The sequence below is a fragment of the Rhipicephalus microplus genome, chromosome 3 (genome assembly GCF_043290135.1).
Source record: "Rhipicephalus microplus isolate Deutch F79 chromosome 3, USDA_Rmic, whole genome shotgun sequence".
Taxonomy (NCBI): Eukaryota; Metazoa; Arthropoda; class Arachnida; order Ixodida; family Ixodidae; genus Rhipicephalus; species Rhipicephalus microplus.
In genome coordinates this window covers 2425560-2879559 of record NC_134702.1, presented here as the reverse complement: position 1 = coordinate 2879559, position 454000 = coordinate 2425560, and the positions used below count along the sequence as shown (strand labels likewise).

At 46.5% G+C, this 454000-nt stretch overlaps 2 protein-coding genes across 8 annotated transcripts; both read right to left on the bottom strand.

Moving 5' to 3' along the window:
• Window positions 1-54594: 54594 nt before the first annotated feature.
• LOC142803572 (transcriptional adapter 2-alpha-like) lies at window positions 54595-215516 on the bottom strand. Of its 3 annotated transcripts, XM_075888728.1 has the most exons (10): window positions 215239-215516; window positions 179070-179161; window positions 167856-167953; window positions 166907-166966; window positions 136448-136609; window positions 128613-128834; window positions 117278-117438; window positions 93511-93592; window positions 91864-91937; window positions 54595-56208 (listed from the first exon to the last, which is right to left on the bottom strand). In XM_075888728.1, exons 1-10 carry the CDS (start codon window positions 215389-215391, stop codon window positions 56017-56019), a joined length of 1296 nt encoding a protein of 431 aa, XP_075744843.1. In that variant the 5' UTR covers window positions 215392-215516; the 3' UTR covers window positions 54595-56016. The 3 variants fall into 3 exon arrangements, with proteins under 3 accessions (XP_075744843.1, XP_075744844.1, XP_075744845.1); XM_075888729.1 differs by lacking the exon at window positions 215239-215516 and having other exon boundaries at window positions 136420-136609; window positions 166907-166985; window positions 179070-179162; XM_075888730.1 differs by lacking the exons at window positions 179070-179161; window positions 215239-215516 and adding an exon at window positions 168327-168428 and having other exon boundaries at window positions 136420-136609; window positions 166907-166985.
• A 24980-nt stretch (window positions 215517-240496) lies between these two features.
• On the bottom strand, window positions 240497-408373 carry LOC119184305 (tyrosine-protein phosphatase non-receptor type 11). 5 transcript variants are annotated; one of them, XM_075888724.1, is made up of 15 exons: window positions 407842-408334; window positions 396759-396890; window positions 395689-395883; window positions 392195-392357; window positions 368006-368233; window positions 347244-347340; window positions 347098-347177; window positions 341245-341397; window positions 337937-338068; window positions 314188-314357; window positions 309222-309289; window positions 290615-290766; window positions 288747-288937; window positions 271039-271144; window positions 240497-252856 (listed from the first exon to the last, which is right to left on the bottom strand). In XM_075888724.1, the coding sequence occupies exons 1-14, from the start codon at window positions 407853-407855 to the stop codon at window positions 271042-271044; spliced, it is 1878 nt and encodes a 625-aa protein (XP_075744839.1). In that variant the 5' UTR covers window positions 407856-408334; the 3' UTR covers window positions 240497-252856; window positions 271039-271041. The 5 variants fall into 5 exon arrangements, with proteins under 5 accessions (XP_075744839.1, XP_075744840.1, XP_075744842.1 ...); XM_075888725.1 differs by having other exon boundaries at window positions 314188-314339; window positions 407842-408326; XM_075888727.1 differs by lacking the exons at window positions 288747-288937; window positions 290615-290766 and having other exon boundaries at window positions 407842-408373.
• Between the last annotated feature and the right edge of the window lie 45627 nt (window positions 408374-454000).

The window sequence follows — 454000 nt, the reverse complement described above, 5'->3', positions numbered from 1 at the left end:
TTGTTTTTGCTGTGGCTCTCCCTGCTTTCCTCCTGCTGCAATTAGTGTCGGCGGCAGCGCAGTCAAGCCTCGCAACTTTAGGCACAGCAACAGTGAGCATCATCGATTGACCAAGTCCCGGATCACTCGCCGGCGGCCCGCGGACGCCTCGGCTCATAGACGGCTATGTCACATGCACGTGATCTAAATGTCCCGAGCCAGCCTGAGTGGCCTCAGGCCATCTGCGCGCTTGATGCTGGTTGCATACGCTGTGGCGTCTGCTATGCCAGGCTATGACGTCTGCTCCCTCCATAGCTGAGACACAGGCCATAATGCCGGCCCAATTCCAACCTAAACAGCAGATAGGTAGTGAATTATACCTATTTATGTTGTGATGCAACTTATTGCAAGCAAACTACTCGAGCGCGTGCGCATCTTAGACCGGCGCGGTCGTTCCACCGCTGTTTCTGTGTGACAGCGGAGGAGCACGGTGAATGTAACACGGTGAGTGTAACACGTGTTTGCCCGACCTTCGAGAACACGCACATGCTCGAAGTGGCTGAAAACGCCGATGACAAGAACTTCGTGCGCACTCATTGCGAGGTTAAGAAACATGTGAGAATCGGACAGAAAAGCAGACAGAGCAATAGCACATAAAAAATTGCCCGTGTCTAGTATAAGATGGCCGCACAGGCATGCGCACCGCGCTGTCGTCTGCCAGCTGCCCGAAAGAAATCGTTCGGATAATTCAGGGCCGCCTGCCGGCCGCCAGACACGTGAAAAATGAACATGCGTCCAAGCAAGGCCGTACCAGTAAACGAAGGTTCCAGTTGGTCCCGAGAAAAACGAATGCGGCGCCGGCATCCGGGGCCGTCCGGAGGCATCCGGGACGTGTAAATCGACGAAGCTCAGTGACGTGAGATGGTCCGCTTCTTGAGGCGAGTAATTGAAGTGCGCTAACGAGATGCGGACCACTAAAACGTGATTTTATTTCAAAATAAGCGCTTCCTTGGCTCAAAAGTAACACTACGAGGTTTCTGGATTACTATATCAACAATCAATGTCTACCTAATAGTTGTCTTCAGAGTCCCTTTCAAGGGCCAGTAAACGATTTGGAGGCCCCAAAATTGTTATGAACAGAAATGTGCGACCTTTTGCTGCGTTAACACGCTGCCGCAAAAAAATTTTGTGAACATGCTATAGTAAGGAAGTTACCGGGGATTAGAACATCCCTTTTAGCTGGTTTCAAATTTCCTGCGAGGCCTCGCCACCCTTTTCCGTCATCAAGAGGGGAAGGCGTAGCCCGTCGCCATTACTCCGACAACTTCGTCAACGCACACGACATTAGCGATACGTTATCGGCACACAGTCAACGACCAAGCGGGGCTACCCCCCCTACCCCCTTGAGCACGTGTCATAGCAGCACGGCAAGGAAGCGCGGTTCGAGAAGCACCCTTCCCCTGACAGTAAAGTAGCGAGCCGCCTCTTTATATCCATGGTCGGGCTAGAATGCACCTGCGCGCGCTTCGAGCACGCAGATGCTGTCTAGCCCGGCCATGTTATATCGTAGGCTTTCGTTTTGACAATACCACTTCTCCCGACAGTCACGAACTCCACAAAACGGCAGGGAGCAGCACAGGAAAATGGAAGTGTGGACTGCATGGCTAAAAACGCATCACCCCAAGGCCAAGGTGGTACTTCATTGTGCAAATGACCAATAGACGAGCTCAGTGGTACCTGAAGTTGATCATGAGCAAGCTTGCGTCACTGCGCGTTGTTGCGACTCCGGGTGCCACTGGTCTCATTCTGGTAGCGGGGCCCCGTCCTAGGACTCATCATCCAACAAGTCAGATGCAGCGCTCGTAAGAACTGCAACAATTTATTTAACTGATAATTTATTTAACTGATAACTGATTATTTAACTGATAACTGATTAACTGATGATGATTTAGGAACTGATAATTCGAAAAGAGGTGATCAAGTATGAACTAGAAGTCAAGAACTGTACAGGGGAACTCAAAATATACAAAATGTATTCCGCTATTATAGCACCGCATTGCCAACCCTGAGCGCATTGTCCGCGGCTTCAGCCAATACGGCGCTCGGTGGTCTAGGTGCTCCACCCACGAAGACGGGGAAAGACACCACACAGTGCATGTGGAGAGGGCACAGTCTACATGATGCTGAAATATGGTCACCAACTCACTGCACCAACGTTTTCCACACGTCACTAGGATTTCGCGCACGTCCGATGATCTTAGATGACCTTGGTTTCCAGAACTCTTCTGGTAGGTTCGAAAGACCGGCTCCCGGTACACGTGCCAAACTTGCCTGACTGCGTCCGGTTAGGGACAATGTAGTGGCCTGACCGCTTATCGTCAAAATATGCCCCTTCATTTAGCCGATCCTATGGAAAGAGGGCGAAAAAAGAGAGGTCTACTAATCCCTCGTCGTCGAGGCGCTGATGTGTGCTCCCGCAAGGGCTGCAGAAGACATTGCCTTTTTCCTTTCCTTCAACCACACATTCAATCTTTCGTTGTTTGCTATAAGATGTGCATTAATTACCTTTGAATTTCCGGGACTTCACTTCTTCTCGCAAGGTGCAGCCACAACCAGCTTGGGTTTTGCCTTTCAGTCCAAACTGCAAATACCACACTGGTTTCGGTCTCTCCAGATCAACGGTGACTTCGAAAATGGCCCAGCTGCCTCCTTGTTTGCCTCTAAAACCTTGCATAGAGTCGAGCTCACAATGGCCTTTCTTGGCTCGTACGTTTTCTTTGCGCGAACTGGTCCTGGAATCTCTTGTCCACGTTTTGCTGACAGGAAATCAACCCGTCTTGACGGCACATTCTTGCTTGAAGTGCGTCGAAATGTTTTCGTCCAGTTCACAAAGGCCGAAAGACTTCAATAATGATGACGGTCGTAACAGCATACGAGACGGATTGGTCAAGCGCGGGAATTGTTTTTCAAAATGGAGGGCCCGAGCGGCGCTGTTATATATGCGGAAAATGTGATCTTGGCGGCGAGACCGCCACGCTGCTGCCTTGTCTTCTGGGGTGTTCACGCCGCGAAGCGGTAACGAAGAGTGTTTCGCGAGTGAGTTCCAAGCGAAGAGAAAGGAAGCGCGCCAAATGCGAGCACTGTATGCGGGCTCTGCCCTCTAGCGGTTAGGGTGCCTCGATGCACGCGCCCAAGGCATTCTACTATCAGTCACCTATATGTTTAGAGCACTCAGCGCCGAGTGTGCTGAAGCTGTGTGGGCGCCGTTCGCGTGACACACAGGAAAGAGCGCAGCTGCGACAGAGAACAGCGGCGTCCCTAGCAGGATCAATGAGAACCAGTGTACACACTGCCGATTACGGACAAGGCGCGAGCATAAGAAGCTTGACGAACAAGCATGAGTAATATATAAAAAGCTGAGCGAGGACACTCCCATAGGGCCCTGGGGCTGATTTTAGAGTTGCTCGATGCGCTCGTTCGGGTTTGCCCTGTTCACAGTGGAAACAAGTGCATCGTCTGCTACAGCGGTCGCCTTTACTTGGCCCACTTCTCTATGCGCGCCCTGTAAGCGCGCCGCTTCACTGCCTTTTGCTCTCGAGTAAAGGCAGTTTAGTCTGGCATTGCCTTCAAAAACGCAAAATTGCTCATGAATGTGTCTAGTTATGAGTTTGTAGACACACGTCCCAAAAATAAACGAATGTATCGCGCCTAAAACTGTTGTAGAACGTATCGATACTGACTGGCGCCGCGGTCACTCAGCTGCTGGCTGCGGCTGAGTGATCCACAGCTGCAGACATGACTAATGACTTCTATACAGCAAGATGGCAAGTTGGCCCAGTTGGATACCTTCCATACTTTGCAGGTGGACATGTTCGTTTTTTTATGAATTCATGCGGAACACTGTGTATTAGAAAACAGTAATGGAAATGTATGATTCACTGGACTGTCGAAACGAAAAGCGGTGCGATGATGCACCTACCAATAGGGCGCATAATTTGCTTTTGTATACGTCTGACGGTATTCCAGCTCAAGTTTTTTTTTTTTTTTTTAATTTTGCCACGATATATTTGTACATGCAATATCAATGTATCCGTCTTTCTTAATATGAGCGTGCAATGCATCTAGCAAAGCAAATGAATTAGTGAAACATTAAACATCACAGCATATTCATGGAGTATGTGATGATGAGTGAGGCGAAGCATTCGTCCATAGATACCTACGTCCATGCGTGCGTCCATCTGTTCGTCTGGGCTTCCGACCGTCTGTCCATTTACTCCTATCACACTAGAGCACGGATTGGCGTACGGATGCTATCAAAGCTCATAATTCATTCCGTGGATATGCTGGTTTCCCTGGATGGAAAAACGACCGACCAGGTAATGCTATATGCTTGCAGCGACAATGATGCTAATGCGTGTAAAGTGGCATACAGGAAAGGCGTGCCACCCAAACATCTTTTAATTATTCCCGTCGACCATACGAGAAAGAGTGGCGGCAAAGCTGGATGTGCAAAACACAACAAACCTCTTACTTTGCAAGCACGTTACAGCTTAAGTATGTAAGATTACGCTGAGAATCGCGAGTTTACTTTAAATAAAGTTCCACGAACACAGCTCTACACATGCCCCACCCCGGTGGTCTAGTGGCTAAGGTGCTGCGGCTGCATTTTTGATGGAGGCGAGAATGTTGTAGACCCGTGTGCTCAGATTTGGGTGCACATTAAAGAACCCCAGGTGGTCTTAATTACCGGAGCCCTCCACTACGGCGTCTCTCATAATAATATGGTGGTTTTCGGACGTCCAACCCCACAATATCAATCATGAACCACTCTAGACACTCTAACAAGAAGGAAGTACTAGAAAAATTGTGCAGACGAACTCATTCCCCACTTTTCGCGCACACCACATCTTATCAACACATGGCAAGGATGCATTTTAGAGGTGAAGCAGCTCTTTGACTAGCCTGTGTAACGCTGTCCTTCCGTACTGTGCGTGCTCGCGTTTCGTGCCGGCTAAGGAACACACCCGCAAAACTGTCGCTCCCCTCCCCTCTCTTCCCTCGCAAGGCTGACGCAGGAAGCGCCGTGCTTGTAAAAAACCAACTACTCGTGCTGCACAACCGTTCACTGGCCACCCCGTGTATGTAGACACTCTAGCGCGCGTTCGGAATTCCGTCAAGGGCGCCTTCACTTCACTTTCGCTTGATGAGCACCAGCGTAAACGTCGCCGTCAGTGTAAGCGTTAGCCCCCGCTGCTTCACATTTACACATGGTTACCTTTAGCGGAAGATGGTCCAAGTTTTTTTTTATGCCTACTTCCGAAAAGTTCCTCAACGAGCTTCTTGAAGTGTCATTTTTAAATGACGACCAACCCCCGGCTTGTTATCAGTCTGTTGACGATGGCGAGTCGGCATCATTTGCCCAAAGTAAGCAATACCTTGTTTGCAATGTCGACTCATGCGCCTGCCTTGCAAGTGCAGGTTAACGCGGACAGCTCGCGCTTTGCTGTCCACTTCAACGAAAAGGAAACAAAAATTCATTAGGTGCATAATTTTTAAAACACCGCCAATAAAATCGCGAAGAAAAACTGTTTCTCACCTGCGCGTTAACACGCTACGAGAGCCGTAACTACCGGATGTGTAAAAATTATCCGTTTTAGTACTCATACGTAACACCGCGTTGAAAATCGTGTACGAAAGAACTTCTAACCTGTGAACTGAACTAAGCAAACATTGACTACCGAATATGCACGAGTCGTCTGCTCTTCGTCGTCGACGGCATCTCACCTGTGAACCCCAAAAGCGGAACTACCGATTACGTAAATGACGTCGTCAAATGAGCTGCCAATTGGTCAAACACATTCTCAGACAATAATTATCATTCAAAGCGACAAAATAACGTGCAGACCACAATAACGGAGGCGAGCTCTTTCACGCGCAATTCCAACACACTGCACTTACCTGTATTTTCACGTCACTCTGAACTTGTTTGACTTGCAAGTGGCATTTAGCGGCAATATCAGAATGTGAGTTACTGCCGAAAAGTTTCCTTCCCATCAAGAGCATAATTTTCCTGCTCTCCAGTCACCGCTCCCGATCTGTCGCTTTCAGCAATGCTCGTAAGCTCGATGTTCCTGGGCTGTAAGCTTTGCAGGTACAACTGATAACGTATCGCGGAACGTTCCGTATGCGTTTCAACATGGCCCAGCGGCCCCGTCGTACCACGGCCGGGCTAGACTGCACCTGCACGCGCTTCTTTCTTTGCAGCCTTCTCACCCGTCGCGGAAGCAATGGGAAAGTTTCTGAGTATGTTTTTCCACCTGTCGGCGGTACAGGCACTGCGACTCTGACTTTGAATCACTTGCGCCGTGCACACGGCATGAGAATTTTACACGATGTGAAACCACAGAATGGGGTTCTCGACGGAGAGAGGGGAGGGGGATTCTTAAATAATTCGGGCATAGAGGACGGATCATCTCCTTTAAAAAAAATGGCCCCGTATCTGCATGTTACACTGCAAATGTCGTTGAAATACGATAGTCTTGCGTCTGGAGAGAGTGAAGAAAACGTTTATTTGATGTTCTGCGCGAGAAAATCGGTGAATGGTATTCTGGAGGCGCTGCGTTAAAGTGCCTCGAGCATGCAGCGGAAGCTAACGAGCGCATCAAGTCACGTCACACGTGAGACATGAGCGCTATCTCGCAGTTATGTTTGAAAACAAAGCGCGCGTGCCCTGCGCGCCCATCTCGGAGGTGATGAGGTGTAGAACGCAAGGCGCCAGGTAGGTGCCACCACCGTGTCGTCTTAACAAAGCGTTGGAAACACTTGCCTTTTCGTGCAAGCGTTGCATAGTCAGCGCAGCGTGATAAACGCTATAGTCCTTAGAATTACTTATGTATGCCTTTTCTAGTAAGAGACACACATACAGAATATTGGCGTGTTGTTATGGTGCCTCAGATATGCGAATTGTGTTTTTGATTGACAATCGCACAAGTATGAATGCTGAATCTTGAGCAATATTGGTGGGCGCTGCAGATGGGGTTCGGGGAGTGGCCGTCGACCTTGGAGGTCCCGAGCGAGGCTGCCCGGATTTGCCGCGTCGTGCCCAACAGTTCCTGGTCGACTTGCCTCTCTCCCACTTAACGTCAGGACGACGACAGCCCACACCAATCAGCATAGCAGACTTGCCACTAACAGCGTCCATGGCGAATCTAAGCCTAGCTTGGCGACGCCGAAGAACTCAACGGAGTCCGAGACGCCGGCGATGACGACTAGTGGTTCATCCGGCGGGACCAATCGAAGGCCACAGCGAAGAGGACGAGGAGAAGGTCGACGACGTACGTGATGGACCATGACGCGGCATCATCGAGAAGTCGACGTGAACAGTAAGAGCGAGCGATGGTGAAGACGACATACTGGATTAGGGCTAGCAGCTAGGGCTAGCAAGGGATTGGGACTGAGATATAGTCAGTTCCGGTTTGCCCATGTGTGCGTATCAAGATTGAGGATTCTCGAGTTATTGGTTGTTTGTGAGATATGTTGAGTAATATTTCAGTTTTGAGTGTTATTATTAAGTCGAAACCACATAAGCGCGAAAATGCACGCGACAGCGACGAGCGACGCTATGAGCGACGAAACAGGGCGTTCGCGCGACGTGTCGCGTGCTCGTTTTCGCGCGATCGCTCGGTTCTCCAGATTTGGAAACCGTCGCTCATCGCCCGGAAGTGCTGGGCTCAAGCAGCCACTAGCGAAATACCGGAAAAGACACAGACTACATAGGTGCACATGACCCTGCCCGAGTCACGTATGCGCAACAAGAAATAACGCAATGTTTATTACGCATGTGCATATAAAAAGTGCTGTAAGGCAATAATAAATACTTTCCGTTTCATTACACAACAGTAATCTTATTTTTAAATTGCATACCGCTCGCTACGCGGTTTTCTTGGTGCGAGTAGACGGCCTCATGCCAGCAACAGTGGAATTCGCTCGCCGAAGCCGTCGCGTGAATGAGGTTTGCCTGCGCTAGCGACTGGTCGCGCGAAGACGATCTACGTCGCGTCGCTCGTCGCTGCCGCGTGCATTTTCGCGCTTATGTGGTTTGGCCTTTACTGAGTGTTGTAACACGAATTGTGTGTATTGGTTTTTTTACGTTTCGGGTGATAAAGTGTATGATGTTTGTGCCACGCCCGTTTCCACACTCTCTCAATTAGATCCGATGCAAGCGCTCCCGAGATAAGTTACGTGACAATCTTTACGCATGAAATGCGAAAGAAGTCGGTATATATTATTTAGTCATATTATTGCATATTATTTAGTCAGTGTGCATATATTACTGAGCGAATGTATACGGAATGTAGCAGCTAAATGGTACGCTGGTTATCACGAGCCCATGCATGCAGTCAAAACGTACTATTGTGAGCAATGTGAGCACGAACACAGACTTTTCAATTGGTAGTTCTTGCTCCGCAACAAAACACAACACGGAGTGAATTGCGCAGATAATTATAGACGCGACAATTTTATAATCACACCTTTATGCGTAAAATAAAACGACAAGAGATGTCCGCGACAGCGAAAGTACTATTTCCAAGCACACCACGACAAGAATAGGAATTATATGAGAACAGCTCAAATGCTATGAAACCATTTGGGGTTACCGGTTCGCTCAACGTTCGATCGCGTTAAGGTCTAACAAGTACGCGCACAAAGTCAAAATCATGTACATACATTGTTAACGTAGCTTTTGGCGCAAAATAAACACGAGAGATGGGCGAGCGCAAACTATCAACTTAATACATTCGAATACATTCCACGTTGCTTTATTTCTAATCTTGCTTGAACTTCTGATCTCATGCGGAAGACCGCATTGCCGAACGTCAGCCCAGGAACCCTTTCCATTTTCCTCTGACAACATCACACCTATTGTAATTCCACAGTGCCCTATTTTTCATCACTGTTGCATTCCTGTTACCTTTAGTAGTCACGTATATTTCGTGTACCCTTAAGTACTCGGTCCCATTGCTCATCCATACGCCCAGATATTTGTATTTATCTGTTATCTCTAGCGTGACCTCTTGTACTCTAAGTTCACTACCTTCGTTATCATTAAAAATTATGACTGCTGATTTTCCCTTACTTAATCTAAAATCTAACCTATCTCCCTCATTACCGCAGATGTCCATCAATCTCTGCAAATCTTCTTTGCTGTCGGCCATTAGCACTATATCATCTGCGTACATTAATGCTGGTAGTGCCTGTTCGATGAGTTTTCCTTGTTTGACGAAAGAGAGGTTGAAGCCCAGTCCACTTCCCTCTAATTTGGCCTTTAATCCTTGTAGGTACGTCATGAATAACAAGGGTGACAGTGGACACCCCTGCCCAAGTCCCCGTTTCACCTCTGTGGGCTTGGATACCTGGTTTTCCCACTTTATAACTGCCTTGTTACGTTTATAGATTTACTTTAAAAGATTAGTGACTCCATCTTCCACACCCTGTGTGTCTAGTATTCCCCACGAGTCCTCTTGAACCACGCTATCGTACGCTTCCTTGATATCCAAAAATGCCAGCCACAGGGGCCTGAGTTCCTTTTCTGCTATTTCGATGCAGTGAGTCAGTGAGAACAGATTGTCTTCCAACCTCCTGTGTTTCCGAAACCCATTCTGCAGTCCCCCCAGCACCACCTCATCCTCTATCCATGCCTACAGTTTTTCCTTTATAATCTGCATCGCCAGCCTGTAGACCACTGATGTCATTGTTATAGGACGGTAGTTGTTTATGTCATCTTTGTCCCCCTTTCTTTTATAGATCATGCTCATCTTGTTAAGTTTCCATCCATCAGGGACTTCACCATCGATTATTGTTCTGCTCACTGCCTCTCTCAAAGTCTGTTTAGACTTCGGACCCAATGTCTTTATCAGCATAATTGAAATGCCATCTGGGCCCGTTGACGTACTACTTGGAACCCTATTCTCAGCCCTTTCCCACTCTCGTTTTGAAAATGGAGCCATTGTGCCACATGCTCCATTCCTGTCTATTGTGGTGCACAAGGCACTTCTTTGTTAAAATTTTTCTGTCACCCTTGTTCTTATATATTCAATAGCTTCGTCCCCTTCTAGCCTAGCACCTTGAGCTGTAGTTATAAACATCTGCTCTAGGTTTGTTTCATTTCTCAGGGAGTTTAGATGGTTCCAAAATTTACATTGAAGTCACTGGTGGCGCCACCACTCGTGTCACATACCTGGCGTCAAGCAAGGGACCCCAGCAAGCCCACTAACTTCTTCTAGCTCACTTTAGCAACGTCAACCCTTTCAAAAAAAAAGGACCGCAAAAAAGAACGGAGGCGCGCGCATCGAGGCAATCTTAAAACCCCTAAACTTCGTAAAGTACTGATACTCGCCTCCTCCACTTGCGTTTCTTCTCAATCTCCTCTCCTTTGCACTCGCATTTCGAACGTGGCGCCACCTGCCTTGCTCATGCGTAGCAGACGCCCTTTCGCGTAGAGAGCGCCTGCTCGACAGGCAGTGCGCTGAGGGCATCTGCGCGAGCCACGGAGGAAGGAAAGGTAAGGAGAGGCCCTGACGTCACTCGGTGTGAAGCCGCGATGAAGCCGGAAGTCGGCCATATTGACTGGCCAAATTCTCCTCTCTTGTTTACATATGAATGCGAAGCAGAAGGCGCGACTCCCTCTCTGCCTCAAAAAGCACGTGGCCTGCGCGCCGCGTGCGTCGGTGCTATCCGAAACCTTAGGCACTGCGCCGTGCTCCCGACCGGGTTGCAGAAATTAGGTGCCTTTTCTCATCTTCTAACCACTACCTATCCGAAACCAACGGAACGGATTTCAACACGCTGTCTTGCCGCGATACGGTTGACGGAATCTCTGCGTATGGCTGTTGTACTCTTGCACTGCCGGCGTTAACGATAAACACGGCAAGTTGCACGTTAAGCTTTTTTTTATTTGATGTGTTCTTTGTGAAAATAAAGATGATATTTCGGATATTGCCGCGCGACGAACCAGGCACCGAAATTTGTACAGCTTCTTTCAGATCATTTTTTCCCCCTTTTGCGCTTATTTTTGGGCTTTATGAAATTTTCGGTCAGGCTATCGGCTAGACACAACGACAAAAAGAGAAAAAAATGTCTTCCCTGCAATAAACCCGGAGGTCCGTAATTATGCTAGTAATGGTGGAGCTTGTGTGCGTGGCAGCCCGTTGAGTTTACGCCGGCCTCTTTGTTTTCGCCCCTTTTTTGTCCGACGCACACTGGTTCCTACGGATATCCCAAAGGCCATGATTTCATTAGGACGAAAGCAGCGAAGACCACCCGAAAGTGCGTGGGAACACGTCTTCAGCGTGATTCACGCGCACTAGTAGCTACGGAGAACGGAGACCAGGATCGCGTTAGGGCGAAAGGTGGGAAAGTTAGCCGATTTAATGCGTGAGAATAGGTCAACATCACTTGGTGAACATCGTTCGAACGGCTTTGTCAGCTTCTGAATGCACAAGCACGCGCATCTAGTGAGGTGCACCTAGTTACCTAGTGCAGGTGCGTGTAGACATTTTAACGAGTTTTGCTACAATACAGACAATATTGCGAAGAGGTAGCATGTTAAGCGAAGCAGAACAGGAACTTTAATGCGCATAAGCTTGTGGTAACTGTACAGGAACATGAAAAGCAAGATTAGATTACAGTCTTAATAAGGGCCTGTGGACCGCAAATGCATCGTCCGTTGTCATAAGAAGCAACACCGCATAACCGTCACTAACCTGCATGACATTCATTGAACGAATTCTTGAGCACAGTCGTTATCTTCTATGATGGCTTATCAGCATAATTTTGACCGACGCTGCAAATTCGGAGTACGTATACGCGCGCTCGTTCCGTGGTTTCTAGTTCAGACACCTGGTTACAACCACCACAAAAGGAAAATCCCGTAGCTAACAATGCGGCACAAAGAATTGATGCTGTCGAACACCTGCAGTACGCCACGGTTAGGTGCGAGGCCCATGAAAACGCGCACACCACCGCTGGACCACCTGAACGGCGCCGCACCGCACTACATCAACAATAACAAAACGCCGCCATTGTGCCCAGTGAATATGGTCGCGCGTGACGTAATTTCCGCCACATTTTTCATAGCCCTGCGCCGGCTGGGTATTCCCTCTCCTTACCTTTCCTTCCTCCGTGGCGCCAGCCCTCTAACTCATCCTAAAATTATCTTAAAGGGGCACTCCGCAGTTTTTTCTATATTCGCAGATTTCAATAAAACTTAGAACATGTGTTCTTGTCGGTGCCGTGCTGATGCATGCCAAATTATACAACGGTAAGTCATTTAGTTTTTTTCAGAAAACGAGTTTTAAAATGTGTAGCTGATTTTGGAATCCCACTTGTAAACGCGGGCCACCCTGTGTATGTGACGTCAGGGACTACTTTTTTTTGAAAAACCCCGCCTTTTCCAGCAGACGGGTGCAGCGCGTGATTTCTTCTACGAGGCGATGACAACGCGAGTACAGTTCAATTTTGTCAGCTGCATACTGCGTGTTAGTCGTCGTTGACGTGGGGTCTTACAAAATTAAGCAATGAGGAAATTGGTTCGAGGCATGTCAGATGCTTCACGCGCCGGTGGGTCGCATGCAAAAAGCGATGCTTCCGCGCTCAGATAGCAGGTGCAATCATCATTGAACTTGTCAATAATAAGTTAAGACGAGTTATCACATCTATTCTCGGTCGGATGACATCGCCAGCTTGCTTTTCGTGCTATTTTTACACTCTGGCCAGCCGTGGCGGATTGCAGCGGATCTCGTGACCTCATCGGCAATGGATCTCGTGACGTCATCCGGTACCCACCAAGGACGATGAAGCAGCTCCCGGTTCCAGTTTTCGTTTTGACTCGCCGTTTATTGCTTAATTAAATTATTTGACGAGTGCCTGGGAAAAATCAACCACCCTAGCTTTTACAAGACTGTCAATACTATTTGAAAGCAGCATTATCTCAATATAGCCGAAAATGCACCAGAGGTCCTCTTTAACGAGTGTAGCGTTAGCCCATATCAGCTCTGCTTAGTGCCACGCGCAACGCGTACTTGTCATCAGGCCTGGATCGAGTCATTCGGCGTCGCAGTGACCGTACGTTAACTTTGTGCGCACCCCCTCTTAGTATATATGTTACTAAACGTAAAAATGTGATCGTTAGTGAGAACCCCTATTTTTTGTGAATTGTTGAGCGCATCTCCGAATAAGTTTTACACTGTAAATAACGTCTCTAAAACGTTCGTCTGAGGCTGCTGTGGCTAACCTTTCTGTTAGCTGGCGCGATAGTGCCCGAAGGGACGGTGCGACTGTTTTTCCTTACTCAGCGTGTGGGTGGTGCAAGCTTCGCCGTAACACAACAAGTGCATTCACAGTAACTGTCATGCCATGGTCAGGCAGTGAAAACAACAACTTGCGTTTACGCTGTCGACGCAAGACGGCGATGTTGCCGAGGGCCAATTTTAGCGTTTGGTGAGACACCTAAAGCCTTAATAATGTGTATGAATGCTCACAGTTGATACATTTGAACAGCTGTGGTTGTTTTAGGAAGTGTTTAGACGCACCAATCAATTCCGGAACGGCGCCTTGTGGACGTATCTCACATACGAACTATATCACCTGAAAAATGAGCTAGCGTGCCAGCATACGTGATTACTTCGCGAGAGCTCCCCTCACGGATATAAACCTTCACACGAAATAGCAAATAAACTGTCACACGAAATTACACGTACGTGTAAGGTTCCTAAATGATGCACACACCCATTGACTCGAAGGCTTGCACTTTGCACAGCTGCCCTCGCATCGCTAGTCCCTCAGCTGATCGGTCCGCGTAAAAGAGCCGCAGAAAGCAATTTGCTCTGAAATGTACGTATTCGCAACAAAAACCAACGGGGAGGAACAATCTTAGGTGAGTTGCTGCACTGCAGCTTTGTTTATTATAAACAACGATGCGAAAACTCAAGTTTCGAGACCACAAAATCGAGCGTCTTTCCGCGTACTAAGTGCACAAACCAGCAAGACAAACTGAAACCAGTCAGCGCGTAAAGACAAGCAGAACACGTAAGCATGTATTGTTGACACAAAAGCAGTTCCCGCAGAAGCAAAAATGAAACCTGAACGAGAGACCACGACGTTCTGCACAATTAACTGCGACTTGTCTACGGCGTTAGAAGAGGCATTGGATTGAGCAAACATCGCACCACACTCATAATGAGAGACGCGCCACTTACTTCGTAAAGTAGATTCAAAAATACCGGCCTGAAGTTCAAACTTCCGATTCTGTGTAACCACGTCATTTGTCGCAACACGTTGCGGCAAAACTCCGGCTAACTCCAGCGGTTTTTCGAGGCGAATGGATCTCAGTGAAATTCGCTGGGTACGTTCATTTGCACATTACCATCATTTGCGCCGAATTACAGGCTTGAGAGATGTTCTCATTGTTTGCAAGTGACTTTTAAAGATTGCCTCTAAATGGCTCACGTGGCTTGCCAGAATTATTAGCAACACTGTCTGTGTGTCGTCACCTTTGGCATGTCAACGGAAGTGACACAGCCAATGGCATCGCTAACTTTGGCCACTGCAGCGTTTAGTGTGTTGGCTACAAGGCAGCGATGTTCTTCTTTCCTCCGTGGTGTTTGGACGGTGCTTCGCTGGTTTGGCACCCGGTTTTCTTTTCTCTTTGGAGGGGTTGATGATTGGTAGTTAGAGTTGCGTTGTGGGCTGCACAAACCGCTTACACAAGACGCAGAGTGTCTGCTATCACGGCTTTCCCCGTGACAGTGCCCTCCATGAGGAGTGGATCAGTGCGGTCAGGCGGGATAACTGGTTACCAAGCAAAACGGCACGCGTGTGTACTGATCAATTATCGCCGGAATCCTATCAGGACAGCATTCATTTGGTGGAAGCTTTTGGGTTGTTATCCATATAGTAATCACAGCACAGCAAGGATCTGTCGGCAACAGACGTTCTCGTCGGTGCGCACTGGTCTGCAGTCGCCACAAATGCACCTGTGTAGCACAGTTATGTTCCCTACTACGCGGAAAAGTTCCCGTTCAGAGACATGAAAATTCATATTTCGGAGATTTTTCCCTGCAAGCGTTGACGAAATTCCCAGCAAAATTCATTGCACAACAATACTAATTTCCACCCCCATTCACGCACACAGGCATTATAATTACATGTACGTGTCACACGTACTGGCGACTTTTCAAATTATGAGTAGCACCTCTCCTGCCACACAACAAAAGTATTACTTCATTGATTCCTAAGGCTGTTAGTGCAGTGTGCATTGTGGGCTTCAAGTCTAACACCACTAGTGAACTAGAAATTGCTGGGCATAAATACCAGAAACAAACCTCAAAGACTATGCGTTGTGGTGCCTGCTTTATAACCGATCACAACAGATGATGGCACACTGTGACCACTAATTATCTGTCGTCATAGCAGAAGTTAGCCATTCCTGAAATTCTCTGCAATATCACGATTTCCTTTTCCCGTCTGTACGGGCCAAGAGTGTCTCAGGAACACTGAACCACCATTACCCTAACATGGTTGAAAAATCACCAGAGCAGGTCCATCATGAAGAGCTTTCGGCCATCACTAGACTTTTTCCGGCAGCAGAAGGCGCAACAACCACCCACGGCAACGAACAGCGACGTCATTCTAGGATAAAAAGCATTTCACAGCACAGCGCACACGAAAAAAAAGGTCGTGTAAGTCAAAACAGATGTGCTGTGCCCCAAGGAGTCCGCGCCTATAGAGCAAGGATGGTAGTCGCGAGCGACTGTAGGTCACTCTAAAGGCAACTAAGAGAAACTAAATACTACTAGTAAGTCAACGTTGATTGTCGATATAGCGGTCCAGAAGCCCCGTTGTGTTACTTTTGTGTCAAGTAAGGACCTATTTTGAAATAAAATCCCGTTTTAGTGGCCCGCATCAGGTTAGCGCACTTCAAGTTACCCGCCTCAAGAAGCGGACCATCTCACGTCACTGTTGCCGTGCACAACGTTGCCAGGCTTGACTGCACGGCAGCCCACACTAGCAGCAGCAGGACGAAAGCAGTGGGAGTCACAGCAACAACAACGGCCATCGATCAATTTCCTGCCATCAGCTCCGAGATGGCAGACGGATTTTTTGTTCAACTGGCCCCCGGTAGACGGCGCGACCTGTCCAGTTCGATCACGCGAAAATAGAATTTTTGAACCACTCGCGCCATTCCCCATAGTAAGGTCCGGCGGTTCTTTTTTTTCATGAATCAAACAGAAACGAACAAGCACCATTTTATAGCGCCTCTTGATGCACGGAAGTTTCCTTATTTAGTTCAGCTAGATCGACTACTAGTGATTAATTGTAGGTGGTTTGTTTGACATTATCGGTATCATTTTGAGAAAGTCCCACTGCGGTGCACGTATTCCTGTGCATTTACCTAAATTTCCCGGTAAGTAGGGCACTGCTGTTGATGGTATTGTCGTTTTCAATGTCATGCATTGAGCTTTCACTCTAACGTAAATTGTTATTTGGCTTTAGTGTCCCTTTCAACAAACGAACACTGCAAGCAGCCCCACGTGATGGCCATCTGTCCAATACCAACGCGACGCCGGCTTCGGAGAGGTTGGAAGAAGGGGAAAGGAAAGGAGGTGCGTGAATGACAACATCCGTCACTACTTTGCGAAGTTTCAGGGACTCCAGGCCCTCTAGCTGGTTTTAAAGGGCCACTCACAAGGCCCCATACCAAATTTTCGTTAGACAGCGGAAGCTGTTGGGTGTCCGATGAGGAACATTTTGCCAAAAAAATTTTGAATCGGTTCATCACGAGTGGAGAAAACAGATTTTTTGAAGCAGCACGAAACAAGGATGAGAGAAGGCGAGCTCGAAACCCTTACCGCTCCTCCACGTAGCCTCCGCAAGCCAAATCTCTTCCACACCCTCTCCGGCATGCGACCCCTTCCCCACCTTCTCTTCCCCATCCTCTCCCAATGACGTGCCCTAAAGGGTCCAACCCCCGAGCACGCGAGTGACGTTGCTTTGTTGACCAGCGTTATTTTGTGGTCTTATGTTTTTGAGGAATGGTTTGGAAACGCTGTCTTAGAGGCGGCAGAATAGATGAACACAAATGAGTGCGCGAATGCGTAGGAGCGTTCCACGGCAGTCGTCTGCTCCATGTGCTGACCACTGGGACACGAACGCATGCATAACGCCGACACATTAGCCCCGCATCTCGTTGCAATTCGCGGGAGAAAAATGAAAAAAAAAAAATGACAGCATATCCACGGGGTGAATGATGGAGAGTGGGGCGAAGCATCCGTCCGTCCATTCGTTCTTGCTTCCGTCCATCCATGCGTCCGTCTGTGTGACCGTTCGTGCGTCCACCCGCCCGTCCGTGCATACGTCTGTTCGTGCGTCCGCACGTTTATCCGTGAGTCCGTCCCTGCATTCGTTCATGCATTCGTCCCTGCGACCGTCCATGCGTCACCTGTCCGTGCAGCCATCCATGCGTCCGTCCAAGCGTTTGTCTGTGCGTCCGTTCGCCCATCTAGTCAACACTCCAAGTACCACCATGTCGCATCGTTTCCTCATATATTCCACATATAAAAGCACCGCCATCCAGCGTACATTCCAAGGACTAAAAGAGAGGTGGCACACGCACACTTTCTTACGGCTTGCACTTCGTATCTACTTCCCACTCTTAACCACCTTGAGTTTATGGTATATACTAGTTCACTGTATTCATGGCACTGCGGCTCAATGCTCGCTAAACCTTTCTAAAACCAAGGAGGTTACGACCAGCGAGTATAACATAGCAACCCTTTCTTTTCAGATAGTGCTCAATGTACATGCCAATGGCTGCTAATGGGAAATGAGAGTCAAGAGAATTCGGCGTTTAGTTAACGCTCACGCTGCGAATTTTTTATTGTTCAACAACACACAGGTCCTACTGGCACCACCTTGCAGGCCAAAACGTAAGACATGTTACACACTACTACGAGGGACGAACGGGTGCCGCTTCAAGGAGCTTCGCCCCTAAAAAGACGCTCACATTCCCTTATTGCGTCTCATTATTTAGTTTTATTGATCTCTTCAAGCAACAAATTACATAAACTACGCATGCCGTTTAAACATTTTCGCCATGTCACGTGCCACTGTTTGCAACGTCCGAGCAGAGTCATCTACGTAGAGGACCAACGTCACTGCATTGCCATGTACGTAGGGTCATTCATACGCGCACGTCATGCCCTCATTCTCTGGGCACGCGCCAACAGAAGGGAGGGGGAGCAGCGTTCATCTTGAAATTTCACCTGTTTTCACGCCACGTAGCCTTGGAAATTTTGGCAGACGTGATCATGAACGCCTCGTCTACGCATTGAATTTGTCAGCTCAAAATTGTCAAACCTGGTGAGAGGCCCTTTAAGGTTCCTCGAAGCGCACTTTCAGCCGCCTTCATGTCAGGTGGAGACGACGACTCAACGAGGTCACAGTAATTTGATCGCCTAAGTGGAATAAAAAAAAGCGTGAACTGCTTTTCAGACACACAAATTTCTCACACTGTTTTGAGGTCCCCGGGGAGTCCAATAAATCAAACATTGACTACCATTTCAGACATAAAGGGAATTTCTGTGCGTTCCGGAGCAAGCAAGAAGCCCCTTGCACGAATCGGTCGAGCTATTTGGCTGGTGATCAAAGTGAAACATTTTTCAAGATGATCGCCGAGGGAGCAAGCGCTAATTACCTCACACCCCAAAGAGGCTTATCTGATCATTTCTCGCTATCGCATTCATTGCTTCGCCCATGCGGCAAAAGTGACTTTTTTCTCGCGCCATCATCAACTCACAGCACAACAGGTGCTCGTTACAACGGGGATAACAGTGCCAAAAGCCCACTTGGGAGCAGTTTGTAATACATTTTGGAGCAGGATGGCGCAGCACCCCTGCATGTCCAACAGTTATTACTGGGCTGTTCCGCGATGGTGTCGTTAAGACGCTGCACCAATGCGCTGCATTTTGGTCACCGCAGCCGTCTGGTTGGCACAATGTGCACCACGCGACCTTTTAGATTGCACACTATTTCGAGCGATCAAGACCTTTCGTAAGAATAAGTGACACATGTCTCTGGATTGTAGGAAAATTTCGTGTTCGGTACCTTGAGCTGATCTCATCATTTCCTTGCTTGCTCGTTCCTCCGAAGTCAGTGCCGCCTGTGGACCCACTGCGGCCTCTTTAGAAAAAGATGATTTTACACGCAAGGATAAAATAAGCTAGAAAAACGGTATAAACGAGTTGGTCGTTTAATGTTCACAGTTATAATCCTCTAATGACGCAGCAATCTCCGTGCAGGCGCTTTTTTTTCTCAAGCTTAATGAAGATGCCCCGAAGAAATGAAAGGGCATAAGTGCGATTCCTCATTTACCGAAAAGAGTAACATCGTTTTCCCCTTTTGCCTCGATCGCTGTTGCAAAAATTTGTAATTATACGTCACGAGGAGATTACACCAGGCCAGTCCTGTATAAGCAAAACTTGAACGCTAAGATACGGCACTGTAGTGCACACAAATATTTTCAGCGGACTACCAATTCTTATTACATGCAAGATATAAATATCTAGCTGGCAATCGGTGTTTTCATGCTCTTTACGGTGACATAAACCGCAATTGGTATAAGGGAGATCAAGTGATCTCGCTTGTCACGTATTCATAAATGTGAGTATGAAGTGAGTGAGGAGGTAGAATAATTTACATCTGATATACGGAAGTACTGTGTGCAACCAAATGTATATTAGAATATGGCCAGCCCCGCTCTCTCAGCCGAAACATTATTAATTACTACATTACTGATGCACGGAGTGGTCTTCTAACACAATAATCAAATATCGGAAGAGATGAGAATGCATCGAGAAGTTTCATTTTTGTAATGCGAAGATGCCGATTGCATCGATTTCAATTCTGGCAAAGCACTCTTATAGACTAAAAAACTACAGAATAAAAAAATTAAAAATGCCAGGCCTCTTGGGACAACTGTACCAATTCAGGGCTACTCCAATAATCACTTTCATCAAGTATGGAAGGATCTGCTGTGCCATTATTGGTCAAACGTGAAAAGGCGTTGTATAATACTACGAATCTACAGGTGCCAAAAGTATGTGCGTTTTGTTTGCGCGGTGGCGGATGACCATGTAAAATTAGGGCATTTTGTAATGTGTTGGTGTCGAACAACTCGTTGCCCTATTCGAACTCTGTGGCGCCTGGTTGTTTGTGTGTTTGTTTTTAATTTATACTCGGGCCTGGAAGCGGGTTTCAGTCTTTTGAAGCAGCTTTGGGAGCAGGAATGCTTCGGTTTTCGAGCAGTAAAAAGGGAGTGTTCGAACAGCTCTGGAGCACCGAAAGGTGTGTTTTGGAGCATAGGAATTCAGTTTTGGAGCAGATTTCTCGGGTCACGCATCACTTTTAATCATAAACCCTGCTTTCTCGTGAACACATAAAAATCAATGGTTTTTACGAAGCATGCAATGCTGACGAAACAGCCAGACTCCCCCAGACTGATCAATATGAAGCCTTGCAACATCAAAGCTGAAAGCGCAGCCACTCAAAGGAAAAAAAATTAGCAGCATATCTATGGAGTGAATAATGGAGAGGGGGCCGAAGCATTCGTCCGTCCATTCGTTCTTACTTCCATCCGTCCATGCGTCTGTCTGTGTGGCCGTCCATGCGTCCATCCGCCCGTCCGTGCGTGCGTCCGTCCCTGCGTTTGTCCATCCATCCGCCCCTGCGTCCGTTCATGCGTCCATCCATGCATCTGGCTGTGTGTCCGTTCGTCCATCTATTCAACACTCCAAGTACCACCATCTCGCATCTTTTCACCATATATTCCCCATATAGAAGCACCGCCATCCAGCGGACATTCCAAGGACTAAACGAGAGGTGGCACACGCACACTCTCTTAAGGCTTGCGTTTCGGGTCTATTTCCCACCTTTAACCACCTCGAGTTCATGGTGTATACTAGTTCACTGCATTCATGGCACTGCGGCCCAACGCTCGCTAAACCTTTCTAAAACCAAGGAGGTCACGCCCAGCGAGTATAACGCAGCAAGCCTTTCTTGTCAGATAGCGCTCAATGTACATGCCAATGGCTGATAATGGGAAATGAGAGATAGGAGAGTTCAGCTTTTACTTTCTTACGGCTTGTGCTTCGTATCTACTTCCCACCTTTAACCACCGCGAGTTCACGGCATATACTAGTTCATTGTATTCATGGCACTGCGGCTCAACACTCCCTAAACCTTTCTAAAACTAAGGAGGTTACACCCAGCGAGTATAACGTAGCAACCATTTCTTGTCAGATAGTGCTCAATGTACATGCCAATGGCTGCTAATGGGGATTGCAGTGTGCGCGTTAACTAAAAGCCGAATGCTCCTATCTCTCATTCCCCATTAGCAGCCATTGGCATGTACATTGAGCACTATTTTTTATTGTTCAACAACGCACAAAAGAAGTCTCTCACCGACACCACCTTGGAGGTCGAAATGTTATACTTGTTACACACTACAACTGCTACGAGGGACGAACGGGTGCCGCTATAAGGAGTTTCGCCCCTAACACATAAACGGCATTCTGGACAGCTGCTAGACCTCCAACGAATGAAAACGAAATAGTGTTTAAATGTCCAAAATGTGATTAAATCACAGCCTCCAACATGAACGTAACTCAACTAGAGATGAGCTACTATAATAAAAGTTATTTTCATACTAAGCTGATAGGGCACTATAAAAATAAATGTAGAAACACATGTTTTGGTAATTGAAGTGCCACAGCTGACGTGAGGACCACGAGTAAATTTAGATGCGCTCACCGAGCCTTTGCTAAGCAATGAAGTGAATTTTTTTTATTACGACAGGAATTATAAGGACAGTCGACTGGTTTTCGCCGTCGCCGTCATTTTCTGCGTTAACTACCAGTTCGTAACATTCTCTGCGCTTTGCTCGTTCTACCCACACGTAAAATTGCGCAAGCTGAGGTGGCGCCCCTCAAGCAGAAATTAAACGAGGTGGCCGATCTCCGTCGCTTGGAGGGCGCTTGTGATAGCATCCCGCCGCGTGTTGGACCTGCCGTCGAATGCCCAAGCAGAGAGGAAACAGGAAACACGCTACCCGTCATGAACAAGCATGAAAAACGCGGGAAAGAGGGGGAGGGGTCGCTCGAGCAGCAGCCGTAAACTTTGGTTCTAATCAAGGGCGTGCTGGCGATAGGTGGCCCGCGCGATATTTGAAAGCAAGCGCACGGCTCGCAAACCTATCTACACGGTGCGCTCTCAACAGGAAGAGATTGCGCGATAAGGGCATTTATTCCTGGAGCGGCCGCATTTATTCTCTTACACCAGGGTTCTGTAGTGTCGCGATGTCGGATCCAAAACGGTTATTTTTGAGTCTTCGTATTGTCACGGGGTCATGATGTTTGTTGCAAATTGTGTCGAAGACGAAAAGCTACGTGCACAAAACCCGGGATCCGCTCCTTCGGAAACATCCCTGAACATCACGACCATGGCGACCACCGATCATTTTTGGAAGAAGCGCGGCTCGATCAGAGCTGGTGTCACCCGAGCACTAGCACTGTTATCGGACCTGCTGCAGCAACCGCATCTTCATGCCTCCTAGATTACCGGCCACATGGATTTCCTGAAAGATAAAGAAGCAGCACTTTCTAGACTCCACGACGTCATTCTGGCGGCAACGGACAAAGAAAATCTGGATCATGGAGTGGAAACAGCAGACAAGTAAAACGCAAAGATTTTTTTACGCCGTGTCACGAGCTAAGTTCTGGCTACAGGAGCGTGAGAAGGCAGCCACAACGCAGTCACAAGTCACTGGACCCGGGCCAAGCAACCTAGAACTTCCGAGCTCCGGCGAAGCAGCAGGGCAGGTGACAGCGCACCGTCAGGTCGCGGTTCAACTGCCCAAGCTCCAGATACGAACTTTTGATAGTAGTGTTTGTGGATGGCAGTCCTTTTGGGACGACGCAAACGGTACCATCCACAAGAATACCGAGCTACCGTGCATCAAAAAATTCAGCTACCTCCTAACTTACTTAACTGAGAGCATGAAGCGAGGCATCTGTTAATTAGCAGAGCAAAATTATGACCTTGCAATCAAGACCATCACGAATCGCTTTGAACGCCAGGATCTCCTTGTGAACGAGCATGTTGATAATCTCCTTGCGCTAAGCTATGTGAAAAGCTCGTCAGAGGTTTGAAGGCTTCGTCACCTACATGAGCAGTTCCACTTTAACGCCTTGGAAGGCCTAGGGGTTGCGCCAGACCAGTACACTGTGGTCTTAAACCGTGTCCTGATGCGATGTCTGCCGAAGAATCTCGCCATTATGTACTGGCAGAAATCGAAGAAATCAAACTGCGCCTCCAGCATCGTCAAAACGCCGGAAGACCGAACGCAGCTAGCCAAAGAGTTAATAACGTTTCCCCGCATTCAAGAGGAAATCCGGGAGGAGGGCCGGTTAGTCTCGTCGTGTGTCGCAAGTACAGGCAGAACCCACATATCTGAAGAAACGTATGACACGGAAATTATACCGTCAGCGTCTGCCCTAATAGGGTCTACCTTACCTGTTAGACTGCCGTGCCCCCTCTGCCACAGCAAGGATCACATGATAGCTACTTGCAATGCCAACTTATCGGCTGAAGAGAAGCTGGCAAAGCTACAGTACACCAATGGTTGCTTCCACTGTTGAACACAAAACCACATCCCTAGAATGTGCAGGAAGTCATTCGATCTTAGGTGTAGTACCTGCCAGCGATACCACCTGGCGATCATCTGCGAGTTATCACGCCCAGCCAAAGATTCACACCCCAACGCAGGATCCCCAGAATTTTCTCACCACCCCCATTAGCCACGCGAACGGTCACTACCACCCAGAGTGACGTTGAGTCCCCTAACGTATTGTTACAGACAGGTAGAATTTGGGCAGAGTCTGGAGACCACCGATTCCTCGTGCGGGTACTGCTGGACAGCGGCAGTCAGCGCACCTACATTAGTGCAGACCTGGGAAGGATGCCTCAGTGCTCCGTCGTGAGAAAAGTAGAGATCTCCCTTGTCGCTTTTAGAGAATCCATGTCACGAAGGCAACTGTGCACTGAGCATGTCAACGTGGGGCTTCGAAGCCAGTTCGACGATTCAATGGCTACCTTGGAAGCATCAACTATTCCTGAAGTTTGCTTTGTCACAAGCCTACCACTTGACCCCAACATTTTGCACCGGCTTAACGAACAGGGGTACAACGCAGCTGAGAGCTTTCAAGCAAATACAAGGCAATCCGACGAGATCAGTGTCATCATAGGGTCCGACTCCTATTGGAAGGTCACCACCGGCAAAACTGACCGCGTAACTGAAACGCTAAGAGCGATAGAGACAACGTTTGGCTTAATGGTACAGGGACCCTTGTCGTCTGAGAGCATCCAGCGCCCATCTAGCACACTGTCAGTCTTGAGCCGCAATCCTTCTGCAACGCACACAAACACATCTTCAATGTGGCGTTTTCTATGGTGGCGCCATACTTGAACAACTCGTCTCAGACCAGCCAGCTTTTGGGCGACCACCACGACAGGCAACGCGTCTTCGCGATTCTGCATGCCAAGCACGTAAGCCTAACACACGTCAAGAACACCCTCAGTATCGTCAGCATCAGTTCCGGAGACAGCAAGAGGTGCGACAGCCACGAATCAACGGGCGTAGTGCACAGGCACTCCCGGTAGCAAAGCAAGTGCATTTCAACACCAACTGCGTTCTCAGTGAGCAAGATTCTCCTTGGCCTCCCTGGGATGATGTTGAATAATATTCCGGATTGGAACAACCTGGAGTGGTTCACACTTCATCGAAGCGTGCGAGTCATCTTGACCCCTAGGGGGATGTTGCAGAATATTCTCTTTGAGCGGGCCAGACTATCGAAGAGGAGGAAGTGGGGACAGGCTCGCGCTGGAAATATACAGCTTAAGCGTCATGACGAATAAACGGGTTGTCTCCGCCTAACGTCTGTGAACCAGTTATTCACCTTGGAGCTTACGCTGTCCATTTCTAGCTCGTACCTGTCCCCACTTCGTCCTCTTCGATGGTCTGGCCCGCTCCAAGAGAATATTCTGCAACAATGTTAACCAACGCCTCATCTATTTTATCAATGCCAGCCAGATGCATCTGATACAGCTGTACACCACCCTTTCCTCTAGCCCTTTCCTCCTCACGCCCATCGCCTAGCCTTCGCGTGTGTTTTGCTGTCATGGGGGAGGGAGCCCCTCATGCAGTACCTCACGACAGAAATCATACGAAGTAATTTTCGTTTAGTTGTGTAAGATGCGTGGGCCGGCGTCTTGCATTCCTCGTGTTCGCTATGTTAGCGGGCATGCTGGCTCTGTAAGAGATAAGGTGTTTTTAGATAGCGCGTAGCCGGTCGTTGCGCTATGCAGGCAACCAATGGGGAAGCGTCACTGCAACGCTTCTAGATGCGATGGTGGTGGTGAAAAAATTTAATTTTTGGAAGTTATGTAAAGGGAGGCTGAGGGCAGTCCTCAAGGAGCCGCCCCATACAAAAACTAGGTGGGCTTCCACTTACGGGATCCCATCGGCGTAAGCCGTGCCCTGGTTCACTCAACTAGGACCAGTTGGGTCATCAGGTCAGAGCAGTCGATGCGCCGTGCTGCGGCGGCGGCGTTGCTTCTAGCTTTAAAAAAAAGAGCACGGAGCAATGAATTCGACAGACGTACAATATTGTAGCGGGAAACACCTCTATCGCATCTCTGGGTAAAGCTCTCGAAAGCACGTGTGGCGCCAGCAGCGCAACCCCTAATGCAGTGTCGCATCACGGCTACTCCCTGCACTGAGGCGGACATACGGCTTCCGTTGATAAGCACGCGTTTGCACTGGCATTGAAATAAAGCAGGCGTTGTGTTGACGAAGACAGTAGCCGCTCTTTGCATCAGTGAACGTTTTATTGTTTTGGCGAACCTGCGCCCGGAAAACGAAACATCATCTACAAGCAATACAGGGCACCATGATTGAACGGTCCGCCCAGTACGCGTAATTTCAATTATCAGTGTGTACCTTTCTGCGGTCGCTCAGTAAAATAGTCACATAACACGACTGAAATTAAAATTATAAGATTCAAACACATTCAGAACATGTGAATGCATCAATGAGGTAGATGGTGTTGTTTCTGCGTAGTTTGAGCATGCCCAATTCTTATCGCAGAAAAGGGAGACAGATCGTTGTGTTGCTTACTATTTTGATTTCAAAAAAGCATTAAAAAGCACATCGCTATTCGTCTGATTCATACGCCCCCCTGTATAGCTCTCACACTAACTTGAGGTCATGCGACGAAACAAACGAGGAGGTCCTCAAGGAGAACACCATTGCACATCATCGGGTGAGTTGCACGACCACCACTTACCTGCATGAGTTAGGAGAGTAAGTAGTCACAGTGTTTAAATAAAATAATGCTTAACGACGAATACTCCTCTACTTCTTCGTAGATTCTACTCATCTAGGAGATGTGGAAGTCCGGGAACGTAATAATAGATTCTTTGCCATGTACTCGGGGTGAATACTCCGCAAAATACTATGCAAATCCATTAATTTCTCTTGGTCTGCAAAAACTCATATGCATCAGGATTTCACAAATACCAAGTCTTCCACGCACACGCTGAAATGCACTGACACGTTATAGAAAACAAACTAGAGCAATCGACGAGTTTCCCCCGCACCCACGCACACAAACAGCCCGGAGGGCGTATTTTGGATTGGTGGTGGTGGTAGTAGTGGTTACAAGAGGAAGACGGCACCTAATTTCTGCAGCCCGCTGGGGAGAACGGCGCAGTGCCTGCGGGGAAGGGTAATGGGAGAAAAGTGGATAGAGGAGAAAAAGGCTAAGTAAGCAGTGGCGCAGACGTCTTCAGCACGACTAGTACGACTAGTCCGGTAGCAAGGATGGGGTGGCAAGGGTCCCGTTCTCAGTGGTAGGCCGCTATTCCCGTCTCGTCGAGGAACTCCACCAGGCTCTGGAGCGCCGGTAGTTTGGGACGAGAAGGGAAGAGCAGGTGTTCCAGGGTGGTGGCAGGAAGGCCATGTTTCTGGTAGGCCGCAGTGACCCTCGAGCGTTCCTGTGCCAAGGCAGGGCAGGCACAGAGGAGGTGCTCGAGGGTCTCGGGGTCGCCGCACCGACTGCAGGCTGGGGAGGCACAGCGTCCCTTGAGGTAGCGGCGGGCAGCAGTCCACACGCATCCGGTCCGCCGCCACTGCAGGTCGGCTCGTTCTCTGCTGGTAAGGCCTGCCTCTGGAAGACGCCTTGGGCCCCACCCATTGGTCACCCTCTGGTCCAGGTGGACTGAGGTGAAGGGCTTCTTGATGCGAGCCTGCGTGTAGCCCCTGGCCTCCACAGCCTGGGTGATGGGAATGCCCGGCTGGTGTGCTGCCTTGGTCAACGTGTCCGCGTCCTCTTTGCCAGCTATGCCCACATGAGCGGGCAGCTGTGGGAGGAGATGGATGTCCCGGTCGCCACAAGAGCCCGGTACTTGGATGCTAGAAGACTCCCTGTGAGCCTGGCACAGTGATGGTTAGCCAGCGTCTGCAGGGCTACCTTGTTGTCGCACAGGACAGCAAGAGGTGGTGCAGCAGGTAGCTAGTCAATGTCCCTCGCAGCAAACTGGTCGGCCAGCTGTTCCACCAGGTCCACAGCCTGGATGGAAAGGTGGACGGCCAGGGACATCGCTCGGTTGAAGGGCCGTGGCACCATCAGTAGGCCCTTCAGCAGGCGTCAGGCCTTGGTGCCGTCCCGCGATCGTGCGATAGAGGCGAAGACGCCCACCCAGCCCTGGTTCCTGCATTGTCGGGCGTAGTGTCTGCAGACGGCGTCGACCTTCCGGAACACTGTCCAGAGCTCCAGTCCAGAGCGCCTTCGCGCTGCTCTCAAGGCTAGGTGCTGGATGTCTGAAACAGGATGCCCTTGCTATGCCTTGACGACGGCGGTTGCAGCCCAGGCACTGCTAGCCACAAGCTGCATGAAGTCCATGTCTCCCGTGTCCTGCTTGAACAGCTGCTGATATACCCACCATACCACACGGTAATCTCGGTCCCCGGGGGCCTTGCCTCGGAAAGGGGTCAGCAGGATGGGCAGGTGGTGCGAACCCCAAGTGTCCAAACATGGCGACCAGGCATACCGGTAAACCTCCATGGCCACGCTGAAGTCTATGGCTGTGCTGGGGCGGTTGGCTCCACGATGAAGGTAGGTGACGGCCCCTGTGTTTGGGATCACCATGCACAGCTAGCAGCAAGATGTCGCGCACCTCTCGACTTCGTAAGTCGGTCTTGCGGCCACACTTGGCTGGATGGTGGACGTTGACATCACCGCACAGCAGGAAATCCTTCCCCAATTGGTGCGCAAGCTGCCAAAGACATCTGGGGTCCCAGGGTTCCTTGGGTGTGATGTATACGCTGGCCACCGCGATGTCAACCCCGTCGAGGTGGACGCGGAGGGCGCAGCACTCGAAGGGACCTCCGACCAGGTCGGCCACGGATACCTCCGCCTGCAACAGGTCCCACTTCACGTATACGGCACAGCGGGCAAGTCCTTGTGGGTAGTAGTCGTCTAGTCAGGGGGCAGCGCAGCAGTCGGTTAGGGTGCAGCTGGTCCGGCTTCTGTTGCCGACGTAGCCTAGAAACTGGAGCTGCTCTGCTTGGGCGTAGACCTCTTGTAGTGCGAGGACGTCATAGTCATTGTGCATCAGATGTTGTGCAAACTCGTCTTTTTGTGGCCCCAGCGAGTGGACGTTCCAATGGGTGACGCTCGGACGTAGGAATGACATGGCCTGGTGGCAGCACTAGCCATGCTGGTTGTTCTGTTGCCAAGCCCCTGCCTGCAGGAAGATGGCACGAAGCGGGTGCTCTGGTGGAAGTAAAGCAGCGACTGCCTGCAAGGAGAACAGAAGGGGGCCCAGAAGTTGTTCCACTTGAGGCTTCGGGGCAGGGGCCTCAGCAGGCTGGGTACTGGGGGTGGTGGCCGCAGGCGTGGAGACACGAACAGGAGGCTGGACAGCAGGAGCAGGCGGGGCTGCAGGCATAGCTAGAGTGTTGGTCGTGGCTGCAGCGGTGGCCGGCGGAGGTTGCGTGGTGTTGGTGTTGGTCATGCTTGTGCAGCATGGCCCTTCACTGCACTTGCATGGGACCGAACCTCCTTCATTTCCTCCCTCACAACTGCCGCGACTGCTCGTCTGGAAAAGGCTGTCATCGAAGAAGCCATGGTGGTAATCACTCGTATCTGCTCCTATCAGCGAGGACAGTCTAGTTTGTCAGCACAATGAGGGCCATTACAGTTCACACAACGGAGACGCTGGCACTCCAACTCTCCTGGATGAGACCGACCACAACGGATGCGGCTGGCTGGCCAGTTGCAGATCTGCCTTACGTGGTCGGACGGAAAACGTACTTTGAAGAGCGTCACGTGGTCGGGGAACTGGGCCCTCGAAGCGCATCATGACGGTACGGCCTTCTCTGGATTCCGATAGGACCCGTACATCCGACTGAAGTCCAGACAGTAGGTTCTCTACAACAGCGTCGCCGTCCACCCCATGGAGGAATCCCATACTAGTTCGGTGGTCTGCAGGCTGCCTGGCTGTCACTAGAATTCTTTTGAGCTCTGTGAGGGCCAAGAGCTCTTCAAGGAAATTCTGGGAAGTAGTGTCTACTGCTACCACGTTGCGTTGTTGGTTCACCCGGATCGCAGTGACACCCGGTCGCGACTAGAGTGCCTGGGCTATGGTCAGTCTTGGGCAGTCCGGGAACGAGCTTCCAGCAGAAGCAGACCTGTAGAGCACTGCCCCCACCACCATGGGGCCCACGGGCCGGGGGCTGAGGTCAGGTTCCTGGTGCGATGAATAGCAGCCTTGGATGAGACCGTCTGGAAGCCCGCATCGTCCACTGTCTCCCTAGTAGGACGTGCCACGTTTGCGGGGGAAGTGTGGAGGGCATGGGGTGATCCCGTGGTTGTCGTCTGCGTGCGCTGGTTCACAGAGGAGGGTGGGGGAACCACTGTATTCTGCAAAGCTGCAACAGTCCTGCTCTTGCGCCGATTCCTGTTCCTCTTCTTTCGAGGGCCCCCTGCGGTATGGGCACTTGGAGCACGGTCTCGTGGCCAGGCACTTCGTACATTCCTGCTTCTGCAGTTTCCTCAGGGCCATCAGCCGCAGGTATGCCAGGAGGGCCTGTGGTCACGGCAGGGTGGGTCACTTGGATCACCGAGGCCACCCCAGTCGTAGTGCTGCTTGCAGAACGGTCGGTAGACTCTTCGGATGCTTGGGATTTCAAGGAGAGCCGGGAATCGGAGCTGTCGGCGCTGGTGTCACTCTCTCCCTGAGGGAGGGGGGGGGGGGGCTAGGACCAGCTTTTACTGTGTGTCTGCTTCGTCATCGCTGCTGTCTTCTGGGCGAGGACGCTTCCGTGACCAGGACATGTCCATCTCTTCTTCCGGCGAAGGTTTGGGCAGGGGTGGAAGGGCGTGCTCGTCAGCAGTTGCACCGCTAAGGTGGGTTGGTAGGTGGCAGCAGCGATGGCACTGGTAGGCATGGGCGCACTGCGCGTGGCCTGCGACAAGTGTCGTACAGCGTCTTCGGCTGCAGTCTTCCATACTATCACCATGTTCTCTCTAGACTACCGTAGAGTACAAAATGACAGGCTTTCCAGCTGGGCGAACGGAATGCCTCCAACGCTTGCGCCTCGTTTGTGCTTGGGGTGACGCACAGGTCGGGCCGGCAGTGTTCCTGGTGGTGGCATCATGGCTTGCGCGAGTGCCTTTGCGTCCTCGGAAGGTCTGTACCTGTCCTGGTCGTCCATGGTCGTGCAGGGAAGATAGCCGAGGTCGGTGGGTAGTGCACACACGCACGCGCGCACACACACACACACACACTCTTTCACGGGAAAGCACAAGTTGGCAGAATTCTAGAAAAAACACTTTTCGGCAGAGTTGGTGGTTAATGTGGGGTAAAAGCACTGGTTATTCAGTAGTCGCTACGCCTTGTGTAGTGGCGCAACAGGGGAAGAGAAGAGCTTAAAGAAGTGTTCACACTAATTAGAAAAAAAAAACACTCGAAAACACAATGCACAGAGGCAGAAAACACACATACAAGAAGATAGCAAGAACACAAGCAAGCACACAGGAAAGGGTTGAAAGCGTTTTACAAGTAATGCCATGTGCACAGCCCACTTGCTAGAAGTAGTCAAACACCGGCGGTGCTCGCACTAAGAGTAGCGGAAAGGCGCGAAAACACACACGCTAAAAGAAAACAAACCCTTGCAGTGCACACTCTATAATACGACAGGTAAGCACGAGAAACTGTCACACGGGTTTAAACAAGCTAGCAGCTACCGGACGTCGTAAACGAAGTCGAATAAAAGAAGGGTATGCTGAAAGAAAACGCCTACAGACACACGCAAGCACGAAGGAGAGCTCACGGCTGTTTCATCGTGTGTATGCACCCTCGCTGCCTTGGATGGACGGCTAAGACTGTGCCCTTAAGATCAGGCGGACTTAAAGTTACTGTAAATGCTACTGTATACACAGTAACTCTAGGCAGGCGCACGCCAACGCGCCACCATGAGGTGAGGGCACCAGCCGCGAGTAGTTTTGACACGGTGCGGATAGTTTCAATGAGCAAAGTAGCTCCGACCGTCAACATGAGTGGCCCCGCGTCGACATGTGCGCGGAGGCGACGCGCATGAGTGAATCGCCAGCTACAGCCAGGCCACTAATACGACGTCAACACCGAAACGAGAAATCCAAATAGGCAAGCTCGCATGCGGTTCGTTTTTGTCACAAAGGCAAAAAGCCAAGTCTAATAAAATTTGATGATATCGACAATCATTGCGCAGCCCCACTAGTGCTACCGAACAAGGAAATGTTACATTAGCCTTGCCGTCAACGACCTAAAAAAGTTCTTGTTGACGGTCTTGTTTATAAAAGTTTTTGTTATAGTTCTTGTTTACGCGGATACCGCTGGTTGTGGAACATATGGGGCTTATTTACTTACGCTACAGACAAGCTGCAAGGTGGCTCATCCTATCGAAATCAGTGAAAACAAAGCGCCTTCGGTTTCTGTTAAAAAGCATGCGTAATCATACATGTCGTTGACAGCTTCGTGGATATCAGTGGCGGCGTTTCCACGCCACAGCTGTGGTTTCAGTGCACAATATTATGACAACACTCAATCATAAACAGAACGTCGTGGCTTTCAGTACGATGCGCGAGCATGCTCGTTCTTTAAATAGGCAAGTCTTATGTGTCTTGCAGCAAGCAGTTTCCCCGCGTAAACAAAAACTAGGTGGTCGAGGCTAATGTAACAGATCCTAGTTTGGTATCGTTATCATCAAATGCTTGCCTTCAAGCGTGAAGGAAGAAAACAAACTGAGAAGAGGCCGTGATATAACATTTTGTGAAGCCGGAAGTAGGGAAGAGTAGAACCGCTCCTCCTCGCACTTGTGGGCACACTAACCTGGTTGCTAGAAGACGATATCGCGTCGCGCTGGCCAGAGCGCAGGGACATCGCCAGCTGACTGAACCGGGAAGCGATACATCTGATTGCATCGGCTAAGGAGCTGCGATGCCCTCGATAAAACGGGAACCAGGCGTCAACTTCCGTAGGTGAGTGTATTGAATTTTCTTTATGTTCGACGTATGGTATGATCAAGAGTATCCTCGCAGAACATAGTGCACGATACTGCATGCGTCAGCGTAGTTATTGATTGATGTGTGGGGTTTAACGTCCCAAAACCACCATATGATTATGAGAGACCCCGTAGTGGAGGGCTCCGGAAATTTCGACCACCTGTGGTTCTTGAACGTGCACCCAAATCTGAGCACACGGGCCTACAACATTCCCGCGTTCATCAGGAATGCAGCCGCCGCAGCCGAGATGCGTCAGCGTAGTGTTGCTGGGGTTTATTTACGGCTCTTGGTGACAGTTCTTCAACGCAATAAAACGCAGCGCAATTAACCACGAAGCTGATGACACGGCCCAGATAGCACCGAAGTTTCTTCTTTTGTTCACTTTGTCCATGTCGTGATATCACTGTGTTTCAATTTATTCATGATTATTTTTTCCATGTGTCAACAATGTCAGTGAATTCGCGTACATTTAAATTGCTTTCGTGCAGGTTCCCCGAAAATCCCCGTCAAAGGAGGCTATGAATCGAGGCCATTAGACCCAGCCAACACGACTGGGAACCAACGAAATGGTCTTTTGTGTGTTCAAAACACTTGCCAACTGAGCACTTCAATCGGGCGGCACCAGTGGCAGTTCCCCTTCGCGAGGATGCCGTTCCTACTGCCGTGAGAAACCACAATGACGCGCGCGCTGCAGATTTAAAAGGTTAACCTTTATTAGAGAGACCTGTAAATTGACTGCATGTTTGTACGTCAGTATATTGCCTGGCGAGCGTACAGGAAAAAGAAAGTTTTATTGAGTGCAAGCATTGCTATTGAGCATTCCAAATAAACTTCCAGATACGTGCTTCAATCCTGTTGAGCTGAATGCAAGAAAGAAACTGGGACACTCAGCAGGGTAATCACCTTGGACTTTTTCTTTTTTTTTTAGGTGAATGGGTAAGTTAAGCGCACGCGACATAATTTAACATAAACCATCAGCAATGGCCTTCCTCCATAGAAGCATGTTGCACCTTCAGATTATCTCTTGTATTTGTGCTTCATAACATACGCACCAAAGAGTGTCCTACAATCGCACCAACGTGGCGGCACTTTAGTCAAGCTACAGTGGGGCGGGGCGGTCGTTCGGGTACGACCGCTTCGAAGAGAACTTCGGCTCTTGTCAAACTGCCTCGCACAAAACACAATGGAATCTGAACACGTCAAGCAGCTTCGCAAATCGCTTTTTTGTGTCAAACATAATTGGCTTATGCACGTCTTTTCAACTCTTGACGATAAAGCCTTCAGTGAGAGCACCGGGTCAATGCTTTCCAAGCGGCCGCGCCGCGGTGGTCTAGTGGCTCGGCTGCTGACCCGCAGGTCGGGGGATCCAATCCCGGCTGCGGCGGCTGCATTTCCGATGGAGGCGGAAATGTAGGCCTGTGTACTCAGATTTGGGTGCACGTTAAAGAACTTCAAGTGGTCGAAATTTCTGGAGCCCTCCAATGCAGCGCCTCTCACATTCTTATGGTGGTTTTAGGACGCTAAACCCCACATATCAATCAATACTTTCCAATTGTCACCGTCACGCACGGAAACTGGTCGCCACTTTCTTCAACATTAAAGGCCAACTCTAACGATTTTTCGAGGTCAATGGATCTCAATGAAATGCTCTGGGTACGTTCCTTTGTACATTTATGCCATTTATGCCATATTACAGGCCTGAGGGATGCGTTGATTATTTGCAAATAAATTTTAAAGGTTGCCTCAAAAAGCTCACCTTGTTTGCCAGAATTGACAAGACTGTCTGTGTGACGTCATGTTTGGGACGTCAATCGAAGTGACGCAGCCGATGGCATCGCTTCTTCGGCCATTACAGCGTGTATTGTGCTGTCCACAAAGCGACGGCGTCAGTGTTTGGCACGGGTATAGCACGGAAAAGCTTTCTTCTTTCCTCTGTGGTGTTGGGCTGGCGCTTCGCTGGTCTGGCTTTCACAGTTTTCATACTACGCGCCCTCGGGATCAGCATACCATCTCCGGTTCTTACCAAACAGTACGGCATACGCAGACAGGGCGCCCGTTCAAGTTTCGGTTTCGCTTTTGCACATTTTTGCTTATTAAAAATTATTTTCAAATTTCCTGAGCATTTTAGCTATTGGGCTCGTGACAAGAGTGTCTCATGAACATAAAAACATTACTACCTTGACGCGGTCGAAAAACCGCCGGAGTTGGCTTTTAACGGAGGTGTCGTTCTGTTCTCAGAAATGTATCCTTTCATCGTGCAGGAGTGCAACAGCACGATGTTGAAGGCAAACAGCGAAGTTGCAGCGCGAAGCTTTCTCGGAGAAGCTGCCGCGGGCTTCGAAAACCCCTCGCGATGGCACGCTGAATGCTGCGCACGCAACCGTAACGACATACACTCACTGTAGGATGAACTTCTAAAGCCTTACGTCCTCCGCGAACACAACGATCTCATAAAAATGCTGAATCACAGACAACAAGCCGATTAAAGGTGTGATTTGCCGACGACACGAGACGACGGGGCCATGATGGCGCATCGACGGTGTGCTCTCATTACCATAGCAACTATTGCGAAAAAGCACGTACGTGACTTCCGCCACACTTCTTTTTTCTGCCACTTGGATAGCGAGGGCCTCTCCTCAGTTTTCCTTCATCCATGCCTTCAAGCCACTAAAGAAAACATGTGAACTTAGCTCTTTTGATTTCTGGTTTCGCTGTCGACGTCGTATTTGTTACCTGGCTGTTGCTGGCGATTCTCTCGTAGGCGTCGTCGTCCGTGCACACGTCGACGCGGAGGCATAGAGTTTCTTCAAATTAACTAGAGGGTACTCTGGCGCTGTGATTGTTTAGCGACCATGGGAATGATGGGTTGTACAAGGATGTCAGGCCTGTAATGGCGCCCTCAGTTAAATGTGTTGTGTTATTCTGCGCGAATTCAATTGTGAAAAAGAGCTTGGAATTTTCTGTCCGCGACGTGGGGCGACGTGATGCGCCGTTCACCATGGAAAAGACGTCCCGTCGTGTGGATACACGCTTATGTCGGCAGCTCGTTACGCATAAATTACTGATTCACTTTGCGTCTCAATACATATACAGCTGCATTCTCTGGCCGTTTAACTAACTGCTATTCCGTGTTCCTTATTCCGTTTTGGCCCCCATTGGCCCTCGCTGAGTGGTCGTTCAACCTGTCAGTCAAGTGACGAGTCGAAATCCCAAATTGTGGTGACGTCAAAATTGCAAGTGCACTAATTATGCAAAAATAAACACTCTCTGGTCGTTCAACCTTTCAATGAAATGACGATTCGGAAGCCCAAATTGAGGTGACGTCAAAATGACAAGTATGCGCTTATTATAGGAAAATAAACGAAATCGATTCCGCGCTGCGGCGGAACAGCCAGCGAGTGGGCCCGCCGCAAACGGAATAGAAAAAATGGCCGTAACGGCTGAGCCAGCGACCTTCGCTGTAACGTTTGGCTACATGAACGTGGCCGACAAAAAGCACAGGAGGATTGTTGAGGTCGCATTTGACATCACTTTCGCCTGAGTAAAGCAACGGTGTTGTGATTGCGCGACGAAGTCGCCAATGGACTCGCGGGCTTGCACTCTCGGTGGACCGGCAAAGGTGTGCGCGCCCCGCGTTTTTTCGCCACCGGATCCTTGCAGTCGTCGCTGGGAGGCGAGGAGACCGCAGCGGTGATGCAGCCCGCGGTCAGCATCTGTGTGCGACGTGTCGCTCGAACGATTGCCAACGCCGGGACCCGCAACAAGTGGGTCCAATTCCAGAGACCGGCACAGGACAAGGCAGCCGTAGCAAAATTACGAACAAAGCCCCGAAAATAAGAGCATAGGCCAATGAAGGTGCGCAGTGCTTTCAAGTTAGTAGGCTTTGGGAACTCGGATACGGCTCGAGACGACGTGACCTAGTATAGTTAGTTTTCTAGCAGCGAATAGGCATTTTTTTAAGTTAAGCTGGAGACCGGCATTCTGGACACAGGTCAAAACTTGATAACTTGATGCAACCGTTGTAGATGGGTCAAGAAATCTGGCGCAAAGACGAATATCATCCAAATAGCGGAGGCAAGTGTGCCACTTCAAGCCGCGTAAGATGCCGTCAATTATGCATTCAAAGGTGGCGGGCGTGTTACAGAGACGGAATGGCATTACAGTGAATTCGTATAATCCATCTGGTGTTACAAACGCGGTTTTCGAGCGGTCAGTCTCAACCATGGGCACTTGCCAGTAGCCAGAGCGGAGATCCAAGGAAGAAAAGAACTCTGCTCCTTGCAAGCAGTCGAGTGCATCATCAATTCGTGGCAACGGGTACACATCCTTACGAGTAATCTTGTTAAGCCAGCGATAATTGACGCAAAATCGTATTGTGCCATCTTTCTTCCAAACAAGGACGACAGGTTATGCCCAAGGACTGTTGGAAGGTTGAATGACACCGCGTTTAAGCATGTCATTCACCTGGTCATCGATAAGGTGCCTCTCACTCGCCGATACTCGGTAAGGACGCTGTCGAATGGGCGCATTGCTTCCGGTATCGATAGTATGCGAAACAGTCGTTGTGCGGCCAAGTGCCCTTGCTTGGCAGCCAAAAGAGGAAGAGAAATCGGCGAGCAAGCGAAGAAGTTGGTCTCGTTGTGTCGTCGTAAGGTCGCTGGCTATAGTTGGTGCGAAAGATCGCGGTAGTGGCCGAGGAGTTGATGTCTCGAGGGTGGCCATATCAGTGGGGTCGTCCATGGTGTCTAATATCGAAGATGACACCAGCGGCTCGGCTTTGCCGAGGGTTTCCCGGCATCGCAAAGTGATTGGCTCGGGCGATGGATTGGTGATGTACATCACAGAGGCGCCTGAATGGAACTCGAGAACGGCAAATGGCAATGGCAGTGATCGGCGGCGAACTAGAAGTGCAGACGAAGCGAAAAGCACTGATCCGCCGTCTTGAGAGTCACGAGAGATGGAGACAAGAACAGTAGAATGGGCAGGTACAATGGTGTCATCACAAACTGATTTTGCGACATGTGTCCTTGTCATTGATGACATCTGTCGAAAATGGGAACTCGAGGGTAGCGCGGGCGCAATTGATGACCGCACGATGTGTAGAGAGGAAATCCCACCCTAATATTACCTGTTATTACGAATACTAGCTTCTGTCAGCTTTTAAATCAGAAATACGCAGAGGAAGAATCTTTTTACGCACCTTGGCCACCTTGCAACCAAATCCTGCCAGTCGCGTTACTCGCTGTACGGATACTTGGTACGTACCTTGCCCTCGCACAAACTATGGATTTGAAACACTACGTTACCGCCTTCCAAGTGTGATAAACAAATGGAAACTAACAACTGATAATCTGCGTATATTGTCTAAAACTGAAATGTTAAATCGGATGTGCTGATTGTGTTGTAAATGAATGTTGGGTGATTTCTGTAATGGTTATTCAGTTTTTATTCTTTCATGCATTGCTTTGTTATGAATATTTTTGTATGTATTTTAGAGTTGTGATTCTATTATTTGCTGTCATGGGCCACATGCGTGTTTCTTTTTGTATTGTCGCTTTCTGCTGCCTGTAATGTTTGTAATTTTTTGTAAATTTGTACTTTAGATTTTTTTTCTGGGTGAAGGGGCCAGTCAAGCTGTGAAATGCAGCTTTTTTCCCTTCGCACCAAACCACGTATTTTCGTGTACTTGTCACGTGATTGAATAAACTCAAACTCAAAAACTCGAAAATAATGACGTCGTGAGAACAAGATGGCAACACAATGAATTCGATGACATGTAGAACATCCTGGATGACGACACGGGCTGTGCAGGCACCGGATGGCTCGACGTACTGCGCGTTGGCTGTACGAAAGAATAGTCCAGAAACAGGCGTCTTGACTTTTCTGATATGACGGCGAATGCGGGCATCAATCGCTGAAAGGGCAGCAAAGTTGTCGACAAGGGCTAGCGTCCACGTTCCTTCTATAGTGACTTCAATAACGTTTCAGGGAGAAATTTGAGGCCTTATGCCTTTCGCCGGAACCGCAGTTCTCGCCTCCTGAACTGCGCTACTTAGTTTTTCTGGCACACGGGGCTCAACCATCGGTGCATGGTGGAAAGGGAGCGGCAGCGAAAGGAGGGTGGGGTCCAAGAGGTAGGATCAAATTCGTAGTCGTCTGAATAACTGCGGCGGGGTTGACGTAGAGCATACGTCACCCATAATGGACGCACACTGTTGGAGATAGCTGGTGCACGAAAGCGACAGTAATGGGCCACATGTCCAACAAGGCCACAATGAAAACGAATGGGACAGTTGCCTTGCGTGCGCCAAGGGTCGTCGGCTCGTGCGTACTGTGCGACTGGGCGGGCGGGCGGGCGGCGATACTGGCAAGCGAATAGGCGGACTACAAGGGCTGCAACCTTTCATCACAGGCCTGGAAGCGACTGCGGCGTACGTCAGGGGAGCAGCAGTCGGAGCCTGATGGAGCGAAGGCGAGACCTCTTCGGCGACCTTGTCCCTGATATGTTTTGGAGAGGGGGCGCCAACGGGGAATCCGACTGGTCGTGAACGAGCGGCGTCAGCGAAAGCTGGCGAGCGAACTCTTCACGAACGAAATCCTTAATCTGTTGCAGCAGAGATTAGTTGTCAGGAGCAACAGCCAATCCCGATTGAAGTTGCCTGTGGGTGAGAGCGGCGCATGGCTGTGCGTTGTTTGCGTAGCTCATCAAAACTTTGGCAAAGACTGACAAGTTCAGACACTGTGAACGCGTTCTATGCCAGCAGCATCTGAAAGGCGTCGTCTTCAATCCCTTTCAAGATATGCCTAATCTTATCGGCATCGGCCATTGCGACATCAATGCGGTTACACAGGTCGACAACGTCTTCAATGTAGCTGGTGAATGTTTCACCATTCTGCTGCACACAGCCACGCAACCATTGCTCGGATCGAAGCTTGCGAACAGCGTGGCGCCCGAATACTTGTATACCGTGCGTTTTGAAAGCAGCCACGTCGGGATGTTGCGGTGGTGGTTTCGATGCCACACGCTGGCGACGCCACTCAAATAAAATGACACGTGGCTGAGCTTCGCAGCGTCATCCCTGCGGTTGATCAAGCTTACCCGTTCATATTCGGCGAGCCAGTCTTCAACATTCTTCTCTTCTTTACCGCTGAAGATTGGTGGGTCGCGCTGACGCGATGGGCCAGGGCAGACGAATGTGGACACCAGGACAGAAGGTTGTTGCTGCGGTTGATTTGGTACTTCATCCGGCATTGCAGAGGCTGGCTTCGGTTTCCGGCTGCAAAGTTCCAGGTTGGCGTGACCCAGCAGCTCTACCACTTGTTACGGGTGTTTATTGAGGTACACAGCGACCGGGAAGATAGCCGCAGCAGCAGGCAAAGCGTAGGCAGGGAGCGAACAGCCGAGCGAGCCAGGCGATGGCAATGCGCTTCCGCATGTGTCCATCTTCTTCCTCACAAATCGAATAACAATTTTTTTTTCACAAGACTAACAGAAGACTCTGCAATGTTTGTCGAGCACACACTTTTCATTTCAGAAGCAGTTACTCAGCCTGCACGGTAGGCATACCAGTCTGCACATGTTGATTGCTGCCTGGTCGTTTTCTCTACATGCCTAACTATTTCTGATGTCACAGAAAGGTTTACAACAAACCTCTCTGCACGTCGACCTAGTTGTTGAATGCTCTCAGCCTGTGCTTCAGGACATGTCAAACTCCGAAGGAGTAGTGGCATTTTGTGGCAGGGGGGGGGGGGGGGGGGTCAAACATGTTTTTGCATTTGGGAGGGACACTCAAACCTTTATATAAAGAAACTGGATATAATGAAATATTGGTTATAACAAAGTAAACTAAAAATTTTTTGCAATAGATACAGTGTTGAAAATAAACCTTTAGAACAAATTTTCAGATATAACGAAACTATTTTATGTAAGGTAGAAAGAAGTAAACGTTTATTTTGAAACAGTGCCCCGAGCAATGCCCGGTGTCACCCTGAGGTGGGAGGGCTCCTTAGTCCAGGAACCCTCTGGCTTCTACTGCCCTTTTGGCCCTGGCTACGAGTTGTTGTTGGTCTTCCAGGTCCTCGAGGGCGAGCTTTGCCTCCCACATTTCGGTTAGGTCTTCGTTCGTCCATCCTGCTTCGTTATTAGTCGTGTGTTGTTGCAGATTACATCTGGCAATACACTGGCATGCAAGAAGCAAGTGCGCCGGGGTGTCCGGTACGTTGCAAAGCGGGCACATAGAACTATATCTCGTTGAGTAGAGACGGTACATTAGGGCCCCATGTGTGTATGTGCTGCTTTGCAGGCGTCTCAGTATTACGCTTTCCTCTTTTGTCAGTTTTGGGTGTGGTGGAGGGTATACTCGTCGCTCCAGCCTGTAATGCTGGAGTAACGACGAGTAGGTGTTTTGAACAACTTCCGTCTCTTCAACGACGGGTCGAATGTCCTGTGGGCAGGAGGCAGCCCGGCTGACGTGCTCGCGGGCAGCGGCGTGGGCCGCTTCATTTCCCTGCAAACCCTCGTGTCCTGGCACCCATAATACACAAGTGTGTGGGAGTGGAGTGCTTCGCCGTTTCAAAATATTGATGGCATTGGCTGAGATACGGCCCTTAGCAAAATTCCTGCAGGCGGCTTGTGAGTCGGTGAAAATTACCACGGCGTCTGTACATGTTGTGATTGCTAGAGCGATTGCCGATTCTTCTGCGGCGTCAGAATTGAGTGCGTTGACCGTGGCCGACGCTAATTCTCAACCTTGAGAATCGACGATGCTGACAGCGTACACTATGCGGATACTTGGCCGCGTCAGTGTAGCGGGCGTCCGGGTCTTGCTTGAACTTTCGTCGAATAGTGTTAGCTTTAGCCTTGCGTCTACTTTTGTGGAAGGTAGGATGCATGTTGTATGGAATAGGTGCGATGGACAGCGACTCTCTAATGTACAGCGGGATGCGCTTTTTCCGGCCTGCATCGGCGATGAACGTGTCGCTGTAGTTGAGGTACCGGAGCACCGACCTCCCCATGGGCGTCAGCTTGAGCCTCTCCAGCTGACTGTTCCTATGCGCTTCGATGAGCTCTTGCCACGTGTTGTGGACGCCCATCTTTAGCAGACGTGTGGTAGAGGCCATAGGCGGAAGTCCCAGGGCTACTTTACTGGCCTTTCTTATCATGATACTAAGTTTTTCAATTTCAGCGGTTTTCAAATTCAGGTACGGCGTGCCGTACGTAATGCGGCTGGTGAACAGAGCTTGCATTATACGTAGCGTGTCGTGCTCTTTGAGTCTGTTTCGTTGATTCGCGATCCTCTTGACGAGGTGCGTGAGTTGTGATAGTGTTTGTTGGAGTCTCGGTATGGTGGCAGCTCCCTATCCATCCTTGTAGATGTGAACTCCAAGCACTCGCAGGGTCTCGACTTTTGGAATTAAGGTCCCTTTCAGCGTTACGCTAGGGTCGGGCTTGTCGTATAGAGGGGGTCTGCCTCTTTTTCTCGCTTTGAGGACGAGGTGCTCGAATTTCTCGGGGGAACAGCAGAGACCACAGTTTCTGAGATACCGTTCGATGGCATCTACGGCGGTTTGTAGGCAGGTCTCTTGTCTCCCAGTGTTTGAAGCCCTGGTCCAGAGCGTGATGTCATGAGCGTAGATCGCGTGCCGCAAATCTGGTATTTTGTCGAGAATTTTTGGCAGATTGATCATAGGCACATTGAAAAGTAACGGCGAGATGACCGAACCCTGCGGCGTTCCTTTTTTCGGTAGTTGGAAGCTTTTGCTAAGGATGTTGCATATGCCCACAGTTGCCGTACGGCCCGTCAGAAAGTTTATGACATACAAGTAGGTTCTAATGCCACAGCCAAAGCCTTCGAGGTTGTTGAGGATCGCATCGGGGCTGACGTTATCGAAGGCCGCCTTGACGTCGACTCCGAGTATGGAGTACTTTCTTTGATGGGTGAGGTGATCAAGGAGGTCTTCTTTGAGTAGTAAGAGCACGCCGTGCGTCGAAAAATGCTGCCTGAAGCCAAACATGGTGTCCGGTAGGCGTCCCCTATCTTCCAGGTACTGGGTTAAGCAGTCGTGCACCATGTGTTCGAACAGCTTTCCACGCACGAGGTGAGAGAAATCGGGCGTATGTTCTCGATGCCGACTGGTTTGCTAGGCTTAGGGATCATGGTGATTTACGAGTGCTTCCATACCACAGGTAGGTCTCCTTTATCCCAGCAGTCGTAATATCGGAGAAGAGCCGTGGTGGCCTGGTGCGGTAGGTCGCGTAAATGCTTGTTGACAATCCTGTCTATTCCGGGGCTGGTATTTCTTGTCAGCTTCGTTAGGGCTGTGTGCAGTTTAGCCAGGCTGAAGGGCCGGTCGAGTTCAGTGTTTGGTGCGCCAGCGTATTCTTTGGTGTGAATTTAAGCCCCAGTGGGTGCATCACCTCAGAGCTTCTTTTGTAATTCTTTTAGGAGGTGTTCTTCTGTACCGGCGTAGTTTCAAATAAGCCTCTGAAGGTGCTGCTTCTGTGCTGTTTTGGAGGGTTGCGTGGCTAGAAGTGTGCGTAGCAGATGCCAGGTCTTCTTGGTGCTCAGAGTCCTTTGCAGCTTGTCACAGAAAGCGTGCCAGTTCTGCCTGGCCAATTGGTTCGCATAATCTTGAGAATGCTCGGTGAGGAGAGGAATGCGTTTTCGTAACATTCTGTTCAGTTTTTGCTGCTTCCACCGTTTTAGAAGTCCTCTTATAGCATCCCAAAGGTGGAGGAGATGTGCGTCGACGGCGGGTGTATCGGCGTCAAGCTGTATGTCTTTAGTGTAGCGTTCGGCTATCTTGAGCACATTCTTAAACCAGTCTTCAATGTCGATTATGGTGGTTTCAACATCGAGGTCATTCCTAAAGGATTGCCATTCCGTTAACCGTGCTATTCCAGTCTTGGTCTGTTTACGAGTGTGCGCTAAGGAGAGTTGGATGATGTGATGATCACTACTTAAAGTTTCCGGTAGCACACTCCACTCTGCCCCAGTGACATTCGCCGTAAATGTAAGATCGGGATTTGTATCCCTGGAGACGCTGTTCCCGATTCTCGTCTTCTGAAGAGGGTCGTTCCACAGGGTTAGTCTGTGATGTTGAGCAGTATCATACACCCTAGAACCCTTCCTCGTGGTGATATGACAGCCCCATGCCGTGTGAAAGGCGTTAAAGTCTCCCATTATTATGATCTGGTGGCCATTCGTGCGCTTCCTGATTTTTCGTATGAAGTGATCGAAGTCTGGTAGTTGGTCTTGTGGGGGGCTGTATATATTGGTTATGAAAAGACTTTGCTGCGGCTTTCGTTCCGGCAGAATCTCTATTAGGGTATGGTCTACTTGAGTGTGCTCGATTTCGTGTTTTTGCGCTGAAAGTGCTTTCTTGACAAGTATGGCAGTGCGTTGGGTTTGTGCGCAGGTCGTGTACCCTTGCAATCGTACATTCTGCGTGTTGGTTTCCTGAAGTGCAATGATATCTGGTTGGTTAAGCTTGATGAATTCTTGTAGGCTTGCATATCGAAGGCGGTATGACCGACAGTTCCATTGCCATATGCGTAAAGTTGAATGCTGGTTCCTATACTTATGGTTAGGGACTGCCATCTTCAATCGATTCGATGTCACGCCTGCCATCGCGACTCGGCGAGACTGAGCGAGAGGCATTGTGACTGTTCGCTAGTGCCTTCTTTCGATTCATTTGGCGTGGGTTGTTCAAGCTGTCGAACTGTGCCATGGTCACGCAAGTTTTCTTCACGTGCGCGATGAAATTGTTGACTTGCGCAGCAATCCCATCAATTTTGGCATGCCGTGCCGTCACTGGCCTTGTTTCGGGTTAAAAAGCACGAAAAGCAGGAGCCCATGCGAAACGCGTCTCTATTTTGTGTAAGATGCAACTTTTTTATAATGAGGTTCGAGTGTATCTATAAAGCTGCTGACCGGGCTCTGTAATTTGCAAGCTTTGCGTAAAATGACTTTAGGTTTGCCTCTATAGGGGCAACACTCAAATGTGGCTGTGCCGCTGGCAAATGATGATGATGATGATGACCTCGGATGAATGGCGCTTACCCACAAAGGGGGATGGGCCAAGAACCGGGCGGCAGGATACTTAAATGAAACTAAATTGAAAATGAAGCCAATCTGAAAAAGTAGCTTAAAATAATACTACCAAAAAGCAAAAATGTTTGCTGAGCAAGCGGTCAAACCATCTTTTGTTTTTGAAAGACATAACTATGAATTATAAACTAAAAGATCTGAAAAGGTAGGGGTTCACTAGCATGGTAATCTTTTAGTTGCGTTGATGTAGTCAAACACAGCGGAGCATACATCCCTGTGGCAGTAACCAAATGAAGTTCCGCCAAGTGATAAAATTACTGGTAGATTTACTTGAATTCCTAGCTTTTGTAATGGGGCTACTAAAAATCTTTTTCTCTGATAACAATAACGATGACAGAATAAAAATAAATGTTCAATTGTTTCAATTTCGTTGCACCAAATGCATAGCGGTGAGGCCTTGAGCCGAGCTTTATTAAGGTAATAATTTAGTTGTGGAACTGCACAGCGCAATCCGGTATAAGTGACCTCTAACTGGCGAGATACACACCACTGTTTATTCCAGCAATAGCTCAAATGCTCGAAATCTTTTAATTTATCCAAATTACCTTTTCCCCATTGCAGCCAAGCATTTCGGAACCTTAGCGCGGTTACGTAAGCCGTATCTGGCAAAATTGGGATGGTGGGCCCACCCAGGGATACTGCTGCTAAAGAGTCCGCCATTTCGTTCAAATATAATCCGCGGTGGCCTGGTACCCATAGCAAATGCAGTTTTTTTACGTTTTTCGGTACTAAATGCCGAAATGTATTCATCAGCTCTGAATTTACTGCCGCAGAAAGTGCATTACAAACTGATAACGAATCTGTAATGATAACTGCTAATGATTCGCTTGAGGGTAATTTGCGTAGGGCAATAACAATGGCCAATAATTCTGCAATGAATACCGGGGTATACTCTGGGAGTCGAATCGAAAAGGACCAGTCCAAAGAAGGAGAGAAGATGCCAACCCCAGCCTTTTCTTTTGACACAGATGCATCAGTCGCTATGATATTGCTTATCTCTAGGTGAGCTAGATAATCTGCTAACTGGTCATTTAAATACCTATATGCCAATTGTTTCACGTTATGAGGAAATATATCATCGAATTGTATGCTAAGCATTGACTTTAGGTTGTGTATTGGACCAATATGTCTAATTTTTACATTCAGTTGCTTTAGTAGCGCTTGTGCAAATACTATTTGCGGGGCGTGTAGTCGCGACCAATGGGTTTCAAAAAATAAAGTCGGTTCTTGAATGAAAGCGTAAAATGAGAGTCTTTGGTGTGAACTGTATATCTTTAAGAATGCTTGCACAGTAAGAATTTTAAACCTATTTAGCAGAGAAGGTAGGCGAGCTTCCATATACAACACGTTATTTGCAACAAACTTTGGTATACCCAGACACAAACGCAACGCTTCTCTTTCCAGCGGTATTAGCGGTCTCACTTTATAAGCTGCGCTGCCAGAAAATAATACACATCCGAATTCCATGATGGGCCGCACATAAAGTTTATATATCATTATTATCACATCTCTTCTTAAACCCGCTTTACGGTTTGCAAGCTTCTGTAGCCACCCCATGGTCCGTGTTGCCTTGGAGTACACATCATCAATGTGACTTCTCCAATTTAATTTGTCATTATATATGATGCCCAAATATTTAAGGGAATTCGCCTGCGGAATGAGCTCATTACTGTACATTAACGAGATGTTGATAGGCTGCAGAAAAGAGAATGCAAGAAGCACACTTTTCTTTACGTTCAGGGTCATATGAATATTTTTAAGCCATCTTTCTATCATATTGAGATAATTTTGTAGACTCTGGTATAATGATTGAAGGTCGGTATTGCTTGCGAAGAAAGCAATATCGTCCGCGTACACATATAACTGAATATCCTTAGTTGATGGAATGGAGCTTAAGAAAATGTTAAATAAAACTGGCGACAGGACAGCCCCCTGTGGTACGCCACGTGTCTGCTTATATCTATTCGATGACTACCCATCTTTAAAGCAGTAATATTCTCTCCCTCTTAAAAACTCCGACACCCACGCAGTGATGTAGTTGGGAAAGTGGTGATATTCCATCTGTTTTAATAAAATTGGATGCTCAACCCTATCGTACGCTTTAGCCAAATCTAAAGTAACTAAAGCACAGTACTGGCGCCGACGCCGAGCCAGTTGTATTCGGCTCTCTAAATCAACATGCGCACACCATATTGAGCAACCGGATCTAAAACCAATTTGACTGGGGTTTAATATTGCGTTATCATTAATATATTTCATTACCCGGGCATTCCAAACTCTTTCAATTAGCTTAACCAGATTTGACGTGAGTGATATCGGCCTTACATTGTCCAAGGCGAATTCTTTTTCCTGCTTTTTAAGAAGTGGAATCACTTTAGACAGCTTCCATTCCGCAGGTATCCAAGCTTTTGTCAAAGAAAAATTCACCAGATTAAGTACTTCAGTTGGACAAATCTCGAATATTATTTTTATCATTGAATTTGTTACCCCGTCTGGTCCAGGTGCCGAAGGCGATAAGTGCCTTATTATCTCTGCCAGCTTATCTAAAGTAACCTCCTCGAAATCCACGCCTGCCATTGGGTTCACAATGTGCAGTGGTATAGTTGACATAAATCTATCTTGGAGCCCTTTCGCAATATTTTCTACTAAATCAGAGAGCTCACGGGGGGAAAGAACAGAAGAGTCAATATTTTCAGCGGGTGGTAACATCTTTTGAGATCTTAAAAATCTGAAGAGCGCTTTTTTGTTTTTAGCCCTAGAAAGATACTCATGTCGTTTCATATTATAACCATCTTTTGCTGTACTTACTGTGCGTTTGAAGTCTGCTGCTGCGAATTTATAATCACACCAATTTTTTGGACATTGGTTGACCAGCAGTTGTTTCCATGCAGCTTTCCGTTTTCTATAGCTCCTCGTGCACTCTTCAGTCCACCATGGACTAAAAGAACCTCTTGTGGTTGAGTCTAATTTAAACGTTGCGTCTTTTACTGATCTTTTTAACACTGCACACAGACTCATAGCCCTAATGTCACCTTGTATGTCTTTGTGGTGATCAAAAGTAGCCCTCAAGTCTTTTTCTAATTTTCTATAGTTGAGGAATGAGCGGGCCTTTTCGGCGACATGTATTCTTGGAAAGTTCAGTACCAAACTAATAGGCAAGTGGTCACTGTTAGTAGCACAGTCTAAAGTTTGCCACGAACATATATTTAAAGATGAGCTTGAAAATGTCAAGTCAATTACAGATTTAGAGAGACCTCGGACAAAAGTAGCAGATTGCGAATTTAAACAAGATAAATTCTTGTCAATAGCCCATCCCCACAATCGTTTTCCGCTTAAATCTGTTTTAAAACCCCAGGCCACATGATGTGAATTGAAGTCTCCAGTGATTAATATATCCTTTCTGCAGGCAGAGAACATATCGTCTAGACTTCGTGTGTCTTGCACCCCGGCTGGGAAATACGCATTTACAAACGACAAGGGAGAAGCGTCTGGTAATATTATGTCTACTATCAAAATTTCACAATCTGGAGTCACACAACGATAAGAGATCGTAGCTTTGTGACTAAACTTAGTTGCTATCAAGACAGCAAGCCCACCACCTCTGCTAGGTCGGTCCATTCGAAATAGCCGATAATTTTTTAGGTAAAACTTCTGGCTGGTTGAAAGCCAGGTTTCTTGCAGTGATATAATATCCGGGGAAAGTTGTGGTGTCCAGGTGGTGTTCGCGTGCTTGCCAGGTGAAATATGTCGATCCGTTTCTTTTTCGATTGAGACGAAAAATCTATGTCATGTAGCCGTTTGAAAGTTGCAGTGGAATTGTTAGCAAGCAGCCATGAATTTTCTTTTTCTGTGCATGTTTTTGCATTGCGCACTCTCACTGCTGTCTACAAAGCAGAGAGTATTGCTCCAATATGAGATGCAGGTGCAGTGGGCTGTCACGATGCTTCCATCACCATCCACGAGGACCCATGCTTTCAAAGGTGGTTCCCGCAAACGCTGGGAGTGGTTGACCTAGAAACGGATCAGAATTAAGAATCTTAAATACATAAACGCTGGTTAATGCTCTTAACGGGGTTAAGAGCATGACAGTACTAATGGTCCATTTAGGCTTGTAGAAACGTGCCATTAGGAGATGGTAGCATGCTAGTTGGACTCTCAATACGTTCATCATGAAAATGGCAAATTTAAAATGTTGCCACTAGGGTTTCTGCTAAAGCAACAAATTTTAGCTTGCTTTACACGTTTACTATCACACTGTTTCACGCTCGGTTATTTTTGTTTCACACTGTCACTTGCTAAGAAGGAACGTACTTACATGCACGTTTTGCGATTTTACACTAAAGCTGGCGCGGGTAGTGCGTACATGCCCTTACGAAGCTAAAAAAAAATGTCTGGTGTTTAACGTCCCAAAACTGAGACGCGATTATGAGACGCCATAGTGGGGGGCTCAGAAATTTCGACTTTTTGGGGTTCTTTAATGTGCACCTAAATCTAATTACACGGGCCTCTAACATTTTCACCTCCATCGAAAATGCAGCCAGGATTCGATCTCATGACCTTCAGGTTAGCAGTAGAGCGCCATAAACACTACACCACCGCGAAAAAAAATTCGCATGCTTTGTTTGTTTTTCATGCATAAGCACACAAACTCACAGGAGCGGCCTGGGCTGCAGTGTTACCTTGGCCAACACGACGACATGCTGTGACAATAACTTCTTCGCTGCCATGTTCTTCACGAACACACTTGTGAAATAATTGTGCGCATCTAAAGACTTTTACGATTTCATCTGCTGTAAGGAAATGTAGCTGGTAGACAGGGTGAGGTAGTAGTAGTAGTAATAGACTTTTATTCAGCCAGAATTTACAGGCCGAGCATTTCGACCGCCTGTGCGACCAGTCGACGCTGTTCTTCTTCCCATTCGGTGCCAATCCAGTTGAGCCAGGAGGTGATGGAAAGGGATGGGGGAGGGTAATAGCTGGATTGCCGAGTAGTTGGGCAGTAAAACAGGCAGTGTGACAGGTCAGCGTATGGGGAGATGCAATTAGGACAGCAGGGGTTAGACCTATATTTATAAAGGAAAAGGCGAGAGGGGGTTATCAGGCAGTTCATTTGGATGTGCCGTAGAGTTCGAGCCTCGAGCGCAGTGAGTGATGGATGAGGGGGAGGGTAAAGACGCTTGTCGAGCCGGAGCTGGAGATATACCTCCTTGATAGTGTGACGCAAGGAGATCTGCCCATCGTTGTTCGCGGAGCTCTCACTGTCTTCCGAAGGTGTGGGCCAGGGAATTAACGGTGCCCGGTGCAATATATCGTGGGAAAGCTGATGAGCTAGCTCATTGCCGTTAATACCCGAATGCCCAGGAACCCAGCGGAGGAAGACAGTGGAGGGTTGAAGAGCAGAGGCCGCTCGCTCGACCTCCCGGTGAAGAGCAGGGGGCAACGTGTTCTGTATGTGACGAATGGCGGCGTGAGAGTCGGAGTAAATCGTATACTAGGGGAGAGAAGGGAGTGAGGAAAATAACTGCATGGCGTGGACCATGGAAAGGACCTCGAGCGAAAGTACATTTGGCGGGTGTAAGTATGGCCCGCTGGTGTGCGTGTCAGGTGCCGAAAGGTGTGGATGGTAGATAACGTAGACACACGAGCCCCGAGGAGCCATGTATGAGGCATCCGTGTAGGCAACTCCCTGTGTAGAGAGAGGAGGATAATTATGCTGTGCTGCCGCATGACGCCGGCCAGCGTGAAGAACGACAGACGTATTAGATGAGAGGGGAAGAATGCGAAGGTTAGAAGCAGCGGTGCTAGCGGCAGAAGGCAAGGTGGGAACGGAAACGGGAATGTAAGGGATATCGGCTTGGGCTAATAGCCATTGGCCTTGATGAGTGAGAGAAAGACGGGCAATCTGAGAGTCGTGGTGCAGAGAAATAAGAGAACGTAATGGATGGAAGAGGCTTGTGGCAAAGAGCTTAGTGGTAGAGGTAGTGACAGGGAGGTTTAGAGCTGCCTTGTACAGGCCTAATAGAGCTCTTTCGAGTGTGATGAGTTGCGTTTGGGTGAAATGAACGTAGAGTACAAAGTACAAGAACTTGTTAAGGGCAAGCGCATGTGCAACCCGGCACTCATGAGCCTCGTGGAGCCCCGACTGCCGAGTGACAACGCGTCGCAGGAGGTGGGTCACCGAGTGGCAAGTCCTCACAGCGTGATGTAGGGCCTGCGCGTTCTTTGTCGCGTGCAAAAGGAAGCCAAGAACTGTGCATTGCTGAACAGTGGAGATGAGAGAGCTAGAAATATGTAGGGAGATGAGGGTATTGTGGGAGTGCTGGTACGCAGACCGGTTTAGCAAAAGTAGTTCACATTTTCCGGTGCAAGGGACAGGCCAGTAGTAGCGAGAAAGGAAGCGATAAGGTCCAGGCCACGTTGCAAAGTATCCTGCACGTGGCCGGGACATCCAGACGTACAGCAGAGAGTGATGTCGTCTGGATAAAAAATATGGTGGAGGTCAGGTATTTGGGACAGTTGGGAGGCAAAGGGGGCCACAGCCATATTAAATAGAGTAGGAGATAGACGGCACCTTGAGGAGTGCCGCGGGTGAGGGAGTGTGGGTTAGACAAATGAGTATCGACTCTAAAGCGAGCAACTCGATTGGAAAGAAATGATCGGATGTAAGAATACATGCGGGAGCCACATGACAGGGAGGAGAGCTGAGCGAGTATGTGGTCATGACTCACGCCATCGAATGCCTTCCGTACATCGACGGTTACAAGCGCATGGATCTGACTATGAGAAGGTGAAATAAAAGTATGCTGAAGAACAAGGAACATGTCCTGCGCACAAACGTGGCGTCGGAAGCCATTAAGATAAGGAGGGAAAAACTCTTTCGCCTCAATAAAATCAGACAGTCGAGTCAAGGCCATTCGCTCAAGAGTCTTGCCAACGCATGACGTCAAAGAGATAGGGCGAAGGTTAGAGAGAGATGGAGGTTTGCCCGGCTTCGGAATCATGCAAATTAGAGAGGATGTCCAAGAGCTTGGAAGACAGCCGCTGTTCCATGCTTCGTTGAATGTGTGTAAGAGAAATTCCTTCGCGTTGTCAGGGAGATTACGTAGTGTAGTATATGTTATCTCATCCTCACCGGGTGCCGAGAGGGTAGATTGAGTGGCTAAGGCAGCTTCCAGCTCCCTGAGCGTGAATAGGGGGTCCAGGTCTGGGTTAGCTTCGCCACAGTAATCTGGGTAGGAAGGTGTGAGGGGGGGTGGGAGATACAGAGATTTTAAATTTTCAAACACACATCAGATGGAGTCCCTTGAGGGAGAGCTTTAGCTAGGGTGGGAGCAATGGCAGGCTTGGTACCTAAGAGAGACCTAAACAGAGACCATGTAGAGCGCGAGTATAGTGCGGAGTCAAGGCTGTCACACAACGTGTTTCAACGAGAGTGCTCGAGAGAAGTGCCGTAAGCGATAATTTCAGCCCGCAGAGCATCAATTCGGAAGGAAAGTTGGACGTTGTGTGGCTGGGAGCGGAGAGCGCGTTTCAAACGTTGATGATGTCGCCATAAGCGGAGGAAGTGAGGATCAGGGTCAGGAATCAGGGTCATTGACCTGCGACGCCATGAAGTCCATTTCCGTCGATAAGTCATCAGCTGAAGTGATGGAAGGCAAAACTTCGGTGATGGAAGGAACGATGCTCGTCGAAACGCGCTTGTCGACAGACTCGGAATTTCCAATGGGTAGGCCAGACGCAGATGAGGTGGGGAGAGCAGCAGGCGTGGTTGATTGCAACATCAACGCTGCAATACGGCTCTCGGGCTGCGGCGTTTGCATAGCTATCAAGCTGGGAGTAGCAGAGACGCCACCAGCGTTGCACGTTGCTGGACCGTGCGCGCTGTTGAGGAACGCTGCCTGTTGCTGTATTGTTGTCGGCGCAGGGCTGGTGACATTGCCAGATGTTGACAGCGGAGGCACGGCTGTATCAACGGTACGACCGGAGGAGGCTGGGCTTACCGACAGGGCGTCAGTTGTTGTTGGTGTCGAGTGCTGGGGGGGACGCTGCATCGTGGAGGTGCAAGCGCGGCACGTTAGGGTTAGCGCAGCGCCGCGCCGCTTCGTACTTTTGAAGGGGCCTAGAGGGCCAGCCTGGAGTCAGACTGGGGCCCAGATGGTGTCTGCGTGTCCCAGAAGTCTTCTAGAAGGAATAGTGAGCTTGTCCAGACACGGGCGGGGCCCGGTAACGGGCCAAGAACACATGAAAGCGGAGCACTGTATGCGGCCAGCCAAACAAAACGGCGCCACCTGGCGGTCTCCAGGGTGAGGTAACATTTAATATCCACGTGCATCGTTAGTTGCCGTACCTCAGTGTCCGGGGTCGCGTCTCTTCCTATGCGCAGCTTTTATGGGCCCACACCACTAAACATGGCAATTTTAGCTTCATAACATGCCCTGGTGGGCCCTGCAGGCTCGTCAAAGTAGCTGGGACAAAATTCATTTTTGGTCACAAGTGTCGCATGCTAACACGCCATCAGAACGTGCCGTGACACGCACACACTCGCTGGATAGGCTACTACGGTGGCTACGCCACTACGGTGTGTGCTCGGAGGCGCCCGGTTATTGCGGCGACTCCCCAACGACAGCCCCGCACCGCGGATGTGACGTCACGTGAAAACTACGTAAATGCATGTCGATGATGAACACCCGCCTTTCCAATCAATTCGCTCACGATGGCCTAATTATCCTCGGTGAGTACATCATTACTTATCATGTGTGCACAGACATGCGAAATCAAAGACGTTCGGCAGGAAGGATTACAGCAGCTTAATTTAAGAATAGGTAGCGCTACGACTTGTGTACAAATTGCCTAAAGCGATTGCTTTTTTTAACAAAACCATACTCCGGGCTTAGAGGTGCCTGAATATCAGTAAGAATGCATATACACGCACACACACGCACGCATGCATGTATGTATGTCGTGCATAGTGTGCTTGCATATATCTGCTTTGAATATCAACTAATACCAACACAATATTTATTAGAAACCAAACAAGATAGATCGAGGAACGAAAGCAAGAAGCAATCCTATTCCAATCAGAACTATTCCATTGGCTCCAATGGCGAGCAATTACATTATTTCAGAGCTCCATTATAAAATCTTGACAGCCGGAACATAAACTTTGCATTTTCGATGATACAGCTGCGATGAACGCGAAGTGAAACAGTCACAGCGATGTTATAAATTCTGCGAACTCCCCCTCCCCCCCCCCCCCCGTAAAAAATCGTCTGCCACTACACGACCGCTCCAAACCGCTATACTATTACGAGAGTGCAAACAACTTCAATCGTCTTTTGCTACTGTAAAGACGCTATAGGTGCTCACCGTGACATGGTAGCCAACCGTCTTGTCGTTTCCCTTCATTGTAGTGACTCCCTAGATAAGTGGCGCCGTTGTAGACGAAGGATTTTTCACGCTCATCCGGCAGGCAAGAACATTCTAGAGACGGTTTCGGTGTTTGTAAACAAACTGGCTCACGCCGTACAGCCTACCCCAGCAGACTTCCGGTGCAGCACTTCCGGTAATGTTTTTTTCCATGGTCCCGGCCAAGGAGGTTCAAATAAATCTTGCCGAAGTGAAGGCCTCCTATACATGCCAACGGGGCGCAGTGAAGCCAAGTGCGCGCAGCGGCCATCTTGGCATAGGCAAGATACGAGAGCCAAAGTGCACCCGCCTCGTGTTACCGACGTGGTTTTCAAATGTTATGGCGGGAATTCGGGAGGAACTGTCTAGAATAAGAAGTCAAATGGCAGACAAGAATACAGTCTACTTTATTCTGTTTCTTTTTGGTGTTTTCCTCGCAAGCATACACACCCACTAAGGGTTTCGCTGGCTTTTAAAAAGAAGCACACTCATGAGAGCAGACCCCACATTCTCGGCACTCATTTTCCGATTTATTTTATTCATGTGAAGATTGTTATGCATAGGTAGAGTTCGACCCCTTTCCTTGCGTGAAATATGAATGTGGGTGTTCCAAGCATCACACATAAGAACATGCTCATTGATAAAAATATGCTCATCAATGCTTTCATCTAAAGCCACTACTTTTCTCAAGACAAGCTCAATAGCTTCAGAAACAGTAGTGTTGTTTTGCATAGACATGCAAAATAAGGTTTGAAGAGATGCTAAACCATGGAAAGAGATTAGATGGGCAGAGAAAGTGTTCCGTTATTTGTATAGGAACAGCGTTGACACACAGTGGAGAAAAAAAAGTTTACTAGTAAATATACGGCAGGCAGTGTAAGCAGTATGGCAACAAAGAGCGTTAAACTAAAAGCCAGAGAGGCCGAGAAAATTTGCTTGATGGCGCCAACAGAGGAAAAAAATGGCTCTGAGTAACTACCAAACAGGCAAAAATGTAATGTAATAAGGATTGAGGCATTCAAGTCAAAGAACTTTAATGTTTCAAGCGAGGGCAGGTTGCCCTAGAATACGCAGCTATAAAGCAAAATTTTGTAAAGAAGAACAATGCATATTTGGGGGACAAGATAAGAAAAAAACGGAGCATGTTCTGATTGAATGTGGAGATATACACTCAGACGTACGCTTTGGCACAAGCCAACATGAAGCCTAGGGTTTTATGGATGACAATGCAAAGCTGAACATGCCCATGACAGAACTAAGTAAGAGATGGTTAGACTTCATCACAATAGACAATTAAGGCATTAGGCCAAATTCAAAAGGAAAAAAACTTTTTTTTCCTTTATTTGTTGAGCCAGATGACACTTTTCACCGCCCTGTCATAAAGGGGACGCTTATAGCATCCGTCTATACAACCAGTGAGGTTCATCCGTAGAAATAAAATTATAACTGCTTTATTTTTGGCGTTGCTACTTGCACGAGGATATCAGTGCGTTACACTGTTTAAGAAGCGATGAAACCGACACGTTTATTTGTGTCGCAGGTCCCCTTTCATGAACAAACAATCGCAAAATAAACAGAATTATAACATTCCACTTCCAAAGAAACACGGCCACTGTGGCCCTGGAATGATTCCGCAACTTCCTTTCGTGTCCTGTCTCAGCAGAATTTGTCCGTCTTCCACCCCCGCCCCCACCTTTTTTTTTTTCAGTACGACTGGTTGAACTCTCATTGATCGAAATGAAGCCTCAAACAATATCGTGCCTAAACAAGGGTCACACTCCACAACAAACTAGAGCCCTTCTGAATTAACAAATTTCTTTTTTGATAACGCCTTCAGCCAGAAGAAAGTCGTAGAGCTTTCTTGTCTTGTTGACGTCAATCTTGATGATTGCTCGAGCATTGGCAAGGCGCAGTGAGCCCAGCTTCTCGTATTCATTGATCAGCAGTTCCTTGAAGTGGAGGTACATCTCTGGCATGATGCGGAGATCTGCACAGAGCTGAAACACATTGTGAGAATAAAATAGAACATGCTGCGCTTACCTTCTACCACAGATCAGCATTTCGAAAAAGAATACTCATCCATACAAACTCACCCTAATTTTTAACACGAAAGTGTTTTCAGCCAGGGTCAACCACGGCTGCACTGACATATTTCCATCACAGATTTGACATTGTAAAATATATAAGAGATAAGAGTTTGAAACCTCAGTCAAATTCTTGCGAATATTTTCATTATTTTTTTTGTTAAGAGGTTTTATATATATATATATATATATATATATATATATATATATATATATATATTGTAAAGAAGAGGAAGTACTCTGGCGCAGAGGCAGCAGCATCGAGTGTGCAGCAGCGGCTCGAGCTCGGAAATTGCGGCTGGTGCATCGCCTTCCAAGCCTTCCAAGCGTCAACCTTTCTGCTTAATAAATCTCCTTTATAATTGGTGGAGCCGTGCCGGGTACCGTCCCTTACACCTTCCCGCTACCATCCTGGAACTCCGTTCTCGACGGCTACCTTCTGCTATGCCGGACGCCGATCAGCAGACGCTTCCGTCTCTTCCGGCCACCTGTCCAGGCAGTGTTCCTCAGCGGGAGCCTCCAATCTTCAGTGGAACAGATGACAACGACGTTGAAGAGTGGCTGTCGACTTTCGAACGGGTGAGCGCTTTAAACAGATGGACGGACGCGGACAAGTTGACACGCGTTTCGTTCTATCTCGCGGGTGTAGCCAGCCTTTGGCTTAGAAACCACCAGGCAGATGTCCGAACGTGGCCGCAATTTAAAACGTCGATTGTAGCAGTCTTCGATCGACCTGCCGTCCGAAAACTTCGTGCCGAGCAACGTTTACGCACACGCGCACAAGAAACGGGTGAAACCTTCACAAGTTACATAGAGGACGTCGTCGATTTGTGCAGACGCGTGAACGCCGAAATGACGGAAGCTGAAAAATGTAAGCACATCGTCAAAGGGATTGACGACGACGCTTTTCAAATGCTCTTGGCGAAAAGCCCGACCACTGTTAACGACGTGATTAGCCTCTGCCAAAGCTACGATGAATTGCGGAAGCAGCGAGCTCTGACAAGACGTCCTCCAGCGCACGATTTGGCATCGCTGTCTAGCGTGATCAGTGGTCATGACCACGCGTCACTAATAGCCGAAATAAAAGCATTTGTCCGCGAAGAAGTTGCACGACAGCTTTCCTTGGTGCCTTTCACACCAGAAGCTACCACAACTTTACCATCGTCTCTACGTGACGTCATTCAAGGAGAGGTCGCCGAAGCCTTACCAATTGCTCGCGAGCCTAATCTGGTGGCTGCTCCTCTCACCTACGCCGCGGCTGCAGCCATGCCAACTCGCAAGGCGCCTGCGCCTCCGTTCCAGCCTCGCGCGAGCTATCCCCCAGCTCCAGTTCACTGGACCAGCACTAACACCGCCAACCCGTGGCGCACCCTCGATAATCGCCCGATATGTTACGCTTGTCGATACCCCGGACACGTCGCAAGGTATTGCCGCCGCCGGACGCATATCACCAATGAAAACCGCCATGAGCCTTTCTTCCCGCTTGAATCCAACGCGCGATACGGTTCCTCCACTCCAATGCCAGCCCGCTACCAGGACGACCACCGCCCTCGGCCGGGACGTCTTCGCTCGCCCTCTCCACGCCGCCGCTCGCCTTCTCCTATGCGTCGACGGCCCGCACCTAACGAGGAGGAAAACTAGACGACGCAGTTCCTGAGGCAAGAACTGCGCAAGTTTCGGTTTGCCCAAGTCCTCATTTGTCACCTACCAATGTTATTGATGTGTTCGTCGAAAATATCCCTACTGTCGCTCTTGTAGATACCGGCGCAGCTGTTTCGGTTATAGATGCTGGACTTTGTCGCTCAATTCGTAAGGTTACGACGTCTTTCTCCGGATTATCACTTCGCACAGCCAGTGCTCAACCTGTTCAACCGACCGCAGTATGTACAGCCCGCGTGACAATTCAGGACGTTCTGTATACGATAGAGTTCGTGGTTCTTTCATCATGCTCCCATAATATTATTTTGGGATGGGACTTTTTGTCGCGTCATAACGCCGTAATCGACTGTGCTAGGGCTGAGGTCGAATTTTGCTCACTGGATGACCAAGGGTCCGTCGACACCCAGTTTGCCGCTAAACTTGTCGTTAGCGATGACACCTACATCCCTCCATGCTCTTTTGCGTTCGTGCCAGTTTCATGCAGCGCCATATCCGACGGCACGGTCTTCTTCACACCATCTCCAATATTCGTTGCCCGAAGAGCCCTCCCCCTGCCTTTTGCTGCTCTCGATCTTGTAGAAGGGTCAACCACAATGCCAGTTTATAATCATGAGTCGTCGTCTTTATCCCTACTTTGTCACGAGTGCCTTGGCCACGTCGAGACAATCAGTTCTTCCAGAATTATATCCGTCCCCGATGAGGTGCCTTCTACCTCCGTCTGTGAACTGGCTGTCGTCTCAGCGCCTGACTCAACGTCGGCAAACATATTTCAACCATTCATCGCTGCAGATTTGACATCTTCGCAGCGTTCACAACTCCTCACCATTCTTGAGAGCTACCGCCACTCTTTCGACGTTGAACAAACATCTCTCGGCCGTGCCTTAGCAGTAGAACACCACATCGACACTGGGTCACACTCACCGCTGCGACAACGACCATTTCGCGTGTCCGCTACAGAACGCCGCGTCATTGCTGACCAAGTAGACGACATGCTTCGCAGAGGCGTCATTCGACCTTCACAGAGCCCATGGGCGTCTCCGGTGGTTCTCGTCAAAAAGAAAGACGGTTCTATTCGTTTCTGTGTCGATTTCCGGCGATTGAACAAGATCACGCTGAAGGATGTCTATCCACTACCGCGCATTGACGATGCTTTGGACAGTTTGCAGGGTGCCGAGTTCTTTTCCTCGTTAGACTTGCGGTCAGGCTACTGGCAGGTGCCTATGGCGGAGGCCGATCGCCCCAAAACCGCTTTTGTCACGCCAGACGGCTTATATGAATTCACCGTCATGCCCTTCGGACTTTGCAATGCACCTGCAACGTTCGAACGAATGATGGACAACATCCTGCGTGGACTAAAATGGAAGATATGCTTGTGTTACCTCGATGATATCGTGGTCTTCGCCCCTAACTTTGACACACACTTACGTCGCCTTCAGCACGTCCTTACTTGCTTAACTAACGCCGGTTTGCAATTAAACCTCAAAAAATGTCGATTTGCCATGCGTCAACTGAACATTTTGGGCCACGTTGTTTCCAAGGAAGGCATCCTCCCGGATCCCGAGAAATTGCGAGCTGTTACGGCGTTTCCTAAACCTGCCACCATCAAAGAACTTCGAAGTTTCATCGGCTTGTGTTCGTATTTCCGGCGATTCGTCCGAAACTTCGCGTCTATTATATCACCTCTCACGCAACTTCTCAGCAGCTGTAAAGACCTCTTATCGTGGTCCCCTGCCTGCGACGAGGCTTTCACCACCCTGCGACGGCTTCTTACGACGCCACCCATTCTACGCCATTTCGATCCTGAAGCTCCCACTGAAATCCACACCGACGCCAGTGGTGTAGGCCTGGGTGCTGTGCTCGCACAGCGTAAACAGGAACATCAGGAATACGTCGTGGCATACGCCAGTCGCACACTTACCAAGGCTGAGAGCAACTACAGCGTCACAGAAAAGGAGTGCTTGGCCATTGTGTGGGCCCTTGGAAAGTTTCGCCCATATCTATATGGTCGTTCTTTTGACGTCGTGACCGACCACCACGCGCTGTGCTGGCTTTCGACGTTAAAAGACCCATCTGGCCGCCTCGCTCGCTGGGCGTTGAAAATTCAAGATTACAACATACGCGTGGTTTATCGGTCAGGACGGAAGCATGCTGACGCCGACGCCCTTTCCCGTTCCCCCCTGTCCCAGAATGCCACAGCTGACTCCGCTTGCGATTCCACATTGTCATCGCTTGACTTTGACACCATTGCTATCGAACAACGCAATGACCCGTGGACTGCGTCTCTCCTCAATCATCTCTCCGACACTTCTGAACTCCCAAAGACGCGAACGCTTCGGCGCCAAGTTCCACACTTCTCGATACGTGACACGCTTCTCTATCGACGTAACTACGCACCAGAGGGACGCAAGTGGCTGCTCGTCGTTCCACGAACCCTGAGGTCGCAGATTTGTTCCTCTTTTCACGCTGACCCACAATGTGGCCACGCAGGAGTCTTCAAGACCTACGAAAGACTTCGACATCGCTACTACTGGCGTGGCATGTATACCTTCGTCCGCAACTTCGTCCGCTCTTGTGCCGAATGTCAGCGCCGAAAATCTCCACCACACGCCTCCGCCGGTGAACTGCAGCCTTTACCATGCCCGTCCCGACCCTTCGAACGGGTTGGAATAGATATTTATGGGCCACTTCCATTGACTCCGACTGGCAACAGGTGGATAATAGTTGCTATCGAGCACCTAACGCGCTATGCTGAGACCGCTGCTCTTAAAACGGCTACAGCACAGGAGGTTGCCACTTTCCTACTGCGCCATTTTGTGTTGCGTCATGGAGGCCCTCAAGAACTCCTCAGTGACCGCGGCCGCGCCTTTTTGTCCGAGGTCATTGAAAAATTGCTCGCCGAGTGTGCTATTGTACATCGCACATGTACCGCTTACCACCCACAAACCAATGGGGCTACCGAGCGCTTTAATCGTACTCTCGGTGACATGCTGTCTATGTATGTGACGCCTGACCACTCTAACTGGGACTTAGTTCTCCCATTCATTACATACGCCTATAATACGGCAACGCAAGCGACAACAGGCTTCTCCCCTTTTTACCTCCTCTACGGCCGTCACCCCTCCCACACCATTGACACCATTTTGCCCTATCGACCAGACGCGTCCGAGTGCCTACCGATCTTGGACGCCGCCAGACACGCGGAAGAATGCCGCCAGTTAGCTCGTCGCTTTACCTGCGATGACCAAAACAGGCAAAAAGCAATTCATGATGCCCAGACCTCAACTCCCGTTTTTCTTCCGGGTTCTCTTGTATGGCTGTCAGTGCCGCATCGCACACCTGGGCTCTCTTCCAAACTTCTGCCAAAGTACGATGGGCCATATCGTATTGTCGAACAAACTTCGCCAGTAAACTACCTCATTGAGCCTCTTACGCCACCATCAGACTTGCGACGTCGCAACCGCGAGGTTGTACACGTCCAGAGGCTCAAGCAGTACCACGGTTCAACGCCGCCTGCACAGGACTAAGTCGCCAGGATGGCTCCTTTTTTTCTCCGTGGGGCCATTGTAAAGAAGAGGAAGTACTCCGGCGCAGAGGCAGCAGCATCGAGTGTGCAGCAGCGGCTCGAGCTCGGAAATTGCGGCTGGTGCATCGCCTTCCAAGCCTTCCAAGCGTCAACCTTTCTGCTTAATAAATCTCCTTTATAATATATATATATATATATATATATATATTGCTACGTGCATGCATTATGCATATTAATATTCTGGGCGGCGATGCGCGTGTGTGCCTTACGAGGAGGCAAAAGGTTGCCTCCACTCAATCGCTGGCGAACCAGTCACGTCATTTCTGCTGGTTTTAAATACATCTCCTCAACAGCCTCGTCGACAAGATGTTGCGTCTCATCCGTAACATATTTGGTGAAGGTGTGGGTTCCCCGTTCTCACCTTGAAGCTTTGCAGCGGCGGCACCGTTCAGGCTCCAGCCATGGCTACCAATGACAACCCGTCAGCATCTCCATCTGTAGCTCCAGCCACTACATACCTGACGATGCCCTACCCTCGTGATCCCGTTACGTTCTCTGCACAACCTGGGTTTGACGTTGACTACTGGCTCCGCATGTACGAACGAGCCTGTTAGCCAGACACACCGATAGTACCCTACCACGATGCTCGCCAACGTAATCTTTTACTTGGACGGCACCCCACGTGCTTAGTTCGACGCCCATGAGACCGAAATCACCAGCTGGAATATCTTCAAGGAGCGACTACGCGACATCTTTGGGGACCCGTCTAGTTGCCAAATGGAAGCGTGAAAAAAACTCTCCACTCGTGTGCAGCCCTTAAATGAGTTGTATGTCTCATACATAGAGGACAGGCTTGCGTTGTGCCGTAAAGTGGACGAGCAAATGACAGAGAGTGACAAGGTGGGTCACATACTCAAGGGTATTGCGAACAACGCCTTCAACTTGCTCGTGTACACTATCGTCACGACCGTCGATATGATTATTAAAAATGCCGCCGCTTCAAAATGGCCAAAAGCCACCGTGTCCTGCCTCAATTTACGCGGCTACCGAACACGACTGTTACATCTACCTGCACCGATCTCAGTGCCACACCACCCATGCAGGAGAACATGACATGTATAGTTTGACGGGAGCTTGAGGCATCAGGTCCGGCGCCGTTTCCTTCATTTCCACTCGACCATGACGCCGCACAGACGCCTCCGGCGGTCTCTGTTATTCAAGTCCTCGTAAGGCAAGAAATTGCAAAGCTCGGTTTTCCTGTGGCCTGCTCTATCTCCCGACCCGCCTCCCGACCGATGACATTAATGCACCGCGCCATGACTCATATTTTCTTCCGCGATCCTGCAATCGGACAGAATGGAGAACTGCAGACGACGAACCGATCTGCTTACGCTGCCACCAAGTTGCCCATGTCTCCCGCTACTGTCGCAGCACTTGGATGCCTCCAACCTGGAGCCCATTTTCCTCTTCTCGCCCTAACGACGACTCCCGTTGGTATTCGCCCAGTTGTGTGTATCCTACTCCCGACGTCCCTAGCAGCCGCTCCATTGCTCGTTCGTCGTCACCTCAATGCCACCATTCTCCATCACTCAATCCACGCCGCTATCCATCGCCGGTCAACTATGGATCCTCTCGGACGAAAAACTAGATCATGCAGCTCCGAGAGGTAGTGCTGCATCAATTGCGACTGATCCAAATCCTCCGTTGATGCTCCCCACTAATTCGAACTTGATTGAGGTGTAATTTCTTTAACGGCGTTAGTTGATACCGAAGCTGAAGTGTCCATGATGAGTGCTCATCTGTGTCGCATACTTAAAATAGTCATCACGCCTGCAGCAACTAAAGCACTCCGTGTCGCTGATGGTGGAACTGTGGCCATCACTTGAATGTGTATCGCTCGTATTAGCATTGCCGGCCGCCATGTCCCCGTTTTATTTACGGCGCTTGAAAATTGCCCTCACGACCTAATCTTTGGCATGGACTTCTTATTGACATATTCTGCCCTAATCTATTGTGCCGCCAGTACTCTCAGCCGAGAACTTTCTCTTCTTTTTGGATTCTCACCCTGAACTCTCGAACAGCCTCTGCACCACTGACTTCTCCAGTTACCACCTAAAGCTCTCACATTCATTGAATTGGCAACGCCCTCTCCAGTGCTCGATGGTGATTATATAGTGGCGCCGATTTTTGATGTTCTCCTGGCGCGTGACATTACTGTCCCACAATCTGTCGTAACCATGGTTTCTAACCAAACATATTTACTTGCTATCAATTTCGATTTCACAAAGCAAGCGCTACCTCAAGGAATTTCGGTCACCACGCTAAGACCTTTAATCGACGACCACATCCCCAGTTTTGGGGCAGACGTATGTCCCGGTCAACCATGTCACCCGCAGAATGTCACGTGCCTCAATGCGATCTTACGCTCCATGATTGCCCCGGACCTCAAACCTGTGAAGTCAGCCGCGCTATGCCGCCTTCTGGCTTCATACCGCAACATATTTGACATCAACAGCCGTCCACTCGGCCAGACTCCACTCGTCAAGCAACGCATTAACACACGCAATTCTCTTCCCATTCATCGTCGACCATACCAAGTGTCTGCCCCTGAGCGTAAAGTAATTCAATAGGAAGACACCGACATGCTAGCCAAAGGGATTATTGAACCCTCTTCGAGCCCTTGGGCATCCCCCATTGTGCTCAACAGGAAGAACGATGACACGTGGTGCTTCTGCGTTGATTACCGCCATCTGAATAGAATCACGAAAAAGGCCGTTTACCCTTTGCCCCACATCGATGGCGCTCTCGATTGTCTCCACGGCGCTTGATACTTCTCTTCAGTAGACCTGCGTTGCAGCTATTGGCAAATTACTGTCGACGAAAAAGACCAAGAGAAGACTGCATTTGTAACTCCAGACCGCCTATACCAGTTCAAGGTTATGCCATTTGGGCTATGCAACGCCCCCGCCACGTTCGAGCACATGATCGATTCTCTGCTACAAGGGTTCAAATGGTCAACATGTCTTTGTTACCTTGACAATGTCCTTGTATATTCCCCAACATTTGAGACCCACCTTCAGCATTTTTCGGCTATTCTCGACATCTCCCGTACTGCAGGCCTTCAATAAAACTCGTCGAAGTGCCACTTCAGGCGCCGGCAATTTACAGTGTTGGGTCACCTTGTCGACGAATTAAATGTGAAGACGGACCAGGAAAAAATTTGTGCAGTCATCAGTTTTCCTGTACCCAAATCAGTGAAAGATGTCTGGAGTTTTGTAGGACTTTGTTCCTATTTTAGAAGGTTCGTGAAAGATTTTGCAACCATCGCTCGACCCCTTACTGAGCTTCTGAAAAAAGACATCACTTTTACGTTGGGTACTGACCAAGCTGCTGCTTTTTATCACATCACGCTACTGATGACTCCACCTATGTTGGCTCACTTTGACCCATCCGCTCCGACAAATGTCCGAACCGATGCTAGCGGTCACGAGATCGGAGCCATCCTAGCCCAACGCCAACGGGGACACGACCGAGTTATCGCCTACGCTAGCCGCCTCCTCACAGCTGCTGAGTGCAGCTATTCCATTACGGAGCGTGAATGTCTTGCTCTTGTTTGGGAAGTCTCAAAGTTCCGCCCATAATTATATGGCACAACTTTCTCTGTAATAACTGACCATCATGCGCAATGTTCGCTTACATCAATGAAGGATCCTACTGGCCGGCTTGGCCGCTGGGCTCTGCGATTGCAGGAGTATACCTACATGGTGCCGTACAAGTCTGGACGCCTACATCAGGATGCAGACTGCCTGTCCCTCTACCCGGTCACTGAATCGAACACTATACCTGACACCAACACCGACCCTTGCGTCTTTTCCCTTTCGCAAACAACATGCATCGGTGACGAGCAGCGCTGTGATGCGTCCTTACGTGCTATCGTCGAGAGTCTCTAATCACCATGTTCCGATCAGTCCCATCGCTCATTCAAGCTCTGCGATGGTGTATTATACCGCCAAAATTTTGAGCCGAATGAACAGGGCCTGCTGCTTGTCATTCCAAAACACCTTTGCTTGGAAGTTCTACACAAACTTCATGACCTTCCAAGTGCCGGTCACCTTGGTGTGTCATGCACTTACGACCGAATACGTCGACGCTACTTTTGGCCAGGGCTTGCACGCTCAGAAGATACGTTGCGGCTAGTGAGAAATGTCAGCGCTGCAAAACACCATCGATGCTTCCCGCCGGACACCTTCAACGACTTGACATTCCATTAGAATCGATTGATATGTAGGGTTTAACATCCCAAAACCACCATAAGATTATGAGAGACGCCGTAGTGGAGGGCTCCGGAAATTTCGACCACCTGGGGTTCTTTAACGTGCACCCAAATCTGGACACACGGGCCTACAACATTTCCGCCTCCATCAGAAATGCAGCCGCCGCAGCCGTGATTCGAACCCGCAACCTGCGGGTCAGCAGCCGAGTACCTTAGCCACTAAACCACCGCGGCGGGGCGACATTCCATCAGAATCGTTCTTCCGCGTCGGCTTAGACCTACTTGACCCTTTCCCCTTGTCTTCCTCAGGCAATAAGTGGAAAGCCGTGGCCACCGACTGCAACACGCATTATGCCATCACACAAGCTTTTCCAACAAACTGTGCCACAGATGTCGCCCACTTCCTCCTCAAAGACGTGATTTGCAGCACGGAGCTCCAAGGCAACTGCTTACAGACCGTGGCCGCACCTTTTTGTCGAAGGTCATAGCCGACATCTTGCAGTCCTGTGAAACCAGGCACAAGCTGACTACCTCGTATTATCCGCAGACCAATGGACTCACGGAGCGTATTAATCGATCTCTTACAGACATGCTCGCTAAGTATGTTTCCACCAACCACACGGACTAGGATCTTGCATTGCCGTACATCACATTTGCCTACAATTCTTCGCGCCATGACACTGCCGGTTACTCTCCATTTTTCTGCTGTTTGGCCGAGAACCAACATTGCCTCTAGACACCATCATCCCATCCCCTGCACTACCGACCAGTGAATATGCCATGGACGCTATCACTCGGCCCGCTCACGCACGCAAAATCACCCGTACTCGCCTTCTGATCTGTCAAAAGAAGCTACGGCATTTTTATGATCAACGACAACGCGGCATACATTTTTCGCCCGGTTATTTGGTCCTGCTCTGGTCTCCAACCCGTCAAGTTGGCTTGTCAGAAAAACTGCTTACTGACTACACAGGTCCATACCAAGTCTTTTGCGTGGTTACTCCTGTGACATATGAAATCGGTCCTGTCGCCCCATCGCCTTCATGTACCCCACAAGCTACCGATATTGTACATGTTGCGCACTTGAAGCCCTACAACTCTCGCAGTGACGTTTACAATTAGACGCGCCGAGACGGCGCTTCTGCCGCCGGGAATTATGCTACGTGCATGCATTACGCATACTGATATTCTGGGCGGCAACGCGCGTGTGTGCCTTACTAGGACAAAGGGTTGCCTCCGCTTGATCGCTGGTGAACCGGTCATGCCCTTTCTGCTGGTTTTAAATACATCTCATCTCTAGCCTCGTCGATGCGGCGTCGCGTCTTATCCGTAACTATATATATGGGCTGCTGTAGTTTTCCCTGAATCTGGAATCGCGTAGCCGAAAGCTGCCGTCCGTCATGCCTGACGATGCTGTCTTCACACCCTCCCGTGCTTCGTCACCCAGGGGCTGTCCCGGTACGCAGCACCTCCACCAAAATATAATGTAAATGCCAGGCCAAAAGCGGTAGCAGCGTCAGGACAGCAGCAAGAGCTGGCGGGATATACGGGCGTCGTCGCAGCAGCAACAAGGCCGTCCTAGCTCGCGCATCGCGCCAACGTGTCGATGTCGCTACGGTAGTGGGCATTCCTCTTCACTACAATATAAATATATTGTGGGCATTTGTTACTTACATCGTCCTCATCCCTGCATGATCACAATCACCATCATCCGCTTGTCTCTTTGCCCTCATTGCCACTCTGGATCATCATCATCGTCATCGTCTGTGTGCTGGCTCTGCCCGCTCGTTTTGCGAGGTCTTTCCTCAAATAAACGCTGTCGCAGCCAAGACTACCAAGACTACCAAGACTTCATAATATATATATATATATATATATATATATATATATATATATATATATATATTGCCACGTTCCATTTCCCAAGTTTTTGTTATCGTCCCAAAACACCACACGATTCTCAGCGCAAACCGCGCCTGCAGTTTTCTAGAGGGTTCCGGACTGTAGTAGATCATTTCGATAAGATCACGCCCACTGTGCGAATGGTACAGATTGTTCTGGAACGCACGCCGCCGCCAGCGATAGCACTAGAACATTCGACGGCGGGAGTATAAATGCCGACGCGCTTCGCCGCTTGTCAGTTGTTGATCGAAGGCCGACGCTCCGTTCGCCGCTATCAGTTTGAGACTGCTATCTGTGCGAGACTGCTGCTGTAATTGGACTTTCTGTTTACCGGGCACAGGTTCGCCCAAATAAACAGTTAAATTCCAACAAGAAGTCTCCTGTCTTCGGCCACGTCACGACCCCGTGACATTTGGTGGAGGTGCTGCTTCGTTCATGTACCGGACGCCCCCGTCAAGCCGTGAACCCAGCCCACGTCACGGAGAAGACACCGACGCCAACCAGGAGCAGCGAACAAGCCGCCGACAGCAAGGGCTACCACCGGAGTACGGGCTTCTACACGACAAGCCACGTAAGACCAAAGCCATGACCGCGACTGCAGCGACAATGACAACCGCAGCGTCCCAGCCCACGATGGTCATGCATCAACCCAGGGAACCACCAATTTTCCATGGGTCATCGTTCGAAGACCCGGAAACCTGGCTAGAAACATACGACCGTGTGGCCGCCCTCAACCACTGGGACAATGAAGAAAAGCTCCGTCGTGTGTACTTCTACCTGGAAGACACCGCAAGGACCTGGCTAGAGAATCGGGAGTCCACACTCCGAACGTGGGATGTCTTCTGCGGCGCATTTCTTCAAACGTTCGCAAGCGTCGCTCGCAAAGAGAGGGCCGCTGCTCTACTCGAGACCCGGGTTCAGCTACCAAACGAAAAGGTTGGAATTTTCACAGAGGAGATGACCCGCCTATTCCGTCACGCTGACCCAGACATGCCTGAGGAAAAGAAAGTTCGTTTCCTCATGCGAGGGGTCAAACAGGAGCTCTTCGCGGGGCTGATGAGAAACCCACCGAAAACCGTCCAAGAATTCGTAGCCAAAGCGACCACTATTGAAAAGACCCTGGACATGCGCACCAGACAGTATAATCGTCGCCTGACTGCAGACTGCGCTGCTGCTCAAGTCAGTAACTACGGAGACCTGCGTGAAACGATCCGAGCGATCGTGCGGGAAGAGCTGCGCAAGCTGTTGCCTTCGGCGCAGCCTCAAGTGGATTCGATCGCCGACATTGTGCGAGAAGAAGTTCGGCAATCGCTTCAAATTCCCCACGCACCGCTGCCCGAGCCGGAAGCTATGAGCTACGCCGCTGCACTGCGCCACAACGCTCCTCCCCGTCCACGCCAAAACGCCGCCCCATCGCACTTCCGTCGACAGACGCCACCACCGCCACCACCCCCACCGACGTCATACCGTTCGCCAGCGGCCCAGCGCAGTGCACCGAGGAAGACTGACGTCTGGCGCACCCCTGACCATCGCCCGCTCTGCTACCACTGCGGCGAGGCCGGACACACATACCGCCGTTGCCAGTACCGACAGATGGGACTGCGTGGCTTCGCCGTCAACGCACCGCGTCCACAGCCAGGAGAACGACCACGTGACATCGCCGACTACCTGACAGGAACTCGGTGGACACCACGAAGCCCTTCGCGTTCGCCGTCGCCCAGCCGCCGCACGTCACCGCACCACCGACAGTACTCTGGCCCAACGCGGGGCCGGTCTCCTAGCCCGTATCCGGGAAACTAAGGGCAGCAACCGGTGGAGGTGCGGTTGCTGTGCGACGAACTACCGAAGATCCTCCGACGACGACGCCGCCGCGACGGAGCTTTCCGAACACAACGCCAAACAGGCAAAGCCCTGACGGCGAAAGCTCACTTACCGAAGGTGGCCTGACGACGCAACAGGGAAGCAGCGGAACAAGCCGACGCAGCCGTGACCCGACGCCACGCCCTAACTGTAATGCGAGACGGCGAATTAGCGACCTCGACGTTCTTATCGACGGCCACAGTGTGACCGCTCTCGTCGATACTGGAGCCGACTATTCTGTCATCAGTGGGTCGTTCGCCGCGAAGTTAAAGAAAGTTAGGACAGCTTGGAAAGGCCCTGAAATCCGCACAGCCGGAGGTCATCTCGTAACGCCTGCAGGAATCTGCACAGCGAGAGTCACCATTAACGGCCGTATTTATCCTACAGACTTCGTAGTCCTACAGCGTTGCTCGAGAGATGTCATCCTTGGCATGGACTTCTTATGCCTCCATGGTGCTGTCATCAACCTAAAAACAAAATCGATAACGTTATCCACAGAAGAAGCACTACCGCCGCGCACGCCGTCTGGACACCATGCCTTGAATGTGCTGGAAGAACAAGTCACCATTCCGCCTCGCTCAAGCGTCATTATTTCAATCGGCGCTCCTGAATCACCTGACTTCGAAGGCGTCGTTGAAGGCAGTCAGCATCTGTTGGTCACCCGAAATATTTGCGTCGCAAGAGGAATTGCAGAGTTGCGGGGAGGCAAAGCAACGGTTTTGCTCACAAATTTCAGCAATGAGTACAAACATGTGAACAAAGGAACAACGGTCGCATACATCGAAGAAATTGTCGAAGCCACCAGCGCTTTCACCCTCGCCGATTCTGCGGAACCTGCTCAGAGGAACCAAGCCCCTCCCATAGCTTTCGACGTCAATCCCGGACTTCCGAACGATAAGCAAGAACAGCTCAAGGCCCTGCTCCTGCAATACGAAGATTGCTTTTCGTCGTCATCGAAAATTCGGCAGACCCCAATCACGAAACATCGCATCATAACCGAAGAAAATGCCAGACCACTCCGTCAGAGTCCGTACAGGGTTTCGACGCGAGAACGTGAGGCCATCAAGAGACAAGTTGATGAAATGCTGCGGGATGATATTATCCAGCCGTCCAAGAGCCCATGGGCATCCCCCGTGGTGTTAGTGAAGAAAAAGGATGGGACCCTACGTTTCTGCGTCGATTATCGCCGCCTGAACAAAATCACAAGAAAGGACGTGTATCCTCTCCCACGAATAGACGACGCACTTGATCGGCTCCATAACGCCAAGTACTTTTCGTCAATGGACCTCAAGACTGGCTATTGGCAAATCGAAGTCGACGAAAGAGACCGAGAGAAGACGGCGTTTATAACACCGGACGGCCTCTTCGAGTTTAAGGTGATGCCTTTCGGCCTTTGCTCAGCGCCTGCAACTTTTCAACGCGTTATGGATACAGTACTGGCAGGATTGAAGTGGCAGACTTGCCTTGTGTACTTGGACGACGTCGTCGTGTTTTCCTCGAGTTTCGACGAGCATCTTCGGCGCCTTGAAGCTGTACTTCAAGCCATCAAGACTTCCGGACTCACACTGAAGCCAGAAAAGTGCAGATTCGCGTATGAGGAGCTCTTGTTTCTGGGGCACGTTATCAGCAAGTCTGGAGTTCGTCCTGATCCACGGAAAACAGCCGCCATCGCCGAATTCCCGCCGCCCACTGATAAGAAAGCCGTGCGCCGATTTCTGGGCCTGTGCGCCTATTATAGGCGGTTCGTGAAAAACTTCGCCCGCATCGCCGATCCTCTCACTAACCTTACCAAGGCCGACGTGGAGTTCAAGTGGGAAACGCCACAGGAACACGCTTTCCAGGAGCTTAAACATCGCCTCCAGACGCCTCCGTTACTTGCCCATTTCGACGAATTCGCCGAGACAGAAATACATACTGACGCAAGCAGCGTAGGTCTTGGCGCCGTTCTTGTGCAGAGGGCTGACGGACTTGAAAGGGTTATTAGTTACGCCAGCCGATCGCTATCCAAAGCAGAAGCAAATTATTCCACAACAGAAAAGGAGTGCCTCGCCATCATCTGGGCTACGTCGAAATTTCGCCCATACCTCTACGGCAGGCCCTTCAAAGTTGTGAGCGACCACCACGCCTTGTGTTGGCTAGCTACTTTGAAGGACCCTTCAGGTCGCCTCGCACGATGGAGCCTGAGACTTCAAGAATATGACATTACTGTCATTTACAAGTCCGGCAAAAAACACTCCGACGCCGACTGTCTCTCTCGTGCGCCTGTCGACCAACCACCACCCGACGACCCGGATGACGACTACTTCTTGGGAACGATAACTACCGACGACTTCGCTGAACAACAGCGGGCCGACCCGGAACTTAAGGCCCTAATAGAATACCTCGAAGGCAGGACCGCCGAAGTCCCGAAGGTATTCAAGCGTGCACTTGCATCGTTTTTTCTACGAAACGGTCTTCTACAAAAGAAAAACTTTTCACCGCTTCGGGCTAAGTATCTCCTTGTGGTGCCTTCAGCTCTGCGACCAGAACTCCTGCAGGCCCTGCACGACGATCCGACGGCAGGGCACCTCGGTGTTTCTCGCACGCTCGCGAGGATACAAGAAAGGTACTACTGGCCGCGTCTTACAACCGACGTCACTCGTTATGTGAGGACATGTCGGGACTGTCAGCGACGCAAGACACCGCCGACAAGGCCAGCGGGACTTCTGCAGCCAATTGATCCACCTTGCCGACCTTTCCAGCAGATTGGTATGGACCTATTGGGGCCGTTCCCGACGTCGGCCTTCGGAAACAAGTGGATCGTGGTAGCCACCGACTACCTCACCCGCTACGCCGAGACAAAAGCCCTGCCAAAAGGCAGTGCATCCGAGGTAGCTAAGTTCTTCGTCGAAAATATCGTCCTACGTCACGGCGCCCCGGAGGTCCTTATCACCGACAGAGGAACGGCATTCACTGCCGACTTAACTCAAGCGATCTTGGCATACAGCCAAACAAACCACCGCCGGACGACAGCGTACCACCCACAGACCAACGGCCTCACCGAGCGGCTTAACAAGACGATCGCCGACATGCTGTCAATGTACGTCGATGTCGAACACAAGACGTGGGATGCCATTCTTCCGTATGTGACCTTCGCATACAACACGGCGGTGCAGGAGACGACGCAGATATCTCCATACAAATTGGTCTACGGAAGGAGCCCGGCAACGACGCTCGATGCCATGTTACCCAACGTCACCGACGAAGAAAACCTCGATGTGAGCGAGTATCTTCATCGCGCCGAAGAAGCCCGACAACTTGCGCGGCTCCGTATCAAGAATCAACAGACGACCGACAGCCACCGTTACAACCTTCGACGACGCTTCGTGGAATACCAGCCCGGTGAACGTGTTTGGGTGTGGACGCCGATACGCCGACGTGGACTAAGTGAAAAGCTTCTGCGACGGTACTTCGGACCGTACAGGGTGGTTCGACGTCTCGGCCCACTTGATTACGAGGTTGTTCCCGACGGCATCACGAACTCTCAACGACGCCGATCGCGACCTGACGTCGTCCATGTCGCACGCCTCAAGCCGTTTCATGCGCGTTAACAAACTGAAACAGTGTTTTTTTTGTATTATTGTTGTATCGTAATTTATTCATTGTACTTTCTTGCATTATTATTGTACCTTCATCTTTAGTTAAAGCATCGAGACGATGCCTTTTTCAGAGGGGGGCAATGCCACGTTCCATTTCCCAAGTTTTTGTTATCGTCCCAAAACACCACACGATTCTCAGCGCAAACCGCGCCTGCAGTTTTCTAGAGGGTTCCGGACTGTAGTAGATCATTTCGATAAGATCACGCCCACTGTGCGAATGGTACAGATTGTTCTGGAACGCACGCCGCCGCCAGCGATAGCACTAGAACATTCGACGGCGGGAGTATAAATGCCGACGCGCTTCGCCGCTTGTCAGTTGTTGATCGAAGGCCGACGCTCCGTTCGCCGCTATCAGTTTGAGACTGCTATCTGTGCGAGACTGCTGCTGTAATTGGACTTTCTGTTTACCGGGCACAGGTTCGCCCAAATAAACAGTTAAATTCCAACAAGAAGTCTCCTGTCTTCGGCCACGTCACGACCCCGTGACAATATATATATATATATAGCATCGAACGCGTTATTCGGAGGTCGCAGGTTCGGATCCTGCCCACGGCAAGTTATCTTTTCACCCACTTTTCTTTCTTCTCATTTACATTACAATTGGCCTAATAACTTCCCCTATACCTTCCTTGGCATTATTGTCAGTTAGATCTCATTAATATTGTGTAAAAGCACGAAAAAACGAGCCCTTAAGTATACACTTGTTTCCCTAATATATATATATGTGACGTATCAAGTGATGGTTACTAGAGGTAGAGAAGGAAAAAGTCAGAATAGAATAAACATGGGTTATGAGCCAGACCACGTCTCCCAGTCATCATAGCGTCACACGAGTCGACAGGATGGAGACCTGCCTGCCCCTTCATCAGTCACTCATCATCGATCGACGCAGTTCTCCAGAAGACGCCCTGACCGTACATTAACTACCGAATCATCGCCTAGGACGACAACGACTAGCACCATGACAGAACCATCGGCTGACCTCGACATCCCCAAGTAAACCGGATCAGCGGACAACGGACCCATACAGGACTGGTTCAACCTGTTCGAACTCCACGCTACCGCTGCATCTTGGTCGGAACGGGAGATGGTTACGAACTTCAGCGACTACGTCACCGGTGAGGCATTCAAATTTTACCTAATTCACATATTCGAGAACGACGAGTCATGGCAAAAAATCAAAGAGGAGATGATTACCCATTTGAATGACTATGACCAAGACTTACTCATTGCCAACCATCTAGAGAAAACTGCACACTATCGTCAATTTCCTAGGCAGTCCTCAAACATTCGAAAGTCCAGCACGAATCGGCAAGTGCCTCAAGACGAAGTGGCACATGCGTTTACTTACAGAAGGCCATGCGTATATTAGGAAAAACCCAACCGTCAAACGCAGCTCCCTTGTGCACGAGAGTCGGCATTTCCAAAGTCGTGGCACCAACATACGACACGAGACGTCGCTCACCCTACTGATGCCTTTCATGCTTCGTCTCGCATACATGGTCCACCACCTGGTTTTCTGTGACGCAGCTCTTCAAAGGCTCCTAATGGTCGCTATTCGTGTCATAAGGACGCCTTGTTCATGGTAGACCAGCTGACACATGGGGAAAATACCAAACAACGCCAAGATGACTCAAAGAGTGAAAATCAGTCTTCATGGATTGGAGCAGCTTACTCCCCATCTCGCAGACTTGGCCCGCCTCCTGGTTTTCCATCGCTTGGCTCTTTCGTGACTCACAATGTCCATCTCACATCTAGCACGCTCACAATGGTCGGGATAGACCTGCGGATCTTGAACGATGCTACGCCAAGCCCTGGACTTACCACCCAGATTCATGCGCCAGAACAGCTCGCATCGTTAGTTGCACAGAAAGAGGGCCATTCATAACTCAAACCTTACCGAACTACACCTGTTGCGGTGTTGCCGTCCAGTGCGCAGCCACCAAAAACTCCAAACACAGAAGGCTCAGACGCATCGAACGTCGCATGCGACCAGGCGCAAGAACCACTCATAGTGAGCCGCGAAGAAGAAGCCCCTGATGAACTATCTGTCAACTCTGAATGTTTTTTGTCGCAAGAGTTCATTTCCACGGCACCGCAGACTTGCCAAAATCTGCATTTTCAACCTGGTGATGCGACGTCACATGTGGTACCCTCATGCAGTGGTCACCAATCCAAGAATCGAACCAATTCAGAAGCAAATCATACATCAAACCTCGTACACACTTGTCTTTCAGAAGCGTCCGTAATCAACCACGTCACAAAAGCCTCTGAAGAGCAGGCTAGCAATGATGGCGCACCACCAACCATGCCCGATAAGCAAGAAACCTGTTCATCATGCATCAGCTGTGTACAGGACGCGTCAAATCTCAAAGTAAATGAATGTCCCATTCCGGAAGGCTTGCCACTACAGCCATCTCCTGGGCAGCATCAGCAAAGCAAGCATAGCCAAGCGCGCAACCTCATGCGACAACAAAACAGACCGCAACACCACGGAAAACGGCAAGAAAGATGCGGAAGCACTTCTTGCATACCGCCAGCCCGCAGGCATCACGCCGTCACAATCCTTCAACAAGCACGTATTTTTGAAGCAAAGCTTCTGTCGGAGCCACGACTCAGATTCCAACGCTACAAGGACTCCCAACCTTGTTCGTTTCTCATTACTAACCAGGTTGTGCCATCATCATTTTTAACGCTGAAGGCAAGGTTATGCTCTCCAGAACGCAACATCCAACCTCGCCCACCTGTGGTCTCCTAGATATCACCGGACTGCCTTTCCTGTGAACATTTTGTGCAAGTGCATGGAACCGCCGTGTGGCATGGAACTACTGCATTTTCTGGCATTATTTTTTTATTATAAGACTCCATTTGTTCATGCTTTCTAGATTGTAGCTCGCGCATTCTTTCGGGGGGAGGGCGAATCGTGTGACGGTATCAAGTGATGGTTAGTAGAGATAGAGAAGGAAGAAGTCAGAATAGAATAAACATGGGTTATGAGCCAGACCACGTCTCCCAGTCATCATAACGTCACACATATATATATATATATATATGTGTGTGACGCTATGATGAATGGGAGATGTGGCCTGGCTCATACGCCGTGTTTATTCCACTCTGACTTCTTCTTCATCGGCTTCTACCAACCATCACTACATACGTCACAGGATTCCCCCTCCCCCCGAAAGAAGGCATGGATTACGAAAAAAAAGTAAACAAGGAGAGGTTAAAAACTCACAAATGTCAAAATTCACAATTGGTTCTATGCTCCTGGGTAGTTCCGTAAACTTTCAAAGACTTCAGGGGAGAGTGCAGCAGTCCGGTTAACGCAGGAGTTCTGGTGGGCGAGGCTGGTGGTTGCGTCCTGGATAAAACAAAAATGCTTTGGACGTGGAGATAGGGGTAATCACAGCTGGCATTCTTCTGAAGAACGAACGAGGCTGGAACATCTTGCAGAATCGACAGTTCCGATATTGTAGGCATCGAATTCCTCGTCGTGGGTGATACACAGGCCATGCAGGCAGCTTGCGTGCGCGTTGATCGAGGTTGATTAGGCGCTGCCTGTGTTCCTGCCGAGTACAAGGAGTGCTTTTGTGGCTTTTGGAAATTTTTCCATAGCGATGTCGCACATGTTTTGATCGAAGGCGCATTTTTGATCTCTGGTGGAGAATGTATCCACGACGATGGGCCTTTTCGCAATGTTCTTTGAGCCTTAAGAGTGGTTTCGATGACTTTTGTCGTTGACAAAGTTGAAGTGTACGTTGACGTTGTAGTTTTTTGGCTTCGTCGACTTGCTTGGGGTGTGACAGTAATCGTGATGTGCCAGGATTCTTAGCAATTCCTCCGCAGGCTTCTACGACGCCAACCAATGCAGCTGCTTTTGGCGCAAGACAATGTGAGGGGATTCGTGCAATTGAATTGTCTGTATTTATAAACCGCTCATTGTAGGTGGTTGCCTGAAGAGTACTTGTGCCATCAGAAGTCGCACCTGCTCTTTTGTTTTCAGTGTTGGCAGTGAGGTCGTATACTGGAATGACATCGCTTCGATCTTGTTATTGATGAACTCTAGGCGCTTCTGCAGAAGACTTTTCTTCACAAGATGCTGATTGTGAATGCTTCTGTCTTTCTGGAACAGCTGAGCTGAATACCAAGTCAGTTTGCAAAGTACGCATGCGGCACAAAGTATTAAATGCATCTGGGTCATCAATAGTGGATTCCATTCTTTTATGCAGCAAAGAGTTAAGCATTGACAATATTTGCGGGGATGGGAAACCAGGTGGAAGGTTGGGCCTCGTAGACAAATGACCCGGATGTCTTTCCATGAGCAGATGGCTGACTTCGCCGGACGGGAAATGTAAACTTCTGCTCTGTGCTTGAATGCGTGAAGGTTGCCTATGACTGTGATTACTGAATTTGAATGCATCGATACGGCTCGTTGTAATCGAATCTTCATTATAGTCTTGGACACACTTCTGTGGGCGTTGCTGATGTTGCTGTGGAACGTGTTATGGTGGGAGCCCTTCTTGAACATTAGGCCGGTTTTTTTGACAACTTGATGTGGTGTCCTCTCTGCAGCTGGTAGCATGTGGGCTGTTGTCATGCAGTTCGGGCAATGAAGATAATGCTTCACAGTTGGCACAAAGCTCTTCAGAAGCTTCTACGCTGTTCACTATGAGGGGCTCTTGGGCCAGGCAGCGTGCGACGTTCCATGCGTCTGTGCCTTCTGTTTTGCTTCGACTGTCGAGTGTGTATGCACTGGACGGTGATGCATGAGTTCGTGCGGAAGGAGCATGGCTTGACAGGCTAGTTTCGTGAAGCGTCAGGTCGTCTGCTGTGATCGCCGCGTCCTTATGATGCAAATGGTGAGCTATGATAGGAGCGCTTGAAGAGTCGCGTGATAAAAAACCGTGTGGTGGACCCCGCATGCGAGGCGAAGCATGAAGGGCATTAGTAGGGTGAGCGACGTCTCGTGTCGTATGTTGGTGCGACGACTTTGGAAATGCCGACTTTCGTGCAGAAGGGCAGCGCGCTCGATAGTTGGGTTTTTTCCAAAATACGCATGGTCGCCTGTCAGTGAACTCATGCACTCTTTTGTCTTGTGGCAGTTGTCGATTCACGTAGCGCTTTCGAATGCTTGAGGACTGCTTAAGGAATTGACGATAGTGTGCGGTTGTCTTCAGATGATTGGCAATAAATAGGTCTTGGTGATAGTCGTTGAAACGGCTAATCATCTCCTCTTTGATCTTTTGCCATGACTCGTCGTTCTCGAATATGTGGGTGAGGTAAAATTTAAATGCCTCACCGGTGACGTAGTCGCTGAAGTTCGTAACCATCTCCCGTTCCGACCAAGATGCAGCGGTAGCGTGGAGCTCGAACAGGTCGAACCAGTCTTGTACGGGTCCATGATCCGCTGCTCCGGTGTACTTGGGGACGCGAAGGTCAGTAGGTGCTTCTGACATAATGCTGGTCGATGCGTAATGCTAGGCGCTTGTACGGTAGTCCATGTATGCTCAGGGTGTCAAGCGGAGAACTGCGTAGATGATGAGCGGCTGATGAAGGGGCTGGCAGGTCTTCATCCTGTCGACTCGTGTGACGCTATGATGAATGGGAGATGTGGCCTGGCTCATACGCCATGTTTATTCCACTCTGACTTCTTCTCCATCGGCTTCTACCAACCATCGCTTCATACGTCATACGTCGCTCACTCACTCACTCACTCTCTCTCTCTCTCTCACACACACACACACACACACACACACACACACACACAGATATATATAGTGGGAGTAATAATTCAATGGGCCAGTTAGTCTTCGTGAAGGTATGGGATATGGCACAACGGGAGCGTTGTCAACAAGGATAAATTTATTTATTTCCCAACAGTTTCGGGAGGGGTCCTCCCTTCATCAGGGGATGAGTTATACTGACATGAACTTCCAAACTTCGTTGCTGCCGCGTCCCTCTCGCCTTGAAAGATGTTTGTGAGAGTGAGAGGGAACTAAAAAAAGGAAAGAAAGAAAAAAAAGAAAAAGAAGAAAAAAAAAGAAAAAAGGGGAAAGAAAAAGACGAAAAGAAAAAAATAAAAAAGAAAGAAAATAAAGAAAGTAAAAAAAGAGGAAGAACCACTGTCAACACTGAGAACGAAACCAACTGTCCCTGTACGTCCACATCCGGTTCTTATCACGTGCTGTTCAGTTCTCGATGTGTGTCGGGCCACCCAAGATTGTCGCCGCGGTGGTGGGAGGGGTCCGTGACGGCGTGCGTAAAGAAAGGGTTTCCCCTTAATGGGTCGGTCGGCTCTTTACCTTTAATCTTAGTCCGTTTCCCTTCAATGGTCATCAAGTGGTAGGCGAACATAAACACTTTGTATGTGCATGTGAAAAAAGAAAAAAGGAAAAAAAGAAAAACAAAAAAAACAAGAAAGGACAGTGTACACGTACGAGTCAGTCAGAAAAAACAAGCATGGTCTCCAGCTATCAATCTTTGCCACCAATTTCCTCCTGGCTTACTTCTCGGAGGCAGGAGAGTTTTCCGGGGTCCTCGTTGATGCCGGCTACTAATGTTCGAAATTTGAAAATAAAATATGCCTCACGTTGTTCGCGCTCGCGCCTGTTTGAGAAACCAGACTGCAAAAGAGTTACGCTGATATTTTCAAAACTGTGGTTTGGCAGGCGCAGATGTCTAGATAAAGGTAGCTTCGGCAGTGAAGTCACGTGGTACCGGTGATTATTGAACCGCAGCCGAAATTATATATTCTTGTCCGCAGATGCTGCAATGTAGCATGTATATTACGTTACTGGAGTCACAATTAAGGCTTTCATTTATGCAGAATTTGAAATTCGAGAAGTTTGCTTTGGATTCACGTGTTCTGACCATCTGTGGGCATACCTTGCATCGAGCTTTTCCGCAGGGATGGCACCCTGATTGAATTTTGGGGGTGTTTGTTTTTGCTCTGACAAGAATGTCCTTCAGATTTTTATCCCTGCGGTACACCACGTGAGGTGGCTTTGCGAAAATAGAAGTTAGTCGTTTGCTTTGCCTGATTATGTTGAAATGGCGGGAAAGTATGTTGTTGATTCGTGGCGCTAATGAGGAGTAAGTTAGTACAAGGTTCGTTTGGGAAGTCGTTTTAGATACTCTGTTTGGTCCCTTAATTATATCATTCCTGTTCACGTTCCGAGCACGTAGTATGGCATCGTCAATAATGTCTTCCGAAAATTTCGTTTCAATAAGGAATGCTTTAGGTGTTCCGCATGTCTGTCAAATTCCCGCATATCGGAAAATAGGAATGAGGCCGTACAAGAACGCCAGGGACCACCCGTACCACAACCTAACTTTGAGGAGAAAAATGGGAACTCGAAACTACAGTGCAATCCTAATCAAAACATCCTTACTCTCGGATATGACGCTGACACTCCCGTGCCACGTGATAGCCAAGAGCAGCCGAAAACTTATGAGAAAAATGTCCTCTATCTGTCAAACACAACACTTACACCCGCTCAGCTTCAACTTTTGTCGAGAGGCTTAACCTTTTGCCCATCATCCGGTGGATTCAATGAATTTGAACTGTACCAAGACCTGGATAACTTTGGGCGTAATCTCCGCCTCCATGAATACTTTCATGATCGCAAGGACTGTACGGACGAGAATAGATTGATTGGTGGTGACAAATCATGGTGTCCAGGTGAGCAGAGGGACAAACGCCTCGATATGTATATATCAGCAGTTCAAAAAGACATCATCAAAGCGTATGAAAAAAATCGGCCATTTCGAAACAACATATCAAAGTCAGAACGAAGGGCACTCGATGAACTACGAAAAAAACACTGAAATTACCATCAAACCGGCTGATAAAGGGGGCTGCATAGTAATTCTAAACACGTCGGACTACTTGAAGGAAGGGGAACGACAACTATCAGACACAAAATTCTACAAAGAACTTCCAACGGACCCGACTCCCGAATTTGAAAGGGAGATAAAAGTAACCCTAAACAATCTCCGCCGGGACAAGAAAATTACCAGCAAAATGTTAAAAGCAATGTTACCGGCCCATTCTGTTCCCGGTCGATTCTACTTGCTCCTCAAAATACACAAGGCAGGCAATCCGGGACGTCCGATAGTATCCAGTAACAGCACATCAACAGAAAATATATCACAATTCATCAATTCCTTAATAAAAAACATCCCCCCAAATTTTCCCTATTAACTAAAGGACACAAACCACTTCATCTGCGAAACTTCAAGTCTCGACATCCCAGGCGGGAGTTTTCTGGTGACCATGGACGTCTGCTCACTGTACACCAACATACCCCACCATGACGGAATAGCGGCTATGGTTTCTGAATATGTAAAATCTGACTCATGAACTAGTGTAAGTGGCGAGGTACTGTTTACACTTCTTGAACTTGTACTAAATTATAACCATTTTGAGTTCAATGGCAAGCATTTTCTTCAGGTCAGTGGCACTGCAATGGGCATGAAAATGGCCCCAAACTTCGCGAGCACCTTTATGGCTTCACTTGAAATCCCATTCATTGAGGGACGCACCTTGAAACCTTTCTACTACAGAAGATACTTAGACGATATTTTTATGATATGGAACCATGATGAAGGAAGTCTTTTCCGCTTCATAAAGGATTTTAACAAGTGCCACCCATCAATTAAATTCACTCACAAAATGTCCAAAACTAGCATTAACTTCTTGGACGTCACTGTCACGGTCAAAAATGACCGCTTGTCAACAAACCTTTACAAAAAGCCTACAGACCATCAAATGTACCTACATTTCAACAGCAGCCACCCAAAGCATTGCAAAACGGGTATTCCATATTCTCAGGCCTACCGGTACCGAAGAATATGCACCGATATACGTGAATTTGACAGACACGCGGAACACCTAAAGCATTCCTTATTGAAACAAAATTATTCGGAAGACATTATTGACGATGCCATACTACGTGCTCGCAACGTGAACAGGAATGATATAATTAAGGGACCAAACAGAGTATCAAAAACGACTTCCCAAACGAACCTTGTACTAACTTACTCCTCATCAGCGCAACGAATCAACAACATACTGTCCCGCCATTTCAACATAATCAGGCAAAGCAAACGACTAACTTCTATTTTCGCGACGCCACCTCACGTGGTGTACCACAGGGATAAAAATCTGAAGGACATTCTTGTCAGAGCAAAAACAAACACCCCCAAAATTCAATCAGGCTGCCATCCCTGCGAAAAAGCTCGATGCAAGGTATGCCCACAGATGGTCACAACACGTGAATCCAAAGCGAACTTCTCGGATTTCAAATTCTGCATAACTGAAAGCCTTAATTGTGACTCCAGTAACGTAATATACATGCTACATTGCAACATCTGCGGACAAGAATATATTGGCCAAACAGACACGCCATTTCGGCTGCGGTTTAATAATCACCGGTACCACACGACTTCACTGCCGAAGCTACCTTTATCTAGACATCTGCGCCTGCCAAACCACAGTTTTGAAAATATCAGAGTAACTCTTTTGCAGTCCCGTTTCTCAAACAGGCGCGAGCGCGAACAGCATGAGGCATATTTTATTTTCAAATTTCGAACATTAGTAGCCGGCATCAACGAGGAACCCTGGAAAACTCTCCTGCCTCCGAGAAGTAAGCCAGGAGGAAATTGGTGACAAAGATTGATAGCTGGAGACCATGCTTGTTTTTTCTGACTGACACGTACGTGTACACTGTCTTTTCTTGTTTTTTTTTCTTTTTTTCTTTTTTTCACATGCACATACAAAGTGTTTATGTTCGCCTACCACTTGATGACCATTGAAGGGAAACGGACTAAGATTAAAGGTAAAGAGCCGACCGACCCATTAAGGGGAAACCCTTTCTTTACGTACGCCGTCACGGACCCCTCCCGTCACCGCGGCGACAATCTTGGGTAGTTCGACACATGTCGAGAACTGAACAGCACGTGATAAGAACCGGATGTGGACGTACACGGACAGTTGGTTTCGTTCTCAGTGTTGACAGTGGTTCTTCCTCTTTTTTTACTTTCTTTCTTTTCTTTTCTTTTTCTTTTCGTCTTTTTTCTTCCCCTTTTTCTCCTTTTTTTTCTTTTTTTCTTTCTTTCCTTTTTTTAATTCCCTCTCACTTTCGCAAACATCTTTCAAGGCGAGAGGGACGCGGCAGCAACGAAGTTTGGAAGTTCATGTCAGTATAACTCATCCCCTGATGAAGGGAGGACCCCTCCCGAAACTGTTGGGAAATAAATATATTTATCCTTGTTGACAAAGCTCCCGTTGTGCCATATCCCATACCTATATATATATATATATATATATATATATATATATATATATACATTTATATATATATAAACCTGAAGGACATTCTTGTCAGAGCAAAAACAAGCCCATCCAAAATTCAATCAGGGTGCCATCCCTACGGAAAAGCTCGATGCAAGGTATGCCCACAGATGCTCACAACACGTGAATCAACAGCGAACTTCTCGGATTTCAAATTCCGCATAACTGAAAGCCTTAATCGTGACTCCAGTAACGTAATATGCATGCCACATTGCAACAACTGCGGACAAGAATATATCGGCCAAACAGACACGCCATTTCGGCTGCGGTTCAATACTCACCGGTACCCCGCCACTTCAATGCCGAAGCTACCTTTATTTAGACATCTGTGCCTGCCAAACCACAGTTTTGAAAATATCAGCGTAACTCTTTTACAGTCCGGTTTCTCAAACAGGCACGAGCGCGAACAGCGTGAGGCATATTTTATTTTCAAATTTTTTTAGAACATTAGTAGTCGGCATCAACAAGGACCCCGGAAGACTCTCCTGCCTCCGAGAAGTAAACCAGGAGTACATTGGTGACAAAGATTCATAGCTAGAGACCATGCTTGTTTTTTTTTTTTTTTTTCTGACTGACTCATACATGTACACAGACTTTTCTTTTTTTTCCTGATATATCTTTTTCCTCACGTGTACATACAAAGTGTTTACGCTCGCCTACCACTTGACGGCTATTGAGGGGAAACGGGCGAAGATGAAAGAGCCGACCAACCCATTAAGGAAAAATTCTTTCCTTACGCACGCCATTTTGGGCCCCTCACCGCGGTGACAATCTTGGGTGGCCTGACACGCGTGGAGAACTGGGCAGCACAGGATGAGAACCCCATGAGGACTTACACCAACATTTGAATGTGCACAGGCTGGTTTCGTTCTCAGCATTCACAGTGTTTTTTTTTTTGTTTTTTAGTTCTCTTTCACTCCCGCAAACATCTTTCCAGGCGAGAGGAATGCCGAAGCAACGAAGTTTGAACGTCTATGTTAGTATAACTCATCCCCTGACGAAGGGAGGACCCCTCCCGAAACTATTGGGAAATAAATATACTTATCATTGTTGACAACGCTCCCATTGTGCCATATACCATACCTATATCTGCCTTTAAACCATGTAGTCATTATGATTATCACATGTTCTGATGCCCAATGAAAATGTACATTTGTAACACGCATTATTACACCAATATTTTATTTTAATTTTGCAAGCACGTGTGTTTTTAAAGAATGAAAGGTTCATTTATTGCATTTCCAAGTATATGAAAGTATTTTCACAGTATTCACAAGCAGACGGCTGTGTTACGGTAGAACACCTGCTCGCCATGTTAACGACCCGAGTTCAATCCCCACTCAGACCCAGCATTTTTTATTATTTATTCATTTTTTGTAACTGTCTCAATTTCGCTGTCACGCACAAGATGATAAATTCTCGATCATAACAAATGATGCGAATGCCGATGCTAGAATTTCTGCAGAATGCGCTCTTTAACACTATCGTGTTAGAATGATCCTGGGTTATGGGCGTGTGGCCAGCGGGAGTGAAGCAGAGCAAGACGAAGACCAGAATAGAACAGCTGGCCCAGGAATGGGTGCTGTCTCCGCGTGTCTTATTTCTTACAATGATACAGCCCAACAACTGAACCTTGCAGCTAAAGCTACCTGCCCGCGTCCTTGGTAATGCAGGCCTCTCTATCATAGGAACGCCATCCAGGCTTCCCCGTTCATGAACTTGATGACCCGACAGCTGCTGCACCTGCCCATCAAATCATTTGCGGACAGTGTCAATGCATCTTTGGTGGTTTGAAGGCAGCACCTGACAGGCACCTCGCGACCATCTGCACCTGAGATAATGTCAGGAACCCTTCCCATGACACGGAACCTGGTTTCAAAGAGTAAACGCGGCGGTGCCCAGCACCACTGCTTTTTTTCGCTGACAACCTCCCACACCATCGACACCTGAGCTGCTCAGGGGTGCTGTACAAGCTCCCTATGACAACCATCCCACCGCATTGAGCCCAATTACAATCTCTCCCTTGGCCAATATTGCCCCATTTGCGGATCATGGGATAGCACCGTGGACATGTGGCGTATCATCACAAACCTCCATGTCAAAGTCAACGCCTTAACAGCGTCGTGCTCTATGCTGTCATGTTGGATATAGTCGGCTCAAACGCCATGTTGGAGATAGTCGCCTAAAACGACCTTGAGTCCGTCTCACCCAAGCAGTGCAAAGAGTTCCGGTCTACCCTCATGCAGCTTTTATACCAGCTGGGCTGCTTCGCGTCAACACTTCCTAGTTTTTCCTCTGCCATCCCATTCCCGCCAGCTGTCTGTGAACTTCCAGAATACGGCAGTTTTCAGAATGACGCCGACAACTGGGTAGGGACCGTGAACACTCTTGCATGTCGCTATGCGTAGACAGAGAACCAGAAGTGAAGTTTGCTCATAGACTGCCTTCGAAATGATGCCGCGCATGCCACAGGTAAGTAGGCATGAGGCAGCAGTCTTCTGTGGAGTGGAGCAATAAGCTCATAGCTGCCTTTGGACCGACCCAATGCCACTTCACTTCTACCACCCAGTCTAACCTGACCACAATCGAGGATGGAGCTAAGCAGGGCCCCCACCTCGAAGATGCAACTACGAACGGCATCTCACTAGAAAACTGCACAACTGGTCCTGATACAAACAACAGACTTAAGCTATGCTGTGGCTCTGCCTCGGCAGCTGGTATGAGAGCATCCCTGTCAATGGCAGAGAGCGTTTCCCATCCACATATATTCTCACGTCTAAAAAGAAAGGCGACGTTTAAAAGCCGGCTACACGAGGTCCAAGTCTCGAGGGAAGTCGGCACAGCACAGACAAAACAAAAGCTTGTGCAGGAGAACTATAGCGGCGTTGTCTGACTCTTTCATGCTAGCAGATTAAGTGCTTGGCATCGCCCCTCCTTCCGAAAGAGCATTGCCTCGATGCTAAATGATGCACTTGCGGTAAACAAACAAAAACCTAATGCTTGGAAAGCCATAAATGTCACAATGTGTGCTATGGTTTTAACCGCACCACAAGCACACTCTCAAGCTGTGGCTGTCAGCGTCATGGTACTGGAAAAACTTTTGACTTTAGAGTTGAGGTCGCTCACTCTTTGTAGCACCTTGTATGGGCCGAAATAGCGACTGAGAAATTTTTCAGAAAGGCCTTCACGGCAAACGGGAATCCAAACTAGCCTTTGGTCGCCTGGTTGGTAGTCAACATGTTTGTGGTGGAGGTTGTAGCGTCGTGCGTCGATGCCCTATTGTTTATGTTCACACGAGACAGTTGGCATGCTTCCTCAGCTTGTTGAAGAAAACACTCAGCATCTTCATCAAGATTGTTGATTCTGCCCATGTCACTTGGAAGCATGGCACTCAACATCATCAGGACATCACGGCTGTATAGAAGATGGAGCGGCGTGAAGCCATTCTCAATTTCATTGATGTATCCTGCCACACAAGTTCCAAGCGCTAATAAAAGGAAGAAGGTGCACTCTGCCCGTGCTCCACCATCACTTGTGCACTCGTGCACCTGGATGATGATACTCGCGTGAGGTAGTATTGTGATGCTGTCGTCAAAAACATGAAGAGAGGCGGTACAGCAGCAGGTATCTTTTAACATAGCCTTGGCTGTAGAAAATGAAATTCAGCATCTGCGCAAGTCAATTATGGCACCGTATTCCCAAAGAAAGTCTATTCCGATAATCAATTCGCGGGAACATTCATGTAGCACAAGGGAGGTAACCAAAAACGTGGAACTTTGTATTTTCATAATTTTCAGCCTGGAAAAAGACACACCGAGGGGCTTGACAACATGTCCTCTAACTGTGCGTACATGCGACTCTGTCTGCGGCGTGACAACTTTTTTCATTAGACTTGCTATTTTTCCGTTATTAATCGAGTAGTCAGCACCAGTATCTACCAAGACTGTTACGTTTCGACCGTCGATGAGCAAAGGTATGTCTATTGAAAGGTCACCAGGCTGAGATACAGGCATCTTCAAAGTGCCGTCGGTCCGAGGTCTTGTCGATTTGAGGTCGAGGTCTTCAACACGTCAGAATCAGAGGCCCCGCCTCGAGAGGTCGCTGACGTCAGTTTTCCAGGTGAGGGCTTGGAGATCGTCCCAGTGACATCCAATTCCTGTTGCCCAAATAGAATGATGATCGTGGCGAGGGTGAACACGACTGGCACCTTGGTAGTATACGCTGCCGAGCGAGAAAATGTTCGTTCTCGGGTGGGCACTGTCCGACCCAGAGACGAGATGAATTTGCAGGAAAACACTAAAGTCTAAGTCCGCGGTACTTGCACTCTCGATACATGTGATCCGCCTCACCACAGTGGTAGCAAAGCGGTCTTCGACCGAGCATGCGCCAAATGTCAGATTTACGTGCGACGGGCCGAGTGTCTTCGAAATAAGGCATCGCCTGTGCAGACTTCAGTGCAGCATACGGGGTTGCTGTGGGTATCGTTGCTGGTGCAGGTGAGTAGTATTCAAATATGTCGGCATAATTAGCATGCTGGAAGCCACCACTCACAGGAGGTGTCACTGTCCACGAGGCAGTGCGTCTCGGAACGTAGACGTACGTCACGTGTCAAAGTTGACTGGAACCTGTGAACACATGAAGTGGTGCACCAAGCTGAACAGGTGTTAGCAAAATGAGGTGTTGGGCTAGTTGGTTTTTCATGACAGGTGTCTGTCAGGTGTCTCGTAACAAGGTCCGCCGAGCGCATGCTGGACTTCATCATGTATGAGGCTGTCTTTGCAGTTAGTAGTCAGCTGCTGCTGCACCTGGTGCAGTTGTTGCAGCTCGTTCCGGACGGCCAAACTTGTAAGCTCACACAGCGCTTCCACATCGGTCGGAAATGATCCATGGCCGATGGTGTTGGTTACGTTCACTTGCCGATCATACTGGTTCCGCTGCTGCGGCGCCTTCTCCATGGCGATGACTTCAGTGAAAAACTCCACAACCGTTTTGGATGAACTACGAATAAGACCCCCATAGAGCTGTTCCTTCACGCTCCGCATTAAGTGACACAGCATCTTGGCTTCCGGCATGTTTAAACAGGCTTGATTGAAAAGACGGACCACGTCCTCCACGTACATGGCAACACTTTCATTAGGCATCTGACTGCAGGACTAAAGGGCCCATTCCTCTCGCTCTCGACGATCAGGGCTCGAGCACGTGTCCAGAAGTCTGCGACAGAGCTCGCGCCATGACGTTGGAGGCCCTTGTGGTTTTGGAACCATGTACGAGCACTATCCAGAAGGCTGAAATACACATTCCTGAGCTTCGCTACTTCGTCTCACCTGTTAAAATCCGCTATGTGCTAGAACTCAGCCAGCCAGTCTTCCACATTTTCAGAAAGACTACCACGGGACTGGACAAGCAGGGTTTTTGCAGCGTATAATACCTAAGCTGCTGAAGCTTCAGCGGCTGCTGCAGCTACAGAAGCAGAAAAGGTAGCAGTAGCATCCTCCATACCTGTCAACATTGAAGTTGCAGAGCAAGGCACACACTCAGGGGCCAGACCCCGATTTCTCTGACTAGCACTGTACTGGCGTAAGCTCCAGCTTTGGCGTTCCTGCTACTGGGAGGAGACTGTTGAACAGGTCATAATACCCAGCACCTCCACCCATAAAATGTCAAGTTCTAAATGAAGGCGGCGTTTATAAAGCGGCTACACAAGATTTAAGTCCCGAGAGCGGTCGGCACAGCACAGCCAAAACAAAGGCACATGCACGGGAACTACTGCGTCCTTGTCTCCCTCTTTTACTCAGGCAGATTAAGTGTGTGGCAATATCCACCAGACATACTCATTAAACCTGAATGTGTGGATTTACAATAGATTGTCCTGTGAAAAATCCACGGATTTTGTCACTTGGCAAATTAAAAAATGGAAGCCAAATCCACGTCTTTAAAATATGAGTAAACGACAGAGCTGGACAGCGAATGCCACCAGCTGGTAAACAGACCGACTTTTTTCATGACTTTTCTAGCTTTCTATATTGCCCTCTCTACTCCTTTCTCTCATCCTAACTTTAACTTTAACCTGCTATACTTTTCTGTAAAATGGCTGCGCTATGGCTTACCCCCTCACCGAGCACGGGTGACTTTTTTTTCTTGAGTTTTCATATATATATCTATAGATCTATATATATACATGATGCATATACGGTAATTACGGCGACAAAAACAAGCAGAGACTGTCCATATACATAATTGCTATCACAATCAAGAAAAAAAAGCAAAGCTGAATGTCATCAGGGGCCCACACTATGTGCGCAGAGTGAAAGTATGCACGCCCACATGGCGTCGAAAATGAACAGCGAACGACACAGACACAGATACTGCGGAAAACTATTCGGCAAAGTGCCCTACAAATGCAGTGAGGCCCCAGATATGTGACGCTAACTAAAAACGTGGCACAGCAACGTAAAAGTTTTTTTTCTTAATTTTAGTTCAAAGTAAGGGAGGGACACACCCGCGCGTGTGACAGCGGCAGTGAGAACGGCGACAACGCCGGCTTTTGGGGTGCAGGCCCGCCTCACGCGGACTCAGCCCGCATGCCCACCGCCACCACTTCGCGCTTTGTCAGCGGCAGGGCAGCCGCGGTAGATGCATGCTTAAACCAAAATGCCAAAATGCGGAGCGAAATTGTTAGATTGCCCATCGGGAAAATTCGTTATATCAAGGTTGTCTCCTCCTGTTTCTTTGTTACATAGAGGTCGCAAATACATGTGCTTCTATGAAGCGACAGCGGGGAATAGAACAACTTCGTTATATCGAGTAATTCGTTATATGGATGTTCGTTATAAGCAGGTTTACCTGTAGTGATGTTGGCTGAAACATTTTCAGCGGATTGTACGACCGGGCGGTGGGTGCAAGCCATTGCGGGGGTCTGTGACAACAACGGCAGCGAACATCTACACAACAAGCTCGGGGCTCCAAGTTACGGCTTCAAGTGCTCGCCACAGCCTACGACTCTGCTGCGCTAAAGGACCCGACGAACACGGCATTGCAGATCTTGATGGCTGGAAGCATCCGAGCAGGGTGCTCGAACTGTGTGAACATTACCTTCGCTCGACAACACCGTGGGTGAACTTGCAAAGACCCGGTGCAGCAGTGTTTTTAAAGGACACGTCGGGAAGGTTTGGAGAGACCATAGAGTTTCATACAATAACACCTAGAGAGGAATCTGGAGCTGCGATCGTGTACCTTCATGGGAATTATGGGAAGTACAGGCTTCAGATTGAATAGGGTTAGCTAGCGAACTGTCAATTGACTTTTTTCTAGAGTTTCAGTTTTGTTCTTGGCGCAGCGATGGTAGTGAAATGCGGTGAAAAGCACTGATGCTGCGCTTGCTCAAAGAGGCTGAAGACCACTACGTCTGAGATTTGCTGTGCTGTTGGAGCTTTATGAGTCATATTTGACAGTCTAACCGAAGCGTCGCCCACTTACCGCTGCGCATAGATGTACCGTCTCATGCCATTGCAGGGTATTACATCGAGTTCATGTCTTTTCACGAGCGTGTCTTGCCTAAACTCATCATAAATCCACTGCAAGATGATGAAGAAGCTAAGTAGATGCTCCGTCATGCTCCACTGACTCGACTTCACTACAAACAAGACTTGCGTGGAAGCAGACCACTTGGACAGACACACCTAGCGTCGCAGAAGATGAAACGTTAAGTGTTTCTCACTTAATACTGTCCTGTTATTTCCACAAATAGATAATACATACATTTGAGAGAAAAACAAGCATGTTTGTTTTCAAGTGTTGTTAAAATTATTCATTAAATCTTGATGCCAAATCTGGAACGCAATGGCAGAGCGATGCGTACCCTGATATTTTCCCACATTTCACTTCTGCTGCCTGGTCCCAAAAACTTTTTGCAATTAAGTATGCGTAAAAATATTTGAAGCAAGTTTCAATTAAATATAAGTTCATATCACAATGTTTTACACTCAGAAAAGAAGCGTTGCGAATATCAGGAACGTAATTCATCCGAAGCGGATCCTAATTAGCCTGTATTTGCCATAGTTCCCATGGGGCTACAAGTGCCGCAGAGAGAGTCAACGTAGACAATAGCACCAGATTCAACTCTAGGTATTATTGTATGAAACTCTTAGAGAGAAGAACTCCAGAACGCGCCGAGTGCACATCATGAATAAACCAACAGCATTTAACCAGTCTTAGTCTCACCAGAGTAGCGACATACGAGAGCCGCTTTCCCGGTTCGCACCGCAGAAAGGGGCGACAAACTTTACTGGGGCTGACTACACATCAACTTCGCTGATATCCCTCTCGCTCAGTTGATAGATCCTTCAAGAGTGCAACTTACCTCTCGCTCACGGATGTTTAGCTTCTCATAGCCAGGCATGCCTTCAATTTCAAGTGGCGGGGCCTTGCGTCGTCCTGATGGCGTAGAAAAGTGGATGAGCATTCAAACTATGGAATCATAAGAATAGAGCACCACCATCTCAAAAGAAGTCATTTGACATAAAGAAGGCCACTTGGTGACAAGGTGATTCTGGTACTGACAGCAGGATTCCCAATCAGCCTTTTCTACATATTGCGGAAAAAGTAGTAGTCACCAGGAACTACTCATATGGGATTGGACAGCACATCTACTTTTCTAATGAAACTAGAGTTGACACACAGAAATGAGTGATCCCAAACAGCCTTAGCCAACATGGCAGCCATGCCTATAGACACAGAGACATTACCTGTTATTGGCATACCAGCTATGAGAAATCAGGCATAACTGTGTCATATCGCTGCAGATCTGACTACTGAAGGCAATGTTCGCTCTGATGTAATTTTTTTTAGTCAAAATTATGCCAATATGACATAAACCGTAGACACTGCGCATGTGCATTACATTGGTCCAAATTTTCACGTTTACATCCAAGAAAACTAGCGGATCAGTGACTGGTTAAAGTACGCGCCAAGTCTTTCAAAATTAACAAGTACACTTCGTTTGTTCTCCATACTATTTCGAATTTTTTTAAATGTTATACTACACGCAATATTTTGTATGAGCTCGCGAAATCCCCACGTAGTTTGCGCACCCCCTTCTCGGGGCCTTAAAATCGAGAAAAAAGAGTGTGCAAATTATTCGAGCAAATACGGTACGTGTTTGAAACATCACCTACAAAGAGCACGCTCTCGATGCCAAAATGTTTGCATTACTAAACGACTGTTGTGAGTGTTCGTAGCTCCTTTTCCGACAGGCAGAGCGAAGAAACGCCGCTCTCTTCCCTGAAGGCAACGCTTTGAGGTCTAGTACAATGACAGTAGTGAATGGCGATGTGGCATTGTTGGGTTGCCAATTAAAAGCATGCCATACGCTAACAACTGTGCAATGTCACATGCACCACCAAGTAGACGCTTATCGTATCACGGTTGAACGCAAATAAGTTGTATTGGCGTGCTTGCCGCCTGCTGCCATAGTGCCACCGTGCATTTTTCAGAGCTCATCTCAAGAGGGACCACCACACTGAACTGTGACAGAGAGCTCTTTGGAGCCTTGGTATGATTCGTTCTGCAACATTGTGGCATCATGCAAAGCCGACTTCCAAAATCCACTTCTGCCACAGACAGATTGACTTGCGAAAGCACTGGTTCAAGCCTGTGAAATGATTGTCGTAGCAGCGGTGGTGCCTTCAATTAGAGTCATTTCAGACTTGCCATTTGAGTGTTACCTTATTGCACACTGCTTAAAAAACGAACACTTGAGATGAAGGAGCAGACGGCCACAAGAGCAATTTCAGCACAACCTAATTTGAGTATAAAGTGCGAAAAACTGAACGCCAAAGAACTTGAGCATGTGAAATTCCAGATGTTTCCATGCACTGCCTCAATGAAGCTTGTGGCAGCACCGCAACAGCGCGCAAAATTTCAAGCATGTCTGAAAAATTGGCAGGCAGAAGAATATTGTTCATTTAGGATACTTGGAAAACAGCTGTTAGATAAAAAAGCTAATTACCAATGGCTTTCGAAGACGATGCATCCACAGAGGCATCTTTGACTAGCTGCTTGTGGAGCCAAACTTGGGTGGACACTTGGTTCTGCAATGACAAGCGGTCGGGGTCCATCACATGTAGACGTATCAAATGGCTATCAAGTTGCACAGAGCAAGCCTAGGCTCAATGATAAGTCGAAAATCATTGCCTGTGACACACATCCTGGCTTTAATATACATGTTTGAAACCCTCAACTGTGAGTCATCAAGGTTTTAAGTTCAGATCCCACTGCCGACAATCCCAGTGTGAGGGGCCATTGAGCAAGCCGAAAGAATGATATTGGGAAATCTGCTTTTGAACTTGAAAATAACAAGCAAAATATTCCATGTGATAGAAATGTATTGGTTCAAAAAGTGTGAACCAAAATGCCACAATGTTCACCTTTCACAGATAGCTTTCGTGTGGTCGTTGCCAGCAGACTTGATTCAACGCCTATAAGCGTGCGTGAGGTTACCTGGCTGTTTTGGTCGGCCACTGCTCGTCGGCAGCAAAGAGGACACCTCACTGTTGATTGAAAATTCTCGAATGCTAATTACAGTGGTGATCCAACCAGTTTACGATTTGGAACAGAAAAAAGTCGCTTTTGGAGCAGATATGGAGCACGACTGTGTTTCGGAGCAGATTTGTAGCAAACAAAATGAAATTTAGGATAATTTGGTGCAAGACATGTCTAAATTTTCAGTGAATATTCTGAGTGTGCAAGCTGGAAATGCTGCTGCAATGTAAACAAGGAGACAAGGCAGACATTCACAGAGCAGTCATTAATCAGGCTCTTAGTACAGAAGTGTCATATTCCGGTTTCACTGCACTGCACAAAATGTGCATGATGAGCAAAAGTGAAGCGATAGTGACACGGACGGTTACATATGTTAGTGACAAGGTGAGCATGGCACACACTGTCTCTGCGTTATGACATTTGTCATAAAATCATCCCCCCCCAAAAAAACCTAATTAGAAAACCAGCAATATACCAATTACAGAATGAAGATGAAGAAAGCTCGATCCTTGCACGTGAGAACATACAGTTTAAAATTGTTCACGTAGATAGAGCATTAAATAATCACCACAGCTCACTGTGGATGATAATTGCTAGAGGTGCAAGCAACGAGTGAATATTTTTTTTTAATTAAGAAAACTTCATGCTCCGCACTTTTTATTTTCCAGATTAAAATAAAAAAACAAAGTATTCTAAAAATGAAACTGCCATGATGTAAACAGCTGGTACGGAAGGGTCAGTGATCAATCTAAACATAAAAGGGGGGATTCCTTTATTCATAGAAGCCATGAAGGAGATGGGTCTGTTAGTCAACATGTTGGCTTTTGCGTTGCCACGTGTTCACGAGTTTATCACCTAAATATGCTGTGTGATGGGTGGGTACGAGCCTTGCGCTACTGACACAGTTGGGGAATGACAATGACATCCTACGAACAGACAAGACGTCAGATGGCGACTGACTCATTAGGCAGGAGGAATGCTTTTTTTCTTCTTTTATTCTGGGGGTGGGGGGGAATGTGCGATTTCCGAACAAATGGCGGCAACGCAGAGCCCGTTCGCAAGCGTAGTTCTCAACAAGTGCGAGGGAATCACTTGGGAACATTTGCAAACCAGGGACTGTTAATAGCAATTCTATGGACAGTATCGATGGGGTTTCTACCGTCACCGTGATTTCACCCCATCTTCTTCACTTTGAGATGCATGAGATAAGATGCCCCCGTATTTTAGACCGGCAGTCAAATGCTCAAAACTAGCATCAAATGCTCAAACTAGCGTCAAAAGATGCGAGCAGGGATTGGGGAGGGGTCCCTCCAGCAGCAACTGCGACCTTTGATTTTACGAGCGCGATTGTCGCTGGCGCGCACGTTAGCATGTTTCCGTATCATATCCCAAGAGATGTATGGGGAAAATGCGGCGCAGCTATTGACTGAAGAAGGTCAGGTGATCTAAGCACACTTCCAATTTGTTGTGTTTAAATTTTTGTTTCTTTTTATACAAGATGGCGGCACCCACAGAAAGGTTTTTGCGAAGCTGGTTGAAGCCGTACGCCGTAGAAATTCGGGTTTTTTGCTGACATGTGTTACACGCGGCTGTGCAGGTTGTTTTACAATGGACGCAGTGGTGTTTAACCTTAATCCGGGAGTGTGTAGTGCATGCCCCTTTGGCGTGCGGTCATGTGTTTGACACGACGCAAGAAACTTTCGTTTGCGCCGCTGCGCTAAAGCCCCCCCTCCCCCCCCCCCCCCCCCGTCTGTGCGCCGCAGGCATGACGGACGCCGAAATGTTCGGGCTTTTTGTTGCCAAATGTTTTCGCGGCTGTTGGCAATGTAAATGCGGATCATTTTACAATAGACGACATGGTGTATGCGCGGATTGTGTCGCGATAGGCGAAGTGATGCACAACGTAAATCCGGGAGCGTGTGCCTGCCCCTCGGCGTGATATTTATCACGAGATCGTGTTTGCCATGATGCAAGAAACCTTAGGACTTGATTTTGCTAGCAAATGAGTGCAAACTTATTCAACTATGATGTAAAAAAAAAGACGTAAGGCGATTTGTGAATATTTGTTAATTTGTCACAACTAGGCTTGATGCCATTGCAATTAAACTTGATGCTATATAAATGTAAAAAGAAGAAATATGTTTTGGTAATAGCGTCATCATCAAATTCTAAGCTCTTCTGGTAAGTGTACATTATTTTGCTAAAGACAGGAAGCACTCATCTCCCAGCCTTTCGTGTGAACTAATCTAATGTTAATCGGTGCTATGACTTGAGCATGTTATAAAACACCTTACATGTCTGCGTGCAATGCATCCGTCAAAGTGAATGAAGCATGCATAAGCAAGTAATAACATTAAGAGGTTGTGCATCAGGACTGTAGTGTTGCAACCAAAAAAAAAAGAAAAGTACATTTAAGGGCTTGTTTTCTTTGTTAGACACAATAATCATGAGATCGAATAGGTAATCATGCCAAACAAAAAAGTACATTTAAGGACTTTTACTTGTTAGACACAATATTAATGAGATCTAATGGACAATAATGCCAAATGGCATAATGGACTATTAGATCTCATTAATAGTGTGTCTAACAAAAGAAAAACAAGCCCTTAAATGTACTTCCTTCATTCATAGAGAGGGACTCGTTCTGACAGACTTGGTGCCTTTAAGTAGTATACCAGAAATTATTGGTCAGCTGCCCAACTCATAATAAGCTCACAAACTACGCGACGCCAAACAGACACAAAAAAGTGTTCCACACTCACCGTCATGGCTACTGGCCATGCTCCTACATTTCATTTACATATACCCCATTAGTGGACAGGGAGATGGCCACTGTGGTAGCTCAGTTGGTAGAGTATCGGACTTGTTATTCGAAGGTTGCTAATTTGGTCCCTGCCCACGGCAAGTTATCTTTTTGTCCAACTTTCTTTCTTCACATTTTTCAATTTCAATTTTCAAAATTTGTTTTATTGTTTTCTTGTACAAGACACAAGAAACAAAAGGATGTTGGGGCTAAAGGCACATAGCCTGACAGAGGACCCAACACCCTTGATTTACATTACAAAACCAAATCACGGCACATTGTGAAACGAAGCATATTTAACAAGCTTAGCAATGTGGACAGGAAAAAAAATTTTTAAAAGCATGAGTGCCTGGGAACAATTGGCAGACGTCAATTCAGGAAACGAGGTTGGAGAATGTACCCATATTTTGTAAAATCCTGCAATGTCAATTGTGATACACGGTGGTGGGAACATGTTTGCTGTAAGAAATATCTGAATGTGCTCCTCTCCCACAACTACCCCCTAACCTCCAGGAATTACACAGAAGAATGATGCACATACCACTTGAACTTACAATGCTGAAAGAATGACAAATGTCGTGATATTTGAGTACAGGCTCTTCTTAATTATTGCAATGTGCAAGGTTTACTAATGCAATTAATACAACACTGCAAAATCCCATGCCCTCCCCAAAGCATTTGTTTTTCGTTTAAACTTGTGTAACAGAAAAGTATATTGTTTATTCAGATGTAAATATTACTTGCCCAACAGGACATATTTCTTAACCAGGAACCAATGACAGCGCATATATTTCTTAAGGCGAAACGAACACCACCCAGAGCCTTTTCGACATGTAAACTTTCCGCTATTTTCCCCCATATTAGATTTCCTATTCAATTTCATACTGCTTCTGGTTTTTCATCCGGCTAGCTTATTACACCACTAAGTTGATTGATAGTACAATAAAGTTTATTAAAGGCTAAATACTTCATTAAAGATGTACTGTTTAACATATAACAGCTTCTGGATGCAGACCAAAAGATCATTGAAGTTGCTTCAGTAGGCTATTACCATCCGTTATTACAAAATAAGCATCTGTTTTCAAAGTAGGTAATAAGTTATCCAGATGCTATGGTGATTTTTCTGAAAAAAAATATGGACAATTTTTGAACAAAATGAACCAAGATGATGAACAAGTCAGGCGAGCTCTCGATTGAATAAATTACGATACATTTGACATTACTTCGCACTAACCTGTGCCTTAAGGGACATATGTATATGAAGGGGGATGGGGGTAAAAACATGCATTACTCATGTCGTGCTTTTTAAAAGGCATTTGTGTCTTACACAGATAACAAGGTGCTCTATGATTGTCATGGCATGATGAACCATCAGTATGTACTTAGAATGCTTCCAGATTTCATGTATTTATGTCACCTGTAATGAATCGGATGATATTATTTAAAGAGAGACAAGTCAACATGAGCACTACAATAAGAGAGCTGAGTGAGCTAGTTGGTTTGCATTCCTGTTAAGAGATAGGGCATGCAAACATGGACACCAGAGAGAAATAAAGGTGCACAAATTCCGACTAACAACTGAAAAGATGCACAGCAGCAGAAAAAAAAGAATACATTCAAACTTGCCTGCGCATATCTCATGTGTCGGTGTTTGCATGTCGTATATTTTAACTTTGCGCTTGTGACAACTATAAACCAGTGGTAAATATTTTAACCTACGCATTTTCATTTCAGTTCAAGCACTTAGTCATATCTCTATTTCCAGTGCTAAAATGCTGCTCAAGTCTTTTTTCCTAAGAACTATGGAATACGAAAGCATTTCTTATAAAATGTTTGTAGATAAATTGCAAGTAATTCATAACTTGCAACTGCATGTACTTTTCTTGGAAGCCCTTACCAGGTAAAATGTTAAGCATTAAGCTAAGTGTATTTTAATAAAGAAACAAAGCTTTATTAAGTTTCATTTATACTGCTAGATTCACATACATAGATAAATTTACTGAAGAAATTTTCTTTCTAAGTTGTCCTATGTCTCAATAAATATTGTCAATAGTTGTCCTATGTCTTAAAATACAAAACTTACTTTTCGGCGACTCTAAGGTCATCTAGCACATTTTCACGTGAAGAGTCGTAAACTTTGTCGTTTTGTAAACCCCCTGCTGTAATTACAAAAATGTATCTGCTGTGGTTGCTAAATAACTAAGACAATATTATGGGTAGGACCAGTTCATCTGATAGTATCCTTGTTGCGAATAATAGTGGGTGTTGGGCAAAGCAATACAAAGGAGTCCCGAAACAAACTAGATTTTGAACAAGTTTATTTGCTGTAAGTACATGAAAAATACATTTATTTATTACAATAACAACTTAAGTGTGAGGTCATCATTTATTGCAATAGGGGAAAAAGCGTGAAAAGACACTCGGGGGGGGGGGGGGGGGGCTTTGTGTTACATCACAGTGTGTTCTCCAATCTAATGTTAAATGAAATTTCCAGTGGAGTGTCCTGGCTCTCTTCTGCAAATGAAAATAGGAGCAAGACAAAGGCAATTAAAAGAAAACAGCAGACTTCAGGTTCTTTCTAAGCTTTAACAGCACCAACAACTTTGTAAAATATTCCTCTTTGAGCATATTTCAACAAAAGCAAATTTTTTTTCATGTCATTGTTGGCAGTAACTTCCACACTACCGAGCCAAGAAACATTGATTAAAAAAAAAGGGAACATGTTTCCTTCTGAACTATTTTTATTAACAAGTAAACCCCTCCACGCAAAGTAGCACACATTATAACTTGCAGTTTCAAAAACTTCGTGAGGCAAGGCTTACAGCAGGCATTATACTAGCATCAATTATCAGTACCAGACTATTTATCACCTTATCAAACTTTAAATGCAGGCTGTAAAATTATACCTTAATTTTATAAATACGTGTTCACTTTGTGCAGTTTCATAGTTGAATAGTACACTAGAGTCACACACAGCATAGGATCCATCAGGTTGGTTCAAGAGACAGCAGCAGGTTCGAACCAACTATGTAATGAGCTTAGAGATAACAGCAGGCAGTGAGCTATGGTAACATCAACAAAGTATATGCCCTTGAGAATTCTCTTTCTATTGGTACTTTTTGTTGAACTGCCAAAATTTTTAAATGTGGTTGAAAAAAAGACATTATGAAAAACAAATTCCTTGTACTACAAAAACAAGCGGGCTAAAAATGTCAGGCCTGTGTGGACGACGTAGCACAATCCCAGCATAACCAGGAGGAGTGGCTTCCCAAAGAGCTTTCAGTAAATTCTCATGGGATGCCTATTGCAGGTACACTAGCTAGGTATTCACTACACAAATCGCCATCATTTTGCATAGTAACAAAGCACCCAGTGTGCATTGTAAAACGTTTACGTAGCTTGCACGCTTCGTTGATGCTGCGGCTGATGATGATGAGAATGGTGAATTATGGTTCGACCCTTCGTAACGAGTGGGAAGCTTTCGACCATCCACTCATAAAGCAGTTCACATGAAGTGAAGTCTTGTGCAAATGTACTCTTCTTCCAAGCAATTAATGTGATTCGTCACCTAACATGATGCCTGCAAAGGGTGTTTTTGTGAAGAATATTCAAGCACTTCCGCGATTTTATGGGAGGATGAATGATCTCCATCTGGATTCCGGCTTAGCTCCCACGCTGAGCTTCCTACCTCAGTAAGGATGACAGCTGCAGACAATAGTGCCACTAAATCTGGCTATTGTGAGCTCATAACTTACACTGCAAAACGTTTTTCTCTTGTGTAAAGAAATCATATGGCCCTACCTATGAAGAACAGCTGTGTGATACGATTGTACGCTTATCATGAAAAAAATCGCACACTTTGACAGTGATTACAGCGTAGTTTCTAGCAAAAGCACATAATCTTAGGCCAAATTAGTCATTTGCTGGAACAATGTTGGGCCTTGGGGCCATTCTTAAATTCTGTACTTTTGAGCAACAATGAGCCTCACATTGTGTGCTATGACCTTCATGCACGAATTTAAATTGACAACTTCCTCACGACCAAGACAGAGCAGTAGGTTTTAAGAGGCTTGCTGGATCTAATAACACTTGACAGAATTAGAGCTGGCTGCTGTCTCTGCAATCATGCACAATACACCCATTAAACACTTTTTCCATAGCCCACGATGAGGGCATGTCAATTTCAGCTCATCTCAGCTGGATACCCTCTTCAATTGGAATGCACTATTGAAATTATGAAGCCCTTTAAATTATAAAGTATATGAAGTCCTAACTTTTTTTAAATCTTGGGAGTGGAGCACCCCTTGGATGTTCCTTTGAGTCTCCCACCATCTTACTGATTAATTTTGCAACTCGTTCCGAACTGTGTTCACTATGCGGCACACTTCTCATCTTTTTCTTTACAGTCTATAAGTGACACAAGTGTATTCTGGATAAGAGACAGGTTTGTTTGGACACTCTGCATGCCAATTTTAAATTCAAATTTTATGTAATGCCTTAATTTTTGTGGAAGTATTTCAAATCTTCCACGGAAAATCACTATTAGGCGCTGGGTTTTCTTCATCACCCTCCATAATTAACAATAAGAGAATTATGCAGTACACCAGGGAAGGCTCGGCAAAACCCCCAAGGCATCTTAAAACACTTTGAATAATGATATTTTGCACCAACCTGTGAACAGAGGAGCACAGAATTTAACATAGTGTGCCTAGCAGTGCAACTGAAGGTGCTGGAGCAGTGTCGAAATTTTGGCTAGTTGGTGTGGGTTCATCTTGGTCAAGCTGCATGTTGGGGCAGGGCACCAAAAAAATAAGTGATAAAAACAAGTGCACAATCAGAAATTTTTATGAGACAGCATTCTGCTATGTGAGGAGTGATCACATTAACTACAGAAAGAAGTATGCATATGTAATTAGAACATGTCGCATGAGTTCAGTAACTTTTGAAAATTTTAGATTTCTATTTCTTCCGACTTCTATCGAATCTATGCAGGTCACTGAAGTTTTATTTATCATACTATACGGACTGCATATATAAACAATGCCAGCCACTACCGTGGCCAGAAGATTTTGCTGCTGTAGCACAGTGAAATACTACCCTTGTATATCAGTCCTGTTTCTTTGGCATGAGTGCAAGTTAAAAAAACTGTCTAAACATGCAAAGCCTAGCCTTTCATTCTAGCGAACATCACGTTGCATATTGTCGGAATTTACAATATACCAATTCTTCATTAAGTGCGAAAGAACCAAAAGCTTAATGAGTCTGTCCATAAAGTGCAACAGCACATACTTCTCCATGTAACTCATATTCCTAGGTTGCATTGAAGGCACAGACGTCAACACATGGCTAGTTCTTTCCGATAGTAAACGTAATATGCATGGAAAATTTATGCCTCTGGAAGCGTCAGGGAAAGTTGTACTGATTAGCAAATGAAATGTGTATCACAAGGAAATGCCAAGAAGCCCCATGCCAAGACTATACAGAAATCTGGGGCTGTCAGCAAGAAACCGAGAAGCTGAGGGTTGACTTCACTTTTTGTGGCATTATATAGAAGTGTGCATGCATATATTTATTTTGTTAAACATGATAAACTACTCACACTTAGAGACCTTAAATGTGTGTTTGAAAATGTGTGACTGTCAAATGCTAAAAAAGGCTGATTTGCTGCTCAAAACGGAGGTTTTAGCTGCTCCAGATCGTGCACCTAATTGCTTAGGATCGATTGCATCACTAAGTGTGCCATAAACCCCCCCATTTGAAATGACCTCAAACCCCACCATTTGAAATGACCTCATGCTGGGCATGTGCCGGTTCGTAATTTCATTTTTTAAAGACAAGCAATAAAAGTGAATTATATTGTTCTGCAGATCCTGCCTAACCTTTTTGAAGTTTTAGTCACCAACACACCGAAATTCAGAGTTACAATGGTTGACGTAGCTAGTCGAAGTAGATAAGATACAGATCTAGGAGTAGATCAGAAACAATGCTTTTCACCAGTACAGAAGTACCAAATCAGGGCTTTTTGTCCAATAAATGTTAGTGAATATCAGCACAAAAGATGTTCATCTGCAGCAGTGCCCACATTAGAAAGGATCCACATGTAAAGCTGTTTCAATGTCAGACTAGTTCACTCCTATTGAGTGCACTTGATTATTCATATTAATTGGTTTTGGGCCTTCCATACACTTTTCATGCATCTTCGTTATACAGTAATTCTTTTCTGTTTGCTTTAACTAGCCGTGATTTTTAGTCTTTACTTGTCATGCGCAAGGACATTAGGATGCTGTATACAGAGAAATCTTGGTAGAACGAACCCCACATTAACAAACTTTTAAAAAATCCTGAGCCGACTGCTAATAGTTTCAATGTAAAATTATTTCACTACTACGTACTTCAGAATACCGAACTTTTCAGAATAACGAGTGTTAATTTAGTTCCATGTTATATTAACAACGCCTTAGTACTATGAACTTATGTTCTGAAATCCGCCGCGACCACCGGAGCGGTACGCAAGCAGACGACAAAGCGAACGAACGCCTTGCTTCTTGAAAGACACGCGACGGTGTCGAGGAAAAAAAAAACGAAAGGGCGACTTTCTTTCTTTTTATTGAAACGCCGACGCTGCAGGTTTACAAGCGAGCGCAGAGGCGAGGGCAACACGGGAAAGCAAGGTCAGCGAGGCAGAATGGGAGTTGTGCAGCAGGAAGCATGGCCGTGGAAAACCTGAGACAACGAGAGAGCAGAAATTGAAACGCGAGAAATTTTCTTTTTTAGCACTTTTTTCTTCGAAAGAGGCGATGACAGCCGTGACGCTTCAGGTTTTTCTTTGAAGGCCTTGTTTTTTCCGACGTGTTCATCTCTTTTCGGAGATTACTTATCGCATCCGCAAAGCAAGTCCGCGTTCGTGCTGCGGTAATACTACAAATTAGTTCATCTCTGCTTGCGACGAAGAAGCGGAAGCAGTTTTCGCTAAGCGAGACAATGGATATTCTTCAGCAACCGGAAGGCAAAAAATAGGCTGTTGTGACCAAAGAACTGAATCACACCACAGGAATGTGGATGAGCTGGAGGCCTTCGCGCTGCAAAGTTTGTGCTGCTCGCATAAAAAAAAAATCGTAGACTTCTTTAAAGTAAACGTGCATTTTTTGGTGTTTACTTATGCATTAGTCTTTTTTTTGTGAAAAACAAGTTCAAGGACCCACCGTTGTAAAAGTAAGTCGTTCTGGAAAGTGAAAAATAAGTACTGATGGTTAATTTTTGAGCTTTCACTATAACGACCTTTCAAAATAACGAACGAATTTCCACAGCCCCCTGAAGTTCGTTATACCGAGATTTCGCTGTATGCAATTTTAGACATGCAATCTCACACTGCTTGCTGTGATTTCTCTGCTCATTTCTTTTTACCTTGTTTATGTCAACCAGCTGCGTAATTGTATTTCTTGCTTGCTTTTCATTAACCAGCTATGTAATTCAACAATTACTTTGCCGTGTGCAGTGCTGAGTGTTGTCACATGCAGCACTAAGGTTCCGTACACAGTAATTTCTTAGATGTATTTGCATGTTGTTTCATTTATTTTTACATCGTTTTAAATTCACTCCTGCTCAAGACCGGCAGTGTGTATGAGATAACCAAAAAAAAAATTTATTCAATCAATAAATCAAATGTTCAGGTTCAAGTTCGTGCTTACCAAGTGGTATCGCAAGTCTAGTGCTACCTCCAAGGCAACATTAATGTTCATGAACAATTTCTAGGGGGAGTTCATGCTTGCTGAATAACCTGGCATCATTCAAAAAATCACTAGGAGAAAGATAAAAGCTAACCAAGCTGTGGACGAACTGTAAAGAAAGCTACATTGGGTGAACTATGCACTCTCATGAACTGGATGAGGAAAAAGACTATTTCAGCGAAAGGTATTGATTGATTGATATGCGGGGTTCAACGACCCAAAACCACCATATGATAATGAGAAACGGCATAGTGGAGGGCTCCGGAAATTTTGCCGACCTGGGGTTCTTTAACGTGCACCCAAATCTGGGCACACGTGCCTATAGCATTTTCGCCTACATCGAGAATGCAGCCACCACAGCCGAGATTCGATCCCGCAACCTGCAGGTCAGCTGCTGAGTGTTTTAGCCACTTGGACCACCACGGTGAGGCTTGAGCAAAGAGTAGGAGGAGATATCTTTCTGTGAATGGCATTCTGGTGCAATTTCATGGCATCTCTGCAAGGTATTAGAACACACAATTTGCTCCAAAATTTAACACCCTTTCACATATTGTGGTGTTTTAATCCTGCTTCCAGTAAAAGATCATCCAAGTTTGTCTGCTGCATGGTATCTTAAATTGAGAACAGAAGTGTCATTTTAATGTGATCATGACATTATGTCTCTCTTAGATAACATGGAATGTGAAGTACCCTTCTTTCACATAATCATTTCTTTCAAAACAAGTCACAGTCTAGGACACCTATTTGCAGTTAATGGGTTTCCAGACTAATTGGTTTTGAAGCACGGAGAAGTGATAAATGGCACAAGAAGACACAGACAGAAGGAGACAGACGTGTTCACTAATTAAAAAATGAACTGCTTTATAGTTCATGCACTTCTGAAAATGAAATAGTTTGTGACTCACTGCACATGTCTGTCTCCTTTAGTCTGTGTCTTCTCGTGCCATTTATCACTTCTCCGTGCTTCAAAACCAATTAGTCTGGAAACCCATTAACTGCAAATAGGTGTCCTAGACTGTGACTTGTTTTGAAGGAAATGATTCATACTGTGTATTATTTACTGTGTGTTTCATACTGTGTGCTTTCATACTGTATATTATTTCACTAATTTCTAGCTAGTTCTTTTTTCTTGCAAAGCAAATTTTTCGCAGTTCATTTGTCTATATTGGTATGAACAACACTTTTATGTAATATATGTTCAGTGACAGTAAAAAAAAATGTGTACAATATTTCCAATAACTGTGCAAATACTACGTGTATCTATAATGTACAACTGTGTTTCTGGATTCAGTAGCCATGTTTTTGTTTCACAATACAATTTTTTTAAATTGTTCAGGTTGCAACAGTGGACACTACTACTTTCAATGCATGTTTTATTCAACACGACAAAGATATTCATTAAGTGACATGTACCGTTTCCTGCTTCATACTTCAATTTTTTCAAAACAGCCCAGAACATTTTTGACGTTAGATTACCCATAGGTCTGGGAGGGACAACTGCGCTATCTACTTTTAATTGTGGCAAGGCCCACGTTATGCACATTTCATTGTCCTTCTTAAATGCGGAGTTGCATCTGGGGAACGCCTCAGCTCCCACCGCTCTACTCTACTACACAAGTTTCATGAGCACTGTGCGCGTTAACAGCGTGCAAGCTTGCAGTGTGTCGCGTGATATAAAGATCAATAACATGGCAAAGAACCCTTGCGGAAACGCGCAGTGTAGCAAGAAACTGCACACCATCAAAAAACAGCCAACATTGAAACAAGTTCGTATCGTCTTCGTTTACGCGCGCAGCACAAAAGACCACAGCGTAAATTTCACAGGTGATACAACCCACATACCTTAAAGCAGTTGACATCCGGAGTAGTTCAAGTAGCGCATCTTCTTCGCCGGCTGGCAGCCCACACGAACGCATAATAAATAAACAATCTGAGCACACCAGCTGCATGAGAACACAACTCGTTCAAGGGACACTGTCAGCGAAAAGCCCACACGTTTCGGTGCAATTTATACGGCGTACGGCTTCAGCAAGCTTCACCAGCGTATTGCAAAACAAGTGTTATGCTAGCCCATGGAAATTCCTTCGTGTGCTAGCGTCTATGTGCCCCGACGTCTTGCATTAAAAAACAAAAACAAACAAAAAATACTGGAAGTGCGTTTAGATCATGTGATTTCTTTCAGCCAATAGCTGCGCCACATTTTCCCAATACATATCCTGGGATATTATACGGAAACATGCGCGCTCGTTATTTAAGAGGCATCTACTTTTTTGCGAAAAAGCAAACAAAATGTTTCACCGCCGAATCTTAATTTTTATGAATAGGCTGCTTTTAACACGCAGTGCAGCTATTGCACAAAGGTCCTGGTGGCTACATTAAGACACCCGGAGTGACTCACAAAGGAAAAAAAAAATCCACTTTTCTACGCATTATCACTAGTTTCATAAAAAATAAGAGAAGCTATTGGTGGTATGCTAAACTTTCAACAACGAAGACATACGCTGCGGCACAGATACATTGGCTAGCAGCGGAATTAAGAAAAAAAGAGGCTCTAACTCTGTTCGTTGCGATCAAAACTAGTTTTGGGCCATAAACGGGCTGGTGCCGGGTAAAAAGACAGACTAGTGAGCTTTGGTGCAAGCTGCACTCGAATGTGCGCAGGGATATAGAATTGTGGCGCGGCTGGATCCCCAGCGGATGGAAATGCTTAGTGCGTGTTCTGAAACCAATGTGACCGGGCTAGTTTCTAGGAACGCAAGAAACTAGCCTTGCCACAAAACAAGGAGACTAGTTTCGTGGGTGCCAGCCGGATCACATGCACAACGCACTTGTGGCAAATATGCTTGAGCATGCACGTCTTTGTGTGGCCTGTCAAGTATTTTCTCAAAATTCCTCTAGAGTTTACATATTACAATGAAATCTCGATACAACGAATTTGAAGGGACTGCGGAAAATTGTTCGTTATTTTGAAAGATTGTAATACAGTGCAGTCCACTTATAACGATATCGAGAAAACCTAAAAATATGATCGTTATAACCGGTGATCGTTATATCTGGACTGCCGCCAAAAAATCGTCGCCGGACGTACCTTTTGTAGCTCCAGGCTTCATTTCGCTATTTTCACCAATTAATAAATATTGTAGATAGTAGGATGTCAAAACCAAGACTTTATTTCTTACTCCGAAGAACGCATCACGGTTTCGCTGACAGATTTGGGTGCACGTTAAAGAACCCCAGGTGGTCTAAATTTCCGGAGCCCTCCACTACGGCGTCTCTCATAATCATAGAGTGGTTTTGGGACGTTAAACCCCACATATCAATCAATCAACGGGTTCGCTGAGGAAGAGAGACTGACCGACGGCGGGGTGGGAGCAGTGGGAGGAAGAAAGCACAGCCAGAGGTACACAGCCGGAATGCCAACGAGGCCCCGCCCCCATGCCGCCGCGCCGCTTTGCTTTTCGCTTTTTTTATTTTCTCTCTCTTTCCCGCTTTCGTTCGGCAAGCTACGAGTAGCTTGCTGGCTTGCCGTTGTAGAAGGCGGGGAGCCGCGGAGCGCGGCGCTTTGCTTTTCGCATTTTTTTTAAAATTCTCTCAGCCTCTCCGCGGTCGACGCGCGGCGAGGCGCAAAACGTGACACAGCTGGCGCCATCTGTAGCGCGTCGCGCCAACTCGCGATGCTCTCCTCGGCTTTTTGAACGGCCGGGACGCGCTGCCGGCGCTGTCCTGCAGTGGCGGCAGATACGTGCTCGCCTACGCTAACTTTTCGTCTTGTCTCGGCATAGTTCGTTTCAGAGGAACTTATCAATCTAAATGTTACGATTATTCTGAATGAAACATGCCGTCCACGGCAAACTTTTCATCGTTGTATCCGATATGCGGTGGATAACATATCGTTATATATGGTTTTTTTCCCCATAGCCCCAATGCATAAAATGAGACTGTTAAGTCGACCCATCGTTATAACCGATATATCGTTATATGTGGTATCGTTATAAGTGGACTGCACTGTAGTGAAAACATCGTATTGGCGCTAAAGATCGAAAACGCAACAAACGTCACCTACCTACCTTTGCTAGGTGCATATCCGCAAACACATGCTTCTATGACAATTCAGAAAAGACACAAAAAAGCGAAATATCCCAGAATGAGCCCACGTTTATTTTTTGAAAAAGTCGGTAATCTTGGCCTGGCGGGTGCCACTCAACTGCTGCAGGACAAACGCTTCGAAGCTGTCCCCATTCTTTCGCTCTTGATCGGTAGCATCGCTGCATCTGCCAAGGTAGGTGCGCATCTTTCACATGCATTCCATGATGCCGACATTAGAAAGAGATTCTTCGGGCTGGCACACGAGCGCAGTCTCAGCGTCATCTTCGCCATTGGCATCCCGTCACCACGAACGGCGCTGATGATGTCATCGATCGTCAGTTCAATTGACGTGTACACTTCATTGTCGCACTCCACAAAAATCTCGAACGTCACTAAGGCATCCATCGCAAATCTTTCAGCGGCTTTTTGCTACATGCCGCCCACGTCGCTTTCTTCGCTGCCTTGTTCACACTCAGCTTCAAGTAGATACTAAGCCTGCCTTGGTGGTTGCTGTAACATTGCACCAAGCCCTGGCAACCATTTCTACGGCGTGTCACACACTGATTGAAGTACACAGCTTCAGCTGAAGATTAATCAGCAATCGCTGAACGAGGCGTTTGCGATAATGGGCTTTGATGCTTCTAATGACGCCTTGGTCGAGTGGCTGTAGCAACGAAGCGCAGTTGGGTGGCAAGAATCTAGCTGCACATTAGTCAGCCTAACATTCACAAGATGCGCCAAGCAGTTGTTGACGATAACTAAGATTTTCTTGCCTGCTCGCCTCATCTCGTTGTCCAGCTTCATTACCCACTCAGAGAAGAGCTCTCGCATCATCCATGCACGTGGATTAGCCCGATAATCGCACGGTAATGACACAGTGTTCTTCATACACAGAGGCTTCTTGTATTCACCAATCACCAACGGTCTCAGCTTCTTTGAGCCTGTGGCATTGCAGCAGAACGCCGAAATACGGACTTACGATTGCTTGCCACCTTCACAGATGCCCCCCTTGAAATGCATCATTTTATTGGGAAACATCTGATAGAAGAACGCTGTTTCATCCGCATTGAAGATATCTTCAGAGTACGAAGCAACGATTTCGCGTAACTTTTTCTCCCTCCATGCACCAGCCCTCGCTGCGTCTGCCGCATTTTGTTCCCCTGACACCACTTGCCAGGTGATCCCACTCCTCTCACGAAAAAATGGAGCTACCCCGTGCTTGCTTCGAAGCCCACGATGTCTAGAGCGAAAGCCAATTGCCGGGCTTTTTTCTGCAGCATGGGTCCCGACACCGGCACATTTTGAAAACGTGCGTCTTGGAACCTCGTGAGCACTCCAGCATCCATGTCCTGAAAGTTCCCTAGTCGGAGCCATTTTCTTGACGGTGCGAGTTGGGACCCTCGGTGCACCTGGATGATCTTTTCTCGATCCTTCAGGATGGTCGCGACAGTTGATGGTGCGACCCCTATCTCTTTCCCAATGATCCGGCGTCTATTTGTGAAATAATGTCCACTTTTTCTTGCAAAGAGAACTGCCTTCGCTTCTTTCTCGTCCTGCTCCTGGTGCTCATGACGAACGTAGAAACAAACGTCTAACCAGGTGTTGGTCAAACACTTATCATTAAACGACAATCGAATGGCGTTGACAGTAGCCTGAACAAAGACTGATTGATTGATTGATTGATTTGCGGGGTTTAACGTCCCAAAACCACCATATGATTATGAGAGACGCCGTAGTGGAGGGCTCCGGAAATTTTGACCACCTGGGGTTCTTTAACGTGCACCCAAATCTGAGCACACGGGCCTACAACATTTCCGCCTCCATCGGAAATGCAGCCGCCGCAGCCGGGATTCGAACCCGCGACCTGCGGGTCAGCAGCCGAGTACCTTAGCCACTAGACCACCGCGACGGGGCGCCTGAACAAAGACTGCCAGGCTAAGCCAGCGGATGAGGCTCAACTTGGCTAAATCGCTAAACGGGGATGCAAAAACGATAGGAGGCGCTGCAATAGCATAGGGCAATGTATAAAAAATGATCCGAAAGCTTTGGTGATGATAATATTGCCACATAGTATGGAGCAGGGCATTTGCCGCATTTACTTCTGTAATCCTCGCACTCGCATAATTCTCGCACCCACCCTCCTTGAATCGGCCTACAAAAATAGGATTTTATTTTTTCGCGAGTACTAATATCACACTCGCCACAATTGCAACAGTAATGTCTACTTCTTTCAACCACTGATGATAATGCACAGCCTAGCGCCATCTCTTAAAAACTATCCATACTACCAATTAACGCACAGAGCCCCAATCCTACCAAGCCAAAGTGGCAAGCACCCATGAAGCACCCGGGCATGTTAGTAAAGTCCGTGCAGCATGTGGTAATGCAATGTATCGATACGGAAGTTGCATGGCTGTTTTCAAGTTGAAAGTGATTGACCTTGCACAAAACAACGACGGTAGGTATGCTGGCAGGCACTTCAGAGTCGGCGAGTTCTGTCTTTGCTGTTGGCAATGGCAGCATGAGAAGCTGGAGGCCACCAACACGCGTCAGATCTTCCATGACCATAAGAGTGCAAAATACCCCCAGCTTGAGGCGCAACTCCTTTATTATGTCAAGGGTCTCCACACCAAGGCCCTTGAAACAGTGGACAGTGGCTTTAGTGTCTGCAAATAAATCGCTTTGTGTTGAACCTAACATTTTATCGTTAAGGTAAGTCTCGATCAGTACTTAAATGTTTGTAGTTGCTGGCACGAGAATCCCGATTTGCAACCACTTCGTTTTCTTTTTCGCTCTGTACATTTTTGCAGAAAATTTTCCCCGTGTAATTATCGCATTCCTCCAACTTTTTATCGATATTGCGCTAAGAAAGTGTGAAAATCATGCAAGTAAATACGGTACAACTCCGCAAGTAATTCATGATCTTTAAGAGCTATTAGGATTGTTGGGTGATCAAATTTCGTTCTTTATTATGGAACATTTGTTGCTCTGAAATTCATAGTAATGAAATACAGTCGAATCTCATTAATTCTAACTCGCTTAATTCAAACTTCCGGTTAATTCGAACTCACGATGATGCCCCGTCAAAGCTATGTGCATTCCAATGGGCAAAACGTCCAGTAATTCGAACGCGCAAGCCCTTGCGACGATCAATTCGAACATACCGCACTTTGAAAATGCTCTCAGCACCCCGCCCAATCCCGCGGCGGCACCTGCGACACCTCAACGCTGCACCCGAAGGAAAAGAAAAGGAAAGAAAAGGCTGCTGTAGAACGTTTGCTCTCTCTCAAATGCCGATCTTAGACGTGCCTATGTCACGCTTCTCCCTTTTCTGTCCCCGCCACGTAAAGACCCTTCTCCTTCCGATGCCGCGCACGAAGAGAGAGAGAGAAAAAGAAAAGCTGTCACAGAGTTAAATGAATGTGTGGTTGAAGGAAACAGGCACACTATCTTTTGCAGCCCTTGCCCCTTGCGGGAGCATGGCTCTGTACCTTAAGGGGAGGGGGTCTCTCATGCGCCGGTGCCACGCTTTCCCCTTTCCCCGTCCCTGCCACTTAACTCTTCTCCTTTCAACGACGTGCGCAAAGACTCTGGCCGACTGGCTCGCCCTACGCCATCTCCTGCCGCCGACAAGAGCTCTCACTGAGTGGTGCCCCGTCACGGAGGAAGGAAAGCGATCGTATCCATCTTCCCCATCTCCTCTTTACTCCCTCTCTCCTTCTTCTCTCTATCTATTTACCTTTTAATCCTACCTTTTTAATCCCTCCTTACTCCCATCTCTCGTGAGCTACTGTTGAGGTGTCGCACTCTGATGCAGACAGTTACGGGGCTAACTTTTCTTTTCTTTTCTCTTTAAGAATCACATAATGAAAAAAAGCTGCCGTGGAGTGTTGGTTTTCTCTCAAATGCCGATCTGCTTCTCTCTGCGTGGAGACGCTCCTCTTTTCTCGTCACGAGCTGACCATGCTGCGGCTCCGCTAAGCAGTCATTGTTGTCGTCATCTTTAGAGCGTGTCCGCGCTGGACATTTCCGCGCACAACTTCTCTTGCCAGGAGAATGCTGAAGCCGAAGTAGAAATGCTTTGCAAGTTGCTTGCGAAATTGATTGACTCGCTGCAAGGCAAACGTGTGCAGACGCGCATCACCGCAGATTACTTCAATTAATGACGAATGTCCAATGATTTGTGTATAAATGTAAATCTTCTGAAACTTCCCCCTCGTGTGTTAGCACAATGCACATGTGCCACTGCATAGAAAGCCCTGTGTTTATTTAGCTTTCATTAAGTCGCACTTCTTTTAAAACAAACTTTCGGGCCGCTCTGAGTTCAAATTATCGAGATTCGACTGTACATTTACATTGAATCAATGAACGTTGGGAGAGAGATTTTTGAAATATTTGTTAATCTGAAAAAAAATCATTAATCTGAGGTTCGTTATAACAATATTTCATTGTACCAATCTTTCTGTAAATACCTTTATCGCTTAAAAAATTTTTAGTCATGAGTGATAAAACAAAGCGCCAAGATGGGAAAACAAAAGAAGCACACATAGAGTGCTGATTAAAGTGAATTTATTACGGCTTGACAAGCAATAAAAAGGAACACGTGTGACATCGCACAAACAGCAAAGCTACACACATCCATTGGCACTCAAGCACCCGAGGAAATAGACTTTTTAAAGGGAAACAGAGGCAGAACAGATGCAATCGATTTATTTAGTACGCGTGTCATCCTGTCGGAGTACCAGCCAATCACTTTGCACTGGTTGAGTGAAAGACAGCGTGCGCAATTCGCAACATGTGTCTTGCCAGAAGAATTTCAAACGTTTGTACATGTGTTCATGTAGACCAGGGATTGACAACCTGAGGCTTGCAGGCTACATTCGGCCCCTGGCACAACATCAAAACTTTCTCCTAAGTAATCCCGATTAAGCGATGAACAGGCTTCCACGACTTTCTGAGTCGGTAAGCGAGCAACCTTGATTAGGAATGTGCAAGTTGGCTAAGAATATTCAGCATCAAAAGTATAACTGAAAGAGTTCTATATTCACATAGTATTGCAACCTTGTGGCATGTGTGCTGAAAATAAACATGATTGCTATTACAGTTTTGCATACCATCACGGTATATTCTCAAAATTTTTCTTTCTGCCAGCAAAGCACCCCCGCCCCCTATTTGCCCCGTTGCCCCACCGTGTTGGCTTCATGCAACCCGGCTCTCAGCGTCAACAGCTTGCCGGCCCTTGACATAGACAATCATTGACACATCGCACCATCTGTCCTCTAATGCACAGTCTGCAAAGGCGAGGGAATGCCTCAATAATTGACAAACACTAGACAGACAGAAATCGTAGCGAGGCTGTCACAGCAACTAATGAAGAAGTTGATGATTGCATTACCAGTGATGAAAGTGACATTTTGTTTTTTGAAGCAGATTTTAGAGCAGAAAGAAGTCTAGTGCCTTAAGTGTCTTCTGAGCAGAAAAAAATTCTAGAGCTTAGGGTTGCTATTAGCATTTTCGGAGCAGATGCATGTTCCTAACGACTGAAGTCTAAAACAGCACTTCAGCATTTAATAAATATTTATACTTATTATTAAAGATGCTATATGCTAGTATGCAGCTATAGTCGGTGACAAGCTAAGAATAAAAAGTAAAGTGTACCACTGTCCATTTGTATTATGCGTGTCCAACTGCGGCCGCTCGTTACTATGACGTAAGAGTCACGATGAACCAATGACAAATTCAGCATGGCGGCGTTCGCGACGAGAGGCGATGTGCCGCTGCATCGAGACCGTCAGGCGTCCATTCGTTTTTCTGTGGTGATTTCTTCATCAAAAAGAAGCTATTTTATCCACTCGCCCTCAACGTCATCGTCGTCGGCCGTCGTTCGATGCTGGCATTTATGATTTTGCAGAATTTCAAGTGCACTGAAGCAGCAGAGCTTCACCGCGTTCCGTCGGTTCAGCAGTGTGAAGCAGCAACACAGCGTCTATTTTCTGCATCGCTAGGATGACTACTCTCGACGGTTGTCGTCGTAGTCATTCATATGCAGTAAGGTGAAGGTGAAGTCTGAATGTGCGTGTGAGTGTTCTGTGGAATGTGTGCGTCTGTAATTTAGCGCCCGCAAAAGGTTTGGCATTAGCGTTGCCGCATGTGCGTGTGTGAGTGTGTTACTTGGGTGTCGTAATGTGATTATCTTGGTGATCCTTTGCGACATGCGCTGTGTCGTGCACCATGTGACCGTTGTAAGTGCTGATGAGGTGCGAGAAAAAAGCAACCGAGAGGACCTTCCAGTGTCACACAGTACGAAAGTAAACAAACCAGGTGGGGAGAATGTACATTGGTGTATGCATTAAAAAGCAAACTGTGGTCATCGTGTGTGTGTGTAATTATTTTGACGTGTGCCAATTGGCACAGCTGAGTCATTTTAACGGAATTTATCGCCACTGGCTCATATGTACGTGCCAGATTGAAGTGTCTGTAAGCGTAAGCGCTTGTCTCATGCTCGAAGTACAAACGCCTTGTATGAAAAACAGGGTGTGAAGATCTTCAAACCAGGAAATCACGTGAGCTATGTAATATTGCTGCATCGATCATTATCAACGCAGCAATCACAATCAATCAAGATCAGTTACATTGATCGTGATCGTCACTGAAGCTACGCCGCTAAAACTAATGTTGAGTGAAAAAAAAAAAAACATTTCAGTTTTTAAGACATTGTATCATCCTTAACAATATCATATTAGGAAGTCTTGCTTTTTGCATATATTTTTTTCATTTTTCCTGTATTGCATGCATGTGTTACGCATAGAGATAACTTGTTTATATTAAATTAGAGTCCCATGAAAGAAAAGATGGATGTATTGCCCTCCCCTATAAATGCAAAGTCTGGCACGATATTCACTCGCATTCCCCAAAGAGAGAAAATCCCCTTGCCTGCACAGACACATTCAATGGTAGTGACCCCAGTTGCAGCAAAACTGGGCCCTGCTTTGAAAAAGTTGAATATTCAAGGGCTTATGGGTGATGACAACACTATAGAGTGCAAGTAGTCGAAGCAAGAAAAAAAAAACTTCACCTACGACTTTCAGTCGCCGCCACTTTAGCCACGTACAATGCCTTGGCCATTAACTTAACGACAACGCATGTAATGATCCCAACTGTTAAGCACAATGTGCGCTACGTGCCTTTATTTCGATGAAACAAGGCATCGAATGAAACATTGGCATTTACCTCAAACAGGATGACAAGTATGGCGACGGGAAAACGCACATTCTGTATTTAGGGCAGCACAAGAATCATAATTCGTGAAGTCGATCTCAGATCGCTTCTCCATTCTTGTCTTTGAGTCATGGTTGCCATAGTTACAGAAGACAGCAAAGAAACATGGCAGCGAAAGTTTCTTAAAAATATTGCAAAGAACCTAATGAAATGTGAATATTGCCCCTGTTTCATTTTGCAAAACCGTAAAAAAAAAAGGATTTCTTAATTTTAAACATTATGTTAAATGTGGCATTGTTTGTTTAGTACAACCTTAGGTACCGCACAGAAACATTGCCTTCAAGAGATGTGCACTGGTTCTTCGTGGACTCCGAGATGAACGCGGTGGGAGGTGCGATTTAAACAAAAGATATATTGCTAAGCTGACGCAGAAGTCCGCGCTATCTCACGTTTATTCACTGAGCTTCGGATTCTGTATTTCAACACCAATAAAGTGTTGCAAGGTAATGATTGCATGCGTGAAAATTATGGCCACTGTTCGAGAACTACTTGCTTTGTAGCATGGGAGGGGGGGAGGCAGGGCTGAAGAGAGTTCGGACTTTTCTGGTGTTCAGGCTGGGGTCCTTTCAGCAAATGTCCCACTTGAGATTAAGCTTTAGCACGTAATATTAATTGAGCTAACAGTTAAGTATAGTGCAATCATCTTTTTAAAAGGCTTTTTATCTTTTACTGCAGACCTGTATTAAATGCCCCCCAACTGTGTCAACTATGGAAATAGAAAAAAAGGTGAGAAAAAAAAGAGACTAAATAGAACAATGCCATTGCTCGAGCTCGGACACCATGCTTATATTTTTTTTAACTTTATTTGAAAGCATGATTTCATTCCTATATCAATAAAAATACAGCCCATATTTAGGATATGAATTGGACACCATGGCTTGATATGCGTCTCCCCTTGAGATTTTTCTGGATTTACGCCACTGAGTATATAGCACACTAGGATTATAGTGTGTAAAGCTTGCTTTTGGTTTCGCTTAAGCTCACGGGATGGCCCCATGATTCAACCTCATTCTTTTTAGCTTGCAAAGGTCCTTTTGGAGCAGGTTTAGGGAAGTTATTAGCAAATATTGCACTTTAAAGAAGCATGGAGCAGCATTTCTCTTTAGGGGCAGTTTGGAGCAATTGGAGCAGCGCTTCCATTACTGCATTACACAATTATATGTTTTAGCTAGCCGAATTCACATGATCTGAAAAGTTCTGGCATGGCATAAGTGGAAGGCTGCAGTGTGAGACTAATGGGCTCATCCCTGCAGCAAAGGCGTACACACTTTTCTCCCGAGTGCTCGTGCACCCATTGGTGGCGCTTGAAAAAGGTCTATTATAACACAATCAATGATTACCTTTACATGCGCCAACAGCTCGCTGAAGGCAGTGTGCTTGGGGCGGTGGGCAGTCCTCCAGCGACGGCACTGCTTGAACAGCGTTATACTGTCCAGACGCACCAGCCCCGCCCTACGAGACTCTTGCAGCAGCTGCACCTGCTGGCACAACAGCCGCTCACCTGCAAGGTTCACTTGGCTGTAAGAATGCACAAAACACGAGTCTTGTTGAAAATGTGCATCTCAGAGCACTTGTAGAGCATGGCTGGCTCTTGTAGAGCATGGCTGGCTCAAACACAATCTTTTCCAACTCCCTACAACCTCACATAAAATTTTCTGTATATGATCGCCTCATACTGTGCAAGCACAAAGATTTAAGACCCCTTATATTATGGTTGCCGAAAATTGTAGCCCATCTCCTCCGAAGGGAACCATAATGAGATGCGAAGCAGCAACACGCTGTTGACTCAGCTGAAATGGGCATCGACGCGGATGCTGGAAGAACGGTTTCTTTGCAACGCAAAGACACGGGAGGCAGGTTGGGTTTCGTGTAAGTTTTGTCGCAGATAAATGAGACGAAAGAGTGTTTCCATTCAACGTGCTGTCGAGCGTTGCAGGCGGTAGAGGGTGGAGAGAGTGAAACGATAAAGAAGTGCGTTGCAAGCAGGCGGAGGAGCAACACCACCTAAGTGTGTTGGGAGGGAGAGAGCGACAACGCACAGCTGAGACTTTACCTACTTGGCATCACTCCAACAACTGCAGCGGGGAGCATGCAGCACGGCACGGAGACATGGACGGACGGCATTACACAGGCTAGTCTAAGAGCTGCCTCGCCTCTAAAAATCCAACAGACAAGCGAGGAAGTGAGCACACTTTTCAATGGAGGTGTGCCATCTACAAAAAGAGCGATGCACAAAGCGAGCACGAAAGATATTAAAGCAGTTGCAAGCCACATGAAAGCTACAGCAAGTGCAGAGCAGCAGTAATTTACCTGCCGCTGCCATTCCAGATGACCACAACCATGGCAGGAAAGCAAACATGCCCTTTTCCCAGCCCCTCCCACGCATGGCTATGCTTATGTTTTACCCACTCATCAGCATATTCCATGCAGTTTCTGTGTAGCGCTGTTCCTCGAACAAGTCTACACAATCGAGGCATTCTAAAATGTTAACCGGCCTCTTTATGCAATGTTTCTGCAGTAGCACCTTCTCTGGTGAACTCTGCTTCTCTGCACTATGCTTCGCTCATCGGGCATTCACCTTTCAACGTTCAGAAACTTGGAAGGATACAAACACCAAGTACTTTTAAGATACAAACATCCCAGTTGCATGCCTTGATTCTCAGAAATGTGGAGTACATTGGTCGACGTTTTCTGCACTCCATAAAAAATATTTTCCATAGAGTGTGCTCCAGGTGTCTCACAAGAGTGACAATTTAAAATCTCTGAGTTTTCCAGGTTTCCACCAAGCGGCATTGCTAAAATTTTTTGAGTGAAACAGAAATTTGTTGTATGTGAGGACAGGCCGACATCATGTCACTCGATGATGTGACCCTCTAGTATGCATATTAAAAGTAAAACTGACATATTCACTTATTTTATTGGAATAGTACAGTTAAACCTTGATACTATAACACAATCAGCAAAATTGACAATCTACATAGCTCAATACAAACTTCATTGACTTAAATTCCTCCTTCCATGCAAAGTACAATAGACAAAACATTGATGTTCACACTGAGAATTCCACCAAAATGCTCGACTAACTTTACAGTCTCAAATTTATATTTTTTGATGTGACGAAAGATAATGCTGAACTTGAGATCATCCGACCACTATTTATTGCCATGCCGGTGCACGATGCATAAGGAGAAAATAATTGTAGAAACAGAGTGCGATCGTACCTGTTCTGCAGCCAATGATTTTTATAGCAATGTTGCCTACAGCAGTGCAATGCCAATGCTATGATGTTATTCACATGAACCTGTTGTCCTCCACGCAGTCCAACAAACGCACGAAATCGAGAACCATGACATGCTAGAAAAAAAATATTGCAGTTTCATCACAATCCCCACTTTTAGTCTCACACCTGCCATCAAGCTTATTTGTATAGATGGTAAAATAAATTAATATTACAGTCGATCTAGGATATATCCAACTCGGATACAGTATACCCTCGTTACATTGGAACTGCTTGCAACAACAGACATTCAATTACTACATACTAATTGGCAGCGTTATGCGGACTTCCCTATTTGTTCCATCGATAGAACTTCTTTTACTATATATTCTGGTACAACGGACATTAGGATATATACTAATTTACCAAAATGTGAGGCCAAGAAGGGGGTTAGGACTCTCTTCCAAGACTTTTCAATCACAGACATCCTAAATTCTATAACTTCCGACTTCAAACATCGCTTGGCATACTTTCGGGAGTGGAATAGTGCCACAGATATCGACGTCCTGGTTTAAGAACAAAGGCCGCCCATCTCCGGTCCATTAATGCTTAGTTATGCCAAGCTACAGCGATAAAAAATCGGCGTGCAGCATGCTTGATTTTGCGTGTTGGGGCGCCGAAGTGCGAAATTGCAGACCGTTGCCACTGCTCTTCCAAGTGGTCAGTCTGTGGCGAGCTTGGCCGAAGTCCATTACCAACGTGCAAAATGGCTATTCACACTTCTAAGTAGCCAGCGGCTGATGTAACTTGTTGCTTGCAACGAAGCATGGCTTCTTCGCTTTCACGTATGTCGAGTTCAAGCTAGAGTTAGGCCTAGGCACTACTTCGAACAGAAAGTGCAGCTGCAATATGCATGGCCGCGTCGACTGATGTTTCAGAATACGACATACTCAATCACGAGTACAAAGACTTATTTTGCGGTAATCTTTGTTACAAGGTCCGAAGCGCCGATAAGTAGAACCTTCCAGCCAACGAGTCAACGCTGTGACAGTCGGTTCGAGACGCGCGTGCGCGATGTTCGCAATGAGTGCAGCGCGCGATCATTATCTGGAGACTGAACTTTCGCTTGCTGCCTTAACTAAGCCGTTTTTGTATCCTGAATTATCGCCGACCCGTGAACACAGAACGAGTGTGAAAACGTCACTAAGTGGTGCGATTTTAGACAGACACAACTTTTCAACGCGCAACAAGCAGACGACGCTATCCTAAAGGCATATCCCAGAGTGAGCATTGGACCAGTGAGGCGTACTGGAGCAACACGGCAGCAGCAGCCAATCAGAGGCCTCAACATGAATTTCAAACATCTGCTTTTTGAACATGAAATGCTCTTTACTAAATACTTTTAAGATGAGCGCAAAATGTTGGTGGACATCTGTGACGCTTCGAAGCTATAATTTTATAGAATTTTTTTTTTCTTTTTGTGACTTACAGAATAATTTTTACCACCTCAGCGGGTGCAAGAAACTTTTCACTGCACTTCTACGTAGTTTTCAGTGAAGATATTTTGAAATCAGGTAGAAAATGTGCTACAAAACCTGAAGATGTTATTTTCAAAAAAATCTATTTCTTTGTGCTCCATTGAGAATAAATCTGTATATTAATCGTAATTCTCCTTGGTTATAACAGACCCATTCAGTGTTTCCATAGGTCTGTTGTAACAGTACTTGGATTTTACATGCTCCTTTTTTAACAGACCAAAATCACCTTCACTATGGGGCTGTGTTGTAATAAGGTTACACTGCACATCAAATTATTTACTACATCGAACAGTTGAAAAATTCTCTTGAATTTCCCATGCAAAACTATGAGACTGGCATACTCGTATATTGAACTCCCACAGAGCGGGTCATCCGCAATATCGAACGCTGAGCCACGCTGAATCCCAGAAAATGCATTTTTCTGAGCAAATATTGATCAATTTTCAGCCTTTGTCTGACAAATTCTTATCCCTTTTTGTGCACAGGTGACGAAAAGACGGAGTTATTCCATCGCGCTGATGTGGTTAGTTGTGCGGCGCTTGCGAGTGCACCAGTATGTTTGATGCGCGGGCGTAGTGTTTTTCAAAAAAACCGATTGCCGAGGACACCCAAATTAGAATGCGAAGTGACTCGACGATCTTGTCGTAATGTTTGCATTCCCTTCCGTGTTTGTTAGCGCAAAATGACCCGCGGACCTTAAAAGCATGGACTTCGAGATATGCAACCTTGTGACGTATTTTTTATGTTTTCATATTTAAAACGCATTTCTCAGAGGCTACATTCTCTTTAGCTTTTCACATCAAAGCAACTGAAAGCAGTAGCTGCCAGCTACAAAGCCACAAGTGCCACAAGTGGCATCGATATCCAGTGATGTTCCATACAGAAAATTTCTTCTTTCTGGGGGAATTTTCATGCATCATTTTGAACCAAAGGGAAAAAGAGAATCATTATGACACTGCAGAGAATTTCAGGAATAGTCAATTTCACTAATCAGAACTGATACATAACTGTCATTGTGCACAGGCGGCTTCTGCGATTGGTTCTGGTGAAGGTAGCTCGCAAGCATAGCAGTAGAGGCTTGTTTTAGATATTTATGTTGAGAAATTTCTAGTTCACTCCTAGTGCTACAATCTAAACCCGCTATCTACAGTGTTCCTAAAGCCCATAAGTTATGAACGTCCCGCTTTTGTTGTACAGCAGCACAGGCACTATAGGCACGATTTCAATTGTCTGAAACACGCCATGCACATACATTTATAGTATGCGTGTATGGGGGTGCACACACACATATTATTGTGCAGAGAAATATGCAGAGAATTTTGTCAACTTATGCAAGAAAAAATACACAAAATAGAAAATTTTTCAAAATGGGAATTCTTGGGCGTAGTGTGGAACATCACTGTTGAAATCGCCAACATGTCGACGGTGGGAACTCGACGTTGTCTTTTGCGCCTTCTGGGCTTTGTTCCCTGTACATCCTCATTTGCGAGTTCAAGTGAACATTGACCCACATGTAGCAATAAAAAGTATCTCTGGTGCTTCGAACTATGTCAAGTGAAGCACCGTCGTAAACTTTCTTTGCAAGCCAGCGAACTCGGTGAATTCTGCGACGTAGCATTTTCTGGCACCATTTCGGACAGTGAGCGGCTCCACCAGTGCAGATGACGACGTAGCTGTTTCTAACTGCATCGATGCTGAGATCATAGCTGCTATTCTGGTGCCACGGAAATGTACCCCTGTAGTTATGAATATGCTAACGCCATCACTGCCACCGCTAACGAACTTTTTGCCGTTCTACAAAGCTTGCACCGGCATTCTGCATCAATCAACGCTGTTGTGGCCGAAGAAACTGAATTCATTTTTTTGAAAACCTTCAATAATATTGAGGATGACTGCAATATGATGGTGCAAAAGAAGTAAGGCAAGTTTCTGGACTATTCTCATGCGAAATAAAGAGAGGTAACTTGCAGTTCACACCTTGTTCTTTATTATAGAGTGAGTCAATGGTTATGTTAGCGCTTGTTACAATTTTGGCAACTGTTTTCGGGACCTGAAATGCTTTATTTAGGCCTTAATTACGCATATATTATATTTCGAATTATCAATATATCAAACTATTTTGCAATCGCCGTCACGTTCGATTTGTCCGAGATTACCTATATGAGTGTGAAAACAACACACTGTAATTTTACAAGAATATAGGTGACAGCTACCAGAGTGTAGCCAAACTTTTTTGGGGGGGAACGAAGTTCAAACAAGCTTCATGTATGTTTGTGGTTGCATTTGTATCTGTTTGCAGGGTTCATGCTCCTTTACATGACAAAAATTTAAGGGTTTTGAAGAACTTTCAAGACTATTAGTGCGAACTTTCAAAGACCACATTGTCTGTTACAAATCCAACTAACATGTTCAGGGAAGGATGGAGGCTTAAAATACAGTCAAATCTCATAACAGTGAACCTCATATCAACGATTTTTTTCATATAATGATTTTTTCGAAAATCCCCCTTCAAATGCCTATTGGTTCAATCTAACAATATTTCACTACTACAAATTTCACAATACCGAATGTTCCAGAATAACATAGAGAACTTTATCCCCCTTATATCTTCGCAACACTTCAAAATAATGAATAGCGATTATAACAATTCACCCACGGCAGTGAAAATAAGCTCGTACCTGCCACTATCATCACAACGTCCGCTTATTTCTCTATCTGCTTGCCCTATTCATATGTGAAATAGCCTTATCGCCATCATCATCGCCTGGTACTTGTTTTTTGCTTCGGGCTTTGCCCCATTGTTTTTGTTTCGTCGGCCAGCTTTACTTGCGCGCAAGTTACACGGCCGTTTTCTAGCTTTTTGGTTGGTGGTTGAACGTTCAAGATGAGTTTTGGAGGCAGCACGAAAGTAATGCTACGACAGAGTGATAAATGCGACGCGGCTGACCTATGAGATGAAGTCGCCAATGGTTACCTGTGCATGCTTCACTGACACTTGAACAGAGTGTGATGATGAAGCATGCACAGGAATTTAGTTGACGACTGATAAGATTTGTTGTGATAAGAGAGCGAAGACGACATCGAAACAGCGCTCGCGAACTAATGTGAAGAATTGGTATTTAACGCCAATGCGAAGGATGCGCATGCTTAAGAGTTCGTCTCTCTGCAGTTGAGCTGCTCACATTAGGATAGATCACGCTCTTCCTCAAATAAAGGTGCATTGGTTCCATAATATTTTAAGTTTGCTTGTTTTTTCATGCTCATTAGAGCATAACATGGTCGCCAATGTATACACAGCACAGCTGGCCGACTCCTGATTTTTGCACTAACTTTCTAATCTTTCACTACAACGACTTTTGAAAAGAACGAATGATTTTTAATGGTCCCTTTATATTCGTTGTATTGAGAATTCACTGTAACTATAATTCATCGGAACTGAGTAACATAACTGGAACAGGCATCAAAAACATGGCTCCAATGACATTTTCTTTCTGGACAACTTTCAATCATAGTTTCTTGAACTTCCATCGGTAATCACTTTCAGTATGACACAAGATGCAAACTTTTATTCAGATAGCTAAGGAACAGCTATTACACAATCCCTTGTTTTCATATCAATATCCACTATCTCCTGCTGCTTGGTCTTCGCATTAAGCTGTCTGACTTGACGATCAGGTCTTTAATTGTCTCTGCCTTTTCTGCATACAAGTCTGCTGTAGCTGTTGATTCCATAGCAGCGGCTTCTAGTTTCTTTTGCTCTTATGAGAATTTCGACCTCCTCCTCTTCAATGCAACATTTATGTTTCTGTTTCTCACCCTCCTGCCTTTTCTGAGTTTGCAGAAATGCACGGTGTTGGTCCCGTGCAGAAGCTACTGATGTTCTCAATTCTTTTCTGATGGGAACATTGCATATGCCACCTGTTACAAGTACGGCATCACAAATAATGCGCTGTGAAATATAAAACAATGTTTATTTTTTTAAAAAAGAAAAATCAAGGATTTTCAAGGGTTTCAAGGTGAACCTTGTGTTTGTACGTTTATTCACATGCAAAAATGAAAAAACTGGCAGGTGTATTGAACACCCCAAACCTCAGTCCTTTATTCCCCTCTGCCTGGCTATGGAAGTGACCCACCTATGTTTGAACAGAAAGCTCACAATCGGAGCCCAGCATGCACGAAGCTCATCCGCTCAGAAGGCAAGCATGACCACAGGTGCCTTATGGTACACCCAACTCACTCCCCTTTGACTTGATGCACCTTTTGTACGAGGGAGATGAGGCTTTTTCAGGGTGGGCAGTCCAGACAGTTTATGTTTTGGAGCCTCACCATACTGTAAGTAAATTTAGCACCACTTGGGAATCCCTGAAAACATTCACACTCAAAAAACACACACAAGAGCGATCGTGAGTTACCCAGCAGAAAGTTTCAATTAGTTGGGGCACATTTGTAGCAGAAAATGTGTTTGGGAGCAAGTTTTGAGCAGAAAAAGTGGGATTTAGGTTCATCATTATAGTTATAAGTGGGTTGAACTGTATGCGATATTTAATATTAGTAACCCATTTGAAGTTATTTGACCAAAATTCTTATACAGCAAAACCTTGACGATACAATTATGGCTGATACGAATGTCGCGATGATACAAATTTTAAGGTAGCTTTGGATAGACTACAATCAACGACCAATTTCTTAGACGCCTGAAATTCCGGACATTCCCGATTTCCCGAACTCATCTGTGGCACCATCAAGTTCCCCATAGAATCAATGTACTAAAATGTCCGAAATTCCAGACGCTTATAGCCTTTGGCATCCGATTTCCTGGACTTTTTACTGTTAACCGCCGACCCAAAGTCGCCACCGAAACCGCCATTTTGGTTGTTTTCATATCCTTGAAGCCGCCCTACTCGCATCGCAGGTATGGCCAGCACCACCGCTGCCAACCGCCGCACCGCGCCGCGGCTGCCGTAACCTCGAAACCGTTCGTGTCAGTCCGTTGCCAGCTGTACTTTAGCGGCTTAGCCAAGCCAAACATCACTGTGTACATTCACGTGTTGTTTTGTCAGCTCTGCAGTCGTGTCTGCGGTTGATGTTTTGCTGCTGCGCGCTATCTTTACTGAACACATTTCCCGACCTTCAGCATCCATTGAGTTCCTAGCTGTTTCGTGCTGTGCTTTTCGTCGAGCGGATTCGCCGTTTACAGCGATGACACCAACTGCTCCTTCGTCTTTGTCCCACCTTCGAAGCGCGCAAAGCCCCTTCGTAGGCTCATGATTAAGAAGAAAGCCACCATCATTGAACAGGTCCAATGCGGTCGGTCGCAGGCAGAGGTGGGGAGTAGTTCGGAATTTCAAAGCAGACTGTTTCAGACTTCATCAAAAAAAAAGGCAAAGACCTTGGAAGTGGCTGCCCAAATCAACCGGGGCTAGAAAGAAGAATGCGAGCTGGGTGTTTACCCGAAGCACGAGGAAGTGCTCGTCGTGTAGCTCAATGCCATGATCGCTAAGAAAATCCTGGTGTCAGCCGACATACTGAAGCAGAAGGCGGAGGTTTTCGCACTTCAGATGGGTGCATAAGACTTCATGTTTAGCAATGGATGGCTTCACAATTTCAAGAGCCGCAATGACTTGAAGTTCAAGAAGACGTGGGAGGAAAGCCACACCGTCGAAGATTCCGTTGTCGCCGAATATCAAGATGGAAAGCTGCAGTCCTTGCTTCAGCAGTTTCCACCTAATGTATTTTCAACTGCGACGAAAGTGAACTGTTCTACAAGCTGCTGCCAGAGAAAACACTTGCCTTTGCTGGCGACCCCTGCCATGGCGGCAGGCACAGCTAGGAGCGGCTCACTGTCCTCGTTGGCAGAACATGTCAGGCAGCGAGAAGCTTTCGTTACTAGTAATAGGCAAGTCGAAGCATCCAAGATGTTTCAAGGGAGCAGTGACTCTGCATGTTCTCTATGAAGCTAACAAGAAGGCGTGGGTAACACAGCAGTTATTCGAAGTGTACGTGTGCAAGCTGGACAGAAGGTTCGAGCAGCAAAATCGAAGAGTTCTGCTGTTTGTGGATAACTGCACTGTGCATGGCCACATCAAGGACCTGAAGGCTATACAGATTGAATTTTTGCCGCCGAACACTACAGCAATCCTGCAGCTGGCAAGGTGTGATTCAAAACTTGAAGCATCATTACAAATCACGCGTGCTCAGCCACATGGCACTCTGCTCTCCAAAAACGGGAAAAACTACCCTGTTGACTTCGGGTCTGCCTTCGGCATGCTAGTAATATCGTGCAAGGCGGTTATGCAAGAGACTCTGTGGAACAGTTTTCGCCACGCAGGCTTCACACTCGATGCCGAGACGGCAGTCTCGCCCCAAGTGGACGATGTGTGTGACGAACATGGATAGCATGTGTGACGAGCCGAGCTCGGATTTGACGCGAGCACTGATGACACTGTCATCAGTGTACAGCAGCAACATGACATTGACAGAAATTGAGGCAGACATAATCACGGGCAAGTGGAAGGCTGGCAAAAGAAAATAGGCGACTTCTTTGCGCCCAAGTGCTGACCTATGAGGTAGCACCGGTAACATAGTTTTTTTTATTTTCATACACTGCTCTTTTCAGAGCCACCTAAACAATGCATTGGCTGAACTGCAATGGAAATCTTGTACTCCGGCCATTACCCTCTCCATCAGCAAAAAATACCTACAAAAAAAAAGGTGTGTTTTCATGTGCATTTGTTTTCAGGACTGCCCGATTTTCTGGACGTTTTTGTGGTCCCTTGAGGGTCCGGGAAATCAGACGTCAACTATAAATTAAATAAAATACCCTGTGATTCGGTGTTATAAGAAAGGCTTCCCGAGCAACAGCGGATGATACAAATGTGCAAATGACCGCTGCACACCAGAGGTGCAACGCAGCTTGTCTGTGGGAGGAAGGTCCATTCACACTTGGCTTCAAAGGGAGTGACAGCGGCAAAACTCCCCGGAATTTACCTTGCTTCACCGCTGGAAAACCATGCCACGAGGTTGACGCGAAAAAATCGGTTTGAAACCAATTTTACTACAATGCAATAGCAAATCACCTTTCTACTACGGCTTTGGCGACACCGGCAGTGCTAGCTCTCAAACCACGCAGTGTAAACAACCAGGCGTACATCAGAGATGGCGGGAAGGCAATGGCGGGTGTGGTGGCTCGCGTTGGTGCAATCGCGAACTACCCTCGCAGTACGACAACGCTCACGGCCTTGAAAAAGATTAGCCTTGTTTGGATTATGATTGCTGAGAAGAACGGAAGTAGAAGGTGCAGTGGCAGCAAGTCGGCATGCCCCAACGTGTCTCACTTTTGCACTGCCAGATGAATCCGTTGCCGCCACTGCCAGTGCGTCTGGTCATGTTATTTCTTCTAATGTATCTCCTGAAACAACGTTTGTAAAGGTGTAAACTTCATTTTCAGTGCTTTTGCACTGAAAAGAAACTCTGCTGGAATCTCAATGCTCAGGAATAAATTCTCACGTGGCTAAGACGGTGGAGGTGGTATGTATAAAAGGGCAAAACGAATGTGAACATTTTTTAAGGGCATAGACGTGGTTCTGCGACCGCACTAGCGTTTTCGCTTGAATTCTCGAGCGTGAATTCTATTATACTGATTTTTTTTCATATCGACTTTGCGGCACATTTTTCTGGCTGTTTAAGTGGTGAAGTGAGAAAATTTTCAATAAGTTTAGCCACTTTCGCTCTATTTGATGCCAAGTGTGAACACGCCTTACAGTGCCAGCAGCATGAGTGAGGAAACCGCGGCACTTTATTGAGAGGCGCTGAAACATCAAAAATATTTGCAATGTGGATCGCAAGGAATGAAAAATGAGGAGCCCAAGCTGGCATGAATTCAGTGTGCCAAAGGGCAAGATAAAGCCAATGCTAACTCACTGTGCAGCCCCTCGCAAAGGAAGTCAAAGTCATCGGGCAAAAGAAGCTGCATGAAGCGAGCCAGCAGGGCAGTGGTGGCCTCCCCGAGTGTGGTGCTGTATCGGCACCAGTTCTGGCGCGTCTTATGGGGATGGATGAGGCCGTGCCTGCGCACCAGCCACTTCCTTCGGGCACGCTCTCGCAGCCGATCCTGGTAAATTGACACCACTGCTAGCTGGAGCTCTGAAATGAATCGCAAAAGCGGTCCCTTTAGGTGGGCGCTCAAAATAATCATTTAGTGAATAGCCGTGCTCTTTGAAATCACAAAGGCTTAGGCAGCACAGCAGCCCACGTTTGAATGTTATCCAGATTAGAATTTGTGGTCCATAGCTAGTGTTCTTGCCATAAAAAACTGTCACATAATACTGTATTTATTCATGTAATGAGCACACTTTTTTTTTATCTAAAAATCAGAGAAAAGTTAGGGGTGCGTTTATCATGCGGGGTAAAACTTTTTTGGGATAAGGAAAAAAATGTGGTAATGCAAAAATAAAAAAGTTAGGTCGCTAAGCCTTTCACAATTGACATAGGCGTACGCTGTTTGTAAACAGCTTCTTTGTTGCGCTTCACTCATCTTCTGCAAGCTGTCCCTGCGCCACCTGTGCACTCCAGAAGAGCGTTTCGCGGCTTTCTTTTCTCACAAATGTTCAACCGCAACAGTGGTATCTACTGTGATCTCGAAGGGTGCACTTTGCCAACTTCGTGATAACCTCACATGACGATGCCCTTGACCTTGCACCAAGCTACCATGAAACATCCAAAACAAACTGCTGATAACAAGAACAACAAAAAAATATGGCCACGGTCTCGCTGTTCATGTGAGCAGTTACTGTAGAAAAGATAGTCTACATATTGCGTTGCTTGAAGTACGTATGCAATTTGCTTTTCAAGCATGAAGAGCAAATTGCACCCAAAACGAGAATAGAGGGTGCTTCCATATTGCAAAAATAGTCCCATTTCCTGAACGATAAGCGTTTTTTTTTTTTCCTCCAGAAACCTGCACGTGATTGCGACGAATGGCCCTTTGTGATAGCCATGGTGACAGCAAACCCTGTCATCGTTCGAAAATCATGGGCATGTGGGCCCTAAAGGTTTCCTATTTGCAGGAAGCGACGGTCAGTTGGTGAGGGAAGTTTCGTGACCTTCACTCATTGTGTGCTTTTATCAGCTGCGATTTCTCGACACTCGCACCATTTGCGAACCCTGCTGTGGCGCACGGATAATAAATGAAGACAGCGACATGCGGCGCGCAAATAAAAAGAAGAGCAAAGCGGCACATGACAGAGGGCGAAGGGTGAGCGGGAGCGAGCTGAGCTGGCCGAAGGAGGTCGGCATAATAATAAAAATGAAAGAGGCCCGATGGGCAAGGAGGCGCCAGGTGCTGGTTAGCGGGACTGCCGCAGAGGAATGTACATTTGAGGGTACGTTTATTATGTGAGCGCGTTGGATTGATATGTGGGGTTTACCGTCCCAAAACCACCATATGATTATGAGAGACGCCGTAGAGGAGTGTTCCAGAAATTTCGACCCCCTGGGGTTCTTTAACGTGCACCCAAATCTAAGCACACGGGTCTACATCATTTCCGCCTCCAACGGAAATGCAGCCGCCGCAGCCGGGATTCGATCCTGCAACCTGCGGGTCAGCAGCCGAGTACCTTAGCCACTAGACCACCGCGGCGGGGCTACGTGAGCGCGTTCATTACACGAATAAATACGGTAGTAAAAAAAAGTTACCAATAGATCTCCTTTGTGAAAACACAACAAAGGCTGTGTTGCCAGAAGCAATTTTTCAAATAAGCTTTATTTACAGGATTTCAAATGCAGATGATTTTCTCTGTTCCTTTTGCTGAGGCTATTCTGCGAAATATACTTTAAACATTTTTCTGCAGTTGCCCCTACAGAAGTGAAGTGCTGAATACTGAACGGAAAGAAAGTTGCAAGAAGCCCACATACACTTCTCGTAACTTTTTGCAACATTTTGTCCCGTATAGGCATGCTGTTTTGTGTTCTGTATGTACCAACTGTCCTGCCAACAATCTGTGTTGCGAGTCTTAAATATAGTCCCAAATTAATTGCAAACACAAATAATATTGGTAGTTAGCCTGGCAAAAACAATATGCTACACTACAGTCTTAATTCTTTGCATCAAAAAAGAATGCCTATTCTAACGTAGTAACAAGAATAAGCTCAGTCTTAATTCTTTGCATCAAAAAAGAATGCCTATTCTAACGTAGTAACAAGAATAAGCTATCTTTTTTTAAGCTTACCACAAGTTATTGCAACCTTTTGTTTACTCCCGGACATTGTACGCCATTTAAACTGCCAGAAGCACACCACAATTATTAAAGTGAAAACTTTAAAAGCTAAAAGAACTTGTTCATTCGGTGCAGATTGGTCCTGCACCACAAACACAACTTTCAAAGATATCATTTGCCAGAAAATATTATTGGGAACAAAACAACTACTAAGATAAAAGAAAGGTGCTTACTTAGGAGTGCTTCAAAACATACATGGAATTAACAATTTCATGAGAACTGTTGACTCTCATTTTTCAGTTTTGGCCCACAAAGCCTGTCAGGAATGCTAAGCGCAAACTGCGCCTCATTGTTCGAGAAGGTTTGCGATTATTGTAGATTGCACACAAGACTTGAACACTTGAGATAATTCCAGAGCTTGAGTGGCGACTAGCGATAAGGCTAGAATATCGACGGCTGACCCTCTGTTCACCACTATCACAAGCCGTAAGTTCGGTAAAATAAACAGTTTTATTTTTGACAAGCCATCTCTCTGTTTGCCACCGTCATGGCAACATAGTAAAATCAAAGGGTTTCTTTTCAGTTGGCTGATGAAGCCAGGTAGTATTTCAACAATGAGGCAGTGCAGAGACCGGACAGTATTACTACATTATTTAAAGTGTAGCCGACAAAAATTTGCATGTGAAAGGCAAAGATGCTATTTCCTCAGCCTCACTGTAACTTCATTGGAAGCCCAAATGACAAGGTTGTGGTCCCTTCGAGTTCCAGATCTGCCTCATAGACGTCAACATACGAGAACATTTGAAATTTTGGACGCTAAAAATCTTTGGCATCTTATTTTTCAGACTTCTTAGTAATATTTCAGGTTCAAAACAGCATTACTCGAGCTCCTGCCTGTTCGAGCCAGTGTTTTCAAGAGTCAATACATCTGCGACCACAGCAGAGCGTGAAAGAAAGTGTAATAAGGTGAAGCATTTGAAAATATGAAGGGTTCACTTTCTATCGGATGCGCACTCTATTTGTTTGAAACAATGCTTTAAAGGCAGCTTTGACGCAATACGAGATTGTGATGAGGTGAGGCATAGTGAACATCTGAAGGAGTCCCTTTGAATGAGGTGTTGATTGCATGTTTTTCTCTGGAAGTTTGAATAGCGAAATTCCAGTGCAAATCAAATCGAATAGCAAATACTATTTAAAGATATTAGAAATTTCAATATTTGCACATCCCTAATCAAAACTTCTGGATCCTGCATTAAATATTTTTTGAAATAAACTAGAACAAAGAGTCCTCCAATTTATTTAAAACAAGCTAACAGAAACGAAACCGTCTGTTCTCTGAAAATATACCATTCACTCTAATGAACCCGTCATTGAAGTAGTAAGACTGTCATCCTACAAGACTTACACTAATTCTTATTTTTTTATTCCATCCACAACACTTGGAAATGTTTTCATTGAACTTAATATTGTCATCTCACAGTAAGGTCTATCATGATGATGAAGTGTAGGTTCACTGAGAACGTTCGACAGGATTGTGCCTAACAGCTACTTAACTTCTTAACACTCGCCTGTCTATTCTCATGAGCACTAAAAACTTCAATACAGTCAAAACCCGCAATAACAAAATCACCGGGGAAACCAAAAAATTTCGTTTTCGCGAGAATTTCATTGCCGCGAGTATGAGACATAAAAACAGTGGTACGGTCAGCAGAACGAAAACTTAGTGCCAAAAGTCGGTCAACTTACTTTGCCGACCCTTGCCATGCAACAACTTCAAAGCTCTCCCTTCGCAATGGAAAAAGTGGTCCATTGCTACGTTGTCGCCATGTGCGCCGAAGAAGGAGCGAAGGGAGTCCAGCGCATCCAAAACAACCCGCGGGTTGGGTTTCTCCGCGTGCATCTTTTCTTGGTCCTCGGTGTCGTCAGCTTCGCGCACGCTTTCGATAATAGCCTCGTCGGTCACTTCCTCGTACACGACTACGTCGTCATCGGGGCGAGCGACCGCGGGGGCATCTTAGCGAGAGCCGATGTGCCGGTAGCCACCCACAGCACTTTCACGCAAACAGCCACACACAACACAACTCGCGGTGCTCATGTGTGTGAGGCTACGAAAGTGACAAAATGATGAAAGCAATGCAGGATGGGATGTTGTCGCCCCCTAATGGTGTCGCTGCAAGACTGCTTAACATCATGATGATATCGTTGCCGTTCTTTTTTTTTTTTTTTTTCGCGATCAACGGAGAACCCGCTTCCAGCGTCAAGCTTTTCTCAGGCGCCATTGTAACTTCATCTAGATTTCACCACCAGTCCCAGTCTTCTCGTCGTCGTTTTGATTGATTCCAACTGTTGGTGTTGCTTCGGCTTGTTGAGCTCGTCCGACGGCGCCATCTGCACTCCAGCATGATCATTTGCCATCGCCTGCTGCAGTGTGGCCAGACATGTTGCCGGACACAGACCCCATTGCCGATTTAAGTAAAGAAAAATGGCGGTACCCGCGCTAGCGGGGCAAAAGCAGACGTTTACAAATTTTGAGTGTGCTTAAAATGCATATGAACATATTTTCGACAGTTCACCTTTGGTGGGAGGGTAAAATAAGGCCCACACCGTGGTAGAAAATTCGTTAATGCAAGATCGCTGTCCAAAAACATTTCGTTGCCGCAAGATACGTAATACATGGGCTTCTATGAACATTCACCGGGGATCCGGAAATATTTCGTTGCTACGGGGATTTCATACTCGCGGGGTTTGGTTATTGCGGGTTTCGACTGTAGCAACATAAATATGCATCTCTAGCACTTGCCATCTTCTTTTTGTCTGGTAGACTACAAAAAATGCTGTCTTGGGGCACACGCCGCACAAGTCACAAGATTTTTGAAGAAATGTAGCAGGAAGTAACAGGTTTAACCTTTTGGCACACTTTGGTACAGCTATCACACCACTTCCTTTTCCCATGATGCACTGCGCCAAATCGTGGTGGCACATGTGATATAAAAGAAAGGTTCATCTAAGCGACCTGCGCACGAGACTGATTTTTTTTTTTTTTTTTTTTTTTGTCGCGAAAAAGAGAGCGTGAAACACGTGCCAGGCGCTGGAGTGCGGCGTCGATGTGTGACACCCCAATGGTGCGCATACATGCCATGTTCATGTACGAGATTGAACACGAAGGCTTATGGCACGCGACCTCTAGCCGTGATGGAAAATCCCAAAGGATGAGCTGTCACTGTACTGTGGGGCGTCGAACTGCGAAAATCAGGAAGGTCAGCGTCGCTACAGCGAGAGAGGCAGTAGCCGCCCTGCTCCGAAGGCTATCGACGAAGATGCCCGGGGTGTGGCCGTTGAGCACGGAAGACCAAGGTGAGGCTACCCAAACTTGCCCCACTCTTTTACAGCAGTTCCTGGTGGGCCTACAGCTCTTCCACATCGTACCAGAATGGTTGCAGTCTGCATTACAGTCATCGAAGTGCTTCGTCGACATGGAACGATGCCATTGACAAGTTAGGTTTAACTTAGCCGGACCGAAGACAACAAAAAAACCAAGATACCAGCAATGAAGACATGTAGCTTTTTGGGCAAAAACAGCCGACGACGACCGTAGGAGCTTGTGGAAGATGTTCATAACGGACTGTGATGAACTGTCAACACGGCAAAGGCAGGGTCGACCCTGAACTGTAAGAACATTTGGGTATCGAGACGCCATATTAAGCACTGGCTAGGGCTAGAGTTGACCTGTAAGATGACTTACTGTTTTAGTTCCAGCGTAGAGTCGAGCTTTGTGTGTGTGCATGCGTTACGTTCATTTCTAGTATTGGTGTTTCCTATTCTTTGATAGAAAAAGTGTGTCTTGCCACGCCCATCTCTTATTTCTCTCTCTCAATCTACCCTCAGCAAGCATTCCCGTAAGAAAAGCAAATGCTCCAAGACAGCCCCATTAAGCTGCGCATTGCAGGAATTCATCACTCAAGATTAAACTCGGCCAAACATGTTAGCATTAAGAACAACACTGTAAACCTAAACAAGAGGTTTGTTTGTTTTTTCCCGGTTCTACTGGGGGTAGAGTCCGCTTCTACTGCACATCCTTCCTCTCGAAATTTTTCTGGGCTCTGCCCTGTTAATTTTTCTTTTCTAATAGAAATTGCCTGCTATATGTTTATGGTGCAGGCTTTGTTTTTTCTACCTCACAATTTTCCTACCTCACAACGTCATCGCGCACTGCTAGGAGGGTGTGACCAACTTGGCACCACTCCAACACCTGCGGCGAGGGGAGCGGTGCGGACAGAGGGACAGCATTACACAGGCTAGTCAAAGAGCTGGTTCGCATCCAGATGAATGTGTGTGTTTTGTAGTGCAGAAGACCGCCCGTATGTGTCATGAGTAAAAGGGCAGGATGCACGTGCCAAGCAGTGGAATGCGGGGATAGCGTGCGAGGCCCCAATGGTGTTTATATGCGTCTTGCTCACGTATGTGAGCATGACACGAACTTACGCTTACTTGAGTTCGTGGCGGGTCACCCGAGCTGTGGTGGAAAATTCTCAGAAGATGAGGTAGCATTGTCCTGCGGAACACCGAACGAAGATCGAAGGAGACAGTGTCACTCAAGCGGCAAAGGCCCGAGTAACCGATTCTGATGGTAGTGGCATGAGGGTGCCGAAAAGCAGCCGCCGATCTCAGTAGACACTGACAGACGCTTTCTGGACCTGCAGCACCTTGCGAAAGCAGTTCTCGAGACACCTGCCACTCTTCACCTTTTTTAACAGAATGGCTGTGACCCACTTGACAGTCCCCGGAGAGCACATAGATGGGTAGGCCTAACCTGCCAAGGCCCATAATGACCAGGTTACAAGCAATAGAGACAAGAAGATCATCAGAAGGATGCTGATGGACAGCAACTGGATGACCACTATCAGAGCGTCACAGACTTTGATGACGGAACACTTCGTCATAGTTTCAAGATGGCATAATGAACAGTAGGATGTTCAACTATTGTGTGACTGCACGAGAGTAGCAACAGGGAGGCCATCTTGGCCAGAGCTGGGTTAGGGCGAAAGTACTGAACTGGACTTTGGTGTTAGTACCGATTTCGCTGGATAGTAGATTACTGTGTACAGTAGGATGTCCAACTATTGTGTGACTGCACGAGAGTAGCAACAGGGAGGCCATCTTGGCCAGAGCTGGGTTAGGGCGAAAGTACTGAACTGGACTTTGGTGTTAGTACCGATTTCGCTGGATAGTAGATTACTGTGTACATGTTTCTTTTTGGTGAAAATTTTCACGTTTCGTTATATCCTGCCATTTTGTAATATAAAAATGTGTTTGCAGCACTACCTCTGACTCCCATCTGTCTTTCAACTCCATCACTGCAAGTACTCCTGAGATAATCATGATAGCCAACAAGACCTCCAATGCTTAGCACGGGAACAGAGTCATGCTCAGTCTTTGCCCTAGCATTGCTGAGCAAGGAACATCACCACAGCCATTGCAGTGTACTTCCTAATTTAAAAGTGTAGTGCAGTCACTTTTATCAATAATGTTGCAAGAGGAGACCTCTATCCAGGGTGTCTGCACGATGCTGGAAATCCACGTCAGCCATATCCATTTCTGCAAAGTTGTCAAACTCGTGGGCAAAGTCACCCCTGGCCGCCATGTAACCAGCCATGTCAGCCTGTTGTTGGGAGCACAGCAGAGGCCGTGGTGGGTCCCCCAACACTGCATGAAATAATACACAGCATTACACAAATGGTAATATATGTAATGCTGCAAGTAACTTGAAAGAGAGTACCATCATGAAATTTCATGTCTAACTCATCTGTCTGCAACTTACAAACCAATGTGGCCAAGAAATCAAGCTCTTCATTTCAACCATTCATTTAAACTAGCCCTATATATTTAGATAAGAAATAGCAATTGATTGTTTTGTCATAGATGGATTGACACGGATGCTCACCAACTGCCCACCTTTCAGCAGCAACCTTCTGCTTTTGTTAGTGGAATCAAGCAGCTTGGTTAGGCACACTCCAGACAGGCCAAGTTTTGTGGATTACTAAGCCATGTGCATTGCTACCCTTTACGTGTTTTGTTTGTTGGACCAGCAACCATATTTATTCGAATAAAGGTCGACCTTTTTTTCCTGAAAATATTGTTCATAATGGTGCATTCAGACGACAGATCGAATCCCGATGTGGCGGGACGGACGGCGCGTCACGTGACCTCACATCTGCGATTCCCCTCGTCCGCGCGGCTCGCGGACGGATGAACCCAACCTGTTTCTCACATCGGGATTCTGGCGGGGAAGAGCCGGTACTTCAGCGGAATAGCTTGGGGTCGGCGGCAACCAGTACACTTTTCGTCTGCTCGCGGCATGTCCTCCATGGCTCGCGGACAGCTGCATGACTGGTCGGCATCATCTACGCTTGAGCATTGTTTACTTAGTTTCCGGAGACTTTGTTCTCAGGTGATTAAATATGCAGAAATCACTTTTGGTGGTTCGGGAAATGTCGCCGCCGTCGCTTAACATGCGAGATTCTTAGCCGTCATGGTGGTGAAATATTTCAACTTCTGCAAGCGGCGACGTGCCGCTTCTAAAAAAAAAAAAGGCGGGAGACACGTTTAGAAGTTCTACAAGTGGGGAATAATGTAGTTGAAAGAATATCCTGCTAGCAACTCCCTTTTCTCCTGAAAGAATAACACTACTCGTTCATTTGTCACAACACGACAGACATCGCAGCCAAGCTTCGCTTCTTGCGGGCATCCATGTTGAATACTCTCAAACCGGTCTGCTGCCAGCGGGCGCAGGTGAGCGCCGAATCTGCTGTCGAGGGTAATCCGGCTGTTTTCCCCTAGGACACCGTCCGTCGTGTGGATGCGCCTGCAGGCGGACCATCCGCGGATTAGCTGTCCGCGTCCACGACAAATCCGGATTCGGTCCGTCGTCTGAATGCACCATAACCAGCTATTGACCTATATTTGTGACCAAAAAATATCGGCCTATATTCATGACCAAACCAACCAAGAGTGCCAAACTTACGGCCTTCAACTATCGCACCCGCAGTTCTTCAAGCAGTTCCTGCAGCGTATGCACGGTAATACCATAAAATCTGAACTAAAGACCCCCCTCCCTTCCGACTACCTAAGTAATTAAGAAAAAAGTTATTGATGCAATAGCCCCGTAATGCCTTTTCAAAGCCCCCGCGAAATGCAGCCGCTCCGCCATGTTTGCGATGAAAACCATTATTTCCCTAGGTATAGGCCGTGAAATTCCTAGCCTGCTAGCCGTGCTTCCGGTGCTGCCTTCCGGTGCGCAGCCGCACTAGCACTGGCCCGAGGCTTCGCGCTTTGTTTCATGTACGATCGGCGTGACATGGTAACGGTTCGCATATGGTTCAGGCACTGTGTCATGCTCCCTACTGGGCTGCGGAAATTAGGAGCCTTTTTTCTTCTAACCACCACCACTATTAGCTTCTGCGTGGTTGCGTTTAATGTCAGGTTGGCAGAGCTACACAAGTGACTTCAAATGCAATGTGATACTTTTTGCCGAGAACACAAGCAATTGTGGCACGCAGCGCGAGTTCTGTGTAAATGAGAAGTTGATCAGGGGTTAGAGAAAGCAGTAGGACCGTCTGTTTGCATGCAACGAACGGCGTCATGCTTTTCGCGGCCCAGCAATCGGCAGCGAAGATGACGTTGTTGGGAAGCCGCGGACGCTTGCGAAAAATCTCATGACAACATTTTGCACATCTGACAAGAGAAGGCCCCAGCAGTAATTAGGACGCTAAGTTATGTAAATAAAGGTGTACTACGTTTCAGTTTTTTTTTTTCTAAATTAAAAAAAAACATCGACCAACACACATTCGAAAATTTTTTTTCCTCGTAGAACACTATAAGTAGTGGTCGACAAATATTTGTGCCCGACCTATTTTCGAATAAATACGGTAATAGCCATGTAGGCTATTGGACCATATATTTTGTGTGCATTTTTTGCTATTTCATCTTAATAAAACACATCTGGTATAATTTTTTTTATTTGATTTTTGGGCTTACGCTGAACTCTACAGTACCTACAAGTAGCGCAGCAGTCCACTCCACCAATGCCCCGCCAGAGCGGCAAGTAGGAACTTGTGGCCACTTCAGTGTCAACTGGCATGCTACGAATAGTCGTCTCTCCGATAGTTAAGCCAACATTGTATGCAAGCGCGTGTGCACAAAGGTGACATATTTGATAAAATGGTATTCTTCTATAAAGGTAACAGAGTATGATTTTTCTGGGGCCCCAAATGAAGAGAGAAAGGACAGAAGGGTTGATTGATCATTGATATGTGGGGTTTGACATCCCAAAACCACCATATGATTATGAGAGACGCCGTAGTGGAGGGCTCCGGAAATTTCGACCGCCTGGGGATCTTTAACGTGCACCCAAATCTGAGCACACGGGCCTACAACGTTTCCGCCACCATCGGAAATGCAGCCGCCGCAGCCGGGATCCAAACCCGCGACCTGCGGGTCAGCAGCCGAGTACCTTTGCCACTAGACCACCGCGGCGGGGCAGACAGAAGGGTTGAGAGATGTTTACGGAATCAATCATGTTTTCGATGTGATGTAACACAGATGCACGACAATGTTTTGAAGGGGCAATTTGTGCGTGCGGTCAGCTGATGTAAACCTCAAAGCATAGCAAGGGTGTCCGCTTGTAAACGTAATTTCTTGTCATTTTGAATGCTTATTCTGGATTAAACGATGAAATTCCTGTCTGAAATGTGTTAGACAACCCCTTGCTGTGCGCGCAAGTAATACATACATTTGCTGAGCTCCACGTGTTGCATTTAGCAATGCTTGACATTTTTGCGTTGTTTTCTGTTCTGTAGTTCACCTCCGTTCGTAGTCCCAATGCTCGGGCTACCCGAGTCCTTTAATAAATTCGTCACATGACAGCTTTGTATGCGATATTTCAATTGTCACGGAGCACAATAGAACGGCAAGGTGCGGGTTCATTTGCATGCACAGTGCTGTTAAGGGCTATGGCAGTGCACGGGGAATAAAATTTAGAATTCCACAGTCTGTGACGCATTTTGCCTGGCATAAGGGGCTTTGCGCAATGCGCCAATTCCTTTCGTGCACTCCTGCAGCGTGGCGCCACCAGCTCAGTGCACGTTTGCTATATGCTTGTCACGATTATCTCGGGAGCGCTTGCTAAAGATTGGAGTAAGAGAGACCATGATGGCAAGACTTTACACACTGGACGGACAAAGGAAACAAATACACCAAATTCGCATCAAACCAGCATGCACACAAAACTCAGCAAAACACCGAAACCAGAACTAACAATGAGCCAAGTTAGAACCAACTCTAGCCCCAGCTAGTTAATAGCCACATCGGCTTCTCTGTACTTACTCAAAGATGCTCGCTCTTCGATTGAACGTTCCTACTGTTTGTGCTGACGACTTGCAACTACGAAGAAGTTTCCCCTTTGTACCCAATAGTGCTTCTCTCTACTTGCTCAAAAACACTCGCTCTTGAAACTACAGCACTAGATAAACAGCACTACAACACCAGATTAAAAGACTAAAAGATGCTGGATATCCAAATAGCACCATCCCACCCATTTGTGAAACCTTCTGCAGTAATTAAAGTTAGACATAACAGGACCAAAATAAAAACAGAATGAGCAAAAACCTTTGCATGTTATACCGTACGTAAATAAGGTATCTCACAGTTTAAAGAAAATAGGAAGTAGATATGATAATAACTTGCTACTTTTCGCCCCTTGCGGGCTTTCAAAAGTGTGTGTACAGTCGAACCCAAGCATATCAAACTCGCCAAAAAACGTTTATGAGTTCGATATATGGCATCATTTGATACAGGCCCTGTATAGAATTTCACACAAAGGCACATAATAAATTATAATAAAAGTAGTTTATTAATATGGCGGCTTATTTGCGACCCCTACTGTGATACAAAATAGTCCCGAATTTCCTTCTGGGTCAACGACTTCGCTGCCTGCGACAGCACGCACGCCTCCACGCTGTCCAACGAGTCGGAGCAGCTGAGGCCGCAACCTTCCACATTCACACAATAGCGCCGGACCAACACAAGTGCACTAATCACTTCGGAGGATGCAGGCAATGGGCCATCGTCACTTTCCTTATTGCTGCCCCTTTGGCTCATGGTCGACACGAGGTCTGCAATGTAGTCCTCGTCTTGCCGCTGACCCGTGATGGCGACATCATCGTCGGCACTGACGAATTCGTCGAATGTCGATCCGTCGACAGCACCCGGGAACTCTGCCAGCTCGTTCCAAACTGGCGGAAACACCTGCGGTCACTTCAGTGCTGTCGTCGGAATTTGGGGTGTCATCACCAGGTATGCGGAAGCCGGCATGCTTAAAGCACTTCTGGATGGTCTCCTGCGTGACATCTGCTCACGATCTACTCAACATAAAAACAGCTCCGAGGAAGTCGATGTTAAGCTCCCTGCCGACACGAAAGTTCTGCAGCAGCCTCTCCACCAGGCGCTTCCGATAGCCGGCTTTCATTGCGCGTATAACGCCTTGATCGAGTGATTGCAGTACAGATGTAGTGTCGGGGGCAAATGCAGCTCGATTTTGCTGAAGGTCATACTGCAGTGGTGCGATGAACAATTGTCCACAAGCAGGCACACCTCGCAATTTTCGCCTACCAAATCATTCCACGATGATAGCCACTTGCTGAAAAGCTCCCCAGTCATCCACGCTTTTGAGTTTGCTCGGTAGTAACTGGAAGCAACAGCGCATTTCGAAAACAATGCAGTGTCGTGCTTTTCCTGATAACCAGAACTCGAAGCTTGTTCGATCCCTCTAAACTAGCTGCCAACAGCACGGACACACGAGCTTTGTTTGCCTTGCCGCCGCAAGTTTTGTCGCCACGACACGCAAGTGCATTTGGCAAAATTTGACAACATTTGCCAAAATAGAGCGGTTTCATCTGCATTGAAGAAATCTTGGACTTGATATCTTGCTGTGATATCTCGCCAGTTTTCCTCAAGCCATTTGTCTACGCTGTCCAGGTCTGCCGCTCTGCTTTCACCTGTAACAGCTTTGCCAACAATGTCGTGCTGTTCCTTAAACCGTTGGAGCCAGCCTGAACCGCCTAGTAAATTGTTCCTGCCAAGCAGGAAAGCAAGGTCCTGGACTTTCTGCTCGATCATAGGGCCGGACACCGGGATGTTTCGCGACCGAACGTCCACAAACCACTTGTAAAACGGCCGCTTCAACATCTTCGTACACAGCAGTGCGCACACGTCGGGTGCCACGGGCATCTGGCCTTTTGTCCGACTTGGTCCTGATGTCTGCCTTGTTCTTCAGGATAGTACTCAAGGTGCTCAGAGGAATTTTGTACGGGGAGGCGACGTCAGACTTCTTTTCATCGCACTCGACCCGATTTATGATTTTGAGTTTTTTGGGCAAACGGCAAATTCTGCCTCTTTGCGCAAGCCATGATGACAACGTGCCAACACAGTTCACAGAGCAACAGGAAACACCATCAAAACAGACCACATTGGACGAGGACTCGAGGAAAACGGGCAGCTGCAGGCACTCAAGCATAAAGAAAGAAAAAATGGCGCTCACTTCTACCACCTCCGCGCCTCGGAGAAAGCACGACGGCCTCTGATTGGCTGTAAGCCCTGCAAGCGGGCCAGGCTTATTTCTCACAAGGGGGTGTTCGCCCGTGCACAACCAGGTCTAACCAACTTTTTCTAGGGTGGCGCCGGCAGTTTTCTCTGCCACAGTGAGGGAAAGCCAACTTGCTGGGGCACTTTTGAGGCACATGGAGTTTGATATATCAGTTGTCGTTGCTATTTTCGTTCGATTAAACAGTAACTTTTGCTATATATTCTCAATGTAAATTTACCTTGTTTAGGAATTGTTCGATATACGAGATAATTTGATGTAAACGGGTTCGATATAGTGGGGCTCGACTGTACTAAACAGCGACAGGAGTAGTCAATCTTGCACCGTTCATCACGAGAATAGGTTTACTGAATACCAATGTAACGTTGTGTATGAGATACCGCTAACATGTGAAAAAGTAAACATTGGACAAACTGGACAATGCATCAATGACCAAGCAAGGCGGCATGCTTTAGATGTTAAAAATGGCTATGGTTGTCTCATGGCTCTACACTGCAAAGAATGTAAGTGCAGTCCCATGTTTCATTAAACTCGGTTTTTGAAAAAAGTAAGAATGAAGAATGAAAGAGAGATTATACAAGCGTTTTTTATCATGAAGCCCAAGGGTCAATGCATCATTTCACCATTACTTCTTTTTTCTGAAAAAGAGCATTTTTTTCTCGGATAAGATTATTTCGTGATGGTCCCACACGTGTCGTCGCGCATGAGCACTGTTCTTACACTCTGTATAAAAGCGGTAATAGCAACGCCAATAAAATTCAGTTGACAGTCAGCGCTCTTTCCTGTCCTTCTTGTCTCTTTCTACAGTTGTCGTGCTGTTACTAGAACGCAACATCAATTGAATGTTCTTACTACTGTTCTTGCTGAAGGTTTGCAATTACGAAGAAATTTTCCATTTCTAGGTGCAACGGCTTCTCTCTACTTACTCAAAGACGCTCGCTCTTCAATCCAACGTTCTTATTCGTGGCATGGTGTCGGAATGAAATGTTTTTGTTTCAATTTTTGATTCCACAAAAAAACTTTCACTTCGTTTCCGTTCCAGAATGAAAAAAGAAACATTCCGTAACAAATTGTAACGGTTTCTCAATAATGAAAACTATCAAAATAGTTAATATTAAAAATACTTACTCGAGAATATAAAATAAACTAGCAAACAAAAATGTTTCAATAAGCATTGAGTTTTATGTCGGAAAGCCACGGTATGATTATGAGCGAAGCCGCAAAACATTTCGAAGCAAGGCTACAACAAAAATCGGCAGATCCCACATACCTGGGAATCGACATTATGCGAAGCATGCGGAGAGAAGGTGACCGTGTTTCAATTTTTTTTATTGAGTGACACTTCATGAAATTATGCTAAATATATGTACAAATGTTGCGTGCACAGAAATATGTTGACGAGTTAGATATGTTTATATAACCAGTTTTTTGCACTTGCGCAACGATGCCAACTGAAACATGCGTATTAGCAACACCACAAGCTGATATGAAGCGATGATGCTCGCGAGGATGCTGACTCTGGACACTGCTACATCAATAAACTTCAGCACATGGCAACTAACCACAATTGACGTTAACCCGACGTGACCGCTTTATCAAAGTAGTACATATGTATTGTTTATAAAATTGGGTAGCCAGCACTGTAACCACTTTTGGTGCTTCACGAAGATTAGCGTCTATTTAAAAGTACTTCCAAGACCTTCAGTAGCTCCATGGTAGAATGCTTGACTGCCACGCAGAATGTCTGGATTCGATTCCTTCTGGGACCCTGACATTTATTCTTTGCACTCGTCAGTCAACACTAACGATGTCGAATATTTCTTAACACTTGCGCATTAAAATTGCCCATATGTGTTCTCGTCAGTCCTGGTTAGATACCAAGTGTCAATAGCCTGTGGCACATACCCACATACCAGCGGCACATACCCGCCCATTGGCATATGCCACTGTCTGGCAGGAAGTGTTTGACGACGTATGCAACGAGATTGTGACATTCTTCATGTCTTGACTAGCGCGTCATATTCGTCAAACCAATTTACCCTCCCATGTTAATTTTGGTTCACGCCAAATTAAGGGGGTGATAACGCGAGCACCCAAACGTAAGCGACTAGATAGATAGATAGATAGATAGATACGCTCAAAGTTGCCGAAGTTGGCTAAGAAATGCTTCGAATTTAAAAACTTGATATTTATTTTTCCTGAAGGTTGATTCCCGAATTTTCACGAATGGGATGCACATGATTTGAGAAGCAGCCATTCATCGTGTGTAATTCCCGATAAACGAGACTGCTGCTCTGACAAAACAAACTTCAATGACAAAAATGCCCTCTCCACGCTAACTTGTGCGGCTGGTATACCAAGGGCCACTTGTGCTAACATGTGCTGCCGCTCCTTGGGCTCGTCCCAAAATGTCAACACTATTGTGATTCTTGGAATACGCAACTCCTTGTCCAGCATTTCCAGTCAGCATACACTGTCCGCTGATCCTGGCTCACCTGTCAAATGCGATTTAGCTTACTTCTTTTTCAAAAAATGCCTCGACGAAGCTTTCTGGTTCCTCTGAAGTTGGCGCAGCGGCGCTCTAGGGAATGCAGTTCCTACACCGATTCTGCTGAAGGCCTGTGATGCGCTTCCAGATTTTTCACAGGAGCATTCTTGCTAAACATCTTTTATCAGGTTATTTGCGACGAGATCGGGCTATGGATGGCAGCACCGTCTCGGTGGAAGTGTGGATAGGCGGTCCGCGGCGCGTTTACAGATACACGCAGCGGCGCTTCATTCCGTGCGGTCTGAGCCGATTGTCGATGAATAAAGTGTGTTGACTATAGTTTACTGTTAATATTTACGCTCTTCTATACTGAATCGGTGCACAACGTCTATGCAATGTCAACATTACCCGTGTGTAAAGCACATTCTACCTTTCATAGGAATGCTCGCCATGGGCGAGTCCTTTCACGCTTTCGCACTAAATCACGACTTTGCTGTGTTGTTTGTACGTGGTTAGGTTGTGTTCCGCCTCCTACGCACTGCTGTAGCATGACTGAACTACTTATTTAGATCTTTGTCCTCTGTACACTACCAAAAAATAGAGAAAGAAAGATCATAGAAAGGCCGCATATTTCTGCACAATTAGTTCAGCACCACCGTTCGCACTTTATACGCATGTGATATTTTTTTCTCTCATTCTGTTCACCATGAAATGAGGGCCAGTCGATAAGTCTAGTCAGGAAAGCTTAGTGGCTGACGGTGCTTTGCGCTACAATGCGTTTGCTATGTTTACTACAGTAAATATGTAAAAATTTTATATAAGAGTTCAGCAGAAAGCTTTCATCGATGCATTACATGCATGCTAGCGCTACAACAAAGCCCTGGCGTGCTTTTTTTTTTTCAGACAAAAATTACCATTGCCTTTTGTCGGTCACTAACAATACCAAACATTGATTGATTTGATTTGTGGGGTTTAACGTCCCAAAACCACCATATGATTATTAGAGACGCCGTAGTGGAGGACTCCGGAAATTTCGACCACCTGGGGTTCTTTAACGTGCACCGACATCCGAGCACACAGGCCTACAACATTTCCGCCTCCATCGGAAATGCAGCCACCTCAGCCGAGATTAGATCCCGCGACCTGCGGGTCAGCAGCCAAGTACCTTAGCCACTAGACCACCGAAACGGGGCCTAACAATACCAAACAAACGCTGAAGATAATGTAAAAAACATGAAATTTTCAGTGAAATGATATGGCATTATATATAAGGCAAGCCGTCTGAATTTTTTTCAATGTCTGGGCTCTTTAGAGCGTTCTTAAATCTAAGTACACGATTGCGCACGGTAACTCTGTTTTAAGTAAAGTTTAAGCACCGATGTGTCACAGTGTGGTGAAAAACGTTGCCCTGGAAAGTGTGCGTCATGCTTTGACGTAGAAGATCGGTGTGTGGGGCCGATTTATTTGTGATCGGTGTGCGGGGCCGATTTAGCATTTCAGGTGCGGAGGAATTACCATGATAGTGATAGCGGTGAAACGATGAAGCTCGCCTATGCGTGTACCTCGTGCTAACCTCAGAGAGCAGAGCACAAGAACAAGTTCAGGCCACGCCCCAACTGCTCATTCTGACCCTCCGTGTCTAGGCCTCGTCTCGGTGTTGAAGTCCTCGGGTGCGTTCTGGACTGGGCATCGCCCCACCTCCCCCTCGGGTTGGTCTGAAGGAACGTTCCTCACCGCCAGCTGCTGTTCTGGTCTCGGAGCGAGACGCTGTCCCAGGTCTGTTCGCGGCAGTCGTCAATATGCTGTTTTCGGTGTGAGTACAGGAAAGCCCAGGCGTTGACCACCGTACTAGGATGCCCCTGGCGGTTCTCTTCTAGGCCGGGCCCCGCCTCGGTATGGACTTCGCAAGCACGAGGCACACCGCCCCCTGACGACGAGAGAGCTCCAGGTCAATCGCATCGTTCACACTCCAAGAGTACAACAGGAGTGGACGAACTAGAACATTAACTTCTTATCCGCGCAAGACCGTGAACGAGTGTACATATGTGCGAGTTTATGTAGCGTGTATTCCCTTGTCCGTCTTCGTGTATATAAAAGTCTCTCGTCCTTGAGCGTCCTCTGTCCTCGTCTGGCTAACCTGTGCCCACAGTTACCCACACACAGTTTATTTATTAGTAATATTTCCATGTAGTGTTACCACGGCCAGATAAACACAACTAAGGCCCCTGGCATGATCGATAAACTACAGTGGCGTAGTTGTACACCTACCAACTGCGCACAATTGCATAGCCTAAAGCCTGTCTTTTTTGTTTTTAGTTTTTAAACCAAAACTTCATAAAACAATGCATTCACACACCATTTCATAGTTCTCATGTTTGGGGAGGATGCCAAGTGCATTTTGCGTTGTGCTTGAAACAGAAAGCAGCACCCACTCTGAAATTATTCCGGTGAATGAAGGGTACGACATCAATAAACAGCACTCTGGGAAGTTCCACTCGCCGATCTTATTACAATGCATCAGCAGTCGAGCAAGACCAAGTGCTTTCGTACGTCGTTTCAGGCATAAGTAGAAACAGTTATACTCGTACTGACATGACAAGACAAACCCCACTTTGAGAATGTGCATGACGTACGCGCACATAGAAACACGACGTGGCTAGCAGACCACGTACGGAGCAATCCACACTTTACCTCTTCGACCAGTTGCCGCCAGGCGGCGGCTCTGCTCGATCTCGCGGCCAATAGTGGTTAGTTTTCTTAAGAGCAAATCGGAAATTTGCACAGCAGGCTCAATGCTTTGTGTCAAGAGTGCAACCATGATCTCAGAAGGAGCCCGTCAACCAATATGAGCAACCGCTGTTCTGATCAAGCAAACTGCAGTGCAGATAATGCCTTTTCCCCGACGGCCTATGTGAGAGGCACACAAAAGTCCATTTGAATTGATACAAACAGCTCTGGTAGCGACTTTTTTAGCTTTCCGCAATATTTCAAAATCTTTACTTTGGGATATCTGTCCGAGATGCGCACTGATTCTGTACCAAGAGTTATGCCTTGATGCTGACGTTGCATGACCTCAAAAATATTTTTTTCCTTCTTTTTTTCATTTTCGGTTTTCGTTCAGTTCCAACACTCTGGTTCGTGGTGACTGTCTGGCACTTCGAAGAAGTTTCCCATTGGTAGTCACAACAGCGTCTCTGTATTAATTACTCAAATGCACTCGCTCATCAATCGAATGTTCCTACTGCTCGTAACAGCAAGGACAACCTTGACATAACAAATTTTCACCACCAAAAATCTAAGAATTTTGCCCCAGATTTTGTCATTTTGGCATAAGCACGCACCTTCCATGGATGAAGCGCGAAGCGGTGGCAGCGCACTTGTGGCTTCAGAGACTCCCGGGCGAGAGCGGGCGCTCGTATTGCGCACGGGTGTGCGCAAGGCCAGAGAACACCTACCGTATTTACTCGCATAATCCTCGCACTTCTTTTGCCGAAAAAGCGATGCTAAGTTGGGGGGTGCGAGAATTACACGGGGAGAACTTTTCACGAAAACGCACCGAGCGAAAAAAAAAAAAAAAAAAGTGGCCGCAAATCGGGATTCTCACACCAGCAACTAACAGCAAGCTTTGAGAAGTACTAATTAAGAGTTACCTCAACAATAAAAGCAGAAGTTCAACACAAGGCAAGATTTATTTGAGACACAAAAAGTGCAAGCAAATAGTCGAGAATTAGAATACCATACACAAAGCTTGTGGGCGTTGCGGGCGTAATGGTAGCGTTTGTCGCTCAACAGGAGCCCTCAAAAGGTAAGCGTAGGACGTCAGTATTGGGCTTATGGCTATTTAACAGAATCGTCCGCAGTTTCCTTCTGACAAAATAAAAGGTCCGTTCGATTCACCTGCCCCAGTCGAAACCGGTTCACGGCTGTGCACGCGAAGTTCAAAAATTGTGCAGCGTGAGTTCAGTGGTGCAGGCACAGCACAACACCTGAAACAAATGACGATGTGCCGACAAGGTGTTGGCCTTATTTCTTTTCGGTTAATTTATACCATTCAGCAAACACTGATCTATGGCGAAACGCACATGCGGACAGTTTATGAGGCGCAAACATCTTGGCAAAACACACCGCATTTGTAGAGGCGGGTACGGCGCCTAGGCCACCTACGTGTAAGTGCTGCGTCGTCTGCTCAGCTGCACGCGCGCCTGCAGCAAGCCGGCACCAGGTCCGTTCGATTCACCTGCACCGGTCAGAACCGGTTCACGGCTGTGCACGCGAAGTTCAGAAATTGTGCAGCGTGAGTTCAGCGGTGCAGGCACAGCACGACACCCGAAACAAATGACGATGTGCCGACAAGGTGTTGGCCTTATTTCTTTTTGGTTAATTTACACCATTCAGCAAACACCGACCTATGGCAAAACGCACATGCGGACAGTTTATGAGGCGCAAACATCTTGGCAAAACACACCGCATTTGTAGAGGCGGGTACGGTGCCTAAGCCACCTACGTCTAAGTGCTGCGTCGTCTGCTCAGCTGCACGCGCGCCTGCACCAAGCCGGCACCGTCAGCGAAGGAGGTGCAGGAAAATTGTGAACCGGTGCTGCACCTCTTCCGCACTTTTCGAAACGAATGGCAGGGTTCAGCGGTCGTCAATGCTGCACCGCTGAAACGAATGGCAAGGTACAGCCCCTTGTGAACTGGTTCACGTTGTGCAGGCGAATCGAACGGACCTAAAGTTTACCATCAATCCCAGTTTTAGGCCCACGGCAGGCCCAACGCGTCTTGGTGGCTTTCAGCTGTCGTCACCAGTAGCGATCACAAAACTCGTAGACTCCGAAGGGCCTACCGGCGGCCCTGTTGCCGTCGTTTAGTGCCGTTGTCATCTATCACTTGCAACTTGAAGCAGCCGTATAGCTTCAGCATCACACCATAACGTGCCAAGATTACCGACACAGCATACAAAACACGCCGCAACGCGCACTGGCCACTTTGGCTTGGCTTGGATTGGATTGAATTCGCGTGCAATAGTATGCTTGATGCTTAAGAGATGACGCCAAATGGCGCGCGCTATCATCATCAGTGGCTGGAACGAGCAGACGATATTTTTGCCGCAGTTTTTGGGGGTGCGATAATTACTCGACAAAAAAAGAAATCTTATTCTTATTGGGCGATCTGGGGGGTGCGAGAATTATGCGAGTGCGAGGATTACGCGAGTAAATACGGTATACTACTTTAGAGAACAGAAAATGTATTTTTGCACTGTTGTACCAAAATAAGGTAGTGGCATCGTACTTAACTGCAATACCATGAAGCAAGATCATGCTGCTTGTACTATCATCATCCTTAGATAGGACCATTTTTTCTGCTGCTGGTTGGGGGGCTCGTTCATGCTACTCAGCCCCAGTGGCATTTTGTTTTTTCTCCTTATTTGCGATTTGTATGTCTATCACCAGGTGACCAAACTGGCCGCGATCGACAAAACAATGTCAATCAAGTAAGGTTTTCATAGTTTATTGTGAGTGCCCAAGCTGGTAGAACCGATGTATACATGACGATAGTTATAGCGCGAGAACAAAACGACGACACAGAGACAAGAAGGACACGAAGGACATGTCATACCAACTAGCTTAAGCTGCCACACTTCGATGTATACAGTCAGGTCCGAACAAAAGAAGTAACTCATACATATCCAAAGCTTTCAACCCATGTGTAAAGACTCTTTAAAGCTAATAAACATATGTATATAACTGAACATCCAGATCTGTGAATGAGCATCACTTTTATTGAGTTGCGGTGTTCGAGTTTATAGCGTGGCTTCAGGACAAGGGTCTGATTCTGCAGTCAGCGGCACTTGCCAAGTAGTGTTCATCTTGAAGTGAATGCATGATGTGGAATCAGGAACGAAACTCGCGCATTGCCGACAGATAGCTCGCGCAGTGAGAGCAATGTATCTTCGCTAAATTTGTTGTGTAAACAATTACGGATGCATACAGTTCTGAATCTCTCTCGCTCTGCAGCGTTATTTTGAGTACTTTACAAGTGGGCAATGTTGTCTTGTGTCAACAGAGTAAGCACGAGTAATTAATTCTCGGTTGTGAGCCCATATTATAGGTAATACGTATTTAGGTGATAGGCACAAAAAAGTAATTCGGGCTTGTTACGTTTGTCGTTATAGTTACACAGTTACTACACCCAGAATATTTCTCGTCACAAGTAATAACCAATCTGCTGAATATAAAGCGAACATGTATGCTAAACAAACAGAGTTATGAGGTGAATGCTAACGTCACAAGTAATAACCAATCTGCTGAATATAAAGCGAACATGTATGCTAAACAAACAGAGTTGTGAGGTGAATGCTAACATACTAAAGAGGCACAATTCTAAGAAAAGAAGCTTTAGACATGCATTCTACATTTTTGTTGTTTGTGTGTCTTTTTTGGTGCTTATACAGTACACTTAACAACTGCTCAGCTCTGAGCCTAATGTCATTTTCGTATAGACATGTCGATAAACCTTGAGCACTCTCTTGCAAGCAAGCACTCCTGAAACCAATTGGTGGCACATGATGTGAATCTGTCCAAATGCTGGATCAATAAAAATGACATTTGTTACGTACTTGTTATTGTGTTCACTTTTTCAGTCTACTTGTGCTTGGAAGCTGAAGTTGTTTACTCCCAGCTACTTTTAGAGGTTTCGACTTAAAATACATACTATCTTGCAGTGTCGCTGTGGATAAGTTAAGATCGTGTACGTTTTAACTACTTCTATGATTTCTAAAATTTTTTTTCATGACAGTAGTGCACAAAATTTCACTTTGCAGTGGTAGATGCTATAGCTTGTAGTCTCTGGGCGAAGGGTCGGCTGAAGCCCTCAAAAATCAGACAGAGGCAGCGTTAGAAACATGACCTTTACTGACTGCGCGCAAGCTTAACTGTCGGGTGGCCGTTTTCCCTTGCCTGCATGAGCTCGTGCGCTGAAGCACCAAAAACCAGGGTGATACCCACACTACTCCCTTTCTCTTGACGAGCGGCAACTTATTCTTCAAAATCGAGGAGGTCGTCAACTAGGAGGTGTGGTGAGTTGGGAGGTGGCACAGACAGGGCACCCTGTACCAGGAGGTCGGGGCGGGCCGAATGAAAAAGAGCGATGGAGACTTCGATCGTTGTTGGAGCTGGGGGTGGCCGGGGTGGTCGTGGGAGGGCATCCTGAATCGTGGGATGGCGTCCTAACGACAGGAAGGATACGGCTGCGATGGAGGGAGCCCTTTTGATGGGTGCGGCGAGAGATTCACGGCACGCGGCAAAGGAGACAGAGGACTCGTGACTCTGCGGCAGTGCAGGGTTGTGGAGGCTCGATAGGGTGGCGGTCGAAAAGGGGTGTTTGCGGAACGGCTCCAAAGCCTCGAGGGGTGGATCGCCAAGGAGAGAGCGAGGCTGGAGTTCGCATGGGAGGCGTAATGACCAGGCCACGGGGTGGTCTGCACAATCTCAGCGGCCCATGTGGCCACTCTGTGGTGACAGCTTCGTGATGGTGGGCAACGAGAAGGGCCTCGAAGAGTGGGAGACCGGTCCCAGGGGGATGATCACGAGTAGGACCGGCGGGAGGAAGTCAGTGAAGGTTGCCGAGGCCGGTGACAATGCATCTGTGAAGAGCGTGGAGCATTGCTTAACGGGGTCATGACACCCAATTTTCGACCATAATCTGTGATGTGTGGGTAAATCCTTGTACGTTCACAAACAGGCTGGCCATAATTTCAGCTCATTTGGTCAAGCCATCCATTTATAATTGAATTTTCTTTATGAACGAGTGAGCGGCTTGAGAGTCGGGCAACACTGGGGCGCTCGCCAGCCATGACGTAGAGAGAGGATTGCTGTGTGAGCGTCTGCATGCCGGAGGACGATTTGGCTCCTTAGTCATCGGTGCGGGAAATCGAGCTGTCTCAGCTTTTCTCAATTTGCCATTCGAACGAAGAGACTTGCAGAGGTTAAAATAATGCCACTCCGTCATCCGTGTAGTGCTGGCAGAGCGTACAGAGCTGGGAAGGCAGAGCTGGGAAGGCGTGTGGTAGGCAGAGCGTACAGAGCTGGGAAAGTACAGTGTCGTTCTTCAAGTACCCGAAAGAGCCCGCCATAGAGTTTCCTAATATACACTAGAGGAAACTCTGGCGCAAGTGTTTATGAGAGCTGCAACGCACGGCGCTTCAGCAAGCATGGGAATGATGGGTAGTACACAGATTTGTGTAATTTTCGTACTTCTGGTCTGCTTCTGGCTTCTTGTGTGTTCATGTGGCTTGGAATAGTTTTCTCACGAAACGAAAATTAGCAAATGTTCAGCAGTTGTGTTTCACCACCTCATTTTTTTTAGGCTTACTTTTTCAAATCGGGTCACGAAATTCAAAAAGGTTCGTTCTTTCCTTCGAAGCAAAACCAAGACACAGCAATAAATGAAGCCACAAGTGCGATTTGCCGCCTGCAAGTACGAAGACTAGGCAAAACTTTGTACTACCCATCATTCCCATGGTCGCTGAACGATCGCAGCGCCAAGAGTCTCCTCTAGTTAATTTTAGGAAACTGTATGGAGCCCTCCAAATGCAACGCTTGGGAGCTGAACATGCGCAGAAAGAACTGGTGCGCCACTGACCATTCCCTATTGTGCTCAGCGCACTTCACACTAGATAGCTACAATGACGGCCTGCGGCTTCTCAGCGAGTTCCATATAGCAGCGAAATGCAGAGGGTGCAGCCGGACGCGGTGCCGACCATGTTCTCACACCGTTTTATACTTCATGCTAAGCATCCCGGTGCTTTTGAAAAGCGTCAAAGGAAAGAGGTGAGTTCAGTGTTTTTGTCGCTAACAAGATCACTTCGCTTACAAAAGGCCACCAAATACTGAGTGGTTAGAGCGATTTATGCGAGCACGTGCAAATGCAAGCGAATATTTATTTCATTACTTGTCGATCGCGATGATTCAGGAGTAGAGGACGGGTTCGCCATAGTTTGGGATGTGGGGCCGAGATCGATTATCGTATTGAGTGAAATCGCAGTATCCGGCTCGCTTGCGACGCAGATTTGCCTCGCGACATGGGCACTAAACATTGATTTCCTCGGACGAATAGCATGTTTGTCTTTCTGTAGAATACGTATTGTAAAATGCTGGTGAACGACTTATGGTGTAATCAGGAACTTGTGCTTTTTTTGTTTACCGTGCGGATAACGGCGATGACGCAGGTCCACGTTTAAATATTAAATCAAAATGCGCAGCGTATACCATGTTGTCGCTCCTACTGTTGCTAGGTGACCCACTGCCCGAATCGTTTGATGGCGTCGGCGACATGGGGATGGTACCACAGTATGACGCCGCAACACAGTACAGCTCGCAACATACTAACAACGTGCAGACTTCGCGGCAAACAACACAGCAGCACACTGATCGCATGCGGTAGGTGGCTGTTTGGTAGCAGCCGACAGCTTTGCTCCGCGCCTTTTGTGACGTCATGCTTACCACGGCAAGATGGCGGTTTCCGGCGGTAGGCGGAGTTTATGGCCAACGACTTCTGCTGCTTATTTTACACTGAAATAGTCCTTTAAAATGCGCGTGTCCAGGAACATTTGACCCTCTACCTCCATTTCCCGCTGAAAACAGCAAACTGTTGGGTGACCTTGTCATGGCCCCTTTAAGAAGCTGGCGTGCAATGCTATGAAGAAAATATGAGCTTGAGATTTTGCAACTTTCAATGATGAACGTGGCCGCAAGTGAGAAGTTAAAACGTAATAAGGTATAAGCTTGGAGACATGTATAGCTCCCATAAGCTTTCCGGTTGTGGTGCACTTCATACGTTATGATAAGGTGCCAAACTTTTGTGAAACGCGAAATGGACCCTCCCACTTAGGAGCTAAGGATGCAAAGAAGCCCTTAGATGTGTTATTCAAGTAGTCTGTCCGGCGTAGAACTAAAGTGCCAAGTTCGTGTTGAATGTGACGATGGTTGACATTGTAATGATGTGATTGCTCGAGCCTTACAATATCCAACTGCTCGCGAGCAGCAATGACACCACTGGAAATACGCTTTGTCGAAGCTTTGGTAAAAGTATGCACGTCGGAGTAGGATGGCTGGCATGGTACCATGGTGTGGCTTAAGGGGGGACGCGGTCTTTGAAAACCGAAAAATCGCGAAAAAGTCGATTTTTGGCAAACCACATATTCGGGCAGTATGTGTCATAAACTACCTTTTCTGTAAATATCAACGTCTAATTCGTCGCGAAACCATTTGAAATAAAGTTTAGAACATGCCGCGGCGGCCCTCGAGCGGCGCGCGAGCGCTCAAAATACCCCAACTTGGCGTGATCCCAGTTTCTCGACCGCTCGACGGAGCGCCGCCATTTTGGTGTTGTTTTGTTTGTGAATTCTTGCTCTTTCTTTCCCCGCTACCTGCGTCGCCGGCGGCAGCGCAGGAGAGGAGCAAGCCGCTCATGATTGGAGGGTTCGCGAGAGCTTTCAAGTTTCCCGCGGCTGAGGTGCGCAGCTGGAATTGGGTGAAGCGCGCGCTCCCCAAGGACGCGGGGGAGCCCACGACTGCCATTGGCTGCTGCGCGCGATGACGTAGCGCTCTTGCGCATAATGCGGCCGATGCGGCTGCTCGTCTGCTGCTCCTCCGTCCGGCGTCTTTGTGTTCCGCTCGCTTCCGTGTATCGTTGCAGCCGTTCGCATACTCTCCACGTTTCAACTGTCTTCAAAACGATTTTCAACCGTCTTTACGAGACGATCTTCAACCGTCTATACGAGACCGTTGTTGTGTTCGCTCACGATGCGCCCAACGGAAAAGAAGACGCTACAATCATTCGGTGCAAGGAAGCGAGCTATAAAGCTTGTCCGCGCGGCGCGGCTCTCCGCTCGCACGTGCGCCGACGGTGATCGCGCCGACGGTATTTGTGGGGCAGCTTCTGCTTCATCTACGCAAGAGAGTGGTCGCATCGACGCACCTAGCAACGGGACTCCTGCTCCGCCGGTGCAAGAATTTGTCGTTACAAGTGCGCCTGGTGTCTCGTGCTCATCGACAGTGGCTTCCGCATCTTCTCTTTCATCGGCCTCGAGTGCGATCGCGTCGTCAACTGTGCATTTGCGAACAAGTTTCCTGACGTGCGAGGAGAAAGAGGCGGCGGATCAACAACGCGCTGCTGTGCAAAGAGAACTTGGCGCTATGCCAGCGACGGAACGGAAATTTCAGGCAATGGAGCGCGATCATGAAGCTGCCACCGCTACGAGTGAAGGCGAAAAATTTTTCCTTGTGCAAATGGATGCCCTAGACGACCTGCTATCTCGGACCCCGTGCCACCGGTGCACCGCGATTGGGATGAAGGTACAAGGAGGCACCCAACTTGGACCTACTGCAAAGCTTGAGCTAGTATGCTTGCATTGTGGAGTAGTTTCAAGCTCATGGAGTTCATCTCGTCAGAATGATACAAAGGCCTTTGATGTGAATGTAAGAGCCATTATGGCAACAAAACAATTAGGCAAGGGACAAACAGCTCTCAACGACTTTTGGGCAGCGATGAACATGTCCCATTGTGGCCTCCATCACAAGACCTTTCAGAAGCACCTGAAGAAATTCAGGGAACCGCAGACACAATGCATAGAAAATTTCTATGCAGAATCTGCTTCTGCTGTAAAACCCACTTACAAAGAAATGGATCAATATTTCGCCAGGGATATAACAGTTTGTTATGATGGAACATGGCACAAGCGTGGGCACACATCCCATATTGGGGTCGGGGCAATTATCGAATACCATACGGGCCTTATCTTGGACGCCGTTGTTCTGTCTAATCAGTGCCTTGGTTGCCAAGTAGGGCCAAAGCCTGGAGACGCAGACTATGCATGCTGGCTGGAGAATCATGTGTGCCAGAAAAACACCGACTCTAAATCAGGGAGAATGGAGGTTGAGGCAGCTATCATCCTCTTTTCACGCTCACTGTCGAAGCACAACCTGCGTTACACAACGCTCGTGTCTGATGGAGATAGTGCCACCTTCTCTGCCCTTGTACAAGAAAATGTTTATGGACTGGTCCCCATTTCAAAAGAGGAATGCCTGAACCACGTTCAGAAAAGGATGGGGACTGCACTTCGCAACCTTGTGCAAAAAAGTGACAAGGCTTTGGGAGGGAAGGACAGGCTGACAAAGGCCCTCATCGACAAGTTGACAGATTATTATGGCTGGGCCCTACGGAACAATTCCGATGATGTGGCTGCAATGCGGCGGGCAGTGATGTCATCGTACCACCATGTGACGTCTACGGATGAGGAGCCGCACCACGACTTGTGCCCAGAGGGGGCAGACTCCTGGTGTCGTCACAATGCCAGCAAGATTACCGGTGTTCCATCTCCGAAGCATTCGTACAAGCTGCCACGCTATGTTGCAGATGCACTTCTACCCATTTATGAGAGGCTCTCACAGGCTTCTCTTCTGCAACGCTGCCTGGGAGCAAAGACGCAGAATGCATCAGAGTCCTTTCACTCTGTGCTGTGGTCCCTCATGCCCAAAGAGCAGCATGCGTCACTGATTGCTGTGGAGACAGCACTGCATGATGCAGTGCTAAGATACAATGCTTGCTGCTACAGGGCCACCCAAGAGCTAGCTTCATCAGTGGGGCTAACACCTGGCCACCTGGCCATTCAACGGGCAGCCGAGAAAGATTCTCTGCGCTTGAAAAAGGCTAAGAAGCGATCCCTAGAGAAGATGGAAAGGCGGCAAAGAAAGAGAGTGCCAAAGGACACCTCCAGTTACGCTGCAAGTTCATTTTAGAACTGCCTAAGTGCTCAAAACTTTCAAACGTCGTTTTCTCAAAATGACTTTTTTGGCTAGTGAGGCTGCTTATTCCAGCCATATCTCTGGAACCACTCATTGGATTTCCATAAGTCTTTTTTTATTATCTACATGAATAAATTTCTGAGGGGGTGACAAGCCCATTTTTTCAATATATTGTGTGTGTTATTTATTATATCTAATCAAAATTTGATTGATAATATCCTAATCACGAACACAATGTTTGATGGTCTGCTAAAACTTTTCAGCAAGGAAATTCAAAAAAAGGGCTCTGTTACCCCCTGGAGTATCAATCTGGGAATCATCATAGTTAATTTCACAGTTCCAGCACCTTTTGAAAGTTCTCCAGGCCTGGAATAAGAGAACCATGTGCACTACCCTGATATTCTGCTGTAACTTGAAAACCAGTGAACATGACTTGATGAAATTTTGTAGTTCTTCTAATACTTTTGCTATCAGTCTATCCTGAAAATTTCATTAAGATATCTCAATAAACAAAAAAGTTGGTATCCAATGGTAGCCTCCCCCCTTAATGGAAATGAAAGCTCCCTCCCGAAGTTAAGAAATGCAGGTGTATAACCTGTAGACCTATTAACCATGGTAGGCGTAGAAAACACCATATCTAAACCATTTACATTCCATTGCATATATGCTCTGTGGTGTTCGCCTAGAGTTCCAATTAACGTGCTCAGTGATGTTAGTTTGAGGTTGATAGGAGGAGGTATTTTTGAGTCTGATGCTTAATGCAGAACATGCCAGTTTGTAACCACCACGGCTTCTCTGTACTTACTCAAAGACACTCGATCATCAATCGAATGTTCTTACTGCTTGTGGTGATGGTTTGCAACTACGAAGTTTTCTGCTGATAGCCACAACAGTTTCTCCGTACTTACTCAAATACACTCGCCTTTCAACCGAACATTCTTACAGTTCACGGTGACAGTTTGCAACTAAGGAGAAGTCTGCCATCATCGAAGTATGAAAGACATCTCGTAGTCAGCAGCGTTGGCCGGCATGCGCTTCACGATCCACTTGCCTTCAGGACCCAGTCGATGTAAATCCCGCCAGCTTACGCCCACAAGCGTAGCCAGGGGGTGCAACACTGGGCCCATGCCCCTCTTGAGATTGTTTCACCATGGCATAGACAGCGAAAAATGACCATTTCAGGAGATGTCCCTCGCAAAATCAAAAAGGTGCCCCCCAAACTCCCCCCCCACCCCCCCCTCAAAAAAAAATTCTTGGCTACGCCACTGCTTCTACCCATCGAAGTCTAAGTAGTGTGGCTGCCGTCCTGTGAAGAAGGCGAAGAGCGGCAGGTGTCTCGGGAACTGTTGTTGCAAGACGCTGCAAATCCAGATACCGTGTCTCGATTGGTTACTACCATGATCGATGGCTGCTTTTCGGCACCTTGACGGTGCTACCTTCATGTTGCCACAGGCATGGAACGAGGTTTAGCCATGCCAATGCGAGTATGTGCCATGGGGTGAAAGAAGAAGAGAACGGTTGGTGTGTGCTCGTGCTCTAACGTTTGGTTCGGCTCGACATCCAGTGCTGCTCCTGTGAACAGACGTTGTCGTTCTGTGATCACGTGACATTTTCTGGTGGAGGTGCTGGGTAGTGTTGTATGCACTGCAATCAGCAGCAAGGTCCCGACACTAGCCGCGACTTGGAAGAACCAGCTGACCTACGGCGTAGCAGGCGACAACTAGGCCTACCTCCTGAATTCGGACCATTTCCTCAACTCGGCAGTAATATGGCTAGTGCGGGAACGCAAACCCAAGAAACATCAACGCTGCCTCCTCCATGGTTCTTCAACGTCCCGCGTACTTCGAAGCCGTTCCACGGTGACCCTTATGAGGACGTCGATGACTGGCTCGACGACTACAACCGTTGCGGCAGCGTCAACGAGTGGAACGAGCAGCGAAAGCTTCGGTACGTCTACTTTTATCTCGAGGACTCTGCGCGCACTTGGTTCGAAAACCATGAAGCCACTATGACAACCTGGCCAGAGTTTTGCAACCAGTTGCGAAATACTTTCCGAAGCTCTGACCGAAAGGAGCAAGCGGAACGGCTCCTCAATTCCCGAAACCAGCGTCCGAACGAGAGTGTTGCCATGTTCGTTGAGGACATGACGCGGCTGTTCAGGCGAGCCGACTCTTCAATGACGGAAGAAAAGAAGGTGCGCCTCCTAATGCGGGGAGTGAAGGATCAGCTGTTCGCGGGACTAGTGCGGAACCCTCCCGGCACTGTAGAGGATTTCCTTCGCGAAGCCACGACAATGGAGAGAATGCTAAGGCACCGTTCGTACCAGTATGAACGTCCTGGCAGTTTTTCGTCAGTGTCGTCGGCCCTACAAACACCTGACGTCACGACTGTAAAAGACCTGACGGAGCTCGTGCGCAGTATTGTGCGCGAGGAGCTGCAAAAGCTGCACGTGGTGTCTTCTCCACCCCATGTTGCAGCTTTAACGGATGTCGTTCGCGAAGAAGTCCGGCAGCTGGTGCACCCCATGACGACTCTGCGTGCAGCCGAAGTCCAACCCATGACGGCCCCGCGTCCAGCCGAAGCTCCGCTATTAACGTACGCGGAAGCACTGCGTACTTCTGCACCGGCTGTTGGCTATCCGTCCCGTCCGTCCACCCTGCAGACGGCACCGTCGTTCTACTCGGGACCACCGCAGTACGGCAACCCACCCCTTACACGGAAATCCAGTGTATGGCGTGCTCCCGACAACCGGCCTCTATGTTATCACTGTGGTGAACCAGGTCACATCTACCGTGAGTGCGCCTACAGGCACATGGGTCTTCCCGGCTTTCGTCCGGATGCTCGTCGACCCAGAGATGGTGAGCGGCCCCGTGCTATCGCCGAATACTTGGCAAGCCAACGATCCTCAAACCTTCCGCGTCGCCAATCCCGCTCACCATCTCCACGGCGTTCCACGTCACCTGGCCAACAATCAACCTTTGCGGACGTCCTTGCAGGAAGATCACCTAGATCCACAAGCCCGCGCCGGGGAAACTAAGAACAGCGACCTCTAGGGGTGAGGCCGCTGTTGATCGACCGTTACAAGACCCTCCCCCTATTTGCCTGCCGACATCCGACGACATTCTTTCACCGACGTGTGCCATCAACGACAAACAGGTCTCTGCTCGTATCTCTGTTCTTCTCGACAACCACCCGCTGACCGCTCTGGTAGATACGAGTGCCGATTATTCTGTTATAAGCGCTGACCTCGCTGCACAGCTAAGAAAGGTAACGACACCTTAGGGACATGGAACCAACTTCCGGACTGCGGGAGGTCCCCTATTGACACCGCTAGGAATGTGCACTGCCCGCCTCCGAATTCGTGAGTCGACGTACATTGTTTCCTTCGTTGTATTGCGCGAATGCTCCCAAAACCTGATTCTCGGAATGGATTTTCTCCGCGAGCATGGAGCCATTATTAACCTTCGCGACCTGCTCATAACGTTATCTAACGACCATGCAGCCCTACGAAAGGATGCAGTTGCGCCGACCACAACACTGCGAATTGCTGATGACACCATCGCACTGCCGCCGCGAGCCAGTATGTTGGTAACGGTGGAGAGCGACTGTGACAAGAGTAGTGGCATCGCGGAAACTAACCTCTCGGTGCTCTTGGCTCGGCAGATTTGTGTCGCGCGTGCTATCGTCAAACTGAAACATCGGAGGACTCAGCTTCTGATCACGAATTTCGGCGGCCAGTACCAACACTTAGCAAAGCGAACAGCAATCGCGAACTTTGAAGCAATCGATGACGCAGAATGTTCCACTATCGCTCCGATTGCCACTGCTGCCGAAGGTAACACTGATATAGCCAGTACGGTTGACGTGAATTGCCAGCTATCCTGTGCGCAGCAACAGCAGATACGCATGATTTTACGTACGTATAGTGATTGCTTTGCGTCCACCTCCAAAATCAAGCAGACCCCAACCGTGAAGCACCGCATTATAACGGACCCTACCGAACGGCCTGTACGACAGCACGCCTACCGCGTGTCGCAAAAAGAACAAGAGGCAATACGTTTTCAAGTGAAACAGATGCTCGACGACGACGTCATCCAACCCTCGAACAGTCCATGGGCGTCACCCGTCGTACTTGTTAAAAAGAAAGACGGCACTCTTCGATTTTGCGTCGATTACCGGAAGCTCAACAAAGTGACGAAGAGAGACGTCTACCCTCTCCCACGCATAGATGATTCACTGGATCGACTTCGACATGCCCGATACTTTCCCTCAATGGATTTACGCAGCGGCTACTGGCAGATCGAGGTCGATGAACGTGACAGGGAAAAAACAGCATTCATAACTCCCGATGGCCTCTACGAATTCAAAGTGGATTGCCATTTGGATTGTGCTCTGCACCGGCAACGTTCCAAAGGATGATGGACACCGTCCTGTCCGGTCTGAAGTGGGAATCCTGCCTCGTGTATTTAGACGACGTCGTTGTTTTTTCCAAAACATTTGAGCAACATTTACAACGACTTCAGTCCGTCTTCGTCGCTATTCGATCCGCAGGCCTATCTCTAAAACCGGAGAAATGTCATTTAGGCAACGAAGAACTAAAGTTCTTCGGCCACCTTATCAGTCATTAGATGGCATTAGACCAGACCCAGAAAAGACCATGGCTGTTGCTGCATTTCCTCCACCTTCGAACAAACGGGATTTGCGCCGGTTTTTGGGTCTCTGCGCCTACTACAGGCGCTTTGTCCAGAGCTTTGCCAACATCGCTGAACCCCTTACCCGTTTAACGAAGGAGGATACTCCTTTTTTGTGGGGTCCAGAGCAGAGAGCCGCTTTTTCCCAGCTTCAGCAGTGCCTTCAGAGTGAACCCTAACTAGGGCACTTTGATGAAGGTGCCACCACCGAACTTCACACTGACGCAAGCAACATCGGTCTTGGTGCAGCACTCGTCCAGTGGCAAGACGGCGCTGAACGTCCCATCGCTTATGCTAGCCGCATTTCGTCATCTGCGGAAACTAACTACTCGACCACGGAGAAGGAATGTCTTGCTGTTATTTGGGCGATAACAAAGTTCCGACCGTATCTGTATGGCCGTCCATTCAGAGTAGTTACGGACCATCATGCCCTCTGTTGGCTGGCCAATCTCAAGGACCCTTCAGGGCGCCTCGCGAGGTGGAGCTTACGCCTTCAAGAATTTGAGGTTACAGTCGTCTACAAGTCGGGCCGCAGGCACACTGATGCTGATTGCCTTTCGCGCGCACCCCTCACGACGACATCGAGGGACGATGATACCGATGGCCATTTTCTTTGTGCAGTCAGTGAATCTGACTTGGCCCAACAACAGTGGAATGATTCAGAGATCCAACAACTTATCAAATACCTTCAAGGTCGCAGCTCGAGTCCACCATCGGCATTTGCACGTTCAGGGTCATTTTGTCTCCGCAACGACATTGTCTACAAAAAGAACTTCGAACCTTATGCGACTGAGTACCTCCTCGTCGTTCCACCAGGGCTACGTGCTGACATTTTATCTGCCTGCCACGACGAGCCTTCCTCCGGCCACCTAGGATTCGCACGTACCCTTGCCCGGATTCGCACTCGCTACTACTGGCCAAAGCTCACCCAGGATGTCAAGCATTACGTTAAAACATGCAATCATTGCCAGCGCCGTAAAGCCCCACCTGTGCGCCCTGCTGGTTTATTACAGCCTGTTGCACCCCCGTCACAACCGTTTGAACGAATCGGCATGGACTTGCTTGGGCCCTTCCCGAAGTCACATGATGGCAACCGCTGGATCGTAGTCGCTACTGACTATTTCACGAGGTACTGCGAAATGAAAGCCCTACAACGAGGCACCGCCAATGAGGTTGCATATTTTTTTATCAACAACATCGTCCTCCGCCATGGAGCGCCAACAGTTCTTATCACTGACCGTGGAACAGCCTTCACAGCCCAATTGATGCAAGACGTCACGAGACTTAGTGGAACAGCTCATCGCAAAACAACCGCATACCATCCACAAACCAACGGTCTGACGGAGAGATTAAACAAGACGCTCGCTGACATGCTATCTATGTACGTCGACCGTAATCACAAGAACTGGGATGCAATTTTGCCTTACGTAACGTTCGCTTACAACACTGCGGTTCAAGAGACTACGGGTTTCACTCCATTCCGGTTGCTTCACGGCCGAGAAGCAATTACGATGCTTGATGCCATGCTGTTGCCTGACACTACCGATATTACTACTGATGCGAACGACTTTATCCGGCTCGCCGACGCGGCCCGCCAGCTTGCACTCAAGCGGATCCGAAAACAACAACGAATCGACTCGCAGAGGTACAACTCCCGTCATCGCCATGTCATTTACCAACCCGGAGATCTGGTCTGGCTGTGGATCCCCGTTCGCAAAAGGGGCCACTCGGAAAAGTTACTTCACCGCTACTTCGGTCCCTATAGAGTACTACGGCGCCTCACAGATGTCAACTACGAAATTCTGCTTTAAGACACAGCTCAGCGATCTCGATGTTCCCAGCAGCCCGACATTGTTCATGTGTCACGGATGAAGCCACACTACCCCCGAGCCACCTGACACTGCTTCTTCACGCATCTTTGTGCGTGTACGCGACTACTTTAACTTTTAATCGGCATTGGTCATCGGGGTGGTACTTTTTTTTCGAAGGGGGGGTAATGCCACAGGCATGGAACGAGGTTTAGCCATGCCAATGCGAATATGTGCCATGGGGTGAAAGAAGAAGAGAACGGTTGGTGTGTGCTCGTGCTCTAAGGTTCGGTTCGGCTCGACGTCCAGTGCTGCTCCTGTGAACAGACGTTGTTGTCGTTCTGTGATCACGTGACAATATCCTGTTTAACTGAGCATTCGCCACGAGGGCAACGCTGTATTTTTCAACCTTCCTCACTTGGTGCCCCACAGGGCAATGCCAGCTCATCTTCTACGAGGTTTTCCACTACAGCATGGGTGACGGGCCACAGGCTTTCCTCCGACGGTCCGTGAACGTAGCGCGTATGTGCCCCATTGGGGCCTCGTGCACCATCGCCGAATTTCAGTGTTCGGCACACGCCTCGTGCCATTTTACTCATGACAATGCCAACATAAAAATACTGGCGATGCTTGATCTGCAAGCCGTTGTCGAACACCAGAGTGCCACACTCTGTCTGGTGGTGGTGGTCAAAACATTTATTAACGATTGAATGGTTCCACAGAGGTTAGTTGATTGGGCTGGGGCCTTATTGGCCTTCCTCCTCTCACAGTACTAGGTGGAACCCCTATTGCAGAGCGCACTTGGCAAGCAACAAAACCCAATTTTGTTGAACCAAGGCCTTTTGGGCCTTCGGGTACTAACAGCTAAGCAGGGCTGCCTCCTAATCCTCTCGGGAGGTTGAAGTTGGGGGAGGATAGATGGATTTGACAGGCATGCCCCGACTATGTGGAAGGTGTCGGGCCACCTCTCCACAGAACTGGCATGTGCCATCAAAAATGATTTGAAATGTTTTGCAACAGCTGGACATAGTACAGTGTTGACAAACAGTTTTGGCATGTGCCATCAAAAATGATTTGAAATGTTTTGCAACAGCTGGACATAGTACAGTGTTGACAAACAGTTTTAAAAGGAGGCGCTCATCAGCGTGATCCAGTCCCTTACCAGAATCGGGATAGCGCCAGTACTCTTCCTTGTAGTAATTGGTGATGTCTTTGAATAATAGGGCCGTATTGTCTGAATAGGTTTCCAAAGACAAGGAGATAGCCCAGGAAGAGAGTGCATGGGCGGCCTGATTGGCTTGCTCTTTTCCCTTGAGTCCTTGGTGAACGAATGCCCAAACCAGATCACGCAGAGTTGGATCAACATATCAGCAGCTAGGCGCAGTATGCGCTGAGCAAGCGGGGAAGCCCATCTTAGCTCATAGTTCGACAGGCCCTTGCAAGTCGGTGATATGTTTTGAAGAGGGATAGGTGCGAGGCCAGAGCGATGGCAATCGCTTCCACGTGTGTTGCGCTGTAGGCTTTGAGAGTGAGCTCGTTTGCAGTGTTTACGTTGTGTATAACTGCGGCGATGCCCTCCGTGGTGTTGGCCGGCAATGTCCACGTAGCACGTCTTGCTATTGACCAAAGTGTCGCTGTAACGCTTCCGTGACCGCTGTGGTCTTCTATGGACATGTTGCAAGGAAGTGGTCGGACCCAAAGGGCGTGTCTACAAGGCTCTGGCACTCTCACTCTTTCCTGAAGGTTGCAGTTGTGTTTGATGTGCAGCCGGCCCAAGAGGTGGCGACCGAGATGGGTTCGTGCAAGACACGAGTATTGGTTGACAAGGAGGACTTCTCCAAGGTCCCGGTAGGTGTTCACCACACCTAGGGCCAGAAGCCTTTGGTTGGACGTGTTGATAGGTCAAGCTACCGCTTGATGATTTTTCGGTGGATGACCTCAAGTTGGTCATCATCATATTTGCCTAGGTGCAAGGAGGGAGTTGAGTATTCTACTTGTTACAAAAGCATGGGCAAGCAGATTCAAGCACGAGGTGTAAACTGTAGGCTCACAAAGACTGCTTGAATGCTTAGAATGAGAGTTCTGAGTATTTCAGCTGCAAAGGCCAAACAACAAAATGTTTTGAACTCTCTCACTTTGCCTTATGCGGCATTGCATTTTGCCCCACAGATGGAGGCAAAATAAGACATTTACTATATTTCCCATTTTCTTTCTTGAACTTTTACAGAGCGGGAACATGGCTATGATTACCTGTGCTTGCTATTCTTTCATGTGGGCAGAAAGAATGGATTATTTTCCTGTGCCCTTACCCACAGTCTGTCTTGAATGCTATGATAAACTGAGAAAAGGAAGAGATGTATGCCACGTCAGCGAGGCATGCAATAAACTGTCAGCAGTGCTTGGCAATGAGGAGGACAGGTTGGTCCTCAAGGCATCATGATGAAGTTGAAGGAAAAGAAACAATTAACACTTGCACTGCTGCAATGCTCAGGTATTCAGACACAACAGTTGCACACTTGAAGCACGTTACTTGAGCACAATAAGGTTATCTCACCTCTGTAGGGCACAGGAGCAAGCTGGCAGCTGCCGATGCTGCTGGGCTCAGACGCAATACCTGGGTACAGGAGGTTGTACTATAATAAAATTGAGTGGGCATATAAGGTCATTCACTGAAGCAGCACCACCCAATCTTAAACTGCCACGACACACCAAAGATGGATAGCACTTAGATATCCAAGAAACATGCCTGGCATATCAGTATTACTGGAACTGCCTGTATGAGCCAGCCTTCAATTACTCTGAATAAGGAAAAAATGAAATTGAATTTGGAACAGTCAAGAAGTGACCAGAGAGCACACGCATGCAATAGTGCATTACGCCCTATGGCTGACGTCATCGTTAGTCTTACTGGCCTCCACAAGCAGTGGAAACTTTTTACAGCTGGTGTCTAATTGAACCCGCTATTTCATGGTTTGTATGCAGCTTGGTTACACAGTGCAGCTGCAGCTACTATCACCGCAGAAAAGAAAGGCCACTTAGGTGCCTTTTTGCAGGCTGTACCCGACTCAGGCCCAGCCTTATCACAGTTTTGCTGTGGTTTGTGACTGCCTGCCCTTATTTTAGGATGCTTCAAGAGGCAACAAAGGGTTTGAGCAAGGCTGCTTGAGCCAGAAGGGCTCGCCTCCACAAGCCTTTCTGCCTGGCCAGGCAGCCGAGTAGCACAATGTTTAAAAGTCTTGATATTGAGTATCCTTTCAACAGGCAAGGCTTGACTACTCGCTCTTCAAATTCTGAGTTTCCCCATTCAGCTAGTATTTCATTTGGGACAATATTCTTGCAGACTTCTTAGTTCCCACTCTGAGCAGTCAAAACAGCGTAAAAAGATGAGGACAGGTGACACTACGGTTACAGTTTTAACACTAATCATAACAGGTACTAAATGGCCAAGAACAGCGGCCAGTGAAAGAATCTGCAAATACTGCACAAATGTTCATAATGCAAACCTTTCAGAAGTCCTTGTGGAGCATAGATGTAGTGTTGCAGGTAGTGAGACTCGCATTCCTTAGCCGACTTTGAAGCCACGTGTTTTGCAATGTCGCTCCTGAAGAGCAAATCAACGAAACATTAGTTCCTCCATTAACAATGCACACAAAGTTGCATCGTCATTATTTTTTTTAATCATTTTCGTTGACCTGTAGGCCATAAAATTCTCACTTGGGGTGCTATGTGCCTTTTGCTGAGATGCAAGAGAAGCCAGAGGTGATAATGGGAAGCTATAGTCAACCCACACCTTTTTTTTAGTATTATCACAACATAACAGACAACATGGTTAATGTGTGGCCAGCACACAAACTGTAGTATCCATAACAGTTATCACCACTATCTCTACTGAATGCAGTGCACTTCCAATTGGTGAATTGTGCTATGAGTGCAACACAGCATTCCACCTAAGAAGGCAGTGAGTGCACACCCACCGGAACACAAACTGGACACAAGCAACCCTTGGCCAGACGCCCGGCTTTCTTCAGGGAGATCACTTGGGAGAAGCTCTGTTGACTCCAATGTCTCTCCGTTTCGAACGACGCAGCCTTTAAAGAAAAAGTGGTTATGGCCGCTCCACACGGCGCTCAAACACTGCGAGTGCCGACACGAAAACGGGCACAGCGAACAGACCCAGCACGCATCGTCACTCACTCGACCCCTCGCATGGGGCACAGCTCCCGGTGCGACTGGGGGCGGCACATTTTTTTGATTTACCCAGCGAGTTTTACCTCAACTCATCGTGCTAACGTTTCGACGGGATTTGAAGGGCGCAGGCTGCCCCTCCCAGACGTTTCACCTCTGAAAGTAGCCGAGTGTCGGGCCGGGGACGCCTGTGCCTATTTCGCAAAACCGGTGGGTATTCGGCGGTACGTGCATAATTCGATACAAAAATATTATAAATGAATGTGCAGCCTAATATATTACCGACACATTTTCTGTTAGCAGCACAGTCGGAGTGCATCATACTATGTATAAATAAAAAAGCATGAAAAAACTGTTTATCATGCAGTACAGCTGCACTGATTTTATGCAACTCCCACAGGCTGTTGCAAACCAATGTTAGAACTCCTCAAAAATTTTGATGTGCTGGTAAAAAAAAGTTGAGATGGCTGCTGTGCGGTTATAATAAAAAGATATTATTTGGGCCCACATGGCATAGTTTCTATTAGAGGAAATAAATTTCCATAGGAAAAAACAGGCTGTGCCTGGTGGTATGACGGGCGTACGGCTAAGAGGCGGATGCTTAGATGGCTTTCTGCTCACTGCTGCTGGTGAGAGGGAATCCTGTATATGCTGGTTGCGTACATCAACCAGCAGTCCGAATTGACGCAAGAAGTCTGCTCCCCCAGGGTAGCAAATTTTACGTCACCTACCATAAATATCCGCCTAAATTTCCTCTTGAAGCCAAGGTCTAGCAAGAGAGAGTCGTGCGTCGGTATCGTTGTTATTTACAGCTTGCAACGTCGACGAGCTCTGGCATTTGCGATTGGCTGGCGACGCCAGCAGCATGCTCGCTTCTGCCCCAGTGTTGACGGGGAAGCGGGTGCCTTTCTCGCGATCAGTCAGGATGAAGACAGAAGGGTGCCTTTCCTCTGAGCTGGTAGCACCTGTCACCCTCAGTGCTGGCTCTGTGCACTTCCCGGTTTTTGACACGGCGGCACACAGTTCGGTGCAGTGTCACCGAACTTACGGTTAATACCAGCACAGCTGTCACTGTTGTTTTGCGGCATGCCACCCCGCTTAACTGTAGTACCGTGACAGTGTCAGCGAGGTAAGAAATCTCTTCCTGAATCTTGTGGGAATCTGAGGTGCGCCCGCAACCATTTCTCGGGCATTACATCGTAGGGGCGCTCGTTTTCCCTTTTCCTGCTCTGGTAACGGCGCGTGGCGATAGATGGCGCCACGTGCGGGCGCAGCACGTGTTCTCGGGGGCTGCGAGAATGGGTAAGCCGAGGCATGTGCGCACCGAGAGAGGTCTCTCTTCCGTTAGTCGACGACGGGTAAGCACGCGTTTCTTTCATCCGCGACCCCTTTGGGAATCGCCGGAATGTAGCCTGCCGAGGAGCCTTGGCATCCCGGCAGGCATGTTTACTTGAGTGCTAGCTTCGGTACCGTACACTGAGCCAACAGCGGCGCCTAGTGCTTGAAGTAGTTGTACCACACCAAGCCGCACTTGCCGTAGGCCTACACGTACGAGGTTTGCCCTAACTCTCGCGACCAGGCCCAGTGGTTATCGTGAGAGTGCGCAGCATAGCCCCAAAGGACCTTTTCCTGACCGGCGTGTCAAAGCTCGCTATTGCCAGCTGCAACGTGCTCGCAGTTCCCCCCCCCCCCTTATCGTGAACATCCGCGTGCAGGAGCCTTTGCTCTCCACGTCCCAGGAGCGGACATTGTACTGTTGCTCGGGGTACCGCCAAAGGCAACAAAGTGTCGGTGTATTTCTGTCATTTTAACACTGTCTGTTTTGCCACGCCACCCTAACCGCCTTGTTAGCCGAGCGCGCGAAGCGATGCATTACAAGCGAGGTGGTGGCGCGAGTCGTGGCCCTGTGGCTCGCTAAGCGGGAACCAGCGGTGATTATCCGCTACGGTGGGTAGCGAGGTCACCATAATCTTCAGCAATGCGGTAGATGGCGAGACTTCGGCAAGCACTGTGGCAACTGCTGGCGAGGTGACGGCCATCAGTCGGTCAGCTAGTTCATCGATCTTGTGAAGCCCTGACGCCTATCAACATGGTTGCGATCAGTTTTTAGAGGAAAAGCCCCTGCACGAGACTACTGTCGAGGCTGTTGTGCTGCCCGCTAGTTGCTGCACCTGGTGCGACAGTTGGCTTGGTCGGCGGTTACTCAGTTCAGCCTCGCGTAGCAGCTGCTCCAGCTCCGAAGGGGTGAGAGGACGAATGAGTGCCTCTTTGAACACTCAATACGCATCTTCTGATGGTGGGTCATGCTGAATGTTGCACACCTCACTTGCTGTGGCAGGTTGAATGATGGCCACCACGTGATGGTATTTGGTGGTGTCGGTGGTAATGTGGAGAGCCTGGACGAACCAAAGTGCGGGATCGCTGGTCTAAAAGGGTGGACGCTTCATGACTGTACTGTCAGGCTGGCGACGGCTTCGTGCTGCTCCGTAGTTAGGACTGCGGACCACCGAATGCTGGCTCGTGTGAGTGACACAGAGACAGAGCATTGCTGAGAGTCGCGATACCAACTAACTTTATTGTTTGTTGAACTCAGGGACCGGCTCTCTTTTCCTTTCCCTTTCCACACCTTTGTTGGCGGTGCAAAGGAAGGGAAATGAATGTCGGTCTGCAACACGCTGGCGGTTCCACCTGTTCCATCGTGGCGTATTTGGAGTTCACCACAACAGCTTTATTAGGTAACGACTCCGGTGTAATGAAAATGATGAGACTATATTCATCATGGTTGTGCATGCCATGAGAAGTAGAAATGAATAATGAGAGACGGCATGGTAACAACACCCACGACGTTTATGACACACCGAAAAAACACTGCAATAAACACTGAGTCACAAATGCTAAGCTAAATGAGGAAGACAACATGAGTTCAGGAGAGAACGTTAAAAATCTTCACGGCATGGTGGATGGTACAACGGACGCTGAGGTGCAGGGCAGGAGGCGGTGAAAGGTGATGTAGTGCTGCTCCCATGTGGAAGTGTGACGCTGTGGCGATGATAGTGCTTGATGGCTTCGGTACGACTTCGAACGCAGTCCACCCACATCAAAGATGCGATGCGATGTGCAACTGTGACCATTAGCCAGGTCACGTTCGTTGCTGTGCTAAACAGCTGACTGCGGAGACACCTCGCAGAGATCTGCAATGCGCTCGTAAAGGAACAGAACAGCAGGCCAGACCGCACCCCGAGATGCAGTACTCGTGCTGGCAATGCCGCTTCAGCTGGTGGTTAGATGGCAGCAGCATGTCGCGTTACCTAGCTGAAACCTGAATCACCGCGCCTGACACTTCGGCCTGACAATTGTCGCGGCTGTCTTCTGTCTGCCACTGCTTCCGCTCTTCTCCTGCCACAAAGCTTTTCACCACGTATTCTGCATATGTGGCCCAATTGTGGCAAACCACTTCTATGGGCCACCACAAGTAATCAGCTGATTGGCTAGCCTCAGCACACAACTTGCACTCATGCGCCTGGCACCACACCTTCGTCGTCGTCGTTTTGATTCTTTCATTACACCCAGATAGATATGTGCGTGATCGAGGTGTTGTGGAAGCGCATGAAGTTCCAGGAATATAAATTTTCCATTATAACAAGACATCCTGTTTCACTCTCTATTTTTCTAATCATCAACCCAGGGGAATGCAAGTTCATAATTTGCACTCGTGAATATTTGGTTCAGTCAAAGTTTTATTCGAGTAAATGTGTTTTTTTCTTTAGGACGGAATCTGAAAGTCGTAAGATGCAGGGTCTGTATAAAACAGCACCATATAACTAAGGTTTTTAATAGATCATTTCTATGTGGATTTTGCCGGGACCTAATTGAGTAGTCGTAAAATGCGAGTCGTCACCAAACCGAGGAATGCATAGTCAAAGTTCCTCTGTACAGTGATTACGGGCCTGCCACGTCGATGCAAGCCATGTCCTCATGCATCAAATACCTTATAAGAGGTGGAATAAGACTGAAAGAAGACGAGGACAGTCTTGGCAAAGGACCTAGGCCTCAAAAGGTTAAAGTGCACGACTTTTGGGATGCACTTGTGCGAACACGGCTGTAAATGTCCCGATCCACAACACCATTGCAATAAGAATATATATGATAGCTCTGCAGTTCTAAAATTTTTTGGTCTTCATCTATCGCGTCAAAGCACATCTTGAAGATCCCCAAACCCATTCAGAAGTAGAAATTTAGTAGCAGTGTTGCTGTTGTGCACGAGTCTGCAACGAACGCATAGCCGCGAGAATTTTTCGATATGTTTCCGTAACAGTGAAGTTACACCCCTTGGATAATAAAAAATAGACCCTTGCTCGTTTTGCTCATTTCTTCGTTCGTCTCCCCTCCTGGTCTAGTACTCCTCTTCAATAGAATCCATGAGTATTAAATAGTTCTTTATGTAAGAGAGCTCACGAACACTGTTTCGGAACATTAAAAGTTTATTTTATCATTATCACGTTACACAGCAGATTGATCTCACTAAAGCTATACTTTTTGTGGGGAGGGGATTTTTCCTTGCTGTTCTCACTGTGACATGCTCACATGTCCTGCAAGCCAGCTTCCTTAAGCAAAGAAGGTGCTGCGTTCGTTTAGTCACATAGTGGCATGAAGAACACCACTCAGTCTCTTAGTCCTCAACTGTTGTATGCACAATAATGAGCTTTGTGAAGCTTATACTGTGGATTGTCTCAAATGCATATTCATTCACAAAACATGAATGAAAAGCAACATAAGCTTTCATATCTGGCAACAGTAAACTTTAACCGCCTGTTATCCTGGTCTGGCCAGCCGTATAAAGTTAAACTTACTAATAAAGAAGCTGTATATAACAAATTCCTCAATATAACCAAGTTTTTCTATTCCCCGCCGTTACTCCATTGAAGCACATGTATCAGCGACCTTTATGTAACAAGGTAACAGAAGGAGACAACCTTGATATAACGAATTCTCGCCACCGACAATCTAAAAAGTTTGCCCCCGATTTTGTCATTTTGGCACGAGCATGCGTCTTCCGTCAATGAAGCGCGAAGCGGTGGCAGTGCACTTGTGGCCCCAGAGACGTCCAGGCGAGAGCGAGTGCTCATTTTGCGCGCGGGTGTGCGTAAAGCCAGAGAATACCTATACCACTTTAGAGAACGGAAAGTGTATTTTAGTGTTGTTGTACCAAAATAACGTAGCAGTAGCGTACTGAACTGCAATACCACGAGGTGAGATCACGCTGCTTGTACTATCATCATCCTTAGATAGGACCATTTTTTCTGCTGCTGGTTAGGAGGCTCGTTCATGGTACTTCGTCCCTGTGGCATTTTGTTCTTTCTCCTTAATTGTGGTTCATGTGTTTAATTATCACCAGGTGAACAAACTGGCCGCGACTAGCAAAAAACAATGTCAACCTAGTAAAGTTTACGTTGTTTATTGCGAGTGCCCAAGCCGGTACAACCGATGTATACAGTCAGGTCCGAACAAAACAAGTAACTCATACATATCCAAAGCTTTCAACCCATGTGTAAACATTCTTGAAAGCTAATAAACATATGTATATAACTGAACATCCAGATCTGTGAATGAACATCACTTTCATTGAGTTGCGGCGTTCGAGTTTATAGCGTGGCTTCAGGACAAGGGTCTGATTCTGCAGTCAGCGGCACTTGCCAAGTAGTGCTCATCTTGAAGTGAATGCATGACGTGGAATCGGGAACGAAACTTGCGCATTGCCGACAGATAGCTCGCGCAGCAAGAGCAATGTATCTTTGCTAAATTTTGTTGCATAAACAATTACGGATGCATACAGTTCTGAATCTTTCTCACTCTGCAGCGTTATTTTGAGTACTTTACAAGTGGGCAATGTTGTCTTGTGTCAACAGAGTAGGCACAAGTAATTAATTCTCGGTTGTAAGCCCATATTATAGGTAATACGTATTTAGGTGATAGGCACAAAAAAGTAATTCGGGCTTATTACGTTTGTCGTTATAGTTACACAGTTACTACACCCAGAATATTTCTCGTCACAAGTAATAACCAATCTGCTGAATATAAAGCGACCATGTATGCTAAACAAACAGAGTTATGAGGTGAATGCTAACAGACTAAAGAGGCACAATTCTAAGAAAAGAAGCTTTAGACATGCATTCTACATTTTTGTTGTTTGTATGTCTTTTTTGGTGCTTGTACATTGCACTAAACAACTGCTAAGCTCTGAGCCTAATGTCTTTTTCGTATAGACATGTCGATAAACCTTGAGCACTCTCTTGCAAGCAAGCACTCCTGAAACCAACTGGTGGCACATGATGTGAATCTGTCCAAATGCTGGATCAATAAAAATGACATTTATTACACACTTGTTATTGTGTTCACTTTTTCAGTCTACTTGTTCTTGGAAGCTGAATTTGTTTACTCCCAGCTACTTTTAGAGGTTTCGACTTAAAATACGTACTATCTTGCAGTGTCGCTGTGGATAAGTTAAGGTCGTGTAAGGTCGTGTACGTTTTAACTACCTCTGCGATTTCTGCATGATCTGCATGAATATTTTTTCATGACAGTAGTGCTCAAAATTTCACTTTGCAGTGGTAGATGGTAGTGGTAGTCTCTGGGCAAAGGGTCGGCTGAAGCCCTCAAAAAGCAGACAGAGGCAGCGTTAGAAACATGACCTTTACTGACTGCGTGCAAGCTCGACGGTCGGGTGGCCGTTTTCCATTGCCTGCATGAGCTCGTGCGCTGAAGCACCAAACACCCACACTACACCCTTTCCCTTGACGAGCGGCAGCTCATTCTTCAAAGTCAAGGAGGTCGTCAACTAGGGAGTGTGGTGAGTTGGGAGGTGGCACGGACAGGGCACCCTGTGCCAGGAGGTCTGGGCGGGCCGATTGAACAAGAGCGACGGCGACCTCGATCGTTGTTGGAGCTAGAGGTGGTTGCGGTGGTCGTGGGATGGCGTTTTGAATAACGACAGCAAGGAGATGGCTTCGGTGGGGGAAAGGGGGGGGGGGCGTCTTGATGGGCGCGGCGAGAGATTTATGGCACGCGGCAAAGGAGACAGAGGACTCGTGACTCTGCAGCGGTGCAAGGCTGTGGAGGCTCGATCGGGTGGCGGTTCGAAAGGAGGTGTTCGCGGAACGGCTCCAAAGCTTCGAGGGGTGTATCGCCAAGGACAGAGCGAGGCTGGAATTTCCACGAGAGGCGGGATGACCAGGCCACGGGGCGGTCTGCACAATCTCAGGCGGCCCATGTGGCCACTGTGCGGCGATGGCTTTGTGATGATGGGGGACGAGAAGGGCCTCGAAAGGGCCTCGAAGAGCGGAAGACCGGTTCCAGGGGGCTGATCGCGAGCAGGACCGGCGGGAGGATGTCGGTGAAGGTCGCTGGGGCCGGTGACAATGCATCTGAAAAGCACGCGGAGCATCGCTTAAAGGGACACTAAAGTCAAATAACAATTTACGTCAGAGTGGGAGCTCAAGGTATGACATCTAAAACGACAACATTATCAACAACAGTGCCCTACTTACTGAGAAATTAAGGTAAATGCACAAGAACACAAGCGCCGCAGAGGTCATTTTCAAAATGATCCCGATGACATCAGACGGACCGACGGACCGCCTAGAATTAATCACTAGTAATGTATCTAACTGCACTAAGTAAAGAAACTTCCGCACATTAAAAGACGCAATAAAATGCTACTTGTTCGTTTCCATTTGATTAATAAAAAAAAGAACCGCCGGACGTTACTATAGGAAATAGTGCAAGTGGTTTAAAAATTCAATTTTCATGTGGTTACACCGGACGGGTTATGCCATCTAGCGGGGCGCAGTTGAAACAAAAATGTCTACAATCTTGAAGCCAATGGCGGAAAATTGATCAATGGCCGTTGTTGCTGCTGTGGCTCCCGCTGCTTTCGGTCAGCTGTTACTAGTGCAGTAAAGCCGGGCAACGTTGCGCACGGGAACAGTGACGTGAGTCAGTCCAGTCGGTTCACTTCTTGAGGCGAATAATTTGAAGTGCGCTAACCCGATGCGGACCACTAAAACGTGATTTTATTTCAATATAGGCCTTTCCTTGGCACAAAAGTAACACTATAAGGTTTATGGACCGCTATTTCAACAATCAATGTCGACTTAATAGTTGCCTTTAGTGTCCCTTTAAGAAGGTGGCGTGCAATGCTATGAAGAGATGAGATTTTGCAACTTCCAATGATGAAAGTGCCAGCAAGTGAGAAGTCGAATGTAATAAGATTTAAGCTCAAACTAATGTATAGTTCCTATAAGTTTTCCGGTTGTGGTGCACTTCATTCAATATGATAACCTGCCAAGCTTTTGTGAAACGCGAAATGGACCCTCCCACCTAGAGGCTAAGAATGTGGAGAAGCTCTTAGATGTATTATTCAGGTAGTGTGTGCGGCGTAGAACTAAATTGCCGGGTTCGTGTTGAATGTGACGATGGCTGACATTGTAATGATGTGATTTCTCGATTCTTACAATATCCAACTGCTTGCGAGCAGCAACGACACCACTGGAAATACGCTTTGTCTGAGCTTCGGTAAAATTGTGTGTCAGAGTAATATGGCTGGGATGGTACCATGGTGTGGCGTAATAGAAATGGAAGCTCCCTCCCAAAGGCAAGAAATGCAGAGTATAATCTGTACACCTATTAACCATGGTACGCGTAGAAAACGCCATATCTGAAACATTTACTTCCATTGCGTATGCTCTGTGGTGTTTGCCCAGAGTTTTGATTAACATGCTCAGGGATGATAGTTTGAGGGTGGTAGGGGGAGGTATTTTTGAGTCTGATGCTTAATGCAGAACATGCCTTGACAAATGTACGACTGGTGAAGTACGCGACGTTGTCCATGATCAATTGTCGTGAAAAACTGACTGCGAGAACACATCAATGTCCATGATCAATCGTGGTGAAAAACCAACCACGTGGGATTGCGACGATAACATTGTGTGTAATCATCAGGGAAAAAATGAAGGCGAGGTGACGATCACCGACAAACGTATCGTTATGACTTATTGCTGGCAAAAAGCCTTATCACAATAAGCATCCCCGGTTATCTGCGCAGGCATGCATGTGGCACAGCATCACTTTAGGCCTACTGCACGCGTTTAATAGGGGACTACTTGAACGCGCCGGGCCACCGATCGCTGCCTCTTCATATTGCGGGACCGTGTTTAAGCATGCACCGCTTTACAAAAACGCACGCAGCTCACTATCCCGAAGTTCGCCATTGCGGGTCGCGGGCACCGAGAAACCTTGCTGTATTATGCCAACACGCGCACTGTACAGCGACCGTAGCGCTGTTGTTACCATTCTGCATGCTTTTATTTAGCGACAACCCAAATGCACCTCCATCCGCTGCCAGGATTGCTAGAGCATTGCGGAGAGCACATTGCTTGCGGAAAGCTCTTCATCATTGCTTTAACCCAGCAGGCTACTCGCCGTATCTGTGCATGACCTGAAGCAGAGAGGGTGTACTCTACAAGATGCGGATCGGCAGTCACGGTGTGCACAGAGTGAGCAAAGCGCTGTTCGCAACCAGCCATGTAGTAAACGATTTGGCTCTCTGCGACTGCACCGTGTTTAAAAAAAGAAGCACACCATACAACAACTGTATCACGGACAGCCGATCGCGTCCATTCTTTCGCTGTACCCCGCTGTGTATCCCGGATCTCGGCGGTAGTCTTGAAAGGCTGATCGGCGTTGCAACCACGTGCTATTGGGCGGTTGTGCGAGAGTCAGAAGCTTTTCTGTACTTAAAATCAAAGTTCACCGTTGCTACTCAAGCAACCCCCCCCCCCACCTTGCATGCTTTTTTATGCTCATTTAAAACGGGTGGCTTCCTTTCTGTTTGAGCGTTTGATGTCAGTTCTAACACATGGGGGATGTTATCGCATGTGCCCTACAGGCGATAGAGATATAGAGATGGGCCGTCTCAGTGGATTTCTACTTCGGCAGTGCTCGCGCGCTTTTACCCACTGGTAAAAGTTGCGAGGGGGCATGTTATCAATTTGGATTTAAGAAACTTGGCACCGACGGCAAGAGCCCGCCGAAAGTGTCCATATCATTGCTATTGTAATAAGGCAGTCTTTTACAGCTAAATAAGTGCTTTATGGTAGCTCTGCCTTCAGTTCCCCTTCTGTTTATTTTTCAAATTTTTGTACCAAACCTGCATATAATGGAATCGCCTCTATAACGATTCTTTCCGGGAATTCGTCAATTTCGTAATAACCAAATTTAACTGAATCATCAAAACGCTGCATGATACATTGACATGCTTTTGACTACATGATTCAGCTAGCAAGATTACTCTGTAGGAGGTGCGCACAAATGCCCCTTTTGGGCTACCTTGTTCCTTGAAAGAAAGAGACCCCCCCAATGCACTGAAAACACCATGTCATTTCTCAAGTATCCTTTCTCAAATCGATCAAAAGTGCCCTTGCTTTACTGTTTAGCTTATCTTTCAGCTTATGTAACTTTTGAGTGAATTAACCCACCAGTTTCCAATGCCACATTCCAAGAGAGCATCCAGGAGCTTCAACTCTTCCGCAGCAGTCCACGTTTTGCACAGCAAGGGGAACTCAGTTGTCTGCAATAAAATGACCACAGAGCTATATACAGTTCAGTCATCATTGATTAAACAAGTTCCTTAGACCTTAAATAAACCACCTAGTTCCCTGGTAATGTCGTGTTTTCCTACCTCGTAACGTTCAACCGCCTTAATTTAAGCTCCATAAAACCAGAAGTCCAAATGAGAAGATTAAATTAAAGCAGAGCTGCATTCTTTGTCCATCTTGAACACTACAAAAGCATGTTGTTGTACAAAAGCTTGTTGGTTACAATGGCACCAAATAGCCACAGATCAGGGCTGCTTGGATGACAAGATGTGCTGGCCTGCAATGAGCATTGTTTTTGTTGGAGTCTTTATATATGGGACTGGTGAAAATCAATTTAAAATGATAATTTATTTTACAGCGCAACCTTTCATCAAGTCACAATGGCAGTTGATTTCAGTGGCCTAGTTGTCCGTCGCAACTGGCATCGCCATTATCACTGTTTGTTGATGCCCACAAAAAAAATTGAAAAAGAAAACGGGACCCTCTGAGTGGCAGTTGTGCGCTCTGCCACAAGGCTATGCTTGTGCTTGAAGTTTCTTTGCGAAAAGATCCTCTATAAGAGACAAAAATCAAGCGAACGAGTGTAATATTCCATGGCAGATTCCACACAATGTGAAGCATGTAACGAGTTGCTCCGTTCCCGAAGGCTCGCATATAATTCATCATAACCTATTTCACAATGGTGTTAAATTGGGCTAGTTGGTTATTCATAATCATATGAAAGTATAAAAGTGCAAAGAACGACAGACAAATGAGCACAAACTTGTAACGACTAGCAATGATCATTATCAATTACAACATTGCTAAAATGTACGGCTAGGCAGGTGCATGTGTGTGTTGCGTTATTAATGCAATTATGGACTACAAGCAAAGCGAGGCGGATAGCCCTGCATATAGGTGCCTTGTAACTGTAATTGTAGCTGTCTCTATAAGAGAATTTACAAGGGGCTCTATCCTTCAGCATATGCGCTGAATGTGCTGTGCATTGAAAATATGCAGGCCTGTGTGATAAGATAAGTTCACCGTTCAGGCGCCCGGGGGCGTCGATGTAGCAATGAAATAAATATAGTGCACTTGACGAGTCAGTCATCGTAAAACCCGCCTATGTACATGCGTGTGCTTCGGTCCGGCAACCGGCATGGTCCGGACTACCTGGTTATCACAAGTGGCGACGAGGTCGACTGACGAACCGGACGGGCACGGCACAATCACACGTCGGCATGCCTGTTGTCGGGAAGCTGGATTTGTTCGACCTGAGTACATCGGAGTGGGCGGAATACCGTGAGCAGGCCGAGCTGTACTTTATCGTGAACGACATCCCTAGCGACAAGCTGACAGCTGTATTTTCGACATGCTGCAGTCCAGAGACTTATTCTCGGCTACGAGGCCTCCGAGCACAAAGAAGGCCCGCCCAAGCAGAAACAACCGAAATTTTTACCACACTTGGCAAGCACTACGCCTTTCGCATATCAAAAGTAGTGGCAAGTTTTAAGTTTTTCTCAAGGCATCGAAAAGAGGGGGAGACCGTAAGTGACTACATTGCCTCGTTGAAGAAATAAGCTGAAAACTGCAATTTCGCAACATTTCGAGAACGCATGTTGCGCGACCAGATAGTCAGCAAAATTAATGACATAACCATGCAAACATGGCTGCTGGAAACGACGTGTTTAACCTTCGAAACTGCGAAGGACACCATCGTAGCTATGGAGGCTGCGCGTAAAGATTCATGCGCATTGAGCTGTCAGCAAGCACAGCTACTATCTGACGAAGCTCCGGAGCAAGCAAACATTGTCGCCTCGAAAAAAATTGATAGCTATTGCTTTCGTTGCGGGGGAGCTCATTCTGTGCATTACTGTAGGCATGGCAGCACGATCTGTCACAATTGACATCAGAAAGGGCACCTTGCAAGAGTTTGGAGAGTTCAGCCGGGCAACAGAAATTTCGACCGGAGCCAGTATAGTCGCAGCCGATCTAGTCGCGTGAACAACCTAAACGACCTGCCTGCCTCTGCTGAAGAGCCCGAAGTTTTCGATTTGTGGACGCTTCACACAGCTAGTTCGGAGCCAATGCGCATAGCAGTTGAAGTGAACAGCGTAACGCTCAATATGGAGTTGGACATCGGCGCTGGTGTGTCGACCATTGACGAAGGCAAGTTCGTCGAGCTTTTTCCGTCGGTGCCGTTGGAGCCATCGAGTGCACAGCTGAAAAGTTTTTTCGGCGACATGAAGCGCGTCCAGGGAAAGCTGGAAGCAATGGTCAAACTTGGTGACAAGGAGCCCCAACTACCACTATTTGTCGTGAAAGGGGCATGTCCTACGCTGTTTGGACGAAGCTGGATGAAGGCCCTCAAGCTAGGCATCGTTCAGATGGAGGGAGTCAACATCGTGAAGTCTACGGACGATCTGGTAAGTCAATATCATGAAGTTTTTTCGGTGCAGCTTGGCACGTTTCACGGCGTTGCAGATTTGATATCTACAATAGAGCGCGAAGCCAAGTTTTGTCAAGGAATGTCCGATATCATTTGCTTTGCGTGACCGGGTTTTGGAAGAACTACAGAGAATGGAACGGGAAGGCGTTATCAAACCGGTAAAAACTTCTCAGTGGGCCGCGCCCATTGTTCCTGTAATGAAGCGCAATGGCCGGATTTGTGTCTGCTGTGATTTTAAGACTACCAAAAACCTGGTGACATTCGCCAAGTCCTACCCTACTCCCACGATTGGGGAACTTTTTGCGCAGCTTACAGGGGCTAAGAAGTTCGAAACGCTTGACTTGCAAGACGCCTACCAGCAGGTCCCACTCAATGAGGAGTGCCAAGAGCTAGTCACCATTAACACTCTGAGAGGATTCACATAAAAAACAGCGCCAAAAAACGAGAGACAAGAAAAAGAAGGAGACAGACAGTGGCACTGAACTTACAAGATTTATTTGCCAGAGCCGCACAATATATACTTGGGCAGCTTCTAACAAAAAAAGAAAATACAAAACAAACAAAACAGAATCCACCTAACAACCACATAGTCATCTTCATAACGCACCATGAGCAGCACGTGTGCTAACGTGCCGAAGAAAATCTATTTCTTTTAATGATAGCGCAATCGAAGGCCTGCTGACACATGCACTGCCCAGCCTTTCTATTTCTGAAGCCTCATAAGCAGTGCATGTGTCAGCAGGCCTTCGATTGCGCTATCATTAAAAGAAATAGATTTTCTTCGGCACGTTAGCACACGTGCTGCTCATGGTGCGTTGTGAAGATGACTATGTGGTTGTTAGGTGGATTCTGTTTTGTTTGTTTTGTATTTTCTTTTTTTGTTAGAAGCTGCCCAAGTATATATTGTGCGGCTCTGGCAAATAAATCTTGTTGTAAGTTCAGTGCCACTGTCTGTCTCCTTCTTTTTCTTGTCTCTCGTTTTTTGGCGCTGTTTTTTATGTGAATCATGTCGTACCAACTCGCCCAAGCAACCACGTTAGCTACTCTGAGAGGGTTATACCGATTCACAAGACTGCCATTCGGGGTTTCATCAGCTCGGGCTATATTTCCAGCAGGTCCCACTCAATGAGGAGTGCCAAGAGCTAGTCACCATCAACACTCTGAGAGGGTTATACCGATTCACAAGACTGCCATTCGGGGTTTCATCAGCTCGGGCTATATTTCAGCGAGAGATGGAAAATTTTTTGCATGTCGTAGTGTACATTGACGATACATTGTGAACTTTCTTACAGCGCAACACCAGAAAAAATACAGGACAGGGAAGGAGTAGAACATAAAGAAAAGACGGCACTGACCACACAACACCTGCACCTCGGCCGGACAAATTCCTTGTCTGACGTGCCATGAAGCAACTCTGGCTTTGCACACGCACACGGCAATCATAGCTGCCAGGCAAGCCGGGTCATGAAGGTTCGGGTTAACACATAGAAAAGAGCCCTGGGTACTAGAAATATATTGTAGTAAGACGGTAAGTTGGGCCAGTTGGTTAGGATCCATCGTGAACTTTCTTACAGCGCAACACCAGAAAAAATACAGGACAGGGACTGCCTGGCAGCTATGATTGCCGTGTGCGTGTGCAAAGCCAGAGTTGCTTCATGGCACGTCAGACAAGGAATTTGTCCGGCCGAGGTGCAGGTGTTGTGTGGTCAGCGCCGTCTTTTCTTTATGTTCTACTCCTTCCCTGTCCTGTATTTTTTCTGGTGTTGCGCTGTAAGAAAGTTCACGATGGATCCTAACCAACTGGCCCAACTTACCGTCTTACTACAATATATTTCTAGTACCCAGGGCTCTTTTCTATGTGTTAACCCGAACCTTCATGACCCGGCTTGCCTGGCAGCTATGATTGCCGTGTGCGTGTGCAAAGCCAGAGTTGCTTCATGGCACGTCAGACAAGGAATTTGTCCGGCCGAGGTGCAGGTGTTGTGTGGTCAGCGCCGTCTTTTCTTTATGTTCTACTCCTTCCCTGTCCTGTATTTTTTCTGATGTTGCGCTGTAAGAAAGTTCACGATGAATCCTAACCAACTGGCCCAACTTACCGTCTTACTACAATATATTTCTAGTACCCAGGGCTCTTTTCTATGTGTTAACCCGAACCTTCATGACCCGGCTTGCCTGGCAGCTATGATTGCCGTGTGCGTGTGCAAAGCCAGAGTTGCTTCATGGCACGTCAGACAAGGAATTTGTCCGGCCGAGGTGCAGGTGTTGTGTGGTCAGCGCCGTCTTTTCTTTATGTTCTACTCCTTCCCTGTCCTGTATTTTTTCTGGTGTTGCGCTGTAAGAAAGCTCACGATGGATCCTAACCAACTGGCCCAACTTACCGTCTTACTACAATATATTTCTAGTACCCAGGGCTCTTTTCTATGTGTTAACCCGAACCTTCATGACCCGGCTTGCCTGGCAGCTATGATTGCCGTGTGCGTGTGCAAAGCCAGAGTTGCTTCATGGCACGTCAGACAAGGAATTTGTCCGGCCGAGGTGCAGGTGTTGTGTGGTCAGCGCCGTCTTTTCTTTATGTTCTACTCCTTCCCTCTCCTGTATTTTTTCTGGTGTTGCGCTGTAAGAAAGCTCACGATGGATCCTAACCAACTGGCCCAACTTACCGTCTTACTACAATATATTTCTAGTACCCAGGGCTCTTTTCTATGTGTTAACCCGAACCTTCATGACCCGGCTTGCCTGGCAGCTATGATTGCCGTGTGCGTGTGCAAAGCCAGAGTTGCTTCATGGCACGTCAGACAAGGAATTTGTCCGGCCGAGGTGCAGGTGTTGTGTGGTCAGCGCCGTCTTTTCTTTATGTTCTACTCCTTCCCTGTCCTGTATTTTTTCTGGTGTTGCGCTGTAAGAAAGCTCACGATGGATCCTAACCAACTGGCCCAACTTACCGTCTTACTACAATATATTTCTAGTACCCAGGGCTCTTTTCTATGTGTTAACCCGAACCTTCATGACCCGGCTTGCCTGGCAGCTATGATTGCCGTGTGCGTGTGCAAAGCCAGAGTTGCTTCATGGCACGTCAGACAAGGAATTTGTCCGGCCGAGGTGCAGGTGTTGTGTGGTCAGCGCCGTCTTTTCTTTATGTTCTACTCCTTCCCTGTCCTGTATTTTTTCTGGTGTTGCGCTGTAAGAAAGCTCACGATGGATCCTAACCAACTGGCCCAACTTACCGTCTTACTACAATATATTTCTAGTACCCAGGGCTCTTTTCTATGTGTTAACCCGAACCTTCATGACCCGGCTTGCCTGGCAGCTATGATTGCCGTGTGCGTGTGCAAAGCCAGAGTTGCTTCATGGCACGTCAGACAAGGAATTTGTCCGGCCGAGGTGCAGGTGTTGTGTGGTCAGCGCCGTCTTTTCTTTATGTTCTACTCCTTCCCTCTCCTGTATTTTTTCTGGTGTTGCGCTGTAAGAAAGCTCACGATGGATCCTAACCAACTGGCCCAACTTACCGTCTTACTACAATATATTTCTAGTACCCAGGGCTCTTTTCTATGTGTTAACCCGAACCTTCATGACCCGGCTTGCCTGGCAGCTATGATTGCCGTGTGCGTGTGCAAAGCCAGAGTTGCTTCATGGCACGTCAGACAAGGAATTTGTCCGGCCGAGGTGCAGGTGTTGTGTGGTCAGCGCCGTCTTTTCTTTATGTTCTACTCCTTCCCTGTCCTGTATTTTTTCTGGTGTTGCGCTGTAAGAAAGCTCACGATGGATCCTAACCAACTGGCCCAACTTACCGTCTTACTACAATATATTTCTAGTACCCAGGGCTCTTTTCTATGTGTTAACCCGAACCTTCATGACCCGGCTTGCCTGGCAGCTATGATTGCCGTGTGCGTGTGCAAAGCCAGAGTTGCTTCATGGCACGTCAGACAAGGAATTTGTCCGGCCGAGGTGCAGGTGTTGTGTGGTCAGCGCCGTCTTTTCTTTATGTTCTACTCCTTCCCTGTCCTGTATTTTTTCTGGTGTTGCGCTGTAAGAAAGCTCACGATGGATCCTAACCAACTGGCCCAACTTACCGTCTTACTACAATATATTTCTAGTACCCAGGGCTCTTTTCTATGTGTTAACCCGAACCTTCATGACCCGGCTTGCCTGGCAGCTATGATTGCCGTGTGCGTGTGCAAAGCCAGAGTTGCTTCATGGCACGTCAGACAAGGAATTTGTCCGGCCGAGGTGCAGGTGTTGTGTGGTCAGCGCCGTCTTTTCTTTATGTTCTACTCCTTCCCTGTCCTGTATTTTTTCTGGTGTTGCGCTGTAAGAAAAATCACGATGGATCCTAACCAACTGGCCCAACTTACCGTCTTACTACAATATATTTCTAGTACCCAGGGCTCTTTTCTATGTGTTAACCCGAACCTTCATGACCCGGCTTGCCTGGCAGCTATGATTGCCGTGCGCGTGTGCAAAGCCAGAGTTGCTTCATGGCACGTCAGACAAGGAATTTGTCCGGCCGAGGTGCAGGTGTTGTGTGGTCAGCGCCGTCTTTTCTTTATGTTCTACTCCTTCCCTGTCCTGTATTTTTTCTGGTGTTGCGCTGTAAGAAAGTTCACGATGAATCCTAACCAACTGGCCCAACTTACCGTCTTACTACAATATATTTCTAGTACCCAGGGCTCTTTTCTATGTGTTAACCCGAACCTTCATGACCCGGCTTGCCTGGCAGCTATGATTGCCGTGTGCATGTGCAAAGCCAGAGTTGCTTCATGGCACGTCAGACAAGGAATTTGTCCGGCCGAGGTGCAGGTGTTGTGTGGTCAGCGCCGTCTTTTCTTTATGTTCTACTCCTTCCCTGTCCTGTATTTTTTCTGGTGTTGCGCTGTAAGAAAGTTCACGATGGATCCTAACCAACTGGCCCAACTTACCGTCTTACATTGACGATATTCTGGTCACCGGAACCAGTGACAAAGAGCATTGGGAAAACTGGGCCAAGTGTTCGATTGCCTGAAAACCGTGGGAATGCGACTGAAGTTATCCAAATGCGAATTCTTGAAACCAGAAGTCCAGTACTTGGGCCACATCACTAGTGCGGCTGGGCTATGTCCCAACCGGACTAAGACAAAAGCAGTGCTGAAAGCCCCCGCACTTTGAATGGTCAAGGAACTTCAGAGTTACCTTGGGTTGGTTAATTTTTACAGAAGGTTTTTGCCTAACCTTTCGGCCGTGCTACAGCCGCTCAATAGTTTGCTGGCCTCGGGAACACCGTGGCGCTGGGAAACAGAGGGTGAACAGGCATTTTGGAGAAGGAAAGAGCTATTGGCCTCTGCTGCTATATTAGCACACTGCTTGGGCTGCTCACAAACCACTGCTTGTGCTGCTCCAGTTACGACCTGAAGTATAGGCCGGGTTCACAAATAGCACATACCGATGGGTTAAGCCGGCTACCTCTGCCAAATGCCGATTTTGTTATTGACTGCCCTGCTGAAGTGTTAATGCTGGAAGGAGTATACCCAGGGGTGCTGTCGTCAAATGCTGTTGCGGCAGCCACTTTCAAAGACCCGGTGCTGTCGCAAGTAAGAGCAGCATTGTGGTCATGCTGCCAGATATACCTAGGGTCATAGGGAAGACCCTACAAGACGCGCTTTCAGGAGATGAGTGGCAAGGGAACTGTCTATTGTGGGGCAACAGTCACTAAATCCTTATAAGGGGAAGTCCTCAAGTTGCTGCATGAGAGTCATCGAGGACTGTCCAAAATGAAAGCAGTTGCGCGTAGCCATGTGTGGTGGCCTAGCTTGAATAACGGTATAGCGATAATTGTTCAAATGTGCCGTATTTGCCAGGAGCTTTAAAGAGTGTCACGGCCAGTGCTTGTCATGCCCTGGCCGTTCCCGGAGGAACCGTGGTCACAGCTGCATGTGGACTATGCCAGTCCTTTTTTTTTTCATTGCAGTCGATGCGTTCTCAAAGTGGATCGAAGTGTGCCCGATCTCCGCACTCTCGGCTGAAGCAACTATTAACAATATTTACCCAACTCTCCCATGGTATGTATGTATGTATGTATGTATGTATGTATGTATGTATATATATATATATATATATATATATATATATATATATATATATATATATATATATATATATATATATATATATATATATATATATATATAGATATATATATATATATATATATATATATATAGATATATATATATATATACATATATGAAAGTAGGTGCGCTTTTACACAACTGTTTATTCTGGCAACGTTTCGACGGGAGTCCCGTCTTTTTCAAGGCATAATGCCTTGAAAATGACGGGGCTCCCGTCGAAACGTCGGCAGAATAAACTGTTGTTATGTGAAAGCGCATCTACTTTCATATTTATAACCTCGTAGCAACCAAAGTTATTCTTCTGCATATAAGCCTTATACATATGTATGTATATATATATATATGTATATATATATATATGTATATATATATATATATATGTTACGAGTGATTGTGTTTACAGATGAGGTGAAATGGCGTTGGGAAAGAGCAGTGTACTTCTGAGACAGGCCTAATCTGGTTCACCCAACTACACAGTCCAAACGCCGCTCCACTACTCTACTTCTTATTCCGCGCCCCAAACGCTCGCGCATCTTTGTTGCATTTCCCCCGGTGGCAGATGAAGCTCGCCGAGCGAGTTAAATAAGCCTATGATGGTACTGTTTGAGGCGGGCTAAATCAACAATTTGCGTAGTGCGCGACCGCCGGTTATTGGCTGTGACTTTGGCAACAATGTAATTCACGTCACTGAGATGAGTGACTATCACAAATGGGCTGGAATAGTTTGCTAGAAACTTCCGGTACAATCTTTTTCTATGAACAGGAGTCCACAAGCAAACGTAGTCACCAGGAGAAAACTCTACGGTGACATGCTTGGCATCGTAGTGACTCTTGCTGTGTTCTTGCGAAGACAATGTTCGAAGGCACGCTAGTTGACGTGCTTCTTCAGCATGACACAACGTGTAAGCGATGGACAGATCTTCCTGATGCGAGAAAGATAATAGAGTGTCCAGAAAACTCCGTGGATTTCGTTCGTAAAGCAGAAAGAAGGGCGAATGTCCAGTAACTTCATGCTTGGCGGTGTTATACGCGTAAGTAACAAACGGTAAGATGGCGTCTCAGCTCCTGTGGTCAGCATCAATGTACATCGATAGCATATTCGTAAGAGTTCCGATTTGTTCTCTCAGTGAGACCATTAGTTTGCCGATGGTAAGGGGTGGAGTGGCGATAAGAGGAGCCACAGAGGCGCAAGATTTTTACAACCACATCAGCGATAAATTGCCGTCCACGGTCACTGATGACAACCTGTGGAGCACCGTGACGGAGTATGACCCGATGTAACAGAAAAGAAGAAACAGTGGCTGCTGTGGCCGATGTCAGTGCATCCGTTTCCGTATAACGAGTTAAATAATCCACGCACACTATAAAATATCGGTGGCGGGATGGGGTCTTAGAAAGGGGTCCGAGCAAGTCGACGCCGACTTTTTCAAAAGGGGATGTCGGTGGAGGGATGGGCTGCAAGTAACCTGCCGGGGAAGTGGTGGATCGCTTGTGGCACTGACATATACCGCAGCTGGCGACGTACGGTTTTGTGGTTTTCCACATTCTCAGCCAGTAGAACCACTCACGTAGTCGATGTAGCGTATATGTGAAACCGAGATGACCGGATGTTATGTCATCGTGCATAGAATGAAGGACGACCTGGCGCAGGTTTTCCGGCATCAGTAGAAGCAACTGGAGGCCATCGGCTGAATAGTTTCTTTTATACAGCAAGCCATTTGAAATTGTGAAATGCTTGTTGGCAAAGTTATGTGCAGCTTTGAGCAAGGGTTTCAGGGTAGGGTCGCGCTGTTGCTCACGTTTGAAGCTGCTGGTATCCGAGAAGTCGGAAAAGAGAGAAACTAAATAGTCATTAATGTCATTGTCATCAGCATTTGTGTGTACTGAAGGAAGGCGGGGTAAGCAGTCGGCATCCGTGTGACATCGTCCACTTTTATAGGTCACAGAAAAGCTGTACTCTTGGAGGTGCAATGACCAACGACCCAGCCGGCCAGACGGGTCGCGAAGTCCCACAAGCCAGCATAGTGGGTGATGATCAGTCACTATTGTGAACTCGCAGCCATGTAGATATGGTCGGAACTTCTGAATGGCGAAGACGACTGCTAAGCACTCGAGCTCGGTGACGGTGTAGTTCTTCTCTGCTCTGGTCAGTGTCCGACTGGCATATGCTACGACATGCTGACGGCTGTTGCAGAGTTGGACCAGCACAGCACCAACACCTAGCCCACTAGACAGTATGAAATTCAGTCAAAGCATCAAAATCAAAATACTTTAGGATGGGTCCTGAAGTTAATAAAAACTTCAGCTGTTGAAATGCAGCCTCACATTTATCACCCCACAAGTACGGTGTGTCCTTACGAAGAAGAGACGTCAGTGGGGAGGCAAGTTGTGTGTAGCTCTTAATAAATCTGCGGAACCCAGCACAGACCCAGAAAACTTCACAGGTCCTTCACTGTTCATGGTTGTTCAATGTTGCGACCACTGCGGTCTTCTGTGGGTCTGGTCGTACGCCTTCTTTATCCAATAGGAAGCCTAATACGAGGGCTTGACATTCTCCAAAATGGCACTTCTTTGAGTTTAAAACAATGCCAGCTTCGCATAAGCATTCAAACACAAGCGACAAGCGGTGGTTATGCTTTTGAAAAGTCTTGCCGTAGATAATCACATCATATAAATAGCACATGCAAATTTCTCATTTTAGTCCACAGAGTACTGTATCAATAAATCTCTCGAATGTCGCTGGAGCATTACACAAATCAAAGGGCATAACATTAAACCCAAAAAGACCGTCTGGTGTTACGAAGGCCGTCTTCTCTTCATCTGAGGGATGCATAGGAATTTGCCAATACCCAGAACGCAAGTCGACAGAAGAAAAATAGGAGGCAGAATGCAGGCAGTCCACGGCGTCATCAATACGTGGCAAAGAGTACACGTCCTTTTTTGTGATGGCATTTAGGCGACGATAGTCTACGCAGAATCTCCATGAATTATCCTTCTTCCTGACTAGAATGACAAGAGCTGCCCACAGACTACACGATTTTTGTATGACGCCCTTCTTTAGCATGTCTTCAACTTGCTCAGCGATTACTTTCCTTTCGGAAGGCGATACGCGATAGGGCTTCTGGCGTATTGGTGGTGCTTGGCTGTATAGATGCGGTGTTGCGTACGTGAATACGGTGGCGTAACGGTAGACGTCTCGTCTTGGGCAAAGTGAAAGACTGAGGCGTAGCCTGCGATCACCTCCTGCAGCAGCGACCGTTCAGTTGAAGGAAGTGACTTGTTGATCATACGGTCAATGCTGGCAGAATAGTCGGGGTACGAGTTGGCATGGGGCTTCTTTACATCCACCGACAGTTGAATTGACCGTATGGTAAGAGTACTTTGCTCTTGAAAGCTTGCCAATTTAAGTCCTGCAGGTAGAGATATGGGCTGTGCGGAAATGTTCACAGTCCAAAAATCGGCACAAAAGCATGAGGCAGCGAGGCACAATAACGTTTTTTTTAAGTGCGTTACTGAAGTTCGGCTCGGCTAAACCGTAGTAAGAACCTGCACAAGAAGGCGAAGAGTTTACGTGCACAAACATTACGGTATGCGGGGCCAAGGTGTTCAGACACGGAAAACACTTCCGAGCTGTCATCAACGGTACCTTTCGTCAATGGAAAGGGCAACACGGGACGAAAAATAATCCCACCACTACCACAATCCAGAGTGGCACCAGATTCCCGCAAAAAATCTATACCTAGAATGACGTCGTGGGTCACATGTGCAAGCACCTTTAGTTCAGCTCTAAACGTTTGATTTCCTACAGAAAGTAAAACAGAACAAACACCAACCGGGCTCAACGTTTCTCCCCCTACACCGCGGAACATAGCACTCCGATTCCAAGCAAATATTACTTTAGTCCCAAGACAATTTTTAAAAGACATGCTCATTATGCAAACGGCAGCACCGGTATCAACTAGTGCAACAGTACTCACATTGTCTACAAAAACACTCACTTTGTTCTCAACCATTACAACACAAGGGCGTCTTGCGGAAGATGATTCTGCGGCCTCGCCCCCATCGGTCGCACCAGTTAGTTTCCCAGTGGTGGTGGCGTCCCCGAGCGGCGACACGGGGATGGGGATTGCTGTTGGCATCGCTGTGGGGTAATGCTGCGGTCGGAGCAAGGCGAGTCAGCACATGCTGCGTGTTGCCGTTGAAAAGAGCCATGAAATGGTCGAGACTCGACAGCAGATACGTAGGGCGTGTACACGTTGAATTGTGGAGGTCGCTACTGGCGACAGTAGCAGTACCTAGTGATGTGTCCAAGTTAGCCCGCAGTTGTAGCAAGTATGGATGTCGCGTCTAGTCGTCCCCAGCGAAGCAGACCTCGTTGGTAGGTAAAAGCCGGGCGATGGCGGCTGAGGAGTAAATCGTCGTGATGCAGCTTGCCTGCATTCCTGGTTTTCGAGTGGCGGTTCACTCCTTCATTCAAACCGATCGGTGTAATTCGGGCGAGGCTCAAAGTCGCTCTGACGCATCCGAGGTACCGGTAGTTCACGGGGCCGTTGGCCGAATGCACACTGATGGCAGACACCGGCAGTGTTCACAGCTTGCACTTGAGCAAGTTCTTCCTTAACCACTCGTCTTATAAGAGAAGAGATGTCATCTTGCGATAGAAGGTTGACACTTGCAATCATGGGCACATTGTCAAGACTCCCAAATTTCAGTAGGACTCTCCTCCTTTTAAGCGCTTCGAACAGTCGGCAGTGTCTCCTTAGGTCAGAAAGTGGGTGTAGGTCATCCTTAGTGATAAGAAAATTGTACATGTCTTCCGCAATACCATTGAGCAGATTACCTACCTTATCTTCATCAGGTATGGTCACACTCACGATTCCGCAAAGCTTCAAGACGGCCTTGATGTAGGTGGTGCATGTTTTGCCAGGTAACTGAGCTCTGCGTGAAAGCGTTTGCTCTGCCTGCTTGACCTTAGCTGTTGAGTCACCAAAACACCTCTTCAGCTCGTCCACAAAAATGTCCCATGTACTCAATGCACTCTCGTGGTTGTCGAACCAAAGAGACGCGGTGCCGATGAGAAAAAACACCTCGCTCTCAAGCTGCTTAGCAGTGCTCCAGCGGTTGATGCGACTCGCCCTTTGGTAGAGCTTGAGCCAATCCTCAACATCGTCATCCGGCTGCCCCGAAAAGGTCCTTGGTTGACGTTCAGGCGTGCCGCAGCGAGCTTGTCCTGGCGGGTGAGCGTGTTGCTCATCAGCAACGAGGTTGTTATGGCCTGCTCCCACGTCCTCCATGTCTGGTAGCTGCGGTGGCAAGCCTGCCAAGCGTCTGCTCCATCGCAAATTCGGTAGAGCTGGGTCATCAAGATCGATGTACCCGGCAACTTCCACCAAACTGTTACGAGAGATTGTGTTTATTTACAGATGAAGTGAAATGGCATTGGGAAAGAGCAGCGTACTTTTGAGATAGGCCTACTCCGGTTCACCCAACCAAACAGTCCAAGCGCCGCTCCACTTCTCTTCTTCTTTCATGCCCTGTACGCTCGCGCATCTTTGTTGCAATATATATATATTGTCACGAGTTATAAAATACAGAGGGTTTATTTAGGAACATGGACAGTGGAACTCGTACAGACGCTCTCAAAAGAAGGCCGCTAAGATTGTTGTCTTCTTCATTCGCCTACACTGCGTCTCTCGAGCAAATCCGCGATCTTCATTGTCGTCGCTATCTCGCAGCTAGACGCAGCTATGCACGTGGTATTACCCTCACGCCAGAGTGAGTGTCGTCCCGATACTCACCAGGTAAAGATGCGGCTAGCGGGTGTTTACATCACTCAGAGTGGTTAAGTTTCATGCGAACCATGTGCACTGTCTCAGGCAGATGCTGGCGACATTTCGAACAAGAGGAGGCGTTGGGCACGACTTCATAGGTCATGTCACTAAGACGGCGCAAAACCTTGTAGGGTCCAAAGTATCGGCATAGGAGTTTCTCCGAGAGGCCTCGCCGTCGCACAGAAAACCAAACCCAGACTCCTGGTTGATAAGCGGCGAATCGATGGCGAAGGTTGTACCATTGGGTAAGTTGCTGCTGGTTGATTATTGTGACGCAGGCAAGCTGCCTTGCTTTCTTAGTGCGCACAGTTAAGTCTGCGACATCTGTCTCTGAATCACTGCAATCATAAGGCAGCATGGCGTCAAGCATTGTAATAACTTCTCTGCCATGAATTAGTGTGAACGGTGTTGTTTTCTTTGCTTCCTGGCACACCGTATTATACGCGAATGTGATGTACGGCAAGATTCGGTCCCAATTCTTGTGTTGCACGTACATGCAAAACATCTCAGCAATTGTCTTGTTAACTCGTTCTGTAAGCCCATTCGTTTGTGGGTGGTAAGCTGTCATCTTCCTATGCGCTGTGCCACTGACCGTAAGCACAGTGCTCAAAAGTTCAGCTGTAAATGCCGTACCTTTGTCTGTTATGACAACAGCTGGAGCACCATGTCTCAGGACAACATCACAATAAGGAACTGGGCCGCTTTAGCTGCAGTGCCACTCGCTATTGCCTTTGTCTCTGCGTATCGGCTGAGGTAGTCCGTCACCACTATAACCCATTTGTTGCTGCTGTCCGATGTTGGGAATGAGCCCAGCAGATCCATTGTGATTTGAGAAAACGGAGTTTCTGGCACTGGCACAGGATCTAGTAGCCCAGTGGGTTCGACAGGTGGTACTTTGCACGGCTGATAGTCAATGCATGTTCGGACGTAATGTTTCACCTCTGCTGCGATTCTTGGCCAGTAATATTTTTTTTTGATGCGTGTCAGTGAGCTTGTGAAACTGAGGTGACTCGCATTGGCTTCGTCATGGCAGGCTTGTAAAATTTCGCTGCGGAGAGCTTCAGGAACTACCAACAGATAGCTTCTACCTGTTGATTTGAAATTCTTTTTGTACATAATTTGGTCTGATAAACAGAATGACGAGACGTTCTTTGAAAACACTCTTGCTGCATTGCCAACTCGTTCGTTCAAGAATTGTATAAGCAAGTTGAGCTCCCGATCATCTTGTTGTTGCTGAGAAATGATAGCCGCATCAACAACTCCTAAATAACTTGTGAATTCATCATCCTCTGTAGCCGGCGATTCCATCGGTGACCTTGACAAACAATCGGCATCTAAGTGTTGCCTTTCGGACTTGTAAACTACGGCCATGTCGTACTCTTGGAGCCATAAGCTCCATCGTGCTTAACGTCCAGATGGGCCTTTTTCGTGTTGGTCAACCATCAAAGAGAGTGATGGTCGCTTAAGACTTGGAAAGCGCGGCCATATAAGTACAAGCAAAACTTCACAACTGCCCAAATGACAGCCAGACACTCCTCCGTTCTCGAGTAGTTGGACTCGGCGCGTGTCAACGTTCTGCTAGCGCAGGCAACTACTCTCTCCACACTATTTTGGCACTGGACAAGAACAGCATCTAGGCCCACATTGCTGGCGTCTGTATGGATCGGAGTTTCTCCGAGAGGCCTCGCCGTCGCGCATCCTCATCGAAGTGAACGAGAATGGGAAGAGTTTGTAGACGCTGCTGCAGCTCGTTGAACAAAGCTTCTTGCTCTTCACCCCATACAAAAGCAACGTCTTCCGTTGTAAGGTGGGTGAGTGGAGAGGCGATATGTGCAAAGTGTGCTATAAATCTCCGGTAGTAGGCACAGAGACCCAGGAAATGCCTGACCGCTTTCTTATCAACAGGCCTCGCGAACTTTGCGACGGCTGCAGTTTTATTTGGGTCAGGCTTCACACCTTCACGACTGACCACGTGTCCCAGGAACTGGAGTTCTTCGAAGCCGAAGAAGCATTTTTCCGGTTTTAGTGTGAGTCTAGCGGACCACATGGCTTGAAGGACTCACAGCAGCCGCTTTAGATGTTCTTCAAATGTGGCCGAAAAAACAATCATGTTGCTGAGGTACACAAGGCACGTTTTCCATTTCAGGTCGAACAGAATGGTATCCATTAGTCTCTGTAACGTGGCTGGGGCTGAGCACTGACCGAAAAAGAGGACTTTGAATTCATAAAGCCCATCTGGTGTCACGAAGGCTGTCTTTTCTCAGTCGCGCTCATCTACTTCTATTTGCCAATATACACGTTTAAGGTCCATTGACGAGAAGTAGCGCGCATGCCGTAGCCTGTCCAAAGAGTCATTGATCCGTGGTAATGAATAAACATCTTTTTTCATAACGTGGTTCAGCTTACGATAATCAATGCAAAAACGCAAGCTGCCATCTTTCTTTTGCACGAGTACAACTGGCGATGCCCAAAGACTCTTTGATGGTTGGATTACATCATCCTCTAGCATCTTCTTGACTTGCTGCCGGGTTACCTCAAGTTCTTTCTGAGCGACCTGATATGAGATCCGTTGAATCGGTCTTGCTGTGTCTTCCGTAATGATGCGAAGCTTAGTCAAAGGCGTGTGACCCACTCGTGATGTCGATGAGAAGCAGTCCTTGAACTAGTTAAGCAGCTCCATAGGACGGCATCTTTCAGTCAGTGTTAGACTCGGACGAATATCGACTGGTGGTGTATGCGGAGCTGATTGGGCTGTGGCTTCCCTTTGCATAAGAAGACAGTCGGGAAAGTATTCAAGTTCCTCGAGGTATGCCACAGCTGTGCCTTTACCGATGTGTCGGCGCTCATTCGTGAAGTTGGTCAGAAGCACCTCTACGTGCCCATTCACTGAGCTGACGATTCTGCGAGCGATGGCAATGCCTTGGCGAAAAAGAAGGGCAGTGAGAAGGGCAGTGAGTCTTCATTACAGTGCACACCGTAACACACGGAAACAAGACTACATGACAGTGGTTGCACGCAGACGTCGTCGTCGACCACACATCACACCTTGGGTTCTTGGTCTGGATCATAAGTCACAGGCTTGTCAGCGGCGAATGATGTAATCACACCATCACGTATATTGACAACAGCACTGTACTCATTTAGGAAGTCCACTCCCAGTATCAGAGGTTTCAGATAGTATCCGAGAGTATAAGAAATGTGGCTACAAAAGTCACATTCTCAATCGTGAGTTTTGCTGTACATTTTTTTGTGGATGTCATTACCTGGCCTCCAACATTTTCGATATAATGGCCCATCCATTCCATCCCGACTTTCTTGAGTTCATCTGCCAATCGTTCACTCATTATGGGAAAAGTCTGCACCAGTGTCGACTAAGGCCATCCCTCCAACGCCATCAATCATCACAGCGAGGTCGGCAGTCGCAGTTTTCTCAGCGGAGTCTTCATCGTCGTCTCTCACGTGTTTCGGCAGGAGTGGGGGATTTTCCGCAATTCGACGGCTTGCAACCGTCCCCCCAGAAATCACTGCTTTCAGTTTCCCCGCCGTGGGCTGGGAGGCCGACCTCTGACAGCGTCAGCATAACTACGGCGGCTTGGTGAAGCAAAACGAGCCGGAGATGGTGAGCGCGTCAAGAAGGTAGCAGAGCCTTCCCGCTGGCCAGCCTGGTGGTCGTCGTTGGAGGCACAGCTTTCGTCAAAGTGTCGGTGCATGGCGGCGGATGCACTCCCGCGGTATTCAGCTCAGCGTGGGCCAAAATGTTAAATGAGCCCTCGCTCTCCACAGTTGTAGCAGAGTGGTCGGCGATCCGCAATGCGCCGTATGTCGGTCTTCCGCATATAGGGTCGCCTGACAGAATCCTGCTGAGCCCAGGCTGCCACAGGATACGGTTCGAGGTACTGCGGCACTTGCATGGGCGTGGGTCAACGAACAGTGTCTGCATATCTCTATCTGTTCGGCTGGTAGGATACTTCTGAAGCCAATGGATGACGCACAGCGTCTGCGTAGGTATACGAGTTTGGATGGTACGGCAGAGCGGAATGTTGCTGAGGAGAGGCAAACGCTTGTCGAAGTTCGTGGCGAACGACACCAGCGACAGAAGCTACTGTGGACTCCTGCTGTGGGGGCGCCTGTGACAGCAATGTATACTTTGCGTTCTCCTTCGCAACCTCTTCATGCATGATCTGTCAAATCAGGTGGCGTAGAGAAAACTCGTCGTTTGTGGTAAGTGCGGCAGTACCTGCAGCTGCACCAGTGGCCGAGCAATCAGACTGCCGGTACCGTTGCTGCAGCGCCTGCTCTATTACGGTGGCCTCCCTGATGAACTCGCCCACTGTTGTTGGCGAATTGCGCACAAGACCAACAAACAGCCGCTCTTTGACGCCCCTTGTGATTAGGCTTAGCTTTTGAGCCTCGGGCATGTTGGAGTCCGCGCGGTGGCACGAGCGCACCATATCCTCAGCAAACATGGCGACGCTTTCATGCAGCTGTTGGGTGCGTCCCTCAAGAAGGTGTTATGCATTTTCGCATCCATCCATGTTACCAAAGGTGTCAATAAACCGATGACAAAACTCCCATGTTGTCAATCTTGCCTCACGATTTATAAACCACGTCTTTGCGCCGTCTTCAAGGGCGTAGTATACGTGGAAGAGCTTTTCATCGAGACTCCTGTAGTTAGTTCGATTTAGCTACCCTTTCGAACTGCTCAAGCCAGTCTTGCGCATCTTCGTTCGACCCGGCCATAAAATGGTTCAGGAATGCGCATATCCTGGACCGTCACCTGTGCAGGACTCCTTAAAAATGCCATTTCTTGAGTAGGGGTGGCTCTCGAAAGTGTTGCTCTTTCTAAAATGCCAAATTCTGGTTCAAGACCTTGAAGGCGACAGCTTGAGCAGTGCACAAGCGTCTCCACGCGTGGCTGTCTCGTAAGGCTGGACTCGGGGCTTATCACAGGGGTGCCGAACATGAAGTGATAGTACACAGCACCTCCATCAGTGTCGCGGATTATAAAATACAGAGGGTTTGTTTAGGAACACGGACAGTGGAACTAGTAGAGACGCTCTCAAAAGAAAGCCACTAAGACTGTCATCTTCTTCACTCGCCTGCGCTGCGCCTCTCAAGCAAATCCGCGATCTTTATTGTCATCGCTATCTCGCAGCTAGGCGCAGCTATGCACGCGGCAATGTGTGTGTGTGAGTGTGTGCGTGCGTGCGTGTGCGTGCATGTGTGTGTGTGTGTGCGTGCGTCCGTGCGTGCGTGCATGCGTGTGTGTGAACTGAATTCACTGCGTAAAAATGAAAAAACCACGACTGATATGCTCAAGGCAATGTGACCGATTCCGCCTGCTCCGAGCCGGTTTTACCTGCTCCGTAAAATACACAAAAAAGCAGCGATGGCGTAGTGGTTAGAGCATCAACCTCGCATGCAAAAGGTTCGAGGTTTGAATCCCAGTGCCGCACAGTTCCCAACCGGATTTTTTTTTAAATCCGCGTGGTGATGGAACTGCATTAAGAGGCCCGGGTTGCAGCCTCACCGGTGACCACCGCCAGGAATGCACTCTGTTACCAGAGAAGGATTGGCCACCCTGGTGCAGTATCAGGTCACTACCTCCCACATGCATACGTCAATTAACTCACGGTCCTATGTTCACAGCGGCTGCGAAGCAACTGACCTCGGCAGCGGTCAGATCTGCAATGCAGCAGAGGGTGCTAAGAATCTCTGGGTCCGGACAGGCCACCATTGAAACCTGAACTCGGCAACGTTTAATGCTGGAACCTTATCTAGTGAGGCAAGTCTAGCTGTACTATTCAAGGAGCTAGAGGGTGTTAAATGGGATGTAATAGGGCTCAGTGAGGTTAGGAGAACAGGTGAGGCCTATACAGTGCTACAGAATGGGCACGTCCTCTGCTATCGTGGTTTGGCTGACAAAAGAGAACTGGGCGTGGGGCTTCTTATTCACAAAAATATAGCTGGTAACACAGAGTAACACTATAGCATTAATGAAAGGGTGGTAGGTATTGTAATTAAACTCAACAAAAAATACAAGATGAAAGTTGTACAGGCTTATGAGCCTACATTCAGCTACGATGACGCGTTAGTTGAAAGCTTCTATGAAGACGCGGAATCGGCAATGAGTAAAGTAAAAACACAGTATACTATACTGATGGGCGACTTCAATGCCAAGGCAAGAAAGCAGGCTGGAGACCAAACAGTAGGAGATTATGGCATCAGCACTAAAAATTCCAGAGGGGAGTTATTAGTAAAATTCGCAAAATGCAATAATTTACAGATATTGAATACCTTCTACCGAAAACGAGGGAACCGTAAGAGGACGTGGAGGAGCCCTAATGGGGAAAGTAAGAACGAAACCGACTTTATATTGAGTGCACACCCAGGCATCGTGCAGGATGTGAAAGTGCTTGGCAAGGTACGATGCAGTGACCATAGAAAGGGAAGGTCTCAAGTTAGCCTAGAGTTGAAGAAGGAACAACAGAAACTGATACGCAAGAAGTCAAAAAATGAGCTAGCACTGAGAGGGAAAGCATAGAAATTCAAAGTTTCACTTCAGAACAGGTACTTGGCTCTTATCGAAGAAACCAGCCTTAGCGTTGATGCAATAAATGACAATCTGACGCGTGTCATTACGAAGTGTGCAGTGGAAGTTAGAGGTACGGTAATAAGGCAGGACACTGACAAGCTGTGCCAGGGGGAGAAGAATCTCATTAAGAAACGTCAAGGCATGAAAGCCTCAAACTTGACAAAATAGAGTAGGCAAAGCTTTCGAACTTGATTAATAAGCGTAAGATATCCTATGTAAGAAGGTATAACATGGAGAGAATCGAGCACACTCTAAAGAACGGAGGAAGCGTCAAAGCAGAGAAGTGGAAACTTCGAATAGGCAAAAACCAGATGTATGCACTAAGGGACAAGGAAGGCAAAGCAATTACCAATATGGATAGGATAGTTAAAATAGCGGAGGAGTTTTACAGAGATCTGCACAGTAGCAGGGACAACCACGACCATAATATAAGAGCTAGCAGTAACCCAGATGACATCCCACCAGTAATCACAAAAATCAGAGAAGCCTTGGGAGGAATGCAAAGAGGCAAAACTGCTGGTGAGGATCGGGTAACATCAGACCTGCTGAAAGACGGAGGAAAGATTGTGCTATAAAAACTAGCCACCCTGTTTACGAAGTGTCTCCTGCCGGAGAGAGTACTGGAATCTTGGAAAAATGCTAACACCATCTTAATACATAAGAAAGGAGATGACAAGGACTTGAAGAATTACAGACCGATCAGCATGCTCTCCATCGTATACAAGCTATTTACAAAAGTAATTGCTAGCAGAATTAAGACATCATTAAAATTCAGTCAACCAAAGGAACAAGCAGGATTTCGAACGGGCTACTCGACAATCGACCACATTCATACTATCAATCGGGTAATAAGGAAACGCTTAGAGTACAGTCAACCACTGTACATAGCCTTCGTAGATTACGAGAAGGCATTTAATTAAGTATAAATACCAACAGTCATGCAGATACTGCAGAATCAGGGCGTCGATGAAGCATATATAAACATCCTGGAAGAAATCTGCAGGGGATCAACTGCTACCATAGAGCTTCATAAGGAAAATGACAGAATACCAATCAAGAAGGGTGTAAGACAAGGTGATACAACTTTCCCAATTCTATTTACCACGTGCTTACAGGAGGTTTTCAGATGCCTAGAATGAGAACAGTTAGGAATAATAAGAGTTAATGAAGAGTACCTTAGTAACGTTTGCTTCGCCGATGACATTGCACTGCTGAGTAACTCAGGGGACGAATTGCAGCTCATGATTGCTGAATTAAAGAAGAAGAGTAGAAAGGTAGGTCTTAAAATTAATCTGCAGAAAACTAAAGTAATGTACGACAAACTCGGAAGAGAACAGCGCTTTGAGATAGGTAATAGTGTACTTCAAGTAGTAAAAGACTACGTCTACTTAAGACAGGCAATAACCACGGAGCCGAACCACGAGATGGAAGTAACTAGGAAAATAAGAATAGGGTGAAGCACACTTAGCAAGCACTCTCAAATCATGACAAGTAGATTGTCACTATCCCTCAAGAGGAAGGTATATAACAGCTGCATCTTGCTGGTACTTAGCTACGGAGCAGAGACCTAGAGACTTACAAAGAGGGTTACGCTTTAATAGAGAACGATGCAGCGAGCAATGGAAAGGAAACTGGTAGGTGTAACCTTAAGAAACAAGAAGAGAGCAGAGTGGATCAGAGAACAAACCGTGGTTAAGGATATCATAGTGGAAATCAAGAAGAAATGCACATGTACCGGGCATGTAGCACGTAGGCAGGTTAAACGCTGGTCATTAAGGATAACTGACTGGATTCCCCGAGAAGGCAAGAGGGTTAGGGGAAGACGGAAAAAATCACAGCATACCCACAAAGTGAAGAATGATGAATGGGGCGAAGCGGCCTTCAGCCTGCCCGTCCGTTCGTTCTTGCTTCCGTCTGTCCGCGTGACCATTTGTAAGTCCGCCCGTGTGTACGTGCGTCCATCCATCTGTCCGTCTGTGCATGCATCTGTCCGTGCATATTGACACACCTCGATGGGCGCATGAAGAGGAAGAGGTAGAAGCGGTCTGGCTGACGAGCAGCTCGGTCGCCGGTTTCTGGCTCTGAGCTGTACCGATCTCAACCATTTTCCTGTAAATAAACGCGTTCCTTCGTCACAGTTGTGGTGGAAGGTGCTGGGTAAGCCAGCTACTGTCAAGCGAGACCGGAGAGCAGCCGTCTACTAACGACGGAACCGCAAGAGCACGAGCTTCGCCGCAGCCGTCGACTAGCGGGCTTGCCACCACTACCTCAAGATATGAACTTGGACGGAGACATCCAGCAGCCGGTCGCGAGGGCGCCGTCTTTCCACTACCGAGAGCCACGCACATTTACAGGAAAACCTGGCGATGACGTTGAAGAATGGCTCAGCCACTATCAACGGGTGAGCCGAGCCAATGGCTGGAATGCGGCCAGCCAGTTGTCCCACGTGGGTCTATTTCTCGATGGCAGTGCTTTAGTGTGGTTCGAGAATCACGAAGACACCTTGACAACATGGGACCAGTTTATGGAGGAGATCAAGAAGTGCTTTGGCGACCCTGCGACGAAGAAGAAACGTGCAGAGCAAATGTTGTCGCAGAGAGCTCAAGCTTGTGGTGAGACATGCAGAACCTACATTGAGGAGGTACTGAAACTGTGCAAATGTGTGGACACCAACATGACGGAAGAGGACAAGGTGGGCCACATTCTCAAAGGAATTGCGGAAGACGTCTACCACTTCCTTATCGGCAAGGAGAGTCTTGAGTCTGTGGCCGATGTGATTGGGCACTGCCGAACGTTTGAGGCCCTGAAGACTCGCCGCATCACTACGAAGTTCGGACGCCTTGCCAATGTTACGACCGTCGCCACTGTCGATGTGTGCCAAGACTCCGTGCCTACCGACCTTTCGTCAACGATTCGCCTCATTGTACGTGAGGAACTTCGTCGTCACCTTTACGCGCCCTTGAACGCCCGAGAACCACCGTGCGATACACCGTCCACAAGTATCAATGCTACGAGTTTCGAGGAGCGCAGCTATTCCAACCGCGGCCCTCAGCTAAGGGCTCCACCACCGGCGTCTTCTTATGTAGAGTCGCCTCATGCTCCCCACAGTCGTTACGGCTACAACAGCCATCCACCTCCTTTTGCGTCTCAGTGGGAACAGAGCGCCGCGTACCCTCAACATCCAGCGACGTTCCCTATGCCCCGTGAACGGCCCGTCTGCTACCAGTGCGGTGTTCGTGGACATATCGCCCGATTTTGCCCAATGCGACGTAATCCACGTTCGACATTCCCTCAGAGATCCGCGACGTTTGCACAACGAAGCCAACGGCCTGACTACACCTACTGGCCCCCCAACCCAACTGACGAGCGGCACGCCTACCAGCCGATCAACCGGAGTGATTCGCCCGGATCTGTGCGCAGCTTAACGCCGCCCACCACCCGTCCACCTCGGTCACCATCTCCACGGCGCCGGTCACGAATGTCGTCTCCGCCACCGGGAAACTAGCCAGCGCGGCCGACGGAGGTGAGGTCGCTGGACGTACCGATTTTCATCAAAGAATGCCTCCACCAGTTTCTATGCTTCAGAATAAGGTTCAGGTACTTGTTGACGACGTTCCCACGATGGCATTGATAGACACTGGCGCAAGTGTTTCCGTGATGAGTTTAGTTTTTAAGCAACGACTGGGCCGTAAGGTTATGTTTCACTGGGACAAACCTGCCACATTTCGGGCAGTGAGCGGCGCATTCTTGCGTCCTGTCGGCGTCTGCACTGCGTCTGTTAGTGTTGCCGGTAAAACGTTCAAGGCGGAATTCACAGTACTGGCTCAATCAACGCATGACGTTATACTTGGCATAGACTTTTTGCGAGAGTGTCGTGCGACCGTGGATTGTGGAGCAGGTGAGGTTCTGTTGTCTACTCTCGCCCAGCAGCCTGATTGTGAGAAAGGTAACCTCACTGTAGCTAAAGATGTACTTCTGCCAGCGTGGTCCACGGCCAGCGTACAAGTGACCACTTCGGAAACCAACTCGAGTTTGAATTCACGTGACATAGTGATTGAGCCATTGCCTGTAGCTTGTCTCAAGAAAAACATCTTTGTACCACGGTGCATTGTATCTCTCGCAGACGAGACGGCTCAATTATGGGTGATAAACAGCTCACCCGAGTCGGTTGTACTACCGGCTGGTATGCGCCTTGCCCTGTTCGAAAAGCAGAGCAGCACCTGCATTGGAGCTTTAAGCGATCTTGAAAGGGCGGGTCCGGAAACTTCTGGTATGGAAGCTGAATTTTCAAAAATGGTTAGCAAGTCCATTTCCTCACAGAAGCGCAAAGACCTGGTTGCACTGCTGGCGAGACATGCTAAAGTATTTGATTTTGCACGGACGGTGCCTAGGGCTCAGATACCGACCACGCGCGCTCGTCACAAGATCGATACTGGCTCTGCTCATCCTCTCCGACAAAAGCCCTATCGCGTGTCCGTGTCCGAACGCAAAGTTATTGCTGAACAAGTTGGCGAGATGCTAGCCACTGGTGTAATTCAAGAATCGTCAAGTCCGTGGGCTGCACCTGTTATTTTGGTAAAGAAAAAAGACGGGTCCTGGAGGTTCTGTGTTGATTATCGGCGTCTCAATTCTATAACCAAGAAGGACGTGTACCCCCTCCCCCGCATTGATGACGTAATTGACTGCCTTCATTCAGCTTCCTACTTTTCTTCGGTAGACTTGCGATCCGGGTATTGGCAGATTCCCATGGATCCAGTTGATAAAGAGAAGACGGCTTTTGTAACGCCAGACGGTCTATTTGAATTTAATGTTATGCCGTTCGGCTTGTGTAATGCTCCGGCAACATTTGAACGCTATATGGATACCGTCTTGAGAGGCCTTAAATGGGAAATTTGTTTATGTTACCTGGACGATGTGGTTATTTTTGGACGAACTTTTGAAGAACATAATCATCGCCTTGACGTTGTTCTAACATGTTTGGAGAAAGCCGCCTTGACACTGAACTCAAAAAAATGTCGTTTCGGTGAACGGCAAACACTGGTTTTAGGACACCTTGTGGACAAAGCTGGTGTTAGGCCGGACCCGCAGAAAGTGGACGCCGTCAGCAAGTTTAAGCAGCCACAGTCTATCCGCGAGCTACGAAGCTTTCTGGGCCTATGCTCTTATTTTCGCCGCTTTGTACCTAATTTTGCTGAAAAGGCCCAGCCACTGACTGACTTGCTGCGCAAGGACGTCCCTTTCCACTGGACACCAAATTGTGAGTCAGCGTTTAAGCAACTAAAGTTCGCTCTCACTTCCGGGCCAATACTATGCCACTTCGATCCCTCTGCTTCCACGGAAATCCACACCGATGCCAGTGGAGTTGGTCTCGGCGCGGTGCTTATTCAACGACACAACAATGCTGAACACGTCGTCGCCTATGCAAGCCGGTCCCTGAGCAAGGCAGAGCGTAATTATACGGTTACCGAATTGGAGTGCCTCGCCGTCGTTTTCGCCGTACACAAGTTTCGCCCCTACATCTACGGTCGTCGTTTCTCAGTCATCACCGATCATCACTCTCTTTGCTGGTTGGTGAGCCTACGTGATCCATCTGGTCGACTTGCGCGATGGGCCATACGGTTACAAGAATTTGACTTCACGGTCCGCTACAAGAGCGGTAATCGCCACGCAGACGCTGACTGCCTGTCACGGCTTCCTCTACCAACGACCGAGTGTGAAGCTGATAATTTTGACGATTTTATCACAGCTATTGACTCTCATTTTCCTGACATCGCGGCTTTCCGGACAGCACAGCACGAGGATCATTGCTTAGATCACCTGTTTGCCTCCGCGAATGACCCGGCCAGTTCAAGCTCTTTTGTAGTCCATGACGCCGTCCTTTACAAGAAGAATTATTCTGGCCAAGGCGCCCGTCTGCTTCTGGTAGTTCCACGCGCTCTACGTCCCCAAATTTTTCGGTTCTGCCATGACAACGCAACCAGTGGGCACATGGGCTTCGCCAGAACGTTTCATCGCATCCAGCAAAGGTTTTACTGGCCCAAGATGCGACGCGACACAGAAAAATACGTAGCGGGTTGCGAACAATGTCAACGTCACAAGCGTCCCACGACTACATCACCCGGACCTCTCCATCCCGTACCACCTCCTAGCTCTCCCTTCGAGATTGTTGGTGTCGACCTTCTAGGTCCGTTTCCGCGGTCAGCCAGTGCCAATCGATGGGTCATCGTGTGCGTCGACCACCTGACGCGCTACGCAGAAACTGCGGCTATACCTACTGCAACAGCCTTTCACGTGTCGCAGTTTATGCTTCGGCATATCATTCTCCGTCATGGCCCTCCACGAGTCGTCATTAGCGACCGGGGACGTCAGTTCGTCGCTGACGTCGTTGAAGAGATCCTACGCCTGTCTGCCAGCCAATTCCGCCACGCAACCCCGTATCACCCCCAGACGAATGGCCTCGTAGAGCGGACCAACAGGACGCTAACGAACATGTTGTCAATTTATGTTGATGCCAAGCACAAAAACTGGGACGAAGTACTGCCCTATATCACATACGCCTACAACACCGCGAAACACGAGACAACAGGGTACGCGCCCTTTTTCCTGCTCTACGCCCGCTCCCCTCGCAGTTGCCTCGACACCATTCTGCCTTTTACGTTAGATGTGGAAACATCGGTTGCCGAGTCACTATGCCGCGCTGAAGAAGCCCGTCGCGTCGCACGCCTTCGAACCATTGCATCTCAACAGCGCTCCAAGACCCGGTACGACGCCCACCATCACTCCGTTGCCTACACAAAGGGTGACCTGGTGTGGTTGTGGACACCTGTCCGCAAACGTGGTTTATGCCAAAAGTTTCTGGCCCACTACTCCGGACCATTTGTAGTCATTGACCGTCTCAGTGACGTCACATACGTCATCTCCGGCGTCACAAGCAATGGTCGGCGCTCTAGCAAGACACAGCTGACACACGTCGCGCGCCTCAAGCCATATCACCACCAACCTTCCTATTGACTCGCCCAGTGGGCATCGTCTGCGAACGGGGGAAATGACACACCTCGATGGGCGCATGAAGAGGAAGAGGTAGAAGCGGTCTGGCTGACGAGCAGCTCGGTCGCCGGTTTCTGGCTCTGAGCTGTACCGATCTCAACCATTTTCCTGTAAATAAACGCGTTCCTTCGTCACAATATGTCCATCCGTCTGCTAGTATGTCTGTCCATCTTTCCATGCATCCATCTGTGCGTCTATTTAGTGAACACTCTAAGTACCACCATCTCGCATCTCCTGTGGCACAATACCCGCTCTAGAGCAGGTATGTGCCTAGCATGTCATGCCAACGGACAGGGGCATCGATCGACCCTAGGGAGCTTCGCCCCTAAAAGTTGGGTGGGTAGATGAGATTAGAAAGTTTGTGGGTATAAAGTGGCAGCAGCAAGCACAGGACTGAGTTAACTGGAGGAACATGGGAGAGGCCTTTGTCCTGCAGTGGACATAGTCAGGCTAATAATGATTACCACAGCCGCTTCACAATTGTCCCTTCCTGCAGACCATTGGTAACAAGCCGGCAAGCTTTTTTGGCACTCAAAAAACCACTTGGACACCATGGGAGAGGCCTTTGGGAGAGGCCTTTGTCCTGGAGTGGACATAGTGAGGCTAATGATGATGACCATCCCCCAGCTCGCAGAGCACCTCAGCCATACCATATATGAGATGCTAGTCAAATACGTTGAGGGTGACCACCAGGACTGGGACATTGATTTGCCATATGTGACATTTGCCTACACTTCCTTGCATCAGAACACTGCCCGCTACTTGCGATTCTATCTCCTTTACGGCCACGACCCTTGGACACTTTGCAGCCTGCCACCACTGAAGGAAAGCCATTACACGCGCTGACCACGTGCGCCAACTCACCCTTAACAGTCTACAGACCTCACAGGAGCCCAAATGGCCGCTCTACAATTGTCATTATAGAGACATGCACTTTTCCTCATGTTCTCTGGTCACCCACTTAGCACGTGGGACTGTCTGAGAAACTGCTGTCACACTACACTGGATCATAGTGTATCGTCTGCCAGGTGACTGACATTATGTACGAGATTGTCTCAACCAATCCAGCAATGAGCGACGTTGTCAGCTTTGAATGACACTATTCATGTGGCTCGGGTCAAACCCTACTATTCTCCTTCAACCAAATCTGTGTATCTTAAGCACCAAGACGATAGTCCTGCCACTGGAGCTAATGATACAGAACAGCCGCCACAATCTGGCTGCATGAAAGAGGAGGAAGACGACATCGCTTTTGGTTGCTGCTGGACTGGCGCCACCTTGTCCACCTTGCACTGTGCATTTTTATTAGATTATTAAACAAGCTACTCATAACATTATTCCTATTTCTTCTCAATTAAGTCATTCAAGTAGTGCTCTAAACATACGATGAATAACAATGCAGAGATGTTACCCATTCTTCAGACCCCTTCCTTGATTGGGATTTTCCTGAGGAGCAGAGCAGCCACACACAATTTAGGATATCACTAAACAGTCATTCCCCATCATATCTCTTCTGCGGCACTCTTTAAGGAGAGAAAGAGGTTTATTCACATAAAGGAGAGGTCGGCCTGAGGGATGGTATGCTCTACACTGGCTGAGGGGAACGGGGAAGAAAGGATTGCGACGGGGAGGTAAGAAGGTGACTATGTACAGTCCCATAAGGTTGGTGCAGTGCTACTGACATGCCTGCAGTCCAGTGACTTGTGGAGAAAGCTATGACTGCTCTTGAGTATAGAAAATCTGTTGGTGTTGCTCACATGAGTATGCTGGAAAATACAAAATATGTGCTCTAGAGTTTCTGGCACTTCACAATGCCCACAATTAAAACCGGTGCCACAACAGCTGATGATATGGGCATAGCGTCTGGTGAAGGCCACACCAAGATGAATCCGGTATATCAAGCATGCGTCGTTTCAATTTATGAGCCATGCGGAACCACATTTTCGGGGTCTGATTTGAACAACATAACTTCTTCGCTAACTGACTGCTGCTTCACTCTCAGTCACAGCGAGCTTATATTGGGTTGCATCCAGTTTCACAAATATCTGACGTGACTGATTTGTACATAGAACAGGGGAAGCCAAGGAAGGGGCCACATATTTCTCACAGGTCTGTGGAGGCACTGATGTCAGTTGCATTGGTTTCTCGAGTTCCCTCACCGGGTTCTCAGCATGTGTCGTTTGTGGAGGAGGAGGCGAGGGGGGTGTGCTTTAGAAAATCAAGCGCGTTTGGTGCCTTGAAACACGATGCGTGTCCGATCGACACTGTGTTAGGGTGCGATTTTTCAAGAATTCAAGTGCTGTTTGTGACCCATACACTAAAAAAATCACACAAAAAAATCACACAAAAATAAACTATTACGATGCAATATTAAAAGGAACCTTTTCATCTCTCAATCCACCGTCTGGCACAGTTTGAGCATGCGTGCCCATGCTCCCTTTTCCTTGACAGTAGCGCGGCTAGTCTACCCGAGAGAACAAACTCGTCCCTCAGATAGACACTACAGCTTCTTTGAGAGGACCCATCACCCCACAAAAAAGTGCATGCTATTTCCCACTTTCTGGCTCACAGCAAAGGGTACTCTTCTTCAGCAAGGGTAACAACCCTCGCCGAGGAGTGAGAAGCCAATGAGGGGAGACAATCTCTCTGATAACAGCCAGCAGCCACAGATGCATCAATGCCAAAGAAGTAAGCCTTACCCTTTGTTCTCTTCTCTACTAGAGCAGACTATGTGACATTTACCTATTATTGCTAACATAGCAATAAAATGTTTTGTTTACCTAGCCTGTTGCCCTATTTTGTTGTAGCTGTGATAACTCGTGCTAAGGGGAGGGGCCGTTAATCGTGCACAATGTGACTGCGTGCATCTGGAGCTACTAGCCATGCATAGAGCTGACCCCTTCAAGCTTTTAGCCGTAAGCCAGTCTAGCCTAACTGGCTTCTTTGTCCTGTCAGAAATGAAACATTCTTACTGTTCATACAGTACGCTTGCTATCGAAGTAAACTTCATGTGGCATCATGTTCACCATTAACATTCTCGGTGAGGTCCTGCAACCATTGTCGCTAGGTAGCTACTGGACGAGCCACTCATCTCCGACACCAGTGTTCTGGTCATCTTCAAAGCAGTCAACGGGAAAGAGTGGTTAATCCTAGGTGCATACTCGGCCCTTGCTTTCAAGTGGCTTTATGGCTCAGCTGACGACATGGCGCCTCGGGGACTGTATCGTGGGTTGAAGCCATTCAACTGATGAAAGCAAAACACTGTAGATACTCAGGATATTATTGCGACACGGCTGTGACAAGCTCGAGGAAGCTTCACATGGTCGTGGCCGAGATCAACATCCACACCACAGACTCCTAGCACCATGCTCTCTGGGCCTAGTATCGTACACTCTTGTCACTAGAACGATCTAGGCTTGACTCCATTCTTCGACTGGTGCCTTAAAGACAATACTGACTGCTTCTCCGTCACCTTTCGACCACAGCTCGGGTCACGTGTGACAAGCTATCTTTGCAAATCGTGTGCGGGGATGTGTTGTGCATACCCTCCATCTTTCTCGTTTGGTGCACATCACTGGGGACCATCACATACCATTGCAAACCATGATTGGGCATCATCACTCTTTTTTTTTTCCTTTTTTCGTTTGGCACATGCCTCATGCCCCTTTACTCATGGCAAAACGTGATACTACAAGGTGCCTTGTTAGGGTATCATAAAGTGAGACCACAACAGCAGAACAAAGGTGTGTTGAAATAGCGTGAAAGAGAACAAGATAGACAGGTAGCAAACTTTGACAAAGCAACATGTCATCACATGAGGCATGTAGGGTGGTTGCAAGATGAGGTGGTCAATAATATTTCCTAGGTTCCTGTCGCAGAAATTTTCAGCAGCAATGCTCTTCAAGACTCCAGATATGGCAGGACCACATCGACCGGTATTGCTCAGTGCACGCTCTGGTGACTCTATGAGGTACCAAGAAAGGAATACTGTCATGCTAACACAGGAGGCCAGATTTGTAGACAACATATCAGCCAGCGTTCTGTTCAGTCGTTCCATAAGACCATTTGCTTGAGGATGATATCCCGTCGTTTTTCTATGACTGGTGTGCGTCAATTTCATAATACATTTCATCAGGTCGGTCGTAAATGCAGTCCCTCGGTCCGTGATCAACGCTTTTGGAGCTCCGTGCCGCAGTACTATGTTGGAGACGAAGAATTCGGCTACTTCAACGGCTGATCCTTTAACAAGAGTCGCTGTCTCGGCATATCTGGTTAAATAGTCGGTCGCAACTATTATCCACCGTTTTCCCGATGACGACGTAGGAAATGGGCCCAGTAAGTCCATTCCCACCTGTGTGAATGAGGCTTCTGGTGGTTCTATCGGTTGAAGGAGACCTGCTGGTTTTAGCGGTGGCGTTTTACGTCTTTGGCCGTCCCGGCAGGTTCTGACAGTCTCGTACAGAGCTAAGCAACTTCGGCCAGTAGTATTTAGTGCGGATGCGTGCTAACGTTCTGCTTACTCCTAAGTGTCTAGCTGATGGATCGTCGTGGCAAGCCTCCAAAATCTCTGGTCGCAGAGGTGAAGGGACAACAAGCAGGAATGTCGCTGTATTGTTGTCAAAGTTCCTTTTATACAGGATGTTGTTTCGTAGGACAAACGCTGACAAGCCGCGGACAAAAGGTTGTGGAACATCGACAGACTGCCCTTGTAGGTACTTGATCAAGAGGAGTATCTCAGGGTCGGACCGCTGCTACCCTGCATCTTTCTCGTTTGGTGCACATCACTGGGGACCATCACATACTATTGCAAACCATGACTGGGCATCATCACTCTCTTTTTTCCTTTTTTCATTTGGCACATGCCTCGTGCCCCTTTACTCATGGTAAAACGTGATACTACAAGGTGCCTTGTTAGGGTATCATAAAGTGAGACCACAACAGCAGAACAAAGGTGTGTTGAAATTGCGTGAAAGAGAACGAGATAGACAGGTGGCAAACTTTGACAAAGCAACATGTCATCACATGAGGCATAAAGTGTGGTTGCAAGATGAGGTGGTCAATAATATTTCCTAGGTTCCCGTCGCAGAAATTTTCAGCAGCAATGCTCTTCAAGAATCCAGATATGGCAGTACCACATCAACCGGTATTGCTCAGTGCACGCTCTGGTGACTCTATGAGGTACCAAGAAAGGAATACTGTCATGCTCACACAGGAGGCCAGATTTGTAGATCAATGTGTATCAACACATTTATTTGTGATGCCCAATGACCAAGAAAACTAGAGAAATTCATTACAGCTCAAACAAAAGGCTCTCACTCTCTGTTATAAAATAACTTCACTCAGCTGAGCTGGCCAGCATACGTAATAACACGATACTGAACAAGTTGCCATTCGAAAGGAACACCTCCGAAGCAGCGGCCATTAGCATTAGTAAGGACTTCTGCAGGGAAGTCCGAATGAGCTAGTACGGGTCTTAGTAGTGCAACGAGCTGACGATGCTTGGACAGAACCCTAGCATGTTCTTTTAGTTAGTCACGTTGGGTTTTATGGCGCAAAAGCAACAATGACTATGATGCGCCAGGCACTGGGTGATTATGATAATAGGGTGAAAATGGGAGGTGAAAAGCAGATTTCTGTTTACAGTTTGGTTAGAAGACCTGTGGCGTCTAGAAACCTAAGAACATCCTGTATGGGGATGGGTGCATTTTCTGGCAGTATTAACATTGGGTGTAGAAGTGTTTGTGTTCTGTAAAACTGTTTAAAATAAATGTGTCTACTTTTTTCAAAGACTGGGCATGTTATTAAAATATGATTGATAGTCCGAGGTTCCTTGCAATGTTCGCATTCTGGCTGATCTTCTCCGCGCAATAAAAAGTTGTGGGTTAGGTGAGTATGACCTATACACAGGCGGCATAGTGTTACTTCGACGAAGCGCTTTTGGTAGTTGCAAAACTTCCATTCTTGTAGAATAGGCTTGATAAATTGAAGCTTGTTATGCACTTAAGCCTGCCACTCTTCTTGCCATTTTGCCCTAAAGGCTGTCCGACAACTGTTGAAACAGTCTCTGAATGGTGCCCTTATTTCTGCTATGCTTTGATGACCTGCCCTTGTTACTACCTTGTCTGCCTTTTCGTTTCCTGGGATACCAACATGGCTCGGCACCCATACAAGCCGGATTGTCTTGCCATTTTTCTCAGCTCTTTCTGGCTTCTGTAAAATGTCCCCGAGAAACGGTTCGTTTTCCGACCTTAAATGTAGGGCTTTTAATGCGCTAAGTGAGTCAGTGTATATGACAGCTTTTTGTGATTTCTTGATAAAATTTCTTCGAGAGCAATCAAAAGAGCATATACTTCTGCTGTGAAGATAGATATGAATGGTGGCAGTCTTATACATGTTTCTGAGTGTTTTGATATGACAGCACTTCCTGTATATTCTTGTTTTTTTGATCCATCAGTGTAGTATTCAGAGTGTGTGTTATATTTTTCTTGTACGGCTAAGAAATCCTGGATAATTTGTTCCCGTGGAGTTTCTTTCTTCCTTATATGAGTTAAGGCAAAGTCAGTGTAGTGCGAAAAGTCCAACCATGGAGCCAGTCTTTCCGGCATTCGTACAATGCTTAGTGCCTGATTCGGTACTTTGTAGTCTAGACATATTTATTCAAAGCGCAGGAGAAGTGGTCTTATCGTGTGCGGTCTGTTGTTGTATTGTATTATGCTACCGATGTGAGAGACAATAGTGTGACATATGTGGCTTGGTTTCGATCTGGTTCTTAAAACATAGGATACAGTAAGTAGCGCTCTTCTTTGTTCTAGGCACGGCTCGTTGCTCTCAGCATATAAGCTCTGGAGCATGTTCTTTTATTCTCAGACTGCTCCAAACAAGAACCTACCTAAGCCCTGCGGCACTGCACACAATATACCCCGAACGATTCTCAAGCCCGGATCGCTCCTTGTGTAGCGGTTATGCGTACTTCGAGCAAAATTCGACCAAAATTCCAAATAATGAATGCTTATGCGGGGTCTCATTTACAGGTAGGCGCGAGTCAAGCTTAATTCGCTCCAACTGCGGCGATAAAGCAGCCTTCCAGGCGTATATAGCTGTAGCATATCCGACGTACCCCAATTAGCCAGCCTTGGGACGTTTATTCGTCACATGTACACGAGTCCAAACGATATGTCTTGTGCTGACACAGCTAAAGGAAGCGTAGCGTCCCCGTCGTGGCACGCGGTCGACGCGGCACGATCAGCTGTGAAAAAAAAAAAGGGGGGGGGGGGGGGAGGCAGCACACAGCCTGCTGCGACTCCATTCAATTTTTCCCGTCGTCCCTAATACTGAGCTGCGATCTCTTAATCGCACACCTGCGCACACAGCAAGAGAACGGGCCTCGACTTCTGTAACGCGCGGTTCATTGCGTTAATAACGTCGCACACACACTCGCGAAAAAGTGCATCGCACTCGCGAAATGCACGGCGGACGATATCTTAACTTTGAGACACGACCTCTTATTTGCACAGCAGCGCACACAGCAAGAGAACGCGCCCCGACTTCTGGAACACTCGTTTTACGTTCATTTTGTTAATTAAAACGGCCAACGTAGCTCACGCACTCGCAAAATGCACCGCGGACGACACCAAACCCTCACAGAGAAGCCACAACTACAGGGGCAAATTTATCCACTAAATTTGGTCACAGTCTGGCAACAACCACCCCAAAGTCTGGCAACTGACTTATGCAACGCCAAACAGAACCTCCCACTGTTCCTTTTAGATTTCCGAAAGGCATTAGATACGACAGGTGATTCTTGTACTAACCAAGTGGAAGTTCGACAGACAACCACAACAACACACAGTAGTAGGCGGCTAGCTAGCTAGCTGATGCAGTGCACATCTACCAAATAAGAAATTTCATGGCGCGTTTTCATAGTTATAGCGCGAGAACAAAACGACGACACAGAGACATTTATATTAACAACCACACGGAGTGGAGGTTCTTTTTCATCGATACCCTGAATGAAAAACAGTTGGCATTCGAAGACACCGCTTACCACAACACTGTATTGATGGTCATTCTTGTGCATCAGTGACTCGACGCCTCTGGAGAAGCACCGAATGCAGACGGTCACTTTAGGATCACACTCGACGCACAGTATATGAACATCCAAGAAAACGTTGCTGCAGAAGGCGCATCTTTCCGACATCGCACGCGTCAAAACTCTCGGTCTGCGGTAGTAGCACGACAGAACACCAATACACTGGTAGCACAGAACACTAGAAGGGAAACTGTACCTTTGACCAGCACCTCCTCTATTTTTTCTGTGCCTGTTGCGTCGCGCCAGTTCCCATGGCTCTACGATCGGTGCTCTACTTCTCCGAGTGACCGCGTGGTGGCGTAGGTTATTACCCTTTCATGTGGCCACTCTTTACTTGACTGCTATGGGTGGGTGCGGCGCAGCCACTGGCTTTTTCCAATTTTATGCGATTACTTTTTTTCGTATTCGGTAATTTCGCATTCGCGCATTTGTTTTGGCAATGTATCACGAAAAAGCGTGTCGTAAGGTGTCTTATTCTTTGTTTGCAAGCGGTCGAAGGAGTGCTCTGTTGAATATCGAAATCGATCGGTTGAGGTAATGAAACATAGCAATTTTATATGCACAAAAGACAAAAATAAAAAGAAACGAGTCAGTACAGGTTAAGAAACAACCGGTTGAACTGAAACCACTTGTCAGTCCAACGTTGATGGTGCGCGCGTGTCGTGGAAGCTTTTTAGAACTTCCAATACTTCCGTGACAACAGCTTCCTTTAATAAAGCCTGGCCACAAGCTTTTTTTATCGGTGAAGTCGACAGCATAGTTTGTGAAAAGTGGCTACATGAACTTTCTGCACACAAGTTCTATTAATTTGCGCTTTTGGATTTGGTCACAACGGTAACACAGCAGTACTGGCAGGCCAACAATTACATCCGCACTCTTCACGACCCACGTCTATAGAGGCTTAAGGAGATCAGCGTAATGCAGAAGAATCACGTCCACAAATATTTTCAAGGCATGCAGCACACGCACAAGCTCCGCAGTGGAGTAGCACAAGCCAACTCTGTCCTGTGGGAAATCTAGCCGTCCGTAACATTGGTGAAGTGGTGCTGCACCCTTTTGCCTTCAAAACTACCGCAATGCAGCGCTCGCAGTCGGTGTTTTCATTCACGACGCGAGATATGTATTCTGCGATGAGAGAAACTGCTGCTATACCTGGCGTGGGCCAAGCCTTCGTCGAAGTGCTGTGTTCCTGCAGTAGGTGCTGCACCGAGTTCACTGCTGCGACCACGCTTGTTGTTGATGCACTGCTTGACTCGCCGTTCCTAATAACGCTCCTCGAAAAAGCGAACTAAGCTGAGCTTTGCACATTGCTTGAGTGGGAAGCCGCAACGATGCCTGTCTTCAGCATCTTAAGGCCCGAAAGAGCGCTTCTGACATCAAGCATATCATTGCATCCAATGCTGCGTCGAAGCGTACGTCCCAAACAGGGATTCGATGGGGTCGCTTGAAAACTTTCTAGTCAACACAAATTTGAACCCTCTAACAGAAATCGGATACACTGGACGTTGGCGATTGTGGTTAATACCAGTGCATGGCGAGTTTCTTTTGTTAGAAATTTCATTGGGGCACTTGCCATCATGAGCTAAGCTTCAATGTATTCTAAAAAAGAAAAGTTCCAGCCAATGAACTCTGGAGTCCTCGGGATCCTCTAACTGCCTGGAGTCCGGATGGTTCTGTTGAACATGCTGCTGGAATTTGCTGACGTTCATGAGAGTAAACCATGTGCTCACATTATTCATGAACTCAACTGTTGGGCCAACACTGGCAAACTTTGCGTTGCACGTGCACCCGGCATGATCTTTCATGGAGGACAAAGCCGCTGTCACGGCTGGTGAAAACAACTGGACGGCAGGCTTGACTCCCATTTTTTCTATAGTAGACGGATAGGCGTGTTTCGTCGTGAGAACACGGACCGGCTTGATAATCGAGCACCGCTGCATCTTGTAGAGGTCATTTATGTAGGTTAAAGAAATTTCGCCATTTCTTCCCAGTTCTCGTGCCAGAAATTGCGATCGGATGTTTTTTTAGGATGTGACTCTGATCGAACGACGCCAGAAACACACTTCGGCTTGGGTCGGCGGGATGAGACACTCGAGCTTTCGGTTGCCCACCTGATAATATTTCCATTGTAGTGACGTTTATTTTGTGCTGGTCCGTCACAACTCGAACTATCTCAAATCCCATTTCTTCAGTTTTCTTGATTACGTGCTTGGTCATTTCCGCAAGTAGTTCACCATTGCATGATCTGGTAAAAAAGTATCCCACCGGGATCCGAAACCTAGCGTGAAGGCCACAGGTCAAAAAGCCCTAAAGCGAGTTTGAAAGTTCGATCGCTTCTTTCCGAGTCTGAGAACACTTGGTTGAGAGCGCCCATGTCTATGTCTCCCAAGAAGGCGTCTCGTTGTTTGGGGTATTCAAGCCTTTGCTTTATTCTCATTTCGTCTATGATGCAGCTGTGAATTTTGTCTTGCTCGGTCCCGAGGCACTATAGGTTTCAGTGTTGAGCTTCTGCTTCACTAGATCACTGAAACCTTTTTCTCGGGCAGTTGCTTCAATGTATCTTTGTAGCAAAGTTCTGCACGGCAGTGCGAGAAGCTCGGTCCTGATATACTCGTATTACTTTGTTGAGAGACTCTTCAGAATCACGCACTGTCGTATAGTGGCTTCATACCACTTTGGTTTTTTTCACCTTGTAGTTTAGGACTTGGTCCATTATCACGCTGGCGATTGCAGCGCTGATCGCAGTTTCTGGCTACTTGAAGAAATTTGCTTACGTTGCACTCTTCCTTTAATCTATGCAGCTCCTTATTGTAGGCATCTACTGTTGCCTGCAGCCTTTCATTTCGTTGCTTCCACGCCCTTTCTTTGTCGCGCCATTTTTCCGCTCCAAGAAAGCTGTTGCGGAGCTTAATTCTGCTGTCGGCTTGAACACCAAAGGTCCTCAAGGCACGCGCTTTTGCACCATCTACCGCTGGCTTCGCATCAGTTGGAATCAAGAAAGTTTGCGGAATGACAGTAGTGACTAGCTGCTGCTACAAAAAAGCAAGTCTTGGATGTCGCTTGGAGCAACACATTCTGGTTGTTGCAGGATACTAATGGGCTAGTTTCGTCAAGCGTGTTTGCGCGAACTTCTGGCGCCGGTGCAGGGCGCGAATCGATTTCCTGACTTGGCAGACTTGCCAACGAGTTCGTTGAGAAATCACACTTCTTTTCTGAGTGCTGCTGCAGCTTCTCATCTTTGGTGGTTCCTTGCTCATGTAGGATGGGTAATGCGCGGAAAGACACTCGGCACCACATCGTGCTTTAGCATGTGTCTTTTGGTATTTTACCTTAAGTACGTTTCCACAAAATGTAGGCTGCACACGGCCGAGTAATTCCAAGTGAAATTCGGTGCCCACTTTTTCCGCGCGATAACTCGTAGCCATCTTTCACGTACTCAGTGTTCGCTGTAGTTTCGTGAAAGGACACGCCTGCTTTTTTTTTTTTTTTCATTGGCTAGAAGTGCGAAACTGAATGCAACAGCAGCACATGGTAACCAATGGAAAAGCAGGATGACATCACCGCTGAAGCAAACAGACGGGCCTACAGCCAATGCGACCAAACGACGGGATAAACTTGTCGTCTGCAAGGTGACTGGAACACAAATTGTCACTCCGGTAAGAGGCATATTGACAGCTTATTTCCTCTTTATTATATATTACGCGTGAATACTACTCGTTTTAATGTGATGGCGACAACTCCGAGCAAGGTTCGCGATTACTTTAAGCAGATGGCAAAAAAAAAAAAAAAGCGCAGAAAACCACCGCGCGAGCGGCGGTGAGCGTCGTCTGCTAGAGGGTTAGTTGGTAGGTAGCATATAAAGTAGCTCTATAGAGGGTAATAGCGCAGAGCCACCAAGCAGCGTGAAGGAGCAGATTTGAAAGAATAAAGAGAGGACACGGCTGGCGTGGCGGTGCTCACGCAGCAGGCACAAAATATAGGAGGCGCTGCTTCGACAGCATGGAGCACGACCTCTTTTATAGATTAGCGACCTGCTCATACCGGTTTTCTCTACGGCTGCGCTTGACTCCAACTTTGGAGGTCACTTGTTTGTCTAGTTACAAAAGTGTCACGAGAGGCCGCCTCAACTTAACCCCATAGCAGCCGTCGGAACGGTTCCCGCGTTTCGAGTGTTCCGCGGCAGGTATTTTTTTTTTTTTTTTACCGTCGGAACGGTTTCTAATGTGCCGCGGCAGATATATTTTTTTTCTTCCTTTAGTAACTTGCATGATGATCTTGGAATTTCCTGTTTGACTAGTGCGCAGAGACGAGGCCGAGAACGTGAAGTAGGCGCATTGACGGCATGCCTCGGCTCATTGTAGCGGTCCCAACAATTACTCAGTGCGGCTGCTGTGTGTGTGCCCTGTGAAAAACTTTCTGTGCCGCTGTGTGGTGAAAATTCACGCGTCCTTCATCGCGACACCATTGTTAATAATGTCGGCATTGTAATAAGAATGTCAATGGGAGCCCTGCAATGCGCGACTAGCGGTTCTCACAGGGTGCCACCGTTTAAATAAAAACATTGATGGCACTTGGTTCTTTAGACATGACATTTCAACGTCTTCATGGTCGAGGAGTCTGTCATTATTCCCTGAAGTAGAAACCTCTAAGGACTGTTGTAGCTGTGCAATTTATTCCGCCCATTTGAACGAAGAGAAGTGCCGAAACTGCAATGCTCGCATTTTTGTTTCTTGTAGCACATTGAAACATCCGAGTTTCAGTTTCAGAGTTGGAAGCTTTTTAGCGCACGTATTACTTCGAGATCACTAATTACATGGAGTATGATTAGCTCCAGGCTTTTTATAAAGCAGCGTAAGCTACGTATAACACCAACCATACTTAACACACTGTTTTTATGCATTACGTGGACCAAGTTGCTGAACTTACCATACATTTAGCCTGCTACAAGCAGCGGCACTTAATCATTTGTCCCATTGAAACCAGCACACTTATGTTACTTACAAAGGCAAAATTCAAATGCATTCTCTGTAACTGCAATTGACCCGAATCTTTCTGAAAATATATTTTGCTGCACTTCCCTAAGTAGAGCCTCTTAACTGCTGTGCCCCTGACTAACCCACCAATTAAATGCTTAAGCTCATTATTTCAGAAACTCGTCTATGTTATACTAAAAAAAATTTTCATGCAGAAGGAACACACTTCATGCATTGTGAAATTCCAGTACATTTTATTTGTTTGCCAAGCTCAAACCTTGAGTACCTTTCGTGACTGTGGCATGGCGTGCAGCAACTTCCTTTTCGCACGAGTCTCGGATACGTTGCTGGAAAAATTTGCCAGAATGGGTCGCAAAAACTTCACGAGAATGAGCTTAACAAGTGCAGTTGTATGGGCTACACTGTCATTCCTTTCACATTTGAACAGGGGGTTCTTAATGACAGATGATTTCGTTCCGGCATCGTGCGGCGGTTTGGATGCGCTGATATCAGCCCAGCTATCTACATCTACTTCAAGAAAGGCCCTTCCACGTCAGCCCTCGTGTGATTGTGACGCTGCCTGGACCACCGACTTGCATTGGTTCCTCAACCCCGACGAAAAACTACAAATTGACTGAACAACGCCCCCGTCCTTCACATGGAAGCAGAGGCGGCAGCGAAGCTCGAGGACTAAAACGCTACACATCTTTCACGCAGGTTTGTGCCCAAATTCCTGCTTGTTTCTTGAATTTTCGCCTGTTTCGTTTTGCTGCTGCTGGTGCTGCCACAAGTGTTCTGTTGTCTATATTGACTCATTGAGACATGGCGAAAGAGATAAGAGCACTTTTCGAGGAACTTAAGCGTGAGTTACGGGCTGAATTTAAAGGCTTCAAGGAAGCACTCGAGCGAGACTTTCGCAATAAGCTGAGGGAAATTAAGTCCTCTGTAGCTTCCTTAAATACTGATTGTGAAGAAGTAAAGGCTGAAAATGTAAAGCTCAAGGCGACCAACGCTATGCTAGAGGCCACGTGCGCTGATCTTGCTCAAAAGGTGAAAGATCATGAGAGTAGGCTGCTACACCTTGAGCAGTATTCTCGTAATGCAAATGTGGAGCTCAAAGGTATCCCGTACAACGCCACTGAAAACCTTATAGATACAGTGATCAACATTGGCGAGAAAGTAGGTGTACCACTTGAGGAAGCCGATTTTGAGTCGGTGCACAGAGTACCAACCTCCAATCTAACAAAAAAGAACGTAGTAGTTCAGTTCGCACGGAGGCAGAAGAGGGACTGTTTCCCCTCGAGAATGCGCGTACTGCCCGGCTCAAGCGCTTTGACGTAGGCTTTGACTCGGAGGAGCCGTTCTTTGTTAACGAGCACCTATGCCCATAGCTGAAACGTCTACTAGGTCAGGCTACTGCACGCAAACGCGAAACTGGTTGGAAATACGTTTGGGTGCAAAATGGTAAAATTTTCGCACGGCGCATGGACAACGCTCCAAAAATAAAGATTTCATGCAGTGGGGACGTTGCTAAAATGGTTAACCCATTATGAAAGCTGGAAAATAAGACCAATGTTCCAAGCTTTGAAGGAGCCCTTTGTGGTGCTATAGCGCATCTTATCATGCCGTTCATATGTGTTAAGGAGACACATAGTTGTATATGTTGCGATAGTCTACCCGGAGCAAAGGCCATATGCGCATGCGCTGTTCGCCACACATTTGTTCTCTTTCCGATATTTGTTGCCTGCTTTTTATTTTTTTTGTCTTGTGTGCTTTAATTTTGGAAGTACTGGTTTGTAGTTGCCGCTTTTGCTATTTTCTGGATTGTTTGCGTTTATGCCTGTATCGCGACATGAGCTGGGAAACAACTTGGCTGCGTTTTTCTGCCCTTGTTGATGAAATCTGTAGGCACAGTGATATTTTTCGTCGTCTGTTTCTCATTTGGAAGTATGTCACTACTTGTCTGCAAACTGACAGCACTTCTATGTTAACCCAGAATAATCAGCAATGACTTTATCTTGTATTAGTCCAACCGCACTCAAGTCGGATATTGTTGAAAAGTGTAAATCACCATTAACATTTTTACATATGAACATGCAGTCGTTACGCCAAAAATATGACTTTTGCATTTTAATAAACGAGTTCGGGTTTTCCTTCTCGGTTATTATGCTGACTGAGACGTGGTACTCTGATCTTGATACCATACATTTAGACGGCTACAGTGCCGTTTCTTTGAATAGGAAATTGAAAAGGGGAGGCGGCGTATGCATGTTCACAAAACTGGGATTTACCTATAACCTCCTCGATGACTTTTCTTGGTCCACAACGGACATTGAGATAATTTGTATAAAATGCAACAATTTTGTATTTGCTGTCGTGTATAGGCCACCTGATGGTAACTTGAGCGAATTTTTCACGTTTCTAGAGGCTATTTTTTCGTTTGTAAACATAAACCAATACTGTTTAATTTTAGGAGGTGACCTAAACATAGATATGCTGACAAAAACTCCTAAACAGGGCGAATTATCTGCGATTCTCGATTCCCATTTTTTTGTTTAATGTAATGACCACCCCCACACGTATCACTGCAACTAGTGAAACTCTTATCGACCTTTTTATTACTAACCTAGCAATTAATGACCTATTCTCTGGTACCATTAATGTGACACTTAGCGACCACTTGCCTATCTATTTAGTAACTGATACGTACAATACGGCAAAAGAATTCACTGTAAATATAATATATCAAGACATCAACGCGGTTACACTGTCGCAGTTCCGAGATGAACTCGCCAGAACAAGCTGGAACGCAGTTTTTGCGTGCTCTACGGCTGATACCGCATATGACCATTTCCTAGAAATTTTTTCTTCGGTATATAAAAAACACTTTCCGTACAAAGAAATAACTAAGCCAAAACGCGCACGTAAGCCTTGGGTAACGTTAAGTATATTGAAAATGATACGTACGAAAAACAGACTGTACCAGGCGTTCTTGAAAAATCGCGATTTGAATGCACTGAAAGCGTTTAGGGCATACAGAAACAGTCTTTCAAAAACTTTAAGGCAAGCCAAACGCGACTATTACCATACTATTTTTAACGGTATCGTAGATGTCAAGCAAATGTGGAAAAAACTAAACACAATTATATCTTCAAGTAATAGGACGCCCGGTGTCGACGAAATTACAATTGATAATCATATATTTAAAGGAACAGCATTAGCCAATAAATTCAATGGGTACTTTACTTCTTTGTCAGAAAGTACTTACGACGGAAATGCATTAAGTTACATGCCAACACCTATAGCCCCCTCAATATTTATTGACCCTACGGAGCAAACTGAGGTAAACAACGTTTTCATGAAACTTAAAAAAGGCAAAAGTGAGGACATTGACGGCATAAAAATGGAACCGGTTATCTTTGTTATTGATTTATTATCACCCTGCCTGACGCATATTTATAATATTGTTTTAAGCACAGGTTATGTTCCCTAAGCGGATGAAAAATGCCAAAGTTGCAGTGCTTTATAAAGGTGGTGACAAAAATGAAATGAGTAATTACCGGCCAATATCGGTATTACCTATATTTTCAAAGGCTCTAGAAAAAATCATTTTCACTAGATTGTATAAATTTTTGGACTCGCATTCTGTGATTACAACAGCACAATATGGGTTCAGGTCTGGCGTATCGACGGAGACAGCGCTGTTGCATCAAAAAGAGTTGATACTGGGCAACATTGAAGCAAGAAAGCTAACATTAGGCGTATTCATAGACTTTACGAAGGCGTTCGACAGAATTGATCACCAAACCTTGTTAGAAAAATTGTTTTATTACGGGATTAGAGGCATCGCACTCGATTTAATAGAAAGCTACCTTAGTGATCGGTACCAGTGTGTGTCTATAAATAGGCAAACATCTATGCCCAAAAAAATCAAACGCGGTGTACCACAGGGAAGCATATTAGGACCTCTTCTATTTAACCTTTATATCAATGATATTGTAAATGTGGATCACTCAATAACTTACATTATTTATGCAGATGATACAAGCTTATTCTTTACGGGAACAAATATAGACGATTTGACAAAAGCAGCTAATAAAACGTTAGCCAATTTTTCGAAATGGTCCTGCCAAAATTCGTTACAGATCAACAGCTCTAAAACCAAGGCCGTTCTTTTCCGTGCGAAAGGAATGACATGTACGTACACACAAAAACTGATGCTAAATATTTCAATATCGAACTTTCAGAGACTGTCATAACTTTGGGCGTCATCTTTCATCAACATATGTTCTGGAATTCTCACACTGAACAATTGTGTATTAAGCTAAGAAAAGCCCTTGGCCTGCTGAGAAGGTGTCAGTCGTTTCTACCGCTCCCCCAGAAACTTCTTATCTTTAATACGCTTTTTTGTTCTCATCTACGCTATTGTCAGTTGGTATGGGCTTCTGGAACTGAAACATCAAAACAAAAGTTGTATACACTTCAAAAAAGCGCTTTACGGGCTGTTGCAAATAATATAGGTTACAGAGAACACACATCCCATTTATTTGTCAAGTTTAAAGTTTTAAAATTTTGTATTGCATATGAACATAACTTGTTGTTGTCTTTGAGGTCTGAAATTCGAAAGAATTGCGCAAACCTGAGAGGCTTAGCACATTTACAGCCGAAAATTTTGTTGCGTCCGATGCGGAGTTCTGAACACTGGCACATCCCCCGACCGCGAACAAATTACGGACTCCAAATGCTAAAGCACTCTGTTCCCCATATACTAAATAAGTTCAAGCTCACAGAACAGCAATTGCGTCTCCTTTCAAGTAGTGATATATTAAACCTGTTTGTATAAGGAGCTATCAACCCAGAAAAATTACACCCAGTACTTGTAAATGCATGAAATTTTAAGTGTACCCCTTTCTGTTATAGCGTCTTTTGTTTGTAAACACCCAAGTGTGCATCTATTCTGTACTTCATAAACAACCACTAGAATGTTATTTTCTTTTCTTTTTTCTTTCAATCATACGTGAGCACTGTATGGAGTTTGGTGTGCCATTGTTTCTGTTGCCTTGTACAAATAGGAGGTGGGGCTAGTCAAGCTGCTATAGCGCAGCTTTTTTCCTACTTTCCATGCCACAATTGTTTCTTGTTTGTGTAAATCACGGTGTATCGTTGTGGTGAAATAAATTTCAACTTTCAACTTTCAAGTTTCAACTTTCAGATGGAAGCACGGCACACGTGAACTTCTGCAGTGGCTGTTGTCGTTTGATCAGCAAAGGTGCCGCTCGTGAGGCAGCATATTCAAGCAGGCTAACAAAGCCAACAAAGCCCCGCCGCGGTGGTCTAGTGGCTAAGGTACTCGGCTGCTGACCCGCAGGTCGCGGGTTCGAATCCCGGCTGCGGCGGCTGCATTTCCGATGGAGGCGGAAATGTTGTAGGCCCGTGTGCTCAGATTTGGGGGCACGATAAAGAACCCCAGGTGGTCGAAATTTCCGGAGCCCTCCACTACGGCGTCTCTCATATTCGTATGGTGGTTTTGGGGCGTTAAGCCCCACATATCAATCAAAGCCAACAAATGCTCGTCTCGTATTTGCTCTGTGAGTACTGCGTATTTCGTTCACTGTTTTTCCCTGCGGCACACGTATGTGTTTGGCGGTGTTCGCGAATGAGTAGATAACCGAAGTTGTCGTTGCTGCGTCCACGCATTGCGAGTAGGAAGCCCACAAACGGGACGCGTCCGCGCGTTCGTACGGAGACGCGCTCGCTAGTCTGAGCTGTTGCCACGCTTGCGTTCGTGTCGGCGTAACCTTAGTATTATGTCGCAAGTGTTTGTGTCTGGGCTGCGAATTTCTTCGTGCGCTCACTTTGAGAACTGGGTCGCTTACACGACCCTGAGAACCGCTGCTGTCAAAAGCCCAGGTGTTATGTGTTGGCTGGCTCCAAAATGGCGGCGCACATAAAACTATGCTGAATTTGGTGGAAGCTGGCAACAGCGTGCCCCGTTGCCCGCTGGTTTTGGCTGAGTTTCTTGAAGGCACTTATTAAGATGTCTCCACCCTAAAAACGGCCGTTCATGTAGGCTCCCTAGTACCCCCATGCTGATATGCTATAATCACCTTGTCAAAATAACGAAACCGCTATTTTCACACAACTTGGCTTGGATCTAGGCGGATCTGTGTATCATTGCGGCTTTTCGTATAAGTTTACAACGCCGGTTCAGGCAACCTATGGAAGCTTTTCATTGGCGAGTGCAGGAAAGGTAAGGAGAGGCCCTGACGTCACTCGTTTTGAAGCCGCGATGAAGCCGGAAGTCGGCCATATTGACTAGGCAAATTCTCCTCTCTTGTTTACATGTGAATGCGAAGCAGAAGGCGCGACTCCCTCTCTGTCTCAAAAAGCACGTGGCCTGCGCGCCGCGTGCGTCGGTGCTATCTGAAATCAACGGAACGGATTTCGACACGCTGTCTTGCCGCGATACAGTTCACGAAATCTCTGCGTATGACTGTTGTACTCTTGCACTGCCGGCGTTAACGATAAACACGGCAAGTTGCACGTTAAGCTTTTTTTTTATTTGATGTGTTCTTTGTGAACATAAAGATTATATTTCGGACATTGCCGCGCGACGAAACAGGCACCGAAATCTGTACAGCTTCTTTTCGATCACTTTTTTCCCCTATTTGCGCTTTTCTTTAGGTTTTATGAAATTTTCGGTCAGGCTGTGGGCTAGACACAACGAGACTGGGTACGGCGGCATCACCACCATGTGGGTCGCATCTAATCCCTTCCTGTATTTTGTACATATATTTGGCCTGGTGCACATCATCAACGAAACGTGCGCTGGTGCGACGAAAGTTACGCCGTCGCATGGGTGGAACGCCTCCGACTGCCACAAACCGACTGACAATCTCCCGGCTTTATCGTGGACAAGCCCATCAGTTTTCCAAAGCAAGATACCACCACATCACCACGTGACCAGTAGCTGGGGGACGTCATCTGCTGGTTCGGCTATAAAAGGCACTCCCGAGGACTGGGCTGGCACTGGGTACGGCGGCATCACCACCATGTGGGTCGCATATAATCCTTTCCTGTATTTTGTACAGGTATAAGCAAACGATACGGAAAGTGCTTTCGTTCTAGCGATCCATTCTTGGTGATGTTGCCGTGCCCACGGTTGTTCGGTCGCGGAATATGTTGCATATTGTTTGATGTGGCGTCATCTGTTAGGAGGATCCTTCTGCTAAGTGGCGATATTGAGACTAACCCCGGCCCTACTCTAGAACAAATAGCAAAGCAACTTAGTGAAATTGCAACTGACATCAAGGAAATTAAGGAAAAACGCTTGACCGATATATACAAAAATTAGATTCATTAGCCAGCCTAGAAATAAAGGTCACGTCATGTCAGCAACAGATTGCGAATCTTGAAGCAAGGATTGATGATCTTGAAAACCAAAGCAGAAGGTCCAATATCATTGTTTACGGACTACCTGAATCGTAACAAGAGAAAAACGATCGCTAAAGTCCACTGTGAACAATGATATAATAAAGGGCATTCTTGAGCTAGATCCGGTGACTATTGAACGTATTCATAGACTGGGGCGGCCATCACCCGGCAAGGTCAGGCCCGTGATTCTCAAACTACTAGATTCAAGAGACAAGACAAAAATTTTGAAACAGTGTTTCAAACTAAAAGACACAGATTTTTCTATTGGGGAGGATTTCTCTGTAAGAGTACGGGAAATCGGATGAAAACTATGGCGGAGCTGTAAAACGAATCGAGATAATGGCGATAAAGCCTCGCTAGTGTACAACAAGCTATATATCAACAAGAAGGAATACGTCTGGGACGAAGACAAAAATGATATAGTGCCCGTTCAAAAAAACGATGCCAGAAATACCGTGGAAACCGAAATCCGTCGGCCAAATACGCGAAGCCACAAGCCGCGACAATCATAACTGAGGAATGTAATACAGACCAAATGCCTTCTGTCACCCCTCCCTATAAAAACAAAGCTAGGTTGTGTAAAAATAGCGGGAACACAAACAAACGAAAAGAACTTAGACTAGTTAACATAAACTTGCGCAGTGTCACTAATAAAATAGATTCCTTGGAAAGCATGCTCATGCAGTATGACCCCCATGTTGCGGTGATAACGGAGACGTGGTTGCGAGAGGACATTAGTGATGACGAGGTATTTCCCCCCTGTTACAACGTGTATCAAAAAGACCGATCTGCCAGAGGAGGGGGAGTAGCCATCCTTGTCAAACCAGATATCGAAGCAACGATTGCTGCTGATGTTGGCATTCTTGAATGCTTGTGCGTACAATTGTCCTGCTGGAAGCATAGCTTTATCTTGTACGCATGTTGCAGGCCTCCAGATGCGATCCCGGAGTACCTAACTTTTCTGAAAGAACATATGTCAAGGTTTTTTAATAAGCAAATCTTTTTGGTAGGAGACCTAAATTTTCCAAGTGTAGACTGGGAGGGGCTGACCTGTTCCCAGTTCAGTAAAAATGCTAACGCTTTTTTGATATTATGCTCGCTCACGATCTAACTCAAATAGTCAGGCAACCAACGCGCGTGCAAGGACATGCAAGCTCTATCCTAGATTTGGTATTCGTAAAACGTGCTTTTTCAGGATATACTGTAGTCGTGGAACAGGGGCTTTCAGATCATGAACTTGTAAGCGTGACAATTCCTCTGTTTCAATGCAGTAGCCACCAAAGATCACCCATGCAGTATTTTAAGGATTATTCGAGAGCTGATGATGACCGTGTAATAGAATACATGGAAGCTGTACTTGCAGAATTTAACGATGACGCTTTAGGCACGTGCGCTCTTTGGGGCAAATTTGTTGAGACGTGCCTGTATTAATAACTTTATCCCTAGCAAACCCAAACGAACGCATAAACGTACGCAATGGATGACGCATGAAATTGTTAAACTAAAGAGAAAAGTTAAACGGCTAATGAAGCAGCATGCGCAGCGCGCAGTTATCGGGGAGCACCAAAGAATCCTTGCTGAAAATATGCATCGCTCAAAAGAATACTACTTTAAAACCTTAATGGCCGACTTTATAAAGAATGATCCTTCCAAGTTCTGGAATTATCTTAAAGATAGGAAGAAACCCATTTCAAAGATTGTACTTGACAGCCGCATAGTTACAAATCCTGGCGACATTGCAAATCATTTCAACACATACTTTCATAGCGTGTTTAATGTTTCCGGAGCATCTACGTTTTCTGTAGCGTCATCTCAACCATTCGAGGTCAATTTCATTTCATATGCTGGTTTGGTTTCCATGCTTGTAAACCTAAATACGAAAAAGAGTTGCGGTCCTGACGAACTGCCCAATGTCTTTCTCCGACGTTATGCCGAATGCGTTGGCAAATTCCTCTTTATAATCTTCCATGCTTCCCTGTCAACAGCAACTTTGCCGCGTGACTGGAAAATGGTCCGAGTGGCGCCTATCTTCAAAAAAGGCGACAGATTAATTATCAGTACCTAATTACAGGCCAATATCGCTACCTTCCTCATGCTGTAAACTAATAGAACACATTATAGCGAACCAGATTACAGAATTTCTTGAAACACACTCTATACTAACACATTTCCAGCACGGGTTTAGAAAAAAGTATTCGACCGTGACGCAGCTTGTTACCGTTACGCATGCATTTGCCAGCGCCCTCGATGACAACATTCAGATAGACACCATTTTTCTAAACTTTTGTAAGGCCTTCGATAAAGTTCCTCATGAGAAATTAATCTACAAATGAAATAAAATAGGTCTTCCGAAGGTGTTGGTCGCATGGGTAGCTGAATACCTGAATAATCGGGTGCAGTACGTCGCCATCGAGGGTCACAATTAGAGTCTTTTGCCAGTCACGTCGGGTGTGCCCCCAAGGCAGTGTATTGGGGCCCTTGCTATTCTTGTGTTACATAAATGATATTGTAGATGTAATTGAGCCAACCGTCCAGATTCGTTTGTTCGCAGACGACTGCGTTTTATTTCGTGAAATTCATAACAAACATGATCAAATAGAGCTACACAAAAATCTAGACTACATATACAAATGGTACAACAAATGGGGTATGATTGTAAATACAGAAAAAACAGTTTTCATGTGTATAACTCGAAAAAAAATATCCCCTTCACTATGCGTACTCTCTTGGTTCATCTACACTTAACCAGGTCAATAACTACAAATATCTAGGTGTTACGTTCACTGCCAACCTGTCTTGGAATTCACACATTGAAAACATTTGTGCATCTGCTTTCCGAAATTTATGTTTCCTGAGACACAAGCTCCGCAATTCACCACCAAGTGTAAAACTTCTGTGTTATCAATCCTACATTCGACCAAAATTGGAGTACGCATGCGTAGTGTGGGATTCCTACACCAAATGTAACATAGACAAATTGGAAAGAATTCAGAAAAAAGCAGTTCGCTTTATATATTCTAAATTTCGTCACACTGATTCTCCATCTGAACTAATGTCAGCTAACAACATTCCACTACTTCAGTCTAGAAGAAGGCAACTGCGCTTAGACTTCCCGAGTTCCTTGCTTAACCATAGAGTTGCGATTGACCCTTCATTGTATTTAACCACTTTGTCAACCAGATACACATGACATCACCAACCAAACTTTTTGACACCATATTTTGCTAGAACAGATACATATAAATTTTCCTTTTTTTCCGCGAACAGTGTCTGAGTGGAACACCTTGTCTGAGTGTGACCGCCTTGCACAGTATGTATGTTTGTCTCATAGTGTATATTTGTTGATGTAGCACTGTATATTTATTACGTTCATGATCAATCTTAGTCCTCTGTTTTTGTGATTCCTGATTGCCCGTCCTGCTTGGACCACGTTTTGTAGTCTGCAGTATGAATAAATAAATAAATAAATAAAAAATGTCTTCCCTGCAACAAACGCGGAGGTCCGTAATTATGCCAGTAAAGTCGGCGTCGGTGGAGCTTGTGTGCGTGGCAGCCCGTTGAGTTTGCGCCAGCCTCTTTGTTTTCGCCCCTCTTTTGTCCGACGCGCACTGGTTCCTACAGATATCCCAAAGGCCATGATTTCATTAGGACGAAAGCAGCGAAGACCACCCGAAAGTGCGTGGGAACACGTCTCCAGTGTGATTCACGCGCACAAGTAGCTACAGAGAACGGAGACCAGGATCACGTTAGGGCGAAAGGTGGAAAGTTAGTCGAAGGAATGCGTGAGAAAAGGTCTGCGGGAAGCTTCACGCGTCGTCACAGCCGCCAAGGACGGCAGGGAAATCCAGCCAAATGCGAGGGAAGATGTCTCCGGGATAGGTGGCTAGTCATTAGAGAAAAATAAAGAGAAGACGCTTGTTTCTGTCTTCCTTATCTGGAACAGAGCTCAGCGCCAACCGGCAACTGTACAGAAACATGAAAAGCAAGATTAGATTACAGTCTTAATAAGGGCATGTGGACCGCAAACGCATAGTCCGTTGTCATAAGAAGCAACACCGCATAACTGTCCCTAACCTGCAAGGCATTCATTGAACGAATTCTTGAGCACAGTCGTTATCTTCTATGATGGCTTTTCAGCATAATTTTGACGGACGCTGCAAATTCGGAGTACGTATACGGGCGCTCGTTTCGTCGTTTCTAGTTAAGACACCTGGTTACAACCACCACAGAAGGAAAATCGCGTAGCTAACAATGCGGCACAAAGAATGGGTGCTGTCGAACACCTGCAGTACGCCACGGTTAGGTGCGAGGCCTATGAAAACGCGCACAACACCGCTGGACCGCCTGAACGGTGCCACTCCGCACTACATCAATAATAACAAAACGCCGCCATTGTGCCCAATGAATATGGCCACGCGTGACGTAATTTCCGCCACATGTGTACGCCCTGCGCCGGCCACGCATGCCCTCTCCTTACCTCTTCTTCCTCCGTGGCGAGTGCGGACGAGACCCGGATGCTGGTGGAGGCGCTGCAGGTGCGTGGGCGTGTTTTTGAGCGCTCCTGATCGACTGCGCAGTTAAGTGGTTCCGCATGTATTGAGCTTGCCTTTCAAATCAATAAGGAAGCAGTTACAATCTTCGTAGCACTTATTACATTGTACGTCTTTACCGGGGGTCAGTCACTAGGTATTTACTATTTTGTGCGTGTGTGTTTGTTTCGTTGTGTTTTATCTCTTGCCACCCCATGGGGGACGTGTACACACATTGAACACGAAAATTTTTGTAGAAGAGCGTAGACTTTCTTTCTTTCCTAGGGCGGGTATCGTGTTTTGTAATTATCGAGAGAGGCAAGTCATAAGGACATTTAGTGTCATAAAGACATGGTTATAAAGGCTGTAAAGTGTTCAGGATGCGAGGGGGGCTAGAAGATAGACCCAAGTGCAGAAGCGAATGGAGAGGAGGCTGACGCGAAGTGTAGGCAATGTGAGGTCGAGGAAAAAATAGAGAAAAACGATGGTTATCCAGAGTGAACTGCTGATGAGAATCACCGAGCTGGAAACTGCGTTGGCGACAGAGCAAGAGAAAACGAGGGCAATGGGAGAAAGGCTGAAGTCCGCCGAGGAAGCACTAGCCAAGCTGAACAGAGGAGCGGCCTACGGAGAGAACAGTAGGGAACCGGCAACCAGAACGGCGGAGAAGAAAGAGCAAGCAAGTTTGGAAAAAAACAGGTTCAGCCGGTTAAATTGTCTCAAGGCCCAGCTTCAGAGAAGTAGTGGTGGGGCTGGGAGGGGACAAAGCAGCCGGCGTCACAGGTGCAAGTAGCCCCCAGGTGCAGAACGCTCCAGCTGAAAAGTCACAGCATGTGATAATCGCCGGGGACTCGAATTTAAATCGATGCACAGAAGCCATCAAAGAGAGGGTAAGAGGTGACAAGAGGTTTGCAGTAGGGGCGTTCCCAGGACGCAAGCTGGAAGCAGTCATGAGGCAAGCGAGCGCAAAGCTCAGAACGACAACTGATAGACGAAACCTCGTGATAATTTCAGGCGGTTTAAACAATGTTCTAAATGGAGATGCAGCAGGACTAGCAGCCACACTGGCGAAAGGCGTCGATGACAAGCGCGCCACTTCTCCTAAGGTACAGGTAGTGATATGCACGATACCGGAGGTACCGGTGCGTGATGGCAACCTGCAAAGAGCGGTGGTCAACGCAAACCAAGAGATATGGCGGATGAGTCGAGAGAAAGGCTTTGAGGTGGTGGAAATAAACACAGAGGTGCATAGGTGGGGGGGTTTTCAACGAGACAGAATTCACTTCGATGGGCGGCTAGGTCATCAGGTGGGTTGGCGACTTGCAGGACGCGCAGTAGCTTTTTTGGGGGGCAAGCGAGCCCTTCGGGGTGCAGGATAGCTAGTAACGAGGAAAACAACCAGGGAGACTCTTCGACAGGTGGTATGAACAGATACGATTCCAAAGTGGCACCAATATCTAAGATAGGTAGAGTCCGGAGCATAAATAGACGTAGCCATGAGCGCCGAGCCAATTCAGACATAGGGTATATTAACATGCAGGGTGGTAGGAACAGGCTGAAGTGGGAAGAGATAGAAGAACAGCTAAGGGAAGAGAGGCCGATGGTATATGGTTTTATAAAAACACATCTTAGGGATGTGGAACAACCTCCGAACAATCCGGACTACGCGTGGGAATATTGTAATAGAACAGAAGGCAGCAGAAAGGGGGGTGGCATTGAGGCATTCATTCATAAAAGTACAGACTGGCAAAGGGTCAAGCAGGAGTACAAGGAACATTTATGGCTAAAAGGGAAAGTGGCAGGGCAAATGACACTCCTCGGTTTGGTGCACTTGTGGACGGGAACAAAGGCCAGAGAGAAAAACCAGGCAATGGTAGAGTGTATATCGAAAGACACTGAACAGTTAGAAGGAGAGTATGAGATAATTGTACTAGGAGTTATGAATGCACACATAGAAGATATTGATGGGTATACCGACCCAACAGGCAAAATGATCATGGGCATGTGTGAAAGGCATGATTGATCATTTGCAACAGTACCGAGAAGTGTGAAGGGCAAATAACATGGGAGGTAGAAAGGCTGCAATAGACGATAGATTACGCGCTGGATTCGCGATAGATATTGCGATAGATTACGCGATATATTACGCACCATACATAGGATGTATGGTAAGCTCAGAAAAATGCACATAGATGAAGGTGGCTCCAGAAGTCTGGGTGGTGATCACAAACGTATCAAGCTAAGTTTTGAAAGAGCAGTAAAAGTGGGAAGGAGACAAAGTGAGCAACTACAGGGAAATTTTTAATCAGAAAGGCAAATAGTAATAGCTACTGAACAAATTGAGAAAGTAATCACTGAAGATGATAAAACAGCATGGACATACACGAATCTAATTAGACTGTTTGAGCTAGAACTTGCTAAGGCACGTGACAAGTCACCCCGCAAAAGAAGACACAAACCCAAGAGTTGGTGGGATGAGGAAGTTAAGAGAGCCATAGCAAAACGTCAGGAAGCCTCTAGGGAACACAGACATACTAAGCAGTGAGGTGAAACCACAGAATGACGTTGAAAGAAAATGGGAAATCTTTCTAAGCTGTAGAAGGGATGCATCTTTTCTGATCAATGAAAAGATTAGAAGAAAGGGAGCTCAGTGGCTGGCAGAAGTACATAAAAAAGATAGAAAGGCAGCTGCGAAATTTCGGAACCATCTAAACTCCCAAAGAAAGGAGACGAGCCTAGAGCAGAGTTTTATAACTACAGCTCAAGGTGCTAGGGTAGAAGGGGACGAAGCTATTGAATATATAAAAACGAGGGTGACAGAAAAATTTCAACAAAAAAGTACCTTATCCACCACAATAGACAAGGATGGATCAAGTGTCGCAATGGCTCCTTTTTCACAACGAGAGTGGGAAAGGGTTGAGAAGAGGGTTCCTAGTAGTACATCAACAGGCCCAGATGGCATTCCAATTATGCTCATAAAGACATTAGGTCCGAAGTCTAAGCAGGCTTTGAGAGAGGCAGTGAGCAAAATAATAATCGATGGTGAAGTCCCCGATGGATGGAAACTTAGCAGGATGAGCATGATCTATAAAAAAAGGGGGGACAAAGATGACATAAACAACTACCGTCCTATAACAGTGACATCAGTGGTCTACAGGCTGGCAATGCAAATTATAAAGGAAAAACTGCAGGCATGGATAGAGGATGAGGTGGTGCTGGGGGAACTGCAGAATGGGTTTCAGAAACACAGGAGGTTGGAAGACAATCTGTTCTCACTGACTCACTGCGTCGAGATAGCAGAAAAGGAACTCAGGTCCCTGTGGCTGGCATTTTTGGATATCAAGGAAGCGTACGATAGCGTGGTTCAAGAGGACTCGTGGGGAATACTAGACACACTGGGTGTGGAAGATGGAGTCACTAATCTTTTAAAGGATAACTATAAAAGTAAGAAGGTAGTTATAAAGTGGGAAAAACAGGTATCCAAGCCCCCAGAGGTAAAACGGGGGCTTAGGCAGGGGTGTCCCCTGTCACCCTTGTTATTCATGATGTACCTATAAGGATCAGAAGCCAAATTAGAGGGAAGTGGACTTGACTTCAACCTCTCTTTCGTCAAACAAGGAAAACTCACCGAACAGGGACTACCAGCATCGATGTACCCAGATGATATAGTTCTAATGGCCAACAACAAGGAAGATTTGCAGAGATTGATGGACATCTGCGGTGATGAGGGAGATAGGTTAGATTTCAGATTCAGTAAGGAAAAATCAGCAGTCATGATTTTTAATGATAATGAAGGTAGTGAGCGTAGAATACAGGAGGTAACTCTAGAAATAACAGATTAAAACAAATATCTGGGCGTATGAATAAGCAATGGGAACGAGTACCTAAGGAAACATGAAATATACGTGATGAATAAAGGTAACAAGAATGCAGTGGTGATAAAAAACGGAGCACTGTGGAATTACAATAGGTATGATGTTGTGAGAAGAATATGGAAAGGGGTCATGGTTCCTGGTCTGACGTTCGGCAATGCGTTCTTGTGCATGAGATCAGAAGTTCAAGCAAAATTAGAAATTAAGCAACATGAAATAGGTAGGCTTGCCTTAGGAGCTCACGGAAATACACTAAATCAGGGAGTACAAGGTGATATGGGATGGGCATCATTTGAGGGCAGGGAAGCTAGCAGCAAGATAACATTTGAGAAGCAATTCAGAGAAATGGGGGAGGAGCGTTGGGCTAGGAAGGTATTCAGCTACTTCTACATGAAGAATGTCAATACAAAATAGAGGAAGCGAACCGGAAAATTGACTGGTAAATACTTGGAAAACAGCAGGGGGCCAAACCAAAAAGAATTATAGGTTAAGAAGAAAGTGAAGGAAACGGAGACTGACATGTGGAGAATTGGCATGATTAAGAAGCCCGCACAAGAGATCTATCAAACCTTTAAGCAGGAAATTGCCAAGGAAAGGATCTATGATAATACTCTGGGTAGTTCTCTAATGTTTGAGGCCAGGATGGGAGTATTGCAAACAAACACATATCTGGCCAAATACGAAGGGGTAGACACGGTATGCAGTGTGTGTAATGAGAATTAAGAAAGTGCCGAACACTCGATAATGTTCTGTAAAGGGCTTCAGCCTATAGTTCAGGATGATGGCGCAGAGTTTTTCAAAGCACTGGGGTTTAGGAACAGGGAGGGAAAAATAGACTTTAAGCGGGTAGAATTAACTAGAAGGAGGTTTCTGATTGGTGGCTAAAGTAAAGATAACATTGATATTTTGAGTTTCATCTTGTGCCACGTATTTAACCATTGCTTGCTACAGACGACGTACCCATCTTGCTTAAAAAACGCCAAAGTTGTGCCGGTATATAAAGATTGCAATCGCTTTGATCCTTCAAGCTATCGGCCCATATCTGTGTTAAGTATTATAAACACCATATTTGAAAAGATTCTTGGAAAACGAATGCGCGTATTCTTAGAAAAATATAATGCTTTTTGCCCGGAGCAGCATGGATTTAGATCACACCATTCCACATCAACAGCTGTGTTATCGTTATCACAGAAGATTAACAAAGCACTGCACAACAACCTTCTTGTGGCAGTTGTCTTCATTGATTTAAAAAAGACATTCGACACCGTCGACCATAATATTCTGCTTATGAAATTAAAACACTATGGATTCCGCGGCAAAGTTTTTAGCCTCTTTTCTAACTACATTGATGGACGTCATCAAATGGTCAACATGCAAGATCTTACGTCGTCATTCTTAAACATAAAGACAGGGGTACCTCAGGGGTCCGTCCTGGGGCCACTGTTATTCTCACTATACGTAAATTATCTGCCATGCGTACTCAAATCGGCCGAGTTGCTAATGTACGCTGATGACACAGCTTTAATAGTTACTGCCGATAACATAGCCGATCTAGAATGTAGAGCTAATGAAGAACTAGAAAATATTTTTAAGTGGTTTACAGTGAACAAATTAATACTCAATGCAAACAAAACCAAATACACCATTTTTCACTCTTGTTACCGTAATGTAAACTGCGAGTCATTTCGACTTACAATGAACAACTGCCAACTTGAGCATGTAAATGAATTTAAATATCTCGGTGTAGTGTTCAACAGCCAATTACACTGTAAAAAACAAATTAACTCTGTTTGTACTAAGCTAGCATCTGGCTGCAGTATACTACTGGCTGCTAGAAATTATTTTAGCAGAAATATTCTCAGAGTCCTTTATTTTTCGTTTGTTCATAGTCATCTATCATACTGCTTAGACTCATGGGGATGGACCTTTAAAACTTACCTTGATCCTATCCGGATATTACAAAAGCGTGCACTTAGAATTATAGATTATGCGGCATATAATGAACCCAGTGAGTCTTTGTTTCACAAGTTGAATATTCTGCCTTTTGATTACATACGGCAGCATAAAACCGCAGTCACCATCAACAATGTTAATGCACACAGTGTACCTTTCGATGTATCTATCTTTTCTTCCTCGTTCCGCGTCACTAGATGCACGACATTGCGAAATTTTAATCTTCCACCAACTAAAAACGTGTATGGCGAACGCTGACTAGAGTTCGTAGGAGCTAAAGTGTGGAACAACATACCACTTCAGATTAAAGATTCTAGGGTTTTCTCGAGCGCGCTAAAAAAATATTTGCTACATGTAGATCAATAGTAATGACCATGTACTAAGCCTTACACATAGTTTGATGTTTTGTCTATACTTGATTATTTCATTATTTATGAACAAAGTGCAACAATGTGTATCTTCTTGTATTTTTGTTCGTTTGTTGAAAAATCAACGTTTTTTGATGTTTTGATTTTTTTCTTATATACAAATTGTATTCTGCTTGTATACTTTCTCCCGTTAGACCCCTTACTAGCCTATGACTATGGGTCTAATCATTGTTGTGCATTTCTTGAAATGTGGTCATAACAACCTCAATAAAATGAAAAAAAAAAAAGGCACGAGTGAAAATTAAACCCTTCACTGCAAAGTACGAATCCTCAACCTAACTATATAAGGGGAAAAAAATCTAGTTTTTGGTTCATTAAGTATTACGGCTTGGTGGGGCTAGCCAACGCCCAATCTATAAGGTACAGCCATATCCATCCATCCATCCATCCATACTGAAAGCGCCGTGTCACGGAGGAAGTACATGCCTAGCACATGATGGCATAACCTTTGAAGTATGACACGCCAATCTGCTGAATTGGAGCTCCATAAAAATCCCTGTGAGAGATAGAAAATTATCTAGAAAGGGCGTGTTTTATTATGATTTCTCCTGCCTTGACTCGTCCTTCGTTGGGCAGGTGGCTACAACATTAGAAAAATTACTGAGCTTATTTATTGCAAGTTAGCTGTGCTCAGAAAGCTTTGAAATTAAAAAAAATATATACCATGTCAAACGCATGCAGAACCAGGAGCCCGTAAGTAAAGAGGGAAGAGGAAGAGAATCGGAACCCCCTACACAACTAAATTTTTCCGCAAGTAAATTTTTCAGGGTATACTAAAATATTTACACTTATTCACAGCGATCACCAATTGCCAAAGTTAGTCATTCTGCTGCACCTCCCCCCATAGAAAAAATAATCCTAGGTAGCCTTGCGCCGAACGCTTACAGTTGGGGCCATATGCATACTGATAATATTGGGTGTCAGCATAGGTGGGGTGGACTAGTGGAAGCTGCACTTCCAAAGTTGATTATTTAATATTTTGTTTCAACATTCTGCTATTTGATTCAAGTAGGTTCCCAAAAATACATTAATACTGTTAATAATACATCTCTTAACATTAATTACCTAAGCGCCTGCATATACGGTGTGGGCAGTGAGTGTTGTGCAGCACGAGATGTCTTTTTTTTTTTTACTAGCAGACGCCGCATGCATCAGCCTTGTGAGGGGAGATAGGGGGAGGGGAGCAACAGTTTTGTGGGCGTCTTCCTGGGCTGGTACGAGGCGTGAGCATGCCCAGTGGGTGTGTGGAAGACGCGACATCTAAGAAATGCTCCGCATTTCGAAAATTGCCACAAATTAAGATCAGCTGACATCTGCAGCTTTCTGGTAGAAATTCTCGTTCAATTGCAAAGCAGCTAGCATAACAAAAAGCTTTTTCCAAATTATATATAATATATATTTATATATTACTGCATCGTATCTGTAGTAGATGAAATTTTTAATTAGAATATGACCATAACTTTAACAAGCAATTTTTGGCTATATTAGAAAGATGCAGAAGGGACTGCAAAAATTTGTAATGTCTTTAGAAGTTTGTTTTTGAAGGTATACCTAAAGCACATAATTAGAGTGAAGGTTAATTGGAATTAGTAAAGTGCCCTAATAATGAATGCTCTTAGAACGTTTCTCGAAAGAGCATTGGAACTCTGCAATGTTTCTAGTCGCCATGCACTATGTCTTGGCGAAGCTAGGAAGGGCACATCTTAACAATGCAACTTTCTCCTGAAAACTGTCAGGTCTTTCTTCATTTGTCCCATTTTTGCAATGTTTCCCCCTCAGCGTCACGTCTAGAGCTTGGAATATTTCCTGTTAATTCTCTCAAGCAAAGTTCTCTTTTTGTGTCATAAAGCCAAGGGCAAGCCTTTAAATGAGTGAATACCACCTCTTGGAAGTGTTCAAACTTCCTAGTTACCTACCGTAGCTGAAGCCTAACACATGATGCCACTGCAGTTTCTATCAGGCAGGGGTTCTGTATACTTCTTAGTGAATTTAACATTGCAAAAAGGACAAAGCACACACTGTACTCCATTTTATAGAATATATTTGCAGTACATACATTCAAACATTGTCAGTTGCACTATGTTTATCATAGCATGCTCTGAACAAAACATACATAATTTGTGTAACATGCATATGCCATCCAGTTTAGTGACATCTTTGGACATCCCAAGTACTACATGAACGACAGCAACAGAACATCTTAACAACTATATAGAAGGGGAAGGGTGCTGAACTTGAGGCCAAACACGTTGGACGGTTAGACACTCTTTCAACAGGAAAGCACCAACAGATTGCACCACACTTACTGCTTCAAATGCAGTCCCACAGACAGATCAAAGAATACAGAATAAAATGTTGCACTGTGCCTAGTCATTCCAGGCAAAGAATGCCCCTTGCTGAGCCCAAAGCAAGGTGGCCTTTGCTCCCGACTGGCATTCAAGAACTAAGAACCATGTCGTGCCTCATTTGGACAGTTTTCTGGTGCAGTATAACAAGCTCACTATTATGAACACACCTTAATCCACACTTGAAAAGTATTTGAAACTGTGCTCATGTTTTTATAGATGTCTGGAGGCTATTATATTGCAATGGTAAATGCAACTTCCAGAATGCGCCATTCAATGAAGCACACCGTCGGTGTCCTAAATACGAAAGCCTTTTCATCCGAACCTGTATTGACAGTTTTAGTACATTTAGGGAAAATATGAGCATGCGACTCAGTTGGTCGAAGACAGAAGAAACGGAAAAAGTCCACTAGTAACACCACTATGTTTCCATCACTGACCACAGTGGTACGCTTGTATAGATTGTAACAACAAAACAAACTGAAGGTTAAAAAATTCAGCAAGAAAACAGTTGCAAGCAAAATACAGCAAGGCTGCACTAAAGTTTTAGTGCATTGGATGTGAACAAATGAACAGTGCTCAAAGCCTTTCTTGTGGAAGCAACCAATGCCAACAAAGTGCAAATTTTATACCTTTAGTACTTGAAATGAAAGTGGGTGTGAAGAAGCCACTATACAGGCTCCTCAACAGAAACAACTAGACTATTACTACAGTTCAATATTCATCTGAAGAAGGAACACCAAGCTGTTTCACAGGGCAGGAAGATTAAAAAATTAGAAGCTTCAGAAGCAGTTGCTGTTCTTACCAAAAATCGATAAAGACGGAGAAGTGATGAGACAAAACAAGTATAGATGCCTGGAATGAAGTGCATGGCTACTGCTGAAGGAATCGCCAATCAAGTTTCAGTCAAGCAAAAAACCCTCCTCCCACAGGACTCACTTTTTTTTTTTGCAGGGAAAGCAAACCTGGTTTCTTGAGGAGCACATGTGTAGAAACACGAACAGCGGCAATCATTAACAATGTTACAGTTATCATTGACACATTCGGTTTGGCAGCACTGTGCCACGCCACTATATGGCGATACTGTTTGATAGCTGCAAAGGAAGAAGATGTACATTTTAAACAACTAAAAGTGCTCTGAGCGCCCATGCCTGCCCCCTACAGCGGCGAAAATGGAGGGTGATCATGCAGTGCTGCCAATCCTGGTGTGCATGCCTATCATGACTGGATGGTGTGCGCTATATACTTCTGCTAGGGCTTCCCAAAGCTAATGTTCACTAATGTTCATTGCTTCAGAATGAACCAACACATCTTAGTAAGCTAATGCGACAGCACAAGAACAACCTCTGAACAGTCAACAAAGCGCAGTAGCAGGATGATGCAGTGATTCTAGGAAAAAAAGGAACACCCACCGGTGACCCTTTTCGAATCCTGGCACATTCAGCAGACAGCGGGAAACATCAACCACTCCACAGGGACATTGCCCTCGCTCTACTGCCAGGGCTAGCAACGAGTCATGAAGAGCCTCTCACGCACAGCAAGGGACTGTATATATGCGCCGCACATCTCTGGCTTTCTCACCTCTGAGGAAGAAGCCGAAGCGGCTTCGAAACGTCAGGTTTTCCTAGTATATTTTGGCATGACTTTTCTCATTCTTTCTGGTAATGTTCACCTCTTATTTCACGCCGATAGTACACCAGAAAATGACATTTCTTGGTCTAACTGAACCATACTTATTTTGATGCCCCGACCTTGGCCCAAATCATTACAACTGTAGTGCTTGGCAACTTCATGTGTGCCTAACGATGATTGTGCCACATATGGGTAGCCTTACTGAATAATTTTTCGAATGGGCACTTCAGTACTCAAGATCAAACGTTTTCATATAACACCATGGCTGCTGGATGCAAACGCTTTTAGTTCAGCCTCCCATTCTGAAAACGAAACAAGAAAATTGAGTTCACCATCACACCACCAGGGGAGGACAGGACAAGACGATCTTTCCTGTGACACACAAACTTCTTCAATACTATTGAAACCTACCTACTTTACACATACTGGTGCTTGAACAGGTGATGAAACTGAGCACATGTAACCACAGGGCCTATTTTTCCAATATACAAGATGGTCACAGCTAACATATTTGGAGGACCTAGCATAATATGTAAAAATTCTTCACTATTTAGGTTACATCACTACATTCAGATAAAAGCAGGCTTGGAAAATTGTAGCTGCCACTGGTAACTTAATATGAAACATCCTAAATTTGTTTTTTGTAACAGCTTCTAAACATGTTTATTACACAAAACATTTTTCACATGACACGTGGAAGCTAATGCTTGTACAACAATCTCACAAAAATGAAATCGGGCTGTTTAGGACAAACCTCGCAGCACGGTATCTTGCATTCTGCACTGCATTGCAACAGTGAGCACGAAAGAAAGACTAAGGATACAGGTAAATTTATTGGACAGAGAGTCACACCTGGCCTCACTACTTTCATCAATAGTGGTGCCAGCCAGCTTTAATAGCCATGGCACTGGTGAGTGTGCGACCAGTGATAAAATCTAACGATCCCAGCACTGGTTGTGAAAATCTGTTATGCATTATGTACTAGTGTTCAGCTGATTGACAAAGGCACGTACTTGTGTGTGAAAGCATTGATTGATATGTGGGGTCTAACGTCCCAAAACCACCATATGATTATGAGAGACGCCGTAGTGGAGGGCTCTGTAAGTTTCTGACCACCCGGGGTTCTTTAACGTGCACCCAAATCTGAGCACACGGCCCGGGCCTACAGCATTTTCGCTTCTATCGATAATGCAGCTGGGATTTGATCCTGCGACCTGCGTGTCAGCAGCCACTAGATGTTTGTGAAAGCACTCTAGAATAGAAAGTTATCACACCTATTTAGGCTTTCATACTTGCAATTGGCAGGAGACACATTGGCAGAATGTATGCAACTGTCAGAGATTTGCATTAAACCAAGAAAACGAAGGCTATGCACAAATTTTGGGACCGACAACTGGTCAGAACGTGTCACGGTACCCTGGTCAAAATGAAAAGATGAAATCTTAATGATAGATTGAAGCCTACTTCTGGCATTCTGAATACGATTTATATATTTCAAATCACATTTCAACGAAACATCACGCAGCCTAGCAGAACAATTCATGCAAACCATAATCATCTCCATTTTGTGCTGCTTGGGTCATGAGGAACAAGCAGCATACTGAGAAGTTGTGCTGCCTTCGTGGCGACTAGTGGAACAGGTGATGCATGATCAGCGAGTGCATGCCTAGCCAGCAATAAAACCCTCCCATGCTCACCCTTCATAGTTTGCAGCATGTGTATATCATTTCATATTAAGCAGATAGAAAAACGTGATTATAAACATTTCAGTGTTTTTGGCATTATCATTCCTTGATTGGACACTGAATGGTAAGTTTCCTACAACACTAAATAAAACAGGTTAAGGAGTAGTTGTTGGTTTCTTTACAACTGAGATCGCCAACTTTGTTCATTTTTTTGATTTATTGAAAACAAGTTAAGCGATTGCCAGCTTCGTTTTAAAATACTATTGGTCACTCTAGTAAAGAGCCATATATACCTTGCCATTTGCTGTTATCATCCTGTTGCGAGCACTTATAAAATTCACACACCATCTCTGATGAACGCATTTATGTGAAACCCTTTAAACAAAGTTATGATGTCAGATAAGATGTGATGCTAGAGAATGTGAGCATTCTCTCACATTACCTAGCATCACATTGCATCATTAACAATACAAACGTTTGTTGTCCCACACTTGAAATTAGCCCTGCCAGGCACATTCTACTAAGAGTTAAAAGTCGTTAAAGCAATCTCGCAGGTATAGGAATAACTTTGTTGAAAGTTCAGATGATGCATTACAAGCTTATCTGCATTACAGCCATTCATGGTCAATCTGATGTAATGTTGCTATGAGCATAGTGGTTATTTATTCAGCCAAAAAGCAAGCAGGTGGTCCTGAAAAAAGAAATGCAGGAAGCCTGGCAAGTAGTTGGAAAACTGAAGTCTGTAATAAAAATAAACTCAACTGAATGTGATGACTGCGATAACAGAGAAGCAGTGAAAAAAAACAACAACGAACAATTGATACAATGCAGTATTATTGGTGTTAGCGAGAATTCACCACAGTATTGATATTCTGTGGCAGTTCTGATGGCAATTGCCTCTGACACTGTAGCTTCTCATGTCGTCTGCCATTGAAAGCATACGCGCTTGCATCCAGCCGCCGTGGCGCATCCAAGCTTATCACAAATGCAGATCGTGTATGAAGAGGCATACATTGATGCTACTAATGCTTTGATGTACTGGCAAAACATCAAGTATGGTAATGGACAATCCGTTTAACCTCACAGCAGATAAGAACAAAGCACATATTCATAAGGTTATATGTACCTAAGCTGCTGCTACGCACATATTTTACATAGCATTCACCAGAACGGCATGTTTACTGCAAGCAATAGCACTGCCAAGCATATTATGGCCACATCCTTTTAAATACAATCTGTATTGTGCAAGTTATACCTAAAGTGGATGAAGAACAGCACTGGACTCAACAACATGAAGCTCCGGTTTCCAACATGTGGCAATAGCACTGCACAGTCTTATACACTCAAGTCCCAATTAGCACAGTTTGATACTCTTTTTTTAACACACCAAGTATTATTACAGAGGCAAGCAGTCAAAAAGTGTGCCATTGATATATCAGCTAGGAACACTCAACAGGCTACATGATGGCTCGTTATCTTTGCTGTCGCTGACCTGATCACATTTGGTGAATGGCCCTTCTCCAGGCATAGTGCTGAATTCATCATTCACACAAAGGTGGGCAATTACTCCAATCCCATCATGCAAGAAAAACTCTCTGCCCTCACATGGCGACTCACGCCAAAGGCTTATGAGTGCCAGGTGATAAAGTCAGAGCTACCCAAGTGAGAACCACAAACCTTTGCCATTATACAGAGTGCGATGAAGGGACTAAAATATCCTCCAACAGCCCTTGAAACATTTCTGAAGCAGGAGACATGCAAGGCCATCTAGAGCGATTGTAAGATTATTGAGCGCCGCCTCTATTTTTTTTTTCTGTGCTGTCGCCTGAGCGCCGCCGCTCCCGCTGAGCCCTCTCCTGCTACTCTCTCAATTACACCCCCCCCCCCCCCTATAGCGCTAGACGGCTCTGCTCTACAGTGCAGTCCACTTATAACGATGTCGAGAAAACCTAAAAATATGATCGTTATAACCGGTGATCGTTATATCTGGACTGCCGCCAAAAAATCGTCGCCGGACGTACCTTTTGTAGCTCCAGGCTTCATTTTGCTATTTTCACCAATTAATAAATATTGTAGATAGTAGGATGTCAAAAACAAGACTTTATTTCTTACTCCCAAGAACGCATCACGGGTTCGCTGAGGAAGAGAGACTGACCGACGGCGGGGTGGGAGCAGTGGGAGGAAGAAAGCACAGCCAGAGGTACACAGCCGGAATGCCAACGAGGCCCCGCCCCCATGCCGCCGCGCCGCTTTGCTTTTCGCTTTTTTTATTTTCTCTCTCTTTCCCGCTTTCGTTCGGCAAGCTACGAGTAGCTTGCCGGCTTGCCGTTGTAGAAGGCGGGGAGCCGCGGAGCGCGGCGCTTTGCTTTTCGCATTTTTTTTAAAATTCTCTCAGCCTCTCCGCGGTCGACGCGCGGCGAGGCGCAAAACGTGACACAGCTGGCGCCATCTGTAGCGCGTCGCGCCAACTCGCGATGCTCTCCTCGGCTTTTTGAACGGCCGGGACGCGCTGCCGGCGCTGTCCTGCAGTGGCGGCAGATACGTGCTCGCCTACGCTAACTTTTCGTCTTGTCTCGGCATAGTTCGTTTCAGAGGAACTTATCAATCTAAATGTTACGATTATTCTGAATGAAACATGCCGTCCACGGCAAACTTTTCATCGTTGTATCCGATATGCGGTGGATAACATATCGTTATATATGGTTTTTTTCCCCATAGCCCCAATGCATAAAATGAGACTGTTAAGTCGACCCATCGTTATAACCGATATATCGTTATATGTGGTATCGTTATAAGTGGACTGCACTGTATTAGCCTCTAGCAGACGATGCTCTCTGTCGCTCGCGCGCCGACCTTTCATGCTTTTTCTGTCTGCTAAAAAGAATCCCGAACGTAGTTCGGAGTTGTTGCCATTGCACTAAATGAAGTAGTATTCATGTGCAAATAACCATAAAGTTGAAATTACTCTTACCCAATAATTAATTTGTGTCTCAGTCAACTTGCAGAGGACAAGCTTAAACTGTCGTTTGGTCACAGTGGCAGTTGTGCGTTCATCTGTATGCTTTGGTGGTGATGCTCTCTTGCCGTTCCATCAGTCACTATGAGCTACTGTTTCGTTCCATTCTGTACCTCTAGCCAATGAAAGAAAGAAATAGGAGTGTCCTTTCACGAAGATACCAGCGAACACGGCACTTTATGAACGATGACTAGAGTGATCACGCGAAAGAGCTGGGTGCCGAATTCCACGTCAAATTTTGTGGAATTTTGTGAAATTTTGTGGAAGCTGACTTCCGCGAATATACGAAGAGGCGCATGCTAAAGTCTGATGCGGTGCCGAGTGTGTTTCCCCTTTACCCGGCGTACATGAAGAAGGATCCACCTAAGGAGAGAAGCTGCAGCAGCATACAAAAGAGGAAACTGGTTTCCTCTACGGATGCATTGGAAAGTCTTCCAAGTTCAAAAACCGATTTGCGCCCTGCATTGGTACCAGAAGTTCACGCGAACAGGTCTGAAGAAGTCAGTGTGCCCAGCTGTAGCTGGCAACAACCAGATAGTGCTTCTTCAAGCAACATCCAAGACTTGCTTTCTTTGGCATCGGATAGCGAATACTGTCAGTTCGCAAAGTTCTTTGAGACAACAAAAGCGTATCCAGCAGGAGAGGGAACAGGTGCACGTGCCTTGAGGTCAGTTGGTGCGCAAGCTGATAGCAGGAGCTCAGCATCGACCTTCTTGGAGCGAAACAAATGGCGTGACAAGAGCATGGAACCAACGAAATGAAAAGCTGCAGGCAATAGTCAACACCTACAAAAAGGAGCTGAAACAATTAAAAGAGGAGTGCAACGTGAGCAAATTTCTTCAAGTCGGTAGGATCTCGAATCAGGGCAGCACTAAAGCCAGAGTTATTATGGATCAAGTGCTAAACTACAAGGTGAAAAAACCGGAGTGATGGGAAACCACTATAAGACAATGTGTCATTTTGCGGAACCTCTCAACCAAACCATAAGAATATATAATGACAGAGCTCTTTGCCCTCCCGTGTAGAACTATGCTTCAAAAGTACCTGGGAGCTACTCCCGGAGAAATAGGTTTCAGTCAACTAGTGAAGCAAAGGCTCAACGCTGAAATGGAGTGCCTCGGGACGGGGCAGGCCAAACTGTACAGCCTCGTCGTAGATGAAATCAGGATCAAACAAAGGCTTGAATACAACAAGCAAAGAGATGTCTTTCTGGGAGACGTTGACGACATGGGCGCTTTAAACAATGTTTTGTCCGACTTGGAAAGGAGTGAACTAGCGAACTTGCTTTTGTGCTTTTTGATCTGTGTGGCCTTAACACTATGTTCCGAATCCCAGTGGGATACTTCACTACAGCCTGCACTGGTGAACTACTCACTGAAACTACCAAGCACATCATCAGAACAGCTGGAATTCAAGATAGTCCGAGCAGTGACTGATAACCACAAAATAAACGCCGCTGCAGTGAAAGTGTTGCCGTGTGGGAAATCAAAAACCCGAGTGTCTTATCCCAGTGACCCTAGCCGAAGTTTGTTTCTGGCATTTGATCAGTCACATCTTATAGAAAACATCAGATCCCAATTTCTAGCATAAAAATTAGGAAGAAATGGTGAAATTTCATCAACTTACATAAAGGATCTCTACAGGATGCAGCAGGGCTTGACTCTCAAGTCGGTACGTTTTCTCATGAGAAAACACGTCTATCCGTCAAACATTCAAACATAAAAAAAAATGGGAGTGAAGCCGTCCAGTTGTTTTTACCAGCCGTGACAGTGGCTTTGTCTTTTATGAAAGATCAAGCAAGCAGAGCACACGTGCGACGCGAAGTCTGCCAGTGCTGGCCCAACCGTCGAGTTCATGAACAATGTGAGCAGATGATTTACTATCATGGACGTCAACAGCAGCACCATCCAGACTAGAGAATTCACTGATCCTGAATACACCAGGCTTCATTGGTTGGAACTTTTTTTTTTTAATACATTGCAAGAATGCAAGCGTACCAATGAAATTCCTTACAAAGGAAACTCACAATGCACTCGTATTCACCACGGTCACCAATGTCCAGTGCATCACATTTCTGTTGCACAGAGGGTTCAAATTTGTGTTAAGCAGAAAATTTTCAAGTGACTCTATTGAATCCGTTTTTTTTTTTTTTTTGTACCCTTCAACGCAGCGCTGGCTGTAATGACATGCTAGATGTGAGAAGCGCTCTTTCGGGCCTCGAGAAGACATGCATCGTTGCGGCTTCACACGCCAACAACGTACAAGGCTCATTTGTTTCCACGGGAAACATTATTAGGAGCAGCGAGCATGTCGCCAAGTTGTTCTGCAGCCTCAGCGCAGCACTTGCTGCATGAACTGTGCAGCTCTTTTAGGCCGTTTCTTCCTACGCCAGATATCTACGCTCTCATCGAAGGTTACATATCCCGTGTTGCGGTTGAGAAAACGAAATGCCAGTGCTGCGTGTCCCTGGTCCTAAGGCACCAGCACGAACGAACTGATTTCCTACTACGATGCTTATGCTACACCACTTGTGTGCGTTCTGCATGCCCAAAGAGGTCTGTAGACGCGATCCTTCTAGACCGCACATCCCTCCATAAGAGACGTGCGTTATGCAGAGTGTGGACATAATTGTTGGCCTCCCGGTACTGCTCTGTGACCGTTGTGAAGAAGGCCAAAGGCATAATTTATTACAACTTGTATGCAGAAAGTTCAGGAAGCCGCTGTTCAAAAACTATGCCGTCGACTACACCGACGAAAAATGCGTGGCCAGGCTTTACCAAAGGAGGCCGTTGCACCGCGCACCTTTAATGCGGGCTGACAAAAGTGGTTTCAGTTCATCCAGTTGTTTCTTTACTTGTCATCTTTATTACTTTCTTACATTTTCCTCTTGTATATATAAAATTGCTCTGTTTTGTTTTACTACTTCAACCTTCAATATTTTGATCGGCATTGATCGCGTCGTTAGCATGGCATTCTCCTTCGAGCTCCGATTACGTTAAAACGGTGAGACACCTTTAAGACGCTCTTATTTGTGATATGCTATCATAAACAAACAGGGAAATTAGGAATTACCAAATGCGAGTGAATGATATATTGCATAAAATCAGAATTGGCTGCGCGTCATTTTCACATAGGAGTCAGGCAAAGAGAGACTGTGCGAGAGGGTAATAACCTGATGCCACCACGTGGTGACTTGGAGAAACAGACCGCCAGGCGCGGAGCAATGGGAACTGGCATGAAGCAACAGGCAAAGAAAAAATAGAGGAGGCACTGCATTATTCCATGATTTCAGGGCGACATTGTGATACTGAGCTTGCTAGGAGAATTCTTATACTATGGCAACAAATCTTGGCACCTGCTCAAGCTGTAGCCCACGCAGCGTGTTTGGGCCAATATCTTGCATGTTTTCGCTTATTACAATTAACTTTAGTAAGACATATGCAGTGACGGAAGTGCCTTCTTAGTTTTGAAGCAGATATTACATTTACCATAAATTAATCGGAGTTCAGCGCATTGTCTAAGCATTTCGTAAATATCATTATTTCTGACTAAATATATTTAACAGACAACAATCAATGTGAATTTCATGTACTAAACAATGGCAGGTTGTCAAAAATGTGCTGTGAAATGAGCTATAATTCAAAATACTAGTATTTGCTGAAGAAATCAAATCAAACCGGAAAAGCTGAGTGCCACGTTTTAGAAGTAACCACAGCACTATGTAACTGTTGCCAAATAGATAATTGGTATGAGACAAGAGCCAGTACTGCTAATTTTACCATATTAACCTGCATATCTAGCTGAGAAAAAACAGCCAAATGAGTCATTTGCTTTTCACATAAATGAGATTAGACCCGACAATGGCGCACACTAGTAGCACACTGGTTCGTTTCAGTTTCTTTAGAACTTGTGAGTTGGTTAAACAGTTGGTCATCCTCCTCCCCAAAGTGTCATCCTGAAGCAATTACTAAAAAAATGCTGTTTAGAGCAGCGATTTTCTTTTGGAGCAGTTTGAAGCAATTGGAGCAGCCCTTCCATAGTTTTATTATCTACACCTAAGAGTATTGAAAACCGCAGCTGCTTTACTGCTAATGCAGATTTCAGTATGCAATACAGTTAAAACTCAATCTACCAAAACAAATTTTTGGAATTTACCAATGTAACGAACAAATTTCCATTCTCCAACAGGTAGCCGTAGGGTGCAATGTTGTTACTGACTTGGATCAGTGAAGCTATCATAAAACTCAACTCAATTCAATGAGTTAATCTTGGATTAAGTAAAAACTGCACTGATCTCTTAATTTCGACACAGATGGGTTTCTCTTCGGGCGCACTCTGTAACCTTATTGCATCTAGTGAGATGTTTAATTAAACACACCATCGGCTTTGGTGTCCCGTGTTGATATCACAGATCTCCAAAATAATGGCGTCATTCAAACTCCACGTGATTACATCACATGACATCATAGCTTCGTCAAACCACGTGAGGTGCAGAAAGCTTTTGAAGAGCCGGAAAGAAAGCCTTCAAGTTGTGTGAAGTGAATGCACCAGGAGTTCTTTTTTTTAATTACTATACCAAGCTCTGCACATGCCTACATAGAAACTTACGCAGCAGTCGACCGAATGGCTCTGGGGGGTTCGTTGCTCCTGCAACATAAACATGGTGGTTGATTTTGCTATTTAATAGTGAAAGCAGCAGCCCATCTCCTTCCAATATTTTTTGCTTGGCCGCTTCTCCTGGACTTTGTATATCGGCAACTAGTCATGGCTTCATGTGTGACACTCGCCTGCAACGCCTCATGACATGGCTTCCCATGTGAACCTTTCAGACGAGCAGGTGTGTATTAGTGGCGAATAAAATGCCGATTTCGGGTGGCAACGTTATGTCAGATTTTTCAAGAAAATCTTTTTCTGAATGTTCCGATACCCAAGTTAACAAAAGAAAGTGTGGTCTTCACTTGTCTAGTTTCAAGTGTTTCAAAATGCCCTTGGAACAACAAGTGTGTTTGAAAAATGGTAACAAGTTCACTCATGTTCGTCAGCATTGCAAGCCCACCATCAATTTGCATGCTGCTGGCCGTTCTATCGAAAGCTGTGAGGGAGGCAAGCTGTCCTAAAGCAGTGCAATCAAGTTCATCAAGCTTCTGCACCAGCATGTAGATGCCACTTTCATTAACGAGTTGAACAGTAATCAGCATCAATATTGATTTGTACTTATACAAACAAAGGTGCATCACACAAGGAGGCCATAGTCCCACTATCACATTGGTTTGCAAATTAAGCAGAAGAGGCCTTGTGTACAATGCAGACTCAAAGGGACACTAAAGTGAAATGGTAAATTACCAATAAATGATACTTTGAAAACTGTAGTGTAATTTCACCACCATAGGTTCACTAATAGATAATACAGCAGGTTTCACTTTTAAATTTCCCGCTGAAATCTCGCATAATGATGGATGTCAAAGTGCTTTTTTTGCATTTGAGCACAATTAAATGTGAAGTCTCTGGCTTCAGCAGAAGACAATTTTTACTGATCAGGAACTATGTCTGTGACATTAAATTGCCCTGCTTACCCTCTAAAAGCTTGGTATTTTGAAAGGGTCTTTCTCTCTAGTGTCCCTTTAAGTTGCAGCGGCTGGATGGAAGGGCAGACACTAGTGTCATCATCCATGGTGCTCCTTGTGGCCAGAACTATGGAAATAAATGCTGGAAAGAAACAAAATCATCTCTCTTTCATTGTGAATGAATATTTCTTGCAGTGAAAAGAAGGCAATGTACAGGAAATAATAACAGCTACGGCAAGCTGGAGCCACAGCAACCCAGTGCGCACAACTTTTTTAGGTACGTTCAACCAAACTTCAGTCACATGTTTGAGCATTCAGTTCAGACAAGTCAGAAAAATCCTACAATTCAAACAATCGTATTATCTTCAGATATCTCATTTACGGCACACAAGAACCTTACCCCAACTGTGCCCCTGTAAAATCTCACAGCAGCGATTCATAAAGGAAATTCGGCAAATAGTTTCAAAATTCAACAACGCCCAAGAAATAACTACTTCCGTACATAAGTGTGCACAAGGAAAGGCTGAGGCATCTGAGTGGGTGAGGAGTACTGAAACACAGGATGTAATCATAAATGGGCAAACGAATGGAAAAGCATCTCATCTGGAACATAGGACAGATAACTTAAGATGATTTACCGGGCAACAAGGTGACGGTCACAGCGGCCACAAATGAAACAAACCTATTGAATTTTGTTGATGTCACACATTCTCTATAAAGTGTACTCTAATAATAGGCATTTTATACATTGAAAATTCCATGAAATTCGGCTCTTTAGATTATGTAAGTACCTAACATTTGTGGGGGTGCTGACACCCCCTGTAAAGTTGTTCGCACTGCGTGGCGCACGTGTCTCGCCCAAAAGCCGTATATCGGGTTACAACTACTGGGCAGTAGGTGGCATTGTGTTCGCGTTGATGACCACTATCATCATCATGGTGTAGCGCAAACGGTGACCCCTGGCGGAAGGCAAGCCTTGGTGGTGGGCGAGAGTTTGAGTGAGCCTCTTTTGCGCGTGGCAGTTGCCGCGAACAGTTGTCTCTAGCGTGGGTCCCCGGTGCGTGGCACCGCGGGCTGCGCGTCGGGGGCCCTCGTGGTAAGTCAATCGCTGGCAACGCCACCCTGGGTGTGTTATTGTGTTCGTCATGTTATTGTATTTGTCATGGAGTGTATGGTAATATTGCATACGAATGTCCTAGTGTGTTGATAATGGTTGATGTATAGATTCGGCGAACGATATCGTCGTTCAAAATTAGTTAAATAAATGTGTGTATTGTTTGGTTTGTACCGACCGTGTCAACTGTGTCTGTTCTCTCCAAGAGCGTGGTGGTGTCAGTCACCACCTCGAGACACCACACATTTACAATGCTTTGAGTGTGAGCCGTATGCTGTAGCATGCAGTGTGAAAAAGTATCTGTACTCCTGTGCCTAAGGTTATTGCCCATTATAAGAGACACTGATGTAAAAGACAAATAAGTATACGAGACACCAGTGTGGCTATATTGAAATAGGGGTTGATATAAAATACGGCTCCCCAGTGCATGTCTCTTACAAATGGGTTCAACTGTATTGCCAAAACCGGGGCATATGAAAGGCAGAGAGTGCAGTACAAGCATGGGAGGGACTGGTATCTACGATTGTTTGCTTTAGCCATGAACAAATGAGGGTTCGATGCGGCAAGCGAAGTGCAAGAGCTTCAGCCTGCTTCCATTATGAGCAAGTGAGAGAGCAAATGCAGAGCACCATTTCAGCTGCTATGATGCATTTCAGCCCAATTTGCAAATTAAGTCATTTCAAGGTGCATAATATATTAGTGCAAGCAACTGGTGAAAGAAAGTGTTCTGTGCTTCATGTTAAGTAATCGTCAATTTTTCTTTCTCAGCTGGAATTAGCCAGGGATATCTGATAGTACTACCACAAAGGTGATGACAACTGGCTGCCACATTATGACATGAATGCTTCGAGGCCTCAGTTTCATTACACCAGTTATTATCTTCTGAAGCCCATTCCAACAAGTGGGAGGATGCAAGTACAAGGTGTGGCACATATTTAAAGGAGTACTGGCACAAATTTTAAAAATTTTCAAACTTGTTCGAAATAAAAGTACTGGCATCGAAAAACTTAAAACAAATAATGTGGTGCAGGGGAACGCATCAAATGTACTTTTATTACCAGTACCATAAAAAAAAGACACTTTCGGTTTTGATATGGAGGGGGTGGCTTTTCAGTGATGTGGCGGCGTACTAGCAGCAAACCTGTCTGCTCGTGGTGCACGTAAACAACGATGAGTGAATTGTTGTCCAGAAACCTGATTCCTGTGGATTCAGGCACTATCGTCACTCGTCAAGATAATGTCCAGTGTAGATACTCGAAAACTTTAAAACTTAAATAAAATATTTTATACGCCTGTGTACACCAAGGTAACAAAAAATGTCATTTTTTACAATGTCACCAAATCGTGTCAGTACTCCTTTACAATAAACGCCATGAAACCCTTGCTTCAGCTAACTGCATCACACCTTATATACAGGGGCATCTTTGGGTTTCACTGGTGCCATCTATAGAAGCAGTTCACTCGAATTTGTGTGAGCGGACCTGACCAGGGAGACAGGTCACCGATCCTGCTCGTCTGAAAAAGAAACACCGGTTCTTGCTTCAAAGCATGCTTGCCAAATGACGCAACAAATGAAGAAAGGCTAAAGTCCTGGAATGGAAAAAGTGTCGCGAGCATCTAGCCCACTGCCATACTGGGACAACGGAGGCTGCAGCAGCATGGTGTTCATTTTAAAGGCCAACTCCGGCGACTTTTTGACCATGTGAAAGAAATGATGTTTCTATGTTCCTGAGACACTCTTGTCACGAGCCCAATAGCTGAAATGCTCAGAAAATTTGAAAATAATTTTTAATAAGCAAAAATGTGCAATACCAAAATCCCAGTGAGCACCCTGTCTGCATATGACACACTATTTGGTAGAGCCGGAGGCCGTATACTAGTTCCGCCAGTGCGGAGTACGAAAACTGTGAAAGCCAGTCCAGTGAAGCACCGGCCAAACACCACAGAGGAAAGAAGAAAGCATTCGCGTGCTACACTTGTGCCAAACATCGCCGCCGTCGCCTAGTGGACAGCGCAATAAACGCTGTAGCGGTCAAAGTAGCAATGCCATCGGCTGCGTCACTTCCGTTGACATGCCAAACATGACGTCACACAGACAGTGTTGCCAACAATTCTGGCAAGTGAAGTGAGCTTTTTGAGGAAATCTTTAAAATTCATTTGCAAACGATAAATGCATCACTCAAACCTGTGATTTGGCATAAAGTACAAAAATGTGCAACGGAACATACCCAGCGAATTTCATGGAGATTCATTGACCCCGAAAAATCGCCGGAGTTGGCCTTTAATTAAGTGGAATAATGCATGTTCTTGCAGCCTTGAATGAAGCGTGCTATCATTGTGCTTAGGCAGGAAAGGGTGGCAGTTGCCTACACATGCATGCATACTAGTGTGATGAAAGAAATGAAAACTGCTCGGTAAATTCATGTACCACCGCCTATCTGTTGACCCCACTAGCATGACGCAACCAAGAATGATTCCAACGTAGGTGAAGGTGTGGTGAAAACAAATGCAAAACAGCGGAGTGTATGGGTGTCACACTTCTATTCATCGCCTCTGTGTGCGCTAGAATACGTGATAAGTGGTCACGCAGAAAGATGTAATACAATGAATACCCATCCAATATTTATTTTCAAAACTTTTGCCACAGCTCTGCTCATACCCATGCTATAGGAGCCGCAATTATTGTTGGTTCATTTTCCTTGTGGCAGCCCTTTATAAAGAAACATTTACAACATCAGAGCAGCTGTTTCGTGAAGCTAATAAAAGAGGACTGAAGCTGACACTCCACCAACAAACACCTCTAGCAACTCAATAAATAATGTCAACCATTCACTTTCAGGAGCTTTAAAAATAGGTGCTGCAACCACAAGCACAGCCCTCAACCATTCTTTGACATGTTCACAGACTTGTTGACAATGAAGCGTCAGAACAGTACCGTAAGGTTTCTTAATATTTTTTAAATACATGCTACAAAAAAATCGCCATGCGAAACCACTGTGTGTTGGCATCCAGAAGATACTAGCAAGATGAGTGAGCAGAAACAAACTCTCTATTTTTCTTGTTCTAGTGACAGATTCAAAGAGCAGTGACATCAAACTAGAGATGTGGCATTCATTCAAATGCTCAGAATGCATTAGTAATCATTAGTGAAGTATCAACGGTGTCCGTTTTGTAAATGTTATTCCATTTCAAGTATGTCCAAATGCTTGATGGCGCAATGCGCCATGCAACATCAACAACATTGTGACGAAAGTATTTTGACGTGTTCAGCGAATTTCTACCTCAGGCGCTGAGTGAGTCAACAATTTAAGTGTGGTCATCACGGTGCCTACTCTGCCTGGCAAAGGCTTCCCTTGTTTTGCATTTCTTGGTTTGTGCAGTGCATTTGTGCGAGTCCTATACTTTCGTTGTGCTACTTCAAATGATTTGTTCGCGAGCGTGAGTGCGATTATTCGAAGCTACGTTCACCTCGAACACCCATGCATGCATCTCCAGCTGCCTCTTTCAGAATCACTGCTCTGAAGAGGATCAAATCGAAAATGGTTTGCCAAGCAGTGTATCCATATTCTTCAGATCGCCACTTGTGGATGCTGATGACGGTGGCAACAACGACAGAGGTAGCGAAGGCATGCTTACATGTGCGTGCAGAGCAGACAAAATGTCAGCTGAAACTTATGTCACCATTTCCTGTGGTCATGTGATCAGATGGGGTGTGTCCATAGGAGCTGTCTGCTTGGCAGTGCTCAAAATTGGTGGGCTTTGCACCAGTTTTGAATTCAGTTCGACACTGGCAATACTATCCCTCTGTTGCATAGTCAGTGCCGAATTCTTACTAAGGGATTGATAACTACATGTTAACGCGACATGCCCAAAAGTTGATGTCACTGCTCCTTTTAAAAAAGCGGTAGAAGAGGAGAGACGCTGTCCTTGAGAAAAATGGAAGCTGCTCTTCTACGAACCATTGTGCTTTGCAGCGTCTGCTTGCCTACCTATTTTAACATCTGCTCCGCACACACCATTTCTTAACACCGTTGCTGTGGGTTACCTCCAGTCGACATGTGTGCTCACGAGAGCAGGTGGCTGAATGAGTTTCGTGTGCCTTGACAAATGGCGCTATGCGTTATGACAAGCACAAGAGAAGGAGAAAGCCTGTGCATGAACAGCGGCAGCAGAGGGAGTGAGCAAAGGAAACAAGCGGTGGTGGACTCTGACGCAGAATGGCAGATGCTGGCCAACACATCTGCCGCAGCCGTTAAGAGGTCAGGAAGACAAGCAATCAAATCGCCTCAGTTCACAGCCTTACAAGTCAAATGCTGCCACAACGAAGAGTTTCGTGGAGTGCTCCCTTTCTTCTCTTGAGCATGCTCGAAGCTTACACAGGGAGAGGGCAGGAAGCAGTTATGCACACCTTGAGTGCTCGTGACCAGACGCAATCAGTCTCTCCCCTTGCTATTTTAGTTAGTGGGTGTGGCTTACTGTGTAATGTTAGCAGACTATGGAGCATGGCGCTGGCATGTAGCAGCACTCCTTGGTAAGAAGTGCATCTCATCCAAATTCTGCTTTTGATTTATGTTGGCTATAGGCAAATAGCATGCTAAACAGTAGGCGCTGGCAGTGCCAAAGAAAGTGAGCAACAGCCTTTGCATGAAAAGGGCGCCTGAGAAAATAGCAACTTAGTTCTGTGCCTCTAAACTCACTGTAAAATGCATGTTGAGAAGATACAGCTGAGCTGTTAATAACAGTGCCACAGGATGTGTTTTCTAACAAAACCCTATGACTGAATGCAGGAACAGCGCAACCTACAAGTAGTTACTACTTCGTAACTACGGAAGCGAAAAAACTACGAAAGCGGTTTTTAAAAGTCAGCGCTCTTTTCTGTCCTTGTTTTTCGCTTCCGTAGTTACGAAGTAACTACTTGTAGGTTGCGCTGTTCCTGCATTCAGTTATGTCCTACCAACTTGCCCAAGCTTCCACGCTTCAAAACCCTATGACTTCTAAAAATTTATTAACGAAACTTGAAGTGAGGACAACAAAGGTGTTGAACTAACGTAACGCAGACAATGGAAAGAAAAGAAGAGAGACGAAAGAAACCCTCGTGGTACAAAAATTTTGGGAGTGCAGAAGCAGCGCGTGCGGAAGAAGAGCGGCGGAAGAAGCGGCTATGTGGACAAGAAATCCCGGTTCTGGTGCACGCCTGGTGCCTCTAAGCCTGTGGCTCTTAATGGTTGGCATAAGTTCTCGGGCAGCCCAACAGTGCACCTGACGACAACTGTTCACGACATACCACTTGACTACTCCGGCGGAACATCGAATCCCCCCCGAACGGCGTCGCGTCTGGTACACTCCTGGTTTCCCTGGCCTGTGCCAACGGCGATGTGCGCCTCCCGACTTTTTATGTGAACTGATACTTGATTTGATACCTATTGGTACATATCCACTTATGGTGTATTATGTCAATTTCTTGTCTATTTACTTGCTTGTCGATATTTATTATATTGTGAGGACTCGGCAACATAGACATGGCGATGATATAACGAAAATGACTTAAATAAGCAGCAGCTAGGGCGTCAACACAGCCATGGTGCATGCGTGCACCTAGGAACAACTACGAAACAGCATCATGACTAGGTCAACTTGTAGCACAAGGCTGCCAGATTATGTGCAGTCCAAAATACGACTTCTCTTTTTTTGTAAAATGCTCGAATGACATTTTATATCACATCCCACTCCGTTTTTTTTTTTTTATGTCTCAAAATCTTGCAGCCGCCAACACATCTATATGGTCCGCGAATCCTGAAACACTGTGGTTTTTCTTTTTAAGGTTCTTCATCTTGTTCTAAAGCTTGGCCTGTTGGCATACCTTGATGTTGTCCCGACGTTTCTGCTGGCACTCTATCTCGCGTTGCTTGACGTTCTCAGTGCTTGAATCCCACCTTCAGTGGCGCCTTCCTTAAAATATGGTCACTTCTAACCTGTTCTTCCTTCTCCTGAGCCCCTTTCACATTCCTTAAGGTGCTTCACCTCCTGTTGACCTCCTTTTCGGCCTTATCTGCACTAGTAGATGGGTCAGTCAATTCAAGCTGACTGTAGATGACGTAGCTGTCACGGTAGAAGGCAACTGCACACTGTGGTGCCTTTCCTGCTTTCCTGGTGCTCAATGCGGCTAGGCCTTCTTGACTCATCTTGTGTCGCTTATTCTGAGTTGGCTTAGCAGCTGGCTTGGTGGCTTGTTTGTCGTTCTTGCACTTACGTTCTGCAGGTCTTTTACTTCGGAGAGCCTCGATCCCATGGCTGAGACGCTGTTGAAGCTCATCCAGAGAGCTGACAAGTTCCCATGTTGTTGAGTGCATGCTTGCCTTGGCGTCCTGTTAATTCTTTGTTTTTAATTCCTTGGCCTGCAGCAGCTGGCTTGCTGTCTAGTACAGTCTCTGTTCTAGCTGTGCCATCGTGGTGACCAAGCCTTTTGCATTAAATACTTGACATTGGCCCTCCATGAAATCGTGATCCTTTTTGCAACATCTACTTAGTTGATGTGCATATGCTAATGCATCTGGCAAAAGGTCGGTAGAATGCTCAGTCCCTTTGCAGAGTGCCTTAAATCATAACAGGCTAATGCGAAACGTTAACTTCTTGCTGCTGTGGGCCTACCTGAGCACAACGTAGCTATGGTACGTGGCATGTCCAACGTAGCATACGTCATGCAAAGTGTTGCGGTTCATGCGGCTTCAGCTCAGGCAACTCTTCATTCTGGTCGATGGGTAAGCATGGGGTTTGGGAGTTATCCGGCAGCGGCAAAAACTGCGAAGAACTTTTAGAAGACGTAGCTGGTGTAAGAGAAAACGTTGGGCTACTACACAAGATAACAGCGTTTGACATTCTTGGTAGCAGCTTGTCCAGGCATCGCATGACAACACCCTTGCTAGGATGGTGAATTTCTGATGGATGAGGTGGCCGGACAAAGAGCTAAGTGTGAGTGGCTTCAAACCAGTCTTCCCCAGGATTAAAAGCAAGGGGTTTCTAGCCAGAACTAGAACCTCAAGCACTGCAGAAATAGGCCCCAGCATGATGCGAGTATATAATATACCGATTGGCATGAAGACACCGCCACCTACAACAGATATAAGAGGCTAGCAAAAGTATCGTGTACTTGGAACAACTGTCTGGAAACACATTAACAGGCCCTACAATTGGAATGTCGGCTTGAGTTACGGCACACTGCATAAGTGCAAATGGTTCTAGGTTGAGAATTGGACGAAGTCTCGTCTGGTCATGAAGTAACCGCATTGTATACAGAAACAGACAGGACGCCGTCCAAGAGGGTGTCAAAAATATAATAAAACATTTTAGCTTTCACACAGAAGCCTTATTCACTAAGCTGAGAGGCCGAAGCTTCCAGCTTAAATCCACTAAAATAATCGCTTGAGGCATCTTGCAGACGTCAGAGGTAGATTGCCGGCATTGCGGTTAAGCGTGTTCCTTGTTGTCTAGATAGTTAAAGATTCCAGACTCGTGCAGTTCTTTTCTTAAACGTAAGGAGGAGGCGCGTTGTCCGGGCAAGTTCGGACATGCGTCGCCATGCCCGCAGCAGACACAAGGGCCTGGCAGCGAAACCACGTTGGCCATGCCCCCAGCGCTAGAGCAAGCTGGGGAAACGAGGCCGAAGGGGAGGGCACGCTCGATTCCCACACACTCAAAGGCTGCAGGCATCACTACGGGTGGCAAGAAGGTATGAAAGCGTCACCAGGTTATTCTGGTTTTAGCTTGATATCTCCAGAACTGAGAAAGCTAATGGCCTTCAGTCTGCGAAATTTTAACCTTGTAGCTTTTTTATATTTATTTCACAAGAAAAAAAAAAATATATCGTCCTTACTTATCACATGCCATTGGGTAGACTATGTGGTAGGTTCAGACTATTCAAAATGTATTTAGGTGTAATCTGACAACATTGGAGTGCAATCGATCGATAGTTTTCCAGAAAGGCACACTAAGTATGGAAAATTTTCAAAAAACTGATCCCGAGAAAAGTGTGCTTTTATATTTAAAACCACCCCCGGAATGTGGTCACAACATACAGCCATAATTCCCCCAAAAATACAGTTTGGTGGAAAAATTTTTGATTATGAAAATGGTAGGAAAAATATATTGGTAGAGGCAACCATTTATTGGGCCTAACAGCACCGAGACAGCAACCAGCGGTTTTCGGCAGCAGCACGAGCCTCCGCCACAACAAACGTCTTCTTCGTCATTCTTAGAGCCCGTATTTGTCACTACATTGACTCCCCGGTGCGAAAGGAGCCATCCTGGCGACCTATGGCACAGACAGGACTGGCGGGTCGTAGTGAGGTTTTAGACGCTCGACGTGCACAGTCTCGCGCCCGCGGCGTCGTTGATCTGTAGGTGGCTGAATAGGTTCAACTATGTAGTTGACTGGTGAAGTCTGGCGCAGGATCCGGTACGGACCGTCATACTTGGGTATGAACTTTGAGCAAAGGCCTGGGGCAGATGATGGCACGCGGAGCCACACGATTGCCCCAGGCGCGTATGACGAAGGGGATGAGCGTCGGTCATGCGAGTGCTTCTGGCGAGCCTGATCGTGTGTTGTTAGCGAACGTGCTAGCTGCCGACATTCTTCGGCATATGTGGTGGCTTCGGCCAAAGTTGTCGATTCTGAAGGGTCTGGGCAGTATAGAAGGATAGATTCCAAGAACGTTGAAGGTTCCCGACCATAAAGAAGGAAGAATGGGGAGAATCCAGTTGTCGATTGAATTGCGCTATTGTAAGCGTAAGTAACGAATGGCAGTGTGCGGTCCCAGTTCGTATGGTCATCAGAAACATACATGGAGAGCATGTCACCCAGCGTGCGATTAAATCGCTCAGTCATCCCGTTGGTTTGGGGGTGGTATGCGGTCGTTGTTCGGTGCATGATGTTACATTCGCGTAGGAGGGCTTCTACAGCTCCCGACAAGAAAGAACGCTTACGGTCACTGAGAAGCTCGCGGGGTGCACCATGCCGAAGGACGAGGTTGTGCAGAATGACCAGGCCGACTTCACACGCAGTGGCCTCGGGAAGCGCCGAAGTTTCGGCGTAACGCGTAAGGTGGTCTACGACAACGATGACCCAGAGGTTTCCATTTGGTGTGTATGATAGGGGACCGTACAAGTCGATTCCGATGCGGCTGAAAGGCCGAGAGGGACAAGGCAGTGGCTGGAGTGGCCCTGCAGATGTGCGAGGGGAGCTCTTCCGGCGTTGGCACAAGGAACATGAACGGACGTACTGTCTAACAAAGCGGTACATTCCGAGCCAGTAATATCGAATTCGTAGGCGAGCATACGTCTTCACTACACCTGCGTGGGCGCATTGCGGATCCGCGTGGAAGGAGGCACAGACGTCAGAACGTAGGTGGCGAGGTATTACCAGCAACCATTTGCGGCCATCAAATAGGTAGTTTCGCCGGTACAGAAGACCGTCTTGGATGGTAAAAAGGCGAGCAGTTCGTCGAAGTAAACGGTTGTCGGTAAGTGGAGACGTCTGAGACAGGTACTCTAAGAGAGACGCTATCCATGGATCCTGGCGTTGCTCAGCGGACATGTCAGTCTGTTCAAGTGAAGAACATTCGCAGCTGGAAACAGACGCTGCAACATAATCGTGGGGAAGTGGCGAGCGAGAAAGAGCGTCGGTATCCGAATGCTTGCGGCCTGGCCGATGAATTACACGAACATCGTAATCTTGGAGACGTAGTGCCCAGCGAGCTAGGCGACCAGATGGGTCTTTTAATGACGACAACCAACACAATGCGTGGTGATCAGTCACGACGTCAAATGGGCGGCCATATACATAAGGTCGGAATTTTGTGATTGCCCAAACAATGGCAAGGCATTCTTTCTCGGTGACTGAATAGTTCTTTTCTGCTTTAGTGAGGGTGCGACTAGCGTAGGACACAACATAATCATCGAAGCCAGATTTACGCTGAGCAAGAATAGCGCCGAGGCTAACTGCACTAGCGTCCGTATAGATTTCGGTTGGAGCGTCTGGATCAAAGTGGCGTAGGATAGGTGGTGATGTCAGAAGATGGCGTAAAGACGCGAATGCTTCGTCGCATGCTGGGGACCACGCCGAGAGGTCTTGGTTGTCGGCAAGTAGCTGCGTCAGGGGTGCGATTATGGTGGCGAAATTGCGCACAAAACGGCGAAAATATGAGCAGAGCCCGATGCAGCTGCGGAGTTCTTTTAGTGTAGCCGGCCTGGGAAAGTCTGCGACAGCGCAAAGCTTGGCTGGATCAGGACGGACACCATGCTTGCTAACAACATGCCCTAAGATGATAAGCTGGCGGGCAGCGAAGTGGCATTTCTTCAAATTCAGCTGCAGTCCAGCGTTCGAAAGACAAGTCAGGACGCTTGCTAGACGGCTGAGGTGGGAGTTGAAGTCCTTCGAAAAAACGAAGTCATCCAAATAGCACAGGCATGTGTTCCATTTAAAGCCTCTAAGGATGTTGTCCATGAGACGCCTGAAGGTGGCAGGCGCATTACAGAGGCCGAATGGCATGACGTTAAACTCGTACAATCCGTCAGGCGTTACAAACGCAGTCTTGGAGTGGTCGGCTTCATTCATAGGGACCTGCCAGTAGCCGGATCGAAGATCTAAAGAAGAAAAGAACTCTGCTCCTTGCAGGCGATCGAGGGCGTCATCGATTCTGGGCAGCGGATAAACATATTTTCTGGTGATCTTGTTAAGACGCCTGTAGTCAACGCAAAATTTGATGCCGTTGTCCTTTTTTTTTTTTCACCAGTACAACCGGAGAGGCACAAGGGCTGTTTGAAGGTTTTATCACACCACGTCGAAGCATATCGTTCACCTGATCATCAATGGCACAGCGTTCAGCGTGAGAAACTCGATATGGGCGCTGGCGCAAAGGTGCATGGCTACCGGTGTCGATTTTGTGAACGATGGCAGACGTGCGACCCAAAGAAGATTGGCTATGGTCAAATGACATCTTGAAGCGATCGAGTAGAGCCAGGAGTTGGGCGCGCTGAGCAACAGGAAGTTTAGGGTCAATGGATGGGGAAAAAACCTCCGGAGATGAAGTGGGGGTGGTATCAGAGGTAATGGTGTTTAAGTGAGATGATAAGTCATGTGATAAGTAATGAGATGATAAGTCATGTGACTGGATGAAACAGAATCGATTTCCTCAAGGTGACCGAGGAGTTCGCCACGGAATAATATGGACGGGGAAGGAAGCGAGTTCGTTATATAAATGGAGCCACGTGAGTTTTCTATGGTGACAACCACGAACGGGAGAAGGAAGCTTTTGCGAGAGCCGAAGGTGACGGAGGGGATAAAGAGGGCGGTGACAGAGGGTGCGTCGTCGCAGATGAGTGGCACATGAACACAGGATAGAGGAGGGATGTGAGTGTCCGCAGCTACGGTGACTCTGGAAGATAGCGGCTTGAAAGAAGGTCCTTCAGATGTTGGCGCTTCACATAGGGGCAGTTCACACATCGTCGACAACTCTAGTTCGGCACGCGCACAGTGAACGACGGCATGATGAGCGCAGAGGAAGTCCCAGCCTAAGATGATATCGTGTGAACAAGGGGAAAACACAACGAATTCGACTACATACAAAATATTTTGGATGACCAGTCGAGCTGTGCACGCTGCAGAAGGTTGGATGTGATGCGCAGTGGCTGTGCGGAGAGAGACATCGGAAAGCGGTAGCGTAAGCTTCTTCCACTTGCGGCACAGTTCACCACTAAACACAGACACGACAGCACCAGTATCAACGAGCGCTTTCGCAGGTACACCATCAATATGCACAGTTATTTCATTAGCAGGTAAAAACGGAGGCCTTGAAGGTTTCGATATATGCGCAGCTCTTGCCTCCGGAACTGCGATGGTCAGTTTTCCGTTTGGGCGGGTGGTGATCGAGGAAGCATCGGAGAAATAGAGCGGCGCCGTGGTGAGGGCAACCGATTCCTGTCGAAGCCGCGGCGACGACTGATACAACGTGGGGTGGAACGAAGACGGCTGTGGTCGCTCTGGACGATAGGAGTCGTAAGTGGCCTCACCAGCAGTTGGGTTGTAATCCCGACGACGGCAGTAGCGTGCTACATGACCAGGAAGCTGGCAGAAATAGCAAATTGGCCTATTGTCTGGAGTGCGCCAAGGGTTTGTTGATGGTGGTGTGGGGTGGCGAACAGGAGGTGGGTGGCGACGGGTAAGAGGACTTGCTGCGTTGAGGGGACGGGGCTGTCTAGCAAGATCCGTGACGGTTGGTAGCGACGCGGCGATCGTCTGGCGGCCTCAGCGTAAATGGGAGGGGCGGAGATAGGCGGAGGATTGTATGTGGGAGACAGGGCGTCAGAAACTTGCTCTTCGATTGCCTTGCGGAGCGTTGGGGTCAGCATGTGCTCACTGGTTGGGACGTACGGTACAAGAGACGATTGGCGTGAAACTTCTTCTCGGACAAACTGCTGGATTTGCTGCATTAATGTGGTTTGTTCGGAGGAAACGGCGCCAATGATTAACCCAGATGTAGAGGTTGTGTCGAGGTTTGGACGTCGAGTAGAAATCCGCTCTCTCCGCAGCTCGCCGAAACTCTGACAGTGCTGAATAAGCTGGGCGACGGTTTGTGGGTTTTTCGCAACGAGCATGTGAAAGGCATCGTCCTCGATACCTTTCATGATGTGCCGTATTTTGTCAGTGTCAGACATTTCTGAATCGATACGACGGCAGAGGTCCAAAACATCCTCAATATACGAGGTAAAGGTCTCGCCTGAGCGCTGTGCGCGTCAGCGCAGGCGCTGTTCGGCGCATAGCTTGCGAACAGCGGGTCGGCCAAAGACTTCTGCAAAGCGCGTCTTGAAGGTAGGCCAAGAAGGTCTTTCCGCTTTGTGGTTGTCAAACCACAGTTCTGTCACACCCGCGAGATAGAAGTTGAGGTAAGCGATCTTGTGTTTGTCATCCCATTTATTGTGGGCGCTTACCGCTTCATACTGCGACAGCCAGTCTTCGGCGTCTTGGTCGTCGGTTGCGTTGAAAATCACTGGACCTCGCTGTCGTGGCATTCAGGAACAGGTTACAGATGGGATTATCACTGCAGGGGGCTGGGTCATGTCAGGCATTGACGAGGCGAGGGGCTGAGGTAGAGTCCGGGAACGGAGTTCAAGTTTGAGACAACCAGCACTCTCCACCAAATGTAAGAATATTGCTTGACGCACACCGGGGTAGAGCAACCGTTTATTAGACCTAACAGCATCGAGACAGCAACCAGCGGTTTTCGGCAGCAGCTGCAGCACGAGCCTCCACCACAACAAACGTCTTCTTCGTCGTTCTTAGAGCCCGTATTTGTTACTACAATATATACAACCAATCAGGCCATAAGTATAGTTAAATAAATGCTTACATGCAGCAAGGATGATAGAAGAGATCCCGAGGCGGCTTCTGGCACCATTTTCGAAGGGCTTTAAGCACCCCAATGCGCTCGTCAATGTATCGTTTCCCTCATCAGAGTGTGTATTACTTTTTAGTAATTAAATGAAAAAATAGCTTTCTTAGTTGATTTACTTGAAGGCCCCCTAAAACACATTTTGAGTATGGTAATAAAATGGTGTCGATGGGCAGTCGAAGCTCCCATGAATATGCAACCCTGTAATTTGCAACAAATTCTCAAACTCCGCTGAAAATCACCTTCTCTCACGAAATGATGGGGGGATACCCAATATCATTGCGTAAAAGCCACTGTATCAGCCATTGGCTGACTTGAGCATGGTGCCCTCGTTCGTCACAGGGATCGCCGAGGGAGGTCATGACTTGTCCACACGCACTAAAGAGCCACGTATGCGAGGAGAAAAAGTGCTCAAGGTCATGTGGCATTTTTCTCTACTTCCCCCCCCCCCCCCCGCCCCTGCTTATTTCCAGCGCTTTCGACGGGAAAAAGGGATGCAATAGCAGAGTGATAGAAATATTCATAACTCTGCTCGATCAGCTCTATAAATTTTTGCAGTGGTGAATTAGTGAGACAATAAGCTCCTTTAGTGAATCCATTAAATGCCGGTTTGCAGGGCTCTTTTAAGGATCAATGGCAATGCTTTCCTTGAGTCGAAAAAACAAAGCACAAGCAAAAAGTTATTCTGAGCCGGTTCTTGAAACTGCTCGCAGTGCAGTATGAAAGGACTCAGCCACAACCTTTCGATCAACACCAAGTCACAATCGAAGTAGTGGAATGTGCATAGAGCCCAATAAATATTTGCAACATTTGTGGTGACGGTTGGGATCACAAATATAGCTATTTCACTCTGTCTGATGGGTAAATGCAATCAAAACTGAACAGTTTCAAGAGGAGAGGTAACATAGCAAAACTACGACATGATTATGACATAAGGAATCGTAGTGGAGAGCTTTCAAAACTTCAACCACATCTTTACCATGCTCCTAGATTTAATTAAACTGCCTCTAGAATTTTGCATCTACTGAAAATGTGATCACAGCCAGGCGCTGTAACGATTACACTACCGTGATGGCTCCAAATAGAACATTTATGTTGATAGAAAGCACTGATCGACTAATTTATGACCTGCCAGTTTATGTAACTGCACAAATATTTTATTAACCCTCTAATTACACTGCTGTGTGAAGTTTATTGTTCATGGACAGCGAGCGACGACACTTGTACTACAGTCGAACCCGGGTATATCGAACTCGCCAAAAAACGTTTATTAGTTCGATATATGGCATAATTCGATATAGGCCCGGTATACGTTTTGACACAAAGGCACATAACAAACTAGAAGAAAAGTACTTTATTAATATGGTGGCTTACTTGCGTGCCCTACTGTGGAACAAAATAGTCTCGGATTTTTTTCTGTGTCAACGACTTCGCTGCCTGCGACAGCACGCACGCCTCCACGTTTTCCAACGAGTTAGAGCAGATGAGGCCGCAACCTTTCACATTCAAGCAATAGCGCCAGACCAACGCAAGTGCACTAATCACTTCGGAGGATGTAGGCAATGGGCCGTCGTCGATTTCCATATTGCTGTCGCTTTGGCTCGTAGTCTGCACGACATCTGCAATGTAATCCTCATCCTGTATTGGCCTATGATGGGGACATCATCGTCCGCACTGACGAACTCGTCGAATGTCGATCCGTCGATAGCACCCGAGAACTCTGCCAGCTCGTTCCAAATTTCGGCGGAAACACCTGCGGTGTCTTCAGTGCTGTCAGAATTTGGGGTGTCATCACCAGGCATGTGGAAGCTGGCGTGCCTAAAGCAGTTCTGGATCGTTTCCTTCTTGACATCTGCCCACGACCTACTCAACATAGAAATAGCTCCGAGCAAGTCGATCTTAAGCTCCCTGCCGACACGAAGGTACTGTAGCAGCCTCTCCACCAGGGGCTTCCGATAGCCGGCTTTCATTGCGCGTATAACGCCTTGATCCAGTGGTTGCAGCACAGACGTAGTGCTCGGGGGCAAAAAACGCAGCTCAATGTTGCTGAAGGTCGTACTGCAGTGGTGCTATGAACAATTGTCCATAAGCAGGCACACCTTGCGATTTTCGCCTACCAAATCATCATTCCACGATGATCGCCATCTGCAAAAACGCTCCCCGGTCATCCACGCTTTTGAGTTTGCTCGGTAGGTAACTGGAAGCAACAGTGCATTTCGAAAACACCGCGGTGCCGTGCTTTTCCCGATAACTAGAGGTCGAAGCTTTTTCGATCTGTCTAAATTAGCTGCCAACAGCAAGGACACACGAGCTTTGTTTGCCTTGTCGCCACGACACGCAAGTGTATTTGGCAAAGTTCAGACACATTTGCCGAAATAGAGCGGTTTTATCTGCATTGAAGAAATCCTGGGCTTGATATCCTGCTGTGATATCTCGCCAGTTTTCCTCAAGCCATTTTTCTACGCTGTCCAGGTCCGCCGCCTTGCTTTCACCTGTAACAGCTTTGCCAACGATGTCGCGCCGTTCTTTGAACCGCTGAAGCCAGCCTGAACCGCCGTGGAAATCATTCCTGCCAAGCAGAAAAGCAAGATCCTTGGCTTTCTGCTCAATCATAGGGCCGGACACCGGAATGTTTCGCGACCTAACGTCCACAAACCACTTGTAAACGGCCGCTTCAACATCTTCGCACACAGCAGCGCGCACACGTCGGGCGCCACGGGCACCTGGCCTTTTGTCCAACTTGGCCCTGATGTCTGCCTTGTTCTTCAGGATAGTACTCAAGGTGCTCAGAGGAATTTTGTACGGGGAGGCGACGTCAGACATCTTTTCACCGCGCTCAACCAGATTGATGATTTCGAGTTTCGCGGTGAACGGCAAATTTTGCCTCTCTGCGCAAGCCACGATGACAGCGCACCAATACAGGTCACAGAGCACCAAGAGGCAACACCACAGACCACGCTGAATCAGCAGCAGCAGGCTCACAAGCATAAAGAAAGAAAAAATGGCGCTCACTTCTACCGCCTCCGCGCCTCGAAGAAAGCACGACGGCCTCTGATTGGTTGTAAGCGCTGCAAGCAGGCCAGGATCATTTCTTAGAGGGGGGTGTTCGCCCGCGCACAACCGGGTCTAACCAACTTTTTTTAGGGTGGCGCCGGCAGTTTTCCCCACCACCGCGAGGGAAAGCCAACTTGCTGGGGAACTTTTGAGGCACATGGAGTTTGATATATCAGTTGTCGTTGGTATTTTCGTTCGATAAAACAGTAACTTTTGCTATATATTCTCAATGTAAACTTACCGTGTTTAGGAATTGTTCGATATACAGGATAATTTGATATAAACAGGTTCGATATAGTCGGGCTCGACTGTATGTAACAATACACATATACACTGGTCCAGTCAGTAAGGCATGGAAAAAAAAAATACTTTGACATGAGAAGAAATGTGCGTGTCCTTTCCGCACATGTTTATTTTCAGCGTTTTACGCGTCTCAAGATTATACCGTGCACCATGTCCAATCATGACGAACTAACTCAAATTAAGCCACTGCTGGATCAGGTGTACAACTGCTTATGCGCTATATATCTAGGTTATTCGTTTCTTCACATCTAAATGATTCTGACCACTTGGGGTCTTTCAACGTATGCAGCATTTCACCTCCATCCAAGCCCACTAGGTTTGGGCTTACTCCGTAAACACTGAGCCACCGGCATGTGGCAAGCACTGCCTACGTTTTGGTGTGCCAAAATCTAGACTGTTAAGTGAATTCACCTGTCACGACTTTTTTGGTGGAGGCACACAAGCTGGTCCCACGGGCGACTTCCTCTCTTGCAGTGGAATGTTCTCATACATCTGCCGGGGAACTTCTGTAGGTGGCCTGTAAGAGAAAAATGCCATTCATCAATCCAGGACTTCCACTACATTTTATGTTTTACCAATGACAAATGAAAAGCTCACATAATCGGACCATGCCAACACACACAGACGAGAGCACTGCTGACGACCTCTTTGTCTATGCTGAAATAACTTGTTCACACGGTGCATTCTCTGCTAAATAGTATTTCTATAACAGCATAAAGGCAAACACAAGGTGTAGTTTCTAGACACTACATAACTTTTGATAAAGAAGGTAGTACAGTCTAGCATTCTTCACATTTATGAACAAAATCTCACTGAGACCTCTTGACATGAGTAAGTAGTTTGCGTATATGGAAGAAGACGACGGAGTAGGAGGAGAAGCACGCGATGCAATAAACACCGGATCTGTTGCCGTTGTTTAGTTAATGGTGAAACACTTGAAACTCGAAAGCAGCAGTGTAGCTTCTATATTGCCCCATAGCATAAGCACTGGACGGACACAACATACACTAACAGGGCGCAACTACAGGGTACTAGAATAGGGGTACAGTCCAACTCCGCTAAAACGAAAATCCCGCTTCAACGGAGGTTTTTCGATTCCCCGCCTGCATCCAACAGGCCCTGATGCATTGAAATCCTCTCCACAACGAAGCACTTTCTTATTGTTCTCCCCGTTCAACAAAATTTTCCCGGGACACAAGTCACTCGATCTGACTCGAACTAGACCACTCCAACTAACTTTAATAAGTTCTAACAATGTAAATTATATAGTAGCAACATTTTTCATCACAAAAAAGGTGCACATGACAGCGGTTGTGCACTTGTCTACTTTGTTTTTGTTTTTTTTTTCTTGAGTAGTTGCTAACGGAGAATTCCTGTGAGCTGACTTACATTCAGATTTTACATTAAACATTCCCCTCGTTCTCTGACAGCTAAAACGGTTGCAAACGTACCAAAGTCGCATGTAATCCGCAGAACGCTGCAAGTACAGCTTACTAGAAGGGAGCAATGGAACGAACGAGGTGGCCGCGCCGCGTCTCTGCTGATTCTCCAGCGGGTGATAGTAGCGGCAATGCTGTATTCATTTGGTACTAAAAATCTCAGGAGCGTCTGCATAGGGAGCGCGCCTGCTGTAGCCCGCAAAAGCGTGTAATTGCTCGTTTTTAGCGAGTTTAACGCATGTCTGAGCCTTTATCAGTGTATGCACACCTACTATGCACAAGTGAATATGTAGGCATGCTGAAATCACGTCGAGGCATTCATTGTTTCAAAGCCCTGCCGCCCCCTACCACCCAAGAAAAAATGTACTATTGGAATTTGCACGGATTTACCTAGCTTCCCCCTAAACAGCGCTTTGAGCTGCGCTACATCATGAATGGCTACTGGGGAGCTACAAAGAGAAGAGGTATAACAAAACCGCGATTAAGTCATACACTAGTTTTGTCAGTAGCCTCTACGATTCCAAAGCACTGTTCCTCATATGAGCCCACATGCGCTCGATTGTTTCATAATAAACCGGAGTATAAGTAACGTTGTCACAACATTTATATCGCTGATGACTCAGTTTTATTATGTCAGTTTTGCGGAAAATATTATAATGCATTTGAAAGGCTTATCTTGTTTTAGCCGCATGTTTTCACGCTTACTTTGCCCTTTTTTTATGCAAGCTTCAAGTGCTTATAATACCAGGAGGCCGAGCCAGGGAGCCGAGCTGAAGGAATGCGTGTACCTCCGAGTCATGAACTCTTTGCGAAAAGGGTTATCTTAAAGATACAAAATAGTGCCAGTTGTATATATAGTGCGTCTGTTAATTTGCGTAAATCCACTATAACTAGTTTTCATTTTGTATCGACAGCATAAATTTTGCTACTTTCCAAATATTCCATTGGCAAAACACCATTTCAAGCCAGCAAATTCATACAGATGTTTTGTATTATAAATGTAGTTTTTTATCAAGTGTAGGCAGGCAGTGGTACATTTTGCTTTGAGAAATTTAACTTGTATATGTACACAGTAAACACACACACACACACACACACACACACACACACACACACACACACACACACACACACACACACACACACACACACACACACACACACACACACACACACACACACACACACACACACACACACACACACACACACACACACACACACACACACACACACACACACACACACTCTGTATCCATAAGTATACGCATATAAATTACACGTCCCCGCCTCATGAACAATATCAATGCAATGCTTCTAAGAACAGCCGCTATTTTTATGCGGTGCATATCTCGTCTGACTACAATAGACTTGGAAGTAGTTTTGAGACCTCATACGGATGCAAAGGTGAAATTCACAGTGCACATTTGTACAGACACACTAAATTCAACTTCGGCAACTGTAAACATTCAGCAAAGGGCTACCCAGGATTTTTTTTTTTTTTTTTTGAAAGCGGGGGTGCAGCATAACGACAACTTTGGCAATTGGTGGTCCCTGTGAATGCGTGTAAATATTTTAGTATACCATGAAAACTTGAATTACGAAACAATTTCGTGGTGTAGGGGGTCCAGAATCCCTTCCTCTCCCCTCTCTTCTTACGGCCTCCTGGTTCTGCATGTGTTTGGCACGATATTTATTTTTCATCTCGTAGCTTTTTGAGCACAGCGAACTTCCAATAAATCGGTTCAGTTATTCTGAATATTGTAGATGCCTAAACAATGAAGAAAGAGTCAAGACAGAAGAAATCAGAATAAGACACGCCCTTTCTAAATAATTTTTGATCTCTCACAAGGTCTTTTATGGAGCTCAAATTCAGTAGATTGGCGTGTCATACTTCAAGGGTTATGACATCATGTGTTAGACATGAATGTTGGGAAGATACGAAGAAATTGGCATCAAAAAAGCACGCCGAAGGACCCAAAGTGCGTAGCATCTCCTGCGCCCGGTTCTTTCATCACTATTTGACAGCAGCGCCGCCGCTACGGGCAACGCGGATTGCACCAGGCGGCGAGAGGTGCCCATGCCACTCAGCACTTCTAGTACAATCTAACCACAACCATGGGGGACACCATTGTTGGTGCTTGATGACGATGCAACGATGCTGCGCAACATTTTCTGACAGCCAGCGCGGGCTTGGCCGACCGAAGCCTAGCCGAATCTTTATGTTGGATATTGGTTGCTGGCTCGGCCATCCTTGCATGTGCTATGATGTGTACAGTTTTTTACACACGTTTAGTGGGCGAGCACCTAGCGAACCCCACAACGTTAGTCCTCGCTGGTTCTGCACGCTTCGCTTCGTCAGCTACGAACCGTGCATTTTTTTTTCTTGATCTCGTCTACGGTTGCCAGGGCCTATAATGTTGCCACAGAGCAAAAAAAAAAAAAAGTTTCTTTCGCTCGAGCAAAAGGCAGAAATCATCGCCGCAGCAGCAGCCGGAAAAAAAAAAGGGACTCATCGCAGAAGAGTACGATACCTCGTCAAGCACGCTGTCAACAATACTGAAGTCCGAAGCGAGTATTTCAAAAGTGCTAGCGTCAGGCACATCTGCTCAACGCAAGAAGACGACCCAGCCAGCTCACAAAGAGCTTGACAAGGCAGTGTATGCCTGTTTTTGTGAAACTAGGGCTAAGAACGTACCAATTAGTGGCAGTATGATTTTGCAGAAAGCACTGAAGTACGCCTGCATTTCAGGCATCACCGAGAACTGCAAGGCAAGTGCTGGGTGGCTGAACCGCTTCAAAGAGCCCCACGAAATCGTCAGAAAAGTGCTATGCAGGGAGTCCGCTTCGGCAGACTTTGACGGTGTGTCATGTGGATCGTGACGAACGCTGCCAGTATCGTAGAAACATATATTCTGTCTCAGACACATACAATGCAGACAAGACCGGGCTTTTTATGAAATGCTGCCAGCAAGGACGCTCGACTTAGAAGGAAAACAGTGCCATAGAGGTAAGTAAACCAAAAGTGAGTCACCATGTTACTTTGTGCATATATGAACGGGTCCGACAAGTGGCCCCTTTTCGTCATCGGCAAGAGCGCCAAGCCGCAGTGCTTTAAGGGCACGGAAAACCTGCCTGTAAAATACATCGCTAACAGCCATTCGTTGATAACATGGGTCATTTTCATTGACTGGCTTGTCTCTTTTGACAATGAGATGAAAAGGCAAGACTGCCGTGTTTGCTTGCTGCTGGACAATTGTTCTGCGCATCGCCTGGATGGCAACGTCAAGCTGACAAATGTAGAGCTGAAGTTTTTCCCGCCCAATTGCACTTCCCTGATCCAGCCTGTAGATCAAGGCATGATCAACAGCATAAAGCATGCATACTGGTCTGGGGTCTTAATGTGGGGAGCTCCACCACGCTCTTGGAGTCAATGGAGACACCAGACACGGTTGGAACGAACCAAAGCAACACACCTTTATTTAACTCCTTTTAGAACGGCAATATTGTCAACCGAATTATTATACCAGCATTGTGACCAACACGCTAAACAACCTTACACAATATTACACAACACTCAAGAACATGACAAACACAAGGCAGTGTCGCTAATGCCCGACTCAACACGAGGGCCCTCGGCAGACGACCGCGGTGTTGTGCACCGAGGTCCCACGGTGAGAGACAACCGTTCACGGCGAACGCCACCAGCCAGAGGGACTCGCTTAAACTGGAATGCCGCCACCAAGACTTGCCACCAGGGGTCACTGCCGACGCGACCGATCTAACCATGATGATGATAGTGGTGATCAACGCTCGCGAACACAACGCCACCTACCGCTCAATAGTTGTGACCCCGAAATACGGCTTCTGCGCGAGACAAGTGTGCCACACAGCGCAAACAATTTTGCAGGGGGTGCCAGCACCCTCACACCGGTCAAGACTCGGAGAGAATCCTGCTGAACACCGAGCATGGCCGCGACACCAAAGTGGACTTGTACATGGCTGTACAAATGTTGGCAGCCGCATAGATGTCGACGCAGGGTGAAGTTGTCAAGAATTGTTTTGTTCATGCGGGGTTTCGACCCAAGGAGATGTGCAGTTCAAGCGACGATGTACAAGCTGTCGATGACGTTGGACTGGGGCAAAACGTGACAACGGTCGCAGCATGGGCAGCTCTCGAGGAAGCCGGCACTGTTCCCGAGAACGTTAATTGAGCAACTACTTAAATGCTGACGCAGACGTGATCGTCTAAGAGGAGCTCAGTAATGCCGAGATCCTCAAGAGTGCTCGCGTCGTTGCCGACGATTCATCCGACAAAGAATTAGTCGGGCATGGTGTTCCAACGGCTTCGACGTCAGTGGCCTTATCACACGTCATGGACTCCTTGGACGTTTTACGCAGTTTTCTTGGCACCCATGACGATGTTGCCATGCAGCTCCTCGCAGACTGTGATCAGCGCATTCTCTCATTGTTTGTGCGATAGCGCAAACGATAAAAAATAAGGGCCTTTTCAAATTTTGGAAATAATATGCTCCCATAGTGTTTCGCATATCCTGTTTTTTTTTTATTTACTGCATTTTCCGCAATAAAGAAATTTTTCTCGGTCCCTGTGAATTTCGTTGTAGCAAAGTTTGGCTGTAGTGTGTTCAGACAGCGGCAAACGTCAAGCGCTGCTTCAAGCCAGGAGCGTAGATGAATCCTGGATATAAGTGGCGGCACTGCAGTTGCACGGGCTGTATGGGCGCGTGTTGCAGCGTGCTTGCTCATGAACAAACGCGGTGTTTCTGTCGCTTGATATACTGCTTAAAAAAAGGTTTAATATATTTATTGACCTCAGGCCAAAATAAGTCAACGAACTTCTTTGGTATTGTGAGACAGTCATGTGGATGCAATAATCATCCAATGTCGTTTCGGACAGACGGATATTGGGCCTGGCATAACATGACTGAATGGCAAACATAAATGGAAGATCGCAACATGAAAATAGTAACATTCATGTCATGAACCGCACCATTTTATGCCACTATGTTGGTGCTCTTACGGCAGCTTCCTTAACTTGATATTTATCACAATTAGTATGGCTTCACAAGAGTGAACATAGGTGATGTACACTTGTCTTAACATGTAAATAATCATGTGACACATGTCATGTCGAACATGATTTATATGACATGGTCTTGGGTTCGTTCCATCCATTTAATTGAATGTATGCCAAAAATGCTATGACGAGATGTATGTACAGGGCAAATGTAAATGATAGATGATAGCATGAAATTCATGATTCGCATGTCATGATCGAATTACTAATTACAACAATCAAGGCGTGCTGGCAGCCAGTCGATACACACAAAAATCTAAATTTGCAGCAGGTTACGAAACATTTTCATCACAAAAGACCAAATTTAGAGCAGTATGAAAAAGAAGTCTTACATGTAGAAAAAAAGATATACGTACGAACCATGCAACATGCCCCAAATCGTGCGGTGTAAGAGCACTGGTATTTCAATAAAGGTAGTATTTTTAGCCACATCACTGAGCAAATAATGACAATGTCCACATTAGCATTTGCCTCGTCTGAATCTGCGAATTCAAATGTAGATCTGCCAAGCTGGAGACCTTCAAAGTGAGGAGATTCGTAGTGATGGAAATAAAAAACACTGGCATACAGTTTTTTTAGGATGCCAGAAATGCCCTACACTGCTCGAAATGGCTGCAAGCAACTTTATCAGGTGTCATCAATCTTACTAGTACTCATAATTATGTGCTGTATACACGCATGATTAAATGAGCCAAATGTGAAAAAGTGGTGTGTCCCGTAATTAGTGCTAACAGCCTCTTCAGAACCGTGCTTACCGTGCTTTTTTGCATGGCACACTGGTACTGCAGCGATGATGAATTGGCGAAGGTGGTACTGCAGCGAGGTTGAACAAGTCATGAAACACCGCTATGCCCCCCCCCCTCTCGTTTTCTGAAACACCGAATGCCCCCACCCCCCCTCGTGTGACATTCTAATTTCTTGCACTGCTTCACCCTCGGACTATTTTTATTCGAAATAAAAGTGTGGTAGCTTGCAGTTCACACCTTGTTCATTATACTGTGAGTGAATCGTTAGCACTTGTAATGATTTCCAAGGCATGAAATGTTTTAACTTAAACCTTAAATACGCATACTTTATATATCTTTTATTGATTCATCGAACGATTTAGTGATCTCCTTCGAGTTCGATATATCCGGGATCGGCTGGACTTTTCAACCACACGGCCACACAACTTTGCCTATGTGGCCAAACAAAGCACTGGACACAAATAGAAACGAAGTGCAACTGAATTTCTGGGAGATTGCCTTGTTACCCATACAACCGGAAGAAATTATTAAGGTCTAGAAATCTCCTAAGTGACCAAGGAAACTTTGCAGGTTTGAAATTGTGGCTTTTACACCGCTCCCATGCAAAGCAAGCATGGGATTTATATACACAGTAAGCATGGGATCATGGTGAGGCATCTAATTATTACAAGGAGCTTATTATACATATTTACTACAGTCCAACCCACCTATAATGATCTCAAATATAACGATCTATTGGTTATAACGACCATGTTTCGGTGCACTTACGAGTTCCCAATGCTACCCTTTAAAACTGAGTTGACATACAGCGAACATTTTTCAAAGCATCATGCTTTCACAAGGAACACTTCCGACATGGTTGCGGTAAAGATATAGCGCATACGAAGCGAAAAAAAGTTAAAGGAAGCATTCTGAAGCATGCGAAAGGCATGCTCGTGCGTGTACCGTTGCAATTTTCTTGCAACGAAAGATATCACATAACGCGGCAAGCACCACACACAGATTTCGGACGTTGCGAGCGGGGGCGTTCACTTTCCAGACGTCCCTTCACAGGCAGAACAGAAGTAAGGGGAACAAAAAACGAAAAGAGAAAAATAGGAGGCACCATGAAGAATTGCAGTCAGCTGCCGCACGTCAAACTTTACTGATGCCATTCTCGGCATCTACGACGACCAACGATAAACCAACAATGTCTCCGAATGCAAGAAGCCATAGGTGCGAGAAGCGATAACTTTTGTCGCGTGGAAGTTCAATGCGACACTCAGCTCTCCGATACCACCATGAGCCGCTAAAGGTTTTCCACCTTTCGGTAACGGTAAAGACCGGTCGATTAGTGATGACTTCCACACAGTCGTGGCGGTGCCTTGACAGGGTGTCCACCGATTCCCTGGCTTCTCCAGGTTTTCCAGGATGATTAAAAGCAAATTACATGACCACCACATCTACATGGAAAGCTCTGTGCACTGTAAACAAGCCCTCAAGTGGTGAAAAAAAAAAAAAAAAACAGGCGCTCCATATAAGTCAACTTATTTAACAAACGCACTCAGAATGTTCCGAGTGCATGTGGTAAATGTGAAAAAATATGTATATCTGGTTAAAATAAAACCACTGAGCAAGGCAGTGAGCAAGTTAGTTGTTTGATGTTATGAAGAATCAGAAAACAAACACAAAAATTAAAAGTAATTGGCGATGAAATTTTTAAGGAGCCTGCTATAGTCCCGACAAGGCAGTCAAAGCTGCTGGGAAACGTAGAAGTTGTGCCATCTCGTGGCATCCGTGTAAAATGAAGACTTAGGAGCCTGGCCAGTTCTGCCACTGGAGTATAATCTATTTTACTATAATGTCTGTAGCACACGCTGCTTAGGATGTGGATTGGATTGAATTAGATCGACTTGATCTGCTTTATTTACTGACTCGACTATTTAGGCAGTGGATTGGATTATCTGATTCAACCTGGATTGTTGTATTGACTATTGATTTGCGTCGCGCAATCTGTGCACCTCTAAAATATACTTTTCAGCAAAAAAAAAAAAAAAAAAAAAATTACTACTCACATACTCTCTGTACCTTTCACAAAACTCTCTTGTCAGTATTTGCAAGTGATCCCCTAAATGCGTCTTATGTTCCAGACTTAGGCTATCTATATATTGCCCCACTAACAGTCACCGCAAGGAGCACAGTGTCCCTCAAGTAACCTTTGACTATCTCCATCTGCTGGCATAGATCATTTGAACGCTGGGATATCGAAAAATACCTTACCTCTTTTTTGTGCAATACTGTGCAAAATATTTATTCAATCATCGCTGGCTGGCCAACTACTTGAACAATGGAAGGTTGCTACAGTTACAAATGAGTTCTGCGGAAACTTGCAAGGTGGCGGAAAGGCCAAGAAAGGGAAAGAAGACAACCACCCGATCGCAGCACGAAGCCACAACAAAATCCACACGAATTTCTCTGAAAGACATCCTCCCAGTTGCCGAACAATTCGTCCCAGTCAGAGGCTTGAACCCGGGACCAACACCCATCCAGGGCGGTCGCTCTACCAATTGAGCATCAGTGTCATCGGTTCTCAATTGCCAGAGCGAACGCCCCGGACAGGCGCCGGTCCCAGGCTCGTACCTCTGACCAGGACGAACCCTTCGGCAACCAAGAGTCCCTCCCTCCGAGGAACTCGCATGGACTCCACTATGGCTTCGCGCCACAATCGGGTGGCTGTCCCCTCCTTCCCCCCCCCCGAGCCTCTCCGCCACACTGCAGGCCTCCACAGAGCTCATCTGCAATAGTTGTATTCATGTGCTTTGAGTTGTCAATGAATTCACCCTCGCATCTCCAATTGCTAGCTTCCTGATTAGCTCAATTGGCAGAGCGACCGGCCCGGATAGGCGATGGTCCTAGGGTTCCAACCCCGGACCAGGACGAATTTTTTGGCAACTAAGAGGTTTTCTTTCTGAGGAATCCGTATGGATTTCCTAATGGCTTCGCACTATGATCAGATGGTTGTCTTCTTTCCCTTTCGCGTTGCTACAGTTATTCCAGTACTCAAAGCTGGAAACAAAAAACAGCCAGACAACTGCTGTCCCTTTCCTTAACATGCATTTCCTATAAAGTGCTGGAGCCCATTATCGCATTGCATATCTACAAGCCATCTGGAGACTAATAATTTATTTTTCAATAATCAACATGGTTTTCAAAACATCAGTCACGTGATACACAGTAGCTCGAGTTTACCAACAAATTGCACTTTACATGAAAAATAATTAACAAACTGATAGCATTTCCCTTGATTTTTCCAAAGCTTTTGACCAGGTGGCCAATTGTCAGTCCTTTTCTAAATTAAAATCTATCGGACTAGATTCTGCTAGCTAATCGTGGATTAGAAATTTTTTTATCATCTCGACAAATATTTATAGTGAATAATAATTGTGCTTCTCCCTTCACTGATGTAACATCCAGAGTCCCTTAAGTTAGTGTTCTAGGCCCTTTACTCTTCCTGGCTTACATTTTTGTTTCCCCCCCCCCCCCCCAACCATATGGACATTGTGCATCCTTTTAAAACGTTTTGTCATCATTGAAAAGACACTCGTTGCACTTCATTTTCAAGTGGTATGGTTTGCCACAACTTTCTTTGGTTATTGTTATAATTGCCAGTAATGTGTGAATAGCGTATGCAAGCATGCAGCTTCTCCCCAGATCCCCAGAAATTGTTTAAAAGTTTCAGTCCATCAATGAGAGTAAGGAAGTAGAACTTTAGTAGAGCAGTATCCCTTGAATGCAACGTTTCTTTTTTTAAACATACAGTGCAACCTCGATAATACGTGCCCTGGTTTTGTGAGGACACGCATTTTGTGATGAATCAGGGTGACCCTGACTAGGTCCCCATACAAATAATGTACTAAAACCTCAACCATACCGCATGATTTTACGATGACCCCACATCTTACAACTACAATTCGTTTCTGTCCTAGACAAAAAAAAATCACATTTTTTTTACAGGAATCGAATGCTGACCTAGTTAGTATTTGCACGTGCAAAATATGAACTTGCGTTTCCCTTGGTCACATATGGGCAAAGTAAAGAGAGTGTGACATTAATGCCTTTTTTGGGATGGCAAATTAATTCTCCCGGCACTTTATGCACTTCTGCAGTCCAGTTTTCCTGGCTTTCAGATAACGTCTGGATCCACCTCAGTCACGTGCGCATCCAGGGTCGTTACGTAGAAAAGCTCTACCCTCCCAGAGTAGCTTCAGCTGGCCATAAAACTAATCTTTGAGATTTGGATATTTTGATGTCCATGGAAGCTTTTCCTGGTCGACATGAAGCTGAGTGTGTGCCTGTGTGACACTCGCAGTACCAGGCCTTGAACACGCAAAAGTACGCGATGCAGCTTTCTCTTCATGTGAAATAACATTCACTAGATAAGAAGGAAGCGGCGATGACATAGTGGTTCAATCATCCGCCTCACACGCAAAAGGTCTGTGATTCGAATCTTGGTGCCGCGCAGTTCCCAACCTGATAAAAAAAAAATCAGGGTGGTGATGAAACTGCCTGGGGCACGGCCTCACCGGTGACCACCACCGGTAACGCACTCCCTCATCAGAAAAGGATTGGCCACCCTGGTGCAGTATATGGCCACTACCTCCCACATGCATAAGTCAATTAACTCACGACCCTCAGTCCCCAGCAGCTGCAAAGAAACTGATCACGGCAGCAGTCAGATCTGCAACGCAGCCGGGAGTGCTAAGAATCTCTGGATCCGGACAGGCTGTCATTGCAACCTGAACTTGGCAACGTTTAACACTAGAACCTTATCTAGTGAGGCAAGTCTAGCTGTACTATTCGAGGAGCTAGAGAGTGTTAAATGGGATATAATAGGGCTCAGTGATGTTAGGAGGACAGATGAGGCCTATATGGTGCTACAGAATGGGCACGTCCTTTGCTATCGGGGCTTGGCTGACAAAAGAGAACTGGGAGTGGGGTTCCTAATCCACAGAAACATAGCTGGTAACATACAGGAATACTATAACATTATTGAAGGGGTGGTAGATATCAGAATTAAACTCAATAAGAGATACAAGATGAAGGTGGTACAGGCTAACCCGCCTACATCCAGCCATGATGACGCTTCAGTTGAAAGCTTCTATGAGGACGTGGAATTGGCAATGAGTAAGGTAAAAACACAGTATACTATACTGATGGGAGACTTTAATGCAAAGGTAGGAAAAAAGCATGCTGGAGACCAGGCAGTAGGAGATTATGGCATCGGTACAAGAAATGCCATAGAAGAGGTACTAATAGAATTCGCAGAACACAATAAGTTACGGACTTTGAATACCTTCTACCAAAAACAAGAAAACCGTAAGTGGACATGGAGAAGCCTGAATGGTGTAAATAAGAACGAAATAGACTTTATAATGAGTGCACACCCAGGCATCGTGCAGGATGTGAAAGTGGTTGGTAAGGTACGATGCAGTGACCATAAAATAGTACGGTCTCGAAATTGCCTAGATTTGAAGAAGGAACAACAGAAACTGAAACGCAAGAAGCCAATCAGTGAGCTAGCACTAAGAGGGAAAGTACAAGAATTCAGAGTCTCGCTTCAGAACAGGTAATCGGCTCTTATTGAGGAAACGAACCTTAGCGTAGGTACAATGAATGATAATCTGATGAGTATCATTACGGAGTGTGCAGTGGAAGTTAGAGGCACGGTAGTTAAACAGGACACTGGCAAGCTTTCCCAGGAAACGAAGAATCTCATTAAGAAGCGTCAAAGCATAAAAGTCTCAAGTACAACAGACAAAATAGAACTGGTAGAGCTTTCGAAGTTGATTAATAAGCGTAAGGTATCCGATGTAAGATAGTATAACATGGAGAGAATTGAACACGCTCTGAAAAACAGAGGAAGCGTCAAAGCAGTGAAGAGGAAGCTTGGGATAGGCAAAAATCGGGTGTATGAACTAAGGTACAAAGAAGGTAAAATAACTACCGATATGGATAGGATAGCTAAAATAGCAGGGGAGTTTTACAGAGATCTGTAGAGTAGCCGGGACAACCACGACCTTAATACTACAAGAACTAGCAGTAACCCAGATGACACCCTACCAGTAATTGTAGAAGAAGTCAGAAAAGCGTTGGAGAGCATGCAAAGAGGCAAAGCTGCTGGTGAGGATCAGGTAACATCAGATCTGCTGAAAGATGGAAGACCGGTTGTGTTAGAAAAACTAGCCACCCTGTTTGCGAGGTGTCTCCTGACGGGAAGAGTACCAGTCTTGGAAGAATGCCAACATCATCTTAATACATACGAAAGGAGATGACAAGGACTTGAAAAATTACAGGCCGATCAGCTTGCTCTCTTTAGTGTACAAGCTATTTACAAAGGTAATTGCTAACAGAGTTGAGAAAACATTAGAATTCAATCAACCAAAGGATCAAGCAGGATTTCGAACAGGCTACTCAACAATCGACCGCATTTATACTATCAATCAGGTAATAGAGAAATGCTCAGAATACAGCCAACCAGTACACATAGCCTTCATTGATTACGAGAAGGCATTTGATTCAGTCGAAATGTCAGCAGTCATGCACACACTGCGGAATCAGGGCGTCGATGAAGCATATATAAGCATCCTGGAAGAAATCTACAGGTGATCAACTGCTACCATAGTGCTTCATAAAGAAAGCAACAGAATACCGATCAAGAAGGGTGTAAGGCAGGGGGATACAATCTCCCCAATGCTATTTACCGTGTGCTTACAGGAGGTTTTCAGAGGCCTAGAATGGGAACAGTTAGGAATAAGATTTAATGAAGAGTACCTTAGTCATCTTCTTTTTGCCGATGACATTGCATTGCTGAGTCACTCAGGGGACGATTCCCAACTCATGATTACGGAGTTAGACAAGGAGAGCAGAAAGGTGGGTCTTAAAATTAATCTGCAGAAAACGAAAGTAATGTACAACAACCTCGGAAGCAAGCGGCGCTTCGAGACAGGTAATAGTGCACTTCAAGTTGTAAAAGACTTTGTCTACTTAGGGCAGGTAATAACAGCGGAGCCGAACTACGAGATTAAAGAAACTAAAGGAATAAGAATGGGGTGGAGCACATTTGGCAAACACTCTCAAATTATGACAAGTAGATTGCCACTCTCCCTCAAGAGGAAGGTATATAACAGCTATATCTTACCGGTACTTAGCTACGGAGCAGAAACCTGAAGACTTACAAAGAGGGTTCAGCTTAAATTGAGGACGACGCAGAGAGCAATGGGAAAAAAAATGGTAGGTGTAACCTGAAGAGACAAGAAGAGAGCAGAGTGGATTAGGGAACACACGGAGGTTAAGGATATCATAGTTGAAATCAAGAAGAAGAAATGGACATGGGCCGGGCATGTAGCGCGTAGACAGGATAACCGCTGGTCATTAAGGGTAACTAACTCGATTCCCAGAGAAGGCAAGCGGCTTAGGGAAAGGCAGAAGGCTAGGTGGGCAGATGAGATTAAAAAGTTTGTGGGTATAAATTGGCAGCAGTAAGCACAGGACCAGGTAAACTGGCGGAACATGAGAGAGGCCTGCGTCCTGCAGCGGACGCAGTTAGGCTGATGATGATGATAGTGATGATGATGATTCTGTGTACCTCGCCTTGACAACGAGTAACGGCAACGTTGCAAGAACAGAGCCGTACTGCAAGATTTTTTTTTTTCTTTTCTCGACGAGCCCATGCATGTTTGTACTATTTTATACCTTTGAGCTCTGATACCTTCAGCATAACGAAAATTGGGGACAGCGTTTAAAGTGCTGACGTTTGAATACATGGTGGCAAGAATGAATCTGTCAAGGTGCAACAGCTCCCTTGATTCCACAGATTAATCACGAATGTCAGCACGTAACCTTGATTTAGGTACTGTTCTGTGGAAATCACGCTGAAAAATAATGGCAGATTTATTTACACAATGTCACGAAACTGAAAACTTTAGCTGAAGTTGCCCAAGTGCTACCCTTGTAACACGAGCCACCAGTAATAAGTTTGTAGCAGAGGATGTTTGCTATTGCATAATACTAACACTACTACTACTACTAATAATAATAATATTACTACTACTATTATTATTATCATTAAAAAAAACATGAGTAGCCCGGCAAGCTCCTGCTGATGGCAGTTCTAGCCAAGAAAAACCAGATGGCCTTCAAGCCGAGCCAAAATAGTGGCGTAGACAAACATGCATAAACTTACACACGTGAGTAAAGTTGTGGTTCAAAAGTCAGATATGCCGTGTGATATGTCGAAGCAACAGACATCAAAATAATGGATGTACTAACATGGTAAATAAGGAATGCTTTAGCAAATGTGAAGGACAAATTTCGCAGCAAAAATTTCATTTGCCTTGTTTATGTCAGAAGCTGCACAATTGTGACAAACAGTAAGTTGGTTGTCACAATCGGTTTTTGGGACGTGTGTTAAATGTGCATATATTTACAACGACCAAAAGAATAAAACAAGTTGATAGTTTGCGCTATTTCCATTTACGCCTCTTTACTTCCTGTGTTCGTCCGATTGTAGGCACAACATTACATACTTCAGAAAATTGATGAACCAGGTGATTTTTATAGAAAAGTTAACACAAATATGTCGCCACAAAATGGCACCTGGCCTCGACTGCCCTAGCTGAACACACGGAATCTACAGACCTGTAAAACTCATGTGTTATGGACAAAGAAAAAACCTGCATCTTCCCACGGGGATGGGGGACTCGAGTAAATGCACCATGGAGTGGTGAGGATATCGCGTGAACGTTGTGTAAATGGGATTGCTTAATTGTTATTTTATCTTTATTATTCCTATTTATTGAATGAAGAAGAAGCATTGCTTTCAACGAGTGGTGGGACACTGTTGAGTTGTGCCCTACTACTGGTTGAATGTACTGTTGCTTCTATCGCATTTACTTGAGTCAAGCAAAGTGTCAAGTCAAACGAAAGCCAAAGACGCCCTTGACTGAATTGATTGATAGATATGTGGGGTTTAACGTCCCAAAACCACCATATAATTATGAGAGACGCCGTAGTGGAGGGCTCCAAAAATTTCGACCACCTGGGTTGACTGAATTCCGAACGCCCGATCGAGTGCCTACATATACGGGGTGGTTAGTGAACGGTTGTGCAGCGCGAGCAGACGAATTATACTAGTAGACGCTGCCTGTGTCGGCCTTGCGAGGTGAGAAAGTTGGGGGAGCAACAGTTGGCACGAGACAGGAGCATGCGCAGAAGAGGTGTAGACACCAATGCCGATGCCGGATTTGCGAGTAAGTGCGACTATAAAATGCTCCGCATTAAAAAAAAAACTTGCATCATGTCTGCACCTGGAATCAAGATACAGAAGATTGTATATACGCTGAACAGGAGTGATAGGACACTTGACAATGTACTCACGCTGCTTACGTTACGTATTTAGGCGTATTTAAGTACGCTGTGCCTTTCTTATGGCTTTATCATGAACAAGGCTCCCTCCCATATTGGGTACTGAAATGTCAGTAAACTTTGTGTTCTATGGGTCGGTGTATCCTTTCAAGTTTGCACTCAGAAGCAAGAGTAATGCCCTGTTTTTTTTTTTTTTTTTCACACGTCTTCTAGCAGCTCATTGTAGTTGCAGACGAAAATCTTTTTAAGCTTTGATCAATGGTAATGCTTATTTTTGTGATGGTCAAACGGAACTGCTGTCAGTTCCCATGACTTGGCCATGTTTTTCAGAAATTCCCATTTCTTTTTCAGAAGGGTCCGAATTCCCAGATTTTTCCAGGTTTTCTAGGTTGGTAGACACCCTGCTTAACGATAAGCATAAAAAAAGAGCGATAGTGAGGTGGCCGTTGGTGATGAACGTGCCATTTTGACTTACTGCTGGCGAGCTTATCACAGTCCTCTGCAGATAACTGCTCAACAGAGTAATGGTGGTACAAGTGTGTCTTGGCGCCATTGGCAAGTTTGCCACCGCCGCATCGTGCGAAGCCACTTGTGCATGCATTGCTTGCGAAAATGAACAGGCTACCTGCCACACCCTAGCACAATCCCAAATGAATCATGCGCGAAAAATGCACAAATGTGCGCGTACATTGGACTGCAAGCGAACTGGCATGCGACGGCGAGAGTAGCTAGAGTAAGTGACGTACTGCACGCAATTAGAGAGGGACGATTGGTTTAACGTGGTGGTACCGCGATTCAGTGAAACGGCGCGAGTTCATTGCGAATGAGTGTCGTTTAACACACGAAAAAGCCTAACTTGTCATCGGAGGGATTGTTCGCACTTTTTGATAAATACACAGAAAAAGCAGTTTGGCCACTGTGTGGCTGTTTTTATGAGCAGCTTTATATACAGTGAACTACTGATATAATGACCATTTATCGCAGCACTATTCAGTTCGTTATGAACAGGTTTGACTATATTGAGTTAGGGAGCTTCATCCTTTGAACGTGTATCGTCTATGGTGCTGAGCACGAAGAGCCAGCCTTTTTTTCTTGTTTGTGGCGCCATCCAGTTCCGCAAGGAACAGTACGAGCCTAGCTCACGAAAACATTACACAGGCGTGGGCACTGTAATGATTTGAATGAAAGAGATTAGTATCTTTAACATACCCTAGCAAACAAGTGCAGCCGGCATGGTCCCAAAAGCTTTCAAACAATTAAAGATTGGCGGAATAGAGAGAGAACGAAATAGTTTCATGTTATAGCCAGCCATGGGGAGCAATATGGCCAAATGAGTCCCCCCCCCCCCCGTTTTTTTTGCTTTGCCCTACACAGTTTTAGGAGGGACGCCCTCCTGTGAAAAAGTTCCCAATTGTGGATAAGAAAGCGACCCACTTGGGCACACTGTCTGTGAGAAATGAGCGGGGAAGCACGGCAGGCTTTTTGCAGCTGCTGCTGTCCAGAGGAGCAGGCACTGCTGCTGCTGTCGTCGGTGCCCCCCGACCATGTGCACTCTCCACTGCAGTGGCCGGCAGCTCCCCAGAGTACTTGATGTTGGTGTACTCTCGGCCCAACATGATGCTCTTCTGCAATAGGCATTCAACAATTAACAAACTGTATGTACAGAATAGCACTCATATACACCATCAATGGTGATGATGATGATGATGATGATGATGAAATAGTTGCATCACAAGCTTTGGAATGAGATTATGAGGTTTCAAAAAGTCTTTGCGGGCAGAACTTCTTTCAAGGGCGATTCTTTTTCCATCATTGTGATGGACTCCAGTAGTTCTGCATGATAAAATGAGTCAAGACTTGTGGTGCAACACAACACATTAATTAAAGCAGCACATGGAACTTTAAATTATACAAGTTAACAAAAAATACAATCACTGCAAACGCAAACTTAAGCTAGTAAAAACTATATAACTAAAATGGTATGCTTGTAGACTGTCAACTCTGTAACAGCTGTTGAGCAGAGCCAACCTTGCTAGGTAAAGCTGACTTGATTCATTGACAAAGTCCAGCTCATCATCAGCCTCATTCGGTCATACATACATTGTCATGATGTCCTGAATTATTTTGATATTCTCTCTGCATCTTGATGTGTCATTCGTCACTTTTGTATGCAAGTTATCATGTGGCTACTGCGAGTACCTTTTAGAGCCATTGCGCCTGATCTTGCTGGCTTCTTCACTGGTCGCCGCGTCTCGCTGTTGACATGGCACTCCCGAGATTGCCCTCTGCGGCGAAATGCCATTCCAAGTGAATGATGTCAGGCCTAATAAGTAGTAAGGCTAGAAGCTCACTTCTTTCAAGATAGCAGCCGCTACAGCGAGTGAAGTGACGTTTGTGCTTCATGTGGCTTCAATGTGAACTTTCATGACGAGAACACAAGTCCTTTGAGCCACCTTTACAAAGCCCCACTCTAAAAATAAGCATGTAAGCATAGGCCATGTCTGAAACCAGAGACGTGCAGGCCACACCTACGCACTGCAATGAAAGGCAGCTGGGATCATGCATGCCCTTTGTGCAGTTTAGTGTATAAGAGCAAACAAGCACTGACATCAAGCTTCAAATTCGAGATGTGCCCTTCATTCACTTGCTCGGTGTGGGTAGGTCCTCTTGGCCAAATTTGAATCGCATCCGTAGCATGGAAATTATTGTATTTCGACGACAAACAGCGTACAAGAGCTTAATAGAAATGGGAGTGCCCCTGCAACATCGATACTAGTGCTATGTGTTCGGTGTGATACATTCCACACATACCATCCTGAGTGACGATGCGCTAGCAACGACGATGTCTATGATCCGAGTGCTGTTATCCTGGCGCCGAAGCCTGGAAACGCACTCACTCGTCACGTGCAATCTTCGTCACACCGCTTTAAATGGTTTCATGAAATTACCAAGATGCAAACCGGCCATAAAAGATTGGCAAAAGAAAAGTTATGGGGGTTGCCCACGCGTGAATGTGGCACATTAGCGCACCATCGCCACATTTCTCCACTTGGCCCGTGCCCTTTTACTTACGACATCAAAAAGGGTTTAATGCAATTGCCCAGAAATGATTGATAACACTTTTAAATGGTGTTGAACGCCATAATATTGCTTTGTTCCTGGTGCAGTGCTGGCATTTAGTAAAGAACACATCCTGCATGTCTATGACAGAAATGAATAGGTTGTACAAGAATATGCAACACTTGGATGACAAAAGAAAGGTACTCTTTCCAGGAGAGAAGGTCCACAGCTGAATCCCGTACCTGTTCAGCCTGCATTCGCTGCTGCAATGTCTCAATGTAGTGTTCCACAGCCAAGTAAACAAACTTGTATTGGGCCTCAGTCTGTACCATGCCAGACCTCTGCATGCGCACCATCTGAATTGTCCGCTGTATGTCAATCTCGCAGCTCAGCCCTGCCAGAAAAAAAGAAAAGCGTGTCAACAGCCTGAACCCTTTATTGAATAGTAGAGCATGAAGCTTGGCAGACACTCAGTAACTAAAAGATGGAAGCTCACAGTACAGCTGTCGTTGTCATAGCTGTCATCAGTAGAGGCAGGATTTTTAAACAGGACACATTAGACACCACAAGCATAGGCAAAACAAACTTTTACAGAACTGCAAATAATTTCAATAGAAATACATGTGTGACCTGAATCTCTAGACAGAAAAGCAAAAAATATTATTGCTTATGATGGCACAAAGGGGCCAATTGTTGAACACTACCTATTCTTTTATTCTCTAAAGCATGGCAAGTCAAATTTCCCCTGTCGAATGAACACACTCTCGAGTCTTTTTCTTTTCAGCATCACTGACAAGCACAGCCAAACCACTAAGAGACAAGAAGCGGGAGAATACCTTAATTACAAACACCCGTGTGCACATTTCTCTCTTCATAGTACCCTAGAGTTATTTAGGCTCGGCTCGACTTGTCTGTTGGAAACATCACCACTATGCACCTGGTTTGCTCTGTCCTGCGCAGCGTACCCAATTGCTGAGAGGGACAGGCTACAGAGAGAAAGGAAGAGAGATTCATTCGAAGGCGAGCACTGCAATCACTCGGCTATTCACTGGAATGGAAAGGGGCTGGGAGAAGGTAAAAGAGAGAAGCACAGCAAGGAAATTAAAGAAAGAAAAGGGATAAAGAGCAAAAAATATAGAGAAGTGGAGGTGACAAACAAACAAGAGAGGAGAAGATAGAAAATAAAAAGGAGTAAATTGAAAGAAAAATAAACAGAAAGAGAAAGAAAATAAAGATATATGAAGAAAAACAAAAAAATCATAGTTCTAACGACTGTCAAGTGTTTCAGTACGACAATAGCTTTTTAGTTTTATTCACTACCTTCCAAGTAATGGCTATTGTTGGTGTATTCAGCCGGGTGTTGAATGACTTCACACAACTGAAATTCCGAAAAATGGTGGGCTGAGGTTCGTTGACACCAGCCTAACCTTTCTAAATGGCCATGTATGTTGGCAGTATGCTCCACGCTCAGAAAAAAATGGCAGCATATCCACGGAGTGAATGATGGGGTGTGGGGCAAAGCATCTGTCCGTCCATTCGTTATTGCTTCCGTCCGTCCATGCGTCCGCCTGTGTGACTGTCCGTGCGTCCATTCGCCCGCCCGTGCGTGCATCTGTTCGTGCGTCCACACGTCCATCTGTGCGCCCTTCCCTGCGTTCGCCCATGCATCCGCCCCTGCGTCCGTCCATGCGTCCGTGCAGCCATCCGTGCGTCCGTCCATGCATCTGCCTGTGTGTCCGTTCGTCCATCTATTCAACACTCCAAGTACCGCCATCTCGCATCTTTTCATCATATATTCCGCATATGCACCGCCATCCAGCGGACATTCTAAGGACTAAACGAGAGGTGGCACACGCACACTTTCTTACGGCTTACGCTTCGTGTCTACTTCCCACCTTTAACCACCTCGAGTTCATGGTAAATACTAGTTTACTGTATTCATGGCACTGTGGCCCAACGGTCGCTAAATCTTTCTAAAACCAAAGGGGTTACGCCCAGCGAGTATAACGTAGCAACCCTTTCTTGTCAGACAGTGCTCAATGTACATGCCAATGGCTGCTAAGGGGGAATGAGAGACAGGAGAATTCGGCTTTTAGGTAACTCGCACGCTGCAAATTTTTTATTGTTCAACAACGCACAGAGAAATCTCTCACCAGCACCACCTTGGAGGTCAAAATGTAAGACTGGTTACACACTACTAGTACGACTACGAGGGACGAACAGGTGCCGCTATAAGGAGCTTTGCCCCTAAAAGACCTCCTTCCTTTTAGTTTTGCCCACTCTAAACCAGCACTAGGGTTCACTGCCCTCAAGAATGCCCTATCAAGACTGTGCCATCCCATGACTGACATGAGTTTAAATTTCAATGCTAGAGCAAGAATATTAGCTGACACTAGGTTCCCTACCATGCTTTTAAAAGACTTCAGAGACGCTGTTGAACTCTTTTCAGAAATCAACGCAACCCAGGCGGCAACCACGTGGTTAGACCAAGACATGTGTCACCCCCACGTGCACGGCGTCTCGCACGGGATCAACAAAATTGCTATGCGCATAGGAGTAACTGTGATATTTATGGCACCTAACAAGTTCGGCCAAATATGCAGGCAAGTGAATAGGAAAGGACCCGAAAATTCCCTGTGCAGCCCATAAGACACTCATCAGTTTGTAAGGTGTAGTATTGGTCCTTCTGGAAGCGTATATCAACCAGACCAGCCGATGCCTCAACGATCTTGGCCAGAAGCAATCTAATTCTGCACTGTGCAGCCTGCGGGTGCTCTCCAAAGCTTTTGCACTTGCTTTGTCTTGAACAGGCATCAGGATGAAACTGATTGCTTGTGTATGTTGGCACAGCATCTTCCAGGGGTGGAAGTGGACTTCAGTGTTTTGAAGGGAGCAGTAAAATGGTAGCTTTGGAGCCGGTTCGGAGCACCAGACCAGAAAGAGCTTTGGAGAAATTTTTTAGGGTCAAACATCATCATCAATCGAAATATTTAGAATTGGTAAAAGAATGCTATGGTTTTCACTAAACATTCAGTACTAATAAGCTGACCAGACAAGGAATAAGCAATGCTTATCTCTTGTTCGCTTGGCAGAAGTTTGTAATTTCCACGCTAATTAAACAAGTTATTCTGTTCATCAAAGTGGCAACGAGCAATTCACATATCCGCAGGCACAGTACAGTGAGCCACCCCGCAGGGATGCTGTGGGCAGCACGCAAATAACCAGGAGATGATAGAGTTCACGCAACTGCTCCACGTTTCAATGAAACTGTCAGTTGTCGCTTGGTATGAAATAGCACTGGAAAAGCGCACATACGTATCGCGGAAAGTCGACATTATTCGCTATGTCATTACCTTAGTCGCTGCGTATTCCAGACCCTGTAATAGTTTTGCAATGGTCTTTGGTGTCACCACTGCGTGCTATAAAACGATCGTGTGAGAGTGCCAGCCCAATACCTTTTCCGCACTTCAGCAAAAAGAAGAAAATACTTTTTGTGGGCACTTCGTGCAGCAACTGCTGAGGTACTGTTTTTGTTTATTAGTGATAATGGCCCACATCAGAAGACGCACATTTGTACTTGTACAGTCAACGTTCGATTTCCCTGACCATCAAGAGACTGCGAAAATGTCCGAAAAATCGGGCAGTTCGGAAAAACAAATGCAAGCAAAAACACACTTTTAATGATACTTTTCGCTGACAGAGAGGGCCGCAATGATAGTACAGGGCTCTCATTGCAATGCAGAATGCATTGTTTAGGTGGCTATGAAAAGAGCTGAAAGATGAAAAAAAAAAAAAAACAGATGTGGCCGTCGCTACCGGATATGTAAACACATAGGCAAAAAAAAAATGCTTATTTTTGTTTGCACAGCGTCACACTTGCCCGCGATAACGTATGCCTCAATTTCAGTTAACATCATGTCATCGCTGTGCACTGATGACAGTGTCAGTGCTCAGGCCAACTCCGAGCCTGTTGGCTGTGTAGGTGCTGCTTCTTCGATTTCAGTGTCGGAGTTATCGGAATCCTCCGTAACTTGATGATTCATTTAACTATGCGTTTATTCCGCACACAGTTCGAGGTCTTCGCCAGCGTCGGCGAAGCCATCAAGGGTTATCTTGGCTGGAATCGAAACACCAGCAACGCGCAGGTCGTCGAAGACAACATACGCGTGTGGAAGTTCGTCACACACGCTATCGTCCACTCCGGGCTAAATGGCCGTCTCAGCGTCCAGTACGAAGCTCCCGTGGCAAAAACAGCTATGGAGGGTCTGTTGCGTAACCAACTTCCACGAGTCTGCGAGCGTGCCGGCGGGAGACTACATGTCAACAGCGTAGCTTTTCCAACTGTCAGGGCACAGGTACACTGTCTGCATGGTACTATGTGGCCAGTGTTGCCAAATGTTGAAGAGCAAAAATAGCTAGATGGCAACAAAAAACGTAGCTAGAAGTCTAGCAAGGAGCTAAAAAGTAGGTAAACTATTTTTTCAAGCCTTTTTAGGCATATTCTAGGAGTGCTACTACAAGTTTACTGGCAGTTGTGACAGTTTAAAAAGAACTATTAAGTGACCACCTTAACTACAATGTGTCTCGATGGGAAGGGTGCCAGAATCTTGAAAGAATGCCAACATCATCTTAATCCATAAGAATGGAGACATTCAGACTACAAAAATTACAGGCTGATCAGCTTACTGCCTGTTCTCTACAAATTATTTACAAAAATAGTTGATAGAATTAAGGCAACATTACAGGTCAATCAACCAAAAGACCAAGCAGGATTTTGTGCAGGCTGATCTACAATAGGCCATATTTATACTATGAATCAGGTGATAGAGAAATGGATGAAATACAACCAACCTGCATACATAGCCTTCATGGATTACAAGAAGGCGTTTCACTCACTTGAGGCATCAGCTGGGATACGGGCACTACATAATCAGCACATCGATGAGCTCTACATAAACATACTGGAAAAAATCTGCAGCGCATCCACAGCCACAATAGTTCTCCATAAAGAAAGCGACAGAATTCCAATAAATAAGGGTGTAAGGCAGGGAGACACGATCTCTCCCATGCTATTCACCACGTGTTTAGAGGAGGCTTTCAGGGCCATACATTGGGTAGAGTTGGAGGCAAGAGTTAATGGAGAGTATATTAGGTACTGTGACTCGTTGATGACATTGTCTTGATGAGTAACTAGGGGGATGAAATAAAGCTCGTGATTGCTGAAATTATTATGCTCGAAACTAATGTAATGTACAGCAGTCCCGGCAGAAAACAGCGCTTCGTGGTAGGTGGAGATATGCTAGAAGTTAAAAGGAATATGCATGTATACTTAGGACAGGTAATAACCACGGAGCCGAATCACGAGCTTGAAGTAACAAGAAAAATAAGAATGGGGTGGAGCATATTCGGCAAACATTCTCGAATCATGACTGGTGGATTTCCAATTTTTCCTCAAGAAGAAGCTATATAAATGATGCATCTTGCCAGTACTTTCCTACGGAGCAGAAACCTGGATGCTTACAAAGTGGGTTCAGCTTAAATTGAGGATGACGTAGCAAGCAATGAAAAGCAAAATGATAGGTGTAACCTTAAGAGGCAAGATGAGAGCAGAGTTAGTAAGGGAACAAACTGGGGTTAGGGATATCATAACTGAAATCAAGAAAAAAATGAGCATAGGCTTGCACGTAGTGTGTACACAGGATAACCACTGGTCATCCCAGAGAAGGCACGACGGGGAGACACAAAGTTAGATAGGCCGATGGATTAAAAAGTTCGCAGGTACAACGTGGAAATGAAAAACACAAGACCGGGTAGATTGGCGGATCATGGGAGAGGCGTTTGCCCTGCAGTGAGCGTAGTCAGGCTGATGATGATCAAGTGACATTTTATTGCACATAATTACACAGAACATGTATATATGAGCAGAAAGAGAAGGGTTCCTGGTTTAATTCTAATAAATTAGGGCAGGTGTGGTTCTCAGAAAAGCGTCCAGGCTTCCACACTCATCAAAGACGAGCTGCGTATGCACAGAGCTCTGTAAACATTAGAGGTGTGCGATTAGTCAAAAACGTTGAATAAGGAATTTAATAGCCAAACTGAATATTTTTTTAATCCCTTTTAAATAATAACCGCAAAGGGGAAAACCCCAATAGGAAAATTTATTAGAGGAGCAAAGAATCATTTTTGCTCTTTTAATTAGTGAATTACCAAGATGCCTGTAAGTCAAGGCACATGAAAGATGCATGGAGGTGAAGCAGCACCAGGGTCAAGCTTGAATATTTAAACTGGCAATGACTATGGTGACAGGGCCCATCAACTCAGTAATACTGTGTGAGGAGGCCTGTCAGCATAGTGTAATCGTGACTATATTGATGGGGCCCGTCACAGAAGCGATGCAGCTCCGTCATCGTAAGGCAATGACTATGGTGAGGGGGCCCGTCACCGTAGCATAATGGTAAAAATGAGGGGGCCCATTGTGTAAATTTGGAGTTGTTTTGGATGCCACCGCCAAGCTGTTCTGATAAAGCAGTAGGTTGATGTGCAGCTGGGGATGCGGTCGTGCCGCAGGTCGTCAGTTCAAATCTCGGTCTGTCATTTTAAAAATTTTTTTATAGTAATGCGTAGTAATTTTTTTAGAGTAAATGACGTTACTGCTTAGTTGTAATTTTAAATTTTTGCAACAAAATCCCGTTACTGTTTTTGCCGATTGTTAGCCCTACCATGTTGATTTTTCGAGGTGCAGTTATTATGTTGGTGTGCAATATATATAATGTGTTGGTGTGCGACTCCAATTCGAGCCACGCTTACCAACTATATATATATAATGCGTTTTTGGTGTGCAACATATATAATGCATTGTTGGTGTGCGACTTCTATTTGAGCCACGCTTACCAACTATATATATAATGCGTTGTTGGTGAGCAACACGTATAATGCATTGTTGGTGTGCGACTTCTATTCGAGCCACACTTACCAACTATATATATAATGAGTTGTTGGTGTGCGACTTCTATTCGAGCCACGCTTGTCAACTGAACTTGTCTTTTTCTTTTCTGTTTTCATTATTGTTACGAGTAATGTTGCCTATTTTAAAGGTAGTTCCTACAGTGGAGCGATGGGAAGAGCCGCTGGCCAGTGAGAACCTAAACAATCAACTGAGTCGAGGTTTTCGCTGACGGAACCGTCTCGCTGAGTGACAGCTGCCGCAAAGCCCTGGTCTGATCTCTCCCATCCCGAAATCCACTGCAGTACTTTAAAAGTGTTGCGAGTTTTCACCACCACCATTAAAAGTGCATGCACAGACACTATTGCATCAAGGCAATCAATACAGCGCCGTAATGATGTAATTATGAGGTGGTCCATTTTAACGCTTCCTATAGTTACGAACCTTGACATAGTGATGCTGTTTGCGCTCTTACTGAAATAACTGGAGAAGTTTTTATTTATTTTTTTTTTCAAGCTCTCTATGGCTTCCTTCGCTCATCGTAGGATACATAGACACTGCTAGATGCATGTTCATTCTTGCATATTCGTTTCATCGATTTGGCCACACCTTTTGGTTTACTCAAGCTCGCAACTGCACCAGCCAGCACTTGCAAATTAAAGGATCCAGACTACCGGTCACACCCACGACTTCAGGGCACTAGCATTTTATTTGTCGAGAACGATACGGAACATGTTTCGCTCCCACAGGACAAGCGTCATCTCAAGATGGGAAGACGGCTACAAAGAGCACACCACCGTGCGAGCATCTGCTGCACTGTAGAGAGCTCGAATGTTTATTTACATTTTCATAGCAATAGCCCACATTCAATGGGATGAAAGTGACACGTATATCCCCTTGTTTGAAGGAGCAGTTTCGATCGCATGAGTATGTATGTGCGATTTCAGGCAAAGTAGGCTCGAAGTCAGAGCTACATGTATTGTAGTCATATGTATTGTGGTTTTGGGACTTACTTAAACATACTGTCCAACTACATAGCTTTCAGGATCGGAACACATTTTATGTTGACCTGCACAATGTTTGGCATCAGCCCATACGTCGTCTTTATATAGTGACACGAAAAATATGTGAAACGGATTGATTTCAGAACATCACATTATGTATAACACATTATTAGTTGGAGCTACGGTATCAATGCAAAGCAACAAACATTCCATCAAGGCTGATTGCTCAATGCAATAATAAAGTTAACTTGCACGCATACAATGGATGCTTGCCCAGTGCAGTATCGATCAGAAATCACTGGGAAAGGTCTTCATCCCATGTTAAACGTAAAAGAAAGTTGATAGTTATATCCCCGATGAATAAGCATGATTATCATTTAAAAACAAGTAACAATAGTTGAAACAATGGTGAGAGAAGAAAATAAAAAAGAGCGCGATTCCCTCCGAATTCACATGGTAGGGCTGTCTAACGACCGCCGCAGACAGCGACATGGTTTTTTCGAAAAAAAAAGTACAACATTCGCAAATGAGAATTCAAACTTACGACCTGCGTAAGGACTGCTTGCTTCCCCAACTGCGCCACCAGAACAGCAAGGTGGTGGTATCTAAAACGACTCCAAATTTACGCAATGGCCTCTCTTATTTTTAGGATTACACTGCGCTGACGGGCTCCCCCACTCTAACGATAGTACTGAGTTGACGGGCCCCGTCACCATAGTCACTCCCTTAGGACGCTTCAAGAATTTTTTGCTTTGTGTCACAGAAGCGAATGCATCGTCGATCCCCTACAAACTTTATGAGATTCGTATCATTCATTCGTGAAATAATATTTACCTTGCATATGTTGCCTGGTGACAAATCTGAAAAATTGAGTATACGATATATGAAAAATATTAGAATACCATAATGTTAAATAAACGCAGGAAGGTCTCGCTCTCTAAATTACAAATGTGAAGCTGTGGCAGAAAACGGCCATCAGTCTTACGGTGCATGTATTTATTCAACGAGATCTGCCATTTCCAGAGTATCGTGCTTTTCCGCAGAATGAACGCTTTAGTGCGGAACCATGAACCCAATCACTTACAAGCTCGCATCATCTTGTCTTTTTAGTGTGTGCCATGACATTATGATGGAAATTGAAAGAACTATACAAGTATTTCTCGAAAATATCATAATACTACACCTAGAGTTTAAGATAAGGAGCTAACTTTCGACTAAAAAGCTAAAATAGCTACTCGTAGCTAAATAAATTTTTGATAGTTAGCAGAGTCCAAAAGTAGATAAATCTAGCAAGAAAGAGCTAAATTGACAACACTGCATGCGGCCTAAGGTAAGGCTGGCAACCATGCTCTGGATTGTAGCATTTTCGGTTTCGAGGGTACGGCAGCTGCGGTCGCGCCGTGTTCATAGGTGTGCTGGTATTTCATGCCACCGCAGAATGGCGCGCCCGTCGCTATTCAGATCTGTCGAGAGCACCCCTGAGTGGCCGCCGACCGCCAGACACGAGTTGCAACAATGTCTGCAGTACATGTGGCCTTGTCACGGTGATAATTAAATGGCAAAAACCCTCCTTTACACCTTTGGCCCGCAAACACGTGAATAAGGCATCTTCGCAGTTCCAGTGAACAATAAACGGTGCGCGCGATTTCTTGTGACAAGCCACTCAAGGAGAACTGCGTTACGTGTGAAGCTCATTTAGACGAGAGGTTCATCGTCAGTATGTATGTTTAACATTTTCTAATTTATGTTTATTTTCAAATACTGCAGCCCAATTAAGGACTATTGCAGAAGTGAGGTACATAAATACAACAGCAAGTAATAACAACCATATCACAACATGTTTTTAAAGTATAAATACCATCACCTCCTAAGCACAACCGGGTATAGAATGAGAGAAAAAAATATTAATGTCACTCAAATGACTCCAACGGCTGGTTCACATTGGCGCTGGTCGCTATCAATCGCATCGGTCGCACAGCGACTGCTTTGGCTAGTCGATTCCTGATTGATTTTTCAGTCTCACGACTGCAGTCGCAAACATGCTGGAACCAATCACCGATGCCCAGAAGTGATGCCAGCATTTCTTTATATCCAGGCTCATTGTTTTGTGTTTTTTTTTTTCATTGTACTGGCCTTCTGTTGCCAGATACAAACGAGTGCGTCCCTCTGCGTCTGTGCCATCATGGCCACCACGGAGTATTTGGCTTGGAGATGGCGGGGCGCAACAGCTCAAGCAAAGTGTTGAAATTGTGTGGCCGTATTCAAAAGAAGCTATACACCATCAAAATAAAGAGAAAATGAATGGTGCACTATCTTCCCACATATTCAGAATTAATTTAGGGGCGAAGCCCCACATAACGTGGGTCGTATGTGCCGTGTCGTCGCAGTCGTAGTATCCAATCGCATTGCATTGCATGTCAATAAAAACAGTGTCACAGCATGTCCACGGAGTCGGTGATGATGAGTGGGGCAAATCGTCTGTCAATTCGTCCGTGCGTACACTTCGCCCCACTCGTCATCATTCACTTCGTGGATGTGCTGCGATTTTTTTGCTCGAACTTGACTTGCCACCGCCTTTAATGCAGCGCGTTTGAAACGCGTTTGTGAAGCATGCCTTAACACCACCTAAAAACAGCGCGCGCTTGAGACGCGTTTGTGCTGCATTGAAGACGGTGGCCAGTCAATTTCAATTCAAGGAGCATTTCTAAATACGTCACCCTTGGAAGTAATCCTCATCATGTGAGCGCAGCTCGGGAGGCAGGTGGCTTGCATGGCCGGCCAACTCTCCCGAGCGAAAGAACGGTCACACCCACCACTGGAATTTTTTTTATTTGGAGGCTTCTGTGCTGCCAGCGCTAACACCATGGCATAGCGCATCCGCGCCATGACGATCCCTAGTTCTTCGCTCGAATCTAACTCCATAACAATACTGGGAACACTGTGCGAGAGCGAATGAAAACAATGAGTACGGCATGCTCAACTTGCTCCACTCACTCCGCTAGCGGCGATCTCCTGATCAGCTGATTGGCACCAGTCTCCAGAGTTCTCGCTGATAACGAGATCCAGACATAACTCTCCGGCTTTGCGACTTCTGGTTGCTCGCATGCAGCCTCTGCCAGTGTGAACATCAGTCGCTTTTGGTCGCCAGTCGCAAATGGTCGCGCAACCAGTGCTAGTCGCCGGTGTGAACCAACCTTAAAAAATCTGATATATTCATTCCAGGAACAGAACTAGGTAACTCGCTCAAGTAAACAACTATCCTTGGAAAAAAAAAACTATTTCAACATGTTCCTACAACAAATGGCTTAATGTTAAAATTTTGATCTCTTCTAGTTGGTAAAGCACTAGCATAGATGATGTATTTGTCATAATATAACGGGCATGACGAATGAACGAAAGAGTGCATTAGTTTTCAAGAGTCTATATCCAGTCTAGTACACAATGGTGATAACTTGAAAGAATTTTTCATACAAGAATGGCATCGACAGTGAGTGAGCAAGTCCCCTGTGATTGCCCTACGCTGACAAACAAACACGATTTTCCATGATATTTCCAAATGTGCCTCCTTACTTCTCAAAGAAGCTGCCTCCTAAAAGAAAGACGGTGTCGTACGATGTAGATGCGATTTCTAAGCGAGAAAAAATTGGCTCTATTAACAAGGAACTGCACAGTGCTGCACGTTCCACAAGTTCGATTAACAGCGGCTACAATATTTCGGAGGGCATGATGCAAGATGACCTTCCTAGTAAGTGCTGGGCAAAACACGTCATCTCAAACGACATGGACTTTGTAGCGTTTTCAGTGTGTTTGTCAAGTATGGGAACTGCAGTGTGCTTTGAAAAGTTACCTTTGTGTTCAAATAATCCTTCATTGCATTCATTGCACGTCATATGTACAGTGGCACTCAGTATGACTTGCAACACAGAAGCCATGGTTGAAAGTCATACTTGCTGTAACACTGGCAAAAGTGAAATTGACTTTAGGAATATCAGCAGTACAAACATTCATCACATCAGTGATCATTTTTTATGTCGACGCCAGCGTGCAGCGCTTTCACCGCTTTGGCCACAGCTAGGATGTTGCAACTGATATTGGGCGCGACTGTACAGGGTGTTTTCTTGTAAAAAGAGAGGATGTCGACAGCATTACTAATGTTAAGGGCCTCCTGTTTGAAATAAATGCCATGATTTCTTGTGAGGGGTTTGAGACAGAAGCCGCAGGATACGTACAGGTTAACAAAGTGAAATTCAAAGATACTTAAGGAATTTCCAGGACTTGTCACAGGTTTTTTCAAGGAGTAAAAGCAGCACTTAATGTTGAAACTTTATTACTCTAAATTTTCAAAATTGGCTCATATTCATTGCACTTATATAGCACATGCATATTGCAATTGCGACAAACATGCCTAGTCTGCACTTTAGCTCGCTTTAGCTTGACTATGTAGGAATGGCCAACTGTGCTTGTTGGTTAAGCCTATTTGAAGTTTAAGGCGCGAATACGACACGGACAAAGATAAAATACACACACACGAAGCGCTCCACGTGTGTGCATCTTATTTTTGTCCTTGTCGTACTCGCGCCTTCAACTTCAAATTAGCTTCACCGCTTGCACAGTAGGGAAAGAGCCAGCACTGAAGAGCATTATGAGTCTCTCACTTCGTTTGTTCGTGGTTTAATACAGTAAAACTTTATTTTCCAAGCAGTTTCAAAAAACGAAACCATATCAACTCCTGCCAAATTACTCTTTCAGAAATTGGGAGATTTGCACAACAGGAAGGGGGGGGGGGGGGGTTGCGTTGACTTATTAGGGGCAAATTTCCTAAAGCCATGGGTCTGTCTAGCCCTTGTGTCTCATTTTGATACGAGACCACCCAGTTCTATAGCTCACTCAGCAGGTGCGGACCGATGGACAGACGAATAAACAGACAGATGGACGAAAGAATCACGGTTTACCCATAAAACCCTCTAAAGCTTCGCCCCACTCATCATCATTCACTCTGTGGTTATGCAGTAACTTATTTGCCCTTCTTTCTTTTTTGCACCAAAAGAAAAACATCCCCCCCCCCCCCAAAAAAACGAAAGGGGGGGGGGGGGGGGGCTCAGTAAACAGCGACGTTGCGCCGTCTTATACCAGCATAGCGTGGCTGAACACCCTAGAAACGAGTTTCCCAACATCAGTAAAAGGTGCGAGTCTCAGGGGGGGAGGTGGGGTGAACATACTTTAAAAATTTTGCATAGTCCCCCACAACTAGCAAGATATATTTCCGTCAAAAGAACCTGTGTATGTCTTCCTGAGACACACGTGAATGAACGCAGTCAGCTGCGTTTATTCACGTGTGCAGTGAATGAGTGCAGTCAGCTGTCGGGAAAGCACGAGTCGAAGCTTAGCTTAAGGCCAACTGAAAACATTATGCCAAAGCATAGCCAAAGTGGCCAGATCGACAGGAACAACGTTACTAAATTGTTTGAATAGGAACGCCAAATTTATTTTATCTATGTTTTTTTTACATCTTTATCGCCTCTACCACTGTGTTAGTCTTGTGCCCTCGGCTGTAATCGCGTCACCGCAACCACCTGTTTCCCACGCGGCAGCTGCGAAAAACGGTAGTTCCATTTTAAATCCGCATGCGCTCGCTGCGCACGTGGCTTTAAAACAATGCCGTTTTTTGCTATGATTGCATCTGCCGCAACTTCGTTCGCAGCATTTGTGGAAAGCAGCGTTACAAACTGCTCGAGCGTTGAACGCGCGTGCATTGTCGGACTTCTGTCAGTTACATCGTAATCACACATGATTGCGTCAAGAGCGACTGCAGTTTCATCAACAGCAATCGTGGCAAATGATAACCGCAGCTCTGACAGTGCGTGCACTGACCACGCACGTCCTTTTTGAAGCTTCGAGCACGCTGCTTTCAGCCTTCCTTCCACGGTTTCGGCACTAAAGTTCATACTACCCACTGCGATGAGAAAAAAAAAAAAAAAAAGCTTGAAACATCCAGAATTTGGCCCAATGCACGTTTAGATGAATGCCTCCTAAATTCATTTACAATAAAATGCGATGGTTTCGCAAAAAAAAACTTGGATCGATTGGGCTACAATTTTTTTCAATGAGGCCAGATCACGCACAGAAATTTTAATATCCGGGAGATTCTGCTGGCAATTGTACAAACGTAAGAACTGGTTGAAATGCGAGAGACGAGAAAAAATTCCAGCTCTTTCAAGGGCCTTAAAAATGCATTTTTCAAATTTAAAGGTTTCAAGGACCTATACATACCCCAAAAACAGAAATAAAAAGTGCACAAATAAAAACAAAACACGTTCCTTGGGTGAAATTTAACTGCCCAGCCTGACATGTTGTGCGAGAGCACAGAATCGAATCCGATGTACAGTGCAGGTACGTAGGCTGTTAATAAACCAAACGTACTATAAGCGTACATAAGCGAGACAGTCAAGACCTAAACCACAGTAATTGACGTGGAAAATTGCGTAGCTGCAACAGCAAAAGCGCGGCATTGCAAAGTTGAGAGATGCCACACAACAGGTGCAACAGGACAACAAAGCCATACGTTACTCTGGTTTTGAGGAAAAACCTGTCAAAGAAGCAGCAAGAGTGCAGGTACATGAATGCTTTGAAGCATGGAAAAGGAGAAAAAAAAGTGATGATACATATTTAAACAACAGTGGATGCTTCAGTGCATTGTGACGAATGTATGATGTTTTCTTGTTCAACAGTAATGATGATGATTTGTAGGGTTTAGCGTTCCAAAACCACCATACGATTATGAGAGACGCCGTAGTGGAGAGCTCCGGAAATTTTGACCACCTGGGGTTCTTTAACGTGCACCCAAATCTGAGCACACAGGCCTACAACATTTCCACCTCCATCGGAAATGCAGCCGCCACAGCCGGGATTCGATCCTGCGACCTGCGGGTCAGCAGCCGAGTACCTTAGCCACTAGACCACTGTGACGGGGCTCTTGTTTAACATTAACAGTACGAGACTGTCAAAGTAAACGTGCTTTTAAAGCTTCTGCGAAATACACTTCGCATTTGTATGTGCAAGTTACACAAAATAAAGCGCTCAGGTATGCTTGCTTTTACATGAATAGAGATGTCACGGAAAACGCTGTGGACGTTGTTTTGATGCCAAGCTCACAGCAGGCCTATCTTCCAGTGCCTCGGGGTGCCAGTGGCACACGCAGATAATATACAGGAAAGCAAGTTCAAAACATCAGTTTTAAGTGCACATACACAATTTACAGCAAGCCACTATTCAAGTACCAACTAGCCTTAGTTATAATCTCCATGGTATGGTGAAATAGTTGCAACAAAACCGCGCGCGAGGGAGGCATCTTGGAGCTCACAGCAACGCGGCCGCATCTGGATGAATTCTCCCTTTTTCTCCGGTGCGCCAGTGCTGACACCTATCCTTCTAGCCACCATAATGGCGCGATGGATTCAAGGATACGAAAAAAACAAAACAAAAAAAAATGGCCTCGATGGTGACCGAGTCTGCAGTTACCGGTAAAAAGTAAAAAAAATTGGATAGTGATCGCTATAAACGTCTGAACATTTTAATACAGTGACTCTATGGGGAACCTGAGGGTGCTAAAGATGAGTCCGGAAAATCAGGCATGTCCGAAATTTTGGGCGTCTCAGTAAACGCGCATTGCCATTTAGTGCACGATCACGCCGCGTTCTCAGCTGGTACAAATGATCAAGGGTTCACTGCTTTTCTAGATGTCAATTCACAGTTACTCATGTTAGTGCCACCACGTTTGTGGTGAAACCCCAACGATAACAGCGATTAGACAAGCACTACCAAGCCCCCCGAATGAATTCAATTACAACATTTTAAGATCGAACATGTAACTCGAACTACACTGGAAATGTAACCCCCAGTTGCTCGGTTGACAATAATAATCGGCTAGATTTGGCAGTTTATGCTCCCGATTGACAATTATCATAGAAATAGCCATTTATGTGCAGCCTGGTGAAGCACTTCCATTCCTGATCTCCATAAAACAGCGCAAAAACAAGGAGCAGAAAGCCACACACTGAGAGCGCTCTTCGCGCTGTTTTACGAAAATGATAGAAGCTTTCGCTATCCACAAAATGGGTGTCAGTACGCCATCATTAAGTTGGGCGTAAGTGCACATTATCTCTCAAAATGCACTTATATTATATTGTAAGTGCACATTATTTCTCAAAAGAAGGAAGACCGCATGTCAGAAAGGCACTACTTACTTTTGCAAATTTTATCACGATAAAAAAAAAAGGCTCTTATCCTCTTCGCTTAGACTGTGGTGTTTCGTGCATGCAAAGAAGGCTTGTCTATTTATTGCCTTCGCGCAATAGAGATACAGTATAATAAAGATCACTATCTTAGATAAATAAGGTCTCTCCATTCAGCTTCTGGAAGAGGGTGGACCAGGTAACACCATTACCATTTCTTGTGTGTATTTGATGGATAAATAATTTCATTTGAAATTAGGCAAATAGGAAACCCAGGCCTGGGGCTCCCTAGAAGGCCACTTAAAGCCGTTGACCCTGTGCGGCCTCGACAATTTGCTGGATAACCTGAAGCAGATCTGACAAACAGAGCACCACGGCCGACCATCACACTTGAAGATCTTAATACAGTAAAGCCTCATTATTTGAACTCGGTTATTTCAAAATCCTGCGTATTTCGAAACACTTTGGCGGTCCTTTACTAGTATTTCAATGTAAATCTAAGCGGATAATTTGAAGCGGCGGTCATTACCAGTCCGGTTAATTCGAAACTTTGGGTGCCATGTGCCGATTCCTGATCCCAATTTTGCCGCAAATCTCCAGAAACGACGGCCCTTAAGAGCTACAAAACAATGAAACGTAGTGATACAAATACGTGGCAGTTGTAGCACTTCAGCTTTGCTACTTCCAGCTAAAAAAAAAAAAAAAAAAGAACCGTGGGGTCAACGAAATGTGTGTCTGTGGAAAACAAAACGTGCTTCACTACAACACAGCAATGACGCGCGGGCAGCATATTGCACGATTCTCGCAACGTCGATCAGCGTATCATGACCTACTCATTCTTTTTTAGTTTGTAAAGACATTAACAAGAGACAGTTTGGCGGTATTCAGGATGTATGCGAATCTTCAATTGCTGGTTGTTTGAGCAATGTGCGCACTTGCACTGCAGCCTGGGTTCTTGCTTACAACACCCGCTTCGAAAACTAAATTTGAAAGGTTCAATGATTATGTTTTCCGGCCAAAACACATCGCGAATCTAACTGCACAGGCCATTATTAAATTCTTCATTTCGCCAGAAAAAATGGGCAAATGGTAGCATGATGACGTGCTGAGGCAGCGAGGAGCAAATGACATGCTGCCCGCGTGTCACTTCTGTGTTGCAGTGAAGGCACCTTATTTTTCACAAGTGCACATTTTAGCTTATCACAGCAGTTTTTTTTGTTTCTTTTTTTTTCAGTGGCAGCAGCGAGCCCTGCCATTCCTTCGTGTTTGTGACGAAATCAAGACTAGGTATTGCTAGAAAACATAACCGTGAAGCTGCAAGCTAGCTGGCAAAGCAAATGACCAGCCCTGATTAGTTCGAATGATTTCAAGTTCCTTGCGTTCCACTTTTTGTATGTTCTGTTAATTTGAAAACCCACTTAGATTTCTTACAAGCCCAGTGACTTCGAATTAACGGCCCTAGCAGATATGCATGTATTACTTGTCGTGACTGATCTTCTGGTGAAGGGGCTTATACAGCACCAGTTACATCCAGGCATTCAGGAGCGTCACTCGGAAAAGCAGTCCTGACAAGCGAAATGACGATGGTAGACCCAGCCTGTGCGCCAAGCTAACCAAACGACGTCTTCTTCCCCACCTGAGTGGAACCCTCTGCCTGGATAGCAGTCATCTTCACTACATAACGAAATTTTCGGCCTGAGATAGCCTGCAAAATCAATTCCCGCAAACATGTGTACATCATGTACGAAATCTCAACAGTTATTAATGCTTAGAAGGCAATTTATATGATGTTCCAAATTCGCAAGCACAACTCAGTGCTATACACCATACTTTACAACAGAGACAACATCTGAGGTGACTTGGAAAGTGACCCCAGTTTCTGAGATGTCGCCACTGTGGCCAAACTTTGAGCTAGCACTTTGGCCACGCATGTGCCGAAAGCAATGGCTATGGTGAAGTCGTTGCTACTATAGGGAGACAATAAAGACAATGATGGCAATGACATTGTGCAGCGCACATAGCAATAAAAGAACATGAACCATTTCACATGCTAGAGTTGTACGCAACAACTTGTTCTTGGAGCTCCCGAGACGAAGCTGTTAGTAATGAACAGACTGTAATTAACAATGTGTCATGCACTGCAGCAGGCCATGTGCCGTGTTATGATTATTGGGCAACTAGCAAAATACTGTGGCAGAAAAACGACAAACAAAATGCCGAGGCACTAGCCATTCATTTTCATTTCTATTTGTTTCCAAATCCAGTCATTTAAATGCCTCGAAACATGCAGTGAATAAGAGTAGGAGGCCATTTGCATACTTTTTTAGTTGTGGCTGCTTCAACCAACCTGACCCAGGTTTTGGATTTATGTCCCTTCAGTCCACGCGATTATAGCAGCTTTCCTCCATTGTTCCACTGTGTTGGGCTTTGGACAGTGCGCAAACAGCTCGAAAAAGGCCTTGAGGCAGGAGAGAGCTTCAAACATGTGCATATTTAATCGGTTCAGCCCCGCATTCAGATATCACAATGAAGATCATGTTTGCATAGCTAACTTCTAGTTGAAAGATGCACTAATTGCTGCTGGCCCCACTGCATGCCAAAAGAACGGCCGCCGAAGCATCTACTAGGCCAGACAAATGGCAGCACTAAACCACAAACTGATCCATCTCACCTTGCTTCTTGATGAGGTCGACAATCATGTCAATGACGATGAATGTGCCAGTACGGCCAATCCCAGCACTGAAACAAATCATACATACCACTACTGAATGAAGGAAAGACGTGTAAATTTATGCTCATTTTCTTTGTCAGACGTGACAATAATAACGTGAACTAACAGACAATGATGCCAAGGAAAGTATGCGAGTTGTTATTAAGAGGGCAAGTCAGAAATTACCGACAATCTTGTCATAACTTTTCTCATACTGTTGTGAAAGTTTGACCTTATTTCTTCTATTTTTATTCCTTCTCTTGCTGATATATCCTGGCTACACCATTAGACGATTGCAAAAAAGAGGAGTGATTCGTTTCCTCTGGTCGGATGGTGTCAAAGGTTCAGGCATTCATTATCCTCGCAATGCAGTAGTGCATGTAAAACTGCGTTTTTGATGTTCGAGAATTTGCAACCAACGCAAGAAGTTATGTATTCGCCTTGAACACCGAGGTTTGTGGCTGCACACAGTTTATCACTGTATTGAAACCATCAACAAGATAACATTTAAGTAAATGGAACACCCTCCCTACTGCCCAGACCTACCTCCATGTGACTTTCGCTTGTTTGGGCCACTCAGGGATACTTTGCGCGATAGCTAAAATTTACCATATTTACTCGCATAATGATTGCACCCCTAAATTTTGCGAACAAATCCTTCTTTTATTTTCCCCCGTAATGATTGCACCCAAAACTTGTCGCAGCTATACGACGTGTGCCAAGTGTAGCTGATGATCATCGTATTTACAATTTGTGGAATGTTACGTAAATAACTCTTCAAGACTCACAAAGTGAACTGCATGCACCAAATGGATTCTTAATTTACATCCATCGTTGACGGAAACATGCCACATTAGAATTGCAGTGGAGCAAAATAACCCACCACATGTCCAGGGCAGTTCAACACGCCCTTCTCTGCTTCTGTCCTTCAAAAGTGGACACGGCTACGCTATTGCTGCTAACTTACCGATTAAAGTGAAATAATTCGACGAATGAAACTGTAGTTACGCACATGGCACACTCACAACCTCCATGACTCATGAGAAAGAATCGCCAGGCCTGTGCAGAGCACACAGCACAGTTACAGTGAAAGCAGGAATGTTGCTGATTCGACTGGGCCAACTAACACATGCAGGGTACCTGCTAAGCCATAAAGCACCATAATTTTCATTATTAAACATGGAGAATAACAAAACAACTAGAGCAAAAGCCGAGTACCAGGCAGCATGCAGCGGAATAACATAGACAGATCAGAAGATGGCAGCATGGATAAGAGAACAGACAGGAGTTGCAGATCACGGAAAAAAAAAAGTGGACCTGGGCTGATCACGTAATGTGTAGATCAGACAACTGGTAAGAGCAACAGAATGGTTACCAAGAGATAGAAAATGCAATCGGGGTAGGCAGCGAGTTGGATGAAGTGATGAAATTGGGAAGTTCACATGGATAAAATGTATTTGGCTCGCACAGAATATGGTAAACTAGAGATCATTGGGAGAGGCCTTCATCCTGCAGTGGACAGGCTGAGAATAATAATGTGATGCTGAAAAAGTCATTTTTTGCCAACTTTGCAAGTATTTTCTTAATAAGTGTTCCTTTAGATAGGTTGAAAACATTTTTAGGAACTGGTAAAAGAGCTAACAAAGTTTGGCGACTGAAATACTGCTGCTGTATTCACGAAAATTATCGTATAAACCGGAATATAAGTCGAGATATCTTATATAAAACGAGCTAAAGTCGCCTTTCGTCTTATATAGCGATGTCTAGCCGACAGTGCACCGCTGTCTGGCAACATGTGGCTTGCATGTGCATGAGAAGCTGGACACGGCCATATTTGCATTCAAATCCAACAGTAGGTTGTTTTTTTGTCTCTCTTGTCTGTTTTTTTGTGTTCGTGATTTGCCTCCAATCTAAGTGTTCGCTCCGCTTGACATTGTGTTTCATTTTTAGTGGTCTTTTTTTTTGTTTACTAAATAGAAGTAGCAATATGAAAAGGCAATACTCAGCTGCATTTAAACTAGAGATTGTTGAACTAGAAAAGCGAATGGGAATATGGCTGCTCAGCGCCGCTTTGGTGTATCAGAAAAAAGCGTGCGCTATTGGAGGGTGTAGAAAGGGAAGCTGCAGATGTGCAATCCTCGGAAAATGTCATTTCCTGGGCGAAGTGCGGTTCATCCGCAGCTGGAGGATACGCTAGGGAACTTTGTGTGGGAAGTTCATGCGTGCTCGCTGCCAGTGACCATGGATACCATTCGCAAGAAGGCTGCGGAACTCGCTCGAGAAGCTGGGCTCATGAGAGAAGAGTTTCGTGCACCAAACTCTTGGGTGCGTCGATTCATAAAATGCAAAGGATTTTCTTTCCGGTGGCGCACATCCATCTGTCAGAAGTTTTCAGTCGAGTTCGAGGACAAGCTTACAAACTTCCAGGGCTTCGTGAACCGGCTTCGGGAGCAGAATAACTACATGATGGGGCAGATTGACAATGCCGATGAGACCCCTGTGTAGTTTGACATGCCTTCATCGACCATGATCATGCAGCATGGTGCCAAGGATATGAAGCTGTTGTCTACTAGCAACGAGCACTCACATTTCACCGTCATGCTGGCATGCATGGCAGATGGTAGAAAGCTTCCGCCCTTCATCATTTTCAAACGTAAGACAATGCCAAAGGAAGTGTTCCTGCCCGGTGTTGTCGTTCGCCTCAACAAAAAAGGAAACATAGACGAGGCCATGATGCTCTTATGAATACAAGTAGGCTGGAACCGTCAGCCAGGTGCAATTTTGCGTCTTTGCAGCATGCTGGTGTTAGATGCGCTTCGTGGTCACTTAACCGACGCTGTGAAGCGTGCACTAGCTGATGGAAAAATGGACCTCGCCGTGATACCACCTGGTATGACGTCCATTCTCCAACCGATCGACGTTGTGCTAAACAAGCCGTTCAAGGACCGAGTGCGGCTGGAGTACCAAAAGTGGATGTCCGCCGACAACCCAAAGACACCGACGGATCGCCTACAGAGGCCTCCGCTTGCGACTGTTTGTGGCTGGGTGCTCTCCACCTGACGTTTTTTGCCATATTCCATGGTGGAAAATGCTTTTAAGAAATGTTCCATCAGCAACTGACTGTATGGCAAAGAAGACAACGCACTGTGGGAGGCAGCCAGCGAAAAACTCTCGCTTTCAGAAGACAGTGGTGCTTCGTCTGACGAATAGGAACAGTTGCGATGGTGGTTGAGGGGAGTTCCGACGATCGGGGTGCGGTGCGCCCAATTCGCAAATAAATGTCGTTTGGCTATTTTGGGTTGCTTTCTTTTTTTCTTTTTTCATTTTGGTAACCTGAACTTGGGGGGTCGACCTGTATTCCCACTCGACCTATAGTCCGGTTTATACGGTATCTAAATATGCTTGTTTTTTTGCTACTTTGCTAAGAGTATTTAAGCCGGAACATTTATTTATTTATTTATTATACCCTCACGGTTTTCACATTACAGAGGGGAGGAGAGTCGCAAGTAATATCATACATAAATGTATGATATTACTTGCGATGTTGCATGAAAGAAAAATCATAATAGAATGCTTCCAAACACAATGTGCCATTGCACCCAGTATCATGGTTAAACATGCATAATTTATTTCCCTGTAACTATTTCCTCTTTGCCGGAATATTCAAAGGGTGGCCTCGTAACTACCAAACTATTTTGAATGAAAACATTATACTAAAGTCACTCTCATACAGTAATCTTGCAGCTTAATTAAAAAACATATAATCACCAGTGCTTGAATTTTGGACTGAGACATTTTACTTGGAATGACCCAGGTGGCTTTCAAAATTTGGTGAAAATACACAGCATTGAGGTAACAGGGACACATCAATCATTTCAATCCACATCGAAAGGCTAATCATGTGCCCGAATGCAGCTTGCAAAACGCCCAATCTGAAAGGCGTGACTCTGAATTGGCCATCTGATGATATGAAGGCATTTTCACAGTGCATTCCATGCATGCTAATATGCCAGTATGCTGAATAAAAATAAACTAATCAACAATATTTAAATCCATGAAGGCATTCAAGGGTTCCATTTTGTGTGGCAGGGGATACGTTGCATTCCTTTACGCTGTGCAGACCCAGAATGATTACCTGTATATGGGGCTTGCTTTATCAGCTGACAACAGATGTCTGTCCAAGAGGGTGGTATTTGAAATCAAATATTCCCTCGTAAAGACAAGTACAGTCAATGGACTATCTTTGAAATGCACATTGGCGATAGTTGCAATTTCCTTTCTCTGAGAAAAGCTTCGCATCAGGTCAACATTGCCTGGTTTTGCGCTGGTAGTCACCTGGGTGAGTTTTGCCTTACATGTGATCAGCGCAATTCCACTTGAACAACGAAAGCAAAGTGCTTGAAAACCTTTATAAAAAAAATGCTCTGTCAGCTTACGCGCACATACATGTAGTATAGCACACAGGCAATACAACTGACTTAAGGTGGAATGTATTGTTGAGAGGTGGAACATCACAATTTTGCAACAGGCCACAAGAGAGGAGTTTGTTTATTAATTCCATAAAACAATTAAATGCTTTCTATAACTTAGAAATGCAGTAGACTCTCAGTAAACGGAAATCTGTTCAGCAGAACTGCCGCTTAAACGGAACAAATACTTCTGACAAGATTGGTTTCGTTCTTGCATAGCGCATCGCTGTTCATCCCTCAGTAAACGAAACTGCTGTTAAACGGGACACATTTTACTGGTTCTGTTTAATGAGAGTCTACTGTATTAGCCCTAACCATGTTTTAAATAGTCCCGAATCGGTGAAATATTTGCTGTACCCCTAAAGTCTTGATTGGACAGTAGAAGTGAGCAAAACAAAGTTTAAGGACATATGTTGGTAACCAAGCTTGAAAAAAGTGAGAAAAGCACTTAACCACACCTGCAGTGCACCACAATAGGTCCGGCATCAGGCATGGATTCTTGCCGCTGGTTCACATCGTGCAGAAAGTTGAGGACACAGCCAGGATCAGATGGCACTCCGTGGTCAGGCCAGGCCGTGAAGTGGTAGTGGAAGACACTCCTCGTCTCACACTGGGAGTGATGTGCATCCTATGTGGTCATCCCTTCACTAGCCCCATTTCTGTGTGGCATCCACTGCACTTTCATATTTTCTCTCATCTTTCAGATCCTTAAGGCGGCGGTCTCACTCCGGCGGCACGAACACATCGTTTTTGTCACTTTTCCAACTGACGTGGCGGCTGTTCTTCTTGTCTTATATAGTTGGTTTATGTGTCATTGAAAAGCTTAATTTTTGTACATTTTAAACATATCTATTAAAAATAAGTAAACATTTAGAATTTGCGTAGGGAGAGCTAAGAATAAGCGCTAGTTACATGGTTTGGTCTGACTGTGTGTCAGCAGTGACCATTTTCTGAAAAATCTGCTGCAGTTACAGCACTGTTCTTTGCGCAGAACATTTAAGACATATTTATCTATTTCCTCAACGTAGCAAATTATTCTAGCGCTATTACTGTATTGCTGATTAGCTTTTGAAAAGAGCCAAATTTAGTAAATGTCGATGCGGACTATCCATTTTCCGGGTGTATATAGAGGATGGCATTTTCCGTTTGAGTGCTCAATTTTATTTATGTACGCCCACTCGCTTTTTAATTATATTGATCTAAACTGGGCAATATTCTCATTAGATAGACCTACCGTGGCCCATTTTTGCGGAGAACTACTGAAGTTCGTTAGCTGAATTTGCACGTGGATAAACTAGAACCCCTGATCTATTTCCTCAACGTAGCGTTTTTCAATAAAGCAAGCAGAAATGCGAAACAAAGCTCGCAAATTGCCTCAATTTATCGTGCCGTAAACATCAACAAAATCGTTGTTATCTTGAAATAGCGATGAAATCTAAGCATGCATAGCCTAAAATATAACAGTTACGGTCTCCTGGTATACTTATGCACACGAATCGCACACAAGAACTGCGGGAATATCGAGAAATCTACATTATTCTTATCACTACAACGAAAATCTTTCCCTAGCGCCACCTAAACAGAAATAAGGAAAGCGCTGAAATTGAAGGTTCCCTGTCTCCCCGAATGCGGCGTGCGAAAACATTTTGCCTTAGGAGGAAACGTCTTTTCTAACTTCAAACCATGCACCGTCATCTGTAAGCCTTCCTCCCCTCAGAGTCTCATAAGGCTGCGCGGTACCGCGGGAGAGCGTGAAAACAGGTGGGCAGTATCCTCCGAGAGGATGGGGTGAGCGCCTTCACGGGAAAAGAAAGGCTGAATTCTTGGAAAGTCCCTCTTTTATGTGTGCACGTCTTTGTCGCCCTCCTCACCCCGCACGGACTATAGCGAAAAGCGAGGGCTGTGCGACGACAGTCAGAAGAAAGCAGAAAAACGAACGACAAACGCGAGCGATACGAGCGAACTGAGCAGACGTGCGTGGGCAAGGTATTTGTGAATATCTTTTTTTTTTTTACCGTGAAATATACGGAGCTTCAGACTTGCTGCGCTTGTTGGTATGAACCCATCACAACAAACAGCACAAACACGAAACGAGGCACACCTACAGGAATGAGATGAAGTCTGTTTTGTACTTTCTGCGTGTTTATTTCATTTATTTACGCTGGGGAAAACTATGGTGCGGCAGGAGTTGAGGACACGTGTTCGCTTTCCACCTTTATATACGACAAGCGCACATTTCCATAGCGCTGAAAGGCGCGAACACCAATGTTCTGGAGTACCCCATGACGGCGTTCCTCATAATCACTGCAAACTTGCTCTAAGGGGACGCGGGCGCTTGCAAACTCTTCTCTCGGAGTCGCCTGTGAATATCCGTCATCGGTTTCAATAAACCACAAAATCGAGCAATATTTATTCCGTTGCTCACTGCATAAACTGGCTAAAATCATGCTACTGCCTGAAAATCTTGCAGATTTTTCAGCCAGTAACAACGAAGCGAAGTGGCATGAAATTTGCTGAATGCACGGCGTGGTGTAAAAAAGTACTTCGGTGCGGGGACAGCAATGAGGCACCAGGGCTCTTTTTTTTTTCTGCTTTGAAGCACCCGCGGCAAGTGAGGTCCTTCAGGGAGGCAGAAAGGCGGATAACTTTTGACTACGCTCCCACTGAGCAGGTCTGGTGGGGGAGCGGCAGTGGTGAAGCCCATCTATATTTCCTATGCACTGAGGGTTTATGCCACTCAATCTAAGGATTGCAACGTCGAGTAGGGAACTTGTTGGTTTTCTTCAGTGCCAGTGTACAACACCATGCGACAAGGCACCCTGCCGACGCTTTCACCTGAAGGAGAAAGAGAGAGAAAGGCAAAGGAAAGGCTTATATGCTACCCTACACGGGGAGGGGGAAGGGGAGAAAAAGAATAGAGAAAAATGTCAAGGGCATGCGGCACCTGCTGACAATTCGTCATTGGGAAGTCTGCCGTGCGGAGAACTGTCAATGCGTCAAGATAGCAGCTCCTTGACTCGTTAGCGTGAGTCATAAGGCTGACGAGTAGAAATAGCCGATCTTGGACTTACGCCTAGTAGCTCGAAAAGAACAGAAACGTTTCTGAAACGGATAAGTTTATAAGAAAGTGTGGTGACATCGGTGTGCATAAAACACGTTTACATGAGTGCGAAACATGCGCTTCGCATTCATGTAAGCAATGGAAGGCGCTTTGCACTAATGCGTAGGAAATGGGCAGTTTTGCGAGTGCCGGTCGATTCACGGGCCGTAAATCACGATGAGGGGAATGGTGACCCCCCGTTGTGCGAACTTCGTGCGTCCCTCTTTCGCTATAAGGAATTAATTAATATTAGCTCAAGAAAACAAAAACACTCGAGAAAGAAGTGGGACGAAGCAGAAATGTCGGGAGCTGAGATATTCCTGCCTCCTGCCACTCCTTTCTCAAGTCATTGTTATTTTGCTCGCGCTAATATGTACCTATTTATATAGTGGTTGATGACGCAGAAAATTGTGCGAATTTCTGTTTCCCATGCTCGAGGCACGACTAAGCTAATGAGTTATTTTTTTTTAATTCTTTTACATAAACCAACTGGCCCAGCTACAAGTCGCTGTAATCCGATACTCGCTCGCTGTAATCCGACACCACATGGTAGCTGCGGCGTACAGAAGACGAGAGGTCCTGCAAACGGCGTCGCATCACCTTTCCGAAACGCGCTTGCAAAGTCGATGGGCTACCCTGGCATTCGTGTAAAATTGATTACAGCCTGACAGCTCGAGGCAACTGCCAGTCAGTCGGCTGCCAGCTGGGGCGACTAACTAACTTCATTCAACAAGAGGCCGGCACGCCGTCTCCACGGTTGTTGGGAGTGGGGTCCAGTTCGTCTTTCCTCGATAAGAAAGCACGTTTGCGTATAGCCGGGCGTCGACAGTTCGCCGTAAGCCGGCACGGCACGCACAGCGTTTATACGAATGCGACAACTGGCGCATCACGACCATGTAAACGGGGGTAATGCGCTAGAAAGACGTATCGCACAAATGCGCCAGGCAGGTCTGGATTTCGAGGGGTAAGTCGACCCAGAGTACTTTTCACGACAAAGCAACGCCGACCACTCGTCGTGTTGGCCTTGTGTTCACTTCTCGCACACTACAAGACAGCTGCGAGGACAGAAAGCAAGAGCTTCTCGAGACTAAAGTCCGCTAAATTTTTCTCTTTTACCTAAGTAACGACAACTGCCTCCTCTCCCGACCCTCTCTCACACACAGCCGGTGTCTGCTGCCATGTGCTTCCTAACTAGGAAGACTTCCAAAGCCACGTACGTATAAGTAAATTAGCCACGCGCCTATCAGTGAACAATGTGCGAACGCGACGCGCTTTTCTCCTCCAGCTAGTCCCCCGTCAATAGTGAGCGAGGAACGCGTTTTACCAGGTACCAAGAAGGGGTGCCCAAGGCGACACCACTAACACCTGAATAGTCTAGATGGCCTCGCATGAGGGCAGGAGATGTGGAATGACAGCCACTATGCTAGCCTGAAGGTGCGGGGCAGCATGACGAGGGGGGAGGCGGACTGAGTGAGGATGAGGACGGACACAAAAATGCGTGCTCAGCACGGAAGGCGACAGTGCTGTAGTAGCTGAAGGGGAGAAAAAAAAAAGCCCCTGCTCAGTGCCTCATTTCTTCGAACCGTGTCAGCGTGATTTGCACCCCCTCGTCATGCAGTGTGGCGCGCCGGCACACGTGTGGCAGTTCACCTCCGAAATGTTGGCCTTCCAGTCCTGACTTGGTGGCGCCGTCTGGTGTTTTTTCTAGAACTACTCGCAATATGGCGACAGTAGGACCGCCACCTTAAAGCTGTTCATGACACCCTCACAAAATCAAAAAGCCAGCGTTTTCTCCATTCCGACTCCTGTCAGCCTTTGTGCTGTGCAGCACATACATGGTGCAAAATCAAAGTGCAGGACTTGCATGAGGACTTATGTCATGAGCAAGAGCCCTTCAGAAGAAGAAGAGAAAAAAAAAAAAGTCATGTATACACAACGGCGGGTACTGCGCGAGCATGCACCCTTAAGAGATAACCACGAGGCATGGGTTTCGAATGGCGATCGGCGCGCGACCAGGGACGAGCTGGCATAGTCGACGTGGGCTTCCCGAGAAACGGACGAAGACCTCGACCTGCTTCGAGGGACACTGCTCAAGATGCAGCAGGCATGCACAGCAAACGCCAGCCCCTTTGAAGCCAGCTGCTGAAGACAGTCCGCTGGTGCACACGTCAGCGTGCAGCATTGGGGAGCGCCTGTGGCCGCTAGGCCCAACCAATGATGCATCCGCCACATTACCATCGTCAGGTGACGAAGACGACCACATCGGCAGCAAGGGCAACGTTCGTTGAAAACATCCAGAAACCCAAGAGTGATACAGTATGACCGATTCCAGACATTGACGAGCCGTGAATCGGCTTGAGCAAATAAGGTCGGCGCAAACTGTGAAGCTATAGTTACCTGACGATGATTAGGACAGTTTAGTATGTGAAGGCATTTTGTTTAGAAATTTACTTAAGGAGCTATTGCTGCTTGTTTTGTACTTTTTTGTATATATTGTTAATGTGCCGCATGTGTTTATTAAATGGGTTTTCTTGTCAATCTAGCCAGTCTCAGTTCATCGCCCGCAGCAGCCACCCGTAACCCGTGACAACTTACTACTTGACAAAGAGATAGCCGAAACTTGCTACAATGAACTTCTACATGTGAAAGTTTTCCTCCTAATACATTGTTGGGAAATCAGAAATAGAGTTGACCGGCAATATTCGGACATTCATTTATGTGATGGTATGTGGTATCTTATGCTGCTAAAGACACCCATAACCAAGTGCCATGAAATTCTCGTGTAGCTCGATGACAATGATGCACAACTGTGATGGAACTGTAAAGGCACTTAAGAAGTTTTAAATAGTGTGAAATTCGTAACTATTTTGCCAGTTTCTGCTGCCGCAAAAAAAAAAAAAAAACACAATCTGTGGAAGAAAAACTTGCAGGATATTTATTTCAGAATGCAGGAATGCTCCTGCATTCTGAAAGCAACTACTTCAGCAATATTTGGTCAGCGCATGATACCGCTCAATGCATCCTCGTTAGTGCAGGCCAGAGTTGTTACTGCAGGTCTTGCAGAGGAACAGTTTCTTTCTTGGCTCTTTTGTTTCCCTATCGCTAGAAACGGCGCAGTCCTTGCTGCTTCAGTCTGGGAGCTTGTAGACGAAGTGGCTCTCTTATACACTAAAGTCATCCTCCCTTTCGCTACAAGCACCACCGTAAAACACACGCAGTGAAAACTTGGTCATGTTATCAGAGAACCGTGCGTGAGTGGGTGCACTTCAGGCTCCGTGCTGATCATAATGCTGCACCGTAGTGTAAAAAAATGTAAACCTCAAAAACAAAGCTGACTTATTCCTCAAGAGATGGCACTTAATGTATACGAAAAATGCACGCGACTCACATTGAGAAAACAGCGAAATTTAAATTACGAATACTCCTGTCGGGCAGTGCCCAACCCCGGACTGCTATGGCTGTGTAGCATTGTTGGGCACTGCTCGACAATAAACCACAACATTTTGACACACGTAGGGGGCTAATTTTGCACTGTTATAACAAGAGAACATATTATAGGCAAATTACGATTCCATTCCTAGTACCTTTGATGCACCACTTTGATATATGAGCATGAGGTAGAGATCATCAAGGGCATTTATATTGCTTTAACAGTATCTATGAATGCCCACTTTTGTGTTTGTGGCTAAACACCTACAAATACCAGTAAATGCCCCTTTTCGAAATCGGCACCTACATGAACAGTATATAGCTGCAAGCTTTGCTTTCAAGTGAGGCTTGATTGATTTGATTTGATTTGTGGGGTTTAACATCCCAAAACCATCATATGATTATGAAAGACGCCGTAGTGGAGAGCTCTGAAAATTTCAACCACCAGGGGTTCTTTACCGTGCACCCAGATCTGAGTACACGGGCCTACAACATTTCCGCCTCCATCGGAAATGTAGCTGCCACAGCCGGGATTTGATCCTGCGGGTCAGCAGCCGAGTACCTTAGCCCCTAGGCCACCGTGGTGGGGACACGAGGCTTGTGATTGTTATTCAAGTTACAGGGCGACACTGGCTGTTCAGAACTGTATGCGGTTCAACCTACTCTTCTTGTTCAACCAACAACCAGAGAACAAGTGCAAAACAAAAGCCAAGGCCCCGTTTCTGAATGCGGCCTCTTGTGTGCACTCGTTTAAAGAGAAGTTGCCAGACGTACCTATTCTGCCAGAAACCATCATCACACATTGGGAAACTTAGCTAGAAGCTACTAAGTATTTTAGTGTAATAGAGTTTCACCCAAAAAAACTGCATAATGCAAATAATTAAGTCTATTCGAGTCTATTCGAGAGACTAGTGATAACACTGAAAGTTTCGTTGGCTACACTGTAAAAAACAGTGTTCCCCCGATGAACAGATTACAGACGGCTAATGCCCTGTTCGCTGCTGTCAATGTACAGCAACATTGCTTGTTCCTTGTCTTTTCATTTCTCCGGGCACAGGCTCACCTAAATGAAATATTTAGTTTTGAACGAGCCGTCTTCTACTTTTGTTCATGTCATGACCCGGTGACATCTGGTGGAGGAGCTTCTTCGTCCATGATGCGACATCGCCATAAAGGCCTGACCCAAGCTACGAGGAAGCTGCTGGCAATCTGCACCATCGAACTATCCGCACGCAGAAGGGGCTATAGCCACAGCATGGGCTGGTTCCTGAGACCGCCAAGCAGCCCTGACAATGACAGCAGAGGTGATTGCAGCCCCTGTAACGCCACAAAGGTTTTCATGCACACCCATTGAAGCCTCCTACCTTCTGGGGAACCAGGAAGTTGGCTGGATGCATTATAACTGCATGGCGATGTTCAACAACTGGGACTGTGACGAGAAGCTTTGCTATGTTTATTTTGTCCTTGAAGATGGTACAAGGACTTGGTACGAAAACCGAGAATCCATGCTAGCCAACAGGGACTTCTGCACCATACTTTTTGGCACAATTTGCCTTTCGCACGCCTCTACAGTGCAAGTGCAGCCACCTAGAAACGACTATGGGAAACTATCTGTGCGGCACCGTTGCAGACTCCGCCTTTCTCTGCAGCAGTATTCGTGGTGAGAGTAGTGTTGGCATGTGTGGGCAGCAAAACAAATATATTTATCTACATATCTGGTTCAGTTAGAGCGATACCAGCAACTAATGCCATAGATCTTAAAATTAACTAGGCAAGACTGGCAATGCAATTGTTCAACAACCATGGGCATGATGGGTAGTACATGTATTTGCCTAGTCTTCATGCTTGTGGGCTTCGAATGCACTTTGTGGCTTTGTTTATTGCAGTGTTCTGTTTTTTTTTTTTTGAATAAAAGAACAGACCGTTATTTCGTGACCCTATTTAAATTGGAGAGCCTAAAAGGTATAGTGCGCACGTATCTTGGAGTACAGCCACTAGTGTGGGTCACGTCATAGCGAGCCACAGGGCACACATTAACCGTCGCGGTGGTGAGAACACGGTACTGCTCAAGGTCGCAACACTTTATTGCCTGGGGCAATACCAAAAACACAGTCCAGAGCCCGTTGAAACAGGGGCGGCGGGAAAGCAAATGGGCTTATACACGCCCCAGGCGAGAAGTACTACACAGAGTGCCGCGAGCAAGTCTCCGTGGGCCAAAGTGAGTCGCGGTGACACCAAGCAAAGGGCCCGGTTGCTCGAGTGAGGGCACAACTCCGCTCGCGATGGCTTTCCAGGGGTGCGGGTCAGCGTAGTATAACCACGCACTAGGACATTGCATGGCTCTTCGGCCTAGCGTTCGAAAGGGGGAGAGGGGCGATAAAAGATAAGCGTTCGCCGTGGTCGCAAGGCGCTATTGTTGAAGTCCGAATGAGCCCCAAATAAAAGGAGCCAACGAACGAAAAAGAAATGCGTGCTCACCCCATGTCCTCCCGGAGGGGTTCTTTCTAACCTCTGACACGCACGCGCATTGTCCCGAGAGAATTCGCGCACGGCGCCACAGTCAACATCCGCTACCAGGCGAGAGTGGTTAATTTCAGTCCCACTCGCCCAGCACGACAGACCACGGAGGAGGGGAGAGTCATGTCAGGACATGAGAACGCAGAAAGAGGTCGCAAAGCCCGCATAAAGATGGCGGGCTAGCCTCGATTCCCACAAAGAATAAGGTGGTGAAGTGCTACTGCTAAATATCTGCTGTTTATCGTTTCATAATAAAGCAGCTCCAGGCCACGCGAAGCCAAACGGAGCTGAAGGTATGAAGATTAGGCAAATCCATGTACTACCGATCATTCCCATGCTTTCTGAAGCGCCGTGCATTGCAGCTCCAATACGCACTAGTGCCAGAGTTCCAGATATTTAGTGTATATATAGAAAACTCTATGACTAATGCCTGTTATAAATTCATTTCGTGAAGTGTACTCTCAGCAACAATTATTTTTTCAGCTTTCCGTCGGCAAAACGCTATCAGTAGCGCCGTGAAGCGTCAGGATTGTAGGGCGCCAAATGAAGACAACAGTTAGTGGCTGTCGCATAGTTAGTCCACAAAGGCACAGACACGCCGAGACAGACGCGTACACGGTGATGGCTTGAACAAAAGTTGAACCTCACTCTATACTGGGTACGCCGTGCTTCCTCTGCCACGCAGAGGAAGCACGGAAAAGGAAGCTCAGCTTCGTATGTTGGCATCCCAAGACCGTTCCAAGATCACCTACGATTCACGGCACAAGGATGTGTCTTACAACAATCACACCCATTTTGTTCTTTCCAAGAAAAATTTTGTTTGCACCATTTGTATTGGCGTATTAATGCTGGTGACTGGGGGCCCCTTAAGAAATGTTAATACAAATACAATGAGAGTAAACAATGTAGTATGCCCCTAACCCCACAAATTATACATTTTTAAGGGAAATGGTTGAGAGGTTGCTAAGTTAATATCAGTAATATAACAATATCAATACTATTAATCATTACACACTCCAGAAATAGTGTTCGAACTATTAGCGAGCAAGGCAAATTATAATACACGCAAGCCTGAATATATGCAAGAAAGTGTAATACTAATTAGGAAAAGTGTAACTACAATTATTCCTTGAAAAATAATGGTTGATCCCCCTGTCATTGGAATCGGCATGGAACACTAATGAAAAGCATGCCTTTATAGCGGTAAAGCAATGTTCACTGTACATTGATAAAGGAAGGTCCCCTGAATATATGTTTTAGTGTTTGGCACCTATTGCCCCGTTCAACGTTGATATATCCTCGTTGACGCTTGGTACATCTCTGTCCCGACGACTAACATCCATTATAAATTTTATTAAATAAACTACTCTGGAATTTGTAGATGTCGACCGCCAAAACATAATCAGAAAAAAAAAAAGAGTAATAGCAAAATGAGCGTCACATAATTTACGCGAAAGTTTGGGTAAGGGCGGCATTCCTCGGCCTGATCAAAGTGTGATGGAGCTTCGTGGTATCTAAAAAAGCGTGTGCTGTAACATCTGTGTATGCAAATTTATATCAAAGTGTGAGTGTGTGTGTGTGCGTGTGTGTGCGTGTGTATATATAGATATATTGTTACTGCATATGTGATTTGGGTATGAGCCTCTGGGTAGCGATAACAGGCAGATTACAGAAGAGGACGTTCGGCTAGCGAGATAGGCCTCCGGTGCATGACACCTTTTAGTCTACCGATACGCTACAGAGTAATACACACATTTCTAAACGTAACAATATATATATATTGTAGTTAAGAAGATGAGTGCTACTCAGAAAAGCAGAGGGTATCACTCAGTCTGTGAAGAAGACGACGTTTGGTTGGCTCGGTGCACAGGCTGGTTACGCCATTACCACTTGACTTGTCGTGACCGCTCACTTGTTATATAAAAAAGTGCCGCTCTAAAACGCCTCATTTTAATTAGTGGAGGTGTGGGGTAACGCATAATCCTGGTATTGCAAAACCGTATGTTGTTGCTACTATGTCCACAGACGACGATCAGCAGGCGGCCGCCTCGGCTCCAACTACTGCAGCTCCTGTCCGTCTCGGCTCCTTTCGGCAACGCGATCTACCTACCTTCAGTGGAACTGATGACAAGGACTGTGGAAGACTGGCTCGACGAATACAACCGGGTGAGCAAGCACAAGCGGGACGATGCACACAAGCTTACTGTCGTCCAATTTTACTTGACCGACGTCGCCAGTCTGTGGTGCCGTAATCACGAGAGAGACCTTCCCACCTGGTCGGCCTTCCGAATGGCGCTTGCGGACTTGTTTGGCCGTTCAGCGCTTCGCAAACTACGAGCCGAACAGCGTTTGCATGCTAGGGCTCAGCAGAATGGTGAAAATTACACCAGTTATATCGAAGATGTGCTCCACCTTTGCCGGCGTGTCAACTCGGCCATGACAGAAGCCGAGAAGATCAAACACATCTTGAAAGGCGTGACTGATGACGCATTTCAGATGCTTGTCGCCAAGAGCTCGCAAACGGTAGCGGATGTGATCCAATTTTGTCAGAGCTATGACGAGCTCTGGAAACAGCGTGACACCACTCGTCGTGCCAGCGCGCCATGTGCAATCATCTCCGTTTTAACGTCGGTTGGCATGCTCTAGACCACACCACTTTGCTTCTTGAGATCAAGCAATTTGTACGAGAAGAGGTTGCACGCCAGTTGTCCCTCGTGCCTTATACCTCCAAAGGTGCCCCATCTACTTTAGCGCCATCAATACAGCGAGTCGTCCAGGAGCAAGTGTCTGAAGCGCTATCAACAGCTCACACACCACCTGTGGCTCTTGAACTGACCTATGCCGAAGCACTAAACGGAACCCGACGTCCACGCGCCCCTTAGTTGTATTGCCTGAGCCTATGCACCAAGCTGCCCGTCCTTTCTCTCGACCACCACCACCATGCTTTCAGAACGCTTGGCGCACTCAAGACAACCTCCGCTAGCATCCGTGTATATTTCTGTCGGGGCAAGAGGATCAAAATCTCGCAGTATTGGAGGTAATGTTAAGCTGTACATCAGCTGTAGTGAGGCAAGTGAGCACTGTCTCGAGGCGCTGAAGATGCACTGAAAAGTCGCTTGCAAATATCACGACATCGTCTAAATAACACCGATATGTCTGCCATTTCAGGCCACGGAGGATGTTGTTGATCATGCGCTCGAAAGTGGCAGGCGCATTGCAGAGCCCGAATGGCATGACATTAAATTCGTATAATCCATCGGGGGGGGGGGGGGGGGGGTAACGAAAGCCGTATTTGGGCGATCAGCCTCAGCCACGGAAACCTGCCAATAACCTGAGAGCAGATCTAGTGACGAGAAGAACTCTGCACCTTGTAAGCAGTCAAGGGCATCGTCTATAAGAGGTAGCGGGTAAACATCTTTGCGCGTGATCTCATTTAACCGGCGGTAGTCGACGCAAAATCATATTGAGCTATCTTTTTGCTTGACTAGAACAGCTGGGGAGACCCACGGGCTGTTAGAGGGCTCAATAATGCCGCGCTTCAACATGTCAACTTGTTCCGCGGTTATACGACGCTCAGATGCCAATACCCGATACGGAGGCTGACGTAAAGGAGAGTGAAGGCCAGTGTCGATTTGGTGAGATTCTGTGGAAGCACGGCCCAAAGTCAGTTGCTGGTGGTCGAAACTGGCGCGGAAGCGCTCGAGGAGGGCGATGATGTCGCGCTGCTGGGTCATAAGGTTGGTGTCGATGCAGAGCGAAATCGTGTCGGTGAATGATGGCGAAGAGGGTGATGCGGAGCAATCAACAGCGTCAATAGGTAATCGAGTGGTCAGGAACTACACGTGCACTCGAGGTATCAATGATATCGGCAAAGCCCAGGCACTCTCCGCACAGTAACTTGGAAGGCGAGAAAAACGGATTTCAAACATACATTGCACTTGATCCATCGTGAATGTTCAGAACGGCGAAAGGGATTAGGAAGCACTTGCGATGGACAGCGGTTTTAGAAGGCGTAAAAAGAACAGTTGAGCCATTAGAGACGTCACAGGAAAGTGGAACTAGGGCGGATGAGCACAGGCGTATTGAAGTGTCAGCGGCAACGAAAACTTTTGCAGGTGAAAGGGGCGAGTCGAGTGAAGCACCGTCGCATAACGGCGAGAACTCCACTTCAGCGCGAGCACAGTTGATGATGGCGTGATGAGTGCAGAGAAAATCCCTGCTTAATATAATGTCATGGGAACACTGCAGGAGCACTACAATCTCGGCGGTATAAATAACGTCAGCAATTACGACACGTGCTGTGCATGCAGCAAAAAGGCGGATTCGTTGCTCACTCACAGTGCTCAGAACGAAGTCGTGAAGAGGCATTGTGACATTTTTTAGTTGACAGCAAAGTTTCTCAGTCATTTCTTGCAGACGTCATCACGCAGGAATAGCTCATGCCGTCGACAATATCGCGCCACGTGACCCGCAATTCCACAGGCGAAGCATACGGGGCAGTTGTCTTGAGTGCGCCAAGGGTTCGGAAAGCGTGGTGGTGATGGTCGGGGAGAAAGGACGGGCAGCCTGGTGCATAGGCTCAGGCGATACAACAAAGGGGCGCGTGGACGTCGGGTTTTGTTCAGTGCTTCGGCATAGGTCAGTGGAGCAGCCAAAGGTGGTGCGTGAGCTGTTGGTAGCGCCTCAGACACTTGCTCCTGGACGATTCGCTGTATTGATGGCGCTAAAGTAGATGGGGCACCTCTGGAGGCATAAGGCACGAGGGACAACTGGCACACGACCTCTTTTCATACAAATTGCTTGATCTCAAGAAGCAAAGTGGTGTGGTCTAGAGCATGCCAGCCGACGTTAAAACGGAGATTGTTGCACATGGTGCACTGGCACGAAGAGTGGTGTCACACTGTTTCCAGAGCTCGTCATAGCTCTGACAAAGTTGGATTACTTCCACTACCGTTTGCGAGCTCTCCGCGACAAGCATCTTAAATTCGTCGTCGTCACCCCTTTCAAGATGTGTTTGATCTTCTCGGCTTCTGTCATGGCCGAGTTGACACGCCGGCACACATCGACCACATCTTCGATATAACTGGTGTAATTTTCACCATTCTGCTGAGCCCTAGCATGCAAGCGCTGTTGAGCTCGTAATTTGCGAAGCGCTGGGCAGCCAAACAAGTCCGCAAGCGTCGTTCGGAAGGCCGACCAGGTGGGAAGGTTTCTCTCGTGATTACGGCACCACAGACTGGCGACGCCGGTCAAATAAAATTGGACGACGGTAAGCTTGTGCGCATCGTCCCACTTGTGCTTGCTCACCCGGTCGTATTCGTCAAGCCAGTCTTACACGTCCTTGTCATCGGTTCCACTGAAGGTAGGTGAATCGCGTTCCCGAAAGGAGCCGAGACAGGCAGGAACTGCAGTAGTTGGAGCCGAGGCGGCCGCCTGCTAATCGTCGTCCATCGACATAGTAGCAACAACGTTCGGTTTCGCAATTCAAAGATTATACGTTACGACACACCTCCATCAATTAAAATAAGGCGTTTTAGAGCGGCACTTTTTTATATAACAAGAGAGCGGTCACGACAAGTCAAGTGGTAATGGTGGAACCAGCCTGTGCACCACGCGCTTTTTTAGATAACACGAAGCTCAATCACACTTTGAACAGGTCGAGGAATGCTGCCCTTCGCCAAACTTCCACGTCCATTATGCGATGCTCACCTTGCTATCACGCTTCTTTTTTCTGATTATGCTTTGGCGGTTAATATCTACAAATACCACAGTAGTTTGTTTAATAAATTTATCATAGATGTTAGTCGTCGGGATGGAGATGTACCAAGCGTCAACGAGGATACATCAACGTTGAATGGGGCAATAGCTGCCAAACACTAAAACATATAATCGGCAGACCTTCCTTTATCAATGTACCGTGAACATTTCTTTACCCCTATAAAGGCGTGCTTTTCTTTCGTGTTCCATGCCGATTCCAATGACAGGGGGATCAACCATTATTTTTCAAGGAATAATTGCAGTTACACTTTTTCTTAATTAGTATTACACTTTCTTGCATATATTCAGGCTTGCGTGTATTATAATTTGCCTTGCTCACTAATAGTTCGAACACTGTTTCTGGAGCGTGCAATGATTAATAATATTGATATTATTATATTACTGATATTAACTTAACAACTTCTTTACCATTTCCCTTAAAATTGTATGATTTGTGGTGTTAGGGGCGTACTATTTTGTTTACTCTCATTGTGTTTGAATTAACATTCCTTAAGGGGCCCCCAGACACCTGCATAAATACGCCAATACAAAGGGTGTAAACAAAATTTTGCTTGGAAAGAACAAAATGTGGGTGATTATAACGTTTATCCTTCGTTGCTTCCTTTCGAAATGGTCGTTAGCTGTATATGATTGGTGTAAACAGTGCTTGTCATGCACACAGCACCATCTGGTTACGCGAGGCCACAAATGATGCGAAAATAATCCTTTGCGTGATGACCACTTATGCACGATCACTTGAAAAATAAGAGAATAAACTATTTTCTACATAACATATTGTTTGCCATTGGTTCTTGGTACTTAAAATTTTCTGTGTGCCACAAAATCGCCTGCTTGTTACATGACGTCACGAAGCCGGAAAGTGCAGGAGAGTCCTTCTAAATGCAATTCAAGTAGGCTAGCTGCCAATACGTAAGTAGCGGCTACTTATAGCAACTGGCGAGATGGATTTTGAATGTAATAAAATCTTTCCACTTGCAGCCTAATGGTGTTTAGTAGTTTGTGCGTGCATAAATCTCTGAGCTCATACTTGCTGAGAGAATTGATTGATTTGTGGGGTTTAACGTCCAAACATCACCATATGATTATGAGAGACGCCGTAATGAACGGTTCCGGAAATTTCGACCAACTGGGTTTTTTTAACGTGCACCCAAATCTGAGTACACGGGCCTACAACATTTCCACCTCCATCGGAAATGCAGCCACCACAGCCGGAATTTGATCCTGCGACCTGCGGGTCAGCAGCTGAGTACCTTAGCCACTAGACCACCGTGGCGGGGGCTACTTGTTGAGAGAAAGAGGAATGGAGAGAAATAAGCGGCGCTGCATGTGTGTGCTTCTCTGCTGTCCGAGATCTATTTTGAGCTGTAAAAGACAATTCAAGTAGAGTGAAAACCAACTAGCCCGACTCTTAACTAAGCCTCCGTAGAGCCAAAAACACTGGTCTTTCACCTTCTTCCTGATCCGGTGGGGCAAGTTGTAGGACAAGCCTAAAAGCTGAGCTTCCTACCAAGCTTGAGTCCACTGCTTTGATTGTGGCCACTTTGTAAGCTGCTGCTATGGCTCCAAGTTACCATAATCAAGGCTGATCATGTTTATCAGAGATTAAAGTGGAAACAATTTTTGGTATTTCAGTACAGAAAAGCCTATACATAAAGACGATTCGCCACACTGATCGGCTCCCAACAGCTTCGACAGAGCAGTGGTGATGATATATCATATTCAAAGGAAATTATATTTCGGAAGCAGTAAATGCAGTGATGGAAATGCTGCTCCAATTGTTTCAAACTGCTCCAAACATGCTCCGAAAGGATGTTGGCAAACTAAAGAGAATGAAGTTGAATCATGGAGCATCCCGCGAGCCTAAGCGAAATCAAAAGCAAACTCTACATACTATCATCCTAGTATGCTACTCAGTGGCGTAAATCCAGAATAATCTCAAGGGGTGACACATATCAAGCCATGGTGTCCAATTAATATTTTTCACATGGGCTGTATTTTTATTTATATAAGAATAAAATCATGCTTTCAAATAAAGTTGAAAAAAAAAAATGAGCGTGGGGTACGAGCTTGGGCAATTGCATTGTTCTATTCAGTCTCTTTTTTTTTTCACCTTTTTTTATTTCCATAGTTCACACAGCTAAAGGGCACTTACCACAGGTACGCAGTAAAAAATAAAAAGCCTTTTGAAAAATTTATTGCACTGTACTTAACTGTTAACTCAATTATATCACGTGCTAAAGCTAAATCTCAAGTGGGACACTTGCAAGAGGTGTCCTCCACAGCCTGAACACCAGAAAAGTCCAAACTCTGTTGACCACCCCCCTCCCATGATTTACGCCCACTTGTATACTAGCATATGACATGTTTAATAATAAATATATATATTAGATGATTAAGTGATGTTTTAGACTTCAAGACTTTCAGGAGTCGTTAGAAACATGCATCTGCTCAGAAAACACCAATCGCATCCATAAGCTATAGCATTTTTTTTCTGCTCCGAAGACACTTAAGTCTGTTCCAAAGCACCACTTTTTCTGCTCCAGAATCTGCTCCAAAAAGCAAAATGTCGCTTCCATCACTGTAAATGCTTTTACCGGTCCACAAAAAGTGTGCTCGTTCCAATCCGTAACTGCATCAACAGGTCAAAGCAGAATAAAAGCATGAACAATTTATGTAATATTGTCACGTGCTTGCTCAAGAAAGACGATGGCAGTTGTGCATGCGCCACGAAGGACTACGAAATGGACGAAAAAGAAGAACTCGCTTGCGAGTTCTAATTAAGAAGATCGACCTGCTTCTGGTGTCTCAATCTCTGCGGCAAGACTTCTGTTTTGATGTCGTGACACTGGTGGAGGTGCTGGAGCCTACAACCGGATGCAGGACAGTTTTGCTCAGACCCGTTCACCTAGTCCAGAGACCCAGCCCCTCGTCACGACTCTGGTGCACCGATTCAGTCGGCGCCTACTAGGCCTAAGTACGGAGTCCGCACCTGTTCTACCTCTTACCAGCATGGCAGCTCCTACCACATCCATGGCTACCCTTCCATCGCAGACCACTCTTCCCTTGCAGGTGACTCTTGAATATCCTCGCGTTCCCGAAGTTTTCGATGGGGAAGAGTACGAGGATGTCGAGGACTGGCTTGAACAGTTCGAACGGGTCGCTGTATCTAACCACTGGAACAAACAGCACAAACTTGGCCGAGCATATTTCGCTCCGGATGATAGCGCTCGCACGTGGTATGAGAACCATGCGGCTACTTTCCAATCTTGGGAAGATTTCCGTCGAAAGCTCCTCGCCACATTTTCGAACACGGACCGACGGGATCGCGCACAGCAACTGATTGAGGCTCGCGTACAAAAACCCAACGAAACAGCCGCAATGTACGCAGAGGGTATGATACGTCTGTTTTGACGAGCTGACCCTGACATGCCCGAGGCGAAGAAGGTGCGTCACCTAATGCAGGCTGTCAAAGAACCAGTGTTTGGGGGCCTCGTACGAAATCCACCTACAACAGTAGATGAATTCATTAGAGAGGCGACTGTCATCGAGCGCGCACTGTGACAACGATACCGACACTTTGACCGCCTGCCGAACCACACGGCAGTAAGTGCTCTTGCCAGACTGCTGTAAAGAGCTAATTTTGGGCATGGATTTTCTTCGAGATCATGGCGCTGTTATCAACATCCCTCAACGTATCGTGACGTTTTGCGCACATCCGTATGTCGACGACAGCAGCGACGAACTACGCGGCCGTTTGCGAATAGCCGACGATGTGAGGCTCCCACCGAGATCCTGCTGCCTTGTGTCTGTGTCCAGTGAGTGGCTTTCCTATACAGATGTGATAGTGGAGCACATAGTCGCTCTTTTGCTCACGCAAGGCGTTTCCATAGCGAGAGGCATCCTAACGCTTACTGGTGGACAGGCAGAAGGGCTCCTCACAAACTTCAGCAACGAGCGCCGTCAAATGCAGAAGGGTACCGCAATTGCCTCCTTCGACGATATAGACCAAGCCGGGGATTGCTTTGCTTTGCAACCAGACGACGCGATAGTCCCTGCCTCGACAACTTTGTCCGTGGACATCTGCTCCACACTACCGCCCTCTATTAGGAAGCGCCTGCTTGGACTTATACACCAATTCGAAGACTGCTTTTCGCGTACGTCAAAGGTTTAGCGGACACCATTGACCAAGCACCGCATCATTACTGAAGACAACACGCGACCGATTTGGCAGAAGCCCTACCATGTGGCTTTGAAAGAACGCGAGGAGATTCGGAAGCAAGTACAGAAGATGCTCGAGGATGACGTCATACAACCTTCGAAAAGTCCTTGGGCGTCCCCAGCGCTTTTGGTCAAGAAAAAAAGACGGCAGCTTGCGTTTCTGTATTGATTATCGCAAGTTGAACCAAGTCACGAAAAAAGACGTCTATCCACTGCCTCGCATAGACAATTCACTCGATCGGCTGCATCATGCGCGCTATTTCTCTTCAATGGACCTCCGAAGCGGCTACTGGCAGATAAAAGTCGACGAGAGAGATGGTGAAAAAACGGCCTTTGTGACGCCTGATGGCCTTTACGAATTTAAGGTGCTTCCTATTGGGTTGCGCTCGGCGCCAGACACTTTTCAGCGTCTCATAAACACCATACTATCGAGCCTGAATCGGCAAACACGCTTGGTCTATCTGGACGATGTTGTTGTATTCTCAGCATCATTCGAGGAACATCTCAGCCGTCTATTCACTGTACTCCAAGCCATATGCTCGGCCGGCCTTACTTTAAAACCAGAAAAATGTCATTTTGGTTTCAAGGAACTCAGCTTCCTAGGCCACGTTGTCAGTCACGAGGGTGTTCGACCTGACCCGGCCAAAATAGATGCCGTAGCGCAATTTCCTGCACCACGTGACAAAAACGCTGTGAGACGCTTCTTAGGGTTGTGCGCCTATTACCGACAATTTATCGAGGACTTTTCGTCTATTGCGGCGCCATTGACACGACTCACACGTGAGGACGTCCCCTTCTTTTGGGGTGAACAGGAGCAAATGGCATTCAATGAACTACGACAACGCCTGCAAACACCTCCAGTCCTTACGCACTTCGACCAAGATGCCCCAACAGTACTTCACACTGACGTCAGCAATGTAGGTCTAGGTGCCGTTCTGGTGCAGTGGCAAGACGGCTGTGAAAGAATAATAGCCTACGCCAGCAGAACTCTCTCTCGCACGGAGAACTACTCGACCACCGAGAAGGAGTGTCTTGCCGTGATGTGGGCAGTCATCAAATTTCGTCTGTATTTGTACGGCCGCTCCTTCAAGGTTGTTAGCGACCATCACTCTTTGTGCTGGCTCACAAACCTTAAAGATCCATCTGGTCGTTTGGCGCGCTGGAGCCTAAGGCTTCAAGAGTTTGACGAGGCCGTCGTCTATAAATCTGGAAAAAGGCACACCGACGCCGACTGTCTCTCATGGTCGCCAGTGGAAACTGTTACTCCTGATGACGAAAACATCACCGCGGCATTCTTGGGAGTTGTCAACACGGCCACTATTGCACAAGAGCAGCGCAGTGACCCTGAGCTGTTTCCTCTCATTGAATATTTAGAAGGACGACATAAAGACGTGCCGCGGTTATTTACTAGAGGACTGCCATCTTTTTGCTTGCTAAACAATGTTCTCTATAAGAAAAACTTTTCACCAACCAGTAACCCGCACTTGCTCGTCAGGCCTGCCTCTCTTCGAAAAGAAATTATGGAAGCTTGCCATGATGAAGCAACCTCTGGTCATCTAGGCTACCCCTGAACATTGCGCCAACTACGATGCAAGTACTACTGGCCAAAGTTACCTGCTGCTGTTAACCATCACGTGCGAACTTGCACCGACTGCCAAAGACGCAAAGCACCTCCCAGCAAGCCAGCCAGTCTTTTACATACAGTCGAAGCACCAGAAAAGCCGTTCGCCCACATTGGAATGAATTTCCTGGGTCCCTTTCCAACTTCCACAACAGGGAACAGATGGATTATTATGGTCACTGATTACCTGTCCCGTTATGCGGAGACTAAAGCTATGCAGCGTGGCGCAGCAGCAGAAGCCGCTCAGTTCTTCATCGAAAACATCGTCCTTCGGCATGGCGCTCCGACAGCAGAGATCACAGACAGACAACCTGCCTTTACCGCAGAGCTTTTGGAGTCGGTCCTCAGACTCAGTGGTACAGCTCACCGGAAAACAACTGCATACCATCCGCAGACAAACGGACTGATGAAGCGCCTCAATAGGACCTTCACAGACATGATCAGCATGTACGTTGACACGGAACATAAAAACTGGGATCAAATATTGCCATACGTGACCTTTGCTTATAACACCGCTCAACAAGAAACCACTGGAATGACACCGTTCAGTCTGATCTATGCTCGCGAAGTCATGACAACATTGGACGCCATGTTGCCGCATGAGTGTGACGACATCCATGTAGACGCCGAAGAGTTCACTCAGCGCGCCGAAGAAGCCAGACAGCTCGCGCGCATGCGGATCTGTCATCAGTAGCATCAAGATGCACAACGCTACGACACCCGACACAAGTTTAATAGCTACACACCAGGCGACAAAGTGTGGGTCTGGATTCCGATACGTCGACGTGGACTGTCTGAGAAACTGCTAAGACGGTACTTTGGTCCATAGAGCGTCACACGATGCTTGAACTACGTGAACTACGAAGTTGTTCCAGACACTGATTGTAATTCTAAGCGCCAAAAGCATTTACCCGAAGTCGTGCACGTCGTGCGTATGACACCGTATTTATCGAGTTAATTAGCTCCCGGTTACCGTTTTCGTACGACCACTTCATACGCCTGGTAGAGCTACTAAGTTGCGCATCGGGACGATGCTTCTTTCGGAGGGAGGCAAATGTCACGTGCTTGCTCAAGAAAGACGATGGCAGTTGTGCATGTGCCACGAAGGACTATGAAATGGACGAAAAAGAAGAACTCGCTTGCGCGTTCTAATTAATAAGATTGACCTGCTTCTGGTGTCTCAATCTCTGCAGCAAGACCTCTGTTTTGACGTCGTGGCAATATTATAGGGCCCCTGTTCAGGACTTGCCTATTCTGCAATAATACAGCACAAGACGGGAAAGCGTCACATAGGCGACCCGCACCGAAAAAAGTCTACAAGGAAAATCCTCACAGCAGAAATGTTGGCAAAATTTCACTATGTTGTAACATAGCCTCATAACACTTTCATTCTCCTGTAAGAACATAATTGAGTGATTACTGTTGTGATGAAAAATTCGCCTTACTTGTTGATTTCCCCAGCATGCAGTCAAGAGTGCAAGAGTGACCACTGTCGAAAGTGGGGGGGCTCCGCCCCCCCCCCCCCAACTTTTCTCAAAGGGAAAACCCATATTCCCCTTGCCCCCCCCCCCCCCCCCCCGGCTGATACGCCTATGGTCACTTGTGCAGTATAGACGGCGAAGACACATCGTGGTGCCATCTGCGGGAATCTTTCTGTGACATACAACGACTGTGCAAAGTGGTCTACAACTCCAGTGATTCAGCCGCAGCTTTTCTCACTTTGCAAGCATTGGTTATGTTTGCATTAGCTGCAAAACAACTTAAGAGTGTTTGCCAAAAAAGATTTTTAGCGAGCCAACGCGCGATCATTGCTACGTCATGCACTTCCGATGAAAGCCTGCGCATGGCGCCATGGATGCCCAACATGAGGAGGCATTCTGGTAAAAGTTGCATTGTTATGAAATTCATACAGCATTCTTTAAATAGCAGCCCTCCCACACTTCATGTACATTTAAGTTTACCGAGGCAAGCGCGATGACGCGCACTTGTCTTTTGCGTGGAAAGTGTGCCCCCAAGTGGTAACATTTTGATCTGCGCGGACCGCCACGCACGATTCACAGCAACACCTTGCCCTAGTTTTCAGAGCAGCATCAAGTGGACGAAGGCCAACGACGCTTTGGCATTTCATAAGGGTATCCATGAGCTCTTATAACATTACTGTTCATGCGGCCTGCTACTTTTACAACAATTATTACCGGAAAATTGTTCATAAATATATTTTAATAGGTGGAACTTGACCTGCATATTTTTGTCTCCTTGATCCTTGCTTTCACTACACCTACTTCTCTGAGCAGGGGGTATTGATTATGTGATGTCAGAACGTTGCAACATCTGCACCCATCGACTATTAATTACAATGTTTGCAGTGACTATGCTGGTCTCTGGCATAAGCCAATACGTGTACCAGCAGCTCACGGCTGCTAACACATGGAGAGATGTCCGAATATGCAACGCAAGCAAAGAGCAATGAGATAAAATCATTCTCACCACCTTGTGCTGCAGACAGCTGGAAAAGGCCCACCGGCCAGGTGGGAATAAACGTAACGAATTCCTATGTTGTGTCCGTCATGGTGGAGCAGTGGTTAAAGTGCTCAGCTGCGGACCAAAAGGTCACAGGTTTGATCTCAGCCCAGGCGGTTGCATTTTAATGGAGGCGAAATGGTAGATGCCCATGTACTGTGTGATCTCAGCACACACTAAAAACAACAAATGGTTAAAATTTCCAGAGCCTTACTGTGGCGTCTCCCATAATGATGTCATTATTTTGGGATGTGAAACCACCGAAATTACTACTATTAGCTCCTCGTCATACTCACTGAAGATTTCATCGTAGACAAAACCATCTTTGCAAAAGTACTGCCGCACACATGATAATCAATGGTGGGTTGCTTCCCCATTCTCGGCTTTATCGAACATGAATCCCGAAGCTTTTTGGTTTTGGGGTATGAAAGTAAACTCGCACCAGGGCTAGAAGTAGAAGCCATATCTTGCGTTCTTTCAACCATACAATTGTATGGTTCTGTTTGTTAAGGGCCGAGTGCTGTGGTCCCACGCTTTGGGAATCATTCTTTCCAGTCTGGTGCAAATAAAGATCCCTGAACCACACAATCGTACTTACCGAACATCCTACGTAAAATTACGGACACAACAACTTTGCGGGTGTGTGAAAGCTCAAACTGAATGAACTGCACACCCGAGGATAAACGGCGAGTTGTTTCTTTAATTTCAGTTTTATCCGTCAAGTATATGTCGCGATTTCAAGTTCTGGAAGGGCTCATGCACATTAAGCTCACTCAGTGCATCCAGCACTGCGGTGCCAAGCGGAAAACAAACCTGTAAGCTAGAAAATCAACTGGCTGGGGGTTGAAAGCAAGCGCACTGCACTGACGACGGCGTAGGCGAGTCACGTGGTATCATTTACAAAGTCACAGCCACAGCAACGCTGGCTTCCCCAGTGGTCGTCTTCTTCACAGGCAGCACAAACAAAGGATCTCAGAAGAAAACTGCCACAGTCCTGTCAAATTAGGCATCACAAGCAACTCACCTCACCATTTCTTGACATGGCAAACTCTCTCAAAGTGTAGTCTGCATTGGATGACTCAGCAATGTGCTGCAAGCAGTATTTTCCATACTCTTTCGTCTGGCCTTCATCTGGCCAGTACCGCACACATTTGGGCTGCAAAAAACATGAAAACAGACTCTTGAACCCGTTGACCCTACGCTGCATATGCATCCTCAAAACACCCTGACATAAAAAGAACCACACTCTGCAGCAGAGATTACTTTTCATTTGTTGAATCTCACTGCAGTGGAGAGCTCCAACCTGGTGTGTAAAACAACTCTTATTTAAATAGTGCGTGATGGGTATATATACAGATGCATGTGTCAGCTTACCTGAGGTTGCCCATGTAAATAGCAATGACAATCACACTCTTGGCTATCTACAAGGACACTTTCCAAGGCTACATTTCACTCTGAAGCTCATTTTATATAAAACACTTTTGCCCAAGCTTGAGTAAGCAAGCAGTTTAATACCCTGGAATCCATCCAAAATCTTAGTGCCCATTTCATCCTCTTAGACATGCATACAGATCTATTGTATTATCTACGAAAAGAGTTTTGGGCCTTCCCCTTCTTTGTTCACCACAGCACTGCTGACAGATGCAGAAGGATCATATAGTGGAAGAAAACTGTTTTCGTGCTAGACCTTCTAGAGCTAGAGATTGCAAAGCCGTGTTTACGTCATGATTGCTACCGGTGAGCTCCGGTAGCTCCCGATTGCTACCGGTGCGATCTGAAGTCAGCTGTGAACCTTTTCTCACCTTTTAGTTTTCTGCTATGCAGAACGTACATTTAAACACACGTAAAAAAATGGCATTCTCACTATGTAGAATTTTAAATTCTGTTTTTGTCACTAGAGGTGCCTTCAGCTGCTTTGGCTTTTCCACATACTCTTTATTTTCTTTCAATTTTCAGTAGTTAGCAGTCGAGACGGGGGGTCTTTTTTTTTTTTTTTTTGCAGTAATTATATTGCAATATGAAAGCTTCTATTCCTGCATAAAAAGAATCAAGTATTAGGCCCAAATGCATGCGCAATTTGTTTTGGTTTTATTCACTTCGAGCAAAGAAGAATAGTACATTGGTCCTGGAACACTGTACATCAAGCAATCGTGGTAATGCCTCCAGCATAATGATCCTCTGCAGCAATACACAGCACAATGAAGACTAGCTAAGAAAGCCTGCACGAATGTGCAGACTGCATTTTGAATTATTTGAAGAAACAGGCAAAGCGCCTCCAAAGTGTATATGTACATTTATACACATGGCCGCAAAAGAGGATATATTTTGGACATTTGTGTACCGGCATTCAAAGACGATAGGCATGTAAACACCAAGGAAGAAGTCAAGACAGCTGAAGAGACACATTGCACTGGGGAAAAAATTAAAGGCATGTGCAGATGTGGAGCGATACATGCGGATACAGGATACATGTGAAAATAGGATACATGCAAGTCTGCACAAGAAAAATTTCATTCCCTGGAATGGAATGCCACCTGATGCATATCAGCCTTCCTTTGGTATCGTAATTACTCGAATCTAACGTGCACTTTTTTTCCAGTTAAGCGAGTTCATAAATCGCATGCGTGTTACAATCGAGTATGAAAAAAAAAATGAATACGGTCATTCTATTGCCATCGGCCTTTCCAAAATGGCCACCCCCTACGTGCGTCGGCATGGCGCGTATGCCATTTCTGTCTATGTGTTTCCTATGTGCGGCACTTCGTACGTGTGCTGAGGAGTTCGTCATCTTGTAGTGCATTAGCATCGACGGCATAAAAGGGCCAACTCCAAAAACTCGAGTGCACCACGATGCTGCTTTTAAAAGAAAAGTCGCGTGTGCAAAAACGGACGGAAATCGGGCCGCATCGCGGTCGTTCGGAGTTCCCAAAACGTGCGTGCGGGACTTGCGGAAACAAAAGCAGAATATTGTCGACAGCAAAGCTTCACGCAAAGGCTTCAGTGGACCACAGCAGGGTCGGTTTCCGCAAATTGAAGAGCTGCTCGGCGAGTATGTGCTTGAGCAGCGAGCGGCACAGCGGCCCGTGACGACAGAACTGCTCCTGCTCCAAGTGTGGGCTATGCAGTTATCCTTAGAAAAAGTTCTAATGCGGAGCCAGTTTAAAGCTAGCAGGTGCTGGCTAACTAACTTTATGAAGAGGAAAGGCTTTTCCCTCCGAAGGCGAACGGGCATATGTGAAAAGTTTCCGGAGGAGTACGATGAAAAGCTTCACAGTTTTCAGAGGTTCGTCCTAAACTTGCGGCACAACAACGGCTACCTGCTTGGGCAAATTGGGAATGCCGATCAGACGCCTCTTTACTTCGACATGCCTGGCACCACAACCGTCGAGAAAAAGGGGGCGAAGCAAGTTCGCGCGCTGACATCGGTCCACGGTAAAACTACAGTGATGGCCATGCTCTGTTACACGTCAGACGGGCACAAGCTTCCCCCGTACGTCATATTTAAATGGAAGACGCTCCGGAAAGGAGTCGTTCTTTCTAATAGTGTGATCGTGCGGGCCAACGGGAAAAATGGGTGCGCGTTGCGATTGATGTCTTAAATAACTGCTATCATTTTTATTTTACAATTAATAACACCCCATTACAATCGCACATGACCACAACTGGTGCTTGCATGTGGCTAACTCACACAATCTGCCTATGAAACCATGGGATTGCTGAAACGTAACCTCTAGAACACTCTTAGTGTATAAAACAGTGGCGAGGCCAAAACAGGAATATGAAGCCTACATGTCGAATGCTCACCAGGTATACTTCAGCAATGTGTTACAATCAGTAGAAAATCACGCTGCAAGAAGTTTTCGTCCATTATACTCATAAGGCACCAGTGTTTTTATCATTACAGCAAAAGTTTTGGCTGGCCATGCCAGCACAACGTCATTGTATCGCGAGCTTAGGATTGTTTCACAAGTTCTACAACACTTTCTTTCGAGATGCCCCATAGATTATACCAAATCATACAACTACTGAACATTGCTTGCACATTCTGTTGCCTTCTTGTCACCACACAGCTAAATATTGCAACAGCTTTCCCTAATCACCACCTAATCTGCGAGCACGGAAGAACTTACACTATTTATGCATAATAAGATTGTGGAAAACTACCACATAACATATGCAAAACTGTTCTTTGCGTAATATCCCAAACAAGATCTGTAATTTGATAAGGTGACATGAAATGTGACAAGCTGTTTGAGCATACAGTTGCACTTCTTTTCTAGCGAACCATTTGTCAGAAGACACCTTCTTTTTTGGTAATAAAAAAAAACTCACCTTTCCCCTTTCAACTTCCTTGGTAGTCATTACAATCACCCTTGTATTTCCTTGCCAGACCATGGACCAGAAGTCACTGATAGTGTTCTGCAGGCAGCCTTGTGTTGCTATGTACACTTTGCTATGGCCATCAAAAATTGTATCGTCGTCTACCTGCGAGAAGAGCAACGATGTTTTACTTTTGCATCATCCTCCCAAAAGCATGCATATGACGCCATAGCAGCAATGGCAGGCAATTCAAGTCAGGTGTGAGTCCTGACAAGCCTTGTAGACACAGGTAGTTATTGGCTTCAACAAGAGGTCTTTTTCTTCAACCCAACCACAAAGAAGAGGCAAGGTCTTTGCGCATCAGGGGTGCATTACGTTGTGCGTCAAAATTGAGCAGCAGCGTGAAGCGTTAATGAACGACAACCAATTATTTCAAATGCTCCCTTTGAAATGATTATAATAATTGGCTGGAGTTTACTAAAGTAGTGAATAAGAGAAGACTCTCGTGGAGGTGCTACCACCCCCTGTAATGCCATTTTTGCCTCATGGTGCCTGCACGTCATAGTTAAAATGCTACCTAGCAAGAGTTTACACCGTGCTTCTGAGGGGGCACCACCTGGAGGTAGTGAGGTTACAGGGGGCCACTAGATGGGGAAGCGAATTACATGCAGATGCTTTACAGGTGGTTCGAGTTTTCTGTAACGAGCTTCTTTGATCTCTTAGACTTTGGGAGCAGGACGGCCGTGCATTAAGCCGTGTGGTAGTGTGGTTTGGCACGGCAATTTCTACACTGTCAGACATGGTCTGCGCCAACTGTTAGATAAGCTGTTCCACACAATGTAAGGCCTCGTCAGAAAGCTGATGCCTCCTTGCTGCTGTATCTTCTGCAGTTAATATAAGTGCTGGTTAGGCGCCAGTTGTTACAAAGGGACTCATTAGGCCTATGGATTTGCGAAGCTGCCTCCCACACGTGTGACAGAAGTACGTAAATCATGGCATTAACGAGTCAATGACAGTGACTAGAATTGCTTTCATCTGTCAGTCTTTTACCGTTCTGTGTCTAGCGCCGCCTGTTCCTGTCCCACACGTATGACAGAAGTAGGTAAATCATGGCATTAAAGAGTCAACGACAGTGACTAGAATCGCTTTCATCTGTCAGTCTTTCACCGTTCTGTGTCTAGTGCCGTCTGTTCCTGTCGTTATCTAAAGTCAACATTAGTTGAAAAAAATCACCTGCACAATGTGCCGAACAAGGCCTAAAACAAGGTGGTTAAAAAGAAAATAAGGCTTAGAATCGGATCTAGCTAAAGGAGAGCCTAAAGGACTATGTAACCCTTCATAAGTGCATTAGCAATGAAATAATCAAGCTCGATCATAAATATCATCAATATCCTCTATATGTAGCATTATCAAGTACAGTCAAGCCCACATACAATAGCCCCACTTAAAATAAATGATACCCGCATGACTGTGGAAATACACATCATCTCAATTACACGAAATCACACAACGAACATCTCTGAGCGGCGCCTATCGATTGCAACGAACGGAGTCGGCGCTCCGCTGAAAACCACTTTCGACGATTGTTGAACCATTGGTAAGGCACCTATATATTTTAATATAATTTTTAAATGTCAACCCTGCCTTCGCAGCCCTCTAGATGTTGCTCTCCTCGACTGTTTTACTTGGACAGCAATTATATGGACACTCACGGCTGGATTTTGCCTCTATCGACAACGCCGACATCGCTGTCACTCACCGTATATGTATATATATATGAAACCCCCCCAAAAAATAATCCAGAACAAAGACTCCGGCGTGCGGAATCGAACTTCGTACGTCTGAAACGTGAGTGCCAGGCATTGACCACTGAGCCACGGAGAGGAGGCACATTCTCCAAAGTTCAAACAGCAAGCAATTTATATCTACCACTATACCACTTACCGCTGTTGACGGGTATTTCGGGGGGGGGGGGGGGGGGGGGGGAACGACGACCATCGTGTTTTCAGCTACACCAGCAAGATGACGCATTGAGTGCACCTCACCACATCGTCACGACACAGCGAGGTGCGTACATTGCCCCGCGAAGAGGAGGGGGCAGGACACTCGCTCGCGCGCCTTTATCTTGCGGTGGGGAGGATCGTACATCTTGGCTGGCTTTGGGGTTTCACCGGAATGATTCTGTTGTAGTTACCAGGCGCTCAAAGTCACTGCAATCATTGCACAGTCTCCGTTTGTGTTAAAAGGGCACGCTTTTCAGACACAGCGAAGCAACAACTGAAATGCTTATTCGCGTTCATGTGTACCTGTGAGTACGTTTCGTGCGTCACTTGTGCGTGAAAAATGCGGGGCACGTTTCGATCTGCTTGCCATTCTGTGCGTGACCTTCCAATTTGTTGCTATCGCGTTCACTGCTTTGCCTTTGCAGCAAAGCTGTGACTTTTATTTTCGTTATGTACCCCTCCATCCTTTGTCTCCCCGCTACTCTGAACACCCGACATTGCCAGACAAGGTCAGTGTTCTCACAATACCACCGATCTTAGGAAGACCTGTTCGCTGCCTAGTCTCCCCCAGTTCTTGATTGCTAGTCTTGTTACACTTTCATTCGGGTCACCATTCTATAGAGACCAAGCCATCTGCCAACCCCGCCGGCTGCCGCCTATACCCAATCATCTGTGTCTTTTCTGGATTGGTGTCATATCCTTCCAATGCACGCGCTTCCGCTATCCCACCAACTTTGATCATTCGTAATTAGTTCCATGTTAAAGACCTGTCCTCGCTCACGGAGGCATAGAAACGGCTGTTAAGCGGAACAATTCTTAAATAATCCAAGCCAGTGGGGTAGTGCAAGCCTGCCAGTGCCACAATGCGATTCATCGACCTCTGCGCCCACAGGCCACTTTCCCAAGTTGTTATACGCACGAGTTGAAAGTTTTGTGGACCTTTCAGGCAAGTGACCCGACCTGCATTTTTCCTGTGTGTCTTGGTTTTGGTCACCTTCATGCCGTACGCTACCCTCTCTTCCCTTCATCGCAACTCCTACACCTGTCTCCACTGCTCCGCGATGTGTTAGCCACGCTGCTGTGTTAGCCACGCTGAATTATGAAGTCTCTTTTTGTAGCTATAAACCGGCCCAGAGCAGTTCTATGCGTCTCGGCTTGTATGTTGCACATGTGTAGTCAGAATGGCGGATGGGAAGCCTTCCAAGCCTTTTCCTGCTGCTTAAAACAACGTCGAAAGTGCAACCTATGGAGGTGCAATCACCCTTTGTAAAGTCGCTTGCGCCTCATGACGCGCACGTGTATCATGGATGGGCCCCATTTAGGTTTAACCGCCAAGCAAGAGGTGGCGTTCTTGCATGCAATCACCTTCGTCATCATGACGATTGATTGGCGCGGTAGTGCCAGCAGTGATGCCTGTTGGCGAGGCTGAATGGCGCCGATCGGGATGCACATTTCCGACATCGCGGGTCGTTTTCCGTGGGGCCCTCGTGGTGAGTCTAGCATCGGGCCACCACTTTCGCGTTACGTTGTTTGTTATGTTGGCTGAGTGTCGTATCGGGAATATTGTATAAGGTTGTGTTTTAGCGTGTCAATAGTGATGAATTTGATTCAGCTGACGATATCATTGATGTAAAAAAAGCTCAATAAATGCTTTGTTTGGTTAGGTTTGACCACGTCTACTATCTCCGTGTTTTCCGAGAGCAGCATTTTCCTCAAGAGACCCCACAAACCACATGGCTTAAGGCGTGGCGTTGTGGAGCGCTTGCTTATAGCTGTTGATCGCCCAGCAGCCAACTTGCCGCTTTGGATATATGTCCCTGTATTCAGCTGTGGAGATGGTGAAGGCTTCGTCGGTGGATGTAACAGCTACATGTGTGTGAAACTGTTTTCGCGAGGCCAACTTCATCAACGTCAGACTCAATGTCGAGCCTAAAGCTTATGAACAGGACCAATCCAGTGGCAATTTGTGGCAGTGCGTCATCGACTGCGACATGGGAAGGCGGGATACCTGCTGGAATGATTTCATTACGGCCAATGATGATACTGACACTGCAGAACTAAGCATGAATGAGGACATTGTGAATGCAGTGTGTGACAAGAGCGATTTAGAGGAATCAGATGGTAAGGACGACGAAACAAGCGTGCTTGTAGCAATTGGCTACATTATTAGTTTCAGGAAGCCTGTATATGCAAAGGGCCTCGGCGAACAGCATGCTGGCACTTTAAATAAGCTCGGGACCACCCTTATTCTTTCTGCTCTTCAAAACGTGTGCATTAAAAACTTTTTCTGAAAAATATTTTTGTGTTTGCACTTGGAACTTTTTTAAAGTTGTTGATTGATTGATTGATATGTGGGGTTTAACGTCCCAAAACCACCATATGATCATGAAAGACGCCGTAGTGGAAGGCTCCGGAAATTTTGACCACCTGGGGTTCTTTAACGTGCACCCAAATCTGAGTACACGTGCCTACAACATTTTTTTTTTAAGTTGTGCTTTATTTACTACGAACTTTGAAACACAGAAAATGGATGTTTCGTAACACTCCGGATCGTTGTAAGTGGGCTCAACTGTATGAGCAATCAATGAGCGTCTTAAAAAAAGCTTTTCCTAAACTAACTAGGGTTGTTTACCAGTCACAGAAACTTCATGTTAGTGTGTGCATAAGCAAACTCTCATACTGATGCTCACATAGCAGCATGTTTTGGTATCAAATGTAAGTCATGCAAACACCTTCAAAATGATGTTACAGTTGGAAGCATTAAAGGTAATGACATTCTACAAATGAAATATAGTTTTCCTAGCACTAATCTACATGCTCACATGTTGCCTTTGTCAAAAACAGTACATTGACAAAGGACAGATTCTTGACGGTTAATGTTAGAATTGACTGGCCATAACGTGGACCGTCACAACTTCAATGACCTCAAGCTGTCCCCCAAAAAACAAAGGAGTCATACTTTATTCAGAAGTTTAATTAAATAGAAGGAACTCTGGTGCTGCAATCGTTCAGTCACCACAGCAATGACGGCTAGTATACCAATTAGCCTAGTCTTCGCGCTTGTGGCTTTGCTTAATGCTGTGTTTTGGTTTTGTTTAAAATAAAAAAAACAGACCGTTTTGAACTTGGTGACCCGATTTGAATTGGTCAGCCTAAAAGATTAAGGTGGCGAAGAGCAACTGCAGAACCTCTGCTGATTGTTGTTTCGTAACAAAACAGCTCCAACCCACACGAAGCCAAAATAACGAAGATTAGACAAACCCGTGTACTACACGTCATTCCCATGCTTGCCAAGTGCCGTGCGTTGCAGTTCCCGTAGACACTAGCACCAGTGTTCTATCTAGTGTATATATATATATAGCTACAGCCAATAGGTATGTTAGTTTCCAAGGGAGCCCTTGAAGCAATCCTATATAGTAGGTACTTACGAAAACCACAGAGATTTAAAATTTGTATCTAAGAATTGTGAACTCCTCTGATTACTGTGACATTTGACATGCTAAATACAGCCCAGCTTCTACTTTAATAATGTGTCTCTTCTGCTTCCTTTGTTCTGTTTTACTTGCGCGAGTTGGCTCAGTATTTCAATCCTGGCTTTCCTCCTCTCACCCTTGCATTCTACCCTCTCCACTTAGGAGGAAAGTGAACAAAGCATACACCTACCTGTACAGAGTTGCCTTGATGACGACAAGCCTTCTCAGTGCCTATCCATCTATTTCCGTGCAAGCTGTTCTATTAACGCAGTAGTGACTAACGTCAAGTATATTTTTTTTTTACTACGACCCAAATTTCACCCAGGGTATGCAAGCAACCCCTTGCTTGGCAAACCTTTCATGCAGTAGAGCTTTCTGCAGGTACCAACCTTGATATAGTTTGCATTGATATAGTCTGAACATGGGGCATCAGGATCCACATCTTGCAGGTGCACTCGTGTCGCGTCAACTGCATTAAAGAAGGAAAAGAACAGATGCAATACCAGTCCTTGAGCAAAAGCATGTCTGCGCTTACATGGCAGTATGTTCTTGTAGCGGTTCTTGGCCCGGTTCTCAGGCCTCTGTCCATCTTTCCGACTATAGAGGTTCTTGCACTCTTGTTGCTGCAAATGCTGTTGAAAAAAATTGTCATCAACTTTTCTATGCAAAATTCCTATTTTCATAAATGCCTTTCCATGACATAGCACACTACGAATTTCAAACCCTCATTTATTTGCGGGCTTCCTGAATCACTGCGCACGATGTCACATGCAACTGCATAGTAACATTCATTTCGGTGGTGCCTCTTATGCAGTCATTCTCCACAGAAAAAAGGCCCATTTTTCTACCACACTTAAGAAAAAAGCAGCCTGTTTATTCCCAACTGCAGAAAAAATGAACCTCATTAAAAACTATTTCTATCAAATCTCTAAAGGTCATTAATTGGTTATGAAGAAAAAAAATTGACAATCAACCATTTGTGGCATAAAGCCATATGGAAAGAAAGCTACTTAGTTCACACAAAATCCATCCTGGTACCAAGATCGAACCCAGGACCACGGCAAAAAAAGTTGCCAATTATTTATTTACAGTATATCGCAGTCACAAAAGACAGATGGGAAGTTTACAAGCGTAGATGGAGCCGTAGGGCACAGAAGATTGATTTAGTCTTACGCTGCAAATTGTAAATATTCTGGTTGACTCAACGGGACTGCCCCTGAAATGTGTCCATATGCACCTTCAAAACTAAATCGTTTTATGCCATGTACGATAGCATCTGCCGCAGTTATGTCAACAGAGTTAGCGGAAAGCAGCGTTGCTTTGAGTGGTTGAGCGCACACTTTCAGGGTTCTGTCAGTTACGTTGTCGCCGTACATGATCATGTCAAGAGCGACCGCGGTTTCGCCCACAGCGGTTCTCTCAACGAATATCACACGCACTGTAGAAGACTGTGCATGCGCCGGTCGCACACATACTTCTGAAGCTTCAAGCACGCTATTTTCTGACTTAGTTCGACAGTTTCAGTACTAAACCGCGTATCACCCGCTGCTATTAGTAAATGTGTTCGGAACATTCAAATTGAGGCCCAATGGACATAGTGGAATTTAACTGGGGAATTTCAAGAATACGTATCTGCCGCGGCTTCGTATCACTGAGATTATACTGTACGTTTAAATGAACGCCTCTTAAACTCATTTATAACAAAATGTGGTACGTTCGAAAAGCCTGGAGTGGATTTAGCTGCGTTTTTGTAAATGCGGCCAGATTACGCACAGAAATTTCTATATTCAGAAGATTTTCATGACAACCGTACAAACAGAAGAAAAGGTCTAAATCCGGAAGTCTCCAGGCCAATCCAGGAGACTTGGCAAGTATGGCAATCGCGCTGAAAAGCTGTGCATTTGAAGAAAAAAAAGAAAAGAAAAAAAATGGCCAAAATGTGCAAGTTACACAGTAAATGTCGTCGAAAGACAATAGTCTTGCGTCTCGAGACAGTGAACAAAACGTTTATTTGGTGTTCTGCGATGAAAATCAATGAATGGTGTTCTGAAGGCGCTGTGTTAGGGTGCCTCGAGCGTGTAGCTGAGGCGAACAAGCGCATCTAGGCACAATAGACACGAGCGCCATCTGGCAGTTATCTTCAAAAACAAAGGCATCCGCGACCGCAGAAAAACATGCGCGTCAGCCTCGGAAGTGATAAGGTGTAGAATGCAAAGCGACAGGTAGGTGCCACCACCGTGTCATCGTGGAGCGTTGAAAACACCTTTTTGAGCATCGCGTTGCACTGTCAGCGCAGCGCGATTAAACGCTACATTGTTTGGAGTTTGTGGGAATCTGAGGCGCGCCCGCGACCATTTCGCGGGCATTCCGCCGCACGGCCACACCCTTTTGTTTTTTCTGCTCTGATAACGGCGTGTGGCGATAGATGGCGCCACGTGTGGACGCGGCACGCGGTACGCGCGCGCCGAGGGAGTGCTTTCTTTTCCGTGGTCAGCGCCGGGTAAGCACGTGTTTTCCTTCGTTCGCGTCCCCTTTGGGAATCGCCGGACTGTAGCCTGCCTGGGGTGGCCTGTGGCACTTCGGCAGGCGTGTTTACTTGAGTGCTACCTTCGGTACCGTACGCTAAACCCACAACGGTGCCTAGTGCTTGAAGTGGTCATACCACACCGAGCCGCACTTGCCGTAAGCCTACGTGTACGGGTTTGCCCTAACACTCGCGACCAGGCCCAGTGGCCATCGTGAGAGTGCGCAGCATAGCCGCAAGGGACCTTTTCCCGACCGGCGTGTCAAAGCTCGCCATTGCCAGCTGCGACGTGCTCGCGGTTGCCCCTTATTGTGAACGTTTGCGTGCGGGTGTTTTTGCTCCCCGCGTCCCGGGAGCGGACGTTGTACTGCTGTTCGGGGTGCCGCCAAAGGCAATAAAGCATTGTCTATTTTGTATTTGAACACTGTCTGTTTTGCCGCGCCGTGCTAAACGCCTTATTAGTTGAACGCGCGCGGAGCGGTGCGCTACAAGCGAGTACGTGGTGAAGTCGCGGCCCTGTGGCTCGCTAAGCGTGAACCCGCGGTGATCATTCGCTGCAGTTAGTGACGGGGTCTCCACACTGGCTGCCCAACGTTGAGCTCTTGGAGTATCGGACGACTGTTTTTGCGGTTTGGTACAGGCTTTTGTTAGAGCCGCAGTAGAGTAGGCCTAGGGGTGACTTCTTTGCTAGCGTCGGTGGTGTGCTTTGTTGAGAAGCGAGGAGATTGGTTTTCTAACGTGTCTGAATTTGTCGGCAGGTTGACTTTCTATTTATTTTTTTGCTCGCAAGTGTTCATTTTTGTTGGTGTTAGTTTTCGAAACCGTTGTTGAATTGGGACGAGAGCCATGCGGTCCGCATCCGAGTGGGCACGGCAGAAGCTCTGCGAATATGTTGCTCAGGAATCCGTTCCTGTTTTTCGTACAGGCCGTGGTCTTCGCTTCATCCACCAGTCACGGGCAGGCGGAGTGCAGCGCTCTCCCGGACAACGACGAAGATTGGCACCGTGGCAGCTGGAACATGGATTCTTCAAAATGCTGCTTCAGCGACGAACTCCTGGGCATGCGCTCTTGGCTACCCCAACCAGCTGCGCAGCTCAGCACGACGTCGATTACGTCAGCGATGGAAGAGAGTATAAATCGCTTGGACCGGGCCATCTTCACCAGTGGGCACGGCGGAAGCTCTGCGAATATGTTGCTCAGGAATCCGTTCCTGTTTTTCGTACAGGTGAGAGACGATCGCAATCTTTCATGTTATCGAGACGACAATGTTTGCCTTGTGCTTCTGCCGTGCCCACGGTCATTGCTTCTTGCGTACTGTGCCGTTTATGAATGCCTGGTTGACTTATTGTCGTCGTGTGGTGATGTTGAGCCTAATCCGGGCCCCACAACAGAAGCAATGCTGAAAACGATTATCAATGATATTCGCGAGCTGAAAGACAGTTCGAGCGCAGTCAACCAACAATTAAGTAAAACGGTTGATACGCTGACCAGTATCGAAAAAAAACTGAACGACCTTTCTCAAACTGTCGCTTCCAACACAACCAAGGTAGATGACCTACAAAAACAAGTAGACGGGCTGACAAAAAAAATCGACGACCTTGAAAACCGCAGTCGACGAAATAACTTGCTTATTTTTGGCGTGACAGAAGAGAACGATGCTGATCAGCCTCTTGGTGAACAAGTGGCAAAGGGCATCTTGGAAGACATAATTCAGGTGCCAAATGTCGCCATCGAGCGCATTCACAGGATTGGCAAGCCAAGCCAGTGGCAAACAAGTGCCGGCCAGTCATTCTGAAGCTAGTTGACGGAAGAGACAAAACTAGGATTCTAAAGAACTGCGGTAATCTAAAAGGCACAGAGTTCAGCATTTCGGAGGATTTTTCGCCTCGAGTTCAACAAATACGAAAAAAGCTATGGGCGAGCGCACGAGAAGAACGGAGTAGTGGAGCAAAAGTTGCTTTGATCTTTGACAAGATCAAAGTTAACGGCAAGCTTTATCGGTGGGATGACTCACTGAACTCAAGGGTTCCGGTAGCTGTGCAGTGACAGCAACACAGCAGCAATCTGGAGCATCAACGAACGCTACCGGCTCCACTTTCTCACGCGGTCCCGTCAACATTTTCTGTAATAAACATAAATGCTCGAAGTGTCGTCAACAAATCGGTCGATCTAGAAAGCGTCCTCATTGCTTATGATCCCGACGTCACAATCCTTACTGAAACATGGCTTCCAAATGACATTCCCGACTCGGCAGTAATTCCCAGCTCTCATGTAATCGTTCGTCACGACCGAGGTGCAAAGGGGGGCGGTGTAGCGATAGTGCTGAAAAAGGGCATGGATTTTAAGGTTTTGTCGCACGGGACGTGCGTCGAAATGACTTGGATAGTTCTTTGGCATAAAAATTTGAGCATGCTCATTGGCGCTGTCTACAGGCCGCCCAATTCCGATATAGCGGTACTCGAAGCTTTGCAAGATTTTTTGCTCGAACAAAGCAAACGTTATACCCACATTCTTGTAGGAGGTGATTTAAATCTGCCAAAAATAAACTGGGATAGCTTTTGCGTTACAACACCCTGCCAGCACTCCGAATTGCTACTTGATATAGCGTTTTCCTGTAGCATGACGCAACTTGTAAAGACTCCTACGCGTGTCACTGCAGGCCAAGTTCGATTCTGGACCTTATTTTTGTTTCTGAGTCTATTTGCAAGTTTAACAACACAATTGAAGTTGTACCAGGTATATCGGACCACGAACTATTAATACTTAAAATCAACATGTTGTGTATTCCCTCGGCTACCCAAGTATGTAGATTCCTCAATTTTAATACTGCTTCGGACGAAAGTATTTTGGACCTCCTAGAGGAGGAGTATGACAAAATTTCTAACAAACATCTTCATAATCGCTGTGACGTTAACCAGCTATGGTCGAACTTTAAGACAACCGTTCACAAATGTATAAGTTCGTTCGTTCCGGAGAAAGTGAAAAAAATACACGGCCGTAGTCCTTGGATTACGCGCGAAATACTCCATCTAAAACGCAAGATAAAACGCCTGTCACGCTCAAAAACACAACCACGTAGTGCTGCTCTGACGAGCCTCCGCGCCGAACTGCGCAATAAGATTAAAAGCTCCAAATTTCATTTCTTCAACGTAAAAATGCACAACTTTCTCACAACCAATCCAAGAAAATTTTGGATGCACCTCTCCGACAAAAAAGTGAAAGTGTCAAAAATTAAAACCAAGGACGCGGACGTGACTGATGCCAGCTGCATAGCGACAGCATTTAACGACTACTTCTCTTCTGTTTTTTTGCGAACGGGTGACACCCCTCCTGATTTTCACGCAAACAATCTCGAACTGCCAGACTTGATTATAACAGATGAAGGCATCTTGTCAGCTCTACTTCATCTTGACACAAAAAAATCGGCTGGGCCGGATGAAATACCTAATGCTTTTCTTTATCGGTACGCCGAGTGGTGTTCCAAATACTTAGGCTCAATATTTAGGGAAAGCCTGTTACAAGGCGAAGTTCCAGTAGACTGGAAGAAGGGTAAATTGGTACCCATTCATAAATCAGGTGATAAATATGACGTGAAAAACTACCGCCCTATTTCGTTGTTATGTACAGCCGGCAAGGTTATGGAACACTTCCTTTTCAAACACTTAAGTTCATTTCTGGAGAGTAACCACTTTTTTTCCCCAAATCAACACGGTTTCCGGCAAGCTTTTCAACCACCACACAGTTAATTCACACTACTGATGACTTTCTAAAAACACTTGACAAAGGCGGACAAACTGATGCGATTTTTTTAGACTTCGAAAAAGCTTTCGACCGAGTTTCCCATTCCCATTTGATGTTTAAAATTCGCCGAATCCTAACCAATGAAAGAATTCTTCGATGGCTTGATTGTTATCTATCCCACCGACACCAACACGTTCGGATAGCAGATAAAAATTCTTCTTCCGCTCCCGTGCATTCTGGGGTACCGCAGGGCTCTGTCCTAGGACCACTTTTATTTTTAGTTTATCTAAATGACATGTCCTCCGAATCTACTGTGCAGTGTCGTTTTTTCGTGGATGACTGCGTTGCGTACCTGCCCATTCAATCAAGAACAGATCACGCCACCCTAAATGAATACTTATCGGTTATTACAGCATGGTGTAACTCCTGGAAAATGAGCCTCAACATAGCAAAGTGCGTCAAGATGACCATAACACGTAAAAAAAACCCCTCGGAATTCACTTACATGTTAAACAACGCTGCTATAACAACCGTTAACCAGTACAAATACCTTGGTCTGACAATCACTTCTAATTTGAGCTGGAAAACTCATATCGAAGGTATAACATCAGCAGCACTGCGGGGATTGTGGTTCTTAAAGCATCGCATGAGGCACTGCACCAGCAAAACAAAACTAGTCGCTTACACTACATTGGTACGCCCATTGTTGGAATATGCTGACGTTGTATGGGATCCTCATACACAAACAGAAATGTACTTACTGGAACGAGTCCAAAATAAATCCCTTCGGTTTATTTACCACGCGTACAGTAGGCACTGTTCAGTCACTGAACTCCGTAATAGATCCGCTCTTCCCACATTGGAGTCCCGTAGAAAGCTACATCGCTTAAAATTCCTTTATAACATAGTCAAATGCCACTCAGGACTCGTCTTTAACACTTACATGCACCGCAATACATCGCGAAAAACTCGGAACAAGCATGATAACACCATAGTGGTGCCGCTTACAAAAACAAATTCTCGGCGATATTCATTCTTTCCACGAACAATTTCCGACTGGAATGAACTACCTCATGATGTATCCAGCATCGCAGCGCCCGACGCATTCTTATCAGCTGCCACTGCCTGTTTGTAGTAAAAGCTGTCTGGTCGTATGTGCAGATTTCAATTCTTCTAATGATGTTTTTACACTTCGTGTTAGGAACAAAATTTGGATTGTATTTTCGATACCGCTCTTGTGTTGCTCCTGTAACCCGAGTATTCATGTTCCACGCAAACCTGTTATGTGGTGATTTTATTTCTGCGCCGTGAAGTGTAGTGTTATATGTGGCTGCAAGTATGAAAGTTTGTATCACTCCTGCCTTGGCCACCAAGAGGTGGCTGGCAGTATGTAATAAATAAATAAATAAATAAAATCCTGGGGTGAGCAAAGCCTAGAGCACGTGGTTTGTAGGCTAGGCCCGAAGCGAGTAATTACAGAGGCCTCGTGGGTGGTCCGATTTTCTGTAAATAGCTTCTTCTATTTCTTTGGGCTCAGGGAGCTGGGCGTCGTTGCTGACTTGTATTGCGGCTCGACGCCGGGGCGGTGGACACCGATCGCTCGGTAAGCTGCTGTGTGCGGCGAGCGATAGGGCCACCTCACAGAGTGGATGTCTCCTTGCGGCTGCCTCTTCTGCGCCTAGGCTGGGTGCTGGGTGGATGCTGGTTGTTGCTGAGCGGCACATTAGGCCTAAGGCTCTGCGCAGCCGCCCGTCGCACGTTGCACAACTAGGTGGATCGTGGCGTTGAGGTGTTGCGCTCTGCTTTCCTCACTTTTTTTTTATCTTTAGGAAAAGTTGGGAAAAGTGATTTTTGTTTTATTTTGATGGGCGTCTTGGCCGCCGCCGATGTATCAGCTAGCCGTACTGACCATCGTGCCACGTGGCCGAAAAAGCCCGAAGCTCCCTTTCCTAGGGCCTTCTCTATCGTTTCTTTCGAGTTTTTTTTTTTTTTTGTTGTTGTTGTTGATGTATTCAGCGGGAGGGATGTCATCTATGGCCGGCTGTCTTCTGCACATTGTCAGCGTCGCTGGCCAGGAATGTGGTCGTGAGTTCGGGCGATGGAGATGCCTGGGACCTGCGGAACTGCCTGCGGTCCGGCGCCCTCGTGAGTGCTGGTCGCAACTGGAAGACGTGTCGGTGCTAGCGACGGTTCGTCGCGCCGACGGCAACGTTGCTGTTGCGGGGGCTGGTACTGAGGTGAAGTAGAGCCGGACAGTGCAGCAGTGTCGACCGGCGCCGGTGTCGTGGTGCAAGGACATTATGGACATCTGATGTCATTTTTTTGTTAAAGCTTGTGTAGCTTATTTTTTTGTTTTCGGGATGTGGTTTGATTTAAGGTTGGGGGAATGTGGGGGTGCTGACAACCCCCTGTACTGACACCCCCCTGTAAAGTTGTCTGCGCCGTGTGGAAAACGTGTCTCGCCTCAAGGCCGCATTTCGGGTGACGACCGCCGGGTGATAGATGGCATTGTGTTCGCGTTGAGTACCACTGCTGGTAAAGTGGTAGCGCCGGCGGTGACCCCTGGCGGAAGGCAGGCCTTGGTGGCGGGCGAGAGTTGAGCGAGCCTCTTCAGCGCGTGGCGGCTGCCACGAACGGCTGTCTCTTGCAGTGGGTCTGTTGTGGACGGCATCACGGGCCGCCTGCGGTAGGCCCACGTGGTGAGTGAAGCGTTGGCGACGCTGCCTTTTGTGTGCTCTTGAGTTATGTTGCTTAAGTGTATGGTAATTTTGAGTAATGGTGACTTAGCGTGTTAATTACAGTTGATGTATCATTCGGCGGACGATATTGTCGTTATAAATTAGTTAAATAAATGTATGTATGTTGTTTGGTTTGTACCGACCGTGCCTACTGTGTCCTTTCACTCCAAGAGCATGGCGCGCGCTCGCCTCGTCGAGACCCCACAAGTTACTTGTGTGTGCCTCTTCTAGTATAAAGGCAGACATAAAAAATCATCGAAGCGTTGTTGTGGTGCCACAGATATGCGCAATAATTGCTTTTTAATTGACGACCGCACAACTATGAACGCTAAACCTCGAGCAATATTGGTGGACGCTGCAGATGGGGTTGGCCATTTGGTGCCGTTTGAGGTATCGTTAGGGCGGACACACAAATGTACAGACAGACAGACCAAAAATTTTTTGTCGAAGGTCCCCGAAAAAGATCGTCTTTAAGAGAAATCTTACGCATGTCTGCGGCGCAACATCAAGAAGTATAAGGTAGTGTGTTCCTTTACTAAAAAATTGGCCCCGTATCTGCATGTACCTTCGACATTATCTCGACGAACGGCATGCTCACATTTAGTTTTTTGGTTGTCCTAACGAAACAAGAACACTCGCAACTTCAGCCCACTTACCATGACAATTCGTCATGCAGCATTGCCCAAAAGTTCGAATTCGCAGCCCTATACATTAGGAATATCCAGTGCACAAAGGGAATCACATATCTATGCGGCAGTTCCCGGATCCAGTTACAGAAAAACGCAGTCTTCTGCAGTTGCCAATAACCACACCAGCAGGGTTGCCACTGAGTTTTTAGTGAAATTCCCCAAACGGCGAGTGCAAAGTCACCAAAATTCGCCAAAACAGTCGCCACTCAACATATGTGTGGCCGGTCTTATAATAAAAATTGCTAAATATGCATAGCCGCCTCAAGTACAGTACCATCCATAACCCCTAAACTACACGGGTATTTTTTGAATGCAGTCACATTATCTACTTCACCATGGGAAGGCTGACTGTGCTAGGAGCCATTTCACCGACTTCACCATGGAAGCACTGAGAAAGGGCGTCCATGCGCCAGCAGTGTCTCTGAAGGCTAGCGCCTCATAACAAAAGCTTGTGATCGTTTCAGTTTTATCAAATACAGGGCAAAGCAGCCGTTACAAGAAAATAGAGACGGCGTGCGTATCGTGCCTCCAGATTTAGAATCTCGTTGCAGTTGAATAATGCATCCGATAATCGAAAAAATAATTACAAAATAACATAAGTTAGAAATAACTGAGTAACCGTGGCAATGCCCGCACCCCACTTTCACTGCAGTCATGATTATGCAACCCATTCACCTTAACTCTTTTGTTACCACGCCTATTTAAATCGATCACCGGTGATCGAGGCTTTTGGATCATTGATCTTGGCATGTTAAATTTGTTCATCGTGCACTCAACACTTTCTAATAGTTAGCCCAGCCACTCAACTTTAAGAATCAATTTGAATTTGCCTATTTTGGCAATATAGTGATTTTTGACAGACCTTAGCGCAAATGAATTGCGTGTATTGTTGAAAAAGTTCACTAGGCTGGCGAACTTGGCAGAATTGCGTACCCCTCGTGATTATGCTACAGCAACATTGAAGGTCTGTAATGAAAAGAACCTTTGCAAGCCAAATATCGACTCAAAGTGTCAGCTTTGCGATTTGACAACGTTGAGCAGTAATAACTGGCAGAAATTTTTGCCTAATATACAATAAAGAGCTAGCTGTTCCTGGAATTCAGGAAAAATTTGTTCTACAAAAAGTCCTTACGAAGGTCTTCCGCACATTTAAAGTGTCAAGGTGGCCTTCTCTGACAGTTTCCGGCTGCTTTGGTTTTGCTTGCATTGTTATATCAAACGCAAGGTCGCATATAGTATGACTAGTCGCTCCTATGACATTGTCGTCACGCACGCATGGGTGCGCACCAGCGCTGCAAAAAACATGCACTGCTTGAAACTATCTAGCAATCCCACGTGAATTGAGTGAGGACGAGTTTAGAGTTCACAGCACCTCAGCTTCGAATTTCATGGAGACGATGTTTTGTGTCAGGCTGAGACATCCACATCTTTTCATGGGGTTGTTTAGTTTAATGTCTCAAGTTGTCTCCTCCACCGCAAGTGCGTAGCTGCTGAGCCTTGTGCACAATCTTATAGCTACTCTGGTTACGTGCACGGTCTGGTTACGTGCACGTGCAAATAAGTATGCTTGGATGCATGTATTGGAACTCCAACCTATACTGAGTGAGGTGGCTCATGAAAAAAGGTGACGCTAGATGAATTAGCGAAGTTCATTGGACCTGCCATTTATTGAAGCATTCACACCACGGTTATACATTTGTATTATTGAAACACCTGGAGATTTTTATCGCAAGAGAACAATAATTTACTGAGAAAGTGTACGAGTACACGTGTGTCTCATGAAAAACCATGCAATGCTTCACCGCATGGCATGAGCAATGAAGCAGCACCTCGGTTCCGATTTTCTTTGTGTAAGCGAAGAGAAACATTTTGTACAACATTCATTAATTTTTATACTGTTCCTGAGTCATTTATCTACAAAATGGTTATTCTGAATTTTTTTGTGTTGAATTTTCTTGCATGTAGAGGGCTTTTAATTCCACTGTTTACCAGCTGACAACCGAAAATTCCACACTTTTTACATTTTTATTAATTGTAAAATATTTTTGTTGCTTTACAGCATATATTTTTGGGGAAGAACATTTCAGTGTGCAAAGTTTGGTATAATGCAATGCGACCTGGAGTACTTTTCAAACTGGCAAAAATGATCTTCCCTAGACATATGAAAAACAACCATTTTCGCCCGGTAACGAAAAAGTTAACACAGTTTCTGAAGGCTGCCAAAAAAAGCGCACTTCTTGGCCGGCCCAAAAACTATGATAACAAATTTAAACTCTAGATACCGAATCAGGGAGTACTACAGCTTTGAAGAAGTCGACTATTGACTATTGAAGAAGTCGACTATTGAGGACTGTTAGAGTTGGGGTCGGAACACGAGGCCTAAGAGTCCGCTAGCCATTTCAGAATCAAAACTTTAAAGAGGCCCTGAAACACTTTTCTGAGTAACCATGGAATTAATTCACTGGAAAAGTTTGATTGATTGATTTTTGGGGTTTAACGTCCCAAAACCACCATATGATTATAAAAGACGTCGTAGTGGAGGGCTCCGGTAATTTTGACCACCTGGGGTTCTTTAACGTGCACCCAAATCTGAGCACACGGGCCTACAACATTTCCGCCTCCATCAGAAATGCAGTCGCCGCAGCCGGGATTCGATCCCGTGACGTGCGGGTCAGCAGCCGAGTACCTTAACCACTAGACCACCGCGGCGGGGCTCACTGGAAAAGTGTATTGCCTCACAAAATTCAACGCCGCAAAAATTTTAAGAGTCCGTCCAGTACGAGAGGAGTTTCAAAGATTTGTCACACGCTGCAAGCGCATTTTCTCTTCTCTCGTCCCGACGAAAGCGCTGGATAATAAGCAGAGAAGGATGGCAGGGGCCAACAAAAACTGTCACGCGCGCCTCCTGACCTTGAGCCCCCCCCCCCCCCTTTTTTTCTTTGAATACGCGCCTTTTTAAGTGCGATCCCGCACGCGTGGACAAGTGACGGTTTTTTGCGGCTCTCTGTAACAAACAACGCGCCATGTTCAAATCAGCCAATGAATAATAATTTTTGAGCGTTTTCCGTCATTTGTCGAGAGAGGAGAAAGCAATTTTTAGCTGACTTTGATAATTAATTGTCAATTCGAGACCGCGTGCTGCGCTATAACATGTGGATCGCATGTTCTCGAGAGCCTATACTACCGATTGGCAGCGTTTTCTAACCATGGTCAAAAAGTGTTGCCGGGCCCCTTTAAGGAGGGACGCGGCCTTTGAAAACTCAAAAAAAAAAAAGTCATAAATGTCCATTTGAAAAAAAAACAGTATATTTGGTCAGTATAATCTATAAACTACGTCCTCTGTAAATATCAGCGCCGAATTCGTGCTAAAAGTATCTCAAACTATTTGACTAGCCGAGGCAGCACCTGAAGAGCGCACGATTGTCAAAAATACTCGAACTTCGCGCACGCCGTTTTTCCAGCTCAACGTAGCGCCGCCATCTCGGTTTAGCTTTGTTCCCGATTTCTCGCTCTTTTTTTTTTTTCCCTGCCATCAGTGGCAACAACAGCAGCGTGGTTAAGGCGCAACTGGCTTGGGCAGCTCACGAGGTAATCGAGTATCCCGCTTTTCAAACGCGGAGCTACAATTGGACGGAGCGCGCACTCCTTCGGGGTGAGGGGAAACGAGTGGTTGCTATTGGCAGGTGCACGCACTCATGTGCCCACTTCCCGTGCATGGTGCAACCGCCGCCCACCGCCCGCGTGACTCGTTGTCTGCTCCGACTCATTCGTTGCAAATGTTCTCTGTGTGCTTCTTCGTCTTTTGTGATAAGCCTCGGCACTGTCGTGCAAACTGTCTTTACGAGAGATGATAACATCAATACATATTGTTCTCTCCTGGTGGCGGAATATAGCACAACGCCGTTTCTGTGGCCTCCGCGATTCCCTACAGCAATGCGCCATAGCCAATTGCGGAGGCCACACTATTTTATTATTATTTTATTTTTTAATCAGCAATGAAATAGTTTTCGTTACATTTCAGGCAAGATTCGTAAAATCGTAAGCGCGGTCTAAATTCATAGATTCCACGGTAAAATCGCAAGAGTTCGCAGGTATGGCTCAGACGATAGTTCTGCGCAGGCCCCCGATCGTCGAGTTCTCCCGTGCCTTCTGCTCGAACAGTTGCAAGTTACTGGACGCACGATCGATGCAACTCTTTGAACTTTTTGAAAGGTTTAGACGTGGTTTGTGGCGATGAATCACACGTTTCACAGAAAACGCGTGACTGCACTCGTTTTCGGAAAACGAACGCGCCGACCACTTATTCGCGGAAACCCCCCACAAGTCGGCAGTCAATCGGCGATAACGAAGTCACCCTGGATCTTCGGCCGTCAACAAACTATCACGACCCTGCATACAATGCAGAGGTGGCGCAACGCAAGTGCGTGTACAAGTCATCAACAGAAGGGATGCTTATTGATATTATTACGCTTCAATGTGTGACTGTTCAGCATGACGGTGAAATGATCGATGTGAAAATGACAGGCGCGTCAGCAGACGCCGTTCATGAATGGAGTGGTAACGAAACTTTGCTCGGCGAGCAATGTACGATCCAAGGAAATATTCAACTAAGCTTTTTGTCCGCCGAAACAGCAGAGGCGTAGTCGAAAACAATTCACGAATCGCTCTGCCCGATGTTGGCAAGTGAGTGGAAATTTGCACCGATCGCGTCTCAGGAACGTGAAACAATGTCTGTGCCAGAAAAAGAATACGTGTTTTTTTCAGATGGCCGCTCTGAACACGATGATTTGGAAAACACTCTGCCCAATCTGCCATGAGCAAGACCTCGCTATGGACCAAGACACAAGGCTTGGACTTGCGAAAATGGTGCTAATATGTCGTTCTTGCAGCACAGCTAGCTCTCACTGCTTGTCAAAGAGAAAAAAAGGTGCGAGAGTCTTTGACATGAATGTTAGATCAGCGCAGGCAATCAAGAGCATTGGAAAAGGAACTACTGCAATAAATGACTTCTAGGCAGTGATGAACGTGTCGCAGAGAGACCTGCACCAGAAGACTTATCAGCACCACCTTAAGAGTGTGGCAAAGCCATCTGCCGAAGTGGCTGCACAAACTCTTTTGACATATGCTTTACAGGCTGTCAAGAATACATATTAAGAAATGGAACCGAACTTCGCAAAAATAATTACAGCGGTGCACTTTGGTACATGGCTAACTCATGGAAACAGCTCACACAATGGTATAGGGTGTGTAATTGAATTTTACACAGGTCTGGTGATGGACTGCACAGTGTTGTCTAATTTCTGCCTTGGATGTATGCTAGGAACACCAAAAAGCCACCCTATACATACGACGAATGGAGGAAGGCACACAAGTGCCAAAAAAACACCGATGTAGGCACAGGGCACATGGAAGTTGAAGCTGCACCGCAGCTTTTCGGGCGCTCTATCAGCAAGAACGACCTCAGGTACACAAACGTAATTTGTCATAGAGACAGCCGCACCTACACAGCCTTATGCTAAGACCTACGCTATGATAAAAAGAGAGAGGCACTTGGAGGAAGAGGTGGCCTTATGCAAGATGTTACAGAGAGGCTTACAAGCTATTATGGCCTAGCTCTGCAAAGCAGCACAGATGTGCAAGATATACAAAGGGTGGTGATGGCAACACTCCACCACAATTCATCCAGTGATGCTGCGCCCCATCATCAGCAGTGTTTTCCTGGTGCTTTCAGCTAGCAAAGGCACCGTCCAGCAGAAGCAAAAAAAAAGTCACCACGTCCACATAAGTACAACCTTCCCAGCAAGGTTATAGAAACACTGCAGCCTTTCCGACCCTCAACTGCTGGCTCGATGTAGCGGCAACAAGACTCAAAATGCTGCTGAGAGCCTTCATTCGATGATTTGGTCACTTAAATCCAAGCAGCAGCATGCCTCCCTCTTGACTATGAAAGCAGCAGTACATGAAGCAGTAGCAAAGTATAATGCAGACAGCTTGCGAGCTTACACTGAGATTTGCATTGCACTAGATGTAAAACCTGGAGCTGTTTCTCTATAGAGGGCTGCAGAAAAGGACAGCCAGCATGCTAAAAAATCATCACACATGCACCAGATGAAGAAGCAGAGGACCAAAAGGCCACCTGCAGGCATGGACACCAAAGACTGCTGTTCTGGTGCATTTTGATGAAGGTGAAGTGCTATAAAAACATCGTAAGCCGTTTACTCTGAAGTGTGTTTTGGGCACTAAGTGTTGCTTGTAAAAAGCATAGCGTGGCAGTGACTGGACTAATTTTGATACTGTTTTGTTTTGTTTTTTTTTTTCACTTCTTGAAGCCTTGTTGACAGGCTGGCATTATTGATTACCTTGCTTACAATATATTTTCTTTTTCTATGTGATTATTAGTGCATGAGAAGTTTTGATGCTGATGGGGATGTTATTTGTAAGAAAAAACTAAAAAGAACAGACAATTTTCGATAATGCCATCCTGTGTAGTGTTCCTTTGAGTAAAGATCAAAACCATTGGGACCTTCCAGGCATTTTCTGTTACACTGCTAGATTTTTTACCAGCAGACTATGTCATAAGATTATGTAACATAGAGTAACTTGAAAACTACTTCAGATATTACAATAAAACTTTATATATAGCTATTCGAGACACTCTTCAGCATGCCTGCCAAATTTCATTACTCTAGGGCAACAAACAAAAAGTTTTTTTCGATCGCAACATACCCCCTTGAAACTTATATCTTATGAGCTGAACATGAATTCTGAGAGAGACATACTCAAAATGCTGCGATTTTCAATAATCTTCAATGATCTCTTAATGCAAACGGTTGTCTTAATAAAACATTTCCGGTCTGGCACGGTATGCAACTAGAACAATTTTGCTCCAACGTATGGAAACGTACTACCCCGCAGTATTTTTCACATAAGAACAAAACACATTTTAAAAACTCCTATGGCATATTTGTCTATAAATATAATGCATGTCTGGTGATATTTCTGATGCACTCATTTGCAAGCATTCTACTGCAAAATTACACAGGGTGGTACTGCATTTGTTTTTCCCTTACTTTGTATAATAACTATTAACTATTAATAACTATTAACTAGTAACTATTGTATAACAATGATAACTAAAGCTTGAATGCCCTGTCACAAAAAACAAAGCACACATTGTTTTTGTCAAACAGTCGAACATGGTTATATCGAACCCACATATCTCGAATTTCCGGGTATAACAAACTCATACGTTATCCCCTTGAAATTCCTTTGTAAAAGTATAAAAATTCGCACGTTTATATTGAACGGTATTTTTACCCCCCTTCAGACATATCGAACGCCGCACAAGCTGGAAGGTAGGTGCACTTAGACACTCCTCCCCTGTGATCTTTGTAGCAGCACGGCTCCGCGCGAAAGTTGGAAGGCGCGCTTTGGCACTCGCAGCGCCCGGCAACCTCCGCGCATCTCTAACTTGTGAACGGCCTTTTTTCTTCTCTTTCTCTTTCTCATGCTTTCTTTGCGTATCAGTCAGCTCAAAGAACAGGAACGAAGGAGCCGACATTATCCTCCTTTTGCATATTAGTTTTTGTAGCTGTCTTGCAAGTTTTGATCAGCCAGCCACACCTCCCGTCTTTTGCTGTTTCTTTCGCAGGTGGCCATCGCCTCACAAGCGCTTTTTTGATTCCACTGTCTCGTCACCCACGTACCACCGCATGTGCAGCATTTCTCTTTTGCATGCATAATGTGCAAAGCCGCTGCAGACTCCTGGAATTGTCGACTTCTCGTGTAGCTATGGCCGGTGTCAATAAGCGCAAGACCCTTGACTTTAAGACTAAGTTGAAGGCTATTCAGCCTGTTGAGGCAGGCGAGAAACATTCGACCGTCGCGGACGACTTCGGGATACCACGGAGCCAAAGTTGAAGGCTATTCAGCGTGTTGAGCCAGGCGAGAAATGTTTGACCGTCGCGGATGACTTCGGGATATCACGGAGCACTCTGAGTACCTTGTTGAAAAACAAAGCAGACATCAAGGCAAAGGCGGCAGAGCAGCGAACATCGGTAGCCTGTCATGTGCGCGCTTCTGCCCATGGGAATGTAGAAAAGGCACTATATGCCTGGTCATTTAGAAGTGCGTGCGAAGAAGATTCCGGTGGATGGCCCGATGCTGATCAACAAGGCCAAATAGTTTGCCGCTGCACTCGGTGAAACAATTTCGCCGACAACAGCGGGTGGCTTAACCGATTTAAGCAGCGCTACAACATCATTGGCAAAACCAATTCTGGTGAAAGCAAAGCTGTCAGCAGCCAGCACATCCAGCAGTGGATGATGAAGGAGTGGCCGGAAATCGCCGCGAAGTTTTCTCCCGCGCAGATCTTGAATGCCTGGCGAGACATGAAGACGGACACAGTGGTCAACTGCTTCCGCAAGGCGGGCTTCAGGATGGTGGAAATTGCGGAAACCGGTGAAGACGACGACGACGAGCGCATAGACGACACTTTTCGCAAGTTGTCGACCTGCTTCCCGGCAGCAGTTCCACGTGAAGTGTCTGCGGACTGCGATGTCCACGCTAACAGCTCATTTGACAAGGAGGGTCGGTCGGACGAGGCGCTGGCTACACGCGTGTACTCCGCCGCTAAAGTAGCGGCAGCATGGTGCTCCCAACCAGGCTGCAGAAATTATGCGCCTTCTTTTTCTTCTAACCACTATCACCGCCGCCATCATTTGCCGTTGTATCGGGGGGAGCCGGGCTGTCGCACCTGGACAGCCTTGATGATAAGATCGAGACTAGCATCTTCAACATTTCAAAAACTAAGAAACAGGCTGAGATTAGCAATGTTTTCATGCAAATAAATCATTTTGTTGCGGTGTGTGTGCGGAATTAGTTGTCACTTTTGAATGCGCCTATTGTAGGTGATGATCCGCTGCAGGTGAGCTCTCGGGGCCTCTATTTTTAAAGACGATAGACTTGCTTGGGCAGCTTCAACGAAAACATTTTTGTCTGTCTGTCTGTCTGTCTGTCTGTCTAGATTTGTCTCTTTGTCCGCCCTAACAATACCTCAAACGGTACCAAACGGCCAACCCCACTTGCAGCGCCCACCAATATTGCTCAAGGTTTAGCGTTCATAGTTGTGCGATTGTCAATTAAAAAGCAATTATTGCACATATCTGAGGAGCCACAACAACGCTTCAATGTTTTCTATGTCTGCCTTCATACTAGAAGAGGCACATACAAGTAACTCCAAGGAATGTAGCGTTTAATCGCGCTGCGCTGACAGTGCAACGCCATGCTCAAAAAGGTGTTTTTAACGCTTTGCTAGGATGTCACGGTGGTGGCACCTGCCGGTCGCTTTGCGTTCTACACCTTATCACCTCCAAGACTGGCGCGCATCTTTCTCTGCGGGCTGCACGCCTTCGTTTTCGAAGATAACTGCCAGATGGCACTTGTGTCTAACGTGCCTAGATGCGCTCGTTCACCTCCGCCACACGCTCGAGGCACTCTAACACAGCGCCTGCAGAATACCAATCACCGATTTTCTTGCGCAGAACATCAAATAAACGTTTTGTTCACTCTCTTCAGACGCAAGACAATCGTCTTTCGACGACATTTACAGTGTAACATGTAGATTCGGGCCAATTTTTTATATCGAATTTTTCATGTATCGAACTAAATAGCGATCCCCTTCAACTTACGTGTTCAACTGTATCATGAACTACGACCATGTAATGCGTTCGCTTTGTTTGGCTGTCTGCCAGGCACTCAAGCCACCAACTGGCTTTGAGTGTGGCTGGCCTAGCCACATATACTGCTTTATTTGAAGAAATAGCTATTATTATTGTTGTAGAGTTAGCTGAGTCTCACTTCGATAACATTACAATTTGTTGCTATTGCATTCCTTGCTTCATTCTTGTGCAGAAGCTAACTTGTTGACCTGGACGTGCGAGCGTTAACTGTTGAGTGGATAAGTGCCGTGTAGTGGAGCACAGCGGCGAAATGAATGAGAAGATGTGCGTGCGTGCGATAAGCAATCCTGTGAACCTGTCTTTGCTAGGCCGTTAGTTCTGCAAACAACCCACCTCCCCCTTTCTTTCGAGCACCATTACGCTCAACCCTTTTTTTTTTTTTTTCTGAACACATCATGTAGTTATAAACAAATCACAATATTCCTGCAAGGACAAAGCAGTGAAAGCAATGGCCACAAATTGTAATGTTTTCAGAAGCAAGACGGCAGCTAACTCTTTTGTATCTGATATAGCGTAACTTTATAAAACACTAGAGAGTACGGCTGCACCAGAAAGAGATGCTCTTTCCGCAGTATCTTGGCATGGTGAGCGCAATATGTAGAAGGGTTTACAGACCATTACAGCTGACGCCTGCCGAGATTCCGCGCGCCAGTGAACGTGACCGTGCCCTTACAATCAAAATCGCAAAGCTGCCGCTCAAGCGATTCTGGCCTTGATGAAACCAAAACTATAACCATTTCAATGAAATCGAAAAGCAGATGTTTCAGCATTGTTTTGGGGACTTGATGGCTGTTGAATCTTGTGGCTAAGTACAGCACTGAGTTTGGCACAACAGTGGTGGTTTGGCACATGTAAAAAAGTTTGGCGCACTATGGCATGAATGGTGCAACTGTTCCACCCCTGTAAGCGACAGCCTGTAAAATATGCTAGTACTTTTTAAAAATGGCTATACTTAGAGAATATAAATTGGTATAACAAGCTTGTAAACTGAAAAATACATAGATGTGAGGGTTATATCCTCATTAAACGTAGGCATGGGACTTCGCGGCAATGCGAATTTCCTCTCAATATGTGTTTTCATGGCTTAGCACCACTCCACTGCCATGAAACCACTTTCACAGGATGCCACATTCTGACTAATGTGCATTTATTTGTTCATTTCAAATAATTCCAAATTTTCAATAAATTATATTCAATTCAAAATGAATTTTAATAAAGCATTATTCACATGAAAATTCAAAAAATTAGAATACTTAAACGTGCCTACTTACATTGATTCATTTCTTTAAGTATAAAAGCTTATTATAGCAGCTTATATGCTCAAAGTATTGTAAATATCTTTAAATGCAACATATTTTACAGGTTACCACTTGCGTTCTAAGTTTAATCCTGCTGCTATGCAAAGTTTTTTGCACTTTCTGTGAACCAAAAGGAATTGCATTAGCATAGGCCTTGTTTCAAATTCTTAAAAATATATTGCAGGTTAATTGGGTCATGACAAATACGTGCATTTTTTACAATATGTGATATATACTGTACGAATTCAATTCAAAATTATTGGACCAAAATCACTATTCACTTTGAATTCGCTTCGAACCTGAATTTCTCTACTTGCACAAGCATATTATTCACCGTCCAACCAGCAAACTCTGAATGCATTGTTGCCGAAAGGTATCAAAAAGACACCTGCGATCACTTATTCTAACCCCACTCTGCACAGTTGAAAACTTTTGCTCAAATAACGCTCGTGACCAGACTTGGCGTGTTCACAGCGCGGTGTAGCCACACATCACAGCATTATTGTTGTTGCCACAGCGCTATGCGGCTGCACTGAGAAACAATAAACATGGAACGAAATGACCCACCTCAAACTCCTCCCAGAAGCCTGCCTTCCCGCTGTTCTGACCATTCTCCTTGGAGAGCTGCTTGACGCGGTTTTCAATGGTGGACGCCTTGATGCGGGTGGCATTGAAAGGCTGCTTGAGGTGCACCACCGTACCCGTAGTCTCTACCATTGGGTTCTTACGATAGAAGTCCACCAGTTCACTCAGGCTGTCAAACTTCTCGCCACCACAGGCATCAAATTTTCCTTCCTGTAAGACACTGCTTGTTAAAAAAAGGTTTTTGTGTGTGCATGTGTGCCAATTTTAATAAAGCAATTATTTTGCCTGTAAAAAGTGTAGTTTTTAAATATATAAAATATTTTATGCATTTCTTGGGGAGCAAGTTTTTTTTCCAAACTGAGACAGCCACAAAGTAAATTGGCATATCACAATAATCTGGCATCGGCATTGAATCCAGTGATACAAAAATGAATTTTCTAAACACATCACAAGAAAAGTCATGGTACATTAAACATTTGTGAGTGAGTCAATTTTCAAGCTGGGATTTCGCTGGCAAAAGTTCAACATACCATAACATTGGGTTTAGAACATCCATTTTTGTTTCCCTGCAATCCGCTATGATTATTTTGATATGCCAATTTACTTTGTGGCTGTCTCAGTTTAGCAAAAAACTTGTTCCCCAAAAGGTGCAAGGAATATTTTATATTTTAAAAACTCCGCTTTTTACAGACAAAACAATTGCATATTTAAAATTGGCACACAAATATACATAAACTCACCAGGTTTTGTCAAAATCGATCAAGAAACTAAAAAAAAAGAATTGAAGTGTCATGTAGCCTCTCCTCATAAAGGCACACTAAAGTCATATAATCATTTACATCACAGTGAAAGCTCAATGTATGACATCTAAAGTGACAATGTTATAAACAGCAGTGCCCTACTTATCAATAAACTAAGGTAAATGCACAAGAAAACATGCGCCGCAGTAGGACATTCTCAAAATGATCCCGATGACGTCAGTCGAACTGCGTACAATTAATCACTAGTAATTGATCTCGCTCTACTAAACAAAGAACCTAGCTATCTATCTAGCTGCACTAAACAAGAACGCAATAAAATGCTGCTTGCTCATTTCAGTTTGATTCATGGAAAAAAGAGCCACCGGACGTTACTATGCGGAATGACACAAGTGGTTAAAAAATTCGATTTTCGCATGGTTAAACTGGACAGGCCGTGCCATCTAGTGGGGCCTCATTGAACCAAAACACGTCTGCCATCTCGAAGCCAATGACAGGAAATTGATCAAGGGCCGTTGTTGCAGCCGGGCAACATAGTGCACGGCAACAGTGGCGTTACACAGTCTGCTTCTTGAGGCGGGTAACTTGAAGCGCGCTAACCCAATGCGGGCCACTAAAACATAATTTTATTTCAAAATGTGCTTTTCCTTGGCACAAAAGTACCATACCACTATTTCAACAATCAAAGTCAACGTAATAGTTGCCTTTAGTGTCCCTTTAAGCAGGACATTAAAGCCATCCCTGTAAAATTCCACCTACACTTGCACACTATCACACACTGACACCACTTGTCTTAGCCTTGAAGCAGTTCTTCAGTCTATGATGGGAATAATAATAATAATAATAATAATAATAATAATAATAATAATACTTTATCGTACACATCCACAACAAATAGAAAGAAACGGGCCTGTCTATGAATACTTGTGCAACTAGGCCCGGCAGAGCCGGTTTACAGCGACGTGGCTACAAGGCCACAGAAACTATCTTTGTTTCTTTGTGCTAACAAACTACAAGATTAATACCATTGCTTTTCTTACAGGCGATAAATAAAAGAGGAGAACTAAGGAGGGACTAAGAGCACATATGACGTACAAGTAGACCATGGCCATGTTATAGCTCAGAGAGTAATTGCTTTTTGAACTAGCTGAAAAAAGAAGCTCTTCAGGTAGTTTATTGCAAATTTTGGGAATATATACATTTGTACACGCTTCTACACATGTGGAATAAAATCGCCGTACAGCAAAACCTTTTTTTTCTCTCAACGGTCGACAAGTAACATATGGATGTATCTTAGAACAACTGTTTTTGTATACAAATCCTGGAACCCACAAAAACCTAAATCATAAATAATAGTATTGGCATCTACCTTACTACCGTATGCAACACTTTTTAGAATATTTTGGAGCAAACTGTCTACGTGTGTTTTCCAGCACTCTGAGCAAAATCCGAAAACTATAATATATCTCACAGCACTATATGCTAGAGAATGAACTATCATTTTTTTTCACTGGCAGAGGCACCAAGCTCTTTATGTTGAAAAGCAGACATACCACACTTCTCAGTTCAGAACACATAAATGCCATGTGCTATTGCCAAGACTGTGAAGAAGTATGCATAAGTATCTGAATGTCTCAACATTTTCTACTCCAGTACATTTGCATGAATTTCTATGCTCGGTGTGAAGAAAAATCAACAAAAAATGGACAACGAATACCGCGCGTGGGCTCCATACACATTCTCGACCTCCTAATCGAGGCCACTGGCTGTCATGCATGAACAATAACACACATCACAGCAAAAACGAAAAACATGCTCCGACTGATTCAGTGAGTCTCGGGCCGCTGACGAGGCCTTAGAGAGGCTAACCTTCTGCGTATACCGTACTTACTCGTGTAATCCTCGCACTTGCATGATTCTCGCACCCCCCACATCTCCCAAGAAAAATACGATTTTTTTTTTTCCTCGAGTAATTATCGCACCCCCGAAAACTGCTGCAATAATGTCGTCTGCTTGTTCCAGCCAGCGATGATGATAGCACGCGCCGTCTGGCGCCATCTTTTAAGCATAAAGCGTACTATTACACGGAGATTCAATCCAATCCAAGCCAAGCCGTAGTGGCCAGTGCGCGTTGCGGCGTGTTTTGTATGTTGTGTCGGTAATCTTGGCACGTTATGGGGCGATACTGAAGCCACACGGCTGCTTCAAGTTGCAAGTGATAGATCATGCGCTAAACAACGGCAACAGGGCCGCCGGTAGGCCCTTCGGAGCCTACGAGTTTTGTGTTCGCTACTGGTGACGGCAGCTGAAAGCCACCAAGACGCGTTGGGCCCGCCGTGTGCCTAAAAGTGTGATTGATGGTAAACTTTATTTCTTCAGAAGGAAACTGCGGACGATTCTGTTAAATAGCCATCAGCCCAATACTGACGTCCTACGCTTACATTTTAGGCATGCACAACAACATCGATGAAGTGATCGAGGCCCAGACAACAGCCCAAGTGATCTGCCTTTCCTCCTCCAAGGCAGGCCACCAACTTCTAAGCAAGGCTGGCATGTCCCCACATTCCTACCTTGAACGCACAGTAACCCTCCCCAGAGCTGTCTGAGCTACCTACATGGTGAACCCATTTCCGCGAAATATTCCCCCACAACACAACAAAGGCGCCTGGCCCGCACTCGCGCGGTCCTCAACTACACCGTTGCGAATCGCAACTCTACCGTTTTCGTCGATGGGGCGCAATACAATAACTCCTTCACCTTCGCACTAGTGGTAGTAGATAGCGACGGAGCCCTACGCTAGCTGCCTCGGTTAGGCTAGCAACGAGCGCCATAGCTGAGCAGGTTGCTATAGCTTTAGCGATGGTCGACCCCTCACACACACGAGTCTTCACAGACTCTTGAGCCGCCATTCGGGCTTACGAAAGTGGAAACATCGCTCGAAACCAGCCCACATTCTACAAACACGCTAATGCATGGGCTTGCACTACCTGTCTTGGCTTCCTGGCCACATGGGCAAAGAGGTCCACCCACAGCAACCAAACCTTAACGAAATGGCTCATGATCGAGCGCGAGAACTGACTCGCCGCGACGATCAATCAGCCACCAAAGAGCTGGGCCCAGACATACAGTTTAATGATCCTTTACTCACCTTTCACGAAATTATCTCCTACCACCAAAACGATAGAAGCCAATACCCTTTACCAAATGCAAAACTCGAACGCGCGGAAGAGGTAGCTTTTCCCATGCTACAAATGAGATCGTACCCATCACGGGGCCGACTCAGCTGTTACAACTCGGGCATAGATTCACAATGCCCAGACTGCTCAGAAGTGTACTGTTCACTTGAACACATGCTCTGGCAACGTCCTGTGTTACCTCGAGAACCTCTCAACAGTGAGTCTGACTGAAAGGAGGCACTCGGGAACCCCAGTCTCAGAAAGCAACAAAAGGCAGTCCAAAGGGCCCAAGAACTGGCGGAACGCCACCACGTTCCCGCTCCGACTCGGGTGTCGCCTACAGTAGCGGCTGCTAGAATGTCCCTTGTGGACAGCCTGGTGGCTTAAACTCCTCAGGACCATTTAATAAAGTTCTTGACTGACTATCCATCTTTATTATTTTTAGAGGACTTCAGGAACAGATCAGTTTAGTTTTCTTTGTGTTTACAATTAAGCAATTTTTTTCAACCTATAGCGTGGGGTTCAATTGCATTCTGAAGAGCATTAATCGCTTCTTCATAACGTATGTGACACCTTAATAGCACCGTATCATCCGCCTACTGATAAACATTAGCTTTACAAATTCCTGAGAGAATCCATTCATAAATAAATTGAATAACAATGGTGACAGCAACAATCTTTGCAGCCCACCTACTGTAATATATTTTCTATAGCTCACTATTTCTATGCCTCCAGCGGCTGGAGGCATAGGCAAATTTTGAATGAAACTGTTAGATTGCACTGCCGTTAACTCTATGTCACGGCCTATTCCAGGCCACCAAAACAATGATCGCACCACTGTTTTCATTGCCAAGAGCCTTGGTGGGTCTCAAGCAGTAATTGTAACAAACGCTTCCAGGCTGCGACAGGTATGACGACCCGATGTCCCCAGTAGACGACTTCGTGTGCCAGAGATAGCTCCAACTGACGATCAGCAAAAGGAACTAAGGAAGGGTCAAACCGTCCTGCGCCTTTCGGTTATTCCGTGCAACACGCTGTGTTCTACATGAGCTAAGATTGAGTCATCGGCAGTTAGGTTCTTAAGCTCGCACGTTGTGACTGTCGCTTCATCTAGACTTTAAAAAAAAAATATAGGTACTCTTGAGGTACAGGTTCCGTAGTGGGATCTGTGCGTTGCAGTGGCAGTCTGCTCAGCGCATCCGCATTCAGTAGCTGCCTTCCTAGAGCATATTGTAGCTTGTAGCGGTAACCTCACAGGTAGACGGCCCACTGTTGGATGCGAGCTGCGGCCATGGCAGGCGTCTGGCGGTCGGGTCGCAGCAGTCCCAGAAGTGGCTGGTGGTCGGTAACCAGGGCGAATTCTCGATCTAAGAGCTCATCCCAAAATTTAGTAACTCCAAAAACCAGTGCCAGTGCTTCTCGTTTTAAATGAGAATAATTCCTTTTCGCTTTTGTCAGAGTTCTTGACCGGAATCCGACTGGCCTGTTAGTGCCTCCAATTGTGTGAAAAAGCAATGGCGCCTACACGGCGAGCGGAGGCGTCGCATTCAAACTTGAGTTGTCTCGATGAAACAAAATGCACCAATACCTCAGCATCTTTAAGACATTACTTTGCCTTGCGAAATGCAGATTCCTGAGACGACTTCCACTGCTATCGAATGTTTTTTCCGACAGTTGGTACTATGAAAACAACGTGTGTGACATGTTCGGCAAAAACTTAGAATAAAATGTTATCATTCCAAGAAACGAACGCAGCTCATTTAGGTTTTCGGGACTGCGCGCATTTACGATAGCCTCTACATTCTTCTCAGTTGGGTGAAGGCCGGCTTGATCAATAGGATGCCCAAGATAAGTGACCGATGGCTGGCTAAACTTGCACTTATCGTACCTGAGCTTCACGCCGTGCTCTCTGAACCATTCCACCACATTTTGTAATCTCGCTCCGCAATCGCCCACTGTTTCAGAGGCCAGAACGTCCTCCAAGTAAGCCTGAACACTAGGTAGGCCAGACAGTATCGTGTCATTTTTTCTTTGAAAGATCGCTGGGACAAAAGAAATGCCGAAAGGAAAACTATTGTAATAGAACAGGCCTTTATGAGTATTAATAACGCAAAGCTTCCGAGAGCCCTCATCCAAAACCACCTGATTATATGCATCCAACAAGTCGAGAGTACAGAAAAACTGGCTTCCTCCTAATGAGGCAAAAATATCTTGAATTACCGGAAGCGGGTACTGCTCTGTGGCACAAGCAGGATTGAGAGTAGCTTTAAAGTCTCTACATATTCTGACCGAGCCATCTTTCTTCAGAACAGGCACAATAGGTGTCGCCCAATTAGAATGCTTGACTGGTGATAATATACCTAGCGATGTTAACCGGTCCAGTTCTTGCAACACTTGCGTCACACAAAGCCTATAGAATGAGTCTCGCCTTACAGAATTTGGGAACAGCGTCATCCTTCAGCAGGAGGCTGGCTGGGGTTCCCTTGATGAACCCCAAGGTTTCCGAAAAAACATCCTCATAGGTGTTGCGTAGGGCATTGACATTGGAGTTGTCCGCGTGAACAGCCGTCACCTCGCCTTCCTGTGCCACTCGCAGTACTGTGGCGCCAGCTTGTCCCAGAAGTTTGAGCAGGTCACGGCCACGCAAGCTTGGTCCAGGGAAATCTAGAACCACAAGAGAGCAGTCAACAGAAACGTCGTGGTATCTCACATGAAGTTGTAGCTCGCCCATCACCAGCAACCTTCCACTGTAGCAGGATAGCTTGACGTGTGAAGGCTTCAAGCTGGGCCAGCATTTGCGATGTTTCTCAAAAAGCTGTCGTGATATGACACAAACTGGTGAACCTGTGTCATGCCTCCCAAACTAAACATTCGTCTTAGCGGCGGCTCAAGCGAATTCTTCCGCGCTGACGCTAACGTCCAGATTTGAGCACTATTGCTGGTGTCTTCTTCTGAAGTAGCCTCTTCTACGGCCAAAGCTTTCGCGTGAGGGACGTGTCGACGGGCGGCAACATCTTTACCAATGCGAATGCGACACGCTTTAGCCAGGTGCCCGCCTCCTTAAGCCGCAAGCATAGCATCGTGCATTCTTCCATCTGCAGCTATTGCTGTCATGCCCAGTACTGCCACATCTACTACACTCCAATCACTCTGAACTACCCATGCTTCATGGCGCTTAGCTTGTGACTCGCTTCCACTTTAAGAACAGGCGGTATGTCCACCGACATTTTCCTGGCGTCGTTTTCGGCAGTTTCAGCGGCCATCGCTATCAACTCAGTGTCCTCCAGAGTTAAATCTGTCTTGGCCAGAAGTTGCCTTGGCACAGCACTTGAATGTACGCCACAGACAATTCGGTCATGAAGTAGCCTGTTCAGAGAGCTTCCGAAATTGCAATTGTCTGCGATGCGTCGGATTGCGACGACAAAATCCTGAATGGATTCCCCCTCCTGTTGGCAACAATTGAAAAACTGGAAGCTTTCAGCGATTTCATTAGGCTTCAGGTTGTAGTGGTCATTTAACACCTTGGCTACGTCATCATACCTCAAGGTGTTGGGCTTTGCGGTTGCTATCCTTCCTAGCAGGATTTGTATCGTCAATGTGCTAAGTGGAGCTACCAGAAGTGCCATCTTCTTTGCACAATCCGAAATAGCATTCGTTTTTTAAAATACACCTCAACTTTGATGAGGTATGGCTTCCACTTATCTGTGGTATCGTCGAAGTTCGGAAGCATGTAGGAGGCCATCGTTGTCAGCGGTAGGGCTGTCACTGAATGCTTAGCTTCAAGTTCCTGCTTGACGGCGTGTGTGCTTTCTTGGCTCGTCGTCACTGTTACATAGCGGCGTCAGTCTGATGCCGCTCTGAAGGAACGGAGACGTTGACGATTCTGTGTCAGCCGCGAACAACCCAAAAAACGTTTATTGCACGCATGTGTATAAGCAAAAACGGAAAGGAAAAAGGTAAGAAAAAACACAATCAGAAGAAGCTTGGCGCATGAGCAATGACAGTTCGCTCATGATGCCGCAGTTTGATACTGCATTTACAACAACTACGAAAAATGCTTTCTGTATTTTTATTTTGACATATGTACTTGAACGTTCAAACTTTAGTCACTGCCCACAAAATGTTTCGTAGACCATAGAATACTTTGACCCCACAGTTAACTGCATCCAATCAAATTGTGCAATCAATTGATATAATACTTTACAATTAAAAATCTCTATTTTTAGTTCATTGCTATTATTTTTTCCTTCTGCATCCTCATCGCTCGGCATAGTCCACATAGGCGACAGGCCATTAAATAGTGGTCAGAGAACTTTTGCCTAATCACGCAAGGTTTAACGAATAATTTGGTGCTCACAATGCTATATGTGTTCAATACAGGAAGACACAAGTCTGGTCTGTACGCACTCTTTCAATGTCATGAAATTTATGGTCGAATATAAGCCCTATTTTCAAAAAAAAATGAAGGGTAATCAGATACAATGACTATGGTAGAGTTCAATATATTGATGTTTAGATCTTCTACGGTGCAAATTTGATTTGCATTTGCCTGACAGTCTGAACTTCATCTAGCTCATGCAATAATCGCGAGACACTATTTTTAGGAGGATGACAATGATGACTTTGGACGCCATCAAATCACAGTTTTTGGCCATTTAGTAGACGCCAACGGTGTACAACCAGACCCGGCAAAAATCAGCACCGTCAAAAACTTTCCTGTACCACAATCTGCGAAGGATGTATGCAGCTTTATAGGACTATGTTCCTACTTCCAACGCTTCGTGAAAAGTTTTGCGCACATGGCTTCAAACTAGAACATTTCCCAACCCGAAGCACCTAAATCGCATCTACCCTGAACTATACCCAGATGACTCGTGTAAACTATGTAGCATGAGACGCACCACCCTGGAGCATATGTTATGGGAATGCACAGAGATACAGGACGCCAATGCAGTCTCCCCAGAACAGCTTGGGGTGCGGTGGAGAGCTGCGCTGATCAGCTCAGATCGGACAGATCAAATATGGGCCATCCAGCGAGCACGGGAGGCGGCTGAGAGACAGGGTCTCTTCGCCGCCCCTGGCACGGCTTAGGCCCACGCCTCAATCCGCTGGTTAAATAAAGTTTGCTCACTCATAGCAAGGCCGCTTACGCAGCTCCTCAAGAAAGGCGTCCCGATTTCATGGGGCTCCGAAGGGGCTTCTGCATCCTCGACCCTCATCGCTCTTCTCACTACTCCTCCGATTCTGGCACACTTCAACCCTGCTGCCCCTACGGAAATCCGTACAGATGCAAGTGGACATGGCATTGGTGCAGTGCTGGCTCAGACACAACATAGCCATGATTGCGTTATTGCATACGCCAGCCGCCTCCTATCCACACCTGAACGTAACTATTCGATCACAGAGCGTGAGTGCTTGGCTCTTGTATGGGCGGTAGCGAAATTTCGGCCTTATCTATACAGACGCCCATTTTCGGTAGTTACCGACCACCACACGCTCTGCTGGCTCAACTCTCTGAAAGATCCATCAGGCCGCCTTGGTCGCTGGACTGCGCGCCTGCAAGAGTTTTCATATTCAGTGGTCTACAAATCGGGCCGTCTACACCATGATGCCCATTGCCTCTCCCGCTACCCTATCCACGATCCTGAGGACACTGACGAGCCCACAGAGAACTCTATCTTGCCAGTGTCCGACTTCCTTAACATTAGGGAAGAACAGAAGCGCGATCCAGTGCTGCATGACATCATCAGTTGCATGGAATCCTGCTCAATTGATGCTTCCGTCCGCTACTTTGTCATTCAAAAAGGTGTGCTATACCGCCGCGATTTCCGGCCAGACGGGCCTGACCTTCTCATTGTTGTGCCTAAGCATTTGCGCCGCTGTGTTCTCACTGAACTTCACGACGCTCCCACGGCAAGACACCTTGGCGTATCCCGCACGTGCGAGCGCGTCCGGCGCCGTTTCTTTTGGCCAGGCCTTGCTCGCTCGGTACGCCGATACGTCGCCACGTGCGGCCTATGCCAACGTCGTAAAACACCGTCACTGCTACCCGCTGGCCATCTTAAACCAATCGACATAACCGCGGAACCATTTTACCGTGTTGGGTTAGACCTGCTTGGTCCTTTTCCCACATCAACATGGGCAAATGAATGGATAGCCGTGACTACAGGCTACGCTACTCGCTACGCTATTACGCGAGCTCTACCGACCAGCTGTGCAACCGACGTTGCTGACTTCTTGTTACGGGACGTTATATTTATTCACGGTGCTCCGAGACAACTCCTCCCAGACTGTGGCCGTACATTTCTATCCCAAGTCATCGCCGACATTCTGCGTTCTTGTTCCACGCAACACACACTAACAACCCTCAAACAAACGGCCTCACAGAACGATTTAACCGTACTCTAACAAATATGCTCGCTATGTACGTGTCGCCCGACCACCGAGACTGGGACCTTGCCTTACCCTACGCAACTTTCGCGTATAATTCATCCCGTCCCAACACAGCGGGCTTTTCACCGTTCTACTTATTGTACGGAAGAGAGCCGACTTTACATCTGGACACAGTCATCTCAGCTAACACCCCATCCCCCAGTGAGTATGCCCGCGACGCAATTGCGCGAGCCGATCGTGTCCGTCAGCTCGCTCGCGCTCGGCTGATGGCGTCGCAAACCAACCAATGCCGCCGGTACGATGAGGAACATAGAGATGTACATTTCACTCCCGGTACCCTCGTTTTACTCTGGTCCCCTAATCGTCGGCTGGGCCTATCAGAAAAACTTTTGTCTCATTATACGGGACCCTACCGTATATTGCGTCAAGTAACACCTGTCACCCACGAGAGCAGCCCCATCGATCCATCATCATCTGCTGTGTGGTCCAGTGATATTGTACACGTATCGCGGATCAAGCCCTACAAGAATGCGTCGGATAACGACCTTTAAAGCACCGGGACGGTGCCTCTGCCGCTGGGGGTCATGCTACGTGCCAGTGCATGGAGACGAAGAAGAAGACAGGCGCGAGCTAATCTCTGTGGCTGGTGCTGCTCCCTTAACTGGCTGTAAATACATCTCTGACTAACCCTCCGAGTCGGTCTCCTTCTCGTAACGCATGGAACCACAGCTTGTTGTGCCTTTTGCCGAACCTAACAAAAAGGTTATCCCAGATCCAGCTGGTGATCCTGATTGCCTCGTAGGTCTGTTTGAGCAGCACCCAGACGTTGTGGGATGCAACACCATTACTGGCTCAGGACAGTGGCAGAGGTATTGTATGAGTTCAGGGACCGGTTGGGAAAGTACAAGACACTGTTCACAAAGTTGCCTGGTTTTACTACGCTCATTGAGCACTGTATCGACACATCGACAGCACACCCGTGCACACAAAGCTGCGCCCAGTCAATCCAAAGAAACAACGCATAACGGATGCCTGTATGAACGAGATGCTGGAAGGAGATCTGATCAGGTGTAGCACAAGTACCTGGACAAGTGCACCAGTCCTGGTGGGAAAAAAAATTCAGAGGCTACCGTGTGGCTGTTTACTACAGATGCTTGAATTCCTGCACGAAGGTACCAGTGTACCCGATGCCTCGCACTGACTGGCTTTTGGAGCAACTAGGTAATGCCCAGTGGTTCACAAGCTTTGACCTATCCCAAAGGTTCTTCCAATTTCCACTACGAGAACAAAATGTTGAGAAGACTGCATTCATATGTCATAGGGGCACCTTTGAGTTCACAAGGATACCATTTGGTGTGGCGGGAGGCCCACCCACATTTCAAGCTTTGATGGACAAGGTTCTTTAGGGCATAAACCACGAATTTGCCATGGCATTCTTGGATGATGTCATGGTCTACTCTCCAACAATAGAAGATCACCTGGTACATGTCCATGAAGTTCTCCAACGCATCGAGAATGCAGGACTCACAATTATTCCCACCAAAGTGCAACAGTGCACCCAATCCTTCACCTTCCTCGGTCATGTTGTTTCTCCAGGAGAGTCAATGCACCATTCATAGTTAAAACAGATGCTAGTAGTGTGGGTATAGCAGCAGTGCTGCTTCAACGCCCGGACGACATCTTGAAGCCAGTTTCATTCATCAGCAGAGGCTTGTCGGATTCGGAGCGTAATTACACAGTCCAGGAGTAGGAGTGTTTGGCTCTTGTATGGGCTGTGGAGAAACTTTGACCCTATTTGGAATTCACAGAATCTGAAGTCCACTGTGATCATGCGTCATTAGCCTGGATGCTCACCACTGAGCAGGCTTCTCCTCGTGTGCACCGCTGAGTGCTACGCCTTCAAGTGTTTCAGGGCAAAATTAAGCACCGCCGTGGAAAGGCCAGCATTCCTGCTGATGCCCTAAGCCGTGCACCTGTTGAGCCAGACTCCAAGACAGCAGCTCAAAGACTGCCTGAGAGACTTTTGCCATTTAACTTGGTCCCTGACGAAGGCTCTGTCACCTTTGACACCTGCCCACTGACCACTACTGAGGACCTACGTGTTATAAACAATGCGGAAAAACTAGCAAAGGAACAACAACGTGATGCCCTTTTGTGTGACATAACAAAGACTATCCAGGGAGAATTTCTGCCGAAAGGCACTGCCCAAACTCGTCTCCTGGAGGACCTAGCATCCACATCCCATTGAGAGTCATCAAGACTTTCGGTACAATGCCGCGGCGACCGTACAGTAGCTTGGTTGCCTGCTCATCTTCGTTCCTTGGTCCTGCAGATGGCCCATGACCATCCAACAAGTGCCCATGCAGGATTCTTCAAGACATTGCGGCACATCAGGGAGAAGTTTGTGTGGTTGGGCATGAACAATGACATATTGTCACGGGGTCGTGACGTGGCCGAAGACAGGAGACTTCGTGTTGGGATTTAACTGTTTATTTGGGCGAACCTGTGCCCGGGTAAAGAAAAGTCCAATTACAGCAGCAGTCTCGGACAGATAGCAGTCTCGAACTGATAGCGGCGAACAGAGCGTCGGCCTTCGATCAACAACTACTGACAAGTGGCGAAGCGCGTCGGCATTTATACTCTTGCCATCGAATGTTCTAGCGTTATCGCTGGCGGTGGCATAGGTTCCAGAACAATCTGTACCGTTCGCACAGTGGGCGTGATCTTATCGAAATGATCTACTACAGTCCGGAACCTTCTGGAAAACTGCAGGCGCGGTTTGCGCTGAGAATCGTGTGGTGTTTTGGGACGATAACGAAAACTTGGGAAATGGAACGTGGCATTGCCCCCCTCTGAAAAAAGGCATCATCCCGATGCTTTAACTAAAGATGAAGGTACAATAATAATGCAAGAAAGTACAATGAATAAATTACGATGAAACAGTAATACAAAAAAACACTGTTTCAGTTTGTTAACGCGCATGAAACGGCTTGAGGCGCACGACATGCACGACTTCAGGTCGCGATCGGCGTCGTTGAGAGTTCGTGATGCCGTCGGGGACAACCTCGTAATTAAGTGGGCCGAGACGTCGAACCACCCTGTACGGTCCGAAGTAGCGTCGCAGAAGCTTTTCACTTAGTCCACGTCGGCGTATCGGCGTCCACACCCAAACACGTTCACCGGGCTGGTATTCCACGAAGCGTCGTCGAAGGTTGTAACGGTGGCTGTCTATTGTCTGTTGATTCTTGATACGGAGACGCGCAAGTTGTCGGGCTTCTTCGGCACGTTGAAGGTACTCGCTCACATCGAGGCTTTCTTCGTCGGTGACGTTGGGTAACATGGCATCGAGCGTCGTCGCCGGGCTCCTTCCGTAGACCAATTTGTATGGAGATATCTGAGTCGTCTTCTGCACCGCCGTGTTGTATGCGAAGGTCACATACGGAAGAATGGCGTCCCATGTCTTGTGTTCGACATCGACGTACATTGACAGCATGTCCGCGATCGTCTTGTTAAGCCGCTCGGTGAGGCCGTTGGTCTGTGGGTGGTACGCTGTCGTCCGGCGGTGGTTTGTTTGGCTGTATGCCAAGATCGCTTGAGTTAAGTCGGCAGTGAATGCCGTTCCTCTGTCGGTGATAAGGACCTCTGGAGCGCCGTGACGTAGGACGATATTTTCGACGAAGAACTTAGCTACCTCGGATGCACTGCCTTTTGGCAGGGCTTTTGTCTCGGCGTAGCGGGTGAGGTAGTCGGTAGCTACCACGATCCACTTGTTTCCGAAAGCCGACGTCGGGAACGGCCCTAGTAGGTCCATACCAATCTGCTGGAAAGGTCGACAAGGTGGATCAATTGGCTGCAGAAGTCCCGCTGGCCTTGTCGGCGGTGTCTTGCGTCGCTGACAGTCCCGGCATGTCCTGACATAACGAGTGACGTCGGTGGTAAGACGTGGCCAGTAGTACCTTTCTTGTATCCTCGCGAGCGTGCGAGAAACACCGAGGTGCCCTGCCGTCGGATCGTCGTGTAGGGCCTGCAGGATTTCTGGTCGCAGAGCTGAAGGCACCACAAGGAGGTACTTAGCTCGAAGCAGTGAAAAGTTTTTCTTTTGTAGAAGACCGTTTCGTAGGAAGAACGACGCAAGTGCGCGCTTGAATACCTTCGGGACTTCGGCGGTCCTGCCTTCGAGGTATTCTATTAGGGCCTTAAGTTCCGGGTCGGCCCGCTGTCGTTCAGCGAAGCCGTCTGTAGTTATCGTTCTCAAGAAGTAGTCGTCATCCGGGTCGTCTGGTAGCGGTTGGTCGACAGGCGCACGAGAGAGACAGTCGGCGTCGGAGTGTTTTTTTGCCGGAGTTTTAAATGACAGTAATGTCATATTCTTGAAGTCTCAGGCTCCATCGTGCGAGGCGACCTGAAGGGTCTTTAAAGGTGGCTAGCCAACACAAGGCGTGGTGGTCGCTCACAACTTTAAAGGGCCTGCTGTAGAGGTAGGGGCGAAATTTCGACGTAGCCCAGATGATGGCGAGGCACTCCTTTTCTGTTGTGGAATAATTTGCTTCTGCTTTGGATAGCGATCGGCTGGCGTAACCAATAACCCTTTCAAGTCCGTCAGCCCTCTGCACAAGAACGGCGCCAAGACCTACGCTGCTTGCGTCAGTATGTATTTCTGTCTCGGCGAATTCGTCGAAATGGGCAAGTAACGGAGGCGTCTGGAGGCGATGTTTAAGCTCCTGGAAAGCATGTTCCTGTGGCGTTTCCCACTTGAATTCCACGTCGGCCTTGGTAAGGTTAGTGAGAGGATCGGCGATGCGGGCGAAGTTTTTCACGAACCGCCTATAATAGGCGCACAGGCCCAGAAATCGGCGCACGGCCTTCTTGTCAGTGGGCGGCGGGAAGTTGGCGATGGCGGCTGTTTTCCGCGGATCGGGACGAACTCCAGACTTGCTGATAACGTGCCCCAGAAACAAGAGCTCCTCATACGCAAATCTGCACTTTTCTGGCTTCAGTGTGAGTCCGGACGTCTTGATGGCTTGAAGTACAGCTTCAAGGCGCCGAAGATGCTCGTCGAAACTCGAGGAAAACAGGACGACGTCGTCCAAGTACACAAGGCAAGTCTGCCACTTCAATCCTGCCAGTACTGTATCCATAACGCGTTGAAAAGTTGCAGGCGCTGAGCAAAGGCCGAAGGGCATCACCTCAAACTCGAAGAGGCCGTCCGGTGTTATAAATGCCGTCTTCTCTCGGTCTCTTTCGTCGACTTCGATTTGCCAATAGCCAGTCTTGAGGTCCATTGACGAAAAGTACTTGGCGTTATGGAGCCGATCAAGTGCGTCGTCTATTCGTGGGAGAGGATACACGTCCTTTCTTGTGATTTTGTTCAGGCGGCGATAATCGACGCAGAAACGTAGGGTCCCATCCTTTTTCTTCACTAACACCACGGGGGACGCCCATGGGCTCTTGGACGGCTGGATAATGTCATCCCGCAGCATTTCATCAACTTGTCTCTTCATGGCCTCACGTTCTCGCGTCGAAACCCTGTACGGACTCTGACGGAGTGGTCTGGCATTTTCTTCGGTTATGATGCGATGTTTCGTGATTGGGGTCTGCCGAATTTTCGATGACGACGAAAAGCAATCTTCGTATTGCAGGAGCAGGGCCTTGAGCTGTTCTTGCTTATCGTTCGGAAGTCTGGGATTGGCGTCAAAAGCTATGGGAGGGGCTTGGTTCCTCTGAGCAGGTTCCGCAGAGTCGGCGAGGGCGAAAGCACTGGTGGCTTCGACAATTTCTTCGATGTATGCGACCGTTGTTCCTTTGTTCACATGTTTGTACTCATTGCTGAAATTCGTGAGCATAACCGTTGCTTTGCCTCCCTGCAGCTCTGCAATTCCTCTTGCGACGCAAATATTTCGGGTGACCAACAGGTGCTGACTGCCTTCAATGACGCCTTCCAAGTCAGGTGATTTAGGAGTGCCGACTAAAATAATGACGCTTGAGCGAGGCGGAATGGTGACTTGTTCTTCCAGCACATTCAAGGCATGGTGTCCTGACGGCGTGCGCGGCGGTAGTGCTCCTTCTGTGGATAACGTTATCGACTTCGTTTTTAGGTTGATGACAGCGCCATGGAGGCATAAGAAGTCCATGCCAAGGATGACATCTCTCGAGCAACGCTGTAGGACTACGAAGTCTGTAGGATAAATACGGCCGTTAATGGTGACTCTCGCTGTGCAGATTCCTGCAGGCGTTACGAGATGACCTCCGGCTGTGCGGATTTCAGGGCCTTTCCAAGCTGTCCTAACTTTCTTTAACTTCGCGGCGAACGACCCACTGATGACAGAATAGTCGGCTCCAGTATCGACGAGAGCGGTCACACTGTGGCCGTCGATAAGAATGTCGAGGTCGCTAGTTCGCCGTCTCGCATTACAGTTAGGGCGTGGCGTCGGGTCACGGCTGCGTCGGCTTGTTCCGCTGCTTCCATGTTGCGTCGTCAGGCCACCTTCGGTAAGTGAGCTTTCGCCGTCAGGGCTTTGCGTGGTTGGCGTTGTGTTCGGAAAGCTTCGTCGCGGCGTCGTCGTCGTCGTCGGAGGATCTTCGGTAGTTCGTCGCACAGCAACCGCACCTCCACCGGTTGCTGCCCTTAGTTTCCCGGATACGGGCTAGGAGACCGGCCCCGCGTTGGGCCAGAGTACTGCCGGTGGTGCGGTGACATGCGGCGGCTGGGCGACGGCGAACGCGAAGGGCTTCGTGGTGTCCACCGAGTTCCTGCCAGGTAGTCGGCGATGTCACGAGGTCGTTCTCCTGGCTGTGGACGCGGTGCATTGACGGGGAAGCCACGCAGTCCCATCTGTCGGTACTGGCAACGGCGGTATGTGTGTCCGGCCTCGCCGCAGTGGTAGCAGAGCGGGCGATGGTCAGGGGTGCGCCAGATGTCAGTCTTCCTCGGTGCACTGCGCTGGACCGCTGGCGAATGGTATGACGTCGGTGGGGGTGGTGGCGTCTGTCGACGGAAGTGCGATGGGGCGGCGTTTTGGCGTGGACGGGGAGGAGCGTTGTGGCGCAGTGCAGCGGCGTAGCTCATAGCTTCCGGCTCTGGCAGCGGTGCGTGGGGAATTTGAAGCGATTGCCGAACTTCTTCTCGCACAATGTCGGCGATGGAATCCACTTGAGGCTGCGCCGAAGGCAACAGCTTGCGCAGCTCTTCCCGCACGATCGCTCGGATCGTTTCACGCAGGTCTCCGGAGTTACTGGCTTGAGCAGCAGCGCAGTCTGCGGTCAGGCGACGATTATACTGTCTGGTGCGCATATCCAGGGTCTTTTCGATAGTGGTCGCTTCGGCTACAAATTCTTGGGCGGTTTTTGGTGGGTTTCTCATCAGTCCCGCGAAGAGCTCCTGTTTGACCCCTCGCATGAGGAAACGAACTTTTTTCTCCTCAGGCATGTCTGGGTCAGCGTGACGGAATAGTCGGGTCATTTCTTCTGTGAAAATGGCGACATTTTCATTTGGGAGCTGAACCCGGGTGTCTAATAAAGCAGCGGCCCTCTCTTTGCGAGCGACGCTCGCGAACGTTGGCAAGAATGCGCCGCAGTAAACATCCCACGTTCGGAGCGTGGATTCCCGATTTTCGAGCCAGGTTCTTGCGATGTCTTCCAAATAGAAAAACACACGACGCAGCTTTTCGTCATGGTCCCAGTGGTTGAGGGCGGCCACACGGTCGTATGTTTCTACCCAGGACTCCGGGTCTTCGAACGATGACCCATGGAAAATTGGTGGTTCCCTGGGTTGATGCATGACCATCATGGGCTGGGACGCTGCGGTTGTCATTGTCGCTGCAGTCGCGGTCATGGCCTTGGTCTTCTGCGCCTTAGTAGAAGCCCGTACTCCGGTGGTAGCCCTTGCTGTCGGGGGCTTGTTCGCTGCTCCTGGTTGGCATCGGTGTGTTCTCCGCGACGTGGGCTGGGTTCACGGCTTGACGGGGGCGCCCGGTACATGAACGAAGCAGCACCTCCACCAGATGTCACGAGGTCGTGACGTGGCCGAAGACAGGAGACTTCGTGTTGGGATTTAACTGTTTATTTGGGCGAACCTGTGCCCGGGTAAAGGAAAGTCCAATTACAGCAGCAATCTCGCACAGATAGCAGTCTCGGACTGATAGCGGCGAACAGAGCGTCGGCCTTCGATCAACAACTACTGACAAGTGGCGAAGCGCGTCGGCATTTATACTCTTGCCATCGAATGTTCTAGCGTTATCGCTGGCGGTGGCGTAGGTTCCAGAACAATCTGTACCGTTCGCACAGTGGGCGTGATCTTATCGAAATGATCTACTACAGTCCGGAAGCTTCTGGAAAACTGCAGGCGCGGTTTGCGCTGAGAATCGTGTGGTGTTTTGGGACGATAACGAAAACTTGGGAAATGGAACGTGGCAATATCAAAGTATGTCTGCGGTTGCTCAGTCTGTCAAAGGACGAAAGCACAGCGTTGCGAACTCCAGGGTTTCATGGCAAGTCAATGGCCTGCTGCACCAATGGAAGAACTTAGTATTGACTTGATGGGGCCATTATTTACAGTATATACTTCTGTAAGGGCCGCCCTCATATAAGGGCCGCACCCCCCACTTTGAAAGCGGAAATTTCAAAAAAAAAAAAAGTTCAAAAAGTACCGTATTTACTCGATTCTACCGCGCCCTCGAATGTAACGCGCACCCGATTTCTACCGCGAAAAAAAAAAAAACGTAAGACATCGATTGCAACGCGCACCCATTTTTTCTCGCTGGCCCGCATGATCATACCACTCGAAAAAACGACTCCTTTCGGGAGCGTCTTCCATTTAAATATGAGGTACGGGCGAAGCTTGTGCCCATCTGACGTGTAACAGAGCATTGCCGTCACTGTAGTTTTACCGTGGACCGATGTCAGCACGCGAACTTGCTTCGCCCCCTTCTTCTCGACGGTTGTGGTGCCAGGCATGTCGAAGTAAAGAGGCGTCTGATCGGCATTCCCGATTTGCCCAAGCAGGTAGTCGTTGCGCCGCAAGTTTAGGACGAACCTCTGAAAACTGTGAAGCTTTTCATCGTACACCTCCGCAAAACTTTTCGCACATGCATGTTCCCCTTCGGAGGGAAAAGCCTTTCCTCTTCATAAAGTTAGTTAGCCAGCACCTGCTCGCTTTAAACTGGCTCCGCATTAGACCTTTTTCTAAGACTAATTGCATAGCCCGCACTTGGAGCAGTTCTGCCGTCACGGGCCGCTGTGCTGCTCGCTGCTAAAGCACATACTCGCCGAGCAGCTCTTTAATTTGCGGAAACCGACCCTGCTGTGGTCCACTGAAGCCTTTGCGTAAAGCTTTGCTGTCGAAAATCTTCTGCTTTTGTTTCCGCCGGTCCCGCACACACGTTTCGGGAACTCCGAACGAACGCGATGCGGCCCGATTTCCGTCCGTTTCCGCACACGCGATGGCTTTTCTTTTAAAAGCGGCATCGTGGTGCACTCGAGTTTTTGGAGTCGGCCATTCCACGCCGTCGATGCTAATGCACTACTAGATGACGAACTCCTCAGCACACGCACGAAGTGCCGCACATGAGAAACACATAGGCAGAAATGGACGACGCGCCATGCCGACGCATGTAGGGGGCGGCCATTTTAGATTTGCCGATGGCAATAGATTGGCTGTAATTTTTTTGTTCGTACTCGATTCTAACGCGCATGCGATTTATGAACTCGCTTAACCGGAAAAAAGGTGCGCGTTAGATTCGAGTAATTACGGTACCGCCAGAAAAGTGTAGTTAGTTTATTTACAGCCAGATGACACTGCAAGCTTTTCCGCTTTTATTCTACTTCCGTCAATGCGCCGACCACGCAGTTTACCATTTTTCCTTCCTTCATGCTGTTGACAGTGCGCCGCCTTATTTGCCTTGTGCGGCCTCTTTCTTGGCATCATTCCTGGCAGCACGACTTCAGATCGGTGTCGTCAGAATCACTTTGTTGGTAGTAGTGAGCCCTGCAGAAGCCAGCGCACGTGACGAACTATGGGCCAGCATCTTAGATCATTCACTGCAGCATTTAAAACTGCAAGTGATTGACGATGCCGAGAAGCAAGGGAAGCAGGCAGCTGGACGGAAGTACGACGTCGATGAGAAGCGTGTGCGTTACTGTCTGAAGCAAAAAGATGCCCTCGCTGCTACTAACACGTGCCGAAAGGCCTTTCGCGGGAAAAAGAGCAAGTACCCGCAACTCGAAAGCGAGCTCCCCAACTACGTCGTCGACACACGAAGGAACGGCTACGCCATATCGACCGACATGATACGCGTCAAAGCCCTCAACATAGCCCGCCACATGGAGATACCCCAGGCACAATTCAAGGCAACTCGGGCCTGGACTACACGGTTTGTGAACCGTAACTATCTTTCTATTCGGCGCCGAACGATGATTTGCCAAAAACTGCCACACGAGTACGAAGACTATGTTATAAAGTTGCATCGTTTCGTGAATGCTCTCAGGAGGGAGCGTAAGTACGACCTGTCCCAAATTGGTAATGCGGACCAGACACCTGTGTGGTTCGATGCATTGATTGATTCATATGTGGAGTTTAACGTCCCAAACCAACCATATGATTATGAGAGAGGCCGTAGTGGAGGGCTCCGGAAATTTCGACCTCCTGGGGTTCTTTAACGTGAACCCAAATCTGAGCACACGGGCCTACAACAATTCCGCCTCCATCGGAAATGCAGCCGCCACAGCCGGGATTCGAACCCGTGACCTGCGGGTCAGCAGCCGAGTATTTTAGCCACTAGACCACCACGACGGGGTGTGGTTCGGTGCACCGGAAAGCACCACAGTAGATTCGAAAGGTGCGAAAAGTGTGTCAGTGCGCACGACCGGTGCAGAACGTCAGAGATGCACTGTGATGATGTGCATCACGGCAGACGGGAGGAAGCTTCCGCCGTGTGTCGTATTTAAAAGGAAGACTCTCCCAAATGGAAGTTCCCTCAGGGAATCGTCGTACGTGCTCAAGAGATGGGCTGGATGTCCGACGAACTGGTTGTTGACTGGATTAAGACAGTCTGGGCAAATAGACCTGGAGGGCTGTTACAACGGAAAGCCCTCCTTGTTTTGGACATTTTCAGGGGCCACTTGACTGACCGCGTCAAGAACCGACTTGCCACAACTCGTACGGACTAGGCCGTTATTCCCGGAGGCCTACAAGTGTGCTGCAGCCGCTCGACGTACGCGTTAACAGTCCATTCAAAGTGGAATTTCGCCATTGTTACTCTGAATGAATGGCTGGAGGCGTCCATGAGAAGACCCCTACAGGACGGCTGAAGTGGGCAACACTCCAACAGGTGTGTGAATGGATTTTGAATGCGTGGCATGCCATGTCAGTAGAAGTAGTTGCAAAAAGCTTCAAGGCAACAGGCATTTCGAACTGCATGAACGGCACCAAAGATGACCGTCTCTGGGAAGACGCGGGCGCCGAGGCAAGCTCCTCCGAGAACGAGGTCAGTGACAGCGAAATGGAATCTGAATAAAAACATTCCTGGCACGCATACCTGCCAAGTTCAAGGATTCTGAATCCGGGAGATTTTCGCAAGGTGGTGGTGGGGGGGGGGGGGGGGTACGCAACATTAAAAAAACTAAGAACAAACAAACAAAAAACATCGCAAAAAACAAAAGGGGATGGGAGAGGGGGGTCTCAATTGCAAGCACCTACATCAGCGTTGCGGTCATATAGTGGCTAGGAGTGGCCAAACACACGAGGGTAAAGTTTTTCACTAAGGTGAGAGTCTCAAAGGATCAACAAAGCTAGCAGGATCTATTTCAGTTAAAATAACTCGCGTGTGCCTTGCTGGGACACACGTGAACAGACGGGACGGCGCAGCTGGCTGCCGCACCAGCGCGGGTCAAAGCTTTGCCGCTGCTAGATTCTTTTGACAGGAACGCTAAAACGGATCTGGCCCCTTTTTATTGTAATAGAAATTATATGGACAGTCCAGGCTGTTTTTTTGCTGTCGCCGCCGTCCTTCACCGTATGTGCATACGTATCTATATATATGAACACTCAAAGAATATGTGACTCTCTTGCACTCTGCTACTGTTGCATAAACAATACAGACCTTTGGTGAGCTGTCATCGGCCTGATTCGAGTAAGGGCCGCACCTAGCAAAATTTTCAAAAAAAGAAAAAGTGCGGCCCTTATGCTGGTATATACGGTACTAGCCCTCAGGGCACAAGCACTTGCTAGTCATTGTTGACGAATTCACCAAGTTCATTGAGCTCTTCCCTCTTCGTGCAGCAACAACACAGCAGATAGCAAGCCGTGTGGAAGAATTCATCTGCAGACATAGGGTACCTATTGCTATTTCTAGCAATGACGAGAAATCCTTTGTTAGTAAGGTATGGAAGAGCTTCCCGAGGCGATGGAGCATCTCGGAGTGCCACACTGTACCTTACAGGCCAGCAGGACAAATGGTCGAACGGCATATTGGCACCCTGAAGCAGTGCCTTTGAGCGTACTGCAATGAGCACAAAAACTGAGACGAACACATTCCCGAGATTGCTTTTGCAATGCGAACTGCCGTAAGTGTTGCTACTGGGTACACCCCAGCCCTCCTTTGCTATGGCCGTGAACTACGAACCCTCTGGCAACCTACCGGAGAGAAGCAGGATGCCGAGCTGGCTGCATCAGCTTCTCATGCATTCGCAGCAGAACTTCAGTCCCATTTAGCGGAGATCATGGAGGCTGCACGGCAGCATCAGCAACATGCTTGGCATGCACAGAAGCAGCACTATGATCAGCGACGGCGAGCCACGACATTGGAGGAAGGCAACCTTGTCCTGCGTGAAACCCACATACTCAGTGACGTTGCAAGGGGCATCTCGTCAAAGCTCGCACCAAAGCGAAATGAACCATTCCGCATCTACAGACGTGTTAGTCCCAATACCTTCAAGCTCGCCCACCTGCAGACTATAAAAGCTTGTGGAGAGGCTCATGCTGACCAACTCGCCAAATACTATCCCCCACGGTCGGCAGGGCAGGAGTTTCACGCTTCAAGTGGGGGACAGCTGTGAGGACATCCATCGGTATTGATGGGAGGGTATGCGGCGCCCCCTGGATGAGGTGGCAACAGCGGACATCAGTCCTGTGTGGGTAGTGTGTGAGCGGACAGTGTTGTGATAGGACGTAAGAGTTGCGAGGACTGGGGAGTGATGCCTAACGTACATGAAAACATAAAAAGAATCGCGAAAATTAAAACTGAAAATGCTCAACGTTCCCTTCCACTGACATCAATGGCTAGCTTCGCGTGTTCTTGCAAAGACATACTGGACCATTCCTTTACAGATTACCTCACCACCCCTCTCCTTGAAGACACTGGAGAGTTGTCACTGCTTGCGCAGCCAGCAACTACGCGCTGACAGCAACTCGACAGACCAGGACATGGCAACTGCACTACACCACTGTACTTTTTCCACAAGGTCAGATTGCATGCGATGACCAAACGGGCCAAAAAAAGGCAAAACATACAAACAAATCAATGCCACTGCCCAGTGTCATGTAGCAAATTTTAAAAAAAATTATAGAAAGGGTGGCTTACAGTTTTTAGCGTTCAATAATATAGCCTAGCTGAGACCATATAAATATTAGGCGCTACATGCCATCACTGCCACATGATGACACGTCACTTCCCCTCACAAAAATATCTCAAGTGAGTTACCAAAATTAGGTTCGTAAATTGACTATTTACAGCACACAAAGTTTGGATCTAATGACGCAAATTGCCATTTGTAGACGACATTCACCCAATGTGCTATCAGTGTCTAAATCACCACATAGTCCAAAGAAGTTTTTCAAAAGTCAGACTCACCTGGCAGCGAACAATGAAGTGAGTCACCTTGTCTTCAGTCCGAACAGAGAGCACGTAGTCACCTGGCTTGCTTCGACTTTCCCGAACCAAAAAGCTGCCATTCTTGCCTTTCTCCAGAAGGAGCCTTTCTGCTTCTTTGGCCACGAGTGGGCCATGAAACCATCTGCAAAGCACAGCTATACTTTTTCCAAGTTGAGCACTGACATTTGTCGCACTGTTGATCCCTACAACGCAATACTGACATGCCAAATCAAGCTTAGCAACAGTTTCAAGTGCAACCCATGCGCAATGAAGATTGGAAGTACAGTAGAATCTCAATGATATTTTTATGGTTGATGCAAATTTCAAGATGATACGAACTTTAAGGTTGTTTTAGATGGACTACATTGTATAAAATAAGCTGTGATTCAATATCTTGATGGGAGCCGACAGATGGAGACAACGTAGTGGGATAATCATAAGATGAACAGGTGAAGTGCCTCAAACTGGCCGGTCGACGTTTTGAAAGGAGGAACTATCTTTTTCAAAGGCGCCGTGTCATCCTTGGCGTGTTAGTTTTAAAGGGGTCAGTGGAAACATATCTTGGTGGTGGCGCGTGTCTCTGTTGATGATCGCTGTCTGAAAAGCAAAATACTATAACGAGAAGAGTGCAGTCCTCGCTTCACTTCAAGTCAGGTGGTAGGCACTACCAGCAGTGCAGCAGCAGTGATTCGGCATGCCCTAATGTACCTCGCTTTTTCACTGCTGGCTGAATCCGTACCTGCCACTGCGTCCGCTCGTGTCATTTCTGCTGGAGTTTGTAAAGGTGTAAAACTGTTTCATCTTAGAGCTTTGCATGCATAACTTGGACTCAGTACAAACTTGAATGCTCAGGAAATGGGCGAAATGAAAAAAATTCTCATGCGGCGATGGTAGCGGCGGCATGTGAGGCAGAACGAATGTTTTGATTAGCACGGGTGTGGTTTTCCGGCTGCTCTGGCGTTTTCACTAAAATTTTCCAGTGTGAATTCTCCAGAACCGATTTTTTTTTTTCGTGTCAACAACGCGCTGTCAAAACTGTCAAAACAGGGGACATAAATGGCGCCACCAGTTTCACCGCAAGGGCAAAGTTATGAATGCAATAGCAACAAGTTATGTTATACGAATTAAGGCTGCCAGCTAACTCTCTTGAATCCAATATCGCGTACCGTATTTTTTCGCACATAACCTGCCTTCGCATATAAGCCGCACCCTTGACTGTGAACTCCCCAGAAAAAAAAAAAAATCTTTGCGTATAACTTGCATGCTTAGCTTAAAAAACTATTTTAAAAAGTCACAATTGCACAGCACATCACAATCTCGTTTACAAAAGAACTTTATTTCGAAGCGATCGCTGCAACATTGACGGCGTCGATTGCCGTTCCTTCAATCATCGCCCAACTCGCCGCTGTCGCTGCTGCCATTCGAGGCTTCGTCGCCGCTCTTGAAGATGCAATCGTCTTTAGTGCCATCCAAGCAATTGCTGATGGCGCACTTTTTGAAGCTCTTGCGCACCATGTCGGCCAGAAACACCGCTCACGATCCACTGGCACAGCAGCGCAATGTCTGGTCTCTGCACGCGCCCTGTCGGTGTCAGGGCGTAACGGCCGCCGGCCATCCAATCGGCATACAGTTGCTTCACGCGCGCTTTGAACAGCTTATTGATGCACACATTCAGTGGATATAGCATGGAAGTCAAGCCACCGAGTATGATCACAAGGTTGGTGCGGTGCTCAGTGAGGCGCGCTTTCACTGTGTCAGTGCAGTGGCCTCGAAACGAGTCCAACACCAGCATCGACTGCCGTGCCAACATGGATCCGGCCTCTTTTTCCAAATCGTGCAAAGCCAGTCACAGACGAGGTCACCATTCATCCAAACATTATCTTCGTGTCACAAAACAATCCCTGGCGGCAGTAGAGTGCCGGGTAGCGTTTTGCACTTGAAGATTACGTACACGCACAGTTTAGTACTGTCTGCTAACGCGCACAACATTACTGTGCAGCGTAGCTTGGTGTTTCCGCCTGTCAGTACACTTACAGATTTCGAGCTATTTTTCTGTAGAGTGGTGTCCATGGGCATCTCAAAGTACACTGGCGTTTGATCAGCATTTCCCACCTGGAAGATCAAGTAGTAGTGCTCCTTCCGCAGCCCGATGACATAACATTGATAGCTCAACAGCTTATCCTCGTAGGCATTGGGAGGCCGCTGGCACATAGTCATTCGCCACGGCATCGAAAATCTGTGCCTGGTCATGAATTGCTGGAGCCATCCACGGCTCGCATGAAACTTGTGTTAGATGTTTATCTTGCGGGCCAACCTCAGCGCTTTCATTTGCGCCATATACGTGGCCGTGACACAGCATGGCCGTGACTCCTCCACTCCTCAATAAATTTGACAAGCTGCGTCTCAAGAAGGGGGTATGATCCAGTCTTTAAGCAGCGAAATGCTCGCTTCTCCTTGCGTGCACTTTCGAGAAAGGACTCATCAGCAACGTGCCTCCTAACAGCAGCTCTGTTGCCAATTTCTCTCGCAGCAGCTATAATTTTTGGTTTTTCTTTCGCAGTGAAAGATTGCCACAGAGACCCACTCATGGTGCCTCACCAGACAAGGCTGACCAGAGGTCCAAACTGGCCACACCTGACTTGCAGAAAGACACTGTTAAATCACTGTTGTGACGCTGTTGACCAAATCAAACAAAGCACACAAAAAGTGAATAAACACGCTACGGAGAGGGTCTATCTATGGCTTGTGTTGGCTTTTATTGGCTTTGCCCCAGATGATGCCGATGGGGATGCGGACTGCACGGGAGGTATTGGGTATTGCATTGCCGTGAAGCCCGACCTCTGCTTCCGGATTATTCACAGATAACCCGCACCCCCCCCCCCCTTTTTTTTTCCAGGCGATTTTTTTCAATTTTTGGTGCAGCTGATATGCAAGGAAATATGGTAACTCTACAAATTACTAGAGGGATTCTCTCCGTGCTGAGTCCATGCTAAAAGCGCAGCTTACAAAAGGATTAACGAGTTACTCGCACTGATATCTACCGAGATAGCAGGCGCACCAATGATTTTACACGATCACTACCTTACAATCCAAGTTCACAGAATGCTGCTCAAGCAATCGCAACCTTGATGCTACTGTAACTGTTTCGATGAAACTGAAAACACTTTGTTTCAGCCACGTTTTAAAGCACCTGGTGGCTAAATTTGGGTACTGCGGTGCAGTACGGCACTGATGAGAGAGTTCGTGCACTGGGGTGGTTAGGTGCAGGATGGTGCAAGTGGCACAGCCGATCCACTCATGTGAGGCAAAAAAATGTGGGACTGCAATTTTGGTTGCGGATTGTGTCGATAAGTAGGCCTCACTCTTTCACAAGCTATGTTTTTGAAAACTTGCGCTTGATAAGGAATGCCTCTTATGCGGGATACCAAGATGCCCTAGCACCTTTTGTGATCAAAGGGTCATTTGTTGCTCACCTCTCAGTGGTGGGATCAGCACAGATGAGCGGGTACTTGAGTTCAATGATCTCCCCATTGCGCTCCTTGAGTTGGTCTTGGTTCTCCATGTAGTACTGAACCAATTCAGCCAAAGTGGCAAAGTTCTCACCCCCGTACAGGTCATAGTAGTCGCCCGTGTTGCGAATCTTGATGTGCGTCACCACACCATTCCTCCTGCGCAGATTCTTGCCTGCTCATTCACTGGAAAGCTACAATTGCGAATTTCTAGCTTTTTGAAACAATGGAAAAGTGCTCAATCTGCAAACCCACAACTGAAACCATTTTTTTTTAAATAAAAATCAGCTATGATGCCTGAATACAGTACATGACCTCTTTAGCAGAAGCAGACTTGTGGAAGCCAACAAAAGCCTTACAAATAAACTTCCCCGTAAAACAGAGCATAAAAGTAATTAGATGCAGTATTCCTGAAATAACATCAGTTTTTGGTAGCATAGGTGAGCATCTAAGGAAAACATCAATTTTTGGAAGAACACAACCAGTATTCCTTGAAAAAAATTTTTCTAGGTGTGAAAATGCTGCTGTGGAAGTACTGTTCCAGCGGCATTCAAGCCTCTCTCTTTCTGAAGCACCTCTCTCTTGAGACAATAGAAAAAGAGCATTTTACTCACTTTGCATACAATAAGCTGCAACATTAACTGAGCACTTAATGTAACTGTCGTCTGTTGACGCATTTACCTTTGTGACGTGACAACACATGGCAGCAGCACTGCGCTTACACACACACACAATATTTCACCTTCTCAACACCCAGGCTTGCTTTGCTTTGCTTTTTTTGAGCACTGATTATATGTGCACAAGGTCCCCACTGACTGTGAAAATTTAGCATTCATTTCTTTGCACAGGCCTTTGTAAAGAATGCTGAAAAATGGTGGATTGCAGTGAACGCAATAAAAGTGCACACCATGGTGGTCAATACGGTTTGGCTGTGGCACACCCCTCCCCCGGTTAAAAGCAGCATAAACAAAATGCGAACAGTGCAAGCATGTGCATAGAAATACACCAGAGGATGTTTGATTAAGATAACCAACCTGACGGACAATGTGAAGTCTCCTTTCTTGGACTTGCTGGGGCGCGCCAGGAAGCTCCCATCGCATCCTTGGTCCAGCAGGATCTGTTCAGCTTCCAGACCGGAAAGGTTGGGATGAAACCATCGCCCATGGCTGCGCATCATCATTTATGGTTCCCTTAAGAGCTCTCTCGAGTATTACATGGGGGAAGGAAGCAAGGCCAGTTTGGAAAAAGATGGAGCTAGATTTTATTTCCAATGACATTATTTAACATCATTCATGTGAGGTCAAACTTTAAGGCACCCTGCAACACTTTTTGAGCATAGCCAGAAAACGCTGCCGATCGGTAGTAGAGGCTTCGGAGAACACGTGAGCCAAATGTTATAGCGCAGCATGCGGCCTGGATTGCACAATAAATGATCAAAGTCAGCTAAAAATTGCTTTCTCTTCCCTCGACAAATGACGGAAGACACTCAAAAATCACTCGTAGAATGCCCATCAGCCATTGGCTGATTTGAACATGGTGCGCTCGATCGTTACAGAGATCGCCGCTGGACGCTGTCACTTGTCCACGCGTGCACGTGCGACCACACTGAAAAAACCACGTATTCGAAAAAAAAATTAAAAATTGCTCAAGGTCACAAGGCGCACATGACGTTTTTTCGTTTGCCCCTCCCATCCCTCCCTGTTTAGCTTCCAGCACTTTCGTGGGGATGAGAAAAGAAAGAATGCAATTGCAGCTTGTGACAAATTTGTAACTCCACTCGTACTGGACGGATTCTTAAAATTTTTGCGGCATTGAATTTGTGAGGCAATAAGCTCTTCCAACGAATTATTTTCATGGTTACCCAAAAAAATGTTTCAAGGCCCTTTTAAGTGGGGACGTGGCAATGGTAAATTTGATCAAAATGTTTAACTTGTCAATACATTTTTTCTGCAATCCCGAGGCCATGTTTTACATCATGGTGAAACATTGGACTAATAAGCAGTACAAGTTGATAAAAAAGCATTGTACTGGTGGGTGGTCGTCAAAAGTTATAAGGAAACTGGGCTTTAAAAAATGCAAACCTGCAGTTTTCCCTTGGCACAATGCCACCACATCATTGTACAGACGACAGATCGAAGCTCAAGATAGTTACAAAGCTGCATTTCTCTAATGAAAAAATTGACTGCGCATCTGCAGATCATTCTGTTCATCTACACGAGTTTTGGTCTCATAAGTGGCCTCCTCTATGTAGAATTCTAGCTGGAAATAATAAAATAGAGGAGACCCTGCACGAGATATCGATGCCATCCAGCAGTAATGTCACAAAAAAGGAGCTTGTGCCCATGGCCTCCGCGTCCAGAGCCTGGACCGGCCGTCCCAATTGTCATGCTCCCCAGCAAAATAAACACTGCGGTCTTTAGAATTGCATCCTAATGCATTTTCTGAAGTAAGAAGTACACTGCCTCACACTTACGCATAAATGTTAAGCCTCAAATATGCACAATATTTGCTTTTTGGCTGACAATGTTCACAAGTATGAATGCAGCCACCAGAGAAAAATGGCTACGCATTGAGCAATGGCTTTTGCCAGGTATCCAGACAGACCGAAATTTCTGCCCTCATCTTTAAAATAAAGCCAGCTCTCCCCTTCAGAGTTTCCCTAACTCCATTTTCTTCTTTCATTTTTTTAAGCAGTGGCTACCCGTCATCTCCGTGCCATTTCGCAACAAAGGAAGATATAGCCATTCTGTTTTCTGCACTTAGATACCAAGACACTGGTGAGTGCCAATGTCTTGTTGGTGAGTGCCAATGTTGGTGGTGAGTGTCTTGGTGGTGAGTGCCAAACATTGGTGAGTGTCAATGTTTCTGTACACATTACACAAATTTTTATAAGTTTTTTTTTAAGTTGATAGTAAGACAATATGCAAAGGACATTTCAAAAGGTATTTTTTGTGTGCTAACTTGGGTGTTAAAAAATAAACCAATAGCATTAAAGCATGAAATGGGCCCCTGTTAATTACCTTATGAAAAAGTTTGATGGTATTATGTCTAATAAATTAAATAATTTTGAGATGACAATGATAGCCTATGAAGTGTTGTACTCAGAAACTACATTACATAGCCAAAAACCGATTTCAGTTATCATATCAACACTAGAAATGAAATCTGCATGCTAAATTTTATCACTTTATCTTCCTAAATAACAAAAATAGTTTTCATTGCCACGTCCCCCTTTGAAGCGGAACTCTGGCAATTTTTTTAAATCAACCAATTTCCATAAAACTTGGAATATGTGTTCTCGTCAATACCGTGGTGATAGGTGCCAAATTATACAACCATAAGTCATTTACTTTTTTTAGAAAACCAATTTTCCAAACTGGAGGCCAATTCTGTAATCACACTTGTAAATGCAGGCCACCCTGTGTATGTGACGCGAGTGCCAACTCTGTTTCATAACCCCCGCCTTTTACAGTAGAAGGATGCAATGAGCGCTTTCTTCTACAAGGCAATGACAATGCAAGCACAGTTTAGTTTTGTCAGCTCTGTAAAGGATGTTAGTCATCGGGCCTTACACTAGGCAAGCACAACGAGGAAATCGATTCAGGGCAGCATGTCAGATGCTTCACACGCTGGCGGGTCGAAATCGAAATTTGATGCTTCCACGCTCAAATAGTAGCTGCAAACATGGCTGAAGTTGTTACTGGTAAGTACAGGCGAGCTGGCATAGCTTGTTTATGATCCAGATGACATCGACAACTTGCTTTTTTGCTTGTCAGAAGAGGAGAGCCTTATAAAGCTACGGAGTGCCTTGAGCTAAGTGGGTTTTCGGAATTCTGCGACTGTTGAAAGCTTGGAAGGGCCAGGAAGGACACTACTTTTTGATACAACATGTTCACTTATGGGGAGCAAAGCGGCACTTTTGGATGTTCAGGTGGAGGCCGGCAGAGAAGAGGTTGGTCAGTATCTCACCCATGTGAATGAGATGTGTTGGAAAACTGGCCAAAAACATTACATCAAGGCAGCACAGGCACGTTTTCCACTTGTAGTTGCGAAGTATGGTATGCATCATGTGGTCGAAGTTAGCTGGCATGTTGCAGAGGCTGAAGGGCATGACAGCAAATTCGTACAAACCACCAGGCATGCAAAAGCTGTCTTTTCGCAGTCATTTTCAGCCATTGCTACTTGCCAATAGCCGGAGCAAAGATCTAGAGATTAGAAGCACTCTACTCTCTGCAAGCAGTTGAGGGCATCATCTATTCGGGAGAGCGGATAGACACCCTTGCGAGCGATCTTATTGAGCCGACAATATCCTACATAGAAGCATATTGACCCATCCTTTTTGTGTTCCATCACCACAGGAGATGCCCAGGGGCTGTGGAAAGGGCAAATGACGCCATGCTACAGCATGGCGTCATCGTCGACTTGCTCTCTGTTACCCATTGTTCAGCAGCCAACACACGGTATGGGCACTGGCGTAATTGAGGATGGGAACCAGTGTGGATGCTGTGAATTATGCTTGACACAGGAATGGTTGGTCGCAATCAAACAATGGCTGAAAATTTCGTAGGAGCCCTAAGACTAGCTGGCAATACTAACTGTTTTAAGAACGAGGCCGATGATCTGCAGTGTTCTGAAGAAGTAAGGATGTTGAGCTGGTAACAAGGCGTATTCTCAGGAGTCTACAGAATGTGAATTGTGTCAATGACAGGACAATTTGGAGCAATTTTTGTAGCACTAAAATCTAAATTTGGAGCAGGTTACAAGGAAAGAAACAACTTTTTTAATCATGAAAATACAAAATTTGGGGCAGTATACAAAAGAAGGCTTAGATTTAGAAAAATAAGATACATATAAACCGTCCAACAACACCCAACACTTAAGGTTGATTTTCCGCAGATCCTATGGTTCCACAGGAACGATACATACCATGGTAGTAAATCCCACCCTGTCATTCTTAGGCATCTTGATTTCTGCGAAAAGATCGAGATGTTGAGGAATAGCTTCAAGCTTGTGGGGGTGCTGACAGCCCCTGTAAAGTTATGTGTGCCATGTGGCACACATGCCTCGCCCAAAAGCCGCATTTCAAGTTACAACCACCGGGCGATAGATGGCATTGTGTTCGCGAGAGTTGACCACCACTATCGTCCTCATCATCATGGTGTAGTGCCGGTGGTGACCCCTGGTGGAAAGCAAGCCTTGGTGGTGAACGAGAGTAGAGCGGGTCTCTTCTGCGCGTGGCGGTTGCCGCAAACGGTTGTCTCTAGCGTGGGTCCTCGGCGCGTGGCACCGCAGCCTGCGTGCCAGGGGGCACACGTGGTAAGTCAAGCATTGGCGACGACGCCTTGGGTATGTTATTGTGTGCTTGTCATGTTTTGGGGTGTATGAAAATTGTGTGTAAGGATGTCTTAGCGTGTTAATAGCAATTGATGGATCGATTTGGCGGACGATATCGTCGTTAAAAAGTAGTTAAACAAATGTGTGTTTGTTGTTTGGTTTGTACCGACCGTGTCTGCTGTGTCCGTTCACTCCAAGAGCGTGGCATGGCTGTCACCTGCCAAGTCGAGACCCCACAAGCTAAAGGGTTCTAAACTATGGATAACCGAAGACTTCTCGGAGCATGTACGGTTTATACATCAAAAATTATAGAATGCTACTGCATCTTTCAGAGACAAGGGTTCCACTGTACACTTAAGGTATGACCATGTATATGTTGATAGTGAATGGTATGACTGGGATTGCATTTCCAATTCACTACTGAAGTCCTCGAAACAGTCTATTAAGAGCTATACCGTTTCATCTAATTGTACGAAACGACCACATCATGAGGCACAAGATAACATCTGTCTACTGAATATTAATCCCAGAAGTCTCAATACTAAACTTCCTGATTTTGTACACTTGCTTACAACTGATTGTCCCCACATTATTGGTGTCACGGAAACTTGGCTTCACGCTGACATTTATGACTTGGAAGTTACTCCACCAGGGTTCAATGTTGTTCGTGCTGATAGGCAACATGCTCGCGGTGGGCGTTGCCATCTTCTTGAGGCCTGATTTGAGCTTTTCTGTACTGAAGTCACCTCCAGACATCGAAACTGTTTGGTGTAAGGTCCATATCGCGAGTACCTCTAATTGTCGGTGTATTTTATCGTGCCCTTCGGCTCATCACCGCAACAGCTAACGGTACTTAGCAGTTTCATAAACCGAAAAGGGTTTTCTTCAGAGAACCAAATTTGCATGGGTGACTTCAATGTGCCTGGCATCTTATGGCAATCCCTGTCCATCCTGGATACTGATTTGCCACTTTGCAGGAAGTTGGTTAACTTTAATTAAACTTAGGACTAAAACAAGTTGTGATTGATGCCACAAGAGAGAGTGCTATCCTAGACTGTTTTTCGTTAGAGTGCGTTAGAGTGCGTTACTTTATACAAGGGGCCTTATATCTCGTGTGATTAATGGTATTTCTGATCACAAAGACGTATTATTATGTCTACACCACACGGTTACAAAACGCCGGTATGAATGCATAAGTTACCGTGACTATAGCATGACTAATAATGTGTCCAGAATTGACACTTAAATAGCGAGTTTGATGCATTTAATGATATTACCTATACTGGTGATGTGAATAGCTTGGTGTGTTATTCTGAAAACCTTGTTAAAAAATGTGTTCAAACATATGTTCCGACAAAAACTAAAAAAAACATTGAACTTCAATGGATAAAGAGAGAAATACTTCATTTAATGTGTCGTCTACCACAACTAAGATGTGCAAGTCGTAATGGCAATGTTCTGCGGAGAGCCGTATTTATTGCAGTGAAGCAAAAGCTTCGCACTAAAATAAATGCTGCTAGGTACTTTTTCTACACAATCACTTTACCAAAGACGGCTAGGAATAAGCCCAGAAAATTTTGGAGCTCAATTTCACCGCATTAATCGACCCCTAATACATTCATTCTTGGCTAAACTCCAAATACTGAGCGACAGGTCATTGGCAACTCTTTTAATAAATATTTCATATAGTTATTTACTCAGGATAATGATGAAATTTCTTCTTGCAGTACATTTTGTGCCTCGCTTGTTTCTATCGATGACGTGTTTGTGTCTATAGAAGGTGTACTCAATTTGATTTGACATGTTGATTCAAAAAGTCGTCTAGCCCAAACAATTTTAACGTCTTTCTGCATCGTTATTCATTATGGAAAGACCAATGCCTGTCAGTCATTTTTGAAAAATCATTGTTAACATCAACTGTACCATCATCATGGAAAAAGTGCACAAGTGCCTCCTCTACACAAATCAGGTAGTAAGCAATCTCTTTCAAATCACAGGCCTATATCACTAACCTCGCACTGATGCAAACAGTTAGCACATATCGTCTTCAAACACAATTTTCTTGAATCTAACAACGCCCTCTCCAGTGCACAACATGGTTTTTGGCGTGAATTCAGTACCATAACTCAGCTAACAGAATTCACACATGATGTTTCTATCGCCCTTGACTTAGGCATTCAGGTGGACGCATTATTCATTGACTTTTCAAAAGCATTTCACGCTGTCATTCATGCAAAACTGCTATATAAGCTCAATCTTTTGTTAAAGAACCCCCTGCTTGTTGACTGGATTGGTAGTTTTTTTTAAAATCGTTGCCAATATGTATCTTATAAAACATTACATTAGTGCGAAACACATATCTTCAGGAGTGCCCCAGGGATCCGTGCTGGGGACTTTACTCTTATTGTACATTAATTACCTCTTGTACATTATTTACTTCTGTAGTTTCCACTAAGATTTATTTTTACGCTGATGATTATGCCCTGTATCACAATCAATTCACCTGATAATCATTATACACTCAACGCTTCATTCTTAAACTTTCGCACATGGTGTCAGAATTGGCAGATGAACATTAATTTTCAAAAGACTGCGGCCATGTGTTTTAGCAGGCAGAAAACCTCATCAACGTTCAATTATTCGTTCAACAACTACGTTGTACAGCGGGTTCCACAATATAAATATCTTGGCCTCCTTTTCACGGTAAAAAGCCAATTACCAAATAGCCCAATAGCCGTTCTTCTTCTTTTCACCACAAACTTATCATGGTCTCAACACATCGACACAACCTGCAACAAAGCTTCAAGGAAAGTCTGATATCTTAACCGTTCACTACGTTTAGCCCCCAAAGAAACAAAACTGTTAACATATAATACTTTCATAAGTCTAACACTTGAATATGGTGCCACTGTATGGTACCCATACAAAATCGGTGACATAAACTCGTTGAATCCACCCAGGAAAAAAGCCATTTATTTCATATACAGTCGCTATGACTGCAATTTCTCACCGACATCCCACCTAACACACCTTGGTTTGACTTCACTTTCTAAAAGACAGCACATCGAGTCTCTCAAACTTTCGCACTTCCTTTTCAATTCACCACAATATTCATCGCACAACAATTACATAACCCCTGCAAAAACAACATTCACCAGATACAGCCATACACTCAAAGTATATGTGTTTTATCATCGCACAGACTTCTTCAAACACACTTTGTTACCCCGATGTATTGAAATGTGGAATACCATACCAGGTGACATTCGCTCATTAGAAAAAGATGGACTTCTGAAGGCACTGAAAGACATCTTCTAGCCTTGCAATGTTTATATAATTATCGTTATAGCATTTTTCATAACTATTTTATCTGCCATTGTTTGTATTTATTTGAATTATTCTGAGTTTCTTTCTTGTATTTTTACTGCTCTGGACCCACTCCTGCGATAGCTTCGTAACCAGGCTGCAGTACGTGAAAATAATTGTGCAGTGTGAATGTGAACACTGCTATTTCAGTGGAAGTATTATTTTGAACCACCCCACTGTGCAAATAATATTAAAGTTTATATTAGCATTTGCTGTGCCTGTCAAATCACTAACTACATATCTGCAAAGCTCGCAACCTTGAAATTTTAAAGATTCCTAATGCCGAGGAGTGGCAAAGAAACTGGTGCACAATATAGTTTTGTTTTTCTTTCTTTAGGGAAGCAGAAATGTCATACACTGCTCGAAATGATTGTCATTAGCTTATTTATATGTCAGTAGTTACCAAATATGTAGAATACAAACGCATGAGTAACTGGACAAAATTTGCAGCGTCCCATGACTAGTGCTAACAGCCCCTTCCAAATCGCAATATGCTTTTCCACAAGTCACCAATGTACTGCAATGAAGATGGATTAAGCAGCATTCTCTGCACGGGTTAAAAATCTTTTAACCGCTACACCCCACCCCACTTTCCACTCACTTTTTTCTTTCACCGTTCGGTTAGGTGTCGCTTCAGCTCGCTTGCAAGGCATGTTTGACCAAGTAAAGTAACAACGGCGCGCACCCATTGGGCCAGCAACGGTATCAAATATCTACACTCTAAAAAAATATCGAGTAAAAAGGGTGTCTTTTTGTCCCACAACAATAATCGTCATCAGGCTTGTGTGCGCTTCCTTTCTTGAAAACTCGGCACTGGCCACTTTCCTATCGAGAATGTAATGTAACTCTGATAATGGGCATATCGATCCTGACCGAAATGTACCGGGCACGGGGCGATAGCGCAAGGATGGAACGCAATATAGATGATGTTCATATGTGCATCGTGGTAGGAAATGCATACGTGTTGTGGGCTGGTCATGCTGCAACTGCGGCATAGGTCATAGGTGCAGCCACAGGAGCGCATGGTTGAGCCAAAGGTAGCGAATTGGCGAGTTTTCTGCAAATGGCTCTTCTTATGGGAACAACCACAGGTGGGGTAGGTTGTATTGTGAGATAGCTTGCATAGACAGTGGGCAATTATTCCATTTTATTCTCATGTGGGGCAAACGTTGCTTCAATGTACGCCTGCATAAGCACCATAGCTCTTCAAAAAGTGCACCGCTCTCCCATTTATCTGCCCACTGTGCCGCCTGCGGTAGCCCTCTGCAATTTTGCCAAAAGACCACCGTTTACAGACACACGGAATTTCGCATAAGAGCTGAAGCCTTTCCTATCTGCAAAAAGGGTCACGTGTGTGTTAGTGCACTGTCAATTGCACTACTTGATAGCTAGGTGAGGCACTTGGAGATGTAGTGATGCTACATGTGTGGTCTTTTGTCCTGTGCATAGGTTGCGCATGCATGTTCTGTTTCCTTTTCAAATTTGCTTGAATAACACAACCAGTTGCCGGTCAGCTCTCGTTCAGTATTTCTTTATGCGTCGTCTCTGCGCTGTTGCAATATAAATGCAAGCCAGCTTGCCCAACTCTTCGTTTTGCTGCGATCTGCCACATTGGGTGCAAAAAAGTTGCAGTGATACTTTATATGCATTCGATTTCGCACAAGAGGAAAAAAGACGTGCTACAACTTGACGAGTGCCTTTTCCCTGCTGCTACAAAAAAAAAAAAAAAAGAATGAGCAGTCAGTGTGGAGCAATTCATTGATAGATGTACAAGAGAAAATGTGGGAGTACATGACTGCTAGCTCCACCCCCCCCCCCCCCCCCCCACCTTTGAAACGGTTTTCTCACATTCCGTTTTTGGTTAGACCACTACTGGAGCATTGTTGGCACCATAACTCAATCGACATACTCCTTATTGACGCAGCTGCAAGTAATAATGAATACCCTTCTCCTTCGCTCCACCTTTCACTCTGAACTTTTCCTTCGAGCGCTCTGAGCTAAGCTCCGCCTTCACGAGGCCTGTGCTGCGTATTCCATAGCCAATTAGATCAGCAGCCACAGTGATGTCAAGTGGGCACAGCATGTCGCTCTGTGAATGAGCGGTTGAAAACGCATTTAGACGAGTTGCAGCAATCTGCAGCTTTAAAGCATAGTAGTAAATTACGCAGTTTACACAGAGACTTCAAATTGGCTTATAAATGACCCTTGGGACTTAGTCTACCGGCCCAATGTGTTTGTACACAACTGTTTCAGGATCCCTTTAAGCACATATGTACCCCTGTTGTTTTTGCATGGCACATTGCATGAGTGGCAGTGCGTACATCAGCCAGACCGACCAGTGCATTAACATGAGCGAGCATGCTCATTCCTTGAAGGCAGGAATATCATGCCATTTATTTATTATCATTCTTAGCAATTGCCAAAGAATGATAACCACATGTGTCAACCTTCAATTTCACTCTGAACAAAGTTGTATTCATACAGGGCTTTTAGGCACGCATGTTTTTATGTGTAATCAACTAATGGGATTCACAACACAAGTTGTCCTTCGAATGAATGTACTGCTGTTGCACTAATGAACACTCTCATTTTCGTGCACTGAACAAGAGTGTTCTAACTTGACCGCACTTCAGTGTAAACATGCAGCTGCTGGCTGTAATTAGCAGCAAGGGAAACCAACAATGAAGCTCTGTGGCTGACCAGTACGAATGTTCTAACGCAGGGGAGCGCAAAAATCGCTCAGAAGAGTGCACGGGACTAAACCATTTCTACACTCCCCCTACACATGATGCTGAACAAACTGGTTAAACAAATCATTTTCATGTTTGGTAGACACGGAAGGAGTTTCTTGAATGCAACCTGTGGTGCTTGCACACCTGGAGAATCCCATAGCTGATGTTGCTGACCCATCGCAAAGATGCCAGTGAAAATAAACAATGCTGATTTTTCAGTAGGCATCCGTGAGGAATACACAAGGTCTACCCACTTAAATCGGTAGTGGTGTGTGGCGTTTCGGATGCAATTCCCACTGGTGCAGGGGAACCTGGTCGTCGTATTGAATCAAATCATCGCTACCTGTTACCAGCATAAATTCATTTCTCGTGCGCACAGTTTTCTGAGGGGAAAAAAAAAAGTGCTTGCGCTTTCTCATCATTCTAGTAGTGGTAGTCTTTTTTTTTTCTTTTGCAACACTAGAGCGAGCCTTAACTAGCGCGAAGAGCCGTTTCTTGCATTATAGCGCTTCCTTCGGCATGGCCGGTATGCGCACGCGATCGAATATCTGCCACACAGCCAGTGATGCTAGCAGAAGCGACGTCTAACCACCACACTGCACCCAAATGCCGAGAGAAAAGGGGGCGACTCATGAATGAAGTACACATCCCGTGGCCGGCGAATTGTTGAATACGCAGCACTTGCCTTCGCGCCGACATGGCCACGCTGTTCAATCAAAGCGGCACAAACTTTTCCGTTAGATGGGCGTGAAATCTCGGCTTGCAGTCACTGTAGTCAATGCAAAGCGACATCGTTTAGCAGCACGTTAATGGCGTTTGTTTCAGTGAGCACGATTGAATAGATAGATTGATTGACTGTACTACAGAACACCTATATAGCTGTATCTTTTAGATTGGGCGGCGGCTAGCGCCATCTAGTCGTATTACGATTTATCTTTTTAATGGTGAAGTTAAAGAGGTACTGACGCAAAATTTGGCCTCGCATTTTTCTGCTGCAACGCGTTGCTGTAGGGCGGTTCGTTATGACACGACACATCGTTTGCTGCAGCACGCGAAATATAACTAACTACAGGCCCCTCATTATCGATCAGTTCCAACTTCCCTTTGAGAGTTCCAAAAACTGGGTGCAACTGTCGCCATCTAGCGTGTGCCACTCTTCATAACGTCAGCACACAGAACTGTGATGCATTTTCGCATGGTTCGCATCAAGAATAGCTTTCCAATAAGAAACGACACTGGGATGGCACCAAACACAAAACTTTTTAGGCGCGCGCCACGGCCGCGCACTAGCAACCAGCCGCCGAGACTTCGGGAACTAACGCTACAATATACTAAACCATGACCTACTACACTCCTGACCTGCCCAGAGAGCACCTCTTCCAGCGCCCACGTTCTAGTTCATACCTTCTGCCGCTAGGGCCGTAACTTAGGAGCACTGTGGCGCTAGTCAGCACCTGTTCGCTGACGTCAGCTTGAGTGTTCGTGGTCATATTTCGGCCAACAGAGCACTCATATTGCGTAATTATTATGCACTAATGAAAAATAATTTTGAAACAAATATTTCAAAAGTCATTCACAAATTCTTTGCAATTAAATGGACGCAACATCACATATGCTGTCCTACACTATGTAAGTCTACGGATTCTCGCATTTGTCCACCAGTGTGCAATAAATTTTTCGTCACACTGAACAGCTTACTTGACCAGTCATCTAAGTGAAAAAATAGTCACATATATGCCGGCTGTTCATCACGGAATGCAGCCGTTCTTACTCTAGCGCCGTCCAAACAGCCGTAAAGTAGCAGACGAACAGGTTATAGGTAGCGCCACCTACGGCGAGCGATTGAACGAGAGCGGGGACACGCGCTCCCATAGGAACCCCGCTATCTGAACAGGTCAGGAGTGTAGTAGGTCATGTACTAAACTAACCCGGCAAAAAAATGGCGGCTATGACGTCAGCATAACTTGTTTTGTTACAGTGGTTAGAGTACCTTTCCTTCCTCCGTGGGGTACAGTGTACTAGAAGGGGCAACGTCTTCTAGTACACTGTATTTTGTTGACCGAAGTAGGGTTGCTAGAATGGGGAGGTGTAATGAGCGGGGCGCTTTTCGCTCGTCCGAGAGGGTCACTCGGCGCGCCGATGCCGCAAGGGGCGCTCATGGCAGGGGCACGGGAGGTCCCGCAAGAGATAACAGATAAATACAAATATCCGGGCGCATGAATAAGCAATGGGACCAAGTATCTAGAGGAACACGAAATATACGTCACGACTAAATGTAACAGGAATGCAGCAGTAATGAAAAATAGGGCACTGTGGAATTACAGTACGTATGATGTTGTGAGAGGAATATGGAAAGGGGTCACATTTCCTGGGCTGACGTTCGCAAGGCGGTCTTGTGCATGCATGTTCAAGCAAGATTAGAAATTAAGCAACGTGGAATACGTAGGCTTGCTTTAGGAGCTCACGGGAATACACCAAATCAGGGAGTACAAGGTGATATGGGATGGACATCATTTGAGGGCAGATAAGCTAGCAGCAAGATAAAATTTGAGAAGCTATTGAGAGAAATGGGGGAGGAGCGTTGGGCTATGAAGGTTTTCAGCTATTTGTACATGAAGAATGGCGATACAAAATGGAGGAAGCGAACCAGGAAATTGACTGGTAAATACTTAGAAAACAGCAGGTGGCCAAACCAAACAGAACTATCGGTTAAGAAGAAACTAAAGGAAACGGAGACTGACATGTGGAGAATTGGCACGATTAAGAGGTCCGCACTAGAGATTATCGAACTTTTAGGCAGGAAATTGCCAAGGAAAGGATCTAGATAATACTAGGGGTAGTTCTCTACTGTTTGAGGCCAGGACGGGAGTACTGCGAACCAAGACATATCGGACCAAATACGAAGGGGTAGACACAGTATGCAGTGCGTGTGGAGAGGAAGAAGAAACCGCCGTACACTTGATAATGTTCTGTAAAGGGCTTCACCCTATAGTTTAGGATGATGGCGCAGAGTTTTTCAAAGCACTTGGGTTTAGGGACAGGGAGGGCAAAATAGACTTAACTGGGAGGAGGTTATCTGATCAGTGGCTAAAGTCAAGGCACGAGTGAAAATTAAACCCTTCACTGCAAAGTACCCGTCCAACTTTACTATTGAAAGGGGAAAAAAAGATAAATCTAGTGGTTAGTTCACTATGTATTACGGCTAGGTGGCATTAGCCGCCGCCCGATCTAAAGGGTACATCCACATGATTGACTTTCCCATTCTGCAGTGCTGGTGGAACTGCAGGATGGGTTTAGGAAACACAGGAGGTTGAAAGAAAATCTGTTCTCACTGACGCAGTGCATCGAAATAGCAGAAAAGGAACTCAGGCCCCTGGGGCTAGGGTTTTTGGATATCAAGGGAGCGTACAGTAGCGTGGTTCAAGAGGACTTGTGGGGAATACTAGACACATTTGGTGTGGAAGATGGAGTCACTAATCTTTAAAAGGAAATCTATAAAAGTAACAAGGTAGTTATAAAGTGGGAAAAACAGGTATTCAAGCCCACAGGGTGAAACGGGGACTTAGGCAGGGGTGTCCACTGTCACCCTTGTTATTAATGATGTACCTATAAGGATTAGAAGCCAAATTTGAGGGAAGTGGACTTGGCTTCAACCTCTCTTTAGTCAAACAAGGAAAACTCATTGATCAGGCACCACCAGCATTAATGTACGCAGATGATATAGCGCTAATGGCCGACAACAAGGAAGATTTGCAGTGATTGATGGAGATCTGCGGTAATGAGGGAGATAGGTCAGATTTTAGATTCAGTAAGGAAACATCAGCAGTCATGATTTTTAATGATAACGAAGGTAGTGAGCTTAGAATACAGGAGGACACGCTAGAGATAAAAGATAAATACAAATATCTGGGTATGGATAAGCAATGGGACCGAGTACCTAAAGGAACACGAAATATACGTGGCGACTAAAGGTAACAGGAATGCAGCAGTGATGAAAAATAGGACACTCTGGAATTACATTAGGTATGATGTTGTGAGAGGAATATGGAAAGGGGTCATGGTTCCTGGGCTGACGTTCGGCAATGCGGTCTTGTGCATGAGATCAGAAGTTCAAGCAAGATTAGAAATTAAGCAACGTGGAATAGGTAGGCTTGCTTTAGGAGCTCACGGGAATACACCAAGCCAGGGAGTACAAGGTGGTATGGGATGGACATCTTTTGAGGGCAGGGAAGCTAGCAGCAAGATAAAATTTGAGAAGCGATTGAGAGAAATGGGGGAGGAGCGTTGGGCTATGAAGGTTTTCAGCTACTTGTACATGAAGAATGGCGATACCAAATGGAGGAAGCGAACCAGGATATTGACTGGTAAATACTTAGAAAACAGCAGGTGGCCAAACCAAAGAGAACTATCGGTTAAGAAGAAAGTGAAGGAAACGGAGACTGACATGTGGAGAATTGGCATGATTAAGAAGTCCGCACTAGAGATCTATCAAACTTTTAGGCAGGAAATTGCCAAGGAAAGGATCTATGACAATACTCGGGGTAGTTCTCTACTGTTTGAGGCCAGGACGGGAGTACTGCGAACCAAGACATATCGGACCAAATACGAAGGGGTAGACACAGTATGCAGTGCGTGTGGAGAGGAAGAAGAAACCGCCGAACACTTGATAATGTTCTGTAAAGGGGCTTCACCCTATAGTTCAGGATGATGGCACAGAGTTTTTCAAAGCACTGGGGTTTAGGGACTGGGAGGGCAAAATATATACTAAGCGGGTAGACTTAACTAGACCGAGGTTATCTGATTGGTGGCTAAAGTCAAGGCACGAGTGAAAATTAAACCCTTCACTGCAAAGTACGAATCCCCAACCTCACTATTTAAAGGGGGGGAAAAGAGATAAATTGAATGGTTAGTTCACTAAGTATTACGGCTAGGTGGCGTTAGCCACTGCCCGATCTAGAGGGTACAGCCACATCCATCCATCCATCTGGGTAGGGAGCGGCGCACTTCCCTGTGTTTGCTGCAGGTGCGCTGAGATTTTCTTCGCAAGCAGTCGCTACATTGCAAGTATGCCATCAGTCAGTGTTTGCGATAGGTCCCTCTGAAATGCCCGAGGATGTCAACGACAAAAAAGAAGACCCAGAGTTGGTGCTTTGTGCCTGGGTGCAACATTTTGGCAGCAGAGGCAGCCACGGGAACCGAGAATTTACCCCACGTTTATTCCGCAGATACCGACGGTCATGAACTTTCAAGAAAGGGCCATTGCATCACGAGTGCAACTGTACCGACGCATTAAGGGGCGTCATTCCCTGCATCGGAGCTGCATCGCTGCACGTCCTGCCTGAACTGTCTGCGACTGACTGTGGGACCCACGTTGATCCACGTCCCATCGGCTGTTCTGCAGGCCCTTTATAAGGAACACCGCCTGTCCTTCGCCGTCGTTTTGGCAGCAGAGGCAGCCATGGGAACCGAGAATTTACCCCACGTTTATTCTGCAGATACCGACGCTCAGGGACTTTCAAGAAAAGCGGTGGGCCATTGCATCACGAGTGCAACTGTACTGACGCATTAAGGGGCGTCATTCCCTGCATCGGAGATGCATCGCTGCGCTGCCTGCCTGAGCTCCCTATTCCCAGGAAGCCCTGCATCAAATTGCTAGGCTTCTGGTTGCAAGATGACGGCAAGTTGAAGGAGTAGCTCCGACATACAATACAATAGTTGCAGCAAGTACACCGTATTTTGAAACGCACAACGCTAGAGTTGAGAGGCATCAAAGAACACCAACTCAGGCGCATGACCCTAGCTTTAGCCATTCCCCGCGTCATGTATCAATATCCATATATTGACATCACCAAGACCCAAAAATCGAAGCTCGAGACCCTGCTTCGTCAGATTTCTCGGACGATACTGGATACCCCTCATTATGCAAAGTCTGATAGGATTCAAGGAACTGCGATCCTAACAAACCTCGACGAGTTGGCCCAAATTCACCGTGAAGCACAATTCACGCGCCTCAAACATTCCGCACAAGGAATTGTGCGGAATGTTTCATGAATTAGGCTATGACATATCTGCACCTGTCGCATTTGAAGCAACCCGGCCCCCTTGGGCGACGCTCGACCAGATCACCGTCGAACCAGTACCGCGGCACATGGATCGAGATAACCAAACAGGACGACGTAAGTCACGAGTACAACATCTCCAAGAAACCACCGGAGAGTGGATCTTGTACACGGGTGCATCTCCGTCTCATACCGGCGAGGGCTTTCGAACGGGAATAGCTTCCGATGGACTACCACTGTCATGGGGCTTCCATTACAACACTAGTACGCAATGCATTGCAGAAATCACGGCCATAGTAGAAGCAGTTACCATGCCCAATCCAAATGCCCGCAATTTACTGATACGCACAAATAGCCAAGCTACCTGTCGAGCCGTCGCGACAGGGGACATTCCAGACGCATTACAACTGAAATGGGGTTTATTGGTACAAGTAGCACTTGCACAGTAGGTCTATTGACGCGGAAAGGGGGCGGCAGCAACGGACTCAGGAATCACAGCAATCGGGGCAAACGCTCGCGCTTGGCTCCTCCTGCCAAAGGCGTAACCCACTGCGGCACATATTCTTCTTCCTCTCTACAATACCCCGGCGACGAAGACGAGCCATCCTGGCAAGTCAAGGTGACAAGATTAGGAGTGGGTCGTGATATGGCTTGAGACGACTCACGTGGACAGTCTCACGACCAAGGCATCGCCTGTCTGTAGATGGCGTGATCGGCTCGATCACGTATGTGACAGGAGATCGACGTTCGCCGACGCGATAAGGACCGTGAAACTTGGGGGAAAACTTAGCGGAAAGACCTGGGGAGTGGAAGGGCAGCTGTCTTTCGTCGTTGGCATAATGAACAAGACCGAATGTATTTTCGTACAAAAGTGTACATACCACGCCAGTAGTAACGCTGGCGGATCCGCTGATATGTTTTTAACACACCAGCGTGAGCATGTTGTGGGTCGGCATGGAAATACGCACAGACATCAGATCGCATGTGGTGTGGTATAACCAAGAGCCATTTACGACCATCCGCGTGGTAGTTTCTGCGGTATAGTTGCGCGTCCCGTATCGCGAAATGTGTGGCTTGGCGGCGAAGAGCGCGTGGGTATGCAGACGTTGAAGAGTCAGAAAGAATGTTAAGGAGAGATGTTATCCATGGGTCTTTCCGCTGTTCAGACGACATGCTTGTGACGGAAATGGGAGCGATGGAGAAGTTGGTTTCCGAATGCAGGTCTGCGGTGGATCTCACTGGTGATCGTGAGAGGGCGTCCGCATCAGAGTGTTTTCGTCCTGAGCGGTAGACGACACGAATGTCGAATTCTTGTAGGCGAAGAGCCCAACGTCCAAGGCGACCTGAAGGATCTTTTAGCGACGCCAACCAACAAAGTGCGTGGTGATCGGTCACAACGTCGAAACTCTGTCCGTACAAGTAAGGACGAAACTTGCTTAACGCCCAAACGATTGCGAGGCATTCTTTTTCAGTTACGGAGTAGTTCATCTCCGCTTTTGTGAGTGCGCGGCTTGCGTATGCGACGACGTACTCTGGAATACCGGGCTTTCGTTGCGCGAGTACTGCTCCCAGACCAACTCCACTGGCATCTGTGTGCACTTCAGTGAAGGCACTTGGGTCGTAATGGCGTAGAATTGGTGGGGACGTAAGTAGGCGGCGCAGTGTAAGGAAAGCTTCGTCGCGTGCCGGGGTCCAGTTAGAAAGATTAGCTGGACCATTCAGTAGTTGTTTAAGTGGGGCTATTATTGTTGCAAAGTTGTGGACGAAACGACGAAAATACGAGCACAAGCCGATGAATGTCCTAAGTTCTTTGAGTGAAGTCGGCTTCGGAAAGTCGGCTACGGCTCGAAGTTTGTCTGGGTCGGGGCAAATTCTATCCTTTGACACAACGTGACCAAGTATAGTAAGTTGGCGAGCCCCAAAGCGGCCCTTCTTTAGGTTAAGTTGGAGGTTTGTCTTGGTAAGACACTGAAGAATGGTGCGCAGACGGTCGACGTGGGTAGGGAAATCAGGCGAAAATACGATAACATCATCGAGGTAACATAAGCATATCTGCCATTTAAGGCCGCGTAAAATGCTGTCCATCATTCGCTCAAACGTTGCAGGTGCATTGCACAGACCGAATGGCATAACGATGAATTCGTATAGGCCATCCGGCGTAACGAACGCTGTTTTGGGACGGTCACACTCTGCCATCGGAACCTGCCAGTAACCTGGAACTCCGCAACAGGAAACTACCTGCCATCCCAGAAATGGCTGAAGAAACTACCCAGCACCTCCACCACTCTGAAACGGGGTTTATTGGTACAAGTAGCACTTGCACAGTAGGTCTATTGACGCGGAAAGCGGGCGGCAGCAACGGACTGAGGAATCACAGCAATCGGGGCAAACGCTCGCGCTTGGCTCCTCCTGCCAAAGGCGTAACCCACTGCGGCACATATTCTTCTTCCTCTCTACACAACAAACTTACGAAGCACTTAGCTGACCACTCTTCGTTACGTGTTCATATACAGTGGATACCTGGTCACTTGTGGATCAGAGGGAATGAAGTGGCACACGCTATGTCCTGCGTAAACCTCCCAGGCCCTCCTCTGTGGTGGCCGGATTCACTGAAACGCCCTAAATTACTTGCTATGGCACGTTTAGAGAGGCGCGAACAATTAGATGAGATGCGCAACAATCGCAGGGTTTATCCCTGTCCTCCTCATTTCATGACGAGACGCGAGGCATCCCTGATAAGGCGTGCCCAGACTAACTCTTTAATGACACCACACATTCAACACTACATACAAGGAAAAGACGGGTCTCCTGATTGCATGGCATGTGGTGGCTTCTGGAATAATGCTCACGTTCTGTGGGATTGTTCGTGTGGTCGCGCAGCCTTGGGCGAGAGCCTCAAGCACATACCTATAAACCCAAGTCCTAAGACCCTGGAGGAGTGGCTGGTGGACTCCTCCCCGGACATTATGAAGACGCTGCTCCAGCATTTGCAACTTTTAGGCCTGTCTGGTGGATAGTTTTTTTTTAGTAGACCCGGACGGGGGTTCTTTTATTTTTAAATAAAGTTGTTTTCTCTCTTCTCTGAGCTGTCTGCGACTGATTGAGGGACCCACGTAGATCCACGTCACATCGGATGTTCTGCAGGCCCTTTATAAGGAGCACCATCTGTCCTTCGCCGTCATTTTGGCAGCAGAGGCAGCCACGGGAACCGAGAGTTTACCTCACGTTTATTCTGCAGGTTGGATGTTACTTTTCATTATTTCTTCTTACTTAAGTCTGATTTGCTGCCAATTGTTGATTAAGGTGTATCTCTTTTGAGATGCTTGCTGTGTAGTGTGTGTGTTTGTTTCCTGCTGTTCAGAATGGGAAATGATGTGGCTGAACATAAGCGGGAAATTGCGGATTTTAAACGTGAATTTCGTAAAGAACTGCGAGAACTGAAGCAAAGTGTGGAATTTACTGGTGAGCAGTATGAGGCACTGAAAAAGAATGTGAAACACCTAAGCAGCAAAATGCCGAGATAAAAGCAGCCCAAGAGTCTCTTTTGCAAGAACTTGAAAAATTGAGGAAACAAGTGTCTCAGAACTCGCTAAATATAGTGGCACAAGATCAATATTCCAGAAACAAGAATATTGAGGTGAAGGGTGTTCCTTGCTCACAGAATGAGAGCCTTGGGAATATTCTGGAAAAAGTAGGTGAAGTGCTTGGTGTGCCGATAACGGAACATGATATCGATGTTTGCCATCGCGTCCCCGTACGGAACTCTGGTACTGATAAGAACATTGTCGTGTCTTTCAACCGTTGCTCTAAATGCGACGCTGCAATTCAAAAAGCACGATAGGCTAGAATCACGGCAGAAGACATTAAATTTCTTTTCAAGCAGTCAGTGTTTGTGAATGAACACTTATGCCTTCAACTGAAGCAACTACTTGGTATGACAGTTGCAAAGAAGAAAGAAATGAAATGGTGATTTGTGTGGGTGAGGGACGCCAAAGTGTTCGCACGGAAAAATGAAGAAGCTGAGGTTGTTAAGATCACGTGCGAAGCAGATCTAAAATATGCTAGTGATTATTACCAACAGCAAATATTATTCCTTCTTAAATGATGGTTCCACCACTTAAACTTGTTCATCCCGGCTACGCCGACTCTCTTACGTTGTTGCAGTTCAATGCTCAGTCGGCCCGAAATAAACACGACCACATAGAAGCATTTCTTAGTGACTTTACATTTCAGTTTGATATCGTAATGATGACTGAGACATGGTACTTTGCAGAAGATGATATTCTTCGTTTGCCGGGTTATCAAAACTTCGTTTTAAGTAGACCAAGCCGTCGTGGTGGGGGAGTCATGCAGATGGTGTCAGAAAAACTTTCATGTAACTTGGTTGCAAATCTTTCCAAAACCACACCCGACTATAAAGCGCTAACTATAGTATACAATGTGGATGCAATGTTTTCACTGTTTTGTATCGACCGCCTGATGGAAATTGTGAGTTTTTTCACCTTCCTAGAGGGGCTACTATGTTATGAATATCAAAATAAACTGTGCATAAACATAGGTGGTGATTTCAATATTAATCTGCTGCAATCGAATTCAGTTACTCAAGCTTTAACCTTACTCCTTGACTCTTTAGGTTGTGCGAACGTAATAAAGGCACCCACTCGCGTCACATGCCTTACTGAATCTCTTATCGACTTAGTTATTAGACATAGCCGAGTGCCAAGTATCAGTGCTGGTACCAATGTTGCTGATTTAGGTTATCATTTGCCGATTTACATGTTTTCTAAACGAAACAACATTCTTACAGCAAGATGACGCGAATGTAAATCTTTCGTAATTCAGGAGATACATCCAAGAACAATGAATGATTTTCGAGGTCAGCTTGAATCCGTTGACTGGGCACCCGTATTCAACTGTAGCGACGCTAACACTGCTTACAAAATACTAATGCGCATGATAAAAAAACACCTACACTAGTTGTTCCAAGTTAACAATGATAAAGACATCAAAAAAGCTACGCAAACCTTGGTTAACAAATGAATGTTTAAAGCTAATTTGTAAGAAAAACAACTTGTATAGCCACTTCGTGCGCTCGAGAAGCCCGGATGATCTTTCTGCTTTTAAAAAATACCGCAATTTTGTAACTAAGTTTCTTCTAGATGCAAAAAAGGTATACATGGAAAAACTGTTTAGTGATACTCCAAGGGCGATTTAGTTTGGCGGGCACTTAATAAACTTCTAAATCAAAGCAAAATCAATGAAGAGCTTGAAGATAGTGAGAATGGGAAGCAGCTAAAGGGCGTTGAATTAGCAAACCGCTTCAATGAACACTTTACAAGTTTATAATTTAGCGCTCACAGTACAGACGCTCTCAATTACATGGGAGCGCCCAATCTACACACGCCATTTTTTGAGCCCATGGCACCTGAAGAAGTTTACTCTGCTTTCATATCTTTAAAGAATATTAAGGCAAGGGACATTGATGGTCTGCAGATTAAACAAATCAAATTTGCACTAGATTTTCTAGTAGATGCACTTGCGCACGTATTCAATATTTGCATGTCTACTGGTGTGTTCCCGAAAAAAAATGGAACAAGCAAAGGTAACTGCTTTGTTCAAATCAGGTGACCGAAATGATATGACGAATTATCGGTTGGTGTCAGTGCTCCCTGTCATTTCAAAGGGTTTGGAAAATATTATTTGTGAAAGGGTTGTGTCATTTTGTGAAAAATATCGGCTATTAACTCCATACCGATTTGGGTTCCGTAAGGGCCTATCGACGGAATTGGCTCTATTAACACAGAAAAAATTAATTTTGAATGGCTTGGAAGAGAAAACATTAACATTAGGTGTATTTGTTGATTTTTCCAAAGCCTTTGACAGGATTAACCATATTACTTTACTAAAAAAGCTAGAACATCATGGATTCCGTGGATTACCACTGGATCTTCTGAGGTCTTACCTGATCGACAGAAAACAATGCGTTTGCATCTCGGGTGAATACTCAGACCCGCTGAAGCTGGAAGCTGGTGTTCCTCAAGGAAGAATATTAGGACCCGTGCTGTTCATGCTTTATGTGAGTAATTTATGCAACATATGTGCTTTCTTTTCCTTTCTTGTTTCTTAGGTATGGTATATCTTTTATTTTTGTGGTGTGTGTGAAAGCATTCATACATGCTCTTATGCACTTGAAAATCTGTGTGGTTTCAGCATGATGGCATATTTTCTACGACTGTGTTTGTAAACGTTGTGAACTGTTCACTAAAAAAAGTGTCTTCTGTGTAAAGAAAAAAAGGAAACTTTTTGTTGTGCTGTCAATTTGCAACACACATTTCATTGTTTTATTAGTTTGATGATTTTTTCTCGAAAAATAATCTGTATATTGACGCATTTCAGTTTTTGAGTACGTGTGTTGTCTCCAGCCAAATTCTGTAAGGGCAGGGGCCTTCGTCAAGCCTCTATGATAGCGGCTTTTTGCTCCTGTCCTAGCATTTGTTGTAAATGAATGCTGAAATAAAGAATCAGAATCATAACACTGGATATTATAAATCATCCGCAGAGAAAGTTTTCCTTTTTTGGGCTCCCACGTGTAAGCAGCTGTTCGAAAAATGGACGTACGCTATTCCAAGAGCGGACAAGCCGCTAGACGAGAACTCCGCGGTGTGCGAGAAGCACTTCGACCCAAGGTATGTGCAAAACATTGAATGCATAGTGTTCGCATTCTTGAACAGAGGACCAATTTCGCTTACTTGCGTCCCTCGTGTCGCATTCTTCATTGCAATAAAACCAATTTACTGTCTTTTTTTTTGGCAGGTTTATTGTGCGGGCGTTCTCACATAAGATAAACGAGGAACACGTATACGTGCCACACACTGTACCGACCTTAACAAATGACGCCGTGCCAACGATTTTTCCTAATTTGCCCAAATACTTGACGAAAGCCCTGCCCAAGGAGAAAAAGAGACGGAAAAGCATGGCCGAATGTGCTGTTTCAGATAAACGAATGAGCGTGAACCACGACACTGCAGAAGCAAATGACGTGATCATTTCAGAACAGAGCATCATGTTGACCGAACAGCTGCATTCATTAAGCACTGTGCTTCACCATCCTAGCGAACTGTGGTCGATGCAAACGTTCGAGCAAACGAACGCATTATCCTACCAGACCGCTAAGTTGGATAGGGATGCAACACCTCCTGTCGATCACAACAAGATGATCTTGTTTGAAATCGAGGTAGAAGCAGCTGCACAGTGCAGCATCTTCCTGAATGGGCTCCTATTAAAAACACAGTGACTGTCAGACACACAGCCAAGCACAGGATCTGCTCGTGTACGCAGATACATTGACACCCTACATAGGAATCGGGAAAATGGGAGAGTTCCAACTGTTGAGTTTGGAAACCATGACGAAGCTATCTCAAAACCACGTCTTCTCTCTTTCTTGCAATGGGTCTGCATCATCCTCGCTACAAGGTACTATTGATACCCTTGTTGCCCAAACCTTAAAGAGACCTGCGCCTGCTTTGGCTAGACTCATTCAGCAATTATGGTACACTTCACAGATGGATACGGACGTTGCACTGCCAGCAGAAAATGCAGAAACCTTCTGAAGGCTCGTCTTCTCCGCCTGAAAAAAAAAGATTAAGCGCCCACTTGCAAGAACAGCTGCGCAACAACCCAAATGGTCAGTTCGTACTTTGAATAAAAAGAAAATGAAGCTACTGACCTTGCAGGATGCCCTGAAGAAGATGCGAGAAAAGACTTCACAAATTACCGCATCTGTGTTTGAGGAAAATGTACATTCTTCCATTTAGTTGTAATAGATTCATTACAAATAGCTTTTTCTTTCAGCTGAAAGTTCTTCCAAAAAACCAACAGGCTGCGGTGCAGGCTTGTTTTGACGCTGCTAAACTGAGGTCATTGCGGGGATATTGCTACAATAAGGAATGGCTGCTTGAGTGTATCATCCTCAGAATGAAAAGTGCACGACTGTATAAACATCTCAGAGCACACAAAATTCTTGTACTGCCAAGTCGTGCTAGCCTCCAAAAATACATAAAGGTATGTGACTGTATATGGTGTGCAATAGAGATTGTTCCTAATGTTATTTTGTTGAAAGGGATTCACTGCCGCTTATGGGTTTAATACTAAACTCCTCAGCTGTCTGAAGGCCAAAGTTAAAGACCTGGACGAAATGAAGAGGCATGGAGGCATAGTAGTGGACGAGATGAAGCCCTCTGCGCATCTGGACATGCAGTCGTCCACCTATATTGTAGGTTTCGTAGACCTTCACAAGTTCACCGATGCCGCTGAAAGACAGAAAAAAGGCTGACTATGAGCTGGTCATAATGTTCCAGCCATTTGTGGGGAAATGGACCCGGATCAGTGGTAATAATTTCTAGTACTGCCGAAGCACATTTGTCAAAACATCTTGTAATGTTCTGTTTCTCTTCAGGTGTATTTTCGTCCAGCGGGAACGTGAAAGCCAGGCTACTGACAAAAATTTAAATAGAGGCAACAATTCTATGCAAGCAACTCGGCCTCCACTTGGACTACATTTGCTGTGACGGTGCACCCTGGAACAGATCCATGTGGAACATCCTTGGAATACATGCCACCCTAAATGACATTCAGTGCAGAGTCATTCATCCGTGCGACAAACACAGTTTTTTGTACTTTATTTCGGATTTCCCTCACCTGACGAAATGTGTGAGAAATACAATGATGAAGCACGGCTTCAACACCCACAACGGACGGGTAGGCTTGCTCTGATACTTCTGTGGAATTTTATACGTGATACGTACTGCTCATCACTAATGTTAATGCTTAACAGTTCCTGATGCAATGTGGAGATTTTACAGGCTCACTGGGAGCATGTGTCAACCACGTGGAAGCTTGACAACAGTGCGATCACCTTGAAAGTGGCACCAAAGCTCACTCGATCGCATATATTCCCAAATGAATTCGAGAAAATGCGAGTGGACTTGACATTTCATGTTTTCAGTCCACAAGTTACTCGATGTATAGATTTCAACAAGGATCAAATCGAGGCTCAATACGCAAATGTTGGGCCAACAAGACTCGTCATTGGCCTCATGGTGGAATTGATCGAGGTTATAACGTCCAGGTTCCCAGTAGAATACTTACGCTAAGAGTGAAATGTTTGCCCTGTCAATATTTTGGCCAGGCATCAATTTTTCTACGCTTAATGTACTTTGTTTCAGACTTCATAGCCGAAAAGAAGCTGTGCTGGACCAGGCACTCAAGTTCCGTGATTTGTGGGACGCTCATGCAAAAGGGCTTGTCTTTCTGAGCAAAAGTACCGTGGTGGGATTGCGTGTGACCTTGCAAAACACGAAGCTCCTCCTGAAGTATACCTGACTGAGGAAGTTCATTTCAAATACCTCATGACTGCTCGCCTAAGCCAAGACTGCCTTGAGCGCTGTTTTGGAATTGTGCGGCGGGCAAGCGGTGGCAATGATCACCCCAACCCTGCACAGTTTGTTGTCATCATGAGGCATATTAATATCAATTTTCACACGTAATGTTGCCTGTCGTATAAACATGTTACATATCTCACTACATTTGACTGCTGTTGTGAGTAAGTTATGCATTGTTTATTTATAGATGCCTAAGCTTCTGTAAAGTAAAGAGTCCCAAGGGCGGCAACGTGGCTTACAGAGTGGTGGAGTCTCTTTTGTCCGTAGAAGAAATGCTGCATGAAACGGAAGATGGTGAAGAAGACAACGAAAGACTTCCATCCGATTCACTAGAAGTGTCACTACAAAACTGCGCGAAAAATCGACAAGAAACAGAGAAGGCACACACACAAGCGCAGACTAGCAACTGACAGTTTATTGAAAGAAACACTTATATACCTAAAGAAAAACTATGACGAACTTCCCAGAAGGAAGGCTGGGTCTTCTAAGTGAAAGATTGTTGAAGAAACTAAAACGGGAAGGTAATGACAGAGCGGGCATAGATAAACGTTTGCCTTACACGTGCATTCCTTATCTTCATGCCTTCTCCCACCGCATGAAAAAGGTGGGACATAGATTTGGTGTTAATGTCGTTTTTTCGTCCAGGAATAAGTTGGGCCGAGTGTGCGCAATGGTGGATAGGAAAGCTGAAGGAAAAGAAAAAAAGTGGTATGTTTGTGTGGTCAAACACCGGGAAACGTTTGTAGAGTGTGGAATTGGTGCGGTGTATCTTATCCCCTTATCATGTGGTAGGTGCTATATTGGGCAAACTGGAAGATGTTTGAACAACCGACTAATGGATCACAGGGCATCGCTGAAGGCCCACCCTTCGTCGAATCTGTGCCTACATTGCAGGGATTGCAAGTGTTCCCCTTTATTTCACGAAACAAGGGTGTTGTCACGGCACAGGGATAGGACAGCGAGAGAAGTTGCGGAGGCTTTTTATATACACAAGTATGGCGACACGTGTGTTGCGAGGCCTTCGGTGACTTTGCACCAACTAGAGATTGATTATCTCACTGCCAACTTCTAATCTTTCACGTCATAGTTTTTCTTTAGGTATATAAGTGTTTCTTTCAATAAACTGTCAGTTGCTAGTCTGCGCTTGTGTGTGTGCCTTCTCTGTTTCTTGTCGATTTTTCGCGCAGTTTTGTAGTGATGATTTACCAACTCGCCCAGCGTTCAGTACTCTTAAATACTAGAAGTGTCGATAGATCATGCATCGTAGACTGCTGACCAAAGTGACTCCCACATTGTATATTATGTCGCAGGCTACGTTGCGAGAAAGCGTATACTTAGCAATAATTGTGATTAGTGCAAGAGTAAATGTGGCAGAGCCACCAGAAGGCGCAGCGACGCGCTTCGGCACGCGCTCTTGTGCTCTCTAAAATTATGCACTCGACTGTACTTCTTCAGGACCACCAGACTTCACGACCGCTTGTTAAAGAACAGTGTGAGACCGTGCTGTATATTCTCGAGCTGACTATTCATAATTCTCTTTCTAACTCTTCTTCTTTTCTATCGCTTTCCTTTCTATTATTCTCCCTTTCCCCCACCCCAAGTGTAGGGTAGCCAACCAAGCCAAGCTTGCTTAACCTCCCTGCCTTTCCTCTCTATTTATCTACCTCTCTCTCTTGTTATATCTAGCCGCCTAAAGTCTATTTTGCCCTCCCTGGGTGCCATAGAGTTTCTCACAAATACCTAGTGGGAAGTGTGGTGCCACCACCTAAGTGAATTTCTTAAGGGGAGATTGGCTATATTGTGTACTAGAATATGGGGGTAGTGTGTTCAGGCACCCTCTCTCGCCATGCATTACGTGAAGCGGCGCACGTGGACAAAAAACCGGTTCTCAAGGCGGCGCTGCCGTGGCATGGGCTGGCAGGATGGGCAGCTCCGCGCCGCTCTGCATTCTCGGGTGCTGTTCAGTGACCTGTTGCTTGTGTTCGCGCCCGCTTAACGAAAGTTTTTCTGGCAATGTTTTTGCGGGCGACGTGACAGTGAGGCGAGCCCGAGTCATCGGCGGCAACGACACTGCTTTGCACCCGGGGCGAAACAGCTAGGTTATACCTTTGGAAAAAAGGTGAGCAGCCGTCGCTTTTCGCTGCACCCAAAGACGAAGCATGGAGGAAAATTTGGGAACAGAATTGACATCGAAAGGATGGAACTTTGAGCGAAAGCTGCTCTGTATTTGAGCTACACTTCGAGTCTTCATGTGTTCTCAGAGACTACGTGCACATTATAAACGGCGAAGAAGTTCGCGTACCACGTAGGAGACCGGAGCTAACGCTGGACGCCGTGCCGATGTTACTGCCTAACGCTCCAAGCTACTTATCGAAGAAAGCGTCGCATCCAAGACCTCCGAGAAAGCGGAAGAACTGGGTGGTCGAATCTACCATATCCAAGAAAACTGCAGCACCCTGTGTTGACAGTGAGGCCACTGATTCAGGTTCATCGATGGACCTTTCTGCTGATTACGAACCCGAGGTGGCGAACACTACAGGGACTGCGGCTTCGCTGGAACGCTTACTCAAGCTTTGTTTACCTTGAATTTACATGAGCTCGATCGCTCCGCATCTCGTGTCAAAGAGGGTGGTAATTTACGTGCTGTCACAACATAATTTGTTCGTGAAGGGTATCAACCAGTCTCGAGAGGCAAGACAAAAAAAAAAAAAAGCTGCACGCGAAAATCAGTCGTTGTTCATAGAGGTGCCACCGGGATGAAGTGATCGTGAACTGATAATTCTACGGAATGGCGTCGAATTTGATCGGTGTTACTGCTCACTGCAGTATGCGCGCTCGTAAATAAAGGGTTTCTTCCTACAGTCTTGACAATGGTGCCAAGTGATGTTTTCTTTTGACTGTACAGTGCAATATCCCGGCCACAGCAGCAGTATTTCGGCGGGTGCGTAATGGTTTAAAGATCCAAGATTGTCAAAATTATTCTCAAGTCTTCAGCTACGACATGCCTCTCAATCAGGTGGCAGTTTTGTCACCTTAACAACATAATTAAAATTGCATGGTGCCAGTATCGACAAGAACGGTGCCGCGCGCGTAACGAAGGAAGTCGAAGCTGTCGCAGTGTGCAGACTACGAGTCGATATAACAGTTAAACTTTCGGGTTTATAGATGATCCTTCGATACCCCAGTCTTCCTAATTTTTTATTCGTTAACCAACCGAGCTTTAAAAACTGCAGGTAGTTTCCCCAGGGATGACTGCTTCGCCATAGTTTGTTAATACCTGCATTTTGACCATGTGTTGCAGCTTTGATATTTCGTTTTGTTTTGAATGCACTACAAACAAACCCATTAGAAAGCTTTTCACGGACGTGTCATCAATCACGTATGCAAGCGCATATCACGGGATTGAATCCCGGCCGCGGCGGCTGCATTTTCGGCGGAGGCACAAATACTGAGGTGCGTGTACCTATATGTAGGTGCACGTTAAAGCACCCCAGGTGGTCGAAGTTCCGGAGCACTCCTCTACGGCGTCTCTCATAATCGTATGGTGGTTTTGGGACGTTAAACTTGTGCTGCTACTAATATCAAAGCACAGAAGTGCATAAAACGCTAAGCGTGAGGTGACAGTCTATGCTAAGGTAGCGCCATCTTACGGCTGTCGATACCAACTGCATCAACCGCGGCTCCTCTCTGAACACACTACTTCATATTATAGTACACTATAATCGCTAGAATGGAGAAGCGAGTAGAGTGCCTAGAATATTTCTCCTAGTGTCGTGAACGGGCCGGCCGAGGGGATATGGTATGCGATACAGCCGCCAGGTAACAATACCGCTCTCTGGCGCGCTGCTTTTTCGGCAAGCTGGGGAGGCAGCAAGCCGGAGCAGGCGCTTTGCGTTGAAATTGAAGTGGTGGTTTCAAGGCTTAGCGCGCGATTGCGTTGTTATCCTGCGTTTTCCATGCAGACTGTAAATAAAGCGTGTGAATTTGAACGAAATGTATGCGAGCTCTCTGCCTTGTTGAGATTTTGTGTCCTCCTGCCGTGCCGCCTCTTCATAGATTGGCCGCTCGCGCGTTACCAATGCTACTTTTTAAATTGCGGTAATTAAGGGGTGGCCAACCGGGGGCTCCCAGCGGTACGACTGTTCAACACAAAAAATCACACATTTCTCTCCTCATCCGCGACCACCATTCCCCCCCGTAGGCTGCTGTCGCGACTTTGTTGTCATGTGCAGAATCGCAGGCACTGTACAAACCCTCTTCTCGAAACTTTTTATATATACAATGTATTATGGACACTTACTTTCCCTGCACTCGGTGGCAGGCCTGGACGCACCCACGTACAAGGGTCATTATCTCTTCGATTGGCCATTCACGCTTCTAAGTAATCAGAAAAATAAATAATGCCAAAACAATGACAGTGCGCCAGACGAAACCACTGGCGAACAGGACCCCCTGCGAATGAGTTACCAGCAGTAAGGAAAAACAAACCAATACAAAATGTCAATTTACAATATCAACATTTATTGCAGAAGTCAGTGTCAAGAATTCATTTACATTTTTCACTTTGGCAGCTCCGAACTCCTAACAGATTCACAATGCCAGATTTCTTAATTACAAAAGCCACTGTACCAGGAACTTATTTACATTTTTTACATGAACAGCACTGAACACCTTACTGACACCGCCGCATTTTCAAGAGTTTTTGCTTCTCTCGCTTAGAGGACAGGCTCTTATTTGTTGCTTTCGTGAAGAAGTGCAGTCTGGCGAGTGCGTAAAACTTAATAAACGCTGTAGTGAGCTTGTGACCGTGCTCAATGCAGCCAACTTTTTCAAGTTCATGACCCTGAAGAAAAAGCAAGAAGCTAACCAAGCTTTCGGCATGAAGCTTGTTCCGGCTGAAAAACACAATGAAAGCATTTTCAAGCTTTGTGATGAGCTTTTCAAGAGCGTCTGATGGGTAGAGCAGGCCCCCATGGTTGAACTGATTCGTCAGCGTGGCATTGCAGTTCGATTCTGCTTGCAGAGGCATAATGCAGAGACAAGATGCACAATCAGGGCATAGAAATTTTTTCAGAGATTTGCGCACAACATAGCCAGCTATATGGAAAATTAGCCGGCTATCGCTCTTTTCTTCTACCATGCCATCATGGTCAAGCAGGGAGGCATGCCTTTCCAGCACTTCTTCAGCATGCGGCAGGTTTCCTTCATCCAGAAGGCTATCAACAAGGGCTGTTACACGAGCTCCCTTTTGTTCGGGCACATCAGAAGGCTCTAAAAGAGCAGTAACCAGTTCAGGAGGAGAGTTACCTTTTAGGGGGTCTGGCGAGGCTGTAAAATGCCATGTTATTAATGACGACCAAAAATTGCTCAGGGGAGGGGTGATCGTTGCTCCCAAAGGCCTGCCGGACGACACCAAACACATTTTCCATCTTGTCCTGGCTTAGGTTTGCAGTTAGCAAATATGTGTACTTCAGTGTGCTAGTGACGTAGCTGAGGAGTGACAGTGTGCTCTGAATAGTCACCCGGAGCCCTAGAGCAGTACTCTCGCTTAAAAACCCCCCACCATGCTTGGCAGCATGCTCTTCCCACTCTCGCAGAAATGGGAGAAAGTCTTCCAGAAACTTTGCACTTGCTGAACCACATCTAAAGCCTTTCGAAGGGATTCGTGCCGTCATTATAAAAATAAGTCTTTCCATCGTTTGAATAAACTTCTCCGTAGACTGTGTTATCTTAAACGTCTTGTGGTCCTTGAAAAGAAAAATCCCTTTAAAAACTTCCTCACTAAACAGCTGAAATGCGAGGTTTACCCTCATTTTCTCAAATGCTTTTGGCTGCACGTGTGACTCCGTGATGTGCGGCATCACTTTTAGTGTCAGTGACTTGCTGTCCTTAATCCATGCCTCTCTGACAACATCAACATGGACGTGACCATCTGGGATCTGCAGGCCTGTCGACACAAACGCATTTCGGATGCACTTGATCAGATGAGGAAAGTCTGATATGAAGTGCACGTTCCTCCCTGGCTCGACCGGATGTGGAACTTTGCCGGTGATTCCCTTGGAGGTAGCTGCACAAATAGAAAAAAAGCACCTGGTTGACTACCAGCTCATATAATTAATTTAAAAATTAAAAGTAGAGATATCACACCTTTGATTCCAAACAGCTTCCAGAGAGCCCGGTTCCAGGTTGCACCATCGCTTGTCCAATAATCAACAAATAGTCCAGCGTTTTCCGCGAGGATTGTGGCTTCCAGAAGAATTTTAAACAGGACCGAGGCTTTTACATTGCCTTTTGAGGCAAAGACGCCAAGGATCTGAGTCCATTTTCCTGCAAAGATATCGAATCCCACAATGCATGAGTAGCCCCCCAGATGAAATCAGGTCAAAGAGGCAATCGAGTAATAGTACCAAACGCTGCTGATAAATTTAAGTACTTGTAAACATTCATCCACAATACGGCTGTGTTTCAAATGCACATACCTTGGAATGGCTGAAACATAACCACGAACCCGTGGTCACTGGCCTCTGTCTTATTTCTGTCATCCGTAAATGGTCCTAAGTCCACAAATCCTGTCAGCTCCCCAGATGCCTTGACGTTAATGTTCTCTGAAAGTTTGAGTTCGTCAAATACAAGTCCACCATGACGGCTAAACTCGTCCATTTCCTTGGTCTTCTCCTGTAGTGCTGAAAGGACTTTGGAGTTAAATCCAAATGCGCTCTTAAAGCCTTTCATATGCTTGTCTAAGCAAGACTTGCTTGGCAGAGCCATTATTTCGTGCCTGCGGACATGCTCGTAAAGCTGTGGACTTTTCATTCGCATAAGAATGCACTCCAATATCCACAGTTTGTTATACGACATGCCTCTGGTCTACTTCCGAGTGGCTGCCTGAAAGCAGGTTTTGACAGCAATACGCTGCTTCACTGGCAGACCACTCAACTTTTTTTCTAAGGCAGCCCTGGCAATTCCATTGTTGACTGCCCGTAGCTCTTCAATGCTCCTTTGCGCCTTAGCCAGCTTCTTCTTGGCCCGGAACAACTGCACAGACTTCCTAAAAACGCGCTGCTTGAATCTGCCTCTGCGTTTCTCAGTCTGTTCCGCTGCTTTTGAATCAGTCTCCTCAGGTACTTGCACCTCAAGCAAGCTTTCCCATCCTGCGTAGTAACCAAGCACTTGGGCGAAAAACATTTGCTTCCGAAACGGACGCACTTAGTGCCAGCGGCAGGCTCAATTTCGCAGCCGCAACAAAGAAGCAGATCGTCGGCCCTTTTCAGCGAAGCGAATGCGTCAGTTTCGGTGCTGACATAGTGCTCTTCCACATTTATGCCGCGGCAGTAAGTACTGCAAAGGTACCCATCTGCAGCACCTACTTCCTTGCTTGACGAAAACACTACGTGTTTCAACACGCACACGTCACCCGGCACTGTATTGTAGTGCCATGCGAAGCACAATGCTTCTGGGTTACTGGGCAAGCAAATTTTGCTGCAAAATGCCGACGGCGGCGTTATGCTGTGAAACGGGTGTGGCGCCTGTGCTGTTTCCTCGCCAGCGGACATCGTCACAGGCCTGGGAAGTCGTGGGTTCATTCGGCGCTTTACGCTTAGCAGGCGGAGCTGTGCAGTCAGCAATATTCCTCTCTTTTCTTTTTCGAGGCACTGGTTTAGTCAGGTAAGCGGGGCCATCCGGGAAAATGGTAGGAACGGCGTCCGGCGTTAGCGATGGTCGTTCACGGTCGAATTCGACGTCCTCGCCATTGATGACATGCTTGAAAGTTCTTTGGATGGAGCGATCATCAAAATGACGAGAACACACTACACAAGTTTCGTCTAGAACTTTGTCACCTCTTTTGGTGTTTCGCGCCCATTCTTGAAGACGAACAGGGTCTGCCGGAGCCCTGAACAGAGACAACTTCTCCTTGAAAGACTTGTACCCGCCTTTGCACAAAGGCACAAAACACGTTCTTCCTTTTTTTCAGGCATAGTCACACACAATCGCTGCACGAGAATTCACGGCACATATTCGAAACGTAGCGAGAACACGCTTCACCACACAGACAAGTCGCCACCCGACACAACGTTGAAAGGCCCGGCCGGCACGCAAACTGACGCGCCAGTTGCAAGTAGCGCCCCCTAACGCTGAATCCAAATCAATTTCCCAGTCGCCGATGGGGAAGGCGCCTGTTCATGACACTAGGAGAATATTCTAGGCACTCTAGAAGCGAGGATGAATGGATGGATGGATGGATGGATGGATGGATGGATGGATGGATGGATGGATGGATGGATGGATGGATGGATGGATGGATGGATGGATGGATGGATGGATGGATGCGGCTGTACCCTTTAGATCGGACGGCGGCTAACGCCACCTAGCCGTAATACTTGGTGAACTAATCATTAGATTTACCTTTTTTTCCCTTTAAATAGTGAGGTTGAGGATTCGTACTTTGCAGTGATAGGTTTAATTTTCAATCCTGTCTTGACTTTAGCCACCAATCAGATAACCTCCTTCTAGTTAAGTCTACCTACTTAAGGTCTATTTTGCCCTCCCTGTCCCTAAACCCCAGTGCTTTGAAAAACTCTGCACCATCATCCTGAACTATAGGGTGAAGCCCTTTACAGAACATTATCAAGTGTTCGGCAGTTTCTTCTTCCTCTCCACACGCACTGCATACTGTGTCTACCCCTTCGTATTTGGCCCGATATGTCTTGGTTCGCAATACTCCCGTCCTGGCCTCAAACAGTAGAGAACTACCCCGATTATTACCATAGGTCCTTTCTTTGGCGATTTCCTGCTTAAAAGTTTGATAGATCTCTAGTGCGGACTTCTTAATCTTGCAAATTCTCCACATGGCAGTCTCCGTTTCTTTCACTTTCTTCTTAACCAATAGTTCTTTTTGGTTTGGCCACCTGCTGTTTTCTAAGTATTTACCAGTCAATTTCCTGGTTCACTTCCTCCATTTTGTATCGACAGTCTTCATGTACAAGTAGCTGAAAACCTTCCTAGCCAACGCTCCTCCCCCATTTCTCTCAATGGCTTCTCAAATTTTATCTGGCTGCCAGCTTCCCTGCCCTCAAATGATGTCCATCCCTTATCACCTTGTACTCCCTGATTTGGTGTATTCCTGTGAGCTCCTAAAGCAAGCCTACCTATTCCACGTTGCTTAATTTCTAATCTTGCTTGAACTTCTGATCTCATGCAAGAGACCGCATTGCCGAACGTCAGCCTAGGAACCATGACCCCTTTCCATATTCCTCTCACAACATCATACCTATTGTAATTCCACAGTGCCCTATTTTTCATCACTGCTGCACTCCTGTTACCTTTAGTCGTCACGTATATTTCGTGTTCCCTTAGGTACTCGGTCCCATTGCTTATCCATACGCCCAGATATTTGTATTTATCTTTTATCTCTAGCGTGATCTCCTGTATTCTAAGCTCACTACCTTCATTATCATTGAAAATCATGACCGCTGATTTTTCCTTACTGAATTTAAAATCTAACCTATCTCCCTCATTACCGCGGATGTCCACCAATCTCTGCAAATCTTCCTTATAGTCGGCCATTAGCACTACAATTTGCGTTCATTGATGCTGGTAGTGCGTGTTCAATTAGTTTTCCTTGTTTGATGAAAGAGAGGTTGAAGCCAAGTTTACTTCCCTCTAATTTGGCTTCTAATCCCTATAGGTACATCATGAATAACAAGGGTGACAGGGGACACCCCTGCCTAAGCCCCCATTTTACCTCTGCAGGCTTGGATACCTGCTTTCCCACTTTATAATTATCCCTTTACATTTACAAATATCCTTTAAAAGATTAGTGACTACATCTTCCACGCCTAGAGTGTACAGTATTCCCCACAATTCCTCTTGAACCACGCCATCGTACGCTCCCATGATATCCAAAAATGCTAGTCACAGGGGCCTGTGTTCCTTTTCTGCTATTTAGATGCACTGCGTCAGTGAGGACAGACTGTCTTCCAACCTCCTGTGTGTCCGAATTCCATTCTGCAGTTCCCCCAGCACCCCCTCATCCTCTATCCATGCCTGCAGTCTTTCCTTTATAATCTGCATCGCCAGCCTGTAGACCACTGATGTCACTGTTATATGACGGTAGTTGTTCATGTCAGCTTTGTCCCCCTTTCCTTTATAAATCATGCTCATCATGCTAAATTTCCCTCCATCGGGAACTTCTCCATCGGTTATTATTTTGCTCACTGCCTCTCTCAAAGCCTGCTTAGACTTCGGACCTAATGTCTTTATCAGCATAATTGGCATGCCATCTGGGCCTGTTGATGTACTACTAGGAACCCTTTTCTCAGCCCTTTCCCACTCTTGTTGTGAACATGGAGCCATTGCGCCACTTGATTCATTCTTGTCTATTGTGGTGCATAAAGCACTTCTTTGTTGAAATTTTTCTGTCACGCTTGTTCTTATATATTCAATAGCTTCTTCCCCTTCTAGCCTAGCTCCTTGGGCTGTAGCTATAAAACTCTGCTCTAGGCTCGTCTCATTTCATGGGGAGTTTAGATGGTTCCAAAATTTCGCAGCTGCCTTTCTATCTTTTTTATGTACTTCTGCCAGCCACTGAGCTCCCTTTCTTCTAATCTTTTCATTGATCAGAAAGGATGCAGCCCTTCTACAGCTTAGAAAGGTTTCCCATTTTCTTTCAACATCATCTGTCGGTTCACCCCGCTGCTTAGTATGTCTGTGTTCTCTAGAGGCTTCCTGACGTTTTGCTATGGCTCTCTTAACTTCTTCATCCCACCAACTTTTGGGTTTGTGTCTTCTTTTCCGGGGTGACTTGTCACGCGTCTTAGCAAGCTCTAGCTCAAACAGTCTAATTAGATTCGTGTATGTCCACACTGTTTTATTATCCTCAGTAATTACTTTCTCATTTTGTTTAGTAACTATTTCAATTTGCCTTTCTGAATGAAAATTTTCCTGTAGTTGCTCATCTTGTCTCCTTCCCACTTTCACTGCTCTTCCAAAACTTAGCTTGATACGTTTGTGATCACTACTCAGACTTCTGGAGCCACCTTCATGTATGTGCATTCCCCTGAGCTTATCATATATCCTATGTGATATCAGTGCGTAATCTATCGTGGACTGCGGCCTTCCTACCTCCCATGTTATTTGCCCTTCATCCTTCTCAGTACTGTTGCAAATGATCAAATAAAGCCTTTCAAACATATCCATTATCATTTTGCCTGTCGGGCCGGTATACCCATCTATATCTTCAATGTGCGCATTCATATCTCCTAGTATAATTATCTCGCACTCTTCTCCTAACTCCTGAATGTCATTTGATATACACTATACCACTGCCTGGTTTTCCTCTCTGGCCTTTGCTCCCATCCACAAGTACACCAAACCAAGGAGTGTCATTTGCCCTGTCACTTTCCCTTTTAGCCATAAATGTTCCTTGCACTCCTGCTTGACCCTTTCCCAGTCTGTACTTTTATGAATGAATGCCCCGATACCACCCCCCTTTCTGCTGCCTTCTGTTCTATTACAATATTCCCACGCGCAGTCCGCATTGTTGAAAGGTTGTTCCATGTCCCTGAGATGTGTTTCTACAAAACCGTATACCATTGGCCTCTCCTCCCTTAGCTGTTCTTCTATCTCTTCCCACTTCAGCCTGTTCCTACCACCCTGCATGTTAATATACCCTATGTCTGAATTGGCTCGACGCTCGTGGCTACGTCTATTTCTGCCCCAGACTCTACCTATCTTAGATACTGGTGTTACTTTGAAATTGTATCTCTCCATACCACCTGTCAAAGTGTCTCCCTGGTTGTTTTCCTCGTTACTAGCTATCCTGCACCCCGAAGAGCGCGCTTGCCTCCCCCCCCCCCCAAAAAAAAAGCTACTTCGCGTCCTACAAGTCGCCAACCCACCTCATGACCTAGCCGCCCATCGAAGTGAATTCTGTGTCGTTGAAAACCGCCCCACCTATGCACCTCTCCGTTTATTTCCACCACTTCAAAGCCTCTGTCTCGACTCATCCGCAATATCTCTCGGTTTACGTGGACAACCGCGCTTTGCAGGTTGCTCTCACGCACCAGTACCTCCGGTATCGTGCATATCACTACCTCTACCTGAAGAGAAGTGGCGTGCATGTCATCGACGCCTTTCGCCAGTGTGGTTGCTAGTCCTGCTGTATCTTCATCTAAGACATCGTTTAAACTGCCTGAAATTAGCACGAGGTTTCGTGTATCAGCTGTAGTTTTGAGTTTTGCGCTCGCTTGCCTCATGACTGCTTCCAGCTTGCGTCCTGGGAACGCCCCTACTGCAACCCTCTTGTCACCTCTTACCCTCTCTTTGATGGCTTCTGTGCATCGATTTAAATTAGAGTCCCCGGCGATTATCACATGCTGTAACTTTTCAGCTGGAGCGTCCTGCACCTGGGGGCTACTTGCACCTGTGACGCCGGCTGCTTTGTCCCCTTCCAGCCCCACCACTAACTCGCTGAAGCTGGGCCTTGCGACAATTGGACCGGCTGAACCTGTTTTTTCTGAACTTGCTTGCTCTTTCTTCTCCACCGTTCTGGTTGCCGGTTCCCTACTGTACTCTCCGTAGGCCGCTTCTTTGTTCAGCTTCGCTAGTGCTCCCTCGGCGGACGTCAGTCTTCCTCCCATTGCCCTCGTTTTTTCTTGCTCTGTCGCCAACGTGGTCTCGAGCTCAGTGATTCTCATCAGCGGGTAACTCTGGGTAACCATCATTTTCTCCATTTTTTCCTCGACCTCACATTGCCTACACTTCGCGTCAGCCTCTTCTCCATCCGCTTCTACACTTGGGTCCACTTTCAAACCAACCCCGCATCCTGAACACTTTACAGTCTTTTTAACCATGTCTTTCCTGCACCAATTGTCCCTATGACTTGTCTCACTCAATAATTACAAAACTCGAGCACTACCCTACGAAACAGAAAGTCTAAGCTCTACTACAAAAATTTGCGTGTTCAATGTACGTGCACCTCCCCCATTGGGTGGCAAAAAAAGAAAAAAAAACAAAAAATCAAACACACACGCGCACAAACTAATAAATACCTGGTGACTGACCCCCGAAAAAGCCGTACAATAAAATAAGTGCTACAGGGATTTTGACTGCTGCCTTATAATTATAAAGACAAGCTCAAAACACGCAAAACAACTTATCTGCGCAGTCGATCGGGAGCGCTGAAAAAGCACGTCCATCCACCGTGACAGTCCGAATATATATATATATATATATATATATATATATATATATATATATATATATATATATATATATATATATATATATATATATATGTGTGTGTGTGTGTGTGTGTGTGTGTGTGTGTGCGTGTGTGTGTGTGTGTGTGTGTGTGTGTGTGATGCTACGATGAATGAGAGACGTGGCCTGGCTCATACGCCATGTTTATTCCGTTCTACTTCTTCATCGGCTTCTACCAACAATCGCTTCATACGTCACACGATTCCCTCTCCCCCGAAAGAGGACATGGATTACGAACGAACAAGAAAAAGCAAACAAGGAGAGGTTAAAAAGTCACAAACGTCAAAATTCACAATTGGTTCTATGCTCCAGGGTAGTTCTGTAAACTTTCAAAGACTTCAGGGGAGAGTGCAGCATGCAGTCCGGTTAACGCAGGAGTTCTGGTGGGCGAGGCTGGTGGTTGCGTCCTGGATAACACAAAAATGCTTTGGACGTGGAGATAGGGGTAACCACAGCTGGTATTCTTGTGAAGAACGAATGAGGCTTGAACATCTTGCAGAATCGACAGTTCCGATATTGTACGCATCGAATTCCTCGTCGTGGGTGATACAAAGGCTGTGCAGGCAGCTTGCGTGCGCGTTGATCGAGGTTGATTGGGTGCTGCCTGTGTTGCTGACGAGTACAAGGGGTGCTTTTGTGGCTTTTGGAAAATTTTCCATTGTGATGTCACACATGTTTTGATCGAAGGCCCATTTTTGATCTCTGGTGGAGAATGTATCCACAACGATGGGCCTTTTCGCTATGTTCATTGAGCCTTAAGAGTGTTTTCAATGAAGTTTTCTTTCGTCGTTGACAATGTTGAAGCGTACGTTGACGTTGTAGTGTGACATTGATCGTTGTGTGCCAGGATTCTTAGCAATTCCTCCGCAGGCTTCTGCGACGCCAACCAATGCAGCTGTTTTTGGCGCAAGACGATGTGGGGGGTTTCGCGCACTTGAATCTTCTGTATTCATAAACCGCTCATTGTTGGTGGTTGCCTGAAGAGTACTTGTGTCATCCGAAGTAGCACCTGGGCTTTTGTTTTCATCGTTGGCAGTGAGGTTGTATACTAGATTCACGTCGCTTTGATCTTTTGGTTGATGAATACCAGTCGTTTCTGCAGAAGACTTTTCTTCACATGATGCTGATTGTGAATGCTTCTGTCTTTGTTGAGCTGCTGAGCTGAATACTTTGACCGAATAAGATTTCTGTGAACATTCGTTGTCTGCTTTGGTATCGCGCGGATTTACTAACTCATCATGCGTAAATGCGAGGGTCTCATGAGGTGCTTCCTCAGGTTTATCAGTAATGTTGATGACAGGTGATACCAAGTTAGTCTGCAAGGTACGCATGCCGCACGATGTATTAAATGCATCTGGGTCATAAATAGTGGATTCAAATCTTTTATGCAGCGAAGAGTTAAGCATTGGCGATATTTGCGCTGATGAGGAACCAGGTGGAAGGTTGTGAAAACGATCGCGTGGTCTTTCCGTTAGCACGTGGCTAGCTTCACCTGACGGAAATTGTAAATCCTTGCTCCGTGGTCGAATGCGTTAGGGCTGCTTATGACTGCGATGATGGAGTTCGAATGCATTGAGAGTGCGTGTTCTAATCGAATCTTCATTACAATCTTGAAACCAGATGATCATTTCTTCTTTTATCTTTTGCCAAGACTCGTCGTTGTCGAATATTTGGGTGAGGTAAAATCTAAACGCCTCACCGGTGACGTAGTCGCTGAAGTTCGTAACCATCTCCCGTTTCGACCATGATACAGCGGTAGCGTGGAGCTCGAACAGGTCGAACCAGTCTTGTACAGGTCCATCGTTCGCTTCTCCGGTGTACTTGGTGATGGGAAGGTCAGTCGATGGTGCTGTCATGATGCTGGTCATGGTGTAGAGTTGGAATGCATTTGTGTGGTTCACGCTCGGTCACTGCGTCTGGCTGAAGTGTTCGATGATGATGGCCGGTTGATGAAGTGGCTGCCAGGTCTTCATCCTGTCGACTCGTGTGATGCTACGATGAATGAGAGACGTGGCCTGGCTCATACGCCATGTTTATTCCGTTCTGACTTCTTCATCGGCTTCTACCAACAATCGCTGCATACGTCACACACACACACACACACACACACACACACACACACACACACACACACACACACACACACACACACACACACACACACACACACACACACAAACACACACACAAACACACACACACACACACACACACACACACACACACATACATACATACATACATACATACATACATACATACATACATACATACATACATACATACATACATACATATATATATATATATATATATATATATATATATATATATATATATATATATATATATATATATATAATTTGACAGTTGTCTGTCCAGAGAAACATCCAGTTCTTTTCCTTTTTTAGTGTTAAGGCTTTGGAAAAGAGGACCTTGTTGCTTGGAGTCAAATGTTCATCGATAAAGACAGGGGCGTTAGTGATACTAAGATCACTAGCAGAGAGCTTCGCCTTACGTGCTTTACTGATGTAGTCAGATTTCTTAGTCCGAGAGCAGAAGCGCGCAATAATGTTTATTTTATCTTTCGACCATGTTGGCACGCGATGCACAATGTCGAGATCAGCAGGCAATATGGAACAGCCAGCCTTCTCCCCTATCATTTTCACGATTGCACTGCAGTCTTCCCCCTGAGAGCAGGGAACGCTCTTGATCTCCACATTGCTCATGCGCGAGTATTGCTCCAGTTCCTCAACCTTGCGGCTGAGGGAGTCATTCTGGGTTTTTAGCTGTTTATTTTCATTCACCAATGTGACATTATGGTTACGTAGGTCCTTGACAAGTTCGTTCAAGTGCTCTGCACTCAATCGTAGAGATACTTCTTTTTTTGGTTCAGCAACATCAATTGCGCCTACCGGTCGTGCAGCGGATGAAAGTACTCCTTCTGTGCTTGGAATGCGCACTTCGCGGTTAACAATTTCTGAGCATCAAACTTCAGTTCTGTTCGCTGTATTAAAAAATTGACCTCACTACTTCATCCTTGGACTCGATTTTCTAACTTCACGCGCTTCGGTTATTGACTGTTCTGAAGGTCTTCTTAGGCTCGAACTCCCATCCTTCTCAGAGACCGTCTCTACCAGGCCACCTCGTCTACGATCTGTCGATTTCCTCCGGCTTCCGCCGAAAGCCTCAGTCCAAGTCCAACTCTCGCCATATCCTCCAGTACCCGATGATGATTATGTTGCTGCCCCAATTTCTGACGTGACCATGACACGTAGTGTCGCGCTTCCGAAGACGGCGGTTACCGTTAAGTACTACTGAACTTCATTTCCCGTCTTCAATTTTGGCTTCTCGGCGCAAGTTATTTCTCGCGGCATGTCACTTGCGCATCTGACACCACTGGTCGACCACACAGTTTCCGCCATAACCACTGATTTGCCCCGTAATTTTTCATCAACGTCATTCTCCTCGCGTTCCTGTTCCGACCTTTTCACGCCAATGATATCCGGCAAGCTCACCTCTGAACAAGTCTCTGCTTTCTTTCTGCAGTTGCAGGTCTTTCTGCAGGTATTACTGCAGTTGTTCGGAATCTTGCGTGCACTTAATTTCACGATATATGCAGCAGTCATCTGCGTACAACCTCACTTGACTGTCCATGCATTCAGCAAGATCATTGATATAAATCAAAAAGAGAAACGGCCCCACGGCGGAGCCTTGTGGCACACATGAAAGGACGTATACATGTGACGACGACGCGCTATCGATGATGGTGCATTGTTTCCTAAATGAGAGATTAGCTTGTAGCCATGCCAGTGTGTTAGCATATGTATTGAGACACGATAATTTCAGTAAAAGGAGCGAGTGTGTAACAGTGTCAAAAGCCTTGCTAAAGTCTTAAAAAATGCAATCAATCTGGCTACCGGAATTTAACGCTGCGGCGATGTCATGTGTAAATTCTACGAGTTGCGTATCGCAGGAAAACCCTTTCCGGAAACCGTGCTGTGTTGGACAGAAAAAATTGTTAGTCTGAAGATGCTTTGCCAAGTTCGAGTATATAATATGCTCAAGTGTCTTACAGGACACACACGTTAACGAAATGGGCCGATAGTTGCAAGTACTTGACTTGTCACCACTCTTGAAAATAGGAATTACATTTGCTCGTTTCCAGTCATCAGGTAATGCACCCTGCGATAAAGAATTTCTGAACACAGCTGGAAGAAATGGGCTTATTGAAAGGGCACAGTTCTTTAAAATGAAGTTTGAGATTCGATCTGGCCCTGATGCCGAGTTCGCACTAAGGTTTTTTAAAAGACATGCAACACCTTGTTCTGAAATTTCTAACTCCGCCATTTCCGATAACGTTACTGTGTTGCGCATTGTAGCTTGAACCACTGACGAAACCAAAAACACAGACTGAAAGTACCGGTTAAAGCATTCAGATTTACTTGTACTGTCCGACAAGTATTTAGTACCATCGTTTATATCAGGAATACCACCAGGAACCTTTGTCTTTTTTTTAACGTATTTCCAGACGAGTTACGGGTTAGTTTTCACCTTAATATTATGATCACTCAAGTATGCTCTCTCTGCTTTGCTCAGATCTTTGGTTATCTTCTCACCAAGTAGTTTCATCTGTTTGTATGTTTCAAGGCCTGACGTGTGACAATATTTGCGATAGAGACGATCTCTTCTGTTTATGAGCACTCGGAGTTCCTTATTTAGTCATGGTTTATCATTTCGTTGTTTGGTTGATATGACTCGCGATGGTACAAAAGTTTGAGTTAGAGATAACAGTTTTGTTTTTAGCTCATTCTACAAGCCATTCACGTCAGAACACGAGCATAGTTCTTGAAACTCCAGTAAATAAGCGTCTAGTTTTGTTGAAATAAAAGCGTAGTCTCCTTTTTCATATAAAAACACCTTTCTGGGCCCCGAAGCTCGTTGTTGAGCTAAAGCTAAGCACATCTTAAGAAGGACAACTTCGTGATCACTAATACCTGGTACTGTAACAACAGAGTAAGCAAGCGTTAGATCATTGCAAAAAAAAAAAAAACAGGTCTAATACGTTTGCACTAGTACTGCACACACTCGTGGGGGCTGTCATAAGCTGATATAACTGATGGACATTCATGATTTCTTGAATAGCTCTATGTAGCAGTGACTCACTGTGAATCATCGGTTTTAATGAGGACCATGCAACATCGGGTAGGTTAAAATCACCGGCAACCATTATGTATGTTGTATTTAGGGTTGACAAAATATTGCTTAAAGTAAATAAAGGCTCGGGTGCTGTATTACTAGGGGGCCTGTAGAAGAAATCAACAGCCACAGTTGAGCCACCACTCAGCATAACCTTACACCACACAGATTTACACAAGTCACTAACACCGTGAATACGAATGCTACTTATACTGTTATGGATCATTAGGAATACACCACCTCCGTGCGCCGTGCGGTCCCTTCGAAATACTGCATAGGTCGACGGAAAGAATTCATGATCTGCGATGGTGGTATCGAGCCAAGATTCCGTGCCAAAAACTATGTGTGGTTTAGTCATGTATAATAACGAAAGAAATTCTGTTCTTTTGTTTTTCAAACTGCGACAGTTAACTACGATACACTTTAGTTCATTTTTTCTCAATTCTTTTGTCAGTAAAACGGCATTTCGAGGTGATTGCTATCTATGACTAGGTACAACTCTATCTTCAGCACTGTTATACAGGAATATTTGGTCATTCATGAATAATTTATTGAAACGAAGCCTAAAATCACCACCCTTTCCTTATAGTCTTCGCTGATTCCAAAGCTGGTTCCCTTTAGCATGCCAGAAGACTTCAGCACACGTTCTTTTTCTTTAAAAGATATAAACTTTACTATGACAGCCCTTTTCCTCGCCGCCGAATATCGGCCTAATCTGTGACTTCGTTCAATTGCGTCAGGGGCAATGTTGAGCTGTAAGTCACTAGAACAGAAAGAAATAACTTTTTCCTCTAATTGTGCCCACGTTTCATTCTCATTATCTGGGAAACCATAAAATACCAGGTAATCTCGACGATTCCTACTTTCGAGGTCGTCCTGACAATATTTCATAGCCTGACATGCACGCGCAAGCACTCCACATTGAGCTGCAAGTTGCTCAAATTCTTTTTTGCCCGTGTTACCTAGAGGGGTGTTATTTTCTACACGCGTTAATCTATCATTTACGTCTGCCCCTCGCTGCTCAAGCGCCTGTTTCTCTTTTCGCACTGAATGTATTTATTCTGTTATTTTTTGTTGAAACGCTTCGTGGTTAGCTCGGATAGAGCTAAGTTCATCAAGAATGGCAGACTGAGAGATCTGCAGTGAAGGTAATGTCATGATGGTGTCGAACATCTGCTTTTCCTGTTGCGGTGTTAGAGGGCCTGGGTTTTGCTCTATATCCCCAGATAACAGCAAAGTCGTTTTCATCATATGACCACACGTGGCAGCATTCGCGTGCAAGGCCGACAGGTAGCAAAGCACCGAACAAAAAACAGCAGTGGGATCTGGCACCGATTTCTTAAATGGCGCCTACCGTATACAGGGAGGTAAAAGTAACTAACCTGAAGAAATACTCAACATAAGTTTCCGGCAGCCATGTCGGCGCCAGATCCCAAAGTGGTTGAATGGTGGGTGTGCTTTTGTAGTGCTTCGCTGTCACGGTGCTTCCATCGTTGCCAGCTGCATATCCGCTCGCAACCGAATGTTGATACCGCTGGCAGCGCCGTCATGTCGAGTGGCATGCGGAACGCAGGAAAGCAGGGAAGTTCAATTAAGAAGTCTTGCGTCACCGAAATGTCCGGCAGAGCCGGACACACCGCTGATGCTGTGGCGTCCCGGGCAATCGCTGTCATCTGCATCAACTGAAGAAATACTCGACGCAAGTTTCCGGCAGCCATGTCGGCGCCAGACCCCCTATCACGTCAGCAACAGCTTCAGACCCGACCGATACAGTGCACGTCTCGCGACTTAAACCACACTATACTGACGCCCCGAGGATTGATCGCACCGGAACGGTGCTTCTGCCGCTGGTGGGTAATGTCGCGGGCTCAGTAAATGCCTGGAAATGACGACGAAGAAGAGCTGAGGGGGAGCGTGCACGGACTGCAGCAGCATTGTACGCATTTGTTCGCCAAAAAATTGGGGGACCCTTACGCTTCGCCTTTAGGAGTTGAACGCAATGATGAAATTCGCCCTCTAGTGCACTCTTCAACCGCTAAGTGCATATTTATTAATATGTTTTGTTGCATGCACACGCACGCACACAAACACGCACACAGTAGATTGGACCAACGTGCGCTATTATCGCTGAGTGGGCTCGTTTTCGTCGTGACACCTGTCGAACAAAATGCATTAAAGGGGCCCTGGAACACTTTTTCAAGTAACCATGGAATGAATTCACCAGAAGAGCTTATTGCCTCAAGAATTCAACGCCGCAAAAATTTTAAGAATCCGTCCAGTGCGGTGGAGTTACGAAGGTTTGTCGAACGCTGCAATTGCATTATCTCTTCTCTCGTCCCGACGAAAGCGCTGGAAGCTAAGAGGGAGGGGTGGCAGGGCAAAGAAACTACCGCGCCTCGTGACCTTGAGCACTTTTTTTTTCTTCGAACGTGTGGCTTTTGCTGTGAGATCACGCGCCACGCGTGGACAAGTAGCAGCCTCCCGCGGTTATCTCGATAACTTGATTTTTCGGTCACAGACGCACAGACGATTTTTTGTTCACAATCAACGGGGCCGACGCCGGCGGCGGGTTTTCTGCGACACGAGCTCTCTAACGCTATCGCGTTGATGCATTCATCGCGTATACTTGATTTCCCGTAACAATATGTTAGACAGTCGCATGTTTACTGTTGCGTAACGATGCCAACAGCATCACGGGTATTAACACCACCAGAAGTGGTAAGCTGATATGCAGCGCTTGTGCCGGCGAGATGGCGGCCCTGGACACTGCTAGATAAATGAGTTTCAGTAGATGGCGGGTCACTACTATTGCCGTTAACCCGACGTGGCGACTGTATGATAGGACTATACATATGTATGTTGATAAGATTGGATAGCCCCCTTTGCAACCACAATTGACATTTCACGATCATTACGGTCTACTTGAAAAATAGTTCCGAGACCTGGCGTGGCTCTGTGGTAGACAACGTCACTACCACGCAGAATGCTGAGGTTCCATTCCTGCTGGGTCCTTGATATTAGAGGGAAAACTCCTAAAGGCGTGGGCCGGTTGTTTCCGATGTATGTAGTACGTTGCAACCTCGTTCCAGGATTCCCCGCAAGGTGATAGTTGGTGTAATACACCAATGCAGATGTTATAAAACAGATGGAGTTTGTGCAATTTTATGATGAACAAGCACAATAAAATGTTATGCTTACGCTAGGGGGCGTGACTATTGTTATAGCGCGAGATCAGAACGACGATAAAGGGACAAGAAGAAGACGAGACAAAGAAGACGTCCCTTTGTCGTCGTTCTGATCTCGCGCTATAACAATAGCCATGTCCTACCAACCAGCCCAAACCGCCATGCTTCTAAGCTAAGGGGCGCTTTCATTTTAAGAGCGAAACTCTTCATGCCGGGGTCTGTGCGTCCGCGGTCATCATCAGCCTGACTACGTCCACTGCAGGACAAAGGCCTCTCCCATGTTCCGCCAGTCAACTCGGTCCGCGATGTATGTATGTATGTATGTATGTATGTATGTATGTATGTATGTATGTATGTATGTATGTATGTATGTATGTATGTATGTATGTATGTATGTATGTATGTATGTATGTATGTATGTATGTATGTATGTATGTATGTATGTATGTATGTATGTATGTATGTATGTATGTATGTATGTATGTATGTATGTAGTGGTAGTAAGTAGCCACCTCTCGTTTATACCTTGGAATGTCCGCTGGATGGCGGTACTTCTAATGATCAATGTATGATGAAAAGATGCGAAAAGGCGGTACTTGGAGTGTTCACTAGATGAACGGATGCACGGACAGACAGACAAGCGGACGGATGGATGGATGGACAGGCAGACAAACAGATGAACAGACAGATGGACGGACGCACGACCACACAGACGGATGGATGGACGCACAGACGAACGAACGGATGGATGGACGCACGAAAGCATAGATGAATGCATGGACGGATGCATGGACGAACGCAGACGCGGACGCACGGACGGACGCACAGATGTATGCATGGGAGGACGCATGAACGGCAGGACGGACGCACGAACGGACGCATGGATGGACGGAAGCAAGAAAGAACGGACGGATGGAAGCGCGGACGGACTGACGAACGCTTCGCCCCACTCATCATCATTTAATTCGTGGATATGGTGTGATTTGTTTCTTCTATGCGTTCACTGGTCAACGCTGCCTATGCCAGCGGTTAGGGGAAAAGCTCCTGATAACTGACCTAGTTGACCTCCATCACGCCTCATAAAGCCACAACCGAAACAGAACACCTGTAAAAGAAAAAATTAAAACATACGAGTTAACAACAAGCTGTGTGTCTAATCAACTACACGACAGTGCAATACATGATCACCCGGACCGTTCATCCGTGCATCAGTGTCCGTCCATGCTTCGCGACCGTCCATCTTTCCATCCTTTATACTAGTTGGCCACTTTAACCTAGACATTGTGTTGACCTTAGGATAGGTTCGGCCACTTGTCATTCACTTCGTGGAAATGCACAGATTTTCTTAGCGCTTTTGAAATATAATACAGATGCCTGTTGACGCAGTTTTTCGGTTGATATAAACACTCAATCACATTCAGTGCATTGCGTTTAAGAACAGCTGATCTTAACCACACGTGATGGCTCTATCGTATCAGTACATGTAATGTTTATGAAATTGGATAGCTGTCATTGCATCCACAATTCACGCTTCACAAACATTACGGCCTATCTGAAAAGCAGTTCCGAGACCTGGCATGACTTTGTGGTAGAATACTTCTTGATTAAACAGTCGACTTCGCGCCGAATGAACAACCACACAGAGAAAAGCAAATAGACACCACGGGCACTGCGTGTTTCTTTGTGTGTTTCAGATTTGGGTGCACGTTAAAGAACCCCAGGTGGTCAAAATTTCCGGAGCCCTCTACTACGGCGTCTCTCATAATCAAATGGTGGTTTTGAGAGGTTAAACCTCACAAATCAATCAATCAATGAATTCTTTGTGTGTTTCTTTCTCTGTGTCGTTCATTCGGCGTGAAGTTGATTATTTAATATTGTCACGCGGTCGTGACGTGGCTGAAGGCAGGAGACTGGATGGTCCGATCAAACTGTTTATTTGGGTGAACCTGTCCCCGGTAAACGGAGAGTCAGTTTACAGTAGCACACTTGCACTGATAGCGGCAAATTCAGCGTCGGCTGTCGATCAACTGACAAGCGGCGAAGCGTGACGGAATTTATACACTCGCCATCGAACATTCTAGCGTTAATCAGCGTAACAGGTTGGTAAAAAAACTTCAGGAAGGAACGTATCAATATAGACATACACCAACTAGCCCAACAGCGAGTTCTGCGTTGCCATGCAGAATGCTGGTGTTCAATTCCTGCAAGGAACCTGACATTTTTTCTTTGCGTTCGTCGGGTCAACGCAGCAGATATCAGTTTTTTTTTTCTTAACGTCCATGCGTTAAGATTACCCGAGTGTGTTCTCGCCGTTCCTGGGTAGATATGAAGCATCAATCACCTGTGGCACGTACCTGCCCATGGGTAAATGCGCCGCTGTCAGGCGGAAAATGTTTGACGACGTACGAAACGACACTGTGACATCAATCATGTCATGACCAGCGAGTCGTATCCGTGAGACCATCTTAGCCTCCCCTACTGATTTTGGTTTACCCCAAGTTAAGGGGGTGATCACGACCCAGGCGTAGGTGGCTAGATAGATAGATATGGTCAAAGTCGCAGCAGCTCGCTAACAAATGTTTCGCAAATTTAGAACCAGCGACATGGTTTCTCCTCTCTTGATTCATAATAATGTAGGTTTTATCCTGTCTGATTCATTTTATGGTATATCTTGAATAATTGTATCATTACTCACTTCATTGTGTGTACGTACACTGGAAAACCACTTCCGCTGTGCTTGTACTTCTAGTCATAAGTAATCATTACGTCAGCATAACGCAAAGAAAATATACATATTGGTGCTCATGACGACATTGGATGCCGAATGAGCCATATAAGACTTTCACCTTAATGACTTGCCTCATCTGTGTTAGGCAGGATATGATGATGAGCATCCCAGTACCTTGTCGTGAGGATAACTCCAACGGGGCCCGTCATTCAACGCCGGTGGGAAGAGCTCTGCGCCCGCGTCGTCAGCTGATCCCTCTAACAAGCTGACTCGGCTGCAGAGTATCCGGCCTTATCCCGTCTATTCGCCCCTTCTGCAGTCTCCCAGCTCTTCTCTCGCTTGCCTTTGCTCTTTACGCGTATCGCGTTCTCTCTTTTTTTTTTCGTCACACTGAAGAGCCAATAAGTTCTTACTTTGACGCAATACTTGCAGGCATTCATAAGTGAAGTTATAAGGAAAAAGTTATGACGCTCTCTATCGGTCTCGTTGTTTAGCGCCTTCTCGTTGTTTAGCGCTCGTTGTTTAGACCTTAAGCTTGCTTGCGCAAAGATGAGAAGCTGAACAAGGCTTCCGCAGAGTCCTATTCGCTAAAGAGACAACAAATCGCATTACCGAATCGATGGTTCGCACAGTTCACCCGAAAACTGGGCTTGTCATTATTACAAGTCGGTTAGTTCAACTCCTAGGCTCCTAGGTCCAGTCTCCAAAAATTTTTTTTTAGCTAGAGAGCTGCACAGTAAGCCGTCTTGAAAGTTGGACAAACGATTCAAGAACTGCAGTGAATATATGTTTGCTGAAACTGAGTAAAAGTACTCGCATATACTAAGAAAATTGTCCTGGGTGATCAGTGTGCCACAAACAGAGTTGTACATAACGCTTTACAAAAAGTCGGTTTCTTGTAATTATCAATTGCATTTGCTTTTAGGTTGCACTATAGTTGAGAAAAGTATGACACTGGGCGTGCTGATAATACATAGCTCATCACGCAGCCCACCGTGATTGTTAGAAAAGCAGAAATAAAATGACAAGAGATATTGAGGCAGAGAGGATTTGTAGATTAGGGCTGAACTGCGTGAGCAGTACCTCTCTCGGACATTTCCAAAAAGAATCGTCGTTCATGAGAAAGTAAAACTTTTGCACAAGGTAGTTGTGGTCTTCTTGGTTGTATAGTGTGTTTTTCGCATTTCGAAAGTACATATGTTCAAGCTCTTCGAGATGAATCTTGTTGGGATTAAGCGCTCCCCTTCGTACCTTTCCTAGTGCCGTATAATATATATATATATATGTATATATATATATATATATATATATATATATATATATGTATGTATATATATATATATATATATATATATATATATATATATATATATATATATATATATATATATATATATATATATATATATATATATATATATATATATATATATATATATATATATATATATTGTTAAGCGGTTTATTGACGGACACTCAGCGATAATTCACGACAGCGACAGTCAATGCGGGGATCGACTCTCTGCACGAGCTGCTCTTCTTCTTAAGAAAAAGGGCGACCCACTAGAAGGCGCTGAAGAGGATGACCCACTGTTCAAAGGCTTTACCACAACTACCCCGGGTACGAAAAGGGAGCCGCCTGGCGACCTAACAGCTGGTTACAATGAGCGGGTCATGGAAGGCCTTGAGGCGCTCCACGTTAACAATGTCGCGTCCTCGACGACGCATGTCCGAAGATTGTTCGATGGGTTCAATCAAGTAGTTGACTGGGGAAGTGCATTTGACGACACGGTAGGGGCCTTCGTATTTAGGCAATAGTTTTGAAGATAGGCCAGTTGCAGTAGTAGGAATCGAGAGCCAGACGAGCGCTCCAGGGAGGAATGTGGGTGCAGTAGTACTGGCGTCAGCGCGAATGCTTTTTTGCCGCTCTTGATCATGCGCAGTAAAGGTCTTTGCAAGCTCTCGACATTCTTCAGCAAGCTTGGCTGTAGCAGAAATAGGTGCCCACTCAGACGGATCTGGCCTGTACGGAAGTATCGTGTCGATGGTGTGTGACGGGTGCCTTCCATATAATAAAAAGAAAGGTGAAAAGCCAGTAGTGCTCTGAGGGGCGGTATTATATGCGTAGGTGACGAAGGGTAGAATGGAATCCCAATTTGTGTGATCGGCGGTGACGTATTTGGAGAGCATGTCGCCCAGCGTACGGTTGAAGCGTTCTGTGAGGCCATTCGTCTGCGGGTGGTAAGCAGCAGTTTTGCGGTGAACAACGTTGCACTCTTTGAGAATGGCTTGAACGACTTCAGACAGGAAGACACGGCCTCGGTCACTGAGCAGTTCCTGGGGTGGGCCGTGTCGCAGGATGAATCGTTGGAGCAGAAAGGAAGCCACATCGCTCGCTGTAGCCGCGGGAAGAGCGGCCGTTTCGGCGTATCGCGTGAGGTGGTCCACAGCAACGATGGCCCAGCGGTTACCAGCCGACGTTAGTGGAAGTGGCCCATACAAATCGATGCCAACGCGCCCAAACGGCCTGGCAGGGCAAGGTAGAGGTTGCAGACCTACCGGCGACAGGTGCGTTGAAGTTTTGCGGCGCTGACATTATATGCAGGAGCGAACGAATTTCTGCACGTAGCGGTACATGCCGCGCCAAAAGTACCGTTGGCGAATGCGGTGGTAAGTCTTCGATACCCCGGAGTGCGCACACTGCGGATCAGAATGAAATAATTCGCATATGTCAGAGCGCAGACTGCGAGGTATGACTAGTAGCCACTGGCGGCCGTCACCGTTGTAATTGCGTCGATGGAGGAGGTCGTCGCGAACGGCGAAATGGTGGGCTTGACGACGCAACGCGCGAGTGGATGGAGTGGATGGATCAGTCAGCAAGTCTATCAGTGAGGCAATCCATTGATCCTTGCGCTGTTCAGTAGCAATAGCATGAATGCTAATCGAAGAAATGGCAAGGTGAGACACTGAGTTGTTGGCATTGTCGTCAGGCAAGGGAGAGCGCGACAGGGCGTCGGCGTCAGCATGTTGCCTTCCATTGCGGTACAGCACGCGGATGTCATAGTCTTGCAGGCGAAGTGCCCACCGGGCGAGACGGCCTGAGGGATCTTTCAATGACGACAACCAGCATAGTGCGTGGTGGTCGGTGACGACATCAAATGGGCGACCATACAAATAAGGTCGGAACTTTGCAAGGGCCCAGACGATTGCCAAACATTCTTTCTCGGTGACTGTGTAATTAGTCTCGGCTTTAGTAAGCGTACGGCTCGCGTACGCCACGACATATTCCGGGAACCCTGGTTTGCGCTGCGCAAGGACAGCGCCGAGCCCGACACCACTGGCATCCGTGTGTACCTCTGTAGGGGCCGTAGGGTCGTAGTGGCGGAGTATGGGAGGCGACGTCAACAAACGACGAAGTGTTCTGAAAGCGTCGTCGCACTGTGATGACCACGAATGGAGAGGCCCGTTACTTCCGAGAAGCTTCGTCAGCGGCGATATGATTGTCGCGAAGTTTCGAATGAAGCGCCGAAAGTAGGAACACAGTCCTACGAAACTGCGCAGTTCCTTCACGGATGTCGGCTTGGGGAACTCGGTCACGGCCCGAAGCTTGGTTGGATCAGGGAGAATTCCGTCCTTGGACACGACGTAGCCGAGTATTGTCAGCTGCCGAGCTGCAAATTGGCACTTCTTTAGGTTCAGTTGCAGACTGGCGTTTCTCAGACGCGTTAAAACATGCCGAAGGCGTTGAAGGTGCGTCGAGAAGTCAGGAGCGAAAACGACGACGTCATCGAGGTAGCACAGGCACGTGTGCCATTTCAGGTCACGCAGAACTGTATTCATAATGCGCTCAAAGGTGGCGGGCGCATTGCACAGCCCAAACGGCATAACGTTAAACTCGTACAAGCCGTCGGGGGTGACAAAAGCGGTCTTTGGTCGAGCGTCCTCAGCCATAGGTACTTGCCAGTACCCTGAGCGCAAATCGAGGGATGAAAAGAATTCTGCTCCTTGCAGGCTGTCGATCGCGTCATCTACCCGTGGTAGTGGATACACGTCCTTACGAGTGATCTTGTTGAGGCGTCGGTAGTCCACACAGAACCGCACAGAACCGTCCTTCTTCGTGACGAGAACGACAGGAGATGCCCAGGGGCTGCTAGAGGGGCGAATAACATCGCGGCGAAGCATGTCGTCGACTTGCTCGTTGATTACACGGCGTTCTGTGGGAGATACGCGATATGGACGTTGCCGCAGCGGTGGCTGTGTGCCTGTGTCGATGCGATGCGTAACGGTGGATGTGCGGCCGAGAGAAGGTTGAGCGACATCGAAAGAAGAGCGGAATTCTTCCAACAGGCCCAAAAGCTGGGAACGCTGGCCCTGCGTAAGGTCATCGGGTATGCAGGGACCGAATATATCATTGGATGATGAAGCAGATGTCGAAACAGCACCAAGCGTACAGGAACTTGGGTAGTGCATGTCATCGGGTTGATCTATAACTTGCGCGTCTTCGATGGGTTCCACGCTGCCGAGACATTCTCCTCGCACCAACGTAACGCTGTACGGAGATGGGTTCACAACAAAAATAGTGGTGCTGCCGTGAGTGAGTTGGACGGTCGCGAAAGGAACCAGCAAGCTTTTTCTTATGAAAACACGATGAGATGGCGAGAGGAGTGCAGCGGTGTCAGAAAGGCTTGCGCAGTAGAGCGACACCGCAACGGACGAGTTTGCAGGCACTTGAGTGTCGTCTCTGACGAGTAACTTGCTTGCAGCGGATGGACTGTCGGCCGGCGTCAAAGAAGAGAATGGCGCGAGTTCTATTTCTGCTGGTGCGCAATGAATGACGGCGTCGTGGCGGGAGAGAAAATCCCATCCTAGGATGACGTCGTGAGAGCATGAAGAAAGTATGATGAATTCGACCGCATACATCACGTCCTGAATCATAAGGCGGGCTGTGCACATCGCTGTAGGGTGAATTCTTTGGGCGCTGGCTGTACGGAGGGAGAGCCCGCAAAGCGGCGTGGTCACTTTGCGCAGTAATCGGCAAAGTTTTTCGTCCATCACGGATACGGCGGCTCCAGTATCTACAAGGGCAGATGCACGAACGCCATCCACAAGCACGTCTATCACGTTCGACGGGCTTTCCTGAGGGCTTCCGCAGTTCGACAGCGTCGCAGCCCTTGCCTCGTGGACTGCGACGACTAGTTTTCCTGGTCGCCCTCGAGTGGACGTGGCCGCATCGGTGACAGTGAGCGACGTCGTGGAGATGGTGAACGGCGGGTAGACGGAACGGGGCGGGACGACGGTGACATAGGCGGCGGTTGGTCATAAGAGCGTCTTGACTGGCTGGGAAAGTTGGAGGCGACCTGCGGTTGCTGCACACGATTGCAATATCGTGCCACATGACCGACGCAACCGCAAGCAAAACAGATGGAACGATTATCAGCAGTGCGCCATTGGTTTGCTGGTCGCATCCATGTCGCAGAACGCGATTGGCGAGCCGGCTGCTGATATGAGTGCATGGTAGGCGGCACTCGGGGCACGTGGGTGACGCCGGCGTATGTAGGCGAGACAGGTTCTCCGAAGGCCTGGGGCCTCGCGACGGTTTCGGTGTAATTTAGCGGAACAGTGACAGAAATCGGTGGGGGCGGCCTGGCAACAACTTGGGCGTAGCTGAGTGGCACAGATGCAGGAGGTGACTGGTGGTATTCAGGGACGACCTCCGCGATTTCCTGCTGAATGGCTCGGCGGAGCGGAGGTAGAAGTGTACTTGATGGCTGTTGAGCTTGTTGTGGGGAAGCAAAAGCCAGTAGAGAGACCTGGCGGGCAACTTCCTCACGCACGAACGACTTGATTTCGGCGAGCAAGGTTGCGTGGTCTGGAACTGCTGACAAGGCCGAGAGATCAGCATCACGTGGTGGCGGACGACGGGTCATCAAGCGCTGCCGCCGCAGCTCGTCGTAACTTTGGCATAACATGATGACTTCTGCCACAGTGTGGGGGTTCTTTGCCAGGAGCATGGTGAAGGCATCGTCGGCGATGCCTTTTAGAACATGCGTGATTTTGTCAGCCTCTGACATGTTCGGGTCGACTTTCTTGCACAAGTCAAGGATGTCCTCGATATAACTTGTGAAGGACTCACCGGTCTGCTGGGCTCGTTCACGTAAACGCTGTTCAGCTTGCAGCTTACGAACAGCAGGGCGGCCGAACACGTCGACGACAGCGGTTTTAAAAGCGGACCAAGTCGGGAAATCAGATGCGTGGTTATTGTACCACATTCCGGCCACACCCGCAAGGTAGAAGAACAGGTTACCTAGTTTAGCTGCCTCATCCCAATGATTGGGGACGCTCACACGTTCGTACATGGCAAGCCAGTCCTCGACGTCGGTGCCATCCGCGCCGGTGAAGACAGGAGGGTCGCGGATGCGGGGGACACCGGGACATGGCGGCGACGTAGGAGGAAGGGTTTGCTGGGCGGCGTCTTGGTGCATGGTTGGAGGCACGGTACGGGATCGAAGCTCCAAGGGCATCGAATGCTGACCGAAGGTGTTTGAAGGGCACAGCACTCTCAGCACTCTCCACCAAATTGTTAAGCGGTTTATTGACGGACACTCAGCGATAATTCACGACAGCGACAGTCAATGCGGGGATCGACTCTCTGCACGAGCTGCTCTTCTTCTTAAGAAAAAGGGCGACCCACTAGAAGGCGCTGAAGAAGATGACCCACTGTTCAAAGGCTTTACCACAATATATATATATTTAGACAGATGGATGTCTTGTAAAGTTGTTTGCTTTCTTGTCAAGATTCTTTTTGCGTATCAACAACACCAGAGAAAAGGAAATTATTACGGCGCGACCTGTTTTCGGCATCATCCATCCGAGCAGACAGCGAAGAAACTTGGCTTGCGCAATCAGCAGTAGCTACTGGAAGTTTTTTTTTTCATGTTAACTTGAAGAATGTTGAATGACAAACTTTGCGATT

Coding starts and splice junctions, on each gene's coding strand:
- LOC142803572 (XM_075888728.1), bottom strand. CDS start 215,391: ATGTCGGAAAGATGCGCCTTCTGCAGCAACGTTTTCTTGGATGTTCAT. Junction 166,967..167,855: donor TCCACAAGGACTTCTGAAAG/GTTTGCATTATG, acceptor TCCTGTACCCAG/GTATTGCGTCTGAGCCCAGC. Junction 128,835..136,447: donor TGCAGACACCCTGGATAGAG/GTCTCCTCTTGC, acceptor GATTCATTTCAG/AGCTCCAGCTAGCAGTGGTG.
- LOC119184305 (XM_075888724.1), bottom strand. Junction 368,234..392,194: donor ACTTCATTGTTCGCTGCCAG/GTGAGTCTGACT, acceptor AGTGTCTTACAG/GAAGGAAAATTTGATGCCTG. Junction 347,341..368,005: donor GCTTCTGGGAGGAGTTTGAG/GTGGGTCATTTC, acceptor TTTTTTCAACAG/CATTTGCAGCAACAAGAGTG.